Source organism: Gymnogyps californianus, chromosome 7 (assembly GCF_018139145.2).
Source record: "Gymnogyps californianus isolate 813 chromosome 7, ASM1813914v2, whole genome shotgun sequence".
Classification (NCBI taxonomy): Eukaryota; Metazoa; Chordata; class Aves; order Accipitriformes; family Cathartidae; genus Gymnogyps; species Gymnogyps californianus.
This window is the reverse complement of record NC_059477.1, coordinates 26,709,374-27,286,089: the sequence shown is the minus strand read 5'-3', so window position 1 is coordinate 27,286,089 and position 576,716 is coordinate 26,709,374. Positions and strand designations below refer to the sequence as shown.

The following is a 576,716-nucleotide window of genomic DNA, read 5'->3' as shown; positions in this document are numbered from 1 at the left end:
AAAGGACAAAGAGCATGATGGGAGCTTGGTTTGGGGGCATCTTCATTTTATTAGCGAAGGGACAAGGGAAAAAGGAGGAGGGGAAGATACTGTATTCCCAGGCAATCTTATTCCCTGGGATTTACTCTCCTGAGCCAGATGTCTGATGGCAAAGGCAGCAGCAACCTCTTACAATTCAGCGGTAAAGCTTTACTTTCCGATCTGTGAGCATCCTGAATGCTCACTGAGACTGCTGGTAGACTTTCCCTCCTTCCCTGCTGTGTCTCCACAGTCAGCACCTCTGCCTCTCTCCACAGATACCCTCCAGACCCCTTACATGAGGGCTATCAGCCAGCTTCATGGGCTAGACGGCAAATCCAGCCGGCTCGGCACAGGGGCAGGTGGGATGGAGGGTGGCGGTGTGTGTTGAGAGCCAGGCTGCCCCCCTTCGGGGGAGGGATGGATGCTCGGGATTTATGCTGCTGTACACAAAAAATAAACACTTGGTCTCCATGTGCTTTGCTAGCCGGCATGTGCTACCCAGCTAATTCAAACATCCATCCATCAACCCTCCCTTGACTCGTCACCACAACATCGAAGTGCATGGAGGAGTGAGCACTCCCACATGGGGTTGAGAGAAGGTCCCGTTTGCCATGAGATGTCAAAATACCCCTCTGAGCCAGCTGCTAATACATGCAGTTGGGTGCAGCACTGCCTTGCTGCTGTGAACCATCACTTCCAGCTCTGAGTTAAATGTCCATTTTTTATGTCTTTCCCTGTGACACAGCCTATCTCCTTTGGCAGGCTCAGCTTGTTATGGGCCAGCACAGGGGTTTGCCTTTACCAGGCAGATGTGACATTCTCCTTGGCAAGTCTTCAGAGCTGCTGGCCGTTGTGAGTGGCAGAGAGGGAGTCCCTGTTGGCAAAGTGGGGGTGACGCCAGCTCACCCATCACCCCTTGCTTGGCTGCTTCTCCACGTTTCCATTGGAGCACTCTATTAATCGCCATGTTTCCAAACAACTCTGGCACTAATAATGATTTATTGGGACTTAAATGACATGTCTGACAATGACACTGACTGCTGGTGTTTGAGCACCGGGCAGGAATTTTAATGAGGAAAGGAACAGGTAGAATGAATAACGTGTTAAAAGGGAGATGGACTTCACCAAGCTTGTGTTTAAACAAGATGATGAAAAGTCTGATGAAAGCTTATCTGCATGGTAAGATAGATGAATTAGCTGATTCCCTTGAAGGCCAGGTGGCCCAAAGTATTCACTATTGCTTCCTGGGACTGGACAGCTCTGAACCTGTGCCTTTGGGAAAGTAATGAAATATGAAATGAGAATGTGGTCTCCATCAAACTGCCCCTATCTTTGGCTGCATGTTGTTCCTCTGACACAGTGGCTACAGTTGTACACGGATGCCCATAAGCACAGCTCTACCTTGATCCTGTCTCCTCAAGGCTGCTGTGTGAACAGTTTTGTGGGGACCCAACTTGACAACGGACTTGAGATGCAGCAGATTTGAGGTCGTCCTTGTCTATAGGATGGTGCTGGGACCACAGAGATCACACCCAACACAGACATCTCCAGTGGCACTTCTTGAAGCTGGTGGGGAGTAGATGCTCCCATTATCTTCTAGATACAGATGATGAATCTGCAAACGGCACACACCAGAAAGGTCAGGGAATGATTGGGACATTGGGCTGGGATAGTAATTGTTTTCCATGAAGCTGTCTCTCTGGTGGTGACAACACAACAGCCACAACCTGTGTGGGACTAGGCTGCCTAAACAAAAGAAGCAGTGTCATTTTAGGACCGGTGGAGTGTCCAACCTGGCCTCTGTTGGATATGCAGAATGAGGGGAGTGGGCCGTAGGTCCTGCCCCATATCTGGCAGGCCCATGAGGATGCTGAGGATACCCTAGAAGGTCTAAAATGGCTTAGGTAATTGGCTCCTGCCTATGTTTCAAGTCAGTGTCTCCCTGCTGACTATCTTGTTTCAGGTCCTGCTGGATAATAGAGAGAGGGCAAAAGCTGGAGAAGATATCTTTGGCCAGAAATTTAAAATACTCTTGTGACAGGAGTATTAAAGAGGTCAGACAAGAACATGCCAAGGTTCAGCTCAATCAGTATCTTGTCTCTGATGATAACAGATGATTCAGGAAAGTATGACCCTTCCCTTGCCCCTGATCTTCTGTTGGGACTATTTCCAAACCTTTTTTCATCCCACAAAGGCTGTTCTGTGTAAATACGTTGAAGCAGATTCCGCAGAAATAGGGCTTAGTATTTCCCTACCCTCTATATCTATTCTTATCCAAATAAACATACTCTTAAAAAACCATATGGTTACCCAGATTTAGCAAATAAATCAATCCAAGCACAGGACTCCAGAACTGATCTTACAGCAACTTCTTTGCGTTTTGTGGTGCAGCTTCACAAAGGTGTTTCTTCTTCCCTCAGGATAACGGCATGTGCACACAGATCCCCAAACAAGCATGGAGCATCTCCTTCAAAACTGCCTCTGGTAAAATTTTGCTGGAAACATTCCAGGGGCAAAGTGCTTGCCTTGTGTTTCATGTCCCCTGCAGTGTGTGAGATGGGTTATTTGTTTGTTGCTGTTTTGCCTTTGTTTGTGCAAACTGACGCCGCAGGGACTTCTTTTGAGGACATTTTTCAGCCAAGAAGATTATCCCGTATAAATACAGCAAAATAAATAGATTTATCACTACAATGACTTCAGGCTGTTCTTTCTATCTATCTATCTATCTATCTATCTATCTATCTATCTATCTATCTATCTAATATCTGCCTGTCTTTGTAGATAACAGAGTAACAGAATTAAGTTCCTATCGCTGACTAAAACAGACACATTGGGTTTATCTTATTTTGGGTCTACACTGAAACTGTGAGCAAGAGCTGAGCTAATTACATTGGGTAGATTTACCTGCCTCATGTACACCTTGGAGTTACTGCCCACAGCTGATCATCCTGCTCCTTTGCCAAAGGGCATTGCTGCTCTAGCTGAGGGACAGAGGCAGCTGGGACCCATAAGCCTTTCAATAACTAACCTTGGTCTGAAGAGGAATGGGGTTCAGAGCCATGAGCTGCTAGCCCAAAGGGGAAACTCCCATCAGCTGTGAGGCACTGTGGGATTTTGTCGCCTTTCCCAAGGTATTTGCAACAGTGAAGTAGATTCCCTTTATTTGTGTGTTTTTACCTGTTATCACAAATTATTTCTGAACTGCACCATGGTTTTTGAGCTGTTGGGAATAGCCAGCATGAAGGTCATCAGAGCAATGATAGGAAAGATTTTTCAGTCCTGAAGCTGTTAGTATAGCCTCTATCAGAAACTGATGTAGGTGTAGGTCCTGCTGGTATGTGACCCTGAATAAGTCACTTTTAGAAGAATGTTGGAAAACTGATCCATCAGAAGGTGGCCCCAAAATGATGGAGAATTAAAACCAAAATGAATACCCTGCTCCCAAGCTTACATGTGCAGTCCCACATGCTTTGTGAACAAGCGAAATAGGAGAAAATAAAGGTAGTAGCTGAGCACGAAGTCCTGACTGATCTCTAATGGGCTGTGATGAAAACCAAAATAGTAAAACTACACAAGCAGGCCTATGGATTAGTTTTTTCCCCGGAACCATTAGATGTCCCTTCCATTAAAAAGGTTCTTAAACTTCGATGTGAGAGTGCAGCTACATGGGCTAAGGGAATGGAGTCATTGCCCACCAGTTGATGCACCCAAAAATGTTTGACCTGGTCCTAACCATGAGGTGAAAGGGGTTACCTTAAACCTCAGAGGAAGAGGTGGTAACTTGCTAAGCTGCCATAATTATGTGCCCGTATTTGTGGGCTCCCAGTGTACTTAATAGCTTTGTTTTCATGGAAATCAGTGGGATTTTTGCACTTGAATAAATGTCAGGTACCGAAGAAAGATCTGGGCTTGGGGAGAGCCTTAATCTGTCTGATTCCTAGCTAACAAGAGTTTTCCCAGAGATACTGGGAAAATAAATAGAGGGAGGACTGTGAGACACTCAGACAATTTGGCAATAAGTCTATATGAGCATCTCAGATGAAAGACAGTCCTTAGTTCTGTCTGGCAACAGGGACTATAGGAAGTTTCATGAGCATTTTGGGACCAATCAAGGTTGAGAATGCAGTCTCCTAGCTTGAGAGAGCTAGGAAATAAAGGACAATCCAGGTCTCTGGCTCCAAAACAAAAAAATCATTTTCATGCCTATTTCTTAGCTACAGCAACTGCAAGTGTAGAAAGAAGCTAATCGGGGACTTACATTAGAAGAATGAGCAGCTGGATTCCAACTCATAAGAGGTGAAAGGTGCAAGGGAGAGAAAGGATGGTGGCTGGTACAAGTCTCCTGGCTTTCCCCACTACACCATGCATGCACACGGACCTGTATTTTAAGTCAGCTGAATCACTGAAATTTGGAAAGTTTAAATTTTTGTTTGCACAAGTGCATGAATAAAATTAAGGATTTGGTTATTACAGACATCAGTCATGCTTTTCAAAAAAAAAAAAAGGCTGAAAATGAGACAGAGACAAAAAGAATAGCTTAGAAGATACAGTGTTACTATAGTCTATTTTTTCATCACTGTCATTGCACTTCTCAGAGTCAAAACTGTTCATTTGCCTTTGTTAGACAAATACACATCCATGAAAGAAACTCTTTTCTTAAGGATTTTTTTTTGAGATTTTTGAACTTTTTTTTCATTTTTCCTCTCTTGAATTGGCAAAAATGATGTGAAATGAAAATTTCCTTTAGATTGACAAACTAAAAAATGACATCAATAAATCAGGTTTTTGAAATGCTTTGGTTAGATATTAATCTTTAAATAAAATTGTTCTACAGTTTATAGTTTAAAATGGAAATGCATTTTGAATAAAAAGAAAAAACCTAGAAAATATACTTTTGGCAATTATGACTTTCAAAGCAAAATTTGGTAGTATTAACTCTTTCTTTTGAACAGTCTAAGTTGAGATGAATTGGCATTTTTCTATTAAAAAAAAAAAAATCCAACTTACTTTGCTATATTCTTCTTGTACCAAAATCTTCCATGATCTGTACCCCAACCCCTATGAAAATTATGATGTGAGGGGAAAGGAGAACCAGAAGATCCTTAATTTCTTGAGCTGACTACCAGGTGGGTAGTCTAGGCCACCCCCACAGAGGTCACCTTAACCCTGTTTTTCTTAGACAAGGCTGTGTCCCCCGCCTCCCACCCCCCACCATGGGTTTCAAGAGAAGGTGTCTGGACATGAAGAGATGATAGCTCTTGTTATAATATCCACCCCCATGGATCCCCTGCAGGTAGAGCTCGGGTGGTGATCCCAGAGGAGATTAGCTGTTGCTGATGACGCTGAAGTACAGGAGATGCACATGGTTTATCTCGGTCATTCAGTTTGTGTCTGAGATGAGGCACCAGATAAGGATGCAGAATTTGTGCAGACTGAGCTGAGCAACTGCATCATTAATAACCAGAGAGGAGGAGCTGACATTTATTTGCTCAAATATCCATAAACAAAGACTCTCAGAAAATGGTTGTTTTCAAATGAGTCATTGAACGGGCATGGTGGCTGGGTCTGCAGCAAATCCTCTGTGAGACACCCGGGTTCTCAGTTAAAAGAACCTCTTTTTCCAGGGGGAAAGAGAAGCTCCAGATTCAACACAGTACTCCCCCATGTTGGCAGGGATTTTATTTCTCCCTGCCGTGACCAGTGACGCACTATGGGTCGGGGCTAGAACTGTCTCTCTGCTCCTTAGATTCATGGTGTCTATAATCTTTTTCAAATTTAAAATGGAAATGTTTAAAAATGGAAATGTTGGGCAGTGCTATCTCCTGACACATTTCCTGTGGTGTTTACATAGCTGCATCAGTGGACATTTGTCATTTAGACTATCCCAGGATTCAACATAGACTTTGTCATCCCCCTGGTAAGATGGATACAATCTGCTCTTTAAACCAATCCCCCTCCATTCATTTGTGATATAATTTCTTTCCAGTTTAGCAGCAGTCCCCAGGGAAGAACAGAGGTAGCTATGTTAGGAGAGACTCTCTCTTGCTCTCTGCACAATCCTTCCTCGCATTGCCATTGCATTTGGAGCCTAACCATCAAAACCAATCGAAGTACCGTGAATAGTGCACACGTAACCCTATGGCTTTGCATGGCTGTCCAGAGAGCACAGAAACAGTTACTCAAGAGCCTGAACCAGACCCAAGAGTGCTGGCAAAAAAAAAAAAAAAAAGCTTTGATTTACTCCTACTCTCTGTGTTCCAAGTTTCCCTCTGAAAACAAAGAGAGGTATATATGGGCTCTTGGCTTTGTGCAAAATATAAAAGCATTTTCATTTCTGCAAAGCCTCTGTTGTAGAATTAAAGAAAGGATGCTTTGTGAGCAATTGGTTGGTGCATGTTCTTAAAAACAAAACCTCAGAGAAAACTTGGCTTCCACGAAATGTAGGTAGGACCAACAGATCCCGATCTGTCCAGCACAGGTGAGGGGGAGTGATTGGATCAGGAGGGCTTTTTTATTCCTTTTGAGATATCAGTCTGACTCTTAAATGTCCCTCTGGCTGGCAAGCTTCAGCAGGATATGATGTGTCTAGGTTTTTGAGAAGAGCCCTCAGGGGCCAGCTATGATGCCTCAAGGACTGGTGCTGGCAACTCTGATGAAGACAATATCTACCCTTTGTGGAACAGGGCCACCATCAAAATGTGTGGTCCACAGGGGTTGCTGGCTGGTAGGGGAAATATCACAGCAATGTTTGGCAGCTGGCAATCGTAACATGCAGTGCTGGTCATCTTGCTGGTTTACTAGACAGATCCTTCTCCATAAGGTCCTTTCTCTGCTGCAGCTCCTGCCATCTCAGGAAGTCAGGCTCAATTCAGGGGTGAATCCCATGGAAGTTAAGTCCACATTACAGTCAGAGGTGTGACTACAGCTCATGTAGATACACCTGCCTGGGCTTTGCACAACCTTGATGAATGTTGCTAGCCTTATCTGGAGAAACATAAGCTCAGGAATGGCTGTAGAGCAAAAAGGGTTTAGGAGGAAACCTCAGGCAGTAAAATATATGGAGTATCTTGCTTGTATGGTTATCATATCCGCAGTGCCCAGGTAAGCTAGTGTGAAAATTACTGTGTCTACCCAACGAATCCACTGTCCCTCATTTGCCTGCCATGTAACCCAGCATAAGCTCATGTTTAAAAAATACAGAAGGCATGAGTAAATCAAATCACAGTTATGGGGTGGGCTGGCTTTGTAGGCATGAAATACACAATAGTTTGTTGTTCTCCTTTACAGGTGTGTCTCCAACTTGCTACAAAATTAAAAAAAGAGATATAAAGAACATATTACTGTACCTACCTCTTTTTGTGAGTGGAGAAAATGTTATTCAAAGTTGCTGAAGGTTTGGACAAGCTTCAGTATGATATTGCATGCAGCTACATGGGTGCATTAGTCTGGGTCAGGAAATTTATGTGAGTCATGCTCACTTAACCACTTTTGCACATGAAACCTTCAGTTTCTATCAGAGTGGTCTCAGATGAAGCTAAGCAGAAGTGAACCTAGTGCTCTCCATCCACACTAGAACATTTCTGTCCATGGAGCCAAGTTAGTGGTAGTCAGAGGGAAAACATCAAGAATGCGTATAGCGTGGATGTTATATAGTGTGGGTGTTGGCTTCTCTGCATCAACTGTTGCATGCTACAGATCTGCTCTTAGTGTGCCACTCTACCCAGATGTAGACATAGCCTATGCTAGCATTCTTGGTAACAGCATTGTCTTATTTCCTTAGAAATATGCCCATGATCTGAAGTTTTGATCCTGATTCCACATTCCAATTTCTGGGAATACATCAGTCCCAATCTCTTGGTTCAACTCATTTCAGTGAGAGTGGAAAGAAAGAGAAATTGATCTGGTCATAGCTAGACCTGAGGTGCTAGACATAAGTATAAACCCACCACTGACTCTGCATGGCTTCATTGTCATTTTGCATTGACCCATCATCTGTCTCAGCAGTATATAGGACTTAAGTGACTGGAGAATTCAAACCTAAACAAGTATTGCTCCTGAATTTAGAGGACCAATGTTCAGATACTACATAAATGGACAACATGATAAATAAAAGTGATTTGGAAATATCCCAAGGAAACATCTTTTCTCTCATAAAATAACAATGCATGGAAAGACAAAAACTCCAGGCACACACATGGATTTTGATGAATGTCTATTTCAAGATATGTTTTTGGTAAAGCTAACATTTTCTGGTTAGAAACTAAATTTTTAGATGTCCTATTTTTGAAAAATGTAACTTACATGTTTATAATAGACATTATAAAAGGAATATCAAAACTACAAAAAATAAGACCCATTTTTTTTCCCAGAAGTGGAATACTTTAACTGCCCTGAAAAGATATTTGAGTCCCTTGCCTCAGAATTTTGTTTCATGGGAAATTTCATTTTTTGTCTGATGCTGTCCCGCTCTAAAGCAAGGAAAAAAATGTGGAGCTACAAGACTTCTTCAGAAGAAACTTCCTGATCCCATCTCTTCCTTTAAAACCCCAAAGATAAAAATGTCCTTTCTCAGCAGCCATGGAAACACCATTATTTAGTACTCAGATAGCAACTGCCGATTCCCCCCTTACAGCAGAAAGATGACTTGTTCATTGGTCTAAAAGCTTATGGCTGAGTGGATCATGAACTGGTTTATGAAATATTTGACTCACATCATTTAAGAAAAGCCTCAAATATAGGAAAAGGTATTGGTCATGCCAACCAAGGCTTCTATTTACAGATCAGCTGCTTGCAGAACATGCAGTGTTTCTTCAAGGAAATATGGAGAGTGAGGAAATGGATGCAAACTCTGTGAGAGAGGAAAGAGTTACCCGATGACACAGAATTGGACTGGGTCCAAGAGGATTACCAGCAAGAAAAAAGGGGCTCTGGTTTAGTCCTGCTATCTTTGTTCCAACTTTTGATCTGAAAACAAAAAGAGAAAATATACAGGCTCACGGCTATGTGGAACATATTAAAGCATTTTCATGTCTGCAAAGCTCTCACTGCAGAATTAAATAATGAAGCCTTTGTGAGCAATCAGTTGGTATGTGTTCTTAAAAATAGCTGCATCACAGACAAATCAGCTTTTGTTCAGAAATTGGGCAGGCCACATGACCAAGTCAGCCAGGACAGGTGATGACAAGGATGGCGGCTCCTTAGTGTGTTGTGAAACTTCATGCAATATTGCCATGCTCTGTTCTGGGACCTGAGCAAGCATTCAGCTAAAGAGAACCAGGTTTGGTCAGGTGCATTGGGTATTTTTTCCCCTGGGACAGGAAGAGGGAGGACCAAGTCATCGCTGGATGTGGTACCCATCCTTCCGCAATAAGCATGTTCAAGGAGTAAAGCACTCTTCACTCCCTATACTTCAGCATTACACCTTCCCTTCTGTTCATATCACAATCCATTTTAACAGCCTTATTGTCTTGTTTATAAGAGATAGCAAAATGAATCTTAAATGTCATGTTCTGCCCAGGTAGTTAATACGCTAGCAATGATCTTAAAGTCTACAGAACTACAGCTTAACTCAGAGAAGAAGGACACTGTTAACTCATGTGCTTTTAGGAAGCAGGATTTCGAAGGCTCCTCTGCCCATCTTAACACTACACAGGTGGGCTGACAATTTAATGAACATGTGTCTTGTGACCACATGAATCTGTTCTCCATTTGATTTTCTGATGGGTGAGGTATGTTCTGGCATCAATTCTGATAGTTACTGAGCAGAAGAGATGATGCCTAGCCAAATATCTGCTTTCCAGAAATGCCTGGGAGGGGTTGAATAAGAGTGAGCACAAGCAGCAGGGTCTACACGGGGAGTCTCCCTTTGAGTGTCTTCTAATGAGCTTGTAGCTTCTGCTCTTGGTGTTTGGCTGCAGTGAAGTCCATGGCCACTAACCAGCCTGTTGCACAAACAAGAATTTATGATTTCTACTGATGTTTCTTCCTCCTTGGATGCATGATTTATTCTGAGGAACTAACTGGATCCTGACTGGGGATCTGTGTGGTAGTCCAAGGTTGAGATTTTGCTTCTCAGTCAGAGTCTCCTTTTTCACTGTTACACCTTTGCTCCAGGCTCTGACAGTGCTAGGACTAGTAGCACGGAGGGGTATATGTGTGTATTACATATGTATGTATTAATGTTAGTGGTTGTGGATGCTATCAGGGCCACAAACAGAAATTAGAGAATGGCTGGCCTAATATTTTTGTTGGGTTTTGCCTGTTTCTGTGAGAGTGTGTTAGCAATTTTAAAATTTAATTTAGTATAATTTAATTTATTAAAATTAGGAAATCCATCTTGTGCTTGACAGTAACAATACTCTGGTGGAATGTGACCCGAAAGCCATTCCTGGATAAAGTACGAACGTAGAGCATGTGAAATGGGGTTTCATTGCCCGGTAACTGCTGGCTGAGGTTCTTCATTGTTTTGTCTTGTGATGGGTGCTGCGAGAAGGCCAGGCAGTTTCATCAGTCCTGGATCCTGGCTCCTACTCTTGAGAAACTCCGTAAGATGACGTTCCAGCTTACACCTCATCTGCGTATTAGGCTATGTAGGGTGGCAGGTCAGCTTGCCTGAAGAGCTCCTCTCTCCAGAGGCAGCTGGGCCTTTGCTCTGGGTGCCCACTCAGCTTGACAGGAAGATGAATGAGAACATTTGTAAATTTTTGTCTTGTACAATGTATTCCCGGCTTCCTTCCAGCCCTGATTTTGAAACTGGCATGTGACTGGTTCAGTTGAGTCTTCCCATGTCTTTCTAACATTCCTTTTCAATTTGGGCATATTGTTCTGCTTGGTGATAGTGGCTCTGATAATTGCATGAATCAGCCATTTTGCGCAGTTTGGCAATATACTGATCCATTGTTTTTTCAGCTCCTTGGACAACGTTCCTGATTCTGTGGGTTGAAAAGCACTTCTAGGATTTTACAGAGTCCTTCCTGCTCTGCTCTTGTCCCTACCAAACACTATAAATGCATATAGTGGACCTTACCTCAGAGAACTAAAAACATGCCTGCTTGCATTTCATTTTCTTCTGCATTCACTATCAGCTATTTTCAGTTCTATCTTGCAGCCAAAAGGGCACCGAGCTACTGACCACAGCCCCTTTCACATTTATCTGTCAGATCTGAGACAGTGCTGTGCCCTTGACCTTGCCCTTTTTTCCTTCTCCTTCTCTTTCTTTCTATGGCATTGTTAGTTTCTTGCGCTTGCAAGTCCCTTTTCCTCACTCCACCACCCTCCATAATCCAGGACAAAAGGCGGCTGCCCACAGAGAGGTGAAAGAGTTGCTCATGACTGTTCAAGTGTGTCCTTAATTACTACAGAAGTGCTCCCTTGAACTAAGTAATTTGTGGTTATTAATTCATGCTATTAAGCTAGCTGTGAAGAAAAGATGGCTCGCTGTTATTTTGCATTCGTTTGATTGGCACCTTATTTGAACGTAGGTTTTATCAAGTTTTATGTTGAGCTGAGTGACACAGCTAATTATACCTGTTTTCACAATCTTCAAGATCCAGTCTGAAGGAGAGTGAGCATATAAAGCACCAGTGCCTTAATTCTTAGAGATAAATGTTTGGTTTCACAAAATGTTTGAGCACATGGGTTTGCAATGTGACTTCTGCTAGTAAAATTCACATCACAGGAAGACTCTGTGAGCAGTTAACAATTTTTTGTGCCTATTACGCTTAGTAATCCAGAGAGAAGTGAAAGGGGCAGATCCACTGGGACGCATCCCAGCACAGAGGGAAGAGCTGAGCGATCATGGGATGTTTTGCAGGAGATGCTGTGTTCTTTCTCTTCCCTCCATGGAGCCTGGAAGACCCAGGAGTCCAGGGTTACATTGGCTGTTGGAAGCAAGATCTGAGGGGTCCAGGTCAAATGTGTCCACAGAAACTAAAATAATAATAGAGATGAGCCTATGTAGGAAGTTAACTTCTTCCTACACAGCCTGGTCAGGGGTCACCGACGAATCTGGGGTAGGGAACTGCTTCTTAGAAGATGACCCAGGCAAGTGTGCCTCCTCCATCAGACCACATCTAGGAATAAACCAATATGTAAATCTACAGAAAAAGCTTAACATCATAAAAGACTGCATTTTTTCTGTGCCTGGGTGCCAGGTTGTCTAATGGCAGGTGTTAACTAGTAGGAAGGATTGTTTTCATTCAATGCATGGATGACTCATCAGCACAGCAGGTCAGAGAGCTAAGGGCTGTAGATGGGCTTTAAGAAGAGTTGAGATAATTTTATGACCTATGAAAGTATTTGCCTGGCTGTTCCTGAATAATCGGTAAGAGAAGGGTAATCAAAGCTCGTTCCTTGGGGCACCAGCTAATGATACTAATTAGCACACAGACAAGGCTTTGCTGAAAGCATTCCACCCAGGCATGTCCTAATTAATTAGCTGATTGTCTGGAGGAAGGTGTTCCCCTTGCCTTCTCCCTCTCCTGCAAGATTACGCAATGGGAAGGAAGGAGGGTTTTATGCTTGCTCATAAAATAGATGTCACTGTGGAGTAGTCTAGCATGGTGAGTTTAGGCAGCTTCTCCAAGGATGTGAATCTGTGCTGAGGTTGTATCTCAGTGCACTGGGGGACAAAAGTAATGTTATTAGTTTTTTTGGTCTGTTTGTCTTCTAGAAAAAGACTGGTGTCAAAACCAGCTGTGTCCAGCCCCCTGTCTATACTCAGGCTATAGCAACGATACTCAAGTGAAGTCACAGTCCTGAGCTTCTGGGAAGAGAGGTTTGCGTGGAAAACAGTTCCTGCTAGTTTCTATGGCGCAAGAGCATTGCCGCTCGTAGCCAAAACCAGGCAGTGGTATGGGCTCTTGGCACCACCACAGGCTCTCAGGAAACTTTGAAGATCAAAGGTCACCCCCTCTGATGGGTTGTGGAGCTGGCTGCCTTTCCCAAGCAGGGCTCCTTGCAATGAACTCAGATTTGATGAAATCCAATGTCCTGACATTACAGTGACCGCTTTGGCTCCAAGGAGCTCAACTCAGACAGAGGAACTGGAGTCTGGCAGTGACCAAGTGTTTTCTCTTGTTGGCTTTCTATTTCTAGGAGACTGTTGGATAGGATCCCAAGTGATATATCTGGCTTCTTTTCCAGGCTGGTTTGTGTGTGTGTGTGAATGTGACTAGGCAGAAAATATTCCCTCCATTGTTATATGGGAGAGAAGCAAAGAAAGACCAGTTTAAAAGAACAACGTAAGGTGGAGTATATTTTTCTTTTAACTCCATACAAATCCCTGCCTGGCCAGACCTCCATAGTGCTCAACATTCTGCCCAACCAAGTCACAGCCAAGTTTTGTAGCTGCATTCAGGGTTTCTCCCTCCCTTTCCTCTCCCCTGCACTTGCAGAGAAAAGAGAACCTCTGTTGTGTCTGGAAGCATGTGACATACAGATTGGCTGGACCTACAGTGGACAGTGGAAAGAGAGCAAGTTGCTCCTTGTAATTTCATAGGTCCTGCATAAAAGCTACCATGTGGAAAGAGTTCTCGATTATCAGAATGACCTCCTGGTCAGGTCTTGAGGAGCTATTGGGTGGTCATCCTTTCGGGAAAGGGTGGGTGGTGGGAAGTCCCCTCCTCTGCTCCTACAGAGGAGCGCTGGTAATTTGCAGCTCTGGGTCAAGTCTTTTCAAGTTAGATAAAGCCAGTGTTTCATGGACAGATTTGGAAAGAAGAGGGAAGCAGCTTTGTGCCATTAGATCCTTTAAACAGGTGATTTTCCTGTCTCATGGGATATGAATGTGCTATGAAGCAGCCCTTCCTTTCATTTGCTTTAGGCTTGTGTCTGCCCCACTTCCAGTGTGGCTCGCCTGCTTTTGCATTTGACTTGGTACCCAAACCTGCCATCCCGGCTCCTTGGAGGGCAGTTTAGCCCATAGATCTCTTAGCAGGACTGTGGTGAGCACCTCCAACATCTTCCCCGGGCGGCCCACTAAGACAAAGCCTAGTGGTTAGATGCCCAGTGCTTGTTCCACAAATACGAGCTGCTCCTCCCATCACCTGAGTTTGTATAACCATACCCATCACAAGCAGTCATAAACATTGTCCACATGGGTATGTGACTCAGTGAGTGCCCGTGGGGCTGACTTTTACAGACCTCAAATTACCACATGAGGGGATAGTTGTTCTCAAGGCCTGAGTCATTTGCCTAATGGACCCTATTTTTAAATGAAGGAGGCAGAAGTGGCAGTGTTACTAGGAAGGAATATAACTACTATCTTCACTGTGGCACTGGGGGCGTTAAGCAAAGTCCCTTCTTTATAAGGTGGTACTCTATCTTCAAGCAAAGGGAGAGTCCACATTGCTTCTGCCAGTTTAAGAACAGAGAAAGCACACATGAAGTGGAAGAGTAAACACAAACCATTGCATTTTTGGTTTTGCAGGACCTGTGAAAAAACTGGTAATGTGTCAAAAGCCAGAAGTTTGAATCTTCTCGGATGTCTTCCCAAAGTGCTGAGTAACGTATTTCAGAGTTGTGCATTTGGGCATGTACAAGTTACTGTGTGTGGCAGAAATAAACTGCCTTCCCTGTTCTTATTCATGTTGCATACAGACACAACCGCGTCATTCACATAAATCAGGCACAATTAGCCGGAGGGCTCAAATTTACAGCGTTTCTGATAAACCAGACACCTAAGAAATTCTGTGATGGGAAAAGGCTGCACTCTGCAAGAACACAGCAGGTAACAGTAGCCTTGTGAATGATAGCCCAAAGCCTCAGCTTTCGCCCCGGTACCTGAACATCTCACTGTCCTGAGGGAAACATCTGCGGAGCAATTATTGTCTTGGAAAGAGCCATGGGAAAATAAAGCAGTCGGTAACACTTGAAAAGCGTCCCAGATTCCCACTGAAAGGCTTTGTCAGAGCTGTGAACCTTCACTTTATTTTAGCTGTATGCATTTTTTCTTTTTCGGAGTGGGTAGTAAACCAAAAAAGTATCCTGTATGTTGCTGCAGTGGGAAATCTCAGCCGTGATAACATTCAGCTCAAGGTTGTTATCTAGTGGGTTGTAACCTGGGGAATATGGGAATATTTCTCAAAGGAAAAGCAGGGCTTGTCACTTTGTGCTCTTTAGGAGCTTAACTGTTTGTGTCTTGGTAGGTTCCAGCTGGATGAGCCACGTAACACACAGAGAGACAACCACTACTTTGTGCCAACCTGCTGAAGGGTTGAACGTGTTCGCCCCCTCTCTGCAGGACACAAATTTTATGTCACAGACACTCCTCTTTTTTTCCTGAGTTTTTCTTTTTATGCAAGAGGAAAAGGAGATTGGGACCTGCAGTCTGCACAAACCTCTCTGCTCCTGTCTCTGCCGACATATACAAACTAGCATGGCAGGCCATTAAATACGTGCCTGTCACAGGAGGAGAAATGACAGAGCTGCCACTGAGCGGGGTGTTTCCTAGCAGGACAAGCTGGATGGCACAGTCCCCAAATGCTGCTCCATGCTCTGGCATCCCTCCTGCTCATGGGTCTTACGCAGCAGGGACGGGGTCACAGCTCCGGCTGTGTTGGGCATGGCCAGTTGCAGCGGTGGCAGAGATGTGGGAGAGCCTCAGGGAGCCTGCAGAGGAGTACTGAGCTGTGGAGGAACCTGTGTGTGCATGGGGAGGAAAGGTGTGGGGCACACCACCTGCCTGCATGCAATCTCAAGTGGAAATGGCATGTGAGGCTGAGCAATAGTGCTTGGCACTTGCCTTCAGAGGCTATCAAAGGACTTTGGGCAGGACACAGTATCACTCCCCCCATTTTCACAGATGGCAAAATTGAAGCACAGGGCAGTGAAATAACTTAGCTAAGGTCACCCAAGGAGGCAGTGCAGGAGCTGGGAATAAAACCCAGGTTTCATGAATCACTAAACCACACTGCTTCCCCTTAGGGCTATGGATGTGTTATAATAGAGCAAGATCCAGATGTGGTTTTTAACTGTCATTCAATACTCTGTGTGATATTACTCTGCCTAAGAAAATATACAAATTTGAACTCCCTGGAGATTTGACTAGTTCAGGGGAGCTTCATTAAGCCTGTTTGGCATAACATTGTTAGGCAGAACAGCACACAAGGGGATGGGGGGCAATTCTCAAACACACTGGCAGGGCCTGTGGAGTTGCTGAGCCCTTTCTGTACCCAGGAGGATGCATAAGGATTTGAGAAACACAATTTCTGAAAATGAAGGGGGGAGCAGAGTCAGAGCAAAGAAGCTAGACCACATCAGGAGGTAGGAGGAAAACAGATGCTTGGCAACAAATCTGTGATCAGACGTGCTGTTCCAGTGGCAGCCGATCCCCTTAGAAAGTTATTACTCTCCAGCTGTTCTTCTCTGTTCCCTCCATTCCCTTCCCAACTCACCAGCTCAACTGCTTGTTAACTGCTCCAAAAAGCAAGCCAGGCTGCTCTGAGGGAGCTGGGTTTGGAGGTGATTGCAGAGCTGCCTACGCTGGCCATTTGGCAGAGGTAGTCAGCAGTGGTGGTGAGGAGGAGACAGGGCAAGGGTCCAGAGACGGCCAACTCTCCACCCAGCTCTGTCACATCTCAGCAGCTCATCTAGCTGCAGTCAGAGAAAAGGGTGTTAGCTGGGTAAAAAAATATTGCTCTGCATGTAAAACTCTTCCTGCTTTGATATGTTAATATCAATAGTAAGCAGTGAGCGGGCCAAAACCCCATAGCCTGAAGCCATGATTTAAATTGATCTGTGTTCACATTTCTACCTCCAGGTTTGGGCTGGGGAGATGGGGAGAATGGAAGAATTGCATCCTTTCATCAAATTTCTTCATTAAAATTGCTCCCCACCCTGACAAACTGCAGGTGTTCTTCCTAAAAGGCCTGTTCTTGGAGTCAGATGATTGTGTATTATCTCCATTTTAGCTAAGAATAATAATGACCTCCTTAACTTTTTGAGTTGGCCTGTAGAATTAGAAAGTTATATTTAAAAGACTGAAAAACTTGAAATCAAACACTGTCCCTTTCATACTTCTTCATGTTAAATAATCATTTGTGATTTAAATTTTAATTCCTGATTTCTGCAGCAGAACTCATGCTTTTGAATGTTTGGTCTTAGAAATGCAGATTTATTACTGGCTTAAACTGGAAGTAACATTCTTCCTTTCCCTCCTGATAGGGTTATGTGATGCTCCTGACTGATGTTAAGAAAACGTTATCCCATCTGCATGTTAGGAGGGTAACGGAGACACCTTTGTACCTGGATGAACAGAACGATCCTCATCCAGTCCATAGACCATGCAGTAAATCTGTGTCAGAAACAAAAGTCTCATCTTGCTGTGGAGTATTTGTATTCAAGTCCTAGATGTAGTGATTCCTGTGGGTATGGTGTTTTAAAAGCATTCAAGGGGTTTTGGTGATGAGACGTGCCAGTCTAACCCACTGATGAGACCTTGTGCAAGGCTCCTGGCTTTGTTGAGGGTTCAAAGTGGCAGAGAGAGGCTGATTTTGGGGAGAAGCAGTGCAAATTCACAGCTTTCACTCTGCAAGGCTCCAGTCCAGCCCCTGTAAACTAAGCAAGACAGCAGCTGTCATGTCTACTGGTGGCAGCTCATACTTGTTAGATACACATGAACCAAACAACAGTTCAATGCGAACCAAAGGTGGAAAGTGCTACTTCGATACTGGCATTAAACCTTCCTAATGATCTAGTCATATCAACCCCTCCTTTTTAAAAATGAAAAAAACCCAAAGCTTCCTGTGTGTTTATGCTTATTTAAAAAGGCCACCAGGATGCTACAGGAGAAAATTCGTCTTTCACTTCTCTGAAGATAGGGGCAGGAGGCATCTCACCATATTCTGGTTACCTAAAAAGTGGGTGGCTTACATAAATGAAACTTGCTCTATAGCTGTTGGAGAGATATTGGCAACTCCAGGAGAGGATTTCTGCCAGTCTAACCAAGAAATCAAAATGAGAGGGGAAGATTTGTCTTCTGGAGTGTGTCTTTCTCCATTAGCCATAGGAGTTTAGATCACCAGTTTAGCACAGATGCCTAAAATTTAGGTTCAGTGAGCTGAAGCCACAACCTGATGGTCATGTTACAGAGAGGGAAACTGCTTGACTAGGAGAAGAAAAGTAAGAGCTGAAAAAGGGAAGCAGAGAGCAGCCCCAGAGAAGGTAAAAAGAGATGGAAAGTTGAAGAGTTACAGACAAAAGACAGCAGTTTCAAAACAAAGCCAGTTCAGAGGCTGTAACGTAATGTGTCCTTCAATATCAGGTTAGCTGTTCAGTGCCTGGCACTTTGCACCATGTGAAAAGATCTTAGCTGAAGATCTTTGATAATCCAGCCAGCCGCGGCATACTCAGGGGCATTATTCCCATAAGCCCAGCAGACAACTGTGGGGAGAGGGAGGCAGAGCTTTCCCACCGCTGACAGACACCCTTGCTGTCCCCTGCTCCCACCGGCAGTGAGTCATGACTCTGGAGACACCGCCCTGGGCGCTGGAGAAATCCACAAACCACTACAACGTGATATTATGGACAGGATGGAAGTGATGCTCTTGTCCTTAAGCCTCATGGAGGGAAACTCTGCCAGGTTTATGGGATCGGGAGGTGCTGGGAGCGTGTGGTCAGGAGAGTGTCCCGAGGATGGGACACACGAAAGGTACACTGAATCTGGGTGGTGGAGAAGGCACGTTCCAGGAGCCAGATCTTGATGGAGAGACTGAAATTGGAAGCTTGCTGCATCTTACCTGCCATAGCCGTCATTTGGCTGCACGCCTCTTTACAATCCAAATAAACTTTTGTATTGCAATAAATGCAACCTAACCAGCCAGGTGTTTGCTTGCTCCTCAGCCGTTGATAACAGCACCCTTACTGTGATATCGTAATGCCTAATGCGTTACTGCAGCCACACTTGGCTGCAGTACCCTGTAAAATCAGTTTGGGCTCAGCTCCTCAGCCTGTGGCAATTAGCCCAACTCCCCAGGAGACAGGTGGGGGGATGCTGCATGAGTATATTTACAGAGGGACGGAAATATTAAACCTTCCCCCTGCTTGTAAATTAAATGCACTGTTAAAACTCTGGTCAGATGCTTGCCCGACCACCCTGCCATCTCCTCTGATTTATCTCAGTGGCAGATGCAGGCCCACACTTTGGTGGTGAGCGCTGCCAGTAACAAAGCATATCTATTACCCTGCTTTTTGCCGAGGAAAATAAAAACTCAAGTATGTGGACTCCTTTGGAGGGGGAAGAGGGAGCAACGTGGTTTCATGGCGTGGTGGAAAGGCACTTTATCTTTGCTGAGCTCATGCCTGACCTACCAACGTGAGGTTGAACGGGTTGTGTGGGACGGCAGCCAGCCGGCAAGCAGCAAGCCCCAAAGAAGCCCATAGCCTGCTGGAGTGGGAACCCTGTGCGGCTCCAGCGCTCTCATCTCCCCCGGCGGTGCCGGGATGTTGGGCATCACATGGCAAGACATCTGTTCCTCCAACCACCCTCCTTCTTCTCCTGGCCGGCTGAATGACCGTCTGCCACCCTCGCCGATGGGATCTGTCCTCACTGTGCTAGCTGAGCACACGTTTGGATAGAGACTTCGGCAAAGTCTGTGCCTTCTTTAAAAACTGGAAATGGGACTTAACTTCTAGCTTTGTAAACGAGCTTCAACCCTATCTGTTGTTCAAGTCCTGGGCATGCTGCAAGACGGTATTGTATTGCCAAAGTTGCTTGATTTACGCTGTTTTTCTCCTCTGTCTTCCCTTCTTTTCTCTGCATTCCCCATTCTTCCTTCTACTGCTTTTTATGTCGCAGAAATGAGTAAGGAAGCAGATTTACATGGTGTGAGATGTTAAGAGGAACCTTATGCCACACTAGCATGGATACTGTGTCAGGGAGAAATGTGTATGTCTGCGTGTTTGAGACCACTTGCACAAGACAGCAACTGCAGGATCATGGAGATAGGAAAGCCTGATGTCTTGAATACTGCAGGAAAAACAGCCAGCCTTGATCCTCATTCTGGGAAACAACAGCTGCTGCCAGGATAATTTTATCCTCTTGCTTACACAAGAGAGAAGATCTATTTTACAAACATCCCGTGATCTCCTGGACTCATATATGTGGTCATTCCAGGTCAGAGTTGCATCACTGGAGTGGCAGGTCCATATTCTGACCTGCTTTTTTGCTCTCTTCCAGCACACTCTTCCTGCCTTGAAAGTTCTGAGCCTAGGGACCGTATTGTTTCCTCTCTGATTGAGCTGCTTATCACTGCATCTTCTTCCCAGAGTCTCTCCATAACTTGCAGGACACTAGGAAAGTTTTGCTCCATCATACTCAGTGTAGTGACTCACTTAACGTTGAACAACAAACAATCATGGAAGAAAAGAGCTGGTTTGCCTGCTTGCAGAATGCAAGGTGCTAAAGATAAGAAGGGATTCTCATGCCCTTATCAAAATTCTTATGCTGAAGTATTTGGCTTTTCCTGGCATTACACTTCTTACAAATTAATTAAAAAGAGAGAGATTTCCCAGCTCACTGTCTTTCCACAGCAACTAGCTGCCCTGCTGCACCTGTAATCTGCACAGTACCTCTGATTAGCTCCCAGAAACACTTTCCAGATGAAAGTTTCTCTAATGAAAAAACATGGAGAGAGAGAAATCTCAAAATTCTTCTTAATTTTTTGGGGGGGTAGCAAGAGAAGAAAACCTGAAATGTTTCATTTTATAATCAGGCACTTTTTGTTATTTTCTCATTTGTTTGTTTGTTCGAAATAACTTTCTGGCTCCACATTTTCTTTTGAAAACATTCAGAAGATAAAAAAAATCCCCAAGCCTTTCAGAGGAGCTAAAAATGAAAACTGTTGGCATTTCTGGAGAAGCAAATTGGCTTCAAAAGGGATAGAAAATGGCTTAAAGTTGAACAAAACTTTGTATTTCAAGAAACTAAATTCCCTTGAAAATGTCATTTCCTTCAGATTCTTCCAGCGCCAAAATTTCTCCTTTTTTTTTTTTTAACTCTTTCCTTGAAATTGCCAATGAGTCCAATCACACATTTTGCTCTGAACTGTAATTACCGCATTGGAAGTGCTGTGTAGCACAGCCAAAAGCAAGAGCACTCCTGATTGCCTCCTGAGGCTGCCCCACAGCACTGAGGGTGCCCGGGAGGGTGGCTTTCAAGACACGTTTTTATTTGGTTAGCAACGGTCACTTGGCATCTGTGCAATCAAAGTATTCCCATATTTAACACCAAGCTGTGAAAGCTGACAATCGGTGGGTTAATCATTATGGAAATACTGACTGATTCTTGAGTCAAATGTCAGGTGGTGCCAAAAAACAGAGCCCTGGGACAAAAGACAGAGAAATTCAGCTCTGACTAATGCTGCAGATAAAACGGCTGTTATACAAAAACGTGTCTTCCAACACAGCACTTGGGTCACAGCAACATCTGAACCACAAAGTGCACTCTCCTTCCCCGTGAAAAAGAGCAAATGCCATTAGTTGTGATCCGATTTGAGCTGAAGTCTGGGGTTCTCAAAGCCTTCAATGGGGGACAACTTATAGCCCTGCTAACAAACTTATTTTATATAAATTATTTATATAGAGATTAGAGAAAAAAAAAAAAAAGGCTTCAGAATTAGCCATGAATGAACTTAGAAACTAGAAATTAGAAGAACGTTTCTAAGCAGCAGAGGGGAGGAGGTCTGGAGCATATCCACCATGGGTATAGCACTGGTAAAAACCAATATCAGGTTTTAAGATGATCTGCATCAGTCAATGAATGACACAAATGGCTGTGAAGGCAGAGGCCAGGCCTCTTGATTTAGCTCTGCCTTTCTATAGTCCTGTTTATTGAGGGCTGAAGAACCAAAAATAGAGGCAACAGTCATAGCAGCCAATGCTTGCAGTCTCTCCCCGACGTATTTAAAATAAAGACTGCGATCTCCAACGATCACTCAGGATTTTGAGGGTTTCCAGTTTTGGCTGCCCAATGTAACAGAGAGTAAAAAGAGTATGATTTCACACAGGATGGTCCTCTCTCAGCACCAGTGAGCTGGATATACCACTGGGCCCTTTGGGAAGTCTTGGTTCACCCATCAACTAATGCCCACAGATGTTTGCCCTTAAACAGCCCTTTCAGTCTGGCCCAGGGCAGCAGAGGGTGGAACACCCTCAGTAGCATTTTTTGGAGGGTAGGAAAGGCAATTTACAGGGCAAAGAAGTTCCAAATATTATTTTCCTGAGCTTAATGTTGGTTGCCAATATATGAATCTTAAAGGGTAGGGAGAACAATATGTGACATGCAATCAGGGGTGTGTTTCTGATCCTGTGGGACAGTGTGTAGCTATTGTTCACCAGTGTTAACAATGGGATTCCCATCATCTAATTTTGACTTGGCTTCTAACTCTGGGGCAATTCAAGTTATTTTTTTCAAATCTCTGGCCATGGCAGGAGAGAGTGGCTGTTGCTTAAGGGACGATTGTGAGGCACAGCTGGGATGGAGCTTGGATGTGCTGCTACAGCGCGTGGAAAAAGGCTGACAGCTCTGGATGGCAGTGTATCCTCTCTGTCGTAGACAGCATTCTTGGAGAGAGGCAGATCTCCTGCCCTTCAGCAGAGGAGGATCCTAAATGGCCAGCTAAGACTAGATGCTAAATTTTTAAATAGAGAAAGGGCAGTGTGATGAATCCCATCTGAATAGAATATGGTCATTAACACATCATTAAAAATGCCTAGGGTCTTACAAATGCAAACAATAAAATCCTTCCGGGAGTGTCAGTCTCCCCTTTCTCTTTAAATGCAGCTATATTTTTTTTAGTACATGGTGACTTTTCAATGCTCAGCCTGCTTCTCTTCTGTTCCTTCGCAGCTACTGCTCTTCCCCAGCTGGATAGGAGCAAGATGTTTGCTCTCTGTGCTCTACAAGCAGTGGCGCATCCTTACCTTGTCCTCCATAAGGTTTTACCACTCAGGACCCAGTGCAAAGCAAATCCTTCTTCATACTCTGACTCTTCTTTGGTGGCTCAGAGAGGACTACAGCTTATGGCCTCACAAGGGATAACGTCATCTGAGAGAAAGGTGAGTGCCTCACCAGTTTGTGCCACTAGCCAGAAAGCATCTAAAAAGGAAGCCAGGAAACTAGGATCTGACCTCAGAATAGGTCTCTGGGGAGCATACGGAGCCCAAGGGTAGCAGGTTCGTACTGGCTGCAATGTTTGCAGGACAGCTGATCTGTTTTGGTAGAGTGGGATGCTGTCATCCAGTTTGAAGTCAGGGGTCTGGGCAAACTATGGTGAGAAGTACCAAGCCAGGAATAAAGAAATGAATTGGTTAGTAGCCTTGACTATCTATCCAAGCTATTGAACCACAATGCAAAACACAGAAGGACTGTGACAGCAATAACATCCCTTTTATATATAGCCAGTTCTGCTACTAGAAAATGCTGTTATAGTGGTGTTCCTCTTCCCACCAATTCCCATTTCTCTTTGCATTCAACTTTAACTGGGTAACTTTCCCTTAGACAATATTTCCTGGGCCGCAAATCCTGGCAGAACTACCATAATCTCGCCAATGTTAAAGAAAGAGGAGGTGCAGAGGAGGGGTCCTGCAACAGCTCAGAGAAGAGCGCACTCATGTTGCAGACAACGACTGGAAGAGCTCAGCTTGTTGAGTTTAGTGAAATGAAGGCTGAAAAGGGTAGGACTGGCTGCCACAGATACATCAGGGGCCTAAATATTGGGGAGGAAAGAGAGCTATTTAACTCAAGTACAATGTTGGCACAAGAACAGCTGGGTACAGGCTGCCCATGAATGCATCTAGACAATGGGAATAGATGGAAAAGAGCAATACAGAAATGAAAAAAAAAGAAACCGAGTCATTTTCAGATTATAAAGTCATAGAAATGGAGCTGAGAAAGGCCTCTGGAGACCTGCTCATTTTGGGCTTTTTAACCTTTGGTAATACGACAACCAGTCCTAAAAGAGAAAAGCCAGAGACCATTTTGTCAGTGTGGCCACAATACTTTTCATTCACAGCTTACTAAAAAGAAGACCATCCCCTGCATGTTCCTCTTATTTTCCCCGTTTTGGTTGTATGTTTGCATATGAGAACATGAAATATTAAAATTAATAATTTGCAGTCATTTCACAGCCCCTCAATCTGACAGTGCTTCATGCATAATTGAGAAATACTGCTCTACTGCAACCCTCTGCTCCAAAGCCCTGTCACAAGCAGCTAAAGCATCCCTCCTTCTTGATACACTCATGAGGGAGGTTGTGAGGATGTGGTTGCTGCTAACAATAGGACTCAGACTTTATGATTTCTCCTAGCACCAGGCAAGGAGGGAGGCTTGAAGGAATGTGAGACCTATGAGTGCGATGGTGGTAGTGATCAAGAGCTTTCAGCCAGCCCCACCAACAAGCAAAAGGCATGTGAGATGATGGACAGGGAGGCAAAAGAATTTTCCCTGGAGCAGTCTCAGCTGACTGTTGGGAGCTGCATGGAAGACCCACGCCAGATCCCCAGGAAGGTGGCAGCTGATCCCGAGAGGTCATCAGGGTCTGTGGGGCAGTGGGTAAGGCTGAGGGAAACGCAGCCCCCACCTCTTCTCACCCCTGGGAAACAGAAGGAGCAGCTAAGCTCACCCCTGGCTCCCAGTGCAAGCTCTGCTGCTCCCCGTCCCCATGATCCTGCCTCAGGACTGTGGCAGCAACAGCCAAATTCCTCATGCTGCTGAGAAGCCTTGAGCCCCTGCTGGGGTGCTCTGGCTGTGTACGACCTTCCCTGTGCCTCTTTCTTCCTTCCACCTCCTTGTCTTGTCTGTTTAGTGGTCATCCTCTTCCAGAGCTGGGACTGGTTTTGGCAGTGGGTGAAAAGAGTGCCCAATAACAACCAAGTCCTCCATCCACTTGGAGACTACAGGTGCTACTTTTCTACAAATAAATATCAGAAGGAGCTTTTTTTGGCTTCATGTGTCTGCCTCTGCACAGGAACCTGTGTCACCAGTGGCTCTCCAGCCTGGGGTGCGCTAAAGTGTCAAGTCCTTATATTTCAAATATCCACATATGCATTCTTTCCACAGGCTGTGAAAATACCCCCGAAAAGCTCTTCTGGGGCTTAGAGCATTACTGTTCCAGTCTATACTGTCATTTAGTTCCCTGGGTAGTAGAGAAATCAGGAGTGGAGAATGCCAGATCTGGCTTTACTTTGGCCACACAAATGTATTACTGAGTAGTGAAAAGCCAGGGAAAAGCATAAATCTCACTGCTGCACTTGAGTGCTCTGGGAGTTTTTCAAGTCCCTCTGGAATTCAGAGGCAGTTTTCAGTTTGGAAGTCTAAATGTACTTTACTGACGGGGCCAAATCCGATCTTAACACAAGGCCATGGAAGTCAGGGGAGTTTCATTAGGAATGCGTTAGGAATTGCATCTCTGCTTTAGGGGCTATATATTAGGGGAGTTGCTGAGCCAGCCTGCCTTTATAAAATGTCAGAAGTAATAAAGAACAAGCCTTGTACCAGTGTGTTTTCACTCCTCACCCTGAGATTATCAGATCACCACAGACACCAAATCACTCCTGCAAGACAAACAAAAAATGTTTTGCTCTGCTCTGCTGTCTGCTACGGTGTATCATCTCAAAACTCCCGCAGACCGTTCCCGTAACTTTATCACTTTCACCTCCTAATTAGCAAAGTGGTATTTTCTCCATTTCACTAAACAGCAAACAGAGCATCGGACCGAACTATATGCATTCACAACGGTGCACCCCCAGCGCCTGCTCAGTTCTGCACAATGTGAGGGTCTGAATATCCCACAGAAAACCCTCAACAGGCAAGTCAAAACTGTAGGTGGAGAAATGCACTGAGGATTTATACTGCTGCACCCCATCAACTTCTGCATGCGCGGAGTGGGTCTGTGTACTTTAAAATGTGTGCATACATGATTTACTCATTCAAGGTCATACTGACAGCTCTTGCAAAGCCTGAAAGGAGCAGAATGAAAGTGTCCTAACACATAGTCCTCCACTAAGAAAGCAGAAAGCCAGGCTGGGGAGCCTCCAGGATTTGTGACCATTTTCCCGTTCAAGCAGAGCTGCGTTGCTGGTGGACAGGTAGCAGCTGTCCCTGTTGCGCTCTTCTTCCTTGCACCAGTCGTGACAAGCTGTTGGCCCTGCAGAGGTCGGGACCCTGGTGAACTGCAGCAGAGACATCAAATGCTATTCAAGGGTCCTGCAAAGTTGTTGCATCTCAGACATCCCAACTATTTTAAATCTAAAACACAGCTTTGGAAGGCATGTCTCTCCTGTAACATTCTTCCCATTGCACCCGTGTGCACGGACTTGGCTTTCCAAACAACAGCTCTACTGAGGAGCTAGCTTTGTTATTAATAAGATGGCTGTGTTTATGTAGTTTAAGTGATGTTAAAATTAAAGTGAAGTTATGATTCAGCTGACTTCTTCAAGTTTTCTCAGCTCCCTTCCTTTGCACACACAGTTTGCCCTGCACTTGTTTGCCTTGGCAGGGCCCGGGCTTAATAGTAACAATTTCATCTTCCATTTATAGGCATCTGCATGCCATGTTATTCTTTTAAAGCAGAACACTTCTCAGAGCTGAGCAAGGGGAACATGTAAAGCCATGCATCCAAAGGCAAAAATCTTTTCAGGATATCGGCTTCTTCACATAAGGAATAGCTTTGTCTCTGCCCTTTGGGAAAAATAAGTAGAAAAGGGAAAAACGTCCCATCTCTGACTTTGGATCTTGAAAAAGAAAGGAAAACAGTCACAAGCCTGCAATGTTTTACATTCAGTGTACACTGCTTGGCAAACTTCCAGGGCAAATGTAGAAAAGCTGTAAACTGGTGGAGCTGGATATGTCAGCAGAGATATTTTCTGCATGGAGAAATGTATTCATTTTTTTCTTAGATATTTAGACTTCAAGCAACCACTGTACCAGCAACTATCTCTTCCAAGAGACTGGACTTGGGTTCCCACCCAGATTTCCTGGCACCTGAGCACTGTGCAGCCCACGGAGAATTGCCTCCTTGCTGATAATCACTAGCCAGCCCTTCTTGCAGGTTTATCCTTTGAATCAGTGCTTGTGCTGGAGTTTCTGGATGATTTTTTTTTTAGTGTAATTTAATTTTTTTTTTAATTTAACATTTAAAGGAGGATTGTAGCAGGAATTTGACATTTTGGAAACCAAGACTCCAGGGGGATCTTTCAGCTTCACCTTAAAGTTCCATAGAAAAGGAAAGAAGCATGAATGAGATGCTGGCTGCAGCAAGGCCAAGGGGAACCACAGCCACAGCATCACCTGGTGAGAGCAGCCTGACACTCATAAAAATGAGATTTGTCCTCCCTCAATGCCACCGAGTTCCCTCTGCTTCGCCTCAGCACAAGTGGAAACTTGAGCCAAACATGATAAGCCTGGAGCTTATCATCAAACTGATAAAATGAGGTGGATGGGGAATGATGGGGTCCTTAGTGGGCGGGGAGAGGTAGTTTTGCTTCAGCTAAAATCTAATTGCCTTTGCAGTGCGAGCATCCTTCCCTGTTGGCAAGTGGCCTTCCTCAGCACCCTGTCCCCTACCTACAGGGCCGCAAACGTTGCCAGCTCCTTGGCTTAGTGTTGGTTGAGATGGGGCTCCTGGCTCCCCAGCATGACTTCACTGAGAGTCCCTTGTCTTCAGGAGTCCCTAGGCAAGGCCTGCTCAGATAGCATCCCTCTTGCAGGATCTCAGCCTGCATGGGGGCTACGGGTGACACTCAACAAGGCTCATCATGGGCAGTTTTCACCATGAGGGACAACCAGAGCGGCCATCACCTGCCTTATGCAGGAGGACCTCCAACTTCTGATGTCCCTGTGGCCAGTTCTGGACTCCAAACTCGTGCTAACGGCACATCTGACTTGCTGAGACTCCGAATCCTTGGCAAAGAGAACGTGGGCTCATCCTTTCTCTTTTCACTCAAGAACACGGGCCAATCCTGCTCCTCTCAGCTGCTGGGGTGGACAGCAAAAGCCAGAACAGCAAGCTGGGAGATGATAAAGAAATGACCAGATTTTGCAGCCATAGGGAGGACAGAGAAAGTGTAATATTCTGGGTAGTGACATGCGACTGGATGGGGTCCAGATGTGCAGGCAGAGCTCATGGTGGAGAGCTCCTTCCCCCCGCTATCTGCTCCCAGCAATGTGTCGAGCTTTAGCGTGCCTTTCTTGCTAGGTGCCATTTGACTCCTGTGCCTGTATGTGCGTCTGTTGTGTGACTCGACGTGTGTGTCACGCCCCTGTCCAAATCTAATTCCCATTTGCCAGGAACCAGATTCCCTGCTGTTTCTGAGGGACTTTCTCTGAGCTGTTCAGCCATGACCCGAGCCTGAGGCATATTGGATGGCAGCTCATGAATCTCACACTGCAACGACTGACCACAAACTGAAAACCTCCCAGTGGAAGACTGCTCTTTAGGAGTGTGTAATGCTCCCTTCCCAAAATTACTGGTTACTCAGTCACTTCTGCATAAACAGGAACTTTGTCCCCAGCTCCTTTCCAAGTGCTGCAAGGCCAGCAGCTGGCGTGCTATCCTATCATCTTTAAAACAGCTTCATCCCCCGAAACATCAGAAATGCGTATTGTGTCCTGGCTTTCCAGTAACCAGATTCACTTGCACTTTCACTGATGTTACAGCCCCCGGAGTAAAACTGCCTACATTTTGCAGAAAAATTGGCAAGTTGGGACTGCAGCTCTCCTCTGCTCACCCCCAGCAGATGGTCTGCCTGACTTCAACTAGAAGCTCCGTGGGGCAGAGGCAGTAAGAATTGTGCAGTGATGAAGTCACATAGGGCCTGTTTTAATTAAAGATATTGCTTTTCCTTACAGACTTTGCCTCCTCCTTAGCACTGCTTGCTGAGGGACTGGCTGGGAGACAGCCTGTGTCACTGCTTCAGGGATCCTCAGCAGTAGGTGCCCAGCTGCTCCCCAGAGCTGCAATGGTGCTGGGGACGGGGGGTCCCTAATCTGGTTCCCTAGAGCTGCTGCTTGCTGTGAGTCCTGAATGCACAGTGCTCTTCTGTTTGTCTAAAAGCTGAGCCTGAAGGCTGAGGATTGATCTCTACATCCAGGGTGGGCCCTGGGGACTCCTTACCATGGCCTATCAGCAGCCCTGCCTGACCCAAGCACATCTTGCAAAGCATACGCTGTCACCCCAAACAGCTGCCTCTTGCTTTTGCTGTAAGGCTGTTTTACATTTTAGGCATTTGGGGACTGGAAAAACACCTGATGCAGTCTGGAAGTTACTTCCCGGGGATATTTGGGCCTTTCTGAGCAACTGTCAAGTTCCGTGTGAGCGGTTAAATGAATTTTCTCTGTCGTTTCTGTGGGTCTGGAATAGAGATACTCTGAGTGTCCTATTCATTTTGTCCGAGGCAAGGGCGTGGGGCAGGCAGGTGGGTCAGTTTGTAATTCCTAATCTGAGTGCAGCTAGTGGGACGATAGTCCTTTTACCCTCCTGTGGACCTTTCACCTTCTTTCCTCCTTTTCAACCAGCACTTTCCACCTCAAAATTTCCTCCCCTTCCATCATCTCTAACCTCACCTGCCCTTACCCTCTCCTTTAAATCTCCTGCTCCTCTCTTCTTCCACCCCACAATGCCTTTCTGCCTTCTAGCTTTTCCTCTGGTGTGCTCTCTGGGTGTACCAAGCCACCGTCTCCTTCTTCAGCAGCAGCCTCTGCAGCTGCTCTGGCTTTCTTGGCTTTCTTGACTTTCTTTTCCTTTGGCCTCCCCCTGAACACCCTGAGGTGGCAAACCTCAGAAAGATCCCCCCAGTAGAAAGGTTTCTGACCCACTGTTCCCTCAAAGGGAGGAGTTCAGGTTCTCTTAGGGAAGTTTTGGGGATGCTCTGTCAGCAGAGGGGATGTGGAGGCCCACGGCACTGCCCTGGGAAATCATTAACTCCCCATCTGAACTGAGCAAGATGCTGTGAAGAAAGCATGTGAGCACAATGCTCTTCATGAAATGCCTTGCAGGGGGTGATGGGAATTGCAGGAGGAAGAGAAATGGACTAGAAAGGACAGACAAACTCAGGAAGAGCTGAGCATCCAGGAGAGGGATAAATAAACTCAGTCAAAGAGGGGCAGAGGCCTGATGAGACCTGTCATGAAAGGGTTTTGGGTCCAAATGAGAAGCAAAAAGAGCTCTGTAGTGCTAGTTACAATATATCTGCAGTGGGTGGTAGGGGAGAGTTTGAGTGAACAGAAGAACAGATGGATGGCACCCTTTCATCCCCAAATTGTGACAGGCTGCTCTATTTAGAAGGCATTAACAGGAAGCAAACAAAAGGGTGGGGGTTTTTTTGTTGGGGGGGCTGTTGTTTTGGTGAGGAGCTCAACTGGGTTTGAATTACATACTTTAGTTCAGTTGGACCTGAGGCACCAGAGATGGACTTTAATTGCCCAAGGCTTGGACAGTGAGTCTGTGGGAGATCAGGAAACTGAGCAACATGGAGCTCAGAAATCCTGAAGAGCAGCCTCTGTCCTTGGGAGAGAAGACCTCTTTCTAGCTGGTGTGTTGTTCTGAAAAAGTGATAAGAAGACAGCTTGGTGTCAGGTCACTGCCAGGAAGAAAGAGACGAAGTGGAGGCAGTTCACAGGAAGGATGACCAAAATGACCAGAGGTGGCTGAGCTAGCTTGGTTTCTGAGCTGCAATTGAGAAAGTGAAATCTGCCCAGCTTGGCCAAATGACAGTGAAGAGCTCAGACTCACAATCAAGTTGCCATGGCTTCATGAATAACTGTAAATCGGTTGAGAGAGGCAGTGGCAGAGTCTTGATAAACCTCCAGATCGCTGAAGGGCATAAATACCAAGGCTAGAGAGGAAATGGTCTTGGCCCTGGACCAGGTCCTGGCTCAGACTCATGGTTCTCTTTTGACTTTACCACTGCAGACGGCCATACTGAAAATGAGTCCCCTGCACGCCTGCAGCTGTAGCACAGGCTGGCCTTTACCCCATCACCATTGGAGCCACATGAAACATGAGAGCTTTTGTTCAGTGTCATTTCCTCTTCTTTGGGTTCTGAACTGTAATCAATGTGTGTTGGCATTGCCTGTGAAGCAGAAGCTTGAATACAAATCCTTGAAGGGAACAGCAAAATGCTGTTTTTGCAAAATGGTGTAGCAGCACTGGGACTGAATGTTGACCAGGGAATGGATGGTCTTGGTACCCCATAGGACAGAAGAACAGGCTTACCCATGTTGAGTAGGTTTTTCCTCCTGATATACCCTAGTGGGTCAACTGAGGGGATAAACTAAATCTTTCTGAGTTTGAATAAAAGCATCTGGTCCTATGCAAGCTCTCCATGAGTGATGCTGGCGGAGCCTCGTAAGTGAGCATTGGAGTTAACATTGTCTTGATAAACTTGGAAGAGATTGCTCTTCATGAAACTTTTGTTTCTGGATGTGTGGAGGCTCAGGCAGACGTGACAGCGTTCATTATGCTTAAAACACATTTTCAAGATCTCCTTCCAAACCACAAGGGCAAGAAATGTCAAAAGCAACCAAACTAAGCTTCGAACATAATCACCTGACTCCAGGAGATGGGGCTCCCCTTGATAACAAAGGGATTTGTAAATAGCAAATGTTTCAAGTTTTACATCTGACCTAAATAATAGGGAAGAGAATTGTTTCTGTTCTACAGAGAATATTTCATTCCTTCAACCTGAAATGAAACAAGCCATTTTGATTTGGGATTATTTAATTTTTTTTTAAATGCTACCTTACAAAAAGACAGGTGAATTTCAATATGAAAGGAATCATTTGGGAACACAAAGTCAGAGTCATGTGGGAACACATTTTGTACACATTTTGTTTTCAAAATGTAAAAGCAGAATCTTGGGGGGTGTGTGTGATTTTTTTTCCCTGCTTGTGAAGTTGAACTTCACAAATTTCTTCAGTGATTCCTACTATTGCATCTCCAGCAAATTCTTCTCTGCGGGCTCATCAGCACGATATTCCCAAAGGGAAGCCTAGATCCAGTCCCTTCTGCTGAAGTGCCCCTGAGCAGGGAAAGATGATGTACATTATCTGCTACTACCTCCTCTCCCACTCAGAAACTTGCAGGGCTGCCTTTTCTCTTACAGGAAGACCTCTCTTTCTTCCTGGAGTCTGGCACTGCTTTCTCAGCCCAGCTGCCTTCCATCAGCTCAGGAGTGTGGGGCAGAACAGGCCCTGTAAACAAGGTGGTGATGCACTACAGAAGGAGAAGGCTGACCTCAGAAACATTTGGATTTCCAAAGTGTCTCATCTGATGAGCTGAGCTAGCTGAAGCTATAAGGCAGACAGCAGTATCGCTGTATTCAGCTATCTTGCAAGCATCCTGCAGCCTGCCTTCTCAGGGGGGAGAGAAATCAGAAAACAGCCGCCACCACCAAGAGAAAAAATATGTGTCCTGTCTTGCATCAGTGAAATTTATGGGAATAAATAGAATGATGCTGCTCCACAGCTGGTGGGTCTATAAAGTGGGCCTTACCTGGCGTCAAATCTTCGGTATTTTAATGTATTTCCTGATTCTGTAAATTACAGCTGCCCTGTTGCATATATATGCACATAGCATTTAACAATGCATAGGAGAGACAGAACAGTATTTATTCCCTCATTGCCAATGCCCCCTTTTTCTTTGTTTTAAAGGCTTGATTCAGCCCTGAGAAATCTCCTGCCTCTGATCTTGCTACAAGTCAAACTAAAAGCATCCCCTGAAAGAGGAAGCCATTCATATTTATTTTAGTTAATTGCTTGTTTGCATAATTACTCATTCCTAAATCCAATTTACAATAAAATCTTCCCTCCCATCAATACAGCTATTGTTACAGCTTCCAGCATGTCTGTCCCAACAGTCATTTGCTGGAGCTGGGAAGGCTGCTTTGTAAAGGTGAGCTTTACAGTCTAGTTTTGAAGGTCAGTATGTCTGACCTACAGAAATCAGGTCAGATAGCTTCCCAGTCGGCTCCAAGACCCACTTGTCTTCCAAGTCCTTCATTGTAATTCACTGTAATAAAGAAAGGGGAAGGGGGATGTCAGGGAGGATTTGAAGTTGGTGAGTGTAAAACAAGGATGGCCTTTAGAGGTAAGCATCTGTTTTTTGACTTTGCCATCTCTAGCATAGCTGTATGGGAATGTGTGTCCCTGCATATTAAAAACAAACCAAAGCAGAACACTGTTTGAGCGTGGGAGAATAATCACATGAAAGACGTACCGTACAGCAAAAAGTGGTCAGATGAGACTGGGACCGGGGCAGGTTTTTAAAACCAGAGTTTTTAAAAAAGGTGAAAGAAAAGAATCCCTTGCACAGCCTCCTTAAACAAGAATGAGTTTATTTCACTCAAGAAACATGTGTGTCTCTGTTTTGAATGTCCACTCCAAGTCAGTGATGAAATGGTGTGTCCTGTTAGGCTAAGATGACAGCAGAGGGCAGGGAATGCAGCCTAAGAAAATTAAAATGAAAGCGAACAAAAGGTTTGCTAAGCTGCCTTGAACATCATGTTAGTCTTTCACCCATTCCCACCTATTAGGTGTGACTCTGCCTGAATTGGTGGGGTCTGCCAAAGGATCAGGTTCTGATCACGTTTATTTTGGCTTTGGCTAGCATAAATCCAGGGGAAGAGCTGGAAGTGCACCCTCACCCCAAGCACCCTTTGGGATACACACTCCCTGGGCCAAGCTGAGCCAGCCTGGCAGGAGACAGCGTTTAGGGATGCATGCACATCTGAAGACCTAGCTCAGGGACAGCCCAAGCTCTGCTTGTTTTCTAAATGTCACCAGAGGGTGTCTTAGAAAGCCAGCAAGGTCCCCAACCTTGATGAGATGAGGGTCAGTACAAGCAGGACATGGTCAAGTCACTGACCTGCTGGAGCTGGCCTTCAGATAAGGAGGTGGAACTTATTGAAGGATCTGAGATTTTAAATTGGTGATTGCTGTAGCTGCTCTGGTTTTGTAGTCCACTCCATTTTGCCCTGGGGCCTGTGCCTTTCCTTGTTGGCAATGATGTGCAACACCCTGGTGGCCTCTAGCTTCCTTTCTATCAAAGACATCTGTCTGAGAGGAAACCTGGATGAGATGACATGACAGTTTGCTTTGGGATCAGCTCCAGTGTGTGCCTGGACTGGGAATTGAACGTGGCAAATGCATTGTCCGAACAGAAAAGGAGAGGACACTGTCTAGGTGACTGGTTGGATGTCTCTCAGCATGTCCCTGGAGTTTTACAGGATAAGCCCGGTGGTTGTCTCCTAACTGGCAGAAATGGTTGGTATCTCCTAGCTGGTTTCTGCCCCCCACGTTTCCCGACATCTCTTCCAAACCTGCGGGTACCCAAGGAGGAGCCAGCGCCTGCGGTAGTGTGGGAGGGGGAGGAAGGAGAGGGGAACAAGCCTCGTGTCCTTGTAAGCGTAACAGTTTAGTCTTTGCTCTCAGGGACACAAGCTGGCAGTTGGCTTTGTAGTAACCCACATGACAACAGGAATAACATCAGGCATAATTAGACAAAATGATGCTATAAGTTCAACTCTTTTCCCCCAAAGCACCCAGCCCCCTCAACCCATTTTGAAACAATGCACCTTTTGTGGGCTTCAAGTAGCTTTTAAAAGCACAATCGATTTCTTTCTTCCCTGTCATAGAAAAGAGCTTGCTGCTTGGATAACGGACGTTGAAATGTCTCAGGGAGGATGGAGGCTGGTGCAGGGAGGGGATGAGATACCTCGCCTCCCCCCAGCTTCTTCTGATGTCCTCTGCCAGACCGCCCCTACTTCGCACCACCCCCCAGATAATCACTGCTCCTTGTTACTACAACTTTAAATGCTTTTCCTTTCCACCCCTGCAGCCCACAACAGTATCCCCTATTGTCCTGGCGTTGGAGGTATACGTGATGTAGTCATGATTCTGCCTTTTCCAAGGCCTTGTCAGGTTATGGATGATTGGTCATGCTTCATTCACCCAATGAAGCCCATCAAAGAATAGCACAAGATTTTCCCCTGCTGTCTCCTTCCCCTAAGTGTGACTTGGCTGAGAGGACTACTGTGCTGGATTTGAATGGAAATTATCTAAGTGTGTGGCTCCAGCTCCCCCCACCAGCTCCCCTCTCTTTAAAAAAATGAGACTGAAATGTAATCAGATTTACTTTAATGAGGGGGGACCAAGAAAATGCATCCTGTGAAAAAGAACTTTGTGGGCAATCCAGGTCCCACACCATAAACAAAATCAAGTCACTCTATATTAGTGTAGGGAAAGCTTCAACACAGGAGAAATCCTGTTTATACCCCCTCCTTATCACAGCTTTCTAGCCAGCCCATTAAGCTGCTTTGTACCCACTCCTGTGTCACACTCCCATGTAGATGTATGTGTACATGACTTTACCAGGTAAGAGAGTTCGATGTGGAAAGGCAGCACCAGGTCAGAAATGGACCAGATTCTGAGTGCTGTGATTTCAGTTCGAGGTGGTTTTGGGTCCTTTGCTGAAATCTGAGTCATATTTTAAAACTACTAAGCTAGGAACTGTGGGGTTTTTATTGGCTTGGCTGTTTGGTTTTGTGCATCTTTAAGGCATTTAGACATGAAGTGTGATGCCAACCACTGTAGTATTATTAACATTTTAAGTGTATGAAGACTGCAAGTGACTGTGTAATGCTAAATAATACATACATATATCTGTGTGTATATGTGTATCATCGATAACTTTGAAATTGGTTTATAACTCTACCAAGTTTATTCAAACCTAGCTCCTTTTTAAGGTCCCAGTGAAATTCGCAAGCAATCAAGTTTGAAGACTTGCAGTACAGTCATGTAAATAAAACTTGTGAACAGTGGAGTCTGACAAAGTAGTCTTGAGAACTATTCATCTAGTTAATGGGCATAGGAAAATTTCTTCCAGAAATGACCCAATAGCTGTACATGTAATAAAAAGACAATCAAGAATTATGTTCTCAGCATGGTTTTTTTTTTTCAGTGCTCCTAATTTTGGGATAGCCATACATGTTCTTTCCTCAAGCAGGACAGTCGTTATTTCTGCAAAAAATGCCTGCTCTGGCAAACTTTAATCCCAAACTGGTGCATATTTCTTTTAGCACTGGCTTCAAAATATTAAAGCAGAAATTTTGGGAAGCTGTATTCTTCCCCTTGCTCATGTAAGATTTGATTTTGCCACCCTAAAATTTCTGGGAAATTTGAGGCCAACAAGTGAACATTCCAGAACTTAAAAGGTTGTGGCAACAGGGATTGATCATAAACTCTTTTCCAAACATAACTACTAAGTTAACTGTTGACCGGATATTACCCAGAGAGTATATTTTATTGGCTGTGAATTCATTAATAGTTAACTGGTGTGCAGACATTGAAACAATGCACTGATTCTTCATATTCAGTCCTATCTCAGACAAATACAATAAGATGCCATGATCTGTCGCTTTCTCAGCTCAGCATTGCTGAGTGTTGATGTCAGGGAAAAGTCTTACTCAGTTAACAGCATTCCTAGAGCACTCTGTGGGACTGAAGGAGCTACAGAAAACTCAGAGACTTCATTGAGATACAAAAGCTGAACCTGCAAAACAGCACAAGACAAAAAAAAAAAAAAAAAGGAAAAAGGTGATGGAGCTCCAGAGTTAAAAAATGTCAGTGCGGTTCCCAAGTCGGTAACATGCACCTTGAAGAAAGATGTAGGCACACAAATGATCAAACCTGCCTGCTGTGCTCCAGCACGAAGCAAGGGTTTCCTGCTATGAAATGTTACCTTTGCAAGAAAGGTTCCTCGGATGCCTTTTAAATGGTTACCTGTTTATACATTTGGTTACCTGTTTATATGACTAGTTTTTGCTCTTGCAACCTGGAGCTTTTCATTTCTCAGCTTTCTTCCACAGAAGTGTGGAGAGTCATTTGTAAACTTTCTTGCCTTGCAAGGCAGAGAGAGCATGAATTCATGTGTCTGCAGAGATTTGAAAATGCTGAGTGCTGGATGTGACTGCTACGCAGAAAGAAGTTCGGTTTCTGAATGCTGATGTACCCAGAAACACATGAAAAAGTGTTTATGTTTTAGAGCCCTATTGAACGCCAGGAGGACAAACACTCTGTATCTGTTGAAGGCCAGGATCATTGCCGTAAGATTAACTAGAAAGGAAAAACACATGGCAGCCATCCAGGAAACACAGCTATCGGAAGGTAAACAGGCATAATCAACCAGGGACTCCAAAAAGTTGCCCTACCAACAAAATAAAAGATATGACCCCCTCTGAAGGCCCTGTTTCCTAGAAGCATGTATCTAAATAGAAAATAAATTGAAATATTTAGGGCTAAGGAATAGCTTTAAGGCCATGGATGAAGCCACGAAACAGGTCCAGCCCTGGCTGAAGTTTGAAGGTGGTGGTACACTGAGCATGGTGCTTTTGAAAGACCAGAGAGTGCATTTCTGCTCATGCCAGCCCCTAAGGAGAGAGACATTGACTGTCCCTGTCCTTTTCTGCAAGAAGTAATTGTTTTTTCTGGCAAGATGTATACAATAGTGAGGACAGTAGGACTTTTCCACCCCTGCTTCTGAGATTGTCTTTGTTGGCTTTGCTGTGTTTCTATGCCAGTCATACCCCACTGGCTGGACTGCCTGGGCAGAAATGGTATCTGTGTGTTTTTGATAGATTTTGTCCTAGGGTTCATCAAATTGCTTCATGCATGCATGTACCTGCTAGCACCCCCAATCACTACAACTGAAAATACTTGACCTCATTTTCTTGCACAGTGTATACTTATCTCCTATCCGTTTTGAGCCTGCCATCTGTAAACAGCGAGGAAGTATTTCCAATTTATGGACTTCTACTGTTTTACCTCCTCAGTCATGGCCAGCAAGCTGTAGTTCATCATGCATGCTTTTTGGGTAGCCTTGAAAATGAGACAGGAGTATGAAAGTCAATGAGAAACCACTTTTTGCCTACAAAAATGTAAACCTCTGTCCTTGTTTTAATGTAGCTGCTCTTTCTATAAAAATCAAGTGCACTTTTTTTCATGAAGAGCCCTCCTTAACAGTAAAATAAAACACACTAAAAAAAACCAAACCTGGTGATTTTAAAAGAATAACTCTATACTGTAGACAAAGGAGATCTTTGCCTAGAGCCACTCTGAAAAAAATGCCTAAGGACTTGCATTGCCATCTGTCACTGAAATGTAAAAACATGTAGGCATTATTAAACTTCTCTTATGATGGCCCTTAAGACTATAAACTGAGAAAAAAAAAAAAGAAAAACGAAAGGTGGGATGGTAGTGAGGAACAAACTTACTCCTCATGTCTTTCTTTGGCTTAGAGGGGAAAAGGGAAAAGAAGAGTTCGGCCCATAGGATCAATCATACAAGCAAGGTGGTTTAATGTCACAAATCACAAAGGTTAGGAAAGCCAAAGAACCCAGATGCTAGTGGGTTGCATGTGATCTCATGCCCGTTTTGCAGCTGTGTCTACTGGATATCTGTTGATGGCAAGGAACTGGCTCTTGATTTACAAGCATGTTAGCAGAGAGCTGACTTGCTTTATGTGGATAGAGACCTTCAGTTTCACTACACACATTTAATAACCATAGGACACCTCAGCAACAGTTTTAAGGACAAGGTACTACAAGGTTTGGTGCAGTGTCTGCTCTGATCATTCATCTGTCCCCTCTTCACTGCCAGTCTCTCAAATTTGCACTAACGAACAAAGGAAGGATTTGTGAAGAATCTGCAGCTGTATCAAGCTGCTTTACTCTTCCAAACAAGTCTGTCTCTGGATAACTTGTGGAGCGGTGACACTCTCATTCCTCTTTAATATTTCCTCTTCTTTGGAACAGGTGATAGGTAGACTTCTTCAGCATATTGGGGTGGCTGCGTTGAACTGAGGTGCTGTTGTCTAATTCTGTGAACGTTCATATGCTGTGGGACTAGCTATTAGGTTGGGCACAATCCAATATTGTAGAAGCAATTGTAAAGAATCACACCTCATGTTGGCTGCATTATTGAAAATAATAACCTGTATCAATCACACCATGTATTTGACCATCAATTAATAAAAAGATATATTCATTAAGCCACTGTGCTTTTCTGATTTTCTGGCTATGAGAGAAAAACAAGGTCTTTTTCTTTATCTACAGTTGTTATAAAGTCATCACTATGGTATCCATACCCTGGTGTAGGACTTTGGGTTGTAGCAAACTATGCCTGCTACATCTTTGACTTTAAATACCAGATGCTTTGGGCTGTTTGAAAATGTTGGGTTTGGTTTTAGCACTTACTTTGATATTTCTTGGCCAGATTGAGACCTATGTACAAGATGGATGATGTTTTACTACACAAAACAGTGTGATTGCATTGTATTTGTATTCTATGTATAAATGCCAACCAATGTGACTAACATAATGGAAGCTGTTTGTAGGGCTCAAGGTTTTTACACATCTAGTTCTGGAAATCAGATTGGTGGAGCAGGCCTGGGAACAGCTCCAGCTCTAGACTGTATCCTTCTATCTACCTAGCTCCAGATCAGTAGTCTGATTTTTTTGCCATGGACTCTGCCCAAACATCCTTTTGGAAGTGACACATCCTGATGCTGAAAGACCTTCCCAGGAAAGTTTCAGCAGGGAGGAAATAAGAGAATATAACATCTCATAAACTCCCTATGACTCCAGAACAAGGTCCAAAGGCTATCATTACTGAGATGCATACTGCTAGCATCATTTCCAAAAGAAGATCTCAATTTATTGTGTGTTGGGAGTTTCTAGGGTCAGCTCCATCCTGCTATGTGGTATAACAATGTGTCAGTTGCACAATAGAAGTAACCTCACTGTATTCATATGTCACTTCAACAAGAGAGCAGAAAAAAATACTCTTGTAGTTACAGGGTGGTTTGGTTTTTCTGACATTTAATTCTTAGATGGCAGGCATCAGTGCTTTAATGGGAGAGATTTTTTGGACTGAAGATGAAATAATTAATAGAAACCAATTATGATTCTGTGTTCCCTGTCCTTGACAAACTTCCCTGTTTCTTTCTTTTTTTCCCTTTCATTGTCATGTCATGTCAGAGCTGATTATAAGGGATGGGCCTCGTAGAAGATGGCATTACATGGGTGGGTTCTGGACTACTGAGCTTCAGTTTTGTTCTGGAGATCACAGACCTCAGTTTCACTGTCTTTGTCTTCCCCCTAACACAGTGCAAACCCTGAAGTGAAAGCCTAGAGGTAAACTTTTTAACCTTGAGTCTAAGTTCATGGATTCTGAGATGGAAGGAAAAGGTCTTATTTCACAGTCAAAGACCAATCATGAAGCAGTTTCTATTGTCATGGAAAACCAAATAGCCAAATATGGCTATTTCCATATATGGCAAAAGTGACTCTCTTGCATCACAAATACCCAATATGTCATAGTGGCTGACCTCTAAAGATAGGCCAGATATGTGTCCATTCACCATCTGATACAGAGCAAAACCACTCATCAGAGAAATAGGCAGCTCTGCCAGGCAGCTGCCATCCTGTTACAGAGATCTTGAAAGCAGAAATGGCGAGATACAGGCAGTATAGGAAGCAACACAACAGGGAACGCTCCCGGAGGAGGCGAAGAGACAGAGGCAGAGAGCGAGGAAGGAGACAAGGGCTAAGGAGGAGAAGGACAAGAGGTACTGTCTTTCAGGCTGAGCGGTGGAAAGGCTGTCACAGGATGAGACTTTCTGAAAAATCCTGGTGGAACTACAGTGCTGCAGGGACTAGCTTGCAACCAGACATGGAAACCTTTTTCTGGCTCAAGGATGATGCATCTTTGAAGAAAAATTAGTTTAAGATCTTGGCTGTGGAGCCAATATGAAAGTTGGAACGGTCACATTGGCTGCAACCATAAGGGCATCCATGCTATTTGAGGTGGCCGCAGGCTCGCAGGCTGTCATATATAAATACTTTATGATAACTACTCAGTGTAGGGTAGGGAATTTGGGGAAATAAGAAATAGTACCACAAAATCATAGCCCCTAGTCACTAGCCGCCAACTCATACCAGGTGGTTAGTATAAAAATACCTCTGACTGCACAGGAGCAATCAGGAAACATTCATCTGTACTCCTGTAATTCAGTATAGCATAACCAGTGGTGAAGCAGATGTTTATAGGGCTTGGTAAGTACTTGGCTGGATTTATAGACAGGTATCTAAGGTATAGCAAGATAGATCAAATGGATCATTTTCTGAAAATACATGTGTCTGTTGCCTAAAGAGGCAACCTTGATTACCTGGTTAAACTATTAGATTATCATATTTAGGCAAACATAAACCCATAGTGACACCTTCCCCTATGTCCCACTAAATTTTTAGTTCCAGAGGTACTTGGGAGCATTATGTAAAATGAAATGAAAACCCATCAAATTAACAGGTGCCATGAACAGACTGGACAATTGACTCCTGCCATTAATGCCCTTAGCAGCTTTCTGGCTGAGGAGAGTGTTTCTCATCCTTGCTTTCCCACCTTCTTTTCTACAGGGGTCAAGAAATACCATTACAGGAGGCGGGTGTTGTATTGAGACCCTGACTGCCTTCTCTGCCATGTATTGCAGTGTAGAAACAAGCTTCCACAACAACTGCATGACAAACAACTCTGCTTTCTGGGAAGAGCCTGGCATAAGAGCAGCCTGACATAACAACTGACTTGCAATAAACAAGGCTGGATGCATTTTGTTCCTTGTTTTTTGTGGTATCCCTAGAATGTGATCTCAGAGACCTTCTTGTTGGTGCACATAAAGATGTTCTGGGTTGTCCAGGACTGGGAGGATTTATCAAAACAGGGGAAGCAAATGGTTAAGGCTTGTCTTAAAGTAGTGGTTCAACCTTAGCCTGAGAACAAAACTGCCTCCTAAATTGCTGGAAATGTTTAGTTGTTAATCTGTTGCTCAGCAGATTATTGTGCATAGTATAAATGCCTGAGACCCATTGCTGCTTTAATTGTCCTTATCCAGGAAAGGCCATCTTTCGCTGCCTAGAGAATGGCTCTCAAGTTCATGCAACAACATATGTTTGGAGCAGGCTAGTGATAGATTGGAGCAGACTAGATAGATTGGAGCAAGCTAGTGATTTACCTTCTGGGTACGTTGAAACCACGGCTGGGGGAGGCAGGATGCCAGAAGGGGGTGGTGGAACTGATCGTGCAAAATCAAGTCAGAATCTAAATTTCTTCCTCTACTCAGGCCGTTCCCACGTGGAGCATGGAATACCTGAGCAGCCATTGTCCTCTCCGCTTCACAGGAACTGCCACTAGAAATTCCTTAGCTCTCTGAGGAATACAGTTTGGGGCCTTGTGAATCATGAGGTCACTGCAATAGGACAATCAAATCAGGCATTTCCAAATTCTCCTGATCGCAAGGAGCGAACCTAATAAAACACTAGTTTAAATAACAGAGAACAGCAACTGAGTAGTCATGAGCAAATAAGTTCCCCATCACTTCCTGTTGTCACCTGTGATCTATCAACCTCAAGAGGTTCAGAAGTTCATTCATAATCTGCAGGAGAGCGGGACTGTGGGCCCAGATGCATGGGACGATGCGCCAGCTCTAAACCCTTTCTCTGCATCCTTGGCCAGCGAGGCTACATATGCAGACAAATGTCTCCAAGGAGTGGCAAGGCAAGGATGTGGCCCAGGTTAGTGAGCATGCCACACTGAACAGCATGCCTTGGCACGAATCTGCAAGCTGTTGCTCTCAGTTGCCTGTGAGGCTTCTCTGCTGAGGTAGGAGAGGGGTGTGCTGGGTGTGTGAGGGAAGGCATTGTGCCCGCAGCAACTATTTCAAGGCACATTTTGTCCAGAAGTGACACTATGGCCCATGTTCTTCCAAACAATTGCAACAGGAAAGCCCTGCCCATCATCTCTTACTCTATTTCCTCTTCCTTCCCTCTCCTGGATTGGACACCAGTGCCCCAGAGCAGTGGGGACATGCTGGTGCAGATATCCTGTCAGGAGAGTCCATGTTAGGCCCTGCCAAGGTCACAGGGAGACCTCAGTCACTCCACAAACCTTTTGCACCACTGGTGGAGCCCCTGAAGGTCAGGTAGGGTCAGAACACAGATGGGACTCCTATCCCATTCCTGTTCAAACACCCAGCGGGTGACTTTGTCAGTTTTCAGTGTCAGTCTTTTGACTACTCCCTCCTTGTGTGTGTATATGTATGTGTGTGTGTATGTAGGGAAGGAGTCATACTGGTGTTTTTTGGAATTACTGTTTCTTGCCTTGTTTTTTTCACTTTTCATAGCATTGTTACTCCATTAATGTTCCTGAAAGCCAAGCCTTACTCCAATGGGCTCTCATGATTAAAGACTAAGTGCTGCAGAGGAGATGACAGTCCTCACATGTGCCAATGAGTCAGTGAATTCCTTTGTGAAGCCTAAGTCCATCCAGATGTTGACCTCAGCTCTGATGCTATGTTCTTTCCCTGTTTTCCTCTAGTATTGCTGGATCTACTTAAGATGGGTATGACGTGACCATCAATGAGGAAAGACAGGCTCTCTAAGAGGGTAAAATGCTTTGCTTCTTTCTACAATAAGATTGTGAAGCTCTTTTCACTGTCGTAATTCTTGGCCGTTGCCTTACAAATGCTTGTATTACAAATATTATTGCTCATTTGCTATTATTTGCATTGCACAGGCATAAATGTCTAAAGGCTATCTAAGTATGAGACAGTCACTTTGTATGGGTCTAATTTGGATTTTCAAGCTTTTTCTACGGAGCCAAAGAGCTACATGGGACTATACTGGTAGGCAGAGAAAACAGAAAAGCAAGGACCTGTCTGCATGTGGCTGCTAGAAATGTTCTGGTTGCATAGTCTAAAACCAGTATTTTCATTAAGTACAAAGGGAGGAAATAGTATTCTGCCTAGCTAGATTCTCCCAGCAGTTTTGCTGTTTCTTTATTTTTCTTTGCAAGCTGTTTCTTAGAAACTGGACTCTGAGTTACACTTTTTAGCAGTTGCCGGGCTAGATCTTTCCTTGCTGTGAATCAGGGCAGTGCCATTATCTTCCACTGCAAGCTGCGTTGCAGCAGGCCAGGAAGTGTACTGCTCCTGAAGGGCGTGCATGACAGAGGACCAGAGGTAGGCGTACAACCCTGCCTGCTGCACAGGTTTTAGTAAGGCTCCAACAGAGGAAACGAGGATAGTGCCAAGTGAATCATGTTCTAGGCTCTTCCTTTGCCTTCCCCACCCCTCTGCGTGACACAAACCACCTTTTCATGATGCAGATCAGCAGACCTGGATATTTTTCCAGGACTTCACTTTAACCAGATTTCTGCAATCTGACCTTCGGAAATATTTAGAAGAGCCTCCCAGATCTGTGACATTTTCTTAAGTGGTCCTTTGCTTTCCTGCTGTGGGATTCAGCCTGGGGATGCAGAGACTATAAATGGGGATTCCCTCATCTCAGCCTGTCCAGCTACGTCCAGTGAAATGGAGTAACTCTCTCAGGAAGTTCCTCTCCAGCTGTCATAACATACCCGTCATAACATACCCGCACTGTGCTGACCTGCCACAGTGTTGTTTGCTGCTGAGATATAACTGGTCAGCTGATGAGGGGCCTTTAGCAATGGGAGCAGAGTGAGCAGAGCAGTGCAGTGTTACACCTTTGGCAATGTTTAGTTTGGATCCCCACATTCCTTTGGTACTGGGATTTGCCTGTTGCTAGTTAGGGCATTAGGCACTTAGTTGCAGATGCTTAACACCTGGTTGCCCATGCACACATGAAGCCTAGGCCTGCTGCTCTGCCCTCTAGGCTCCTGACCTCTTTTCCAGGGCCTGATAGCTTTCACTCCCTGCTCTAAGCCTTTGCACTTCTGTGCTTGTACAAGGCATTGCCTCCCTGAGCTTCAGCAGCAGAGGCATAGCCTGTTCTGGGCATGCAGATTTCTGGTCTTGGAGGTAGCTTTGAACCCTTCCCCAAATTGCCCCAAATATTGCCCTTTAAACAGAGGAAAGGTAGGAGAAGTGCCAAGGGCAGGGACAGCTGGAGAGACAATGGCAAGTCTGAGCCAGATGCAAAACCAGGATTCAAGTCTCTAGAGTCTCTGCGCTGCGCCCCTTCCACCTGGTTGTACTGAATACATCAGAAGGCAGCTGTCAATAGGCTGGAGTGCCAGTGACTTGAAATCTATGATACACTTAACACAAACTGGCATCTCTCTTTAGTTTCCTCTATAAAACTCTATTTCTACTCTTCTCTCCCTCTCTCTCTCTCCTTTTTCTTTTTTCTTTTTTCATGATCTCTGCCAAAAATACATTGATTTACTCGTAACAAATCATGCCAGGATCAGAACAGCTATATCTAAATTTACGGTCTAATTTTCAAACAGAGTCATTTCCTGCTATTTTGCCTGCCTCCTGAGTCAGAACAGTATATTTCTACATGCTGCCAGACATGGGCAATTCTTATTTAGAGATGAAGCCATTCCAAACCAGAGCCACTATGCCTTTCAAAGGCCAAATCTTTCAGCTCTTACTCAGAATTTTAACTATAATGATCCAGACACATGTTTTCTCATGGCCTGTACATTACAGCTCTTATGATGCGCTTGATTGCTTTTCAGAGATGCAGAAAGAGTGATGGAGGCTACTTTGCAATGCTTTTCAGAGGTGGTGTTGGGATGAGTTTGAATTATTCGTTTATGAGATGAGCTTATACTGAGCTGCTCCAGAGCTGGTAACAATTTTCATTATGTGCTAGCTAGCTGTAGAGCATCCTGCAAAGGCGATCTGCTCTGTCTCATGGCAGAAAGCAGCACAGGTATGAAAGGAACTCCAAATACTCAAAAAGGTGGCACACAAATAGACTTTGTCCCTCCTCCTCAACATCCCACCTTGACAGCACTGGTTTGAGAATCAGCAGCTTCTATGCATTAAGCCAGCCCCATCTGGCTTAGTGACTCATGGATGCAAGGCAGGAGGGAGGGCTTCTTCTTCCAGCCAACTCTCTGGCTGTTTATTTTCAGTCTCAGAGGCCCATATGATATCTGGAGCTTGCCCAGTCCCGGGTTTTGGTTTTGGATTCACAGTGCGTGAGTATAGGGAGGGTTATTTTACCATCCCAAATTTCCAGTAGTGGACCGTGGCATTCAAAATGAAAATAAACAAACAAACAAAATTGTCATCCTTCCTGCAAAGGGTCATCTCCTCTTAGGGGTACAAGAAAAAAAAAAGACATAAAACCTTCAGCATTAATATAGAAAAAATTCCACAGGGACAGGCAGTACAGCAGCCTGACGTTCTAGGTGAGAATGAAGTAAATGTAGCCTTGCAGACATACATGATAAGCTGCTGAGTCCCTCATTCAGTGAGTGCCCTGAAATTCTCTGAGACAGTAAGCGCCATTTTCCTCATTGGAAGAAAACACGCTGAGGGACACTCACAATTTGCTGTGTTCAGTGCAGGTGCTAGATCAAACTGTAGCATTCTGTGTAATCCCTGCTGAAAGGCAAAGCAAAGAGCTACCTGGAGGACCTCCAAGGCACTGGATAAGAGGCATCCTCTCAAAGGTCAGCCCAGGTTGAGAGAAGGTCCCAAATCCATGCCAGGTGATAAGATAAGAAGGAAGGAAATAGCTTTCTCTAGAGGTCCTTCTGAAGCAAGAATAGAAGGGATGGGTTAGGATGGGGGAGAAACTCAGTCTGACTATACTCTTTCCTCAAGTAGAGCAAGAAGTGCCCCTCTTACCATCTTTTACTTTACTTAGGGTGTTTTCTGAAGGCTTCCAAGTGTTTCTGCGTCTCTTTCCTCACTGTTTCCTTTCTAGGAGTGATGATCCGCAGCTCTCAGGGAAAGTTTTGCACCCTCTTGGGTGTCATCAGCCCCTGACAACAGGCTGGCTCTGCACCTTTGGATTTTCCCACTGACCTCATTTTTCAAGGCTGCACTTTCCACCTCTGATGGTTTCAGGCCTGATCTTAAAATAACTGCACTGTGCAGTGATCCATCCACACCTAAGTGTTGGGTTTCTTGGCTTCTTCTGAGTCAGGGTGTGTTTTGGTTTCTCCTCACTGACCACTACTCAGTTTGCCCCCAGGAGGGCCTTTTGGCCATGTTCTGAGCAGGTTTTTTGTACCCTAGTCATATTGAAATATCTTTCACACCCTATATCTGTCATCAAGGGGAGAGAACTGAGGATATCATGGCAGGCTTTGACTTGGAAAGGTTTAGTTGTAGGTGCATATACATTTTCCAAAACAGGTACAACTCTGCATTGCCATGGTGACAGAGCCCTTCTTAATTCTCCTCAGCAACAGAAAATAAGGAACGCAGAGGCCAGAGAAGGGAAGTATGGACCTAGGGGCTCTGGAGATGGTACATACTTCTTCATGACCTTGGAGGCCCATCTAGTCCAGGGAGAGAAAGCATCATTCAAAAATTGCTAGCCACTGACATCCAAGAGCAGGATTTAGATTCACAAAAAAATGTGAGTTGTAATCAATAGAACAAACACAAATAATCCTATGTGGTTCGTTGGGGTTTGTGTGTGTGTGTGTGTTCATTTCTCACTTATGTTCTGGTTTCTAAGCAAGAAAGGAGGACCTACCTCTTCTTTACCAACCATGTATGTACAGAACAAGGTTAAAAGTCAATAATCAGTGAATTTTAACCCACAAAAAAAATTCCACCTGCTTTGCAGGCAGCCAAAAGCCTAAGCCTATTTTATTTTTTCCTACACCTTGACGTTGGCTGGCTTCAAACACCTTGTCCAGCATTGTGCAGTTACAGAATGTAACATTATCAGGTATCCTGAATTTATGTTTCAGTGGTAGACAAAGGCTTTATGTCTTTCTTTTGGGGAATTCACCAGTATTCCTGCCAGCTCATCATCTCCCTAATGTTGCCAAGTAATAAGTGATTAATTGCCATGAGGCAGACTAGCAAAAATCACAAGATTTGACAGAAAAAGAAACACAGTTTTTGAAACAAGCCTATTCAAGATACATTTGCTTGCACTTTGATATTTGAATCATTTTTGTTCACATCATCAATTTATAAAGAAAAGAAAACAGAGATTATCTGGTAGCAATGAGGAGTCCAGGAGCTGAGGTTTTAAGGCAAACACCAGCTATCACAGGAACTGACGATCTGCTGGTCCTTTAAAGCAGAAATGCCTAAACTGTGGGCCACAGCTGGTGTCAAAGGCCATATCACTTGCTTCATATTTTCAGCTGAGATTGAGATAAGAAGGTGTGATGGCCTATGAGAAATTTTAGGAGCTGACATTGGCTAGTGGTCCCAAATCACTTGTTGCTACCTAGTTAGAAGCAGGATATGGGATTAGATGGATCATTACTGTGACTTTGGCATGACCCCTCCTTTCCTCCAATGGCATAGCCTGAGTTCATTGTCAGACTAAAGCAGGGAGACCCTAGAGAGGAGATGGATGGGCAGGAGGGTTTGCTTGGTCCTGCATAATGCTATGTTGGCTCCTTTTTAAAAATATTCCTCAGAAGAGAATTTATCATCTGCCAAGTTTCAGCCTGGGATGAAATATGTACAGCCACATAACCCTCCGCCCCGTTCCCAAAAAAGGAGAGGTACTAGGAAAAGGCCAATTCAGGTTTAGCTGTTACATCACAGAGGTCCTGAATGTCGGCCAGGGGCAGGCTGTGAGGGTTGCAAAATGTGGACAATGCCTGTGATTTTACCATAAGGCTGCAGTTGCAAAGGTCCCTCTTGTGCTGAGACCTGGGAAGGAGGTAGGTAGGTGTGAAGGGAAAAGAAAGGAGGACAGCTAAAGCGGAGTGCAAAGGGGGTGAGAGCATGGGAGAAGGAGGGCACTGGAGAAGGATGGAAAGAAGTGAAGCCTTTCAGCCCATCACCAACAGTGGCACCTGTCCCAATCTTGGACTCGCTTGTGTTTCAGTGGCTTGTCTTGTTGCCACGGCTTTGGGAGTAGCAGCCTGTTTACAAGAAACAAGCTGGCTGTGCTTCCCGTAGCCTCACTGGTCTGGGGCGGAGGTGAAAGCTGGCTCTTTCTGCTGCTGAGAAAGCCCCAGCTTGCTTGGGGTGTGTAAGCGCTGCAACTCACTTCTTCCCACTCCTACCTCCTTCCCTCGGCACTGGCCCTTCCCCAGCCCAGCCTCAGTCGCATGGGTGTTTGGGGGGATTTATGGTTCCCAGAAGGGCTACAGGATCCCTGGAAGCTGCTGGGGCCGTGTTGTGGCTAAATCCCTGGGGACTGACCCCCGCCTGATTTACCCTCCCTTGCATCTTCAGGCTGCACAGAAGATGTTTAATGAACATCAGCGGACTTCTTGTAATGGATGGTAGCAATGACAACAAAAATAAGATGTTGCACCACATCTCGGCAGAAGTGGATCAGAAGGACAATTCAGGTGGCTGTCTGTCCCCCCCAGCCCTCTCCCTCTGTGTTCCCATGCACGCTTGCCTCTGGGTCATGCTGAGGCCTGAAGAAAAACCTGTGCGCTGTCTTCTTAATAGCAGGCACAGGGGTTATCATTCCAGCCTCGAAAACCAGGGCTACAAACAGGGGAAGGGGGAGGGGACATATTTTGTGAGAAACGAGTATTTAAAATACATCATATTTGTTCTATTGGCCTCTTCCTTACCTGCCTTGCAGATTGTAAAACTCCCTCTGCCTCCCTTCCTTTTCAGGCAAATGTTTGGCTCGTTATTTCTCCCAGCACACAGCATTCCCGTCACCCTGTCCCTGCGGCTACTAACCCACCTCCTGAAGCTTAAAGAGGAGCTTGTGGGCCAGCTTCTGGCCCAGTCCTCGCTGTGGCTGTTGCTTGACTTGTATGCAGCAGTATGTGTTGGATGGAACTCCTGCTCCTGATGAATAGAGGGTGCCAAACCGCATGAATCTGGGGTTTGGCAAAGCCCAGCTGCTTCCAGCCGGAGAGGCAGGGAACACCAAGGGCAGCAGCCCCAGCACAGTGGGTTCATCACTGGTGAGGAGGGGCTGGTCCTGGAAAATGGGAGATGTCCCAGTTAGTCATCACCCACCCACTGGTAGCTGGGAGGCACTCTTGTAGCGTCCACCGCTCGACAAAACACAACCACGGTCAAAAGCAGCAAGGGCTATTCCCTGAAGAGCGAAGGGCCACTGCTCAAACGCAGCTACATGTTCTCCACTACCCACGAGCTCATGGGGCTTCTGCCAAGAGTCAGTAGTCAATAAACTTAACGCCATAATGATGTTTATTCAGTGCATGTCTAAAGCCGTTGGGGATGGTGACAGCACAGGTAATATGTGGACCCAGATACACATTTCAGTATGTGGCTGTGCCAAAAGGTGTGGGACACTGATAGGAGGACAAGGGTGTCTGGGATGACTGTCCATAGTTGCTTTTTGCATGGCTTGCCATACCTCTACATCCCAGTTATTTCCAAGAGCTTCACTTTTAATAATAAACAAAAGACATTGAAAGCATATTGGATTTACTCAATAATACACAAAATGGTGAGCTTCCCCTTTCCCAAAAGTGAAGGACAACAAAAAGGGATCAAAAACTTCTCAGGTATTACAGAAGTATATCCTACAGGCAAGAGGTACATGAGAAGGATGTTGTTTTCCACAAGCTGTTGTCATGTTCCTTACTTGCATCTCTCAAATACATTTTGGAAACATCTTTTTGAGGAAATGCAGTATCAAGAAAGCTTTGAGGTGAGAGTTCATAGATATGAAGAAAATGAATTCTGTAGGAATTTAGCTTCAGTAGGGACTGATTCAAACTGACTAAGGAAACCAGCTGCCTGCCTGGGATTTCTGGGAAACTTCTGCTTCAGCTGTCTATAGATGGGGTCTCCAGAGCAGAGATATCTCTGTGATAACTGCAGTGATACTAACAATAGCCAATTATTAGCTAACTGGAAGTTCATACGGAAGCCTAGAGAACAGCTATACAACGTTTGATCTCATGTCACATGTTTATCCTTGGTGGGGAAAAAAAGGAAAACAAAAGTCATGAGATAAAAGGAGTGGGGACCACGTCACTAGAGCCAGGCACTTGCAACTTGCTTTGGGGTTGCATTTGTGCATTGAACCATACAGGTTGCAGATGCCTGCCAATGTCTGTCTCTGCTTCCCCTCCACCTCCACATCACAAAAAAAGGTCTACAGTACCCCTTTTTATTTGAAGGCCTTTAAAAATCACCCAGAATACTCCATGGCTGCAGACCTAATCCATCCTTCCCTTGGGAAAGTGCTAGATACGTTGTATGTAACCCTGGCAAGATACATTGTACTACAGTCTCCTAACTTTGACCTTTTCATATATCCTTTTATCGCCCCCAAGAAAAACAGACTTATAAAATGCAACTCATTAAATGCTCAAACATTGTGAGACACTACTACTAAGCCTCTGCTGTTAAGGCTTTCAAATTTCACATGGTATTAAAAAATTTACTGGACACTTGGTCCTCTTTAAGTTTGCAAAACAACCTTTTGGGTCCCAATGTTATAAACTAGCAGTGAAAGTGAACTAAAGAAACTCAGATTTTATTGTAATCCATGTTACTAGGAGCTGTGCTTTAACACTTCAAGACTTGGACCAAAGGTAAAGAAGCAGTAGCTTTTACAGACTTTTTTTCCAGTTGAGAGAGAGGCTGGCAAGGTACAGAACTAAATAATCCAAAGAATGCCACCCCAAAATGCACTGGATCCCATGGAGAATTTGAAGCAGATTGCTTAGAAACTTACTGTTAGTTTTTTTCCCCACAGTGCAGATCTGGAAAAGGGACGAAAAGGTCTTTCTAATTTAGTCCTAAGGATCCCATTTTGAGGCAGTTTAACAGTATCAAAAGAGGTAGCATTTTTCTTTACTGTCCTAAAAGTGTGGAGGCAGGCACTACAAATCCCCTTTCGACACAGCAGAATCCATCTTGGGTATCACAGATTTCTCTGTATCTCATACAGTCCGTAGCTTTTCTGCAAAGACTGTTCAAAAGCCTTATTTGTACAAACAAGAACATCTAATGTCGTCATAGCTGAGGGAAGAACTTCAGAAAGGATGCAATCTAGCAATGTCATCAGAAAACCCATAGTCTGTTTGTTTCCCTTCATCAGCTGATTTCAATGCCTTCCCCACTTGATCTGTATGGACAAGAAAATGGTAAAAACAGTTACAAGCCATTTGTGAGGGACTGGGCCCATGTGAGAGTGAGACTTGAAAAATGTCCTGAAAGCCATCATTAGAAACCTTCAGGGAGGGAGATACTACCTACCCACTAGCTCTTACATACAGAGTTTTGCAATCATAGGTAGGGTTAGTCCAGAAAGTTAACCAGAAGCATTGGTTGGACATGGGGCAAAAAGGGTGTATTGCAAGAACAATAGTTTTTGAATCTTCAGCCAGGTGCTGAAGATCTGAAATTATGCAAGGTGGCTGTGTGTGGACTCCTTTTTTGTTAGTTCATCCTTGTTACTTGAAAAACAGGGCTTTACTTGCTGACTTGTGTCAAAACAGGTGTTGAGCAGCTTAATGCATCAAATGTCATGAGATCCTCAGGGAGTAGGTGCACAAAGACTGCTGAGAAATATGTGCCCAAGGCTTTGGAGGTGTCTCAGCTCACCAGCTGTTAGCTCCTGCTCATGACAGAGGCTTTACAGCAGAAGGTACACGTAACATCATGGTTCCTGAATGTGGTCCTGGGATGATTTGGGACCACCCTGGGGTGCTAATGCTGTACATCTGAGCAGGTGGGAGGCAGGCTGTGGTGTAAATGATGGTGTACATGCCTCCAGTTGTCCAAGCTTGTGGCATAAGACCAGTAAGGCCATACAGTACTATGGAGATGTTATTTATAAGCTTGAGGAACTTGGTGACATGAGTCGACAATCTGTCTGGGTGAATGTACAAGCCATTCATATTCTGTCCTGTACATACCTAATGAAACTGTATAACTCTGAAACAAACAAAACTTTAAATCATCCTGTTTCATAATTAAAAAAATGTATCTTGGGAGAGTTTTGAAAATATTTGTTGCATCATGTTGCTGAACAAAACAGAAAGTGCGATTTTCTAGTGCCCTCATATCCAAAGAGTTCAGGGCTGCTTAATTAATTAGGTTGCTGATTTTTATTAGTATTTGTTAAGCATGTGAAATATGATCCCAAAGACACAATGCTTAAGGCAGTCCCTGACCTCAGTTTCCAGTTCAAAAATTGGATAGGAAATGACAAGGAGCTCAGAGAAGCGCAGAAGAAGTTAAGCCTGTTTTAGGAGTGGAAGGATTTATGCTGTAGCCTGGCATTTCATTGTCTGTGTTGGGCTGGGCTGGGAGTTCATCATTGCTTTGTGCTGGTGCTAGGAGGTTTGTGCCAATGCCACAAAGCTTGTGCTGGTGCCGGAAAGATTTTGATAGGGAAACGTGTGGGAACTTGCTGCTCTGGGACAAGGAGCGGGGCTGTAGAGCAGGGAAGGATCGAGGAACTGGAGAGGAAAGGGACAGTGGCAAGTGGGACATCTTTACTTAGGGTTGCAGCGATCCCCAAACATGGAGCAAATGAGGGTATCTTTTCCCTGATTTCCACTGGCAGAAGCTCTGAAGGGTTTTGCCTTTTTGGCATGAGGTGTAGGTCTCAAGCAGAGTCATTATTTCATAGCCCACTTCATCTGTTCACTGCTATCACAGAGCCCCAGACTGTGGACAAACTTTTGGGTTGTCTTTTCTTCCTAGAGCATCCAGTATTTTTAATATCTGAAACAGCTGGCCTAACCAAAATGTTTGGACTGTATTTAAGAAATTCTTGTGGGAGGTACTGGCTGGTAATATAAAGGAGATGATAGGCTTTTGATGATCTGTCAGGGCTAAATCAATGTACCTGTTGGTATTGTCACATATTACAGATGGAGGGACAAGATGTTGTAAGATTTCAAAGACCGAAAGTCAGATATAAAGCAAAAATCAGTACCTTAAAATCTTTACTCCCAGTCCTGCTTTTTAAGCACAAAACTGGCCTTCAGAAAAGGTTCTAAAGATAGAAGTTTTAGTTATCTTGTTGAAGTACCTGTATGTTAGCACCGTCTCTTTGTGCTTCAGATATGATGAATACCTCCATGCTCTATCACAGTCTGACCCTTATGTATCATGATTCATGCCCCACAGGAGGCTATGGTTCACACTCACACATTTCGTGTCTTTCTCTTTGTACTGTAAAAACAGTACAAAAGTGCCCTGAACAAATGCATTAAAAATCAGAGTCATGGTTCAGTGGAGTAATTCAGCAACAGCACAGAGAGAAGACAATTTCAGGTGACATCCATGCAGCATGGGTTACCAAACTTGCGAGTACAGGCTTACTTGGGACTGAACCCAAAAATATCCAGAGGAATGGGGGGGGTCACAGCATGGAGGCAGCTTTTCTGCTGGAAAGTGTGAGAACCTTTCCCTGAGGAACCCCTATCCCAGATCCACATGAGGACAAAGGAGAAAAGTCAGGCCTGGAAGTGTTGCCAGAAGGGTAACATACCTCGTGTAAAGCACATTAAAAAAGCTAATGCTGAGCTAGCAACAACCTCTCTCTAGTAGCAGTGGGAACCCCCTCCTGCTTTATTTTGTAAAGTATCTTTCATATCTTTTGCCAAAGACTTTAGGCGACAGCAAGTTTTGCAAGGAGGCAAGTAATAATAGAGCCAGATCTTGGTCCAGAGACTGCCAATAAAGAGTCACTGTAGCCTGTAACAGTGAAAGGTCATCTACAAAGACATTATGAACACTCATTTTTTGCCCCAAATTCTGGACCAAATGTTCTGAGGAAGAAGCAGACTGTTGGGCTGGGTCCAAAGCATGGGGAGAACTTGTAATTAATCTTTTTGTAATTCTTTTCCCACCCTAAATCTTCCACATTTCCTGCCTCACTAAACTCTTTCCAAAGTATCCTCCTGCAATGTCACAGTTGCTGAGGCTTGCTACAGACCAGAGACTACTGGCAGGAGTCCTCTGTGTGAGCCAGATGGCCTCCTGAATGCCACCCTTAGGCACCTATTATGGGTGATTGGTTTTGGTGTTAAAACTGCCCCTTTCCAACAGTGCTCTACAGGCTTCATCTGAAATATTCATCTTGCCCTTGAGCTTCAATAATTGCCTGACAGTCACTTTTTTCACCTTTACTGGGCAGTTAGAACACCAACCTCTTACACAGATGCACATTTTTAGAAACAGGTTCAACAAGATGGTGCAACAGGGTTCACCAGTGCACAGCCGTACACATAAACCTGTCTTCAGGGGTATCTAGTGGGCACATGAATCACAGAGTGCTTTGAATTAAAAGAAGTGTAAACATATTTCCAAGTTTAAAATTTTATCACCATCTGCTTTCCTTTGCGGCAATGAAGTTTGAGTTTTGATTCATTTTCTCACTTTCTGTGTGCCTCTTTTTTCCCCACTCTAGCGGGGACACTAGAAAAGAAGACACAACACAACAGCCCCCACTCTGATCCTCTGCTGTAGCATGGATGACTGCCCCTTACTCCTCAGGTTATGGGTTCTGTTAGTGCTTTAAAAGGACCAGAAAGAAGGAAATAAAAAAAAAGCCTGTCCTGGTTTGAACTGTAACCACACCTCTGGCTCCCCTAAGGCAGCAAGCCAAACAGCCAGGGGTGCAGCAAGCTCATCTCTTAGTTTGTCCCTTTCTGTGGTTTTGAAGCATTTTAAACTGATCTGTTCACAAAGGAAAATGGGTTATGATGCCACTGTGGAGGCTGGAAATGAAACCTTATGGTCTGTCCTGGTCTATATATATGACTTTTATGAATGTGACGGCAGCTGTGAAACCAAAGGGACTAAAATAGCAGCAGGAGGGCACCCAGCAAGGCTGCTCCAGAGGAAAGAGACCCCATGAGAAGCACAGAAAAGGTGTTTTAAGTCCTGAGTGGTAGAGTCCTGTTCCAGAGTAGTCAGGTGCAGAGCACATCCCATACGTTTGCCATTTCCATGGGCTGAGACTGCTGCATACTGCACTTGTGCCCTGCTAACAATGACTAGTCAGTGATAACAGTAGGGGTGCTGCTGGAAGGCTGCTGTGATGAAGCTCAGATGAAGCCATCCATCTCCCTCTCCTCCTGCATCTTTCTGTTTCAGGAAACTGTTTTCAAGATCATGGTTCCCTAGTTAAAGGTGGGCCCAGGGTATCTTGTGGGTCTGCTGTTCTCAGTAAGCAGCTGCCCAAGCCTTTCTCAAAACCAGATGCACTTGCAGTGCAGGGGCTGGAAAACTCAGAAGATGCAGAGTGAGGCGCACCATGGCTGTGTTCACCAAGCTCATGATCAGCTGCCTGTATAGCTCCACAGAGCTGAGTTCTTTCCTCATAACCATTAATGGGGAGAAGTGACCAGTTTCTGCTGTCCAGGAGTGACCATCACCTGGTGCCTCCTCACCAGTAGTGCAAAGAGAGGAATACGCTGTCTGCTTCCTAGATACCTTCCCTTCTCCCTGTCCCACAGCTCTTTGAGAGCAAACTAGCTATAAGCAGTCAACTTTGCTTTTTTTTTTGGTGTGTATATGTCAGTTTCTAAAGCACCTGTCACTTCTTTGCGCCCATTTAGATTAACATCTGGACTAAAAACCTAGGTGCAAGAGGTCAAGGATTTCTTGGCCAAGTAATCCTTCTACTGTGCAAGGTGATGGTGTTTGTTGGGAGCAGGTGCTGGGTCCGCTCTGAAGGAAATAAAGTGGACCTTGATGCAGTTGGGTGGTTCCTGGGGTGTACTTCAGGCTGAGGTATTTTGGTAAGGTAGATGCATGTTTTAAGCATGCTGTAGGAAGGACTGAGGCCCTCCAGGCTACTGCAGGAGTGCATTCCACTGGAATAGAAGAGGAAGGGATAAGCAAAAAGGACTCTATGTTTTCCAGTCCCTGAAAAAAAGCATTTTTCTCTGGAGTGAGAAAGGAAACAATGAAAGGTAAAATTTTATCCTGGTAAATTAAACAGAGAGAAGAGGGAACCAGTGGAATGAGATCATTGGAGGCACCTTGCAAAGCTGTCTGCAGTATCCAACCTTTTCAGGGAAGATCAAAGGCTTGGTCTTTTCTGATACCTGTATTTCTACTTACCAAAGCTCAGCTCAATGACAGATTCTTTAATGCGAGAGAAGGATCTGAAGTGATGGATAATACTCCCACCACCACCCAAAAGCCAGGGGGGAGGTTCCAGAAAGAAAAGTATGGCAGTTTCTTTAAGAAGAGCAAAAAGAATTTCGTTTCCAAATTTCCATCCACTCCTTCTGGGGAATTTAGCCTGGGTTTTGTTGTTGTTGCTGTTGTTTTTTTTTTTCGTTTGCATCCAGTAAAGTATTTTGAGTGAACTTGATGTACAGTTAAAGTTGTGTAGTCAAATGCTGGACAAGTATCCCAAAGACACCTCTCCAAAAGCACCTTTGCTCTTCTTCTCATCTATCCTGTGCCAGCTTTGTAAGGGACAGCTCAGTCCCATATGTGCTTTCCTTGTGGGTTTGCTATCTTGCTCCACGCACCTACAACCAGAACCTGCTATCCTGGATCTCACACTGCTCCACTGATATAGTGAAACAGTATTTGCAGTGTCCTCTGCAAATTGAGGTTAAAAGTTCTCTGCTAGGAACTGTAATTATGATGAATATTTAATAGCAGGCAAAGTAGTAAACTTTTTAGAGAAGAAAAGAGCAGGATCTCTGCATGGCTCTCTCTACCAAGCTGAGCACAGAACTACTGGTTACAAGAGGATCAGATCACATTTCACAGTTCACACTCTGAAGACACTTTACGTTGACCTGAATCTATCCAGCTATGAGATATCTCCCCCCACCCACATGCCACTCAGGTGACACCCTCCAGTCCTGTCACACTCTCCCCAAATCCAGCCCCGAGTTACGACATCGCCCCCTTCTCTTCTAAAACAAACAAAGTGCTGTCAAGGGAAGGGAAGAACATAACCTTGTATTTTGAGGTTAGCGACTAAAGCATATTTTCAAGAAAGAAGTGCTGTGTGAAGAGATGAGTACAGGCCACGGATGCAGTGCAATTTGCAGATATTGAGGATAATAAGTGAAATGTCTATTCCTCTCTAACCATTACTGCTCATCTCTGTTGTTGCTTATTTTTGTAAGACTGAGTGAGCGCTCTTTCAGTTGATGGCTCTTAGGCAAATGTTATACCTTATGGTATTTTGTGCATCGGAGGAAGCTGGAGTTTTCCTTTGGGTTCAAACTCATGTGCAGCTATTTATTTGCAGATAAATACCAAACAAGGTTCAAATCCACCTAATCTATTCTTGATAATGCTTCTTTCACCTCTGGTAATTTCTCTTCCATCATCACCACTCTTCAGATTGGCTACTCTGTCTTTTTGCTACTCTGGACTGGGCTGCTGAAATGTTTGGCGCATCATTGTCCTCTGTACGGTCCAGCACACAGGCAGCCAAATTTCTCATTCCCTGAGTATCTACACTACGTGCCTCTGCAGTAAGGTTGGTGTTGGACTAAGACCCAAACAGGAGCCTGAGTTCTTGTCCTGTTTAGACATGTGCAGGTCAGAAAGATGGATGGGGACAGAGTCAGGACTAGAACATCATATGTTGGGCCTCTCTTCATAACAAAACCAGACAAATCCAAAGCCTTCTGATCTTTGGAGAAGTTCAGGTTCAAGTCAAAGACTGATCCAAATTCTGCAAAGATAACTTGCCATTGCTGTGTGGGACAAACCCAGGTAGTTGAAAGATGCACAAGAAAGGAGCTAACTGATGTTTTTGGAAGCTAAAGAGAGGTATGATCTCTCAATAGAGTCAAGAGGTATGAGCTATATAGGTGATTTGGCCTCTGCATACTATGGTGATGAGTGTAATAGCAGCTAGAGGTGGAAAGATTTCTTTATTATAATTCTCTTTTTTAACCCTAAGCACTATTCTTGTCCATCCCAAGTTATTGCCCAAAACCACTGAAGACCTTGCTGCAGAACTGTCTTCCTCATAATTTGGCAAATAGGCTTAGTACAGGACTGAACAGTTAGACTAGCCTGTTGCCAAGCCCAGCAAATTCCTTTCTTGTAAGGATGGCACATTCCATAATGAGTAGCTAAGATGATCTGTTCAATGAGCCATTTGCAGAGTGCAGGCTCCCTTTAAAGCAAAAGCTGCTACGGGAATTGTTTCTATTATAACCGTTCTGAGCTATAAACACACAGTAAATTATTAGTCAGGTATTTTCTACACGACTGCACAGTATTCCTAACTTTTCACATAGGCATATTATTTAACCTTTTCTTTTCTGCTCTCTGGCAATTCTTCACAAGACAGAGGGGAGGACCTACCATGCTAGTCAAACTCTTTGGGTGAAGTTAGCAGTGCTGGAAGACTGAGGAGTGGCTGAAGATGTGATTTGGAAAAGGCGACACTAAAAGAACCTTCCTCTATCTGTTGGTAGGCATCAGGATCCATGCATGATACCTATCACCATGATGTAGAAACTCATGATGGTAAGTTTTAGTGACTTCTCTTAACCCTTTTGACAGCTCCATGAATAACAACAGATCCAAATGTAATATTTGATCTGATTCTGCTCTATTTCTATGAGAAATCATGGATTGGAGCTCTCTGCACTGGGCCTGTCTCTGTGGTGGGACTGAACAAATCTGCATCAAGGAAAGCAAAGGCATGAATTCAGAGGAAAATCACCATTGACAAGGGAAAAATAAAAGTCATCAGAATGGCATAGTGGTTTCCGAGGTTGGGGAATCTCCATGTAACTGTTGAAGATAATTTTTAACTGAAAAAAAGGGGACTGATTTTTTTTAAAAAAAGTATGACCACAAAGATATCAAATGCACCACCTCACATTGAATTTTAATAATGAAGAAACAGAATGAAGATTTCCTGGGTTTGTATCTAGGACTCCAAGGAGAAACAAATTTGCAACATAAGATGGTGCATCTCATTGCAAAAATTTGCTTCAGTTGCTCTAATTTTTAATTTCTTCAGCCTTCAGGCATTCAGAAAAGAAGATTGTGCTGAAACTTTCAAAAGGTGTATTTCCAGGACCGGTCACCAAAATCCAGAACTAGACACTGAAATAAAACTTGCTGACTCTTTTTAGTAATATTCATTAGAAAGATTGTCACTTTCCAAACAAAACCTGGACCCCTGTTGAAGTGTTATACCCAATACAGGATAGTGTTTCTTCCAAACCACTTAAAACCTAGTGCAATTACATAGATGAAGAATGGGAGTGGAGTTGGACATAGACACATGCATGGAGATGAACAGCACTCTGACACTTAAAAAAGTTAAGGATTGTCAGGATAAGCAGATCTGATCCTGGTACAAGTTTGACAAAAAAGACATTCATCACCTTTGGATACCGGAACTCAGAGCTCAAGTTTCTGCCTACACCTCTGGAAAAATATTTGTTCACGTACCTTGCTCTTTGCTGGCTGCTGTTTGCTACTGCAGTGGCTGATGCTCACAGGCGGTGCAGAAGGACTTGGTCGCCTTTTCCCACCTTCATAGGTGCCTGCCATTGCTGATGACCAGAAAGTAGGTATCATTCTGGGAGATGCTGTATTGGGCTTTCACCTAAGAAAACCCTTCTGCACAGGTAAACTCCTTCATTGCTTTGTTAAGGTGATTTGCTCTGCAGTGTTAAAAAGAAGCATTCAAAGGGTCATGAATTTCACTCAAGGAGCCTACACTGTGGCACAGACCTGATGGAAAGCTGCCAGAATGCGTAGACAGTGCTGTGCAAATCTGAACTACAAAAACCCCAGCATCTCTAAGCACCCCCAATAACTTTTTCATTTGCAGGACCCTGTATGCCCCTCAAAGCATGGCACCTCAATCTTGATTTGACTATCAAATTCAACTGGTTGTGGTCCAGAGTCGGAAATTTGAAGCCCCAGGATGTGTGTATGTGGCAAAAGACTTTCTGCCAACAAGTCTGGAAATCTGAAATTACTTATTTTGAACTATAAGTAGCCTGAGAGTTGAGATATTTAATAACAGTCAGAAGAGCCTGTGCATTTCTAGTTTGGAAAAAAACAAGAATAAATTTTCAAAACAATATTCAGGAGTGAAATTGACTATAGAGGGTGGTTGCTTCAGGTTGAGATTCCAAGTTTAGAGACAAATAATAGCCATTTTATTGTCAGAATGGTTTAGGGCAAGGAGAATACAACAACTAGGTCAGGAAGATTTTATTTCTCGGCTTCAGATTAAATTAGAGCTGCTCCAAAACCACATTGCTTTAGAAGCGACAGATACATTTGCTCCTACAGAAAGCCCAGTGTGAGTCTTGGCAGAGAGAGGGGGCTTTTGCTATGTCCATGAAAACATCTGCACGGGTTTCCTGGACCCTGAATGTGCTAGCAATGGGGACCCAGCTGGTACTGAGGGGAGGGAGTGGAAATTAACATCCTCCTGGGATGGAAGGTAAATGGGGTTGCGTGGCTCACACCAGCTTTGCATTGACAAACAGCACTAGCTGGAGTCCCAGAGTCACTAGAGAGTTTGTTTTTCACAAGGTCATGCAAGGTTCACTCACATCCTTCTTGCCTGTTGGTCCTGAAACTACATGTTAACCCTGTGCTTCTGTCGCTGTGTCTGTGCACGTTTTAAATTGTTTAATAAGCAACTCTCAATACTCAACTGGAGTTATTTTTGCAGCTAAAGATGTATTTTCTGCTTGGGTTGTTTTCCTTTAAAAGCTGGGTACATCTAGTGCTGCTCATGTGATTTTTCTAGATGAAAGTTATCTACAACAGCTTCTTCAGGCTCCATCACAAATTTTGTCTCAGAAGGCTTCTTCACACCTGAAATAAAATTCACACTTTGCAAATGACTGTATAAGTTTCCAGTACACACTTATGACAGTGTGCTCTGGTCCAAAAAGTCTTCCTTTTAGGTTAAGAAAGGAGGTCTGTTTCCTGTCCCCCCAACAGAGACATGGGCTCTGACCATTTGCGTTGCTTTGGCTGATGGACTATTGAGAGAACTTGTCAAGTCTTTACAAGGGACAGTAATGCCTACAACCCGATGGGATGGTCCTAGAGCCAGTAAATCAAATTGCTGTGATCTGAAGGTGCTGATGACCACTTTCACTGCTGTTTTTTCTTGGCCACAGCTGTGGGGGTTAGGAAGAACAGGGAAAATACATTGGGAAGCCAGAGAAAGGAGAAGGGATACCTTGTGGACCAGAACTAGACATATTCTGGATGAAGTGTTATTCGACATCCCTTTGGAGCCAAGAAATAATGACTTGAACAATGCAGATGGGACATTGTGAGACTGTATAAAATCTCTCACTCACTGAATCCCAACTAACCACAGCACAGCTTTATCTTCAGTGTTACTTGGAATTGTGTCAAGGAGGCTTTTTTTGCTCCCTCTTCTTTTTCTTTCTTTCGTTCCTTTTTTTTTTAAAACCTCAAGGTCAAACAAAACATACGCTTAAAAATAAAGCTTTATCAAGAGAGATGGAGGACTAAAGGGCTTCCTATTTTTAGTAAGGGCAATCTAATCTAAGCAGAAGTTGTTCTGGGCCCCTCTCCGTTTTCCATGAAAGGTAGGTGCTCCTGGGATGATTCCCGGGGCTTTCTGTGGCTTCTGTTTTCAGATGCAACCCAAGCCACTGAGTTTTATTAAGCAAGTATCCTGGAAAGTCCTGAGCAAAATGAGAGACAGCTGATGATAGTCCTAGAATACCAGTACTTTTGGTAAGGTCCTGCAGCTGTATCTCTAGGTTGTGAATTCTCATAGGCTTTAAGCCAAGCTCTTTTCCCCAATCCTACCCCAGCTACTGATGTGGTCCTTGATGGGGGAAAGCATCTGTCCAACTCAAAGCACAGAAAGGGATTAAGTAAGTGCTTTCTTAATCAGGGCCTTGTAGCTCTTATACTTGACTCTTGGCTTAGTCAAAGCCAGCTTTTTAAGTAAATTTCATGTGGAATTGGATGGAAATGGTAATGAGACAGGGAACTTTTCACTTCTAGGTCATCACTGAACAATTTTTCAGGAAGGAAAACCCTATAAAATTATTGTTGCTTGAAGGCAGTCAAGAGTGTATTTGGAACGTTGAAGCACAAATATCTTGGCTGGCCTGACTGCTTTGTATCACCAGCGTTATGGGAATTAGCTTGTGAGTTTACTGTGCTAAGACAAGACAATTACTTTTGAAACACCCAACAGACAGCTGACATAAAGCCCAAAGATGGAGAAAAATAAAACACAGTTCTGCTTTTCAAACCAGGAGAAAAAGAAATTCCTTTCCCATTAGCCTGAGACTTTAACCTGTATCCCATATATGATGAAAAATAGCAGATGTCACTAAGAAATCTAGCTGGTTGGTTTTAACCTATGGTGCCTGGATCTGTGCACTACTTCTTATAGGAGGCTATTGATCAAAAAGAAGACAAATCATCTGATTGCCAGGAGGATTAAAAGTACTGTACAGGAAAAAATATAACAGTTTGAAAAAAGTTGAAAACCTCTGCTTTAGTGAGTAACAAAATTATCACCAGAATGTTCAAACTTATAAAGAAAAGAAAAGAAGTAAAGCCAGATTACTTATAAAGAAAAGAAAAGAAGTAAAGCCAGATTTCTGGGTAACCCGATGGCTTTATTCTTTGGGAAAGGATTGATCATTGAGCAGAATGAGGTATCTGGGAGTGGGGAGGTAACACAGAGCCAGGGCTGCAAACCATCCTTTTTTGCAACCTAATAGAAGAACCAATCTCATCTCAGTTTGCAGGAAACTTTGCCATGCCTGGGTCATGTAGAAATCTGAATCAGGCTGCCCTCCTTTCCATCTCTTCAGTTCTAAGCAATGACCTGCATCCCTTGAAGTTTAGAGAGGAAATATATATAAAGCCTGTAAGTATTTACGAGAGCTATAAAAAAGAGCTTTGCGGTAGTTGACATGGGAAGTGATTAAGGTACCTTATAAGCAAAGATTGCAGAAAAGAGGGAGAGAAGTGATGCCAGAAGGGAATCTGGCAACAATCCCGAGTTAACAAAAAGTGACCTCCAGAAGAAGGAGTTGTGGGAGGAAAAGTAAAAAATTTAAATCGAGGAAGATTGCAAGATTTTTGGCCTTGGGGACTAAGCCACGGAGACTGTTCATTGCTGGACTCACAGACACAAGAGGAAGGTGGTGTCTCACCCTGCTCCTGACTCAGAGTTTACTGGTCAAATCCTGCAAAGTGGAGTTCATCAAGATTTGCTTGAATTTGAAAGGGCTCCATTTCCCAGGCATCTCAGCTTTCTCCATCTGTGTTTACACAAATGAGTCTTGGGTCTCTCCAGGGCTTAGGAAAAACTACTCTGAATAGAAACACACACATGGGCCATGTTGCCAGTGAGGATCTCTCTGAGTGACTATTTCTTGTTTTCCTGTTTAACAGGTGGAGCCTGTGTCCAGACCTGTCCCTAGACAGCAACTTGCGACATGAACATTCACAGATGAAATCACAGCTGAAGAGCACTCAGTTATCATGATCAATCACGAGTATAAAAGTCTAGCTTGTGAAGTCTCAGTTTGAGAGTCTTGAAAAAAATGTTATGGCGAACCACTCTTCATGTCCCAAGTGGGACAGAAAAGGTTTCTGACCAGATGCCCTGTAAATGCGGAGAAGGAAACCTTCCTGTCTACAGGAAAGTAGAATGGTGTACAGAAAGGGAGTGCAATAGAAAGATGTAGGCAAATTTCGAAATCATTCAGGAAATAGTTGTGAGGAAATGGTACATTTGCTGAAATTGGCCCAGCTACAGAAGAAGATAGCAAGGGCTGAATTCATCAGGACATACTGAACAAGTGTTTTAGACACTAGGAAATGGTTTACGTCCTCCCCAAAGGTTAAAGATCTGCTACCTTACTGTGTTACAAAGATGAAGTACAATGACACAGAATAAACTCATTGATCTATGAATATAGAACATGTATGTTTTGATAGGCAATGATATCGATGGCTTGATCTTTGGCACTTTTGAGCTTCCTTCAGTTCATACCAATGTCAGGAAGAACTTCAGGTGCCGAAGCGTGCTGAGAATCAGTGTGTAGCTGTAGGTTCATGTCCAAATTCAGATATCAACAAGCTGGGTTCAGATCATCATCATATTGCAGGAACACAGTTGGTAAGATTCTGCAGTGATATTCTCAGAACCTGTTACTATTCAGGATTTTTAGTATTCGCCTAGACGGGATGAACGAAGGATATGCTAATTAAATTAGCAGATGATGTAAATTTGAAAAGAGCTGCAAGCACAAAAGAGGACAGTCTTGAACTTCAGAATTATCAAATATAAGTGTGAGAATTATCTGGGGGTTTGGGAAGGGAAAGGATGAAATTCAATAAAGACAAATGCAAGATACACAGTTCTATACTTAGGCAAGAATAATCAGATGTACAAATATGGGATGTGAAATAACCAGTACAGAAGGATCTGGGGTAATTGTGAATTGCAAGCTGAAGAGAAGTCAGAAGAGTTAAGATTGTCATGAGAAAAGCAAATACCATACTGGGATATATAAACTGGAGTACCATCTGCATGACATGGGATGTGATTTTTCTGCTGTACTCTTTTCTCTCCAATTTTGGGCACCATGGTTCAAGAAGGATGGGACTGGTTGGACAATGTCCAGAAGAGACCAACAAGGATGATCAGAAGTCCAGAGAACATGACTAATGAGGAGAGATTGAAATAGGGGGGTTGTTTAGTCTGGAGAAGATCAGACTGAGAAGGGATATGATAAGAGTCTTTAAATACAAAAAAGATAGATGAAGAGGAAGAGAACAATTTATTCTTTATGTCCAGGGTGCAGAGGAGAAGGCTTTAAAGTATAGCAAGGGACATGTAGGTTAGATATCATGAAAAAAAACTTCCTAATAGGAAGGATAATGAAGCCCTGGAATAGCCTGAAATTTGGACTTCACTGGAGATTTTTAAGGACAGGTTGGACACAGCATGTCTCAGGAATGACAGGGGGAGGACAGGTTTTGTCTGTGGGCAGGCAGACAGAGTTGATGGCACTGAAGTCAATTCCAGCTCTATTTTGTGTAATGTCTACAATCAACTATAACAAGTTCTTGCTAAGGTATGACAATCACTGTGGTACATTAGTTCAGAGGAGTGATGGGTAATTCAGGCTGCTGGGCAACAAAATTTTGCCCTCTTGTACAAACAAACAAATGTCATAGTCACAACACCAAACTTAGGCACCTCCTCAGGTCTCCAAACTTAGTCCACAAATAAGTAAAGTCACATACAAGTGGCCAAAGAGCTTCCTTCTATGCTTGGATAAATGCAATATTCAGCAAAGCAATAACTTTATCTGGACCTTAATCTAAAACTTTGCCTCAACACAACCTGACTTTCTTTTGATATCTGAAAAAATTTTACCGCATTTTCATGATACTAAGTTCTAGTAGGAATGAGGAGACAGGATGAAACAGTGCAAAAAAAATCTGTTTGTGGATAGAAAACTGTATTTTCTGAATCTTAGGAGAGACCCTCTTCATAGGTTCCTACCCTACGGTTGCTAACGTTGGAAGAGTCACCCGGCTATGAACAGGATCCTAAAAGATGCACAGGTTCTCAGTATTCACCACAGTAATAGTAGCCTGCATTCACCTCTGGGTTCAAAAAAATACAATGAGTTGGAGAGGAACTACTAAAATCTACATCTAGGCTCCCAGTCTGGGTATTTATTTGATTTACTCCATGAAAATAATCTTTGTTGCTATATTGCATGTAATGACACATGTTATATAAGAACCATTCAAATGCATGCTGGAGACTTTTCAGGATTGCTGTGACTTGGAGGCAGGTCCTTGCTGACAGGTGTGGGTTTAGATGCATCATTTTCTGAGTTGTGGGAAGCTCTAGGTCTCCAAGAAGGTTCTTCCCACCTCCTTTGAGTCTGGTGCTTGCTCCCATCAATACCCAAAAACTCTGGAGGGGCCCAGCTTACTCCTGTGATTTACGGAGGCTTTTTGTTCCCCCAGCAGCCACAGAAGGACCTAGCTATGTCCCACCTCTGCCCAAAGGAGCATACGCCCCCAAATAGACTGTCTACCACAGGCTGCAGTGACCGGCTGCTCCCCACTCCCTGCCACAGGCAGCAGAGGAGGGCAGACCTCCCACCATCCCAGCATGACTCGGGGAGGGGAAATCTCTCCCTGCCACCACAAATAGAAATAAGCTAAATTATGCTTCAGCTGAAGAGAGGAAGGAGGATGCTTCGAGGCCTCTGCAGGTAAGCAGAAGTGAGCTAGGCCATGGGATAAGTTCAGTTTTAATTTGCCTCTGCTCTGTGGGTAGAGGTCAGCTATGATACACCATTTTGTCACATGAGCCCAGGAAAGTGGTTTTGTCAGTATCAGTGATGAATGTCAGCTCTGTTGTAACAGCCCCAGAAGAAGATAAAGACAGACTTGCTGTGCACAGAGGGCCAAAAATTTCCATAATTTTTCCTTCCCCCCTCCTCTGTGCACCATCCTCCCCTCTGCTGCCAAAGAAAAGAGCCCCTCAGAGGTTACCCTCCGCCTTTCTTGAACTCGCATGACTTTGCTGCTTCGGATCCTTCACCCCCTGCGTTTAACCGAGGTTACGAAAACCAAGCTGCTTGCTCTCTGTTTATTTTCAGTGATCTCCTCTGTGTGCTGCCAGCAGCCGGAGCCATGGCCTTTCCCAATACAGGGCATCACAGTGAGCTCGGAGTGCACCCAGGGTTGATGAGAGAGGTGCACGAGTCAGCAGCCAAGCTGAGCTTATGTAAAAAAATTAAGGTCGAGGCCTCGCCAAGATTTACAGTGCTTGTGTTCAAGGTACTGGTGATTGAGCTAAGGACATGTTTTTCTTGCTGCTTCGAGGCAGGAACCAGCTGCAGGGTACAATGCAGCTCAGGACACAGGGGATTTCAAAGAGCATGACCAGCCAGCTCTGCAGCTGCACCAGTCTGAACCCTGGGCACAAGGACCAGCAGTAGCTGGGCTTTGCACTGGAGCAATTGCCATAAACCTGGGGCGTACTGCAGGTATGAAATTGGTGGTTGAAGAATCCTGGTGGGCCAGCTCTCGGAGACTGGATTGGGCATCTGTGTACAATGGTGGCAAATCCCTAGTGCGTTGGAAAGTAGCATTTTCAAAGTGTGCTTAGGTGACTTGGAAACCTACATCCCATCTTCAGGCATGATGGGCTCATATCGGCGAAGCATTTCTGTTGGGAAACAGGATCCTAAAGCTTTTGACGCTCAGCGCTAAGTTAACATAAATCCCACTGATTTTAGCATTAATGAAACATATTTTCTTCTACAGCAGCTTTAAAAGGAGTCCTAGTGAGAAGGAACAGCAGGTGAAAAAGTCGGAACAAAAATTAGAAGGGGGATAGTTTATAGACACATTGCAGGGTGAGATCAGAAATGCATCTATTTATCTCTGCTGTTTCACTGGCTTCTCTTTCAGTTTTACCTTTCATGGAATATTTTTAATCACTCTTGAATGTCAAAGCATGAATGCAGGTGATGCTGTCCCAGATGGCTAGCACAGAGCATGGGCTTCTCACACAAAGCAGGGGGACATGTGTGAATGCCAGGAGGAGGTTATTCGAGTTCCAGGAGGGCTTTCTGTGCAGATCCTATTTTGTGACTTCCTTTGAGACCTAAAGCCGTGCAGAAGAGTCCTCCTTTGTACTTTTCTGTTCAGCTGTGTCTTGAAAGCTAGCTAGCACACTTCCTAGGGAAGATCCCTTAGGTTGGCTCTGTACTGTAAGATACATGTCTTCTGTGGCAAGCTAGGCACCTCTGCCAGGGAATCTCTGTGGCTGGAGATGAACGAGGCCATGGGGAGGAATTCACATCAGGTAGTCCTGAGCTGCAGCAGCTGCTCAGTTCTCCACACAGATGCACTGCATGAGAGATCAAGCTGTGCCTTGTATCTCGACGTGCAGTTTAATGAGAGGAACCAAGAAAGCTTGTTTTTCCAGGGCTAGTTATCCAGCAGTGATTTTGGGAGGGTCTAAAGTTCATAACACAGCTTTTCCTATAGATTTTTAGTGTCTCTGTTCCTCACCAGGCCACAAACCCAGTGGAAAGTGGAAGTCTTTGCAAAAAGGGATTGAAAATGGCCAGTACAGGAAGACAAACAGACTGAATACATGCACAAACCAAGATGGCATGCTTGTCCTTGTTTCCCTAGGAAAGGAGGCTAAAACCAGACCTCAGGCTAAGTTTGGAAATACAATGTCCCATGCAAATGAGCCACCCTACAGTTGAAGCACTGTTTTATTTTCTTCCCTCGGCAATTTTTTGTTGAATTCATGGCAGTTGCCCTGGGCAACACAAGGATAAAGGTATCTGTGACTCATCCTGTGTCACTGTAAGAGTCTTGCCCTTCTCCCTTGGGGGAGGTTGGTCACACCAAGCAGATCTCACTTCACTGAAAATAGTTATTAATTCCTTTTTTCCTCTCTCTCTTTTTTCTTTTTTCTTCTGCTGTTTCCATCTTACCTAACTCAGAGAAAAACTCCAGACAGATGAATTATCTGTGGGTCATCCTTGTTCTTTTTTTCTTTCTTTTCCTTTTGACAGAAGTCCCTGGTACTATTACTGCAACTCCCCAGCTAAGCATGACAGTGGCACAAAAACTCCAGAGTCAAGTGATTGTCATGTGACCACATCTGCGAGTCAATGATCCATACCAGCTTTGTACCCTGAATCCTTTCTTGCTTCATCTTCTAAACCACAGAATCATGTGGCTTCTGCTGAATAACAAATGCAACACCGTCTAATAAGCTCCTTTTTATATGTCAGGTTATCCACCTGCTTTGTATACTGTTATAACCCTTCAAGGGTTAAGAGGCTTAGAAGAAATCATGGAGTGTATTCGTGCTCTTTTCCTTTTATTTGTTTGTCTCTTTTCGTCTTTTATGAGTCAAAGCTGAGTTGCTTTGAGGTCTTTTGCACCTTCTCATTGTGAGCTTTGATAGGGGAATATTGACATAACTGATCCATAATGCCAGTGATCTATAGGGAGATCACTTTGTTGAAAAGCATCACTGCAGGCCAGGAATTTGGATCAGAATGTGGCAAAGCATTAAGGAAGCTCCTGGTGGCACATGAACTAGGTTGTCCTGCCACAGCCTACGTAGATGGTACCTGCTTTGGTACAAAGATTATGTTCTGATTTGTGTTTCTATTTCATTTAGCATGCTGGTGCCAGTGCCAGTATGAACCTGTAGGTATTACTGGAATGCAAATCTTAAGAAAAAGTAGTTTTGGCATTTGTTCTTAGGATCCTTCATGCTAAAGTTTTATTTCCTGATGACCAGGAACTGTCCAGGCTGACTTTCTGCATTTCCTACACCAAAGAACTTCACCCAGTCTTTCAGTCAAGCTAAATTATGTCTTCTTGAAAGATGGAGGGCTTGAAATGTAAAGAATTTAAGTGAAGAATTTTCCACCTTTCCTATCAACTGCTTTGTTCCACTATGGTTATTGTCAGAAAGAGCCATGGATCAGATGATAGGGAAGGTTTTGGTTTACCTAGGGATCTTGGAATAGCTTTTGTACCAATGCTTTCTATGGGAAAGACACTCCTGACTGCTCACCATTCTGTCATCGTTGTCATTGCCAGCTTATCATCACCAACTTCTCATATACTAGGAAAACCTCAAAACTTTGATTCCTGGAGATGTTCTTGTACTGCCTTGATTTACCCTGTAACTCCATTTTCTCCTCTTGTGGCCAGCCCTGGAGAAGAGAAAGGCCTTCTGTGCACAGCTAATAGAGTTACTGTTTTAGTTCATGTAACAAGGGCTTGTGTTTTTGTTGTCATGGCTGCCACATTTTGTTCCCATAGCACTGTTTGTGTGTATGTGGATGTGATTCATTACCTACAGACACTAGAGCCTATACCCTGTGCTGCAGTTTGTACTCAAGCTGCTTTCCTGTAATAGAAAGAATAAATATCTCAGATCTGCCTCTTGGTGGGTTCAAGCCAGTGTCCAAATTGTTTGGCTTTGGTCCATCTCCAAGGACCTATCAATTAATTTACAACAGCAATGTTGACAAAAACATGGAATATTCCATTGTGAGCAGCAGTCAATGCATGTTCTATATTTTAACATAAACTGATGTCTTGCATTTCCATGTTATACAAGGAAGCATCCACAAATGTATGATCTTAGAGATTATTCATAGGAAAAGCAGAGGAATAGATCATTCCCATCATGATAAAAGAGCAAAATTTAACAAGTAAAAAAATGCTAACTTTTGGTTGTACGGTGGGAATACGGTTTGCCTGATGTTTGCCTGCAATTCCTGAGTGACTAGAGTGCCTGGTGTAGTGCTTGGTGTACTGACTGGAGTGCCTGGAGCGCCACATGCAAAATCAAATAGCAAAACACTTAGTAAGCTTATATATTCCCTACATTGCTTATTCAAACAAAGCATGCACACTTGGATTTTTTTTGCACATGCAAATCGTACAGCATAAAAAAACCCAAAAAGAAACTACTGTAAAACATATTGCCTGCAAGTAGTTGTGGGTGTACATTTAGGCATCACCTGTGAACATGATAATTAATGGAAAATTTCTTGTAAATCCACTCTTTTATTATATAAGTTCAATAATCAGTTCCAGAATCTCTCAGGATTGGGCTCTGTTTCATCAGCTCTCACAAGTATAAAACAGAACCCTCAGTCTTCAAAGCCAACCCCCTTGCTTTGCCACTAAACCATCCCCATTTGAATTTCCTCCAGAATTCTTCTTTTTTTTGTCCTCTTTGGTTTTTTTCCTGTCTGTTTTACTGCTGGTTCCTTTCTCCTCCCCCTTTTCCCCAATACCCCAAACAAAGAGCAAAACTCCCTAAACGTTTCTGCAGAATCTCACAAACAATGTCAAAACTCCAAGATCAGCCAACATTTCTTTTTTTTTTTTTATGAGGCAAACAATTCCCCTTCCCTTCTTTCCAGCAATGATGAACATTCATTTTGCAGAATTAGCCTCTGAAAAAGCCAGAACTCCCCTGACTCCAGCTTTTGAGGGCAATGAACTGTGCCCCTCCATGGAAAGAGCTCCCTGGAATGTACCACTGGAGACAAAGAAATTCAGGAAGACTTGCCATATTTCCCATGTTTGAATCCTGCTGAGTGCTTGTCCTTTCTGGTATTTTGTGGCAATAAACTCCATACGCTAATGTGGTAATGGAGGACTTTTCAGCCAAGTAGCCAGAAGTATGACAAGGTATAATAAGGAGATAATAGGGAATAATTTAAAAGAGAAGATGCAATTCTTTTCACAGCAAAAGAAGAACATTTAAGGGCTGGGGATGGTATCTAGGTCATTGGGAATGTTTAATTCAAGGCTGATGTTTGCCTGAAGAATAAGGTGTATTTCAAACTGGAATTTGATGAGAAAACTCCTATAGGTTGTGTTAGGACAGAGTAGCCTCTTCCAGCATCTCATGTAGGAAGTATTCCAGTTTCCCAGAACTGCATCATGACTTTCAGCTTTCTTTGGCTGCTGTCTGGCTAGATGCCAGCACAGAGGAAGAAAGGAAAAACATGTTCTTTTTCTTTCACTCTAGCTAGAAATCTGGTTTCAAGGAAAATATCTGCTCTGTCTTTCATCAAGCCCAGTGTTGGGCCGGTTGATGTGTTAGGGCTGGTGGTATTCCACGTAGTGTTCTCCTAGAGCAGAGGCCTAGCAACAAGTATGTGCTCATTTGACTGCCATGCAGCAAGTGTCCTCTCTGTGGCCCCATTGGGATGGTCAACTCTCAGGTGGCCTTTTCAGAAAACTGTGTTTTCCTTTTCTGAGGTGGAGGTTTGCGTACTTCTCTGCTCATCTCACACAGGTTCCCTCTACAAGGTCAGAGGCCAGGACACTTCTCATGAACAGGCCATTCACAGCTTTGCAGCACAGTAAACAAACAGGACCTGCTCATAAACAGCTCATTATCTACTTGATTTTCTGAATCACCACATCCAGCTTGGAATGGGAATCCCGGCTGAGCTGGTTGTTTTTGGCAAATCAGACGATCCCTTGTGACCAGAAGTGACTGGTTTCTTCCCTTTATTCCTCCACACCCTGTTGAACATAATACAAGATACTTTCCACCCTCCATTGTGGGGAAAGACAAGAAACCAAAGGGACTGGGAACTCTCTCCAGCAGCAGCCCTGCTGGAGCATAGCTCCAAGCAAAGCAACGTGGAGAAAGGACAGAAAAGCTGCCATTCGGGCAGCTCCCTTTCAGAATGGCAACAGCAGCAGAGAAGAGGCCAGATGAACGTGGGCTGGGGTGGAAGAGATGGGGAAGAAGCCATGACGTGGGCTGGAGTGCGTCCACTAAGTGTTCAAAAAAGAGGCAGTTTTCAATTGGATCAAGTGCACTGCAATCTAGTAAACATGTGTGTGTCAGCAGCAAAGGCTCTGGGGAACTCTGGGGAATTTCTTATTTCCTGGAGGTTCTGAGAAACAGAAAAACAATAGAGGAAAGAAGAAGGAGAACCACATGCAGGTTTCTGTGCAAAACATGGGAAAACATACTTTGTATCAATGAAATACTTTATCTGTTCTGAAATAGGCCAACTTGTGTCATTCTTGAGTGCTTTAAAGCATAAGAAAAGCCAGGAAATTAAAAATGAAGAGCTCTTTTGAACAGGAGAATCTAAATGTTTCAAGGAATGTTCATTTTTATCTTCTCAGATTTTTCATTAATACACAACAAGCACAAACGAACAGTGTGGTAAAGCCAAAAAGAAATGTGTAAAATTGCAAAAAAATCCCATGTGAAAAAGAAGGACCTCTTTTCTCTGGGGAAAAAAAAATACTTTTCCACAGTAAAAAAATGAAAAAGTTGGGGCCAGAGTATTTAATCCTTCTTTGTATATCTGGAAAGTGGGTGTCGGCACCACTATTCTTTCCCTTCTTGGATCCCAGTGCGTGTCACAAGAAGCAATTTGCCTAGCCATGCTGAGAGGAGATAAAGCCAACAGAGGAATTTCTTCAGATTTGGAGCCAGTGCTCTGTCATAACATGGACAATACCATGGAGGTGCTGAAGTACTAACAGAAGAAGAGGAGATTCAGGCCTGCAGATGGTTGCCGGGACACAGCTGAGCCAAGACGGTTCAATCCCATCAGAGGCAAGCAGGAGATTTGAGTCAGGGTGGTAGAAAGGAATGACTACATCAGAGCCTCCCAATTGCACATGACAAGCCAGTGGCAATATCGGCACAACGCGACCTTTCCCTCCAAACACACAGAGACACTTTATGCACCCCTCAATGTACAGGACAGATGGACCCTTCTCCATCAGATACAGAGGAAAGTCCAGCATAAACATGCCTCTGTCAGAGCTGTCACTGCCCACCTCCTCCCCATCACTTACTCATCCCTCCCATGGGCAGGACTGGAGATGAAAGCAGTGGAAAGCAATAGACAGGCCTGCCCAAATGGAAATTGAGTGGCTGCTGGAGCCTCAGAGTGACAGTAGAGTAAAAAGCTTGTGTCTGTAATAACAGGAGCTTAATACATGCAAGCTCTCCAGTGTCATGGATATGACAGGCACTGGGTCCCTCCATGTTGTGGACATATGGAAACCAACATGTTCAATTAACCCCACGATTCTGGATCTCGTGTGTGTAGAGCAGTTCCAGTGCAGAGGCTGGAAGGCCCTGGAGCAACCACTGCTGTCTTTCAAGGAGTACATCCAAGCCTCTTTGAAAATACTCACTGGGGAATGTTTGCTTCAGATACTGTCCTCCAACGCAAATTGCATTTCAGCATGGGCCTGGAATAGTGGAGGGAAAAAAAGACTTTCTATTATATTGGGCTCAGATTGACGTCCTAAAAGCCAAGCCTATGTTGTGGTGCAGTAGGGAACATCCCTGCTCATCATGAGGAAGAACAGATGGGCAATGAATGGAATAACTGCCTAATAAATGTCCTGCTCTTCTCAAAAGTGACAATTTGGGAAAAAGGCCACTGAGTGAGGAGGCAACATCATGAGGGAAAATTCCTGGCTTGTGATTGTGTTCAACCACCACTGGCAGCAGAGGCAACCACCCACCCCATCAGTCTAACTTGGAGTGAGTCTGTGTCATGTAACCTCCTCTCTCAGTGACAGTTCCAAGGTGAAAGTCTGTAAAATTTCAGTGGACCACAGCAGCATCTTCAGCAGTGCCTAAATATTTTCAACAGGAGCCAAGCAATGCCCCAGGCACACAAGGGTGGTGAAATACCTTTGCAGTGATACAAGTTTTTTGGGTGTAGACGAGGAAGGAGGCTCATGTGCCTCAGCAGCTGATGCCCAGAAGGAGGCAGGTAGTTTGCTGCAGAATTCTCCTTTGCTGATGATGAGCCTATGCAGCCATAATACCACCAAGTTTCACTGGAGGTGAAACATGTCTGACAATGGAAGCAGTTGTAGGAAATACCTAGTGGGGAGAAGGTGGCCTGAACACCACATTAAACTTCTGTAGGGGAGGAACAAGAAGCATGACATCCAAGCAAAACTATAAATACACTTTGTGTAATAAATTACACTTTGGGTAGCCCAAAACATCCAAATCATCACAGAACCTATAACAACAGTTTATTGCCCTCTTAAGGTCACGTTACTTAGGAGTTGGCAAAGTGGAGGCCCTTTCTTGCAGCTTTGGTCCCCAGATACAGTGCCTGCCTTATTAACACTAACTTGTTTTTTACAAGATACATTTAAAATCTTGAGGCTGCTCAGCCAGAATGTGCTAATTAGAAACTGAAGGGGCATTTTGCAAGGTATGATTCACTATGCTTGGACAGTGAGTGATAGTACGCGTTGGCAGAATGTATGCAATTTGACAGCAAAAAGGAATTTGCGCCCACGATATCTTCCCCCAAGTATTCTCAAATTCAGGAAGGTCAGAAGTGACAGAAATAGAGAGCTCTTTTTCTGATGATACGTCATTAGAAAAAGTGATATGGTCCAACATTGCAGTACACTTTCATGAGGACCAGGTGATGTGCTAACTCAGGGACCGCTGAGCCAGAGAGCCAGCATTCTGCATCCCATGAAGAGCAGGCTGTCCCAGCCTGAAGAGACATGGGTACACCACCCATTTAAGAGAGTGCCAAGCTAAATGGACAGGCTGCTGCAATGAAGGCACCAAAGTCAGGAGAAATTACAGGGAGATAACGATGAAGATGAAAATATACACACACAAAAAGAAAAAACTTGTAGCCAAGGCCAAAATCAGGAGGACACCAACAGTTTTTCAGCTGACAGAGGAGTCAGATACAAGAGATTCTGGATGCTGAGATACAAGAGACCAGGATGCTAATCAAAGGTGTGAAGGCAGGAACTGGATGGAAACAAATTCTTCACCTACAGTGACAAAGCAGACAGCCACTAGAAGATGGTTTAAAAAAATCCAGGACATTTGAAGCTGAACCATTCACAACAGGACTATTGACTGGTAAAGGCCTAGGCTTGTGGCTGGAGGTCAGCTGGGGTCCAAGGGCAACCGAGCAGCTCTTTCAATCCACAACAAGATGGAGCAGCCATCTTAATATAAGGGAGAAAGAACTGTTTCCGCTGTGGCTGCAAAAGCTTGTAATTCACCTGGCAGAGCATGCAAACCCTGGTTTGCATGGGAAATGCTCTCTTTTCCCTTACACACATGCTCCTTTGTAATACTGCAGGAGGCTGCTATGCTGCTGTCTGAAGTATCTAGCTCTTAATTAAGTGCAGCAGGGTCTGTTGACACAGTGAGACAGAACAGGAGACTGCTGGTAAAGCCCTCACCAAAGACAGCCTAGACAATGCAGCCAAACCTAGAGGAAGATAAAGCAGCTAAAACAGACTCCCATCTCCCCACCCTCCGGCACAATCAGAGCAGACTGAGAAATCCCTGGCTCCAAATCCTGCTCCCCTTTTTGCTCCACTCATGATCTGGAAAATATGAGTGTCTCCCTAGATCAGGCTCCATAAGCGTCTTATAAAGAGCTGCAGATCAAGGTGAATACTACCTGCTAAAAGAGGAACTGTTCATATGACTTTCATGTCATGATCAGCCCTCTGCTGGGCTCCCCTCCCATTTGTCCCACAGGCTGCACAGACACAGATCCCAAAAAAGGGATCATATCCCAAGAGCTAAGTATTAGACATAGCAGACAGGTGTATACAGAAATAGGAGGACACAAGGATTGCAGCTGGTTTTGGAGCTATGATTTTACTGAAAATCAGCTTGAATAAAAAGTTTAAGTGAACTGAACTGGGGATGGAGGAGGGAGCATAAACTCTGAGTGTGCATATGGATTACCTGTTAAAGGTACACTGACTGTGCCAACCCAGCATTAGCTGCTCACTCACTCTTCCATGGAGGTGGCTAGCTCAAAGGAGGGGGATCTAAAAAGTTTCTTGAATCAGTGTGTTAAAATTCAGTATTCATTAGATCCTGGCTTTGCTGAGTCTCTTAGTTGTGGGGAGAGGCACCACTGCTTTGCTTCCAAATTCTAGTCAGGAATCTAATTTCCACCTGTTTCTTCTTCCTCAGTTCTTTTTTTCTGGTGCCTCACTTCCTCTTCAGCTCCTCTCCTGTTTCCTTTCTCACCATCTGTCCTCAAACAGTACTGTTTGCCTGCTGCAAAAAAGATGCAAGTACTGCCAATTTATGCTTAAGTTTTTTCTCTTCCTCTCTGTTTATAATATACTGAATCACGGAAAACAGAGGTCAGAGAATCTGCCTGCCTCAAGGCAAGATTGCCTTTGCCTAAATGATTTATCTAACCTGCTATTAAAACCATTCAGAGATGGAGATTCCACAACTTCCCTAGGCAAATCTATTGCCTAAAAATAGACTCCTGCTTATCAAATAGTCTGAAACTATAATCTATAGCAAAGGATTATTTTATGTGCTCTACAGTACCAAGGCTGGAACAAACAAAGAGACCAAAGTAATCTTCTGCCATTGTTCCGGGGTCAGAAGAAGTCCTTAGAGCATAATCTTCTGGATTTAGTCACAGCAAGTCTCCTGGCAGCTCTGTGTACTGAAGTTAAGCTGCTTGAGCTGGTTCTGATACATATATGCAAGACTCCATGGTAAACAAAAAAATCAGTATTTTAGTTGTTGAGATTACAGCTCTGAGTTGTGGCTACCTCCCTCCACACTCAGGCATCTACAACCACACCCACACCTTCCTTAGAAATGATCTTGGGTTTCAGTTCCAGAGGAGCAAAATCTGGGACAAGATGAGATAGGTTTTCTGGGAGAAGACTGGCTTTGGTGGGTGGTTGGGATTACTTTTACCCCAGCATAGACAATTAGAGACCTTCAGATGATTTAGGAGTAAAAATGAAGCATTTTCTGTCTCCAATGTTATAGTGAGCACAGCTTTTCCCAGGTGAACACATTTCTAATGCCTCCCCCCACCACACACTGCTGGTTGAAAGCCCCAGGACTCCATGCACCATGGATTTTTGATCCTTGTAGAAGTGTTAGAGTTTTTTGCCTAGCATGAAGCAAGTCAAGAGTCAACCAAGGAAATGTGTACTCTAGTTGCATGTGCTATGAGGATATCAATCCTCAAATCTAGTGTTCTGGCCTCTTCTCCTAAAAGAAGTTAAAACCAGATGCATATTTTCATAGAAAATGCAAATGATTCTAGTTCCTATGTCAATGATCCATGCTTTGCTTAGCCCAGGCTTGTGCAGTAGATCTAAAGAGCTCAGAAACCTCTCGTCAGTTGGTGCCTGGGTCAAATACTCAACATGATAAAATGAAATCAAACCCTGTCTTGTTGATTGGTCGTAGCTGTGGTTCTGGAACAGAAAGTGTTGAGTAGTCAATGGAACTGAGCTGAGAGTGAAGAGGGAACATAGGGTCCCACCTTGTTTCCCTATCCACTATGTTGCTGGTGAATGTTATGGTTCATTTGCTTGCATTACTTTCTTCTGCGCTGACTGCGATCCCCTCTGATCTTCAGACAGAACAATGATGACTAATGAGGTGTACATGTTCCCCAGAGGAACACTATTCCTCAATTCTGCCTCTGGGTAGTCTGGAGGTCTACTGAGGACAGAGAAGCAGGAAGCCATTTTGCACTGAACAGCCTAACCTTACAGGATGTTCACCAATGGCTCTAGACAATGTGTGACCAATGAGGTCACAACAGGCCCCTAATTTAAAGGGTCTTTGTTCCCATTCCATGTGCTTCAAAAAGCTGTATGGCAGTGTGTACTGTTCATGAACATATATCCATTTAAATAGAAGCTCTATGTTTGTTAAAAATAATGGCCTTTGTCCTATAAACCATGCTTTCCTCTTTGGCAGAGCCACTTAACCCACCGTCACTGAGGTGCAGGATTTCCTTTAGCTGACTTACTTTATACTTTCTGGCTATGGAATGAGTATAGGTATCTAAGATGAAAATGATTGACATTCTCTTTGCACATACCCAGCCAGGCTCTGTTGCTAGGATCAGTGATGGTGGAACCATTGACCTCAGTGGAGTTTTTCCCATTTACTTCAGCAGTGAGTTTAGCTTTCTCTTTCTATGCATGCAGAGTTACAAACCCTAGAGTTGCCTGAATTCACCTTGACTTTCATTGCTCTTAAATGGGCATCCATAAAGTGAATTTAGAGGAGTCAGTGCATTTTTCTGTCCAGAATAAATAATTAGGTCCTTTCACCCAAAGGATCCAAAGACATGGCAAGAGCTTAATGCTGTCTGCCTAGTAACAATTGTAACCGATGCTGTCGAATGGTAAGGTTATTTCAAATCACAAATTGAAGTTTCCATCCAGAAATTTCCTTTTCCAAACAAACCCAAGATTCAATAGATAAATACTAGAGAATCAAAGTTATCATTCTTATAATGATTATCCATCATTCCAGACCACATCTTGCCATCAATGTTGTTAAATCTCCAGCCCCCTGTCCCAACATGAAGGAAATCGGATGGGAATATTTATGGCAGCTAAGATAAGGCAAAAGGCGTCCAGTTGCGATTCTGAATGGCTTTTTGCAGCTGCATATGGTGGTGCTGAGGTGGCCTTGATATGCTGCTTAGTGTTCCCAAATTAGCTCCCAGCAAAGAATTTAAGCCTCTAAGCTGAATGATGGTGTCTCAGTGTTCTAACTTTTGCTTATCCTGGGAACTGAGGTAAACACGTCTGGCTGCTCGGACTGTGAAAAATATGATTTGCCATTGAAATGCATCTGGCCTAATTATCTTGAGGCCAACATTCCTAGCTCCAGAGTGATGTGATCCTCCTAAGGGTGTGATCTCAGATATATCCCCTTCCCCATGAAAGGGGTACTGAGGATCTGAGCCTCATATAAATGACAGTGTAGCGCCCTATGCCTAAAGCTGCTGGAAGAGGCTCTTTGGTATCTGAGAACTTAAATCCCACGAGGAAAAGTTGGTTGTTTGGCTGATGTCCAATGCCAATCAAGTTCGTACAGGCTGGGAGGAATCTGGCACAGCTCATCACTGACCCTGAAGAGGAAGATTATTGCCAAGGAAAGGGCGCTGTGTTGGGCCAATGATGCATGGCCAAGTTTGATGAATTAATAGGATGAGGAGGAGCTTATTTGGGTCTCTCTGGAATATTTTCACTCTGCAGACTAAGGTAGTTGCTTTCCATGATGCTCTAAGCCTGTAAATTCCTTCTGGCCTGAATAATATTTTTATTATTATTATTTTTAAACATGTAGACTAAACATGATCCATACATCTCAGAGCTGTCCAATGAGCTCTTTCCCTTACATTGGGAAAACACGGCCCTTTGGATTGTTTATAGGCGGCTCTGCTTCGGATGGCTGACTTTGCAGGACCTCTCTTGGTTTTTGGTGACACAAAGGAGGCAGTAAGAAGGTCACTGCACCCCCAACTTGCTGTGCTTTATTCTTAGTGACTTGAATGAGCACCACACATAAACTCTGCTGGGACAGTTAGTCTCTGAGAGGACAAATTCCAATTTTGCACTGAGTGGCACAAATCCAGAGTCAGTTCACTGAAATCAGCAGAGTTATTTTGGATCAGGACTGAAAAGAACGTAGCCTAAGGTCAGAATCTGAGTCGAACAATCCTCAGAAGCTGCAGAAACTAGACAGTATTTACTTGGAAAGCGAAGGCATATCTGAAGATATTCAGACTTGAGCTGTCTGACCTGACACAGCTGAAAGCTGTTCTAGTTCTCTAGCTCCTATCTGGCAAGAGAGTTATAGCTTCTCTGGCTTATCAGCAAGGACGTTGATCAATTTGCCATCTCCCTCCAATGATTATAATGGCTTTCACAGGGTCACCGGGATCATTTCTTTTTCTGGCTACAGTAGTGGGACCAGCAGAGGACATGTTCAATGATCGATAAATAGAGCCTTAGGTAGAGAGACAGGGACCGAATATGGATGAATGAATAAATGGAAGTATGGGTAGTAAAGAGGAACGGAAAGCACAAGAGAGAAATCAGTCCCTTCCACAATGCCTTCAAAAGGCTCTTTTTTGCATAAAGATAATGCCTCTGCCCCTCACCCTCCACACCCTAAACAGCAACAAACAGTGGAGGGAAGGATTTTCTATTCTGCAATAACATTCATGATACACATGGATAAGAAGTCATCAACTGAGTTTTACCCTGACATTGTTATTCCAAGCCAGGTACTTCTCTGTCTTTTAATAAGGCCCCTGTATTTGGTTCGGCACTGTTTGTGTAACTTCTGGGTATTATCCCAGCTCTGTAGCTAGAAAACAGCCATATTAGCTTCTGCTGCAGAAAAACTAACTTGGCTTCAAACTCTGTTGCTCTTCTTCACAGTGAATGATCCCAGACTGCTTGAAATAAGCGGAGAAGCTAGTCATTAGAAATCCATCATATGTATGCATATGCATTAAATTCGTACAATTACGTACACCCAAACAAGATACATTCAGTTACCTTTGATTAGAAGTTAAACTACAGAACACTGATTTGTTCTCAACAACATCAGTTTAAGCACATCTTCTCCAGCACCAATGATTCTGCCCTTTAAGTTTAGCCCTAGAATTCCAGAAATCCTACATCAGTCTCCAGCTCCACCACAGTTTTACCAAATGACCTCAGAAAAACAGTTTAATCTACAAGGATCTATTTCCCCATCTGTGATACTTATTCCCAACCTCCTGGGAGGTTTGCCAGGATGCTGGATGTGCAAGAGTTGTTTAGTTTTTGTGCTGGTACAAGATGCAGAGACCACTGTGACCTGCACCTCTCAGGGCTTTGCAGGTGAAACTTGGCTATGTTCACACCTCATCTGGAAACTTCCAAAGAGGGTGAGATTAGGTAAATTCTGAGTTCAGAACTGGATGGCAAAGATGTTTCCTTCTTGTGGTCCATTATACATCCTTCAGTGCTCACTCCTATGTTTTCCAGAGCTGTTACCAGAAGTTTATGAAAAACCCATGAAGTGGAAAGTGACGCAGCAAAGCTGGCTAGATGACTTCATTTAAAAGCCCTTTAAAAACTCCATTACATGTTAGAAACAGTCAGTAAGACAAGATTGCAGAAACTGTTTTTAAAGCTATTCCTCTCTTCCTCACCATTACCAGGAACCCCTCTTTCTCACATATTAACTCTCTCTGGTCCAGGCTAGAAACTGGGCTAGAAACTCACAGGAAGGAAAAAAACAGGTCCTTTGGGCTCAGTGGGGACAGACAGACAGACATCCTTTCTCAACAGGTACCTGCTTGGTTCCAAATTAAAAAAAAAAGTATTTCAGATACTTTTTAAGTAAAATGTTTTGAATGACCAGAAAGTATCCTTAAAGTATTTTTCAAACATTACTAATAATAATTAATTGGTAAGGATTTTTTGTTTTTTAGAAATGATGCTGACCTTTTTGTTCAAATTTTGAGTGTAAAACTAACCAAAAAGCCTTCATTCAAGTAAAACCCATTCGTTTTCCTGTTCTTTTGGTGAAGTTTGGTTCAGATTCTTACAGTACCACTGCACATCCCTATTTAGTTAAATTAATCTTTTTCATTGTCTAGGAATATTCTTAACGGCTTAATAAAAAGAAGTACTGAAAAAAGACTTGAATGGAAACAGGCTTCATTTGCACCTAGATAGCAGGTCTTTACATTTTGGCCCAGAGGCTCAAAACAAAATGCTTGCAGCTTGATTTCTAGATTCATATCGAACACAACTGGCACATATGTCAGCAGATGTGGTATCCTTGTATGTCAGGCCAACTTTTGTAGGCGTTCAAATATGGACGTGAATGCCTATTTGAAGCGCACGTCTTTCTTAGAAACCTGTCTGTATTACTAAAGCTTAAAAACAATTCCCTAGATTTTATGTAAAAGCAAAAAAATTTTCTTTTCCATACCAGTTAGGAGACAAAAATCAAAAAGCATCAAATAAATTAAAGCAGAGAGGTGATTTATGTCAATTTTGGAAGGGCCAACAGCTAAAGAGTGAAGTCCAACCCAGAGATTTGATATCCATTCTATTTCTAAGGTGAAGATAAAGTTCACTCAGCTTTGCTTAAAACTTGTTATTTATTTTTAATAAAACCCATTCACTCACTGGCCTGTTGGCTTGGCAGCCACTGCTTGATGCTGTCAACTGGAACATCTGAGTTTGGGAATAAACTCAAGTTCCCAGGACCTAGGCTGGCAGAGGGTAAGTGCATTTGGAGATGCTGCATTTGTGTCCCTGGAGGAGGGAAAATGCCTGTAAAGCTCTTCAGGGATAGGAGATTCATGGGGTCTTGTTACAGCAGGCTCCCTTATGTCTCATTTGTGTACCTTTCTGGCTGGGTGGAATGGCACGAGTGGATGGGACCATGAAGGGGAATGAGGGCAAGGAACTACGGGTTTTTTCTGGGCAGCAGAGATTGGGCTCTAGACGCTGGGCTTTTTATGCCAGACTACGGGAGAGAAAGAATAGTTCTTAAAAGAGGGAAATGAATTAGGGCTACAAATAACTCTGGGATGACTGGCGTCTTAACCCTGTGGGTGCTGTCATCATTGGAAACACCTAGCTGAACTGTGGGTCCTGCTCTCCTTTCCTGACCGCAGGTAGTAGAAAGTTATTTTGTCGTAGTGTGACATTAACATTCATGACCCAGATTTTAAGAAATTCAGCATTTTGAATGATGCTTTGTGTTATGTGGTTACCCATCCCTTCGGAACCCAGTCAAGATTCACTACCTCGTTATGTTGAGGACTCCCTGGAGTCCTTGGGTCGAAATGAGATTGGCTTACATTGAGCACAGGACTAATGTGAAACATTGCATGCAATTCAGCCAGATTGCATTGAACCACTTTTCAGTAAGCTGTGAAATTCTTTTTGGATTCTTCTCATGAATGGGACTTTGGTCCAACCACAAGAAACTCTCTGAAAAGAGAGACTCTCTCTGCCTTTTTCTAGGTCATCCAGCTAATTGCATTAATTTTCAACTGTAGCCCTGTTTGTAAAGAGACAGCAAAGATAGGGATTGGTTTTTGCCAGGGAGATTTCTCAATCTCTTTCGGGAGAGCCATCTGGACTCCAGTTCATATTTTCAGTGCCATTTTCCTGGCCATCTTACCTATCCCCACTGTTGGGTTTCTGCGGCAGTGAAAATCTCTGGCGTGACTCTCATAATGTTAACATTAAACCCATCAATTGTACTTGGGGCAACCCACACATCTTCCTTTCTGATGCTAATTTGGTTTCCTCCCTGGCAGTCTGAAGTATCAAAGCCAATCCTTTGCAGCATTTCTTCAGAACAGGCCACCCTAAAAAAGGGCTGGACACCATTCCTTTCCACCTTCTAGTGCTGATGTTCCAAGTCACTCATTATCTCTCTTTTTTTTCCCCTCAGTGGACAAATAGAATCTTTAAAAGAGAAGAAAAGAATCCAAATATCCTTTGGTGCCAGCTGTAAAAATCAAAGTCCAGTTGAATCCAGATATTTCCCTTCCTATCACATTCAAGGCCTCCCTTCTGCAAGAATCTGGTCTTGCTCTCTCTGTTTCTATGCTTGTAACCCACAATTACAGCCTCTGACCTCAGGCCGCTTGAGAGAAGTGAAACCAGAAGGGACATCTTGCCTGAAATTTGGTAGCACTGAGGTCGGTGGCTTCGGGCCTTAATGGAATATCTCAAAACCATTTTGGCTATTTAGTGGCAGGAGCCAAGTTTCTGAGGTGGGTGTGAGAAGTAAAACACTTTCCTATGAAAGCCAGCTTCTGAGGCAGGAGTCAGGAGATGGGCTGGATGTTTTGCAGCATCGTGCTGTGGGATTTGGTTGGGTTACCCGGAAGGAATTGGCCTCAAAACTGGCCCTATGCTTCTTGCAGAAAGATTTCGCCACTAACACTTTGCAGAATTACATCTACAATTATTGGCTGGTATTTCCTAGCAGAAGTAATTTGTACTTGTTTTTTCCCCTTTTGAAAAAAGGAAAAACCACTGCCTTTCCAAGGGAACATCAGAGTGCTTAACCAATAAAGCATTTTCTTTCCTTCAGGGGAAAAAAAGCATCCTTCTATTTCATATAGATTTTACATGCATTGCAACACGCTTTTAACTTCTCCAGGCTTAGATTACAGTGCCTGCAGTCCTGGCATTAAAGCTGATTTACACCCCAGAGTAAAGTAAAATACTGTCAGGCTAAGAGCTTTGAACGCCTTTACTTCATTGAGGTTAATGGAGTGCATCCCGTTAATGTCAGCTCAAGGATGGCTCAAGGGAAAATGGAGTAATGTCAAAACTAAGCAAATTGCAGGAAAAGTGACACTTAGTGTTGTGAGGCTTATCCTTGGGACAAATATCAAAACCTGCCCTTTGCCATATATGCTACGCATTCCTTCAGTTTATTCTGAGATGACTGACTGGACTAGATTTTTCTATATTCTGCCATAAGAGGAGATTAAGCCTCCATGTAAATCTTCCATTCAAATACCCATAGTAATTGCAGTTCTGAGAGTTCACTGAGGACTTTGGCCAAGAAAAGACAGACCCAAATGAGGAATCAGTTAATCTGATATAAACACAAATTTTGCCCATGCTGAGAAACTGAGATGTGATTTTGCTTAAACAGCCTTGTTATGAACACTGTATTATTACCAGTGGATGGCTCTATTGTGGTCAATAAGTTGACTTTCCGAGAAAGGTTCTGTCATCACATCTGAGGACAATTCAGCTCCTCATCACATTTAGTATTTGCTTCTTTTGTAAACAAGACCATGTTCCTGTCTCCTGACTTTTGCACCACCTTTTGCACTTTTGCACCTCAGGCTCAGAATAGAGCCTGAGAGCCTCTCCTGGCCAAAAAGTAAGTATTTATTAGTCCCTTACCTCCTATAACATGTGCAACCACCTTACAACTGAAGAAATGGCATTACTGGAGAGTGACATCTCCAAATTTGGTGAAAATTTCCATTTGAGATGTTGTTCAAGAAGAGGGAGGAGGAGAGGACTTGGAGATATTGTGACCACAAGACACCTTCTTCAAACATAGCCTTTCCATGCAAGTAGTTTGAGCTGTTTCAGCTGCCAGGCAATAGACATGTTACAGTCCTTAGACAAGACATACATATTGTGCCAAGTGCAGATTCTAAAGTGTAAAAAACAGGACGGCTTTCTCCTTTTTTATGTCATGTCCTATCTCTCACTTCTTCCTCCCCCTGTCCGTATAGCTTTGATGTCACTCTCCAGTGATGCCATTTCTTGACTTGTAAGGTGGTTGACAGCAGAAGGCTGAGAAATGCCCATTAGGATCAAAACTTCCAAACTCACTGAGCAGTCAAGGGGCTAGCAAGACCAGCTACCCTCTTCCTTGTCAGATACTCTAAAGGTTGTCTAAAGGTTGTCCTAAGAAATTATTAGGTGATTCAGATACTTTTCAGTATCGTGGTGGGCACCTTTGCTGCTTAAATGGGCCTGAAAAAGAATCTAGGTAGTATCTACATCTCTATCTCTTCTTCCAGTACATTTCTCTTTTATTATTCATGGGCAAGTTTGTAAATGACAAGTTCCTTTCAGTACTGTAAGCCAACTGTTTCTAGTGTATCCATGCTGTTGCATCTGCTGCTATCTCTAATGTTCTTGTGGTCTTCAACAGTGTGTGAAAACCTTGTTATCCAGTGGGACTAAAGTCTGTCTCATGTTGCCTTGTCCCTATTACCTCTTCAGCAAGGACACTGAATGGATGATCTGGGCATTGGCAAGTCCTGGTCTTTAAGCACTCCACAGGTTACATTCTTTTGACATATCTAAGGAGTAGCTATATGAGCAGGAAGGTTGTAAAATTAAGTAGTATAAGGAAGGAGAGTTTCCAACATTTCCCACAAAGCCTCAGCAGATAGCAGGAGTCAGATTGCTCTAGATGCATCAAGAGAAAGATGATTGTGAGATTACTTTCCAAGAGAGTCCTCCCAATTTTCACTTTACAGTGAGCAAGTTGGATTTATCTGGGGCCTCTCTCTCTCTTGGATGAATCATACACATGGATTTTTGTACATACATTTTTGGATTAATCAGCAATTTCACTTTGACTCACTCCCTTTCTGTTTGCTCCTCATTAAATGTTCCAGCAAATGACTTTGCGTTCAGTCCTGTGCTTATCCAGTCCCACAAGTTTTGGCATTCTTTTATACGGTGAAAGGATGAAACCCATTTCAGGCTGGAAACAAGTGAATTTAGAGAGAACGCTTATGAAGAGTTAATTTAAAATGAACCGTGTGGCCAAGCTGCCCAATCAGAATGGATAAATCCCAGCAACAAATTGCCCATGAAGAGACAAGGGAAAAGGACTATTTATTTGTATGACTTCACAGCTGGACTCACACAATATGTACATTTGAAAGCAAAAAATGAAATACAAGCCATCCAAGAAACAACCTGCTATGAATCATTGACAAAGAAATGCATTTGCAACAAGAAGTCTCAAATAGCAAAATTCTTGCATGAGGCGGCATGTTTCAGGTTCTAGTCTTACATGGGACCAAGGCTTCTGAATGGACCTTTAACGTAAAATGCAGAAAAAAACTCCCATACCTTTAGCTGTTTTATATTTTGGGCAAGACATGGGTATTAACTCCTTCATTTCCCTGATCTGTCTGGTGACTTTTTTGGAATGTTGACAGTTTTGCAAAATCAATGTCCTTTTTTCCTCTTGGGGAAGGCCTGAGAAAGGGTGACCAATGTGGTCCAAGCAGTGCAAGCAGAATTACTAAAATCCTGTACATAGCTCTGAACACATAATCTAGGCTTAAGTCACAGAGCTGGCTTGCCAAAAGGACACGAATGAAAACCAACTTCAGTTCCTGCTGGCGGCAAGCTTGGAGGAAAGATGATCTGTTTAAGTCTAGTCTCTTTCCTTGGGCAGTCCCTTGTTCAAAATGAAAACTAAAATAATATTAGAGTGCCAATATGTTTACTGAAAAGCCCTGCATGGCGCAAGCACTGTGTGGTCCAGGTGACTATCTGCCAGAGAGTCTGCACAGAGAGGCATGGCAGGCTTTTCCAACACCACGCGCTGCCTGCATGCTCCTTTCTAGAGTCTCTCTACCTCTGCAGTCTATTGTGCTCCAGTAGTAATGACCCTAACGACCTGAAAACTTCCAGTTTAGATTTCAACCAAACACATTTCTCCCAAGAAAGCAAAATGTGGAGCAATTCAAAACCAATTTCTCCTTTTCAGTTCCTTTTTAAGGAGGCAATCTCTCTGGCAGGGGCAACATAGTTCAGCTTGAAAGAAGGATGGGATTGAGGCTGGGTCTCATTTCAGGTCCATTTCTAAAATCTGATGGTCACTGAAGCCCAACATGCTTTTTTTCTGCACTGGGAGAATGCAATGTTTTTTTCCCAGCAGCTTAAAGGACTTTTCTGGGAATGAGAGGGCATTGGGGTGAAATGTCACAGCTTTAATGGCAAGTTACCCAGGCTTTCTTTGTTAGGGATATGTGATATATTTGCATGTCTACGGAATATTTGCCACACTCTTCCATGAGGCATTGAAGCCAGGCTTTCAAATGCTGAGTAAATCTTTATTCCTTTTTCATGCCCAGTTTAATTTATTCCATCAGCACTGGTTACATAAAGACATAAATCTTCCCATGGAACAGTGCAAAACAACCAGCATCAATTTGTAATTTCTAATGACTGAGCTGCAACTGGCAGGTGGCCAAGAATTAGTGCACTTCATCTTTTCCTTAGGTTTCATATAATAAAGTGAATAATTGGGGTAATCAATTTGGGAAAAAAAAGCTGCATCTGTTTTGCTCACCGCAGAGTTTGGAGAGTAGAACCTACCAGTTAGTGACTACAACTTCCTGGTTGGTAAGAGGCCTTCATTCAGGCAGAAACAAAGAAAGGTCCTGAAGTTCATGGGGAAAGCAAACACCCTGAATGTTCAGCCATATCTCCAGAGCTGCCCAGTCATTTGTCACTGGAGATCTGCAGAAGGACAAGGTCTCTCATGAAGTTTCCAGCTCCACTGACTGGAGAATGTGACAGAAAAGCATGGGAAGAATCAAGTGTCATCCTTTCTAGCCCCAGTCCTGAAATTCTGCATAGTGCTATTAACTTCAGCTACTCTGAACATTTGCTTTAGCAGAGAGTAAGATTTGAAGCATTTAGGATGTTCAAGGGAAGAGATGTTTCTAAAATAAGCATCTTCTTAACAAAAGTGCTCTTGAAGTAGTCTGGATTATCTCTTTCCCTCTTCTCTTTCATGTCTTCCTATGAGAAAACACACAGGAGGGAACAAGCCTATATTGGGAGTGGCTTTCTCATAGTTTTCAGACAGTGGCTGTGGGTAATCAGTAGCTTGAAAGAGAGAAGCCCATGGATAACATGCTGAGGAACTAATCCAGGACGGATGTGAAAGCGCATTCAGAGACTCCTCTTCCATACTGGCTGGCAGACTCAATGAGCTGGAGTGAACTCTGCAGTAGACTTGGGTCTTTAATTACTCTGGGTAAGTGCATGTTAGTGAGGGAAAAGGGGAGGGGGCATGAACCTCATGCATCCGTCAGAGCCCGCTACCTTTGAATGTACATTGCTATCTGCTGTGTGAACTGAAGGAGCAACTGGCAGAGGTAGTATGTTGTTACTGTACAAGAACAGATGGTTAAAGGGAGATGTGATACATTTATGTCTCTGCTAGCCAGCAAAAATATATGGATATTCAAAATCCTGGCTCCTCTTCATGATTCTGGGAGGAAATGTGGCCTAAGCCAGTACACTCAACACAATCAATCACTTAGATTTAGTGTGCAATCTTTCTAAAAGGCAGATTATCATAAAAGAGATCTTAGCTCTGTATATATCTCTTATAAAACCTTTCCACAAACTTATTTTTAAAATGTATAAATGGTCTCTATCTGTCTCCTCAGGCAGTGATATAGGGCTGACTTAGATGGAAAACTGAAAAACTGAGGAGTTGAGACTAATAACCATGACATTCCATGAGGTTGGCAGCTCACTGCACTGTTCTGTAGCTCAAAGAACAAACACTGTTGTGACCACCTATACTGCTGGTTTTTTGCAGTTATGCCCTTCTATTTAGCATTTCAACTCATCTGCCTGCCATGTAAAAACTTTATAGTACAGACTGGCACTTTTCAGACACAATGTGCAGAGACTTTGGTGGCTGGAACACATTCAACTCTTACAAGCTCTAAGGACCACATACACTTTGCCATGTCCAGGGGTTTAACCCCAACATAACAGCACCTTCTTCTTCCCCAGTTCATTCCCTCTCAAGTTTCCTCCTGAAAGCCTTAAGATTTCAGACTCTTTCAAGAAAAAGAGTTAGGAAAAAAATGTCTGGTTTAGAAGAGTAATTTATTTTCCTCCATCTCTTTTTCAGAAATGGCCAGACTGTTAAAACATTAATTACCAAAAAAAACCCCCCCACCAAAAACCCAAGAAACGCCAGAAAAAAAGCCAGCCTGAGGCAGAGCATGAACATGGAAATTTTCAGTCCAAATGATTAAAATTTGACAAAGCTATAAATCCATGAAAAGAAGAACTTACACTGGAGAGTGTTAAGAAAAGTTTAATACCCATATTGTTATTCTCAATGTTAATTACATAATGCATTAATAAATGGGTAGGGGTTATGATTCACAGAGGTGCGTTTGGCCGGTACTGCACTTACTGCCCCTTAGGAATTCACTCCCTCACAGCAGCTGCTGGAAGAAACACTATCTGCTGGGCAGACACTGCTGTGTTGTTTGGAACTGCAAGAAAGGAGTAAGAGCCCATGTAAGGTTATGAACCCCTTTTCACCTTGTGTTATGCATCATCAATCTTTAAACACGGTGTTCCTGTTCACATTCAAGCAAATACCATATTGCCATAAAAGTTTCTTAAAAAAAAAAAAAATCATTAAACCAGTTATAAAAGTAGTGAACAGAGAAGCTGATTCGTTGTAATAAGCTCAAATGAGAGATAATGATCTAAATAAATACCTCCACATTTTAGGAAAATGTGCACCTGGAATCTACCCAGGGCTTTCACAATGGACTGAACCAGTTCCTTCAGACTCTGGGAAAGTTCAGACCCACATTCCCACTCTCCAGCTTGGAACCATCTCAGCTTTGATCTTGCGTATATTTCATCAAGTTGCACACCATTGGTTCCCCATTGTGGCTCAGGCTGATTGCATTATTTTAAAAAAGTGCTATGGAAGGTGTGGGGAAAATAACCATTTTTGGTCCACACTCACAACACACACACACACACACACAAAGTAAGAAAAAAGAGAAAAGAAAGAAAAGAAAGAGAAAGAGAGAAGGAAGAGGTGGCACGTGATATCGTGTGAGCCATTTTCACTAAGATGCGTTGCTGCAAGGGTGAAATGCTGCCATCATGAGATTTATTCATTCTCAGCCACAAGTTATGGGCCTGAAGAGGGGATTTCCCAATGAAATTTTGTGGTTTGTGTTATGCAGGAAGTGAGACCCTATGGGTCTTAATGGTCACTGAAAGCTTTAAAGACATTTCAGCGTGCTTGCAAGATACACTCACAGGAGTTTCACTGAGCAGGCAACTACAATTTGCATCCCAGCAGATGGATAATTTCCACTGGCTTCACATTTGCTTGGGCAAAAATCAAGACTTGGGCTCCTGATTCCTGCCTCAGACTGGAACCAGTTTGAGTCTGCGGTGATGTTTCCAACAACATATTTGTTTGGTTCTCTCCATGAGCTCAGCCTGAATCCTACTGATTTGGAAAAAGGAGCCAGAGCAAACAGCCCAGCTTGGGAGTGTTTCATAAGTACTGATATGACACATCATAGAAACAGGAGTTTGCATGCCTGGAGGAGCACGGGCACCGTAAGTGATCTTTGAGCAAATTTGCCTTCTATCTGTGCAGGGCATTGAGATTATGTTTCACAAGGCTCTAATCAAAACCTCTAAACTGCCCAGTTAACCTGGACTTAATCCCACCAGAAAAAATTAAAAGAAAAAACCTCCTTGAATCTATTACATTCTTTAACTCAAATATTTTACCAAAGAAGTGGCTTTTAGTGCCAGCTACCCAGCTTTCAATGTTAATTTAAGAAATGTTTTGTGTCAATGTTTTCAACAGACACCAGAAGAGATGGACTTTTCACTGGTAAGCACTGAACAAACAAAACAGCTGTGTCTGCCCTGCACCTCTGTTCCTGCAAATGAGGCCATAAATGCTTACTAATCTCTAAGGAGCTTGTGGAGCTACGCAGGGAAGGGCCACAGAGAGCAGGAGACCTCCTCTTCCTCATTTCATTCATCTTAATCCCATCATAGATTAATAACTGAGGGCAGTAGGCTCTCTGAGTTGTGATTTCAAAGGAAGGTAGCCCTATATCCATAGTACAACCCAGCTCTAATGACTCCTTGGTAAAAAAGCAACAGGAGTTTCTTGGTGGTAAACAGTATTAATCACCATTTCCCATCGGTGCAGCCTATTATGAAGCGATTAAAGACTGTTTACAATGAGGGAGGGAGGGTGTCATGGGGGTGGTATTTGTTTTGACAACCATTCATTTCCCAAAATCCCTGGGAACCATGTTCCTGGTTTAACTACATGGAAATCTCTGAGGTCAAAGGACTGAGACAAAGTATTATTCCTTTCTCACTCCCTTGTGCCACAATCTACTTTCTCTGTCTCCGTCAGCCAGTGTCAAAAAGTGACACTGTCTGCAAAGACCCTTAACTTTCCCCCAGAAGGTGGTTGCTGTCTACTGCTGGGACCCCATGGCCTGTGAGAAGTTTTTGGAATTTGGGTGAGCAATTGGTTTCTCCAAGACTGGTTTACCCAAGTCCATTTAATTCTTTTGGCTTTGGGCACAATCTTATGTTACTGCTGTCACTCCTCTATTCCCCAGTACAAACATTTTGAGGCAGTTTCTTTGTAGAATAAAATGCCTACAAACACTGCAGGTTGGTTGCCTCATGCCTGGCAAACCTCCAACAGCTAACCCATGTCCTGCTCATTTTCCAGGAACCTTCCTTAAATAAAACTAATTCTTGCTTAGGTGGACTTTTATCATCAAGCCAGAAGTATAGGGATCAGAGCCAATTAATGATTAGAAATAAACAGAGCCAGGGTGATTATTAAGTCCATTTTACCATTCTTTGGAATTTTCTGGTTTCTACAATACTGAATCAAAGGGATTTCCCACCCTTCCCAGCCCTGAGTACATTTTCCTTGTTGCAAATATCTTAGCTCTACAGTTTTTCCGAAAAGAAAAAAAGACTTAAAAGCACAAAATTGCATTTTTCTTCTTCTCCAAATATGAAAAGTAACTGCTTGGATGTGGTGGTGCTCAGCACTTTTACAGGGTTTTGGCAGTTGTGGTACTTACCAGTCCTTGCAAGCAACTTGGTGTAACCAAGACTGTGAATGAAGACTATCCCACTGTTGCACTAGGATGTATTCAGAGTAAGAAACCATTCACTGTGCAGGAGAAGTTGTCTTACTAGACGTTCTGGGGGAAAAAAAGGGAGAAGAGAGACAAAAATGCTATTTTAATCTCACAGAAGCCCAAACAAGACAGGAATGTGATATAAGATGTCTGAAACAGGGCTTAAAAGTCACAATTTAGAACTCATGAAATATAGGAAAAGGCATGATCCACACATGCACTCTTCCTCTAGGATCTCCTGCCAACAGCAGGAGCTGAGGATAGTCAGCACATTGCAGGATTTAGCTCAGACTCTCTCTTCCAGCAAAGTAAAGTGGACTGAATTCGAGATTTGTAATATGTGTTCTACCGCTGCAGGAGAAGCGCTGAGGAAAGTGCACTGCTGTGCTAATTCCAGGTCTTGCACAGAGCACCAGCGTCTTGACTGCAGGGGAAAAAAACATGATTGTGAATAGGTGCAATATGCAACATCAGGAACAATTAACTGCAGGGGCAAGATTTAATGGCTTTTTAAAGTTTCCATCACTCAGTCATAGGGAGGGGTTTTTTTTAACATAAACCAGTGACAAATTGCTGGTGAGAACAGAGCCAAAGGAATGGTTCTGTTTTAACATCAGGAGTTAATTGACCCAGCATAATCACACACTTTGGTTATATTTATCTAATATAATTCACTGAGGAAAATTCTTAAGTCAAAATAGCAGGTTTCCAGAGTCAGTCAGGGAGCCTGTTAAATAAATACCACGTTTTGAGGGGAAATATATCAAAAGGAAGTTTCACGTTTCTCAAGCAAAAGGTCTGAGCCCTGGCATTTTTCTCTCTGCTGTTCAATTCCACAAACATCTGAAATAAGGCAGTCTGCTTGCTACTGAAAACTCCCAATGAAACCAGAAACAGAGAGAATATCTCAAAAGGAAAAGACTGGATGCTCTGGCGAGGCACTGCACAAAAGCTGCCCCTTGCATGGCCGCCTTCTGATTTTCTGCTCTGGGGAAAATTTCAATGCCAAATTACTGAGTTTGCAGTCATCTTCACTCCAGCTAGGCTAAACTAGGGATATGAAAAACTTCTAAAGATAAAATGGCTTAGTCAAGAAAGAACGTCCTTTAGATATTATGCTGGAATGATAAGATTATGTCCCCAAATGATCAGCTCTCATCATGTCTGCATCTGAGGCAAAGGAGCTATTTCTGAGGAAACCTGACCAGATACTGGGAGAATTATTGCATGGGCTATAAGAAACTTGGTGTGATAAATTACATTCTTGCTCTCAGGCACCTGAGCTAGCATGAATATCTCATTCCTGCACGAGATTAATATGTCAGCTTCGAGTCTCCCAGGTGGAGATATATGACCCCTTTTCAACCAGGCCTTTTTTTAAGATAAATTTATCTTCAAGAACTACTACCAAAAGATGCAAAAATGAAAAGGTTCTCTGAACATCATTAATTTTGGAGAGCAGTATTTATTCTGAGAGCATTTTTGGTGGTTGGTTGCTTTCCACTACTTAGTCCACTGAAGTGGGCTCATCAAGATTACTATTTCATCAGTCCCTATGCTGCCAGTGGCTGAAAGGGCACATCCAAAGGCACAAAGACTCCATGTGGCCTGTCTTTCTTTTACTCCTTTGGTAAACCTCAGCTTATGACCAACTTCAGAGATGGGATTTAGGGGTCATAGGTCTTTAACATGGCCGTTCTTATGTTTTTATGAATGGTAAGTTCTTGTTGAGGATGACAGAGAAGGAAAGCACCTCTGCTGGGATTTCTGATCTAGGGCTACATTCAAGGAGTGTTTGAAGTTGAGATGTTTTTACATAGGCTTTAATCAAAAGATTCCCTGAAACATCTCTTCCACCTTGAACCCAAGGAAGTGCTTAAAATTTTGGACCATTTTTCTCTGGTGGTAAGGATTCACATCCAGGATAAATACGATCAATTGCACAGAGCCTTTTCTAGGAGCAAGGCAAGTGTAAGCTGAGCAGATGGGTATTTCCATGGTGGCTCAGATCTTGCACAAAACAGAATAACACAGTGAAAGGAATTTCGGAGAGATTAGGAAAGAGGTATTGTGAGAGGCTCCGAATAAAGACGAATGGAGTGGGGAAGAGTGCTATCTGGGAGACTGACAAGGATACCAGCAGAGATGGAAAACACGAGAGCTGGCCAAATCAAGTAACAAAGAGAGAGTGCGACTGATGATCCAAGGACTTTGTTAAAAGGCAGCCAAGGTCAGGGAGACCTGGAACAAAGAGACCCAGGGAAGACCCCTCCAAAGTGCTGACAAGGAGGGAGAGAGGTCAGTAAATGGAGACACTGCTGGGACCCTTGCCTTGAAGCCTGCAGTGAGGATCCAAATGATGTCTAGGTTATTTGAAGAGACAGAAGAAAACTGTTCTGAGGGGAGAACTGTGAAAAAGGTTTCTTGAAAAAACAAAGGAAAGAAGTGGTTTTGTCAGAGAGGCCCCTTGAAAAATTTGCCTTTTAGAAAGATCTGCAAAGAATTTTTTCTCCCTCTGGACTCTTACAAAACGTGTTCTGCCTAGGAAGCTCTCTGCAAACCAGCCATGTCTCTGTATTTTCATGCATTCTGTGGCTCTGTTCCCCAACACACAGCTGAGGCAAAGACTAGAGGACGGAGTGTAGAGACTTTGTAATAGGGGCTTATCCCTCAGCCTCAGGTGGGTATTAATCACTCTGCCTGGCCCAGCTTGGTGCCAATGGCAAATAAACACAACACATTGATCTGTGCTTAGAGGGACTGTTGGATTTGACACTAATCCCTTTTGATTTGAAATTCTTTACACTGTGGAGGAGGTGAGTGCATTTTGTCAAAACTAAGAAACACTCTCGAGACGGGAGAAAACATTGGAGCATCTTACAACAGGCAATCTTTATTTTGCCAAAATCTCCAGAGAGCTTGAAGCGTTTTCCTGGGCCCTTTCCCAGCATTCTTCTAAATGTTAATCCCGTTCCCCCTACTTGGATATCTCTGAGCTACTGCCCCTCCCTAATGTCCACTCTTCTCAAGAAAGACTCTGGCGGGGGGGGGTTGCACAATTCCTGCAGCAACTAACTTGAAGGAATACCTTCATACCTCTTGCAATAAGGCCTACCCATCATCTTGGTCAATTCACATTTCCTTCAGTAGAAAATAGACATTTTCTCCTCCCCTCCTCTCAGTTATCTCAGTAGGTTTATTACTATCAAGGGATTGAAACACATGAATTTTCAACCTCTACTTAATTTTGCACTTGCTGTGATGCTGTTTGTTTGAGAGCTTGTTGCATGAGTAAACATTCGAAAGCCAAGGAGCCTTGACCCAGGCTAGGTCCATTGCCTGTTTCGGTTATGGTGGAGATCTATGTGGTGTGCAAAGGGTTACCTAGAGAGAGGTCTTCTGGCTGACACAGCCTCCTCCCTCAGTAAACGCTGCAGAGGGTTAAATACATAATGAACTCAGTAGGGAAGGAGAAGAGAAGAGAGGGCTAGCCAAGCTGTTTCTTGTGCAGCAGTGCCAAACTGGTTATTTATAGCATCCTGGACCAGAGGCTGCCATTTTCCCTTTTCTCACTCCCTGTGAGGTGAGAGGCATTTTCACTCTCCCCTGCTCCCTCTCTCATAATTTTGGCAGCTCTTCTCCTTGAACTTGACCAAACACAGCCAACCTCAACACAGCTGTTTGATAAACAGAAACAGGGGCAGCAGGCCGGGCTTTGAAGAGGCTTTTGCAGAGCAATAACTGAAGTTTTGAATAATGGTGCACAGTTGGCTGAAGGCTTCTCTCATTTGGAAGGACATCAGGCACAAGCGAGAGTTTGTCAAATAATTAACAAAAATGGAGAGGAGAAAGATGCCAAGACAAACAGGGGCTTTTGAAATGGTGCTCAGTTTATGGCCTCTCTTAACATTCAGTTATACACATGCACATGCACACATACTAAAGGCATCGCTTCATACATGTATGTTTAAGCAAGCTTGATACCATAGCGAGACCTCAGAGGAAGCTCTTGACAGATCCAGGCAGAAGAGAAAACATGACTTGGGTGAGACAAATTGGCTCTTTACCCAGAAATCTGAACATTTCACCCACCTTTTTTCTTCCACATTTTGTCTCCCTGTGTACAACTTCGAGATACAAAACGGGGTAACAGTAATAAAGAAAAAAAAAAAATTAACAAACATTCAAAGTTAGAGGAAAATAAAAAAAATAGACAAATTATCTGCTACTATCTGCAAACCCCTTGGAAATATGAAAGACTGCCAAGAGGATTTGCTAGCCTAACTGTGCATACACAAGTTCCCATCCTCTGACGTGGCGAGTGTTCAAGAAAAGAAAACTTCTTCCAATGTGACGGGCAGAGGGAAGCATTGTTATATTTTTTAAAGATATTCCTTTCCTTACCTGGGCTTTTAGGCTTTAGGATTGCATCAGGATGTGGAAAACGTTTAAGAGGAAAGGCTGGTGCTCTCAGGATGGGTCAATATCCACATTCTGGAGCCTCTGGGACATCTAACTCAGAGCTCAGTTCTAATTTGCTAAATTGGCCTTTTGTGTTAGAGCTGGCCTTGGACATCTGGTGGTAAATGAGTTTCAGCCCTGCTTATTTAGACATCATCCCTTAAAGAGGAAAAACATCTGATGAAACCCAAAGCTCATGTTAAGACATATCACCCCCAAAGCTTATGTTAAGCCATATCGCCCCAATGAAAGCTTGTTCCTAAATAACCACTCTTGTACATTGCCCAGTCATGTGTTCCATATCTCAGGAAGTGGGTTTCCATTCTCCCCTTTATAGCATTTCCCACTGATCTGGGAACCCCACACCAGAAGCTTTGGCAGACTGTTTTTTCCCCTGTCCACCTGTAATTTTTTCATTGGGGGAGAGGAATGAAGTAATGAGGGACCATCCCATGACTATATTTTTTCCTCAGCTTCTAGCATAGGCAGGACTTTGAGGTTCCACAAGCAGCTAGAACAATTACCTTCTGTGAACTCAACAGGGGATTAATTTTGCACAAGGTGTTTCTGAAGGCTTGCAAATACTTCCTTAATTTCAGTGTCAGTGAGTGCCTCTGGCAATAGGTTAACAAGAGTGTTAAGGAGAGAAGGCTAGTGTTTCTTCAACGGGCTGACAGAGTATGGTCGTTAGCAGTCCCTGCTTTCCACCTACACAACCCTGGCCTGGAGTTCTGTCTCTGTCACCTGATCAGCCCCAGTCCCTTTGAAGGCATTTATTTCTGCACTCACACTGGTGCATGCCAGGTCTGTAGGACACTGTCCATGATGCAAACATTTTACCTGGGACCCTGGCTCCCCTCTGCATCATGCTAAGTGCTTCCCTTGCTGAGGAAACACAGGAACATGTTAATGCATAGCAGGACCTGGGATCAGGCTCTGCGTGGATGAGAGCTTTGTGGCTAGGCTTCCATTTGCTCCAAGCAGTGATATTTAAAGATGTGATCAGACCTTGAAAATGTTTGACACCCAACAGGATTATGGGAGACTTGCTCCAGCACTGTTTGGACTAGCAGGGGAAATGCAGCATCCACCATCTGCACTGGTAGCTTGGTGCCAGGAAGGTTTTTTTGGGTGGTACTTAAGAGAAAGACAAAGTTTTACCCCCTTCCAGGCCTCAGCATTGGATGTGGACACAGGCTGTGCTAACAGAAGGCAGCTTTTACTTGCACAACAGGTCGTGCATCCCAGGCCTAACACTGGCAGAAAAGATCCAAATTAGTGCCAGCAACAAAGGTGGTGTTTTTTGGACAGTCAGCCTAAAGGAAGGGGACCGGAGACCAGTGATTTGCTGAGCAGCCCTCAGATGCTAACCACTTTCAGCACCTCTAGATATGAACTGGATTTAGCCTGGCAATTTCTGAAGTAAAGCACTCCAAAACCCATTACCTCATCTCTTCACAATCCCACCCATAAAGGTCAACTGGTGGTGCAACCCTACGTGAGGGACCAAGCTCATGACATGCAAGAAGGGGCTGCCGTTTCAGAGTCATGACAAGACTGATAGTGCTGTGTTCTTGGATTGTCTCTGTGAATTTGACAGTGGACTAGCAAAAAGGATATCTAGGTGCTTTCCCTCTTTCCAGGATTTATCCTGGGGGCAAATTGTTTCATCCACAAGGTCTTTGTCTGTGAAAACAAGCAAAACTAATGTGTCATTTCTCTTTTCTCTCTTCCGAATCCATCATTCACTGTAGTCTGGCAAATGTCTTTTCAGGTATTTGAAAAACCATTGGTGCAATTCTTTGGGACTGCTTTTATAAGCAGCATTCCCTTCCAGAGCAGGTGCCATACAGAATTTTCAATGTGATTTCTTCTTCCTCTCGGCACAAGGAAAACTAGGCACCTACAGAAGTGTTGATCTGCTTTCTTTGCAGTGTATAAAATAATCCTTTGCAAAATTTCTTTTCAAGGGGTGCAAGACCTACTGCAAGATCCAGGCCTAGTGTTGAACGAGAGGGGATTCCAGTGTGGCTTACAGTAAATAAACAAAGCAGTTGGCACATTTGGCTGAAGAGAGGGAATTCATGAGCAAAAGCATTGGATGGCACTCTTATCACTTCTGAAATGTGCTGGCCTTTGAGCCCTCTCAGCAGGGAAGCAAAGGTAGACACCTAGAGTATACTTCTCTAGAAAGGTATGTTGGAGAACTTACAGATGACTGCCAGCTGTGGAGGACAAGTGTAAAAACCCTTACCCATCCGTAAGTCATGAGGTGGATACGTGGTATTGAGCACTGCCAAGAGACCAGTTCAAGTGTGGTTTTCTGTTTATGTACACAAACAAATAGAAATCAGAGTCATAAAGCCATGAAAATGTAATGAAGACACTCAGTTCTGTCCTCATGTGTGATCTAGTAGCTGCAAGGTAGAGAGAAGATCTCTAAGCCTTTCATGCTCAAACTGGTTTGGAGCCAACGTGGTGCAGCTTCCGCAAAGCCACAGCCATTGACAAACATAGCCTGACTCACACCTGTATTTGTGTTCCTTGCAATGTCTGAGACGGTTGTCCTGGAGGAAGAGATGCTAACATGAATTCACCTGCTTATGGGCAGCTCAGGAGCCTGCTGAGAAACACAGCAGGGACACGCTATCTCTTTCTGTCTCAATGGCATAACAGGTTCATCTGAAGAGGACAGGCTATAAAATGCTGCTAAGTGCATGGGAAACATCCTATTGGTACGTAAGGGGCACCAAAAGCTTATGTCCACCACTATTCCTGGGGCCTTGAGCTCCAGGATAAAATCCTTTGGCATTTCTCTGCCTCCATGCAGGTTATCTAAAACTGCCAAGTGGTAAACTAACCGTCTGGACAGAACTGGAAGCATTTGCTGAATGCTGACTCATGGCTTCAGTCCCCTGTTGACAAACACACAACTCCGATTCCCTCTGTGTGAGATGAAAGGAGCAGAGAGATTTACACTGTGGCTACTTCTCTGACTGAGTCAACTAAATAATCTATCATGGCTGTGCCTTCTGCGGATAAGCCTAAACCATATTAACAAACCATTTTTTTGAGTAACCAAGACCAGCTAGCATCTTCTGTCCCTCTGTATGAACACTGATTCCAAATATATGCCCAAATCTCATATAACGAACATGACCAGGCAGTCTCTTGATGTCATTCCTGGTTTACATAGAGCACAGCACCACAGCAATCCATTTCTAACTAGTCTGCATCTGATCTATATGCTCTACCTTTACTGCTAATGATTCTTTAAAATGACCATGTGTGCATGCAACAAAAAATCAGGGAACAGTGACAGCAAGATGGTTGTAGTCTACCTTCTGCCCCAAAGGATCTGATAGATGGTTTGGGGTTTTTTTTAACTGTGATCTCAAAAAAACACCCCAAAACCCCAACAAATGAAACCAAAAATATCCCATGTAATAGGCAACTGCTCCAGTCACCTGGAGACATATGCAGCAATCCATTGAAACTCATGGAGGGGATGATGGAACAAAATTACTCAATTTTTGGGCTTTGACTAGCCTAGCAGAGATAATGTCATTATTCAAACATGACCAACACTTCGGCCTAGCAGACAAAGCCTGTGGCATCGGAGTCAGAAGGGCTGGGTTGCTCTTCTAGTTCTGGTGTTGGCTTGCTGCTGGATTCTGGACAGGTCCTTCTTCTCCATTTGGAAAGAAAAAGAGAAAGGAAAATAATAGCATGGGTATGGAGAGCTTGGAAATCATATAAAGCAAGAGGAGCTGAGTGTAACTGCTACACAGCAGTGTCTATGGAACCACTGTGGTATGTTTGCATGGGCCCAAGCCCATGCGCGTGGGCATGGACATAGGCTGACTGCCAGGAAAGGAACTTGTTTGTTGCCTTAAATTGGGCCCGAGCTCTTGTCCATGTGAGTCTGCACAAATGGGACTTGTAGACAATGCCTTAGGCTACGGTCCATCCCATCAAGAGTTATTCCAAGTTTAGCCTGTCCTAAACCCAAGCAAAGGCATTTTAAGCTTGAGCTGCAGCCAACAGTGTGATGAAGCTATAAGCTATAGGGTGCTTGATTCTGTTCTCAAATCGCTCTTCACCCTGTGGTGTGGACCTAACCTCCTTAGAGACCAGCACAGATGGGAGGAAGAAATTGCAAAACACAAGGCAGGGGGATGTGTGGCGGGGGAGAGGCAGTGCAACCCTGGCCAGACTGGCGCTTCCTTCAGGTCCGTGTGGAGAAAGTGGCTGCAATGTGCTTTGGAGACCCACCAGCTGGGCTGTCAGTGGTCATTCTCAGAAGGATCTGTGCATGGTGTTAGTCGCACTGCTCCACTGTGGGGCTGCTGGCCACAGAAACAGCCGGCCTTAGGCAGGGTCATCCAACTGGCTGTTCAGCAGAGCCAGCTCTTGGAGCAGAGGTTTCCTCAGAGAACAGCCCTGGCTGTGGAAGTTTATCTGATTTTGCTAGCTCTGGATAAACACTGAACCTGGGTTTCAGGTTGGAGGACTTGTTTCCCGTTGAATTTGTTCTGTCTTGTGCTTTCCTACAGGAATGACATTGCAAAAGGTACCTCTTTCTCCTTTCTCTTAAATGCCTTTCCAGATTTACACCCTCCCAGCCCTACAGGCAGGCTGCCTACTCATATTTAAAGGCACAGTACACAGAAAACAGAATTACGGCTGTGCAGCCCACGCACTCATGTCTGCAGGACAAACATGTGCATCAGTAGAGTACAGGAGGCAATGAACAACTTTTTTCCTTCCTTTTTTTTTTTCTTTCAGGTGCTATATGATGAAATGGAGATATGTAAGAACCACAGGAAGCATTTATTTTAAGTACAGGCTAATGCCATGAATGTTATTTGCATTACATGACAGCCCAATGAACCACAATATGAATAGGGAAAGGAAAAACTAGTGTTTTCCTGACCAGTAAATCTCTCTGTTGCTTTCTCAGGTTTCCTATCAATGCCAATTTGCATTTCCTTGCAGACCATTAGGGATGTCAATAGGTAACAGACAGCATCAGTGAGGGTTCAGAATTGCACGAGGGCTTGTGAGTAGATGCTGACATGTTTCTGGGGGGCAGGAGGTGGGTGGATGCAGGAGCTGAGAAAGGAGGTGTTGGTCTGGCTGATATATATTTCCCTTGATATACAGCTGGTAATTTAAGCCCATCAAAATGAAATCAGTTTTGATATCCTGAAAACAATGCTCTCTTTGTTCAGCTGCAAAAGAAAGACAAGCACGCAGGCAAAAGCAAAATATTCTAGCACAAATATCCTGCTGGTTATCAGGCAGATAGAGAGAATCAGGCAGAGGATAACCCCTGTTTGAAACGGTCAGTGTCCTGGCAAATATCAGCATGAGTAACTGGAGTTCATCAGCCTGTACTTACAGGCTTGTACTTACTTATTGGATACAGAACGCCCTACCCAGACACGGAGTGTTATCTTGCATTAGGGTCTCAACCACCTGAGCACCTCAAATGAAATGTGATTAAGTGTCCTGCTGACCAGCTGCTCCGTCCAGATGAGAGTAGGCTGCTTTTCAGTAGTGGGTAAAATCCTTTCTATATAATGTCAAGTTGGCATCCTGCCAAGAGATAACCATCCCTCCTTTTGCTCAGTGAGTCACAGACCCTCTCACAGCATTTATGGATGGCAGGCTCCCTTGATCTTGCTTCTCATCTGAAAGCTGCTACCTCCCAGCCATGGTCCAGGAATGTCACCAGCTGATTTGGTCATAAACTCCTACTGTCACTCCTTAGGATTTCCATGAAGGGTTGCCCGATTGTCTGCTCACACTTTGCTCCAGCTTCACTCAACCAATACCTGCAGAGGGGATGTGGAGATCCCAAGTGGCTGGTGTCTCTGTAAGGAGCATGGAGAAAGTGAGCCAAGAATGGCCACCAACTCTGCTAGCTAGCCCACAGCAGGAGGATATTTGGAAGGCCGAAAAGTACCTTCATGGTGGCACGTCAAAAACTGGAAGGTGAGTTGGCTCTGTACAGGATAGGCACACAAGGAAGTAAAAAGTGACCTCTCAAAAAGACGTAACATGAGCAACAATTACTTGTTCTTTCCCTACAAAGAAAAGGCCACCCACAGAGAAACAGAAGTCATCATTTTCATTAACCAGAGGGCTAGTTTAGTCTCTGCTGTTCAAATTGGATGACAATTTCTTCTGCATCCTAAACTACAGAGAGGATGTAACTTCTGGAGTAACTGGATTTTGTCATCCCCACCCCACTGCTCACCCCTTCCCTCCAGGCAAGGATGACAGCAACAAGCACCACCCAACTCTTGCATTAAGGGTTATCCGACACAAGCAACTGTCGATGGCTGTGTGAACGTGGTTTCTCTGGTATGAGAGAAGAGGCCCATTTAGATTCAAGCCAGAGTCAACATGACTCATTGGCTAATACATCCTTCACTGCAGGGCTCAGGAGGTCACTGTAGGTTCAAGTCTCACACTGGGACTTGGACTGGTGCTTCACGCTGTGGGGAAGGGAGGGGAGATGCTGAGCTCCTGGAGGTGCTTCCTATTGGAGGAGAGAGAGATTTTAATGTGAGATCCCTGCTGGCAACTCTTCCAAAGGGGAATTAATTACACCAGGGCAAATTCATCCCTGGTGGGGGCTCTCTTAGCTTCAATGGGGCTGTCATGGGGCTGATTCTGTTGTTATTTTGGAAGAGGGCTGTGTGCTATTTCTTTCTATTTCTTTCTTTTTGTTGTTGCTGGTTTTGGGTTCTTTTTCATTTTTTGGGTTTTTTGGGTGACCTGGTCTTCTGGCTCATGTCCCTTCTGGCAGTCAAACAGATTCCAGCAGCCAAAGGTGTGTGTGTTTGTATGAGCCCTTGTGGAGTTGCTGCACAAGCTTCTGGCCTGGCTAAATCACTACTTTGTTGCTTTGTAGACCTCCTTCTTTCACCTTTCTGCTAGGACTGGGGGAGCGGGGAAAGGTGTATACAGCCCATCTGTCTCCCTCTCCATTTCCCAGCCATGCAAACCTGTAACACAGAAGAAGTGGTGGGAGAGCCACATCTGTCCCCCCTTCCCTGCACGTCTAGTTCTTTGCTGCTTTTCCATCAGCAGCTCTGATTTTAACACTGCTCTCTATGCAGAGAAATGCATGAAGCTGCAGCAGCTTGGGGAACTGTTCACCAACAGCTACAGGCTCAGCAGGGGACAAGGGCTGAGCAGGTAGACCCTTCCCTTCTGTCATTTCAAAGGTCTTGCTGGAGCTTGGTTAAATGGTCTTTTGCAGAGCGATGACAGCTGAGGAATACACAGAAAAGACAGAGTTCTTCTGCAGCCAGCTTCTGATGGCTTAAGCTCCTTTTTCTTGATGAAGCAGAAGGGAGTATTCATCCCTCTGGATCAGTTCAGTTGGCAGTGAAATGCAGCCAGCTCTGGGTGAAACCCAGGACTGTGTACAAGGAAGGGAGGAAAGTCCTCATTTCTGAACAAAAGAGGTGACAAATTTAAGGGAAGGTGGATGTCAGTGTTGTCTGAGCACAGCTGGGATACCTCTGCTCTGGGAAAGGGGTCTCCGTGGAGTTCTTTAATTCCAAAAGGTTTGCAGCACCTGGTCTTAGAGCATCATCTGAAAATGAGAGAAAAGTGGAAGCTGTCAGGATCTTTCTTTGTAGAAATATGCTGAAGTATGAAACAATCTTCCTTACAGACACAACATTTGGGTGTAGAGTAACCAGCAAAAATTATCCAGCCCTCAGTTCCTGCTGCTTCTCCCTCCCAAGTGGCCCCTTTTATCTATCCCCTCTAAATTATCCCAGTGAGCTGCTTCCATGATCACTTTGAATTTTATTCCTTACTCTTTTTCAAGCAAACAGGAATTACCATTCACTCTGTCTGTCAGTCACCCACTAATAACCTTGAATCTGTCTGCTGATCAAAATTGACAGAGGGTGAAAAGAAGTATTGTGTTCCTACTATTATTGTGAAAATAGGCAACTAGGGTAGAGGGAAGAGAAACCCTCTGAAGGGAAAAGTTACAGCAGGGAAAACACTATTTTTAAACACCAGAAAATGCAGCCAAATAACATTATGCCCCAGAGTCCACAATCAGTCAGTTCTGCTCTTCACAGGACTGATCGTTCCCGAAGCAGTTGCACAGCAGATTTGACTGGTTGCTGCCTGACTGTCTCATTCCTCATTTTCCTCTGAAAAATCAGTGTTACAGGACCATGGGAACAGAAATAGTTCAAGAGAGCAATCCAAGGGACTACCACTTTGGGAGAGACCTTGTGCTAACCTGGCTGCCAGTTCATTTCAAACGACAACGAAGTGGGTCAAAGTCATCAGCTCTGAGGTGACTCCTTATTTGAACGGGGAGGAGTAAAGATGGGTCAAGTCATTTGTTTGCATTAAGTTTGTCAACACTCACAGACGATGCTGACTGGATGTTTTTAAAGTCTCCCTTCTAAATCATTGGAACTGAGGCTGGATGTGAAACCTGGTGATGTTAGTGCACCGAGACCCATTGGCAGGCTTTGGACGGACCCTGCTGTCCTGTCTGATTCACCACAGAATGGATAAATGAGGATCTTCAGCGAGGCTTGCTCTGAAAGAGTTAATGTATTTTACAAGGAAAGCTGCCATCCCTCAAGGTCATTTTATCTCTTAGTTACATGAATTCTAGGAAAGCAAAGATTCCTTCCAAGTAACTTGCTGGTTTATTCAAGTGATGCTGTTACAGAAATTGTTGTATAAGATCCAGGTTTTTCCAGGGTATAGCGAGTGTGTGTGGTGTTTAGATTTAGGCTGTATGCTGCCAAGCTACTGACTCCCTTTTTTCTTCCCTTTTTCCACCTCCCACCATCTCTCCCCCAAATCACAAGCCTAAGAATAATTAATAAGAATAATAAATAAACAGATGAAAGTGGAAACATTCCCAAAACCTGTTATCACATAAGCAGTTTCAGTCCAGACCATGCTAGTTTCACATCGAGCCTTGGAATTGTCAATTCTCATTACTTCCCAGTGTTGAGTGCGGGAGGAGAGAATTTCGATCTGTGTTCTCCAGAATCAAACCCTCTGTTTAATGCGGTGGGGAAAGCTGAGATGAAATATAGGTCTCAGGGGACTTTCCCTGTGTGAAAGCTTATTACAGCTGTAACAAAACCTTCTAATCGGAACAGATTCTGTTACATGCATGATATTCTGGTCTTGGGCGGGGGGCGGGAAATGAGAAAAAGACGACAAAAAGCTTTAAAAACAATTAAATGAGAACCACATTCATTCCCTGCCTCCTCCTCCTCACTGCTTGCATTTGTTGTTTACACAGAATGTTTTCTCTTCTGCATTTTGCCAGGGGTCTTGTGAGATCTGTAGGAGTTTTGCTGGGTCAGGTTGTTGAATTACATTGTGCAGCAAAGCAAAATTTACAAACTTGGATTCACCCACAGGAATGGAAAACTGTTTAGTGGTGTTTGAAATATAGAATCCATATTACCATAGCAAGAGAGCCTAATGGGCTATCTAAACACAATATTCAGTTACAGCTGAAGACAGGGAACCACTTAAAATGTGTCATGGTGTCCAATGTAATAATAAAGTCACAGACAGAACAAACCCAAAGGCACAGTCGCTGCCCAAGTCAAAGTGTCTCTGGGCCTATGATGGTGATGTAAATGGCTTCACTAAAGCATCTGAGAAAAAAATTAGTGCCAGCCTCTAATGTAGACACATACAAATTGTTTTCCTGTGGTTTAGCTTCAAAGAATTATATTGGCTATAAAAGAGAGACAGAGAAAGTGTGAGGGGAGAAAGAGAAAGGTATAAAAAGACGGAGTACCTTGCTCAAGCTCAGGGATTAAGTCACTATTCTGTGCTATGTCCACTGCATTGCACTACCTCGGTTTCTTGTTGTTTCTGATGGTCTAAGAGGACATGTCCACCTGACTGATTCTTTTGGGCATCTTACCATGCTATGGGTGCTCTGCAGCAAGGTGGTCCACAGATCAGAAATAACATCTCTTCAGTTAGGAGAGCATGGAAAGGGACTGCATCATGCAGGAGCTCATTTTAAGACTTGGAGAAAAGACCTGTGAGACAGACCTTTGGGTTCTGTATACCTCCCGGCCCGTGATTTGCTGGATGAGGCTGGGCATACTTTCGCTTGCTAGTAGTGAAGTAACTACCCAGTGGTCACAACCCAAGGTGCTGGGAGTTTTGAACAGCATGGGGGCACTGGGTGAATAGGGCTAGATTACGAATGTGCTTTTCAAATTCTAATTTTACTGTGCCAATGGCTCAATGAGCCGTTTCAGCTGGTGACAAAGACATCTGAGAGAAAGATGTCTTAGTATAAGAGCCAGTGTTTTATTTCCACAAACCAGTCAGTTGTATCCTCAAGAGAGGCTTGTCAGGATGAGACAAAGGCTGGCATAGAGTTTGTCACTGTCAAATGCCCTTTTTGAAGGGGCTGGCACTCAATTCTTGTGCCCAAACCTTAGCAAATAAGAAACAAGCTATCACGCTTAATAACCCTGGAGTAAGAGTCTTCACTCCTCTGTTACTTGTCTTAATGTGATCTTAATCTGAACCTCCTGGATGATTCAACAGAGGTTTTCTGGGGCAATTCTACCTCCCTACTCTTTCTTTGTTTAGACATTTACTTGGGAAAAAACATACCGCAGTATGCAACACCAGCGATGTTAAATCTTACTGGACTGTAGGTAGATGAAGAGCAATGAAAAGATGCTTCCTGCCTCTTAAGATTTGGATTCCCATCTGACCCTACTCTTTTGCTGTTGTAAGCTTTTCTGGGTATGGATCAACTCTTGTTTCACATAAGTCTATTGGTTGGCATGAATTTGGGGAAAGATTAGGAAGCTCCCTCTCCGAGGGCTACTGTGACACTACTAAAATAAAAGCAGCAAGTGTCTTCATGTTCAGAAGCAATCCTGCAATGATGGTGATCCAGGGAAAAGATCAAAAATCATCTGATCCTCCCTGCTATTCATGTGAAACACTGTCTGCATGCTGGGGCTTGAAGGAAGCAATCTCATTTTCCTTCAGCTCTCCCATGGATAGCTCCTCGTTTTGTCTCCTCTCCTTCCCCCTAAGAAATACAGGGTAGGGAGGGTAAAATTATAAAGCTGCCTTTTAAAGCTGCTCCATGCTGTGAAATGAAACTCAGATAACGAACATTTCCAGCCCAGCCAGAGCACTCTCCGAGGTGTATTTTTATCTCCACAGTGCCAGAGATTAGCTGTACATTTGTCTTAATGGTATCACCCTTTAGTGTTAATGGAAGCTATGTGTGTAAATCCCTGACCATCCAAATGAGAATACACTTTGAATGATCACAATAAATCAAAGTAAATGGAAGACCCCTGCAGGCTAAATTCATCCCCAGAGCAACTCCTGAGGCTTTTAGGAAGTTTATGCCAAGCAGGCACAGCAAGAACAAACACAGTAGATCATGTCACCTGCTTTATGATTTCAAAGTAGTTATGATGATGATACTTCCAGTTCTAACAAGGTAATTTGCTCTTTAAAAATTACTTGCAAAGGAAAAACATCACTGGGTTTGGTCATTTTGGGATCTCTATAGTACTTGGTAAATGGACTCAGTTGTTTCTTTTTATAAAAAGGTTTGTTTATTGACATGTTTGTAATTTATAAATGCATGTTCTTTCTGGTCTACTTTCCTCTCAAAATGGAAAGCTGGCAAGATTACGACAATGAAGGTATCAAAAAAGTGATGCCTACTGGAGAAGGGAAAATACATTTATTTTCAGCTGCTTAGATCTCTTTGGACTGATGAAATTTTGTGAAAATATGTCCATTTTAAACACAAAACCTATTAAATTCTCAGCAACAACTCCAATTCCCTTTTCCAAGAAATACAGGCAAGAGAGACATAAAAGAATAAAGAGACATAGTGTTCCTGAGTCTGTAAAGTAGAAACAAATAACATACAGTATAATATATTATATAAAGTCTTTTGTGCTTCATTTAGGCACTATGGAAGTAAAAGACAGACAAACCATTGTCCTTTTCTAATTTGCAGGTTATTTTTTTTTAGGTGAGGGACAGTGTAAGTTAAAGGACACTGATAAAAACAGGGATAAGTATAAGACAGGAAAGGAGTTTCTTCTTCCAAAAGAGACTGCAACTATCCATATGTAGAAATGACCTAGAATTATATTTCAGACTTCATCAGCAACTCTGTGTTTCTTGAAAAATACATGAATTCCTGTTGCCCACAGTTCCCAAGTAGAAGTGCTTGAGCAGAAAAATGAGAACTGGAAAGTTAAATTTTTTTGCTGGTTTTCACTGTGTAATAGAGCAAAATGCAGAAGGGAAGACAAGAGATCATTGTTAGCTAAAAAGTGAAAATATCAGTACTTAGGTTGTTTGACGGGGACACAGAAAATTTCCGCCTTTCAAAAAATGTCTCTGAAGTCCTTCAATCTGGCTGGTGCAGTGATCTCTCTCTCTTCCTATGTCACTTGGCTTTGAGGATTGTTGTGTCTTCTAGGTGGAAAAGTCAATGCTTATCATCAGCTTCCCCATCAGCTGCCCCAGCTTGGTGGCAGCATCCTTAAATAATTCCTCATTACAGCTTTGCAAGGAAGAAGGAGAAAAACCCAGCTCTCAGTGTCTCCATCCAAGGTCTCTTGGATCTCACAGATCAGATATAGCACAGGCTATTAGGGGGTTAGGAAATCACCAGCCAAGTACCTGGTCATCTCTGCTCATTTTAATGAACCCAATGTTTCTACACTGGATAAGTCTCATCTGGAATAATGCATTAGGAAAAGAGAAGTATGTGGAAGGCAACAAAGAAAAGTCAGGCTATTTTCTGTTGGCATAACCTGCTATACAGTTTCTCTTTTCCTCTCTGGATATTGATTAGAGATTTACAGGCTGATGAAGGTGAAACCCCTCCCAGAAACATTCATTTTTCTTGTATGCATGCTTTCTTTCAAAGCCTTTTCTTTTGATGGATGGGAAGAGGGCTTGGAAATAAATTTTCTAGTTTCAAATCTAGTTTTCTGTTCAGCTGTCCTCCAATGTAACTCTAAAATTAATTCTTGTGCTACTGACTGCTCTTCAGAAAGATTGTGGCCATTTTCTGTCCCTGGAGCTTCTCCATTCTTGTTTCTTCAAGAACTACTATGAGCTTTGTGCCATTAAATCCCTCCTGTTTTGTGTAGAAATCTTTTATGCATTTCCTTATTTACCTAGGCAACCCTGGGCCACCAAGCAGTCCACGATCACCTGGTTCCGGGAGGAATGTAAAGTTGCTATCGAGAGCAAGAGGAAACTCTTTTGCACTTTCAGACAATACTCCCTGGGTTACATCACTGCAGAAGTGGAACAAGCCATTGAGTTAAGATCTACATCTGATACACACACACACATTGCAAACTTCAAATCTGACCTACTACTTTGAGTTAAATAGAAATCCCTCCCTCCAATATCTATTTCTGGAACCCAAAATATTTTGTTGGTTTGTAGTTTTTTCTGTCCTCTTTCTCCATTCCCTGAGCGCAACCAACACTGGATGCGCAAAAGCCAACAGCCAAAAAGGGCAGTTCTTGGCCCGAGTGACAATCAGGAAGCGCTGAACTTGTTGTGAGACTAATCAAATTTCCAACCTGTTTCTGCAGTGGTGAGAGGATCACAGAAGTCAGCTGAGAATTTGACGGGGACCTGCATCTAAACAGAAAGAGGCTGTGCTGGAAATTAAGCTAGGCAAGTGCTGTTGGTGTCCCTCCATTGACTCCAGTGGTACTGAGCTTAAAAAAATGGACTTACACAAAACTCTTTTCTGAAAAACCCAAGACCTTGAGGACAAAGCTGGGGTAGTGAATAAATGGGGCGTTTTCGTCCCATCTGAGGAGGAGGGCACGCAGCTAAAGAGCAGCTCTTCCATCTTGCCCTCCCCTTTTGAGCTGGCAGTTCCACCTGTTATGAGCCAGGAGTAATGAGAGAGACAAAAGGCACAAGCAGTATTTTTACAGGATGAACCCACCGGGTCAGCTGGAGGCCTGCTGTAACCCAATATCGAGTTGTGACTGCAGACAGGCACGATGCAAGGCTTGGGGGAGGAGGGTGGTGAAGGATGGGTAGAGGGAAAGCAGGGCAGTCCCAAAGGAGGCAGAACTTCACTTAGGAGAATTCTGTTTCCCTTTGGTGCCCCTGAAAAATGAATAGTGGGGATTGTTGATGAAATGTGTGAGCCAGGGTTTGTTTAAGGGGGAGGATAAGGGAAAGCTGTGGGGCAGGGACAGGGGCAATAGGAACACCACTCACAGGAACAAAGAGCACATGTGTACGCAGGCACTGTGTGCCCAGTCCACAGGGGAAGGAGGTCACACAGAGGTATCTGTTTCACTCATTCACCTGCTTTTCTCTCCTTTTGTGCATAGTAAACAGAGACCCATATCACTTCAGACTTCCCTCTCCCCAGCCCTCCTGATACTGCCAGCACTGGACCAGCCCGTTTCTTCCAGGGAAGCCTATTGTCTGACCATGACAGAGTTCCCCCTATGCCTCTCATGCAGAGTCAGAGACTTGCTGCTGAAGGGGCTGCCTGGGGAAGAAACACCTGCAAGGAGCCACAGCTGTGGTGCGAGCTGCTCTCCTAATGCTCTGTTTAGGATTACAGCACTCCAGAACATCACATTACCCCAGTGGCTGCACTGAAACCTGGTATTAATTCACATTAGCAAGGATCAGATTTAGCATGTTGGGAGGGGGAGGACTGTTATTATTGTTTCTAAAACTGCTGGAGCAAACTCCTAGGACCGGCCTTTCATTAACCCTGGCAATGGCCAGAGGAGCTTCTGTGTTCCTTCACACCACTGGCCACTCACCCTGTCTCCTCTTGCATGAATGCCTCTAAACACAGGCACTCATTTTCATGATGGGATTACTTGCTTATTTTTATTTTTGATGTGCCAAAGTTAGTAACTTTCAAAGCAAATTTCTGGATGTTGTGAAATTGCTTTGGATTGCATTGCAACAGAACAGGGTCTTCCAATACTGGGAGGACAGCTACAGTGTGGTGGGGGATCACCTCTTGTCCATGCCCATGATGGCCAAGATCAGAAAAAGGGAAAGAGGGTCTAAGCAGTAAGAACAGTGAAACTCTGGGACAGATTTGCACAAGGAGGATATGGAGTCTTCATTGCTGGGTAATTTTAAGAATATCTGTGGGGTAGATCTGATTTTGTCTTTGGGTAGGGACATTCCACATGCCCTGCAAGGTCCCTTTCAACCTGTTTTTTTGATGCAGCCATTGTAAGAGTGAGGTGGAGTTACTTTTCTCACCTGAAAATTTCTGTTAGGATACTTTTCTTCCCTTTCCCTATCCACACCACCTCTTCTTTACTGAGTGTTGCTGAGGCTGTTTCTATATGAGGAGTATGGGCATTCCCCAGACTTATGGGTTGCACCTAAACTGGTGTGTTTAGTTGTCCCTAAAGGGCCTCATGATACCACTTTGGTGTTTTTCCAAGCCAAGGGCCATTCCACATGTGTATAATTGACCTCTGCTTTCAGGTGGTGCTTCTTGAATCCAAGGGAACATAAACATCAGTAGCAACAACCACTGCTCAGTACAGATAGTGTTAAATATTACCTGAATGCCCTTGTAGACCCTTGGAACAGATATGAAAAAGGAAGTGAAAAAAAGTATTTGAACTGAAGCCTTCAGAGGCTGCAAATCCCAACCATGTTTGTTAATTTTATTTACAGTTTCAGAATTATCTTGAAATGTCATTAGTATCAGCTGTGCTACAAAATTTGGAAATGTACCAATGCTTAGCTAGAGAGGGGTGGACTAGAACAATAAGGACAGAGATGAGACATGAAGTCTTGTGCTGTATGCAGTGCCAGGGGTGAAGAATGAGGACTAGCACAGCATCTACTGACTCCTGCATGATATTTCTTTGAGTAGAGGAGAAAATACTGCCATTTGTTAGAATGTCAGCCTTATGCATAGAAATCTTCTACAGATCATCCAGATTTGTAAAGCCAGAAGAAGACATCTGAATATCAGGTTTCACCTCCTGTACAAACACAGGCCATCAAATTTCAGCTTATTACTTCTTTACTGAGCCTGAATATTTTGTTCGGGAAACACAGCCAGGAGACGGGAAATCAAGTGCTTTGTGTGGTGCTTTATTCCACTTAAGCTGGTGAACCCTGATTCCCTTCCCCTGCTGCCCTAGTGTGGTCCCACGCTGTCCTGATGGGAACTGTATGCACTGCAGAGGATAGTCAATCTTCAGAGGTCTTATTGGCATCTCAAGATCAAAGTACTGTAAGACTGACCATCCATCTTATCTCATACATGCCATGCTGCTGCTCTCAGATGGCAAACATTGCAGGCAGCTTTGTCATCAGTCAGTTTGGGATCATATTTAACGAGTTACAGTGACGGACTGTCAGAGCCTGGCTCCCTCTGGAATCGGTGGAGAGAAGTAGCTGCTGCCTGTATGTTAGGGCATCTATTGTGGCCAGTCTGGATATAGCTCTCAATCTTTATTCCTCCGGTAGGTCTCCTGAGCCATAGGTAGGTCTCCTGCTGATGCTGTGTTTTTAGCATTATTGGTTTCTCTTCCTTTCTGTGCTTTGACACCGAAATTTATTGATGTTCATTTTAATTCTCCTGAAAGAAAAAAAAAGGCAAAAGAAAATCCTGCCTTCAATATACAGATGTGTTTTTCTGAGGGCTCCCAGGATTACACTGTTGTGTGTGCAAGCTGAAGGCAAGGCTTTGCCAAACTGATTTATCTCTTCAGTGTGTTATCACTCTCTGAACAACATGACTTCAGACGAGGCAGAATTAATGGGCTCCTGATAGAGTCACAATGCAGCTTCTCAAAGGCCACTCAGTCTGGGAAACTGCAGATGTTTCTGAGAACCCTGGAAGTAATCAGGTGACTCCAAGAAAATCCAAGGAGTTAGAGAACTCTGTTGGGGCTGTCCAGGCGTGTTCTTCTAACCTGGATTTGGATATATCCAAAAATTCATACCTACTTCTCTTCTCTGCAGATCTAGGGGTTTGAGTACAATGAGTGTTTGGAGGGCAAGGGAGGACCAACAGAAGAGGCTTAGTCATTAGTGGGGACTACTTTTCTTTCAGACAACATCAGACACAACAGGGTGTTAAGCTGTCCTGCCTGTGGATCTTGATGTGTTTGTGAGAACAGAAAGTATTCCCATGACAGGAGGGGAGGTTCAGCAGAAAGCACTGAGGAAGCTTTTCTGATGAGACATAACCGCAGCTCCAGTTGCTACTGATCATTTAAGATCACTTGGCATTTTTTGCAAGAAGAGCAGATGACCAATGTCTGGGTAGGATTCTTGTTAGATCAGTTACTTTGCTTCTGCTTTCACCTTCAGCTGCAGGCACATGCCTTTTCTCCCTTTCCTGAGCTTTTGTAAACATTGTGCTGTGAATCAGCTACTTCCACTCCTCTTTACATTTCATCAGGGAGCAAATATCTCCCCGATATGCCTCTTGGCTGGATTTGCTCAGAATGAAAGGTGTTGATGCATTATCTCATACCAAGCAATACTAACAAACGAAACAAAAAGGAATTTCTCTAAAGACAGTACAGAAAATAAACTGCTGTAGAAATAGTGAGCATCATCTAAAAATGAAAAACAGTCAAAATAAAGTCAATTTGTTTTTTCATCAGGACATACACAATCGAGTAAGTTGCCTGACACTGTCATTACAGCACAGAAAATCCAACATCTGTATAAGTGATGAAATTTCATAACCTCCCCTGTATAACTTTGCTTGATTTTGACACTTGTGACTTATGATAGGTTTAGAGGTCAACCCTGAAGCGTGAGTATTGTTTCAATCATGCTGCTCCCTCTCATGAATTACGTTAGCAAGGGCTTGGTCACAGTTATCTGTGCAACAAAGAAATATTGTAGTAGAAGTTGTAGCATGGTAGCATAGTTACTGTGGTGATGTAGTTAAAATGCCTGGGAGAGAGATTTTCATTGTTGAAAAGTCTACATAATAAAGTTTAATGTAGTCCATGGGACACGTTTTTTTTCTTAGGATTTATGAGTAGAGCTTGGTGAGTGATACATATTTTGGTCTGGTCACCAAAATGGAAAATCAGAAGGGAAAAAAAGGCTCAACCAACATGATAATCTTTTGAGTTTTTGGATGAAAAGAAAAGGTTGATTTTGGATCTGAATGAAATGTTTCATTGGACTGAAATTGAAAGGCTTTTTACACTTATTAGTTACTTAGACCATTTAGAAAGTTGGACTTTTTTTCTTTGGTTGCTTTTAAATGCAATGCCTATTTTTAATTGTAAAGTACCATTTCAAAACCTCTTTAAAAGTTTTGTTTTGAAAATGCCTGAGAGATTTTGAAAGATGTCAACACTGATATGTTCCTTGGCCAAAAATATTTGCCACACTCTGCTCAGTTTGGTGATTTCTTTTAGTCCTACTCTAACACCAGCTTTTGGCACATTAACTATTATTATTATTAATAATAATAATAACCATAATATCATCACCCAGCTGTGCTTAGAAGGCCTGGGCACCAGTCCCAGATCTGCTATGACAAATCTTTTCAACTCTCTGGGCTCCTGTTTCACCTCCCACTCTTTGGCTTTCTTATCTAGTCAGATTTAAAGTCATAGGGTCAGGAACTCTCATATACTGAGACTCTTATGTACACACCGATGCTTGGATTACTGCTTCTGCTGCAGTAGCATGAATGGTGGATTTTCTACTCCATCCTCTCCCATTTATCAGCCCACTACAGAGAATTTGGAAGTGTCTCAGCCTCCTAAGACAGCTAGCAGGGAAACCGAGGGAGCAAAATAGAATAGGAAATGTTTTTTGTTTGCATTCTATATGCAGAAATTGAGTTGTTAGTTTGGGGAGTGGGTGAAACCAAACTGTGACTATAAGCACTGCAGCCAATCTTTGCTCAGGTGTGATTAACTTCTGTGTATAACAATATAGTATACACTCAAAATACTGTTTGCATGGAAGAGCATCAAGGATTTGAGGAGGCTGAATGTAAATGTGAAATACAATTGAAAGAAGGGGAATGAAAATGGGGACTTTTTCTTTTTTAACCAGGATGCCTGTTTCGAGAGGTTTTATTACATGACAGCCTGTTACTGGGTAGAGGGAGGGACCACCTGCCCTTTTTTTCCCTGCATCTATCGCTATGTTCCTGTCTAGGGAGTAGGCTGGGGAGTCAGATATATGGGAGAGGGAACCAGCAGTAAACAAGGCACAGAGCATTAAAGCCAGTTTGAAAGCCAGCAGTTGCAGCCTTGCAGAGGCGCTAGCAGAGAACCAACACACTTTGGAGGCAAAATACTGTGGAGTAAGTCTCAGAAAGGACTCAAAGAACCTATCTCATATTGTTTAATTTTATTCTGCGTCTGGGCCACCAGGACTTTATGTATGTCCTTATCGTCCTATTTGACTGCTTGGCAACATGTTTGTGGAAGGAGTTGGGACCTGCTGCGTAACACGCTCTGGAGCAGGATGCCTTAGCAAGAACCTCCTAGAAGGTCATGTAGAGCAGGAGAATCTGGGTTTGGTAGCAGGCAGCAGGGCTGACCTGCCCCGTGTTTCAGGTCTTTTTTTTTCCTGAATGTGCTTCCCAGAAAACAGGATTAAAAAGATGGTTTTTGATGCCAAACCACATGGAGGGTCCATTTCGATGGGTTCTGTGACTTATCCCAGCTGCCTGGAGTGACAGCTTCTGAATCCTGCTTCCCATATTGCCTCTGAAGTGCTAGACTCTTAAAATGAACAGAACTCATTTACGGATCTTCAGTGCTGGCTTTGCGGGGGAAGAGGGAGGGGGGCTGCCTCTCCGGAAAGGTTGCTGTCCAAGAGGCTGGGAACGGAAGCAGGTTCACTGTGGTGTGAACAAAGGCCTCCAGGCACACCAGAGAGCATCTGCTCACCAGCTGATGGTAGTGCACCTGCTGAACAAGTGCAGTTGTGCTGCTCCCCTCCCTACCCTGCTTTCTGCAGACCCAAGACCTGGTTATCCACGCTTCCCCGTGTGACGTTGCTGAATGCCAGTCCCAGTACACTGGAGAAACACCTTGCAGGAGGAAGAGCAGCTGCTGGGGGCTCTGTTGGCCGTGATGTGGAAACTGAGTCAGAAGCTGGTTCTAGCATAGGGCTACATTGTCAGCTTTCAGATGTTGGCCCTGACGAACAGGTTTTAACTGAAGCTTGGTTAAAGCTTTCACATCTGTACTGAAGCCCAGACCTAAATCCTACCATGTCAGAGGGTGACTGTTTCTTAAGTGTTGCGATATTTCTTCTGGGACTGGTCAGCAGGCCTGGCATCAAAAGGGTGATTTTGAGTTGTAGAAAACTCTTTTGCGGGTTTTGTGCTAAGAGTGACTGAAACATGCTACCGGTTCATTTCAACTGCATCCACCGAACCGTAACTCACTACTGCATACAAGTTCGGCAGGAACATTCCCAAAACCCCTGTAGAAGAAATTTACAGTTGCTCAACGCTCTGTTACTGGCGGCCACAACTGTGTGCGCTCCACATGTCTTTGTAATCACTTAATGACTCATTTCCTTAATCTCTCATTTCCTATAGCCTTATTACAAGCAATTCATAAACCCAGATCCATAGCTGTTCTCTGGCTGTAGTCAGGAAGCACTGAGCTGACTCTGCATCTGGTTGGTTGGCTGAAGTACCCCTCTCTATTCCCCTCTAAAACTTTCCACTGGACCCTGTCTTTTGCTGCAGTGACACCTACTGATGAGGTAAGAGTGTATTAACTACACGTTCCCTTGTTGCCAAACCCAGCCAGCAACCACTTCCTGGCTCTAACCAGATGTTTCTGCTCTTCTGGAGCAAATTTCACACTACACCGGGAGAAGCTTTGCACAGTCTTGACTGTAATGCGTCGGTGGCCAGCAGACCTGAACAGAGATCACTGCAGTGGGAGGAAATGGCTCTTCAAGTCCAGGCTTCTCATTCAGCCATCAACCAACTGATGGCCTTGGGAAGCAAACCTTGCAAGGCAGTGTTCCCTGGAGTGCTGTGTGGCATTGATTTGGGAAGCAGCCAAACAGCTAGCATGCCTTTACTTTCCTCTGCAGGTTCTTTTTTTCTGAAGAAATAACTACTGCCAGAAGTCATACCTTTAATACCTCCTCATAACACCCTGTGGTGATTGGGAGATGGGGAGTGGCAGCCTGAGCCCCATTGCTAGGTGCAGCCAGGCCAAGGATTTCTCTTTTAGTTTAAAGCATTTTCCTTTCAAATCCCAGTCCTTTCCCTAATCAATTATTTGGAAAATTTCAACTTCAGGTACAACACTACAAAAAATGACCTGCAGCACCTCAAGAAGAGATGGAATGGGGTCACTACTCTGGCAGGGCAAAAGGAGAGTCAAGGAAAGGAGGAAGGAAGTAAGGACACTTTCTCACTGCAGACCTTGGTTTTAACCCACTTCACCATGCAGGTTATCTGTTCTCCAATGTATCCAAACATTGGTTCACAAGGGAGACAACATGATAAAGGCATGAGGATAGGATAGGATAGGATAGGATAGGATAGGATAGGATAAGAAATGTCAATACATTCCCCAATCTCCCCCCTGCTTTGAGATCCTATCTGACTTTCACTACAGGTTAACATCTTAAAACTGAGGCCAGTGAGCCAGGGCCAAAGGGTAAGTGTTGTGAAACAGCTCTGTAAATCCATGATCTCTGAGCCTGTCTCTGAAGGAAAGTGCTACAATAATTGTATGGAGGCTTTGGGACATAACAGGTCTGCACAAGAGAAGGGGTACTGGAGAGGCTCTATCTCACACTAGAAAACCTGCCTATGTATTAGCCTTTGCTTTGTAGGATCTGAGTGCCTGAACATTAATTCCCCTTGTCACTTTGATGCAGAAGCAATGCATCTTCACCATCCATCTTCCACTTCACTATCACCACAGCACAAATGGGGCAAATACACTACGAAGCTAAATGACTTACCCAAAGTATCAAGGAGGAGCTTGCTGAGATGCAGCAAAGTAAAGCAGAATTTGCCTACAGCCCACAGTAAGGCTTCCGCCAACAGGTCCTCTTATTAGAAAGGACCTCAGTTACTTATTAGCTACTGGCTGCAGTATGTCAGGTACTGTATGTAGCACCATCTCCTTCTGGATGGATTCCGCACACCTCTGCTGCCCACTTTTCATGTAAATTCAGTGTCTTCTGGGCACGAATCTGAATTCTCATTGTTTTGTTACTGTGACTTCTCCTGTAGGACCCTCCAGAAAAGAGGCCCTGTCTTGAAGACTTGAGCCCTTCTGAGGGAAATTGTGGATGCAAATCCTTTCATGTTGGATGAAGCTCCACGTTGAAAGCCTTGGGGTCAGCAGTTTGAGAAGGTCTTCAGCTTTTTAAGAAATTCTATCATGGCTGATGGAGACATGAGCAAGGGGCACTGAACGACAGGGTTTCCACAGAGCCCACAAACAAACGGCAAGATCCTTCACAGATACCAGATTTGTCCCAAGTAAATCAGAGCTGCCAGAGTTCAGGGGAAGAGAGAGATGTCCTCAGGGTGGTGCATAGGTAGACAGACAGCAGAGTGGCTTTCTAGTGTCTGATTTGTTAGAATAATGCAACAAGACAGATCACGTAACATGAAAGCCTTATCTAACTCCCCCCATACTCAACCTGACCTGGTGCTACAAAGAGCTCCAGTGTTGCCAGCTGAGAAACCACAGTGTTTGCACTGAGATCTCACAGTCCCCCAGCGCGAGAAGCCATGGCATCGCAAGAGATTATCTGTGATTCCCAGTTTTTGCAGGCACAAGAGGTCAGTGCCACAGCGCCTGCAGGGAATGTGACTTTTCAGCTGTCTCGTTCTCCCTAGTACACTTTGACCTTTGTGCAATTTAATATCAAAGAACCAATTATTCTCAACACTCATATATTTTCCTCCATAGACTCAACGCCAAATGGTTGCGGGGGGCAAGACATCATGCTAATCAAGGCAATAATTCAAGGGAAGGCAGCAGGAGGCTGTCATGATCGGGAGCCCTGGGTTCTACTTCTGCCTCTCAGCCATGAATATGGACTCAGTCACACCCGCTCCTTCCTTCCCTCTCCCCCTAGTCTTTGCCCTGGTCCTCTCCTGATGTAAGTTATATACAGAAATCAAAGGAGATACACCAGCGTACACCAGTATCTCTTGCCATACTCAAGTTTCCCTCTCACCTACAGATCTCCTCTTAACAGAGACACCGTTTTCCAGTGTATTTCTCTTTCCATTCCTCAGCACCCAGGATTAGCTCCCCTCTATCCTTGTGACTGCAGCAACTGGACCCATTGGAAAAGTGACACTAGGAAAAGATCACTGCCTTGGTGGGATGGGGGAGGAAAGAGAAGGCTGCAGTCCCACAAGACAGATCCATCCAAGCATTCCACTGCTTGCTCAGTGTCCACAGACTCATTTGACCTCACCTGCCACCACCACATACTGTGAGCTCTCAGCATCAGGATTAATGAAAGATCAAAGGCCCATCCAGGAAAGGATCTTGCCTCCAACAGCAGACATCAGGAGCTGCCTATAATCTTCCCACCAATAAAAGGTGGTTAATGTGCAAGAAAATGCATTAAATGTCACAAAGTACTGACAACTTAGTTAACTGTGACCACCAAAATCCTGAAGCTAAGGAGTGAACACATTTCCCAGTTGTGCTGAGTATTGGCCCCACCGCAGGGTGTCAATATATCTATATCTATATCTATATCTCCCAGGGTATACCTGAGCCCAAATGGGTTAGAAATTCAGTTTCAAGTACATGGAGACACCCACTTTCCCAGGCTAATATGGTACCATGACATGGCTTCATATACAGTAAGATAAGGAGAATCCACCTTGTCAGCTCCTAGGAGGAAGACGTTTTACAGACATTTAAAATGTTTTAATAGTGTTGTTGACTGTTCTGTCACTAAGTCTCAAGGGCTTTTTCAGTGGAAAGTGTGGAGTGCTGAGTGAGTGTGCTGGAAATTCATTCATCCCCTGCAGACAGGTAGGGTTAATTCTGACTAGCACAAACCTAATGGGGGGATGGGGAAAGAGGATAAACACATGGAAAAAATAGAAGTTTAAAGACTTACTGCACAGTTAAACCGGACAGGTAGGGTTGTGCTTCAGCATCACTTGGTTTCCTATAATTGTTCCAGATTTCTTTGTTGCAAACTAAAAACACCTACAAAGGGCCTGCAAGCTTCAAATCCCACTTGTACTGCATGGAGGTGGTGGCTGCACTTTAAAAGAGCTCAGGATTATTCAGTGGCACATCCTGGGGTGCAAATCAGCTGAAATTTAACCTTAATCACTATGGGTAATCAGTGGAAAGGGCTCAGTTCAGGCTACAAGAGTAAACACAGATGAGGCTGAAAATACTCAAAGCTTCTTAAGGAGGAAAAGTATGAGGCAGGGATGTTTTTGGCCAAGACAAAAACATCATATTTCAGAAAAAAGACCAAATACTCAGATTATAGAGCATTCAGACATGCATATGTGAGCAGTCTTCCTCTTTCATAGTGGGATGCAAATGCTTCCTATCTTTCTTCTTGCAAACAGAAGAGAATTTCAACCTGAATAAGTTTGATTTTAAATGAACAAAAAGTCAATACTCCCCCTCCCAAAAGGAACTGCCAAAATATGAGAGCAGAAAAGCAAATCACTACAACTGAAATGCCTGCTTGTCTCCTTCAACATGAGGGTCCTTAGAGAGTTAGAGCTCCTCTATACCAAAAGTAAAAGCATTACGTACCAGTGCTCTAAAAAAAAAAAAAGGTCGAGAAAGTTAGAGGCTGAGGTGTCTTTTTTGCAACTGGAGCCCTGAAAAGATAGAAAACATATGCTTTGCCTTCTTGATATGTATGTGGTTTTTTAAAGGAAAGAAGCTACTGGAGAAATTGAAAAGGATGACTCCTGGTACCGAAGTGGCAGATGGAAGCTAAACTCTGTCTAATCAAGACTCTATGAAATGGGTGTGGGGGAGAAGAGGAGGGGGAACCTTTTCTTACCAGGACACACATATCCGAGCAGCTCCTGTGCGGGAGCTAATGTTCCCATGATGCGGCTGTGCTGGTGCAGGTCAATTGGGTAATCAGATGCTCCAGCCGATAAAGGAAATGAGCTGCTGGTCCTGGCCCACAACACCTTAGCTCTCTGGGTCCATGGCCTTGCTCCTCCAAGGACTCATGGATCCCTGTGGAGCTCTGGTCATGTCTCACCAGTGTCACTGTCACTGATGCTCCCCAGTCTCCAGCTTTCTGATCTAAGTTGTGCATGCCGTGGAGCTCCTGCATGTGTGAGTGTTCTAGTACATGGCTTGGAAGGTCAGGAAATTTGGCCCCACGTGATTTATATCGAAAGCCTTCAAAGCCCACCCTTTTCTACACCTGTCCCATACTTCTTTGTCTTTCATTAATTACACTTTATTAATTGCTTTGCTTTTCATTGGAGGCCTAGGGGAGAAAGAAGCAAGTGAAGCGCTTCCCATGGAAGCAACAAGTGTCTCAAAGTTGTTCCATGAGATGGACCATTTATCTTATTCCCAGATTTAGGAAGAGACAGTGAGCACATCCTGGCAGGTGCTGAGGGTGCTGCAGGGGCTGAGCCCTTCCCAATTAGTTCTTCTCCCAAGAACTTGTCTCCTGGCTGGATCAGACCTCCAGATCACACAAGAGGGAAACTGTTGAAAGGAGGAGGTGGGTGAGGGGGATGTGTTTCTTACTTTGTTTCATAGGCAACTCCATAAATCTCCACACATTAAGGTCTTCCATATGCTGTTTTTCAATATCAGCTTGTCACTTCAAGCTGTCTGACATGAACTGTTGGATGGGCCTGCTGTCTTCTCCAGGACTCATTCACATCCCACTCAGATGCCAGAAAAGGTTGAAAAGAACAGTGGAAAATGCAAAAGATGACAGTTTGGAGCATAAATGTTTTCCAGAGTTGCAACCTATTGACCCATTTTCATCAGGCTCAGTGGCATAGCCTGTATATCAGGATCAGTGAACATCGCCAGAAGAAGGAAAAGGATAGTCTAAAACCAGATCAAAACCAAACCATTCTTCTGGTGTATTTAAAGCAGCCACATACTACCTTCTTCAGCTCCCCCAGATCTTCCTGGTGATCTAGCATCCACCTAAGACTTGGAGATTTCTGACTCATTTCACAAAAAGATATTTTGGAGTTCAGCAGGTGTCTGACACCTATTATCAGAGCTTTTTTTTTTTTTTTTAGGGGGAAATATGAATGTATATGGGTCTATAAACCTTTCTGCTCTTAGTATTATATCCCTTGTTATCTGTACATGCTCAAGTGCAAGAGTTACAGAAGCAGGCAGGAGCAGAGCCAGCAATGGGAGAAAAGCAGCATTGCAAACCTGAAGTGGACTGTGAGTTCCATGTAAATCCCAGTGGCATAGGTCTCAGAAAGTTTGCAAGTTTATATCTGAAGCTCAGCTTTGCAACTGCTTCTGATCTTTATGGGATGCAAAGAATTGCTAAATCCTGGATCCTAAAATTGAGCATTAGCTCTCCTTCTGGATCCCAGTCCACAGCCTGGGTTCATCTAAGCTCTTGGGGGTTGGGGGATGAGGTAGACCACTGGAGATGCAAATACTTGATTGTTTATAAGCACTAGGCACCACCAAAGCAACTTTTTAAAAAATGTTTTTTCCAATCTTCTGGGTTTCTGGAAACAGATGTTTAAAATGAATGCTGTGGGACTCATTGCCACAGGTTACTTTGGAAATCAAAGACAGAAGTGGATTAAAAAACAGATAAGTTTTGGGAGAACAAGTCCATTGGTAATTAATACAACAGTCTAAATCCAACCTTCAGCTTAAAAGGTTCCTAAACAAGTAATTGCTGAGAGGATATCTTGGGGAAATACTACCTTATACCTGACCTGATTTTATGCTCTCCCTTTACACATACACTATGGGTCATATTGAGAGAGTGTCCTGGGAGAGATGGCTCATCTTATCTGAAACTTGGAGAAAAGGGGGGAGGAAAAGTGAAATGTGTCTTCTTTTTTACCCTTTAAAATATCCTCCCTGAAGAAGCTTGATTCAAATTGGGAGCTAGTCAAATTCAAACTGGAAAGTTAGGGAAAACTCTAACTTTCTCCAAATAGCTGTATGTAGGGTTAAGGAAAAAAAACAAACAAACATGGCCTTCTACAGGATTTTGTTGTCTTGGTACTCTGATGGGAGTATTGCTGCGATATTTGAGAACCTATAGCCCCTGGAACTAAGGTCCAGCTGTGAAAGTGATGATATGCAGTAGTGACTAGGAGTAGCAGGGAACCAGGGTTCAGTGACCCAACTGCCTCTTCTAGTCCTCACTTCTTTGTTTGCCTACTACATTAATAGTCAGATTTTTCCATTCAGTACCAATGGGGTGTATCAGGGGTGGCATGGGGCTTGTACCTGGGGATGGAAGTATATTTCAAATCAATTTTTCTGGGATGATACAGTTTCTTTTGCACTCTTCTCAGCCCTTGGCTTCTGCCAACTACTATCACTTGGGAAGGAAAAAAACAACCAAAATAGCATTTTACTTTGCTCCAGTTGGCCTTAGCCCACCAACCGGTTCCACACAGAGTCAAATCCAGCTGTCAAGCAGTAATAGCTTTTTTTTTTTCCTTTCCCTGATCATTCCTGGGCTGAAGCTGAACTGATAACCTCAGAGACTGTCTTTTTGGGCTGGCTGCAGACCAAGAATGTCATTTCACAAAGAAGTGCTGAGGTTTCAGAAACAAGATTTCACTGCAATGTGGAATGAAGCTGGGACGTTTTAAACACTGTCAAGAGACAGCGAGTGCCCTCGCTGCCTCCTGCCCCTCGCCGAATTCCCCACCTTCCTCCTGGAGAGCAGAGCACCAATCTGTGTTGTGGAAAACATGGGTTCGGTTGGCGCCTGAGTGGGTTCCTACTCACTTTTAAATTTTGTATGCCCGGAAATTCATTGGACTGCAGGGTAGAGTGAGTAAAATGTCTTATTTCTTGCATGCCAGGGCAGATTAATGGAGTGACCACCCAGCACATCCTCCCTTTCGCAACAGGGGTGACACCCTCTGGGGCAGGGACACCAGTGCGTTGTCTCCAAGGAAGTAACCAGCTGCTTTAGCTCTCTCTGGCCCTTAAAACTCATCTTATCGCTGTGCCACAGACTTCTGCCTCTTCAGATGAGTCTGCTCTTTATGTGGCCTTGTTCAGCTGAGGGGGCAGAGCTGCCTAGCAGGAGCTGTCAGTGAACAGGGACCACTTCTAAGAGCACCAAGGTGAAATGACCCTGGTTTGCACCCAGAAAACCAGCAAAACACAGCCAGAATCTGAGGCTGAACCTCCCCGCTTGAAATGAGCATGTACTCCCTCCTTTTTTGACCACGTCTGCCATTGCAGTTGAGACACTTTTCTCTGAAATCAATACTTTTCCACAAAAACTTTCTGTTTTAATAACAACAATCAACAATGAAATTGTCACAAGATCCCAAGTAAAATCCACTGTCAAGCATGGCAAGATGGATCCATCACTTCTATGGAATTTACTTTCATGCTGCCAGAAAATACCCACCCTGATGATTAGTTAACAACAAAGCCAGTTGGGCCCCATTGCAAAGAACTAGACCGAGTGGCAACTCAGCCTAACAAGACAAGAGCCATTTATAACGCTAATATCCTTCCCAGGAACGTGCAGAAAATCCCCAGCTGAATTGCTCCGAGGCTTGGATATCCCAATCACCCCCACAGCACCTCCTGTTTCCTCTTGCAATACTTGAGATGGTCCTCAAAACTTGCACCTTTTTTTGGCAGGGGACAAAGTTGCAGCAGAGCATAGTCCGTGCCTCCCCATCTTCCCTCCCTGGTGTCAAAAGGCACAAGGGAAAAGCCAAACATTGCAGATTACCAGCTTCATCAGAGGCATGCTCCTGCCTCTGCTGAGGGCTCTTCTACCCTTCCAAGTATGGTGCGGCTGAAGAGGATACTGGGGCTGCTAGAAAGCCAGGTGCTAAAGGGCTTCCATATTTATCTGGATGCATAGCTGAGTGGCTTGCATATGTTCCCTGCTGTTGATCTGCACTCTATTAGTCTGCTTAGTGGATCCGTACAACAACAGCCAGCCTTGCGTGGTATTGCCACATTTCCAGAGAAGTAAGAATGCAGCTAAAACTTTGAAGGTTTGTTTATAGCTTGAATTTTCCCTCAGTGCATTTGTTCCTTTGCTTGTGTGCATGAGAATGCGTGTCAAGGGGGAAGGGAATGGTTCCTAAAAGAAATAAAAAAGTTTGTGGAACAGTGTCTGCTGTCTTATCTGACAGTAGTTCACCATCCCCAATGGAGAAACCCAGGTCTAGACATCATGGTGTATGTGTTGGGGGTGTGAAGGTGAGGGAGAAAAGAGAAAAAACTCAATACTGTTCTTTAAGTAGCTTATTTCCTTCCTCTCAGATACCAAACAAAATTTTAATGATGAAACCTGCCAACAGCTGGGGCTAATTTGAAGGTTATTTTTATGGCAGGAGCAACAAGACAATAAAAGGCCAGCCCCAAATGTGGCTCAGTTCAAGCGTTTGTCCCAGCAGACCCTCTAAAATAGTTGTGATTCGACATCCTCCATCCCCATTGCGTCACCTCTGCCTGGTAGCTGTGTGTCACGGGGATGCGATCACACACTACATCTCTCCTCCAAAGGATGCAGAGGCCTCTGTAGCTCCTTGCTTAGCAAATTGCAAGGCAGGGCCAGGGCCTGCGGGGTTCATTTGGGGACTCCCTGGAAATGATGTCAGTGCTTACATTTATATGTCACTGGATTTTGAAAACTTTTCCACTTTGCTGCTGATTGGTGCCTGCCTATCCACGGTCTTCCCCATCGACTGTGAAGGAAGACTTGTTGTCCCAAGGTTGCTCAGGGCTCATGGGAGTTTCAGAGCCGTTTGTTACTGTAGGATGCAAGTCTCTCGCTGCGTAATGACACGAAATGCAACTCGCTCTCGGGACTTTGAGAAGGGCTGGGCTGCACTCAGCAGCCCGTTTTGTAGGATAACCTCCACGTGGACCTGAGCTTGGGGGGTTGATGGGGTTGGGTTGTTTGGGAAAGCTGATTTTTTAGCCCTGACCCTAGCTGTACCCAGGTCCCTCAGGAGTGCCCATGGTAGGGCATGGAGTGGAGCAGGAGTCCCACCAGCCATCGAGGGAGTCCCTCACCTCAGGACCCACCTTTGGAAGGGGGAAGGAACATGACAGACACAAGCTTAGCCTTCTGGTGCTGCTTGGAGCTTAAATAACCACCATAGGTTGTTAAACTAAAGCCATCGGCTCCAAGGATAGAGGAGGGCACCAGCTAAAGGGCAAAGAAAGCCGCCTTTTACAAGTGAGAACCAGCGCCTCTTGCGACGCTGCCATATAAAAATCATACAGCACCTGTTAGATCTTTTCTCGCTCCGCTCTCAAGACGCAGGAACAGCTTGGCTCTATAAAAGCCCCGATGTGTTTGTTTTCATTCTGAAGAGCTAATCCAAACCCTTCTCTTCCCAAAGGACAGGGAAGGAGGGGCTGGAGGGGGTATTTTTATTTTTTTCCTTCTGCTGGGGAAACAGGTTGGAGCTGTTAAAATAATTGGCAGCAGTAGATTCCTGCAGATTTCTTTGGCTGCATTTTAAAATAGAGAGGTTTTCTTCTTCTCCCTCTCTCCCCTTGTTTTTTTCGTCTTCTGATTTAGCCATAAAATTGCCACTTATTACATTAGCAGTTGCAGAAAGCAGGAGTTTTCCTCATTAGAGCGGCTCTGCTCACAGGCTCTGGTAATATCATTTGGTGGGAAGGACCTTGCCAAAAGGCTATAAAACCAGCTGAGGACTCACACAGCAGTGTCAGGAGGTTGCTTTCTTGGTTACTTTGGTAACACGCAAGCAAAGCTTCCCTCTCTTTTCAGGACAGGGAGATGGGTTTAGTTTCGGATCTACCTCCACCTCCTCTGTCTTGCGAAGGAATTTGCAAGCAAGCAGCAGCAGGGGACACAGGAGGATAGGAAAAGGTCCACAGCATGTGTCAAGCCCATCTCTGAAGGCTGTGGCTTTCAGGGTAGCTCAGCCGTGTGCATCCCTGCCTGTGTCCTCCTGAAGTCCATCAGGGGCCAGCGGCATGCAAACCTGCACCTTTCCCAGTCCTCAGAGCACACATCACATACTGCAGACCCAGATGCTGCCCACCTAAGGCAGCTAGCGAGTGTCACCTCCTGGCTGGGACTAGACCCTTTCAGCAGTGGGCAGTCGGCAGCGTGTATTGCCTTCACAGCCCCTGAGTAGCATTGCTGGTGGCAGCAGCGAGCACTCCCTGCCTCCTTGCAGGCGTAATCAGCCAGACAGCTCAAAAAAAGAAAACTGTCTTCAGCTCACCAAATTGTACCTGCAACCCTTTTACCCAGATTAGAGTCTCAGCAGAGATGTGATCTTCACGGGGTTTCCGCAGCAGTTTTATTGCTCTTTTTCTTTAATACAAAAGATTTGAAAGGGTGCTTCAGTCCTCAACAAATTGGAAGCTGTGTTATCAGAGCAGGTAGAGCTCTTGTTCTGAGTTAGTTGAGTTAGTTCTAAGTCCTACCTACAACACCCCCACCCAACCCTACAAAATAATTCAGGAAAAAAAAGAGGGGCAAGATAGAGTCCTGCCCAAGCGCACTACCAGCCTGCTAAAACTCCTCTTGGTCAGATAAACACGCCTTGCAAAGCTCAGGAAAAAAAACACATCTGGAAGCTATTGTAACATTGCAATTCCTGCAAAGATGTGTCCTTATCAAAGCTGTCTGCTCTAGTGCAGATTTAGACTCTCGGGGCCACAGGGCATCACTGGCAAAGCCAGAATTACTGGCATTTCTGCCTTGCTTTTTACCTCCATGGAGTTCAACCTGGCCAGCCAAATGTATGCTGTATTGCAATTGAACAAGCCTTCCTGTGAAACGGACCTAAATTTGACTGTGGGAGCTGAACATATCCTGCTTTGAGGCCAGACTTGGGTGAAACGCCATGTTCCTTAGCGGGGCCCCCTCCTCAGTGAGGCAACATGGGGCGAAGCCCAGGAGCTGCAGGTGGCCAGAGCTGAAAAGCCCAGAAATGCCTCTGCTTCGTTCCTTGCTGTGAAATTCTAGGAAATCCCTTGTTGGGAAGGAACAGGCCTGAAAGTCCTGATTTAAAGAGCAGCTAGATACTTGCTCGTCATTAGAGATGGCACAGCATGTTCAGTGGCTGTGTTTGGAGCTGGAGTACAACAAGCAGGCAAAGGACAGACATTTGGCTGTACATCCACAAGAGTCAACCCTCTCTCGCCCAAACCGGGGAAATTCATATCAGATGGTGCAAACCTGACTGAAGCTTTCATTCTGATGCTGCATCCAGCGTGGCCATTGTAAACCTCCATTTGTTACAGCCCCATCAGGAGCAGTCCTCACACCACCTCCATAAGATCAACCATACAGTCAGTCTTCTAAAACTCAGGCTTTCAGCACAAAGTCTCAGCAAAGGGGTCAGGAAGACTAGAGAGTCCTCTGCCCTTTCCTCTGTCAGCTCCTCCTACCCTCTCCTGAACTTTCCTCCTCTTTGGCAAGAAATTTCAAAAGTCAGTTCCATGACTTTATGGACAGATCTATATAAAACAGTGACTCAGTCTGCACTCACTTACTGGCAGAGATGTATCAGCTGCAAGCCACTTAAAAATGGTGAAATAGAAAAATAACAATTAAACAGAAAAAGAAAACATTCTGGGCCAAAACTTTTGGGTGTGAAGTCTTCCATATGTGTCAGCAGTTTCTGCCATTTAATTTTCGAGATGGACCCAAAGAGTTTCTTTATGAGTCTCTTCTCCCTCAAAGCCCAAAGATTGACTCCAGGGAGGATTTCTGTCTATTTGTCCAGAACTCATTTCTCCCTGCTTTCACAGTAAAGCTCATGTTAAAATAAAAAGAGGGTGGTGGGTGGTGGTGTGGTGAAGGTATAATCTACTCATTAGATATTTTTTAGCACCAAATTCACAGCTGCAATCAGGGATCTTAATTCAGGATGGTCCAGAATGGTTCCTGTTCTGAATGCCTGGAGGATATTGTTCTGCTCATTGTCAAAAAATGCAATCATTTTTGGTCACTTTAAGTTACAAGTCTCAGGAAAAAAAGAAAACTGGTAGTGATTTCAGATGCTTTTTTCTCCTCCCAGAAATTAAAACCAGTGCCTGGACTGGTGCCTTTGAATTTATTTATCTTTTTAAAATTAAAACAACCACTTAAAAAAAAAAAAAAAAGCAGCAGCTACTGGCTTTTACTTTAGCTAAAAGTTTCTGGCAAGTGTAATGCCAGGATTTTTTTTTTTTTTTGTATGGGAACTTAGGGGCAAGTTGGTGTGAGAAACTTTCCCAAAGAATCTGTGTAAACCACACCAAAACCTGACAAGTTCAACCAGTCTGGAAAGGTCCAGGAGTGAGAGGAAGGCACATCTGCAGACAGGCTGGGGACATCAGCAGTTTTCAGCTGGCTGCCAGCAGCAGCAACGGCTTCTGCATCCCCTCAGGCAACAGGGGGTTGGATTTGGGGGTGCTGGAGCCAGCAGGACACCTGGTCTGGGCAGCCTTTGGCTTCTTCCTGGAGGATTTGAAGGGAGCCTGAAGAATTGAGGCACTCCTCCCTTGCGGGCAGTCTGGGCACCTGACTCCTGCGGGCTGCTGGGGAAATCCCAGCCAGCACCTCTTAGTACTGCAGGCAGGTGTCCAAACCTTTGGGCCAGAGGGCAAGTGAATCCTTGAAACTTTACTGAGGACACAGGAGAAATCCCCATGGAGGACAGGACCAGAATTTCTCTGCAGCCACAGGTGAACAGGTCTCCAGAGGGAAGAGGACAACTGGGACAGATCAGTACAAGCATCTTCAGTGATGTGAATTATGAAGGAGCGGGCACATGGGTGGAGAGCACAACCTCCCCATTAAAATGTGGCTTTTGGGGATTCAGAAAAATGGGCAATTCTCATTGGAGGTCCACTCGCTGCATGCCTTTGGACAACGCGCTGCCCTCTGCTCTTAGCTCCTGTATCCTCATCACAGGAACAGGGGCATTTCGTGCCAGCACTTGGTGAGTTATGGAAGACCCTTCCTTCAGGCTTGGGCAGGGTGCCGAGTGCTTCCACCTGCCCCTGCAGAGAGTTTTGAAGTCTAAATACCCCCAACATTAGGCTCGTAGGCACCATCACGTGTCTTTTCTCCCCTGCTCTAGGCTGGAGAGAGGAGCGTGGTCCTACCTGTTCACACCAACGCAAGCCCCTGTTCACCACCTTTCTCTTGGAGGTTGTAGTACTTCAACACAAAGCCAAACCTCTTTCCTGGCTGCCATTTCTTTCTCCCCCCTACCTTCCCGGTTCAACTCGTTTCCTGTTCTCAGACATTTGCAGCAAATGTGTGTCTCTTGCTTTGTCCTGTAAACTCCGTGTGACCATGGGAACGGTTCCTGACCCAGCTGGCAGCCTGTGTGCTCTTCTCATTAAACTTTGGCTCTCGCCTCAACTGGATCTTTAGGCAACATCCAGGTGATCACAGCTGGGAAAGCACTTTCATCCATCTTGACGATGCATATGGCATCGCTTCCCAGCCTGCCTTTTGCTGGGGAAGCTTCGCCCCATGTCTCTGCTAAAACACCATCCCTCTCCCGGCTCCACTGCCCCTCCTCAGATCGGTCCCATTTGCACAACTGCCTCCCCAAATCCTTTTTTCAGGGCACACAACCAGAGCAAAACCAGAGCAGGTCTGCAAAGTGGCTGGCACAGGGAAAGCCTGTACCAAATTAGAGAAGGCCAGAATTTAGAGGCAATGGGATTTTGTGGAGCCTGAGCTTCTTATTGAACCTGTCAGAGCATCTGAAATATTTTTGCCAGTCAGAACCAGTGGTGTACAGGGTCCTGGTTCCTGAATTTGTGCAGAAAACTTCAAAGCACTGTTACATGGCTCGAAGGGCCACATGGATCCCACCTGTTTCTTAGCTCAGCCAGGTGATGTAGCGCTCCTCAGACATCTCTCTCACACCGGCTGGAAGCTCACAGCTTGAGCAGGCGAATAGCACTGACTGCGGTCAGCACCCACCTCTTGTGCTCACACCTTCTTGGGGCACTGAAGAGGGGCTATGGTCACTGGTGCAGTGCAATCCCCACCTGTGTCCCCACAGTCCGCCCCAATGGCACAGCCTCTGTGCTGTCCCACCAGGAGAAAAATGGGGAGGGAGGCAGGAGGGCTTGCAAGCTAGCCCCATGCCATGGTTATACCCAGTGTTTGACAGAGGTGCAGGGCAGCCTTCAGCCCTTCCTGAGAGCAGGAAGCAAGGCAGGGAGCCCACCTGTGGGGACCGGCACCAGGTCACCTTGCGACCCAGCTCCGCACTCCTGAGGAACCATGGTCATCTGTGAATTTTCCCAAGCTCCTCTGTCATCCAGACCCCCGGGGTACCTGGCGGAGGTGGCCCATCAAGTCAAGAGGGCAGACCACTTGGGAACCGTTGCTTTCTGGCAAAAGCTTGCAAATCTTCCTTTAAACATCTGGGAGAGGAGGTGGGTTATCTGCCTGGCCCTCTCAGCCTACTAGTGTGTCCAACGCAGAGCTGCAGTGAGTAAAGAGGGTGGAAGATGACAAAGAGGGAATGGTTTTGACCAAGGAAATGCGTATCTCTTGCTGCTTTTGAAGGGTGCTGGTATTAGCCCAGAAGGAGGATCCAAAGCCTGGGAGGGGTTGAGAGAGCCATTTTTTAACCACCATATGAGAGTTACTGTAAAATAAACTCTCATGGTTGTCCCCAGGGAGGACTGAGCAGCAAGCTACTGTGTGCGTGTGCACACACGGGCATGAACAGAGCACACTGCAAAGTGTCAACTGCGTTTTGAAGAACGTGGTTTAAGGCCTTTCTGGGGATTTCCCAGCTCTGACAAAGAATTTAATTTCCCTCTGCAGGGCAGGAAAATTCAGCAGGGGGTTGCTCAGGACGCTGAACAGAGCAGCTACAATGTGGAGGCAGGGTGTCCTGCCATCAGCAGCTGCGTTGGGTCCAGCCACAGCAAGGTATTTAGGCACACAGAGAGCACTTAGGCTCCCGACTTCTGTGGGTTTCACCTCTGTGGATCTGGTCCTGACAGAGCTGGAGCCAGGCCTGTCTGCTTTATGAGGAGTAACAGCCCCCAAATCTCATGCTAAAGGAAGGAGAGGGTGGCAGAAGGTCATCTCTGTGGGTTAAGTTGGAAACGCAAGAGCTTTCACTGACAGGGCAGATGGCAAGGCCAAGCTTGCCAGAGCTCTACCCGTTCCTAAGAGAAGAGAAAATATGCTTTTCAAATCAGAAATCTTCCAGATTTACAGTGAAAAAAAGCAGAAACAGAAAATATGCGGGGAAGGGGGGAGAGAGGGAAAGCGTGTCCTAACTCTGAAAGATAATTTCCCAGAAAAAAAAGAAAAAGAAAAAAAAAGAATATCTCAAAACATGAAAAATCCTTGGCACCAGTTCTTACAGTCCAGTTCACTGGGTGAGTTCTGAAAAGAATTTCACTTAGTTTGCAGAGTGAGTAGATAATTGGAGAGGCTTTGAAGAGAAGGGTGAGCCCTGGTTCGTGCACTTTCCTGCAGTACCTTAGGACTGGGACATCTCCATGCAGCTCTCTGTCACCAGTGCTTTGTGTGACCTTAGGTAAGGAATTTAAATCACCTATGCCACAAGCTTCGTTGATATAATAGGTGATAACAGGATGAAAAAAATATTTTGATTTATAAGCCAAGCTTAAAAATCTACATTAAAAATATGTAGACTGGGATTCAGCTGAAATGTTTCCAGTAAAGCATCAACAACAAAAAGCAGTTTGTTTTATTGGGAGGTCAAATATAAATACTCCTTCCAGTCCAAAATAAGCCTTTTTGTTTAATTTTCATGGTTTGGAAAAAGGTGGGGAGAAAAGTATTATCTCTATTTAAGAAAAGTTAAATATAGATACATCTGTGTAACGTTTCAAAACAAAAACAGGAATAATTTTTGAGATGTCAGACCAATTTACTTTTTTTACCTAAGAAATTCAACATGAGCGATGTTTGTTGAAATTAGTAAGCATTTTTGGAGGAAATTAATAAAAAAGTATATAGGGAAGAATTAATCAGTGCAAAAAACCAACAGCATCTCCCAACCTTACAGGAGTTTGGGGAAGGTAAAGTCAGACATATGAAATCCTCAGAAACTATGTGACGAGATGCCAGATAAGTGTCTCAGAAAGACAGGATTTGATTGTCAGGGGCCTGTTCTCACGGAAAATAAAAGGCTCCAGTTTCTGTACAATTATGTACAGACAAGACATGTGTTTTCACTGCATGGCACCAAGCCTGGAGTATATTTTTTGCTCCTGATTTACAAGGAAAACTTGGCACGAGGATGACCCACACAGCAAGAAGTGGGCAGATTTAATGCAGATGCATGGAATAGCCTCTCAAATTCAAAAACCTTTAGTGTCAGGCATAGTTGGTTTTGTTCTGACCTATCTACATGATACCCTCCATAGGGGCCTCTGAGCTTGGGCTGGGGTTTTTAGGTGTTACCACGTGAATTTATAAAAGAAAAACAATCTATCTTTGTGCCCTTCCACCTAGGCCTGGGATTTTGCAACAGCAGGCTTTTGGACTACCGTAGTCTGCAAGAGACGGTGAGGTTGGGCTGGGAAAGGAGAGGATTCTCTGCCTCTGCCTGTGATTACAGCAGCTGTCGAGGTTTCTGCTTCGGGTGCTTTTTCACATGCGTTGTCTCCACTTCCTTCCTTCCAAGGCTGCTGGAGCAGGAGAATGGAGATGCATTTTCATTCCGGTCCTGTTCGGGACAGTGGGAATTCAGAGAGGTGGGGAATAATTCTGCTTCTCAGCAGCACCTGTGTGTCTGTGCAGCCCCCACAGCGATTCAGAGCGGTCACCAGGCTCAGAGAGTGTCAGAAATGGAGGTTTTGAACTTCGCTGCACTGGTCCTCCCTCTTCTGTCTTTGACGCTGAGCCCTTCAGGACCATTTTCCAGCTAAGTTAGCCAGACCACAGTCGGCCCATGACCAGCAGCACCTCAAGGCCCTGACGGCTCTTCTCCCTCACAGACTGGCTTCTTCCAGATATGCTGCAGAGTGTTTGCACCACCAGCCTTCATGTCTGTGGACCCCTGTTGGCAAGCAGCCCATTCACCATCTTTCATGAGCGGTAACATAACCAACACAGAGAATTAATGTTGCTCATTTAAAGAGGAGGTTGGCAGTTAGTACCAGGAACAGCTGTGCCCCTTTCAAGATTTAATCAAGGTCTACAAACAAGCCAGAGAAAGAGACAACAGGCTTTGAGTAACAAGCTGACTAGTCTGACTCTGACATTTTCCTTCTGTATTCCCAAGGAAGACCCTCCCCTCAGGGAAAGCAGACAGCACAGTTACACAGTGCTAGAGGTATAATTTGAAACCATAAAATGGAAAAGCCTCCCTTTTTGAGCAGGTCTCCAGGTGATGTTTCCCTGTGAATGTCACATAAAGCCATACCACAGAGGGATGTGTCCTTTGAGAGTTAAAAACGGCAAGTCTGTCTCACTGAGGACAAAAATTCTGATTTAATTTGTGTTCCAAAACATCGTTAATAGTAGCATGGCTCTGTCCTCGCATATGAAGTTTTCAAGGACAGCATGAAAAGTTTGCTTGTGTGCATTCAGGGTGACCATGGGTGTGAAGTATCACACACATAAGCACATATCTATGTATGTATATATATATACATACATACATATATATATACACTGCAACTGTGATGGGCTGAAAAATCAGGCCCTCAATATTTATAACTTTGGCTCATATCCCAAGCAGAGCAGCCCTATTGCAGAAGCTCTATTTGTGGCAATGGGATCTACACACTCCATTTTAGTTCTAATCCTAGGCAAGCTGGCAGACATAAGGTTTTATGGGAAGCAGAACAACTAATCCATGCTAAAGCGCAATGCAGAAAGTTTCCTAAGTATAGCGTCCCCTCAGAAATATGACGGCTCAAATTAACCCCCTAAATCCTCTTTATCAAAGTCAGCCAAGCTTGGGGATGGTAAATTGATTACGTGGCCAACTCCAGCAGCCCAGGCTCTTGGAGCAGATGGAGTACTTATGGGAGAGGGCTCTGAGGGAAGTGTAGAAAAAGGATCGAATTAGCAAAACTACTGTCATGGAAATCTCCCAGAGCTCAAAGTCTGAGCACAGTTCTGTTGAATCCACAACATTCACACTGGAACTTGGGAAAACTTGGGTCTTGCTTGGATACCCTGATTCAGCTGTGAAGAATAGAAAGGTGAGTCCCTGGCTGAAGCAGACCCTTGGGGTTTTCTTGAACGTGAATAATTATGACCCCGAAATGTTGTTTGCTGCCCCTTGGCATTATTGCCCAGTGTGGGGTGTACTCTTTGGCCCCTGATATTCCCATACAAAACCATGGCTGTGTCCAGCTCTGCTCTAGTTCCTGGGCTGCATTAAACAATCAAAGAGGGGTTTCATTCCGCTTTGTGAGTACCGGCTTGGGGACAACTGTAGAGAGGAGGTCTGGTTACAAAATTTCTTACAACACAAAAGTGTGGCCAGGTCCAGGCTTTATGTTTGGACATATCTCTCCCAGTCAAGGAGAAACCTCCAGTTGTTTGGATGCTGAGTCAGCAGAAACGTTGGGAATTAGCAAAGTTTTTTTTGTCTTCCTTCCCCTTCAAACCTTGAAACCAGCTCAAATTTTTTTGCAGCTTTGGCCAGAGGTTCACAGGGCCTCCCATGTGAGATCTCTAACAGGAGATTGCCAACTGTACTGGGAGTTTTCTGTGACCCTGACAATTGGCCCAGAAAGGAGGGAACTGACACCTATCGTGCTCATTTCATGTGAGATCCTGGAGGGACTTACAACCGAAGGTCCTTCTTACCAAAGTGCAACTCACAGAGTCAAAGCAGCAAAGAGGAGAGGAACGCAATGAAAACATCTAATGTAGAGGAGCTCTTGGATAATATTTCTCTGCTGAACAATCAGTAGTTTGTGGGATTTTTTTTTTTTCTTTAATGAGTAATTCTGGGAGAATGGATATTATCTAGAGGGAAATTTTCTGATAATGAAAAACACAGATTTTGGCACACAAATTCAGCCTCATGAACCCTAAAGTAGGAACAGGTTCACCAGATTCTCCCTTTCTAATGCCCATGGAGTAAAGAAGAAAGACTATAGAGCTGGCACTTGAAAATTCAGACTTTTTCACTACTGACAGCTGCCACAGAAACCTCTGCTTCTATAGCACTGATCCAAAACTGAAGGACTGACCCAGGGAATAGCTATGTACTGACAAATATGCCCACTTATCCTGTGACTCTTCTGACTTAAAGTCTCAGTGAAGACTCAGCATAGTCCCAAACTCACCTAAGTAAGACTGGTGTCATTTGAAAGCTAGGAAAAAGATAGTTCAGACAAATTAAGGGTCTGACTTGGGGGCTACAAATAAAAAAAACCCCAAACTAACAAAGTATAGTACGTAGAAAAGTCTTCTTGCACCAATTTATCAATGTTCCCAGACAAAACTCCTCATCTCCCTGATCCTGAGAGCTGAGCACCTAAATGTCTAGGAAGACCGGTTGTAATTTCCTCTAAACTCAGATAGCCAGATGAAAAAAAGAATAAAAACATGGGTCCCTTTTACATTCTTTTTGCCCTGTTTTTTTCTTCCCTTTCTTTTTTCACATGTGAGACTTTTCAAGAGAAAGTGGTGTCTCAAGCATCCTGGGAACAGAGGCGTAGTTGGGGCAAAAAACATGGTGAAGAACTTCCCGGGTCTCTGGTGGGGTGAAAGTTCTGTGAAGTGCAGCCCAAACAGTTTTCATGCACCCTCAGAAACCTATAAATGTTTTCAAAGAATATTTACTAGCAACCTTTTCAGTAACATTTGCCAAACTCATTTGAAAAGGGGAGCGAATTTTCTGTCAGAGGAGCAATTCCTAGCAAGGAAGCCACAAGGCCCTTTGAGCTGCCTTGGGGGAAAAAAAAAAAAAAAGAAAGAAAAAGGAAAAGGAGGAGGAGGGGGAAAAGCATCTGTAAACCATAGTCCACAATTTTGGCTTTGGAGCTCAAGATAATAAGACCACTGACTGACAAATTCCAAGAGTATTTTCCTATTTATATTAGGTTATATTTATTTGTTCAATATGTGAGGATGTGATTCCTTGCATTAATCATTAGCTTGGTAGAGCTTTTCCTGCTTCCTTGCCAAGATTAAAAAAGAAAAAAAAAGGACACACACACAAAAAAAAAAAAAAAAAAGAAGTTTCCATGTAGATATAAGTAGTATTACATGGAATAAGCCCCCCCTGTAGGAAAGGGCAGGACAAGTTGTCAGGACAGTCCCGTAGTCTAGGGTTATATTTATATCATTGTTGCTGGGAGATTTGCAAAAAGGCGTGCAGATGCTCTCCTCATGGAAACAAACAGGCCAAGTTTGAGCTGGATTTCAGAGAAGGTCTGGATAAATCTCTCTGAGCCATGTCACCCTTGAACTCAGTCCTCCATGTGGAATAACCCAAATTACCACTTTGGTTTCTCTTCAAGGGTAGGGCGTTTGAGACTCCAGCCTTCCAACCTGCACTACAGCAATGCCATCGTCATGACACGTGCCCTGGCTCACCTGTCTTCCATAGCTATAGCAGCTTCTCTGGAGATGACTACCAGCCTAATAAGGTGCTTAGTACCATACCAGAGTCCTAACCTCTGGAATATATTGGGGCATGTTCCAGTGTACGTGGACACTGATCCCATTCAGACATCAAAGTGTCATCCTGATATAGAGGTATAAATGAGATGTGTAATAGGAATCTGTCCCCATTTCCTGAAGAATTTGCCATTTCTGTTTAGTGCTGGAATTAATAAGTATGTCCACTCAGTGCAAACATGAGCAATTGTTTCCGTCAGTTGCCAGCACCAGTAGGAGGATGTGAGCAGTTGGAGAGATGCCTTCCAAGAAGCTGTTAATGAAAAGGGAGGGGGAAAGTGAAGGTCCTATACTGGGATCAGTTCTCATACTGACTGAATTATAGCGGAGCCTTCAAAGAAAAGGAGACTCTGTGTTGCACCTAGAAAAAGTCACAGGCCAGGAATAGAATCACGCTTGGATTAAATAGTCAAGAACAGCTATGTGAGCTAGCAACTTGAGGGTCAATGAAAAAATGGGATTTACCTGGGTTGGGTACGCAAAGAAGATGCCTCTCCTGAACAGCACATAAGGCAACTGCAGGGAGAGAGACAGGGAGAACTATAGGTGTGACTTGGTCTGCTGAATGGAAGAGCTTTTGAAAATGGCTCTTGGGGTTCTTACAGTGCTGTATAGGACTGTTAAAAGTTGCACCCTCAGTCTTCCTATGCACTGAACCATCTTCCTCTCCTCCATTCCTGTGTATTTTATGACTTCAAATAAACAGTCTCTTCTGCACCATAAACATTCATCAGCTGCCAGGGTCAGAAGGAGGGAAGGTAATGTTTTCTGTATTTCTTTCGTGCTGGTGGGTAGAGGTGGCTTAATAACTGATGATTTCTGGTATGCTTGCTGAGCAGGTGAAACTTTAGCACTATCTAAGCAATGAAGTCTTCCCCTCTTAGCAGAGAGACACGTGTCTTGGCAAGCATTGCTCAGGCAGTTAACCCACCAACTTAAAATTCATCCTGCAGTTTGAAGTGAGTCATCCAAGTGGGGAATTGAAATCTCCAAGGTACACAGGCTTCTCCCTGCCCACGTGGGATAGCTCACCGCAACAGCTCTTCAGAAACAGGGCCAGTCCAGGGCTGTGTGACTCAAACAATCAGGTTTCCATCTCCTGCCTTGGGAGACTAGTCCACTCGTAGGAAAGTTTTCCTCAAGATAATTTTTCCTTTGCTCAGTCTCAACCCACTGCTCTTAATTCTCTACATCTTGCGTTAGCCCCCCTCCACCCTGGACCTCCCTGAATGACTGATCTTTCTTCCTGGATGATCTTCAGATATTTGCACATCATTATTTTTCTCTCTTGCTAAGTTGTCTTGTAGTCCATAGTAATGCTTTTGTGTCATAATGTTTTGGGTCTTGTGTTTATCTGGAGTCATTTTCTTGTCTTCTTTTTAAGAAAAAAATGTCAAAAAATGTAAATGGAAAGCAAAATCAACCAGATTCACTCATGAGTCAGGATGCCATCTGCCAAAGTGTCTTCCAGAGTGCTTTTATTTATGGCTGACTTTCAAAACTTTGCAAATGAAGCAGCATAATGGAAGTGTTGGCACCACCTTATCTTTTTTCTACACTAACGTAGAGACATATGAACACACCAGGGATTCATGGGTGTGATACTTTGACCCTGTGGAAGCCCAGTTGGGAATAAACAAACATCCCTTTCTCTTAACTTTCTTTCCTAGAACTTCCTTGGGTTCATTAGTAATCATCCTCACCATTATCTTACATATCTAGAATGTCAGGCATCCCAAAGGATACTTATGTCCTGGACACAGTATCCATCTGTTTTTATACTAGGAGCAGCAAATGCTATAGCAGAGGAGCCCCACATCCCATTTAACAAATATCAGCTCCTTGAACAGGAAGATGCATTAATGAGAAGGTGTAAAAAATCATGACAGGGCCAATGAAGGAATCTCCAGGGAAATATTTTGGAACTGGTTAAACATGTATGTTTAGATAGGGGAATCACCGTCTAATAGTGACTTTTCTCCAATCCTTGCAAACAAGCTTGGATAACTAGCTTAGCCTGCAGTATCTCCCTTGCAGACATCTAAAATTAGAGTAGGAAGAAACACTGAAGTGTGAGAGTTGTACTTTAACTGTCTTCTGTAAAATGGGAAATTAACAGCAATGCGTACTAAGAGGAGAAATATCTTACAAACTTTCTGAAATGCTCAGATACTTCAGACACTGAGGCCACAGAAGTAGCTGCATTAGATGGATTGTACTGTAGTTCATTTCCTCTTTCTCTCTATGGGGCTTTCAACTTAAGTTGTTCATACCCAAAAGGTAGGATGCCACTACGGAAGCACTCCATTTGTTCCTCTGGAGTGGATCGTGATGGACATTTCACAACGAACACTGAGGCTACGCAGAAGTTCCAAAGTTCCAGGCCTGGTTCTGTGGATTGCTCCTAAGAGGGGCATGAAAGATGACTACAATAAAATAGTTCATCTCTGCCATGAGACAACCTTCTCTTGTGATGTTTCTAATAGTTAGCGCCTTCGTTGGAAGACCCATAAAATAATCCACAAACTGAAAGGGACATCACTACTGTAGGAGGGGTGGTGAGGTGGCAGTGACATGGAAATTGGTCAGGATCTGAGAGCTGATTCTGACAACTTAGAATTTCAATTTTCAGGAAGAAAGTTTATCTCCATTTCTCCCCATTGGCTGCAGTGGCCATACCCGTAGCATAAGGCTCCAGGCCCCAACTGCTTAGACATTATCACTTGCTGACTTTTTTTCCTGCAACATATTGCATTCTTTCTAAACATCTGTTTGCACAGAGAGATGTGTTGAAAAGACTGTGGTTATTCATTTACTCACATTTTGACATGGCATCGCTGAGTGATGATATTAGCAAGGCTGATGAGTTTTCGTTACAAAGGGAAGCCCCATGGAACAACATTAAACAGGCATTGTTGCAATTTTACTGGAAAGAAAGAGGGAAAAATTCAAACCCAAAAAAAGCCCTAGCTCACGGCATGTCTCCACCCAGCAACAGAAAGGCAAGCCAGAGATCTCTGAACAAGTCCTAATTAAGGCAATGAGTTCACAGAGCAACAGGCAGTACCAGGGGGACAGACTGCCTGGTCTAAGAGTAGCATGGCTGAATTCATGTGCCTGATGGTGTAAAACCTCATTATTCCTTTGGAACAGAAGTGGCTTGGGCACAGCACTGCACGATTGCAGCTGGACTTCTTCTGCACTCACATCAGATGGAGGGAGAGACTGTGAGTCATGCAGTGACCTGGACTTCAAGAAACCTGTGTTCTGCTACAGGTCTGGTAACTGATTTGCTATATGGAAAAAAAACCCAGCTGTGTACAGTTCCAGTATGTGTTCAGTACTTCAGTCTCCTCTCCTGTATAGAGGCAAGGAGGGTGATTTGAGGCAAACCCCTGAAGATCTTGTACTGTGAGGATTTTCCAGCCACAAGCAATGTGAATGACGGCCATCAACAGCTTGTTTGATTGTATAATTGGCTATTGTTTGAGGTCTGCAGCCTTTCTGTGGCCTTCAAGTTCTGCATCTCTAGGAAGCATGCTTTCAGAGCATTTTCCTACCATTACAGCAAAGGTCCAGCAGAAACCCTTCTTAAGCTAAGCCTCCTCTTTCTTTTTCTTTTTTTTTTTAGGTTGAAAAGTAAAGCAGTTTTAGAAGAGCTTTGTTTCTGCTGCTTTCATTGTGAATTTATTGCTCATGAAAGGGACTAGGCTGATAGCTCCAACAGCTTCACTTCATTTTCAGAGCAACTGCAGAGGCGGGCATTGGCTGATCCCCTGGGGCTGGGCTCCAGCACTCAGAGAGTCAGCAGGTTCCCATCCTCACCACAAACTCAGCTCTCTTTCTGAGCTGGCAAGCTGGGCTGGGACAGTCACGTCAATGCTACGTGCCATGGCACAAACAGGATCATCTCTCCTGCAGTTGTCACCAGGAGGGTTGGAGGCTGGGGGGCTGCTTTATGTGTGCTGAAATCTACTTTAAATCCAGTTCCTGGAGGGCAGATGGCCCTCCAGAGCCAAAATCTGAGACTCTGTGAAGCCAAGACTATCTTGAAAGCTTGTCCCCAGTTCAACCATAAGTCCCCAAATTCTTTTCTGTTCTTTCCTTCAGAAAGAGAGGTAAATACGCTCTCTGAGAGCATTTCAGGCTAAAAACTATGACTTATATAGTGCCAGAAGCCACACTAGATAATCTGCTGGCTTTCAGAGGAGTGAACTGCTTCCTCCCCACAGCACCCCACTGACAAACTCAGTAGAGATTAATGGTGCAGACAGATGTGCCCTCTGCCAACAGCTGTGCTGATGGGAGAAATCACTTCCCCCTGTACTTGTTACACCTCTCCTGCAAACAACTTCTCCCATTGCATGCTCCCTTACCCGTTTCAGCCACAATGAGCTGGATTAGTTAACCACTTAAATAATGAGGTCTTTGCAAACTTGGGCCAATCAGATTGGAAACAAGTTGGGGAACGTTTACACAAGCAGCTCTACAGTTGGGTGGCTCAAAATAGAGAGCATGTGTCCACAACCTGGACACCTTTTCTCCTCCAAGGGGCTGATGCTTAAATAGTACAATGGATACAGGTCCCTGGGAAGTGCATCAGGGGAAAGTTGCTCTGTTGCTAATTGCTTTGTTTCTTCCTGTGGCTAAAATCAGAAGACTTCACTGGACTGCAAATCCCAGCCCTCCTCCCTTTTGGAGACTGACTGAATAGAAAGGTTCCCCATGGGCAAACTTGTAACACTAATTTAATGACCTTTAGGAGGTGGTTCGTAGCAATCCTGGAATTTTTTTTTTTTTTTTTTTAATTTCGAGCCACAGAAGAGCCTTCAGGAGCAAGGATCATCTGAGATCACAGATTTGCAGCAGAATCTGTGTGTTGAGTTGCTTTCTTTCTTGTGGAGTACCCCATTTATGGAAGACACACTGAGCAGAAGGGATTCTGTGCACACACAAGGGTGCCCCATGCAGCCCTACACTTCATGCAGCTGTGACAGCAGAGGAACATGTGTAAGCCAGTGGACAGTGCTCATGGCAAAAAACCATCAGTCTGTATTTGACGCAATGGTCTGTCCTGTTCCTTTAGTCTGTGACCCACAGACCTGTGGCTGGGACACTGGGTACACAGAGTCCCAAACTGGGAGAGAAGCCATGTAACTGAGGGTGTGCTAGCCAGTGGGACCCTGGCTCATGGGATCTATTAAAAGCAATTTCCTTCCCTCCTTTCTTAGCACCCCAATTCTTCCTCTGTCACGTGCCTTGACAGAATGCTGTTTCATGTGTCAAAGTGGAGCAATTATTCTACACATATATACATCTTCAAGGACAGCTTGAGTCACTTGAGGTTTCCTCAAGGTGCTGAGGTAGCAGCTAATATCTCACAGAAGAGCTCCAGCTTGCAAACATAGCACTGGGCAAGTCAATATACTCATGCCTCTTGGATGCATGTCAGGAGCTCACTGCTTTGTGAGGCTTGGCTAAGGCTCCCAAGCTCTCTCCCAGGGAATTCATCAGTACAGATAGGATCTCTCTTCTCTGTGTGTGCAAGTTTATATTTTGCTTTGGCCCCAGCATCCATACTGATATCATATTTGATTTTTCACAAATCCACCCCTCGTAGGTGAATGGATGAATCAGAAGGAAGCTAATCACATCGTTTACCTCCCTTTCCTCCTCAGCTGTCAATCACCTCACTGCTTTTGTGACCCAGAGTTCAGTTGTCTCAAGGTTTATTTTCATTTTAATTTTTGTGCTAATTAAATTTGGATTCCAGGCTTAACAAAAGCAAAAATGGTATTGCTGAGGCTGGGAATCAGGAGTTATATTGCTGCTATCTGAGTCCAGCCAGGGGGCAAGTGATACCAACTTTGCTAGACGCTCAACAGGCCAAAAAACAAAAAGGGAGAGAAAACACAAGATCCCTCCCAACTTGCAGTTTGCCTAACTTGTCTGTTTCATTTTTGGGGAGGGTTCTCTGTGTGCTTTGGCACTTTGCAAGGTTTATTTAAATCAGTGTATGTTTCCCCACATCTGTGTGTATCTTACCATGTACGTGCCAGCATAGCAGGAGAAAAGCCATATGTTTACGTCATTGCTCTACTGTTTCTTTACCTGCTTGTGAATGTAATACAGAATGTGTGAGGCACAGAAAAGAAATGGGGGACTATGACCAAACTACTCTTTTCTGGTATACTATGGAAGCAGTTAAAGGCACTCAATAAGGTTTGGACCAGCTGTGATAAGTGTTCTACATGCACAGGATAAAGGTTAACTCCAAATGACCTCCCTGCAAAAGTACCTGCTCACCTTTTTTTTTAGCTTGTCATTATAGGTGGTCTTCCATTGTGTTAGACACTGCACAAGTCATAGTAAAAGGGCAATTCCTGTGCAAGAATTAGCATCCAGACTAAAGAGGGGGAGGGAAGAGAGAAGGTTATAGCAGCCCTGAAATCATCAGAAAGTTGGTGGCTGAACAAAAGCTCCTGGCTACATGTTCTAGCTTCTTATCGCACAACCTTCTTTCTGAGCATGCAAAACAGCCACATGTCTTTCCATGCGCACGTGTAGGTCAAAGCAACGCAAGACGCCCTCCTCCAGACCTTGCTGTGCTATCTGGAAGATGTCTGGCCCCTGGTCGCTACCAACTGAAAGGATCATGGGAGCACTCCCTAATCTGCTCCAGTACAGATTCAGACAGCACTGCTCAAGCAGCTGATCCAGGTGGTATGAGCTAATTCAGCTGACTTTTGCTTGAAGCAGAGCTGACTGCCAGCAGAGCTGCGGGAGAGGTAATCTCTGGCTGGAGGGCTGTGCCAAGCATCTGCGAGCTGTAATGGCTTCAACCGACACAGCCACTTGCAGGCTGAACATCTGCTCGCAGCTATTTATAAAGGATAATTGGTACATCAGCATGGTTATGATGTGCCTGGCTCTGCATGACACAGGGCTCCACTTGTGACACTGCTCCCTGAAACTGGGATTGCCTTTCCTCTCCTTTCCTTTCGTTTCCTTTCCGCAGCCTTCACAGTCAACTTTGTTGTGGGAAAACCACCGGCTGGACTCAAGGTGGAGTGGGATGGAGTGGAGCAGGGAGCAAGGGGAGAGGATTGCACTGGGGCATTTCTCACCCTGTTCTCTCTTTCTTTCTGTGGTTCACATGTACACACATGGTCTCGCATGCTACCAGGTGGAGTGAGGCCATGGGCAGGGAGAGCCTCAGATGGAGCTGATCATTGGAGCACGGTTCCACGGGAAGCTTCGTGTTCAGGTGCAGGATGCTCCTCTTAGGTAATTGCTCAAGCCCCAGCCAAGTCCCTATCTGCAGGGAGCTGCACTTCCAGTCCATAACACCTTGGCATTATTCTGCTCTCATGAGTCAAACTGTTGAGTAAGTAAGTCAAAAGTGCAGAAACATGGAACAAATTATCTTTATAGATCAGCTTGTTCAATACCTCCAGCTTCCCTGACTTTTCCTTGCGGGATGTTTCCCTTTCAAAATGATGAAGATTATTAGGCCTGTGGGCAAGCCATGATAGCTCTCTTTAGAGAGGGCTGGGAGTGATGGATAACTTTTCTATGTCTTCCCCCTCCTCCAAATTAATAATAGTATCCCATCATTTCCTTCCCCAGATCTTTTTTCCAGTCTTTGCTTGATCTCAAAGAAATTTCTTTGCACTAAGAAAAAAGGCAAGCCCTTTCTGAGAAGAAAGCATCTAAAGAATAACGATAATAAAACATTATCTGTTACTGACTAGTCCTTCTGGGCACAATAATGACCACTGTTGGAGACCAAACACTTCAGGAAGGGGTTAATCAGCACAGTGTCTTGGGTCCTTGGAATATTTTAGAAGAAAATGACCATTCATGCAAGAAGGAGACCGATGGGAGCTGGTTGTTGGATGGTAACAACACATGGCTCACATAGCATTAAGCTTGCATCACTCTTTCCGTTATAAATCCTGAGCCCGTCTGGGCTCCAAACTATCGGCTCAAGGATGAGCAATATTTATTTTCAAATATTGTGCAAAATACTTTGAGTCTTTTTGGAATCCCAGGGTGGGGGAGAGGGAGGCAAGGCATGCTGGATCCTTTCCTCTTTTGCAGAGCGTCCAAACTGTTTTGTTGCTGAAGTTCCAGACCAAAATGGGCTTAATTTTAAGCAAATATTTATTCTTTCTTCAGTCAGGAGGGCTGAAGCATCAGTGTTTGACCTGTAGCAAGCAAGTTCAGGCTGTGCAAAAAATGCATATGGTAGATGAACCAGACTCCAGAGAGAAGCAGAGAGAGAAAGATAGAGGAGTACTCTGTGGTGGCCTGGAGCTTAAACTAACAGCAATATTATTTTGTAGGAGCTCTTAAAGGGCACCCTCAGATTGTGCTTGGTCTTTATATGGGCACAGGAAATGACAGCTCCTTTTCCAAACCCAGCATCTAATTCTGATGTTGTCTAACTGGACATAGTTCAGACAAGCCTCAGTTTCTCCAGCAGGACAAGGAGCCAGTGGAAGTGGGAAGTTGACTGGCTGAGGAAGAGTGTGAAGGAAAGGAATTCCTTGCTCCTTCTATTCTCTTTCACAAGAGCAACCATTAAGAGCAAATAATTACCCAGTAGCACCCAAGTAAGGTGGCTCCTTGCAAATCATTTCATAAAATGATTAACCACTTGTAATATAAATATTAAAGCTATTATTACTTCTAAAGATTCAGGCTCCCTTAGACTATCTAGCGAGAATAACCACCTTCTGAGGAAGTGGTTACTGATGCTAAGTCAGACTTGGAGCTGTGTTACTCATGTTACTATCCTGCCTCTTAAAATTCCCCACTGCTTTCTAATTTGAACATGCCATTTTATGCCACCTGTGGAAGACCAGGAGAAAAGCTGGTCCTACACACCGTGGAGAATACAATTTCTCTTGAAGCTGTTATGATTTCCAGAAGATTTCCATAGTTGGTAGTGTTCGCTTGCATAAGGATCAAACCTCAAGCTTATTTGAAATAATAAATATTATTTCAAATACAGGGTGATCCCCATGTTCATCTGAGTATCTGTTGCTTCTGATGACCATTTTGAGTAGGAGCAACAGGGAATATTTATCCTTCCTCTTATGCAATCCCCCTACTACCTCGTACCGTATAGCTGTCGATTACTACTACAGCTAGGTCCCCAACCTCTGGAGCCCATCACGGACCCAAGCACCCAAAGCCTTCGTACTAATACTAGGCACACTGCCTAGTGAGTAGCAACCTGATTTTTACCCAGACAACAGCTGAGCATCCACAGTCTACACAACTGTAACAGAAAGTTAGTCAGTGCTCCTATTTCTCCAACCAGAGGAATCACCACTACAGTAATGCACAATTTCTTTTCAGTTCAGAAGGCTTCTCTTTGGAGTCAAGGTGAGATTATGGCCATGTTCCAAAGAGCCACAAAGAACTGAAGACATTGCCCAGTTCTGTATCCATTTCCCAGCGGAAATGGGACAATCTGAAGGCTTTGGGGTCTGGTTCAAGGTCACAGGGCTTACACTGGGAGCCTGCACTAGCTCTTCTTACAAGCAGAGGCAACATTAAGGTTTTTCACTTGAGGAAAATTCTTCACTGTCATTATGCCCTGGACCTACACAAACAATTCTGCTGTCACCTTCATTCACCTTCTTTGGAAACTTTCTACAGACTTGAAGAGATTTGGATCACACCTACAAAGCCTTCCACTGGAGTTTGATTCGAGTCCATCAGTTCAGATTTCAGTCTCAGATGAGATATCATACCTCAGGCAGTGACCCACACATGGACAGCAACAGATCTCACAGTCAGCAGCTGGCCTGTGCTAATCATCAGCATCTACTGACACAGACCTCGGTATAACTCCCTTTGCTGATCTGATCTGTTTAAAATGCAGTGGTGGTAAAAACAATTGTATTGTCTTTTGGGGAACTACTCGATAGCTCTTGCTCTTGATTGCATGATTCATGTGATCATAGAAAGAAATATAAATTAAGTATACCAAAAGATAAATGCTATAAATAATAATATATGTTAGAGACCGTATTTATACAGAAAGCCCCCATTACATTAAGAGAGGAAAAAACCCTCATTCACTCCTGCCCTCTTTTCCACGGAAGTAAACTGCTTAACTTTGTTCTCCTGGCTTGCTTTCATTTACAACAAGGATTGCTGACCTCCCAAGCCCCTTACTTATCTCCTCCTCATTTTCCTTACAAACATTACTCCTCTTTTCTGCATTAAAAACCATTTTGCAACACTAAGGGCCCAGAGTAGAGCTAGCAATTTTTTTCCAAGCTTTCTGTGGCACTGCATGTCCTTATTGCTCTGTTTGTACTACAGGAGCATTGAACAGTAGATCCACATATTTTTTTTATGGGAAGTGTGAGCTGGAGACAGTTACAGGAGGCAGCTGACACAGGACAGATCTGCAGAAAGGATGAAGCCCTTGGAGTACTACTCCACACTGCAGCCTGGTTTTAACCTCTGATCTCCCTATAGGCTTTCGTTCAGTTGCTATCTACAGTTAGCATGCTTCATTTTGGGTTTTCAACTTGGATTAAGCAGTCCAAGTTTAATAAAACAGCTTTTTCTTCCTTGATTAGAGAAGCAAAGTGTATATGACACTTCAAAGTTTCACCTTTTAGGAGATACTGTAGGACCAGAGAGTTAAAAAAGGTCTCTGAATATGGGATATTTATCCTGGCAAAGGGAAGACGAATTTCTCTGTTTTATAGCTTAGGAACCGCTGCCTGTCTTTATGAGGCAGAGAGCTGGTGGCACACAAGTGTGCCCCGATACCACCTTCTCCTCACATAGGGTGTTACAAGGTTTTTTTTGGAGGGGGTGTGGTTTGGTTTTTAAGGGAAAGAATGTTTTGGAAGAATGTAGACTTTATTCTTTCCCTTTGAGATACCAGTAGCAGAATTCCTGTCCCTTCCTGAACGGTTTCTCGTAATCCCCCAGGGAAAGAACAATGTCCTTAGTGGGAAGTTTTCCCCTTACAATTTCTTCTACTTCCCTAGACCATCTTCTCTTCCAAGCTGAGACGCTGGCAGCAAAATTTTGGGGGACATAGAGTTCAACATTCATGATTCTGGCTTCTTGTTTCTCTCCCCTGCAGGAGCTGGGAGAACAAGCTGCAACATCCAGCAATTAAAGAAAAATAAATGTGGGATCGGTCTTAAGATGATCACATACTCTGTGTTACACATGCTACTGCCAGGATCTGCAAATATTTGTGTGATCAGGCTCCACAGGGTTTAGAGCAATAAAGACTGAGTGAGTTGCTCTCCCACAACCCCCATTTTCCCTCCCTCTCTGTTACTCCTCCACCCCTGCTGTTTCCCAGTCCTCCCAGGTTTCAGGATAAGACACACAACATTTTATTATTCAGTCAAAACACTTGGGTGACCTTGGAGGTAGAAGCGTCTGGCCAAATGACATCCTAGCTTTTGCTCAAGCACACCCTTCCTTATTCCACAGCTCCTGTAGATCCTGTGGGTTGCAGTTATGTTTTTAATATTATTATCTTCTTTTCTCTCCCCCCTCCACCCTACAGCAATTAAGTTAATTTTTTTCCCTTTCAAGGTTTGTGTCAATGAACAGTCAAAGAGTGAGATGCGAACCTGCGTAGAGGAACCTCTGGCAAAACCTTTGAATGCTGTGCATCTGTGTGAGAAGAGAAATGTCAGGAGTAGTTAGCAAAAAATGAATAGCCCTGATCCAACCCTGTGATTCTTCTCCTGCCAAGTTCTCCAGTACTCATTGGATGATCCAGCAGAGCTTTGGCAAGGCTCTCTGTTAAAGCTTTCTTCCTTCTGTTTACCTGCTGTCCAGCTTAATTGGGAAACTTTGAGTGCAATAGGAAATGGTCATTAAGGCTTCAGGTCACGCTAGCAACAACAGGCTAGAGTCAAAACAAACCTAAGCCCACCACCACAACAAGGTAGTGTGACCTCAATCCAGGAGAGACCAGGGGGCAGGGGGGGAAATTACTGCTCTCAGCTTCCTCTGAGCTGCTCTCATCCCTGTCTGTTGGATGTGGAGCTGTGCCTCCATACAGTGAGGAGAGGACCCGGCGCTCGGGAGCGGTGAAAGCAGGCTCCCTTCCAGCTGTGCAATGACCGCTTTCTCATCTCCCCGGCTGGAGTTGACTATCATGTCCATGGACAGTTTCACCGCTGTTCAGTCCCATTGCAGGAAACCAAGCAGCTTTGCCAATGCATGCCTTGCCTTATCTGTAATATCCCTCGGTATTTTGCTCATCTTCTCCTGTGACCTGAGTTACACCAGTTGTTCCCAGCTATCTAGACCCAATGCCACCTACATACAGATCAGCCTACATACAGGCGCCATTTCCTTGAATTTTCTTCCACCTCTGACAGCCCAGCTGCTGATTTACTAATGCTGCCTAAAAGATGTGTTGTTTGGGAAGAAAGGAGATATGTGTATGTACACATTTTAGGTGAACTGACTTGTCCCAAGTCTTTCTCACATACTTAACAGTACATGCCTTCCCCCCCCCCCCCCCTCCCCCCCCCGAGAGGCTCATGCTGACCTACCAAGAAGGCTCTGTTTAACACTCTCCAAAAAGGGGCACATTGCTGATATTTAGCTGGGATGGAGCAATGGCAGCCAAGTCAAAGTGTAACAAGGAGTTCACACATGGAAAGAAAAAGTGCTGCTCAGTCTATGATAAATCTTGTGGTGCAGGAGAAGCAGACAAAGGTCACAAAATTTCCTCCTGCCCTCCAACTCCATTTGAATACTTCTTCTTCTTCCCTTCATCACATCTAGCCAGAGCTGCAGAGGAAGGCAGCAATAGCCAGCAAGCAGTATTTTACTAACAACTCCTTATTCGAAGTGCTGCTCCTACATACAAAGCATTTAGGCACTCCAGGCTTACCTTGAGACCTGACTCAGTCTTCCAAGTTACCTCAGCTCCAGGAAATAAATTCAGCTGATGGGAACTATCCCAGCTTCTAAATTAGGTAGACAGATTGAGTCTTTAATGTGTAGCGGAGACAGGGCTGAGCTTAACTCCTCACTCACTGGAGAAGAGGCAAGTGCTTGTGAGGTTTGGGCTCAGATTTTGATTCTGAGATGTCCTCTCCCTCATCCTAAGCCCTCCCGAGCAAGGCAGAGTAAAGCTAAGGGAAGTCAAGACCCACAGTAAAGTGAAAGACTTATTATACATCGGTCTTTTTTATCCATTTCCTTTGCTCATTTTCTCTCCCCTCTCCCTCCAGGTTGCAAAAACATTATGCAAAGCACAGCCCTGTCTTGTATCTTTGGAACATGCCTAATGAGCTCCAGATCCTACAGCAACCTTAAAACACACAGTGGGAGAATATGTTTAGTGGGGGAGAGTTTTCTGAGCCAGTCAGCAAAGGCAGGAGATCCATTGGTTGCAAGGTGAAGTCAGAAGGTAAACTAGACAATGAGCTGCAAGTCTCTGACTTTCAGCATGAGGATAATTAACCACTGCAAGAGATTCACTAACACTTGGTGAAATCAAGGCAGGGAGTTGTCTTAAAATTTGCATGCTGATTCAACCACGAAATTACAAGCATAAAAGTGGGAATTACTGAGTGAGGCTTTCTAGCCCATGAGAGGGAACAGAACAATTAGAAGATCACTACTTTCCCCCCCCCCCCCCCCCCCGGCTGTAGAATGCATAAATATTCTTAGGAAATAGGAATAAAATACTTTAAAAATATAATTTTTAAAAAAACAGTTTAAAGCAGCAATTCTAGAATATCTCTGGCATTCTGAAAGAGCAGGGGAGAGGTTATTGAGGGGCATCTTAGAAAAATACTAGGTCAAAAAATATGAAGATGAGGGCTGAGATGGGGAGAGCGGATGGGAAACTTTTCTTTCTTCTTCAACTTGTGTATAAATTGTTCACCCAAACTCATCTTTTCACTAACACCCATTTAAAAAAAAAGGGTGGGCTTCTTTTCTACTCCTTTTCTCATCTACCAGTTCAATGAGAAAAAAGGAAAGGAAAAAGGAAAGGAAAAAGGAAAGGAAAGGAAAGGAAAGGAAAGGAAAGGAAAGGAAAGGAAAGGAAAAGGAAAGGAAAGGAAAGGAAAGGAAAGGAAAGGAAAGGAAAGGAAAGGAAAGGAAAGGAAAGGAAAGGAAAGGAAAGGAAAGGAAAGGAAAGGAAAGAAAGAAAGGAAAGAAAAAAAAGAAAAGAAAAAGAAAAGAAAAGAAAAGAAAAGAAAAGAAAAGAAAAGAAAAGAAAAGAAAAGAAAAGAAAAGAAAAGAAAAGGTGTAATTGAGAAACAGTCTTGCAAGCTCCCTTTCACTGTTAAACTTTTCTTTTGTTTCACACAGATACACAACAAAGGATTTCCAAAGAGTGGAAATTAAATAATTCTGGTCTTTTCAGCACTCAGATTATGTTCTTTATGCCATTCCCCAGGAGCCACACTTTCTGCAGTTTACTTTGGAGCTTTTTCCGAAGAGACCAACCTTAAGACCCATTTGACTATTCCAGCTCCTGCATGCCTGCTCTAATTTTGTGGTTTTGTACATGTGGATGCTAATGCAGCTTTCCAGGGCTCATGGCCTGTCAGGGTGCATGAGAGTCAGCACAGTCTGACCTAGGGAGAGGAATGACTTTGTGTTGATCAGATCTAGGGTAGGGATTAAATCAGCTGCACAGTGAAAATTCAATTCCCCCTAGGTTCTGGGGTAGCAATGACTGGTTGTCTTCAGGAGTGACTGCTATTACTGTCTAGTTTCTTGCCAGATAATTTGGCTGTACCTCCAGATTTCTGCAGGGGATAAGTTGAGGGTGTTCACGCTGCTATACTGGGAGTATCAGCTAGATTGCACCACGATTAGCTCCAAGGCCTTCCCGCAGACAAGTAATGTGGACAGACTGCATATTTGACCTCAGGATCTCTCCTACACCTTAGTATAAACACAACGACTGTGCCCTTGAAGATGTCCTTCAAGAGGGCTCTTACACAGGCTCCCCAGATCTGAGGGATCTGGTTCAACTCAAGTTATGTGTTGCACTGCATTCACACCTGCACACCATCCTCTAGGGTACATTGTGTTTCGTAGCAAAACCCCACGCAAGTGCTTTAACTTCTGAGCTGAAGGCTTGAACCAGTCACATTCACACTCCAGAGGTTTCAGACCTCCTTGTAGAGCATCCACTGAACCCAGAGAGGGGTGCGACACAAGAACACACCACTCCCTCCTTGGACTTGCCAAGAGGCCACTGGGGAATTATTTCAGGGCAGAGATAGGAGGATGCAGAGAGCCCATAGGGAACCAGGGCAGACACCTGCCCACAGCTGTGCCACCCCTGTGTCTTGGGACTGCCAGGCAACATGACAATCTGTGGAGAGAGTCCATTTAACTCCATGTCAGCACATCCTGCAGGTTTAAAACAGATTTGTAGCTATTACAGGCAATAATTTGTAGAGAGATATTCAAGCTTTGTTTCAAGCTCAGGACAGTTGTAAGGAGTACTGAGCTGCTCAGAAGCACAGATAAATTTTTTTTAATGAGTTACAAAATCAAGATGTGAGACTGAAAATTAGTGTGAGATTGAAATTAATTCTCTTCAGGTGAGCAGTGGAAGCTATCCGTTTCCCCAGCAAATAGCCATGCAAACAAACAAACAAACAAACAAGACAGAAAATGGAGCTGGTATGAGAAGAAAACAAACCCAGGGGACTGGATTTATAAAAGGAGGGGAGTGTGTGTCTGAAGGTGTGTCTGAAGCGCAGGATCAGCCAAAAATGTGCTTCCCAGAGCAAAAGAAGAGCTAGGAAAAGTGGACATCTTTACTATCAGTACGGAGTGGTCCTGAGCAGAAACACAGCAAATGTGAGGTGTGATAGATACCAAAAGGAGGCAAATATGCACAAGCCCTGGAGGCTGCTGTGACTGTACCAGAACAGGAGCTGCAGACCCAGTTTGGTGGTGACTGAAAGGAGGAACACCACTGTGTGCATGCTGTAGGTGTTGAGGTTTCTCTTTAGGGGTCTGTTTCAGAGCTGCACAATTGAGGTCCTTTTGCGGAGGAAATTGTTACATCTGAATCCACCAAGGCACAGACGAGCTAGTGGGAAATAGGGAGTGAATGAAGCCATTCTAGTCTACAAAGGAGTTGACATGTCACCACCCTCTTAGGAGTGCTTGGCTTCCTATTTTTTGCTGGAAGTTAGTTATCCTCACAATGCCTTGATGAAGTAGGGAAGCATTTGCTGTGTTTTTCCAGACAAACAAAGCACTGTGTAGATTCAGTAATTACCCTGGGGAATTTCCTTTGTCGCTACCCACACGTGTTTTCAACGTGATGTTGGTTTCTGGCTGGCCCTCATTTTACTTTGATCCACCAGACCATCTCCTTCAGCTTGCACTAACCAAGAGCTGGGATCTTTCTTCAGTGGGTAAGTCTGCAAGTTGCTGGTACAGCAAAGGTTTTATTACTGGATGTTAGCGGTCCTTTCTGTGAAATTCTGAGTAAGGGGAAGGAAATTCCAAACCAATTATGTAGCAGAGAAAAGGAGTAAAATTCATCAAAGAAACAAAGCCTTGTAAATTAATCACTCAACTGATGGTCTTTTTTATTTTTTCTCCACTCACATGGACAGGACCCTATGTGGCTAGAGGAAAAAAATCCCAATAAAAAGCTTTGGTTTTGCCTACACAGCATAGACTGATTAAAGGCCTTTTGCTGGGTTGTTATCCTTTTATTAGCATGAATCTAATAATAATAATATCACCACAAGTATATTTACTTTGCTGATGCCAGAGGGCCTCCAAGCAACTTAATAAAATGCAGCTCAAAGAGTGCTTGATCATTAATAGGACAACGTGCTGAAATAAAACTGAGAGCAAGGGTGAACTAAAAGCCAAGGATCCATCTCCAGTGCATGTAGGCTGATAATAAGCCAGCTAAAATGTCTGTCCTCTTTTAGCAGCAGCCTTAGAGTATTGTGTATGTTGAACACAATGGATGTGTTAGCTATTGGCATCTGCAAAATAAACAGATCCATATATCCTGCTCTTAGGCTTCTGAAAACAAGATGCTAATCTGACACTGCTCAGAGCTCTCTGGCTCTGGGATTTATCATGAGGCCAAACCCACAAAAGGGCAGAAAGAAGACCAAATCCAAAGCTATGGAAGGCATCAGAAAGGCTTCGAAGTTTTCAGGTGGGTTTTGGTCAAACCTAGTTTTCTCTTGCCTTTCCCTCTTATTCCAGCACGAAGACAAACCTTTGGCATAGGATGCTTTTGAAGGCAATCCGAGTTCCTTAATGACATTGAGAGGTTTCATCTGACAGCCCTGGAGACTGAATGTGACCACCTGTTGTTAGCACATGACAGAGAGTACATTTCCAGGCTCCATGTCCCCCCTTTTTCAGCCCTCACTCACTGCTGTTGGCACTTCATAACCTTTGAAATATTCCTGCTCAGACAAGGAGGAGGAGCTGCATGGACTGAATCCTCCAGCTGCGTCTAGTTGGCATCTGCCACTAGGCAAATGAAAGAAAAGTCTCTATCGTAATGGTTTGAGCAGGATGCGTCATTTTTCACCTATGCACCTTTTCTCCTGCGTCCATTGGGATGTGCTCCCAGTGATCCACGTTGGGAACACAACCTGCTGTAGAAGTCTGCATCCAGAAGGAGCTCATTCAGATGTAAAGGAGGTGGAGGAGTCAGTCTACATTTTCAGAAATAACAGAGAAGTGGATGGGAGAGACATGCAGAAGAGGCAGACACTCGTGGAGCTGAGTGGAGAGTAGGGAAAAGGACATTGCTCCTGTGGAGATTCAGTTCTCTCTTAACCTCCACCTGCTGTGGACTTTCCCAGCTTGTCCTCCATTTCCCCTTGCCTGTTGGATCCCATCCCTGTCCTCTGTGGGAAAGCGCTGGCAGCAGACAGCTGCTAGGGATCAGATCCAAGAAGTGGCTCCATGCTCAAAGCCAGATGTGTGGCAACAGAACGTGGATGAGGAGGCGGAAAGGAAAGGAGCTGGGAAGGATAACCTTGCACAGCTGGGAGAGAGGAACAGAGCTGTTTGTCCCTTGCCCATGACACAAGCGGCGGAAGGACAAGAACTCTCTGAAGCTGAGCTCTGATATCAGGAAGAGCCTCCATGTGCTGCTGGGTCAGACGTGATGGCTGTCCACGAGCTGAATGGACACTTTGCCCAAACTTTGCATTATATGTTTGGAAGGATGGGGAAGTGGGAGGTGGCATTTCTTGACTGGTGTTTTGCCAAAGCAGAAGAACAATACAAATCCATAAACGTTCTCATGTGCTGCCACAAACAGAGTTGCTAACTGGATCATGCCCCCGATCCTTTAGCACTGCAGTATGTGGAGCAGGGCACAGGGACCACATTGCATGGTATAGCCTTGACCATATCGCAGAAATGTTATTTAGTGAACCCACAGGCTTGTTCTGGACAGGCTGTTGGAGAATATTGCTCAAACCCAAACACATTTACCTCCACACTGATTTTCAGAAGCCATTTTTGCAACATGTCAAGACAAAAATCACTGCCAAAACATCCTCTCTGTCCATCTAGTCAGATGTTTAGAATGATGGAGGTTTAACAGTCTTCACTTGGCACCAGGCTACCTATTTGAGGTTGCTGCCACACACAGAGAGATCCCACGACCAAGTTCAAAAAACAATAGAAGTGGGATTTTTTTCAATAAGTGAATTGATTCCTAATTAAATCAGGTATAATTACAAAATGGCTGGTGAGTTTTTGGTGATGAAATTCTCCTTGGCTGCAAGAGTCTAAAGCTGCTAGCTCAAAAACCACAAACTGTGCATGGAAATACAGTACATGTAATTACATTACGGATTAAAAGAGATTTTATCAAAATGTTTGTGAGAACCAAACAAAAAGTTGAAATTTGGAAAAAGTAAAAGTAAATACAATAAAAAAAATAAATCTAAATAGTAGTTGTAAAATGTTGACCATTTGGACAGTGCACAAATGCACGGTGGGGTATTGCTATATGAACTCTAGATTTAACAAGTGTGGGGTGCACCATACTGACTTATAAGTGCTCTGTTATCTGACAAGTATGAAGTCAAGCTCTACAGATGATGTATTTTAAGGTACAGACACATGATAAAAAAGGGCAGAGTTAAGGCTGAACTTTTCCACCATCCTTCTAAATTACCTTACGATTAGTGTTACATAGACAATGGCTTTTTTGCACAGGATGTTTTATTTTAGCATTAATCTCAACTCTCTCCCTCCCCTTCACCTCTCTGGATCTCTGGGAATGAGAGTGGTTCTCACAGGAGTGCTTTCCTGTGACCCAATTATCTAAACAAATAAAAAAACATAAAAGGGTCCCCACCTAACTCATGTCATGCTAACTCAAAATATTTTTTATCTTCCCTGAAAGGAGAAGCTAAAAATACACATTGTTTGTTTGTGACTGATGATAAATGGACCATGCCTCCTGCTCTCAGGGGGTAAGAAGCCACATCACAAACGAACTAAATATCACTGCATATATCCCTGTCTTCAGCACTCTCAGCAGAAAATCTGGGTTTTTTTTAATTAATAAGAAGAGGTGTGCTTCTCTCCCCCCAAACTCTAAATGCCCTTACCTATATAGAGGTAAGGCCTCCGTGTTGCAAACAAAAGGCATCTGAGAGGAGGCCAGTTTTAGGGAAAAGTAACCTAGGTGCTTATGGGGGATCCAGGTCATGGCAAGGGACACTGGTATCAGTGCGTGGTACTTCATATCATTCAGTAGACATACGGAAGGAAGGAAAAGTGGTTTTGTTTTTTTTCTGCCCAGTGAGCTATCTCCCTGCTTTTGATACATATGAAGAGTAGCTGAACTCCATTTACCCCTATTTACTCTCTACCACACCCATTAGCTCTGGCTCTGATTTGCAGTCGGTATCTCAAAACTTCAGAGAACAGAAGTGAAGCCACAAAGTCATCAGGGTGGGGACTTCAGCAGCTCCTGTGCCTGTGACACACAAATGGTGCAGTAAAATGGAGTATTACTGGATCACTGCTGAAAATCTTGAGCTGTGATTTGATTCCGTGTGAGACTTTATATATTGCTATTTGCCTCAGGGCCAGTCTGCTATTTATGACACGAATTTCACAGTCAGTTCACAAGGAAGAGCATGAGTGTCAGGTATTCAGGACTCTCCTCATGTCATCTGATCCATTGTTTATTTGGAAAGTGTGATATATTGTATTTGTTATTCCATATCAGCTGTTCTCCAGTTTTGAAAACTGTGGCCAACCAGTCACGAAGGCGTTGCAACATCCTGTAACTCTGGGTCCGGATTGGCAACCTAGCCAATCCACTGCCGGACACTGTCAGACATCGCCAGGTGATTATCTGTCCAAATCATGGGTTGAAAGGAATACGAACAGACAGACAAGAGCAATTCAGTTCCTCGCCCCCACCCCGAGTCCCCTTTTTCCTCCCAAATCCTAACACTGCCTTTGGACAGAAGATCTCCTGAGGTTAGAGAAGGGGATTTACGGAACTGCTCTGCAGTGATCTAGAAATAAAATAAATTTGCTCATAACATCATTCATTTCCCCCATTTAAAAAAATTCCTCCCTCTCACTGCAGAACAATTAGTACTGTAGTTTCCCCTGGAAGCAAGCAACATCCAAACCAAGCCCTTTGTGTAACCACCGACCACTCTGAACTCCATCAGCTCCCTCACTCCACCTGCCTTTTTCATCTTCCCTGTGGGAAGACTTTCCCATTAGCCAAAAGGAAGTTTTTTTCTTTCTTTTCATATGTCAGCATAAGGAATTAAGTGCAGCAGGGAGACTCTGCCATGTTAAAGGTCAGTTGCATAAGTTCTCTTAAATGGCAATTAAATGATTCTATGACAAACAGGATGCACTCGGAGTGCAGACATCAGCTCCGACCTTGGGACCTGGGAGAGTCTGGGAAAGAAAAAAACACTTTGGGAAAAATAACACCCAAAACTGTAAAAGCAGATGAATCAGCAGAGAAACTCTATCATTTTCCCTATGTCGCTAGGGAAATGCAAAATGTAGTAACACTTTAATTTCTTGCTCAAAGAAACAGGCTGTCTTAAGATCAGCTGTTCATCCTACGCTGTTAAAAACAACCTGTTGAATTACCCAGTGCCAGCCCTGTGAGCAATCAGGCATTTCAGCAATTTGAGGGTAGAAGAATCATATTAAGGCCGCATCTGGTAAAAGATACACAGCTCTGTGGTATGAGTCTGGGAAAGGGGTGATGCATGATTACAGAGTGTTACTTGAATGAGAGAAGAAAGAGCAACACTTCCTGGGAGGGAGAGGACAGGAGAAGCTGTCCCAGACCTGCTGCTCCTGGCCAGTAGCTGGACCGAAGCCTCAGAGAGGAGTGTTCAGGCACACTTGACACCCCATGAAGAGAACCAGTCCAAGCCATAGCCTCTTGCAGGATACACCCTCTACCCACCCACCTCATCCGATTGTCCTGGATGTATCTCAGCAGGAGACTAACTAGCCTGGAGGGTTCATCTAATACTTAATCTTTTTCCTATATAGGTTTTTGCTGGAGCCTGAGACCCTTCAGCTCTGCTGGACGCCATTGGAGAAGGTTAAGGTCTGCATGTAGAAAGCGCTACAGTGGGCTGCGGGGTGGATGCGTAAGAACCTGATGTCCTGGATGTCTCATATTTTCTGCCTGGGTAAAACAATGCACAAGGCAAAGCAAACGGGAATTCGAGGACCCCAAAGAAGGCTTCAGTAAGACTAGGCATAACCTGATTAACAGCACAAATTTGGAAAGTGTCAGTAAGCCAAGTGGTTTTCTGACAAACAATGAGATGTTGACCTGCCTTAAAAAGCTCACTGGGCACAATATGATGAGGAAAGGAAGGAAGCAATAAAAAGCATCGTGAATGAGGATGGAAAAAAACCATGCTTGCCAGCTAGTTCCAGATCTACAAGATCTGGAGTGGATTTCAGTGAGGAGAAATGTGAGTCAAAAGATATTCTCTTGAGAGCCATTTTACTGAGAAAGTTTGTGAGATATATAAGCTTCCTTAGACAAAGTGACAGGCAGCAGAAAGCAGGGAAATGCAATACAGTTTGGTCTAGGATGTGTCTCCTTGGAAGATAGTTCTGAGTTTGGGATGAGAACAGGACAGAAAGGGGGAAAGGGCAAGGTAGGTTCAGTTGGGCAAAAAAGGGGAAAAGAAAAAATAAAACAAAGAGGAAGAGTTCCTTGGTCTTTCAGTGCCAAAAAAAAAAAAAAAAAAAAAAGAATTCCGTTTGGAAGGCAAGGAAAATCCCCCAAACTTGAGGACAACTCAACACACTGGGCTGGGAAGTGCCAACAGCTTGGGATGTAACACATCATAGTGCACTGATAAAATGATCTCAGGGATGAGAGGGGGAGTCTGAAATTACAGAGGGAAAGAGGCAGTCCAGGCCTGGACTCTCCCCTCTGTCTCTCCTCTCCAAGTCTTTCCTTGCCAGTGAGAGGTGACTTTGGAAAATATGAAGAATGGGATGGGGAAGCAAAATTCACTTGGCAACATCCAATTTCAGGGGCTAGAAAGGAGAACTGAAGGGATCCAGAGGCCGAGTTTCTGACCTGAAGGTGAATCCTAAGGGATATTTCAGCCACATTAATTCCAGCAGGCAGCGGGACATCCTGGCAGGAGATGCTGCAGGGAGGGAAAGACTGAAGTGAAGGGAAATGCTCTAGTCTAAACTAGGGCTGATTAATGCCTTAGGAACCAAGGGTTTGCTCTCTGGTTTTGCAGTGCACAGTTATTCACCAGTCTGTCCATGGCAACAGGTGAAAAATAGGCAGTAGACAACAGTCTGTAGGATCCTTCAAGGAAAAATCAGACCTGGCATACATCACCAATTCCAAAGTTTCAAGGAATAACTGGTGTAAAAACTCTTCTGTATTCCCTTCTCTCCGGTCTTATTTTTTAGGTCCCAGCTTAAGAACAGAAACAGAAATGCTAGAGAAGAGCTTGTTCTTTTTGTATTTTTCACAAAGAAGACATCACATTCCTAGTTTGCTAGCAGAGCTGGGAGGCTCTGCATGCAAACCTTGGGACTGAGCAGAACCAAGCCAGCAGATGATAATGATAATGTACTGCATCAGACGACACTTTGATCTTGACACTTGGCTCTATGCTTGAGCCCTTTGGCCGACTGGAGCGTCCTGGCAGCAGCAAGCGTACAACTGAGGCACCATACCCTGGGGATCTCAGTCCACAGTCAAGATCCTGCAGCACAGGAGTTCAGATTTCGCCTGGGATGAAAGATGTGAGGCCCCAGCAAGAACAAACACCACATTCACCTTTCTGCGGCACTGTTCATCAAAAACATCCTAGAATAAATGTAAGACTCACTTTATTTTGGCTAAGGAGAAACAACATTTATCTGCATTAGACGGAAGCTTAAGAGTTGAAGAAGAGCACAGCATCCTATTGAAACAGAGAGAGTTTGAGTCAGAAGAGTGTAAATCAATGGAGCTGGAATACAGCCAGGACACTGGCATTTGCACCAGAGCTGCAATCAAATGTACTAGAGAATTTCTAAAGACCAGAGCTGGTCAGGAGCTCAGATTTATATCTATCAACCCACAGCAACCTTGAATACCAGGCAAGGGTGTTGGCTGACAGTTGATTCAAGGAATAAAAATGCCACCTTTGGTTACACTGCCTGTAGCAACCAGGCAATGCTCTGCAGGTCTCCCACCCAAGCAGCTGTCCAGTTTTTTTTATGGGCTCTGACAGGATTAGAAGACCTGAGGATAAGGGTAAAGGTCTCCTCTGAATCATGTTAGTGAAGTGGCGGAGTTCTTGGTCCTAAACTGTGGGGAGAGGTAGTGCTTTCTAACCAGAACGACCAAGCTATCTGGAAAAGAAAATTGAACAAGTTTCAGGGGTAAGGCTTTCTTCAGATCTGAGAGAGATTCCACAGCCTCCAGACTACTTACAGGTCCAGAATAGGAAATGGAAATCCCTGTTTTAGTTATTTTCTCTTCAGTAGTTTTAATTAGAGGGTGTTTTGGAATGGCAAGTGTTATCTTCCAAGCTTTAAAAATTGTGATCATAGCCTAAGTTTCACGGTCATGGGATAGGGAGGATTTAGAGGGAGAGACTATTCATTCTGAGACAGCTACAAGATTATCACTAACGATTTTGTGCATACCTAAATGATCTCCTTGGGTGCATTAGCTAATCATCTCTCCTTCATTAATGGATTTTTAGCTGCCCAGCACCAGTGTCAGACAGAAAAACTCACTATACAGATGGGAAACTGAGGTAAGAGGCAAATTAAAGTAGTATTTTCCAGGGCTGCCTGCAAAAAAGAAAATACTTGTATTCATTTTGGAGAACAGCTCCAATTCATCATAGTAGAGTTAATGCTCTCCTGTAAGGTCTCACCCTATGAGCTGCTGCAGTTTCTCCTGAGTCTATAAAACGGTGACAACCACAGAACAAGAATTATCTCTCTGTAACAGGGAGGGAGGGTACTGTATTTACTGTATTTGCTGATACACATCAAGAGAAGAGAAGTGCAGGGTGGGAAGAAAGAGAAAGAGGCAGCTTTGTTCTTGCAGCAGTTTGCTCAACAAAGCCCAGACTGTTTCAGTGATAGTGGATGCTGCATGTTTATTCCGAAAATTTATGGTTTAATTAATTTTGAGGTGAGATAGCGAACATGGTTCAGTGCCAGATGAGGTGAAATACGATCCTAGCATTTCAAGAATTCAGGCAGCTGAGGGGGTTGACTGAATGGCACCTGAAATCCAATAAAAGCCAGCACAATGGGAAGCCCTGGTATCTTAAAGGAAGATCTGTGGAGATTTTAAATATGTCGAGCAGGGTGGCAGAGGGGAGGGGAGTGGGCTAGACTCATCCGGGAGTTCAGACTACCACAGTGCCTGATGAAAACATGCTGGTTTTCCTTGCCTGCAGTTCTGCAACTGAGCTCGTGCTTCAGAGAAAAACTTTGGAAAAGAACAAACCCCATAGAGCACAAAAGCCACCAAAACACTACATTGCAGGGCGAGGGGTTTAAGGAAAAAAAAAAATAATTTGAAGCTCCTTTTTATTTGCTTTCCAGTTTGAGGAGCAGTCATATTCAGTCATTGTTCGTAACTTTCTTCTGCCAGGAAGGCTGGGAACGTACCTATGGCTTTTCTTTTTAAAATATTGATATATATTTTTAAAAGCCAGATCTTCAGTCAGGGAATACCAGAATCCTGAGATTTAAGACACAACCCAAGTATTGAAAGACTGATTCTCACATCCCTTGTGCAAGTAACACTGTATGGATATATTTTATGTATGAACATGGCAATATTTCACAGCTGCAGTAATCCATGGTTTCCACAGCTGTATCGGAGCATCTCATAGTATTTGCTTTACATCTTCTTCAGAACAAGGAAGCGATATTTTTCACTGTTTATGAATGAGGAACCATGTCACAGGACATAGAGGATTTGAACAGTAAAAATAAAGACTGAAGCCCATATCTTCTGCAGTGTAAGTTACTGCTCTGAATACTGCACAGTTCTTCCCCTGGGCAAAGCAGGAGGAATCTGCAGTGATGGTGCTGAAACGGGACCGACATCCCTGAGTCAGACCCCCAGCTTTTGCAGTGTGAATGTAGGTGAGGCAAGAGCAGGAATTTAAATCGCTCTCCAGAAGTGCCCAGCTCTCCAGAGGAAAGTGGGAGGAAAGGAAGAGTGTGGGATTACCTATAGCATCTCCCTTCATGCTGGAAGGGAATATATGGATGACTCGGGCCAGCCCCAGTATCTCATCTCCCTTGCACCCTGCTGCCTTCATTTTTATGATAAGTAACCGCCCCAGCTTGTCTCTCACAGAAGCAGGCACTGCAGCCAGGCATCCCAGGCCTGTCCTATAGGGAATGCTGATTTCTGTACATGCTGTGGCCCTCTGAGATGCCTCAGCTTTAACTGGCAGCCTCAGAGCAGGGATGTAAGAACTTGGTTTCTGGAGAGTTTGTTCTGTTATCCACAGAGCTTGTCCCAGCTAATGACCCGCAGTATTTGGCAGGGGGGAGGGGGAAAGTAAATAAAAAAATATTTCCTTTCCCATCTCCTTGTGGATTTTCCCATAAGCTGGTTAAGTTACAGCTTCTGCTGCATCACACATGTACCTTTTCATTTTAGTGTCTGGTCCTGACCTTTGCACATGGCATTCAGTCTCCCATGCACACCCTGCTTACTCTCCTTTTGTAATTTATGGCACACACTGTACATCCATTTCCTTCTGCCCTTAGCTCTCCTGCGTGTGTTCTTGTTATCTCAGCTGCTCGATAGATTTGCCATATTCTAGCTAGCTTCCAAGCCTGTTCTCATAACGGCCTCTCTCTCAGACAATATTCCACTACTTATGAGGGATTCAGCCCAATCTATGAATTCACACAGCCTGCTGTGACTTCTCAGCCTGGCCTACAGCCTTCCCTCTTGAGCGAGGGGGAGTGATATCTGTGCAGTACTCAGGTCTTGCTTGGCTGTTGGCATGTATAGGATTCATCCACTTTTTGAGGCTGTCAGTCAGATTTCAGTGTTGACCCTTTCCAAATTGAAAAATCAGTACTGAACATGACTCTTCCTCAAAAGTCTGCTCCTCCGCTAGAGGCAGGTGACATTTGGCTTTCTTTGGTTAATGTTTGTCCTACTATTTTGAGCTATAAATGGGAACATTGCAGAAAATGCAGGCTGTAGTCAGCCTGTGAATATCTAGCGAGAATTTATTCCTCCTCCATGCTGGCTTTGTAGAAAATCATCACAATGCTCCAATTATTTCTACTGAACTTCAGTTTCCCACTCTTCCAGCAGACTCTTCCTTTGCTTCCTCGAGCCAGCAAACACCGACTGCTTCCTTCCTCATGGGAGAGACAGGACATGAAGGAGAGATCTGGAAATCCCTCAGCTCCTGCTGAAGCGCTGGGGAGCAGGGTAAGAGGCAACCAGGAGAGATGTGGAGACACAGGGCTGCTGCATGAGGACAGATAATGCAGGGTGGTCAGCCAGTGACTCCAACAGGTTAAAAGCAGCTCTTAGCTGAGCAGCAGCAGGGTTGAGCTGTAGGAAGAAGGTGGGTCCTGAAGTGACACCTAGCCTTGGCTTGTTTAGCAGTGGAGAAGCTGGAGAAAGTGGGAGTCCGCAGGTGGACTTCCGATAATCCCACTTCCCCTTTTCTCTTGGTCTTATGTCTCCTGGTCACATAACTGTGTTGGTCTGAGACCTCCACTAACCAGCTTCTGGTTAGGGGTCTTGTGCGTGATGCAAAGGACCTGATGAAGGAAGCGCAGCACTTGCTCTCTTTGCTGCTAGACTCAGAAATCCCACTCTGTGCTTTCTTCCCCCACTGTCTCCTGTTCTCCTCTCTCTGCCCACAGATGAAGCCCTGTGTTACACATCTGCCTTGCTACAACTGGCCAGGAAGGGATGAGGATCTGCACAATAGTTGTGTAACTCTGCCCTTGTTTATCCAGATGGCTTTTCTGTGGCAGAAGTTATCTGAATGATGAATGCATTTTCCTCTTAGGACAGGATCCATTTCCTGGAATGCATCACCTGGCTCTTTCTTCTCAGGTCATTTCTCTGAGCATCTGAGCAGCTGTCTCACATTTCTGGTGTCTTTTGGTGTTTAGCTGAGGTTGACTGCAGGCTTTGAGGTGCGGGGGAGGAGTGAGAGAGGAAGAGGAGGGAACTCCCAGAAGCAAATCAAGACGTAAATATGTCTCCACTTCAACCATAGGTGTAACTGGAACCTACAGACTGGTACCCAAGGTAGCTTTGATCTTACTGCCTTATGTCCCTACATGAACAAAGCCAGAGTGATGCTGGTATCAGATGATAGAGGACTGAGCATCCAAGGTGGGCTGAGGCAAAGAACGGTGAAGACCAAGCTGTTGTAGCCTTGCTACAATGCATATATCCCCCCAGCTTCCTTCAAGCTTCTAGCCACTTTCCTTCTAATGCAGCTCAGCAGGCAATTTCCCTTATTTGCAGTGACAGTGCACTGCTGGCACATCTTCAACCTGGCATCCATCATAACACCCAAGTCCTTCTGGGGAACACTGCTGCTCAGCCAATTGCTTCCCAGATAGTACCAGTGCATGGGGTTATTCTGCTTTATGGATACTTCTCCTTCCTGAATGTTGTAAAGTTTCTGTTGGTCCAGCCCTCAAATTTCTCCAGCCTACCCAAAAGTTGTGTGATTTGAAACACCAAAAATTCCCCCTAATTCAGTATCACTTGCAAATATGATGGGGATTAATTCTGTGTCATCGTCCAGGTCATTGATGAAAATATTGACCACAGTACAGATCCCAGGGGTGCTCCTTTAGTTATCAGCCACCATTGGTGGACACCAGACCATTGAATGTTACTCTTCGAACTCAGCACTCCAGACAATTTTTTTACATAACAGCTTGATCACCTAGACCATATTTCTTCAGCTTTATAACACGAATGCTGTGGCAGACTGTCTCCAAAGCCTTAATAAATCAAGGTATATTACATCCGCTGCTCTCCCCTTGTCCACATAGTCAGTCATTTCATCACAAAGGGCAATCAGGTTGGTTGAGCCTGATTTGTGCGTGGTAAATCCATACTGATTGTTCCAATTTCTTAAAACAGAATTTATTAGATCTGATACCAGCTTTAGGTTCTCCATTGATACAGTTCTTAGAGGCAGCAAATTTATTAATTGACACATCTCAAGGAGAACTTCTGGAAACCTCACCTCTCCTCTCCAAAAACAGTTGGAGCATCCAGGTTTTACTTGTGTTTCTCCCTATCCCATGTGGTTAACAATGGAACAAATTAAGATTTTTTACCTTTCTGAGGCTTGTTCTGTTGTCTATGCAGCACTCATTAAGTAACACTGAATGAAACCTTTCAAACTCCTTAAGAGGTTATAGACAAAGGTGCTTACTTCAATATTGTTAAAATAAGCCACTGTAACCCCTTCAGGAATATAATTCCCTGACTTCCTAAAAACATTTAAAAGGTCATAGCGTGTAGGAGAATGGGGATTTAATGAATCTCACTGACAGCAGCCTTTTCCGGTCCATATCCTGGAGGCATGTGATTGTCATGATTTCATTTCAGAGCCTGACAGCATCATAAGGTGACTCAGATGAAAAAGGCAAACTTCCTCCTTCCCCACCTCTCTCCAGCAGCGGTGATTCAGGCCCCCATGCACTGACAGCTGGAGCTCTAGTTCTCCATCCAGTGAAATCAAACCGACATCCTGACAACTGTTTCAGCGACCTTAAGCACTGTGCAATTGCTGGAGAAGATTTAAATTTCTTGTAAAGGCTTGACAAAATAGAAAGATATTTGAAATTCACCCATACAGGAAGAGTTAACTCAGGCCTATTCTTTGGAGGCAATTTGAAGTAGAGAAGAGACTATACGGCAATAATCAAAAAGAGCATCCCTTCCCTTCCCAGTTAGAATAAGCTAGAAAGGTATCTGTCAGCTGGGACTATTATTGTGAGTCTTGCCTTTATTTTAATCATTATTCTTCTAAGAAATAAATAAAATCACATAGAAGCTGATAAACATCCCACCACTGTTAGGATTACTGCTTGCCTTCCCTTACTGATGGCTCAGGGCACTGGTTCTTGTGGACTTTCAAGCTATGAAGTAATTTGGAAAAATCTGTTTTGGTTAGCGTACTAATCACGGAATGGAATTTACTGGTGCCTTTGTATCTGCTGACTTGGAGAAGATTTCATACCTTTACGCAAATGTATATTTGCCTGTATTTTCATTTGTTATGGTTAGTTTTAGTCAGGGCAGGAAAATCCAAGATGACTGACAGCACTTCCAAGTTGAAAAGCTTAGAGGAAACCACATTGCAAACAAAGTTCTGTAATCAAAAACTAGCTTTCTGCAGAAGCCATAGGCTGGAGCACCGAACCTTCTACTGCAAGGGTGGCTACTGCTCCCACTAAAGCCATATGGTGAATAAAAAGGCCATCTCAAAAATAAGATGTTAGTTCCTCACCATAAACTCATCTTTTCTCTGGTTGGTTCTTGCACAGGGAGGGGAAGAAATGGATCTAGTATCTTCTGCTCGTATTGCTAGGCAACATGCAGTACTGTTGGGGAGCCAGGTGGCTGCATCCAGGGGCTTGCTTCCAGATTAAAACCAGATATATATCAAAAATAACAGAGCCTGTACCTATGTGGCCTCTGGGAGATGTGCTCATGTTCCGGATCTTGTTTGCAGAGCCAAGTCCTGGAACCAGTTTCATCCACACTGTCTGTAGACGCAGAGCGCAGATGGGAACCGGCCATTCCTGCCCTGTACCCAAGTTTTCTTGCCCAAACAGACAGCTGACTTGCTCCAGACTGGAGCCAAAGGAGCAGCCATCATGTGGGCAGTGCAGACAGTCAGTGAGTTAAGCTCTCATTTGAATTTCTGGTCTCATCCGCTCAACAGATTACAGGCAAAGCCAAAATCCGCTGTGATATTCTTGCCAAGGGTGAAGAAAATCAATAGGCTGTAGTATAGGCTTACGCATGGAGACATACCAAGTGTGCTTGGATGCATGGTTCCCAAATTAAACAGGGGAAACAAACAGGTCTCTGTTGCAAGCCTGAGAGCTGTTTGCAACATGCTTCTTGCTGTGCTTGTCAAATTGCCCTGGCTGACTGGAACAGCAGTCCCTCAGCCTCATCCTTGCCACCTTCTTCCTCTTCTCGGGGAAGGTGGAACTGATAAATGTGTCCTACTTCAGGCTGCTTGTTCCCATGCTGCAGCAAGGACAGTTCTTGTAGTTTATTCCTAACTCCCTCAGCTGGCTAGGAATGAAGCTGGTCCTCTGCGTTCAAGCAAAACTGCAGAAGTCTTCATGGTGGTGGTGAAGAGCATCCTTCTTTCTATGGAGCCATAGCAAATGCAGATGTTTTCTACCACAGGAGAAACCCAGCCCATGGCATGCAGGTTAGGAGTGCAAAACCAAATAATTTTGCTATTTACAGCAGTCCCAGAACAGAGGCAGTCAGTAAACTCCTCCCAAAACATTAAGAATTTGGATGTGAGGAGGAAAATTGCAACAAGAATCTATTCCTGTTGGACAGTTATAGCAAAACAAAAAAAAACCAAAACAAACAAACAAAACCCCCAAAATTAACCCCTCCCAAACAAATAGAGGAAGAAGAGGAAAAAGCTGCTACGTTTTGCTGCTTCCCACTCAGAAGAGGAGCTGGCATCTTAAAACTGGCAACATTTCAGCGTCCCCTTAAAAGGCTACTTTCTCCTTCCAGGCTAGGAAAAATGTAAAAGGTTATGTGTAACAGCACCCTCTGGTGAATCCTGTCATAAGAGTATCCCTGGTCCTATAGACAGAAAGAGGGATACAGCTGCAAACCATCCCAGAAGAGGGCTATAAGTGTAGGTGACACTTTGGAGATAGGGGGGAACAGAGAAAAGAAGAGACAACCCTGTCTAAAAGGAAAGAGCACAGATCCAGTTGATCCTGCCAGGAATCCCCAGCTGTGATGTCCTCCTGTGACACAGCTGTTGAGGCATCTCCGATTCAAACTGCTGAGTCTCCTGCCTTGGAGAGAGAGGATATGCTAATATTTCCAAAGAACTGGCTTGCTCCCCCTTTCCTTCTTGGCCCTTTGCTCCCCAGCCCACGAATTGAGAGACTACCCAGGTAGAGGGGGAGCATGCAGCACGATGCATTCAGCTGGAGAATCCGTTCCACAGACTGAGGCATTGCTGGAATTACCCAAAGCTAATTTAGGCTCTGGTGAATGCAAAGTGTGTGCCAGCAGGGGAAGAGCACATGGAGTTTGCCACCCAAGGTGGATTAAACCAGCTTGGAAAGTTTCACGAGAGAAAGCATTTCTTTGAGACAGGCTGAGCGGCTGGCTGGTAATTCAACCATGAGAAGATCTGGCCTGTATGCAAGTCTGCAAATAATACATACGCTTACTCGTGCATTTCCATCTCAGAGGGGAGAAGAAAGTGGAGAATGAGGGCAGCTCAGCGCAGGAACAACAACATTTCCAGCAGTAGAAAAATGCTCTGACTGCATACCCATATCCTGCACTTTCTAAAGGTATTTTAAGGCCACCAAAAACGTATAGTATGGGGAAAGGAAACCAGCCCAATCCCTAATTTACAGAGTCTGTCCCAACTGCTTCTGCTGACACACTGTCTCCAGAAGCAGTAGGAGATTCAGCCCCCAAAGGCAGGTCTGTTCTGCTGTCTCCGTATTGCTGGGTTATCATCAGGGTGCTTGACCCTGACTCCTTCATGCCCCTTGCAGGCTGTACCAGGGGTTCTGCTCATCTCCTGCCACGCAGAGCTGTAGCACGCTTGGCTTTGCTTGCACTACTCATGATGGGAGTACATGGGCCCACATTAGGACAGCAAGCCTGAGTTTGAGCTTTCTTCTCAAGACCACTTCATATCTTGGCCTGTGCCGCCTGTGCCGCCTTGTGTGCAAACAGTGTGCATGGTCAGCAAGTCCACAGGCTCAGACGTGCCCTTAATCCCTGTTGCAGACACAGCCTTAGAGCCCAGGATTTGGCACCACAACTCTTGAAAAACTTTCTTGTTTTTTCTGCCCATTGCTGCTTCTGGAATTTCTCCTCAGCACAGACAAATTCTCTCTGCATGAAGACAACCCCTAGGCTAGCAGACAGAAAGAGATAGCACTTACCCTAGTAGATGATAATCTGGTGTCTCACAGAGGTCCACAGAAACGTGGATGGCTTAGTGGCTAACAGATCAAGCTTTGGGTTTGACAAGCTGGCCCTGCTGATAGATGCAAGGTGTGCAGGGAGAGGGAGATGGGTCCACAGGTCGTGGCATGAGGAGGTTCAAGGAGTGGATGCTCCAAGTGACCTGCTGCCTGCCTCCTCCTCCGCCAGCTTCCAGCTGGAGCGCAGCAGGCAGCTCACACCGTTCTCCAGGTATTCTCCTGGAGCAGTGTAAGGGGTGGTCTTTCAGGGACCCCTCCTCCTCAAATTTCTTCTGCTCCTGAAACCATGTGGTTTTCCCAGGTCTGTGGCCCTTTTTCTGGAGGAAAGGCTTTTACATTCCCTAAGGATAGGCTTAGTCTTGTCTGCACTGTGGGACACAACAGGGACAGTGGCCAGAATAGATGCTTCAGAGGAAGACACCAGCAGCTTGTCCAGGAGAGAAATTGATTTCCAGTCCCAAGGAAGAGGGAGAATAAAAAGATTGTCTTTTATTTTGGGGGCTTTTAGAGACCACAGTGAAAATCAAAAGGTTAGTTGTTGTGGGTGCTGTACACACAGAGAAGGTCCAACCAAATGGGAAACAAGTTCAGAAGGGAAAAGCCTTATGCAGAGTCCTCCAGGAGGTCAGGGAAAGACACAGAAAAAGAAACTATCTTCCTTGACTCTCAGAATGATTTATCTCAAGGGTCATCTCTTCCATAATATCTCATTTTTCCCCAATGCATATTCCTAACTGTAAATGTTTCTGTTACTTGCCGAAAGATTCATGCTTTCTCAAAAGCTTGTTGTTCTTGGCAAAAAATATCTAATGGCAGAAAACTCATCACTTTTACTCCTGATTGCTGTAAAAGCTGCTTGTGTGTGTACATCTGTCTACAGACTCAAGGAACAAGCAGCACATTCAATTTCCCACTTTCTTTCAGTTTCTCGTCACAAGCAGATCCTCTAGATCAGATCATATTGCCATCTTTTTCCAGTCTCTGTCTTTCAAAATATGAGAGGAGGCATATAGTAGCATATTGCTCAGCTTCAATGGTTTTCCCTTGATTCACTGCACAGGACAGCAAGTAGAGCCACAGGAGATCACTTACTTATTTCTAGCATTTTCTTCCCTTATACCTGCAGAAAGAGTAGGTGTGTTTGACTGAGATACCTACAACGATGCTAAGGTGGTTTGCAAAATCCTGTGGTTGACTTGATAACTGTTCTCTATTCAACTAAGTACACCAATGAGTCATGCAGAAATGCCGAAGGGTAGATAATATGGAGACTAACATTGTTCTTTGAAGAGCCTGATTCCATCTGCGAAGAGAGGACTAGCAAAAGCCAAACCCCTCCCATACCCAACAAAGTAAGTTCCCCACTGAGCTGTATCTAAAAGTAGGTGGTATACACCACTAACAAAGCCTCTCTCATCTCCTGCTAAGTCCAGCCAGCTGCCAGATGAACGCTACTGAAAAGAAACCTTGCTGTCTAACTCTGCCTGCTTTTATAGATGCCCCAGTTGCCTAGCCTCACCTCCCTCACCTCCCTGTTCCCCTCTGTCTTTAATCAGCCTGCCATTTAACTCGCCTGGGATGCAATTAACCAGGAAACTCCACTAAAGAGTTCATTACAGAGAGAAATTCCCTATCTCCGGTTTTGAGCTTACCCAATCACAACACTGAACCTCCCACCAAAATGTCCTTCCAGCTACAGAACTGCTTGTCCCAGAAAACTATGAGCCTGAGGTTTGGGTTCACCGCACTTTCCCAGGTGGGAGAAACACTCTGTCCTACATGAAATGAGACATGATCAATGACTACATGTTTCAACTCTCAGTGGAATAACTTACAGGCACAGAGATCCAATTCAATCTGAGAACCAAAACAAAAAGCTCCATTAAAAATCAATAGAAAGTTAACTAGCCCTCTGCATTTTGCACAGTACAATTTCTAACTGAACACTTGAGTATTTACTATTCCAAACCAGCTACATCCTTTTAAGCTCAGAATTCCCCACAGAGGTGCAGAGCTTGTAAACTTTTCTACCCAACTTTTATTCATGAAGGGGGAAGCTGAGGCACAAAGAGGTGAGAAATAGATCTAGGAACAGATCCCTGTCCTGCCAATGTGTTACCCAGCATCCAAGTTATCAGACAGTGCTGTCTCCTCTATTTGTTTTCCTGTTGGTAAAATAAAATATTTTTTGCAAGTAATCAATGGAAATAAAAAACGACCCCCAAACCTCGGAAGGCACAGCCTCAAACTCCATTGTGTTACAACAGCTAGGATGGATCCTTCCAACTAGAGAAGGGTCATATTGAAGCTGACATAACTCTGCTGATGTTATGCAGGAGGAGTTCTTTTCTGGGCCCTTTGCCTCCATTTGGTAAGAGTGAATTGCATCAGCGTCAGTCACCCATATCCATTTCCGTACTCCACATGGCAGAGCTACATGCCATTTTCTTCCTTATGATTATGCTTTATTATTTCTATTACATCAGTGCCTGGAGGCCTTGGGATAGACCAGGTCTCTATTGTATTCACTGCTGAATTTACACAATGACGTACAATCATGGCAGCAAAAAACTTCCCGAAGCACAGTATGCTGTGAGCTGGAAAGTCATTTGGGGTAATAAAAAAAGGAAGTTAATGATAACATGTTCTCAACCAAGGCACAGTGAAATCATTGTAAATTCCATTATGGGTAGGTGATTTAGCTTCGATGGTGCATCACTGCGGGGAACAACCTTGATGTAAGTGTCATAAAGCTTGGCACAGCATCAAACCCACATGCAATAAACATGGGGCCAAAGCATTTCGGCAGATCCTCTCCGGGCCCTTCCTTCCCTTTCCAAGCTTTTTCCTCATCAGCTCCCTATTGTGTAAACTGTGCTTGAACATCATAGCTGTACTAGAGGTGGGACACCACAGGGTTAGGACAAAGTTTGTTCTTAATTTTTCTTCTTCTTTTCTCTTTTTCTTTTTTTTTTTCTTTCCCTCCCCCCCCCCCCAGTCTTTTGTGTTTCCTGGCTCTTGTGGCTTGAAGTCACACCCTTGATGTAACTTCATTGCGGTTCATTTTTCTTGTGGTCTAATTAAATCCGGCTCCAGACAGAGCTGTGTGTTAGCAACAACGGGAGGAGGAGGCAGGAATCCAGAGATCTAGGAATCATCAGGAATGTCATGGCCTGAAAAGTGAAAAATCAATGTGGAGGTAAAGTAGCCCAGAGAAAATGGAGGAAGAAAATAAGGAGTGGAGAAATTCCCTAACCAGTCTAAAGGCAATTGAGTTGCTTATCAGAGTATTGATAATCCAGGGCAGATTTGGGTGTGGTGGAGGAATGTGAGTTCCTCCAGCCTGGAACACAACAGCTGTACACAAGGTCCCAGATGAGTCCTTGCCATAACGCCTTTGACGTTAACAGAATTACATCAAAGATGTAAATCCCACGGGGGGGAATCAAATTAAAAGTGCTGCGTGCTTATGAGGTGAAGGCTTTGTTAGCAATGGAGATGGAGGAAGGGTCCAAAGGGAGAATTTGATGGCCATCTCAAGGACTGAGTCTTTCTACAGTGGTACAGTGGTAGTTCAGCTGCCGGGGAGGAAGGAAAGGAGATCATTCTGAGATAAAACCTCCACTTGATTTTGGACCCTGGTTCACAATCCTCTTGTTTCTGGCTGTGAAAGTTCCAAACCCCGACTGCAGAGGAGTGTTGTAAAAACCTCATTTACCAGAATAAGCAGATTTTTAATAAAGAAAATAGGGGTTTTGTGTCATGAATCTTTCCGTTTCATCAAACCTTTCTAATACTGCTCAGCTATGTTATATTTGTTGAATGTTCAGAGCTTTCCTCCTGTGTCAGTAACTGCTTGGCTCTGCAAAAAAATGGACTCCTAAGAGAACATAGCATTCAGCTAGAGTAAAGCAGGCGAGAGGGAGGAAAGCAATGTATTATGTTGCATGTATGGCTGAATTTCTTTGAACCAAAAGCTGGTTATTCATAAGATAGAAGTCTGCATATCAACTCCTGCTGGACATGTCTGCACTGTGCAGATTTCTCTGTGCTATACTGACTAGCATTCCAGTCCTAGCATGGTGAAATACAGGGTGCAATCCTTATTGACCTGAGAGATGTAGGATCTGTGGTGGCTAAGAATGGAGAAGGCAAAAAGTCTCTGTTTCCCTCCCTGTGGTGAAGATAAGATGATGAAGTGATTTAAATGCTGAAGTGGGGTTTAAGACACTTGCTTCTATGCAATTCTCTGTCCTCAGTGTCTGATAATGGTAAGGACTTGAATGGAACATCTCCCACATTGGTGAATATTTCTGCTTCTCCATGCCTGTCTATTAATATTTATTTGTATCCTATTAGCTCCTAGGTGAGCTATCATGAGAAGAAATGAAAAGGTAACTGTCACAGAGTCAGACCTACAATCCATGATCCTGCATCCTGTCTCAGAGAGTGGAAGGAAAAGAGAGTAAGAAACAGAGTCTGAGTGATCTATCCCTTGGGATCTCCTTCCAGCTGCCACAGTGGGTAGTTCAGGGATTTCCTGAGCTGCATCTTGCAGCTGGACTTGAAACACTGTTCATTACACCTCTTGTTTTTCACAGATACCTGTTCTGTCAGCCAGCAGAGCAACAAAGCACAGTCGTAAAAATATGGTGCATTCTTTGTCTGTGTTGTTACCTGCGATCCTGTGGTGGCTGGTAAAGCTGTCACAGATACTGGATACTTGTAGGGGAAACTAGTAGGCATCACCTCAGCCTGAATGTCTAAAATTTAGTTTTCTAAAGCTGAGCTAGTCACCCTAGACTGCCTTTACAGGGGGGAGGAAGGAGGTGAAGGGTGGGGAGAGAAATGGGTGCCTTCAGCCGTTCACCTGTGTCTGAGACACGTAGCCCAAGATGAGATGAATTGCTCTCTGAGGGTGCATATCTATCTCCATAGACAATAAATGGAGTCTAGAATCCTAAACTCAGCCTTCAAGGTCAATGCCAGCGAAACCAGGTTGTTCAGTACTAATGAAAATAGACATTTCTTCACCAGCAGCATAGCTAAGCCATCATCACTGCCACAGGTTGTTTACCTGGATTCAAAACATGACTGGAGAGATTTTAGGAAGAAAATACTTTTTCTGAAACACCACCTCTGACTCACCAAGAGCCACAGAGGACTGGAGGCAGGAATGGTGCTCTGAGGAAGGTTCACAACATGTTTGCAGTGTCCTTGATGTCCCTTGACATCTGCTGGTCATGGATGCCAGCACAACTGAACTTGTGGTCTGACCCCAGCTTTGGTGTTCTTATGTTCATATCTGGAAGCTTAAGGAGGGACATGAGAATCCTATCCCATAGCCCTGAGCAGGAATGACTTTCTCAGCAATTCCAACAATTTAAAAAAATGGTTTTCTTTTCTAATTTTGTAGGAAAAGGACAGCCATAATTTCCCATGCACTAGAGTCTACTGTTTGAGTTTCATTACTTATTTTTAGAACAGGGAGAGGGATAGGAGAAATGAAAAGACCTTTGTCTGACTGTTTTCTGAAGCGAAAAAAAAGTCCAAAAAAAAAGAAAAAAAAAACCAGCCAACTGCCCTGAATTCTGGGAATTCCAGTGCTACTGTCTTGGATCCCAGGAAAACGTGGGGAATCCCTGCCATTCAGGGAAATCCCCCACTTCAGAGCAGTTTCCTGGTGCCACTGAGGATGCCTGGAGCATGCAGAGTTGCCAAGAGCTCAGCTGCTTCCCAGCAAGATGCTGATGAGGCCTGGGAGACAGCAGTGTTTTCACCAGCAAGCCTTCTGGCTGCTCAGAGGACTTCTGTTGAAGTAAGCCACTCCCAGGAATTCTCAACCAAGGAACATTGTCTCCTTCCCTGCCCCAGAGGTCATAGTTACAGTAGACAAGACAGGCAAAAAGTAGGAGGAAAGATGAGTCCCAGGAAAGGGGAGGAACTTCCCTGGGGTTACACAGTGTGTTGGGGTTAAAGTCAGGAGCAGGACCTTCATCAGCTGAGTCTGAATACAGTACCTTGTCCACTGTTCCTCTCCACTTCATCAAGACAGCCTAGTGGCTGACTTAAGGCAAAAAGGGACAATGATTTCCATTTGAAAACGTTTCTGGTGAGTCATGTTGCATTTCAGCTAACACCTTTCACTAGTTCTCTGTTTCTATTTTCAAGATACATTTTATTATCACTATTCTTCCACCACTGTTTTCCTTTTTTTTTTCATGCTACCTTGCATGACTCTATTCCCTGAGGCAGCCTCCAAACCTCTCCTCCAACATTAGCACACAAAATCATTTCCCTTGTGAGGAAGCTGGGAATGTTCAGTCATTCTAGTTAAAGAAAAAGCAGTGGAAACTACATAGATTTTTTTCTTTTTCTTCCTTTTGTTGTTTTCTTCCCTCTTGGGCTGGCTGGTTCTGTTGACGTAAGATTGTCCAGTGTTTACTTTTTTAATGGAAAATGGGTTGGTTGCTCTTCACCACCCTCCAACATCAGCTTGGAATCCAGCCCTCTCAATGTTATGGATCCTCAGTCATCACAGCAACAGGTTTGTTGTGATGATGCCTACAGCTTGCAGTTTAGTCTGACACTGGAGCTATGCAAGTCTCATTAGGAGATGCAAAGTGTCATGATGGGTGTTAAGCAAGGTTGTGCCAAGTTGAAGCAATGGGTGTTAGAAGATGTCTAGAAGAGCAAACAGCAAAATCCTTCAGAGTTAGGTTTGCCACCTCTTAGGAAAAGAGAAGGGTAGAGTCTAATCCAGACTTCTGATTGTTGCCTTACAAATGAGATCTGCAAATCCTTAAAAATGATTTTGCATCTTTGGAAGTCATTTGTGTTCCAGAAGGGAAGGGGGGATGTAAAATTTGCTGTTAGGCAAAGGATTGACATCTTGGATAAAAGACACGTTCTTTTCACACGCAAGGCACTGGCTCAGCTGTGTTTCACGGAGACTTTCTCTTAGGCTAATGGGAAGTGCCTGTGCGGGCTCTGTAGCACATGTTATTTTTGGCTTCCATACTGAGATGGCCAACTAGCTTGGGTCCTAACTCAATGTCTTCAGAGCTGGTGTCCGAGTTTTCTACTTGATTTTCTGGATATGTCTTTACTGTCTGCTAACAGTGGCCTCAAGACTGTGCTTGCCTCCTGCCCACATGCTAAGCCTTTGACCATGGCCTCTTGCATAGCTGGAGAGCATCTTTCAAGGCAGGTAGGAGTCAGCATGGTCAAATCTGCCAGCTGGATACAACAGGACTCAGCATGCCCATGGAGGCGGTCTGCAGGCAGGCCGGAGGTATCTGTGAGGCAGCCCAGGGCTCAGGGCGTGGGTGGGACCCAGAGCAGAATAGGCACCGTGTCTGGTTTCTCTCTTCAAGGGTTGAGGCCTGAGAGGGTGGTGATTTTGTCCCAGAGTGAGAGTGGCATTAATGCAAAGTAATGAACACTTGTAGATGGTCTCCTCATAGCGAGTTTGCTTATCAGGCCATTCCTGAGAAATGCAATGGTATTTATAAAATGGTGGTCCAGTCCCCAGACAGTTAGACTGCTGTAGTCAAGCGACCATCTTTAAAATGTCAGCTTCCCCATGAACTCGGGGGAGATGGAAAGGCAGGTTTCTCTGTTTCTGAAAGTCCCACTCACCTTCAGCTTGTTCCTTGAGTGCAAGTGGGCTCATGCTTGTTTAGGTAGAAAACTCTCCTCATGTTTTTCTTTACAAGAGCACCTAAAGCCAGAATGACATATCAGTCCAAGCCACTGGTATCTGTTGGAGGCAAAGCACAGTACTGTCGAGGTGGAGGAATGTTGGCCTTTTTCCATGCCCAGCTGAGATCAATCATCTATTCCTTCAGCAAACCAGTGTCTGGTTGCAAAAATTTTGTGCGTTACAGGAAGACAAAAATCTTTTGGGGAAAAAAATTGTTCTTCCTAATGTGAATGTACAACATTGAACCCAGTTCATCCCATATCTCAGAGATATTGTGAAATAAATAATAAGGGTGTAGTTCAGGCAGCCTTGACACGATATTTAGCACTCATACCTTGTCTATCATCTTCATTGCACTGTGAAATACACCCTCCATAAATTACTCAAAGAACTGCATGTTCCCTGTGCACTCAAAATTATCTCCTCTGGGACTTCACTGTTCAAGAGTTTAAAAAAAAATCCATCTGGGATGTTGAAAATACCTCAGTCCATCTTTCAGAACTGCCTTGTAATATCTGTACCCATCTGACCATTTTTGACTGTACATATTAGAAATTCCTAGACTAGGTTGTTCAGATCTTGTCAGATCTGTTAACCCAGTAACACAATAAATTTAGATGAGGAGGTGAGAGCTACCACTTCGTGTTCAGCAAAAAGTCAACATCTCTGCAGGGCCCTGGGCCATGAACCTGCTAATCCAAAGAGTTCTATTGAATACAGAGGTAAAGCAACTTTATTTATATGAAGGTACAAAAGGACTGTTTAATTTAGGGAGATTCAAGTGTGTGTGCCTCTTAGCCAGTTCCAGGTTGTAGATGATGAGTCTATGCAGTGTCCCACCTTGCATGGGGTGGGATGGGCAGTGGCTGTCAGGAAGCATGCGAAGTCCAACAGCCCAAAGCTTCACATCACCCATGCTCAGAGCCAACAGACCCTGTGGCCAAAAAGGGTGAGGATAATTCATGAAGGACAGGTCCACTGGTGGCTTCCAAGTGTGATGGCCTGATCAGAGCTTCCCACTGCTAATGGCTGGATGTCCAGAGGAAACAGGGAAGAGTTTCTCTGTACATGCTACATTTCCTGTAGTCCTAAATTAAGTATTTACCTTAGGCCTCTTTTAGGTAGGGTTCTGGGCTGACTGAAGAAAGATGCTCTTGTTTTCATCAACCCTGTGCTTTTCTGCACCTAAACACAGCCTGGCCTTCGGAGCTGGGACATACTACCACTTCTGGGTGCTCATGTGTGAGAAAGGTTCCAAAACAAGTATTGATATTCTGCTGCTGCAACACTTGAATTATCCAGAGTTAACTGAAAACAATGTCCAGCTCTTCTGTATTTCTTTATCTTTTTAGTTTGGAGTCTGTGTTTGGCCATATTAAGGGTGGCTTTTTAAGAAATCCATGAAGGCAGTAAAACCATAAATCCTATTGTCATTGTGCCCGTTCCCCATAAGGCAATATCCACACATAATCCTCTTGTAGCTCATTCCCACCAATGTATTGTTTAATGCTTGCAGAACCAAATCCCTCTAAGGATGTTTGTACAGAGTGAATCGTGACAGTAATCCAGATTTATGCTGCTTAATTACTTACAGCCAATAGGGCATGTGACTGCATTTGCCATACTTGCTGAGATGTCTCCAAAGCTTGCATTGGGCCAAGCTGTCCAAGGTTGATTTGGTTTGTTTTTTTTTTTTCCTCCATCAGACCTCACTCAGGCATCACTCCCAATGACTTCAAGATAAGAGCTTCCAATTGTTCCTGATTTTCATTAATGAAGCTAAAATCAGATACAGACCAAAGGGAGTTTGCCTGCTTATAGGAGTGAAAACTAAGTCAAGAGACAAAGACTTCTATGTTGTATTGCGCTGTCACCTTCTTCCAGTTTATTTGCATCGACTACCTGTTAATTTCAATCCTGAAATGGTCTAAAACATCACAGGGACTAGGACACACAGGTTTCTAGGTTCTTTTGAACATATGATTTTCTCTTACAAAATCCCTCTCACCCTCTGAACATCCACCCATACTTCAAAGCAGAATGTAAATGCTGGGGCCAAGGCATTACACCAAAAATTGGGCAAAATTCAGAATTTTCTTCCTGCAGCAAATCCTGACATTTCAATGTTTGTTTTTATCCCATATTGGAACAAAGAGCTGAAATGTCAAGACTTTTTCACTGGATGGAAATTTTGGGGAAAAAAAAAAAACAAACAAACTTTTTTCTGGCAAAGTCAAAGCACTTCGCCTGACATTTTCAAACAAAACAAAACATTTCAACATTCCTGAAATCAAAATGTTTTCTTGTGGTGTGTTAAAATGACCCCAAAATGCTCTGTTTCAAATCACTTCAGTGTTCAAACTGCTCTCCCCTTGTGTTATGGCCTTCTGGGATATGTAGTTTGGAAGTTTGCTCTTTGCAGTCTCCACGCCTGGATTGTTTGAGTTGTTTCATGCCTAAAGACTCTGAAAACCCATATAGATAATCATCCTTGCACAAGGGAAGAAGAGAAACATCTGCATTGCATTACAGGATAACAAAGGGTGTCCCATCTATTGAGAAAATGTCCTAAACTGTAACCCTGCACTGTTACTGGAAAGTAATTCATTACTGAACTCATCTGACTCAAAATGTTTTGAGCCAATTCAGAAATAAAATATTCTGTCTCGGGTCAGTGATTTCTTTTCTTTTTTTCCAGTGTATATGGCTTTTCCTCCAATTCCACTTACCATTTTAACAAAACATCAGTATTTCTGCAGAGACTGGTTTCCCTTTGTGTTTTGAGTTAAAAATGGCGCATCTGCTTATGTCCAGGAAAGAAGGGAAAGTTGGGAATCCTGGTATTTTCTTGATGCTCAGGAGGCAGGATTTAAGGTCACTTCTGGTTTTGGCATTTCCAATAGGAAACTTAAGGCAGTTTATTGGGGATCTAGTTTTTTATTCTTGAGCCCACCTGCTTCTAAGGATGGCACAAGTCCCACTTGACGCCTATACCTAAAAATATATGGATCTACTTCTAAGGAGGCTGCCCACCACCACATGTGAAGGCTGTAATAGCACCAGAACTCCAACCTGGGCTTGCAAGTTCTAGGCTTAGCAGGGCTGTGTAGTTTTACCTGCTCTTGGTGACACCAGTCAGACACTCACCACTTTTCCTGCTCAGATCCACCTTCCTTGTTTTCACGGTCTTCAATGAGAAGGCAACGCTTCATTACCTTAACATGAAAGTATCAAGAGCAAAGTAGTCTTGGTAGTCTCTCTCCTGAGATTTCATAAATTACTGCCTTGAGATTTGGAGCACTCACAGTGCTTTCACTCTGACCATTGCCTAATGATAGCTCCCACTCTCTGAGAGGTCTTCACCCTATGGACTGATATAATCCCTCCAGAGAGTCCAGCAGAGCAGTGCAAACTAGTAAGGATTAAGCACCCAGGATAAGACGCCCTTACTGCAGTGTAAGGCTCTTAAATGGGCTGCCGCTGGGTTACAGATCTTAAAATTCAGGTAATCCTCCTAAGCATGAGCTCTCCATTCTGCTTTGAACTTCTGCTATAATATCCAGACTCATCCCATCTAATTTTAAGCACTCAAAACCCTGCCTCTGTAGTCTACGAATAGAATCATAGAATCATTTAGGTTGGAAAAGACCTTTAAGAACACCAGGTTCAACCAAAAACCTAACACTGCCAAGTCCACCACTAAGCCATGCCCCTAAGTGCCACATCTACAAGTCTTTTAAATACCTCCAGGGATGGTGACTCAACCACTTCCCTGGGCACCCTGTTCCAATGCTTGACAACCCTTTCAGTGAAGAATTTTTTCCTAATATCCAATCTAAACCTCCCCTGGTGCAACTTGAGGCCATTTTCTCTCATCCTGTCACTTGTTACTTGGGAGAAGAGACTGACACCCACCTCACTACAACCTTCTTTCAGGTAGTTGTAGAGAGCAATAATGTCTCCCCTCAGCCTCCTTTTCTCCACACTAAACAATTCCAGTTCCCTCAGCCGCTCCTCATAGGATTTGTTCTCTAGACCCTTCACCAGCTTGGTTGCTCTTCTTCGGACACACTCAAGAACCTCAATGTCTTTCTAGTAGTGAGGGGCCCAAAACTGAACACAGTAGTCAAGGTGTGGTCTCACTAGTGCCGAGTACAGGGGGACAATCACTTCACTAGTCCTGCTGGCCACACTATAAAGGCAAGGTCCCTCAGAGAGTGCTTCAGGTCTTAGTTGTGATGAACCTTCCTCAGCTGACTATTGAGGGAGACTCAAAAGACTCTCACCTTAATTTTGCACCTTTTTTAGGAGCCTGGAGATAGGTGGGAAGAACAGAAGCATGCGTGCCTCCTCAAGAGTGGACTTTGGGTGTATGGGTCTCAGCTGGCTGAGAGGCAGTGAAGTATAGTTGATGTGTATTTTCTCAGCAGTGTAATAAAACCCAAAAACCCATGGTAAAAAGCCAGTAACATATTACATGTATCTTTAAACACTGAACCTGCATCAAACTCATTCACATTGTATTTGTCAAATTATGGCCACACGCATTTGCTGACAGCAGGGTACGATTGCATCTTCCCCCACGGAGAGCAAGACAGTAATGCCCTAGACTTCAGACAGACTCTCCTAACAGCTGTACCATAATCTGCTGAGGCAAAACCTGGGGAAAAATCCACAGTAGTTATTCAGGCAAATACTGTGTTTGCACTGTATTGCCCTTTCCTACTCTTTGTACATTGCCAGCCATGGAATATGAGCTTTTGGCAAAGCGATGAGTGGGTCATATCTTTCCACAATGTGGAGATCACCTAACACACCCTGTGTACTAGCACAGTATAAATAACAAATATTAGCAATAATCTCATACTTCCAGTACCTGGTGTTCCCATGGGTGCTGGGCAGCTAACTAGTCCTTGTCTGGCACCACAATACTGCAGGATCTGTGTGAAGTGAACATTGGCCCTGTTTTGGAAGATACTGTTTGCATGTCTGTACTTTCATTTCATTTGTAGCTGACCTTTTATTTTATAAATTAAACACTAGTAACCAAGAGGTTAAGGTATAGCTGGTGGTGTGAGTAGTTTCAAACAGATTCCTTCTTTGATACAGCAATGATTTTGCTGGAGGTGAGTTGTAGGGGACAGAGCAGGTAACACAGCCAGACTGATGACATGTTCATAGTATCTAATGACCACAAAATAGAGATTTCCATGAGATCATAGTTAGTCTCACACATATTCATTACAAGGAAGAATTTGGGCAGGAGATCACTTTTTTTTTTTTCTTTCTCCTCTGGCACCGGTCCTGAACCAAGGCAGGGAGAGTACAAAACATTGTGTGTGTCCACTGTGAACTTGGCACTGATCTCCAGAGAGTCCAAAATATCATATCCTACCACTGCAAAGGGATTCATGCACACCTATCCAGCAGGAGACACCTTTCACCTCTGGACATTCCTTTTTTGGTCAAATATGCAATGATTTTGGTAGGATCTGAGATCAGTTCCCAGTGAAATAAATAGATGATGGTTACATGTAAAGTGGGACTGCTCCTGAATGCAGCATGGTCAAGAACTTAAAAAGCCCAGAGCATTTGGAGTGAACGAATCTTCATGAATCTTGTGGTTTTGTCAGATCTGTACCTCATGTGGAACAAATATTAACAAATACTTGAAAATGAAAAAAACTAAAAATAACAAATATTTTAAAATATTGCATGTTTCCTGGCAAAAATATGTCCCTGTCCTACAGATGCTATTGTCAGAACACATTCATCTGCTTAACTGGCTCTCACTGTTCATTCGATGTAGGAGAGGCAGAAACCAAATTCATCACTGTAAAATAATGTCAGATCCAAGGAAATCATAAAGTTGCTCTTCCAAGTTGATCTATTACTCTTATTAGCGGGGTATCCTGTTCCAAACCTCCAGAAAAGAGGAATGTTTTCTAACAACTATCAAGATTTCTTCTCACAGTATCATGGCCAAGGTTTCTTTCCCTAGAGGACAAGATCTGCCTTCATGAGCAAATCAGGTCTAGACTTTTACCTAACAGGGAAAAGGAGTGTTGTTCCTAACTCCTGTAAGTGATACAGTTATTATCCTGACACAGGAGAAAGTAAAGTTCATAACAAGTGTCAAACTGGAGGGAAAGTATTAGGATGTGCTCATAGATCCTCATGGATTATCTCCACCACAGAGAAGAGAAATAACCTGAATACAGGAAATATTATACCATGAACCCCACTGTTTCTTCAGCCACGAGTGAGGCAATAAGCTTTTGATGCACAGCTGCTGAAAAGAATTTTTTTATGGAGTCAGAGATTACTTTTCTAACTAAACCCAGATTATGACCCTCTGACAACACAACTTCTTTTTTAGGTCCATTTGCCATGTCATAAAGAACCTGACCTTCCTAAATGAACTTTGGAGCTACTGCATAACTAGTAGTTCTAATTATGCAGACCATAAGAATTTAATTAAAAAATCCAGTTGCATTACTTGCCCCAAAGAGCTTTCTTCAACCCAGAGGATGCAAATTCTCCATCCCATTGTTTTCCCCTCCCTAGTTTCTATTAGCCAAGAGAAACACAGTGGGGCTGTCCCCACAGTGGCACCATGTTACCTGGGGTGGGGTTGGCTGAGGTCTCTTTACTTCTTAATAAACTTGTGGAAAATTGGCAGAGAATATGCTCTAAGATTAATTCTTCCATGGTTCCAAGATGAAGTTTGGTTGTCTTAACCTACCCATCTTCCGTAATTAGCTCTCTCACACATTTGACCTAGAAGATACTTGTTTAAGAGAAGCTAGAGAAGAAAGAATAGAGGAGTGGGGAGCAAAAGAGTTTTCACATCAATTTTTGTTATCTGTTTATCTGGTTGTTAACTTTGATTCTTTTTACAGCCAAATGGTCCAAACAGAGCTCCTCCAAAGGGCAACTAAGAACAGAGTTGTCACTTAGATGACCATTTCTCTGCGTTAAACTCAGAGGTACTCGATTATATTGGGTAGCCAAATTTGGGTGGGTTGCCTATCGTCACAGTGCCATCCCTTTCTCCAATATGCATCCACATTAGGACAAGTATGTCTTTCTACATGGGCATCCAACTTAATTCATTAGTGAGGAGACACATATTAATGAGGGCAGAAATATAAATGATAGCCAGCCCAGGGCCTTTCTCACATGATATTTTGTGAAAACCAACATGTTCCCTGTTGACTTTCGTTCTGCGGTTAGGAACAAGTGTGTGAGCTGCTCTGAAGAGGGTTCTGGGGAAGTAGCCATCATTACTGGATTCAGATGATTGGAAGCTGACTGATGTTGTGGTCACTTTGGTATCACTTGAGGAATTGTTTTATGGAGAGATGAGTCATGTTATTGGTGGAGCAGAACCTGACCCTAGGGCCTGCAAGCAGTGGGAATAACAATCGTTGCACCACCCTCTAATAACACACAGACCCAGGCAAGAGCGCTGGCCAGCCAAAATAAATTAATTGCATCATCTAGTGGATATTGTGTTATATCAAAGCCTCCTTCTCCCTTTAATAAGGGTAGTAAAAATGTCTCCATTAATTGCTTTCACTTCAACTAGCCAGCGAGTGCCTTCCAAGCCTGCTGAGGACAAGAGCTGGTGTGGGGAGATATCTCATTCCAGAAGCACTAGCAGAATGAATTCCTTGCTCTTTGAAGTCACAGGAACTTTGTGTTTACCAGAGATGGCTAAAGTGTACCCAAGATTTTCTAAGCTTTTAGTGATTTTCTTTCTTTATCTCTGTCATTCTACCTGCTGCTGTTCAGTAGCAGAAGAACCATGAGGCCATGATGGAGAATTAGACATGACAGAAATCCCTCTCCACTTCCATCACCAGTATGTTCCAGGACTGAGAGTCCACAGCATCATTTGATCTCTCAAGGAGAGAAAAGAAACACAAAGAAGGAGCCCTTGGAATTTAGGACATTTGGCCCTCAACCAGACAGATCTGAGCAAATGAATAATGAATAAGAGGGAGAGAGCCTGGCTCAGGTGAACTAATAAACCAGTGCTAAGACATCCTGCCACTGATAGGAGCATGCAGCAAGGCAAGAGGCTAGAAGGCTAGAAACACAAGTAGACAAAAGACTGCAAAATAAGGTGAAGATAGAGGTTCTGGTGCAGGGACAAATGTAGAGCTCTCAAGAAGTTTAGAGGTAAAGGAGCAGGGAAGACAAACTTCTGTTGGGAAATCTGTCTCTTCCTCCACCTCAAAACCTTCAGAATATGGCTGAATCCCATCACTGCTCATGGTATTCACCCTCCAAATTTCTTTTATGCCTCTCATAAATCCTTGTTTGGACTTCGATCCACCCAGAAACTTTTTCTGTTTTGACTTCATCACCCCTTTCCCAGCTGCCCTCCACCCCACCCAGTCTACCGGCTTGTCTCACAGCTTCCGCACTCCCCTGTACTTTCCTCGCTAGGCTCTGTGTCTGCCTTGAACTAAGATCCCTAATCCTCCCTTTCCAGTCCCGAGACCCAGCCTATTCTACTGACATCTCTGGTGGCTTCTTTCTTACTTACATGTTTGAAGTCAGAATTTCCCAAAGTTTTGCTCTTAATAGAGATGAGACATTAGGGTGTGACATGAACAAAGCTGAATTCATATTTAAGACAATATTTTTATGTTCAGTAGAGATAACATGATATTGCTGAACATGTATAACAGTATCACAGGCAGAACTAGAGAGCACATCTGAAATTCATACTGGTCTGGGACTGGCACAGCTGGAGATCTATAGTACCTATGACTTGAAGATCAGCTAATTCTGTCAGTGTTGGTTACAATTTAAAAAGTCCCTTGCTTTGGGAAACCCGGGCCAAGAGACTGAGATACTGTTGAATCACTGTGATGTGTGTAGCTAAACTGTCTCGATGTCTCAGCATATTGGTATCCTCCTCCCAGACTAATTTCTCATTCTCTTTAGGTCTTGGAATAATGCTCTCCCTTCTATTGTGCCAAATAAGATCCTCCTGCAACTTCTTTCTGCAAGACCTTTCAGCAGTTGGTTATTTTAGATCCCTGTGCAATCTCAACTGGGATGCCTGTTGAGTATAATACGATGGACCAGGTGCATACATTCGGTTCCCATTAACATAATGCCAGTAGCAAGTCTCTTCTTGCATGGTTCCAGTGGGAAACAAATGTAAGATGAACTGCAGAAGAATCCTACAGTGATGGAATCAGCTAGGCCAGACACCCAGGACAATACCATCTGCCTCAGAGACCAACAGTTGTGGGCATCAGCATGTGAATCCCTGGGAGCACAAAAGAGCAGATGCTTCAAACCCTTTGAGGTTGACCCATTGCTGAGCAACGTTTCTAGTGTTTGGCTCTGCCTCAAGACAAGCCTTGAGTTTCATGCATTTATAAGGGCAGAAGTCAGCTCTGATAGAATCAGAATGGGTCGCCTGAAATGAAAGCTCAGCATTGGGTGTGTAGCAAAAAACATGCCAGATGTCCAACTGGGCAAAACATGAAAGAGACGTGAGTGGGTAAGAGGCACGAAACAAGCCTTTCCTCGTTGCTTGCTACACAGCTGGTTGAAATGTGTCAATACAGGTATTTCAGGGATTTTGCAACTCTCCTCTTATCCTGGTAGGGGCCTGAGTTTTGGACACACCTGATTCCCATTCAGACATATATGTGTTAACCCACATCGGAGCTGGAACCATATGGTGTGTGATAGAAATTAGATTGTCTCAAAACTTGGAAGAATACTTCTTGCTGCAGAAGCAAAGGGAAGGGACCCCTGATCGTGGCTATGTGTAGACACAGACTTCATAGCAGACCCAAAGTTTCCCATTCACCTCTGTGACCAGGATAAGGGTGAGCAGGCTTTTTGCAAGTAGAACATGAATGATACAGCACACTAGCAGACACAGGCAAGTAAATGAGAGTTTATATAACTGATTCCCATGTCTCATGAAATGATAGTGTCATACCAAAAGGGTGAGAGTTTTCCAAATGGAAGGTATGCTCATAGACACTGGTGAAACCAGAGACCAAACTTGATATACAGACCTGGGCAGGATATATTCAACAGGAGCTATTTGCCTTGTTTGTCTTCTCAGAGCAGTCAGATGGGGTTCAGCAGGACAGAGATGTTAAAACTGGACTGGAAGAACAGGCCCAACAATCCTCCTTCCTCCATCCCCCTGAAAAGAAGCCTTTTCTCCATGATGCACTCATACACATGCATAGAATCTTTTCCTCAAATGGACAGAGACTCCGCGACGCCAGAATAAATGAATTGCACCATTTGATGGATTTTATCTTCAATCAAAGTGCACCTCTCCCTTTAGCAGAAAAGCTGTAAAAATGTCTTGATTAAACATGGAAGCTCCAAGGTGATTCTCCTGACTAAGTAGTGAAATGGCTGGAAAGTGACCTCCAGGTTAACTCCTTTTAGGTTCCTGGCCCTGAAGCTGATTGATTGATAAAAGAATCCCCCATGAGAGCAGAGCATTGTCTTTTGAAACCCAGTAAAAAAGAAGATAAACACAGATGCTTTCAGTTGTCAGGAGGGACGTGACAGGTCAGATGGAGAGTGCATGCATGATTTTGGGGGGGGGCGGGGGGAGGGGTTAGTCGTAGGCTCTTGGATTGGCATTTTCTTATCAGCAAACAAAGGACATGAGAAATACAATCCAAGAGGGTTTTCCCCTAGATGTTTTAACAGTCAAACCACTGCCTTGGTTTACTCACCACAGCTGGTGCTGTTGATGTAGCAGGCCTTGCAACATGCACTGAGTAGACTTTGCCCGGCAGGCTGGGTCAAACCTGAGCACATGAATGAACCCAGGCGAATAAACTCTGCCTATCTGACACTCATTTTAAGAACATCCAGGTGCTCCTTGTGCCTTGGAGAGGTCCCAAACCTCTGGCACGCTTTAATGGGTCAGAGAGGAATCGTGGTCACATTACAACCTCGTGGGCTTGTTCTGAGAGTGAGCAGAGAGGCTCATTCCCTAGGCCTGTGAGATGAACAGTTTTAAAATTCATACGAATATGCTGTATTTAGCAGAAGAACACTACAGAAGCTCTTTGCTGAGCTGGACTGGGTTCTGTTAGCCAATGGCATAGACAAGCCAGGGAAGTCTTCCCCCCAGGGTGGTGGCTCTCAGGTACATCAAATGGGCCAACCAGGGCTAGCAGAGCACATGGCAGCACGAAATGCCCTGCTGTACTGCCCCGGCTTGTCCTTCCTTTCCGCACAGCCTTTGCTGGCACCTGAACTGCCTTGTCATTACCCAGCAGAAGTGTGGCCAACCAAGGGAGTTACCCAAGCTGGAAAAGTTACCACTCATCCTCCGCACCCAGCTGACCATGTGAATGCTCCTTGCTTGCCCTACTTGTAAAACAGTCACTCCAGTTGCCTTCCTGTGAGAGATGTGGGAAGCAGGCAGCCTCCAGACCAGCCAGCAGCCTGCTGAAATGGCTGGGTAAACCTTTGTGTTTGTCTTTTCTCCTCCTACCCTTTTGTCTGGCTTGTATCTGTAAACCATAACTCCTCAGTGTGGGAAGTCTCTCCTACTAAACACAGATCCCAACACAACAGAGCAGAGTGCACCCACAGGTATGACTCGAACGGTAATGCTAGTGGTAAAAGCCTGATGACCCCTTTTGAAAAAGTCCAAATATTACATCTTTCATCCTAACTGAATTCTAGTCATGCAGTTATTATTTCAAATTACTCTGTAATTTCAGATGATGGCATTCTACCCTTTTGGCCTTAAACTGTGAGAATTATGTTGTCAGTTGGTATTTACAGGGTGACCCCTTCCTGCAGATGGACAGACAAACAACCAAGAGCAGCCCCATGTGGATGAAAGGTTAGGTCCACTGACAGCTCCCTGGGGAGTGATGCAAGGAAGGCTGCATCCACACCTGAAGTCTTTACATGGCAGGGAGATCATTTTCTCTGGACACGAGCTAGGCTGGAGGTACAGGTACAGATACTAAAAGCTGCCACCTGCCAGATGCAGAGGAGTCATTGTTGACAGCCATCTTTCTTTCGGGTTTTCAACCATAGCTCTCCCTCATCAGGCTATTGCTCATCACAGCTGGTATAGCAGAGTTTAAACATGAAGCTTAATCCTGATGAAAAAAACCAACAACTCCCCCACCTTAAAGAGAAAAAAAAAAGCATGGCAAGGGTCTGCCCACATGTAGTCACAGTTTCCATAGAGCACACAGTGTCTTTCCCATTTCCAGCCGTTGATGGGATGTGGCATTCTTTCTCTGGCAACCCTATCTGTCATTATCCAGACAAACAGATCTAGCCCCTTGCTTCACTCCCCCTCTTCCTCGATGAAGAGGCAGCAACACTATCTGACATAAAATCCTGGAAAGACAGAAGAAAGAAATAGCTGAATTCTGCCTCTCCCAGGCTGCGGTTGAGGGGGCGAGACAGGTAAAATGCATCAGGCCACAACATCTGTGAGATCAAATTCTAGTTCTCATCTGTCTTGGAAGGGCTGACCCTGACAATTTCTCTCTGTGCTGGGCTCTGTGTGTGTATATTTTACTTGACCACGCTTTGTTTTATTTTATTTTATTTTACTCTACTCTCCCTCCCTTGTTTGCGAATGTTCACAATGAATATAAGACAGCTCTCCAGCTCAGATTTACAGCTACACGGAAAGCAAGATTGTTACTATTTATAGTCATCTCAAGTTTGTTTCATCTGCCTACACAATCAATTAACTTCAGCTCCAGCTAATTTTGCAATCAGCCCAAGAAAATGTCTCTGGCATAATAGCTTGTTTTCTCCTTCTTCTCCCTGGAGCTATAAAAATTCTGTTCCCCTTCCTTATCCAAGTTCTACACCTGAGTACAGCACTAACTGGACTCATCCTCCATGTCTTTTGCCTCTTAGCAGCTTCTTCCTGGCTGACTTGACAGAAAAGCATTTACTTTGCATGATGGAGACCTTTTTTCCCCTCTCCAATGGAGGTTTGGAAAAAATACTCCACCGTTTATTTTTCCATCAGCTAATTGCAAATATTGAAAGCGTCTAGACAGGGGGAAAATAGCTTTATAAATCATCAGCAAAAGGAATTTCAGTGTTATCTTAAATCCCACACAAATACTTTTTAAAGATGTTCAGTAAATATATATTTGTATATAGAATAATTATGCTAACCTGGAACTCAGGTTGAGTGCACATCAGGAATTTAAATGCACAGGGGAGGGGATCACAGAACAAGGATGTTGTAACCATCCCACAAACAAGCAATAAAACACAGTAGATTAAAACTGAAGGTGTAGTGAAAAGCAATGCTGAAGATAGTCATTTAGGGCAACTTCAACTCTTCAGTTCCTCATTACTGAAGTCTTGGACTTCAGCAAAGTCTTGTCGATCTCATCTGAGCTAGGCCAGGAACCTAAGACTAAGAGGGCAGTGTAAACTCACTCGAGTCCCACTGCATCTATGAACTTACCATCAATCATACAGTAAAGAAAGCTAAGTCAAGGGAAAGGAAGTACAGGGAAGAATCCACACCCTTCCAACTGGCCAGTGTTACAAACTGGTAGCTCACAAGTGGTTCAAGTGGTATAACCTGTGCAGAATCATTAGGAGACTTTGAACAGCAATTGAAATCTGTTGATCCTGGCATCAGAGCTCCTATCACAGTCACAGAGTGGAGGGATGTCTCCTCAAGCCCCAGTGGTGACAAGACACTGTGAGGGCAAGCTTGCAATTCTACCTCATACTTAATGCCAATATAACCAGTAGGGCTCACGAGGTGTCCTCTAGTCCATCTTCTCCCATATGGTAGGATCAGAAATGCTTAAATCAGTCCTGTCAGGTGCTGCATAAATCTGTACTTTAAAATCTCCAGCTATGAATGTATTGCTCCCTCTTCTCCTGAGCACTAAAACATGCCCTGTGGTTACAGATCTAAGTTGAGTTGTAAGCCCAGGACTTTGCACACTTACTTCTGTAAGATAGCTTCCAGAGGGTCATGGACTGAAAGCATTGCCCTTTGGGAGTCCAGTCTCAAAGGATCTCTCAGCTCAGACATGAGATTCCTGTGGTTTTTCAGTAATTCTACATGCCCAAGACAACTTATTTAGAGAAACAAAAATATTGTTTGTCCTTGTGGGATAAACTATTTACTCAGTTCCTTTAAAACTGTCACATCTCTTTCAAAATGCTAGACGTTTGTTTTGGTTTGGTTATGGTTTTTTTAGTTTGTTCCTTAGCAGAAGAGAGAGTGTCTTAAGGAGAAAGAAAGGCGTGTGTTACATACTCACTGAGGATGGAGGGAGAGGGTTTTTCCCTTAGAGGGGCAACAGCCTCAGGATAACCTCTTTCCTTTTGGGTTACTGTTTGAGTTTGGGCATAGCTGAGGGCAAAATATGTAGATAAGGATGGAGGAGAGGCTGTGAGAGTATGGAGTACAGGGAACAGAAGAGGGATGTGTTTTAACAGCGTACAAGAAAAGGTTTAAAACAATGAAACCTTTCGCTGATGGTCTAAAGCAGTCCCCACTAACCCATCCGTGATGTGTCCCTGCCTGTTTCGGCATCTTGTCTCTCCTTTTAGTTCCTGTCATCCTTCTACTGTGGTCCACACGTGGCTGAAGACACACAAGGCCATTGTGAATGATATTTTTCCTTTAAGGTTTGATAAGGTACATCATGGCCTGCAAATATTTTAGGAATTGTTTAGTTTGTTTGTCTAAAAACATAATTGCCTTTCCTTTCCCTGGCAGCAATGCTCTGATTCTTTATGGAACTCGAGATCTGTTCGGCTTCCCTGGAATCAGGATCACGTCCTTGCCATACCCTGCAAAGCTCTGCCTTTACTATGTACCAGTGCTAAATAATGCTGTAGGAACTATGACTTCATCTTCTTCTTCTTCTTGATAATGGTAAGCAGGAGCAAACACATTTTATTCCCCAGCTCTGCAGGCTCCCAGGAGCAGCCATCACTCATCAGACATCCGCAACAGCTGTCCTTCCTGCTGGGCTCTGTTCCAAGAAGTCACAACTAAGCCCTAGCCCTTAAAACCTTTGAATTTCAGGGGAAGTCGATACTAACCTCCATACCTTTAAAGAGCCAGATGGGAGTTTCTGACCCTTGAGAAAAGCCAGATTATGATGTGGATTATATCTGAAGACATGGCTGTAGCGCATCTTTTACTCTTGGGATATTTTCTGTCTGTGTGGAGAGAGAGAGAGATGTTCTGAAATCTGAGGATCACTCCTATTACCAACTTGTGCTGCTGCTAGATTTGGAAGACAACACATGAATGGAAGAAACCATTAAGCTGAAGGAAGCAACAGGAGTCAGTGGGGACTTTGTGGCATTCTTGGAGGAGGAAAAGAGGTGTTGGCTGCTGCTTCCCTGACAGTGAGCTGGTAATTTGGCTGCTGGCCTCACTTCCGTGACATTGTGTTTACAGGGGTTGCTATAGGAGTACTGCAAGTTCCTTTGAGCCACAATTGCTTCAGATCTGCCACTAACACATTAGAAAGGCTGTGGTAAATAGACTCCCTGGCTGACATCTGTGGAGGATGGAAGAAGTCAGAAGCAGCATTTTCTGCTCTGCATCCCAAAATTTTTTCCAAGCACCCTTCCACTAAAGGGGGTGTCCCCCACCCCCTCACTCCCAGCTGTTTACTCCTCCTGTCCTTCTCCACGATGGGAAAGAAATATGCCCGAAACACCAACACAAAGGGCTCAGAGCATGGACCTCAACACCAGTGGTGATATGACATGGAGGGAGCAATGCGTTGTGGTTCAGAGGCTGGAATGTGCAGCCGAGGCTGCATGGAGCCACAGGAACTCTTACAGCTGGTGTATCCAATACCATCTGTCTTATCAAACTGCAGGCTTAGCTGCTAATAGCCTCTGAACCCCATTTTTCCACTACCTCACACGTTATCTTGCCCTTTGCAGTTGGATAAAGAGTATTAAAACCAGCTATAAAAGCTGGGGGGAGATGTAGAACTCGTATTTCATTGTCTCTGAATTTCATTGTCTCTCTGTCTTGCTCAGAGCCACCAGAGCTTTTCTTATCCATTTATATGGCCATGGGCATTATCAGACACAACACACTTGGCATTGCTCCATTGGCTTTAACCAAAAGACCAGTCTGGTTAAACATCTTCATAATCCACAAGGCCAAATGAAGTTGTTCCTGGCCTGGTGGTAGAAGAAGTTGATGAAATGGCTCTCCATGACTGCATACATAAACGTTGCTGGTTTGCATTAAAAATCTTTGATGTTGATTTTCCTTGATCTTTCCCCAAGTTCAGTCCAGCTCAGAGAAATTTGCCATCTCTGGAACCCACCTTCTGAGACAACCCCAAATACTGGGTTTGGTAAGTTAGAAAACCTACACAGCAGATTTGTGAGGCTGTATTATTTCAAAGTCTGTTGTTTGGCTTTCTAATGTCTAAATCAGTCAGTCACCTTCTTTCAACAGGAGGAGGGAAAGAAGGTCAGGTGAAGTGATGTTAACAAGTCACCTGAGACAAAGACTTCTTTGGCTGATGAGCCTTAACTGACTTTGGCTTGCACATGTCTAACAACCGTGTAGATTAAGCCAGGGTGAGCCTGCTTAATTCTTGAATGAAAGACTTCTGAGAAGAACTATGCTGAGGTTTCTGAACTATCTTGGTGTTTGTGTAGCACACTTTAAAATACATTAGGAAACGAAAGCACACTTTTCACAAGGGCTGAAGATGTGCTTCAAAGCCCTGGCTAGTTTGCTAATGTGGTAACTTCTGTCTCCTTCAATTTCCCACATAGTTTGATCTTGATACAACATTCTGCTTCACTTCCTGCTCTGGAGCATGATGAGCATTTATCTCTGCTGTACAAGAGCTGCTGCTTCCCACACTGAAGATAGCTGTATGATCCTTACAGATAATATGTTTCAGGATGAAATGCAGCTACCTCCACAGGACCGCATATCTGCCTATCTTCATCCATGTCCAGGACACTCAAGACATGGAACAAGGATGTGGTTTGAAAGAGAATAAGAGTGCTTTGGTGGAAAAGTTGCAAAGGCTCATGGCTAATTCCTGTTCCACTCCCTCAGGCTGCCTATTTTGGTTGTGTGGATGCCTTGTAGAAACTCTGCTCTTAGGTGAGATACCGGCCGCTGCTAGCAGGGATTTGTTTCTGGCATTTCCTTATTTCCTCCCCTTTCAAATGCCACCGTAATCTCCTTGAGACACCCACCTCATGAGAGAAATTTCCACTGAAAGGCAATCCAGAAAGGAAGACAGCAGTCAGTCAGATTTCTCCCATGGCGCTCACCAAAGCAGGTGGATCAGCTCATTCATGTGCCTGAAGAAGACCATGTGACAGAATTTAAATAATAATAATAAAAATTTAAAAATCCACTGGCTACTACAGCCTGTGACAGGGGGAGAGAAACTTTACACAAAGGCCCCAAGGCCATCGGGGATTTAGTCAGCTCTACTACAACAGGCTGAGCAGGAAGGAGGGATAAAGAGCTCAGTTTTCCCAGGAGGGATTTGTTACATACCTCTATCGTTTCTTTCAAAGCTTTCTTTGCTCTACCTGGTGCAGGCACTGGATGTGGGCCAGGAGCCCTTTGTGCCCCTGGATGCGAATCAGCCAGGAGCTGGGGGAAGGCAAAACTGCAATACAAGCAGAGCTGCCAATGCACTAAGCTGAGCTGCCAGTGTCAGCCCTGAGGATGAAGGTTATTCTTCTAGTGTTTGATGCCAACTGGCACAGCCTCCCTCTTCTTCCTTCACACAAGTGTTGCCTGCTTCCCCCTCCCTCTCCACAGTATTTTGTCTTTGAAGTCACTTCATCAAGAAATTCTTCCTCTGTCAGAATTAATCTTCCACCTGCCAGGCCATGAATAGCCACCTTTTTGTGTGTCTGCACCACGTTGCCAAAGAAAGGGAGCAGAAAGGAGTGGGTAAGCCTCGCAGAGGTAAATGGTACAAAGGATCACCAAGAAATCCTACCTTTAACCCTAAAGCAGCACAAGGTACTTGCCCCTCCAAAGCCCAGTCCCACACAGGGTTTTCTCCAACCTGGTTAGATTTCAAAAAGGTCTCCAAGCCATAATCCTATGTGGCCAGATGCCTACAGAGGAATTTTCCCCTGATTAAATCCATGGTGAGAGCAAATACCCAGATTCCTGACACTTAAAGGAACCTGAATACATATTTCCTAGAAATAGAAACATGCCTGAACCAGGACCTCAGCTGTCCCAGGGGATGTCTTTCTCAGTCCTTCACATGGAAGCTGATCTACAGTTCCTAGACATCTCTGATATTCATTGGGGTTCAAACTAGTGGTTATTGGCTTGGCAAATCTGTTCCCATGATGCTGAATTCTTTCCTATAAAGCTGAACCATCTGAATATGACTTTGAGGAATATCTGGATCATCTGGATATCTGATTGCCCTACAACCATGCAGGAGATATCTAAGAAACACTTTGGAGTCATAGGGCAGGCCAGCCCTTAGCTGGAAACCTTGGCAAACTCAAAGCAGACAGAGTTAAAATCTAATGATGTGGAGCATCTCCTAAGACATGTGGATCCAAGATGCTTCATAAGAAGTAGAAGTTGAACTAATACTTTTGATTCTTTCAGTGAGTATCCTAGAGAAAAGGCTATCGATTTTTGTGCAAATAAGCTACCATGGCTCCTAGCACAAAGAGTCTTTCATGGCTGCATATCCCAAGTAGGACAAGACATTTTCTTGGTACCTGGTCAGATGCCAAATTTCCTCCAACAGGTCAGATCAAGTGGCTGTATAAAACATTTCAAAGGTGAACTTGTCTAGAGGAAAGCAGGAATAGGATGCTCAGCAATCCTGAATCAGGCTTACTAAGGTGGATACATAAGAAATTTCAAGATCAAGGTGCTTTTGCGCTGGATGCGCTGGTGTCTTGACACTTGCTCTCCCTTAGGTGTAGACAGCAAGCAGTGAAGTGTCTTTTAAAAGTCCGAAGCAGATTTCTAATCACAAAGCAACACTCTCTGGTGGTTGGAACACTGGGCCTGGATGCAGGGAAACTAGATCCTATTCCTATTCAAACTGATAGTTTTGACTCTGAAAATCTGATATTGCTTTTATTTCCCATTTTCACCCTTTGCCCTCCTCATCCCTTGAGACAGCTGGAAGAAGGACCTTGTCTTCATATACATGTGACCACTGGACTAGGAGAACTGAACAATTTTTGGGTGGGGTTTGTTTGTTTTCTTTCAGAAGCCTCTCAAGTTTCTCAAGGTTCTTTTAATATCAGTCCTGTCCCTTAGTAACCCTTACCTTTGAGGAGCAAGGGAAGCTCAAAGCACCCTCAAGCAGGGGAGATAATAGAGCATTAGACACCAAAATGTCAGACTGAATCTCTTTCCCCCTCTCTCTCCCACAACTCCTACGTGAAGGCAGGCTGCTTCACAGGAAACACTACCCTGGAAATCTGCCTCCTGTTCCATTTTACATTCCTGCAGCTCTAAATACAGCCAAACCAATTTCATTGTATTGTTAAAAAGGATCTAATTCTAATGCTGTTCCTCTGTGGTATAAAGACTCATGCCTCCACTTTTTCTGTTTCTTTGAGACACAAATAAGGAGTCTTTCTAATGGTGTTCTGGTGGAGCAAAATCAGGGTGGAGTAAAGGTTTGAATCACATCTGTGTGTACTCCCCAGGCTTCAGACTGGAGGGGGGCAGGAGCTGAGGACTCATATGGCAAGTTGAACTGAGAAGCAGGCTTTTATGGCTGAGTAATAAACTCATGAAAATTGGGGGTTTATTAACAAAAATGTTGACAGACCTTTAACTTTAGTGGTGCTACTGGGCACCACTATATGTAAAAAAGAAACCTTTCTGCACTTCAAAAATTTATTAGCTGTAATTTTATTTTATTTTTTTGCTTTCCACATATAGAATATGTGCTAGGGAAACAAGAACACTTTATGCCCTGTGAAACCAGAGCTCTTTTTTTTTTTTCCTAGAGGATTTAAGGGTATTCTTTTTTAATACATGCTTTGTTTCTCAAGCTCTGGCATGTCTGAAAGTCCAACCCACTCCTGCAAAGTTCAGTGGGATTGTTGGCTATTTTCAGTGCAGCCCTACAGCCAGTCTGGAAAGTCACTTGCTGACGAAAGGCACACACTTGAACAAGCGGCTCAGACAGAAGGGGAGAACCTTGTTTCCTTCTCTTTGAAACACAGCTTACTCCATCCCTCCCATCAGCTTGTGTGTTTTCCCAAATTACATCAAATCCTGCCAGCAAAAATGATGGAGGAGATGGACTGACTTTTACCCAATTATGAACCAAGAAGTTTACCTCAGGGTCTCAGAAGCAAGCTGTTCCCCAAGACTGACTCCCTAATCTTTTCTGTTGCTTCTGCAAACCCTCCTCTGCCTCTGTGGCTCTCCCAGTGGCCTGTAACACTTGCCAGTGGTTTGGAGCTGAGACCCAACTGCTCGCTCCTGCCCTAGGAGGTAACACCACCCTCTCCAACAGCTTCCTCCTACAAACACATGTCTACTTTGCTAATTACTCTGGAGTAGGAAGTTCCCTGAGTGAATTAGCTTCATCTTTTGGAAAGAGGCACCATCCTCTCCTCACTGCCCCCTCAACCCTCAGAAGCTGACAGCCCTGGCCAGCCAGCAGTTTTCCCTTGACAATGATGTTCTCTTTGTGGGGAAGGAAGAAAGCACCGGAAGGTGTTTCTGCATGCTAGCTGCTCACCAGCAGCTTCTTGGCCACTGTTGGTTGTAGCTAGCAAATGATAATGCCTGGGAAAACCAGTGCCACCACTCTGAGACCTCTCCTCCTGCACAAACCAGGCTGAACTTTTCTCTCCTTCCCTGGCTGTGACCATGGAGAGGCTGAGGGATGCATGGCAGCCTGCCCAGGGCTGGGAAAGCCAACTTTGTCTCTGACCAGTGGTAACAAGCACCACAGGAGAGGAGAATAGCTCCCCATGCTATGAACAGGACCCCATGCACAGTATTTTACCCCCACTCACCAAGAAACCTTTTGATTTGCAGGCAGGAGCCCACAGCACAGCCAGGAGGTCATCATCAGCTTGGTCAGAGCAACTTCTTGCTTCAGACTCCAAGAAGAGCCTGAAACACAGTGAGGCACATGCCTCGAATATCGCAGGCTCGCTCAGGTCGCTGTATGGAACAAATCAGTCTGAAGTAACACAGGCCACATTGAAGATCTGCAAGTCATTACCCATAATGATTATTCAGAAAGGAAGCTGGCATCAAAACCCTCTTCCTTCTCCTCCAATCTAAATCTCCCCACCTCCCTTTTTTTTCACTTCCTGGTGCTTTCAAGCAACAAAAAGTATCTGAAGATTGTTGCCTTCCTGTTGTGAGTCATCAGAAATCAGCTCAGGAGCAAGGCACGGTGGAGCCACAAGGAAAGGCTAGCAGGAGGTAGGGAGAGCTGGTCCCATTCAGCTGTGCCCATCCTCTTCCTCATGGAAGCATGCACCTGGTTGGAATGGGAAAGCATGGAGGTAAATACATGGGGAGACAGGGACCGTGAAAGCATCTCTGTTCTGCCTTGCTGACACAACCAAGAGGGAGGGTGAGCACCCCCAAGAGACAAAGCATTTCTCTTCACCCAAGAAAGCAATGGATGGTGTAATGTCCAAGGTCTTGCAATTACCTTCTGATTTGAAAACTTCTTAGGCCCCTCCCTCTCCTTTCCCCAGGTGGGAAGTATTCACTTGCTAACACTTGCATCACCCCCCCCCCCCCCCCCCCCCCCCCCCCCCGAATCATTCCTTGCATTTGCAATAGCAAATATATTCCTCTTCTTTACCATTAAAGCAGGAACATGGATGAATGCATTTGGAAACCTTCACTTCTCCTATTGTAGTGCCATATACACAAAGATATGCAAGAATAAAAGCAGCACAGAGCTTGGGGGAGCAGAAACTTTGGCTGGGGGTGATGCAGAATACAGAAAAGCCTGCAGAAATGTTTGACTACCTTTTGACTGAGAGAATGAAGAACTCTTCTCTGGGGCTTGTTAGAACTGTAACTGTCTAATTTAGAAGAGCAGGATAGGATGAATATTTTATGAGGGTTTTTCCACAGGGCTGTTAACATTTAGCAAACAAAAGACATCCGTGATTCATTTTCCTTCTCACAGGGGGCAAACGAGTTAACAGATGTAACAAGGGAATTAAAAAGGGATGCTCCCAGCGCTGAGAACAGCTGTTGCCTTTAACAGGTACTTGGAAAACTGGGAGCACTGAGGTTCATGCAGCACCTATAGGACGAGGTGGGTCTAGGGTAGAGCTTGCAAACTGATTCAAACTTGTTTTCTGCTCCAGGGTCTCTGGGTAAGTGCTGCTGTTCCCAGTCCTAGGACTTAGGTGTCTAAACACCTTTGACAATCTATGGCTGCGCTCCCTTTCTCTAAAAAGGTGAAGGAAATCTGCCATCCGTCTCCTGATGTAGTTAGACAGTAACTCCTCGGCTGTGGTCAGCATGGCCCAACTAGTCATGACCTGACTCCAGGTACTTCCCCAGGTGCTCATCCTGCAGAGGAGGCATGAGACTGTGTTTCAGGGAGGGCCCTGACCACACCAAGAGAGGGAGCAGACAGCCCTGTCCACAACAGCTGCAAGCTCTCTGCAGGGTTGTGGGGCAGGGGATTAGCACCGGTGGGGATGCAAAGAGGTGCTGCCTCTCCCATCTCCTGCTGCGGTACATTGGCCCCTCTGCAGCACATGCCGTCATCCCTGTGGCAGGTCAGTTGGGCAAAGAAATTCTTCCTTTCCACAGGGAGGTGTGCTGCTCTGGAGCAGGCAGCCTTGGGCACCTTGCCCCATCCTGCCGACTCCACCAGCCTACGTAGGTGTCCTGAAATTAGCCCAAACCTTTGAATAGGTTGGTTCACCCTGTGCCTGTGCCTGCTGCATTGTTAATGAGTGACTGAGCATGGCATGCTCTGTCTCGCTCCTGGCTACTCAGCTGCCTTGCACAGAGCCTGCAGACAGCCTGCTTAGCCTTTTTGTTGTAATGTATGCTCCAGAGGATGCTCTCCACCAGCCTCTGTTGTGGATGAGTGTCCAGCTTCAGTTTACAATGTACAGATTACAAAAAATCCAGCTAGACATACTCCTAGAGGTTGTTTCTTTTACATACATGCAAGCACCCCCCCACAGATGTGCTTCTTATGTAGACATATAGATGTGCATATAATACAACACAGTGCCATAAAAATAATACTAACACTCCCGGTGAGGCACATCACCAGCTTTGTCATTGGACTGGTGACAAGCATTTGAGGCCTCTCCTTTGCTAAGCCGTGTCATGCAAGGTCCGCCTCCAGGAGAATGTGCCCATTGCTGTAGTACCCAGACATTTACAAAACTAAATAGGAGCCAGATGCACTGAAGAGCTCTAAGAGACTGAATGTTGTTTTTTTCCTAGTCCTTCCTCCACATTTTGCCTCCTTGTTCAGAAGTTCACATCTAGCAAGAGCTGCAAAACCTGTTCTTGCAGTCTTCTCTAGAGTACCACATCAAAGCAGAACAGCGAGATGATGACCAGATATACTGGTGCAACCCTAATCCTTTCCAATCTCTAAGCTTCCCCTCCCTCCCACTAAATCTGACCACAGCTCTCTGCTGTGGGGCCAATACTGCTTAGCCCTATTTTAATCCTATTTTGGAAATCTATTACTACTGGTTCTAAAACATACTTTGGGGACTAAACACAGATCGCAGGCAGGAGGGAGCTTTTTGAATTGGTAGCAGGAGACAGACATGATGCAGAGACCAGGTCTAAAGCAAGGCAAGTCCCTCTTTTGGTTGCACTCTGTCCCTGGAGTGCACTTCATATTTCAGCAGGGCTCACACATCTGTCTGTGCTGGCTTCTGCTTTGTTTTTCTCCTGGAGAAAGTGGAATATTCAGGCTCGATCCCTGTTCTGACATGATTCTCTGCAGCGAATTTCTGCAGGCAAATCTCTTCTGATGCTTGAAGTCCAAGGCAGGGCTCCTTCCATGCCTGAAGGCCTAAAATCATGGCAGAAGTGTCATCATATCATAACACTAGTGTCTGCCAACTGCTGCCCGCTTTGACCAATCTCCCTGGTGCCTGTAGCTGAAAGCCGCAATAATGCCAGTTTGCTAGTTAACCATCCCAAACTTGTTGGGAGCTCTGTTACTTTTTCAGAGAGCAAAATTATCCTGGACTTCCCCTCACCTACAGCCACCTCCTTGTGGCACATTCTGTGTCCAGCCTGGACAGAAAACTCAGCCCAGAAACAGATATTAGTTATGTTCTGGAGTATGATGGTAGAGAGAGCCTGGGCCCATGTCATCCCTTAGGCTGGTGCCAACCATGCTTCCATCTATGCATGAACTCCTCTACCTCCTCCCAACTTCAGGAAACCAAAAACAGGCAGGAAAGTTTTCTTGGCTCCTTCCTAAGGGAATCTGATATCACCTGGAGCAGGGTAGAAGAGGATATGCAGGCAAAGGACTACCAGAAGTCATGCTGATGGTGATCTGCTCACACAAAGCGCAGATGAAGAGCATGCCACATCTCAGCCAGCTGCCTGGCACGCAGTCCTATGGAAAATACAGAGGTAGCCTCCAAGTCTTTGTGCTTGGCTTGCACTGGTGGAAGGCATGCAGCCTGCTTCTACATCCTGTGAAAGCAAAACATGAGCAAACATCACGAGTCTCAGGTTCAGACTCTCTCAAATATTTATTAGGCTAGTGATTGAGTGGCAAAGGAGAAGAGGACCCAATACGCACCATAGAAACGCACAAAGAAAGTCTCTGGGCAGTTGATTCATTTTGTGGCTTTGAACCAAATACAATCTCTTTGTTTCTCAACTGACCCATCCGTGAAGGGGGAAAAAAATGCTGAGTTAAGACTGATGATTTTATTTAGTGGAAAAAGCAACTACATGTGGCATGGAAAGGCAGTGTTTGTACTAATATTTGCACTGATATTTGTACTGAGAGTAAAATGCATTATTATGTACTAATTGTCAGGAAGCTGGATGGCATGTGTTGGAATAAATTAGGAGGCCTAGAAAGGAGTGTTTCAACAAGACCTAACACAAAAGGCTAAATGATATACAATAGCAATGTACTGAAGACAAAGGTGAGTGGCTCTGTTTGGATTGGAATGCCTTCAGCCTTTTCCCAGAGATGTACCAAGAATGAAGTTGCTACCATATTTCAGCTTCTATTCCAGTCCTTTTCATAGGGTGATATCCTTTTATTATTTGGCCTTGGGATGTCATCATTATTGAAAACATTATTGAGTAATGCTCATGAAAATGAGAGAGCGTCAAGATTTGTTAAGGACAGGCCTAACAGAGTGCTGAGCACTTCTTCCTAAAGCCAGTTCTGCTGAAGCAACTCACTTCTTACTCACAAAATGTATCATACACCAGTGATAACTCACCCTCAGCTCCAGGCTTCCCTGTCATGATTTACCGCTCTCCCTGGTATTCTGTGGTTGAGTTTTCAAGGCCATTGATGCATAAACAGCTTCTTCAGCCCTGAACTTCCCTGGAGTACAGTCTGCTGTTTACTTAGATATACAAAGAGATATAGATATATATGTGTTTATATACATGTATATGTGTATGTATAAATACATATATATGCAGCATGTACTTTTCCAAAGCTCTCACACATTAGTTAATTAACTGTACGGCACAATTAATTAATTCATTGTTTGGAAATTCCAGTAGCATTAGATGAATAATTCCAGCAGGAACTTAGCCAGACAGATGATTTCAGAAACTTCTCTCCATGGTTTTGTCATTCCGGGAAACAGGTTTTTTTGCAAAAAACTTTTACAGAACAGACAGCTCATGTGAAATACTTGAAATTCCACCAAATCAGAGCTGATAAAAACAGATAGCTTCATGGAACCTGGTGGATGCTAGGTAATTTGCAGGGGAAATAAATTGTGTGTGAGGCTGACACTGCTAGTGGTTATTGCTTTGGATTTTTGCTGTGTTCCTTGTTTGTATGCTTTACTTTTTAATTAAGCTTAAGCATTTGCACTATACTGCACTGTGCTGGATACAAGATAGAGGACACGAGTCTTTCCACTTCATTGCACTAACACAAGCCTCACTAACCATCACAAGCTTCCTTATCCATTCTGTGATCAAACAGCACAAGGTGACACTCAGTGCAAGCAGTTTTGTAAAAGGGGATGCCCTACGAGTTCCTGTGACTGAAAAAGGAGCAGAGCATGAAATACTCCTCTGAAACTGGGACTGTGCAGGATTTAGGGGAAAAGAAGGGAGGAATTTTCTTTAAGGAGCTTCTTTCTGTGGGAAAAAAAAAAAAAAGGCAGGTCTAGGTCAAGACTGACATTTTATTGACTTTCTTTCTCTTAACTAGCATTTTTCTGGGAAATTTTAACTTTCTAGTCTCTACATTTTCAGTCTGAAATGAACTTTTAGAATTTCTGAAGGCCAAAATGGAGGGGAAATGTTTCCATTTCTTTCGAAGAACAATTTCAAACTGTCTAAAAATTTACAATTTATGAAGAGAAAAAAAGGAGAGAGAAAAAAAGAAAATCAGAACTTTGGTTTCTGTGTTAAACTGGTATGAAGCAGTGGGGTTTTCTTTTTGTTTTGAATTCCAAATTTGAAATTAACTTAAAAGTCATGTTCCTGTCACACTCCCCTTTTTATATTCAATTCATTCACCCATGCTGGACTAGTATCAACAACAAGAACAGATGTATTATAGGTAGAGAATCAATGTGATTAGCTTTTACTTTGGTAGGATTCAAGAAGTAGTTCTGCTTTTAGGGAACATTTGTCATTTATAAACATCCCACAAAGACACCAAGCAGCCAACAAGCAGCAAACTGTCCTAGACTGGGAAATCAGTGTCAGAGCAGTGATACTTTTTGCCTGAATTACACGTGTTAACTTCTGATCTTTGATCTAGTAAATGTAAATATTATCAGTAGGGGTACCTTAAATACCTGTAGGTATGAACACTTGTAGGCACCTACATATAGACTTTAAATGTCAATGTCCAAACATGCAAACTGGTCTCTCCGAAGGAGAAAATTCAGAACGACAACCAAGGGTTTGTTGATGGCTCTTTCTCTATACAATCTTTAATGTTACCAATTGTAACATATATTACATGTGCGCATTTCCTCTCCCTTAGTACCTCCATCAGTTTCCATGGACCCCCTTTCAGAGTTCCTCCACAAAGTCCTGTGTACTCCTATACTGTAGATGGAGTCCTGAAGGACAGGACTCACATCCTGACAAAGGAGGAAGCTGAGCCTGTCACCCAGCTATCACCGAGTAACTTCTGAGTAACCTGGAGGTGAGTTCTCTTGGGAAAAGGATACCCACTTAGATAAATCCCTTCTGGAGGGATTCAGTATGGAAATGTTCTGATCTGCCTGGTTGCTAAGGGAATTAATGAGGAAACGGGCAGAGGCAGGTTCTGCAATTGTGCCATGCTGCAGGAACATAACATTTCCTTCTGCTCTGAAAAATAATATAAATGGGATAGCCAGGGAGCTTTCCTAGCCAGGATTTTACTCAACAAAATGTTTCCAAATGGAAAACAAGCACATCCACTGGGTAGCAGTAGGTATCATAGAGGTTTCCACTGCCAGTCCCTTGCCAAAACCACATGAAATGTCCTTTGCCTCAGTAGATGGTGGCATGCAGACAACTCTTCAGAGACTCTGAATTGCACAAAATATGCTGGAATTCCCTTTCCCCTTGGCACAGCAGAAAGGAAGGCACTAGACGGGTAAAGGGCTTCACAAATGCTTCTCAAAGGTCTGAAGACATCTTCAGGACAGCAGGGCTATATTTTTGCCGATTTACCAGGGATGAGGATTAGGAATAACTAGGTTGGGGGATTTTGCTGTTGCCAAAGAGCCTGGCCAAAGGAGCTGGGAAATGCACCAATTTAATGATGGATCTAGGGGCTGTCAGAGGGTAAGTACAGAAAACATTAATACTGTTCAAGGCCTCCTCTTTACAGGAGACTTGAGCTAGCAAAAACAGCTGCCAATGTCCTGACCGAGCGGATGAGTCTGCTGCTGGGCACGTATGTTGAGTGAAGGGTGCTGGGATACTCTACACAAAATTCCATGATTTGTGTTTTCTTGCTGGGACATCCGGCCAAACCACTAAAGGTGAGAATTGTCCTTGTATTGTTAAGATGTCTGCCAATTCCAGAAGGATCTGTAAAAAATTGTGGTTCTCCTCTTTAACTACTTATGTACTATGCCTATAGAGCAGTTCTTCAATGGTTCTGCAGGAGGACACCTTACTTCTTCCGGATCATATGCATATGATTGGCTCCACTTTCCTTGTACTCCTTTCTTAGGGAGTGACCCTCAATGAATTCCAGATTAATACAGTACTTTTTGTTTTGTTTTGTTTTGTTTTGTTTTGTTTTGTTTTGTTTTGTTTTACCCAAGTGGTCTCCACTGGGGGTTGAAAGCTGAGCTGGTAGATTTTTCTTGTATTATCAACCTTTGGAATATCTCTCTCTCTCTCATTGTCTCAGCTCTCCTCCTTCATATTCAGCAGTGAAATGTGTAAATTGCATATTCTTTTAAAACTGTTTTAACCCTTTCACATCACGCAAGACCTCAGAGAAAAAGGAAAGAATGCCTCACTCTCTCCTGCTTTAATTACTTAAAATTTTTAGTATTAATTACTACTGTGTTAGGCTCCGTACAGAGACATAGCAGGATGCAGCCTTTGCCTTTTATAGCCATTTCCAGTTGAAGAGTAGGAAACAGGAATTTAAAGCAGGTACACATTGAAGAATTGAGACCTCAAGACCTTGGACATCACTCTCCTGACTGCAGTGCTAAGAAGCAGTAGGTTCCATCCATATCTAAATTGAAGAGCAATTTAGAAAATTAAAGCTCTGAACTCTTCTGTGCCAGTATCTGTTTCACAGAGGAAGCCTTCAGCTATTACACACCTGATTCAGACATTTCAGTTTGATGTGTAATGTTTAATGGCCTGAACCCTGGCCTATGGGTCTGAGAGTTGGGTGTTTTAAGTATCTGCAGTTTTTCTTGACTTCACTTGGATATGTAGGTGCCTCTCACTTCTCAAAACCAAATTCTTAATGGTTTCTTCCAGTGAGTTTCTGTAAGGAAAAGGAATTTAATTCAGAGCTCATTAGTCCAGCCTGGAGACTTTTGGTCCTCTGGGTCATAGGCTTGGGACTTTCTCCTCTGAACACATGCATCTGTCTCTGCTCACACTAGGAGGAATAACTGTGCTTCCCAGAACCGGACTTGCCTCTGCTAGTTCCAACCAAAGAGGGGAATGAAAAAGCTGGCTTTTTAAAATGTAATTAATACTAACGGAAAATAAATAGATTCATATGTTCCCTGTGGCCCGTGATGGCCTTTTCTCAGAATGCTTGTTCATACTTAACTGCGACAAGCAGTGGGTGGTTTTCCAATGAGCAATCACCTCAGGCTGGAAGTTGGGAAGGAGAGGAGAGGAGCCAGATGTCCTGAGCAGAGGGCTGAGCACCAACAAGATCAGAGCCTATCCTTGGTAAAGCCTATAATACAAGGGACCTCTCAGCACAGTCCCATACATCCCAGGCCCTGTCCAACCATCTGCATCTCAATTCAAAAGTTTGCACAGAGCCAGCTCTACCCCTGCCACCCGTCTGAGCTGAACTGGAACTGGGCCACCAGCAGGGTCTGGTTTTGATTAACCTTCTCATTCACGCAGCATCAACCAGCTTAATTTTTTTATTATTGCTGTGAGAGAGAGAAATTAAAGAAGGAGTTGCCTGGCATGGTGCGGCCTGCAGCTGTTTCATCTGAATTTCAGAGAGCAAGAGCGGAAGTATGGAGAGACTTGGCTAAAATGGAAAATGTTAAGGGGGGATCGGGTACATAAAACACAGCTGCTACCGGGCAAGGGTCTGAATCCTGGGCCAGAAATCTGGACTGCAATACCCTCTCGGAAGCTTGGAAGTAACATCTGTATTGATTGATGTTTGTCCTTTTTCTTTTAGCCAAACCCTGTTTCCAGCTGCTTGGATGTTTTGACAGAGTCTGAAATTCAGCTTTTCTTTCTATCCTCTCTTTCCCCCCATTTTCAGTCTACTTTCTTCTTGACACAAGGAAAACCCACCGATAACCCAACAAGATCACAGCCTCTTGCCCTTGATCCTCTTGTACTGAGGTCTTGCACATGGGAGAAAAACCCCTCTGTTCTGCACAGTATTTCTCCCTGCACTGAAAAGGACTGACTCTCATTTAGATCACCTTGGGCTTGACGTTCCCTCACCATAAGGAGTGGAATGTCTAAAGACACTGTAACATGAGGGTCATTTTTGTGTCTTCTGGTTTATGCTGGTATCTGTCTAGCTTGTGGCAGCCAGTTGTGCCCGCTACACAAAGCACTATACAAAGAAAGGCTGATGCAGCTCCTCAGAAGACTCTTCATAATGTTGATTGAGCTGGCCCCAGAGCCCAGGCTTGGTGAGTGATGTAATCTTTCACCTCCAAGTTCAACCTGGAAAATTGCTTTCAGGGCTATTACTTTGGCATCTTTTATGTGCTTGAAATTCCAGAATGATGAAAATAAGGAAAAGAAATAAACAGATATATATGTTAAAAGAAAAAAAAAGAATTTTAAAAAAAGAGACAGAAAAAGAGAGAGAAAAAAATGGGAAAAAAAGCAACGTTATGATTCTTGCATTGAGTCTTGCTTCCTAAGTAATTGCAAGAAATGAAAAAGGGCCAGTTTCCCAGGTGAACACTGCAGAAGTGTACATGGACTTTATTAGTTTCCCAGAGGTTTAAACAGAGCTTGACATTTCACATTTCACTGAACATTACACTCATACAATGGGTTGGGTAGTATATTTTTGAGCCAAAAGTTCTCAAACAAGGGCGTCTAACTCTCTGAAGCCAAATCCCTGTTTGGGCACCCAAAATTTCTGAACACCCACAGCTTTTTCTGATTTTGATTAGATTTGTTTGTGCTCAGCACTTCTGAAAAATCCCTCCGATTTTATTTAGGTGCCTGTTGGCAGGGATGTCTACACTTCAAAGAAAAAAAAAAATGGAGAGAGGAAGAAAATGGAAAATAAGCAGTATTCTTAACTTGAGATGACTTATACAGAAATTCAAATTCAACTTTAGGATCCTTTATTGGCCTAACCCAAACCATTCTGAATTGCTTTGGCTCCACTAGTGCTCTAAACGATGTTGACTAACTTAGGCTAGCTATGCCAAATTAAGAACATTTCTAAGATGTATTTTTTGCATAGATTTACTCTGTTGATTTCTGTATGTTACCTTAAGGACCACAGCTGGAACGTTTTGCCCCAGGACCTTACTCATTGCTCTCCAAGCAAAAATATGACCAAGAATGGGGAACATTGTTCTCACAAATCATTTCTCCTGCCAGTACCCAAGACCAATTCCCAGCACAATCTGCATACAGGACAGCAGGTAGCAGGCAGAACCAGAAACCCCTTATAGAAGGGCTCATGCCCTGCCTTTTGGTACCTGCATGAAGAGCAACAGGCAACAAAATTGATTTAGTGTGGGTCCAAGGGTTATATCCAAAAGCAGCTCTGTGGAAGAGAGGCCAGATCAAGATAAGAAAAACAGCAGGAAGTTATCCAGTGCCCAGCAAGGGGTGTCCCAAGGAGCAAAGCTGCTGGGACAAGTCATCATGGGTCATGAATGAGGTAAGAGATCCTTTCTCCTTCCAGTTTCTATGTCTCAGTTCCTCATATCTCCTGCCATTTTCACTCAATCCCTAGTCTTCCTTCGGGCAAATTTCCATTGATTTTGCCAGAGGAAGTACTGAGTAACAGCTGAGTCAGGTTCTGAAGACTTGAATGTACGATCTTATACACGACACACTGCAGAAATATGCTTCACTGGGTGAAGGGTTTGGGAGCAAGGGAAAGGAAAACCCGAGCTGCAGGTGCACCCCCTTCCCCTCCAAAACCAAAGGACTGAAGAACTTCTTTTTAATCTCTCATAATATTTAGTTTAATTCTTTTCAAGGGGGAGGGGGAAATCTGAGCATCAGATTATGTAACTTTAAAAAATGTGTTTCTACTTAAAAGCTAATCAACATCTCCCACATCAGACAGTAAACATGGTGCTGTTAAACAGGATTATTCCTGATCTCTGCTTTGTCTCAGCTGTGGATTAAAAAGTGTAATGTTATCCTGTTTAATATTTTAACCATATGGGTTGCAATTTCATGGGCAATTATATGACAAGGGAAGTGCTCAGCAAGCCAGTCACAACCCAAAAGATCGTTATTTCCCTAAAAGCTACACTGAAATCTTTGCCAACAGTAACAGGGGGCTGTCTCATCAGCTCTCTCTTCCACAAACCTCCTTTTTATTTCTTTACACCTTTACTAAGCCACTTTTTTGCCCAGTGGTGCAGGGAAGACTAGAACTGGGACTTGTACCTGCAGAGTGGGTGCTCAGCACCAGATGCACACAGCTGCACATACGAAGCCATTCTCAGCACATCAAGATAACAGCTATATCCCACCTCACAGCCCTAGCCAACGTTCTCTATTTGCATCAGCTAGTGGATTGTGCTTTTTCCTGTTTGGTATGTCTTGCATTCACACAGCAATGAGGATGAACACTGAGGAAAAACTAGGATGAATGTTTAGCTGGGTGTCAAGAAACCGTCTTGTACAGAGTATATGGATGTGTTCTCTCAGCGCCTTGCATGTACTAGAATAGAATAGGATAGGATAGGATAGGATAGGATAGGATAGGATAGGATAGACTATTTCCATTGGAAGAGACCTACAACGATCCCCTAGTCCAACTGCCTGACCAATTCAGGGCAGTGACCAATACTGAGTCAGTGTAGTTCCCAGTCCAATCCTAGAGGATGCTGCAAAGCTGAAGCCTGTCCTGTGATGATCTTATTCCCAACCTCAAATTGAATTTCTGTTTCTCTATCAGTGGCCTGCTCTGACAAACTTTGGTATATTTTGCAAACCTGGGCTCATTTAGTGTTGGTGTCAAGATGAAATGTTACTAAACCCTGCACTGACATTTTTTTCCAGCATAGTAACTTGATTCTTTTTACCCAAACTGTCACTGAAGGTGTAATGTTGTTTGTTTCCTGTCATATCTCACAGCGAGATGTTGCTGTGCAATCTCAAATGACTTGTAGCTCATCCCACTCATCATGGCATTTCACCTGTGATGGTATACCTAGTAGCTAGATATAACTAGTTTTTAAAATATTTTGCAATGAATTACACAAAAGTTGAAGTTATACAAGGGCTAAAATCTGACATCTTCACTCAGACAAAACTCATATGCAAGCCAATAGGAATTTGGCTTAAGAGAGGAATTCAGAATCTAACTCAACAGTAAATGATTTTAATAACACTAATACTACATTAATACAGTTCATGCAGAATACAGATTGAATTACCATTTTTTTAGAAAGAGTCAGAAGATTTGTATGAGGAAATAGATTAAAAGTCTTCATCTTAAATGGGAAATAGGGCTACAGAGCACCCCTGGGTTTTATATATATATATATATATATATTTGTGAAATTGAATATAAGAAGCATTTGAACTTTGTTCTGGCACCCGCAAACTCATAAAGCAATGCAGATAAAGTAGCATGTATGCTGGCTGAGTGTTTGAGTTCCTGGTGATTCACTGTGATCAAGGCCAGGAACGCTGAGTTGTACTGAAAAAAGGAGAAAGATACAATGGTAGCAAGTGAAAAAAATCAATTTCACATGTACAAAAGCAGATAGCTAATCAAGTCCTGGACTTGGCTGTCCAAGCTGGCTGTTTCCTAATGTCGTGCTGTTTTAGAGATTCCATTGGATCCCTCTGTATTTTTTAGTGTTACCAAATGAATGTAAATACAATTGCATAAAGTATAATCCATGGCGTGGTATATTTGAGCTCATGAGTTCCACATGGCTATAGGAATCTATTTTATTCACTATAAAACACTAACAGTCTATGGACTGTCTTTGTTTCCTTATTGTTTTTTCCAGTTGCAATGTATGTAATTTCACATTTGGATGGATTTTAAAACAAAAGTGAATACAAAACCAGCATGAATGTAGTTTATGTGACTTCCTCTCCTAATGAATGTGCTCTTAAGCAAATGTACATAAACCTCATCTGTAATTTGGAAACAGGTTAAGTACCTGTGAAATGAAAAATACCTTCATGTACTTTTATCAGTTTAGTAAGAGAAACTGGTTTTCTCTACATAGACAAGTCAGAGGAAATGTGAGAGTTTCTAAAAACACAGGGAAGATGATGGCACTTTAATTAGGTTATAACTGAAAATAAAACTGTGCAGAGATTTTAGTGACTAGGCCGTAAGACTGATCTGCCCTTAAGCTCCACAAAGGGGAAGCTGTGCTTCTCTGGGTACAGATGCAGAATTTGACAAGGGCCCATGGGAAACGGCTCTCCTCCTAGAGAGGATGCACAACGGGATATTGCTCAAGTTTCTGCACAGCATATGTTCCCACTGAGTGAGGTGTGGGGACTTTCACACCACATTCGCCACACCTCACAGGCACAATTTTGGAGATGGGTGACCTGTTCTCTGGTACATGGCGTGTAAGTAGTGCAATGGTTACTGGTCCCAAATCCTTGTCTTCTCACCGAAAGTACCTAAGTGCTAGGAGGGAAAGACTGGCCAGCAAAACCAGAAGCCATCTGCACAAAGAGGACCTATCATGTACAGCTGGGCAGTTATTTTTCTGATGGTCACAGAAAAAGGAAGTCGAGGAAGGTGAAAACACGTTTCCTCTCATTAGGTTAGAGTTAGGACTTTCTATCCATGTCTCAGGCTACTGGAGAACATTTCATGCACTTTTAGGGACTTTTTAACTACACAAATGCTTTTTCAAAGGAGGATTTCCAAGAAAAGGAAGGTTAAATCAAACCAACCAACTCTATCCAGTGTTACTAGGAAAGGAAGATGATATCACAAGTCAGAAACCCTCTTAATGTCATTTATACCAGAACACAGGCTTGTGGGCATGTGGCTGTAGGGAGGTGCTGAAGTCTTTGCTGGAATAGCTAAGTACCCTGTGAGTTGGAAATTGTATCAGCATCCAATCTTCACATCTTCAAATTCTTGGCAACATGGGATCCACAACAATTAACTGATAATTATGAGGAACTCACCACAAAAGGCTGTCTTGCAAGAGCAGGCAGAATATGCTGATTTTTTAGTTTGCATAGATTTGCCTAGTGAGTCCCACATAGATAGGTCTCACTCTGAACTGACGGCAATGCAGCTTGTATGCCTTTCTAGAACAGACAGAAGTTACAGGTAAAATTCAGGAATCACTGCATACTACAAGCCAGTTTAAAGAAGAAAGGAAAAAAATGAAGGTGGAGAGAGGCAGGATAAATTGTCTTTCAATATGTGGCAAGTTGTCATAAAGAGGTTGATGGTGACTCTTTCACTATAGCAACTGATGAAAAGATGAGCGGAAAATATCCCAATTTACAGCAAAGAAAATTTGGGTTGGAAATTAAGAAGAACATAACTGTGATGTAAACAAGAAATTTGGGAGGACATATACTCTCTTTTTGCTGAAGCTTTTTGAGGCTTGACTGCTGTCGATACAATATGTTCTGCACATACATCTGCCTCATTGGAAGGCAGTAAAATAGCATTTGTCTTGAGACCCCTTCCTGTTACACAATACTGCAATCTCTGGCATTTTACAGAAAATAAATAACTATCTGTGACTATGTGGGTATCTAAACTGAGGTCTTGATTTGGCCCAAAAAATGCCAGACAGAAAGCAGTAATTGTGAAGATTAAGTCCAGAACAAAACCTCCCAGGAGTTTAGGTTAATTCAGATATGGGACTTTGATTCCGCAGGTATTTTGGCTGGCTAGGAAATTAGGTCATTAACTATCATTATCATTTTAAAAGTTGTTTATGGAAGCTCCCTAGGTGCTTTCCAGGGATTCAGCAACTCCTGCACACTGCTTAGAAGAGCTAACATGCTGGGATGCAGTCTTCCCAAAGTCTGGGGATGTCTAGCTCTGTGGATTTGATTATAACCACATTCTGAGTAACAACAGTTCAAAAAATGGGAAATTAAGAATCATTACAGCCTCCCCATCCTAGTAACAGACTGGGAGAAGGAGCCAGAACTTGACTCCCCATTCTCCACAAGCACATGACATTCCAGCTTTTTGGAGGGTTGACTGGGAAGGAGGCAAAGCCATGCTAAGGCTCACCCCACCAGTAGATGCATTTCAGCAAACATTAAAATCCAAAGGGAAGGGAAAGAACTCGCATTGGGTATGAAAATCCCAGCTGTGAGAGCAAACCTTGGTGTCAGGTAGAATTTGCCTTACCTTTTACACACTTCCCATAATTGTTCTTACCACATCAGATAATTACCTGGTCCTTCTGTATTTCAGCTAGTTGTGGGCAGGGCTGCCAAAAGTTTGGAGGTTATCTTTGCTTAAGCATCCAAGAATTAAAAGGCTTAGCCAAAGCTTATCTCAGATTCTGGAGGCTTCTACACTGGCCTCTCCGTCACCTTCCTTTGCAGGATCCAAAACCTTTTCTCTCCTCAGTCAAAGGTGGCCACTGACTTCGAGGAAATCCAGATATATCCTACCCTTATATTATCCAATTATTTTCAAAACACTGTTGATTACAGTAGCAGTACTATTGCTAGAGATGGGCTTTACCTCTTCATCTGAGGCCTGGGTTGAGCCTTCCCCAAGATGTAGATCCTGATTTTGGTTTGATTTAAATGGATTACATAGTAGTGCCTCAGCAGCATTCACATCTATATCTGAACTCTGCAAGACTTCAAAGCTGTTCATTTCTGGCTTGCTCCTGAACACTTGTGTTCCTGCACCAGCCACCGAATCATACGGTCTTCATTTTTTACCGTCTCTATCTTCCTGGTTAACTGATAAAATAGTCAAAATGGAACTTTACCAAACTTCCTGGCTTAAAATCATCTTTCAGGTGAGAATGCACCAGGCACTTATCTTCAGCAACGAACAGTTTTGGAATTGTTTAAGAAGAAAAATGCAGCTGCCTGAGGATAGTGGGAGGTGAGCCAAAGTGAGCTGAGTCTAGGTGGGAAAGAGAAATTATCAGCAGGGTACCAGAATAGAGAGGCACATCCAAATTTGCTTCTGGGCCTTCAGTCCTGCCATCCTTCCTGCTTGAAATTTGATATTGTAAAGTCCAAAAAAGAGTTACAGAGCTGAAATTCCTCCTATTGCTGCAAATATCTCCTGTTTTCAAACTGTTGCAGGTTCCAATTCTCAGTAATACATTCCTCGCGTAGCAGCATCAATCCATAGAAATACAAAGAAACCAGGCTGGATTCCTTAAAGCATTCAAATAATACTGGTCTGAAAGTACTAGAGAAGCAGTTAAAATACTGGTGAGGGTGGGATTTTTGTTGGGTTTCTTTTTTCTTCTTTTGTTTTTTTTCCCTCCCTGGACTTCTTCTGTTTCCTTTTCAATATTATCTTAAGCTTTCAGGTTCCCTTTCCCAACCGTCTTCTTGGAAAATGGGCTGTCATTTCTAAGCCATCTCCCCAATGATCAGTGGTTTAGAAATGTTTGTTTTTCAAATACCTTAATTGTATGGTCTACCCAGAAGTGATCAGCACCAAAAATTATATTTCAGAGCTAAACACAACCAGATGGAGAGAGAACAGCCAGCCATTTGAAAAAGCCTAAAAAACCTTTCTGAGCTCCCCATGTGGTTTGGTTGATCACTGGTTAATTTCATAATGATTTCTCTTGCAGATGGGTGAAAATAATCTGGGTTTATATTTATCTATCAGAAGAAAGAGCCAGGCTTTCAAAGATGACTCAGACATATCAATATCAGACAGGCTGTGGAGCTGGTACAAATGCAGCTACTCCTGGCTTCAGGGAAATATAAAACCCTTTTCAGAGGCAAAGTTTTTCTTTGTAACACACTCACACTGGACTCTTGGTTTTCATTAACACTCGCTCATCCTGTTTGAAGACAGAGATTCCTTGCACCTTGCTTTTGCTCTCAGGTGGGTTGAATTACTTGCTTTTTTAATTCAGAGAGAAATGGAACAGCATAGAGTGTCATAGGAGATATAGATTATACTGGGGAGAGACATTCCATGCCATCTACTGTATTCACATAGACTTTATAATGAAATATATACCCCGTCCAGTGCCAGATTCATCCTCAGGAATCCTTTTGCTGGCCTGGGTGAGTTTGTTCTTTCTTCCTGAAGCCCTTCTGAAGGACAATTTATGCCCCATTTTACTCAAGTAGAGTTTTATTTCATTGTCACAGCTTGCCTGTAAGGTCCTTGGACAATTCAACAAGGTGATGGAGGACAGGTGGATAAAGTGGTCCTGCTGTCATAGTCTATATTCTCTTGTGCTTGAGAGTGGGACATGTCTTCCAGAAGACAGTGCTGATGGCAGGAAATAACCTTTATGATCTGATACCAGTTCCTTCTGCTCTGGACAGCCAAAGGTATTTGTTCATTCTTGTGTCTTAGCGTGGTTCCAATCTGGGAGAGATATAAGGTTCAGGGCCCGACATCTTAATCAGGAGTCCAAACAAAACTCACACTCAGATGCAGCAAGAGGCAGTAAAGTCAGGAAAGTAGACGAAGGGCAACACAAGAGTCACTGGGGTTACAAGTCATTGCAGATGCTTGGAAAGGAGATTCATCTGCAGTTGTGACCCTGTTGGCCACCAGAACAGGTTATTTCCATGCCCTGAATTTGGAGGAATCACTCAGAAAATACAGCTCTTGAAAGCTCCATGGGCTGGACCTCAAAGTGGGCTTGTCAGAAGCCTTCAAAACTATATCCTTTGCATAACTTGCTGGGACAAGCTAAAATGAATTGCGGTCGTTGAATTAACAGGCCACAGAATTAAATGACAACTGCAGAGTGATTTAAAGACAAATAATTGTATTAATTGCCCTTGCCTGTAGAAAAGAAGCTGTGTCCAATAAGCACTGCAGGAGGAACGTAGGCTTTGCAGATTTGCTTGGGAACGGGATACAGAGAACTTTTTGAAATAGTCCTTTTTCTATTCAGCCTGGTAAGATATCTAGAAATGCACAGGGCATGGTTCTGAGCATGTTTACATTGGTTTGATACCCCTAGAGCTTCACCGCTGGTGTCAATGAGTCCTGGTGCAAGCAAGACCTAACTCAGGCACTTGATTTTACATGTGTTGCCTGAGAGAAGACAGGCACCTTGTGCTTCAAAAAACCAAAAATAAATAAATCAACTACAAAGAATTTGCCTCAAGCAGGAGCCCTCTTCAAGGCTCAAGTTTAAAGCACAAGTGAGCAACTGCAGAAATAAAATAGGCCCCCAAATACAGAGGCAACACCTCACAGGGTTTCTTACCAGAAAGTGTCCTTCAGGAGTCTCCACAGCTGTTGGACAAACCCTGATACCTTCACTTTAAAAGGAAGCTCTTGCCTGAACAACAGCAGCCTAGTTACTGAGGGAGGAAAAGTCTGATATCTCTTCATGGAGATGCTTGACTGAGAAGTGGATCTGGGGGAGATGCAAACAGGCGAGCAGAGGGATAGGGGAGGAAAGGGCTCAAAAAAACCCACAAACCCTGTGAGAATCACTGATTTAAATGTAAAGAGCAGGCTGTGGATGGAGTGGATAGGACTGGTCAGAGGAGGAAGTGGAAGGGAGCTTGGTGAGGCAGCTTGCTACAATCCTGCTTGCAGGCAGAGGGGACAATTTTGCTGCTCACTGCAGGGTTAGAGGAACACAGGACAAATTAAGTACACTTGACAGGAGATATCATCCACAAGATGTGTACAATGGAAAAGAAGGAAAGAAGGGAAAGAATATGTTGACAAATCATAGATCCATTCAGCTTGAGGTCTAAAGAAAGTACTGCCATGGTTTCCTAGGTATCAGAGACCACTACATTTCATCTGCTATCTCTTTTATCGGGCCATCAAGGCCCTTGTCTTCACCCTCGCCAGTTTTTCATTGCTTTTTATTCCTCTGTGTGATATTAAGGTGCAGAGGAATATACTAGCTACCTCCCTGGCTGCTGCAAATTAATAAACGAGAGAGAAAGTCTGCAGTCCAAAGGAGAGAGAATAGTCTTAATCAAGACTGCCCTGAGAGAAGTAGTTGAAATGGGCTGGTGCACAGCTGCTATGAATCAAGGCTCTCCCAGGTCTCAAAAGACTTGACGAGTAGAACTAGGGAATAATGACCTTTTTCTGTTCCATCACCAAACAAAATATTGCTGGAAAAAACATTTTATTTCGGACTGAGATTTTTTCTTCTTTTTTTTTTTTTTTTTGAGAACAAAATCCCAAAATTAATTCTGGATCAAAGAAAAATATTAGACTTTGTTTTGAAGTGATTCAACACTTTTTAAATCTTCTATGAAACTTTTGTCTTTAAAAAGATCAACTTTAAAATAAAATATAATTTCAAAAGAAGAAATAGAATATGTTTATTTGATGATGTCAAACCAAAGTTTTCCATTAATTTTAAAAATATTCCCACTTCCTTTGACTGAAACTATTACCTAAATGAGAATCAAGTTCACAGATAGCTTACGTTTCCCTTGCAAACATTAAACATCAATGAAATGTTTTCTCCATCATAATTTACATCATTCTGCTGAAGGAAGCAAAAGCAGTGGCACCATTTGCATACAGAGTTCATCCCTGTGTTAACAGTCATGACTCTACTTCTAATTAGCACTCCTTTCTGTACTATTATAACATCTACTGCATTGTTTCTTTCATTAAAATGTTCATAAATTACAGGGATTTTAAGATCCCTTTCCAGCCCATCTCCATGTCCTAATTCAGGATCAATTCCAGCTGTTTTATCCCTACAGATGTTTCTCTAATTTATTTTTAAAGACCTTCAGTAATCCTCCCAGGGGAACAACAGCCCAAGCAATGCACTTGAGTGATTCACTACCTTCTGATTAGAAAACTTTTTTCCTCATTCCTATCTGGGATTCTCTCCTGTTGTTTAAGCCATGACTTTGGTCTGTCATGAGCATGGAGAAACAGAGCACCCATTTCCTTTCTGCAGCATCCTTTTACATACCTACAGTCTAGGATAAACAATGTGTCTTTCTCCAGGTCGTGTTTTCTAGACCTCCGACCTTATCATTCACCTTTCAACTTCCTCCAGTCAGTCTGCATCTTGTCTGGCATCACAGGTCCAAAACTACCCACAGCACTTTGGAAAAGCCTCCAGCTAAGGCTTTATCAATGCTGAGCTGCAGAAAAGTATTATTGTGCATATTTTGCAGGCGACACTTGTATTTATATATCACCCACACTGTTTGTATTTTTTGCAATATTATGACACTGTTGACTCATGTTCAGATTATGCTCCACTGCAAGCCCATATCCCCGTTACCCAGAGAGCATTACCCACCCCATATTTGAGAAAATGATAATTGCTGCCCGAGGAATAAACCTTTGTACTCCTTCCTGCTGAAGACCACCTTATTTTTTCAGATCATTTCTCCAATTTGTCGCAACCATACTAAACTGTACTCCTGCCTTGCAGCATTTACAGTTACTCCCAGCTTGGTGTCATCTGCAAACTTAATAACAAATCTCTGTATTCCATCACTCAGTCATTAATGAAAATATTGAATAGCACAGGAAGCAGGAACAAATCCCTGTAGGACTTCACTCCTATATCCTTCCATTTTGTCAGTGAACCATTGATAACTACTCTCTGAGTACAATTTTCCCACATGTTCAATTACTTGCCCACTATGACCCTTTCAGAGCCACCATTTTTCAGAAAACTGTCCTCTTTTTTGAGGGTATCTCCAAAATTATTTGTTTGCTCCCATGTATGTACTTCACTTGAACAGGCTCAGTTTATCAAGCATCTTGATCACTACATCTCTACCTTTTTAATCAAAGTCTCACTTCATTTTCAAGAGAAAAAAATATCTTCAGAACACCTCGTGAGGGGTTGAAATACTGTTTTTGTTCTCAACCAAATTAAAATTAGGCTAAGATTCAGATTTTTACTTATTTTTCACCTTTTTTATTGCTTCCTTGCATGGCAGGAATGTTTGCGTGTGGGAGGATTGTTCTGTGCTTTTGAAAAAATAAAAATAAAAATAAAAAATCAGGGAACACTCCTGCTAGTTCTTTGCAGTTTTATCTGATCAAACTATTGGATAACACCGGGAAAAGGTTTGATTTCCACATCTCCTAACTTCTCCAGAAAACCTTCATTTGTAGAAGTGCCCTAATTCATAAGTTTTTGTTGTACAGCTGTTTAATCAGCTCCCATTTAGTGTGGAATTTGTTGGAATTAGGTGGAGTGACTTGTTTTTGAAACAGGCTAGATAAAGTCCTTAAAATGGTCCATTATCTTTCCACAGTGACATTTGCTAACCAAACTTGTGATCTCACCAGAGAATGAAATTGTGTTGGTTCTACATGGCCCATTTCTATTAAACCATGTAGACTGACATTAAGTAGATTTGTTCTCTAATTTTTAATTATTTGACTCTTGGTTTTGTGTTTTTTTATTTTGCCTAAGGCTGGTGTCAAGCTAACTGACTTACTATTAGTTGGGTCATCTTACTTGGCCTTTTTGAATATTGGCACAAAATTAGCTGCTCTGATCTACTGGAATTTACTAGGTAGGCCAAGATTTATTGAAAACTAAAATGAGTTGGCTAGAGATCTCTTCAGACAACCTTTTTAGGAGTTTTGGGTGCAAGTTATCCAGGCCTACTGATTTCAAAATGTTTATCCCTCACTGAAGTTGTTTAAAACCATACTTAGTTACTAATGGACTGGGATCTGAGTTCACTATTCTCATGTCATAGGAGTGCAACATCCCACTTCTTTCTAAATGTAGAAACATTTGTAAATAATGTTTGATTTTTCTACATTGTTGCTAGCAAAAATTTTACTACTCTGATCTAGCCATGGGTCTCTATCACTGTGATGAATCAGATGTGATTTGTGAAAACCCTGCAGTTCTCAATGCACAAGAAAAGAAAAGAAAAAAACCAGTTTGTTGTTTTGTTCAATAAGTATAATTTATGTCTACTGGATCCCATTTTCTTATCTTTCCTCCATTGCCGCTTGTCCTTTCATTGTCTATCTAAATGGAGAGAGGTGCTGGATCCACACAGTGTAAACACACCACCTGCCTAGAAGTGACTTTTCCAACTCAAAGCCAAGATGCAATAACAGGGAGCAGTACTGTACTACTGTTGCCTATAAGTGCCTTTCATAAATAGCTACACGTGATCAGCAATATCCAAGACCCAGATAATTTGTGGATATAGTGGTCACTGTAGGGACCAAATTTCTCCTCTCTTCTGCCAACCTGACCTCATAAAGACACGCAACTCCCTCGTGTCTTTCAACAACTGAGCTGTTTGGACAAATGCTTTTGTGGACAGATGTCTCTTTCCATGTTGCAAGATACAGATCAAAGCAGATCTTCTCAGGGAGACTGTTCTGTGTTGATTTAGGTTTTCCTACTCTGACCATTATAATCCAAACTTAAAGCCTTAGGCAAAAAGGACAATATGCTGAGGAGAATCAGAAAGCAGAGACACTAAATTGACCTCCACATATTAAGGACCTTGCAAGAACCCAATGTGTGTCACAATTCAGTACTGGAGACTAAGTAAAAAGAAGTCGTGAAACCAGGCTAAAAAAGATCTGCTGATGAATTTGCACACTCAGACTAGCTCATGTAAAATCAGTAGCATCTGTCCACGGCCTATGCATGGCCATGGCAAACAGGAAAGAGGTGTGTGCAGCCCTTTGGTTAGTCCAGAAAGAGAAAAGTTCATGTCTTGATGGCATTCACTGGTTTTACACATTCCTTAGCCTTGGGAGAATGCTTTACCCGCAGGTACTGTCAGCCAGAATGCAAGCCATTCCTTAACCTTTCCAAAGTTGTGTAACTTTGCTCATGAGACTTTCTAGGGGTATGATGTTAGTGAAAGCAGATCAGAATAAAGTGTCTTGTATTTCTTCTGTGCCTTGCATATCCCTATTATTCTTTTACGCTCTGGATATTCCTCTATCTCAGGAGCAACTCCAGGCACTTTCTGAGGGCAAACTGCCAGATGTTTTGTGCTGTCTGGGCACTACAGGCAGGGCTGAAGATTTAGTCCAAGAGCTGTTATTCTCCATGGGGAAAGAAGGAGGTCTCTCTGGGTTTGGACTTCACATTAAAGCCGATGCTGAAGGCTCACCTGGCTTTGTTCAGCCAGCCACGCTGTTTTTGCAGGTGCAGAGTACTGAGCCCTGAAGGGTGGAAGGATAAACAGTCCTGGCTTTGAGCAGGGAAGCCACTGCCTCATAGGGATGGAAGGGTTAAACCAAGCAAATTCCCACGGGGAGGAGGGAAAGAAAAAGGAAGCTGCATGCAGCAAAAGTTTCTCTTGGTGTTTTATACATGAATAATGGGTCCCCCTGGGGTTAGCTCCTGGGTTCAGAGAAGGATGTTATCTCGTCTAGACATACAATCTGAACATCCCCAAAGAGCTGGCGCCTGAATCTCACAGAAGACAACGTTTCCCCCACTGACTCCCATGGGATGCATCCAAAAGATTTCTATTTCAGAAGCACCTGCAGGTAGATGAGAGGAGAAAGGGGAGGTGGGAACAAGAATTCAGACTATCTTCTATGGGTGTCATTGCTTTTTAACGTAAGTAATATCCAAACTCCTGGATCTCTGCATGCAGGGACTGTGAAGTTTTAGTAGCCTCCCAGATGCCTAAAATGAGGAAACGTGACCAGGATGCCCTCCAGGAAGCCTGGTGCCAGCTTCATATGAGATCAGTTCATGTTTTGGGTGAGCTTGGGACAAACTTTAAGTGACCTTCAGTCAGTTTATGATGTCAGGAAGACAGAATGCAACCCTCCGTGGATCAAGTATGTCCTAGAGTTTCTCAGGATGACCTTTACTCAGCAGATAGCAAAGCCAGGGACTAGGAACCCCTGGGTGTGATTCCAGACCTACACTGGTACCTAGGGAAGACCACTCTGTGCAGCACTCTGTGCTTCTAATTACTAATTTTAAAATATAGAAAGAACCTATAAATCAATTTATTTGAGCACTGCTGACAACTAAAATTATTTTACTCTCTTTCTGCTCAGTCCACTTCAAAAAAATGCACAGGAACAACTTTTCTTTCAACTTCACAGATGCATTTGAGAGGATGACATTTAAGCAACATACCGGCATGAATGGAAAAGACAACGCAATATTCCCCTAGCTTTCTTACAGTAGTTTTCCTCCACCAGCTTGACTCAATGGAAAGACTCCTTGGTGCTGTGAGGCTCACAGGGTTCAAGGACTTTCCTTATTAGCCAGCCTTTGGTTGCTGGCCTTGATCTTATTTTACCACTAGCATCCTGTATCTGTCCAGCTATACTCAGAAGAGAATTACTCTGATTTTGGTGGATATTGTGTCCTCCTTTGTCACACCACCATCAACGCTTGTTCACAGATACTCAGTTGCTCCATATGCGAAAGGCTGATTTGATATTTGAAGCAGAAGTCTGATGAAATCAGCTAGGATCGTGCAAGGCATCTACGTATGTATATCTCTCTACTCCCTGTTTCACCTCAAACATTGCACATCATAGGTGAAATTATTTAATGCTATGTGAAAAAATCAGCAGAAGACGAAAGGGTATGGAGCTTTCAACCACCACATCAAAGGTTGCCTTAGCATAGGTGAGTACCAGAAACATGTCATTCATGATTTGCTGAATAGAAGGAAATCTCGGTGGTTAGGTTTAGGGTATCCTGTGACTTTACAGGTTGGACATTGATGTCCTGTTGTCCTTGGGTGACTCATGTAGACAGTTGCTCCCTCATTCTTTCCCTTTCTCTGCCTCAGTTTCCTTAAATGGGTATAATAACACTTCCTTGCCTGTTTCCTGCTTTGTTGTCAGAGACACAAACCCTCAAAAAAGGCCAACAGAAAGATTGATAGCCTTTAAAAGAAAAATAAGTCAGACAGGTTCTCTGTATTCAGGTCATGGAACCACATCAGAAAGGTCAGAAAAAGGACTTTTTGATACTGGAATGAGAAAAAAGTTCCAGTGGACGTGACAGGATGATGTCACAGGGATATAAAAAAGCAATAAAATCAAGTGAAAGACATGGTACAACAGAGAGTTAGAATACAATGAGTAAGTCTTAGGAGTATGGATCCAGGAAGGATACTATAGAGATGTTAGCTGAGTAAGTAAGTGCATGAAGAATGAGAACGTTCTCAGATATGATGGAAAAATGGCAAAGTGCTTAGAGACTTCAGGGTGTCTCACTCCCTCTGAAATTAATACAACTTGGCTAGCTGAATACTTCCAAAAATCTGGGTCATCATGTCTATGATTCTGCATCCCCCTGCTGACTGAACCAGGCAGTTTATCAACGATGCACTCTTGCTGTGACAACTGCTTTTAGGAAAAAAAAAAGAAAAAAAGAAAGTCAGCTCTGTGTGATTGTATCTGAACATCATCCCCGAAGTCCTTTCTCAGCAATGAACCCAGCATCTGCATGCACACGGCCTGGGCTTTGTTGCAAATAGCTACCCAGCAGTGATGCTGTGAAATGAATTAGTGAGCTCAGCACAGTTCCCACTGAGCAGGTGTCCACATCAGAAGACGCACCATTAGAACAGAATGACCTTAAGGGCAGCTAGAAAGTGACCTGACAAAGGAATTTTCTCCTTTTACTTTTTTCTTTTTTGTTGGTTTTTTTTTGGTTTTTTGCTTCCTTTTTGATAGTGAAAACAGGCTTAAATTTTTCACCTCATAAGCTCACAGCAAGATCAAGTCTGACCTTCCTTGATTTTTCCCACATTTCAGGTAACTTTAAGTTGTTCAGCCTCCATAAGAAATACAGAGACATTAGTTCTTTAACAGTGTTTTCTCCATTCAGTTGAAAACAACAGTGTTTAAACATTCCTGTCAAGTCTGCTCTGTCTTCTTCTTGGTGACCAAAGCAACTCTTTGGGGAGAAGGGTATTCACAGAGTTGATTGCTGGGAAGCATTCTGCATAGCCTCCTGAAACAGTGTAAGGGATAGTTTTTGCCTTACAGTAAAGTTTTTTCTTCTATCTATAATATGTGTAATTCTCTACATAACCCTGCATATACATTTGTGGCTCTTTGCCATTTGTTCCCAGTTCTGTTGACTTTCCTTTTTTTTTCTTACAGTTGTAGGCTTCCCTTACAGACATCGTTTTCAATAACAGGGGAACAACAATTTTCCCTAGTCATATATCTTTACCTTCATAAGCCATATTCATGAAGATCGGATCTTTATTTTTGAAAGATATGGATACAAAAACAAGGACCGTGTCTGCAACTTGTGCATGAAAGATCATTCTGGCTCTATACGCCATTAACCTGACTATCATGACCAATCCTAGGGGAGATACATAGCTACAAGTTCTTTCTTCTTCTTTCCTCTACTTCCTCTAGGTTTCCAACCAATCACTGAAGTGTCTTTTTATCCAGTATATTTGTATTTTCTAACAACGTGGCTAGGGAGCGATCTCTGACAGCAAAGAACATGTGAACAATCCATGACTCCCAGAGCCATAGAAACACTCAGGAGGACTCTTGAGGGAAAAAAAAAAAAAACAAAAACAAACCAAATATTGCCATTTATTTGTTTTGCAGGACATCTCTGTCTGTTTTGCTCTTTTCTTTTTCTCCTCCCTTCTTTGCTTGATCCAGCAAAACACTGCATTGCAAGAAGAATCTTTCCTACCATGACTGTTGGAGATTTTACAGCACAAATGCAGATAGGATTTAAGTAAGGGAAAAAATCACTATGATGAGGCTATTTTGCAGGAGCGGGTTTTCTTAATCTGTTTATGGTTTACAAATGCAATCCCCGAAGAAGCTGTTCACTAAACCCATGGTCCCAGTCTAACTTTGGACTCTGCAAAGATATTGAATTTCCTGTCTTTGTTCCAAGAGGGATTATTACTGAATGGCTATTTTACTTCTGCATTGCAGGATTAGTTTCTAAATTTGCCAATTAGTGCTTGCCAATTAGTGCTGTCATATAGTCCACAAAACCCGAAAGCTTAGTTGCTCAGTCGGAAAATGAAAGTCTTTGTATTTTGAAAAGATATCTTCCCACATCTTCCATCCCTTCTAGGTTCTCTGGGTGGTGGTTTACATTTTAACTCTGTAAAAGGTCAAAATCTGGGCTGGATTGATTTATTTACTGAAAAAATAAAAACAGCAACAGCAAATGATTCTTCCTGGTGAGAGTAGAAACTAATGCCCTGGAGGCTAATTTCAAAACAGAGTTACTAGAAGACAGTGTAAGTAGCCATCTTGTTGTGCCAGCCCAGCCCAGCCCAGCCCATGTGTTATCACACACATGTCAACCTCTGTGCGGAGCTGTCTCCGATCCAAGCCCATGTGACTCTGTGAACTCATCTTGTCGCAGCTTGGAAGCACCATGGAGAAAATTTTCCATTGGAGTTTATGAAAGAAGGTCATCTCCCCAGTTGACCCCATTCCCAGGGAGGATTGTTTTTTCCTGTGTGCAGCTCATGCTGGGAAGGAGAGGCTGGGCAGGTATCAAGTTAAACTAGTAGGAGGCAGGTTCAAAACAAAAAAAGGTGGCTCCTCTCATAACAGGTGACTCAGCTGTGGAACTCCTTTCCTCAGGACACCAAATTCAACAAGTGATTGGATCAGTTCATGAAGGAGAAATCCATGGAAAGCCATTACATACAAAGTCATCCATGTGACTGGAAACTGCGAGAACAATCAGAGGAAAGACTGCTACAGGATTGCCTTCTGCCCATGCTCTTCTCCAGGCACCCGCTGGTGTCTAGTGTCGGGGTAGAGCTTCTGTGGATGGAGATGGTTGTTTGGCCTGAGCAGCAATAGGTGTTCTTATGTTCACAGCTTGTTTCCTTGAGCAATAGATCAAAATATCAACAGCAGCAATCCCAATCCTCCAAGGCACAAATCCTCCAATCAGTTTATACCCAGTAGGTAAAGACCAAGGTGGAAATGGTTGTAGCAATAACATCCTTGTAGCAGTCCAGCTGCATTTTAACAGCCCAGGAGGAAAGCTCCTTGTCTGGCATAGACTTTTTTCCTCAGGAGGGTGCACTTCTGTTCAGAAGGATGATTAAATGCATCAAAGTATTACAAGTGTGCATGTCTCACAGATGGTTTTCAGTGCACCCTATCTACCACCAACTTTCATTTCTTCAGATGGCTCTTCCTGAAACAATCACTGCAAAGGTATAAAACAAGGAGCATCCTAGGTTGGAAGCATAACAAAAACCCAAAATTAATCTTCAACAAATGAGGCAAGGCAGAGCACTTCTTTTTTTTCATGTTTTGCCAGAGACACACTAGGGTTCAAGCCTACCCCCCTGACTACTCAATCTTCTAAATCCTCTTCCCTAAACACTGCAAGGGACACTGTCATAAAGCACAGAACCAGCCACAACATTAACCAGCCACCACCTTCACTACTGGTTTATTCAAGCGGGATATGGAGTTATTACTAGAAAAGAATTCAAACTCATGGAGCTTGAAACGAGATTTTACTCCAAAGCTGAAATATCCCCAGTGGGCCAGGAAGTTTCAGTTTACCAATCTGGTTCAGCCTCCTTATTAAAACAAGCCTGAACCTGGGAAATTCTAATCTTGATTGAAATCTAAAGGTGACCTTTATTTTTACTTTTTTTTCCAATGGAAACTGAATTTGGGTGCCCTGGCTCTGAATCGCCCTGCAGCTTCCTTTGCCTTGACAGGCAGTTTGTCCTTTCCAAGGTGGGCTGGACATTTGCTCTCCAAAGGAAGGATCCGGAGAGCTGGGTCACCATGTTTATTGCATGGCAAAGCCGTGTTCCACATTGTGCTGGGGAAGGATGGAATGTCTCAGCGAGAAGGAAGTCAAGGCGCCAGATCCGATATAAAAGTGGGGAGGGGCTTTCCCACTGGGGGGGGGAGGGGGGGGCGGGAAATTAAAATAAAAAGGAGAGATCATTAATATTTAAAAAAAGGTACTTGGCAGGTATTTCTCTGCATCCCCTCCACTGTTATTGCTAATCTGTGTGTGTGAATAAGTTGCTTTTTCTCCCTTGGGCCTGGTGTGTCTTTTTGCTGAATTCTGCACTGAAGTCTGAATTCAAGATGGGCCCAAGCCCAACCCCACCACCCCCGAGCTCTGGATACAGATTCTGCTCTTGTGGCTCAGGCCCCATCTCTCACTATAATCCTGGGCTAATGATTTCACCATCTACTGTCATCACGCCCGTGCCTGGAGCTCCCTCCCTCGCTCAGCGTGCCAGACACACATACTCTTTCTCCTTTTCACAGCCCTCCGGCCATAAAGCCCACACAGGCAAAGCAGTGACAGTAAAATCATTATCACCTACACCCTGACCCTGTGCTCAGGCTGGAGGGGGTGGGGGGCCGCCTTGTGCTGGACCAACAAATTGAACCAGCATCTCTGGAGGTGGAAAGATCACGCCGCCTCTCCATGGCACAGGGTTGCCCCTTGCTGACCTCCCCGCCTGCCTGCAGCTACAATAAGGAGCAGGATTAGGACACGGAGGGTGTGATCAGGGCTTCGATGTGCCCCAGGATCTCAGATTACTTTAGCGTCGCCTGGTGGATATTGCTAGCCAGTATAATTTAAAGTTAAATTCAGGCAGGAAAAAAGAGACCAGGGATAGGACTAAAGGTTACGGTGCTGTCTCTTGGAACATATAACATGTTTCCCAAGTATGGCTGAAGACCAGATTTAAATGCAAAATCTGTGCTGTCCTTCTGTTCCAGAATCATGCTTTTTATGATATGTCCCTGTATATGACCATCTAAGCAAGGTAAGAAAACATATACCACATCACGACTGCTTTTTGGAGCTTAGAAAATAGACCCCAGGTGAAAATAAGAACTTTTATAATAACAGAGGCAGTCACATCACAGAAAATTATAATGACTATCATTTTATTACACTAGGTCTCTAGCCCACTACTGGTGGGAGAACTAAAAGGTCTTGATTGCTGTTTTATAGATGAGGAAATAGAGGCAGAGTAAAGGACTGACTCTCCAGCTCCTCACAGCTTGTACAGGCATGTATAGAAGCTGAACAGCAGGTGATGACAGCCGTTCAAGGTATTTCTTCTCACTCCAGAGCAGCCAGAGGATGATGGGCTCATTTTAATATTGGCAAAGCATCACAGGGCTGGGGAAGTCCATGGAGACAATGGCTGTCTGTCCGCCCTGTGAAGAACATCTCAGCCTGCCGTTGCGGCCAAGGGTGGAAGAGCCTTACACAGGTGAGGCCTACATACGTCTCTTCCCAGAGGATGGACTTGAGCTGTGAGGGACAAGGGGCTTTCATCCTTCTAATCCTTGCCATTTTATTCGTTGCTGATCTAACTCTGCCCATTACTGTCGCTCCCTAGGAAAGGTCTGTTTCCTGCTCAGCCTTGAATCTGGTGTCATGCAGTGTCTTTTTGGCAAGGAGCTCCACAAGATGTCCAAAGAGAATGAAAAGGGCTCTACTGTTTTATGTCACTGCCTGATCTGACTTTTCTCTGCGTCTTGTGCAACCTGTATGCCCAGGAGTCCCTGGTCCTGTCAGGACCAAATCTCCAACACTCAGTGCACCAAATCCTGGCAGAGGGGTGTTCCCTGCCAGCAACGGATGAACTGAGTAACTTCCTGGGGAACTGGGCCTCACCGAGTTGTATTTACAGAAGTGGGCATGGAGTTTGACTGCAACATCACAGTGCCTTATTGTATTACAGTAAACAAGTGATGTGCTGACAACAGTCAAGCAAGAGATGCCCACAGAAATGTCCCCTCTTTGTTCGGGTAAACACCATCCAATAGGGCTGCGTAGCCTAATCAGACACTGCAGAGTTTATGGGACCCATCATCTCAACTTCCCCTTCTGTATGAGAAGTCAGAAGGGTCTCCAGAGGGGCCCCTCTACAACGTTGCATTTACAATCCTTCGTGCGGAGACAGCTCTGCTGCTTGGATCCTCTGAAAAGCATTGTTCACTGCTAGACCACCAGTTCAACTCTTCTCCGGGCCAGAGTGAGTCAAATTTCTCATAACCGAAACACAAATGAACTGGAATCACAGCCTGGTTCTGAGAGTACAAATATTCATCATCTCAGCTGGCCCCCAGGCTGTCAGGCCAAGGAAGATGATTTCCCTAGCTTTCAGCCTGACACATGGAGAAAGTTCCCCTTATTTTGCTCTGCAGATAAAATCGGCCAAATCTGCAGGATTTGGGGATAAGATCCACCAGAGACCAGATGTGCTGTGCCTGAGAAAAAAATGCTCAAAGCTCTGGACTGCCATTTTGTGCATGTGTGAAGGAGACATTCTGCCTCCACGGGCAATCTCTCCACAGACATCCCCCAGCTAAAAAGCGAGCTGCTTCCAGATGCTAGAACAACTATGAGGTTAGGCAGGGCTGTTGTGAATTTCTTGCTAACATTTGGAAACCTGAGAACATGAAAACCCGCCAGGTATCTCACTCATCTCATGAGTCCTGTACCAGGTTTAACTGAAGTCCTACGATATCCTCATCTAAGTCTGGACTGAGATCCTATGAAAATGCAGGGAGAGGAGGTGTTGAGAACCAGAGAACTGTTCTAAAAAATCTCTGTAAATAGCACTAAGCATATTAATCAGGAAATAAAATTTAAAAAGGGATGTACAGAGACTGCTTATCCTAATTCCAGCTTTGCAATTCTGCTCCAAGGAAAATATATACACTTTTATACATATATATTTACTTGTGCGTGATACTTATTTGCTTATTTATACAGCTAGATGGACAGTTATCCTGCTGTGCCTGTTGGTAGCAATTCAGCAGGCTACCAGCATCAAATATCTTTCTAAATCTGCTCTTCCAATTGAAGAGGTTTCAGAGAATGCCTTGCCTCATGCATGCATGTTTGCATCTGTTTCTCATGCCTTTCCAAAATGGAATTCCATTCGTTTCTGTCTTTGTTAAGGAGGGGGTACAAAGAGAGAAAAGGGAATAAAATAAAAATAAGTGCAGAAACCCGTTCAAAAATAGCACTTCAGCCTTTGACTTGTCCTTAGAGCTGCATGTGTATTTTAGAAAGGGAAAGAAACAATTGCTGAGGCTTTGGAAAAGGTCAATAATAAAAAATAAATCCTGCAGATCCCATCAGCTGCCAATTTCTGCCTCCTCCATGAAAAGAAAAAGGGGAAGGAGGAGGGATTGCAAATCAGCTCTCAAACTTTGGGAGGAATAACAATAATCATAATATTGTCCAGATCTTATACAGTGCGTTGTGTCAGCAGATCTCACAACAGACTTGCAAAGGAGATTCCAGAATAATTACATTTATTTTCCAGAGGAGGAAACATCTTGGCACAATATCACCAGCCTGGTGGCAGAGATAGGAATAAAATGACAATCTTTGAAGGCTGAAAGCATGTCCGAGCCAGGAGGGCACAGTGTCATAATTGCCATTTCTAACCCAGGATGATTGTAGGAAAACTACTGAAAAGGAGGCAAGATTAATGGAAAAAAGGATCCTTTGTCGTTATAAGCATTTTAACAGTTTGTGGGGAAAGGCTGAGAAGTTGATAAGAAACATAACGGCAGGGCATTACTATCACAGAAAAGCAATGTGACTGACCCTTCTTTCTTTTACCCCTTCTCCAAAAAAAATACGATGCCAGCTCTTTCTGTGAGAGCTGTAACGTTATCCTGTAAAACATCTTTTCCTCGTTTTTTAAAATCAAGTACCTGTCGGGCTGTGCTCTGTGCAAACCAACACCAAACAGGGCAGTCCCTGATCCAGAATTTCAATGTCTGCAAAAAGTACGTCGGTATGAGGAAGCAACACAATGAAGGGTAACCAGAACAATTGGTACTTAATTTAACATGCGGTCCTACAGAGGAATGTTTTGCAGCCATACGGTGATCTAGATTTTCAGAAAAAATTTAGAGGAGCTGATGATTTCATGAATGTGCTTGTGTGTTTAAAACAGGCATCAGAAGAGGGAAGAGGCTAAACACAAAAGGAGGCAGAAAAGAACTGAAGCCACCATGAAATGGCAGAATGAAGGCTCCCATCCATGTATTGACAAGTGCAAAGACCTGCTAAACTTTCTAAATTTTGAGGTGTCCGGGGAATGCACCACTGTTAGGAAGAAGATTGGAAGATAGATTCTTCTGGCAGTTTCAATCCTTTGCCTTTTTTGAGGAGACTGCCCAGGTTGCCAGGGCAGTGCTGCTCCCATCTGGATGCAAAGTTGGCCTTGGTTCAGTTATAAACTACCTGCATTATGCTACAACATGCCTGGCAAATAAGTGTCTGATTCAAATTAAAGCAGAGGTGAAAAATGACCTTAGCCATACATGTAAAATGCAGTTGTAGATTGCTATATCAATGAATTATTAACCACTGATCTGTTCGGGTGAAAACAATCCTGGCTGTGGTTAAAATGGCTCTCCATTACCAGATGAGCTTCTCTGCTGTTAAATTACTAATGAAACTGAGTGATCAGGGATTTCAATTCCATAAATACAGTTTTGATGAATGCAAAGTAACGCACATGGGAGTGGGGGGAGAATCACTATCCCAATGAGCTATAAATTAGCTATTTCTATTCACAAAGAGATCTTGGAGCCATGAAGGTAGGTTGTCTAAAAATGTCAGCTCAGTGCCCACTGGCAGTCACTGAGGCCCACAGAACATCAGGAACGCAACTGAGACCAAACCAGAGAACATAGTTTCACCATGGTATAGACCGAGGGTGTGCAAGTGGAGTTCTGGTCCCATCCCACTAAAAAAAGATACTATAAAGCTGGAAAAGGCACTGTACTACAGTTTTGCCAGGAGGCACTGAACAGGATAGAGAGCTTCTACTTAGAAAAGAGGTGGCTGAGGGGAGTATGATAGAACCCTATAGAATTATGAATGATGCAAAGCAAGTGAATAGGGAACAATTAGAAAGTACTTCTCTATTGTAATAAAGGTAGCAGAACATTTGGGGGTTTGATTTTTTTTTTAGCAGAACACTTGTATTGCTGCCTGGCTAGAGAACTCATTTGTATTTCTGGGTTGACAAGGGGATCCCAACAGCTAACTGTATGGGAGGCTGAAATAAGCCTAACTGGGAATGAGTGGCAAAAACACCCCATTGTGACTGGCCCAGAGGCTCCATGCGTCCTTGGCATAGACTTATCCACAGCCACAGTCGCTTTGAGGTGCACCTGTTCCAGCGTGGCCTTCTCTATGGGCCACAATGCCTTCAGAGATATACCTGCTCCAGTGTGGTCATAGTCCCTTCAGAAGTAAACCTGCTCCAACATGGCCTTACCCATGGCTGCAGTCCCTTCAAAGGTGTACCTGCTCTGTCATGGGTTTATCCACAGCCACAGATGCTTTGGGGTGTCCTGCTCCCGTGTGGACTCATCCACAGGTCACAGTCCCTTCAACTCGAGTTCACACTGGAGTTCCAGCCTGTCCAGTACAGCAGCACAGAAACAGCAGCGACGCCCTGACCATCTGCCAGCCCAGGCGCATCATCATTGCTGTTATCAGAATGTTCCCAGGCACAGCAGAGTAAGATGATAAGCAGTACAGAAAGCAGCAAAAGCAAAAAGCAGCCACTAACAAGCACTAGACTAACATACAGTCAGGCAAGCAAGCCCCACAGCAAGCACAGGAGCCTGCCAGTTAATAGCTAAACGGCAATAAGCTATAAATTCGGTCTAGCACATTCCAATCAAATCTGTTGTTATCTTGAACCCTTCAAGCCCCATGTTGGGTGCCAAAAAAGGACTGTCGTGGTTTAAACCCAGCCAGAAACTAAGCACCACACAGCCGCTCACCCACTCCCCCTCGGTGCGATAGGGGAGAGAATCAGAAGAGTAAAAGTGAGAAAACTCGTGGGTTGAGATAAAAACAGTTTAATAACTGAAGCGAAAGCCACGCACAAGCAAAGAAAAACAAGGAATTCATTCACCACTTCCCATTGGCAGGCAGGTGTTCAGCCATCTCCAGGAAAGCAGGGCTCCATCACGCATAACAGTTACTTGGGAACACAAACCCATCACTCCGAACGTCACCCCCTTCCTTCTTCTTCCCCCAGCTTTTTATTGCTGAACATGACATCAGATCGTATGGAATATCCCTTTGGTCAGCTGGGGTCAGCTGTCCTGGCTGTGTCCCCTCCCAGCTTCTTGTGCACCCCCAGCCTACTCGCTGGTGGGGTGGTGTGAGGAGCAGAAAAGGCCTTGACTCTGTGTAAGCACTGCTCAGCAGTAACTAAAACATCCCTGAATTATCAACACTGTTTCCAGCACAAATCCAAAACATAGCCCCATACTAGCTACTGTGAAGAAAATTAACTCCACCTCAGCCAAAACCAGCACAACACTAGTGAAGTTAACAGGCAGTGAATTGCTGTTGAACTCATAGAAGTGCCTTTTTACACAATGTGTATTTAAATCAAAGAATGCATTCCCACAGGGTATTATGGAACTTAACTTACACAAGGGCTCAAAATGTGATTAGTCCATCAGTGATATGTTTTGGTGGCCACTAATCCCAGCAACTTTAGTCCAGGATGACTTTAAATCACACAGAGGCCATGGGAGGACTGCTAAGAGGAGGATCATGCTACATCTGCCTTGTCTTCTATACTTCTTCCCCAGATATCCCCTATGTCCCTTTGCCAGAGGTAAGGCACTGGGCTGGATAGGGTCTTGTGATTTAATTTTATATGACTGTTGCTCTGCGTTGTGTTAAATGTATGCTGTCGGTTCCAGGTGGCATCTTGGCAAGAACCCAAGGCCTGTGCCAAAGTTATGTCAGTGCAAAAATATTAATGCACATGACCCACGTTATTTGCTGTCTCTCCAGGAAGAGAAGCCAGTGGGGTTTTTTTGAGTTCATCAGCACAGGGTGCTTACAATTAGTTAACTTTGTCTTTTTGTCAGAATGCACAATTGTTGATGGCATTTCAGAGACCTCTTGGCAGGAGTTATACTTGGTATGCAAGTCGAAGATTGCTTTAGAAGAAGGGATCATATAATTAACATGGCATCCACTCAGCAGTGCCCATGGTATGGAAATGCTTTCAATTACAATTCCTTTTTTCTTACAGCCTACTGTAACATCAACTTCTGGCTTGATGTTTCCTATCCATCATCTGTTCTGGAAGGTAGCAACTAGTGGAAAATGTGTAGATAGACCATTTTGTCAGGTTCAAATCTGGCAATGAAACGAAAGTAAATTTATCCTAATTTTAAATGTTTAACTTATTGTTTCTATTTCTAACCTGTGCAATTCTAAGTGTTCTCTAATCATAGAGTGAATTTAGGGTGGCTGCGTCTTTGCTATTTGTGCTTAAAGTTAGGTGTGAAGTGACCATTCAAAATCAGGTTCCATTGCTTGCTCTGACCATTTTTTAAAACTGTCTTTGAACTAATGTGGCTGTGACTACTTAAAGAATGAATAATGAACTGGTGCAATAGAATGTGTTTTTGCAGTCACATTATAAAAAGGCTTTGGGGACATGTGTGTCTATTTAAGATTGCACTTTCTGGAGAGGCAAAAGCTTTGAGGATCTTTTAGGTCCCTGCTTTTGCAGACAAAAGTGATCAGCACTGCACTATTGGAGCTGTAAAGCAGCACTTGTTTATGATCTAATCCATAGCATCTGGAAATCCACGCAAAGATTCTCCTTGCCTGCATGAGGTTTTGAATTAAGTCCTTTTGCTTACTTGTATTAGTTCAAGGAACTCAGTCTCTAGAGATACCACCTAGACAGAGGTGAAGAAAGGAACTTGTTAGCCTCAGGTAAACGGAGCAAGATGAATAGTTGTTCCGAGGCAAAGATCCAGCAAAGAATCTTTGTTTCTTCTTATCTGCTTAAATACCTACAAAATTAAAAACACATGATTAGAATTCCAGCAATCAAGAATGTGATCTCCTTTATTGCTGGAGGTGCTTCCCTGCCGTTGATATAATTATCAAGGTTGATGTGAGCTTTTGGCTTTGGAAGTCTCACATATTCGTAATGGTGACAACTAAAGGGACAGCTGTGCCATGAGTTTTCCCTGACTGAACATGCTTCATTTTCCTCATGTGTTTTTCTTTAACCTATTGCTTTTTGTTGCAAATGCAAACAGCAAAGCAAATGGGAGATGCAGTGCACGATTGTTCACATTACTAGAGGAACCTTTGGTTTGGGAGTTGGACTTTGGAGCCAATGACCTCGTAAAGCTGACATTGCATTAAATATGGTTCAAACTCATATTGAGAGCAAAAAAGAGAAATGCACGTCTCAGACTTTCCAGTCTCAAGTTTTGGAACGTCTCCCCTTCTTCTCCATTCCTGGATGCTCCCCTAATGGAGCAGCTGAACTAGTAATCAGAGAATGACAAGACCAATTCTACCAAATCTGAATGTGAACCAGGAAGCTTCCATCCAGCAAGAAAAGATCAGCCAAGAATAATCAATCTTTTGCTCTCTCTGGCCAAGGGAAGCCTCTGTGATAGATGATGAGGAAATAGCACATGCTGTTTATGACCGTACTGGTTATAGGGCAGAAGTCATCCGGGCAAGTTCTCTTAAACCCACATAGTCTTTACACCCAATGGCTCTGTGCCATTACTTTAATGCCAGGCAGTCATGTCTGGGTTCCAGGCTGTCTTCTTAGCAATGTGTCTCATGGCTCTGTGCGAGATATGTCATTCTTTGCTGTGCTTGCTGGTAGTTTAACAGCTGTTACTCTCTTATCAGTTCTGTTTGGATGCTACACATCAGCTAGTATATTTTTTCAAAACTCAATCCTCCCTTTTCCATGCTACTTCTCCTGCACCTTTTGGAATAGTTCACCTCATGAAAGCAAGGGTTGCATGTCTTGGTGTGTGGATTATGCAGTGGGATGCATTCCCTCCTAGATGAATCATTCAAATCCAGCCTAGCTTATTAATAAATGCAATCAGATAAGGCTTTTGCAGTGGCTTCCCAACTGGGGCCTCCTTTGCTGGCACTATCAGTGAGATCAAAGAATGAACAATGCCATTCAGAATGAACTCCCTGGTAGACCCTCCAGGCTGGGGCAGAAGTACATTTCTAAGTGACTGTGTGTGTGTGTTTCACTAGGTACTGTTGCTGTTCTAGCTATGAGGACAAACAGAGGCCGCTAGGCCCCATATCAGCATGAATGCAGATATTAAGACAGATAAAAAACTATCAATGTTTCCTTCTCTCTACAGGGAGAACTTCTTGATGAAGGTTCTGCCAGAAAGTACTGACTATAACCTATATCTAATTTAGCAATGGGAAAGGATTGTTAAAGGAAAGTGGCTTACTTGGTCTAGTTCATTTGAAGTGTAATTATTCACAGCACACCAGGGAAGCAGTTTGGCCCATTTTTTATTTTATAGCTTCAGCAGATAGGAAGGGAGGACTTATGCTGGGGGCACCGTGAATATGATCTTCGACGTCCTCCTGGAGGACAACCCAGTGACAAGTAAGCTGACTAATTAAGGGAAATGAGAGAGGGCAGCAATGGAAAAGAAACATTTGGGCAGAGTTTGAATCACAACTTCAGAACAACCCCTGCCCTTGCAGGAAACCCCTCCAGCACCAGTTTCTGTTAACACTTGTCTCTCATGGAATCAAAGTTTGCAGGGGACTGGCATTCTGTCTGTCCCAGCAGAAGTTGCCCTTTCTAAAAATGAATTTGGGTTGGTCAGTTCTTGCTGAAAAGGTTTTGCTCTGGAAGAATGATTCTGTCTCCCAAGGCAAATGATATTCTGTTTGTGGATCATTGGCGAACAACACTTCCAGCTACAAAGAAAACAGGCAATAGTACAACCCCTGAAGCCAGACCCTTAAAGAACCTCCTCTAACTTTCTTCATGATATTTCACCGGCAACAAGTCTCATCACTAATAGATTAACTTTGGCATCCTTACAGGTCCCTTCCAAAGCTCTTCCGTTGCTCTTTCAGAGCTTTGGAGTATGGCACAACACCTGCTTCATTTTCCACTCCTCCTGATACAGTGATGGAGACTCCCAGCTGACTTCCTCTTGGCCAAACCGTCTCCTATCTCCCTTCCATTAAAGGCAGGATTGTCCCCAGTAACAGCTGTTGCAGTAATGTCTGGGGAAGACAAACCCTAGTTCAGTGCAAGAAGTGTCTCAAGGACCTTTACAACAGCCATATACTCACCCTTATCTATAGCACAGTGGTCTGTGATCCCTAGTACACACATATACAAAATATTATTTAATCCAACCAATATTCCAAACCGTCACTGACCCCATGAAGGCTTTTGGTCCCCATGAAGAGTTCCTTATGCCCTGGGAGTGGCTGCTGCAAAGGAAATTAATTCTGTTCGACAAAGCCAGTCTGACGCAGCAGATCTTACTTGCTGATCTAGATACAGCTTCTCAGGGTTCACAGGCTGTACTCCAGCCCTTCTCCCTCAGCCGGTCCCATACTTTCGGGTACTGGCTTATTTGAGCCTATTCTCATGACACCCAGCTATGCCCTCCAGGTCAGACAACCACCCTGACGCCAACCAAATGGCCTGAAATCCCTCCGGTCTGGATTCCTGTCTGGAGCTACACTCTTCTACTACATCAATCTTTAAGGACATTCACCATGCCCGGCCCAGCTGCCTCCGCATTTCGCAGCTGCTCTTTTGGCAACCAATGTTGGACAAATAAGCCCACCCCAGAATCCACTTTAGAAGAGGCTTGAGATCATGTGCCCCAGAGGCAGATGGGATTTGCGGGTTGTGTGAGCTCAGACTACACTTCTACAGTCATAGGCTATCTATCAGCAAGAGGATGGATATCTAGACATGGATCAGAGGAGAGCACCAGAACTCAACCCACTCCTTGGCTTAGTCTCCCCAAAGAAAGTGTTGATGCAACTTCACTTCTTCCCGTAGTATCTTGTGATCCTCCTCCATTTTGCGTCTGCTCTTTGCCAGCTGGGAAGGCACCACACTGACACTCAAACGATCCACTACAACTCTGCCAGCATGGCACAAGAGGGACTGGGCAAAACCAACCTTCCTGTTCCATTCCAGACAGTGGTATGACAGGAGGTACATATGCCAAAACTGAAGAAAAAAAAAGTGTATGTTTCTCTGTAAGGTTTACATTTGCACAGCTGAACTTTCAATGGAATATGAGCTTCAAATCCCCTCTTCTCCCTCTCTCTCTGCAAACATTATTTCTTCTACTTTTCCTCCTATATTTTTTCTGTTTTTCCTCTATGTCTTCTTTAACATCCTAAAGCAAGTGGGTTTGGATTTAACATGAGGGTGTGGATGTAGCTGGTGCCTTTGATCCCCTACCCACCCTTTCCTTTCCCCTCCCCAGAAATCAAAGCCGGAGAGTATCAAATGAAAAATTGCACAGTACAGGCCCTGATCTGTCAGCATTTGGGTTCGGATCAAACTTGTCCAAAGCCATAGATGCAGCTGGAGATTGCTGGTGGTTTCAGCCACTTTTTCTTTTCCCCTCTGAGATCACTAGGTCGAAGCTGTTTAGAGGATACAGTTCAGCTCTGAAACTTCCCTGCCTAGCAATCATTTTTAAAAATATTAATCCAAGTAATTTAAAAAAAACTGAGAAAAAACAACAGAGGGGAGTGTAAAACCTCTTGCTGAACTGTACTTTACGCCCCGTCTATTTTACTTTTTCTAAGATAGGTGTTTTGTGCCCAGTTCACCAAAACGGTAGACCACAAGAGTCTGCTGTTTCAACTGAGTTAACATTTGTTAGTACAGTAAAAAGCAACATGAAACCGGAAATCTTTGGAGAAAAGTTTTCATGCCAGTGGAAGATAAAACTTAAAGGGCATCCATGTCAATGCTTAAACAGACATGAGAAACAAGAGACAGGAGGAAAGCTTTATTCATGCCAGACTCTATCCCGCAAGAAAATTAGGTCAGTCCCTTGGTCATCACAAATTTTCTATAACCGCCTGTGTTATTAAAGGCCTTCAAGTTAGAGGACCATTCCTGAAGTCTTTTGGTATCACCCTATCCAAGACTTCACAGACAGGGTTCCCAAAGAGTGCACATTTCTTGCACGCCCATGTAAATGTACAGCTGCACACACAGGCTCCTCATCTACAGAGCACTAAATGGAGGTATTTTTTCTTGGCAGGGGGTGAGGGGAAGCAATCCTTCAAAGGGATCTTAGACCCTTGAGGCCTGAGAAGATTTGTGACCTGGGCTCCCAGGTGGAATTGAATTTGGAAAAGGCCCCTGCACCAGAGCAAGCAAGCCAGCCTCCACACTGGAGCTCCCTTCCGAGGGTGTGTTCAAAGCCCTGCACTAGCCCAGCAGCCTCGCTCCTCTCACTCATGCTCTATTTTCATTCATTATTTCAGGTGTGCAAATTAAACCACAAGAGGAGGGAGAGAGGTCCCTGCCGGTAGGGAAATTAATTAGGATTTGGGAGATAATGCTTCAAATCACAGCTTTCTTCGGTGATCTTCCTCGCAACCTCAGGCAAAACACTTTGGACTCCATCCAGGCTCTACACCACAGTGATTATGGCAGGCTTAGGTAGCTGCAAATGGTGTATGCATTGAACAGAGCAGTGGACAAGGGAGCCCAAGACTGCTTGACAAGGTCACTGGACACAGACAGGTGTGGAGCTTCAGTTAAATACCTATGTGATGTGGCCTAGACCCAGCCTCCTCCTCTCCATTACTGCTTATTGAACAGTCAATAACTGAGACACACCACATCTGGAAGATCACACTTGCATCCCAGATGCAGGTGTGAGTCTGAAATGTGGCAAGTCCCAGTTGCTTTGCCTGCCCCAGGTCATGCAGTCGGCACTTAATAAACAAACAAAAACACGTGGGGGTGTGATTAAAGGAACTGCTGGCATGAATTTGGGAAGTGTGACTGCATGGCAACAAATACAGGGGAGGCTTGAAGATCATATGAGGGGAGTTCTGGATAAAGTTCACTCTCCCCCTATAGCTCTCAGGTGCCCCATACTAGCGCCACTTGCTGCAAGAGTAAAGATAAATGTACACACAATATACATGCCCATAGATAGCTATAAGCAAGTGTTTCTGGGAGAGCTTGTTTCAGAAATAGGTATTCTGAATTTCTACCATGGTGGCCATTACGATGACATTCTCATTTGCTGAAATGAAATGTTGAACTGTTGGAAAGGAAATTATGAGAAACTATTTGGAAAGGAAATTATGAGAAACTATTTGATTTTTTTCTGTCCTGGATCTTATGCATTTTCACTGCCATTGTTTGTGAGCCCCTGCAAGTAGGGCAGAAAATAACATAGCTGCCATCTGCCTGGTGTTGTTTGTGCTTTATCCTTTTCCCTAGAGGAGATGCACATAGAGCGGAAAGCTTTGTCTGGGTGGGTTTGTTTTGCTCTGGTTTTTTTGGAGGGGGAGGAGGAGTACATTGGTTGGTTGGACAGCGAATGTCACAAGTAGCCATCATGAGGGAAGGGTGGATAGGCAGAGCTCAGATAATTTAATCAAAGAGAGTTGCTAATGCAATATATCCCTTGGTGGGGCTATATTGTCTCATGTGATGTCCTGGCTGTAAGTGGTACCCTAAGATATCCACAAACCAAGTAATGCCTTCTTGTGTTGCAGAAGACTGAAGCAGGGGAAGGAAAACCAGCGCTAGTTTGGTGTGGCCTTTGACACTCCACATTAACAGCACTTGCTAGTACTGCAATATCACTGAGAAATAACTCTGAGCAGATGATGCATTTTTGACTTTTCAGAAATTATTTCCTGAGTTTCTGCTCCAAAAATCATTGCGGCTGGCTTAGCTATAAACATTGTTTCATGGAGACAGATGTGCCTACTTGGATTCTGCAAAAGTCTCATTTAACATCTTCATTAATCTCTGGAAATGGAAATAACCAGGCACTTGATGAAATTTACAAACAGCAATAATTTGGGAGGAGTCACAAAAACAACCATGGCAGAAAAGTAGAAGAAAGGCAATTTGGGGAGTATAATTTGGGAGTAAATGGCATAAAGGAAGGATGCAGTCTAATTCTACTCATTGGTGCCCTAACAAAAGAAAACAGCACAAAGAACTAATGGGGAAGTAAGATTTAGAAGGCAGATAAAGAAAAAAAGAGGCAAGTGTTTATGGCAAATGTTGGTTTATGGCATGAACTAGCAACAAGACAGGTCAGTGGGAATTGTGCAAAGGGATCAAGTCACTGAGCCACAAAATCTAGAAAAATCAAAACCCAGAACAATGAATTTGATTCTTGAAAGGAAGACAATGACAAGATCATGAAATTCAAAGAAAACATCTTTAAATGATGAAGGAACTGGAACGTATGATACATGCGGAAAGGATAAAGATCTGAAGATGCAAAAAAAACATGGAAAAAAACGGAAAAACAGGCATTGAGTAAGCAGAGAGGGGAGATAAAACATCCAGACTGCAGAAAATAGGAAGAGATTTGCTATGAATAATGTAAGAAAACATAAACAAAGGAGAAATTTGGAGCCAGTTTTTTCCTTACAGTGAGATCAGTGGCACTATCTTAAAGTCTTCTAGGAGGCCATTGGAAAACCCAGCATTTAGGGCTGTCATATCCCGTCCTGAGACAAAGCATAGATAATATCTATGTGCCAAACAGTCCTCTGAAGGCAGGAAAGCTGCCAGACACCCAATGCTGATTTTCTAACTTCTGTGACTTCGTATTTGCATGGAGTAGCCCCCATCTGTGTCTTTGAACAGCTTGCAGGAAGTATTTCCCCCTCAATGTATTCTAGAGTAAAGAGGGGTCATATCTTGGTAGGGACAACCTGGTATTCATAAACAGTCACCTTACTAACCAGTGATGGATCTAGTCCTATTGGCCTTACCTAAAACGGTTTGTCCACACTTCTAATCTTTTTGGCCACACCTTTGTCATAGCTCACCACACCTTCTAGTACAGCTAACCATACATTAGACTAAAAGCTTTCATTAAAGTTTCCATTCACACATTTGTACGATGTATGGCTAGAGGAGACAATGATAATTATCTGTCTGTTGTGCTGCACAATAGTCCCCAATTCATTTCTCCCATTAACTCAAGCCTGTATTCCCTGTTTGAGCCAACTCATATTTGTATGCATTAAATAACAACATGGTAGATGCAACTTTGCTAAGTGCCTGAAAAAGATATTAAGTAGATAGTGTTCAGAATTGCCAGAATCGAGGCATTTATATTTTCCTGAATTCTTCTGTATAAACACTGGGCTTTGTGCTGTCTTTCTGTCAAGGACATACAATAAACTCAAATTTGGCTTGAGAGCCATTAGATAAATGGCAAGTCATTTCCTCCTGAATGTCTCTATTTCTTGATTATGTGTGTGTCATTGTGAATATGTGAGCACGTATTTTGTTTTGTTGGGGTTTTTTATGCGTTAAACTTCCAGAGCTCTCCCCCCTCCCCTTTTTCCTTTTGGATGGAGGCTCAACATTTCAGTTGCTTGTTTTATAAGGCAATGCATCATCTCTTCTCATTGCCATTAATTAGTCAGTGTAATATTTTCCACGTGAAGTCACAGGACTTGAAATGAACATATTTCGGCATCAATTAGTTCTCTGCTCATGTGAGGGCCCAGCTGCACTTTAAATACTATTTATATAATGGTAATGAGCCAGTCATCACCAGTGCTGGCTTCCAGCAGGTTTTGTACAGTGCCTACTTGAATATGATTAGAAGTGTGTGGATCCTTCCCCCCTGCTTTTTTTTTTTTTCCTTCCCAGAAACTATGCTGAATAAAACTGACTGGTTTTTAAAGTCATAAAATGGACTGGCAGCAGAAAATCGGATGATATTCTCGGTGTCTCTTAATTTTTCTTCTATTTTCCTTGGAAAATGAACCCATCAAAGGCAGGAGTTTCTCCTTTTAATATTCCTCAGTCTTTCCCTCCACACACCTCCCCTTTTTTGGGGGGTAGAGGTGGTGTGTATTTGGCATCTTTCCTCATACACACATTATTTTAGGAGAAAAAACCTTAAGACATCTAAACAACCACGGCTGGTAGATGATGTTATCAGAGGGATCCAAAGAAAAAAAATGAGTTTAGAGAAGCTCTGGCAGTACTCAATGGGGATTAGGTAAAATCCACAAGGATAAAACAAGACCTGACCCAGATCCTGAGCTCTATACTCAGCCACAGTCAGACTGGGAGTTCAGAAAAGTTTCTTTTGAAAAAAAACTCTGTGTTGTGGTGTACACAGAAACCCTGCCTGGTGCAGTTGGAGGTAAGCGTGATCATTGCTAGGTAATGCAATCAGACTGAACCGTGTGGTCTGTGTGTGTGTCCTGCAGACTCAAAAAAAAAAAATCCTGTGCAGATATACTACGACAGTCCTCTCTCTTCTCTCCCTTGCTCTCTAACAACTAAATTCCCCCTCAGCATGATATTCTCATCCCTCCCAAGCATTCCCAGGGAGGAGCAGTGTTAGCAGCCACTCCATCTGCCTTTTCATGGCACAGGAGAAATACCTGGTCTGCTCGCCTGTGTCGTTGTGTGTATGAGCAACTGATTAGGGGAAAGGTAAGTCACGAACTGCACTTTTCTTTCTTGGCATAGCGAGGTTCCCAGTCTCGGTTGTCTAACAAGGAGCTCCAGAACCTCAGTTCAGTTTCCAGGAAAGCTTTGCCTCCAGGGGCCCTTTCCTGTGAAGTGACAATGTCATGATCCTGGTGAACCGCAGCATGGAGGTAGGATGAACAGTCAGGCTGCAACAGCTCAAGTGCCCTGGGCAACTTTAAATAGGGGCAAGACAGAAATGGGCTCATGGTCTCAGCCATTCCCTCTGCTGGCTGGGTCCTAGGAGTCCTACCGTCCTGGTGATCTCTTGTATGTCACTTGCTCTAACATAAACCACAAAGACTACTTGCTCCTGTGGCAGACAATATCAAGTCCTTTCCTTTATGTAAAGGACAACAGGGCCTTCATAAGAAGGAGTCTCATCATCTTTTCTGATTAATGTCATTAGAAGTAGATGGTCTAGCCAAATGCTGCACAAAAAACAGGTCCTGTCATCCCCTGGTGGGGGTGATGGAAAAGTGGTTGCTGTGCTGTGAGGTTTCCCCTGGGAGTATTAGCAGGATCCTAGAAAGTCTCCCGTCAAAAGCAAATTCTCGCAGGTTAACAAAAAGAGGCTGAACACATCATCCCTAAGGATTTTCAGGGCATGCTTTTTAGAAGCAGAGCAAATCTGTAGCCCAGGTCAGGTCTGGAAGTCACTACCAGACTGGATGGGCTCTGAAGCAGTTGTCAGGACAGGAACAATGTGGTTTTATTCTCCTCTAATTGGAGCCTTTCCCAAGGAAATCTGCTATCCAGTCTCCCAGTCAGCATATCCACTTATGGAGGCGCAGGAAGGCACTGAGGCCAAGAGGAAATAACGTCTAAATGTGGCCTCCCAACGTCTTGTTGGTTATTCCCTCTAAGTGTTTCATCTGCCTGTAGCGAAAAAAAATAAACGAACAAAAATTGCTTCCTAAATCCCAGCCATCAGCCATCAAAATCCAAGTGGAAGAGTAGGGTTTAGAGAAGCTAAGGACACTCAGGTTTTGTCTTTTTTTTTCCCCCGATCTCACGCATTTTTATTTTCATTTTCATGCAGCTTCCCTAATTTCAACGAGGACTGCTTTTTAGCAAGGGAGAGGTTTAAGGCCTGAGACGTGCAAGGAACGTGAACATTACAGAACAACAAATGCAGCTGAAAACATGGGGGCTGGGGGGGAAACCTCAGCTCGTTGTGTATCAGAAATAGCTGCTGGCTGTGATTCCCACAGAGGGGAGTGAAGTTTGTGCTATTTTATCAGGTTACATTTCCCAAACTACAATTTCAGCTTAATCTGTTCTCAAGGCTTTAATCACCAAATTCACAACAGCAAGAGTATCAAACTCCTCTTCCTCATCCTCCTTGTCTCTCTGCCCAGTTCCCAGGATAAAAAACACAAAGGTCAATGTGAGATACAGAAAAAGAACATCTCTGGGATGGAACTGACCCAGTGCAAATTCTTAGAAAACATACATAAGAGAACTTTTAAAAAAGCAAGAGTTGTTTTATCCAGCTCTAACTGAACAGTTTTCCGGGCAGATGTTTGAGCTGGTGAAACCAACCCACATCACTAAGGACAACACTGGTGTTGTCCATCTCCATGCCCCCCAAAAGAAGAAAAACAGAGGGCAGCAACAGGAAAGAGGCCAATCTGGCAACCATTTTGTGGCTCTGCTCAGAGGAAAGAACTTGAAAGAAAAGCCAACATTTTGAGATGGGTTTGACCAATGTCCAAAATATCATGACGTGGACCAAGCTCTATCAACAGCTCATCTGAACAAAACTGGTTTTTTTTTTGTCAGAGCTCTCCAACCCTCTCAGTGTCTCCCTCAGAGAAACACCACAATTGGGAAGGGCAGGCAGTTTGATTGTCTATTACCAGCTACTGGAAGGAAGATATTTACATTAGTTTGGCTGTGATTCTATTGCCCTTTCCTTTTCCCCCATTCCACAGTCTTTCCATCTGTAAACAGTATTTTACACCTCTGTAACTTACAAAGATTTGTGTGCAATACTCTAGGAGATCTTCAATGCATCAAAAAAAGGTCCTAAGCAGAAAGCAAAAAAAGGGTTTTATAGATCCCTGTAAAAACTAGGGGAACTCCATCCCATGCTGTTGCAGGTCAACAGGGTGTTAGACCTAGCAGCAAGAACAAAACATAGTGCCTCAGCTTCTCAGCTGGAGGACAAAAAACCCCAAACCAGCTAGATTGAAAACAGCTGTTCCATACAGGCCACCTCCTTTGGACCTCTTTCATACTATGGTATAATCGATGTTGGTCTTCTTACAAGAAAGATGGTCATATTCCTGAGAGCACAGTGTGACGTGGAATTTGAGGTGGGGAACAGGGAAAGATGACACAGTTCCATTTTGCGCCCAAAAGATCATGAAATGAGCAATAATCAATATTAATGAAGAGTATTGAAGTCCCCAAAGCTGATCACTTCATAGGTAAGACAGCTAAAAGGAGACATTATGCGAGTATAAGAAAAGCATGGAAGGAAACTGAGTGCCTCTTTCATTCTGTCAATTCTGTTCTTTCACTAGAAAGAACAAAGGAGTCTGTCTGAGTAGCTGTATTGCTTAAAAGCTTGGGAAGGAAACACCCTTCTAAGATACGCCCCGACATGGCCTTTAAGCAACAAAAATAAAATAAAATGTTCCACATGAAAAAACATATATACTATGAAAATATAATTTACAGTTCTCAGTTTTCCTACTATAGGGCTGCTCTATCTATAGTTTACCATAGAAGATAATCAGATAGTTATATGATTTCACTTTATTCTATGCACAATCAAAGCCGTATTTAACTGGGGCAGAACATTTAAGGATGACTTGGTCAGACATTTAGGTTACCATGGGAATTACAAAGTTCATAGTTTTTGAAGTAGGATGGAACCATTATAAGCTCCAAGGATTCTTAACTTGTGACTCCAAGAAGGTTTTTTGGTTATCTTGCTTTTCCATAATGCTAAGTGGGAAGGAGATCCTGGGTAGAGTGAGGAGAATTCCCAATAACAGGCTGAGCATGACTGGGTTACTCTGACCTGTAGAGGTCTACAGTAAGATTGTGTGTGTGTGCGCATGTGCATGTGTGCACGCACGCGTGCATGTGTGCTTATGTCTTCATACATATAGAGACAGTATATGTGTGAGTATATAAACAGATATTTTATATATTTGATGCTTCAAATGGGCCAGTTCCACCAAGCCAAAACTAGTTATTAGTCAAGCCAGTAGAGATAGAGAATTTAAAGCAGTGGCAAAAATACAAATGGTAATCAGGAACTTCTAAGAGAAATCTTAATAGATTCCCCCAAACTGAAATGACGTAACTCTAGAAAGAGGACATACAGGTTATAAAACCATGCTGGCTTAGCAGGGACTTTGAAGGTCTCATACAGTCACTTACAGACATACATACACATGCGCGTGCATACTGGCATGTCTATACTATATAAAGCGAATAAAAGAATGGAGAAGATAACAGTAATTGACATAAATCTGAACCTACGAGGAAGGGGAGTAGAAAGCTGCAAGGAGAAACATGCAGCAATGAGCACTATGGACAACACAGACAGCTTGTTTTAAAATAAGCAGCACCAAAGGAAAACTAACAAAGGATCTGGTACCGGATAGGAAGTGACAATTCAGGGTAGGAAAAAGCGTTCAGGAAATAGCTCTCTCCTGTACTTGAGAAAAAACTGTATTGTATGAGGTCTGTACACTACATTCTAGCAAGAATGAGAAGGATATTAAATAGCAAGGGTAAAGGATAGCCATTATGATTAGACAACACGCCCCGATAAGATTTGAAGGTGCTAGCCAGGGCATGCACTCTTTTGGTGGGATTATTCTCACCTCATTTCAGATATCCAAAAGTTAGGATTCTTGTTTAAACCAGCTTTTGAGACTCTCTCTGTGGCAATGAATAGTATAGCTAAGGTGATTTATCCCATCCCAAGGTAGGTGTAATAAGCCTCCCTCAAAGATGTTTGTCAATCTTCATTTACAGTAGGGAGTGTAGGAGATGTAGCCTGGGATGCATTCCCAGTTGTTAAAGTACCGAGGTATGTGACACAATCAACAACAATTTTTACTGTTGCAGTTTTCAGTGAGCTTGATGCTTCAGTGAGCTTTCAGGGGCTGGAGCACATAATGTACAGTTGGAAGCAGAGCAAGATGGATTTGTTCATCCTGGAGAGGGGAGGCAAAGGGGGGAACATATTTCTGTCTTCAGCTGTCTAATGGAGTCTTACAGAGAAGATGGATCTAGAAAACTCTCAGAGATGCACAGCAAAAGGATGAGAAGCAATGGGCCCAGTTCGCCTCTTGGGAAATTCGGGTTACAAATCAAGAACAAAATCTGTACAACGTCTGTGTTAAAGCACTGGGAGTGGTTCCCAGAGAGGCTGTGGAATCTCTGTCCTCATAGAGACTCAAAATTGGACTGGACAAGGCCCTGAGCAGACTTAGAAGTTGGCCCTCCTTTGAGTTGCGAGTATTGGAGAAGATGACGTCCAGAGGTCCCTTCCAAACAAAATTTCATGATTCTGTGATTTCCCATTATAGCTGTGAGTCTGACAGCTTGACATACATCCCAAGAGAAATCATGACATGACATGGGCTCAGCTAATAAACAATTACATTAGGAAATATAAATTAGGCCAATCAACAGGGTTTTATAGGAAACAGATCCTGTCAAACTGACTTGATATCTTCATTTGATAAAATTACCAGTTTGGTGGCTAAAGATAATCTTGTTGATGTAACAGACTTCTGTAAGGCATCTGACTTTGCCCTGCAGGATGTTTTAATTAAGAAACTAGAAAGACACAAAATGCATTTGGCCTTCATTCAACAGCTCAGAAATGGCTGACTTGTGGGACTCAAATGAAACTGTAAAAGAGAGAACACTTATGAAGCAAAAGCATTTGTGGAAAGGCCCAGCTGGCACCCATTCCTGTCCCACTGTTCTTCAAGGATCTCAGTGACCTGGGAGGAACTGTAATACCAATACCTACAAAGTTTTCATAGTGTACAAAGTCTTAATAAGAAGAAAAATGGGCTGGGGAAACAGAAGACAGTAAATAGTGAAGGTTGGTCATTGTACAGATTGCCTTGGGTCAGCCAGCAAGCTCAATGCAAGAAAACAGTGCAACACAGGTTAGATGCATCCAGCTGTAAAGCCATCCATCTAGGCACAAAAAGTGTAAAGGAGTTTATGTATAGGATAAAGGACTCCACACACAGCAGCTGCAGTTTTGATAATCATTTGAGGGCCTCTGTGGACACGGTGTCAAGAATGGAAAATGTGATTTCTGGAAGTATAAAAAAGGTACACTGAAAAGAAACAGAAGAGGTAATAGACTACTGTATTTTTCATCAGTGCGACCACTGCTGAAGTGCAGCATTCATATCTAGCATTAACAATTCAGGCAGCATATAGATAATTTGCAGAGGGTTAATGATAGAGCTGCTTGTTTAGTTACATTATTGGAAAACATTCCTCAGAAGGAAATAATTAAGATTAGCACATCAAGAGTTTTCCAGAATCCCATCGAAGAGGTGGCATGATCCTTCAGAGACATCCTCATCTGTTCCCTGCGCACTGTGGGATCAACAACAGCCATGTCACTTCTGACAGATGCTGTATAATCTGCTCTTAAAAACCTTGCATCTATCATGTTGCAATATTAATACCTAAAAGGCAACTGCAGTGGAGAATGAAATCATCTGTGCTATTTATTTGCTGAGGCAAAACAAGAAATCACGGTTTAAAGACAGTTATGCAGCCTCTCCTCAGACTTCTCTTCTTTAGACTGAAAACCCCAATGTCCTCACTCTTTTCCCTATAACTATTGTTTTTGAAGACTCTGACAGCCCTCAGCACTCATCTCTGGACTCTCTAAATATTATTCACTTCTTAGAAGTGTGTTACCTCAGAGGGGACAAAGACCTCTGGGTGGCTTTACCACTTAGGCAGAACAGAATTTTTATTCCACACATTTGGAAGGTAATAATCCTCTCTATACAGCCTAGTATAGTGCTTGCATTTTTCTTAGTGACCTGCCATTGACTTGTGATGACTAAAGACTGTGGTGTCATCTCCATCAGTGGAAAAAGCTCATCAAGAATGAACTCTTTTTTTTTCCTTTCCTTTTTTTTCCTCAGTGATGTTATTTAGTACAAAACGAGATTTAACTCAGAGAACTCAATGATATATATTAAATAACATGTGGATAATAACATGAGAGGATAACAGTGACCAGTCATGGCCACAAAAATGAGAAGTCTCTTTACACCCATGAACTGATAGCACAATCTCTCTTTACTCCAAGAGCTTGGGCACACAAGATAACACCCATTTGCTTAACTAGTGACAACATTTAAAACCTCAAGGCTAGTGTATCTCTAATCCATGAACAGGAGGAGCAGTACATAAGGATCATGACCTAGTTCACATTGCTCCTGAGCAGCCAGATAAAGAAGCAAAGGCCACACAGCCAGCCCTTCACTGAGCTGTTCTTTAATGCACTTTTCACTAGGAAATCTTTTTCTCTATGCTTCCTGTGCTCTCTTGGCCCTAGGTGTGTCACAAAGCAGAATGGAAAATTCATATGATGAGGAGAAGATATACAGGCTTTTCTACTTCCAGCAGTCCACCCAAAATTACAACTCAGGGACAGGAAAGGGATGATATCATGAAAATGAAAGACTGATACTTCTAAAGGCATGGAAAAAAAGGAAGACGTTATTATTTTATCTGATCCAAATGCATGGTGCAGGCTCAAAAGCCAGAAAACAAAAAGAAAAAAAATTTGCATTTCCAGCTCATAAGTATATGTATTTCTTTTTCTCCCCCTCCCCCCCCCCCCCTTCTCTTAATCCTGTCAGGAAATTGGGACAAGCTGGAGCCATTCTCTCCTCTCCTGCTTCTACAACACTTTTATCTGCCTGATATAATCTGTGTCAGAGCTGCTTAGCCTATGAGGTAGCTTCCTAAGGCGCACAGTCACCCCTATTTCTTCAAGTGCAGAAGAGGGGGCTTTCTCCTCATCTTACCATTTGATGTGCAAATGTGTGTGTCCACGCAGAGGCACACACATACCTGCTTCCTTCAGCAGATTCTGCCTTCTCCTTGCACATCTCTAATGTGGGAGAGCTAACGCCATGGCTCTGACATACGCCTCGGTTCTTCCCCTGCTGCAGCCCCAGCAGCACCGGCATAGAAATCACACAGGCAGGAGAGAGCAAGGATTATTTTGGGTGTGAATTCAGTGTGGAGGAAATGTGGTCAAGGTGATTCAGGGAGGAGTAAGTCATGACAGAGTGTCTGCCTGTCTGTGTGTCTGTGTGACCAATCCTGAGGAGACCTGCGGATATCAGGAAGGTTGTTCAGCACTTCCCACTGTGGAAGTCTGCTTGCAACTTTGCCAAGTTTTTATCATTGGTGTTGTAATTGCCAATGGATGTCTTGCCTCAGGTTTATTACCTAGATATGTGTGTATATATGTATGTATGTAAATGCTTATTTATGCATATACACGTGCATGTGTTGGCTAAAACATCTTACTTGCAAGACAGGGACTTGGTGGACTAAATCCTTAGACTCACAGCATTGATCTGCAACGTGTCATTTCTTCTAGGTTACATGACTTAGACTAAGCTATTCTAAGAGTCTCCCTTGAAATGATTAAAGGCACTACCAGCAATAACTAATGGCAGAAAGGTGCTGATATATAACACCTTATCACTTTAGCGTCAAAGACAAAATCACAATTCTTTTGAAAGGCCTCACTTTCTATGCTACCCATCAGACATTTGATGTGTAGAAGCAGAGGTGACTTGTGTCAACCAACAGCTGTGTCATTTTTTATACCTGTGAACATCCACTCAAATTTGCCACATTATTTTAACACAAAAACCTGGACTTGATCAGTGCTCTGTCAAGATTTCTTAGATTTTATCACCTAAAATCTCCACAGAGTCATTTCTCCCTGAGCTCAGGTCTCTCACAGCTCCTAGGATGACTGTGCTTTTCACATGCCATCCCCATCAACCAGTGGTATGTTTCACCTCCCTCCCGCACACTCCTCATCCATAGCTGAACTGCACATGTGCTGTCTTCGTGAGGAGCACAGACTCAATAAGACATTCCTGGAAGACCACCACTCAAATGCAGCTGTTACAGGGAAAAAAACATGAAACAAGTAAGAGAGGGTTTGGATGGCATGCAGTCAATAATGACCAATAAAGTAAAAAAGAGTAAGGATAAACCTGATATTGAGCTGTTCTCTGTATACAAGCATGGTGCACCAGAAGGCAAGGATCATACTATAAAAGACCATGCTGTAAGGCAAGTCCATAAAAGGAGGCCTGAAGCTGGCTGTCCACTCCTCAAATGTCAAGTGGTGAACCTTAAAGACCCCTCACTATAGCTGGTATGCTTACATAAAATGAGGAGTGTTGTTTGTCTAAATGCAAAGCCTAAAAAACAGTTCCCACTGGCTCTAGTTCCTGCTTGCCTCAAATAGTAAAATCTTAGATCTCCTAGGCTTACTGGAAAGAAAAAATGTAGTCCTAATGGATGAATTAAGCAGTTATTAAACAGCTTGGGTAACTCTTTCAGAGCACTGATTTATATTTATAAAATCCAGACTCACTACTGGAATCCTGCATTGGATTATTTCCCTTGGCCTAAAACCTCCCTCGCTGGTGCATGCTTTGAGCCCTCTGCATTCCTAGTGGTGAGATAGGAACCTTGCAACCCCCCATTTGCAGGCACTTAGAAAAGGTGTACTAGTCCAGTAGGGCACAGAGAAGGTGCACTCTTCACTTACTTACCTCCCCTCCCAAAGTCACAAGTGAAAGTATAATCTACATTAGGTTTTAACGCTTGGATCTCATCTTGTTTGGGTTTGGAGACTTTGTTCAGATCTGAGCAGCTGCAGAGTGGAGAGAGGGGAATGCTGCCCACCAAAACCAGCACGCAGGAGAGGGGACTCATTCAACAGCAGCACAGGATTGCACAGGACAGAGAGCAGACCAGAACAGCTACTTTGACCAAATCACCTTCAGACTAGTCCAGATTTTAACATATTTCCTGAAAATGTGACCAATAGGCATCTGAAATCCATTAGGACAGAAAAACTGTATTTGTGATTCACTTAAATCTATTTTTGTAAGATTTCTGCACACTACAATTCCCAGTGCACTAACCTGACAGGCTAAAACGCTGATTACTGTCTCTAAACAGACATTGGCTTCTCTAAGGCTCAGCTAGCTTAACTACAGTACTCTGAGTTTCCCACCACCTTCAGGGAGAAGGCAAGGACACAGCACAAACCATCTCAGAAGCTGAGTTGTATTTGTGGCGTAGATAACCCTGCCATCGCTGGTTGCAATCACCTAGCTCAGACTAGCTGCTTCGAGTGATACATCTCCTTTCCAGGACCTGGTGCAGAAGAGGGCCATGTGTTCACGACTTTCTCATGATCTACAAAGAACGGATTGCCCTGCGACAAGCTATCCCTAACGTTTGTTCCAGGCTACAGATTTTTGTGACTGACTCTGTGCTACCATCTTAACTTCACCAGAAAATATCTCAGTTGCTGGAAATCACAAATACTTGTTTTACAAACCTCACTGCCTGCAGACCAGACCAGAGATACCGACCATTGCTTAAACAATGCACAAAGGATTTAAGTTCCTTGCTAAGCAATCCACAACCTCCGCCCCTCAAAAAAGTCATACCTTTTCCATATGTGTGTTACGTGTTTCATATAATTTATTGCACACATGGTAAAAATATATCTGACAATATATAAAATGCAATTTTTAAAAGAAGAAGAAAAAAAAAGAATTAGCCCATTGTTCTGCTGCTTAAAATATGGGACACCACACCATATATGTTAAAATTATAAGAATATGTTGAAAATATTTTATGTCATTCCATGTAATATATTTGAAATATCATGACAGCTGCTATAGGCTATAATATGTTCCATATTGTCTGATATATTCTAAATGTCTGTGTAATACATTTCATGAAATACATGGCAAATGAACAAATGAACAAAAATTTTCCCTTTGGTTAAGCTGAGTACATATAATAAATAAATATACTTGTACATTCATGAAAGAAATAAAGAAAAAACTCATTTATTCCTAACACCTTTTATGTTCTTATTCATTGACATATGGGTAAACAAGCTTTTATTTATAGCAAACAAGAATTTCACAGAAACCAGGAATTTACCCCGGTACACAAATTCTTCAATTACGGGTTTGAAACAATCAAATGCAGTGTATACATAATACCCGGTGATTTACATAACCCAATGAAAACGGAAAATAGAATGAAACTAGACAATCAGTCACACTTGCAGAAGCCACTTTACAAATATTTCATTGAAGCCATAAAACTGTTTGATGAAAATCATCCTTCACACAGATGCCACAAAAGAGCATCCCCCACCCAAAAGGCCAATGTATTGTTACCAATTGCCTGACATATTGTTGTGCTGAAGGACTTAGAATATTATGTTCCATTCCAATGCAAAAATAGAAAACCATAGGATTGAGAGACGGAAAAGATTTATTAGCTTCCCTTTCTTCTCTTTCCTAGCAGCCCAATCATCAGGATGATTTCCCATTGTATAAGACAGTGAAAAAAATTCCCTGTATTCTTATGCTTGTGGTGCTATACAGTGTGAGGGGAGAGAGGAGGACCAACTCCAGACGTGGAGAAGGCGGCGTCAGAGGAAGACAGCAAGGTGTTCTCTGTGTCCACTGGCGACAGGAGAAGAGTCAGGAGCTTACATCACCACAAAGGAGGTATAAGCTAGACATTAGGAAAACTTAAAAGAGGCAAGATATCAAACCTCACAGGCAGACTACCTGGGGGTTTGGGGCACCCCTTTTGTTGGAGGTTTCACATGCCAGGTAGAAAAACACCTATCAGAGGAAGTAATATAGGGGAACGGGCTGTGATAACACTGAAGCCTCTTCTCCCTCTGGCCCATTCAGTGATTAGGTGATTATCAAAATGCAATAATTGCTATGTCAGGAGAATATCTTAGGCAGCTGAATATGCAGAAAGCCATTTTCATAGCCATGGTTTTAGGGTAGGCATGTTATCAACTCCGCTGCAGCCAGACATGATGCAGAAAAGCTGCTGGACATGAAAGGAAATAACCACTCCCACTGAGAGGAAAGATAATTTTAAGGCTTATACATTTGGCCAAAATTCAAGTGGTCTTGGCCCACTCCACCCATTTGCTCACTGCTTGCTTGCTTACTTGATCTTTAAAATGCAGTTCCAGTGTTGCACTACCCCCAGCCTCTACGTAGCTTAACCATCAGCACAGGGATTTTTCTTTACAATGCTAACAAGCAGCAGCGGGCAACGGGGCTCTGGATCTGACTGGCTGTTCTCACACTCCATTGCAATACAGTTGTCCATTTGACCATTCCTCTAGTCCAGCTTTCTCCCAGCCCCCAGACTTCCTGGGTGTTTTTTGGGAATGTCTGTTAGGTTAAAAATCTGCTACTCATGTGTCTACAGATCAGTAGTTAAACCCACATATATGCTCCTGAGCAAAAATCCCTTTGTTCATGCTGAAAATGGACTGCTGTGGGACTACTGGCACCTACATCTCTGCAACCAGAGTTTAAAAGAGTGGCCCATAATGTCTTTGTGCCTCAGTTTCCCTACACATGCCAGAAAAAAAGAATGCCTATGATTCAAGTGGTGAGGCAAAATTGTAGGATCATTTGTTATTTCATGGTCCAAGACAGAATGACCACCAGTTAGCCACTCATATGCAAAATACTCTAAATGTCTGAAAAAGACCAATATCCCAATTCTTTTTGCAATGCAGTCAAAATCCAATGCTGAATTTTGCCCAGATTTAACACAGTTTTATGTGCTTATAGCTCATGAAAAGTAACAGGGCTTATGCACGTTTAAAAGTGCTTTGCAAGATAAAGATGGATTTACGTACATGTGGTGATACTTTGGTGATAGCCCTTCCCTATATGTGTTATGATAGAATAGTCAGGGTTAAGCAACTTTGAACCAATTCACATTTTAGGGGCTGGGATATACTTATCTGCCCAGTGAGTCATGATTTCCTTGCTGTTAGCTATTAATAACCCTTGGAGGAACTTTTCAAGCTGATAACCATTTCCTATCATTTTTGGCATTTTGAATATGTTTTTATTTTATTTTCCCATTTCTCCCAGTCCCCCAAAGGCAGCCAGATTCCCAGAACCCTTGTGGAGTAAAGAGATCGCTTCCTGCCCTTCCCGTCCTCCTGCTTCCTCCACCCTTTCCAGGCCAATAAAAGGACTTTAAATTATTGAGATCATCTTTTTCTTTTTTGGTTCTGTTCTGTTTTGTTATTTTTAATGTGATCAGTTACTTAGTACTTTCTCATTTTCTGGCCCAGACTTTCATCTTCTCAGTAGAGTGGATGTAACATGAACCAGTGAACTTTAGATATTTAGGGCCAGCAATAGCCCTTAAAGCAATGTGTATTTAATGAAACAATATATATTTAATTATATTTAACCCCCTCCAAGGGTTAGAGTTCAAACACTGGCTGATAAGAAAGTTGCCCCTCTAGCTTACTCAAATGCTGATTTTGTCAGGTCTTGTGACGCCCTTGCCTCTTTGTATCGGAAAGGGAGTATATGCAGCAACTGGAAGGACCAGTCCGTGAATAGGGTAGAATGGAGAGTGATTTCACTTTGCAATTCTACTTCTAAACTAAGCATGAAAGACAGGGACTAGGGTAATCCTCAACACACTTTGTTCCTCCTCAGGATAAGCTTGCTTCCTGGAGCTAACAGTCTTTTTTATAAAGGGTAATTTCAGCTTGTGGACATGTTCAGAGTAAGGAAAAATCTCCACTATTTCACGCAGCCTTTGAGAAAACCAGTGATGTCTCATTTGTCTAGAGCAAAAGTGGGAAACATGTTAGCACAGACGCCCCCTGAAAGATGCAAAGAGGAGAGAAGAAGATCTAGAGGGATTATCAGGATTGTGCTTTAAACACATTCCACCTCACAGATGTACGAGACAATGGGGAAAAAGACAGGGAAAGCCCAAGATGAAATAACTTCCAGATGCAGCCCTTGCCCTGATGCAGCCAGATCCCTGCTGCCTCTCCAACAGAACATCTCAGCCTCTCAGATCTCATTAGGATCTAAAAGAGGATCATAGACAATAACTGTGTGCCTTAAATCTTGTCCATCTTACAGGCATCTAGTCTCAAGCAATCAAAGGCAGCCTATGCTGGCGTGGCCCAGTAATTAGCCGGCTGTGCTTCCAGCTGGTTTGCAGGCACATGGCAGGTTAAACAATAAATAAATCAGATTAGGCTGAAATCTGTTAAGCAAGAGTGGTCCTGGCATTCAAAGCCATTTCTTCAAAGCATTGCAGATCAGTGCTCAGGTTTTATTTTCCAAAGCCTGTTATCATGGGTATGGCTACATGGTACTTTGCAGACAGACACAAGATCATTTTGGCTGAGCTTTGAGTAGGAGCCATGGTTTGGCTTTAGACCAGAAGCAATATAACCTCCTGAGAAGGCAGGTATATGAGCTCTAACTGGCTTGTGGCTGATCCAAAGCCTGAGCAGAGCAATCTGCTACCTTGTGTGGAAGGAATTTTCCTTGCATGATCTGGGGAAATACTTGTGCTCACTTGTAAACCTCACAGCTTCCATCCAAATGAACATTACCAGTTCTAACTGCTAAGTGGACTTTACTGTCTGCTGCGAAAGTGTTTCATCAGTAGCTCAAGGTCTGTGCATGAAAAAATATGGGTTATTTCTTTGTTAAAATCAAAGAGTCATTATAATTTTTGTGTAATGAGGAGAGGGAAGGTAAGATAAAATGGGCCTTTTTTTTTAATAAATAAAATAAGTGTTGCCTATTTCTCTGGGATCTAGGGATTTAGGAGCAAGTGGACATGAAGCTTTATTTGCGTTCCAATGGAGCTGACTCTTCTCTCAGCTCTCTGACATGGCCCTGCCCTTCCTGGAGCAAATGCTTCACCCTGGAGAAGAGCCCCAAACCACCTTCACCCTCTCTCTCCAATAGTTCCTCCAGAAGTCTCTGCCCATGGTCCCTTATGTCTGCATCTTCCACCAAGGTGAGGAAGGAGTCTGAGATGTCCCAGGTGGGCATATCAGTGAGTAGCAAAGGACAGGGCAAACTTTATCGAGTCAATGGAGCTCTGGAGAAAAACATTGTGTACAAAGAAGCTCTTGGGGAAATCCAGGGATTACATTAAGTGGAAAGGGAGCACTTTATTTCTGGAAACATGTGGGAAAGTCTAACGTAGGAAAGGCAAATGCCTTTTTACTCTACTTCTACAGAGTTTTCACTGTGGTAACATCTACCGGTCCCAGACCTTGACTTCTTGTGCTCAGTGCAATATCAGCATAGCTGAGAAAGCTGGTTCCTGGCCACAGAAAATTTAGAAAGGGAACCTGATGATGAAGGTTGCCTGCCTCTTTCCTGACACAGTCCATGAAGGATTGTTTCTGTAGCAGTCAAGATGTTATTGGTCTTAGCCCATAGGTCTCATTTTCCTCATGTTTCCTCATGTTTTTTCCATGCAGGCTTTAATGAAACTCTCACAAAAAATGACTAAGGCTATATGACAGTGTTATAAAGCAAAGATTTTTCAATGCTCAGGCTACAGGCAGCTTCCAAGCAATTCAGTTTCTTTCCCCACACCTCCTGGCTGCTTCTTTCCTTTGGGGGAAGAAATCAAGAATCTGCCTAAATCAAAACATGCAGTGCACTTTCCCCAGAGAAAATACATACATCACAGTTAGCGGGTTGCTTATAGAAGCACTTTTCAACCTTTTCAGGCTGTGTTTTGCCTCCCGGAGCGGAGGGATCTTCTTTCCCTGTTCATAGTACCTCACTGGCCAGGCACATTGCTTTAGTTAAGAGTTGTTCTACCCAGTGGGATAAATATCCCCCTTAAAATTATTTTCAGATGGAAATAGAGGGTTCTCTCTCACTATCCCTTCTCCCTCCCTCCCCCATCACCCCTGAGAAATATTCACCATAGGCTGCATCTAGAGATGGTGAAAATCTGTCATGTTTTTATCTTGGAAATCTGTCAGAAATCCCAATTCCAAGACATATTTTTCCCATAAAAAAGCTCCACATTTCTTTTTTTTTTTTTCCCTTCAAAAAACAAACAAACAAAATAGTTTCCCTGGAGGAAGAAAGGTCAGAGCTCAGGTGCTTTGAGAGCTCATCCTCCGTCTGTGCCAGGGTGGCTGTAGCCTTCCCCCTTTCTTCCCCAACAAGTGCTGGAAAGATTTGCTGTCAGCAGGGACGTGCTCAAAGGCACAAGGCCATCCTTACGTCGTTGGTACTTGGCAGCCGGGGAGCTGGTGCTTTACTTGGTCTTGCTGCTCTGATAACTAGTGACAGTTTGGGATCCCACCCTTCCTTCTTATCATTGGCCGATTCTGTGCTTATCTGGCCGCGTTCAGGACGGCTCCTTAAACTATCTTTATCGATGACAGATCTAGCAGGGGTTGATGGAGATATTTTATGGGTTTGGCAGTGAGAGCTGGTGTGGTGCTAAATATCCTCTCACTCGGCTGACCCCAAAAAATAAAACTGGTGAAGCACACACTCACAAATCCCTTAATTAGCAGATGCTGACATATCACATTGCGAGTGTTAAGAGGAAGATGTTAAATGAGGTTGGTTTTCATCCACTGAAGCAAAAGAGACAATGCTCAAATTTTCAGTTTACCCTGGCTCTTAGACATTAAGTTAAATTCCCAGAGATACATGAAAACATGCATCTAGCCATATAATCTTCTCTGTTTATCTTTATAGATTGTTTAAAATGTGTGACATAATCCTATATTGCTCTGATTTCCTTTTGTTTCCCCAAGTCCTTGAAGCAAATGGACTAACTTTGGATTGCATTTGGCTAGAGGCTGTACTTGCAAGAAGCCAGATTTGTTGTCCAAACAATTGGGCCAAAGATTAAGGACAGATAACTTAGTAATGTCATATCAGATATGTTCTTTCTCATTTCCCACTTCTACTCTCCTCCCTGATCTCCCAACCCAAGATGAAAATCAGCCTCTAATCCTGACTTCTTGTAGGCAAGAATGGGATGGATTCCTTTCTTGACACCAGACCACTTTTGTGCAGCAGCCAGCAGGAGTGGTATACGATATATCTCCCTTGCCTATTCTGGCGCTCTGCTATTTTCTCCAACTGTTTGTCTCTGCCAACTTTTGGGAGGACTCAAGAAGGGAGGTGGGAAACTCTTCAGTAGAAGGAGTACTTCACTATGGCATCATTATTGTGTCATACTAAGAAACAGCATGTTACCCCATGGATATCCTCAGAATTTTTGCCAGCAGTTAGAGCTGACTAGGGCCTCTTTCACCACTAAGCTGTGTGTCAGCTTTTGCTTTGACCATGGTCCTACATTCACAACAGAGAGAGTTCCCGTTAAGCCTGACTGAAATAGGAATGAGGAGACAGTTTTCAATTTAATTCCTTGCTCAGAGAGCTTCAGGACAAAACTCCAAGCTCTGTTGGGAAGGTGGCTCCAATGGCTTGTGCTTTGGGTTTTCTCCCTCCCAGCATGAAGCAAAACCCCGCATCTCAGCACAGCATGCGTAGCAAGAAATTTTAAGGAGTTTCATGTCAGAATCCATCAACCAGAGACAATTAAAATCCCTAGTCTTTGTTGACAGCCATGGCCAGACTGCATTTCTAGGATGCAGAAGCAGTGGCTGGCTCTGCATGAGCTTCATGTTTCTTCGGCAACTTGGAACATTGCAACAGCTGCTAGGAATAAATGAACCACTCCTTTTCTTTTCCATTTTTTCTTCTTCTTTTAAAGAGATAATAATATTTGGAGATTTTGCCAATGACAAAACACTTCTTTTCAGGGGCTTTTTGCAGTTTCCTAGCCTTCAATTGAATAGCACACCATTGTTTAGAGCTGGTTAGTGACAAAAATAAATAAATAATCATCACCACAACAAGTATGTATCTCCCCATCTGTGTTGCTCCAGTGACCCATCGCTGAGAACAAAACCTTAGTTGTTCTGTGTCATCTGACTGATCCTCTCCTTTCGCCTCCATCTCTCTTGAATGCATGTGTAACATGGCTCTATTTGAAACCCTGTCAGCCTAAGCAAGATTAATGTTTGCATGGGGGTGCAAAGCTGGCTTGGAACAATATCAGCTTTGAGAGCGCTGCCTTGTCCCCGCTCTAGAGATGGGTGCAGGAGCCACTTGGTACATTATTCCTTTATTTATTTATTTATTTTTATTTGAATGTCTCGGGTTTTCTGAAGCAAGCATTGGCTGCAGGCCCACAGCCAGATGGAACTGAACTGCTTTCTAAGAAAAACACGAACAAGGGAATTGCATTTTGATGTTGTAATATCTTCATAGGAGTATTTATTTCCATTTATTTTTCCCCTCTTACTCCTCCCCCACCTCTGGAATTTGGTGTACAGAAGTCAAAGAAGCTATCAAACTTCTGTTGTTGTTGCTGGTTTGGTTTGTATCTGGTTTTAATACTGAAAGATTTGGGGCAGACAGCTCCAGAAAAGGAAATCCACAGATTGGGCAGTGAAAGCAGTGGCAGATTGCATCATGGTGTTCTGGTCCAGTGAGGAAGAGGAGAAATATGTCTTTTGAGTGGCTCTGTTCTCACAGCTTCACAGTCCTTTCGCTTCTGGTGAGTCTGTAGAAGAGCTCTGCGTGTGCTGCAAGGGACTGGTCGGGATCCATTAACTCATTTCATCCATCTAAACTAATAAAGAGCCATCAAGTGGTAACTTTATGTCATTACGATGTGGGCTAAATTAGAAGTGGATGGTGAAAGCTCTCTATGGAGTTTTTACATCCTAAAGAACCAATTCCAACTGCTCCATTCAAGCCAACAGTACTAGCCTGAGTTACTTCCTCTAAAGATTTCACCCACTGTATCTGTTCTTCTTGGTCAGTAAACATATTTCAAAAACCCAAGCAAACCAGCTGTGTTTTCTGAGAGTCAACTGTTCTTCTTTCTGGTTGAAAAATCTCAGAACATTGCCAAATGCCTGCTATTCAGTTCCCTCAGCATAAAAGCTGGGTGAAGAGGGATGCAGTTGTTTTAGTATTTTGCCCTTCCAGAGCATGAACGCAGAAGTATTTTGTTCATAATCAGCTTGAAGACGTGTCTTCATTTCAACAACTACAGAAAAAAACATGAAGATAAAAAGCCTCTGGTTTTGCCACTTTTTTGCAAAAAACAATGATTATGAAATACACCTTTTCAGTCTTTGGTACTGCTTGAAAAGGGATTATTGGTAAAATAAAACACTGTGCCTTTAAGGTGTACTTTATCAAAACTTACTGCATGAGCAGGCATTTCTTCAGAATTTCAATGTGTGTCCTGACTTTGCAGGACCAATAAATCTTGAGCATTAAAAAATCATTCTCTCACTCATTTTTGCATGTCTCTGGATAGTGGGGAGGAAAGATTAAACAAGCATTATGGGTTGATTTCTCTCATTTCCATCATGCTCAACAGAGAATGAGGAGGAGCAACTTTGCCCCTAAAAGCAATACACTGTATCTATGACCACTACAAAGTACTTTCTGACTGTCTCAGGGAGGAGGAGCAGAGACATCATGGAGCAGTGAAATTCTTTGCAAAAAGATTAAACAAACTTAGCTTGATATTTTTCTGCAGTTCTTTCTGGAACTGAGATGGTCAAAGCCATCAGCTGAGCTGAAGAGGTAATGGATCACAACAGCTTACAAAACATTACAAGTAGAATCAAGACATTTTCTTTACTGAAAAGAGCTGAGCAATGCATGAACCTCATGCTCACACAGATTAGCTGGCTGATCTCTAATTACCCAGAGGTTGTACAAGAAAGAGTTGATAGTGTTCCCGTCACAGCTTCAGAGGCACTGACCTTAAAAACTCATCCCCTACTGATTTTGAGAGAGTTCAGAGGCTGCAGCACACCCACTGTTACAGGATGCTGCAGTCCCAGCCAGGCTGCTCTCTCCCAAGCTACTGCTTCTCCTTCCTAGTCATCAGGTTGCAGGAATAAAAGTACAAGAGATGGTTTTAGGATTTATTTTGGTTTTGTTTCAGGCATGAGGTATTTGCTGTTGCAAAGTACATGACCCCAAGGAATGCTCCCCGCCACTGCTGTCAACTTCTATGCTAGAAAGTGACAATACAGTCTGTAAACACGGAGGGTAGATGCCTTGTCAGAAGAGAACTGGAGGCATTCATTTTGTAAAGGTTCTTCATTTCCAAAGGTCACTTTTTGCATACCATTTGCTTCTAATCTCTTGGTTGCTGGTTTAGAAACAAACAAGTGTCAGGAAAGAACAAAGAGACAGAGTGGTTTGAAGGTAAAAGGGCAGAATGATCTCATGCACCTGGAGTTGATAATGGTCTCTGGTGCTGAGCAGTTAATTTTGGGGTTGGGGTTCATCCAAGTAGTTTCTGTAGAAAGGAGAGACATACAGTATATTTGTGTACCATCCATGCACCCTATACATTTAGGGCAAATGTAGCTGAGAAGGTAGTTTCTCATAGATCTGCTTTGAAAGTAATGTTTGTGACTTTTTCCATGCTTGGCCAAATAACATTATTACGTGTTGCCAAACTCCTCAAAACCTTTACTCTTCTGATGTAACAGAAATCTGGAAAGCCTCCATAATGCTGCCTTATAATACACTCTTAATTTAACCTGGAGGAGCCATTTTTCAAAGACAATGACTTCCTGTGATTGGTGTCTCTGCTGAGTCTATCAGAAAGTGAATTAAACAATACTAATTATAACGGTCATTTTTGTAACATAGATATCTTCCCTTCAGTCTTTTAGCTTCCATCCATTTAAGAGGAGAGTCAAATAGAGGGTGAAGAAATGGGATTACTATGAAATAAGAGGGAGATAGAGAGAGACTTGTGTGTGGAAAAGCAGCACACAGAGTTAGTTACCTGTGCACGTACTGACCTCAGCAACAAATAAAAAAATGACACATCAGCAAAAAAAAAAAATCCAAAATACTTTCTTAGTATTATTTCCTCTGACTCTTCAAAAAGAGAGGGCTTTTTTTCTTTCCCCTTTGTTTTTCCATCTATCTGATCTGAGTGAAATTTGGGACAGAAAAGTAACCTTTCTTTGACACATTCTTCAGGGATGCATAAGCAGTCATAGGATCAATGATGCTTCTTCTCCAACAAAGAGCTTGTTTGTCCCTGGGTCTCCAGTTTGGGGAAAATAATTCACAAAAAGGAAAACCAGGAGCATATAGCATACAACATTGTTAATGAAACCCTCTTCTTGAGGGAGCTTGAGAAAAATCAAGCATCTTTAGCACTGGGCTTAAATTTCTCTCCCTAAGAAGGAATGAAAAGCAGATTTCAGCAGAGTCTTTCTGGGCATAAAAAGAAAAGTTTGGAAAGCAGGTTGGTCAGTGGCTGATGCCAGTAGCAAGCATGTAGGACAGTGATGATCTGTTCTAGGTACATCTTGGTGTCTTAGTTTATGCCTGTGTACCAGCAAGGGAATAATAGCACCATAAAGAATATAATCTGTATGTAAAATTAATGAATTACATACAACATTTTGTCCCAAGGATATTGCATGTAATTGTATAATGAAGTAGAAGGATCTGCACATAATCTACAGTCCTGTGAAAACAATAGTGGACATTGGATTAACTAAAATTTCTGACAAAACAAAAGAAAACTCCTCCTAGAACAATTCAAAGTTTACAGATGTCCACTCTAAAACAGATTCTCAGTGCCTAGGACTAGCAAGGTGAGACTTTATATCTGGAGTCCCACAGACCTTTCCTTCTGTTTTACCTCTGGGAATGGCATGGTACTTTATTATCTCCTCCCAAACAACCTGTGTGAGGCTTCTCCACTGCCTGCTAGCAACTGCAGCAGTGCGGTGCTCTATGTGCAGTGGCCACTCCTGCTACAGCCCCCTTCTTGCAGATGTAACCCATCATTGCTTTTTCTAAGCCAGCTGCCAGGTTTAACCCCGTCGTCTCCTTCTGCTCTTTCGTTCCCTGCAGTTGGAGTGGTCATTCATCTAACAGCCCTGTCCAAAAGCTAGCACTTTTCTGCCCACACCAGACGGCAGAGAAATCACCTTCACTAATCTCTGTCTTCCCATGGTGGAGCCCCACTTTTGTGTGAGAGGTAAATGATGGAGCCACCAGGTTAGAGGTTGTTTCTCATGGAGATGCAAAGTCTCATTTTCTTGCTCAGGTGGGAGGAGTCTTTCTCCACCTTCTGAGAACTTCAGGACACAAGTGGGTCTGTCTGCAAACTCCCCATCCACCTCTGCACTGAACAAAAATAAAACTGAATGTGAATACCATCTCTTGCACTTAGAGGAAATCTCTTTTCTGAATGTCCTCACAGCCATATCTCTAACATGAATTTCCTGAGGCATCATGATGTACCAAGGGCACTGTGGTGGATTAGCTAGCTAGTCCCTCCAAGCCTTATTTTTCATGATCGTTTTACATCTTTGAAGGAATCTGCAGTACTGATATTTGAGGTAGTTCCTGTTCCTTCTCTTCTCAAGTCTGCAACCACAAGATGCCACATTCATTCCTTTCCTGTGATCTGTCTGTACATTACATTCAGGAAACAGCTTCCAACATCCTGGTGTGATAGAGATAAGCAAAGTGTAAGTGTACAGACCACACTTCCTTAGGTTTCCCATGCCTTTCTGGCAAGCAGAAAGCTCCCTGGATTCTAGTTTCTATTTTGATTTATTGCCCTTAAGATGAGAAGTGGCAAAAGATCTACAGCTGAAAATTACTCTATGGTGAATTGACCGTTGTAGCTTTATTCTCACAAGTTACCTCAGCCTGCAAATAAAGGTTTTTCACACTCGTGTTGCATTTTTTGAGCCAGTTCAGAAGGAGAGGAATCTGACCTTGCAGTTGAATATGTCATTTCCCACCTATGGCGGAAGAAGCTGTGGGCAGCGTAGGCTGGAGGAAGGAGATGCAGGAAAGTGTAAGTCCAGCAGAAAAAGGCAGAGAATGAGCAGAAGCAGCCCAGGGACTAAGGCGAGAATAGTCTTTGCCATCTGGAGAAGAACCCCAGAAGTAGCCACCCTTGGGGCCATGCCACCATGCTGTAATTTCTTTTTCCTGCAAGGTAGCACAAGTTACTTCTGTAGCTTTTTATGGATGACAATGTCCTTTCAATGATGGTGTATATTGAAGTTAACCCTTCTCAAGCTTATTATTACATAGAGGGGCTTTCAGATAAATTCTGCCAGCTGTATTACACCCTAGATGTAATTTGCAATAAAGAAAAGAATTTGCACATTTCCTTAAGAAAAAAAAAACCCCACTTTGATTGTTAAAGTCAGGGAGTATGTGGTGTTACCCTATTCACAAAGAGGTTTCACATGCTGGCTTTCTGAAGGCACAAAGGGAAAATGCCAAACTAGAACTCTCAATAATACCACTCACCCTGATAAGAGTGAGGGATACATATACTGAATGTAAAGTCAGTGTTATAAATTGTTGTCATTCCTTCATGGCTATTTGCAATATTGAGTCCTTGTTAAAAAAAAAAAAAAAAAAAGTAATTTCCTGGAAACAATCAATTAAGAGAGAAACACAAGTAAAAGAACCCCCTATATTTTAGTTCTCATAGTCACAGAAAAACTCTTGCAAGTGTGTGGCCTCAGGGCAACTTAATGATTCAAAACTCAGACTATATACTAAAAAAAACCCCGTTCATTATTATTATCTTTACTATTAAGATGTTGTGAATTTTAGTCAAAGTCATGATTTTGGGGTGATGCTGCATGTTTTTTGAATGTTTGAGGCTGTCGGAGCTTTATTCTCTATGGAATGCATTGTTTTGAGACAGAGAAGAAAAACTTCTATGTTTATAATCTAAAGTAGACAGCACAACAGCCAGAAAATGAACCTGACCTGTAAATCAGGAATGAAATGTACAACATAAAATGTCCTAGTTTAAACCTCTAGAGCAGGTAAGATATACAAGAGAAAAACCATTTTGTGAAAAGCCAATACAAATGCAATAGGTGCTTTAAATTGTTTCCATACTGCTCTTTCAGAGTTGTTACTAAAACAGGAAAGGATTTTTCGGTGCAGGATGTTCATCCAGACTGTCCTTTTTAATCTCATTCACAAAGAAATACTCATAGCTCTCAGCTCCAATCAGGCTCACCAATATGGTTATTTCAATTTTAGAGCTCTTTACGGAACTATCTTTTGCTCCCAGCACCACAGCCACCAATAAAATCAACAACAATCCAACTTCACTTTCAGTAGGGGGAAAAAAAATCAGTTGGGAATAATTTTATTTGGTACAAATGTCCTCTGGATTTCAGTGCCAGGTCTAAGCTCTAGAACCACTTGTAGAAGAATAAAATGAGAGAGAGAAATTAAAATTAGAGATCTTTGTTGCTGTTGACTGATACCAGTCACCATGTTCCAGATGTGAGTTTTCCATGAGTACAGCCACCAGGAGAAAAGAAATGAAAGTCACCTTGAAGTTGTTAAATCTGCTCAAATGGCTTGCCTTCAATTTTCAGGTATGATACTGTCATTTCACATCAGTTGTCTTTTGAGAGTAAACTTCTGGAATTGATTGGAGTTCATTTAAGATAGGTTTAGATCCAGACTCATGGTTCTAGTAGAACCTGTTGCACTTCTAAATGTTTTCTTTAAGAACAGAAAAGAAGACAAATCTATCATTTAGCACAATGGATCATTTCAGTGCCTAAAAAGCAGAAAAGAAGTTTCAGAACAGTGGTTTGCAGTTTCTGCCTTGTCTGTCAGTTCCACACAACTCTCACATCAATGCATTTGCTTTCTTTCACTGCGGGTGAAGTGCTGGGCATTTAGTACTGTGATTACTACAACTTCCTAACCACATATTGCATGAAAATGCAACATTGGGAGAAATTGCCCAGAGGCAGTCAGAACATTTTGACAAGCAGAAATTCACATCAGACAGAAACTAAATTGAAGGCAGATATTTGCCAGCTTTTCCCTCTTCTCCACCCTTTTTGACCAGCTGTGCTATTGATCCAGCTTCCCTGGAGCTGTCCACAGCTGTATTTTCCACATAGCCTTTACCTGAGTGATATTTATGATGTGCCTTGGGGCCATTGCTTACCAGAGGGAGTGATTTGGCTGACTGTGTATGGCAGGTCTGTAGACCACGACAGGTGCATTCAACACAAGGTGCCTTTCTTACCAGGACTGATTTACTACTAAGTTTTTGTTCATGACTGTTTAATGAATTAATTTGAAGGTCTCTTTTTGTTGCTGTTGCACAAGTGCAGCCTTGTGGACAGAGAAACTGGTGACTGAAACCTTTCTGAGGGTAGCGTTTCTTGTTACGTGTGGGGCAAAGCTGATACTGTGGGCCTTGACCTGTGCTCTCAGGAGAACTGTGGTTTGCAAATGTTCAATAATATCCTTCTGTCTGGGCTGCATTTCTGATGTTCCCGACACCTGTTCATAGGTCAAAAATCATCTAGTTGTCTCTGGATACTTCCCAGACACCAAGCCCACCTTGAAAATGGCAGCCTACAAATAACCTTATAGATAGAAAAAAACAAGGACCAGCACACCTGCCTCCAGAAACATAGCAGCCATCCAAAACACTCCCTGAAATGTGTAATATGCAGCCAAACCTCCAGACACTATCAGATTGGCACTGAAGAGAATATTCTTGATAACCCCAGTACCAGCCCCAAAACATTCAGCAAACAAGGCTACTCCTCCAGAGACAGAGATCATAGATGTAAATGAGCCTCCTGAAGAACGTATGTAAATCACACTGCAATATAAAAAGAAAAACCCTATTCACAGCACACTTAGCTATCACATTTCATGCTAGATTGGAACCTGTCCAGAACATCCTGAAACTACAGCCTTTGCTAGCAGATGATCATTTGAGAGAAATTGTCCTCAAAGTTTCCCTTTGAACTTTCCAAATTGCCCTTGCCTCACCAAATACTTTATTAGAAGCAAAATTTCTCATGGCAAATGTATCCCAAGCGGAGTGGGGCCATGCCAAAGCAATAGATTTAAAACTTGCTGACACATGTACATACCCCATAGAATAAGAGCCCCATTCCCATCCAAAAGAAACCATCAAAGCTTTGCATCCTACATGTACTCATTCCAGAACGTGATCTATTCTATCCAAAGCACCAAATGCCCTCATGGAAAGTATGTGGGTGAAACCCATCAACCGCTGTGCACCACAACATTTTCACACAGACACTGCAAAAGACAGAAACAGCCGGTGGGAGAACATTTCTCACAATATAACCACTCTCTGTTTGACTTCTTAGTGTTGATCTTCAAAGGCATTCCACAAAACATCTTCAAAAGATGAGCTTTGGATGTCAAATTCCTAACTGTACTTCATCCCAAAAATCACAGCACAATGGAGATGCTGGGTTTATGTCAAAATTTTCCCTACACTATAGATGAAGCATTTGCCATCTGTCTCTGTGACACAGAAATTATTGAACTTAATCACTTTTATTAACATACCTTTCATTTCCATAGGTACCAAATACCTTTTTCTCGCCAAATATCAAGCTGATTAACACAATTCAGTTCAAGCTGCAAAGCAAGTTTCCCCCATCCTTATTAGCTGGAGTGTTGCTTCTTCAGTTTCAGGCCCAAGAAATGCCTTGTCTTTGCTTATCAGTTGCTGTAACCAGGGATGTCATCTCTCTCTACAAATCTCTCCTTGCTTATTTCGTTAATGATAGTGTTCTTGTAGCTGTGGGGCTAGTCCCACTACCTACACAAACAAAAAGTAGACAGCTAATAGACTCAAGTCGGCCTGTTTCACCACAAAACACGTGTAGCACAGACAGCTCGTATTTTCACAGAGAGGCTGGTTCAATCCTTCATATCCTTCACGGGTGTGCTAGCAAGAATGCCACTTTCCCCAGAAATCTTCCCCTCCAGTGAGCTAACATGTGCCACAAGAATGGTCAAGGAGGTATCCCTGCTGCTAGACACCAAAGTCTAGATTTGAATGAGGGAAGAAGCAAGAACAAGTGCAGTGTCAATCCCAACCTTCAGCGATGCTACACTACAAAGTAACACTGCTTGCTTAAAGCAAGTGTTGGTCAGTGATGAGGTAGCTTTCATTTTGTTGCTGTTTCCAGTCCCTGTTAGTAGACATCAGCTCAAACTTACCACAGTTTTAATAGGACAAAAGAGGGGAACATAACTAACCAACCACAGTGACACTGATCCATTTATCAACACATAGAAAGAGCAAACAAGGCTGAGAGCAATTCTTTTGAGCTGCAGCTTGGCTGGACTAATGGGTGATTACCCTTCATATATTGAAAGAACCAATATGACTAGACATATTGGAAAAAGATGTGTTTAATTTATGTTATTTAGTCATGTAATCAGAGAGCAGTCTGCATGTGTGTGGGAATTATTATGAGATAATTCTTGGAAGCTTGCTAATCACGTCATTGCTTTTCAGAATTCGGCTTATGCTCTAAACCTTTCTGGAATTTAAGATGGACACTTTGATGCTTCAGGTTCCTCCACTCCAAGACAGACATAGAAATTGCTACACCAGGGAATTCTGACAGCCCGTCTCTCTCAATAGCTTTGCTTTAAGAGTGGATGGATGATTCAAGGTGTCCTGGTTTCGGCTGGTACAGTGCTGGGTTTTGGATTTAGTGTGAGAATACTGTTGATAACACTCTGATGTTTTAGTTGTTGTTAAGTAGAGCTTATCTTAAGCCAAGGACTTTTCAGTTTCCCGTGCTCTGCCAGCAAGCAGGTGTGCAAGAAGCTGGGAGGGAGCATAGCCGGGGCAGCTGACCTGAACTAGCCAAAGGGGTATTCCATACCATGGAATGTCATGCCCAGTATATAAACAGGGGGGGTTGGCCAGGAGGCGCAGATCACGGCTCTGGCATCGGTCAGTGGGTGGTGAGCAATTGCACTGTGCATCACTGGTTTCTTTTCTTATTTCTTTTTTTTTGTTGTATTCTTTTTCATTACAATTATTATTATTATTAGTTAGTAGTGTATTTTTATTTTTACTTTATTAGTTAAACTGTTCTTATCTCAACCAACGAGTTTTACTTTTTTTTCCTTTCCTCCTCCCCACCCCACCAGGAGGGGGGAGGGGGAAGCGGCTGCGTGGTGCTGAGTTGCTGGCTGGGTTAAACCATGACACAAGGGAAGGGATAAACCCCTCTGTACAACACTTCTACAGTTAGTGTAGAAAGAAATTTTTTTCCAGCCCATCATACATGTTATGTATGCTGCAGCATGGGGCAGTGGCTCCCTTATAATTTTTCTAAAGCATACAAAATGTAAAGTCTAGAGTTTTAGACTGTAAAAGCTGTCTGGTTTTCTTCTGTGTGGGACAGCTGGGACCCTAGGAGGTTTCTCAATGTGAAAGACTGGGCAATTTCAACTTCTTGTGAATGTCACGGATGTAATGTCTTCACTAGGATACCTGAATCATTGGCTATTTCAGACACTTCATAAGCCTACAGCATGGGTGGCTGCTAAAGAGGGAGCCCCCTTTCCAAAAACAGAATCTGGATAAGTTTGACTAGTCCATGATCTGTCCAGTCGTATATCCTCAAAAAGGTTCCTTCAACTATCCAGGAATAGTTTTGAATCTACATATTTATACAGTTGGCAGGCACAAACTCATCCTCTCTGCTGTGGAATCATACATCTCCATTCTACATGGATGAGGTGTGTCATTCCCATTTTAAAGCTGGGTGAAATGAGAAAGAAGAGATCATTTGCCCCAGGGAATTCAAAATTTCCAGCTGAACATCATTTGTCCCCTTGAGTTGCAGAACTTAGCTTTTTTTTCTCCAGGCTTGGCAAGATGACAGAAAGACTCCTACATTCAGCAGAGCAGAGAAAACAAGACTTTATTCTTCATCCATTGCCTGCAATAAAGATAACCATTCAAGCAGAGCTGTCTGCATATAGAGAGGGGTTTTATGGACTCAAAATCTCTGCTTCTAGCAGGTGCAGCCCAGGCTGCTAGGAAGGGTAGGAAGGGTTAAAGCAGCACTTGTTTCTGGAAGATGTACAGGAATTGGAGAAGACAGTGGAATTTGCTGGATGCTGGAGTGCATGAATTCAGTAACTTAATTATCTCATTCTACCTAGAGAGGACAGGGCCTGAACTATGCACACGAGAGAAGAGGGAAGAGCCGAGTTACCCCAGGCTCAAGTGGACAAAGGTGCACTAGAGAATTGCAGCTGATCTGGGGAAGGGAACTAAGCTTTTCCTAAGCCCCAGTTCACTCCCGAGAAAGAAACATCTGAAAAATCTTCCACATGGAAACAAAACTTTTTCTTCCTCTGCTGCAAGGGGGAAGAGAAGAGAGCAGGGGAGTGTTTTCCACCCTATCCCTTTCTTTTGCTCTGCAGGTTCGTGTGACTTCAGTTTCACCTAGCCCAAAGGCAGAGACTATGCAGAAATAAAGATCTTTTTTTCTGTTTCCTGCACACTGCAATGAGTAACATAATGTTGTAGAGAGAAGCCCAGTGAGGCTATTAAAAGAGCCCAAGAGGCAACAAGATCTTCACAGTATTATTAGTGATCATTTAGAAATTTTCTCCTGGGAGCAGAAAAAAACAACAGCAACAAGTCCTCACTTGAAAGAGTCGAGAAAACACAAAGGGATAGATCAGCTGAATTAGTTTTGGTTTTTGTTAATTACCTCCGAAGCTTTTAGGGTTAAAAGAAGTCTGAAGGCCTTTGCATCCAGCCTCTCTCTAAACTCATGCTCAGCTAATCCGTGTCAGCTGCATCTTCCCTTGCCAATACAGAGGTGAGTGTGAGGAATTTCTGCATGTTACTTATTTAGCTATTACCTTTTATGGGTCTCTGTGTCTCCCATGGACTTTCTGGCTGCAGACAGGTTGGCAAGAGGAAAACCTCAAACAATCCTCTTCTGAAAGCTTTAAAACTTAGGCAGAGGGAAAGAACAGGGTCTGACAAAAGAAGCAGACACCTGTGAAGTCTGTGCTTGGACCTGGGCTGCTACTTTCAGGGCTGCGGCTAACACAGGGTATTGTCTCTGTTTAAAGCAGTGTCTGCTTATCTCATTGGAATTTGGGAATCCACTGATTCTTGGGTTTTTTTAGTGTGATTTTTTCACATGATTTTCAGTCCTCACTTGCATGTTTATTATAAGGCTTATGTGCAGACAATGAAAAAAAAATCTCATTTTTCCAGGTAGTATTCAAAACCAAAGGTGGAAACAGGCCCTAATCTTGTGCACGCTCTGTCTAAGCAGATGAAGAATAGCCATGAATGGCAGAGAAAGAGGTTCCCACTTCACAGTGAGCAGTGATCCTCCAGAGAGAGGCAGGGAGTGAGGTGTGCAATGATCAACTAACAGACAAGGGAAGGGTTGCAGAGGTAAGGCAGGAGCTGGGAGGACAGGGTTGAAGTGAATATGCTGTGAGGGAACTGACTGGAGTAAGAGATCCAGTTACCCAGCATAGGGCAGGGAGAGTCCAAAATCAAATTCTCCAAATGCCTGAAGCACCTAGCTACGGCTGGAGCACGGGTTGGCTCAGTGTACCTCCTCCTGCACATGCACATGGGATAGTCCTCATGCTGGGCTGCGCTCCTCCAGGAAACCAATCCATGCTCATGGATTCCGGTTGTGTTTGTGAAGTTACTACCAAATTGTTACTGCTGTGCTGTGAATGCTTCTTTTTTTATTGTTTATTAACCTTGGCCAAGAAGCATCCATTAGTCTGGGAACAACGAGGAGCACTTAAATTTAATGATGACAATGAACATGCTAAGGAGGTGATTACAACCAGAAGAGCCTGATTTTTTACTTACTTGCAGAAGAAGGCTTTGGAGCAATGGAAAGAGTGAAAGAGGCATCAGGTTATAGGAAAGGTGCACATGGCAGGAAGGGAAGAAGAAACTTCACGGAGAGCCATGTCAGAAGAAAGAAGTGGTAGACAGGGTTATTTTGTCGTGGAGAACCTGGATTAGCTGTGAGACAAGCCAAGTCCAGAAAAGAAACCACAGGACACTAATAACAGGTAAATAAGCAGAGGCAGACCTTGAATGGGGTCAGGAACTGCCAGGAAAGACACTGTTCCGGAAGTTCATTCTCATAGAAATGTTAAGCATTTGATGGTGCTTGAAAGTAAAGAGCAATGCTCAGTTCTGAAACTTTGTACTCAACAGATTTCCATGAGTCCATTTCTTTGCAGTTATCAACAGAAAGGCAAAAAACAAACTTATAATTTCAGTAACAAGGTGGGATTCTGCAAAAGTGCACATTTCAAGTACAGAGGATATCTGAAGGCTTCTAATGGGACTGAGAGCCCTGATGAATGGTCCTCAAGGTAAAAAAAGACAAGGGTACGTTGAGAAGCAGATCATCAGTACCTGTCAAGGGCCCTAAAGCAGAGGAATTTCTGGACACTGCTCAGACTCTAGATGCATAAAGATACTTCTGTGCCCCACCAGCAGGACAGCAAGGACCCTGCAGGAAGCTTCTGCAAACTAAGACTCCTTGATCCTTCCACTCTCTCCTGCCTGGCTGCAATGGAGACCTCTGAAAAGTCTTCTCACAGCCCTCCTTGACAATGTTGACTTCAGGAGAAACACTCCTCACATCGGATCTGGGGCTTTTCAGAGCCGTTTTTACAATTCCAGCTATTTCAGTATTTTAGCACGAGTTGTCTGAGGGGTGAAGATCGTATCCAGCACAATGACTCATGTGGGTTACAACCAACACATCTTTCATGTGGGCCAGAAAAAGCCATGTGTTTTCTTCATTGACAACAGCTTGTCAGCACAACTGACGCCTTGGTTACCAATCCCAGCACAGAGGCACAGAGCAAATAGGCCAGAAACTGAAACTGCAGAAGCCTGTCTGCATGGATCCGGCATCTGATGTGTGTCCTTGGTGAACAGGTCCAGAGCATACTTCTCCAAGGAAGTCACAACACAGTTGTCACTTTTCCCTATGAGCAGCATCCTGCCCAACACTTACACACCTCCCAAAAGGAAAGAGTGTCTTAGAAAGTCCAGGATGAAGGACAGTGAAAGAATAAAGATGGCTTTCACTGCTGTCTGTTTCTGTGCTAAGAAGTAAGAGCAAGCACTTTGTTTAGTACAGCATTCATTGATCTGATACCATGGCTGCACACAACTAGAAAAGACTGCACCACTCTTGACTTTGTATTTTGACTCTGTGTGCTCACAGAAGGACCTGCTGACTATTTCTGTTTTTCCTGGAGGCTCCAAGCAGTGAGGAAATTCAAATGTGTGGAAGCACACCCAAGAACTGACGATCTCTTGAAGCAGAGATTGGCTACAAAACTGGAGGCTCAGTTTGGCCAAACCTCATCAATCAGACTTTGTTTTTGCCAAACCAAACCCCACACCAGAAATGGGTTTGGAGTCAGCTTCCATTTTCTTGAAGCCACCAAAGTCCTGAGGTTATTCAAAGGTCTTTCTATCACCCATCTGCAATCTAAACCTTTTTTCTGGAACATGTTTTCTGCAGATTGCCTTGATATGCCAACAAAGGGTGAGAGGCCAAGGTTGTCTGCAAGTTTTTCAGTGTTCCCCCAGCTCTGGACGTGCCCCAGATACTTCAGGAATAGCCTTTCAAGTGGTGGTTTGGCCCTCGCAGGCATAGGCAGTTCTGGGAGGAAGAGAGTCTCATGTTCGTAGAAAATAAGATTAAGAAACAAAAATATTGAGCAAATGGCTTTGAATCTGGAAAAATATGCTCAAGTTGGGGTGAAAATTCCAGTTGTTTTTAAATGAGCTAATTTGTTCTTTCCTGTACATCAAATGTGGGAAGAAAAGGGGAAAAAGAGAATAAAAACAAAACAAAAAAACTTTGCTTTTTAATCTGACAGCTGCTCCTTCTGGAAAAACGATGGTTTTGTGCTTAAAGTGTTAGACTGGGACATAAGAGGGCTGGGTTCAGTTTGCTGATGTGCCAAAAAATCCCTGCATGACCTTGGGCAAGTCACTTAGCCTTTCCCAGTTCCCTTTGCAAATACTGGGGCTATGACAACTTCCCTTCCTCTGTGCATCTGCTCTCACTGTAAGGTCTTTGGAACAGGCCTGACTCTTCCTATACGTTTGCGCAACACCTAGCAGAAAATGTGGCTACTCTTCTAGTTGGATCTCAGGAGCGAGTCTGTGATCCAAGTCATGTTAACATCCATTATAAATTCTGTAAAGTCCAATTCTGGACTAGACTTTTCAACTCAGGCCAGTCTTAAGGCAGTAGGGGATTATACCATATAAACAAGGCTGTAGATGTCACTCTCCCCTAAGAGGCTTTCTTTCTGTCTGCCTTGAGCTGTGTTGTTGGTTTAGGCTATTGTCAGAATGCACTTGCTCACACTTGTGGGATGTTTAGTTTAAGAAAACCCACAGGTGGCCCCAGGTTATTTTGAATTCAGAATATATGAAATCCCAGGGATGTGAAAGGGACTGTCTACCAAGCACCATTATGATTTCACATGAGGTGCAGGTCAAGCCTTTACCTGGAATTCAAGATTTACAAAAAGTTTTTTGTGTTGGTTTGTTGGGGTTTTTTTTGGAAAAACACTGGAGTGTGAATTGGGGAGACCACACACATGCGGCAGTTTCTCACCGCCCATGATCTGACATGCCACTTAACCCTTGTGGTTTACAACCAGCACTCACCACACTGCTCATTGAGAGCACTGAGTCTCTGCTCATGCTGGGGGGGGAAAAATCCCCAGGGAATTCCCCAGCTGATGAGATCTTACCCATCAAAATTCAAGTGAAGGACTGCAGTATTGGGTTTTAGGAATGGGCAGACTTCAGGTGGGAAAGAGAAGGTCCATCCCCTTCACTGAACCAGAAGCCCTGTGTTTTCCAGGGCTGTCTTCCAAACCAAGCACAGCCTGAAGCAAGAAGCAGAAAGGACCGCAGGAGAAAGCCAGCCAAGCTTCCCAGGCACTGGTGGTTTTGACAATTCAGGAACAAGGAACTCAAGACGAGACAGGGTTGCTTCAGTCATCACAGCCATCCCTTACCAAACACAGACAACCCAGGGAGGAATTTTATTCTAGGAGTATCCTCTTACCATGCACTGTGGACAGACATTTCCCAGCACCCTCTAAGAAACTGCAAGACCTCTAATTAAGGGCCAAAAGACACAGAGTGCACCATGCCACCAGCAGATAGCGGGAATGATGATGAAGATCACCAGCTATTCCTGCAACTGCAGAGAACTTTATGTGTAACAGTTGTGAAAAGCAGATGAGTCTGCAACTGGTTCTCTGGGCCATGCTGAGATTTGCCTACTGTTGATGCTGATATTATTGGGATCCTCTTTTCCAAAGTCCATATTGATGTCTCTTCAGATCGAAGTTGGGGAGTAACCATAACTTCCCAGAATATTCTCCATGAAAGGTCTCTTAGGACTGCTGGTCCAGAAGCTGCTGTTTTTTCCTGAGCTGCTACATATTCCAAAGAGAAACGCATAACCGTTTGGACCTGGTAGCCAGCAGTGTTCACAGCTAGGATTTACACAGTCCTTGGACACAAGAGCCTCATGATTGTGAGTGTAGAGGGACCTTTCATTGATGCTGTTGGTGGCAGTGACGCTGGATCTAGCCACGTGTGTAAGTGAATATTAACACAATTTAACACAATTAAATAGCTGTAGGACTCAGCCCACTTTGTATCAGATCAAGGGAAGCACAAACATCTGCCCCAGTCTCTTGACAGAAGTTAGCTGGTTAACATCTGCAAAGCAAGACGGGCTTTCGTGCCCTGGAGATGCTTGAAGGACCCATACACAGCTAACAGTCAATAAAAACCATTTCTCCTTCTTCTCCTTCAGCCTTTCCTCCTCTGTGTGTCTACCCAGTGAAGCAAGATTTGCAAGGTGAGAAAATGTCTTTATTGAAACCAACTGACATAGCTGGGAAAAAATCCACCATGCTTTCAGGCCTGCCAGCCCTTTGTCAGAGTCTCCAGCGAGGTGGACCAGCGTAAGCCTCTTCAAGATGCGAAACAGTGATAACACGGTGAGCGCACTGAGCTCTGTGGAGACGTGAGGATCGCACACTGACGTCAGCCAGGGGTGTTTGGGACTGGAATATGATCCCTTTTTCCTCCCTGCCTGGTTTTACGCTGGGTGGCTAAATTAGCAATGGCTCAGGGCTGTTACCATGAGATCACTTAGCAGTTAATCTTTTATTTGGAAAGCTGTTCCTTCCCACAGAAGTAAACACCCACCTTATCAGGCATACCATGGCAAAGGATGTTGTCCAGCTTCCCACCTGCTGTCCTTCCTCTCATTAGTGGCTTCCCTCCCTTTTGCAGCCATTCCCACCCACCATCTGCCAGAACACGCTGCACGCCCACGGCCCTGCCAGTGACGTTCATGGACATGGCGTGGTCTCATCAGCCCAGCCGTTATCAGGAAACAGCCTGTTCCCTCCAGGGATGGGAGCGTGCCCGGCAGACATGCAGTGTGTCTGAGCCTCCTTCTTCACAGCAGTGCAGAGCCTGGCCACCCTCCAGAGCCCCTTGAAGCTCTGAGGGGCCATTAATGAAACCACAGGTGATGCCTACCAGTGACAGAAAAAAAAGGAAGGAAAGACAGAGCCTTTAGGCCAGGGGTAGGCTTTTCTTGTCACAGGCAGAGACTGTTGTACGTGTCCCTTTACACTGCATCTCCACTGTCAAGCCCTTTTTCACCTTCCTCCATTAAATCTCTGAGGGCATCCTCAAAGGAGCCTGCTGAGAGGAATGCACCTGACTTGATTATAATTCCTCTTCCCTGCTGATGAAAATCTGGGGCCTGTTGCTGTTTTTAATATGGTGGTTTCATTAGAGAGGGGCCAGATCCACTGGTTGTGTAAAGCCACGTAAGTCCCATTGAAATGGCTTCCTGTTTAGCTCCAGCAAATGCACAGAACATGCCGTGATGCTGAGTTTCCTTCCCCGCTGACTGCTGCAGACTATACAGCAGGAAGGTTATCTGCTAGGAAAAACTCCTTTCTGACACTGAGGTCCAGACATGTACAATATCTGAGGATCTGCCCCAAAAAATGCAGAATAAAGAGCCTCAGCAGTGCCTGCACTAAAAAATACAACAGGCATTCTTCCTGCTCAGCAAAGGTAGTGTTATTAGACTTAATAACAGTCATATAATCCTGCGTATAACCTCAAAGCACCTTGCACAACAGATCCTGCGCTTGCCTTACGGAGGGTCTACCACAACATTAAGTGTAGTGCTCAATTCCTATTTGTTTACAGTCAGTGCTCCAGTCATAAAGGACTCCCTCTCTCTCACTACTTGACTGTGTCCCATCCGTCTGACCAGGCAATATGGACACAATTAAATGTCTTTCTCAAAAGTCTGCCAGAGGCACTCCAACCTTTTACTGTTAGAATTTCATTTTACTTTCCCGACTTGTGCACCCAGTTGTTTGCATTTTTTTCTAAGGCAGAGGATGAGGCAGTGAATCCCTGCGGGGGGTTGCAGACTCCCTGCCATCATGCATGACTCTCAGGGTGTTCAGGAGCAGTACAGCTGTTTTTTTCTAGCCTCATTTCTCCATGTAAGCCTCAAATTCCCATGTATCATTGTGGATTTATTCTCCCCCTCCTCTTTTTCACTCTCTTTTCTAAAGCCCTGCTCAGATCATTGAGCTTCACCCTTGCTTTCCTGTTCTCTGCTGGGTAACTTACAAATCCCTCCTTCATCCCAGATTCGCTCCAACACAGAGGGACAAAGCATTCATCTGAGCAGTGGAAAACAGTCCCCGGCTCATTCAAAACCTCCATGGGACTTTCTGGTGCAGCTGATGCCACTGCCATTCCTGTCCCATCTGACAAAGAGAACAATGTAGGGTGTGACCTACAGCATGTTACTTGCTCAGTGTTGCTGTCTGTGGGCCAGCAAAGACTGAGGACCACTAATCTCAGTAGGACAGTAGTCAGCTTGTGGTAGTAACACACAGACTGCAAGAAGGAGTGACATAAAGTTGCAGCTCCTTCTTCCCCCAGCATATTCCCACCTGGGACTGCTTGGCTAAACTATCATCCACCCTATTGTATCCCATGCTCTGTTCATAACATGTTCCTGCTTCCTAGGAATATTAGTTAGGGGTTTTTTTTCTACCATCACCATTCTCTGTGATAGAAAAGGCTGCAAACCTTACAGGCTGCTTTTTCCATCCTTGATAAAATCAGTGCTGCAAATCCTGGTCATTTTCTGCAGGTCACTTTTTTAATTTAAATGATACATATCAGTTCTAGAGCATAGGTAGTTGCAGTTGTCCTTTAGGGAAAATGCTCTTTTAGAAAACTCAACCTTTACCCTTCATCCCTTCTACCCTGACTCCAAAGAATTAAATTCTCTGGCAAATTCCTAGGAAGCAATTGTCCAAAATTCATCAGTGTTTAAAAGACCATTGGAACATCTAATCTGTAAATCCTGCAAATAAAAAGAAAACCATGGCATTTCATTTGGTTGTCCTCATAGCAAAACCAACAGTGTATTTCACAAGAGGTTACTGTTCCGGAAGAAATATCAAGAATTGGTTTGAATACGTTAGGCTAGATAGGTTACAGCATGACACAAATGCTCCTGCTATTTGCAAGAGCTTTCTTAAATACAACATACATCAGAAAGCAAACAGCAGTACTGTGTCTGTCTGATTTTTCCACGTTTTGAGAGATTACGTCTCACTGTACAATTTAGCAGCTTTCACTGTAAACACTTATTGTCTTTCTACGACACCGAGAAAGTCTCTCTCAGGTAGCCAGTACCACACTGCCAGAGCGAGCAATGCCAAAGCAAACAGCAGTAAACTTTTCCCAAGAACACCTTCATGTCTTATGAACACAATGAGTCTTGGAAAAAGGACAGTCAGGAAAAAACAAACAAACCACTGTGATCAGAAAAGCTCAGACTGCTTATGGGTGAAATCACTTTGTCAGCATTTTAAGAACTGACTGTGACCTGTTATATTAGGACTTCTGTGCCATTGTGATCACCCAGAAATAAGGAGCTGAACAGTATGCAATCAAAGGATTTACAGCCCTACACCTTTAGTTTTATACTAGTTCTTTGGCTATTTTTTCTTTTGCACAGTGATTATGGGTATTTATCGCTTGTAAAGTTGAAGGCCTGGTTCTCAGAAGCCAAGATTAGCAACGGGGGTGCTAAAACAGCATGTTGTCTTTACAGCCTCTCTACTGTCTTCCAGACACCTCCCTAAGCTGCTCCAGTGTACCCCCAGTTCTGTGGGAGAACCTCAAAGATGACCAGAGCACCCACCACTACTTCTGTTACACTTCAGTCACCACTGGCAGCACCAACTCAGAGCAACTCTGCAGTGCTGACCTACACAGCCAGCGATCCCCACACCCCATTCCTGCGTCCTGCTAACACTGATGATGTTGTCTTTTATTCTGCTCTTCAATCTCTATGGATCCCAAACACTCACGACTTCATTGCAGCAATACTGAGATTTGATCTGGCAATCTGCATAACCTAGGCGCTGAATTGAACAGTGTTGGTTAGGGACATCTGCAGGCAGAATGCTTTGCACTGCAAATTTCACACACACACAATAAAGCCTGCTCTTTGAAAAAGAGCCTAGATTACAAAGATGCAACTTTCTAACCTTCAGTTAAGCAGACAAATACAATCACCAACCCCCTTCTCCTGATTCCTTCTTCAGAATTTGAAAGCAACCAAGGTTTTTTTAGTGCAAGTAAGCATATCCCTAAAGGATAGTCACAGCATGGACTACATCTAAAGCAATAACTAATCTACTGAAAAAATCCCTTCTCAAAAATCCCAGCCTGCCCCACTTCAATTGGTGAGCAGAGCTGTGTCAATGGATTTATGATGTGACGTCAGTCCCAAGGCTCAAGTGGCAACTTTTGTATTTTCATGCATTGTTTAATAAGCTGCTCACTTCCCTTCTCTAACCCAAACTTTATTAAAATTGGGAAGATGCACTCGAGTGTTTTTCCAGAGAAGACAGGCTATTTAGACTTGATACTGAAAAGTGATTCCTCGTGGTAAGGAAATGAAGAACTGCAAAGTGCTTAGAGAGACATATTTAATGCCTTAAACTCTTATATTGAGTTAACAGCTAGCATGGTCTTGGCTTTAAGGAAATAAATCAATTCTCAGGCTCCCTTATTTCAATAATCCCCCAACAGAAACTCAGCTGCAGCTTTTTTCTCTCCAGCAGATGATACAGGGAGGATTGTTTGTTTTAATTATTTATTTTAATGAAATAGTGCAATGGCTACAAGATATCAAGGTGTTTTACAGGGCCATGTGTAGAAGAGTATCCTTGTCCTCATGAGAGCACATAGGTGTGCACTCTACCTTGAGGAGAAAGCAAAAGGTTGTAAGAAGGTTATTGCTCCCATAAGGGGAGCAGTTATGATGCTCAGAGAAGGAGAGGTGGCAGAGCAACAGACAGCCCCAGTGACACAACAAGGCAATAGGAGTGGGAGAGGGCAGGGATGGGTATGACTTTTGGGAGCAGAACAGATCAGGCAGGTATTGGGAAATGCCTTTTTCCATTCCCAGTGTAAATCCTTCCATTCCTGGTCCTTTCTTGAATGATCCTGGGTGTGGGGAATGGCAACTAGACCCCAGCCCTGCAGAGACATGTCCATCACAGGTGGTGTCCATGAGCACCCCGCTCGCCCGTGTTCCTTACAGCACAACCTGACACCAGACGTGTGAACAGCCTCTACCAAGCCGATCCCCTTATTGCTGGGGTCAGCTGCTTGGAAGCAAGATGGGGAGGCCAGGGTGGTTGCTTTGTTCCTAGGCTCAGCAAAGTACAGGAAATGTGTGAGCACGCCCTCCACCAGCTACGGACGCTCTGCCCCAGCAGATCTAGCCACACGTTTGGCTACCAGATGCAGAGGGAGGCAGTCCTTCAGAGAGCACACTTTCACAGCCTCCAAGCAGATGCACACGTGCTGATGCCTCCAAAGTCTATTCAACTCTCCCTGCCAGGGCTCCCCACGGAGAGCTGAGCCCCTGTCTGAACTTTAGAGTCAGAAAAAAAAGTGCAGCTCTTTCTGGGAGAAGGCTCCGAGAGTGCAGGGAGAGTGGATGGCACACTGGGTTTTACAGGCATGCCTTGCCCAGATTCCTGGCCAATATCTTGCACTAGACATGTAGGGGGGCTTTGAAGGCTGGACTGCTACCAGAGCTACTCTTTTAGCATCACTAGCAAAGGAAAGGTCCCTACCTATAACGTCCTTCCCTGACCATGAGTGTATGCTTACTCATGCAACAGTGACAAGGTGGAGGAGTCAAACAAACAGCAAGATTTGGACTGTCCTCCAAAGATGACTGAAGGTCTAGAAAACAAGACCTTTGAAAGCACTGAGTTCACTTAGTTTAGAGAAGAGAAAGGATTGTGGGTTGTCATAAAAAGTTGCTGCAAAGAGGAAGTAAAAAGACTTTTCTGCAGGGCCTTGGAAGCATTGTCAACTTAGGCTAGACATTAAGAAAAAAATCTCTTATTGTCAGGAGCTCTGGGAAGACGTTATTGAGGAGGAAGGTGAAAATTAGGAGCAGGTTAGGGAAAGGAAATCTGGCCATGAGCCAGCGAGATACACTGTATATCTTCTTTAGGTCCCTGAAAGCCCTGTTTCCCATTTTATTCTCAGAGGGTGAAGTTGCTTAGCGGTGCTTGGAACAGGAGGAAGGTGTGACAGAGCCTTTTTTTTTTTGTATCAAACTCCTTTCTGCTTTGGACAATCCGTGGACCCGTTCAGGGGCACCTAAGTAAACTATGCAAAGCACAACCCTAAAGACTATGCTTATTACAGATGAGGATACTCTGAGAAAGAATTTGTATAGTATGGAGGAAAAAACAGTCACTTTTACCTGATTTAGATTTGGGGAAAGACTCTGACCCTTCATTTCTGACTGCAATATGTCTGAGCTTTTTCTTACTGCAAGTACAATCCACCCTTCTAGAAAAGCCAGAGACAGAGATAAGAGATGGGAGACTTGCTCCAACTTGTTCTATTTACCTTGCTCAATTTGAGAAAACATTCAGATATCCAAACAGAATATATCAAGGACAACACTGGCAATAGCTTTAGAGTTATACTCACCCACAGATATTAATCTAGAAGGTACATGGGGAGTTCATAAATAAATAACAATAGGCTTCATACTCAGCATAGATAGAGATTTCATACCAGGAGTGAAAATATAAGCAAGTAGGCATAAGCTGAAGTCAACAAGGGCTTAGATCAACTGAATAATTGTGAATTTTAAAATTAGAGGGGCACATGACTCCCATCTGAACTCCTGTGTATACAGGCCAAAGAATTCAAATGAAGCTTTTAGCATCCAGCTAGTAAGTTCTATTGAAACTAAGGCAGAGGTTTTAAGAAGACATTCATAAAAGATTCCAAGTTTGGGAAATCCTAACATAAGCCCAGGGAATTTGTTATAATGATTAATCACCTTCCATTGTTTAAAAAAAGTAGTAATCTGAAATTTATTTCTAGACTAAATTTGTGTCAAATTTACTTCCAGCTGCTAAATCTCATCATGCCTTTTCTGCTAGACCAGGATTATCCTAAGTCAATTGTGGTCAAGAAAGCACTCAACAGCTTAATGGGGCTATACTATAAAGAAAAAAAGACTGGTAATGCTAAAGAGAAAAATAACACGTCTTATCCAACCCACTTGCCATGCTGCCTGTGGCTGCAAGCCACCCCTGGGGACTTGACCAGCTGGGTGAAATACCACGTATGGCCAAGGAGGAGTTGCCCCAGAATGATTTATAAGTGAGAATTATTTCATCAGTGCTGCACGTGATGAGCTCCAAGTGGGCTGCCAGTGGTCTGCACTTACACTGGTCTGGTCTATAGTTCCTCACATCCAGCAGGAGGGAAACACCACTGTGGTATTTTATGGCTTTAGAAATGCTATTTCCCAGTGACTTCTTCCCCAGCCACAGCCTAACTACTATTCTCCACAGTCTCATTTCTGGCTCAGTCTGATAAGATGCTGGTTATCTCCTGCTCTACAGGGCAGCAAGCAGTGGAGGATGGTCTGGGGACAGAGGGTTTCAGAGATTTCCCCAGAGGGAGGACCTGCAGCGAACCCCAAGGCAGCGTGGGGACATCCCAAGGTGCCAGAATTCTGGTAAATTGGACTATTCATTAATTTAACCTCTTCTTCTCTTCAGTGTTTTGCTTTGGATAAAATATGACTGGGAAGGCTGCCTGGGACTGGCTACCCATCATCAGTACAAAGGTGGGGCAGATATAACTTGAATTGGCTCACATTACCACAGTAAACCTCACTTATGTTACAGCCCTTCAGTAGGCGAGAATATGAGTGGAGATGTATGCAGGTCTATGCTAAGGATGACAAGGGCTTGAAGCTTGTAGCTGGACTGAGCAGAGCAGAAGGGGAAAACGACTGTTCAGCTGCAGCAATGTCATTATCAGGTGCCTCTTTTCTGAGTTGATGCTGTCATCTCTTAGACAAAACTCCCTTGAAAGCACTTTGATGAAAAAGAGGCAAGAAATGACAGTTGGGTGTAGAATACAATGGTGGCAGTGCAACTATAATTAACACAGTAAGACTATACATGCTAGGAGCTCTTGTAACATTGACAATTTAAGCAAAAGCAAATCTATATATTGTCTAATCAAAGACAGTGGAATTCAGAAAGGGCAATTGATATGTTGTAATCCTACAGCATGCCCTACTTGGGACATCTCAGCATTGTTTTCAGTTGCACAGTCTTTGCTTTTAGAATTGGGGCAGCATTTTCCCAGCACTGAAGATGCCCAGTCCCCGCCTGTGTTCAGAGGGGTGCCTATTCTGAGCTCCCACGCAATGCTGTTACTGGCTGCCTGCAACACATTCCCTGCAGGGAGACGTCCAGCCAGCCATCCTCTCAAAGAATCAGCTGATTCACTGAGATAGATCAATTTTTTCTCTCATCAGGAGGCAAAGAAAGTAGGAATGAAGCAAGAAGGCTAGGAGACAAGACTAAGGGTATTGGATAATCAGTGTTTAGGGAGGATCGTACAAGCAACTAAGTCAGGAGATTATGTTAATATTTTCATTTAGAAAGACATGTGCTGGGAAAGGGATGAGTTTTTCTTTTAGATCACATGGAAAATTCACTTTCCCTGGGTGCCCCAGGGGATATGAGACTAGCAGAAGAGACCTATGCTGCTCCAGAGTTCAGCGTATATCTGAATACAGCTTTGGACTGTGCCAATCCCTGCCAATGACACTTGAGTCAGACCAGACTTAGCTCAATCTATGCCTCCCGAAGCATAGCTCTCTGCAAAGGCTATGAGCACTCATACTCTGACTTGTAAATGGAACAAATTTCCTCTGACATCATGAAGAAAGAAGAACTGGGGGTCTGTGCCTGCCTGCATCCCCTTCATGTCATTTTGACAGAGTCGCTTTTGGGAGCATAAACACCCACTCAAAATTAGTACAAATGTTTCCTTCATCGGCTTGCTCTGACACTAATGGGTAAAACATATTTCCATGGTGCATGTCCAGCATTCTCACTGCACGGCTCTCCTGTCACTAACAGCAGCCGATGCATTCAAATTAACAATTGGCAATAAATAAAAATGACAAGAGCAAATTACAAAAGCGGGAGCTGTGGCCTGGGGAATACTCACAAGCCAGAGAGGCATTACAGTCCTTTCCCCTTTAGGTCACTAGTATCCACTAACACACAGTTTGTCAAGCTAGGCTGACTCTTTCTTGTCCTGGGGTCTGGAGGACTCCTATAGAAATGCAGGGCTTGTAGCCAGCAGGAGATCCCACTGCCCTTTCCATGGGCTGGTGTTTATTTCCTTCCTACAAGTCTACTCCCCACTCACATACATTTTTCCTCACAGTTTTCTCATCTGACCTAATTTGTAAAAAATTGAATGATATTCAGTGCAATCAGCTCTTGAGCTATCTGTATAAGCAACTTTGCAGTGCGGTGTGGACTATCCATATCTATATGGTAATACTTCTAATTGGTGGTGTTTGGCTTTACATATTAATAAAACTGTAGTATCTTCCAATACTCCGGTCAGCATATTCACCAGAAGAACTTTCTATTCAGTCCTTCCAAGCTCCATGCAAAAGCTATCTAAACCAGAGGTGAATTGAATGTTGTCCTAACTGAAGCTTTTAGTCTCTATGGTTGTTTTGAGTACTGAGGTATGTGAGCAGATGTTCTTGTGAACAAGTTTGGACTCAGCTTCTAAAAAAGGGTTTGCCACTCTGGGCCTCAGCTTCAGAACCAAGGTGTTCCCATCCACCCCTCCACTGTGGCCAACAATTGCCAGAGAAGCGAATAGTTTGTGTCATCCCAAAATAATTGGCTTTCATCTGCATGTCCCAGGATCTGCTTTCTCTCTAGCTGTCTTTGGGGAAGGAACCTCTCTGTTGAGACAGGCTGTCTGTACTTCCATCTTTTTGTATATAGGTGACAACATCAACAGTCATCATGCCAGGGATAAACTGAGCGCTCCATGTGTGACTCTGCAAGGCCATCTCTTAACTTCCTTCAGCTTCATTATGGTAAGTCTCCCTTTTCACAATGGATAGACAAATAGGGGGATAGGCAGCTGAAGCACTAAGATTATTATCCCTAGTAAAGCACCAATATTATCCTTAGTAAAGCACCAATATTATCCTTGTATTCTTTCTCTTTTTGGAAAGTCCAATTGTCTCTTGTAGTAGTTTATAAGGTTGGGAGCATATGGACTGATTTCTTTTGCTTTCCTGGAAAAAAACCCCAAGACTCTATGTAGCTCTCAGAGGCTGCAGTGTGTGATCTGCCATTGACAACAAGAAGAGTAGTGGTAGGTAGTAAGAATAAGCTACTAAGATCCAGACTCACTCAGGCACATGAGTACCCTTATTTAGATGCTCATGTCAACTAATATTAAGTGCCTAATGCTAGCCAGGACAGTTTTAAGAAGCAGCACTTTAATGAAACTTGATATATGGAGGCAGGGTGTTAAATCAGTGCTTGCCATTGTAGAGAAAAAAAAAAAAATCAAGAACCAGCCAAACCAGCCTTAATGTTCTCAATAAGAAACTCATTACAATATTCTGCATATATATTGTAAATAGTTACTTATCAAGATCCCAGTGGAGGTTAGCTTTTCATTCTTATTTCTGTGTAAATCACTTGACTGTTGCATTCTATTAAAGCAGTACTGAAGTCATTTTAACTTGTCAAATTTTGGCATAGCATTTCAATGACATTAAGCAAGATCCTTCTAAGACTAATGTGTCTTAGTATGTCTTCAGCACCCAAGATTAGTGATTTTTAATTATATCATACACAGTCAAATCTTCCAAAAGAAGTGTGAAAAAGCACTAATTAATAGGGAGCTGGAGGGAGAAAGAGAAACAACTAGTCAGAAGATAGTACCTCTATGCATCAGTATGTTCCAGGGTAAATTAGCTCCTGTTAAGGTCGGTAAGTCTTTATAGGGGTGTCGTGATTTAACCCCAGCTGGCAACTAAGCACCACACAGCCGCTTGCTTACTCCCCCCACCCAATGGGATGCGGGAGAGAATCGAAAAAAAAACCTCGTGGGTTGAGATAAAGACAGTTTAATAGGACAGAAAGGAAGGAAAAAAATAATGATAATGATAATAATAAAATGACAATAATACTACTAAAAGAATTAGACTACACAAAACAAGTGATGCACAATGCAATTGCTCACCACTCGCTGACCGATGCCCAGTTAGTTCCCGAGCAGCGATCCGCTCCTCCCAGCCAACTCCCCCCAGTTTATATACTGGGCATGACGTCATATGGTATGGAATAGCTCTTTGGCCAGTTTGGGTCAGCTGTCCTGGCTGTGTCCCCTCCCAGCTTCTTGTGCCCCTCCAGCCTTCTTTCTGGCTGGGCATGAGAAGCTGAAAAATCCTTGACTTAGCATAAACACTACTTAGCAAAAACTAAAAACATCAGTGTGTTATCAACATTATTTTCCTACTAAATCCAAAACACTACACTGTACCAGCTACTATGAAGAAAATTAACTCTATCCTAGCTGAAACCAGGACAACAGGGTTATTTCACCTCTGGGAGATGTCACTGAGGCCTCAATGGAAACTGTCAAGGGATGAAGTCAAGATGCATCCTAAGAGGCTAGACTATGCTTCATGTCCTGGAGTTCTGCCTGGCTTCAACAACTCTTCCTTGACTCCTTTCTGGGAAAGGGTTACAAGGAAAGACCGAGTTTGGACACATTTATTATCATACCTTGAAAGTGAACTCACCAAGCAAGAAGCAGGAAGAAGGGAAGACTAATTTGCTCTCAAAGACTCTTGATTAGAACAGATATTTTCAATTATGTGTGATTGTTTTATCTGAATATTATATGGATCAAAGTCATTTAATCTGTCAGTCAGATCAGGTCTTCATCTCACATCCGGAAGAGAAAAAACAAGCAAGAGAATGGAAGGTGCTGTTCTCAATTACAGTCCTCTGGGCAAATAATAATTATTGGGTTTGCTATTATTAAGGGAGAAACCTCAGAATGATCCACAGAAATGGTCTATTAGCAACACTGGTGTGTGAATCTAAGTTTAGACATCAATAAGTTACATTTCCTAAGAGAAACACCCCAGCAGAACTGTTTATGTTATTTTTTTTCAATTTGTTTTGACAAAATAAAAAACAAAAAAAAATCTTGTATTATTCTTTTACTGTCTACATTTTTATTTTCTTTTATTTTTATTTTTTAGAGAAGAAACAAATATTTCTACCAGAAATTAACTTTGGGATTGTCAGTTTTTGGCAGTAATTAATTTATAGGTTTTGATTATGCCTAATAAGTATAACTTTTAAGAACTCTTCAGCCACGGATCTTCAGTGCATCAGAGGAACCTTTACGGATAATCTTCAGATTTCTGGGTTGTAACTTAATTTCAACTTTGCCCCTGATCAGGCCTTAAGATAACAGAATGTGACTGCTGGCATTTAGAGAAGGTGCCAGCTTAGAGAAACGAGCTTCTGCTATATTGCATAGGAAGAGTGAAAGCTGGCAAGAGTTGTAGGCTAGCAAGCACGCAGCAGAGATGAGTTCCAGCACAGAACTCTAGAGGAGAAGAGTTTTTTAGGTCACTTTCATAGCACTTAAAACTGGTATTTAATGAAATGGAGCTTTGCAGGGCTCTAGCAGTTTTTTAACCAACTGGTAGGTTCAGTGGGCAGCTTTTAAGAAATCAACAAAACATAACTAAGAAAAACTAGCCACTATCATTAGATTTAAGTAGCTATCCAGAAGCCTGTACCAGCAAGGGAAAATCCACATGGGTCCACAAACTCATAAGTCTGTGGATCTGAGCAAAAGGCTCTTGTGTCAGAGTGGAAGAAACGGTGTGGCCACCTAGAGCTACATCAGCTGCAGCTTTGCACAACAAAAGCCTTCTGCTCCCTCCTCTTCCATGTTCCTGCAGCACAGACTTCTCTAGGCTGCTATCAGAAAGGCAGAGATCTTGCCATGAAATACTTTCCTTCTACCATGGCAGAGATCTGCTGAGCAATCTCTCCAAACCACGGGTGTGGCAAACCAACTTGGACAACCCCATTCAGCTGACCAGGAATCACGTGTCAAGACTTTGCTCTGCCCTTATCTCACTGGAATGAACAAACCAGTCCTTGCTTCTGCATAAATTACCAGGGGATTATGCAGGCTGTTGGGTACACCCATTCTTCACATCACACAGTCCTGTTGAGGACAGCAGCCTGGTGGAATAGAAAAACTCAAACACTCCACCATTTAATGAAACTCAAAGATTTCAATGTGCCCACCCACAATGGGGCCAATCCAAACTTGTCTGAGTTCAGGATTGATGTTGGCCTTGCCTTACACACAATGAGTAGGTAAACTTGGCACCTTGCTGCTTTTCAAAGACTTAGGGCAAGTCAGCTGGATGCTCTTGTTGGGAGACAATGCAGCCTCTTTGAACTCATCTGTTGGAGCAGAGGTCACTTTGATGTGTAAATAGCCTTTCACTATCTTTCAGAGGTGCTCTGTCCCAACTTATTCAAATAGGAGTGAAAGGTCCTTTTTTGATCACTTACTCTATCCTACAGCAGAATACAGGCTGTTCAGCTTCTCTACTGCTTCTTCTGTCAAGCCCACAAACTTCAAAACTGGGTTGGCAGTTACTAAACTTTCTGTACAGATGCCAAGTGATGGAGGATTTACCACATCCTTTGGCATATAACTGCTTTAACAAACGTTCTAAGGAAAGAAAATTTAAAAAAAAAAAAAAAAAAGAAAAAAACCCCTGCAATTTAATATTCACAGACTTCTGGCTTCTGTGTCTGGGACTGGATCCTGCAATTTCTTCAACTACTCAGTTACACATCCAATTTTTCTGCCTGCACATCTGTTTACTGGCAGTGCTCAAGTCATCCCTTAATCTTTTTTGTCATAAAATAAGTTTATCTAGCTCCTGTACTATCTGGCTGCAGGTCATGTTTTCCATATGTGAACTGATACCAACTTTAAACTATAGGTATAATAGTCAGTGCCACCAAAAATTAGGCCATTCATATGTAAGATGCTTCTAATGGTTTAGAATTGTGCCAGATTTAAATAATGACACAGAAAAGAAACTGCTTAGCCATGTAGATTCCTGCGGCAAAGTTTGTAGGAAGAGGTAAGGTTTTTAATTAGACCAACTGATATAGCTGGAAAGTAGCAAGCACGTGCTTCCAGGCACATGAGCCCTTTGTCAGGTCTGAAATACAAGAAAAACACTTCAGGCTAAATACAGGTTGAGAACAAGCTGCTTTGAGTTTAACTTTATTATGTTAATCAGTCAATTTGAGAGAAAGGTGTGCTTTGTGTTGTAATTCCTCAGCTCATTACAAGTGGAAGAGTTCTTAAATTCCAATGTGCTGATATACTTAAGACATATTTTATTGTACAATTTGCTCATCATTCAGCCTAATAAGGAAAACACCCAGGAAGTGAAGCTGAGCAGAAGCAAAGTTCAGTCGATGCCTATCACAATGCCACAGTGTCTGGTCACTGACACTGTATTTGGGAATGCGGACCTCTTCGGTGACTCCAGATACCTCCCTTCCCCTCCCATAACAAAACTGTATTCATTGGAAATAAAAGAGAGATCAAGGAAGCTGTTCCACCAAATACTGGTTTCGTGATAACCTAAATGGACAAGCCTAAATTCACTTTACTGGCTTCACTGACACTAATTTTAAAGCAACATAGTCTGTACATTTCAAGGGCAGGAAGACCCATTAGATCATCTGCTCTGACCTCCTGCAGAGTTGCACGTTGTATTGTTTAATAAAAGCCAACTGTACAGAGCAGGTGCTCCAAGCCAGACCCCTTCATTTCTCAGTCAGTTTTGAAGCTTCCTGTTCTTTTCCACAGTTACATAAATCTTTGCATGTTGTAATGCTATACAATATGCAGACAATGTCCTGACCTGAACTCTTTCAGGGTGCCAGTATCAGAAAAGCAAATATTTATACAAACGGTTGTGATATTTAGTGTAAATAATGAGGCAATAACAGTGGAGCAGAGAGATATTTCCTGGAGGTTTAATGCCTAGCCAGGAGGAGCTGATGCTCTGAACTGATCTTGGTCAGTTATTAAATGTCTTGCCATTGTCTACAAATAGATTATTGTTGCTATTGTTATATAATGAAAATGGAAAATTAAGTATACATTTAGAGCCCTGTGGCATATGGCTTTGTTTCTGGGTCAAAATTACCACATACATCATGCAGAATAAATGTTTGCAAGACTCCAGCCCTGAGCAGTCGAATCATTTCTCCAAAATCCACCATTTTGTGTCAAAATTCCTCATTGGCTCATGAGCCTCTTGCTCTGCATGACCTGCTGCTTTCCTGAAAAAAGGAAAAAAGATGACTGAAGTAAGGGCTTTGTCTTGAGGTCCCATTTCTGTCTCTCTGAGAAATGTTACTGCGGGACCTATGGGTCACCTGGCAATGTTATGGGAGCATTTAATTATCCCTGGGAAATGCCGTGTCCCATTGCTGTGGCAGTGATGAGCAAACCACATAAGACTCAAAGATGAATTTGAAAAGCAAACTCTTAAAGGCTTGGTCATTTCTCTGAGCATAGTCTGGAGAAATCTTTTGTGCCTCTGCCAGCAAAACTGTTTCACAAATTTTCAGTGTTCTGCCTATTGCTTTGATCTCTTTTTCCCCCATCCCTGCCTAAACTTGCCGGTCACAGGAAGCAATGAAACCAAAAAAAGGTTATCTATAAAATGGCCACAAACTGCAGCAGTTATAAATCCCTGTCACATTTCTGGAACTGGTGCATTCTTGCACTTCACTCAAGAAGCAGTCTTTGAAAGTCTGATAACTTCAGGTTCATTTGGATCAAGATTGGGCAGAGCTCTTCTACACCTTGACCTGAACTGATACCCCACATCACAATTTGGAAGGACCAGAGTCTTTTTTCTATGCACTACTTCCTTTCTTTAGTGTCAGACCACTGGAGGATCTGTGTCATAGCCAGACAACTATAAGACCATTTCTTGTGCTCTGTTTTTCCCCAGAATTGGCTGCTCCAGCTCCAGAGCTCAAAGGCAGAAGCAGAAGAGATGGAAAAGAGATGCAGACAACACTCATCTCTCAGCATTAAGTCAGCAGTTCTCAGTTTAATTTCAGGATGGCACAACTGAGCTCTTGGAAACATGTATGTACATAACCTGTGGGCATAGAGAGATTTGTCATTTTTATAGAAGGCTGGAATATATTTGGAAGCTGTAAGACCACGGCCATCCTGTATCAAAGGCCTTTTCATAACAAAACACTATAGCGGTCCATTTATAGAAACAACATACTGCACTCTAGCTGCTGTGGGTAAAACCAAATACCCTCCCTGCCTTCCTAAAACAGCACAAACAACACGACCTTCCCCCAGAAGTGCCATTTTCATAAAAGAAATAAAATTAAAGAGGAAAACATTGTCCTGGAGGAAGAAGTAAGGGACATAGAAGCAATGTTTCCAACCCAAAGTTGTCACATGAGGGGGTGGTGGACAGGAGAAGGCAGCAATCAGCAGGAATACTTTGTGGCTATGTAGTTTGCTAAACTGAGGTGGACACAAGGAAGAAGGCTGATGGAGGACAGGCATTTATTTTAGAAAGGAAATTTGAATCCCATTGGAATGACCACAGTGGAATTAATCCATCCAAGAGAAGTGGAACAGGGGTCATAAATAACAGGAATCTCAGGTCAAGCAGCAAGGGACTGCTGCTAAACCCATCTGAATAGTAGAAGGAGGCTTCCAAAAGGACATAACTACAAGCCCACAAGGTCCCCAGGCTCCCAGGACCACCAAGGATGTCTGTAACTCTCTAACTCTCAAGACAGTACTTGACATCTCTTCCAGCTCTTTCCTCTGGTTTTCTCATTTGATCTGTGACCAGCAGGGGTGTCCAGATCTGCCTCTCTAGTGTTTTACAGCTGCTACCGCATCTTGCCCATCTCTGCAGGACACAAACTCTTCATTGTATCTCTCCTTTCCACTATGGTAATTCTACTGTCTCCCTTCCACTCACACTATCACTCTCGTTAGATGGCAATTTTGAATAAGTTTAAATATGATAAATTCATTCTCCATATGATACTCAGAGAGAAACTTACTTTGTTACCTGGTTCAATCTCCCTCAATACAGGAAAGCATTGGTTTTTTTGGTGAGGAGGGACAAGCATTAAAATATCACAGCATCATAAGGAAATTTATGATAGAGATGTAATTTTATAATACAGACAGGAGAAAGTATGTTGAGTATTTGCACAAATATATTAAGTTTTAACTGAAGTTAATTTTCCCAAGTGCAATCATATATGAGTATATTACTTCCATTTCAAACTTCATGGATATACAGTTGACCGATTAATTTCAATAAGATTGATTCAACAAGATGCCTGGTGGCATTTAGCAGCTATACTGCCTTCATGTTTACATTAGCGGGTCCACTGGGTCCCCTGCAGGATGGGTCCACCGCAGAGTGTCACTGATAGGAACAACAATCATATGTATACAAATATGAATACACATACTACGCACTTCAAGGTGTAGCTTTTTTTCCAGATTTCTGTCTTTCAGGTTCAAAAATAATGCAAGAAAGCTAGTGCTTTCATAATGCCTCCACTAATTCTCCTGTACCCACAGAAAAAAATAAACATAATAAATATATAAACAGGTTTGATTGTAAACTACATGGTGATTTTGGGGGTACATCTAGGTGTGTCTGTCTGCCCTCAGCTGGTTTTTGGAATGGTCCATTCTTCATCGATTCGAAAGGCATAAGAAAAATCACTCAGATCATCTATGTCAATAACAAGATTTGCCAAGAATGAAATCAAACACAACATATAGGTTTCCTACAGCATCTTTTACTGACTGATGCTCCTTTTTGAAGGAAACCTAAACTGCTAAGGGCCCGAAAGGCATTATTATTCTTACAAGAATTTTCAATCTGAGAAGCCATCCTTCATCTTGCGAATTTGTTTCAGATGGGGACCAAGCAATAATTGCCATCCTCCTCCACAGACTTGTCTTGTAATAAGAAACATGTGCACAGCTGGAGGGGCGTGAGGTTGGGATAGGACTGGCAGTGGAGATGTGCACGTTCAAGAGCAGATGGAAGACTGCGTTTTATTCAGAGAGAAGAAGTAGATTCAAAACACCTGGCAGAAAGGTGCTTGCTTTTCCCTTCAGTCTCATGAAAGCCATTGTGATAGTGGAGGCACTTACATGCAAAACAACTCAAAAGTAAGGAGAAAAAGCATAAATTGGAAAAAAAAGATTAGACACTGAAGAACTTTCCATAATAACTGTGAGGGATTGGATAATTAAGCAGAACTGATGCTTCTCAACTACACTGCAAATATGCAAATTTTGAAATAGAAAAAGTTAAGATTAGCTTTATTTGGAAAAGGTGTATCATATTATTATCTTGGAAATAATCTAACATAATTTTAGAAAAATCCATTAGCCACTTTGGATACCACAGCTTACCAATGTCCACACCTACAGAGCGACCCTATATTTATCATTCCATACACCTAGAGATAGCCCAAATAAAATAGAGCAAATATAAAATAGCCAGTTGGCCAATCCTTTGTATACCAGAGGTTTTGAGAAGCTGTGCACCAGTTTCCTGAGGCAGAATATCGTTTATCATCAGAAAACAGAACAGACTTTTATCAACTGTTGGAAATAACTTGGAAGCAGTTGTAATGGAGATGATAATGAGCTACAATTCCATAGAAGAGGCTGAATCAGAAATTCTCACTTTTACATAAACTTCTGTGATGTAAAGATTTCCATAAAATAACAAACACCACCCTGAAAGGAAGCTCCAAGCAGAATCCCTTTGATGAAAAAGGAATTGATAGAAAGAAAAAAATACAAATTCTGAAAATAAGCTTTTTTTTCAAGTTTTTCATCAGATTACCTTGATTTTTTAAAGATCTGTCCAAAACCACTGTGCTTTGCGAGATGATCTCCAAATACTGACGAATGCAACAGCACTACAAATAGAAAGCATTCAGCATGTTTTGATCTTACCCTTTTTCTACCCTGGGTGAAAAGACACGCACCATGAAGAAGCAATCACAGTAATGACATAAGATTGCTTCAGGGACAGGTGTGAAGAATAGATGGATGTTGCTCCCACACCAATACTCCGGTAACCTCAGAGCCAGTTAGCTGAGCTAACTCTGGTTCATGCACTCATAACTTGCCGTGATTGATATTGCACATTTCTTTGTCCTCATTACTGACCAAGGCCATAAATCCCAATTATGGAAGACAGTTGAGTTCAAGCTGCTGCCATATTTCACAGCAATACTAACGCAGAGGTTACCAAAGGTCACCTTGGCCAGAAAGCAGGACTACAGTATAGTAAGCCTATATCTTCACTGCTCAGCTGCAACGTCTTTCAGGCTGAATGAGCTTTGATTACCCTCTATCAGACCCCTAAGCCACTTTCTTCTCTCAGAGCCAGGGACAGAACCGAGATACATGATCTCCTGTCTTATGAGTTGTGAAATGCACTGGCAAAGTGTGTGTCAGCCCCTTCTCCGGAGGTTAAATGAAGTGGCAGCCATTCCTACAGCTCAGGCAGCTGAGGGGTGAGCTGTGGTGTGGGGAGAGGGAGCCCTCTGAATGTATAATTCAGCCCAGCAGTTAGCCTGTACAAAAGAATACTACAGATATTTTTTTTTTAATTTAAAAAATATAAATAGTTCCCTTATTTTATGCAAACTCTGAAGACCTATCCTTTTCAATACACCAAGTCTGTATTGAAAGCTTGCTCATGTAAAAACTCCAAAGCTCTGGTTAATGATAGATAACATTGCTTCGAGACACACCTAACAACACACAACTTTTACTTTGTTATTTCCAAAACACAGAAAGAACACAGCTTAAAAAAGAAAAAAAAAATCTTAATTATTCTACTTCTTTGCCTTTCAGGGCAATATCTACACCATGACACTCAGAGTTTAGTGTTCATTGGAAGCAGATACCAAAAAGTTTAGCATGCCCCAGCTGCTTCACAGCAGCCTCAGAAGCCAATTTCCCTGATGTCTGTGGGGAGAAGATGCAATCCCTCCATTTGTACTGCATTATGCGGCATGCGCTCACGTAAAGGGGATGTTACCAATTCTTTTACGTTTTCCGAACATCCCACCAAAGGTCAGTCAGTACGCACAGGAGGCTGGGCACATGCAGTCTGGAAGGGCTTCTTCCATTATAACTAGAAACTGAAAGGACCTCCGTGCATGCATACAGGCACATTTCATATACACTAGCTGCAGGACGAGTCAAGTTTCTGCCTGGGAATTCTGATCAGAAATATGGGATATGCAAGTTTGAGTTTCACATTATGTGACACATTCAATGAATTTCAAGTGTGAAGAAGTACCTTCTTACTAGACGGAGTCCAGTCTAGAGTTGAATGTCTCAGAGGAGAAATCCCTATAACAAATTAACAGCAATGCAGTGGAGTAAGGAATCATCTTGTTCTTGTCCCCAGGCACACAGGGCATATATGATCTAAAAAGGCTTTTACCCTTGTAATGAGGAGTCAAAATGAATCATCAAACAAGCATATAGGCATATTACACACCTTGGATGTAGGATGAATAAAGTTGTTTACCACGTCATCTAAAGCTCTGTAAGTGTAAGACCATAGAGGACTGTGCCCCTGCCTTGTTGATTTGACTGGTATTCAAACTATGTATCCCACCTCATTTCGTCCCATTTGCTCTATTTATACCCCTTGAAGCAGAAGGCTCAGCATGCTCTACAGTCTCTAGAGATCTGGAGACAGGAGGGAATATTCCCTTAATTATCCCGTATCCCAGTGGTATATATCACAAGCCAAAGTGCATAAAGCTCCTGGCCTGATTATCATTCACATGCTGTGTGGAATTTATTAAATTCCTTATCCCACAGCCATTTAATCAGTGGTATTATTGGAATGAGATATTTACCCCACTGGGTGGTATGGACTGGGGCAGGAAAGCATGCCAGGAACAGCTTTGCTGATGCCTATTTATAAAGACAGTGTAATTTTCTTTCCCCCTCCCTTTCCTCAGTAGAACCAGTTAGTTAGAGCTCCAGCAACAGAGCAGGGTTTATTTCATGTCTTGTTTTCTGCAATAAATCTCTGCTCCTGATGCGTTTTGATCCACAGCCAGTTTAATCTGCCTATTGGCTGTTAAACTCTGTTTATTGTTTGCACGGGATCTTTAAGAGTTTAGCCTTTATTTCTCCCTCTCTCAGATCCAGGTTGGATTTTTTTTAAAGGGATTTGGAGCTGGGGTGAGGACCTGAGAAAGCCATTTCCTCCTCAAAATAAAGCTCTCATGGCATTATCCCATGAACACTGCCCCCAGCCTGGCTGGCTGTATCTGCTTTAGACAGACCGTATCATTCAGTCTCCTTGCTTGGACAGTACTCAGATTCCCATTCAGTCTCTTCGCTCGGAACAGATTCCTTGCTGAGATTGCAAACTGCAACCAGCTATTGTTCTTTCTTACATTTCAGCCATGCCCTCAACTGTGACTTGGACTCCAGAGCACTACAATTTTTTCCTGTGCATAGTAAGCAACAGTTTCCATTCCTAACACTGAAGGACTGTATTCATCCCAACCTACTAAGCACCTAAAATAGAGGGATAAGTCATGTGAATGCATCTTTCTCCCCACTGATGTGCAGGGAGCCTAAATAGCTACCTTACAGTTCACTTTTTGCAGAAAGATGTCCCAGCCTTCGTTCCCATTTGCTGTAGTCTAAATTGAAGCTGTAGAAGTATGCAGCATCTTTGCTCTTTTTCCCTGAACGACTTGCATGACTATTCAGCTTTCTGCAGTATGCTGTGTTAGATATGTCTCCATCCAGGACAGATCTCTGGAGCACGGCTAAGTTGCTCTCCTGAAAGTTCATTTACCTTCATAAAACCATAAGGGAACACTATGGAGTAATAGAGATGGAGAAACATCTGGTTAGCCAACACATGGGCCACAGGAGTAATGAACCCTGTGTTTTAATAGGTAAGTCTGCACCTGCACAAGATTTCTAGCTTCTGCACCAGCAACAGCTCCAGAGAGGGATAAATAATTAAGACAATAAGGCTGAGGTGGAAAATGGCTGCGATATTTGCTTTCCTTAAGAGCACATTAGGGACATGCATAAAATCAGACACGGTTGAGTTTGCTCTAACTGAACTTAGATTGACCCCAGAAGCCCTCTTAACTGAACAGACTGGTGAATCTACCCTCTGTAATCTGAAAAAGCACTGATTATTCTTTGGCTGGTCCTAAGGCCTTGTGACTCTGTCTTATTTGAAACACAAGAACCTTAAAACCCTGTGATTCCATGACTTCAAAATACATGGGCCATGACCCCTGTGTTGCACAGCCATCCCACCAGACCCTGCTGTGCTCCTATGGCTATTTCCACACTGAGGCATTTGTCACTCTAACATACAAGCATGGTGCAATGGTGACTAGGACCTGGGCTCTGGAAGAGCCTGATCACCATTGCACCAAACTATACATGATTCCTGTTACTGTACTTTATTTTTAGGGAAAAACTTCATCAGTTTTCAGTTGAAATAGCCTCCCCCATGTGAAAAATAGTATGGTTAACACTGATCAACACTTAGGTGGGTAACATCTTTAATTTCAAAGGCAGGCAAGTTTGAGGAGAGTCAGGTCTAGGGGAGAAGGTCTTGCAGGGTAGGCAGAAACTGCTTGCTGAAATGCAAACTAAAATTATTTGAGTTTCTCCAAGAACAATATGGTATGTTGTATTTGAGGGATCTCGTTCAATTTGGAAACCAACTGATGCTAAAGTCCTTCTTTGCCTTCTGTGGAGCCAAACTGAAGTTAAACTTCTGACCCTCGTGCTGTCAAAGAGCCCAGCTGAGAAAAAGCACATCAAAAGCCTATGGGCTTTTCACCAGTACTCTACATCCCTTTGTATAGAGACACCAACACTGATCCGGTTTCACACCCATAAGAAACAGGTTGGAAGACATTCAGAGCTCAGAAAAGCACTTCAGAGGACAGCTCATTATAAAGGTGCAGTGTAGCTGGAAAAGCAATGATGATGACCTCTTGAAAACTGTTCACACTATTGTAGCTTCTAGCATGCCTTAGTCTTGGGTCAAAATCTCCTTGCTCTGGGCAAACACAGATGAGAGAGTTTATGTACAAGGGAGTCCAGAATAAAAAGCAACAGACACAAATAAACAGGGAAGCAGCAGTAAACATTACATCAGCTTTTGTAGCTCCACAACTACCAAGAGTGCCAAAACCAAGGTAAACCTCAGTATTTTACCTAGTGGATTCTCAAGCAGGGAATTATAAGACCTAGATTTTATATAATCCTGTTCTAGAAGTATATAACATACTTTCATTTCAGGAGCTCTGGTTCTATTTCCCATCCTCAGCAATAATAAACTAACCAAGCTCTACCTCAAGCGGAAGCAAAACAGATAAAGTGTACCACAGAGTATGAACTTAATTTATGAATCCTGCATTGATGTTTTAAGAAACTCAGTGTATGATTGGATCTTGAAAAGAAATTGGTACTCAATATAAACTGTAAGATAAAGCAAATAATAATAAATAATATTAATAATAATAGTAATAATACCCTAAATAACATCTCCAATTTCAAGCAAAACAGGGGAGAGTATTTAAAAGAAGTGTTTATGATATTCTTTCCACCAATATTCAAAGTGCCAAAGAACTAACTTAATACCCTCCTGAAATTTCAAACTGTGCATAATCTGATGAAATGTGTGATTACCTTACTCTACTAGGAAGATGTTTACAGGTGAAAAGACAGGACAAGTTAGTCATTTTCATCTTTAAGATTTACAGGATGGTCACATTGGCCACTCACACTCAACTAGGGGCAGATTTTTTTTGAGATTTCCACAATACTTTTACCATGTTCTGATAAAATGTATTACAGTGCCTTCCAGGCTTTAACAGACTACTTCAATGTATGCTAATGAAAATCCAGAGGTGTGACAGTGGCCACAAATCTATTGCGTAAGTGAAGTGACAAATATTTTCTTGTTTGCTTACAAACAACCAAGAAAATAATTTCCTTCAAATCTTGCATGTTTTATGAATATTCAGATGGCCAAGTTAGCTTTAACCAACAGTTTCCAAGACTAACACTGCTGATTCTGTTACCCCAAATGATAAACTGGGCACAGAAATGATTCATATTCTTTACTGCAGCTCTTGGCCTATATTTGCTGAGAAAATAATTGTAAACATCTGTCCTGACGGGTCACTGACTGATGGATCCACAGTAACCTTCAGACATATTTACAGCTAAGGAGGTTTCCAAATGTAAAATGGTGTTCTGGGAGTGAGTAGGCTGGCCGACTGCTCGTGAGTCACAGCTAAGAAATGCAGTACAGGTATGAGCTCATAAAACCTTTGGCGACCTGCAGAATGTAGACGTGGAAACCATATCACGGAAAAACCCCAGTGCCACATAAATGCTGTCTGAATAGCACCAGCTAATTGCAAATCAGAGTGAGCCACTAAAAGAGGAAGCGTCTTTCTACAGCACCATTGTGTGGAAATGAAATGGAAAATGGCAAGCTGCAAGGCTGAATAACCTGCATACAGAATCCCCGTGGGAGTACTGCTCCTGCCGATAAAGGACAAGAAAGAAAAGGTGGCCTTGCTTTTAGGATGGAATTTGGAATTTGGAAACCCATGTTTGGGTCCTGGTTTTGCTGCAAGATTTCCTCTCAAAGTCTGAGCAAGTTCCTCTAAGAAGGCATGTGGGTACAGTCAAAAATGGAGCTGTTAGCCCTTTTCTACATCCTGGATACAACACTGTTAAGATTAGAGAGAGGCTTGAGCATCAGGGCAACGAGACCAGAGAACACCCATCATATTCAGGCAATCTATGTGTTTCAAAACTGAGTTAAAACTCTTGGCTCTTAAGTGAACAAATGTTCTTGCTGGGCTATTTCAGCAAAATGGAAACCCTCGGAGTGAGGCAGAGCTAGAACCAGTCAGAGAGGTGTGAAGAGAGTTTGTAAACATGTTCTCTCAATTATATTGCCATTTATAGAGAGCCTGATAGAGTGACTTGGGTAGCTGGCCAGCATAAACACGTATCATTCATGTTATAATAAGCACAACACTATACTATGAAATGCCAGCTAGGATTAGGAAACCCAAATTAGTTTCATATATTGCTTTAGGAAGACTTTGACTGAGATCCGGAGTTCAGCTCTGATACCCATATTTTAATAATGACCATGAAACAATAGTCTCCAAGAATGATCTGAAATCTGGAAAACCTGCTTTAAAGTGAAAGGAATACAGGTTTCTTTTCCTACGTTACGACTTGATCCCATAGGATGCAGAAGAGAACAAGAGATATAAGGACAATATCAGAAGACTCCTTACTTCAGTTAATAGAGTCACAGGCACAGCCTGGATGTTTACCACCTTTCTCCTCCATCTTCTCCTTCTCCTCCTCCATCTTCTCCTCCTCCTTGTCCCCTCCCCACTGCTTTGGTCCATCTAGACTAGAGGTGAAGTGCCCTGGTTTTGTTTTCTATTTTTCTAGCAGGGAGGGTCAAGCATTGTACGGCTACAAAACAGTCGATTCTCTACCCCTTGAAACCACTGCACTCAGGTTAGCTGTCTTTGTAACAAACGTTTCTCAACTTGTGCGTTGCAAAACCAGGGTAGATAGGGGAGGAGAAGGGAGTGAGGGGTCAGAAAGGCAATCAAGGGGGTTTGTGAGGCATTGAAATGTTATTACAATCCCAGGCCAAGAAAATCTTGCTATTCTCCTCCCTGTACCACCTTCGTCTCCAAGGTCAAATATTCCCTGCCAAGATCTCAGAAAACCTGAGAACAAACACGTTAGAGAGACTTCCCCATGTTATCACCAGCAGATTTTTCACTCTCACTTTTATGGGGAGTCACAACAATGATTGACTTCTAGAAAGGGGTTGTGACCTAAGGCAGCTGAGAAACCTTATACTTGCTGAACCAGGAATTAGGGGCTAGCCTGAGCCCTAACTCAGTGAAATGCCATTAAATAAGCCATATAGATATTACAGCTGAGGTATTAATCCCATATTTAAGCATTCACATAACTTTTTAACAGGACTAATCATTGAGATGAAATTGCACAGGCAATTAGGTAATTTTCTGAATCGGAGTCTACTTGTTTATTGTTGGATGTTTGGGATTTTTTTTAAATTATGTACTCCATTCTTAGTCAGACCAATGTGAACACATGGACAAAGCTCTCCTAAATATAAATGGAGCTAAAAGAAAGTATATTCGTCCATTTTCTAAGCAACTGAATTCAGGGACAGAGTGGTATAAAAACTCGTATATTTTAATTTAGTAGAAGTCTGCATATTCACAAACAGATATTGCTTGGTGATGGCATCCCGTTCTGATTTCTAAGAAGTCTTGGAAATAGGTGTCTAAAATACACCTGTCACAACCCTGGATTTGTCATATCAAATGCAAATGGGACTGGGAGGTCTGTGTCAGCTTCTGAGCATCATTCTCAGGAACAGCAAGTGAAGACATGAAATCAATCTTCACAAATTTTCTTCAGCATTTGGGTTTGTTTCTCACGGCCTTTTCTGATTTTTTGTTTTAATGATATGTGATCCCTTTTCTCTACAGTAAGTTTCTTACAGACAAGACTCTGTGAAGTAGTCTGAAGAGAAGCACATTCTCACATGGATGAAAATGCAGCTTACTTTGTTTTCAATGTATACTTTGCATACCACACATAGCAATGCATGCAATATCTTTCTACCTATCTGGCATTGACAGGAATCCTTCAGGACTAGTTTCTCAGTCACCTCTGTGCTCATAAAGGTGCCCTATATGTCCAATTCTTGATTTCCTGGAGCAACCATGAAGCTGGAGTCCTCTAAGAAGGCCAAAACAAACCAGAGGAAGGTTCCTTCAAGACTCTAACAATCTGAAGGGATGTAGAGACTTAACTGCAGGCCAGGAGCTGATTAGGTTTTATCCCCTGTTAATTCTTGATTGAAGTGTGCAAATGCAAAGCAAGGTATTAGTGATCACCTCCTCCCCTTCTGAGAGGGGCAATCTTTGTGCAGAGCACCCTCCTTCCTAGACAGATGCCTGGCTCTGGCAGGTCTCCATGAAGTACCTCAGAGGTCTTTCCACAGCTATGCAAGGAGCACAGTGGGTCACGCAGTTCAACCCTGGCGGTGGCTCAAAGTGGAAGAGGTAGGAATTTTCAAAGGCTTTTTCTTCCTTATTTGCAGCTTCCCTGCCCCTGAGTGTCAGCTGAGAAAATTTTACATGCTGCTCTGTTATTCCTTTCACGAAGGCTTGATATAGCCTAAAGTGCTTGTATTCAAAGATGGTAAGGGCACTGTAGCAGCTTGTTGACTCCCTACCTCAAAGAACCTAAAACAGCAGTTTAAATCTATTTGGAGTATGAGCCTCTCCCAAAGCCCCTTCCCCTTTCTTCACCCACCTTTCTACCTTGGAGTCAGTCCAGTTCCCTACTCTTCGTGCTAGATCATTTCAACTTTGAAAGAAAGGGATGGGATGCCAGGCAAGGGAGGCACCACTGCTTCCGTGGATGGACAGCTGGCACTTTCAAAGAGGGAGGTGGATGCACAGAAGACCACGATGACATTTGTTGTGGCCTCTGCTTCAGCAGCCTTTAGCTTGCCCCAGGTTTGGCAAAATGTCACACCCTGGGGCAGGAGGTGACAACAGATTTGCTTCTCCCTCTGCTGAAACAGATAAAACAAGGATCGCTGTGTGCTTCCCAATCTGCTGGCCCTTTTGCATAATTCCTTTAGAAACCTGTGGCACCTGCTGCACATCTGTGAGGAGATATACCAAAGTCATTGCCAGCAGACCAGAAAATGTGCAGAGGCCAGTATTGTCTTCTGGGCTGCTGCTCCATTTCGAGTGACATGCGCTTTAAAGGGCCAGGAGGCTTCTTTACTGTGCTCATCTTCCTAAAATTATAAAAACCGACAGTGCAAAGACAGGCAGAATGATTTCATTAAGGCAACACACAGAGCAATTTCTAGCTGCATCCAGCAAGTTACCAGGGGGATGGTAAGAGTATCAGAAGAGTCCCTCCATTCACTGTTCCAGTATCTGGATATCCTAGGGATACATAAGTGTGAAAGCTCAGTCCAGCTCTTTTCTCCCCAGTCTCCCTGAATTGATATAGCAAAGCAGTCCTCCATTGACCCACCAGTAAGTCATACCCATCCCCTTCTCCTCCCAGCCAGGCACATAAAATGGATGCTAACGTGTCGCTTTCTCTTCACATCTTGTCACCCTCTGGGAGAGCAGCTTTGGGAGGATGCCAGAAAACACAAACTAGCTGCTGTGTGAATTTGCGTGTAAAACTTAGCAGCACATTATCTCTGTGGTATATACTATGACATGTGTGACTCTCCAGGTAAACATGGACTGAATCCAGGCCCTTTATCTTCTGTGCTGGAGGTAATATTCAAAGAAGGGCTGTCAGAGTGTCAACCTCACTGCCAGTCTTTAAAGCCTGGGATGGAGACAAGGGCAGGAAGAGGTTTGGTGTAATGGGAATGCTTGGCCAGTAGAAGAAAGGTTCCCATATACCAAATCAAGTATCGTGAACACTCGCATTTTTCTTTTTGGCAGAAATGGACTACAGAAAGAAGGACACCAGGTGAATCTATTTCTTCTGATTCAATCTATAGGTTGTATCTGCAGCCGGAGGAGAACAAGCCGGTGCCACTGTCTTTGCCCCATCTCATGGATTACTACATGCTGGGAAAGATGATGGGAAAGGTCTGCCTTAGGGTCATTCTCACTTCAGATACTAATGTTCCTACATGGCAAAACTTCAGCCATGAAGTATCCAGCTTTGCCCCTCAAGGGCAAGAGAAGAAACGTCAATAGAGAATGGTGATTAAGACAGGGTGTCTGACATCCAGGAGCACTGGGAACTGCCCAGTAAAACTCATTTCCGAGAAATTAAATAACACTCTGCCAACGAAAAGGAACATGACCACTAAAATGGGGTTTAACACTGAGGAGGGAATCAGCCAGCTACAAGCACCTTGTAAACATCCAATTGGAGTGAGCAAAACTGATGGGGGAATTTCTTTTTGCCTAGGGAAATTTGACCACAACCTTTAATAATGTCTGCACATTTCACAAGTCCTAATAACAACAACTTGTGTTCACATAATGCCTTTCATCCTGGAGGAACCCAAAGTGCTTTACAAGTAACTTAGCAAACTATACAACAATATTCACCCCCTCATCCCCCTCGAGGTTGAAAACTGACTGCAATTGGCAAGGTTTCCCTTTTGGTTTCCAACGTTCCATTACTATTTCTCTAGGCCATTGCTGTTATTTCTTTGTTTTGTTTTAATAGCAAATTTGATAGCATGGGAAAAAAAGGCAGCTCTTTTCTCAAGGACAGCTGCATGAATATAATCAATTTTTTGGGGCAAGAAAGAAAAAGAGAAGTTTCATGTCACCCCAACACAAAAATGTCAGTTTTCTTTTCCAAAAGGGGAAAAAATCCAAAAAACCCCACTTGAAGAAAACACAGAATGTTTCATTTGCTGTGAAATAAAACCTTTTTTTAATGTTTTCTGAAGACTGAAGTTGACGCAGTTGTAAAACAAATCAGATTTAAGTTGGCAAGTGGAAATGAAACATTTTGACTTTAAAAATGTAATTTTTCTTTTGGACACAACTTTAAGAAAATAAGGAAATCCATCTCACCTGGTGTTTTTCTTTGCTTGGAACTCACAGCAGTGCCTAGGAACAGCTTAAGGAGAGGACAACTACCCCAGTTCCTGGTATCATTTCCTCACTGTCTACCTGAACTAGCGGCAGCACCTTGAACAGCCCAAGATGGATTTTTCCTCCATGAATTCATCCAGTTCAACTCTCTCTGAAGCTGTGTAAATTTTGTCATCCACAGCATCCTGTGGCCATGGGTTACATAGCTTCTGCATTGTGCACAAAAGTACCTTGTTTTGATTGTTTCAATTTGCCTCTTGGTAATGTACTGGAAGCAGAAGACATTCAATGAAAGAGTGCACAATCATTCCTTATTCACCATCACCATGCCAATAACTGCTTTTCTCTTTCCACATGGAAGAACCTTGGTGTGCATCATCTCCGCTCCTGCAGAGGTGCTGAGCAATTCCTTTGGCTTCCTCCTTGCTCCTGGGAAACTACAGTTTTGTAGTAGGCTAAACTGTATAACCATATGTGTACAGGGGATTCTGTGGCTGAGCATATTCTGTTTATGCACCCTAGGCCGACCTTCCCATACCACTGGAATTGCTCATGTGCCTAAAACACAGACATAGTAGCTTATTTGACCTCCTACAGTAGCAAACACATCCTCTTGGGGATCATGGATATGATGAAGGACTACAGAAGACATGCATTTCAGAATAGCATCCAAAATGTACCACATGCCTATGTACAGGCACATGATTTGATCTCTGGTAGTTTCCTCTTAGTATAATATCTGAGTGTATAAAAGATGCCCACATTTTGTCCTCTTGCTACAAACAGGACTAATGAAAACTACATCCTTCAGGTGAATTCCTCTGGTGAACTTGCAAGAGACTTCAATATACCTTAAAAGGCTTGTTGGATCACCAGATACTGAGCTCAAGAGATGCTTCCTCACACTTCTGGAGCAGAGCTGATGAAAGGTAACTGACCTATAAAATGAAAAGGAAAATCCTGTCCCAATTCCTCCTTTAAAAAAAAAATATTAAAATCAGAGGTGTTGAGAAACACACTGAGCAGAGTGCGAAGAAAAAACAGCTCATTCATCCAGCCTTTACAAGCAGCTGGGCTTGAGCTGAATGGGCTTTTGCTGTGTTCTTTGTGTAATGGTATATTATAAAAATGTTATTAGAAGGCCAAATTTAGGCATAGCAGGAGGAGAAGAGGAAAAAAAATCCTGAAACCTTGAAAGATAAATCGGCTTCTTTGGGAATGAGATTTTAAGCCTCCCCTTGTGCATTGCTCTGAAGTTTTGGATCTTTTCCTCTACTGATTGGGCAGTTTAGAGCAACAGGAAAAAGAAAAACAAAAAAAAATAACTCCACCTTAATTCCTTTGAGTGCAACATTCTCTTGCATCCTTTTCTGAACTCAGCTTGCTCAGCCAGACCTCAGTCATAGGGCAGTTGGAGCATAGGGGAGAGGGCTAGGTGCTGGAAGAGATTCTCCACAAAAAGATCTTTCTCTGACTTTGTTCATGTTTTACTTTGGCACAGAGTTAATGAGAAGAGATTCAGTTTGAAGGGGGACCACCAACATGAAATGTAAGCTGAGAACACAGAAAGAAAACATGCATCAATACTGCAAAAACTGCTGCAAAACAATTAGAGGATCTTTTTTACCTCAATCACGACTCCTTTTCTTCAAGTCTGATGTAGAGATGAAGGAAGGTCTACCGGTTAAAGCTTTAGATGGCCAGCTTAAGACACTTGCCCTTGTTTTCACAGATGACAAATATTCAAAAGGCATATCAGCAGCTGTGGTGGTTAGAGGTTTAAACACAAATCTTAAGACAGTGGAAAACCACTGAAAATCCAAAATCACAGGTAATTCCAAAAAATCTGAGTTTCATTTCACTATTCCCTATATTTATCTGTCTCAAAAATAACAATTATGCTAATTAATTACTTTCAGCTGCAAAATGTGTTAAGCTAACTTTTCCCAAAGTGCTGCATTTGGAAATTAGTATGTCTACCATGCACAAGCATAAACCTGGTCTGGTTACAAAGCATGGAGATTACTCAAAACCTCTGTTTCCCTTAAGCTTTTGTCTTGGTAGCAAACAGACTTTGGTGGATGTTTTAAGTTGACTTGTTAATTCAATTAAGTCTGTCTTTTTTGAACTTCTGTGACTTGAGGAAAAACAGATCATGATTTTTTTTCCCCCTGAAGTTAGGAACAGAGACCTCGGATGGATTGCCTGGGTTACCAAGTCCTGTCTCCACGATTGCAGCAGCTCTTCAATAGCTTTTTTACTTAGGGGGACTACAAATCTTCTACTTCTTATGTTCCCACACAGCAGAGGCTGCAGGGTTCTCCCAATGCACAGCAAAGTGGAGACCGTAGGAAAAGCTGGGAAGCTGCCACAACAGCTAACAGAAGCCATGAAGGACATTGTGAATATCCTGTTCTAAAAAAGACATTTGTTGTACGATACTCCAAAAATAGACCTTGTCCCTTTCTACAGAAGAACACAAAGGCAAACTTGAATTGGGGAAAAATTCACCTCTGTCTCCAATCCCAGCAACCTGATTAACTCTAAGCATCTGAGCCAGACTCACCCAAAACACAACTAGACTGATACAAATAGAGCGTGTACATGTGCCCAGGAATGTTCTCTGGCACTAAAATCAACTGGCACTGAATGACTGGCTTGCAGCCTCTCTCAGACCCCCAAAATAGGCTGGCTACCTGAAAACAGCCTCCGGCAAAAGGTTTCTGGACCAGTCTCTGGACCACACCTGGAAATAAATTTTGGAGGGTATTAGTTGGCATGGACAAAATGCTGACAGGGACCATGTAATGTGCTACATCGTCTAGTGGTGTAAGAATATGGCCAATCACATTCCAGTGCCTGAAAATATTTCCAACCATTCTTCACTTTTCTGGTATAGCTGTGGTCTAAGTGGACTCTTGGAAAGCTTTTAATGGACTTAATTGTGCACCTCATTTAATTTTGTACACCTTATTAGTAGACTTTTTTTTTCATGAAACCTGCTCACCACCAGTACTTGAGGTCGGCGCTCCAAGCTGTTATAATTCAGTATATAGGTTTTGTGGCAGTGCTTGTGTGTGGCCCATAGGATTAGCCACTAAACATAAACACGAATAATCATAACAAATTTTCACTCAGTGGCTATTCTGCAATATTTGTGTAAAATTTCATTGACCTATAAAATGTTTCTCAGTAAGTAAAATTAATACCTTTGAATATGCAGGAAGTAGAGCCCAAACACAGTTGAAGAAAAATTCAACAGCTAAGTCATTCAGGCACCTCTCTCTAGTAAACACCAATCAGTTCCATGTGATTTGACCAATATCAAATACTTAACATGGCTCAAATGAAACAAATATGGAGTTGGCATTCCTTGTACAGTTATTAGTCCCACACTCCATAAGACTTCAGCAAAGTCATTTTCAGACTCTGTGCTCTGGTCTGTATGTCTTGTCTTCGCTTTGACTCAAAGACTTTGTTGCCTTCAGACTTTTAGTATATACAGCAATTAGCAAAAGAGAGTTCTTGCCTAGGGACTTCAGACATTGTCAGCATACCAATAGCAATAGCTGCCAAAATGCCTGGAGGTTTCAGGATGGGAGTTCCCTGAGAAATGAAACAAATAGTCTGGTGGGTGCGAGATTGAAATAAACGACATCTGATTTCTTCCAGGTGCATGTCCTCCACCACTGAATCCTCCTGCTAATGACTCCATTTGTCCCCTTTCTTCTCCCCCTTCCCAAGCCCCCAGAGTTCCTTCACATTGTCACATTCTTGAAGTTCACCACACCTTTAAGTTCATTCCTGTGTCTGTTAACTCTCTTCCATATACCTTCATCTTCCTCCTATACTCTTGAATTACCAGTGGGAAAAAAATCAATACATTGTGGATGGTTCTGAGTATGTGTTAACTGACCAGTCAGGAAAAAAATGGAGAAAATTGAACACACACACCCCCACCCCCCCACCCACCAACACCCCCCCCCCCCAGATAGCTACTGAACTGTATTACAATATTTTTTCATAACAGGAACATTAATTAGGGTCTTGGCTCTACACAGCAGCAAATTTTCACTAAACTTGATGGAACTTTTCTCTGAGACCTTGTCGTGGTTTAACCCCAGTCAGCAACTCAGCACCACGCAGCCGCTTCCCCCTCCCCGCTCCCAGTGGGGTGAGGAGGAGGAAAGGAAGAAAAAGTAAAACTCGTGGGTTGAGATAAGAACAGTTTAATAACTAAAGTAAAATATAATACTAACAATAGTAATAAAGAAATATAATAATAATAACAGTAATAAAAAGGAATATAACAAAAAAAGGAAGGGGGGGGGGAGAAAAAAAAACCAGTGATGCACAACGCAATTGCTCACCACCCGCTGACCGATGCCCAGTTAGTTCCCAAGCCACAATCCACACCTCCCAGCCAACTCCCCCCAGTTTATACACTGGAAATTTGGGGATCGAACCCACAACCTTTTTGCGTTATTAGCACCACACTCTAACCAACTGAGCTAACCACTGGGCATGATGCTCCACGGTATGGAATACCCCTTTGGCTAGTTCAGGTCAGCTGCCCTGGCCATGCTCCCTCCCAGCTTCTTGCACACCTGCTTGCTGGCAGAGCATGGGAAACTGAAAAGTCCTTGGCTTAAGATAAGCGCTACTTAGCAACAACTAAAACATCAGAGTGTTATCAACATCATTCTCACACTAAATCCAAAACCCAGCACTGTACCAGCTACTAAGAAGAGAGTTAATTCTGTCCCAGCCGAAACCAGGACAGACCTCCACCTCTGTCAAATTTCTTTGAAATGTGTTAATGCGTTAAAACTATTGTGAGAATATAAAGGTGAAAAGGCAGACAAACAGAGCAAAAGTAAGAAAATCTTGTTTCTTTATGGTTATTTATTCCAAACCTTCTTGAAATTTTAAATAGGATTTTATTTGTCAGAAATTCAGCAAGTAAATAAAGAAGTGGTAAGAGGAAAAGTGACTATTACACAACATTCATCAAGTCTCCAAGTAGCATGTGTGTGCATGCTTGTGTGCATTCACACCCAACGGGGGACACCTCTCTCAAGAGTGGTATTAACCTCTATGTCAGATGGAAATTGCAGACGCACTGAAAAAAATCAAGTCTTCAACATACCTCTCTTTTCCCCGCTGCTATCTCTACCTTCAGTTAACTCTGGATGCAGCCTCCTGCTACGTATTCCTGGTTATCAATTACAAACAGAAGTCCATTAATTTTCTGAAAAGAAAAATATTTTGGATGCAACAAGAAAGCTCCCTGAAGAGATGACACACAAGGGCAAGTCACCATGTAGAAGACAGACCTCTAGCATTTGCTGTGACAGCTTTCAGTTGCCCAGGTAAGATGGATGGGATGTTTAGCCAAGCTATACTTTCCTGTGCTGTAATACGTCTTTGCTAGTCATGGTACATAACTTCATTAAGTGTATTTTTCTTGGCTGGGGCCACAGAGAAGAATGCTCTCTCTTTCTCTCATTTTTTTCCAATCCCTGCCACCCTTGTCAACTATTAATAAAGTGCTGCAATTAGAAAGTTTGGGTCCTTCATTGCCTGTGCATCAAAGCCTAGGATTTGTGCTTCTGAAAATGGAGGGACATGAGAAACAAGCAACTTTGTGCCTAAAGCATTAAACATACTCTTCAGTTAAATTCCTGACTATGAAATAAATTATTTCTGTAACCTGGGGAAAATTATGGGGCTCTCTGTGAATTTACCTGTTTCTCAGTTGAAAGTAGAAGTAATAAATGCTGATATGACAGGTGAGAAGATCCTTGGGTCACATGACCTTTAGCACTGGGCTTGTCTCTTATGAAGCTGTGTACACAAGCTGCAAGAACAATAAGACGTTCTGCAATTCTAATGTTAACATCTAGGGTTATAATAAATTTTGTTTTAAATCTGGGAAGGAGCTTTGCTTTGTAAGTCTAACTCTGGAATATGTTCATGGAGCCATCTTTGCCTGAGCTTCAGTCTGAAGTCTTGCTGATGTCCTGTAACACATGAACTAGACCAACGTTCTGCATGAGCATCCAGGAGGCACTGAGTTATCCCCCAATAGTAGTTCCAATTTAATTCAAGTGTATTTAGATCTAGATGTCTTGGCCTCTATCCTCAGGACACTTTACAAATGTTGTACTCCATACCGTTTCCTTGAGGAAACTGCTTTGGAAAATGATAGAAAACCAGGAGTCATTGCTGCTGAGATCTGCACACTCTTCCTAATTTCATTTTATTTAAAAAAAAAAAAAAAAAAAGGTCAAAATATGAATGGAAAATGAAAGCTAGTAAAAGTGAAAGAAAGGCAAAACAAACAGAAACAAAAATTTCCTTTATATTGATCTAGAAACTAAGCAACCTTGGGAAACTTCAATAATAAATACTCTTTTGTTTTCAAAGACCTCCTAACAGAGTATGGAGTGGACAGAATTTATTTTGCTTAGTCCAGAGGAAAAAGAAAATGCTAAAGTCAATATACGTCAATGGAACAAGCCTGTCATGGTCATAACAACAACATGCATCCCAGAGAGCACAGCTGATCACATCTTTTCTGCTTAAAATAAATAATCTGCTGTACATTAGGTTTTGACAAAAGAAGTTCAATAGTAATGCATTCCACCCATTTAAAGATTCATTTTCAAAGGCCCTCCACAAATTTTCCCAGCTCTGTCTGAGGACAACTTAACTGGGAAAGCTTGTCCTGGACTCATAGCCCAGTTATGACACAGCAGTGCACAAACAGTAGTCATCAATTCAATATAACAGAAGAGACAAAAATAACATCTGCGTACAACCTACTATACAGTTTATCACTTTGCCAAGATTATCATCTAGTTTGGCACAAGAGGTACCACTACTGTCCTCCTCTGGTGCTGGAAGAGCTCTGTAATAAAGAAGGTTGGAGTCTGCTGATTTGGGAGGCATATACTGCTTATGACACACAGAAACAGTACAGCAGTGGCCTTGCAACCTCAGAATGAGGACCTCAGTTTTCCTTTGCCATTTTTTAGCCTATCTCAAGATCACAAAAACAACTTGCAGCCCTTTTTAGGACTGAATATCCCCTCTCTTCTCTATGACAAGCTGAGGTGGTGTCATGTCTGTCCTTATGGCTGACCCATAAGACCTTGTCACCGTTGATGGCTAGCTCCTCCTGTGTGCAAACAGGACAAGTGACACATAAAACAGTGGTCTTTGAAAAACATATTGCATTTTCCCAGTAAACAGCACTGTAGAGGTCTACAGCAATGTCATGACCCCCGCCTCGGCTTTCTGCAGCAGTCTTACTACCAGGCATTGCTGAGGTGCAGGCTCGGCTGGAACTTGTTTGCTACAGAGCAGCCTCACATAGACTGATCAGTTAGTTGTGCCTTGTACAAGAGAGTTGTTTATTAGATCTGGTTATAATTTTCTATCAAAACTGTTTGTTGTTCCCTCTGTGAGAAAACGGAGGGTTTATCTCAATGGAAAACTGGATTGTGAAAGAATTGTTTACTTTCTGTAGAGAACACCAACTTTTGTTGAACACTGCAAGCCTGCCATAAGGACATTTTCAGTGGACAGCCACAGCTTCCAACCAAAACAAAATATTTCCACATTCCTTAAATGAAGCATTTCATTTCATTTCATTGGCTTTATTAAATATTCAGCCACTGCCTTTTCAGCTGCCATGGTGTCTTGTGAAAATTGTGGTTTGAGAGCTTCACACCCCCCTCTCCCCTTTCCAACAGACTGTCCAGTGAGGCCATCACCTGGTGCACCTATGGCCAGGGCTGTGCCAAGAAAAAGGAGTGCGTGTACGCTGACAGAGACAAGGTGTTGATAAAGGGCCTCACCTTGAGGAAGACCAAGTCCAGTTTTTAAAATATTGCAGATTTTGTGGATACGTCCCAACCAGCTACTGATGTGAGCTCATCAGAACCAAAGTTGGGGTGAAGGCTCTAGCTTGTTATCTGCAAACACCTAAGCTGCTCAGCAATGTCTTGATTTTAGAGCAGAGATGGAAATCTCTTAGGGGAAGCTTCAAACAGGCAATACCCTCACGCCCCAAAGATGTCAGTTTGTTGCTCTGTCTGAAAAACGGGGAGAGTGAAGGGGAAACTGATGCTGAAAACTAAAGAAAAAAACAATGCTTCTGGCAAGATGTTCACAGCTTTACAATCCAAATATCTCTTCCTTCTTTTGACAAATGCCAAGCTTATTGCACTTACCATTGGTGGGTGCTGCTTTCTTTCCACGCACTACTGATTAGATGCTAATAAAACGAGTGATGACATGTGCATCTTTATTGAATGGTTTGATTAGGGGCTCCCTTACCACAGCTCTCCCACAACGAGAGAGTGGGATATGCCAAGGGTTTGACTCTATTTTTTAGGTTCACAGGGGGTGGGAGGGTTCCTTGTCTGAAAGTAAAAATCTGCCCCCTCCCCTGAAAAAAAAATCCCTCCTTTTCTGAGCCAATTCTGCTGATTTTTGGCTCAGTGCCTTGTTCCATTTGGAAGCCATATTGCAGTGTGAGCAAGGAAACAGCCAATAAACAGGGGCTCTGGTATTTGCTTTTCTGGAAGTCCCAGGCAAGACCCATAGCTAAAGCACTGTGTTCAGGATCCCAGAAACATCTGCTTTCTTTTCAAAGCTGGAATATTTTTCTTATTTGATTTTTTGCTCCCCTCCCCCTCCTGCCCCCATAAGCGCCTTTGTGCTGGGAGGGAGCTGTGGAGGGAATGGGGGGAGGACGGGGAGGTCTATAACTTATAACTATATAAGTAGAGCAGAGTGAAAACTGAACTCTGCAATCTCTAGATAATTATGCCTGGCACCTGAAGGCTGGGGCAGTAATCCTTACATTTCTTTCACACTCCATTGATGGATGGCATGCTGGGGGTGTGAAGTCCATTTCCCTTTTCCCATCGCTGTCCAAGTGCTGGAACTGCAGGATGGGCTTTTGTAAGCTCAATCCCTCTTACCAGATGTTGCTTATTTTTTTGCCCTTTTTTTTTTTTTTTGGTTAATATTAGTATATGGCTTTAAATTGAAGGGCCACAACGCGGGTATGGAATGGAGTGCAGTTTGCAGGCTGCCTCCAAAGCCTCTTGCATACGTTGACCTGGCAAAGAGCAGCTACAAGCTTAAGATTAGGAATGTTTTAGGAGCCTGAAGAGGTTTGTTGTGTTCGATAAGTTCCTCTGGTTTACTGAGCTGTTGTCAGAGTTTTTAAGGCACTTATGTGAGTGTGCCTATTTATATACATTTATATCTACACACACATGAGTACCTAGACACAGCCTGTAAAAAACAGGGCTTGCTGAAGGCTTCCTCACAATCAATTTTGAAGTCAGGACTGAACTGACTTTTAAAATGTATTTTATATGCCTGTTCTAGTTCAAATAAAAATCAATTTTAGAGAGCTCTTGACTTGTGCTAGGGACACATGGGTTATATAATCAATCACAAAGGTCTCTTCTGGCTCTGCACTTTATGATTCTTAGGAATACATATTTGTACATCTATATATATGTGTGTGTATGTATACATATTTATGTAAAAGCCTTATATATGAAAGTACACAGTTTGAAAGGTGGTTTGGGCTTCACTACATTCTCTTGTTAAGTAGAAATTTCTGACTAATCTAGTTTTAGGAAACAGGGACATTAAGGCAACTGAGAAGTGTATTTTGTATATAAATAAATAAGATTTGCTATAAGGAATGTTGCAGGGATGAGTCTTTGAAAGCAACAAATACACACAGCAGTCATTTGTGCTGAACATGAAGCGACAGAAGGTTTCCTCCTAACACTTGCCCACGCTGTGTCAAACCACAGCTATGATATTGGCAACTCATGTTAATCCAAACATTAAGAGCAGCATCCCTACCCCACTCCAAAATTTCTTTCAATGCTGTCAATACACTGGACATTTGTTCTACTGACTGATAAGCTTCTCTGCTGGATTGTTCCTGAGCCTGTCTTGTGCAAGAGGAAACAGTATTACATGATGGAATTCTGATGTGCAGAAATGATCCAATATGCTGGAAGTAGATTCACAAAATTAAATTTTTCACTTCAGCCTAAATAAGCTTTTGAACTCAGGTTTCAAGCACTGCTTTATTATTATTATTTCTCAAAATACATTCTGGGGGTTTTAAGAGGAAAGAAGAAAGAACTTCCACAGAGCATTTTTTTGGTGTTTTGGTCTACAGTTTCCAGCTTTTCCAGTGAAAAAGTCAAGTTTCAATATTTTAAAAATATATTTATAAATACTTACACACATGTATATAAAATCCCATACACCTACATGCATATATATTTCTCAGTTTAGTAACTGTTTTTTCCTCATAACCAGACCAACTAAAACTGTGAGATTATTTACCAATCTTAAAAGGACAGTCTTTATTTTATTTTTTTAGCAAGTAGAGAGGATTCACGCCATTTTTTGAAAGAAGCACATGAGCAAAAAATACATGGAGTGAAGTTTTACAGACAACTAAAACAGTGATTTCAACCCAAAACCTGGAAGTTCCTTCTCAGATAGGAGGCAGGAACATTTACTGAAAAAGTTAATTGGCTACATTCAAGGTTCAAACACTTAAACACTGCATTGGTAATAAACAAGCAAATGAAATCAAAGTCACAATGTATGGCTTTGGGAAAACTTAGACTATACTAAAAAAAAGAAATAAAAAAACCCCTCTGAATCAAAACCCCATGGGGTACAGGAAGCAAAAAGACAAGGGAGAATCCCAGCGTGCTTTCTCCTGAAAAGTGCCCTGACGTTGCTGTTCCTCTTTGGACACCACCACTAAGGTGAAGCTCCATGCCACTGCAGGGCTCTGAAGCCCAAGGAATATAGGTTTTTATCTCATTAGAGATGAGCCCCCTGAAGAGCACCTCTCTCACTTCAAATGTGAGCCCCAAATCGGAAGGATGATGTAGCTGAAGCTGTGTCTCTGAACATGCGGCCTTAGGTAGCCATTCTCAAGACCTTCAAATGGTAGGAAAGATGGAGATTAACCCTTTGTGAGATGTTTTGCCATGGTCTTCATCTCAAGGTTATATCTGGAGAATGAAGTCAGATTGGCTTTAGTAGTTGGTTTTCAACCAATTCCCAGTCACTTTTATTAACTACCACTCCTCCCTGCTAGAAACCCAATGTTTATAGTATTATTTTCCTGATGAAATATTTGCTGCTTTTGGATTATAATTATAGCTGGTCAGAAACTTGAATTTCCTTTCCTTACGATACTCTGGCATTTGAAAGAAGAGAGTTTGTATTCCAAATTGGAATAGAAAGCCAACATTGTGAAATTTCTTGTGAAAAGAACACACTAAAAATTTCAACAGGGGACCATTGAAAGTTTTCATTGTCGTAATATCAAAGTATGTTGTCCAGTAAATGAAAACACGTTTCAATGAGGTAAAAATAAAAGTTGTGTTTCAGACAAATCATTTGATTCATTTAGACATTCAAATAAATATGTTTGATTATGCTCAAATAAATAAAAGCTCACATTAATGCTTCATACAAAGCGAAAGGGAACATCACAAGGAAGAACAGTCATCAAATTGTCATTTATAACCACCCCAACGGAAAGAACCATCTTTTTCCCATGGCAATTTGCTTTATGAACAATCATTTCCCCTAGATTGATCGGAATGCAAAGATCATATCTTTCTGACTTTCTCAAGGCACACTGGATTAACCACTCTTGCCAGGTGGAAAGGACATAAGAAACTTGAGGTTATTATGGAGGAGGTAGAAGAAAGGAACATCTGGAAAAGAGGACACGATTCCACAGGAAATCTGGCTTCAATAGTTCTGCTGCTCATGCAACAACTTATTTCTGGAGATATTGGCTTAGCATGAGAAGCACTGGCTGGAGTGTTCTGCTCCTCGAAGAGGTGATGAAAAGGGTAAGAACAGTTATCTTTAAGGCTAACACCTGAAGTTGACATGCCAGTAAAGTTAGAAGATTGAAGGAGACCTGGAAACTACATTAATGCAGCCTTGGGCAGGAAATTTAGCCTTCATGACGAGACTGTCCTGCGCTCTGGTAAGTTCTAGCCAGTTTAAATGTGCTCTGGAGGCAACCAAGAAACCCAAAGCTTTTATGAGTTCCCAGGCACTAACATCAAATTTAGACCCCAGCTGTTTTGGGGGATGGGGGGTCTTTTGTCAGCCAGAATATAATTGGATGAAAAAGTCTGGTTCTGAGTGTCTGTGCACATTTGATTCTGATTGCAGTGAGGGTAAGCCTGATGTTATCTATCAAAGATACAAGGATAGCTAGTACAATTTCTCTGTTTACTAATACCGCTCCCAGCACTTCCTTTGGAAGACTATGTTGACCAGCAAATTGTGCTGGTGGGAGGTTGTCCTCATATCTATAATCCCCAGTTCCCAGAAACTGCACAACCCACTTGTATACGCATACTCTGCTGCTTTGTGCCAGCAGGCCTGTGCTGCCACTCAACACAGCACAAATCTGTGCGGTTTTGAAGATCAATAGCTCTGTCCCTTCCACTGCTCACTGGCACAGCTGAGGTCTCGAGAGTTGCTGTAGATCACATAGATCTGGACCAAGCTGAAATGGCTCCAGCACATCACAGGGTAAAAACCTTCCACTCACAAGCCATCAAAAATCAAATATGAACAGAAAAAGGAATGACTTAAAGATTATGCTTCAGGTCAGCATATGGGCTGAAACTAGCCTCAAGTCCCCAAACACCACCTCCTCCTCATCCTCCTGACCGGCCAATGCTGTGTGCGTGCAGAGCAGATGTAACCCATACTCAGAGACCCAGAAGGATGGCTAGACCTCAGTGTCCAATGTGCTTCTTCATTTTGAAGTGGGATGCGTTCAAATGAGCCAACAGCTACACAGACAACTCCTTCACTGGACCAGTAGGTTTGATGGAAAGTTTAGCTCATGGAAGGGGCTGGTTTTCTTCATGTGGAGGTGTTAAAGACAGATGTCAGATAACTACCAACGGGATGTGAGGGAAGAGGCTGGAGAATAAATCTTAGTGTCTTCTGGTCCAATATAAGCCTCGAGCAACTCCAGTGACTTTGCCTGACTGCTGAGGAATTCATCCAGAATGGCAAGAACACAACTGAGATCACATCCTGAGCCTTAATGGCAGAAATAAAATGGCTGCTAGTCTAACCAGGGAGATAGAAACTACATTGGCACATTATTTCCTTATTACTGTATTTACCAATTTTCACCTCAAAACATCACCTTTTATTAATGCTTTGTGTCTCCCTCCTTTTGTCAGCTGTCATAGCAAAAACATCTTGTAAGGGCCTGGTCAGAACAAAGTAAATACTGTTCCACTCACGCTGAAGGTGTGTCTGTATATGCCGATCTCCCTGTTATCAAGCAGGCTGCAGGAGGAAACTCTGCTAATGATCATGACTTGCAGCATCAAGTGCTAAGTGGGCAGGCTGCCCAGCAGGCTGAGGTGTGCCTGTGTGCGCGTGTGTGTATGTGTGTGTGCGCTTGCATGCACACATTTCTTTGCCTGCTTATGATCACGTCGCAAGTTGCCATGCAGAAGATCCTACACATTCCAGAAAAGTACAGCCTGTTTCCAAACATCCACCAGGGAATAAAAAATAAAATTACACCCCCTCTTCCCTGCCTCCCAAACAAGGGAGATTGTTCCATTACATTGGACCCAGTCCTCAGATGGTGTAAAGTGGTGTCACTGCCTGGGCTGCTGTGCTGAGCTCGGTAACTCTCTCAGTGTATCCACTCAGCTGCTGATGTTGTGCCTGTACCAAAGCTCCGTCTTTCTAAGTAAATTCTGATTGAAAGCAAAAATAGCAAAAACATGCACAGGGCTGAGCAAAGAACTGTTGAGGAAAGTTCACACTGGAGAGCTGGGGCCAGATGGAGATGAGGTGCCCTTATACTGGCAAGCAAATTTTCACGAAATTTTTGCTCGCGCTCATTTGACCTACCTGAGCTACCAAATTAGGAGCGTAATTGTCCCAGCTTCCTTCTCCAGGCTAAAAGAGAAGAGAGGCACTTGCAGGGGATGACCGAGTCTACTTTGGAGCTGAAATCTCCGTTTGGATCTACCAGTCTCCCTCTCACAGATGTTGATGAAAGTTGCCCTTGGTGGGTCACTGAGTTAAAGGAAGGCTCCACTTTGCCTCATTGCTTTTGAATGTCACATAATTAGAGGAAAGGCCCAAGGCCAGATTCAAATTAGTCTTGTAGACCAGCATATTCCCTTTGGCTGTACTTCCCTCTGTTATCTCTATGCAAGTGGAAGCAGATTTCAGGACTATCTAAGCCAGCTTCTCACATGATGCAGCACACCAGTGATGTGGAATCACAAATTGTTGGAATTTGTTCATTTCCTACATACACACCAGCCCTGTTTCCTGGAACAGCACTTGTAACAAGCTGTATGTGAGCACGTAATTCACTGTAGCAGGATCTACAAGTAATGAGAAATGTTCCCTCTTTCCACCACGGTAGTGTTAGTCATCTTTTAAAATAGCCCAACCAGTACCTCATCCACCACTTATCTCCAGAGACTGTTCTGCAGCCTGGCACCTCTCACAGTTAGGAAATGATGCAACACAAATGTCCCTTTCCAAATTACACTTTCTCCACATCATGCCCCTTCCCAGGTTCAATTTTTCTTTAATTCCCTGCAACTATTTGACTAATGCACATCACCAGACACTGGCCTAGAACTTCAAAACCTGGCTCTGAATGCTGCCTCAGAATATCAAAGTTGTGTCCTTTCCACTTGCTATAGAAGAAAGATCCAGATCTGATCAAGAGTGCAGGGTAGATGCAATTTTCAGGGCTAGTTCAAAAATTTGGCACAAACTCCACAATCTATCCTTTGCTCTTCAAATGCCTCTCCAAGGTCTGCAGTGTAAAAGCACAAAAATATTTGCCTGTAGGAGTCTATTTGAATCTCATCTTTTAAATGGTTTTCAGTATGGTGGCGAAGTTGGGAAAGTTAATGTAGATTTCAATTAAAGCAGTTTCTTTCCTGGATTTTTTTTTCTTTTGGCAGAGACCAGGGAATATCTACAAAATAATAGTAATGGCCTGAGTCAACAGTGGGTCCCTCAGTGAATTGTAAGTCATGCTCAATGAAAGCTTTTGCCTGGGTCAGTACGTGGTGGAAAATGATAGACCTTAACACAGATATGCTGGTAGTCCCACAATAACAGTTCTATATGTACACAGATGCTGATCTGTTCAAAAGGACAGTGTGTTTTTCATTTTCCAACATTTGGCATAGGAAATCGTGTAGTGGTTATGGATTGGGTGACTATCACCCTGGTCAGCGAGGCAGGTATGATTTATTTATCAGCTTTCCAGCTTTCCACAGAAGGTAAGGGGGAGGGGGAGGTTTGGAGGGGGCTGCAGGGGGAGAAGAAGAGGAGAGTGGGGGAAGGGGGCAGGGAAAAGCAAGATTTATATCCAGATGGGAATGTTGAGACAAGGGTGGGAGCCGCGGCAGGGAAGGAGCGTCCACAATGAAGGCTATTCATCAACTCTTGCAGCAACACAGCTCTGAAATGTAAAGGGCTAGAAAGTATTCCTTCAGCTCCATCCCTGGGGGGCCTGGGGTTCCAGCAAGGAGGCGGCTACACACCGGTAGCTGCACAGTTTTGGGCTCAAATATCTCGTACTGCGATTGCATCTGGCTTTGAGGATCACAGAGAGGTTTTTTTCCCTTTCTGCAACTCCTTGTACATCAGTAAGAAAGTACATTCAGCATCTCTTTCATCATTTGTCTCTGAGCAAGGTGGGCTGCAGCAAGAGCAACAGAGTAATGAAATAAAAGCACAGGAGGTACAAAGGGTGCATGGTACTTAAATTTTTAGGATCACAGAAACACAGAACAATTTAAGCTCAAAGAGACCTTAGGAGGGCTCTGTTCCAATCCCCTGCTCAAAGCAGGGTCTGCCATGAGATCCCTCTGCTTTAATATCACAGACTGTGTTCCCAGCATGACAAATTACCTCATTTCTCATATCTTGGGTCAATTTGGCTCTTTGTTATCACTGGAGGAAACTTTGGTCTAGCACCTTTGAGGATTCAGATCTTTCTTAATTACAAAATCATAAAAAGAATTGCAATGCAAGCAAACCAAACTGAAATAATATAGACATTAATATTTATACTTTATCTTGAGTAAATCTTAGAGTTTTCAGAGGAAGACATAATTCATCTGGAAAGTCTGCTAATTTATTGTCACTGTCACCATGTGTATTTGCGATGCAGGAACCTGTGGGTGCCGAGATCCACAACAGTGTAAATTGCCACTCATTTCAGTGGGATGAGGCCAGTTTGACAATCAGCTGAACATCAGGTCCAAATTTGCTTTTCCTCCTGTTGTTCATGTAATTAATTTGTAATCTGGCCAGGCTAGCAAGAAAGCAATGGCTTCCAAAGAAAACAATAAGTGACACAGAACAATGAATGACCTGTCTCTTGGAGAGCTCAGAGGCTTATCATTTCTTATAGCACCCAAGTGCCAGTATCTATTTTTAGTCAAAATCATGCCCTGCTTGCATAGGCTAGGATTTCCCTACCCATGCAGTGACACAGCAAACAGATGAGTTGGGTGGAGTGCTGGAGATTTCTTTGATCCCGTACCATACTGCTTGGTAACCGTCATACCTCCTTTGCAAACAACCAATTTTACCCTTCAACAAGAAAATCCTGCCTGTGCTCCTATTAAAATCTCTAAATCATTCCTCAGTTTATTTAATCCTACTTCTACATCCATTAAAAGACAAAATCTCCAGCTAGGCCAAAATCTTACATGAATATTTACAAGGTTTCCCACAGGCATCCTGGTAACACTGGTGGAAGTAATGCGTATGTCTGCATCATCTGATGTGGTCAGGGTACTGTAGCTATGCAGTTCCTGCCATTTAGTTTGGGGCAGCACCCACCCCTACTACCTTTTTAATGCAAGCTGAAGAGATCTTGCTCACAAGTGTCGTTCTGCAGCCCCACAGGAATGCCGATGGCTGTTGCATAGGCTATAAAATCTTTTTTTTATTTCTCATTTCCTTTAATGAACAGTCCAGTCTGAACCCCCAAACTGGATACAATGTCCCAGTATCATTTCTACTGTGATAATACCACTTCCTGCTTTTCCTTGGCACTTCTATTTATCTCCTTCAGAACCTAAGCTAATTGGCCACAAAGACCCTACCCTACGTTACGCTGGTAGCGTATCTCTGATAATCTCTCTCAGAGCTGCCACTTTCTAGGATGCAATCCCCTTGGCCAGATATCTTTTCTCCCCATGACCAAGGCTTTGGTTTCCCTGTTGCAGCTAATGATAAACTCCTGTTTCCTGTAAGTATTGCGCGATTCAATCCCAAAACCTCAGTTCAGTTAGAACAGCCAAGGCGTGCATTTCTCTCTAAGCATGGTAAGTTTTGTGGGTCTAATACTATGTTTAAAGTTTTTTGTAACTTTCAGTATGATATGGTATTGTCAGACTAGGTCTACATGTTTCTAAAGAGCTCTCTGAGGAAAGGTGAAAAAGAAAAGAACAGAAAGACTGGCTGAAAAGAGCTCTTTGATGGCAGGATGGCTGAAAGAGGTTTATGTTTCTTAGCTTTATCTCATAATGCACTAATGGATCCAAGGTTAGGCATGTAGGCTAAGCCACTCAGCTAAGCTCTCTGAGAAGTCAAAGGAAGAGATTATTCTCTCAATATAATGACTTATCCCAACCTGAAACAGGCAGGTTTATTTGTCCTGCTGAGATACCCCACAGACTAGAGAGAGATGAATTGTCCAGAGTAAAAGTCTGAGGAGAGGACTCTCCCCTTTACAAAGATTTCCTTGCTCTTCTGTCTGTCCATGCTAGCCTAGAAACACCAACTGCCCTGCCCCAACTCCCTAGGCTCAGTGCATTAACTCACAGTGCTACAGACCCTGGGTAGCACTGGGATGACCTAGTACAAAATCCTGAGGGCCTCTGTCAGGGAAATGGGAGGGTGTCCTGGGAGCAGGAATAAAATCCTCACTAGATGTGTAGTCAAGACTCCCTGAAACGCTCCCATAAAGCCTGTCAAATCAAATCTCAATAACTTGGAATAAAAGGCTTGAGTTGAAGACATCTGGACAGCACTATGCTGTGACTCAGATCTTGGAGGTAACGCACTTGGCCAGGGCAGTGACCCTAACAGAAGAGGAGATGAAAGAGAAAAAGTCACAGAAAGTGCACATGGCCACCTTATAACCTTACCTGTTGGTTACAGATTGTTCATGTGAATGCTCTCACAGATAATGACAGCAAATGGCTATCTGTCATTTAAGAAATGGCCATTGTTTATTCAGATACGGATGAAGTAGATTGATCTGAACAAAAGCAAGTTAAATATTAGCAACTTAACTACTTTTAGTATTGTCTACTTTTCGGACAAGCTGTTTTAGCATCACAATAAGGCATTTATAGGATGAATGCTATACAAAAATCCAATATGTGTATCTCCAGTGGTAGGCTCCGATTTTTAAGCAATGTTTGGCCATTGTTTGAACATTTTACAAGATGTGTTTTAGAAGTATTTCATTTCTGTGCTGTCTGTAAGCAGAGTACATATGGAATTTTCTCTCCCCAAAACTCTCAAGATTTTTAATTTTTTCCCTCCCACTCTAAATGAGGACAAAGCCAAAAATCTCATGTTCAAAAAAAATTATTTAAGAAGTATTCATGTTGCAACAGTCCAAACATTTCAAAGTTGGTTCTACTCCAATTTTAAACCTTGTTTTTCTTTTAATATATAAAGGCAGCTCAGCCAGAGAGCAGTTTTGAACCAAAAAAACGCCCACCTTCTTTTCATTTTGAAAATGCTGGAATGGGATGTTTCAACAAATCTCAAAAGTATTTTTCACTTTCAAATGCAGAGCACGGTCAAAAACAGCTCTTTTCCCCAAAATTCATTAATTTGGATGACTCTACAAATTCCAATAGTAATCAATGCTTTTTAGGAAATTCCCTGAGCAGCTTTTCCTGAGCTTACAAAAAGCCTAAAAAGTATTACAACAGTTCCTCTCCCTCTGCACTTGTAACAGAGCCCAGCACAAGCCTACATAAGCAGTTTGGGTCTCAAGCTTGACTGTTATGTTAATTCATAGCAATTTTTGTTTAAAAGCACATTCTAGCTGCTGAACAGAATGTAATGACAGTGCCTCCTGCAGTGGCACCTCAGCTTGAGTCTTCATGTGGTGTTGCTTCTCTCGGGTTTGCTCGTGAAGGCCATGCATTCAGCGACAGTGCAGGAAGGGATGAACTCTGGTTTCTCTGTCTGTGGAGAGCTGCATATGGTGCTACTAGATCACAAATGCACTGGGTGGTCTCTAGTTAATCCCCATGTGCATTTGCCCCTTACAAAATTATCATTCACTTAGTTCCTCTGAGGGTTGAACCTCCTGATTCCTAAAGAACCCCCATAAGGGACCCCAAATGAGGCTGGAAATAGACTGATTTGGGCAAACCCAAATGAAATACCTTGCTCTTGGTATTTGTAAGGCTGTGTATTTCCCCGTAACTGCTTTTGATACCTCAGTGAGTTACGCACAAGGAGAAATGGGTATGAAATCTAATCACCTTATGGTATTTCCAGCATCCAGGTACTAGAATGCAAGGAAAAAGCTGACTCCCCCAGCTCAGTGACTAACCCTCAGAGAAGCACATTTAGGTATGAACTCTAAATATATTAAACACACAAAACAGAACAAAACAAGTTTAAAAGGAGTTGTGTGCTACCACCCTTTCTTTGAAACGAGAACTCAGGTGCCACAGGAGCATTTTGACAGATCTGACAAGGAGGTGTTTTAAGCTTGGCTGTGGATCAAAAGTCACGCTGATAATGAGACAAGGAAGCATCCATTCCTTCTGATCTTTTATAGGGTAACTATTAGACATGAGGGCTGATGATGCTTTCGTGGAAATGAGGCTGTAACTCTGTGAGGAACCCTACTGACTTAATGCTTTCCTGTCCTCAGAGCTCTCATATACTGCGGTTCATGCTATCAGCAGACTTTGCTCAAGGTAGTTGTGAAAACTGGGAGGGACAGGGTGCAGGCTCCAACTGCAAGCACATTGCAGGCTCCTCCACTGATAGTCACCTGGTTTGTCTCCATCCATCAGTCCCCTCTTTTCACCTGGACAAATGGGCGGTAATAGCAGTCCTTAGTAGCCTTTTAGGACTCTTTCAGATATCTCTTGAAAAGGAAGGGAGGTTCAATTCCAGCATTGTAGCCGTGCTGTAGATGCTTGGCTGGACATTGATTATCTTGTGCCTTACCTCTGTAAGAGGCAGGGACACAAGCCAAAGTCTTTCATGTTGTCACAATGCCTGTAGCCCCAGCTGCTTTAGCAGTATGCTGGCATCAAGAAAAAAAAAAAAAAATGTCAGGCTTAGTGCTATGAACTTTCCCCTTTTAAATACTACCTATGGATGAGCAAGAAACTTCAGGGTGCATCCAGCTGCAGCTGGCAACTGCATCAAGAAGGTAAATCATGGAAAGCAGATGGAAAATTAGACAGGAGTGCAGTGTCAAATGGGTCACTGCAGGTTTTAGCAAGACCTTGTGATGGAGCTGAGCAGATAATAACTCTGTAGATGGAAGCTGATTCCCAGACTGTCACTGAAAGACTGTTAGTAACTTTCCAGGTCATGCTGAGTGATCTACAGATTCACGGGATCCTGTTGCCTTTACTATGCAGTGAGAAATTTGAAAAGATGGTTCATGACAGGCCAAATGAAACTTTGAGCGTTAACAAGGGTCCTTGACCAGCAGCTGGGAAGCTGGAATCATGTGACTTTCCACTGACCCACTTAGTGATTATTTCTGAATTTTACATTGCCTTCATATAAAATGTTCTATTAAGAAGTTTATTGGAGGGGAAAAAAAACCCCACACCATTCTTGGGAAGCTGAAGATATTAATTCTAGCCGTTTGTGGTGATAATTTCCATGTTTTTTCTGCAGCACTGGGACAAATGAAAATCCAGTCTCTGCCTTGAAGAGTTTATAAATAGTGCTACACTAATCTTGTGAAGGGCATGAAAGGGTCAAGGAAAGAAAGGAATTACTTAGGGTAGCCCAGGGGAGCAGAGCTCCTAGTGAAAAGGTGAAGCCTAAGAAGTGGAATTTGTGGCTTAAACATTATCATAGTGCTTCTTGATATGTATTTGACCTTTAAGTGGTCTCCTAAGAGATAAGAGGAGATCTTAAATGCTTGGAACATTTCAGTTAGATTGGACTAAATTCCTAAAAAATGTTTGGCAAGGAGTTAGCCTTCAAAGGAGATAGATGAGCTAATTAGGTTCTTTTCCATCTCCAACTACAGTGGCTTTGTGTGTTGCCAGCGCTGTGTGACCTTAGAAAGGAAAGTGTGGGACATATCTGTGGTGATGTACTATACATAGTGTTGTATTTCCATGCACAGCATCAGGACCTCTGGCACTGAGCTGGATACAAAACAAGGATACTTAAAATAAAGTACTTAAGAATAGCAAGACTAACCTTTTCAAAGGGAGCTGATGCAACTATCATTCCTCAGTCACCAGCATGTCCAATTTCTGAAATACCATTAAAAAATAGCAACACATTTTCACCCTGCTGCCTACTACTGGTTAACAGAATGATCCCAGCACATAACCACTTGGTAGCCTAAGAAAATATGGAAACACTTCACATGCAATATCTCACTGTTGATCCCTTGCTGTTTGTGTCACAATGCTCTTCACACAATAAATCATCTTGCCTGAAGTGAGTCACTTACCAAAAAGATTCCTCTGCCCTCCTCCCCCCTTGATATGTTTGTTCTTAAATTTCCAAATGGATCCAGGATTGAAGCAGAGTTTGAAGTGTGGTTATGGCCGCGATCAGGAAAAATGACTACCTCCAAAAAGTGACACTCCATGACTTTTGATTTATTTCTTCTCAATTGTTTCCAGTCCCAATCTTCTCAGCTTGTATATCAAAAAGGAGGATGTTTGCAGCTCCTAATGTCACAAAAAACTGAGTTACAGTCTTCATCTGCCCTGTCTTATTACTGGTGAAGAAGAGGCATGAGAATATTGCCGTTCTACTTTTTCGTGAATATTTTGTCAAGATTTTTAAACAAGATTTTTAAACAAAACTTGCAAGATCTTAATCTAAATTTGCTCAGTCCAAATCCAGATCTGAACGTACCATTTGAATATCTCTGAATTCACATGTGGATGAATCCATCCCAAAGAACAGGCTGTTGAAGCTGAAACTAATTCAAGGACAAGCTGACGGCAGGAAACAAGAAATAACTGCTGTTTGCAGCTTTCATGCTCATTTTCTGCACCTGAAACTTCATACTGACCAATAAACAACTCATTAGGAACAATTTGGACAGAAAGGTTGCAAGCTTCATATAGCAGTAAACATTAGTAATTGTTTCAACTATCAATAATTGTCCAGGAGATGTAAGCTCCTGGCAGAAAATAACCTGGTGTTAGTTATTCATTCCTGCACCATATATCAGATGGATTGCTGCAAAGCAATATACCTGGATATGAAGGCTTCGTAATTTTGGAAATTTCAAACAAAAGAAGTTCATCTTCTGGATGTGCAAGCCATTATCTTTTGGGAAAAAACAGTATAAAGTAGCCATTGACCTGAACAGCTGGGAACGAAAATTACGACCACGTCTTCAGAAATGCTGATATTTCTCAAGCACCAAGGGGGCATGCAATTTCTTTGAGCCATTACTACATGGTAGTTAGGATGGGTTAGATTCTCTGAGTGAAACGAGCCTTCAGGTCTTTAAGAAAAGATCATGTTCGCAAAATGAAAGTTGATTAGGTTGGCACTGGTCTTTGTTTGTCCCCTAGCACACAATTATTGCCTTTGAGATACTAAAGTCTTATCATTGGCAGAATGGAGGTTAAAATATGATTTTATATATGTGTATTATGTGAGACACCAAGGAACTCTTCTGGAGTCACCATTTTTGGTATATAGTAGAATTACGAATTTTAGCTTTCCAGCACAGATTTCTAGGGTATTTTGTAAGTCTCCCTGGAGGATTGGGGCTGAGAAACCAGACAAGTAGCATCAGAAAGTATTTATAGTTGGAAAATCTCTCCTTCTCCGGACAAATCTTGTCTCAATGACCTTCTTTTGCCATCACAGCCATAGCAATGCTACTAGCAAAAGATGAAAGATGTCTGACAACTTTGTTCCCCTGGAACCACAGAGCTTTCTACCATAAGGATAACTTTCATGTGGAAGAGACACAGAACTTTTTCCGGGAGTGGGTCCAACACTTTGAAACAAATCCTCACAGGACAGGAGAACCCTCCCAAACCTCACCACCTTCAGGTCCATTTGCACGTCACGTGATTTCCTTCTTGCCTCCTGCAGTGTAAATGTGCAGAAATGCATGCATATTTATTTAAGCCTTCCCCAACTAAGATGTTCCACTACTCCCATCTCTCCTCCTGCTCTTTGCAAGGCTTAATCATAAAGGGAAAGTGTGCCAGCACTTATGAACATTATCATAAGAACAAAGAGTAGACAATAGGAATATGTTCTTAGCTCAATTGATGGTAGGAGTATGGGGAGGGAGAGCAAGCAGAAAGGAGGGAGGGAAGGAGGCAAACTCTAGGGCACATCAACCCACAAATGAAAAAACATGAAAAGTAGCCACTGAAGATCTAATTCGATACAGCAGATTTACGCACAGATCAAGCGCTCAGAACTGACACCACCATGAAAGCTGAGACAAGGGCAAGTTTGACAATTTTCAATAAACCACAGCCCAAAAGCAGAAAAGGGCCCCTTCCTCCTTCAACAAAGAAAAGAGGTAAAATTATCAGAAGGGTTAAAGCAGGTCTTTGGAAATCATGGATGAAAAATAAAGTTTTTAACTTTTTTTTTTAACTGGGACGTATTCTACAGGAGCAAAAAGTCCTTGGGTGCTAAGAAGATAGGGCATTGGGTCTGAAATCAGGGAAAATGTAGTAGTTTGGGATCAAATCAGCACCTGCTCTTCTCCTGACTGAAGAAACACAGTTGTCTTCCAAAATTACTTATTCTGGTGAAATTTTCAGCTACATGGAGCATGTCTGACTCTCTTCTTTGTCTTTTTTTTTTGCTTTCCTGTCTGTGGAGTGTTTGACAGCTTATTTTACCATTCTAAAAAACAATCCAGACAGAGTGCATCTACGGTCCCGGCCCCGGATACCTGTGACCCGGAGTACAGTCCCTTCACAATTTCACAGCTAAGCAGTGTCTCCTATTTTTCCCCCCTCATGGATTTGCCAAGAGGATCCTCAGAGCATCGACAGCAGTAACTTTTCAGAAAATACTTGCCCACAGACATGTGAAACTCCTGCTAGCTATGACGATCCTGGCTTGCAGCAGGACAGCTTGCAGGAACTGTGGGGAAACTCATCTGGGATGACAACCGTTCAGGGTGGTTTTAGTCCTGCCAGACTCACTCAGCATCAGAGTCAGGCTGGAAGAACCACATCAGGCTTCCTGGTTTCTGTTCTCCACCCAGCTCTGCACATATCCTGACTGGTCCAGCATATACCTGGGTTAATTTTTTAAAATTTTTTTTCTGGATGGGTACAGCTCCACCTCATGCCATTAAAACTTGCCTCCCCTTGGCAATCGTCCCCTCCATCAGCGCCAGTGCCAGTGAGAGGGTGGTGTACATCAGCCCTGCGATCTGAGCAGGCTGTAATCGATGGCAGGGCAGGGGGGAGCGGCTGGTACAGGCAGGAGCTGACTGTGCTGCACTTATCCTAAGGAGCTGAGAGCTGGGGCGCTGCAGATAGGAGCCGGGGAAGTGCTGAGTGACTGTGCAGCTGAGAGAGAACAGACCCTGCCTTATCCTGAAGTGGGAAGTTCAACCAAAAGGGATCTTGCCGTTTCAAATTACAGGCTGGTGGCTCCAGGCAAACGTGGAGGGGGTTGCCACCTCCTGAAATAGCAGCAGCAGCAAGGGCAGCATGTTCAGATTGGGAGTGTTAGGGTGACATTTAGGAGTGAGGGTTGCTGCAAGATGGCCTTTGGGTGCCGAGGTCACAGCCCATCAAGATGCTGCTCATCACTGCCTGACCCTTTCCTCCATCCTCTCCCCACCTCCACCAGGAGCTAGGGGAAAGCATGCAGGGGCTGAGCCCTGTTGCATCAAGAATCAAGTCAAATCTTGTGGTCAGGAGCCCTTCCCTCCTAACCGCTCCCCCTTTTCTCACTGAACCCAAAGCCTTTGGCTACGTGGGAGCTTAAATATTTTGTTGCCACCCTGATCACTTACAAGAACACAGTGACTGGCCCTAATGCTTTAATCCTCCCATTGTCTTTAAAAGCTTTTTATATCGTCACCAATAAAGATTGCCTGTCTCAAGGGTTTTCCTGCTTCTCTGGCTGGGTTACAGCAGTGGGGTGGGGGTAGAGGAAGGCGGGTATGGGGAAGGGAAGAGGGCTGGATCATTGCCAGGCTTTAAAAGGCTGCTTAAGCATTTTTCTGTGGCTTGCAGGGTTTTACTCAGCAAAGTCTCCCAAGCCACAGAATGTGCCCCTACTTGTATAACATTACAAAGTCAAGATGATTAGAGTGTAAGCCTCAGCTCTCTGGAAGCTGCCCTTTTGTCTCTGGGGTGTAACGATACATAATTCGTCCTTGTCTAGTTCTTATCTCATTAATGTACTGCGTTATTTCTGCTCTCCCTCCCTTCCCTGCTCCTGTACACACACCTCCCTCTTCTGTACTTCAGTTAATGGAGCAAGCGTGTGTCTTTAATCCTTTCCAAAGCTCAGGACTGTAACAGGGTGTGTGTAACATGCATGTTGGAGTGAAGCCTTCCCCCTCCTCTTCTTGCCTTCCCTGCTCAGCTTGGCACACTGTCGTACTCACAACTTGCAAAATCCCCCAGCACTCCAGGTCTGTGCCCCGCTGAATAGTGTCACATTAGCTCAGGGCTCAAACCCTGCCTGTCCACAATGCACGGATCCACAAATCCTCAACAGTACATTTAATTTGCTCTTTCACATCTTCACTCCTCCTTCTCACAACATGCCTTTGTCCTGCTGTCCCAGAAACTGGCTCCATCTTGCAGTATGTTCTTCTGACCCAGAGGAGAGGGATCCCCTCCCATGCCTGTGGTCACCAGAGAGCACCATGGAGAACCAGGCTAATGGAGGTGGCCTGTGACTTCTGTGTGTTTTCATGCACGTGAGAATCGCTTGCAAATGTTTGGAAAGAGGATGTTTTGTCCAGACAGGAGTCACTGGAATAAGCCAGGAATACTCCACAAGATGTTGACCTGGGGAAATGGCTCCAGTTGGACTGAAAAAGAAAATCTTCACAGCTTCAGAGAAACTAAACATTATGGTTAGAAGAAATCCCAGGATGTAAGAAAGGGAGGAAATTCACTTTGGAGTTAAAGCAAAAAGAGGAGTGAGGGTATCCAAACTCCACTTTTAGCTCTCCCAATGGCTTTTATTATATCTTTGTGAACATCACATCCTGCCGAGCATGATGTTGAGCAATATCCAACATGTAGTTCCCTGGTTTGTGCTTACTCCCCATCTATCTATAGAATGTCTTAACCCTTGCCTTCTGTTTCAATCGTAAACTCCTTGGGGCATGGTCTGTCTTTTTTCCTTTAGCATTTCTACAGCATCTGGCGCACAATGGTCCATGGCTGAGCACCCTCTGGGCGCTGTACGAATTCAAACCAGCCACTGCAATAAATAGCACTGCAGCAAAACAACAGAGGTTAGGATCTAAATTTTCCTCACTGTGCTGCAGGTCCCGGCCACTAAACTGGAAAAGGAATGGTGGAGCCCATCTGCTGGTGGGCAGCGATGTACAGATGTCAGTGGAGTTTGCTGACTGGATAAAATGCTCCAGCATCACTTACTAGAAGTGCTGGGAGTCACAGCGTTCGCAGACTACAAAGAGCTAGTAGATCATGCTGCTGTCCTCACTGCCGTCCCTCCCAGATGCTCCCTCTGATCTTTAGTGGTGGCATCCCTATTATTTGACTCCCAGAATTTCCAGGGCTCAGTGTGGGGCCTGCAAACAAGGCTTTGATTGGCATCATTAACATTTCTGAGGAAGCACTCCCGATTCCTGGCAATATACCCCCCAGAGCACCTCAGCAGGGAGAGAAAAAGGGACAGGATGGTGTTTCGTTCTGCAGGCGTGCAAGAGAGAACAGATTGAGGCTGTTTGTGACAGACCAGCTTTAAAATGCATGGTAGGAACACACTCCAGAGCAAGAAAGTGAAAAAAATTTGTCGCCCAATGAAAAAGCGAAATCCGATCAGAGTTAGCCAAAGGAATCTGTCCCACAAAGTGCTTTCCTGGGGCTGCTCAGTGCTCTCTCTGTAGTAACTGAACACCATTGGCAGAGATCTCCTCACAGTCTCTCTCTTCCTCTTCCAGGAAATATTACCCCCTTCCTGATTTCATTAGAAATTACAGTATTTATTTTGTCCTGACTGGGGAGGAGGGAGGAGAGGAAGAAGAAACACTCTGATTTTACCCACTAAGCAAAAGAAGATTTTTTTTTTCTCTTTTTCCCTCCAGTCCCCTAAAAGTTAACCCTCAAAGTTTCTGCATTTCCCTTCTCCTCCTCCAGTTAGCAATGGCTGTGGTTGCAGTCTGGGCTAGGGGCAGGCTGTAACCCCAAACAGACACAGAAATTCACTCAGTCAAAATCTCAGAGCCTGCTCCATTTTACTGCTCATTCTTCTGGAAGACCTTTGGAACAGGTTTTAATAGCACACCAGTGTCACCAAGACTCAGCAAGAAAAGGAGGACAAACTTTACCCAAGTTCTTTCCCTTGGCTTCAATGGATGGCCAATGTCTAATATTCCCGGTCTCTTCACAGAGACCAACTACTGTGCAAAGCACGCAAAAACCGTTACGTTCAATATTTTGAATGATAGCAATGTATAGTCATGTTGCACAAGGGAAAATGGTGCAGAGAAGGAGGCAAGAGAAAAACAAAAGCCTGAAACAGATCCTCAGTACCAGCTTAAAGAAAAGGAACAGTTTTTTCTTCTCCTCCATAAAAACCCTGTAAACTGTGATGCTGATTTTAATACCATTTTCACATTCATAAAGGTGAGAGTCCACAAAATCCAGAATAACTCTAGATGATCACATCTGGTTTTAAAGGTAATTAATGCTTTCAGACAGGCAATTAACACTGCAATTACTCTAATGGTTGCACATAGTCAAATGTTCAGCAAAAGAAGACAGAGTATGTTCAATTTTGGTTTTTTTTTTTAGCATTCATGGAAAAATATGTCTTGTGATTTTCAAATATTTGACTTTTGAACAACTGTAAATATTTGAGTTGAATATATCACTTGGGAGCAAAAATATTCCTGGTACTAACTTATGCTATAGCGCTTGCCATGGGTAGATCTCAGAGTGCTTTACAAAGGAGGTGAGGAACAGGATGCTGATTTCCCAGACGAGGAAACTGAGGCCAGGAAAAGGGACATGATTGACCTAAGTACATGTAGGCATTAGCAGAGTTAGGAACAGAGTCATGATTTCTGAGGGCTAGGTCTGTGTTTTACTCCCAACCTCAATATGCTGTGGCTGTCCCCAGCAACTTCACAATGAAAAGCAATTCCTCACCTGCAAGTCTCATTGCAATTCCCAGCATTTCCTCACTTCTCTGTTGAGATAAACCCTGAAATCTCAGCTACAGATCCTGACCCACAAAGCCCCTCCTACCAGCTTCCGCTGGTTATGCACCTGAAAGCAACTTGTGTCATCAATGGCTTAATACAATTAGTAGTTTCTCTGCTGAATTTTTATATGCGTTTGTTATTGTTTAATGCAAAATCTGAGCATTAGGAAGAAGGATTGAAGCTGCATGACAGCAAAGATAGCCCAATGACAGGGCACAAAAGGGGGTTACTGGGGCCTGTGCATTTACCCTACTGGTCTAAATATTTGTCCACACACTGTGTGCTGTGGTATTCAAACTGAAGGCAGGTGACTCAGGCCTAGAAACAGTTTGTTTGCAAAAAGGAACAGAGTCACAGAAACATATGATGCAAATGTGGGCTGGTATTATCACCTGTGTTTGCACAAGGTAAAAAGCTCTTGAGCTTTTTCATAAAAGCAAACAAACATATAAATAAGTATCTCAGAAAAGACCTCAAAAGTCCACTGGGCACAAAAACTTTTGCACCAAGCATTCAAACCTGTCATCAACACCAGTCCTCGCAGAGACCTATTGTGTGTGTATGTGTATTTGGTTGCTTAGACAATAAAGGACATAATGACGAGCTATGCTAATCGGCATCATCTGGTGAGCCTACCCTCCCTAGCCATTTGAATGAAATCCCAGTGGATTCGCTGAGTGCCATCCTCCATGTGGGACAGTCTGGTTTCAAACTGGTCTCCTTGCTGCAGCCCAGATTCTGTTTGGCTGCCAGTTGCAGATCTTGCCAAGAATTCTCTCTTCCTTCAGTGCATTTTTCCCTAGCTCTAAAATGAAAATCTCAGAAGGGGGGGGGTATTTGCATCAGGGCTGAGCAAAACGTTTCAGGTCCTTTGCTAACTGCACTTCAGCAGTGGGGTAGGACTGTAGCTTGCAATTCGCAGTGCTTGAAGCATCCCGTACAGTTGCCCAGTCTTTGAGGCTGGTATAGAAAGTGATTCTTGCTTGTTGCACAGGCAGCAGGGGAAGCTGCGACTTCCTGCTAGCTGTAAAACACACCTTTCCTGCTGGATGTGTTAAAGATTGTCCCAGCTTCTCAGTGCATATGAGTGGCACTTACTCAGCTGCATAACACCTTTATGTTCACAGGAGAGACCAGTAATGAGGCACAAGGCCTTAATTAACCACTTGTCAGATGTTAGAGTTAATTCCCTTGCAAGGCAGTTATGTGAAACCCAGACCTTCTGGGATCAGTAAGCAACAATTAGTCCTTCTTCGCCAGAGGGAAGGTCATATTTTGCCAGCCTGGCCTGTTGACATCTGTTTGAGACCAATCTATCCAGCTTCTGGGAAGGCCAAAATGGAGGGTATGTGCAGGAGAGCTTGTCTCCCCTCTCATGCTCCCCTGTGAGCAGAGGGAGTGCAGCATGTGCCACGGGGGCTCATCACAGCATGTCCGAGAGGAGCCCGCAAATGCACATGGATGGCATCTGCTCCCTCCCCTTTCCTCCTTTGTGTTCCTTCCTCCTCGCTCCAGGCAGACTTTGTATCTCCATTCCCTTCCATTTTCCTGCTGGAAACTGCTGGCTTATGCGTGGGGAGAAGCTCTCGGACGGCTGCCTAGCTGCCAGGACAGTGGGAGCTTGCTCCACAAGTGAGACTGCTGAGCTCCGTGCTGATCTAAATCCCAGGGATAAATAATACTTTCATGCATCTGGAAGACAAAGAATGAAGCAAACCAAGGCTGCATTAATGCCACTCCTCATGAGAAGCATTTTCCTAAAAGTTCCTGTTTTGTCAGCAGTAGATAACAAGGACTGGACTGCAGACATGCAAGAGTTACATCTCCCATTCTTGCTGTGCTCCTGCAGATGCATGGATAAACTGTGCAGGAGTCATGGCAAGCCTGATGATATTTGACTGTATTTTGAGTACATCTCTGTCATTTCTCTAATCACAAAAGTTGTGTGGGTAGCAACACAGGAAAACCTTGTGTAATTACAGACAGTGCTGGGGTTTATCAAGCCTCCCTGTGACACACACACACGCAAGTACAGGCTAAGTTTGCCACTGCCTTGCCCCCAAAAATGTGATGGCAAATTGCAAAGGCAGAATCCAGCTGCAAGATGATGCCCGTCTGTTCTGGGGTAGGAAAAGTGACAGGATGGGATGGGTGAAAAGCTAGGATTTCTTGGGCTGGCTCCTTCTGGAGGAAATCCCCTCCTCTGGCCAGCTGAAGGGCTGGGAGGGGATGCCTCTAGGACAGCAGGCTGACAGTTTTGTCAGTGATGAGAGGGAGATCTCCCAGGCTAGGCTGGGACAGAGACAGATGGGGACACACCAGTACTAAAAGCCATCTTTGCTTCCCCAGGGTGTGGGGCTCAGGTTTCCCAAAGCCACCTCACTCAACCCTTTCCCACCCCAGGGGCAGGATTCAGGGTTGTACTGGTGATTTTCTGTTGTGCCATCTGGTGAACTGAATTGGCATGAGGCAGCGAGAGAACCACCACACCAGCAAAAGAGACGAGTAAGGACTTTGGAGGGTTGTAACCTGCAGTCCTGGGCTGACCTAAGAGTCTGGAAACAGCCTTCATGCTTCAAGAGCTGTCTTGAGGAAACAGGTCACCTTCACAAGTGCTAAAACCTCTCCCAGCTGCAGCGCACAGCCAGGCCAAGACAGCTTTCAAACAAATAAACCACAGAGACAGAAGTTTCCCGCTCAACCCTGGAGAGAAACTCTTCTTAGCCATCAAGTGGAAAAACACGGGCTTGCCCTTCACCTGAATCTCGGAAATCAGTCTGAGAATTGCAGCAGAACTGGGTGTATCCCTTTGTTTTCCTTTTTTAACTTGTGTCACTGGATAATGCCAACTTTTCCCTCAGAGGAGGGAACCCTTCAAATCAAAATGAAGGATGCAAATCTCCTGGCAATGGGTGCCAAGCCCTCCTTTCCAGAATCCTTCCAAGGGGTGACACGAGGGGGAAAGTGAATTAGAAGCAGATGGCAGGAGACGCGTCCCAGAGGAACGATGGATATTTCTGCTGTGACCCACCAGGGAAAGGTTTGGAAGCGCTGACACTTTTATGGCATTCTGTTTTATTGTGCAGAGCATTTTTTTCTCGTTAGTTATATTTTGGCTTCTCTGGGCAACATATTTCTAAAGGGCAAGAGACATGTACCCTACGTGCCCTTCTGCAGCAAGAGACACAGATAGCTGGCAAGGACTGAGCTGGATATTACCTGGCCTAAATCTCTCTCAACAGAGAAAATATCAGTCTTATGCTAGAAAAATCACCAAAATGAAGGCCCAAGACTCTCCATTTTCGCAGCACAGCCATGTCTATGATAAAAGACTGGCATGCCCACATGCTGCCTGCAGTCTTGCTCCTCTAATAGAGGCGAGACAGAAGAGGTAACCATGTTCTTGTTGAACACCGGCAGATCATCCTTTCATCATCAGATGTGAAATTTACCTCAGTTTCCTCTCTAACTGGTTATGTGGCCCTTCATGAACCAAAAGTCACTCCCTACACATTTGCAAAAGACTCCCAGGACCTCACCTTCTTATGCCTTTTCTCAGCCCACTCCAAGGACAGCCCTAAGCCATTTATCTGAAGACATCCAACAAGCAGTTGTCCTCTTCTTCTTCAGACTGTCACAGGGAAAAAAACAAAACCAAAACCACATGTATCTTTGGCCTCTCTTCCCTTAATCTCTTCTAGTGCAACCTACAGCCCCTATATCTGGACTAGAAGTCCCTGGACTGTTTAGGTCTGGGATGACTGTAAAGCAGGATGGGGATACTCTTTACCTGAAGCCATGAATGCTATTAAAACCCAACATAGGATATAGATGTCAGAGGTGCAGACATGAGAAGAGAGCTGTGCAAAAAAGCCCTCAGATTTAGAGTGCATAGCACCCTGGGAACACAACACAGCAGTAAACAGGTCAGGGCAGAGGAAGAGTCTTGGCGTACCCCTCACAGCCAGTGACTTTGCTAATTCAAAATAGCCAGATGAAAGCCAGGGACTAACCTCACTGTACATGGAGATTTAAGAGCTCTCTGAAGAGAATGAAATAAACACAACTGCTGCCTTTCAAAGCTGTTCTGGTTTTTCTCCTTACAAAGATGATAAGGCCTCCAGGATACCGGAAGGGATTCTTGCTTCCCCATTTCTTTTAAATACAAAGAGTTTCCCATAACACAGACAGCTGGATAAAGGGTAGAAGGACAGGCTAATTTTCTGATCATCCTTTTTGCCCACCTCCTCTGGTGCTGTGAGGGAGACAAATTCTCTGGGAAGGACCCTTCAGGATGCCTGTTGTTGCATGCAACACCCCATTGAGAAACTGTGGATCTGGATGAGCATCGCATTCTCAGGGGACAAACTCACAAAGAGCCAGGCAGGGAGCAAGTGCATCAGGAATGTGTGTCTATCAAGAGCATTGAACCATCTGCTTTTCTCAGTACTCAAATGATGAGCCTGGACCTCGTGACATTCAAAGTCTTTCTTTTTTCTGGAGAGCTGTCACCAGTGGTTTAGACCACTATTTTAACCAAGTTGTGCAAAAGAGAAGAAGAAGAAGAAGAAGAAAAAGCCAACAAAGTTTCCCCCACTGCCCAATTGCAAAATGTTTCCACTCTTAGGTTCCAACTGCTGAATACAGGTTTCTATGGTTTTGAAACTAAATTAACTCTGGAATAAAGCAGAGCCAGTTGCAGAGGCTTCATGTGGGTAGTTGATGGCACCTGATAGATTTACTGAGGCCTTCTCCAACCTGCAGTCCATGCTCCTTTCTTCCAAAGTCACTGACAGCAGCTCTAAGTCTGGGCTCTTCCTTTCCTACCCTGGTGACCCAGAGGCTTTCTAAGATGAAATTCTTGTCACCAAGGATAGGCAGCCCTCATTAATATTTACCTGCACTGCTGCTGCTTCCTATTTCTGTGGGGTCCTTGTCTTATTCAAGGCCTTCCCAAGAAGAAAAGCACCTTGGTACCTTTTGAGCACAACCATAATAAATAAGATCTGTAAATAAAAAATCTTGAGGGCTGAACTGTGACTATCAGTCAGTTACTGTAGGGTCAACCAGTTATATTTTCTATTATTATCTTTGACAAAGAACACAACCATGAACACGTTGCTTCTGCGTTGGCTTCCTGTGGGGGGGTTTAGTGCTCTCTGATGAAGAACAACATGAACTTTGAAAAAAGATATAGCTATAGCAAAACAAGCTTGTCAAATACAGTTTGGACCTTTCCAATCTCACCACCGTTCCTTTCCAGAGGAGCAATGTTACTGCCCTGATTGAACACGAAATCCAGCCCACAAGAGCCAAGTAGGATAGAGCAAACACTGGAATTGCATAACATGAAAAATACGTAATTATACAGCAACCAGGATGCGAACACAGGGGAAAAAGTGCCAGAGGATATGTATCTCTAGTCCATTAAATATAGTTTATTTGAAAGTATTTTACATTTTATTAAAGTAAAGCAGACAGGATATAAGCACTATAAACTTTCCCCTGAAAGTGAGCATTGCTGGCATTCCAGTTGCTTAAATTATTACTTTTTCAAGGGCTGATTAATCCTTGCCCCTCTTAGTTAAGAGAGGAAATGGTATGTTGGGTGTTTTACTTCCCAGGCCAAAGCAAAACGATGGTTCTGCAAGACTGGCTCAGTCTTTCACTGTTTTTTTTTTCCTTTGGGAATCTATCTCTGTGTTCCTGGCACATGACTACATTTTCTTTCATGGGCAATATCTCTTGCTTGAAATCTCTTCTGACAAGTCACATTTTGTGTGAGATGCATGATTAAAGAGACTAGCTTTTACATTTTACTAGGGAAAGTTAATTGCAACTTACTTGTCTCCAATGAACTGGACAGAAGAAAAATTCCCTTAAAGAGGAATTTGCAATTTTAGATGAAAAATGAACAGGTCAACAAGCAGAAAAGATAGAATAGCAAGGAATATGAGTATTTTTTTCATTAGGAAATGCCATTTTGTCAAAATAGACACGCTTTGCTGGAATATGTTTTCAGCAAGAGTAAATCATTCTGAAATTAGACTTTCATTTGGACTTCCTTGGAGCGTTGCATGGAGCTTGTAATTTATTTGAATTACTTTTTTACAAGCTAAAGCATTTAAATAGTGCTAACACTACTTTTTAAGTCATTTGTATGTCTTTATACAGAATGTGTAGTATTGTGTTTGGACTATACCAAAATAGAAGATTCCCACATAGTTACTTCCATATTTCAGAAGTCAAGAAATTGCAGAAGTTGCATTCTACAAATCATCTGAGGTTTTAATCATTTGCATCAATCCAGGATAATTTATTTAAAACCTCTCTGGAACTCTGACAGGATGGGATATGTATTCTTGACAACTTTACCTGCAAAGTTCAGCTCAACATTGATTCTGAACCTGGATCCAACTAAAACATTACTCCTGCTCCAGACCCCAGTTTGGTCTTTCTGTCCCATCATTGCATCCAGTGGCATTGTTGAAAGCTTTTCACAGTTCTTCACAGAAGCAAAAACCTGCCACTGGTCACTGCTGCGCTGATAAGGTTTTTCTCCTATAGGTTGACACCTTGGGCTCCTTTTCCTCTTCACCAGGAAACCTATCCAAGTGAAAGGTATTGGAGGGTGATGTCCACCTTCACATCCACTCCCTGCTGGCACACTGAGGTTTGGGTTCAGACGTCAGGTGGAGGGTGCAGGTATGGGGACAGGCAGAGGGAGAGAGGTGCAGAAGGAGGGAGGGGGAGGAAAGAATAGAGGTCGGTTCCTCTCTCCTGCAGACCTAAGCCATGTTTTGTGAGGCTAGTGGGACTGGGGCACCCCAGCCAAATTACTCTTTCTCATCCCCGGTGAATCACATTCCTAGCCTACAACCCAGCCACTCTCAAGATCAGTCAAAGGCAATGGCAGAAAAGTACACATTAGTTACTGTACCTCAGTGTAGTCACCAGAGTTTTTAATCTGGGCATTTTAAGACTCTGGGGGGCCATCAGAAGGAGTTCTATTGGATAACTGTGAGTTTAAAAAAAAGAAATCTTTTTCCCCTTCTCCTTTGCTGCCTGCAGGGCAGGTGCAAGCTGACAGCTCCATGACTATAAATTGCTGCTAGAGCCATTGAAGCCTTCTCTTCAAACCAGATGCTCCTCTTTTCTGCATGAGTAGCAGAACACGTGCCCTGACTGTCTCCAGCTATTTTTAAAAGATGGATTTCTTCATCACTTGTTTATAGCTTTATGTGTTGAAAAAAAACAGATTTAACTTAAAAGAGGAAAAAAATGTCTGTGAGTCAACATGCGTCCTTTGGAGGCACTGGAGCGATCTGGAGAGTTAAAAAATATCTGGTTTGTTGCATGAAAACATGAAGCTAAATCAAAGAGTTAAAAGTAAAGAAATCCTAGGGAGACTTTTGAGTTAAAAGTAAAGAAGAATGCTAACAGAAAAGAAGCTACCCCAGTAAAAAGTTTCAGGCCATTATCCTGCAGCTGCAATTTTCCTAACAACAGTCATGTTACTTGCTCGTGAGCTATGTAGGAGCTCAGTCCTTCCCAGGTCACCCAAGGATAACGTCCTGAGACTTTGGACTCGGTTTTAAGAAACCATTTCACAGGCACCATCCTTCCTACCGCAGACTCATTCCTCCAGCTTGCCTGTGAAGATGCCCCAAGTTTTGCATCTGTAAGGAAGAAAATGAAAACCAGAGGAAGCCCCCATCGATGGCCTGTCATGAATCTGGGAGCTCTGATACAAACAGCAGCTCTCCAATGAAAGAATGACAAAAACATGGTTCTCGGAGCTGGAGAACTTCCTGTTGCTTTTTAGCTCACCCACTGAAGAGGGAGGAAATATGTGACATTGCAATATAATTATTCTTTTTCCACTGTCAGGGACCCAGGACAACCACATTACTCATGCAGAGCCATGAGCAAGCTGCACAGGTCCTCCCAAAACAAGTGGCAATAAAACTTTGCTCCTCACCATGCCATCTCAAGAGTTGATGACACATCTTTGTTTGCTTCCATTCAGATTTATGTGGGTTTCCTAGGCCTCTCTTCTCTTTCTTTGATGTTGATCACAGACAAAATGATGTCACTCTTGGCCAGAGGCTGGCACCAGGCACAAGTGCAACAGCAAGTGAATTTTATCGGTAATTAATGACATGCTGGCAGTGGATGGTTGGCCCTGGGAACCCCTTTGCCCAGGCCTGCGGCCAGGCTGGAGAGAGAAAGAACTTACGCCCAGTCCAATTGTACTTCATTCACTTGTCTTTTTCCTATCCAGTCCTATGTTGCCACCTGTCTTCCCGATCAATCCTGTTCAGCCCTATACCCCTCCGACACATAAGAGTACAGAAGCTCTCTGCATACCCACTGTTTCACAGTGCCAGATACCTGAACCACTGTTTGTCTATAGGCTTATGCCTACCTGTCCTATCAGGACAGGTAAAATAGATTATTTTAGAATCTGCCAAAATCTGGAAATATTTTGGATGTTCAGATCAATCAAGTGCAACTGTCAGTATATAACTGCTCCCCACCATCAGGTTCTGTATTAACATTAGTTATTTCAGGATTTACTAAGAAAGCCATTATAGTATCTAATATAAACCTTTTGAAAAACTGTGAGCTTCCTTCTGCTAGGGATATAGAGGAGATCTCAACATTACTGTAACACAAAGGAACTTTAATTTGTCATTACTCCTGCACCCAGCTTTGATTGCCTGAGCATTTGCCCAGAAGTTTGCACTTAAAAATAAAAATAAAAAGGAACAGTACTGGGTGCTTCCTTGTCCTACTGGGGTGCTCAGTGGCACGGTGGAGAGGCCCCAAGACTGTGTGTGTGCAGCAATGCACAAGTTCTGCATGAGAGGTGTCCCCTCCACCTCCTGCAGTCACTGCGGCAGATCTCGGTCCGGACCAAACTGTTGCCGTTCAGCAGCTTCGGGCCTGAGTTTCAGTTGCTTCAGCTCACTGGATGGGGTCCAAGAGCTTGTCACACTGCCACAGCTCTGCTGGGGAAGTTGCATTTCTTCCCCTGTGCCAGCTTTATCTCAAAGCTTTTTTCTGTATTATTTGCAGTGATTTAAGAAGTAGATGACAGGGAGGCACAGGAGTTGGAGTACTCGCATGCTGTGTGCGGCATCAGTGGATAAGAAGCGTGTGAAAGAAGTGAGTTATCCACCCACACACAATCAAGGCAGGGATTTGATTTCATTTTTTTTTTTTTTTTTTTTTCTTTTTCCTCTAGCCCAGGACTAGCCATCATAATGAAATATTTTTGCACTGGCTTGGTCTCCAAGTCCCCCTCTCTCCTCTGTGTGTGTCCATGAGGCTGGGTCCCTTGAATGTTTATTCTGCTGCAGAGAAGTGCAATGATTTCTGGGCAGGATGTCCAAAGATAAATCTGGCTTGTGGCAAGAGTTAAAAAGATTACAGTAAGGCCTTGTTTACAAAAGAGAAGGATCAGCTGCTGTTCTTGGAGTTTGTTTAAAAATTCTTTTTTTAACCATCCTTCTTTGTGTTTAGGTTTGTTTCCCTTGTTAAATAAATAACCAGTAAAGTCTTCATTGATCACCTCCATCCTGTGTGTGTGTGTGAGCAGAGGAGAAAGGGAGAGGATTTTGTACCTGGTAATGGACTTCCTGGAGAGGCCAGAAAATTTCTAGGAAAATGTTAAGCATCAGGGAGTGGCAGAGTTAAATGCAGTCCAGAGCCGACTAACGAGGCTTAGCTGTGAACAGGTGAGAGAGGGGTCACTTATGATAAGTAATATACTTGTGAGGATATTCACACCTGAATTTTTCATCTTTCTGCCTTGGGTTCTTCCAGAAGGCAGCCTGAGCAGCGGCAGCTAATGATGTGACCTGCCTGTGGAGCCACCTGCCTCCTTCCCACAACAGCAGCCCCAGGACCAAACAACCAGACTAGTAGCAAGGTCTCTGGTACGTAAAACAGCCTGGCCAAACACGAGGGTCTTCCCAGCCTTTTCAGCCTTGTTACCCTGAAGCGCTGATGAAGCCTCTTGCAGAAAATAGGGATGAAGAGGAAGCTAATGCTGACCTCTATTGACAAATTAATAGAAGAAAAATTCAAAGACAGTTTCTGGCTCAATCAGTCTTTAGTCTGTAGATCACTTCCCAGTGTAACCTTCCATCCTCCTGCATGCTTGTCCTTCCATAGGTTCGCACTTTGCAGGGACCGACAGCAATGCCTGGTGTGTCTCCAGCTCACTCAGAGTGCTCATCAGTGGTTGCCTCCATGGGCACATAAGCACAGCTCTCCCATTCATTGCCCTGGCTGTATGGTGAAGACAGACTCACGTTCTGGGGTTCAGTCCAGTTCTTCAGGACCACCTTGAAATGCAGCATATAGGACCATATATCCCTTCTCAATTGGTGGAAGCCATTTTCTTACCACACACAAAGAAGCTGTCCGTGAATTCAGGCAGCTAGATCTGTGCTTTTACACAGGAGAGAATAAATTGAATCTCAGTGCAACCCTGTTCGGGGGAAAAAAACAGTGTTTTGCTTAGCTTGGATTTCCTAAAATGAAATAAAAGCAAGGAACGAGGGAGAAGGTGAGTAGAATTCATTTTAGGAGCACAGCATGAATGCATTTGAAGGTGAAGTAGGTGTTCTTTTTCAAGAAAGCAGTGATGTGTTTCAGGACCTTGAAGGCTGGTTCGTTGTTAGAGCCATAATTAACTGCAGAGACCTGAATGCATTCATCAGCGTGTACGACCTCTTCACCAATGCTTACCAGGAAATAATAAGCAACAGGGTGCAGGTCCTAAATGAAGCAGAAGCTGCCAACATTGAAATTCCTCTCTGGAACAAGAGCTCCACCTTCAAAGGAGGACTTCATTCTGCAGTGTCTCTCTCCTAAAAAAACAGCATTGCAAAATAGAGACAATCCTACATGGAGCTGACTTGCACTACATTTTTTGCAAGCTAAGAAAAAGGTTCTGGAAGGACTGGGAAGATCTTTTACAAAATCATCTGGTCACATAACAAGACAAGATCTTTAAGGCTGACAGTTTAAAACATGAGAGTTGATGTGCTTTTGTCAAGATCTTCTTTCATTTTGACCTAATAATTTGTTCAATTAACTAATTATTCAATCATTCAGTGCCTGCAACACTTATATACATTTTAAATTTATACAGATAGTTGTAGCAGCTTCAAGTTGAGAAAATAGAAGAGTGGTCAAATGCCTTGTTATCCATTCCTCCTGTAGTCTACAGACAATTTTTTATCCTGTTCTATAATGTCCTTGTAATGGCAAAGTGGTCAAATCAAGACATGCCTAAAGTGCTGCTTTAGGGTCATGACACTTCAGACAAAGTTTAGCACCAACAAAAATTACATTTTCCCAGGAAGCCTAATTCCATTCCTATTTTCCATACTGCCAGATCTGAATCTTTGCAAAGGCTTTAGAAGGACTGAAGCAATGTGTTTGCCTCACGCCAGCCCTTCACCTGGGGTTAACATCAACCCCTAGATTTCCTCACTCAGTGCCAGAAATGACCAATCAGTCCCCTACTTGTGATCTCCTTTCAAAGTATTGCCAAACAGTTTTTGCACAGCTACTCGTGAGGTCCATTAGAAATATGGTAGCCTGGGTTTTCCAGCTCCCCTTCGTCCTTTTTCCCCATGGGTTAGGACAAGCACGGGAGGGAGGCAGATGCGTGGAGCACTTTCTAGTTTTCTATCTCTAATGGCACCATAATGAAGCTGACAGAAGGATTAGTTTAGTGGTGGAATTAAGCATCTGGACAAAAATTGGATATGATGGATTTTCCCCATTAAGGCTTTTGGTCTGAGCCCAAGATAAATGATTATCAGTGTAATTACAGGTTGATTATGCTAAGTTAATTAATAGTATGTAGCTTTATTTACAACATATTCCCTTTCCCCAAAGATTCAGGGAGCGCCTTCCCCTCCTGGTCCTCCCCTCCTTTAGCAGTATATTTCTGCACAGACACTGGCATGCTCCAGAGGATTTAATCAGTTGCTTACTTACAGAAGTTATAAGCAGATGTATGGACTTGAGGACTCACTCGTCTGGCCTCTGATCTGGAAACCAGTGGGGCTGTATCTGCTCAGAGCATCTGAGGATGTGGCCCAGAGGTATATCTCATGGTTCAGAGCTGATCAGCATATGGAGCTCAATGCAGCTGCAGTGCTGATGGGGACAGAGATATGTCATGACCCAGGCCCTCTTTCCCTTTCATAGGAGAGAACATGGATAGTCCCAGGCTGACAGAGGAGAACTAAAGGCAGTGTGTAATGAAGATGCCCCATTCTTCAGTAAATCTGTTCTTTGTGTAAACATGAAGAGGGAATAAACCAGACACACATGAGCCAAAGTGCTCAAGAGGGAAGAAAAAGAAGACGCAAAACCAAGTAACAAATCAACCAACAACACACTGCTGCAGTCACATTTGAAAACTCTCTGGGTATTCAGGCCAGCAATGTCACGCAAATTAAGTTTGAAAGATAGTCGCTTGTTTCTCTCACGCCTGCCTCTTCCCAGCAAAGGGTATCCTACCCACCAGGAAATCTTACACAAAAGGAGGGTTGAGAAGGCAGCAGGCATGTATGTGCCTTCAGCCTTGGAAAGGCACCTCCTATACAAACGCATCAGGGCTCAGAGGAGGCACCAAGACCCCTGTGTGTCGCCCATCACTGGAGGGTGAATTCAGGGCACCTGTTCCCACTGTGCACTTGGGGAGGAAGCCAGAGACCAGGCTGCGGAGGTAAACTCTTAACCATGGAGCAGTCTTCAGACTGCTCATTTCAGGACAGACAATGCAGAGGGATGAGAAAGGGCCTCTCTTGTAAAGCACTCTTCTTTCCCCTTTATTTCAATGGCTTGTACCACTGGTATGAGTACCCAGCTCATACTTTCAGGCTCCACCACTGTCGTGGTCTAACCCCAGCTGGCAACTAAGCACCGCACAGCCACTCGCTCACTCCCCACCGGTGGGATGGTGGAGAGAATCGGAAGGGTAAAAGTGAGAAAACTTGTGGGCTGAGATAAAGACAGTTTAATAAGTAAAGTAAAAGCCGCGCATGCAAGCAAAGCAAAACAAGGAATTCATTCACCGCTTCCCATCAGCAGACAAATGTTCAGCCGTCTCCAGGAAAGCAGGGCTCCATCACGCATAACAGTTACTTGTGAAGACAAATGCCATCACTCCGAATGTCCCCCTCTTCCTTCCCCAGCTTTATATGCTGAGCATGACGTCCTATGGTATGGAATATCCCTTTGGTCAGTTGGGGTCAGCTGTCCCGGCTGTGTCCCCTCCCAACTTCTTGTGCACCCCCAGCCTACTCGCTGGTGGGGTGGTGTAAGGAGCAGAAAAGGCCTTGCCTCTGTGTGAACACTGCTGAGCAATAATGAAAACATCCCTGAATTATCAACACTGTTTCCAGCACAAATCCAAAACATAGCCCCATACTAGCTACTCTGAAGAAAATTAACTCTACCTGAGCCAAAGCCAGCACAACCACGTAAGAACAGGAGCCCTGAGTTTGACCTTTCTTAGGCACTGACTTTAACCCTCTGCAGGACTTGGTGGATCTCTTGCCCTTTTTCTGATCCTCATGACTAAAAGCAGTCAAATACATACATAAATATTTGCCTCGTTTTGCTACGGAGACAAGACTTACATAATTGAACTGTGTCCGCTTTGGTCAATTATTAGAGACATTGAACAACTAAAACTGGCAAGCAGAGGTCTCAAAACACTTTAAGTTGAATGCAAATAGGTGACCCATTGGAGAAGAGATACTTAGTCAATGCTAAGATATGTAAGCGTAACACTGTATTAAGCATCAGAAAAGCCACTTGCACAAACAGCGTTCAAGTTTGCGAAAGAGATTATATCATGAGTCATGGCTTCTTCACCATGCATATTTCCTGGTATCTAGCAGGGGAGGTTGGCAGCCTATCATTACTTAGCTGTTATGGAAAAAAAAAGCATCAGATAAAAAGTAATAAAAAATAAACCTTGCTGCAGGTTCATCAAAGGAACTTCTATCTTAAAAAGGCCACTGAGGTGATTTCAGGCCTTCGGTCATCCCAGTCCATCATGCTTCCCTAGCAAAGGTGTCAAGCTTCCTCCTTTATTTAGAAAGTCTCTTCATACGTTGTTGCCTTTGGGCTTCTTTGCAAACCCTTTCTGTCAGCTGTCCCCAAAGCAAGCCAGCTCCCACTTTAAATGGGTGGGGACATTGCCATTTTGAGCTACTCTCCCTCCTCCTCCGTCAATTGCTTCTGAAAGTCTTGGCCTAAGTGACTTGCCTGCATCTGTGGCAAAACTAGAAGAGTCCCAGGGGTCCCATCCAAATGCCTGCCCTGTAAAATCATCCTTCCTCTATGAAGGTCAACAAATCCCTTTCCTGTGCTCCAGAAACGATGGGGTATTCCATTAGCCTTTGCATTGCCCAGCAACCCAGCTCCATTAGGAAAAAATGTTTATTAAAGTGATCATCCTGAATCTAGTTCAGACATGAAGCTGCAGTGCCTCCATCAGCCACTCAGCTCTCTCATGAATATGTTATCTGACTTCCCTGTTAGGGCACTGTTTGCTTTCTAGCCTGCAGACATTCACCCATGCCTGATTTCTCCTGTCCTTGGGAAACATCCAGGTTTCCCCTGCAGAGCGAAGGGAAAGCACAGCCCAGAGGCAAGGGAGAAATTACATACTCTACTCTACATCCCTTCCTGGATGCAAAGACCTCGAAGGCCTCTAGCTGCTGGGAACATGCAGGGGGAATTACACCTCTTGTCACCTTGGATTTGGGTCAGGAGAACAGCAAGCATGTGATTCTTCCAGAGATTATTGGAAATTGTGTCCAGTGGTGTTGAACGCAAGGAAGGAGCATGAATCTCTGAGCTAGGAATTGTGGCATTAAAGCTGAAGGATATGATGTGTGAAGAAAGGAGCAGAGGTTCACAAACATATCCCAGACAATGCAAATCCTGTATCTTAAGTGTCCCTAACCCAGGGCAGGAGAAAAGCAGCAGTTCTCTGCTTAATATAAAGAAGCAGAGCTCTGTGTCACTCAGAGGAACTAACCCATTTCCAGTATATGAGGATATGGCTTGATTTTGTGTATTCGATTCAGACTCCTGGAGTGAGGTCTGTTGTGCTGTATTGTTCCTGTCTCACAGGGAGCATCCAGAAACCATTACAGCTAGATGACCAAGAGGCACAACACAAGGGCAGAGGACAAGCAGAGCAGATGTGGGCAGGTGAACTGGAGACCCCAGGGCTTTGGACAGAGAACCATGATTCATGCAATGTTGATTTGGATACATCATATTCCTGCAGGGTAGATGACGGAGAGATTGGCAGAAAAAAAATCAGTATCTGTCGAAGGACTGTGTGAGCTATACCACCTCTTTGGGTAGCCAGATATATATCCAATATTGAGCATAACTCTTGGATGACAACAACCGTTGAGCCAGCTCTGGAGCAAATGACAAGGTCTCTCAGGTTCCTCTGGAGTCAGAGGGTGAAAGTGGACTCGTTTCTCTATAGGTGTGAAATACATAGCAGTATCATGCTGCTGCTAGACTTTTCCATTGCCTGACTTCAGCCTCACCCTTTGCTTCCTTTCCATCTGAGCCACATAGCTGGGAAATGTTTCAGAGCACAAGACAGGTTGATGTCTTTTGTGTGTCTCAGATTTCCTTTCCAAAAAACTCGGATGAAATAAACCCCTCTTCCAAGAATTAAGTCCCAAGAAGGCAAAGAAGGCCAAACATTTCTTAAACATGTTTGACGGGTCTCTCTATGGGGAAACTATAAAAGTTTTAATGGTACATAATATTCTGATTTGTATTCATCTGGATGTTTGTACTAATCAGGAGTACTACATCACACCTTTAAAACCTTGAAGAACCTGGCTAGATATGTGCATAAATAAGCACAAATGATAAGTATACCGATTTTATCTATGGCTTTTTCAATTTTCAGTGAATGCCTCTGCAATTCATTGCTGCTGGCTTGTGATATTTCAGATATCTCCCTTGTCCCTGGGCAGAAATGGCACACGTGTCCGGAGGCTGGAAAGGCAGGCTGTCTGATTTCAGTTGAGGATATACCTTAAGGTTTGGACCTAAGGGACTTCCTAACAGCCGGTTTACCAAGGGGCTAGGATTTGAAGTTATTTGTCATGTTTCCAGACTGTCGATCTCACCAATGAATAGTCCTTTCTCTCCCAGGGCTCAGGAGCATAATTATTACCAAGGCTCAAATTATCATGCATCAATAGAGCCATGGTGATGAACCACATGAGCGCTGCTAGGATCAGAGAAATTAGGACTGGAATGGACCTCAGGAGGTCACTACAGCCAGCATTCTTCAGTCTGTGGTCCATGGTCTGGTAGGCATCAGGCAGTAGCCAGGAAACTTTGCAACAACTTAGTTTTCCAGCGTATACGCTCATTTCCACATGTGGGAGCAAGCAAGGAAGTCGGGGAGGGGGGTAGGGATGACGACAGCAACACGGTTCAGTTTGCAGTAGGCTGGAAGTGCAATCTATTGTAGAAACATTGCACTAGGTGAACTCTAGTTCCTCCCAGATCAGAAAGGTGAAGTCATCCTTGGATGAATTGGGAGAGGAGAAGCAAGGGCTGAGGAACACCAGTTGAGTCGAATCCCCTGTCCTAAGGCAGGATTCAGCTCTATTAAACCATTTCTGCCAAATGCTTTTCTAACTTCTTCTTAAAAATTTCTAATAACACAGATTCCACCCCTTCCCTAGGCAATGTATTCCAGCATTTAACTATTCTGACTGTGAAAAAGTGTTTCCTGATGTGTAACCTGACTCTTTCTCAGTGCAATTTAATCCCATTACTTCTTGTCCAATCCATAGGAGACCCAGAAAGCAATTTATTCCCTTTCTTAGCCCCAGGCAGCACAAGGTAAAACATGTTAGCATAAACCTCACTAAAAAGTGTACAGTATGCAATGTAGAGAAGCTCAGAGTACTTAGCCCAGGGAAATCTGTGTTGATGTTGGGAACAAAAACCATCCTTCTCCTCCTCAGCAAAGAGAATATACTTGGTTCATGATAAAGAGGGGTAAGCTGTAAGTCCCAAGACATCCTTGACCTATCCCCTGAAATCTTCCTTAGGGGAAAAAACCCACCTACTTGTCCCCAAAATGGCCTACATTAAAAAAAAGTACTGAAAGCAAGGTGTGCCCAAGAGGATCCCACTGTCTCTAGAGTTCTCTTATTCCCCCTTTGCTGTGCCAAGGAATCAGGAGGACCAATAAAAAGAAAAAAAAGAAAAGTTAAGAAAGGAACCTTTGTAGGCAGCTGTTAAAAGAAGGTCGAACACTTTTATTTATTTATTTTTCTATGGGGGAACATTGATGGGAAGAGAGAACAACAAAGAATTGCTTTTGGAGTAGTCCAAAAGCTCCCTGCTGACAGGTTGGCCCCACCCTCCCCTCTCCAGGGCACAAGGACTCTTTTCAAAGAGAATCACCTGGCCCATAAATTCCAATTTATGGTAATTTAAGAAAACAAATGACCAACTCCAGCCTTCGACAGTGTTTAGGAAAGGCAAGTTTAAGCACAGCGATTAAAAAAGAAAAGCCTTTCCTTTCCACTTGGCTTTGCAGGTGGGATTTCCTCCAGTCCTCCCAGTTTTGTGGCTTCACTATCCAGAGCCTTCGAGAGATTAAACTGGCATAGCTTGGGGGTTTGCAAAACACTATGCAGGCTGGGGGAAGGGCAAGAGGAAATTAAGTGGCTTCTTTATTTTCACCTTCCTTTTTCCAGTTATCTGTAGCAAGCCCTCAGAGCACCTATATTTAGACTAGGATATATAAAGAGGCACAGATGCACACTTGACCCAGGAACATTTCCCATTTTCTATTAAATTGACTCATTTTTAGCTTCTGTGCTGCTTTCTTCAGTGATCTGGGATTTGGCCAAGGACAAAAAAAGGGCTTTTTAGGGCCACTTACTGAATAAAGATCTTGCCTGAGACTTAATTACAAATGTGGTGTTCCAATTTAGATAGGCAACTATGCTGGATTCAGCAGGAAGATGGTTCAGAAGTCAGGGTCAAACACTTTGGCTTTGTGGGGCAGAAGAACAGAGAGCATGGGGACACTACATCCCTTTCAGCCCTCCTGGGACCACAGTCTCCCGCTAACAAGCGTGTTATCCTCTTCTCATACAGGGGAAAGCTCCACCGGAGGGCAAGCTGGATTCTTTATCCCTACTCCTCTTTTGGGGAGGCCAGAAGTTTACTCCTCAAATGGTCAGAAACCCTCTCCTTCTTTCCAGTTTTAGTTTATTCCTGGCCACATTTATCTTTGTGTCTTCTGGTATGAAACATTTTTACTTCAGCTTAAATAGCTCTTCCCCCTTTCTGGCATCTTACTCTCTCCAACCTCAGCATAGTCACGGAAAGTTAAGCCATCCTTTCTTGACCCATGTTTTCCTACAAAAAGCAAACAAAATTCCCTGCCTTCTCTTATGAAACAGGGTCTCCAATGCCCTTTTTGTTCCTGGAGTCCTGTCATTTTATTCCTGTGCTAACCTCAGTGTTCAATGTGTACAGAAATAGGCTGCAAGTCTGATTGTGAAACAGAAGCTCTGGCTACAGGTACCCACTCAAGGCCACAGCATCAAGGCTGAGGTACCATGGATGACCTGGCAGCAAGCCCTGGGGGAAAAGCTCAGAAGGAGCTTCTGGCTGTGCCCATAGTGGGTCTACACCAAGGAACGGCACCATAAGCCTGGTGACATGTGCCCTCCTGGGCTAATCTCCATGCTTCTTCCAAACCTCCACTGCTCAGGCAGGGAGTCCACATCTCACCTTGTCATGTTAGCAGCGAGATGGTTTCCCTAGCAAGGAAATCCCATGGGACACCCTCTACAGACACACACGGGACAGGAGCCAGGCTGCCTTCACCTCACATGGGGATGACAAAAGCTCCCTACACCAGCCAGCGTGGCTATGGCATCCGCATCCTCCCTACCCCTCCCAGCCCCTTCCCCACCTTGGACGCCTGCTCCTGCGCTGCCACCCAAAACCTGCTACCACCTCAAAGCCCGGGAGCTTGTTCTTCTGCCGGCATTGTGTTCTAACCACTCCTGGCCTGGGCTACATCCCAATTCCTACCGCAGTCTAGCCTGCCTGGTTTTCAGATCGTGCAGTCTCCACCTCCTAGGAAAGACCAGGCAGGTTCACTGGAAGCATTTGGGGAGCAGCAGGCTGCCCATGGTTGAGACGACAGGAGAGGACACAGTCAACGCTTCTTGGAGCTGCTGTGACTAGGGTGGCGAAGGAAAGGTGTGGCTTCTCTGAGTTTAGAAAGACTAGAAAATGGTGATGATGCATGATGGAAAGTGCAGTCCAGCCAAGGCTGAGCTTGGCCATAGCAGATCCTTACATCAAGTTTCCATTACGTTTTTGTTGTCATTTCCAAGTACAATTGTCTTATTCCTGGGAGAGAGAAAGTGTTAAATACATAATATTTTCATTTCCCACCTGGAATTTCTGTGGGTTTTTCTGAAAAGTGGAGACATGAGGGGAGATCTGTTTGCTTCCTTGCTTTTCTTTCTTTTATATCTTTCTTTCTTTCAAAAAAAATATTTTTTTTCCCTGAGGGACACATCTCTCTCCCCTCCCCTTTCACTTCCTAACTGGATCTGTTTGACCTGTATTTTCTGAGGCATTGGTTAAGAATTTCAGATGCCCTACTTAGCATGCCTGAATTAAGTCTATTTTCCAGAAGACGAATGTACAGCACTTTTTGAAAACCCAGTTCCCAGGTTCTCTCTCTCAAGATGTCCCACATTAATCCCTCCATAACAGAAAGAGCCAAAATCTCCAGTAATTTCAGAAAATGTTGGTCATTATCTTTGTATAGTGAAGACAGCAATCTTAGTTTTGAAACAAACAAAAAAGTCATTCTTTAAAAAAAAACAAAACAAAAAAAATCTTGAGAGATGCCAGCATATTTATTCCTAAACAAAACTTCTCTAGCACAACCCTGGGCTTCCCAACAAGCAGTTTTGAGAGTGAACTTTATAGTATGACATCAGTGAACAGATGGCAAGCAAAGCTGTTGGCCGGGTGATGAGAAAGCTGGCCATTTATAATGGAAAATGTCCTGATAAAATGGAATGCGCTTATTTTATTCCACGGTAATGTTTATAAAATTCCTTTCCTGAGGGTTCTTCGAGGATCTTTTCATCATTATTGTATTATTATTAATACTAAAACATATAAAGGGAAAAATGCGCATAGCAAAAGACATTTTAAATGCCCCAGAGGAAAAGGGAAAGGTTTTCAGCACTGGTAGGGTTGATTGCATTGTGATGATTTGTTACAAGCTTTACAGTTACAATCTACGATGGCGTGGACATTTCTCCCAACAGGGTTAATTGTATAATAACACTCAGTAACTGGCAGGCCTTCACCCTTCAAGGGAGGACACTGGAGTGTGAAGGCATGCACAGATGCTGCCAAATTTCTGTACCTTGAGAATCTCTGAATGCTGATGTGCCTCAAGTCTCTCAAAGGCAGACTTTCAGCTGGATACAATTCAGGATAGGTCCATTATGTAAGCGGTGGGGAACAAAGTTGGGCCTTTAAAAAAAATTGGTACTGTTGAGGAGTAGTTTATGTCTTGAAAAGCCAAATCCAGGTGTTGCAAGAACTACTAGCTAATTTAAGTAAAATTCATTCTAATAATATTTTCTGGAAATTTCCAGGGATGGGGCAGGACACAAAGCTGGGCAGGACGAGATTCCTCTTACAGATAACCACTGAAAATTCTGCACTAGTGCAGGACAGGAAGAGACACAGGATAACTTGAGGGTGGGACTCCTCAACCCATCGCACTGCCGAGTCACGGCACAAAGAGAGGAGACATTTCCTCCCACTTCTCCACGTTCCCGCCCATTTGCCTTAATTCCAGGAGCTGCAAACCAAATATGCCTTGCTGAACCTAAAACTTTTTACAAAATTATTTCACCTTGATGAGACAGGATGAAGACATGTGTGGTTTGGATTAATCCCAACACATTGCCTTCATACACAGCCCCACCAAACCAAGAGAGAAAAAATGTGACAAGGCTTAAGGTAGTTTAAAAGCAAATAAAGCAGGCAAGCAATTAATAATAATAATTGAAGGATTATTATCAGATAGTCCTTTTCAGTCCTTATCTCCCAGCTGTTTATAAAAGCAGCTGATATCATTGTTGCCATTGTACAGACAGTGAAACTGAGGTCGAGGGAGATGAAACAATTGACCTATGGTTGCCTCGCCAGACAATGATAGAGCTAGGAAGAAATCCTAGTAGTTCAGTCTTTACCTGTTACACACTGATGCACTGTGTCCATCACAATAAAAATCTGACAAAATGGAATTTGTTCCAGGACAAAAGGTAGGAGCCAAAAAGTTTGCTGTCTTTCAGAGAAAAACTATCCAAGTAGCCAGACTCCCTTTCCAATCTATTTAGCAAGAAAGGATGGAAAGGGCAGTTATGATCCCATGCTATCCACTCACGACTGACAGGCAGTGACCTTCTGGTGAGTTACAGCAACATAGCTAAACAAACAACTTGCTGTTCCAGCACTGCTCAAGGCAGATTCCTTGGTGGGGACAATCTATTTCCAGCATTTCCATATCCGGATCTGGAAGTCATTATATCCACCTATTCCTACAGTGAGCCACCATGAGTATATCTAAAGTCTCTATCTCATCCTGAACAACATGCCAGAGACCAGCTGTGCTGGAGAGAACTTGTTTTCTAGTAGAGTCTCGGACTAAAATCTTCTTAGGCACAGAAGACCAGCTAGTCTGGGTGAACCTTGACTGGATGTTGAATTCACAACGAGCTCCAGGGCCATGCCTGAAATCCAGCATATCACCATTTTACATTGCTTCCTGCTTCCCCCTTTTCATGATTCTGAGATGTCCTCAATTTACCTGCAGGTACGTGAAGAAAGCTCTTATCTTTTGGGCAAAATCTCAACTTGGAAAAGCCACAGGAACTATAAACTATACTTCAGCAAATTGCCTTAAGCTCTCCAGCTCACTGTGGTTTGATACCCTGCCTGGTGGACCATTCCTAGCCCTTAAATTAATCCGCAAAATATTTTTTTTAAATTTCCTTCCATCTGCAGCATTTTCTGTTCCACCTCCTCTATACAGCTCTGCTGCCCTGGGACAACAATTGTAACAACAACAATAAAAACTCGCAGCAACAACAGTGTGTTTAATTTCAGGCTCTGCTGTGGTCACTTCCCTGCTGAACATGGTAGGGAGACATGGACACGGGCACTGGGTTCCATCTCTCTCCCGCCGAGGATCCAATATCCTGTCCTCAGCTCATACATTTTGGATCTGCCACTGTTTCTGCCAAAAAAGCTTCATTTTACAGGAGAGGAATGAGAAAAAATAAGAAAGGAAGAAGATGAGAAAGGAAGATTTTTAAAGGGCAGCCAAGATAATTCCTCCTGGATGTTTTGATCTTTTTAAACAACTTGTTCTTGAAGAAACTATATTCTGGTGGCCCTCTGCAGGAGAGTGCCTACTGGAACAAAATCCTGTCACCACAGGAAGGAAGAAGGTGCAAGATAATATTATTCTTTTCTGACTCTAAGGACAAAGGAATTGTTGGATGAGAAAACCCTACTAGGAACAAGAGGAGATTAATCCTCTTTCAGGTTTATTGCAGTGCTGTTGCTTTCTCTCAGATACAGGCAGATGTATAGGAGATACAAAACAGGTTCAAAAACAGGTTCAGGTGAAACAAATCACAGCTGGATCCAGAACCAGACACTGCAAATCACTTTCCCAGCAATTTCTTGATGCTTTTATCCCTACTGCCAGGAGTCATGTCACCAATTCAGGGCACTGCAGCAGCTTCACCTCTGTCCTCTGCTTGCTCAGATCCACCTCCAAACATCCCATGTTCATACCTAAAAGCTCCTTTGTGCATCATCCAAATTCACTTAGTGGTTCTTTAGCAGAATGGTCCTCTTCTGCTGTCTCCTTTTTGCTGGGATGGACATGCAGCTTTACTGCTCAGTAAACAAAGCTTACACCTTCAATATGAAAAGCCAACCAAGGCCATGACTTCCACCTAGTTTGCCACGGTATTCCTAGTCTGAGCCCTCCTAACTTGTGCCAGTGTTAGGAAGCTGCTCTGGTATGCAACGAGGTAGCCCTGAGATGCATCATCCTGAGATCCAAGTGAAAGCCGTAAAGGCTCTTTAACACCAGAGCTTTCACGGAATAATTCGAGGTTTACACCAGGGTTGATGAAGGCAAATTGGGCCATTTTTTAAATTTTTGTTTCCTGAATTTAGCACTGCTTCCAATTCATGTTCCCCAGTTTGTACCCTACTAAAACTCTAGACTTTTAAGTTCTGTTTTCTGTACCGCTGTGTTATTTTCTCCACTCCACTGGAGACATTTCTGTAGAGGTCTGACTTGGTTTGTCACCGTTCTTCTAGTTCCAGTTTGTTTTGGAAGTAAAAGGTCTCAAATGGTGAAACTCATTTTGGGTTATAGAAAGCTCAGAAAACTCCTCTTTCGTGTTTGGCGGGTTTCTAGAATAGAGACAGGCCTTATACCCATTTTTCCACCTGAAGTAATTACACTAAGGTTTTAGGTCCTACAGCTGACCTGGATTTGACCTCCATTGCAATGACAACCTACAAGAAGGATGGAATGAAATACCAATTGCAAAACACCCTGATTTTTCATCTTTGCTGAACAATTCAAGTGACTTTCTGTTTAACAAAGGGTGCAACGAGAATTCTGCAGCAGTCTCCATATCCATAGGCGCTCACTCCCCATTACCTGCTAGTTATGTTTAGAAGATCCCATTTGATATTGTTATATAGTATTGGAGTACATTTAATAAAAATCCTGATCATTTTGAGACTGCATTATTTATTGGCAACAAATTTAAGAATGTTCATTCAGAAAATTAAATTCATTTTAAAAGTCCATCTTTACTGAAGCAGCAGCCAAAGAGCTTGCAATCTGAACATCTCCTGAAATTGAAAAAGAAGCAGAGCTGTGATTTTGATCACGTTACTGTGACAGCTAAGCCAGTAACCAAAAATTCAGAAATTAGTGTAAAATGATGCCACTAGACTATGAAATTCAACTGTTCTGCTGTTGACATTTTCTTGCCATTTTGATCTGAAAAGAATCAAAATATCTTTAGTCATTTAGACTGTACTTCAAACACAGTCCTATTTTCATTTCAATGTTGTTGATGCATGTACTTGTAATATTCTCCACGCATATTTCTTGTCAATAACATTAAGAACAAAACTATTTATAGATTTCCCCTATTAAAAAACATTGCATAAAAACTGAGTTGTTTGGTTAGAATGATAATACAAATGGCTCCACTCTCCAGCTAAGTTCAAGCCCCTAAAATTTAGAAGCCTAACTCTATGAAGTTCAGTCACCTAACAGTAATATTCTGCTCTATGCTTCTCAGCATACAGAGAGCACTGGCTGGCAATGCCTGACATACCCTTATTTAGGCAGAGCACAGGAACAGCCCAGAGATACTCATGCCCCCAAGTCTCAGACCAGATGAAAGGTTCTGATACAAGACTTTTCCACCGTTGGGAGCCCAAGTAAGACAGACAGTCACTGCGTTTGGAAAGGATTTGCATGCCTTGTGTGGTAGATCAACTTCTTGTCTCCTTAAACAGGAATCTCCACATTGTTGTGTTACTCCTTGGCCAGGTAAATGAGCTGTACACCAGGACTTTATATGCACAGTCTTTGACCACTGGGCCAGAGGGTGTTTGCTATTTGTAAGCAGGCATTCAGAAGCTTATCAACAAGATTTAGCACAAGATCTGGTGCTCTGGCGCTCTGCCTTATTGGAGCATGCAGTGGATCACCCACCAAATCAAACAAAAAATAATTTCTTTTGCATCTTATGGGGTGTAGAAAAAACATGATTGTTTTCCTAACAGTGATTGCCTTGTTCTCCACGACTGCAAAATGCCTTACCACAAATAAAAGCATGATCTATCATATCTCACTTCCTTCAATTTTCCTTCCACCACTTCTCCCTAGAGCTATTTTTTTTTTTCCCCTGGCTCCAGTGATAAGATGACTTCATTAGACTTGCATTCAGGTCTTACATGATTCAGCCAGGTGTTACTCATATGTCTACATCAAAGCCACACGGAAGAGGAAAGAAATCCCTGCTTCTCCAGGGAGTGCTTTTATGCCCCCTTCCACCAAATTAGCACTGGCAGAAAGGTGAAGGGTGTCCTAGTTTTGGCTGGGATAGCGTTAATTTTCTTCCTAGTAGCTGGTACAGTGTTATGTTTTGGATTTAGCATGAGAATAATGTTGATAACACACTGATGTGTTTAGTTGTTGCTAAGTAGTGTTTATACTAAGTCAAGGATTTTTCAGCTTCTCATGCCCAGCCAGAAAGAAGGCTGGAGGGGCACAAGAAGCTGGGAGGGGACACAGCCAGGACAGCTGACCCAAACTGGCCAAAGAGCTATTCCATACCATATAACGTCATGCCCAGTATATAAACTGGGGGGAGTTGGCTGTGAGGGGCGAATTGCTGCTCGGGAACTAACTGGGCATTGGTCAGCGAGTGGTGAGCAGTTGCATTGTGCATCACTTGTTTTGTATATTCTAATTCTTTTAGTAGTATTATTGTCATTTTATTATTATTATTATCATTATTATTATTGTCTTCCTTTCTGTCCTATTAAACTGTCTTTATCTCAAGTCACAAGTTTTACTTCTTTTCGATTCTCTCCCCCATCCCACTGGGTGGGGGGAGTGAGTGAGCAGCTGTATGGTGCTTAGTTGCCGTCTGGGGTTAAACCACGACAAGGGGAAGGCAGTAACATACTTGACCATACTGCTGTCTGCTAAGTGAGTGTGTGTCTAAACCCTCATTAGAGGCTTTTGCCCTGTAATTACAGCATGGCTCGATCTAGCATTAGAAAGCTAATGTGGCTGAAATTAAGAAAGGACCCTTTTCAATCCTAACTCTGCAATTCTGCTAGGAGAGTCAGTCCAGCAGGATTTTATGCCATCCATAAGTTTTCCTAGTATGCTTCAGGAGGTCAAACTCAAAGAGGCAAATCCACCACTTCAGAGTAGGCCTCCACTGGAACTGAATGTTCATCCCAGCTGGATGCTGTAGAAACTGCTTCTCTATCCCACCATTCCCCTATTACCTTCTATGTCTATAATAATAGATTCAGGCAACACAGCCTTCATTTCCAAGGGCGATTCTTCTTTCCATATCTGTCTCTGTAATTGCATCATTCCCAATTTTACACCAGACTGTAGAACCATGGTAGATCCTTTATTTTGGAGCCCATTGAGTTTGAGAGCTCCCTGCAATCTCCAAGCAATGTTTTTTAGCCCCACATGTCCCTTTCTAGGCTATTAGTATAACATAGCAGAGATGGGTAATTTGGGACCCCTGCAAAAGTGTCTTGTGCAAACACAACAAGTGTAAGAGCCGGACTTCCAATTATTTTCTATTATTAGTTCTCAAGGTGAAACTTGGCCAACATCCAGCCTTTTCCCCTTTAAATGAATTGGAATAAAATGGATAGTCTGTTCCATTGTTCTTGCTAATACTTCAAGTGTTCCTCCATCCCTCAAACAGCTTTGATGTCATCTAGCTCCACTTGAAGGGGAAAGAATGTGTTTGGGAATAATTAACAAGCTAAAAATGACTTTGTCAGAACATTTGTGTTATTGAATTACTTGCAGCTACCAGCTTTAGAGAGCTGAGGCAGTGGTTGGGCACAATTAGAGCCCTTTAAAGGGAAAAAAAGAATAGTCTTTTGGAGAAGCACACAAAGTTGGACTTAAGAGGGGCAGGTTAATCTCCTGATTCTGCCTCAAAATTCTCATGTAACCTCAGGCACATCATTTAGTCTACCTACACTTCAGCCCCTCACACAAAATGCCCCTGGTGACTCTTGCCTCATTATAGCATAAGCAAATATTAACATTACAACAGAACTGTCTCTTATCCTGCATTCCTACCTCATTCAGCATAAGAGTCCTGGATTTTGTCAGTGCCTCTGGGCACTACTTTAATACAAATAATACTTAAGTCAGAAGTCTTTTTTTCTTCCCTCTTATGTAGAGCATTGTTATTTTGAGGAGATGCAATAATAAAACTGCCAGCCCTTACAACAAGGACTGTGAGCAATCAATACAAAAAAAGTCAACTAACATATGGCTTTTTCTTCTGCCACTACAAAGCAGAAATAAAGACACTTCTGTTGTCCCTCTACAACTGATTTAGAAACTCAGATCACTTAGTCTCCTGTTTCATAGGGAAAATCAGCACACATTACATAGAGGATTGCTTCAAAACTACCCTTTGGTATGGGATAACTTAACAGAAAAGAAAAAGTTCTGGCCTTAATAAATTGCATTTCATGCCTGGATTTCCAAGCATTTGAGCTATCTCACCCCTGCAACTAAGATAGCTGTTCCATCAGCTGTGCCAGGATCTAGCCTGAGGCTCTTGTAGATTTAACCTCTTCAAGCCACAGTGAAGAACCTAAGATTAGATTTAGATACCCAGTTTACCATCAGCTCTTTAAATTTATGCTCTAGAGGATTAGACTAGCTGTTCTGTGCCTGAGCAACTTTACAGAAAAGAACCTATATATACAAGATCAGACTTATTCAACAGGAAATCAGGCTTGATAGTAAAAAAACAGATTCGGGGGGGAGAAGCTTTTAGCACAGCCCCCTATCTAGTAGGACAAACCTCCCCCTATCTAGTAGGGCAAACCTCCATTTTTCCTTTCAAGCCCCAAAAGTTCCCTACCCCTTGAGTCAGCTCCCATCCCTTTTAAATCAGAGCTGGACCTGGCAACATCTGTGGCTCATTAAAGTTATCTCCAGTGTCTGTGGTTCATTGCTCTTATATAAACCCTCATCTTACACTAGTTTTTATCTTATGAGATGCTTTGCTAAAAAGGAAGGTTGGTAGTACTTTGGGGGGGGAGGGGAAGTGGTTCACTTGGGAAGAAAATAGGGGAAAATAAGAATGTTTTTCCTTTCTACAGAACTGCTGTTAATGGTCTGCTGTAGCAAAAGGAAGGCTTTCTATAAGAAAACAGAAGAAAATTAGATCTTTCCTAAATGTCTGAAAGCCTCAGTAGGCATATTGTTTCTGTTGTATTGCTAACTTAGTCTCCGCTGTATGACTCCAAAGGCGGTAATGCAAGAATCTGGTTATCAGTAAGAGGCTGCTCACTTACTAATAAGAATACTTTCTCAGACTAGCTCTTATTTCTTCTCTGATATGTTTTATCATTAAAAAAGCTTTTTTGTACCTGTTCATCTTATGCCTATTTAGTGTCCCTATACTTTGAGTTGAAGGGGAGTGCAGAGCACACAATGTGAAGGAGCAGCAAAGGAGCTTTTGGTTGCAGTGGGTGGGGATGGATGGGTTGTCCTTGACAACTACTGTAGCCCAGCCTGGTATGTGTGAAAGCTGCTTGCCTGTCCTTGAGCTCCCCAAAGGAAATATCTGGTGTTTGAACTGAAAGGCACCCAAAGCAATGCACCATGACTCAGCACGCTTATTTTTCTGTCTCTGCAGAGAACTGTAGGCTCTGAACACAGATCATGCTGCTAAATGAGCTTGCTGTAAGTGTATTAAATTGTGTAGTGAACACAGTTGTATTATGGTCACCTGTGTTGTATTTATTCTGTTGAAAAACAAAGGAATGTTTTGCCTTCCTAACGAGTTAATCCACTGCCTGTGACCTTGTGGTCTGCTTCAGAAGTTATAGTTAAAAGCTCTGCCTTTAACCACATACTCTGTGTCCTGTGTGTTCAGTTTGTGCTGCTTTGTGTTTCTTTCTTTCCTGATTGTGGAGAGAATAAAAGGTGAGAGGGAAGCCATTGGGAAGTGTGGCTAAGGAAGGAAAAAATACAACATATCAGCCAGACCACCCACTTGTCACCAACTTGGAAGGTGTCAAAATATAAGTATGGGATACTGTCACTGTGCAGGTTAAAAAAAAAAAATTGGAAATTCAGTTTGGTGTGTAGGGAGAAAACAATCCTGATGATGGTTAAAGTGTTTGGTGGGATCTGAAAACTTTGAGGGCCAGACATTGTAGCAGGATGTATAAACATGAATTTCTAAATAACATCTGTCAAGTCCTGATGTCCTGACTTGAACCCTTAATGCTAGCTGAGGAGGCAGCACAAGATGTTTGCTGCATACCCCCCCACCAGCATACATGCACCCCCCCATGCCCCCACTGCCTGTGGATGGTTGTTCTCTTTCTACTTCAGTTTAGATTTCTTCTTTGAACTTTAGTTCTCATTAGTTTTGGACTTGTCACTTTGTTTGGAAAGATTTATTTCCACTGTTCCTTCTCTGTTCTTTCCTTGCCTCTTCTCTTCTGGATGCTTTTTTGGCAAAGCCCATTGCTATTTTTTATGACTTTGTGTACTGTTTCAAAACAGTAAAATATTTTTGAAGCAAGATGATCCTGTGTTGCTACGTTCATGCAGTAGCTCCTCCACCTCTGCTCCTTTTTAAAGGGCTTGTGCTGTACTTTTGGTTTTCAGTGTTCATTAAGAAAACAAGTCACTCTGAATTGTAGAACTCAAAAAAACAAAAATCCACTCTTCTGTGTGAGTACCTTGATGTTATTGAATTTTTTACTTCCCTCCATGACAGCAAGCCAGGTGTCTTTCTGTGATCACATGCTGGTTTTTACAGATATGAGTAAAAAGGAGCAGTCCCAATAATTCTGTCAAGTGATGTTGAAGTTGGCTGAAACTGGTGGAAGGGGGACAGCTGGCTGGTGTCATCACTGAGTTACCACTTCCTTTGGACACCAGGACTAAGACTAAAATGTTTTTCCCTGTGTATTTCGGATCATGTTGTACCATTCTAGTGACAAGTGAACTGATTTCACTTGGAAGTTGGAGGCTAAGATCTAAATCTAATTTTAGTAGCTCAAAAATCATGCCAGTTTATAAATATACATGTAAATAGATTTGATTGGCTGAAATTATTTTCTTTAATGCTCTGGGGTGAGGCTCCTCTTGTTTCTACAGGCCCCTACAAGAAGCTTTTGAAAACTCTTCACTTTATTCAGTACACTAAATGATAGCAATAGACTTTTGATCTCAATATTATTTGGAGAAGCTGTCTCTGTGTACTTAACCAGTATAGCTTGAATGTTAATTTTATATTGGATGGTGCACAAAGCACACGCAGTTCTATTCTGTGCTTATATTAGCAATAAAAACAACTATTAAAGTCAGATTTCTAGAGCTAACGCTTGTGCTTCTCAACTCAGCTTTTTCCTAAATCGAGATTTCTTAAAAAAAGTCTCACTTTTCTGACAGCTGATTTTTTTTTGTTTGTTTGCAGAACTGCTTTTTGAGGTGCTGAGGTAGCAACACAATGCTGGTCCATGGTAAAAGTTTAAACAGACTCCCAGATAAGATGATGCATGAACATTACTTAAAAATTTGAAAAATAGTCATGTGATGTGCTGTTCAAAGCCAAATAAGTTGTAAGAGAAGTACCATTCTGTTTTATGCTAGAGGATATCTTACCTGCCAGGAGTGCAAACTCACCACTAATACAAGAGATCTGTCCCTGACGGAAGTTTTACTGACCTTAAGCCTCAGTTTTCCGATCACAAGAAAAGAAGGATCTTAACCTGTATTACAATGGCCTCCATCACACTGTTTTCATATTTTATTTGATGCTCTAGACACTTTGACTTCACATTTACAAGGTTAAAAAAGAACTTTCTATTGTTGCTGCATGAATGCTATAAAAAAAATCTCTGGCTAAATGTCCTCCATGGAGTCCAAATCTAGATGAAAAAACTCCAAAGTGGTGGAGACTTCAATTTCCCCTGCTGAAGTGCTTGGATGGCTGTAAAGACCCTTATCAGTAGACCTAGGTGCAATCTGCTGACTGGTGGACTGACAACGTGCTGGAAATACATACCCATAGCTTCCCAGAGATGTGGAACTGAGGGATCAATGTGACTCTTTGAGGAGCATTGCAACAGCCTTGTCCAGAAGGAGGGTAACTCCCTGATCTGGACCTGTAATGGATATCAATGAAGGACAGCTGAATGTCAAATTTAGGAACAGGAAAGATGTCAGGTCATCATATGTAGTTCTCTACAGAGAACGTCATACAGTCCTGTCTGGGGAGATCTAATGCTTCTTCCAACAATAACAATTTCTTGCATCTTTTCTTCTGTTTGTTAGAAAACTTTACAAGGACCTTATTCCTCTCAGTTATTTTTAAAATTTCTCCACACTTTCAACCTGACACTCTCTTGTGAGCCAGCTTATCCCTATACCTTTCTCTGAGCCAATGCTGGTTGAAATACTTCTTTTCCCCTCCTGATGAATGACTTCAGTCTACTACTAAATAAAAGCTTAATTCTACTTTTAGAAGGCTATCTCCTGCACCTGCTTCATCTTTCTTGAAGAGGACTAGCCAGAACTGTACACTCAGGTGTGACAAGTATACAGTTTAAGAAGAGTAGATTGTGGACAACTCAGGAGAAAATGGTGGATTAATCCCCTTTTGCTGGAAAGGAATATTCCAAAATCAGAGCAACTCTGTCAACATATGTAGTGCTGTTGCAATTTGAACCAGACCCACGTACATCTGCAAAAATAATTTGTGCAGCAGCCACTGGAGGGGTAATAAAGATTTTTTTTTTTTTAATCCAGTCATTGGTAGAATGAATGGATATTGTCAAAAGAATCCCTTATATCCTGTATTAAAAATAAGCATGTCTCACTTCAGCTTCTGCAAGACACAAATGCCCCAATCATTTCCCTTTCCTTTTTGGAGCTCAGAGCAGGCTTTCAAGGGCAAAACAAAGAAGTCCAAATTCTAGTGAGACCTGTGGAATGCAGCTCGCAGTGGGTTTTATACAGAGGGTCTTCAGGCAACCAGGAATTTCCTCTGAAAAGTGAAAAACAACTCTCCTCTGAAGAAATAAATTAAAATAAGCTGAAGGTGAAAGTGTTGGAGTCTGGAATGCACTGTGTTAATGGTCTACAGGGATGGAAACTGTGAAAGGGGAGAGGAACTGCTGTCCATCACTGCTGTTAAGGTGTTCTCCTGTTACTTCACCTTGTGGTGTGGAGTTTGCAGCTCAACCAGCTCCAAACCCAAGGGAATGTCTGTATTCCCTGCACTAAATAGGACTACCTATGTCTCTGGAGAAGTATCTGTGGGGCTCAGACTACAAATGGTGCGGCTGCCTGCACTGTAAGTGAATGACTAATGTGAGACCAGGCAGAGGCACCATCTGCCGTGGCACGTGCTTTCCACTCGCTACTGACGGCTGTCACTCGGGCTCAAAGGATCCTGCAGTGCCTTAGAGGGAAAGGAACATGTCTGGCTTTACCCATGAAGTGTCTCCACTGCATGAGCTAAAGCTTTGGGACTGAATTCCCAGTTCAAGAACTTCAGAGATCAGGTTTGTGGTCTCTTCCAAGGTTTCTATTGCAGAGGAGGAGTAACTCTGGTCCTGAAGGAAGGTTTGGACTTGTATGTAGTTGTTATGGTAGCTTAACTTTGAACACCATACAGATTGTCCTGATCAATTTGGCTTTCTCTTGTCTGTGTATCCCAAAAGGGAGGAAGGGGAGACTTGTCATGGCACTGTTTGGGATCCCACATCATCAGTCTCAGGTCTTCTAACAGATATCCACTTTTTGTGTGTTTGCAGCATGGGAAGTTGGCATGTTAAGGCTCTTAACATAATAAGCCCCACGACACCAAAACAGCGGGTGATTAATAGAAATGCTTTTTAAAAGGCTGCTATATATAAAAAAATGCTTTGGAGAGACAGAAGAGGGTTTCCTGGGAAGAACCTTTTCTTGAGCATTATCTGCACATTTTCCCTGTTGTATGTGTTTTGAGCTCTGTAGATGATGTGTGGGTGTGCCCGCATTACCTTCAGTTGCATGTTTGCCCTCCATGCCCACTCTCTCCTCCAGTGTTCAGCGCAGCATCTGCCGCTCTCTCATCCATACACTGATCCTGCTTTAGACACCCTGTCTGTAGTTTATTTCTAATCAGCTGCAGGGAGAAGGGAATCCTGTCCGTTAGCTTGTGTTTGGCAGAGCTTGTCTCAATTCTGTTTGATTTTGCTTAGCTCTCATAAAGTTGATCCCGAAGGGCCCTGTCCATTGCATCAGTTTGCTGCTTGCTTTCAGCTTCCATGCTTTTGCTTGCTTGCAGGCAGGCAGTCACCCAAGAGCAAAGTCAAACAAACTAGGCTACCAGGAGGCCAGCCAGAGGCTGTTCTTGCAAAAGAAATTTCACCCATCTTACCCAGAAAAGGGTGGGGAAAGAGACAAATTCTCTATTAAACTGCTGGCAAAGGGACACCGTGAATACTCCCCTCTCCCTTTTGAAAACAAATAGAAATAATTTCTTTGTGTTGTGGGAGTGGAGGGACCTGTTATGGACACAAAGATTTTGCTGCTTGTAGTTTCAATCTAAATTTCAGCTGCCAGTGTTTCAGGGCTATGTAATAGCCAAAAAAGAAAAAAAACGCACAACACTTAACAGTAAAGCTGCAAAATTGAAACATTCATAAGTTAAGGAAAGCCAGATGTAAAGGTGTCCTTGTCAAGCTTTATTCAACTTTTTCTTTTTTTTTCTTTTTTTCTTTTTTTTTTGTTATATATTATCACAGGCTTTACTTAATGAAATAAGACGCATTGTCTTGTATTTCTTTAATGTGTGGAGTCTGCTCCTCTTCTGGTCTGGGTAGATATTAACAGGAGAAGAAATGAGAGCACAGAAGATGCTGTCTACCTGCAATACAGTACCACAATGTTCTCCAGCAGCCTGTGCCAGAAAGCCCCGCTCAGCTGTTTGCACGCAAAGCAGTAGCATGCTGCATGCATAAGAGCAGTAAGGGGATCAGAGCATGCTCATTGCATGTTGAGCTGCCTGAGAATTTAGCTGCCAAACACTCACAAATTTTCTATTAAGCCTGTGGGTTTTTTGAAGTTTACAACTTGACCATATTTATGTAGATTTTTGTTTCTCACATTGATGGTACAAGTGCCACCTTTGAGAGCAGGGCAATCCTTCTGTCCAATTTTACATTCCTATTCTAAGCAAAGACATTACAGTTTTTCAATGGAACTGTTGTCGAGTTGTTTATTTCTTTTTTCACTTGAACAAAAAGATGCCTTTTTTCACTTTTCCTTGGGAGTGGAACTGTTTCAGCTGAAACTTCAAAGAAAATCATTCTGAAGCAGATGCTGTATCATGGAAAACTTCAGGTTGAGCCATTTCAGTGTGATAGCTTTAAAAGCAATGATAAAGCAGAGGCCTTTCTGCAAGAAAAAAATGTTAAATGCTATCTACATTGCCTACACTTACAAAACATGAGTTGATAGGGCTTTTTAGGGAACCACATGCAAGTGTTCTCCCATTCTTTGTGGGAGCAGCACCAGTTTCACCCCAAATCCTACAATTGATTTGTATGGAGGGTCAAGAGCTCAAGAACTCTCAACTTCTTCCGGGGTACCAAACACATTTAAATAGAGACAACCTTGCTGCTGCCTGCAAATGCAGGAAAGATAAAGGTCTATATTCATCCCTCAGTTCCCAGGAGGCACCAAAGGATGGTGTTAGGATGAGAAAACCCAAGTGCTCTCTTCTGACCTTGGCTGTGGCTCAGTGACCTCCAGCAAGTCCTATGAAACCAATGTGCCTGAGCAACCCCCGTCAGCAACCCAGAGCTCTACGCAGTCCTGTCATCTCTGCTTGGAAAATTGCTTTGGCTTTGCTTCCTCAGCAACTTTAAAAGCTCCATAGAGACTGTAACTCCAATGACTCAAGTCAGCAAACCCGCACTGCTCATCCATTCCCAAACACATTCCTCATTTTGAGACAGAAAATGGAATTAAGAGCTTTGCTTTAATATATGTATATATAAAAAAGAAAAATGAAGGAAACAGGCATTTGAGGCAAGCTGAAGATGTTTTTTGCCTTTTATTGCCTCTGCTTGAATCAAATCATTTAGACTAACATTATTCTTTCCAATATATTTATGAGTATGCTACTGCCGTGACTCATTTATGACACGGGAAGCGTGTGAGGGTCACATGCCTTAGAGCCCGTCACCCATTGGGTCTCTGCCGTCCGACCCAAAGAAAAGGCTAACAGCCATTATTTTCTTTGTCTTTATTCTCATGGAAACAGAAAGTGGATTTGAGGTGAAACATCTGGTTTGTTTTGGGTAAATGTTATTTATCTCTTCTTTCCCCTTGGCTTTTTAAAGTTTTATTCTTTTTTTCTAAACTCTTTCCCCTTTTTGGAATAAGGGCCTTATTTGAAGTCCATTGGATTTTTCCATCGGCTCCAGCAAGACCTTGGATCAGGCCCTAGATACAGATATGGATTTCTTTCCACACTCCTTTGTATCTGTCCTCTTGTGATCCCCAGTGGAAATGCCTTGTGCATTTGCTGAAGTATTTGTTGTATCCCTGCCTACTGCATTTGAAGGTGTGTTTCCTCTTTTATTCTTAGTATGTTCCATTCATGCCAACAACATCCTAGGTATTGTACAAACATTTTGGGGAGCAGGGAAGGGAGGTAAAGTCTTTTCTGCAGTAGACAAAGATCGTGGTGGATTGAGGGAAAAGGGCTACAATACTGATTCTAACGCATTGCAACAATGCCAGGGACATGTCAGTTGCATGCAGAAATACAAATGAGCCTGCGTTTTATTAAAATCTCTACCAGACCATTAAGAGCTCAAAATATGTGAGAAATTTTCTCTTCCAAACCTGCACGTGACCTACCGCTTGAACAAGTTCCCAAAGGATGTGCTTATGGTCCAAGTGACTAGGACACCAGCATTACAGACTGAACTTCTTCCTTCCTAAACAGCAGGCTTTGAACAGAAGTTTTAGGGTTTAATACCAGCACCACTAGCTGACAGTCTCTGGCATATGATGTGCCTACAAACCTAGGACTGAAGTAATTTTTCTTTTGCTGCAAACAATGGCAGCCTCTATGTATTAGCAAAAATAAATCTTGCATGTCTGGTATTCAGAAAGGCTTTCTACATCCATTATTTCTACTCGAAGACACTGATTCTACTCAGACACTAGCCTCCAGCCAAATTTGGCTTAAATTGGCCTTGGCATTCAGTAGGTAGTAGAGCAGATGGACGCTCTCTTAGGAGTGTATCACTCTGACCATACAAGCATTCCTTCTTTGGGGAAAAAAAAGGCTTGAAATACAGGTATCTCACTGGATACCTTAGTTTGAAACCCAATGTTGTTGAGCGCATTTTGCATCTTGCTCATGTTTTCCATCTGCCCTATGCCTACACACCCTAACACCGCAATTATTGTAGCTGCTTTGAGAAAGGGTCTGCAGCTGAGCAGTTCACCTCTCCCCTCCCTCCCTTCCTTCTTAATTTATGAATCTGCAGAGCAGCCAATGTTATTTAAAAAGTCTTGCTATTTGACTTTACGCTAGTTCTTTCACTATCTGAGAACTGAATTTAGGATATAACCCTGCATTTATGCACATTACTCTTATTCTGCTTTCACTTCATCCGTGCAAGTTTTTATTTCCGTGCTCTTTCCCATTAGTCAGGTCCTCATTGTCTCCTCTCCCTGAACACCAAAGCAAAGTGTCCATATGGTTTCTGGTTTCTCCTTACTTTCAGAACTGACCTGGGGGCAATTTGCTCTAATTTAGTAGAACTGACTGTCAAAATCAGATTTGGTTTCTAAATCGGTTGTTAAAATTCTCTTCCAGGAGGCTTCACTCTCTGTGGTGGTTCACTTATGTGGTATCTCTTCCTCTTTATACTTACTAAGAGTAGCTCTGAAGCCTTGATCCCCACTCCATCAGCTCCAGCTTTTAGCCTTGTTCCTGTATCTCACCCTCTCCTGGTGAGCCACTAGATACTTGGCCAATATGTCATAAACCCACCTAGAGTCTCTCTTCAAACATCTGCACACAGTGCCTCCTTTCTTTTTCCTCTTTATGTAGCCAAGGAACCATTTCTTATCTGTGCTAGCTTTATTCAGGGGTCTAGCTTACATGGCTTCTCTGGAGGTTTGACTAATCAGAACAGTCCCTTGTAGCCTTTAAAGAAATTTGTTGATCATGTGACTACTCCTGGTTTCACGCATTCCTGAAAGCAACGTTGGGACAAATAGCCAGTAGGACTACTTGCAGTTTTTGCTACTGTTCTCCTCTATTGCCAGGCTACCAGTGTACAAAGAAGGAAAATGATGATGAACTTTTTCAAAGTGAGTTAATTAGTGGGAGTAAATATTTGCAGAATATTCTGTCCTCTGTTCCTTGTCTGTCAGCATAACTGAAGCCTGCAGGAAATTTCTAAAGCACATGGAAATCTAGCCATCAGGTCTATGTGGAAAGATCAGTTACATTTTCATATAAGCGTTTGGTTTATTCACTCATTTCTTTGTCCAGACTGCAGGGTGTCCTGGGTTTCCCTGCCTTTCTTGGTTTTGACCCAGGTAGACCAGATGGCAATAATTGAACCCTAGGTTGTGAAAGCTTGTAAATTATTGTGGCAGGAGTTATCACCAGAAAGCAATGGCTGGAGCTGCCTTGCCAGCCACAGTGATAGGAAAGCCCTTTCCCTGGGCAATGCTATTTGGTTGCCTAGAACAAGGCACTGTACCCCTATGGTCCCTGAGGTGGGCATCCTCAGGAGTGCTCGTGAGCATCTGGTTTTAGGAAACTAGTAATTTCCATCTTGTTGCTGTCAATCAAGACATTTTTAAATAACTTCCCTCTTTCTTGGCTTTAAGTCCATCTGCTTTTGTTTCCTACATTCAAATGATCTTACAGGAGGAAGTGGGTGGTAATCCAGCTAGAAATACCACCATGCTCTTACACCATCTGGCTGTTTCCTGAGGTCCTCCCAAGCATATTGCCCAAAAGTGACCTCCAGAATGCTTATGTGCTGGTAGGGATTAAATGTTCAGACAAAACGTGTGAGCAACAGATGAGACTGTACTGTATGAAGCTGTTCTCCAAGGACATTCTTCCACTTGTCCCTTGAACAAGATCTGAAACAACATCTGGACAAGGATTTGTGTCACATGACTTTAAATATGCTGACATTTGACTTCAGTGACACATTCTGATACCCTTTCAAAATGAAGCACCTACCAAATGAGGATTTAATTTAGATTTAAGATTGTATTTACTGTCTATTAATAAAGTGCTACGTAATAACTCAAACCACATTTATTGAGGCTGTTTTGATTATGTAACAGGCTATTATGTTTCTAATAATTAGCTGGCACCATTTGATTACATATGAATTAAAGAAGTTTTCTAGTTTACTAAGAAGCCAGGAGTTGTTCTTAGCATGGATTTGGTGTTGGTAACCAGAGCAACCTCATGCTCTGGAAATGAGGTTTATCCTAGGTGACAGCTTCCCACATTTTTGCCTTATGTTCTCATTCTTGACTTGTAAAGATCATCTTGAAAAGGGGAGACCAGGAAAGGTAGAGAGCAGGGATTCAGGAACAAGAAGCTGAAGAGACTGGCCCAAGATAACACAGCGGGAAGTCTGAGGTGGACCAACATGTGAATGTGGGTCTCCTGAAGTTACTCTCTCATTTCATGTAGCCTGGTACTGCAGGCTGAAATCCTGCCCCTGCTGCTATTCCATACCCCAGGGGAATCTCTTAACCGCCTGGTTAGTGTTCCCCTGTGGTGTGGGAGTCTGTTTTTACAAAAGGAATCAAAAACTTTGAAAGGTCCTTTTTTTCATCATAATGTGGAAAGGGAACATTTATGAAATCTCAGTTTCATGGGGTGGGAAAATTGTTTCCCTCTCTACTCTAGAGGAGATTGATAAAAGACTCATGATAGCAATTGAATGCTGGGGGGATTTTTGATCTGTGCAGCTGTGCATAATCCTTATTATTTTTACAAGTCACTGGAGGCATTTTGTAGGGTCAACATGGTAAGAAATCTGGACCTGAAAGTGAAAAAAAGTGTCTGTCAGAGGGGCCAGCTTTTAATTGGAAACTAAATTTAATTTTAGAGGAAGAGGAAAATACCACACTTCTAATGAGATCCAGGGCACTCCAGAGAGCAGCCTGCAAAGAATATTTAAATAAAAAACTCCTGTTTAGAAAGACCTGTTGTAAATGACTTCTTGATATTGTAGGTAGATAAATGCACTTGAGCTCATGCCTCACAAATGAGAAACCATATATTAAACATGCTGATGACTTGAAGTAAGATTTTGAGAGTAGTTTTAACTTTAACCAAGAAAAGTTGATTATTATTTTTTGAACTGTTCAGAAAAGCTAAAGCTTTCCTTTCCTTTCCTTTCCTTTCCTTTCCTTTCCTTTCCTTTCCTTTCCTTTCCTTTCCTTTCCTTTCCTTTCCTTTCCTTTCCTTTCCTTTCCTTTCCTTTCCTTTCCTTTCCTTTCCTTTCCTTTCCTTTCCTTTCCTTTCCTTTCCTTTCCTTTCCTTTCCTTTCCTTTCCTTTCCTTTCCTTTCCTTTCCTTTCCTTTCCTTCCTTTCCTTTCCTTTCCTTTCCTTTCCTTTCCTTTCCTTTCCTTTCCTTTCCTTTCCTTTCCTTTTCCTTTTTCCTTTTTCCTTTTTCCTTTTTCCTTTTTCCTTTCCTTTTTCCTTTCCTTTCCTTTTCTTTCCTTTCCTTTCCTTTCCTTTCCTTTCCTTTCCTTTCCTTTCCTTTCCTTTCCTTTCCTTTCCTTTCCTTTCCTTTCCTTTCCTTTCCTTCCCTAAAACATTTGGAAGGGGATTATTTTTATGTTAAAGTGGAAAGCAAGGACCAAACTTCCTTGTAAGTGCCAATTTCCAGTTTTCCTGAGATGCTTTCAATTAAAAGATAAATTGAGAGGGCTTTTTTTATTTGGATTTTTTTTTTTTTTTTAAGTTTAGAGTTCTGCACCTTGAAATAATTCAGTCTGTTCAAAACATAGTACAAATGTTGGTACTTATAAACGAGCTTTTAGAAGTGGTGGTGATGATTTTTTTTAGGTAGTCTGCTCAAACAAGGTGAAACCTTGAGCTCAGATTTTGATCCTTAAACAGTCATTTGAGGAGGAAGGAGTTTTTATGCTTTGTGCACAACAACAGCCAGAGGATGTGGGCAGAGGAAGAAAGGATGGTGGGTTCCTGCCTCTGTCTCTCCCAGCATGCAAGACCCTGGGGACAACCTGCGAGGTGGAGAGGGCTGCAATGACCCTAAAAGAGGACCAAAGCCAGGCTTTACTCCCTCAAGGACAAAGGGAAGCAGAAACAAGAGGTTTTGCTTTCCTATTTCACCAAGTGTACTTAAATCCCTTAAGAAAGCTGAAAGGTTTTTTTTGGATGAGGGACAAGGATGATGTTCCTTCCTCCTTGCCCCTCTTTTATTCTTAATCTATGGTCTTAACTGATTTGCTTAATGTAGCAGAGCCTTGAAGTCAGACATCTCAGCAGAAAAATGATGGCATGTGAAAGGCTGCAGGCACCCCTGCAGTGTCCTTGTGTGGTAACTAAAATTAAGTCAGGGCTAAAGAGATTGGTAACCAGGTACAAGAAGAAAAATTGGGTGAGGAAGAGTTAAAAATGCCTCTTTCTTTTTCTTGGGCTGCAACTGCAAGACTGAATAAAATAACCAAATCTGTTGAAATCAGACATTTCAGGCCAGAGACCAGCTCTCTAGGGAATAAGGGTAATACCTGACTCCATATCACACATCAGACCACACTTGGATTTTTTAGCTGGACTGCCCCTGAGTCCGATTTGAGTGGGTTATCTCCATGTAAAGGAGCATGGCAAAGCCACAAACCCCCTGAACTAACAGATTCACAGTCACTTCTTTTGCAGCTGGGTTGACTTTGTCCCCACTCTGGGTGTAGAGGGAGAACATTAAATATGGGGGAGGAGAGGGAAGGAAATGATACATGGAGAAACCATTTTTTTGCCTTCCCTTCAGCATATATCAGTGGATACTGAAATTTTTCAACTGATTAGATGCCCCATTGGTTAGAAAATTTGGAAGCAATCATGCAATTATATCACAAAACCTCAGAGTCGTGTGTATTCAGCCAAGCAGAGAAACCAAACTATTAGCAAAAATAGAGAGAGAGAGAAGAAAAGAAAAAAGACTATTTATATTGCAATACTGGTCCTAAAAAATGGAAAAGAAAACACAATGGAAACTTTTCTGCAAACAATTAAAGGAGGGGGAGAAAGGCTCAGGATGGGGCTGGTGTTCAGGGTAAATATAGAATTTATAACATAGTAAGAGCTGTTTTTAGTGGGCCTTAATTGAAACTACATTGCTTGTCCCTCTGCTATTGCGTCTCAGTGCTACAGTCCGTGAGAAAAAGAGGTACTGGGTGACTTTCCTAGTAAGGGACTGACATATCTCACTAGAGAAAACAATGATTGGCAATGCTCATTGTGAGCACTTGGGACACTTTTGTAAACAGGGGCATGGACTTGTGCTCTGCTCCACGCCACAGTGTCTCTGCTCCTGACAGACACTCTTCAGCCCCCATGTGCTGCAGAAGCCATCAGACACAGATATAGTTTTGCTAAATGAAGCCATTTGCCTGTACTAATACTTTTTCTCTTTCCTTTCTCTAATAGGAGGGTTTCTTGCTCCTCTTGGTGACAGAATGAAGGAAAGCACTGCTTTTGTGCACCCCAAATCATCTAGATAAGGACTCAGAAACACAATGTTTTCGTTGGTAGGAAGATGGAGCAATTTTGGGGGAGAAATCTGACCTCACTGAAATCTCAAAGGCATCTTTTTGGTCTTGGGGGTTAGAAACTGACTTCAGCATTAGCAGCCTCTCTGTCAACAGCCTTCTTCCGTTCCAGCTGCCCACCCTCTCCCCAGGGTGCCACCAAAATGTGGCATCTCTGGGGATGACCTTGCATGTGGGGGCTGAGATGACATCTAAAAGGGAGAATCTGTGCAGCAGTAGTCGAAGGGTGTGTATGGCAAGATGATCAGAGGAGGATCAGCTGCAGTTGAAGAAGGGGCAAGTGTCTGCAGCATGCTCTGTAACAAGCTGAGGACCGCATCAGCTTCCCAGAATCCAGGATCCTGGCTTAACCTATTAGCCAGTGATGGAGCCAGTCACAGATGAAGATCTGAGATCCAGAATCTGGTCAAAGTCTATCTTTTTAGTCTTCTTTTCCCCCTTTGAAGGGACTTCAAATGAATTTTAAATCCTATTCCACTGAGGGACAAGTAGGAAGAGATAGGCCAGAATGGAGTGGGCAGAGGAATTATAATGAATGTTAGCATATTGCTGGCACATATGAATGGGAAAAAAAAAAATGTTGAGGTGATCCAAAGCAAAAATTGAATCTGAGCTAGCCACTTACCTAATTGCTTTGCCTTGTCCCCATCCTGATTGTGACAATTGGTTTCTTCCCACAGAGGGACTCCATCCCACCCTTCCTCTTGGGACTTGAAATGCTTCACTAGTTTTGATGTCTCAGTATCCTGCTATTAATGGAAGGAAGTATCCCTTTCCCTTAGTATCACAGACATGTGAAATTCACTAAGAACTAGAAATGGTTTTATTATTTAATTTTAATTTTTTTCCAAGATAAAAAGCAAATATTTGGCAATTCCACGCTTGTTTGGTGCTGTGGTTTGATCTGGTTCCCCAGAAAAGTGGGAGCTGTTCTTTGGATTCTGCAAAGCCTCCCGGGGTGAGGGGAAATTGGTGGCTCTTCGGGAGCTTCCTGGAATGTGAAATGCCATTTAACACTGGCTTTATGTCTTCAGATGCTTGGGATCTCTGGAGTCTCAAAGGCCCAGGGAGTACCAGGGTAGGATGGACAATTAGATGGGTTAAAAAGAGGAACTCATTAGGAGCATATTCAGAGCAGAAACTGCAAAAGAACAGTTACATTCTTTGCCTTATTCTTTACATAAATTTTGAGAGCCAGTGGAAAAAAAACAACTGTCACAGGGCTGGATCCAGGCCTGGTAGAGGCAGGGTTATGTTTTTGTTTTGCTTTCCACCAAACACTTAACACCCCAATTTTCTCTTCTTCTCTTGCAGGGAAAAAAATTGGATTCAACAGAGCTCTTCACCCACCAGCTCTCACTGTCCCACTGAGTCTTTTACAAAATTTAGGTGCCAGCAAGAGCAGAGCTTTTTTATGAGAATTATTTGCCTGGTCTCCGGACGGTTGTGGGCCAAATCTGTCCCACAACATGGAAAATCAAGCTGATCTCTAATCTGCTCACACTAAAGAACCAGGACCCTTACCAGACAATCGACTGGTAGCACAACAAGGCTCACAATGGGAATACTTATGTGAAAACGCAATCTCAGGTACTTACCTGCAAGGTGCAGTGATGGCTATAGCCATCAAGACTGAGCAAGTTTTGCAGGGAGATCAAAATGACAGTGCTTTTCCCATGCGTTGAAGGTCCTGTCATTGTCCTCCGTAACTCTGTGAGGCTGACTTTAAAATGATCTGTTGCAAAAAAAGGGAAAATATATTTATTTGGGACTTTCAGCCAAATACAATTCTTTAGTGAAAAGTGGACACCTGTCTTGAATCTGTCCTACTTCTCATGAAAGCACCAGAATGCTTCCTGGTTTGACAGGAATTAATTTTTTTGTATACAAAAATCCATCTTTTTTATAGGAAAGGGAAGGAAAGTTTATTTTCTCTCCATCTCTGTTGGGTGGATCTCCCCCTGTGTTTCCTGTAGGCTGGTCATTGGCTTTGTCCCCACTAAGACATGAAGGATTAACTCGAGCCAAATTCTGTCTAGGGAGCTCATGAAAATCACTGAATTGTGTTCTCTATTTGCATTATGAACTGAGAATAAACTTTGGCCTGCTCTTTCATGGTCTAGAAGAGTTTCACCCCTATGCAGAGAACTGCATGTCATTTTAGACATAAATTATAGGCTTGGTTATTGCCTTTTGCAAAATGGCAAGTATTCCTCAAGATTTGGTCTTCATGCTTTTCATCCAGAAGAATCCTCGTGTCTTCTGATCTGGATGTTTTCCTTTGTTTTTTTTCCTGTTCTCCTCAGTACAGTCACTACTGTGAAGGGGAACCCTTGGGCAGTCCTTTAAGTCCTAGATGAAGGTATGTAAAATAAAGGATTGAGGGACAGTGTTCTGAGCCTGCCAGTTCAACTGCTTCACCACTTTGTCCTCAGCATCTTCTAAACTATGATTGTTATAATAACCAAAACCCAGACTAGTAAAATAAGAGGCCTGGGAGAGAACTGGTGAACTTTATTGTCCTATCTTACTAATTTCTCGATCGTTTAGTTCTGTTGGCATGATTTAAATTGTTGATTGGAGTTTGAAGGCAGATCAGCTCTTACAGCTTCAGAAGTCCTTTAACTTCCCTTGCAGAAAAGGAAGTACCCAAGGGTAAATCATCCACAGTTACTGAATTTGTGTCCATTGCTATATCTCTGAAGGTCTTCAGAGGGCTGATCTGAAATCAAAGTTATTTCACATAAAACCAAATCTGAAGGTGGAACAGTCTAGTTTGGGGACTTCAGACTCATATTAAGCAGAATGGGAATCAGTCCTTGAGGTTGTTTGAGCTCTCTGGAGCCTTTTTGGTGATCAAAGGTGTCACTTCTGCAATATGGAAACAGATCTGTTGAGGGAAAAAACCCCACATACCTGCAAAAGAGAGCAGAAGTCCTACAATACCGCACACACAAAATGTTTTTCTTTACATATTCAAAATCTAGCTATGAAACCAGTCTGAACTGACAATTTTGCACGAGAAGCCTGTGCCACTAATCACTTGCAGCATAAAACTACAAAAAGGTTGTAGAGGAGTCCAAACTCTGCTCCATTACAGACTTTGGTGGTTCTTTCATCCATTTACATTGCTTTTTGTGGGATCATTTCAGCACAATTAAGAACACTTCCTTTGACCTATGCAATTTATATCAAAAATTTTTTGGTCATAAAACCAAACTGAGCACAATTCCACTTTTAAGAATTAAATCCTTCAATTACCCATGTACAAATCCTCAGTAAAGGTTTTGGCTTTACTGCTCAAGCCTTTATAACCCACAGAGGAGAGCCTGCACATAAAAAAAACAAGAAAATTAATGAACATGGAGTTGCAGCAGTGAGAAAGTTGGAATTCCTGCTCTTTGGGAACTTCCAGCGCGTCAAAACTTATTATTCTAAGCTGAAGCAAGTACTTCCAACATAATAAATTTGCACAAAAACTGAAATTTCTTATAATTTCTGTTAAGAATTGCCAATACTTTCATTGTTCTTGAATAGAAATGAGAATGGAGAATTACCTATATTGAAATGTTTCCTTTTGTTTGCTGGATTTGACACACATGCTCAATTTGCCTGAAATTCACTTAATACTGAACTTCACATTTTGTGAGGGTCTCTGTTTTGGCTTTGTAGTTAAAAGGCCAGAATCGCCAGATTTCCCTATGGACTAAACTTTTCTGTCCAAATTACATTTCTCATACAGCACTAGAGTCACATGAGTATCCAACACAGCACATAATTCAGGCCAAGCCAAGTGCATGTTATTTCTTGGGAGCTGCAGTCCTCCAAAGGACTATGGGCCCATAGTAGAAAGGACAGAGTTGTGAATTAAAAATCCCCCAAGGCAATGCTCAAATAAGGAAATTAAGCTGAATGCCATGGTGAATCAAGACAGAAATTAATTATTTTGTATAAATAAAAAGGAAAACCAAGCTTTTCTGAACTTGGGTTGCATTTCATTTGGATTGAAACACTTCGTTTTGCACCATTCCCATTGTGATTTTGAAAATTCTTCACTTTGGAAAATCAGTTTGGTGGAAATGGCCATTCCTGTTGGAAACTTGCATCAGTGTACATCTCTTGACCATCTCTGCTATTGGTAGATACCTCCTCTGCTCTGGCAAGGACAAGCACAATCCAGCATTTTTGGTGAATCAACATAGGCAGGAAAAAAGGAGCCAGAGGAAGTTAGGTGCTATAGCCAAATGTCACCAGTAAAAGTATGGAGGGCTGTTAGTCATCTAGAATGACTTCTCTTTCTCACCTTCTCCCCGCCAGCCCTGTCTTTTCTGCTGACAGATAACTGCTATCCTAAATGTTCTCTTACTCCGCAGCACACTAGCAGGAGTTCCGCTTATGTAAGGGGAGGATGCTTTTGTATAAAGAGAAAGGAGACTGAAACCGAAGAGACTTCTGAGAAAGAAGAACTTAGCTTCCCAGTATACTAGCTCTGTTACAGAGCAACAGGCTGCAGTTGTAGTAGACACATATTCCTATTTTAGCCAGAATTTAAGCTTCCTCTTGCAGCTCAGTGATGGTCTTGGGGCCAGATCCTCAGCGGGTACAAAACAGAGTAGCTCCTGCTGGTTACACTGAAATGAGAGAAGTGTCCCCTCTCCTGTGGCATTCATTGCACTTGCTCCTGTTGTGCTTCATACCCCCAAAGCACCAGACGCTGCCCTAAACGCCACCCATAAGGCTTCCTCTCCTAATCCAGCCCACAAAGTCAAGAGCTCGGGAAGTGAATAAAACCAACTGTGCAAATGCATTTTGTAGGCCACAGGGAAGAAAAAAAGGTTTCATGGAGCACACTTCAGTTTTCATTGGTGCTTCTGGCAACCTTCTTCTCCTACACATCATCATCATTGGAGAGACAAAACCCAGGCTCCCTGTTGCATACACAAGAAAGGGAGACTTCCCTTGTGCTTCGTTGCACTGTGAGCTGTAAATTTCTGAAGAGCTCTGCTATAATCTTTTACAGTCTGCAATCCCACCCTTCAGCTTAATGAAATAGAATGGTACAAATGCTCTCTGGACATTTCACTGCTGACAGTTACCCAAGGTTTGCTTCGGCTGTTACAATACGGCTATTTTATTGTCTTTTTTTTATTTCTCTTGTACAATTTCATGACTAACTATGTGTAAAATGGAAGGAATTTGACTATCCTTTCTTCATCCAGTTGGACACAAACTGGACTGGTTTCTTTAACTCACTTTTCAGCTGGCAGGGCTTGCTTTCTGTTTTCTTTTAAATGTCAGAAAAGGTTAAATAGGCTTTTCAAATCTGCAATAGATTTTGAAGATCTCTGGGGGTAAAACCTTCACAAAAGAAACAGTTTATACTAGTTCAAACAACAAACTCGGGTTCAGAACCTGGAAGGCAAGAAAAACAAGCCTAAAACATGTCTCACATAAAAATCATAGGGTTTTTTTTACCTAATCTCCCAATATAATGAAAAGGAGGGTTTGAACCTCTCTGATTGTCTTGATTTTTTAAAATTTTATTTTTATTACAGTATATATTACAGCTTGGAAATATACATGCAGATCAGGGAGCCGGACATTATAAAGTGATTCCCACCGTTTTCCTGTGTTTTCCTGGTATCCTGCTTTGCCACAGGGCTTTCAAAGGGACCAAGACCCTAGCTAGACTGCCACATCTCTCCTCACTTGAAACAGAAAGCAAATGCAAACACTGGGTCTAAAAAGCTTAAAGGAAAGTTGGCGAGGACTTTGGCTTTCACAACTTGTTGAAAAATTCAGCATTCCTCATATCAGCGAAATGCTACCATCCCAGCTCAGTGTTCGCCTGGCAGATACGATCTTTAACTGGGGAAAAGGGCAGGACAGGAGACAGTAAAGAAGTGCTTGGATCCATAGAGCTGACTATTAGACAGATCATCTCAAGTTGCTTTTGTTTTGAGATCTGTAAGACAGGACATTGTACAGGACTGAGTGACGACATACAGAGATTTTGAAAAGTGGCGTTGTGTGTTATGTGAGTAAGGCCTTATGCTTTCAAAGTCCAAACATAGTCCACACTAGCATACAAATACACTAATACCAAATTCCTGCTGATTCAAAAATAGCCTGCCTTGTGCTACTGCCAGCTACGTGCAAGGACGTTACAAATTCAGGGTGACCATGGTTTTAAGCTTCTTTGGATGCATCTTCTTTTGTTTCTCACTGGTAATATTGTTCATGAGGAAAAAGGCAAATTTTGGCCAGCCAGGTAGAACTTCTTGTGCAAAATGGTAATGAGTCTGGATTTGTTGCACATGCGCTGGGGTACTTCGAGTCAGACAGAGATTCAGAACATGGCAGGCATCTCACAAGGCAATGCTTCCCCGATAACTTAACCAACTGCAAGAGTACCCCAAAGCAGATGGACCTCTGCTTCTGCTTCAGGTTTCCCACTGCAAATGGAAAAGTTGATGTGGGACATTAAAACTGGAGAATTCCTTGACACTATCATCGGTAATTGAGGTTACTGATAACTGGTAACACCTGCCTGCTCTGTCCTCACCTTGCTACGGAGAAGCCAAGCCCTGTGTCAGAGCTCCAGACAGGAGCTTGGGTAGCATGCCGTGGAGGGGAGCGCAGGAGTGTCTGAGCAGAGAGAGATCACATTACCGCGGTGCTAAGCCCCTCACCTCAGCACTCTCGCTGGTGCCAGGATCCCTTCCCAGCACTCCCTCGCTTTGAGAAAAATGTGAAAAGTGGTTTAATTGGCCTCAAGCCTGTTATCACTTATGACAGCAGTGATCAGAAACAGGGTCCGTTAACAGCCCTAGTATTTAACACATGCATTCACTTATGAGTAGAGGGTTCCCTGTCTGTATGATTAATGTCATCTCAACATATTCCATTAACAAAAAATATGAAGCGCATTGATTTTTTTTCCCCTATGTGACTGACAACATAAACACATTGTCAAAAGCACTGAACAGATGGTAAGGCACTTAGGAAAGTCTGCTGCATTTAAGAAGTCACTGGCCTTCAGCGAGTACTTAAACCACCATGGATAGTAATTGAAAGAAGGCTGTCCCTCATTTCCAGAATGAGAAGGAGTAAAACACAGTCACTCCATCTTTCATACAACAGTAATTATGCATTCCCATGATGGTCTCTAATTGTAAGCCAGCCTCTTATCTGAAGTTGATGGTCTGTCAGTAGAGAATGGCACAAGGAACAGAGGATGGGTACCTGGTGTGGGACAGCAGCAGGCAGGGAACAGAGCTCCAGTACATATAGGAGGGATGCTTGCCACAGCATCAGCATTTGCTCTTGGATCATGTATAGCTGCCTTCTCCATCCTTCTTTGCTGGGAAGCATGCTCAACTTGCATCTCCCTTTTGTGTACATAGTAAGCCTTAAACGCTCACCTGCCAGTATCCTTGGGGCTGGCCATCTTGGTGATCAAAATACTCTTTCTCATAATTTCCTAGAGATCATTACCAGTTTCACCCTCCCCAGTGTCTTGTTTCATTTTTGGGTCTTTCAACAGCTCGAGTAATGAGTGTTGATCAACATCAATTTAACTCCCACAACATGAATTAATTATTTCTGCAGAGACCTCTTACCATGAAGACAAATCTGCAGGGGACTTTTTCTTTCCTTTTGCTACCTGAGGGAGTTTCAGTTCTTGTTCTCGACTTCCTGTGGCATGGATTGCCTTGTGCAGCCTCTCTCTCTAGCAGCTGGTATCGTTTGCATTATATCCAGGGCTAAAAGCTGGTAGGGTTTGCTAAAAACTGGAAGGGAATAAACTACTGTGAGAAACCTGAAACATCCCTTTTCCCTCTTCTGTTTTTTACTGTGTAAACTGAACTATCCTCATTCCTCAAGCTTTATAATTTTTTTATGAACTCATGCATCCAGAAGTCAGTTTGCTCAGTTTCTTCTGAATTATTTCCCACAAATATTCTTGTCATTTTCTCCTTTTACTACTGTAAGGTCTTTAAATATAATGATTTTTTAATCCTGAATAGCATTTGTTTGAGAGCTTTCTAGTGCTAATACATTACTATCATTTGTTTTACTATTTCTTTTTTAATAGATCCTTCAACCCTGATGGAGATGTGGTAGCCTTTCATAAAGTAACTTGAATACTGTAGCATCTTTTCAGGTACAGGCACTGTCCTGATGATAACTCTCTTCCTTGGATCCTACTATTAATGAGCCACATGAACCTGTTCCAACCTTTCTGTTTGCCCTCAGAAGGCTATTAACTCACTAAATTGATATTGATTAAAAAAAAAAAGTTATATATAAAGTAGCCTGATTAAAGAAATGTGGAAGAAATATCATAAAAGTAAACCACTTCAGACAATAGGTCTTGTCAAACAAACTTGATGCCATTCTGTAGGGTAACCTACTGTTTAAGTCTGACTCTAAGGCACAAGGTAAGTCAAGTCAGCAGAAAAACTATTACTGTTCCCACCTACTTAACCTTTCACTGCCCTCTTGAATCCTCTGTTAGAACATGGTGGCAAAGATTTGTGATCTGGTATTTGACACAACGAAGAGCCAGGCATGGTCATGGAGGGTAGGGTGTGGGACCCTCCAAAAACATAGGTATTGATGCAACAAACTTCCCCATCCTGAGAAAGGAGTCATGTCCCCACAGAGGACACAGAAATCCTTTAAATACTTAACAAAACTTCTAAGTTAGTATGGTTTCTGAAAACAGCAATCACTATCCAGTTACTGCTTAGAAGCATTAATTAAACACAGCTCATTAGAGAGCTCATTAGAAATGTTGTATAGTTGGATTACTGTCATTAGTTTTACTGAATTGTCCATATTTTGATTTAAAACAAATGAGCACTGAACAATATACAGAGCAGGAATGAATTAAAAACTGACAGATCTCAAAATTTCAATCCGGGGGAAAAGCCTGAATGACTGTATTTTTAGTGCTGCTGCTCTAGGATGAGGCTCATTTTGGATCTGCGCTTTCATAACTGATTTAGTAATAGGTATAAAATCCCTGCTGATAAAGGCTACTGGGTGACAAAAGCATTGCTGGAGCAATGATTTATAATCAAAGCAATCAAATGATAAATTCAAATGAAATATTTCAGTAAGTTTCTGCCTAAGAGAAAGGCAGTACATCGTACCTACAGAAAGACTGGTCCTCCCCACAAATGTCTTAAGATAGAATTTAGCAAAAGGCTGTTCATTCCGGTTATGAAGATAGGCTAAAAGGGGCTGCTGAGGTCATAGGGTACGTTGAAAGAGAAGTAATAATCTAACAGATGACATCATTACCTCTGCAGATGACATTTACTGATGCCAGCTTGTTGCATCCAGCTCTGAATCCACACCTGAGAAAGGATACAAAGCCACAATATTTTGCAGAACAGAACCACATGGTTTTTCTGGGTCTGGAGAAATCCCCTCACCATAGGAGAGTTAAAGAAATCAATCTGTTTAACTAATCATGAAGGCAACTGGGGAGACAAGAGGTGACTTGATTATTCCATAATTACCTTCCCAAGGAAAAAATAGCAGTTGCTAAAGAAGTCTTTAATTCAGCAGAGAAATGCAGAACAAGAAGCAGTAGCTTGGAGTTGAATTAAAACTTGGCACATTATTTAACTGGGAGGGGGAAGGGAGAAGAATCAGCTATTGGGAGTAATCTGCCTGCAGAAACAATGAACTCTCTCTCATGCCTTGTCTTCTCCAAATAAGACCTGAGTATCTCTCTAGAAAATACATTTTCACTGAGCAGTGTTAATGGATTTTATTAGATGGTGACCAGGAGAAAAACTGCCCCTAGTATTCATGAACTACACAGGCGGTCAAATCAGATAACTCTAATGGTCTGGCCTAGATTCAGAGAATTTAAAACTAAGAACTAACCGGGACTATGTGAGACGTTTTAGTTTCATGGTAGTAGAGTAACCTTCTGAACAAATTATATTTGACCTCTGCATCCTAGTTATGGATAATCCTCTTGGGAAAAATGCTTTAAAAGGCATTCATTGAAAGTTTGGCTGCCAGTATATTGATTGACTTACCGGTAGTTGAACAGGCTAAGACAAACCTTATAAAGTCCTCTAGTATGACTAATACTTATTTATATGCTCTTTTTTCTTCTCTCCAGGTGAAAAAAAAGCCTGAAATGACACAAGGTCAGCAGGTTCTGCTGCAACAGTCTTCATGGGGCTCTGGCACACTGGACTGCAGCTATTACTTGATCCAAACTGAACCTTTAATGACAGTAGTTAGTAATCTTTTTATCTGCTGCTAATAAGGCCAATCTCTCATAGAAATTACTTTTTTGTTCTGTTTTGTCTTGCATTTTTGGGGGCTGAGGAAAACCAATGCCAAATAATCAGCAATTTCAATGGCACCTATCCAGACCATATTCTTTTGGCTGTCTTCTTTTCTTAGCTACATTTTTGGCTGTATATACTGACAGTGGCCTCCTACAGTGGAGGAATATAATGTCTTGGATTTATCACATATAGGAAAAGCTGTAGAAAGTGAATGGCCTTCTCGATACTCTTGCAGTAAAATCACCATGTTAGCTTGGCCCATGTTTTGTTACCTTCTACAGACATCCCTCTTTCCCAACATGCTAATATTTTTGGAAAAGTCACATTAGATGCACTTATCTTGACCATTGAAAACTTTCTTTGCATTCTCTGGAATTTCTTGAATGCTCATACCAAGATATGTGTGCACGTCTCGTCCCTAAAATCCTCAAAGTGTTATTCATGACCTACTACTTTCCAAGGCATATGGGAGAAATAAAATGACTGATTTCACTGATGTTGTTCCTTCCTAATCCATTCAGAACATTTTGAATTTGAGAGAGGAGTTGTTTTCTTGAGCAATTTAGTTTTTTCTGGTTGTCTTCCAAAAACCAGGCAATGTTGGATAATCATTCATTTTCCAAGCACACCAGTGCATGGGCAGGCTGTGACCTGTCTCTCTGGAATAACTTGCAGGATGCATTTTACTATTTTATCCAGCGGATGTGACATGGAGACACGTCTTCCATTTGCACTTGTTTATGCACCGTGATACACAGATAAAACTAACCGACGAAATCACTTTGTTTTAACTATTCATAGTGGTCATGCATGGGTAGACTACTAAGCACCTGTTACTTCAGGAGGTTTGGAGCTAAGAACACTTCTAATACACAAGAAAAACAAGTTGTGATTTCCGAAACTCTGATAGCTTACGGCCAGTGAGCATACTCCCAAATATCTGAGTCTTTTCATGATTGTCTCAACTTGTGATTCAGAGATGGACAAGATGAAGTCTGCTGATCTCTTCCTATGTGATATCCATCCTGTCAATGTAAAAGTTGTTTGAAAATACAGTACATTTTATACACACTAGAAATGTACTCAACTCATGCGTCTTCTGCTATTAACACTATTATCCCCACCCAGCCATTAAAATTAAATTTTGTTTCAGCCAGATGTTGTAGATTTTGGCATTCTTCTAAATAGACCGTATCCATTTTTTGGCGAACTTCTTGTAATTATCATTGGCTCTTTTGTTGTTGCTTTGGTACTTTAGGTTGCTGGAGCAGCACGTTTCCAAAGCAACGCAGTGAATTTTTTTTTCTTTATTTCTCTGGAAAGGTCAATGAGCCAAGGTAAAATTGGTGTAGTTGATTTGTGAAGCAACTGAGAGATTTTGGCCCTGAAAGACATTGAGCGGGACTGAAAACACCACAGAAGTCTGCAGCCTCAGGTTTGAAAAATAAGAGCAGTCAGTTGTGCTAGTAAAGAATTCAGTGCCATGCTTTAAAAGGTAAAATCAAAGAATTCTGTGTGCCATATAAAGTTGAAAGGGAAGCAGAATCCAAAAGGGTTGGGTGACCAATTTTGAAACACTGTTTGAATAAGATGGATGGATTGGAGCTTGCCGTACTTGGTTTGAGGCCAGGAATAATCTTTTCAAAGCTAGAAGTGCTTTTGATCTCTGCCTACTCCTCCTCATCACTGTGAATCTCCAGGGATACAACCCTACCGTGCAATACAAGGGAAAGAAAATGTGCTTCAGAAGAGGGAGAGGAAAAAGGAGAAGGAAGCCAATGAAATAGTATCTGAGAACAACACCACTGCCTGTAATGACACTGACCTGCTGGTGCCAGTGGAAGAGTTTTGTAATATTTTTCCAGGTCTGCTCTTGTTTTTGATACTGGTCTGTGGAGCTGGCTCCGTGACTCTATACCCCCCTCTGCACACTTCCAGGGGTATTGGGAATGGTTCCAATGGACCTGTGACTTGGAAGTAGACCCAAAATATTTTACAGGCCAAAAGTCCCATCAGGCAAAATTGAGCCAAATTGATCTGACGTCAGTGGGAGTAGATAACGTTGAGGAGCAGGGGTGTCTGCATCGCTATCTCTGTCCCAGTTAGGAAGTGGCTGTGCTGGAGGTGGAATGCAATGGGTTTGTAGTGTGCAGCAAACCCAGGGAATGATTTGGGAAGAAATGAAGGGGAATAATCCATCAAATGAGTACAATAGAGGGCTCAAGGGGCACATGGTATTGTTTATAATGGAATTCACACAGCTTAGCTGGAATGACATCGCAACTCTAGTTTTAAAAAAAATTAGCGTCTTGTCTTTCAAGGACCGTCAGAACTCTTAGCTGCACAATGCCTCTGAAACCACCTTAGCGTTAATTTTGGTTCAGACTTAACTTGGAGAGAAGGATATGTCCATGGAATTACTGAGGCTGCATCTCTAAAGCGGACCTCTCCCTGGAGGTCTGTTGTTGTAGCCTGTAAACGCTAGGAAATTAGAAGGTCCTGCTGGGAGCATACAGTCATTTCTGGACGCCTCTCTTCTTCTCTACAACTCAGATGCCACTAAAACTGAGACAGAATCACCACCTCCTGTTGGGTGGCATATCTTATGATGCATGGGAGATTTTAATAAGCTTTTTCTGTGAGTAATATAATCTCCTGGGACTGTGGATACAGGCTTGAGCCATGGAATAAATGTGGCTTTTTGGGCTTACAGTCGTCCTGAGCAACATTCTCCACTCAAAACCGCACCCTGCGCTTGCTGGCGGGAGAGTATAAACAGTCAGTCGGAAACTTCCTCTGGTTTCTTCCCATCCGATTCAGAAATCCTCAGTATGGAGGTACCCAACAGCACCTCCAGCTGTGACTACCGTGCAGACCATTTCTGAAAGTCACCATGGTCGTGGCTCCAAAGAAACCTGCAGACTGCTGGCGTCCCTGAAGAGCTGTCAGGGAGCCAGGCCCTCAGGGGCTGTGGGGCTAGGCAAACCCAAGAGAGACACAGATCATACACGCCAACAGAGATAAGTCTCTGTCTGCTGAGTGGTTGAAGGGCCGCCCATGCCCCACTCAGACCCCACATTCATATCAGTTCCTTTGCAAGGTTGTTCTCTTTTTTTTCACCACCCTGCCTCACACGCACACTTACTTGTGTCGTGTAATTTTTGGAGTGCCCAAGACAAATGTGTATTGCTCAGTGTTCCCTTCACTTCTCTTCTGCACACACCCAGCCTCAGAAATCCTGTCAATTCACCTTTACTTGCTGTTTGTCAGAACATTATTAATTCTCCAGAAATGGTATCCTCTAGTGTTTGTCATCCTTCTGTGCACATAAAAAACCGTAATCTTTTCTGAAAAAGAAATGAATAAAGAATCAATTTGTGCAAAGGCAAAGGGGGGGGAGGGAGGGAGAGAGAAGAAAAGATGAAAGAAACCTTGTCTTTGCCCTCGAAGGCTTTTCTTTTAAAGGTTTTATTAGTTTGCTGACAATGTTAATTTACCGGCATCTCCATCAACACCCCATCCACTCCACAGATCCTTTAACCAACTTTTAAAACCAAACTGAATTCGAGGGAAAACTCACAAGATGCACAGAGAAGTAAATTTCAGCTTGTCAAGCTTTATACTGATCAGTGGTAGTGTAAAACACAATGTCAAACAACAACCTTCCCTCTCACTCTTCTTGTCAAAAGCCACACCCTCCTGTTCTGCTCCCCCACCACCACTCTCACCTTAAAAATAAATGCAATAAAAAGGAAAATAAAATAGACCCCTTTCTAACCACTTTGGAGAACGAAAGCTTTGAAAGCAAAACAATTCCATAAAATGATCCAACTGCAATTCAAAATAAGCTGGTCACACAGAATAAGTTGGGTTACAATATTTGGAAAAACCACTGCATACGTTCCTATTCGAGGTCTGGTAAAGGGCAGCCACAAATTGTCTGATCACAAAGAAGGAATTTCCCCCTCACTGGTTTGTGGCAAGTGTACGTGAGGCTAAGAGTGATGTTCAAATAAGATGAGCTGAGCACAGCTTCTGCTGAGTGATCCCTTCTCAGTCTCCAGATTCAGTAGCAGTAAAAATGGAGTAAGGAGAGAGGACGAGACAGTACCATACCTCAACTGAGACGGGAGCCAGCATAGACACAAGACGCTTAGTACCAGCACTGTGCGGGAGGGAATCCCTAACAGATGTTTTAAAGTATCCTGATTATGTCTGATAGGAACAGGATGCTCAGACATTAGTGTGAAGAAGTTTCCCATCCCCTGCAGCTCTGAAGAACTAACTCAACAGAAGAATTCACAGTGCAAGGCCCCTTTTGTGCGCGCTCATATACAGAAGGCACTGGGTATCTTCAGTCCCCGCTAACAATGCACTGTGTCAAGGGGAGCTCAGCAGCAAACAGGAGATCCTCAGGTTCTTGCTGAAATCGTTGATATTGGCAACATTCATTAGCTTTCAGGTTCATTTACCACACGGAAAACAGTAAGAGAAGTCGCCATGCTATCTTACAGACCTGTGTGCAACCCCAAAAGCCTTCTCCTAGAGCTTGTGTAGGATCAACCTATAAAGCAGAAATGAAATCAAGTGACAAAAAAGCTGATGAGAAGCATCATATGCATTGCGTTTGGAATCCTCCACTGTTTTCACTGCTAAATGGGAGGTGCTGTGATTAATCTGTGATTATGTGACTCACCATAATTATGTCTTGTTGAAATTGAATTTATTGAAGCATGAATCATTCCACCCGAAGTGGAACCTAATTGCTCCATTGCTGTGGCAGCCATTTAGGGTTTAGAGGAGAGGTCGATATGTCAGGTGAAGCCTTCACTTCGATTCAAGCAATGAAAAAATTTGTCTTGTGACTTGCAAAAAGGTGAAGCTTGTCTCTGAAATGAGAAAAGAAGAACCCATCTCATGAAGTTCTGTTTGAAGTGCTGGGAAATGTTCAGCCAACCTGATGGTGAAAAGCTTCCTCAGGCTGAGAAGGTACGTTAATGATCCATTTGGGTCTGTGAGGCTGCTGTCAGTATTTGAATGCTGTATCACACAAGCCACAGACCTCCCACTACTTCGCTGTTATTTCTGGGCGCATGCTCACCAAGGCTGGTGTATATCCACAACAAACCTGTAATTTCATCAGTAAGAGTAGACTAGAGAAATACAGCAAAGATGAGCCTGGCACTCCTGCTTTGGATGACACATGCGGGAGGTTGCAGTATGTGGTGTGTCTGTGGGGTGTCTCTCAACCAGCAACCCTGTATAACAGAGAAAACTAAGGTCAACTTGGATTTTTTTCCCCTTTTTAAAGAAGGGATCCACATTTTGTATTCAGTTGTTTGGATTTTTGGATGGAAAAGGCATTTTTCAAATGGGAATTTTTATGGGTAGACTTTTTGTTCCACTTTTTACCAAAAAGCCACATTTAATGAAACAGTCTTTGTATTCAGTTTAGGAGGGGAAAAAAATTTACATTTTCTCCTCTCATGTAAAGTAGACCCTTTTTCCTAACCAGACTTTAGTATAATTATTGCTAGCATACATGAAGGAGTATAAACAATGGCTCTCCGGGGTAAGGAGATTTTTACAGTTGTTAAGTTTCCTGCTCTATTTTTAAAATTCCTGCTGCTGCTGCTGTTGTCTATAACACAGCAGTAGCAAAGGCCCACAATAGCAGTTAAGGTTGAAATGGGGATGAAAATTGCAATTAAAAACAAAACCAAAGCTAGGAAATACTTTGCAGTGCATAATGCCCAACCAGGCAGAAGAATTATGCAGGGCAAAAAAGGGGGAAATTTACTCTTTGATTTCCCACTTAATGCCCATTCAGAGATCTGTCACTAGGTTCTGGAATGAAGGAAACAATCCTGCCTCATATCACTCAACCTCAGTGCTCTGTGTTGGTACTATTGTTTCCCCCCAACTATATTTAGCCAATGGGAAAGTGATGCAGGAGTCCCATCTGGTACATCAGAGGATGCCTCTTTGTTGGGATCACATCTGTTTTACGTTCACACTGAATCTTGGAAAGGAGATGTGGAGCCAGGGTATTTGCTTGGCTATTACAAATTTGTTACTTATTTCTAGCAATGCACCCTTGAAAGCAAATATTCAGTGCAAAATAGCTGGGGTTTATGGACACCGAAAAGGAAATAAATATGTCTTTTTTTTGAGAGAGACTGTATGAATCTGTCTGTCATATGTGATGAATTAGTTATCAAAAAGGTCTCCCCTTCAAAAGGAGAGGCTGTGTAAGGTAAGTGTCAGTCATTCTCTTCTAGATCTGCCTCTCCAGCGAAGGCTTTCACTGACCCTGTCAAACAACTTTCCAGTTTTCAGTCTGATACTAGAAATGCTGGTTCTTGTGTTGATCATACATGATCCTTTTATTTTTTTAAAGGCTTGACCTGTTAACAACTATGGCAATCATTTTATTCTCAGGCTTCCTGCAATCTGCTGCAGAAGAGATTCCTCTTCATCATGGTTTCTTGCAGAGACTTTGCTTTTGTTTGTTCTTGTTTTTTGGGAACGGAGAGATGGAGTCACTTCTTGTTTTTTCATTGTCGAAAATAGATTTTCAGGATAAAAGTAAATGGCAGTAGTTGTTCTTTGTGCATGCAAAGGTGACAAGAGGAAACCTTTTGCCTAGAACTCAAATTGCATTCAAACCATTGTCAACAACTACTTATGTTTTCTGAGGTCCATTCATTCATGGTACAAAAGACTTTTGAAACTAATCTCAAGCATAATGCTAGATCAGGCCTGTTTCCACCTTCATGTGTCCATTTCTGGCTTGACACTGCTGAATGCTTTATGTTTCAAGGAAGGTATGCAAACAGCCTTGCTCCAGGACGACACATGACTTTTCTTCTGGGGCTTAGAAACCAGTCCCTGCACTCCCCTGTGCATGGAGTGGCACACAGTCCCTGCGTGAATGGACAGCTGAGACTTGCACCAGGGCAAGCAACAGAAATAAGCCCCCAAGACTGGGAGGAACACATGCTCTTTACCTTGGCACAGCATTTGATTTTCTTTCTGGTTCTCTGCATCTGCCAAGTAGAGTTTAGAGCTGCAGAGAGGGATGGATACACATGTGTATGGATGCACAGGGAGTACAACTGTTAGCAGCATTGCAAGCCACAGAGTCAGAGGGGCTGTGCTGGTTTTGGCTGGGATAGAGTTAATTTTCTTCATAGTAGCTAGGAGGAGGCTATGTTTTGGATTTGTGCTGAAAAAAGTGTTGATAATACAGAGGTGTTTTTGTTATTGCTGAGCAGTGCTTACACAGAGTCAAGGCCTTTTCTGCTCCTCACACCACCCAGCCAGCAAGTAGGCTGGGGGTGCACAAGAAGCTGGGAGGGGACACAGCCGGGACAGCTGACCCCAACTGACCAAAGAGATATTCCATACTATATGACGTCATGCTCAGCAATAAAAAGCTGGGGGAAGAAGAAGGAAGCGAGGGACGTTTGGAGTGATGGCATTTGTCTTCCCAAGTAACCGTTACACGTCATGGAGCCCTGCTTTCCTGCGGATGGCTGAACACCTGCCTGCCGATGGGAAGTAGTGAATTAATTCCTTGTTTTGCTTTCTTTGTGCGCGCGGCTTTTGCTTTACTTATTAAATTTTCTTTATGTCAACCCATGAGTTTTCTCACTTTTACTCTTCCGATCCTCTCCCCCATCCCACCAGGGGGGACTGAGTGAGCAGCTGGGTGGTGCTTAGTTGCCGGCTGGGGTTAAACCACGACAGGGGCAAAGATGGTAGTAAAGCAGGACTTCTAAAGTCATTCCACTACTTCATCCCCAAGCAGATTTGTGGATGTCTGCCCTTTCCAGAGTGGGAGGGATGGAAAAAACAGTGACATTTCAAGGTCAAGTTAGCCACAATCATTTTGCCATGCCATTCAATGATGATTCTGGCACCTTAGCTAAGACCACTAGAGTATGAGTCTTGCCCTTTTACTAGTAGTCTGTCCCCCATGAACCCCAGAAGGTCCGAACACCAGTAGAATCAGTCATCCTTTCTCAGAACATGGAATCAGCCTTGATTAGATGGACAAATGCCATCTGACCAAGAGCTGTCTACTGCCTCCACCTCCACAGGAGCCAATCTGCTGATCTCCAAACCAGATCCCAGTTATTGGCATAACTTTAATCCTTTCTCTTTCTATGTTAAAATTTTGTCTCTCTTGTGTCCAGGAATAAACTGCCGTTTTTGTAGTTCTTGAGTTTCATGCTAGTTAAATGACACGATGGGTGTCATCATTGAACAGTTAGTTGTCCACTTGCTGGAAGCACTGGTCACATAGGATCAGCGTTACCAGCCTAAAGAGTGTATGCCTCCTTGAAGGTAAAGTAAGAGTAGGGGAGAAGATTTACTTCATGGAGATAGCTACGCTCTTGAATGAATTCTTGTTAATGCTGAATGCTTCATATAATGCTCCAGCGTTTCTCTGAGCTTTGACCTTCTAGGGTCAGCAGTCAGGCACTGAGGGAGCTTGCTATTCTGGGGGATGGCTTGTGCAGCCTTTTCCAGATTATGCAAAAGACAAGACAAACACTTTCTGAATAATTCTACTCTTCATGTTTGGGCAATGACTTTTCAGTTTTAAAAAATACTTAGGTATTTCTAGCTATCTGTCTGTCTGTCTGCCTATCTATCTATCTATCTATCTATCTATTTATCTATCTGTATTTGCTTAGAAATGTATAACCAAACATTTCAATGACTGTTTCGCTGATTTTATCTGCTTTCCCTTCTTCTTTTCCAGTACAACATTTAAAAAGCATTTTTTAGAAAGTCCTCAGAAAAACTCCCTCCAGAAGACATTTAAAGACAGAAAAAGAAACTTTATTTTCTCTTCAACCCTCTTCCATTATTTATCTGAAAGTTGCTACCCTCCTCCCTGCCACCCCTGCAGATGTCTCCACCAAATCAAAACTTTTACTCTAGAGTGGCTTCCCCGGGAAATGGAGTTTAATGTGATCGTGTTGTTTATGTGTCAGCCCGTACAACTTCCAGCTAACAGCTTTGTAACCTGACAGGCAGGAGAGAATGCCTAAAAATATTGTGACTATCATATTTCATCAAAATAAGCAAGTGGAGAAAGGAGAGAGACTTTCTTACTCAGGGATCACACCTTTTATTGAACACTAGAGAATCTACGCAAGTGAGAGCCTTTGGAATGAGCTTTCATTTCTTCCTGTGCTTATGGAACCACTTTGTCTGTGGGTTGTCACTGCTCTCCCTAATTACAGTCCCCTCCCGTGGGCTGTATCACTTTTTCAGCAAGTGTGAAATATTGCCTTGGAACCTATCGTCTCACGATTCACCTTGGGTCTGGCCTGGAGGATTGTGCAATTTCTGCGGTCTGCTCCAGGGCAAACAGGAAAAAGAATCCAAGCCTCAGTTTTTACAATGTGCAGCTTGCGTGCAGGAAACGGACCGACTCGGCAGCATCTCTGGGACGTTTATTGCTCTGCAGTCTCGCCAGCAAGGCCCGGGCCTTTAGCTCTGCTGGCGGAGGGCTCAGAGCCGTCAGCGTTCACGGGGCCTCCGGTGGCCCATCATCCCGCTGGAGGTCAGCTGGAAAAGGCCTGGAGAAGTTCTCAGGCATTGCTTGGGGAAGAGGGGAAGGTTTCTTTCACTTCTAGAGAGGTGATGTGAACAAGTGCAATGTTCCTACTTCGCCAACCCCAAAAAGAACTGGCTCCAAGTTATGAGCCCAATCCATTCACCTGTTTTCAATAGCAATCCATAGTCAAGTGGTAATGGCACAGCCGGCTGCAGTACGGTTGAGACCACATGTGAATCCATCTCTGCCCAAGGGACCTGCTTTCCTCACCCACCTGCTACATTTTCCACCCAGCTCAGCTGCTCTATGCTACTTTGGTTTTGGCACCTTCTGGGGATGAAGTTTCTCTCTCTGGAATAGAGACAGAGCCTTGGGGCACTGGGTTGAAATCTTCAGCCTTTCTGTTAATTCATCCCATTTATACTCAAACGGGATGAGACCCCATCCTGCATGCAGTTGTGTTTCTACAGTCATTAATACTGCACAAATCAATCCTACAGCTCACTAGTGAGTAGTTCACGCCAGTTAAAACAGACAAGCTCTAAAACAGTCTTTCTCCCACACTTTTCTTGCTGTCCAAATCCATCAAGGAATAATTTCTTTTTCTGAATGAATTTTAATCTCCATTGACATGTTTTCTTCTCAGTTAACTTTACTCAAAGGAGGAAATGGCCTAGTCCTTGCTATATACTGAAGGCAAGGAATTTGCATTCTCTCCTCTAATCTTTAACACCATGAAGACAGATGTGGAGATGTGGCACTGATATTTTGGGATTCCCCCTTCTAGCTTTCTAGACTCCATGCCCTGTCACTAGGTTGCTGAACTGGGTCACTCCCTCTGGATAAGTCACTTTCTCCCTTTCTTTCTCCCTTGGTTTCTCTACCTTTTATAAACTGCATTGAGGTTCCTGGGTGAGAAGGAAGACCCAGAGAAGACAATATTAGTAGCACCACCTAGTATACACTTAAATTCAGGAGATTCTTAACCTTGCCTTGGTTAAGACAACATTTGTGGTTTGCAGTTTCCACCTATGTGTTCTTTTGAACCTTGGGCAATGCTGGGAGATCCACGTGCATTGGGACAGAAAACTGCCTTTTGCATGTCTTGAGCGCGTAATTCAATCCTGAGGAGCAGAGTGGGCCACCACACATATTTGTGGAAAGTGAGTGCTCCTATGAGCAGCAGCAGATGTGCTCCTGCCTGAGGGCAGGACATGAAGTCCAGGCATCACCACCCCAGGGCTTCAGGCCACACAGCAAAACTGCATGTTAGCCAGAGAGGCAATGAGCCCCCAAGAGGGGTTAGGAAGTGAGGAAGTTTGAGACATGCAGACCTTTTCCTCAAATGGGCACTGGAGGACCTGCAGGAAAACATGCAATCAATGGAAGTCGATCCTTGAAACCCAGGATTATGCAGGAATTAGAGCAACTGCTAGAAAAGCAGCAAGGTCTGCTGAAGGCCAATAAAGGGGCAAGGTTTAGTGTGTGGCTGGCTTGGCTGTGGACTGCTTCATGTCACTGAGCAAATGTCTTATCTAAATCATAGTGTTGACTCAAGGAATGAACTCAACAGATCTTCCTTTCTTCCTGCCTCCCACCCCCAATTTATGTATTGGATGACCAGAAGCAGCTGAACTGTAGCTGTGCATTTACTAGCACAAGGTATGAAATGCTGCAGTGAAAGCTTACCTGGGGTTTTCCACTGGGATACATGAATATCAAAGCTTTCTGTGGAAAAATGTTATTGTAGAGGTAGAGAGAAAATCAGACTGGGTTTCAGTTGCTTCAACTCCAGCCCACATGTATCCTCCTTTACAGGATCTCAAAGTGCTTTATTTCTAAATCTGTGCAACAAAACAGGAATTCCCATTTCCTTATGGTATGTTTCTTTATGGTACTTTGCAGAAGATCAGGTGACCCCGTTCCCTCTTAGGGGTGCAGATTTCCTAGAAAACTACATATCCCACAAGGCAAGCAAATGTTGGAGCTTTTTTGGGCACATGGTGCCACTCCTGTTTGGGTACTTTAATGGGAGATGTAATCAATCTGGTTACTAGCCCACAGAAGAAAACACAGGCTGGGACAACAACTCCCAGAAGGCAACACATTGCTGAAGCGTGAAGTGCTGAAATGACCTCAGAGGAAGGGATCCTCTGCAGGCTGTCTCAGGGATGAAGTGCTTCCATTGTTTACATTTTAAATGTCAAAACAAGATGTTTTGACATTTACTACTAATAAAAAAAGCTTTTGACGTTTTCTGCAGATTAGAAATTATGGATTTTTTTTCTCTTTTTCTTTAACCTCATGTTTTGGAACCTAAAGCAAATATTAAAATGTCAGATTTTCCCATGGGATGGAGATTCAGAATTTTCTCTCAGCTGTAGTTGTGATGCTTGGAATTACCTCTGATAGCCAAGGGACCTACAGTCCAAACAGTGAAACACTCTGCAGGCTCAGACAGAGAAGGAGAATTTCCTCCCTTTGTTCTGTATTTTGAAACAGCGCTCTTTTTTAATTCCATCCCTCCATTATCTGATACAGTTTTGCAAAGTAGGCAATTCCATCTAACAGCTTTCTTCTTTACTACAGAGCAATCCTCTTGTTACTTAACCCTGCCTAAATCATGCGTGTAAATTTCTTAGGGAAGAAAAAAGAGCTTAGTGCCCCAGTTGGGACCAGCTGATGATATTTCTCCTTCTACAGTTCAGGCTGAGGTTGTGTCCACCCTGTGGCCATCCCCTGTTAGCCAACAAAGATCTGAATTCTGAAGACTGCCAACATTTTTCCTGGATATCCCACTTCCCACCCCAATAAAAGACCAGGGGCTGATCCCCAGCATCTGTCCTGTCAGCAGAAAGTGGGAAAAAACCTGGGAAAAAACAAAAAGCAATGAAAATCTGCTGAGTATTGCACGGTAACCAAGACATGAGAGACACACCTTTATCCAAAGAGTCTGCTAATATAGTCAGGTGTCAAGTCCCTGTTAAACAAGATTTGGATTTGATACTGGAGGCCCAAAGCAGCTTCTATCTGACCAAGCTTTGCACTTTTAAAGAAGAGGAGGATATATAGGGGCAGCAGAGCATGTTGCTGGGACAACTTAAAAAAGAGGCTATGAATAAAAAGTGGGAAGTATGTTCCCTGGTGCTAGCAAACCAAGGCACTAAGCTGATTGCCTTTGGACTTGACAGTGTAAGGAAGCCATGTCTGAGCCTTGTGATCCGGACCTGTGAGGGACCGTTCGAGTTCATTCACGTGCCTTTGCAAAAAGGCTGTTCCTCCAAGATGTGCCACATAAAGGGTTAATGCACTTGATTATAGTGTTAGCATTGAACATGAAATAAGACAGGCCACTCACACCCACAACAAAAGGCTCTTGGTCCTGAGGACTGGTCTGTCTGATGATGCTGACCAGTGGCAGCTGCTCTAGGATAAGTGCAAGAAACCCCATGAGCAAAAACCATAGGTTCTGGGGAGACTTTTGATAGTCAGAATGGTTTGCATTCTACAGCTGTAGGATGTATTTCATTTTTGGTTTAGGATTCACTGTTACAATCCCAGATGCTCAAGCTCTTAATGAACATGACAAAACTTTGGTTGACAATCATACCTATGTGCCAGTGAGCTACGCAGAGTCGTGTTCTGCAGAATAGATATCCTAAATAGATACACTAAATAAATCTGGCAAGGCATATATATCCTAAAGAAAAAGTGAGTAAACGTAATGCAGGTCTGATGTCATGCCAAAGAACGAGCAGGGAATCATCAGAAAGGGTGAGTAGAGGCACAAGAGTTGCCACCATCTTCCCTTAGAGAACAGTGGCTGCAAATAAGAATCTGATGTGATCTTGCCAACTACTTGATAATTTACTAGTGTTGGCTCCAGATCACATTCCTCACAGGGTGTAAGCAGGGAAGGATGTTTTTGGACTTCAGTAGACTGTCAGAAACTCCCGGAAGAGTTTTGCCTACACAGCGGCATGCAGCATCATTCATTTGAATTAACCAGTAGGGTGAATTTAAAGCTGATGTTTAAACTACATTGAACCTCTGGTTAGACTATCTCATTTGGAATTAATGTGGCTTCAGTCTGATTTACCTTAACTCACTTTGGGAGTGAAGTTGATAACTTAAATCTTAGAAAAAAGTGTCTGTAAGACGGTATTTTAATGACCTTAGGGACAAATGGGCTTGTCCAAGTTATTTTGAGTTAAATAATCTGCTTGAAAAAAGCCAATTCAGATTCCTCTTTTTTTCTTGAATGTTTCTTTGCAAATAAATCTATGCAGATAATGGCTTTCTCATCCTGTGAAGCTTTCCGAGACTTCAGAATTTTTTCATGTCCCACCACAGGATAAACCCAAACTCTTTTGTAGTGGTTTTGCTTCATTTAGTTGGGATTTTTGGGGGTTTTGCTCTCTCTTCCCTTCCTCATCCTGAACAAACAAACAAAAACTATCTCTCTCTGGAAAAGAGTCAGCTGACTAAAATAGCAAAGAGATCAGCTGGGGAGAGAGCCATTACCCCCATGAAGTCAACACAGGCTTAAGATGATCTTTCAACTTTTTATGGTTATGAATGAGGTGGTAAGACCCCAAAAAACATCCTCCTAGTCTAAGACCTGGTCATACTTATTCCAAGACATATATCCTCTATATTAGCAGCTGTTCTGAGCTGAAAGCATCTACATTTGATCAGAAATTCCATCATCAAGCTGGGAAACCCACTTTTATTGCATGTTTGGGTTTGTTTTATTTTACAATAATGCTTTCTTGTAAAAAGATGCGTGGGAGGAAGGTTGGAACAGCAACGTTTTCTACTGATAACACTTTTAGTCAACAATCCTGTCTGCCTGCAAGCTACTGTTTCTTGATCTGTGACCTTTGTATGCTGCTACTGCCTATCTCAAGGGCTGTGCTTACGTGTCTGCTTTTTTCATCCCCTCTTGTTGTACAGCCTAAACAATCCCACTCTCTGGGAGGTTTTGAAATTACCATATCCAAGGGGCTCTACTGGCACACTCTTCAATTGACCTGGACCTAAAGGAAGAATGTAACAAAAGTCCAGGGGAACCCAAGATAAGGAACTAAGTAATGTTGAGTGAGTCTAGACAAAGGTCATCTGAATCCTTAGGCTTGTTTAAGATTGTTAGGCTTAGGAGTTGAAGAATCTCGTTCCTAAATTGCCACTGATTTCTGCAGAACTGATGCACCCAAAAGCCTTTGAGGAATTTATTTCTGATAGCAAGGTTATTCCTGTCAATGTCCATGTAGCCAAAAGAACTTAATGCCAAGGCTTTAGCATGAGTTTTAGGCCATGAATGAAGAGAAATAACATGGAGTCCAGTAATCAAACTTATTTTGCTAACTACAGTGATGAAGGAAAAGAACTTGTGAGCATTTTAATTCAAAACTTGAATCTGAGAGTAACAGTAGCAAAAAGAACATATCCAATAAAATTCATGACAACTTATGCCAAGTTGTTGGTGTAGCCTGGTGAATGAGGCTGTAGAAATTCAGCTTCTCTTCCCAGTGTGTGTAAGGAAGCGAAGGTGTAAGCATGCATGTCTAAGTGGTTTCTCCATGAAGATGACCAAGGAGAGCAGCTTGCCAAAGCCAATAGCCTGAGGTCAGATGAGAACAGACAGCAGGACAGTTCCCTGGGTTTCTGATTTTGGGTTATTTGGATTGTTATCTTGAGTGTTACTGCAGCCTCACTGCTTTGAATTGGTGGGTCTTTGTCAACAGGATTGAGAAATAACTCATCACTGCTCTGAAACTAGCTTAGTGACAGAGCTACAAATGGTCCCAGTAAAGGAAATCGGTCAGAAATTTGATCAGCTAACACTCCTGCTTGTTTTGAGGCACCTTAATGCTGTTGCTCTGATCAAGTCCAGCTGCAGCTTCCCCAAGGAGTAACACCTGTGTGGTGTATCTTTACCTAGTACCCCTTGGTACTCTGAGATAAACCCCCTTCTATGTCCTGAGCTTCAGGAATATGGGTCCAAAAAAAGACCAAGACAACTGTGCAAGGGTGGCTTAACCAAAAACACCTACATCCATGGTGAGAGGTTTACCCAGCCAAGAACTTTTCAGGGATGCAAACACATTTACATTATGTCACATTGCACCATGTCCTCACTCAGTCATCTTCTAAATTAGCCTATGACTGCATCCAGCTGTGTGTTTTTCTATGATTTTTCACTGGAAGAGGAGTCTTTGGGTCACTGAAAATTCAACCAGAATAGTGCATGAGAGCGCCTGTACTCGGAACCCAAAGGCTCCCAGCATGGGTTGGGAAAGGGGGAGCTTGTTTGGATAGCTGGGGCAATTGCTTATTCAATGCATTCCTCTGTGTCCATGGCCAGTTTGCAGTGTGCTCTAAGACCCTTAGTAAACTTGATGAGGAAGCAGGAATAGAAACAAGACTGGAATTCCCAAGTAGGTCAGGGAGGGTAAAATTTCAATCTGCCTACATTATTGGAGAACACGTGAAGGGACAGGGCAATATTCATGAGACAGAATTTAAGAGCTAAATTAACAACATAAAGGTTTGGGGGGGGGGGGCGTTTAAAGGAATATTTGGAGTCAAACTTCTAGGAAGGACTGCAGAGAATTAGTCTTGCAATTCCTGCTAATAGGAGTCTGGAGACCCTTCCAATATGTGCTCTCATCTTCTCCCCCTGGTCTATGCTGAAAACCTACCCTCTGAGGGTTATCTGAATGCTGCTAACAAGAAGACAGCTAAACATTTGTCTTTCAGCAAGGACAGAAAGAAAAATGAACCAGAGTTTTTCTTCTCCCCATAAAACTTGAGCATTCATACTCAGAGTGAATGCAGACAGCCCTGGGACCTGTATAAAAGACTAGTAACTGGCTGTAAGCACCATAACTTAGAGCACATTCCACACTAAAATGAGGATAACTTGGGAATAACAGAAATAAAATAATAGAAAGTGCCTCATCGAGCAAATTCCCAGCACTCAGCTCAGGGAGAGGTGAAAAGTAAAGGCAATTAATTGAAGAGGATGGATTGAGATCTCTGTGGCCAGAGGAGGGAAGAAAAAACGTAAGGGGAAAACGGGAGTGTGTAAAAGCAGTTGATGCCTTCCAGTAAATCTTGCTACGTTTGCTCCTCAGGAGCAGTCCTGTTCTGCACAGACTGCTGTTGTCTGTAACCTCCCCCTTTCTCTTGATGCTTCCTGCTAGGGATGCTCACTGAATGAGCTCTTTTGTTTTTCATTGGCTTATGCTCAGGGAGGAAAGCAAACATATCTTCCTTATATTTAGTTATTGTGGTGGGGAAGGAAAAAGAGGAGTATTTTGAGCTTTAAGGAAAAAGTAGCACATTTAGTATCCTATTTTCTAAGGGTCCCAGATGAGACCTCTCCTGGGTGTAAAATATTTGCCCAGGTTTACTTACATCTCAGGTGTTTGCCCATTCCATATCCGACTCTTTGTGTGCCTCTGCAAGCACAACTGAGTGACCTTTGGAGTGCCATCATGAATCTTAACCCTCTGTAATTTGAGCTCATGGAAATTAAAACCCATCACCTGAAAACCTGGTATTTTCAGATCAGCTGCGGCTTCTTGGGAGCCCATAGAGCACACAGCTTTAGGGTATCAGATCCAAACTTCTCCGAATTTCTAGCAGGAAGGTTTGGATTCAAGGCTGTGGAAGAGTGGCTGTACCTCATAAAGAGCATGTACTTAAATATCTCAAAGGCGTCAATGTCCTGTGGGTGATCATTCACTTTCCCATATGCCACTGAGTTTGGAGAACAGAGAGATTATTCCCAGATTCCATGGAAATTTTGCTATGAATCTGAGGATAGATGCTCAGATTCTGCCTAATCAATCACATAAATTTTCCAAAATTGTTCTCACAGTTTTTGTAACTGTTTGCCAAAATCTGATTCTGTCTTAGGTTTTTGCTTTCCTGTGAGTATGTATTAACCTGAAGAGCTTAAATCCAATAGCCCCTGCTAGGGATTCCCTCTAATAATTACACAGTCCTACAAAGGAGACTATCCATTCCTGCTGAATGCGTTCCCAACAATGTTTTCCCAGCATTGTTTGTAGGTCACTTTCTTTACCAGAAAAATCACTGCAACTTGTTTAACAGGAGAAGGAACGAGAGCTCCTTCTCAAACTCCCTTATTTGCTAAATAAGAGCAATTAAAGATGTGTCCATATAGCCTACTTGTGCCCTCTCCCTTCATAAATAAAAATACTTTAAGCCACGTTTATACAGGAAAGTTGCAATACAGACTTTTGCACCCTGCAGTCAGAGACCATGCAAACAAATAAGATCTCTCAGGCTATCATCACCTCCAGCTAAAATTATAACGACTGAATTATTTCCAATTTACTCAAAGGCAATTTTAGTTGGAAAGATGAAAAGAGTTTATTTTTGTCTTTTGCTTTTTTTTATTTGAGCTTTTTCAAAGAATAAATCTTCATATGGGGGGGTGGAAATTCCTTCTAGCACTTGGTTCAGAAGACACAAGGGAAAAAAAAACACTTTGTCTATTTTTATTTTTAAATAATTAATGTGGTTTAATTGGTCACTTCACAGGAATGCTTCGGCCTGTTTGGTGCTGATGAAATTGTGGTGAGGTTAAAGAAAAGAGGAGGTTCAGCGCTTACACAAACTGTCCAGTTTCTAAGGCATCTGGTGCTGGTATGAAAATTAAATATGGCTATCATGCATCACGCATGATGTGACACAGTTTTCCTGTTGTGAATCCAGATGCTATAAACCAGCCACGTCCTGAAAGCTGATTAAGCACCACTTGGTGAGCCCAAATCCAATGAAGAAAGCCATGACTTTGTCAGAACAGGAGCCAGGCATATCTCCCATTGTCATTTTTCAGTTCCTTTTGAGAAAGGACTGGTGTTGAGGATTTCATTGGACAGAAAGAGGACACACCATTGCATAAACATGTGGAAAATGCATCTTTTTGTGTCATTTATAGCTTGAGAGTAGCATCATAAGGCAGAGCCAAGAAGTCATTGAAGAGTGAGGGAAAACATGGAAAAGGTGTATCTAGCACAACCAGGTTGCAAGGTGGTGGGTCTGACAGACTTGTGTCCAGATGTGAGATGTGAGCCTTCTTCTCATGGGGGTGTGATGCAGCTGTGCACCATTAGGCTTGCCTGTGAATGTATGCCCAAAGCCAGGAACGCTTATACCCCAGAAGCAGAATCTGGTGGTTGAACACCTCCAGATGGATCATTTAAGTAAATTTCTTCCACTTGAGACTTGACCTGCGCCAGGTTTTAAGCACTTTCTTGCGTAAGCACAGTTTGCAAGCACAAATGTGCGTTTTGGGCATTCTGTGTTGGATGTACATGCGCTCTGCTTGAACACATGGGACTTTTCAGGGCAAGACCTTTTAATTGCTGCATTTCCTTCTAATGGATCTGTTGCTTCCCAAGTAGCATTTGCATCTGTCCTACAAACTCTCGGCCAGAGTCCTGTTCTAAAAAAATGTGCTTGTTGCAGGGCTAGAGTCTCTTCTCAGACAATAAGCCAACAAGTCCTGAGTGCTTTTTAGACCATGCACCATTGTGTACCAAAAGGTGACTGATACCTTCACAGTCTGTGAGGCAATTTAGTGAGCTAGAAGGCAGAAATAGGTGCAATTTGAAGCTTGTCCGTAAGGAAGCCAAGTGGGTGAAAGGGAGGACATTGTCCTCCTGGTTACTCTCTGGGCTCCTGCACAAGAGCAGCACAGATACAGCCAAAACAGGAAGGGGGACAATCTGAAACTGAAAGCTGCCCACCACCCAGTATGGAATGAGAAGCTATACAAGACACCAAGATGCGGTATCTGCAGCCCCATCAGCACCAAGAGAAGCTGAACCAGACCTCAACCCATCATCTGTCTGTCCTAATGGAAACCTGAGGGAATTAGCACTTAACATGCATTTCAGAGTAATTTCAGGCTGTTACTCATGATCTCAGCATCTTTTTCTTTAGTTCGTCTTTTCCTTTACAATATCATCAATAGGAATCTAGTCATGGCAGTATCCTTTTGTCCAGCTAGGATATCCTGAAAGGCTCCTGCAGTTTAAGTAGGTAGTAAATTGCTGTGATATTCAAAGGCAATTTTTCATCAGTAATGTCTTTTTTCCTGATCTTTATGTCTCACTTTTTTACCATCAGTATTTCCCAGCCTTGCTGTAATCATATGAGACTCATTTATATTCTTCATTGTTGGGTAGATGTGGTGCATTTACCTTGAAAAATTTCCTATTTTTCAGACAAGTCCAAGAGTGTCCATCAAATTTCACAAAGGTGCTTTTGGGTTCTCAGGTAAAACCTGTTCTTCCACAACTTTCTAATTCCACAGTTTGTTTGTGTTTTAGTGCAGAAGGGCCAACAAAATAAAGAACCAAGCCAACAAACAAAAACATACACACACCCAAACAACCTTCCCAGTGATATTCCTGGAGATGAATAGCATTCAACCCTCTGGTCCTCTAGTCTCTGTCTTAAAAGAGCAGTAGGCTCAAATGCAGTTGTCAGCTTTAGTCTGCTGCAGTGACAGCTCAGGGATTTCATGTGGCATCATATTTCTGGTAGCTGGTTTCTGGAGAGTGGACCTGAGCTCCTGAGAGAAATTACAGGACTGTGTGCTTGCTGTGCTGCAGAGACAGCTATCTGCAAGGGAGTGATCCAGATGTGCATCTGCACTCAGACTCCGTGCTCCTTAGGCAGTTGTCTCCCTGGTTTCAAAGGATGAAAGCTGGATGCCTCCATGAAGGCCACAGTCTGCATACCTATAAACTAAGAGCCTTTTGCCTTATTTTACATGCAGGTGTTACCAGCTCTTCTGCATGGCTCACACGCAGATTCTCACATGGCTGGTACCATGCCCAGCTTCCGCTGGCCAGCAATCCAACATGAGTCGTGTGGGATGTCCAGCACTGGCTTCACCCATAGGTGAGCGCAGCCAGCCAGCTACCTAGGGGTAAGCCTCCCTTCTTGTAATTCTCAGGGCAATGGGCCCTTGCCACAAAGGTGCTCAAAATCTAACTTGGTGTGTGTCCATCTCTCAAGGGCTAGGAAGACAGATAACCATGTTGGCTCAGCTGACAAGGGGTAGCTCTGTTACATGAATATAGCACCATTTTGCAGAAGTGTTGCAGAACAGGAGCTTTCATCCATGGGATCCTTTCAGGACCGCGTTGGAGTTAGGCTGGTTTTATGCGTATGCTATGAACAGAACCCATCCCTGTTCCAAAAACTGCCTGCTTTTATGCTGCCATGGTACAAAAGGATTGTTTTCTTCCTGCAGCCTGATTCAATTTTAAACCCAATTTTTATAGCTCCTATCTGTATAGGCTTCCAGTAAGACTATTCTCGTCTCAGCAAAAATTGGTTTGAGGAAGTTTTACCACAAACCCTTAAATACTTTGATATGACAGTATCCATTGCACTGACAAAGTCAAGGTTAAAAATAGAGTTTACAGGCTTAAGTTTGGCATTCAAGTTGACTGCAATATTGCAAAACAATTTAAAGTCAGCAAAATAATGTTTAACATGTCCTGGATCCCAGATCTCCTTGGAGGAGCAAGAAAAAAAAAAAAGAAGAAAAAGCTAAACAACCACAACATCAGGTCAGATGGTAATTTACTGCTGCCAAGCCTCCTCCATACAAAATCATTGCAGATGCTTCCTGGTCAGTGACAGTCTAAAACAAGCAGTGAAATATTTACAGCTGTAAGCCTGCATGCCTATTCGAAACAGCCTTCTGGAAGGGAAGGTGCATGGTTTCAGAGAGGACCCTGATGAAGTTGGGATCCTATGGCAGGATCAGGGCAAACCAGGAGTTAAGAGAAAGGTTTTGATGAGGAGACGCATGGGTCTTCTGTGTCTTCCTGCAAGGGAAGGTCAGAGTATTTTATTGACAGCTTGTTGATCCTATTTGCACTGTTGTTTACAGAGGTTGTAGGGGACTCACATCAGCTAGACAGAGAGAAAAGGAGGATTTTGTTTCCCATGATTCATAGTCCCAATTCTGTCTCTTTGTACTCGTTTTTCTCCTGGTGCTTTAGGGCTGAGCTGCAGCTAGAGACAGGGTGCGGGGCAAGCATCCTGGTGCTGCTAGAGGTAGTGAGAGCTTCCCCTGGAACACAGCAGGTGTGAGGTACTCAGGCATCCACATTAATCCTATTGCCAGATTTGGCTTTGGGAAGGAATTTCTTTTTTTTCCCATTGCTCAGATCTGGCATGGATTATTTTAGAGACATTTTGCTTTTCTCTATGAAGTAGAGGTATAATCTGTTCTTCAGGACTCCCACCATAATAAACTCCTCCCTGAAAGTGAAGGAACCAGGAGCACACTCTGTGCTAGCTCTCACCCTGAGTGCGTGATGGTCCTCATATCCTTTCAGCATTTTACAATAGGTCTTAAGCTTCAAAAGGGCACATGTGGATTGTGCTGGGAGAAAAGCAGCAATTCTGAGGATACTTTTTGACTACAAGTTTCTACATGGTGGCTTGAAACTATCAAGATGGGGAGGTTTTTGCCACCCACTGTGCTTTTTTCTGTCCACAGCGTGTTGTAGTTTGGGATGACTGGCATAACACTATCACTGAAAAGCCTCAGCAAAAATCAGGTTGATGATGTGCTCAAAACTCAGTGACTTTATTAGAGGCTGACTTGGGAGCGCTGGCCACTTGCAAGGCTCCCCAGTGCCTCCTATTACAACACATGCTGCTTTCAGTTGTTTATAATTTTGCCAAAGCTGAATGTTTGGGTTCAGGTTTTCCATGCTGGATGTATGCCTTTGGGCTGAATTGCTTTTTGTTGCTCATTTTCCACCCTCCAAACACCTTTCTCATCGAAGTTGACCTGACAAATATCTAAAAGAAGAAAAGTCACACAGTCACTGTTTTCCAGGCCTGGGTCTGAGCAATACTGAGGAGAATCTGTCAATAAGCATTGCTCCACAGAAGGAATGAAACCACTTGGAAAAGGTCAGGAAGGAAGTTCTTGGAGGAGCCAAGAATTGCAATATCAGGTTTCCCAAGCGTATGAACTGTGTCTTAACTCTCAGGCTATTTGTTCTCCTTGTCCCCTGCTGTAGGACTCATGATTTAAACGGTAGGATGGGACTCTTGTTCAGAGGAGTCAGAAACTCCGGGGCAATTGGGTTAGGGGATCTTTATTCTATAAAAGGTTTCCCTTGCAGGACTTGTGTCGGAAATGTCTCACACCGCTGTATTTCTGTATGCTAGCCCTGTTCTTATTTGCTGCCCTACAGGCATCTGTGGTAACTACTCTCCCTGCTGAATTTCTCAGCAATGAGTCCAGAGCCTGCCCAAACAAGAAAAAATAATAAAACCCCTTTCACAGGAAAGAAAGACTTGGCAGCAGGTAGCGGACAAAAACAGAAAAAGGAGGGTGGGGTGAGGATAGCAGAGTAGAGCCCCCACGCAGCACCTAACCTCTCCATGAAGAGGTCCAAGGTATCTGTCAGTACTGCCCAGTGGTGTTTAGTCTGGGTCAGGAAAATGGGTAAGATAGACGCCACAGTTGCCCTGCTTTCCCCTCCTCCCTGGTCTGGGGATGGCCAGCTCAGACCTGGCCTTGTGGTTCTCGAAGGAAGGATCCTGTGACTCCTCAGGAATGGGGCAGAGGAAAAAAACACATCCAGAACCTCGGTGGAAGGTCTCAGGGAGCTTCATGGGACCTACAAAAACCCTTTTGTGGTACAACTGGGGCCTCAGCCACCTGCACATCTAGACGGAGGGCTTTGGGCACGGCAAACCAGCTGCTGGAACGAGGTCCCAAAACCTTGGGGATTTCAGAAGAGATCTCTCTAATGTGTGAGGAAAATGCTGCCAGTTGAAAGGTTTTTCACATGGGAAAGCTGAGCAAAGCTGGATGCTTTGTCTCCCAAACACATAAGATGTGGTTTTGTTTAGTTTAGAAATCTGTAAGGACTCACCATCTTTCGAAACCAAAGCAGAAGTTCCTGTAGAGTATGATTCAGAGCAGGAGCCTAATTTCTTGTGCTCTGGATCACCAATCTCCCCACTGCATCTGACGGACGAAGGCAACTAGACAGATAACTTACATGTCTGTAGCTGGATGCTGGGATGTGAATGCTCCACATAGGTTAGGTAGGTCCTGTTCTGATACACTTCCCACCAGACTATGCTCTTCTTGAGGCTGTAGTGCCTTTCTCTTTCCTGCTCTCAAAAGTGATTGTAATTCACACATAGGTGAAGGGCAGAGGCAGGCAGCCAGCTCGGTTGTTTCAGACACATTAAATCAACCCTTTTCCTAGGGTCATCTCATTATTATTATGGTCAGGAAGCCTTGAGGACTCAAGGTCCATTGCACAAGGATACCTGAGTCTGTACACCACTGCACAGAGCAAGGAGGCTTTGGAGGGAACAAGGGAAACCAGTGCAGATGACTATCTTACGTGAGTTGCACTCTCTGGCTTGTGTCTTTTGCCTGGTACACCAGGTCTGAGGGGGTTTTGGATTCATTTCCCTATGATCTAGTGCTGATGTAGCATCAGCAGCCATAGGGAAAGCTTCAGCCTAGCTCCTAGTCAGAATCACCCAGTACAAACTCTGCTGCCACTGAAGAAGACAGTCTTGCTCCAGCCACATGATAATTAAGACTGGAAAACTCAGCCAACTGAAACTGAACTGCTTTTATACTTCCACTAGTTTTCAACCAGATCAGTTCCCTGACTCCATTCATCATGAGACCACAGGGATGCCACTGCTGCTATAAGAGCAGAGAAGGGAATGGAAGAAATGTGGGGTAGGTGGACTTACCCCTGCAGATTAATGCTGGCCTTGCTTACCCTGACTCAGGGTAGTAGTCACAGACAGACACATCTCTGTGACGTGCTTTCGCTCCAGAACAATATACTTCTGTGAAATTTCCTTATTTTGAAAATACACCAATGAGCTCTAGTTCAAATTTAAAGTAATACATAAATCAGCAGATTTTGGCTTAAAATACAATGCCTTACCAAAAAAAAAAAAAAGTATATGTATGTTCACTAATCCAGCCAAGAACTGTAATAAACTGTCATCATCAGTCTTGTTCACTTCATTTTGGGGTCTTGCTAGTCCTTACAGAAATGTTCTTCAGCTATGATCTCCAGGCTGGTGGTCTGTGGAGATTTTTCTGTTCCTGTGATTCTGTTTTTTCTATCTGAATCTGATAAACCTCATTAAAAGAAGTCAGTACCCTGTGGGATGAAATATCAGGCCTGTCTTCATGAAATATTGTGCTCTGAATTGACCCAACACAAGCCAGCTCCATGTGGGAAGTAACGCAGTCATTTTAGTGCATTGCTGAGCCCAGCTAATAAGCGCTTTTGAGAAGTAGGTTATATTAGTTGTCACTCAGCACCTTGTGATTGCATTTCCATGGCTGTTGGACCAGTTTGGAGTGTGGGCAAAACATGTCCTGCCTGCTTGCAAAAGACTGTGTGGATCTAAGTGCATGTATATCTAATCACGTAAACGAATTCTCTAGGTGACATGAAAATCCTTGCCCAGAGTACAGGAAGGATATAAGAAGCTATATCGTCCTTGCTTTCCAGAAGTGCTGGGGTCACTTTGAATAGAAATCTGAACATGAGAAATTTGCCTGAGGGAAGGCAGGGACAAGTCAGGGTATTTCAGAGCTACACAAGTAATATAAAACAGCAGGAAAGCCATAAAGATTTATGGACAGGGTGTCCTCTGTTTCCAGGTAAAGAAAAACATGTACTTTGCAAGAAAAGGAGGAGGCAGGGGAAAAGTATAATTCTTGCTGTAAATTTCACTTAAATTAGAGTGCGATATAGAGACAGCACATGTGGCAGCTCAGCTTGGTTTTCACAGTCCCATACCTTGTTTGTTTGGTTTTGGTGGGTTTTTTTCCTAAGATGCTGTTCTCTCCTGAGCCATCCATGCCCTAATCACCCCTGTGTCATGGTGTTTGCTGTGTTAATCAGTAGTTGCCATGCCACATATTTGTGCCTGCTTCCTGCACCCTGCGCCAAGCCTGCCTTGGTTTTGCTGTTACGTGGTTTCAGCTTCACTCAGCTGCACCAGTTTTTGCCAGTACAACTTGTCATCAGCTCAAGGTCAGTTCCTCACTGACATCCCGTTCACATGTCATCAGGCAGCCATGGGCTCTGAGCTAAATCCAACCCTACACAAGAAAGGGCTTAGCAGCGCTATAAAAATTAAAGAGGTGCCTTTGTTTGTGTTCATCACCTCCCAGGTGACACTCTACTGAGACCAGAAGTTCCTGGTCTGAGGCTTGTGCCTGTCATGAGCACTACGTGGCAGGCAGATCTAGTCCAGGAGGCAATCAGCATAGAGCGAAAAGTCCACACTGGCAGCTGCTGCTGCAAGAGACAACTTTCCATTCAGGCTTTTTCTTACAGAAGACTGTGTCCATCCAGTGATATTTCATTTACCAGTTCTTAATTGTCTTGGGAATCTTTCAGACATGTGCAGTTGGCTGCTAAAGAAGACACCAAAGCCATTCTCCCCTTGCCAAGGTTTGATTCCATCCCAGCAGACTTGATGTTTTGCTCAAAGTGAACGGCACGTTTTGTTTGCCATTCCCACTGACCAGGGGTTGTGGCCACCCCAAGCCAATCTCTGACTTGCAGGAGCAGGGGAGGGTGCACCAAGAGGAGGAGGTGACAGTGAAAAGATAAAGCGCAAGTTTTGGTCACAGCCATCAGACTCTCCAGGATGCAGTTTACTGGCTGAGGGAGTCTATGGTGATATTTTCTTCCTGCTTATTCCTACAGGATAATGTCTTCATCAGAACAGGCATTCAAATGACCACGCAGTACCAAAGGGTTTTAAGTACTTTGAGACAGCAAATGGATTTTACTTCTAGAACACTCCTCCTCTTGGGGTGAAGGGAGCCATTCATTTCACCACACAGAGGAGAAACCAAGGACTGCCTCATTGAGATTTTGGATACAGATTAGAAGCTAAAGTAAGATCTCTCAAGGTGCTGGTCTTCCGTCAGCCCAGGACCCACTATCCACATGTCTCCCCTGGTCAGCAGGGAGGTGTCCAGCCCCTGCTACTATATGCACAGTTCTGGTAGGGTGCAAATTCCTAATACTATCACCTCACAGGTCTGGCTGAAACAAGTACCAAGACCCATGGAGAGCCAGTAGGAGTAACAGAGCAGCCGTTCCTTTCTCCTCCTCTTTCCTTGAGCCCCAGGTAACAGAGTTCATGGCAGGGCCCCTCAGCTCAAGCCATTAAGGATTTCTGTCTCTTCTGCTGCTTATTTGTGAGATCCACTACCAGTGGTGTGGATAGTTCCCTCTGGCACGGAGAAGTGACTTTTACTCCTTACAGCTTAATCGAACTTCAGATGTGACATCAACCCTAGAGGTGAGGTGTCCATTCTCAGGGCTAAAGACTAGAGACTTTGGCTGTGTGCCCCTATGGAGGCAGTCCCCACAGATGACCTCCTGCCATCCACCAGCTGGTGAGAGCTCACCAAGCTCTGCACTCAGATGCTGTGCATGTTTTTGTAACGCAGGCCTGTGCATGCATGCCCTGTGCAGCCCTTTCCAGCTGAGCTTGCAGGGTGGACAAGCAGGTCTGACCTTCTGAGTCACACAATGGTCACGTTTGGCAATGCGTTGTGCCACTCACTCGTGTGCCATTGACCAAGTCACCTTAATCTCATCTGAAGGATGAAGAGCAAACAACTTCCTAGTTTCCAGGTTTGCTTGGGAATGACATATACCTGGAAAACTGACCTGAAAACTGCAGCAATCTGAACAAAATACAAGGCCTCAGAACCTGAAGTAGATGGACCCTGGTGAATCAGTCTTCTTTGTTCTCCACAGAAGGGGGTGGCCTTTTACTGCTGGCCTACAAGCACCAGTCCTCCATGATGCAAGGGGGTTGTTGCTTCTGTGTGTAGTCTGTCACTGCCGAGCTCTCTGTGGGAGTGTGGCTGTAAACGTGCTGAAAAGCCAGCTTGTACTCAGGAAGCACAGGAATGCCTGCAGAATAAATAACAATGTAAATTAGACAGGACTGGAGCTCACTAGCCTCAGCAGGAGTTATCCCCTTGTCCAAACATCCAGCCAGCAGCTGATGAGCTTCCTTGTGTGCTCAGCAGTGCTCCTGCCAAGCTGAAAAGATTAAGAAGGAAAACTTGCCCCAGCTGAACAAATAGCTCAAAGGTCTGCCTGAGGCTCAACAGATGATTGGGGCGGCATGGTTAGGCATTAGTTTCTGTAGCCTGAGAGACAGACGCAACTAGCATCACATGCAGCAGCAGCTGCCACGCTAGCCTGCAGGACCTGCAACACACCTGAAATTGTGCCCGCTGGAAAAGGTCTTCACTCAGCAGGCAAGAACAAGGTTGAATTCCAAAGACACAAATTCAGATACCATCCACTCTTAGTCGTACTGTCCTTCTAACCACATGAACAGATACTTGGGAAACCGAATGCCTCCTGCCTTCTTTGTCCCTGCCCAAACACAGGAACACAACTAATCTGTTAAAGAGACATCATGTCTTCCAGAAATGTTGACAGTCCTGCATGTTTCACCACTGCTGCTGAGCCCAGGAGTCAAGTTCTTCTTGGCTTATCTCCCCTAGGATGGTTGATGGCTCAGCAGGGACTGCAAATCTATGGCTTCCAGCTAGTGAAGCACTGCTCAAAAACATCTTCTAATTTACAGCCAAGCATTTATGCAAACACCATAAATCCAGGGATGATCCGTAGGGACTAGTGTAATCATACATTAAGAATAACAGAGCATTTTGAAACACTCATGACAGGTTCAACATACCTGCCTTAAATCATCTTTAATGGTCTTGGCCTCATCTTAGTCCCCAACTGAAATTAAACCTGCTGTCACACTACTTTTTTCTGAGTGCCTGCTGCACCTGAACTCACCGCCAGCAACTGACAGCAGGGAAAAGAGGGGGCTGGAGAACCCAATGAATGCTGTCATCACAGAGGGAACTTTTAATAGGTTTTCCATCATAGCCATAAACTGAATGATCCAGGGACTTTTATGATGATCTCCCTATGGTGTCCCAAAGGACAGAAAATAAAACACATTTTATTAAGCCTCTTGAAAGATACAACCACTCATTTTTCTCTGATGGAACCCTACAGATGGGAGACTTAACTATTTTGCTTTCTGAATGCAAGAAAGTCTGTTGGGTAGTCAAACTGAATGTTACTGTCATGACTTACCACCAGGACACCCCAAAACAATGTAGACAGGGTTTGGCATCCTCTAGACCCTCCAAGGTCAGTTTTGGGGTATCCTGGAGTTAAGCCATGACTTTAAGAAAAATTGCAGTGGTCATTCCCATTCTCCCTGACAAAGGAACTAGAAACATGTAGGTCTTTGCTTGCTGAAACTTGACTTAAGCAAATGTGACTTTGCCCTGCTTTCCTCTGCAACTCTACTTTCACCAGAAATAGCTCACAACACTATGCTGCTTGTGTTGCTGTCTGCCTGCACTTGCTCACTAGAGATTAAAATTAGACCTAGCAATGATTATTCTGAAATCACTGACTCTGGAGGGACAGGTAGGTTTTCTACTGACCAAGCAGAAACCACAGATTTTTGTTCGTGGGAAAGGTATGTGACAGAAACCCAGTGGAAAGTAGTGTTGGGTCTCTGGGAAGCCTTTTTGTACTGTCCTCAAAGGAGGCAGAGAAATCCAAAATCTAAAGGGAAAGCTCCTCACATGAGACAAAGAACCAACACAGCTGAGCTTTTCAGGTGAGGTTATGGGAACAAGAAACAAACAGAAGTCTAACTTCTGTTAAGCATTTCATGAACCTGGATTCAGCCTGTCATCTCCGAGATCCTTAAAACTGAGGTACTCATGTCATGACTGTTATCCAATGGGGATCCCTACCTGGACTGTGGAGTGACATTAACATTTCAAAATTTGGTCTGTTTTAGATATGTATCCCTTAGGAAGCACCCCTCTTTTGCTCTCAGATATATGCACAGAGTGTCTACAGTGACTCTGTTCCTAACATGAGCACCCAGAGTAGAGGAGGGTTAATCTGGACACTTAGATGTGTTTTCCTATCCCCAGTCTTGAGGATTTTCCATCAGAGCATCTACAACCCATCTTAACAGTCTTGTTGATATCACTGCCCCTACGCGAGAAACAGTAAAAAACATTATACATGGACACCAAGAGATTTACAGTTGCAGAATGCAGAAAGCAGGACAGTGGTTATGCAGCTGAATATATAGCACCCAAGGATAGGACATGATTTAAAGGGACCTACGAATATCCAGGCACTTGTCACTGAGGATGGTTTAAATGTGTTGCCTCTGATGCCTTCAACAAATCACATGAATAAGGAGGTTACACAAACAAAAGTAAATGGAAAAGTGTTTTATTAATCAGATACTGCGAAAAGGTCTCTGACATGGCAGAAAGTTAAGATTACAAAGTTTGAAAATATTAACTTGGCAAAAAGAGAAAAAAATGGTATTTTTCTCCCTCTGTGCTGTTCTTTTTCTTTGTCCTGGCATCAAGCAACAAGCTGCACAAATCTTTGGAGGCATCTCCTAGTACACGCATGGCTTCTGGACTAAGAATGGTGTAAATGCATCTGAAATAACAGAAGTGCCCATTGCTCCACTATAAAGGGTACAATAGAGAAGTGTCAGCGATGGGAACGGACTTCGGGAAGCAATGACTCCATAGCAGTAACTTGGGGTCACTGTGAGAAACTCCCCATGTGAAGGCTGTTGAAGTGCACATGCCTTGCCTGGATCACTGCTCACCGATATCTGTCTAATTTGTCCTTATAAGCCTTCAGCTATGGAGACACTCTGACTTACCAGGCAGGCAGTTCAGAGCTTCACTGCCCTTGCTGTTTTCCCACTGCAAAGCTAACATTTCCCTTGCCTGTTTAAGCCTGCAGTTTCTCTTCTTGCTCACCACAGAACCCAAGAGCTGTTCATCATGGAATCACAGAATGGTTTAGGTTGGAAGGGACCTTAAAGATCATCTAGTTGCAACCCCCATGTCATGGGCAGCAACACCTTCCACTAGACCAGGTTGCTCAAAGCCCCATCCAACTTGGCCTTGAATACTCTCGGGGATGGGACATCCACAACCTCTCTAGGCAACCTGTTCCAGTGCCTCACCACCCTCACAGTGAAGAACTTCTTCCTTACATCTAATCTAAATCTATTCTCTTTCAATTTAAAGCCATTACCCCTTGTCCTATCACTACACGCCCTTGTAAAAAGTCCCTCTCCAGCTTTCTTGTAGGCCCCCTTTAGGTACTGGAAGGCTGCCATAAGGTCTCCTAGGAGCCTTCTCTTTTCTAGGCTGAACAACCTCAACTCTCAGCCTGTCTTCATAAGAGAGGTGCTCCAGCCCTCTGATCATCTTCATGGCCCTCCTCTGGACTCACTCCAACAGGTCCATGTCCTTCTTACGTTGGGGGCCCCAGAGCTGAATGCAGTACTCCAGGTGGGGTCTCACAAGAGCGGAGTAGAGGGGGAGAATCACCTCCCTCGACCTGCTGATCACAATTCTTTTGATGCAGCCCAGGATACGGTTGGCTTTCTGGGCTACACGCGCACATTGCCAAGTCATGTTGAGCTTCTCATGTGCACCTTCATGTTCCTTAGATGGTCTCAGACCTGATCTTCTCCTACCATGGGTGGTTCTTCATTCTCCCAGTCCCTGCCTTTCCCTTCTGCGACTTGGGTGGTGTGGCTGGAGCACTTGCCGGCGAAGACTGAGGCAAAAAAGTCATTGAGCACATCAGCCTTCTCCATATCCTGGGTAACCAGGTCTCCCGTTTCCTTCCAGAGAGGGCCCACATTTTCCCTAGTCTTCCTTTTATCACCGATGTACCTATAGAAGCTTTTCTTGTTGCCTTTGATGTCCCTGGCCAGATTTAATTCTATCAGGGCTTTGGCTTTCCTAACCTGATCCCTGGCTGCTCAGATGATTTCTCTGTATTCCTCCCAGGCTACCTGTCCTTGCTTCCACCCTCTGTAGGCTTCCTTTTTGTGTTTGAGTTTGTCCAGGAGCTCCTTGTTCATCCATGCAGGCTTCCTGGTGTTTTTGCCTGACTTCCTCTTTGTTGGGACATATTGCTCCTGAGCTTGGAGGAGGTGATCCTTGAATATGAACCAGCTTTCTTGGGCCCCCCTTCCCTCCAGGGCTGTATCCCATGGTACTCTACCAAAAAGATCCCTGAAGAGGCCAAAGTCTGCTCTCCTGAAGTCCAGGGTAGCAAGCCTGCTGTGCACCTTCCTTGCTGCCCTATGGATCTTGAACTCCACCATTTCATGGTCACTGCAGCCAAGGCTGCCCTCGAGCTTCACATTCCCCACCAGCCCCTCCTTGTTGGTGAGAACAAGGTCCAGCACAGCACCTCTCCTCATTGGCTCCTCCATCACTTGGAGAAGGAAGTTATCATCAACGAATTCCAGGAACCTCCTGGATTGCTTATGCCCCACTGTGTTGTCCCTCCAACAGATATAGGGGTGGTTGAAGTCCCCCATGAGGACCAGGGCTTGTGAATGTGAGGCTGCTCCTTTCTGTCAATAGAGGGCCTCATCCACTCGGTCTTCCTGGTCAGGTGGCCTGTAGCAGACCCCCACTATAAGGTCACCTGTCCCTGCCCTCCCTTTAATCCTGACCCATAAGCTCTCAGTCAGTTCTTCATCCATCCCCAGGCGGAGCTCCATGCACTCCAGCTGGTCATTGACACAGAGGGCGACACCCCCTCCTCGTCTACCCTGCCTGTCCTTCCCAAAGAGACTGTATCCTTCCATTCCAACACTCCAGTCATAGAAGCCATCCCACCATGTCTCCATGACACCAATAAGATCATAGCCCTGCAGGCGTGCGCACATCTCTAACTCCTCTTGTTTATTCCCTATGCTACGTGTGTTTGCATAGAGGCATTTAAGTTGGGCCCCCGATGAAGCTGACTTACTGTCTAAAGTGGCTGAAATTCCTTTGTGCTGCTCTTCCGGTGCTCTCCTGCTGACCTGTGATCCCTCTCCAGGTTCTGGACATCTGTTGCTGGCACTGGCATCAAACTGGTAGGAGTGGGATGGATTGAGGTTCCCCTCCCCCAGCAACTTTAATTTAAAGCCCTCTTCACCAGCTTAGCAAGCCTATGACTGAAGATGCTCTTCCTCTATATCCATTCCTCTTTAAAACATGAAGACAAAGAGTGTGTTGAACACTGGAAAGTTTTCAGTCTTTCCTTTAGAGTTTTCTAGACCTTTGATCAGCCTCTTCTTTTTGCTCTGGATCTCACCAGTTGCTTTGTCCCTTTTTTGAAATGTGATGCCCATAAAAGGGCACTGTACTTCAGCTAAGACTTTATTGATGCTGAGTTGGAGATTATCGGTTTGGGCACCTTGCAAGGCAATGTTCCCCTTTATGCACCCATTTTTCATAGCAGCCTGAAATCCTGTCTCCCTTTTTGTCTGGAACCCCTCCCAAACTCATACTGGGGAATGCAGAACTGCTGCCTTGCCATTTATTCCCCATCTTGTATATTCTCCATTTAGGCCATTGAATATCCCTTCATAAGCAGAAAATTTTATGCCTGTCTTTGTGGAAGGAAATCACATTTATTTCAGTCTGCTGCTCCAACTGGGAAAGACTTCTGCAAATTCCTATCCCAGTCTCCATCTCATCAACGACAGTTGTGTTAGAGCTTTCAAATCCTCAAGGTTCAAGCTAAAGCCACTTTTAATCTTTTGACCATTGGAAAAGATGCTTGTATGTCATGCTCTGTTCTCCAGCTGTCTTGCTGTAGACTTAAAAAATGTGGCACATTCCCATCATTAAGCATGTCCTTGACTTCCATGGAGTTCAAATAAGTACCTTCTCTTTAAGAAAATAATAATTTAAAGGATCCTCTATGTCTGTTATTGAACCATGCTGGACAACTTCTCTTCCTTTTCCAAATAGTAAATGAATATTTAAAGAGTATTCTGCTACTTCCAGTATCTTGTGTGCAGTTATTACGGTCTATAGATCAAACCTAATGATTCCTGATAAACATCTTAAGTTCCCCTGGCTGCTTACATGGCAGTAATAAAATTGCCAGGCAAAGGTATCTGGCAAGAATCACTTCAGTTCCTGACCTCATTACTCATGAATCTGCATACAGCTGCCTCTTACCCTCATCAAATGCAAACCCTAGAGGCCTGAGAGATGATGGTACACACTTGAACGTGCCAAATTCCCGGTAGAATAGCCCCTCCCATGCACCACATCAGAGCACTTTACCCGCGCTTTGAAGGAATTGCTTCCTTAAAATGCCTCTGGTTTAAAGCAACAGATGAGTTCACCCCTGTGGCCCAGTCTTGGCCCTCGTTCTCTGCTGAGGCTGACATTTTATACACAAGGTAATGTCTTCCAAAGGCTGTAAGGGTTGCAAGAACTTCTCTGATCGTCCTTCATGATATACCCGCACTTCATGTACACTGTGCCCCCTTCAACAGACATGCGTGGTCACTCACCCACAGAGCCAGGTTCTGTCTGACTCCTTCTTCTTCAGGTACTTCTAGACCAAACAATTTGTGGCTCACTGACCTCCTGAGCCAAGATGTTATTTTTTGTTAAAGCCTTTTGATGGATTTTACTCCTGTAAATTTGTCTAAATATTTTTGAACCCAAATAAACAAATATATCATCAAGTGGTCGTTTCAGTCACTACCAATGTGTGTTGGATTTGGACTATCTTCTTAGATCAGTAAATGGTTAAATACCTGTAGAAGAATGTGGCAGAACTGCTAAATACCAGTTGTTTCCCATTCCCAGCAGCTGAAAGGGTTCAAACTCCTCATCAAGTGACCAGGGTTGTCAGTTATCATGTCTCTCCTCAGCTGGGGCAACTGCCTACATCTCTTCTCTTTGCCTGTGGCAAACACAGTGATTCATTTTAGCTTAGTTTGAAGTGTTAAATTACATTATTCTGCATTTGCCCAGGGATAAATTGACTCAGCATTTAGGCTAAGCATTTACTGTAAGGTTTGCATCCAGACAATTACCTCAGCTTAGCTGAGGCTTGGTAACTTGTTAAGCCACAGTATCTTAATTACAAGTCTGAGACCTAAGGCTCTCATAAGATAGACTGGGATTTTAAGATAACTTCGGCTTCTATTTTGGAAAGTTGGAATAAATTCCAGGGCAAAACTATTCTAAAACAAAGCTCTGCATTACAATCTCCCATCATGTACTCAGAAGAGTTTTGTATATAAAACAGGAGTTGCAGCCATTTCTTTTCTAATCCAAACTGTCCACCAAATACAGAAATAAGATGAAAAACTACCCTTGGCATAGCTAATTGCAATTAGAGACTTTTGAAAATTCAAGCACTCATTCCCCACTTCAAACACAATTCAGCAAAGTGTTTAAGCTCTGACTTGAATGGGATGACTTAAGTGATTAGAATTAACCATGTGCTGAAGCATTTTGCTGAACCAAGACCTAAGGGGGAGAATAATGTCTTAAAACTATGGCAATTCTTCAGCTGAAAGAACACAGAAGACCCTTGCTCTGGGTACCAAAATTATATCATTTTTGATCTCCAGAAACAAAAGACTGCTTTAACATGGCCTATGCCTCAGCTTTTGGATATGGATGAGTCTGGTCCTTGGCAAGCTGCAAAATAACTTCTTAAGGAAAATGTCTCCCCTTAGCAGTTAAGAGATAGTATATTACCTTTGATGACTCTACAATACTGACAACAACAATTTAACCCAGATATTTTGCAATTTGGTTTAACATGTTCCCAAACATGCGTGCACAACAAGGAATCCTGAAATTATTTTTTGCACTTCGCTTATTAAGATCAATTCTGACAGCAGCATAACCTGAGTAACTTCATCACTTGCTCCAGAATGACATGATATAATTTAGAGTATTTTTTGGCACAGTATAGCTCTTAATACATAGACACTAAAGTCACTCATGTTATGTACCAAGATGCATTCCCGTATGTTGCCACTGAATTTGTTAATATTCCGTACTTAAACAATGCACAGATACATGGAATAGGCCTTTAATTAGTCTGAATCAGTCCTCAAGGCTGGGCCGTGATGTTTTGGTGGGGTAACATCAAGGAATGTGCTTGCTCCTCCCCAACCATTCACCACACATAACATGTACATCCATGATTTTTATGACCTTACAAATTCTTCTCTCACTCATTTACCATGGTAAATGGCAGTCATTTACCATGGTAAATACGACTGCAATACCAAGGAACGAAACTGGGAAAACTGCAGCACAAATTCAGTTCTTGTAAATATTCCAGGCATTCATGTCAGGCATCAGCTGTGGTTGAAATATGGGGATTTGGGGTTTCTTTTTGTTGTTTTGCTTAGATGATTGCTCTGTTTTGGATACTTTCTGAAGCATGGCCTTGAAATAAATGCCTTTACTCTGGATCTGGGAGAACACCCTTACCAGTTACAGTCCATCAGTTTAAGGGTGACATGTAGAGTCCTGCTTTTGAGAGAGAAAGTGGTAAGGGGAGCATTTTCTTCCCAGCCAGCTTTCCTGTGCTTTTTGTGCTTTGTAGTAAAGGCAAGTTGGCTTCCACAGTCCATCTAGTCTAGTGTCTTTCTGCTACAATCTCTTCATGGTCCCATTATCAGCAATGAATTAATTTGGGCCAATAATCCACTCGAAGATCAAAATTAAACCCTAACAGGGTGTAAGAGAAGCAGACCTCGTGTATCCTGTGTCAAGCTCATAACTGTGTTGAGCTACCATGTAACTATCAGCATGCTATCTAATCTTGACTTGGGCATCAGGCAAAAGAGAATCAAGGCCATTCCTAGATAAACTGTTCTACTGTTAAAAAATGTGCAATTTATTTCTGCCCTCAATTTGTCACTCATTTTACGGCATCTGGATTACGTAAGGTCTTCATTCAGTAGATCGGAATCTTGTATTAATAAAGCATTCTATCAAACAGAGGTGGAAGCAACTCCAAAGGATCCTCTAGTCCATCTCCCTGCCCTAAGGTAAGACCCACTCTGCCTGTGCCGTTCCTAAGATCTCCTGCAGTGATGACTGTGCCATCTGCCAAGGCCTGTAAGCAAGATCTCTCTTTACTATGTCAGTCATAATCCTTCAGGGAGTTTTACTTATTTCAACTATTTTGATGGTGTGGTGGCTCTTCATGGAGGAAGCCCTACCTCAGATGGTAGATGCCCCAGCAGTGCTGTGCTGTGCTGGGCGTCTGTCTTGGGTGTCTAAAGCAGTGAGGTACCTGCTTGTTGGTCTTTGGGGCTTGATTGTCTACCTTCTCACAGAGACACCTCCTCAGGAATCATTCTCCTAAATGGCCCTGACAGACACCTACATACAAAATGTTTGGAAACCTTCAGCTTGTAACCCCCTCTGCCAGCGGGTGGGCTTCTGGCTCCTGTGGGGAGTCCAGTGGTTTTGCCCTGGGTATTGAACTCCATAAACTGCTTCATTTTTAGAGGAGCTGAAAATGCCTGGCACATCCAGTCCTTATGGATGAGGTCTGGAAAATGCCACAGATGATGAGGTTTCTCACTCTAAGGAAAACACTGCAATTAACACTACATTAATTAACAGAAGAAAAAGCAAGTTATTTTTGGAAGTAGGCGCCTGCACACTCAGAAACATCCAGGAGACCTGTTGTACCCTTCTGCTAACAAAGTCACGTTAGCCTCCCAGACTAACCAGTCCAGAGATGGGGAAAGATGGTTTAAACTGGAGCTGCACACTGTGCAGATCCAGATTTTGAGAATCCATTTTCTGGCACCCTGACCCAAAATTCTGCTGGTGTGGAAAAGGAAACCCTGGGATGCCAGTAGAAGCAGAAGCTAAAAAGTAGCAGGGACTGCCTTGCTTTTTATAATTCTGCTGTCACGGGATAGAAGAACTGAGGCTTCAGCACATGCTTGGCTGAGAGATCTAAGTCTGCTTTCAGAAATCCATACTCGGCTCTTTTTGGACAGATAAAGTCTCTTTGAAGCAGAAAAAAAGTGTTTACAGAACCTGGCTTGTCTAATTTACCGGTGTAAGAAAAGGCAGGGCTCTGCCTGATGTCACTTTTCACATCCAGATAAGAGGAGCATGCCAGGGCAGCTTTCTAGCTGTCTGTGGTCAGTGGCATGGTGGTCTCGTAAGGAGATTTCCTTGGGGAAAGAGATATATAATATATAAAGGTAAACCACAGGATAATCAATTATAATGGAGGGAGAATGAAGCTATACGCTAAAAAAACACAGAAATGCTAACTGCTTGAGTTTAGTAGACCTGTTTATGAAGTTGGTTCAGGTGGTGTTTTAATGATCTAATGACCTCTGTGTAAGCTCATCAGAGGTGCAAGTCAGGAGTAACAGCAGTGTTACACTCACGTACTGATAGCACAAAGCCAGATTGCTGCCATTCACGACTCTCAGTGTGGCTGTCGTCCTACCGGCCACATTCTGGGTATTGCTGACCCTGTGAGCAGCTCTGGGGACTCAGAGAAGGAATAAATTAATGCTCATCATTGAGAACTGGGGAGGAAGTGTTTGTTGTCGGAAAATGTGGGTTCATCGACAGCTGCACACGTGGCAAGGGTGGACTGACTTCAGTGACACTTTTTTTTTTTTTTTTTGACAAGAACAGTTTTCAGGTCCAGCATGGAATTTTTATTCAAAAACAGAGCAGAAAACAGCAGCTCCAGAGTGCTCTTTTCTCCAGTGATTAGCATGTGAACTTGGAGATGGAAAGCATGGGTTTAAGACCCTGTTGCATCTGATCTAACTTTCGTGTCCCTGCATCTCTAGCAGGTCCCCTCACTCTGGAGGTGGTTATCTGGGGAGAAGAACGTGATCAGTCTTGCTGGGGAGGGCTGTCTCTGTCTTTGTTTTGCTTTGTTTGTTTGTTAAGAATACAGCATTATTTCATGCAGTAAGAGAAAAAGAAAAACAAAGTTCTTGAAATCTCGAGTGATGCCAGGACATATTTTCTACCCAGCTACTTGCCATAAATAAAATTGACATTTTATATCTTGGCCATTACAGCTAAATGACTGCCATGATTTTTTTTTCCTTCTTCTTCTTCTTAATAAAATAGAAGCCATGTTAACACACACTTGCTACCAGAAAATTTGTGCTTGTTTCAGTTGCTGCAGAACAGAGGTACTGAAATATCAATTTCGAAAGATACACAAGGGGATTTTTTTTTTCCTGCCAAGCTTAATTTTCATTTGGGTGAGTTGTCTGCAATCCAGATGGTATCTATGAGGGGAGATGAAGACATGCACCATTTTTTTTTCTCTCTTTTTCTTCCAGGAACCGCACTGCAAATAAATTTGAAAAGGGGGCCATTTAGAGAAGATCTGTTTCAGGAGATCCCAGTTTTAATTCTGCAAAGGTGACTAGCACAGCTCTTTTTCCATACAGTTCTTTTAATTTTTCTAGTCCTCAACTGGACATTAAGTGGCTCACCAGCTTTTAGAACATTTTATTTCAGCTGAAACATTTCTCACTGTGCCCTTTGGCAATGGATTTTTATGCTGCAATTTTGTCAAAAATTTGCATGAGGAACTGCAAGATTAAGGAAAAAAAAAAAAAGCTTATGTCTCCATCTATAACCGCCTAGCTCTTCACATCTGGAGAATACCTGGGGATGAGATCTTTCCCTTTCCTGGCACAGATCTGAGTTTGATCCTATGCTTCCATTGCATTACACATTTTAATGCATTTCTCTGCATTCTCAGACAGTGATTTTTATGAGTAAATAACATCAACAATGAATAGCTCAGAATGTCAAGCTCTTGAACTCAGAATTGGGTTGCACAGTGAACAGTGGAGTTCACTGTCTCAGGGTCAAAATAACGGGCTTGTATCTGACAGAACCAAGTTAAATTCCTGCCATGGACTTTTTCAGTCTTTGTGATGCTTCTGGAGCTAAGATTGGGCTTTGCACATATATACAAACACACTTAATGGTATATTGCTTTTATTTCCTCTGATTCCTGGACTCTGTTCATGCAATGACTCATGAGCAAACAGCTTTGCAGAACATATCCTTTGATTTGTAATGCTCCCTGCTGTGCCTCTGCAAAGTCTTTTATTTCTTTGCAAAGTTTGCACAGAACACTTTCATAACTATAATCTGCCAAAAGCTGAAATCAATGGGAGCTATATCCATTACACTAGGGAGGCATTGGTCTTGCCGTTTTGGACTTTGAAAATTGGAAGCTTTAAAGCATTCATCATTGAAGGTAAGAACACATACTATCACTTAGGAGCCCAAATCCTGTTAGCTTTCAGTGGAGATCAGGTACTAACAGCAGATTCTTAAACAATGTTTTTTAGATATCTAGCAGCAGTGTAAGGTGCTTAAGCCTCCTTTTTATATCCAAGCTCTCCAGCTATGTTTGTGCTGCCTCCAGTAGAAGTACTTGAGTTCAGAGCAAGCCAAATGCCTTGAGATGGTGGCTCCTGCACTTAAGGTGGGAGCCCAAGTCCCAGCCAGGTTTCACCACCTCAGAAATGCATTTACCTGATTGAAAATTCTTAATTCAGCTTAGAAACCAGACCTGGACTAGCTGTTTAGCTCGAACTTCTGGCAAGCAAAGGGAGGCTGACAAACCCTATTTCAGCCTCTCCAGACATAGGCATGGTGAAGGGGAATGGTTTAGCTAACATGTCAGGTAAGAGATAGCCTTAGGTGCTTTCCATAATGTTCATCCATCTTTTCTCCCCAGCTCCCATTTCAGTGGCATTTGCACATCTAACTCCCCCAGCTGCCCTAGTCAAACCTGGTAGCTGCAAACAGCACTGGCAGCAAGATATTTTCTTCCATCCTACCCAACAGCATCTGAACACTTCATAAATGCTGAGGGATCTGGGGTTTGCAATACCTCTGCGGAGAGCAGGCTTGTACTACCTGCTTTTATTGACAGATGCAGAGCTGAATGATGCAATTATTTAGCAGAGGTTGTCACAAAATTCTCCAGCTAAGTGGGGACTGATATAAATTATTTTATATTTCCTAGGAAGCCTCCTTCTCCTTCTTGCCTCAGAGTTGAGGGACAACTAAAACATTGACTGGACAGTGAGAGCTAGATAGGAAATTTTGTCCCAGTCATCTTTTGTTCTCTCTTCTTACAGGACACTTTATCGTGTTGGGGACTTCAAAGGACTGCACCAGATAAGCAGAGGAGAAACACAGATTAGCTGAGACATCAACAAGCATTGGATGAGGTCAATTAAAAGCCAAATTAAACAAATGGGGCTTTCAACTGCGATCCAGACAGGAAGAAGCAGTTGAGTTGCAAGGGTTGGAGATGAAAAGAATTCCAAAGGGCTGATGCAGAACAAGAGCATGGGGGTGGGAAGGGCAGGGGGAGCTGGCGGGAGAAGTAGCTTCCACCTATTGTCTTCAGACAGGACCAAAACTCATCTGGATCCATCCTACTTGGAGGAGCTGGAAGGGAAAAGCCCTGGCCAAGCTAAGAACCGCTTCGGTGCCTACAGAAAGGAAGGTGAAGCAGAGGCCCGGAGTAGGGGTCGGCATGAGCGAGGGCAAGGACGAGCTGTGCTGCAGCAAGCAGAGCAGTGGCCTAGCAGTGAGAAGAGGCAGGTTTTGTGCCAAGTGGATTCTGGGTCATGTAACTGGAGCTGAGCTGCTGAGTCACTCTGCAGAGCCTTCCAAAAGCCACTTTGTCCACCTCCTGCTGTGACAGTCATACCCATCTTGAAAGAGGGGTCAGGACAGCCAGGAGCCATGCTATGAAAACAAGGTGCTGGCTGAATATGCCAGAGGTGACCATGTAAAGGGCTTGATGCTGAGCCCACAACAAGGCCCTCTGAGTCAACAGCTGAGTACCCCTGAAATGCTGGGATAAAAAGACTGGTTTTGTTTCATAACGTGTTTTTTTCAAAAAGTCTTGGCATTTTGCTTTGCCCATCCAATCCACTAACTCGTATGAGAGATCAGACTCAAGCTGTGTAGAAATATTGACATGACAGGACTTCTGAGGAGGTAATATACAGTGCATGGAGCAATAAATACTCTCCTTTTGTGGGGTTGTTGGCAACTCTGCCTCTGGGTCATATAAGCAGGATGTGGCAAAGTCTATCCTATCAGAAGCAAATTCAGCTGGGTTGAAGGACAGGCAACTCTTTTGCCTGTATGCTCCAGCATCCGTCAATTTTTGGTCTAAGTTCATCTTGTGGCTTCTAGGTCTTGTTCTGCTCTGGTTCTACTATATCAGAGAACTATTTGCTCTCTGGAATATAGTCCTCATACAGGTATTTGAAAGTCATGTTTGCTGTTTCATGGATCACCTAATTAGACAGCATCCATCTGCTATCTCACTTAGAGCAGGCTTCTCAGATTTTGAGTCAAACAGTGGCTGTTTTCTGAATTCTCCTTTCTGTTCTTCAAGGCCCTTTTTGAAGTGTGGACAACTGAAGTGAAAACTGTTCTTGTAGCAGTGGTAGATGAGAGTGATTTGTAAGCAGGTCATACCCTTCCCCTAGGCTGCCTTGATGATATTTTTTGCTAAAAAATAGTCCCTTGAGCATAAAAAAAAAAAGGTACTTTTATTCAAATGACTGTTCCAAACCACTTTCTAGAGTCATTGCTTTCCTTGCTTTGGTCTTCCAGCTCCCGAGTTTGCCATATACTTGTATCCTTGCTTTCTAAATGGAAATAATATTAATGATCTCAAAATTACTGTCTTCCAGCCTGTGCTTCTATGTGGGCCATCTGACTCCATCAAGAAACTTCAACCAGTGGAGTATAATCTCAAAGACATTATGTTCCCCAATAAATAATGGCAGATTAGAGGAGCTAGAGGCCAGCTAATGCTCTCTTGCCAAGGTAAAAGCTACAGTGTGATCCCTGTGATTATCTATTGTGCTTGGCCAGAAGGTCCAGAGTTTGGAACCAGCTATGGGTATGTGACCACTTACTGAGATCTAGGAACAGCAGAGGAGATGACGAAGGAGCTGCAGGATGTAGGAACATGGCAAGCAGTCATACAGGAGAGAGAGGGTTGTTGCATGGTAGGGAATGACAGGGGAGATAATACCAGTGCAAATCCATAGGGAAACGGTTTTCATGACTTTCTGTGTCAAGGGGATGTTTCACGTGCCTGGATCAGAACCTGATTTACTTGAACAAACCTTTCCTTGCAAAGCAATCTAGTTCCAGTAAGACGCACAGCATTCCTTTTTCTGCCTGTTTACTGCCATTGCAAAGACCAGAACTTGGAGGCCCCTCCAACCATTTCCTTGTAGTATCTCAGTCTATCTTCCTTTTCTTCTTAAGAATCACAGGACAAGCCTGATGTCAAACTCCTCCCTTCAGGCTGATTTCCATCACTCCCAGAATTATGTTCAAACACACATATAGCCCAGTAATTAACACAAACTGTCATGAGCTGACATGCACCTCTGTCTGTGTATCAGTATCCTCCACGCCTCCAGAAGATGGATGAATTTAAATAGCATCTTTGAAGACAGCTGAAGCAAGTTAATTAGGGATTGACTAACCCAGTAAAGCTATTTTTAGCAGTCAATTTATATCTGGTTACCTTGTTACGGGAAGCTTATGCAATGCTAGTAAATTCTTAACTAGGGAGATAGATTGGACACCAAAATTATTTCACTGTTAACTCTTTGAGTCTCTCTTCAGAATAACTATAGGACTTCAAAAAGTAATACATTTGACAGAGAGAGATTTATTTTCCTTCTGGTGTTGGAGTTGCAAGGGGTTTATTTTTTCCCTCAAGGTTTCCTCTGAAGCTATGCAGGCTACCAATAAAAAAATGGAAATTCATGATGAAACACCTGCCTCCAGGAGCAATTTATTGAAATAAACTTCCGAATCTCACAATCCTCACCAGTGTTTTATGTGACCTAGTAGTACCAGCATTTTGGGGCGCACATTATCAAAAGACTGATGTTTTAGCATACACATGCAAAATACACTTTTCTGGGCAGCAGGGAAGCATTGGTATGGCCACACTGACCTGAACAGTCCTGGGCTGACAGTCCCAGAAAGTGAATAGCTTTTCACAGACAGAGAACACCAGGCAAAGCAAGCTCCCATTAATCTTCTGCCTCTCCAGGGAGGGAAGGAGGATGGAAAAGGAGGTCGAATTCTAACTTTTTTTTACCTTTGCAACTCTGCTAAGATTGTCCCTGGATCCAAGTAAGGGACAGAGTTTGGCCCACAGACTACTGAGCAGGAGTAGGGGCTGATGCAACTGAACCCATATGCAGAGGCAGCTGGCCAGTAAGACAAACTGTCTTGGGAGCCAGGGCACAATGCTGTGAAACGCTTGATCCAGCACAGCAAGATGTTTTCCTTCTTTGCAAGCCCTAATATGACAACAAGGTACACCAAGTATATACAGCTCTGGGGATCTTGATGGAGAGCTTTTGTGCCCTAAAAAAAATATATATATATATACTTTGCTGGACAAAGGGGGACAGCGTTGCCTAGCTTGGAAGGAATCTCTTTTTTTGGAAAGCTCAAGGGAGGGCAAATGGCACCAAGACACTTCTAAAAATTGATTCGGAGGGCAAAGCATGTACAGGTTTCCAAGCAATGAGTAAGCACCACGACATCAAGGAAAGGTTTTGTCAGTGGGATGAAGAATTCCCACCGGTGATGTGTCTTGGAGATGCAGAGCCAGGTAAATGGTAGAAGCTCCCTGGGGAGGCACTCTTGAAACATGATATCACATAACCCTAGAAGATGCAATTCAGACTTCTCTAGAGAGATAGGGCAGATTATTTCATAGGATCACAGATAAGTGCAGAACCAAGGTCTGTCTAACACCATGTCCTGGTTCAAACCATCAGCAGCACCAGCAGAGCCCCAGCAAGGACTAAAATGTTAGAATCACGCTCATGGGATGAAACAAGCCCAGATCCTAAGTTAGGTCTTCCATCTTTAATAATCAAAATTGGCCTGCACTAGGTAGCAATGGGTCTAACATTCCTTTCAAAATCACAGTAATTCATTCCAGTAACTGTGAAAAAGCTTGTATTCAACAGAAAAGCAGAAACTTTTTGTTTTCCCTTTAACCTTGCTAAATTTTTTTGTAGATACATCCCATGGCAGAGAGTTCTGCAGTTCACCTATATGCTGTGTTAAAAAATAAACACACACACATATTTACTCTGTCCCAGTTCTGAGTTTGTGTTGCTACTTAATGTCAGTGAAAGGAGGAATCCACTGCTGTTCCTAGACTCTTAGCTCCTTTGATCTGTGCAGGCATGGAGGCAGGATCAGTCCCATACCCCTTGATGGCAGCAATTACCCTGCTGGAATAGACTCACCTCCCAGTTTCTGGCCTCCAGCTGCAGTGATCAGCTCTGTTTTCCAAGGAAAGCAGCCCTGCCTGCAGCACCTCGCTAATTGTGTACCAGTTGTGGGTGTGTGGAAGTAACTTGACTCATGCTGCCAGTCAACGCCACTAGCGCAGGAGGCACAAGGCTTGACGGCCCTTGTAACTATTATTTTATCTGCTGGAGCTGATGGATACTGCTCTTACAAGTGAAGTACCTAATCCTCTTTTATATCTTCTAAGCACTGAGCTTCCATGTTAGCCTCAGGCAAGCCCAATCCCTGTATTAATTATTGGTTGCATTTTCTTAAAGCCCCTCTTCTTCTTTTCTTTTCTTTTTTTCAGATTCAGTCACTCCTAAGTGAAATCCTGTCACTCACCCTTCCCTCATAATGGGCTCACATCTGTTTCTGTAGTCTTTCAGTATCACAGCAAGCTCTGATTTTGCAACAGTAGGCAGATTTGGGGGTCTGAGGGTGTTTTGGGGAGGGGGGGTTGGCAGATTAAAGATGCAGAATTTGTGATTAACAAACTGAACAAACCTTCATGATGGCATCAGGCTACAAGCCAAACTACCAAGGAGCAAAGCTCAGCTCCACACCTCCAATCTTGCTTCTCACCTGCTTATACTGGTTCCACTCCACAGTGCTACTGTATATGTGCGTCCTGGGGCTTTACATAGCAAAATGAACAAGAATGAAAACCCAGGTATGTATCTGGCCCAGAAAATACTTCCCCAACTCCCCTTTGCTGTCCTACTCCCAGCAGCTTCAAAAAGGAGAGATGGTGAAGGCTGGTAGAGGGTTCACTAGCCTGTTAAAGGAGTACCATACTACTTTCTATGTAGCAGAGCACAGGTGCAAGTAAGAAAACCTCAGGCATGTGCATTTCTTATTTTCCAAATGTAAATCATATCTTTGTAACAACCCCAGGCCCATTCCTGAGAATGAATGTCTTTTGCTGTGCTTGCCTCTTTGTCTGCACCGTCAGCATATAGGATCCCTCAGCTTTACACCTCCTCCTGCATGCTTTCTATCGCTTTCCAACCACCCTTGGCATAACCTCAGAGATGTCACATCACAGTGCTTACTACAGTAGGGCCATTTGTTCCAGATTTGGGATGGATTCTTGCCCAATTTCCCCCCACCTGCAGAGCAGGCACCCGGGGCCACCTTGGCTGTTCCCAGCTGGAGCTGGATTTCCAAGGGTAACCTTCACATGAGGGCTTTGATCAAAGCACCTGGGTCACCCCCTTTCCTCTGCTTCCAAGGTGAAGACGTTGGAAAGCTTTGAGGCTCTTGAAAATGCCTTCACCTTCTGGAGAAGCAACCCCACCTCTCCTCACCTCCCATGTGTCTGACATGGACCAGAGCAGAGGAAGCCCTCCTGGGCAGAGGTGGCAGGCCTGATTTCCTCCCATCATTTACCCCTGCAAAGAGACTCACTGGGTTTGGACTATCTGCCGCTTCTACTGTTGAAACAGCCTCAACTTTGCCCCCTCCGCTGGCCATTCTCGCACTGAGTCATGGCTCTGCATGTCCCGGCCCTTTACATATCTGCAGGGAGGTTACGTGAGGCAAAGGAGATGTATAACATCAGTCTGTCTATCCTCCATCTCCAGAGAACTTCTTAGTGCCATGGTGGAGAGGAACAAGGAGTGGAAGTGTCCAAATCTTTACAACTTTTTACAGAACAACATCAAGAATATGTTCTTAGTCACCCCCCAAGACAGGCTGTAAGGGAGCACAACCCTTATTAGATGTCAGAAAATCTACATAAGACAGGACTTCGGGAAAGTCCCAAACACAGATCAGACCAACACAGTTGTCCACTTCCTTAAACAAAACAGAATTCAAGTAGTCTCCCTTACCAAGGTTTCCTGTCCTTGAGTTTGCTAATTCCACTGCTCAAAACCTCTTTTATTTAGTTTCCTCCAAAGCTTTGTTTCATGGTTCATTTCCACTGGGATTGCGCTGGTTCTTGAGATGTCAGACCTCAGTATCAGCCCATGTGTGCATGTGCCTCAGGTTTTGTAGAGCAGTGCTGACGAATGTTCTCAGAATACCCTAGCATTGTACTGAAACAATGCCAAAAAAAAAAAAAAAATCATCCTCCTCCTCATTTTTGCAGAAGAGATGTTGGGTCCTGTGCTGTCTATTCTTAATCTGTAGCACCATCTTTTGAGGGGATGCTGTACTCCCAAGCAAATACACTGAGCTCTCCCCAGAGGATGCCCATGGGGCCTTGCTGCCCACAGTCAAAGCTGGCTGAAAAAATTTGTGACAGAAGCTGTTTTCCATTGGAAAGGGATGTTTCAAGGCAAAATGTTTCTTGGGAACGTGTGATGCTGAGTAAATTTGTGACTGAAAAATGTCGGGCTGCTACAACAGCAAGAAAGACTTACTTTGTTCCACGTTTCTCAAGTCGTTCAGTCCCAACTTCTTTTTGTCCAGCTCACGTTTATATTTGGGCAGAGGGTGCCATGTGTATCAATACTTTCTATGCAATATTTACATTGCTATATTTAATGTTTTAGTATAATATTTTGGCATTGTTAAACTGTGTCGTTTTGGTGTTTTCAAATGGATTTTTATTCTGGGGGGAAAAATAGAGAAATGTTGACCTTCCTTATCTGTTCTCCCTCCCCGTTGTTAATGGCATCACCATCCATACAAAGACAGCTTTACTGTCCTGAACCTGTTACGGTTAATAGCAAATAATTGCTTTATGTCACGCTTAAGCTCTGAAGGACTTTGCAGGGAAGCGAGTGAATGTCTGTGTGCAGTGTGTGCCTCCCTTCACTTCGTCCTGGATTTCAACCAAGGTTGGGGGAAGGGAAGACACAGCAATATTTACAAGAATGTGTTAGCAACCTGCAATGATGAGAGTGCTGTGCACTTAGTGACTTTTCTATCCATACAGTGCTCTGAGGTGAAATATTCACACCCAACAGATAACGGGGAAGGGAGGTGATTCTTCTATAGTTACGCTACAATATCTTCACTTTTTCCTTTCGAAACTTCATGAAAGGCCATGGAATAAAAGAGGTCTGTTTCAGGGGAGTCATTTCTCATTCCTGTTTAGGTAGGCACTAGATATCAGCTCAAGGGTGCTGCTCTGAACTACCTGCAAAGCGCTACGCAGGCACGTGGAATGGGTGGTCACCTACTGAGCTGTAGGAGACAGGCAAGGTCACTGAAGCCATAAGCCAGAGCTTGGCATGGTGGAAGCTCTTGGATCCCGTGGTGCAGATAGTAATGGAAGCATCTTCCAAATGCTAGCCATGTCTAGAGAGGAATATAAGTGAGGAAAAGGTTTCCACTTTCCCTTTATTTTTATTTCAACCCCTTTTATCTGTCTTGTTTTATAGCTTTACATTGGAAGGAAGCCTATTTCCTGGTACGTACAGCAGCTTGACTGAGCACAGCTTGGCAACAGTGCCTGTTGCTTTAGGGAAGAACAGAGCATGTTCTCATTGTCCATGTTTTCCCTTGGAAACATTTCATCCTGTCTATATAATTCTATATATGGCTCCCAGCCATGCCACTACAAGCTGCAAAAACACCAGCTCTTATATACTAACGATGTCAGGCCTATTTAATGACTGGATCCAGGGCCATCAAGAAGCTACCTATGATTCTGTAGATTGTCTTCCTCAGGCAGATTTGGGTTTTTTTGGCCCAGTATAGAGAAGGGAGATATTTTGCCTTTTTGGAGGAGACCCTCAAAATCCTCATTTCTCCCATGCTCATCCTATACCTCCTTTGCTGCTTTTCACAATGGTAAGAAATCTAATTTTAGTGTCCTAGCTGAATTCCAGTATTGGTAATTCTTGTGGTTCTCCCTGCTCTAAAGAGTTTCTTCCATCCATCTCAAACAGGTCATGCAGAATGCCTGAGGCCCTCTCCCACAATGCAAACTATATGCTTCTCTTGGGTTGAACTGGGTATGCCTGCCCTGAAGGACCTAATTCAGTCCTGTTCGTCTGCTAACAAGCTAAATGGAAATAAAAGGGAAGGAATATCCCTCAGGAGCTGGCCAAGAGAAGAGATTCTTTGGAGTCCTATCTCAGTAAAATGAAAAAATAAAATGTTACATGTTCAGTTCAGGCCTTGTTTCATGTCTGCCCTAAATTCATGTCAATTTTGCTGTTAATAACCATGTCAATGTTAAAACAGGAAATAGAAAGTTTGCAAACTTTCTTAGTGTTGAAGTTATAGCAATGCTGTCATCGATGTAAGCATGGATTTCATCTCTTGTTCAAAACAGCTGCACTACTCCGAGAAGTGCTGTTTCTCTGAATACTTTTTGGCCCACATCATCTGAAGTCACTCACAGAGCTGAGACCTTTTATTTGGATTCTTTACTGCATCACACTGAGTGCCCTCAGCTCCCAAGGTTAGTAATGGGAACTCCACGCTACTCCAGAGGTGATCTCCATAGGAGATGTCAGCATAGGGAATGATGGCTGTGAACGCAAGGGGATGTTTCCTCTAGAAATGGGCAGCTTCAGCTCCACCTCTGTCCTTGACACTGCAACTCTTGCTTGATTCATGCCGTCCTCAGGCATAGCCTCAAGCATCTGAGACCTCCTCTCTCTGGCTTCTTCTCTGCTGAGTGGAAGAGTGTTTCGGTTCTGAGGCTAGTCTAATTTTTTGGTATTTTTCAGCTCCTCAACTGATCTGTCTCCCCAAACAGCGTGTGCAGCAGAAGCAAGAGGAAGGAACCCCTCGAACTTTTCCTTGATGTGCTCATTGCTGTCTCTTTGGCAGCTCTGCAGATGCCATGCTGTTCTCTAGGACGTGGTGTTTGGCTGGAGAACACCCTGGCAAGAAGGGATGTTGAAAAATAGCAGTAGCAGCAACAGTAGCAACAGATGGGGCTAACAACCTTTCCCTGGGTGAGTATCAGATCTGTTACTCTTCTCAGCTGTTTGGCGGGTCATTGCTGGGTTACGTATCCAGTCATGTTTGCACTGTGCTCTGGCCCGGCAACGTATATGCCAGATTCCTCTGGTTCTCCTCATTGCTTTGCTTTAGAGCGACAGCAGTGTGCTCAAATGCTCAGCAGAGGTTTTGCAGACTCTGAGCTGGAGCAGCCAAAAAATGTAACGTCCTAAAGTTTGAAACTACTTGTTTTTTTCACAGACATGTATGCATATATACTGTGTAATTTCTCATCATTCAGCTTTGGCTCCTGCTGACTGTAGCCATCAGAAGCCTCTACTTGAAATCTTGTTTCCTCCTGGGCATCATTGGTTGTTATCTCAGGGGTGACTCATTATCTGCCTGGATTGGTTACCAGAGGGCTTTTTTTGGTGTGAAATCTTTCTATAGTGGAGTCATGGAGTACAAAGCCAAGAAGGACCATTTTGGATCACCTAAAATAACCTCTGAGCTGTTCACGTATTGAGCTGCAAGTGTTGGCTGGTGACTGTAAGGGTTTTGCATACAGAAATGGATGCTTGCATTTTCAGTGCAAGTTTGCACTTGTCTGCCTTTCCTCAGTAACACTTTCCATGTTTTCGTAATAAGATGGATCCTAACAGTCCTTCTGTGGCCCAGCAATTATGGAGTGGAAGTCCTTTTCCCAAATGGTCATCAAAGTCAGTGGACAATAAACATTAAAAGTGTCATGGACTTTGAATGGCTTTGGTTCTCAAGAAGGACAGCTTAAGATGATGTTTACATTGTACAAACAAGTGAAGGACAGGGATACTTTGACTAGGGCACCCAGATGTGACATCCACATGGCATAAGGCACCGCAGAAACATTACATTTTCATAAACTGCCTTATTAGCACAGAGTCACTCCCAAAATTGGAGTCCAGTTTTTCAGCAAAGGTCCAACCAAGATTTTGCATCTATTTCTGAATCCAGGTTCCTTTATTTTCGTTATTTATCACCAGTTGCCATTGATCAGTGTAGAAATGCCCCAAAGAACCTTGCTTGTCCTTGCAGCCTTCTCTGGGATAAAGAAGCTCCTTCCCTACTGTTATGTGAAAGCTTGATACCCATGAGATTAATCTTCTTATTTAAGGCAGAAGTCCTTGGAGAATGAGACCATATAATAAGAGTTCCAGATGGCAACTCACACTTAGGCTGAGGACTGTGTAGTAGGACAGGAGAGGAGGTCTGTCCATAAGGATATCACACTGGACATATTAGGTCAGAGTAATGGTCTGTTTGGATATGTTGTCTCTGATAATATTCAGAAGCAGATGCCTAGGGAAGGATATTAGAACAGGAGAAGCATCATCCTTTCCCCTCTACCCTTCTAGCCTCCAGCCATTGGAGATCACATGGGATCCCATGGGAGCTAAGGATGCCACGGCCCAAAAGTGAACTGAACACTGATCCGTACAGGTAAATCAAATTCAAAGAGGACACTTCACTGGTCTTAGGTCACCCAGTGATCCTTACTCACTTGCAAACAGAGCAGCAAAACCAGTAGACCTAACCCAAAGGTGAACGAAAGTGGTAGCCTGCAGTGGCAGGACAGGGAAATTTTTCATCCAATATTTCACTAGGGATCAAGTCAAGCGTGGTATGACACTGGAGGGAACAGAAGACACAACCCACTCTCCCAGCCATGCTGCCACCTCCCCCATCCATGGGACAAGCTCTTTTCAATGTTTCCAATGGGAGCTTTTTCCTGTGGGTAATGTCCCCAACTGTCCAATTATGTTGTCCCATTGGTGTCTTAGCCCTTAGAGATGAAATCGTCTGTGTTACAAAGAGAAGAGACAACTCTGGAGTATGGCCGCTGCCAGGTGGGACAGACCTAATTGTTTCCTTAGCAATTTCCATTTCTACTCTTCACACTAGGAAAATAAAATTGCCTTATTCTGAAGGGCTTATTGGCAAGCAGGACAAAATGGCCACAGTACAGAAGACCTCCCCCAGTTTTACAAGAGGGAAATAGAGGCAGCAGTGCCAAGAGGACACATCCAAATTCATCCAGGGACATCTGAGACATGAAGCCACGTTGCAACTCTTGCTGTCCTTGGTGTGTGTCCTGCCTCAGGGGCAAGGTGTTTTTCCTCTGCCCAAGATGACCTGCCTGAACACCTGAGCTCACCAGATCAAGCCTGCTTCCATGAACAGCACCGTCTTTCCGTGGCTCACTGCTCCCTATCAAACCTAGCCCTTACAGAGCATAAATGCCTGTTTGAAGACTGACTGTCCCCTGAACTAAAAGTGTAATCAATCCCCGCACATCTGGATGCCATACTGCATGACTGAAAATGTTTCTTTTCACCATGATTCATCTCTCTTCATTTTTTCACTCTGTAATCTTCTGTGAGTGACTCAAATCTGACACCCATGAAAGGTCTTTATTTCTTTGTAATTCCTGTCAGACCACTAATTAATTGTTGTGTTTGTTCTTTAATACCTGACCAATTAGCATAAGTAAATAACATGGGTAGAACAAGATGGCATGCAGGGCTAATAAAACTGCTGCAGTATTTTTAATTGCCAGCTTAAAACCCTGTGAAGTCTTTAGCACAAAAGGAGGAGAACAAGAAGGAAATAGGCTGAGTGGCTAAATGATGAGCTACCTCTGTGGGCTACACTTCCAGCTTGTGGACTACTTGTAAGAGGTCTACAAATAATAATATACAAAAAGTAGTAGTATTTTCAGCAGATTTTAAATCAGGAGGGCTGATGAGTCCACAAAAGTTGAAGACCAGTCTCTAAGCAAGACCCATAGCTAGGTCCAGATCCTCAGTACTGGGATCATTGTACTTCCAGGCAGATTGCTGTGTCTGCTCTTCGTTTATTTTACTGGCTCACTATATAAAATTACAGGGTGGAAAGAGCAGGAATGTCTAGGGAAACCTTAGATGTCACTGTAACAGCCCTGCTACATTTCTAAAGCTGTATATATGCATTAACACAATATTGCTTTCAAACGAAACCATATCCTGCCTCCTAGCTTGGCTTCTTACCCCAAACTCTGGTTCAGAAATGCAGGTACATGGTTTCTGGAATAGAACTGCCATGTGCCCAAACTGCTTGGACTAGGAGTAAAGCTCAGATGCCTCTGTGTAGAAATGCCCTAGATGATGGGAAAAGGTAATAAAAACCCAGCAGCTACTTGGAGACATTAGAAAAGAGAGGGTGGGATTTTTGATTTGTTCAGTGAGAGCCAGGAAAATGGAGGGGCACAAGTTTGGGTTAATCATTAAATAAAAGGCAAGCCAAACATAAGGATGACGTTTCTCACAGCAAGAGCTATGAAGCCACAGAGCCAGCTTGAGGGAAGCACCATCACTGACTGACTCATTTCAAACTAGCCCGAACAAATTAATAGAGAGAGCAGAGAAGCAGGCAAGCCTGGCAACAAGATTGGAGCTGACGATACTGCTTGATCCAAGAAACTGTTGGCCCTTCTCATCTTGAATTTTCTTTGATTCTGCAGAAGCTTTTAATAATTTTATGGATTTTTGCATAAAACAGCTACATTGTTGCATAAGGTCCCTATTAGCAGCTCCAGCTCTGAAGTCGTGTCAGTAGTTCTAGTGTTGCTGCACTCAAAGGGGTTGGGGCTGCAAGCATTGCATACGCCATGGAGATATCCCTCATCACCATCCTTTTTTAAGGATGGGCTCAAAAATTACATTTATGAATTTGCTCTTCTTTTAATGTGAGTCGCCTTTCTCTATAGACTATCGGAAAGCAGGCATAGGTGTTAGGGACTCTGATTCTTTCATGGTTCTCTTCAACTCAGTCTTTGCAGCTGCTACAATGCCTAGCCTAGGTGTTGAGATATAGTCCTCTATATTTTAGAGGCCTCACAATTTTAAAGGCCTTGAGAGTTAAGCATCCCAAAGTCTTTAATGGCTCTGCAGCTTACTTTGTGAGCTAAATCCACCATTTAGGATGGAAATTCCCAGGTGTGAATCTGTGGTGCTTTCCCTAAGCTGGGGATTTCTGGAACTTGTGGAGTGCCTTTGGGATGTGTCACTGTGCATTTGCCATGGTCTTGTACTCCTCCCTAGCATGTTCTAGTTACTTGCCTAAAGGGATACTTACCTGAATCTGCATGGCTATTCTTATGTTCCCAAGGAGACCTGGCAACTACAGGAGCTGGCTACTAATGCAATTCACAGCAGGCTTTATAAGCTTGCGGGGAGCGTCTTACAGGCACATGGTCTCCATGCTTATGTGTATAGACCTCATGTGAAAGTTTAACATCAGGTTTGACCCCTCAGTTATAGGACACAAGAAAGGCTGTTGGAAGCAGCAGGGCAGTTACAAGGAACATTTGGTACGAATTTTCCCCTGTTTTGCAGTTAATGAATCATTCCTGAGCCTGCCCTTCCACTGTTCTCATTATTCCAGTTCAGACCGTTGGGAAAAGAGGTCTTTAGGACACAGAGCAGAGTCCGCTTTTATGTATTTAATTTGATTGGCCAGAGACAGAGGGAAGATGGACTGTGTGCCATTTAACTGACTACCTTCTTGTCCAGTACAAGTTTAAGCTTGCTGTCAAGGCAGTCTACAGTTTATCTCTAAATTCATAGGCTATTGTGAAGCTATAATGCTGCAGGGGTCTGAGAAGGTCTTTTCCTTTGCTGTGACCTAGGCGCTCCACCCTGCAAGGAGTTGCAAGTGTGGCTACTCCAACAGGGTACAGTGCACAAGGGCCTTCTCTTTACCTTGTCCTGGGAATTGCTTGCTTCAGCTCTGGCCCACAAATGCAATGAAACTGATTCAAATAAAGCCACATGGTAAAATTTCTATCTTCTTACTAGTCAGTTTAAAAAAAAAAAAAAAAAAAAGACAAGCTAAGGCAGCTGAAAAATAAATTAGGCACTTTGCTGGTGAGGCAAGGTACCTGGGTTTTCCCTAGGTCTTCTGGGAGCATGGTACACGAGACCCTCTGTGCTGCTATCTCCATCTTGGGTTACTGTGATGGAGATCCAGAGAAGGAAGACAACTCTGTGGTCATTGTAGTAACTTTTGTGTTCTGTAGGGTTAACTCATCTTGGTTTTAAACATCCCAAGTGCAGAACATCAACAGGGCAGGTAAAAGTGCCTTTCTGTTAATTGCATTTTTTCCCAAAGGAAAAATAAAACCACTGGCTTTTTGTTCAAAAACATCAACAGAACTTAGCTGACATATATATGTGTATGTTTCAAAGCCAATTGAGGACACAACCCCACAATCCAGGAAAGGGTTAACTTTAGAGAACTACTGAGCTAGGCAGGACCATTTATGCTGGCCGCCTTCTAGGAAATTCCCTGCAAGAGAAAATTAGAGGCAGAGGACAGTGTGTAGCCATAATCAAACCTTGTTTAGTTTGGCACTTTCTCTATCTATCCCATCTTTACCAATCTGACTTGCTCTGCTGTTTTTCTTGGCTGGATCACTAGAGTAGTTATTCCATAGATATATGTAATATTTTAACATATACAGCTAGTGCAGTTGCTGCTTTGTCCATCCTTTGTGAAGCAAACTTCAGGGAATGATTCTGAGTGCGATGAATTTCCAGGTTTTGCTGGAATTCTGCTCCAGGGCTGGGCAGATACCCAGACCAGAGGTTCTTCTAGACTTAGCATGAGAGAGGAGGGGAGAGCTTTTTCCTTCATGTGTCTCAGGCATTTGAGCTCTCAGACACTTGATGGGCACCCCTCAGATATGTCTGAGATTTCAACAGAGGAGATTCTGAAAATACTTTCATACTTCATGCTGTATAGTTGGCCCATCATAGGGTATTTATTCTAAACCAAAATTCTGCCTTATCTATGCATGAATCATCATCCCAATAAGACTTAATTGTGCCCGGCTGAGGTAGCAAAGAACCTCTTTAATGTGTGAAAAAATGACCCATAGGCAGGAATCTCACCAAAATCAGCTGAGAAGAGAATCTAGGGCATGACAGTGTTTTTCTCCTGTTAATGGGCAATCTCTATATTTTAATAGCTTTTTTTAATTTTCCAGAAGTGATTGCCAAACCCCATAGATAAACATAGTATTCTATACGCTAAGGAACTGGATTGACGTTCAATGGTATTTCATAGCATGTACACTTTAATTAAGACATGATGACCTGGATTCAGTGGGTTGACACAAGGGAGCATTAACTCTCCATTCTAACAGTTCTGCTGCCAAGGACAAATTCTCTGTTGCATCGGTGTGACTCAGTTCAAACAACAAACAGTCTTGCAATTTAAAATCCCTACAGGCCCTGGTCAAGTTTCCCCAGTTCTTGGACAACTTCCTCTTTTCTCCTTGATGTTTTTCTTAAAGTGAGATGTTCTGTTGCTTTGTCCTGATTTTCCAAGTAACGGGTGGGTCTTTATACTCCTGACAATAAAGTTGCCTTCCAAATATTTATCACATCAAATAACGTACTTTTCTGTGTTATTAATCCTGGAGAATCTCCATCTTTCCATTTGGTGAGCTATGTTGTCTAAGATGGACAGATATTTCCAGAATTAATGCTTCTGAGATTTCACATTTGTAACATACATTGAGAAGTGTATGAGGAAAAGAAATAGGGTTAAATTCTGCTTTGTTTACTTTTTGTTGTTAACATTCATGTGGTTCTGCTCGAGTCAGTGGGTGTAACTCAGAGCAGAACTGGGACATATTTGTATGAAACTGAATGGTTTAAACTGGAGATGGATGAACCTCCAGAGGAGCCGCACACATAGTCTGCTGAGAGATAGAACTAAAGTTCTTCTGGATTCTGGCTTGGTAGAAGGGCTATCCATTGAGCTCCATCATACAGACTCACATAGGCTCATACCATCATTGTGCTTCAGGTACCTTCAGCATAGTATGGAATTGACTGAGTTAAAACAAACCAAAAATAAACTTAGTCAGAGCTGAGCAAGTTTCTCTACTGCAACTCCATGCTACTGAGGCCTGAGCTCACCTCCACAAATCTCCAAGTTTATCCTGAAATCTGCCCTTGTCTCCCTCTGAGAGCACCCGTAAAGGACTCTGCAGTCCTTTACTGAAAATAAAGTATAGTGTGAAGTTCAGTGAAGGACTTTGAGAGCAGTGATGAACTTGCAGTTGTCCCAGGTCCTGATGTTGCAACAATCCAGGAAACCAGAATCTTTTCCCCAGCTCTTCAGGCTTCATCATACAAGCCTCCCTTTGGTCCAAAAAGCATAAATGTATGGAGAGAAGGTGAAAACTGAATTAGAAGAACAGCAGAGTCCTTGTAATGTGTCCAGCTCCCAGCGTGAGGCAGAAGGTCCCAAAGAAACGTGAGCAATTTGGTGACTTGGCTTACAATGCATGCCTACCCACTTTGGTGAGACCATGCCTACCAACTTTGGTGAGACCATGCCTACCCACTTCGGTGAGAGCAAGCATTACATGAGGTAGCTTGTTGCAGAAGTTACTGGGGAGAAGCTACTGCCTGTAATAGGAGCCTGGCTTCACTGACCTGGAGAGTTTATAGGTCTTGATGCTCTTCTGGAAGACTTTGAATCCACCTGTGTGGCAATGCCGCCACTAATAGTACAAGGATAACATCCACGCATTGCAGCTGGCTTCATGTTTCCTAACTGCTGTTAGTAGCAGGGTTTGGATAGTTCTGCGTGCAAAGGGCTTTGAAACCAGGCCCGTTCATAGCCTCTGGAGTGGGCCAAGAGCTGGGGCTGCCATCTGCACTGGGATGAGTGAGTGTAGTACTCCTCCATGGCATTAACACTGGTGAATTCCTTGCTCCCAGCCTTTCCTCATCTGCACAGATCAGAAGCTTCAGAGATACTTTTATTTTGTTCTTGTGTTTTAAAAACGTGAACTTTGCAGAGCCCTTTTTTTCTTGGCAGGTTCCTTAAAAAAGGCGTACCCCTGAAGCTCGTGTAACCCTTACCATACCTCTCCTGGCACAGAGACGGAGAGCTTATGTACACACACAGCTTCCCCTCTGCCGGAGATTTTTTTTATACGGCTCCGAATACCACAGGAGCTGGCTGCTTCCAAAGGCAAAGGCTGGCTTGCAGTCCTTCCCGACAGATACAGCTTGTGTGCAATACAACAGCTCCTGCGAGGAGTACCGGTAGCTCTGCACAGCCAGTCTGCCATTATCCTGCCTCGGCCAGGTCCGAGGGGTTCGTGACAGCTGATACCAGAGAGTCTGTGGAGCTCCGGAAGATGCGGAGAGAATAAATTCCATGGAATGCACTTGTCTCGCTTCTCCATCAATAGCTTCAGACCACACACCGGTCGTCCGTGCAGGACAGCTGTAAACACCGGCTGCGATAGAGCTCTGGCAAAGAGGCCAGTGGTCCTCCAGTGAATCCAGATGGGTCTCAGAGGAGAACAGCTGTGTGTGAACAGGAAGGGAGAGCTTCCTCCTGCCTCTTCCAAAACCTACCACTCAACCGCTAAATAAATCAACATCAGCAGTGGCTCTTCACAAGGCAGAGTGAGCCAAGCCCAGGCTGGGAGTTTACCTCAGTACATAGCAAAGGGAGAGGAGCTGTCTGCAGTAAACTGGGGCTTTCCCGACACGAAGCTTTAGGGCGTCACCAATCCATTTTTGCTGTGTTTTCATATAGCTTCTTTCCTAATGCTGTTTGTGCTGCCTGAAGTTACAGCAATGACATGGTGTGTATCACCAGACGGAGACAAGGCATCCAGAGTGTAGAACAGGTGAAGCAAAAACGACTTTCAGCTATACAACAGTAAAAATATCAAGCAGAAGCTCAGAAAGATTTGGTTTGGGTAGTGCAGGAGATCTGACCACTCCTGTCACTGTGGAGAGCTGTGGAAGAAAACCTCTCCTGCCTTTGGACAGAACATGAGACATGTTTATAGGTTGCAAACAGTTTTTATTTCTGCAAGGACATGTTCTTGAAAGAAAAAAAAAGCAAGACCCAAGAAGCTAGACTGTTTGGATCTGCTATTCCCACAGCAGCCAAACAGAAATGTCCAGTTTGGCATTAGACAACATCTGAAGTGACAAAAGAAACTGCAGTTCCTCTGGTATCTTCACAGAGCACCGTACTGATCATTCATCATTTTAAAACAGCACTTGAGGTCCTTTTAACATGAGTGTCTTGTAATCAGTCCCTCAAGCCTCATATCCGATAATCTCAACTTCATCTTAGGGTGTATAATTACAGGTGCTTAGTTCTCATCATCATTAATATAGGGAATTTGACGGGTTTACTATCTGTTGTGTACGGTATGCCGTGCTTCGAATGACAGAGTCCTTTAGATTGGAAGGGACCTGGCGTATCTTCTGGTCCAGCTCCTATAGCTTAGAACACTCACACAATGTACCAAGGAAGAATTGTGCAATGTAAAAAGCAAGGATTAAACTGTGTAATACCATATTCGCTAAGCTGTCTGGAGATATCCATATGAATGGCTGGATAGGACAGCCTGGCCTTCCTACTGCTGTATGAAATGGTGACTCTTGTTTGTCTGAAGAAGAGATCAGGACATGTTTTTTCCAAGAAGATATTTTGCTGTTGAAAAACTTCATTTAAAAGAAATACATTTTCCTAGAAATGCGATGGTTTCGACAGATGCTTGTTTAGAAAGAAGAGTGTGAAATGCGGAACTTTAAAGCCAAGTATTCTCAAAATATGTCATTTCAGTGTGTTTAGTTTTGGGGTTTTTTACGTCTTGAAACAAAATTTTACCCCCCTCTTTCTAGACTGATTATTAGACATGACTGAGAGCTGGAAATAAAACAAACAAACAAAAATAACCCAAAGAAATTTTTGACTTCATGAAAGGGAACTGGTTTGCTTTGTCCAGAAGAAAACATTTGTGCAGAAGCTTTCAAATGCGCTTGTGTTTGCCCCCACTCAGAATGCATCTTGGTGTGGATTCACAAGGTTTCATCCTTGTTGGGAAGATGAGCTACAGCACCTCAAGAGCCAAGGTTCCCTAGCTGGGTACCCCTCAGTCTTTGTATTGGGTTTAAACAGGGAGATTGCACCTTCCAGCCAGGAGAAGGATTTATGCTGATGCTTCTTAATCCTGCCTAAGATCTATCCCGAGCTAAGGTGGTCCATCAGGGTGACAGGGAAATGCTACAGCTGGTATCACACCTGCTTTTGGTTTCCCAGTCAGAAAGTCAGGTTCCCACTCATAGTTGGGTGAACTTGGGCAAGATCAAAGCAAGGCTTGAGCACAGGCATCTGGCTTCAAAGGAGCACATGCCATACAGCTCTCTGGTACCCTTTCTCTAGCAGCTGAATTTCAACTCCTGCAGAACATATTCAGGATTTCAGGTACCTACAAATTTAAAATATTTCTAGGGTGTTTTTGATTTTGAAACCTCACCAAATCTCACCATCCCTGACTCCCCGTAGGACAACTCAGCAAATGAAATTTTAGCCTTTTCTCATTTGTGTAGATAAAGGGGCAAGAAAGAGGCAGGAAGAGGCTTGGACTTTTTTGTTTAAGGGAAAACATATTTTTCCAGCCAGGCTGAAGCTGTTCTTCCTCATGCATCCCAATAAAATTCACGTTCAGGCATGGACTACGTTTGGAAAACTTCAGCTGAAAATGTAAATGCTCTGAAACAGAAAAAAAAATTTATGAGAATGAATAAAAGGGAGGTTTAGCATGGAAACTGCTCTGCAGCCTTCACTATAAAGCACTGCCAGATGCCTGCTCTAAAAGAGTACATACAAGGTATTGTTCACATGGCAGTTCCATTGGCCTCTTTGAGTCTACAAACATAAATCAGGGTTACTTATGTGAGTAAAGCATTGTGGGATCAGACTCCTCTTTTGCCCAACTGTAAGCATCTGTAAAAAAACCTTTGGGGATAAAAGACACAGAAGAACTATAAGACCCTTATGGTTGTCAAATACAATTTCCTTTATTTGCATTTTTTTCTTCCATTTGGGCTCCGACCTCCATCTGTTTATGGAAATATTTAGATCCCTCTGGTGTATTTTTAGCAGATCGTTTTGCTTTTGCTGCTGCAATATCATTGCATCATCATTCTCCTGTTGCTCAGCTCTGATTCCTTTGCATTTTTTTCTTTTTTTTTTTTCAGTCTTAAGCTTCAATCATTCCAGCAGACACACACAAAAAAAGTAAATGCTACTCTGTGTTTACACTCTGAGTGCTCACACAAACATGCTGGCAAAGTGCACACAGAGACACACACACACAGCATGGCTTGTCGTGAGTGTTAGTGTTGGGCTTTTTTCAATGATATTTCCATTTGTGAATCATCCTGCCTGAGACATTACGAGATGGTTGCCCTGGGAGCTGAGATCTCAGGCTCTTAGAGGTACCTCCCGTAAACAGCTGAAGTCTGAAGGTGGGCAAGACTGTCATTGTCCTTTCAAACTAGTCCTGTCATTTCAAACATTTGGTGTCACATTGTTCAGTCAACCATAAATACACCCAGTCCTGGCACACTTCCTCTACCAGTGTTCAGACCTACATGCACATGTGTGTATGAATCACCTTCTCCGTTGACTGAACGCTTTTCCTCAAGTAGATATGGACCTTCCTTTGACAGTGCAAGGTACTCCTTCCCCACCATCCCTGTCTAGTCTGTCTGCAGACATGTCACAGCTTCAAATGTTTTCAAAATTAGGAGTCATTTGGGCCTAGTTACTTACAAAGGCAGGGAGAGCACCAGCCTACTGGCAGACATGAAGTAGAACACCTGCAGTCTGGAAACTCAGCTGAGACCCAACAACTCATTAAATAATCCTCTTTGTCCCTCTCCATCAGATAACACTCACTGGGTTTTACAATGTCATTACCTACTGTCTGAGATGACCAGGCACCCAAACCCTGGAAGAAGTTTTTAGGTGGACCCTAATCATGGTCTAGGTGAGATCCATGGGGATACAATTAGAGCTGATTTCTGCATGGATGTTTGGGAGAAACCAAGAATTATGTCTTCTAGATGAAAAGCTACCCTTTTTTTGTGATAACCTTAGGGAAGCAAATATATGACTTGTCCCATGGATTCAATTTCATAACCCTGTATTAGGTAACAAGGTAGAAAAGAGGAATATTACATCACTGGGAGGCTAGCTGTGTTAGTTTTAGGAGAGACAGTGATTTGAGACTCATACATAAACAGACCTGCACTCAGGAGAGGTCAGGCTCCTTTTGCATACCTGAAGAGCCTCTGACTAAGCACTAATGAGCAAACCCATGAAAAGCCAAGCCATGCTCAGCATCTACTCTTCGTAAATACCTCAAAATTGTGTTGCCATTTGCAAAATTTCAAACCACAGCAGTTTATTTATCCTTCTTAGCCCAGACAGAGAGTGTGTGATGCTTGCTCTGGACAAATCAAACCATTGAGCCTCTCAAAATGCTTTCATCATCATCATTATTTATTATTATTTATCATCCCTGCCATGTGTTATGTTTTTTCCACGCACAAAGGACAGGCAGATGTTTTCCATCTGCATGATTTCTTAATTTTAGATCTCACGGAAAAAAAAGAAAGGAAAAAAAAGAAAGAAAAAAGAAACCATCAAGAATGAAGAAATGCACAGTGTGTCTGGGAGTGACACTGACCCTCATGTACAGGTATGTGCATGCATGAGGTCTCTGGAACCAGAGCCAATGGCTTTGCCTTTCCTCAGGCTCTTGGCTGCCTCGGAGAAAAGGCTCCTGGGACTGCAATGGGTGACTTCACCAGAGCATGGGTCCTAGGGGAGCTGTACACCATGGGAACAAAAGACCTGTTTACGAGGTTACTCTGACCCAAAATGTTGGGATGAACTTGTGCAGACCCAGGCCAGTGTGCAGGTCTGCTTCCCTCCACGCAAACCCTTTTTCATCCCTTTGGCCTCTTGCCTCCCTCCAATTTCTCCTCTGCCCATAAGCTCTATTGAGTCTCCAATTCCTTCTCAGCTTCTTTCCCTATACACAGGCTATGCTCATACTCATTACCTGGCGACTCAGATGACCAAAGCTTTTGACTTTCTTCTCCCCACCATGTGACACCCATGGATCAGGTCAAGTAGCCCAGGACAATCCCCTGGCAGGAGAAGGTGGTATTGCCCAGCAGTCTCTCTCAGCTTTGGCACAGCTGTAGTCAACACTGGCTTTGCTGGGAAACTGGAGTTTTGATTAAATGTGCATTTTCTTGAAAAGTGTCTTCTCTCCACAGGAATTTTGACTTTTTGATGAAGACCAAAAAAGTTTTGGCCTAAACATTTGGGGGTTTTGAGTCTTTTTTTGGAGGATATGGAAGGCAAGACATTCAAAAATTGCCACAACCAGATTCCAGGGGGAATGGATTTATTTTGGTTTCCTTCAGAGTTTTCCCAGAATGTGTCTCCCTTTTCTGAGAAACTTTAGTGTTTGATGTGAACACATAGCTATGCCATACAATCTACCAGCAAAGGAGCAGGCAGGATACCAAACTGGGCTGATAGAAAGGTGAAAGGACGAGTACGATATATCAGTCCCCAGAGCAATCCAGTTGCCCGAGAGGAAATAATGCATAAATAATAACAAAACAATGATGGGAACAGGAGCGATATTAATAATAATGCATCGTAAATGCACATGGCTTTTTACAACCATATTACTAACAGACCATATCAAAGACCTTGCAAGAACAGCTCAGTGCCTCTAGGGCATTTGGAACACAGACCAAGATTTTGCCCATAGAAACTGATGTGATACGTGAGGTGACAGTTTAAATTCAGACATCTGGTGGGTTGTGGGGAATGGGGTGCTGTGACTCTGGTATTAATAGCATGTTCCCTCCATTCACTAGTTCAAACAAGTTGCCGTGTTGTTGTTAACTTCAGAAAGCAACCAGGCTTGTGAAAAATTAAGCTGTTTTCTTTCTGCTTGACATATTGTCGAAGAACTGAACAGATGCAGTAACAAGTTCAGGCACTCTGAAGTGTTTTGGTTAGTGATTATTGCTATAAAGTCCTCTGTTTCTTCACCCCCACCACCCTTCTTGCCAAAATGAGAATTTGATGACAAGGTAACTTGACTCTGCCTCACCCTCAAAAAGATAGAAAGATTCAAAAATAGTTGTATGCTTCAGGCTACACAGAAAGTTTGCAAAAAAAATTTACTTGAATGAGTAAAATGAAAATTTGTTGCATGGAAGCTCCCAAATACATGGTTGACCTGAAAATCATAAGAAACATTTGACCGGGGGGGGGGGGGGGGGAGTGAAGGGTTGGGGAGAGTTGGATGCTTCCTGCTGTTGGTTGTCTTTTTGGTGGATTAGAATTCCACCACCTTGGGGACTTCTTTTTATTCTTTTTCTCCCCAGTAAAAATTTAATGAGTATATTTGCAGCCTCAAGAAGCAAGGAAAGAAGAAAATCAGATGAAACAATTTTATAGAAGTGTAGAAAAAAGGATGTAGGGGGAACATCTCAGTCAAGATGCAAGTGACAGCAGGAGAAGCGAAAAAAGGTGAGGGAAAAAATATCAAAAGCTGCTTTCAAGAACAATTTGTTTCATGGGAATTGAAATGAGCCATCAACTATTATGTTGATTTGCAGATGTTTGGATTATTTTTCTCCCAATAAAATTCTGGAGGGAGAGACTGCTCTGAGGTGCTAATAAGCCTGACCAGAAGAGTTGTCTCTGACTTAGGTCTGTTTTACCAGGTTTCTGTGACAAGATGAGCCCATAGTCCTCTCCTGTAATGTTTGCCTAATCTCTTACCCTGCCTCCCAGCCAGAGCCTGCTGGCACCATCATGCCCAATGTGCCAGGAATAGCATCAGGCGCTCTGGCAGCGTTGCCTGTGTGCAGAGCCCAAGTGCAACTGAATCACAGCATCTCATCTCCAGCACCTCTTCACTGAACCGAGTTTGGGGGTCAATTCTGTTTTCTCTCTGCCCCACCTTCCCCGACAAGTAGAGACACATCTGCCAGGTGATCTGATGGAGAAAACCTGTTTGTCACCTGCTGCATGAACACTACAAACAGATAAGGGAGCCTCTGATGGGCACCCTGAAGATCTTGGTCCCTGGGTGTTCCCATTCCTTTGTCCAGCTGCCTGAAGGCAAGGGTGCTAGGAAAAAGAGAGAAGGAGAAGGGTTTATACACGGAACTTGATTTGGATACTTGGGCTTGATTAATTTGCTCTGAGATGCAGTGAGACTATCATTTTACAACAGAAGACAATGGAAATAAAAACAGTATTTGGAAATAAATATACAAATTCACAGTGTCTACCACTCTGCTCTTCTGTGTGGAACAGCCTCCCCACTCATCCATTTCATTATCCTCCCACGCAGCTTCCTTTTAAGCTTCCTCCTGCACAGTGCTGAGCAGGACCTTCTTGGTAAGATGAGGCAGCTGGTGAACTGTGACCCCTGCAGATCCAGCAGGTCTGAAACCTTTCAAAACCAAACTCATCTCCCCTACCATGTTGCAAACCTTCAAGCCTGCCCTGAGAAGATGCCTCAGCCCAAGAGTGAGAGCTTTCTAAAGGGTCCAAATGAGGTTAGGCATGGCGGGGGGGAGGCCAATGACAGAGGAAGAGAGCAAGACTGTGGTCATGAGTTGAGCATGTTGAAGGCCAGATCTTCACCTTATAGCATTGGTCTTGGCAGATGCACAGGGTCACTCGGCACAGCAAGTCTGGGATAGAGCAGGGAACTGACCCTGGAAAGTGGAAAGTTAATGTTTCAACAGGTGGGTGATCCTGTCCCACTAGAAAGACACTCTTTGCATTCAATATCTGTGAAGCTGTGTTCAGAAGAGGGTGATGACAGATGACAAATATCATCTGTCTGCACTCATTTCTCTGATTATCCCAACCAATCTTTAGAAAACTTTTCTTCTCTTTTCCTCTCATCCTTGATCCAACCCTGTCTCTTTCTTGATTTTTATTTCCTTTGGGGCTGCTGCTTCTGATTCCTTGTGAATGGGCTGTGTGGAGAGGGTCAAGGGAACTTCTTCATGGCCACAGAAAAGGAAAATAATCACTTTTGATATATGTTGCCTATTTTTTTTTCCTCCCTTCAACTTGGGAGCATCAGTCCCCACTCCCAGCCTTTAGACATGATGGCTTAACACTGTCCATGAGGTAGAAATTTGTTTATTCCCCCTGTGGAATTTCCCACTTCAGTTTACCTTAGACAATATGGGAGGCTAAGAAGGTACAATTCCATCTATTAAGTCTTTCCAAGTGGTGCCATGATGCTGTTTAACCTTTCCCCACAGATGTATAACGCCAGAGCTGTCAACCTGGATACAGCGAGTCTCTGCATGTACTTAATGCACAGACGGAGACCAGATCTTTACAAGAAAATGTCTGCATAAGCAACTTTGCATTCACCTACTGGTGGTTCAGTTAACTCTTTCTCTCCTGAGATGCATTTTCCCCTCTTTCTACAGCAGTATATGTATGTGTGTGTGTGTGTGTATTCACATAATATTTATATAATGTCATGTTCCCATTACCCTGGTTGGGTCACCTAAGGATAAGAAGTATTGCAGGTCATTCCTTAATTCTAATGATGGAGCCCAGGCTTTGATGTTAAAGGTCACAGGTTCATCCCTTTGATAAGATGTTGGTAATATGCAGTGGCATGTGAAAAACATCTCATCTCTTAACGTAACAGGTACAATGAAGCTATAGAGCTTAAATTACTTTTTGGGTTTGGATTTTTTGATTGAGCAAAGACTCAGTTTTGAGAACACAGTTCTATTGACCAGGTTTTCAATTTGATAAATATAACTCACATGAACGTGACTGATTTTGGGGAGAGGGGTGAGCTGGATTTGTCGTCCCCCACGTCCTCTGACAACAAACCAAAATATCCCCTAATGGCACAGTTCTGGGTTGAGTTTCAGAAGTCCTGAAATCCAATCCTGATCTTGCTACTATTTCCAGTGTGAACATGGGTATACCATTTCACTTCTCTGTGCATCTTCTTTTCCTCCGTTTCATCTAGTCTCAGCTTGTCTCCTGTTTTGTACAGGAGCTATCAAGAGCACTCCTTGATACCATCACCACTCAGCAGATAATGATATAGAGCTTCTCAATAGATATTGGAGTCTCAGCTGGGATGAATGACAGTGGAGGCTAGAGACCAGTTCGAGGGAGTCTATTTGCTTTGTTTGAACCATTTGTGCCTTTAAGGGAAAATTCAAGGCGTGTAAAAACTCTAAATCTAGAGCTGCACAGATACGTATATCTAAGGCAACTAGATGTTCTTGAGTCATTATCTGAACAGAAGTCTTTGTTAGGCCAGCAGATTACTTGGCAATAAACTAAAACCAACCAGAACTACAAAGAAGAGGAATTGCATTCCCAGGGAAATCTCAGAATCTCTTTTCCTTTGCAAAATGGAATAAAAAATTTTTAAAAATGGCATTACTGAATTTCTCTAGAATGAGGATTCCTGAAGGCATTTAGTTCAGAAACATAGGAACTGGATATTTGGTTCTGAAAACATAAAATATTTCGTACGGAATGTTTCCCAACCAAACCAATTTAAACAGAGAATTTCTGTGCATAAAAAAATGCCACTCAGTGCTGATGAAACTCCATGTATGCTAAAAGCACCTACCTGACTATCTGTTTTGTTGTTATCCACTGCTACACAGTCAAAGAAGAGAAACCCTTCTCTCCTGGTATATCATCTTCCTTCCCATTCAATGCAGAGATAGTATGGAACCCCAATTACTTACAGGTTCACTGAAGGAGGTGGGTAGGTAGGAGCTGGGGAGTGGCAGAGTAGAAGGAAAAAATGATCTTTGTAGAGGAAATCTCAAAGAAATACCATGCTTCTGGACCACAGGCATGGTATGCATTACTTTCCATATCTCAAACAGTTAAGATTTTTTTTTTACCAAAAGGGGGAGATAGAATAAGGCAAGGAGCAAAACTAGGATTTTTCACAAAGGGATAAAAGACAGAAGTTCTTGACACAAGAAGAAGTTAGCTGGGCACACTGACCTGAAGGCAGGCAACCCAGGCCAAGGAATGAGAAAGAGAGAAAGAAGAAAAGCCATGCGAAAGCCAGCACGCCACCAGGATGCAGCCAGGGATTGGCTGGCAGTGATGTCACTGCCCTCCCTCCGACGACCGACTGTGGGTGATGTCATCTCTTTTCCCATAACACGTTCTAACAAACAACGTGATGCAGAGGGAGGTTGTCCTTTTTTCTTCCTATTATTATTATTATTTTAATTTCAAAATTAATTTTGTAATAACAGCAATTAGACCCTCCTGCCAGCCTGTCCCTGGGGGGTGATTCTAGTTCTTGTGCAGCAAAAGTTTCCTCCTAAAGAACATCATAGCAGGCACGCAATAATCACCCAGAAATGCACAGCCTGTCGTGTCTTATTGCTTAATTATCCATCTTACCTTCTTTCAACCCTCTTTATACTGTACCTCGTGTAATGCCTGTTTATTTTATTTAATTTTCCCCAACTGCCCTCCCTCCCTGCCTTAAGATTATGAGAGCTGAAAACATTTTTCCTTTTCATTCTGCTGCCCTGAGGTTCCTCTTGCTTGGTCTCCACTGATCATTCTCATAAGGGATTACGAGCTCAACAGTCTCTGAGAGCTTTTCCCACTTTTCAGTACTTGGGGACCAATTCTACCAGCTGTACATCACTACATTGGCTTTTCACCAGATGCGCATGTGGCATTTTGGTTTTATGCCCTCAGGATACAATTGACTATGACCCAGTTCCTGAGAGGTACCTCTCGTGAAAGAAAGGGAGATGAACCCTAAGAAACATAACATGCAGCAGCCAAAAATACTGTATGAAACAGTGGCTAGGAGTTCCTCACCTGGATGTCCTGGGGTCGGCTTGGTAGGGCATGCACAAAACTGTACAAAAAACTAGTTAATGTTTATTTGGGTGTGCCTTGAGATCCCTTGCACTAAAAACTTCTCCAGTTTAAGATAGTTGCTAACCTCTGTCAGATGTTGAAATCACAGCCAAGCATCTGAGCAGTATCAGAGTAGAGCAGCCCCTGCCCCTTCCACCCAACCACACTGAGCCAAAAAAATCCGTTTTTTGCTCTCCTGGTCCGGAGAGATACCCTTTACAGAGCAAAATCTGGGCCTCCATATCACTTCTAAGCAAGATTCTCAAGACAGTCTGTGACTGGTTTAGAAAACTAAGTCTGAAGCTGAAGAGAGGAAAAAGCTGAATATCTCACTGGAAAGCAGTAATATTTACATCTCTCTTGAAAATAGGAATTAGTCTGTGATGTTGCTGGGGTAAAACTAACAAAACTGATCAATTTTGTATCCGTGTTCCAAAGTCTCTTTGGTTCCTTGATACTCTCATTTCTTGTGCTTTGTCTTTCAAACCGAACAAAGATCAGGAACAGCTGTGTACAGCTCTTGAGCAGTTCAGCTGAGACACCCATGCCCAGGCGACAGGAAGGGACTGGTCCCAGGCTGAGAGAGCAAATGTGCCAAAGGGAGCTGGGGAAAGCCATAACACTCAGAGACCGCACTGGAAGCCTCATAGACAGGCTTCACAATAGGTGAGGAGATTTAGATTGTATTTGATTTTCCCCTTTCTGCTGTCTTGGGGTTTTTTTAGATTGAGAAAACAAAACGAAGCGAGGAGGGGGAGAGAGTTCCTTTTCTGTTTAAATGAATTTTTAAGAAGATTTTTACCAAATGAGAATGAAAATAAATAGGCATTTTTATACTGACATTTTAAATTCGGTGTTAGCCATCTTTAAACACATGTAAAAATACAGAAAGGTAAATTAACTAATTTATTTTTAAATGAAGACCTATTTCCAAGGCAAATAATGGAAAACATTTATTTTCCAACCTATTGGAATGAAACGATTGGACAGAAAGGGGCTTTGGTATTATTATTGGGTGCTTTTTCCCTGCCTAAATGAACTGCTCAGGGGAAAAGGCATTAATTCATAAAACGTTTGGTACTACTAAATCAGGTGGGTTTTTTCTTTTTTTCTTTTTTCTCCTGGTATAAAAAGCATTAGATGAAAAATATCACCTAGCTCAGTTTTGGCACTGTGGCTGTCTAGTATTTGCTGGGGTTTGTACCTCGAGCATTACCCACCATGTTTACCGACGTTGAGAACCGGGAGGGGAAGTCCATAACTCTCCCTGGCAAGTCCCTGCCCGGCCCCGCTGAAGACCAGGTTTGCTGTCGCCGGTGCAGACCACGGGGCTGCACAGACGGCCGGCCGCACATGGCCTCCCGCCTGCCGGGGCGCCGGCGGTGGCGCGGCAGAGCCGGCGCGTGGCCAGGCACACAGCAGCTGGGTGGTCAGCCCTGGGTGGGACAGGGAGTTCCCAGTGTTCACATCTGCACCCAAGGCAGAGCTTTATGAGCAGTGTGGACACAAGCTCAGCCAAGGAACATCACTAGTAATTCCTCCCTCCAACCTACCAACTTAGGTTTTTTCCCTAAGATATGCAAGATACATCAAGGCTCGGCTTAGGAAGGGCTTTTAAGAGATCTTTACTGTTCAAGGCAGGCTGTGGTTTCATTATTTTTATTATTTTGGTAGAATGAGTAACAGGAATAATAGTAGCTGAGGGTTGTTTCTCTTCATTGACTCTGTGTTAGGTTTGGAAGCCGTTCGACCAGGACAGTCAAAACACAGACAGGAAATAATCTGTGATAATGTCCAACTGGGGTATCAATTACGGCTTTGGAGTTTCATGTTAAAGGGATATTGTCAGATCAAATTTAAACCAAAAGTTGTGGGTTGCATTTTTTCAAATATGTATATATACATATAGATATGTATACGCATGAGAGAGAGAGAGAGAGAAATGGAGACTACTAGAAACATTTCCAAGTCTCTTTTCTTTTTAAGTAAAAAAAAAAGTTTCTAAAGCAAACAGTCTCCTCCCTGCCATGTGTGAGACTTGACTGCTGTCCTCGGCCTAGCCTGACCTTATGAGCTTGTTGGGGTTTTTTTAAAATCCTCTCTTAAAAGACTGTGATGGGTGAAGCGACTCTTTCCCCAGAGACTAGAGGAGACACAGGGTTAATCTATCACGGTGGCCCTGTGGCAATCTCCAGAGCAGGAGTGGGCATGTGCCCACACAGAGGCTTGGCAAGTGCATCTCTGACCAGGGTATGGTGCATCCAAGCACAGACATCAATGGAGCCTTTCCCTAATTCATGGGGGCTGAAAGAGGTGTCCCACAATGAAAGCCATGGCAGGGGAAGTGGGAGGGTGGCATTTCAACCCAGCCTTGTTCAGCACGGTCATGTCACATGAATATGGGAGGGAGGGGATGCTGTAGCAACCTTTCTTTCAGCCACGGTGGGAGAAATAGGTGGGACTGATGCTGATTCTGTTCAAAAACAACTTCTTTCTGGACATCTGCTGTCAAGTCTCATAAAGATAAGATGGTAACCGCTGTTTGCTGTTACACCAAAAGTCACTGGGTGGTCCCCAGAAAACCATGAAAGATTCCTCCACGTTAGGATCACATAATTAAGAGAAACTACATCATACTCTCTCACTTTCCTTCTCCCTCTCCCTTTTGTCACCCAGAACTGGCAGAAATAAAAAGAAGGGAGATGTATTTACAAACGAGTTTGTGAAACCAACCTCTGGCAAACACGTGAGAATAAAATCCTGCGTCCAGTCCTAGAACTGGCACTTTAAAAAGAAAACTTGGAGAAAGCTCAAAGAAGAGCTGCCAGAAAGATTTATAGCCTGTCAAACATGCTTACAAGTGAGAGAGGAAAGGAGAGATGGCGTATGGGCTAACAGGTTGATAAGTGATTAGGGGACTTATGGAGTGAAAAACTCTGATATAAAATGGATCTTTGATCTAGCAGCCAGAGGCATGAGAGACTCCACGGGCTGCAATTTGGAAATCAGCAAAGCCCACAGAGGAAATACGTGGCACGTTTCTGCACAGAAGAGTAATGCAGTGCAGGGAGAACTGCACACCAAGGGACAGGGTGGATTTACCGTCATTTGGAGCCATGGGATGACATCCCTGGTCCTGGCCCAAATGAACATGAAATATTACATCCCATGTTAAGCACAGGGCCAGATAAACTGTTGAGAGAGATGTCTTCCAGATCATCAGCCTAAAAGGTCTTCTGGGAAGTAACTGTCACTGCCCTGGTGTCCTGGTGTGCTGGCTATGTGACCTCTCCAATGCTGGAGCAAAGTTGTTTTCTACCTGTATGGACAGAAAGGGATTTTTGAATATGTGAACAGAGGGAAGGGACCGAGAGTCTGTGGGTAATGCCTCCATCCCTAACAGGTCACAGCTGGACCTCGCCTGCACACCAGCATGGCTGATCAGGCCTGAGGAAGCTTCACAAACATTTGTCAGGCACAGAGGCCAAATGGGAGGCTGTAAAGAGAGAAACTACATGTAAAGCCTTCCTGGTAGCTGCTAAATATGGCTAAGCGTGAGCTCCTTGGCTCACAGAGAAGGGACCTGAGGCATTGTTCAAGTGAGGTCCTGTGCTGGCATGGTAGGAGTCTTTGGCCTCACATAGTGATTTGCATGGGTTTGGGACCCTGCTAAAGGAAATGAGAATTATCTTTCAGCTCCAGGGGACTGATGTAGAGAAAGAAGTTACCAGGCTCAAGGTGAATGCTAGAACAAGGGAGGTTTTAAGCATATAGCGACATGTAGAAGACAGTGATTTTCAAGTGGGAAAAAGCATCAAAATGAGCTTTTTCTACTTTTTCTGTTCTCTGAGAGAGCTTTCACTAAGTGGACATGATAATGTTTTCATTAGATCTCATTCTTTATAAAGGTCATACTACAAAGGACCAGTAGCTACCCCAGACTCATCTCTCACACATGTCCATCAATTTCTGGAGAGGGCCTTCCATCCTTAGAAAACCTTTAGGTCCAGCATGGTTGCAAAGCTTGCTCAGCCTTTAAGAGGAATGTGTGAAATTCCAGGGGCATTCCAGAAAAGCTGACTCGTGTGGAGCCAGGTTTTGACCCCAGGATTTGATCATGCATCAGGATAAGGGAAATAATCATTTATACTGTGGAAATATGGAGGAAAGCAAATTTCCAGACTCCAATAAAGTCTGGAGTTTGTTCTGAGATATGTATGTTCTTCCCTGTCCCCTCTCCTCACAGGTAATGTTAAAATCTGTGTTGGTCTCTGCAGACAAATCACCCAGCAGTGGCAAACTGGGAGGTTTTACGTAGATGATGACTGAAACCCAGAACTGCATTCCAGGATGTCAATGTAGGTGATTGGACCAAGATGTAGAGACTGGACCGAGCTGGAGTATAAGGGCAGGTGTCATCCATCCCATGTTCTTCTCAGTCTAAGGGAGCAACCTCCCAAAGCCACTAACTGATGGATGCATTTGAAACTCTGACTTTGAGGCAAAAGTTCCCTGTTCCATTGCCTTGCTTTGGAGCTTTCCTGTCCCCAGTGAGGAAGCTTTTTGTCTAAGCTCCCCTCCTTTCTCTCATGCTCCCTCTCCCCTCAAGCTCTCTTAGACAGTTCATGTTCCATGTGACTAGAAACTGGAATGATTAAAAAGGGAGCCTCTGATTATAATAAAACAAAAAAGCCAGAGTTTGTTTTGTTTTCCCTGAAAGAAGATCCGGTGGTTGGCCATTCTTTAGAGAGTTACAATTTGGACAATTTGTCAGTGTGTTCAGGGCAGAGGAAAGCATGTGACAATGGATTCAGGGACCATGACCATAGCTTGGGACAGTGAGAGGATACACAGTTGACTGATCCCGACAGCCTATTCTGCCTTTCTCCAGAGCTGATAAACAGCCCCCAGTGATAATTAACAGCAAGTATAAAAGACACATTTTAAACTATTTTACCAATTTTTTTTCCTTGCTCTTGGCTCAGGTAAAGCTTTATGCCAGACCCTTATGTACAGGTGCTCGTGGTGTTTCACACAACCTTAAGGATCATCCCAAACAACCCACCTGCTGAACTGGGACATATCCCAGAACTGGCCAACAGAAGGTCCTGTATTTAACCCTTTCCCCAGAGCCAAAGTGCCTATAGGATAGGTTTCTTCTCCCCCAGTTTAGCAACTAAAAATCAGGCTTCTAGCCTAGGCTGAGCACTTCTGAAAGCATTTCATCCTACCTGGAGTTATCTAAAGAAAATGAAACATCGCTTTCCACTGACTTGCTAAAAAAGGCGGCATCCAACTTTAGGTGGCTGAAGTGTAAATAATCCCACATTATCGGGATGCCTGCATCTACATACACAGATATGTGCATTATTGGGTGCATATATCTACTCTAGGTACCAGGACAGAGGAACTAAAGTTGTCTGAAATACAAGTTTGATGATAAATATAATTACATTACATTTAGGAGATCTGGACAGAAGAGTTGTGGCCTAAATTTCCAAGATAAGGTACCTAACCTGGGGCTCCTATTTCCATGTCTAGATGTCAGGTTCAAAAATGCTGAGAACACCTGGGTCTCACAGAGGTCACACAAAAAGAAAGGGAAGAGAATAGGGTTGCTTATCACAAAGAGGAGATGAATTAAAGTAATACTTTTAAAAAGTAGGGACAAATCTAAAACAGACAATCTGTCTCCCTTTCTGATGACAAAGGAAGGCTCAGCCAGGGAAACAGAAAAGTGACAAATTCCATCTTCAGGAAAAGAAATTAATGTTTTGTTTTTGTGGGACAGTGGGACTCATTGCTACAGGAAGACTGGGATGCTGAGAGCTGAAGGTTTAAGCCATTGCCTAGTTATGAGCAGTTGGGAATTTTCCCAGTACAGAGGGAGGAAAGGGCTGGACAGACCATCCAACAGCTCTCTGCTTTGGATTGCATGACCTCCCTTCTGAAACACTGGTGTCAATCATCACTGGAGACAACCTCATGTTCAAATAGACCAGGAGGTCCCTGTGTCACCCTGATTTCAGCAGAAGGCGCGTACAAATGACCTGTCAGACAGACACAGGGAGAAAATCTCTGAAAGAGACTTTCAGATGCCCCTGTTTTGCCCACCCCATACTTACCACTTTTTTATTTTCAGGCACCAGATCCTAAAGCTGGGGTCATGTTCCCAGAGTGCAAAGGCAAGTAAAAAAGGGCAACATCTCCTACAGGAAGGCATAAGGGTGGGAGACAAACCTGGCATCAATAGAAAACTTGGCATGGATTTTCAAGGAGCTCCAGAAATAGCAGACATGCTGTCATTGAAATGTAAGAGGAGGAGGGCAGAGCAAAAATATATAGGTTTTATGGGGGATTTGGAAGATTAGAAGAACAAATAAGTAACACAATGGCTGGATATTGACTCAAAGAATACTTGAACTAGATTTGACTGGCAAACAGTCCCAGTCTCTATTTGCCAACTGCTTGGAATTGTTTGAGCAATGACCTTGAAAAACATACAGCAGATTCAGAGACTGGGAAGCCAGAAGGCCACACTGCACTGGTCTGATCCAATCCTCAGCACAACAGCGTCCCTCCAATGTCACCTAGTCTCAACTCTGCTAACTTTTTAAGCCAGCAAAAGTGGCTCAACCACTTTAAGATATTAAACTGGTTTAAAGAATTAAGTCCTCTTAAATCTTGAAAGCAGTTTAGCAGATCATGCTGCTAGACACTAAATTCTTAAACCACCTTAACTCTGATGGAGGAGCTGAGAGCTTAGTGCACCAGAGTTGTGACAACTTAAGAGTTTAAACTCTTAAGACACTTTTCACATTATAAGCCAAATTCAGGATCAAGTGTAGTGCCCACATTCTTGCCTGGTGGCAGTTCAGATGTTCAGCATCCAACTGCATCACCCCACACCAGGTCGAGAGACTCAGGGCTGAATGTCTGCTTTAACTCATTGCCTGCTTTGCGAAATCACTTGACTTGACTTCCAAGAGCTTTTGTTCATATCAGTCAGTCTTAATCTGTAAAGTTCATCTCTCTCTGCAGATGGTTTTGATGTGGTATAAGAGTGCATTGGGCAAGGTTTTTTAAGTTCAACTCATGTCGAAATTTTCTGATGATAAATACAAATGTAAGATCATATCCAGATCAGCTGCAAAACCCTAAGAAAGAGGCCTGACCCCAAGACATTTTAAGAGAAAGCTATTGCTATGCTTTTGCAACTGGAGCAGCACATATACAATTAGGTTTTAAGAATGGAAGAGGATGGGGTAGTTAGGAAATCAATTTGATTTTTTAGCAAACACCGGTCCAGCAAACTCACCTTTTAGCAGAAAGTTTTATGACTGGTCACAAACTACCTTTCCCCTGGATGTACAGGGTCCGTATTTACAGCATCAGAGCTGATCTTTCTTGTGCAGGGGTGGGGACATGCAAAAGAACATAGAATCCAATTTTTCCCATAGAAATGGGCTCACCTGGGATAAGAAAACCTCCTGTGGTTTCGTGGGATATGATGACTCCTAGAACAGTAGCTAACTGTGGTAAAGAAAAAAATGTAGTTTACCAAATGGGTAATATATAAGAACACTGAATGCACAAAAAGGCTTGTATTACATTTTGGAGGTCTCCATGTTGTCTAGAGTGAATGATTTGAGAGGGAGAGAGAGACACTTTCTGAAAGGGTTGTTCAGAGTAGAAGTGTACTCAGGCTATATTTAAATTGGGGCATGCAAAAGCATGCCCAGACAAATCTGGACCATGTGGTTTGCAGAGAGATTTGTGTGCGCATCAGTCCTCACTGCAACTCCAGTGCCATCATTTCCACGGGAAGGAAACCAGGCATGTGGGCCAGAAGGGAGCCACAGCGTTCTCAGGATGGACCATCAAGGAACAAGGACCCCTGTGTGTACTCCTCACACAGACTGCCCCATAGTATCCCACACACATACTGTGTATGGCATCAAGACCACCCTCTGGAAATGCTTTACTGTTAAAGGGTCTTTCAGCTTAAGATTAAATGAAGGCTGGTCTTCTCCAGGCTGGTAGTGAGTCCCTCAGATGATACAGGTTGTGGTCATCTACTGAGTGGCTCAGCCCTAGACCATATTTTCAGCTTGTTCCTGCCGCACTGGGGTCAGTGGTATAGAGCTGATGATCTGGTTGTCCATTTCTTTGACTCATATACTTTGCAGATTTGTTTAAGACGAAAGTTAAAGCAAGTCACAGTTAAAAGCAGCTTTGTTTTCCTGAGGTAACAGGTTTGTTCTGTACAAACAGTGTCTCTTATCTAATAGCCCTAGAAAGGCATGTAGCGTCAAGCTGATACTGTCTTCATGCTTGGCTTATTTTTGCATTTCAGCCCTGAGATATGCAGGCAACCTGCCATCAGCTGTAAAACCACAAACTCCGATCTGTGATGGGGTCTGATAAGAGAAAATATATGAAAACAAATTCTTTAGAGCTTGACTTCTTTCCAGGAGGCTCTGGACTGAGATCTGGCATTTGAAAGTGATTGTTCATGCATAAGAAGCAGCTTTTTTTATGTTTCCTTTTTAAGGCTGCAGAAAGGCTAAAAGAAAAGTGAGTGAGTCGGAGGGAAATCAACATGATGTTATTAAGCTCCCATCATGACATTAGCAAGTGTGACATCCAGTGGAACAATGGCTTTGACCTGCACAGCCCTCTGTGCTCCTTGGAGCCTTCTCCCCACTTCAAAATGAGAGGAAACATCATGTCAGCGGGTTGATGTGATTCACAGGGACAGAAAACAGAACACAAAGCTGTCAGCTTCCACTCTGATGGGCTGTTTATCCGTCCATCTTTCCCTTGCTTGCTTAGTCTAAACAGCCACTTACTAATCCTAAACTTCGGAGTCTTCAAGTTTTCTCAGATTTCCTGCTCCCAAATAATACTTTGCTTGTTGAATATAGGAATTAGATAGCTTTCCTTAAATGTGGGTGCTTGCTTGTGATGCTGTCTGTTTTGTAACATTTCAAGACCAGAAGAAATCACCCAGCGTACCTGTAGTACCCGTGGTGGACACAGTGTAATGGTGTGCATGCTCCAGGCCCAGGGCACAACCATGCCTGCCTGCTTCCTTCACGTTGTTTGTCAAACTCTGCTCTTTCTCACAGGATTTCTGCCTAAAGACAGAACTGAGATCATTGAAGAAGAACTCCTCTGGGTCTGTCTGAGTCTGAAAGTAGAAACCACAGCTACTGCTTCTACTGATGTGTGAAATCTGCTGCCCAGAAGGAAGTCTTTGTAGCTGTTATTTAGCCTGCCTCCATCTCAAAACACCAGATTCCCCTGCAACTTGAGCTAAGAGGGTGTTTCACCACCTGCTTGCAGAGCAGGGCCTGAGAAACACCCCCAAGCTGTTGTGCTGCTACCTCCAAGCAGGCAACACCACCCCCACGCTCTCCCCTGTCTAAAAAACATTATTCAGTCCTTGCATTTCTTTCTGGGAGCAAGCCCCAGCCATGTGTCAGGAGCAGATCTTCCACCCTTGTTGAACTCGTGGCATTGTCCTATCCCCATACTTTGCCTTTGCAAAGTCCTTGGGAGAAGCACCCAGCCGCAAAGCAATTTAGATGGATGCGGAGCCAACAAGTACACTAAATGGCTTATCTGATTCTCTGGGGAATCCATCTGGAGCCAAGAGCTTTTCCCCATCTGCGTAACAGCGATTACACTGCCTTCTCACCCTCATCCTCCATAAACTCTCATAATCCGCTGCCCTTCTATCCAGACAAGGGCAGCGATTCTCTCTGGAGCAAAATGAGCTCCCCAAGGGAGAGCTTCGCCTTACTGGGAACACACCAGCCCCCTGTGTTCGGTTAAAGCACCGCCATCCAAACGAAATCTCCAAGCAGAGCTCTTGCTCTCTTTCACCAGGTAGAGGAATTAAACAGAGCTTTGCTTTGAGGATATTCTGGTTGCACAAAAATATTCTGAAGGTTATTAAGATCCTGTGACAACCTGGCACCATTCTGGACCACCTTTTCCGCACACCCTGAAAGCTTGAATTCTTTGGTGCACATGGTTATCTTGGGACCAATGCAGAGGACTGACACCTTCTTCCCACCATGTACTGCTTACAGGTGTTAAGGACATGTTCTTGACCTCCACTGCACTGGGAAGCAGCAGTTATTGGCATCCTGGCCCATGTGGCTCCATTTGGTGGTTCTCTGTTGAACCTGTCCACTTGCAACAACTCTGAAGAAAGGAAAATGTAAGCAAGAGGACCCAGAGTTGGGGTGAGGAAATCAGAGTTGAGGACAGCACCAATGTACAAAGCCTAAAATGGCTTTTTTTCTTTGCAGAGCATTTGTGGGAATGGCTGGAGCTGTCCAGTGCCACCTACGGGCCATTCTCCAGCAGGCCATGAGCAACAAAGAAGCCCAAGGAAGAGTCACAAGAAGAGAGCAAGCATGTACTGGCACCTTCCCAGAACACTACTCCAGTCCCCTGACATTTTGGGCTTGTGGACTTCCTGAGCCACCTTTGGTGCCTTCATACTGAACAGCTCTTGATGGATTCAAAGACCAGTTGAAGAGATTACTGGAAGAAAAATCTTTAGCACAGAGCATCATGCAGCAAGGAATTCCACAGGAATTCCATATCTTCTGTTGTTTGTTTTATACTTGCCTTTTAATTTTGTATGATGCTTTCCAATTTTTCCACCTTTTGATTAACTCCTCTTTTGCTTGTAATGCTTGACTCAAATGGGTTGCAGAAGCTTTTTTTAATTAGTTTATATAGAATGATAAGCTTTATTTGAATGTAGAAGTTGCAAATAAAGACAAGATCTGGCCTGATTTCCTCCTGAAAAGTCCATGGTTGCCCAAACATACCTAATCACTTACCTTCATCTAGCCCATATTTTTCTTATTATAATGATTTTCTGTTTTTGACTGTATAAGACTTTATTTTTGTATCCTGGGGTAGCTAAATGAATCTGAAATGAATATGGATTTCCTGCTGATCTCACTTAGTTTTGGTCTTCACCCTAGAATTGAAAACATCAATGCCAGGGTGTGTTAGAGGTACACTTCTGGAAAGGCAATTATCCTATAAATGCTCAGCTGTAACTTATATAATAATTATTTCTTCAACTGAAGTGCCTTTTGAAGTACTTTCCAAAAACTTACAATAGCCCTAACCCATAAGCATTTTGGTGGGGCAGGGAGACCAAATTCTGCACTACATCTGAAACCATTCTGCAGAAACTGTGTCTGAAGTGCGTTGGCATTGGGTATAGCTGGATCTCTCACATTAGGTGTTTGGAAATCTGTCCACAAAGATGTATGCCCTGCAATGTTTACTTTTCAAATATTACTTGGAAATTATATGATGGATGACTGATCCGTTTTGGTTTTTTTTTCATCCCCTCTTGGCTGAGGGTTTCCCTGGAACTTGAGACATGTCTCTGCTGAAAAAAATCACTCAACATTTACGAAGAACAAAAGACAGCAGAAGGTTATTCAGTGTGTCATGTAGTTTCACCTGAACCCCAGCGGTTTTAGGGTGTGTGTGATCTACCAAGCATCTTGTCCAAGTCAAAAGCAGACTGCTTGTAAAACCTAAACTAATTCTTGTGACGCCAGTTGTCTGCATTAGCTGATTAAATAACTTCTAATACAGCTGTTAACTGAGGGGAGAAGGGTACAGGCTGAGAATCAGCAGATTGGGGGGTCAGTAATCTTTGGCAATTCAAGTAATCTTGGGAGCCTCCCTTCATTTCCCTGGAGCCCTTCCTTTCTCTCCTCGTCTGAAGCCTCTTCAAGTCAGGGATTTGTTCTGCCTTGTTCTCGCACAGCACATGGCACGCAGAGCCCTCAACTGTCATTGGGATCCATTGTAGGCACTGACTTAATTTAGAAATGGTATTAGGCTGCAGCAGCATTTGGATGAATGACATCGGTGAAGAGCAGCCATCGGGGGAGGCTGGGCTGCAGCATGAAGCTGAACAGCTGGAGCAAAGTAGAGAGTCTGATGTTTTGAGAAAAGGCCTTTTAAAAGCCAGTATGTGCTCAGGATTCAGAAAATAGTCGCAGAGGGGCAAATTCACCCTTGGCAAAACCCCGGCCCGGGGTCACATTGGAGGTAAGCGTGCTTCCCTTCTATCAGAGGGATTTGCAAGCAGAAAGAATTTTAACAAGGTCTCCAGACGTGACTAAAGACCCTGTTTGTTTTAGATCAAAATCCCTCCAACCCAGAGCCCTGAGTATATCTCTTGTTCATAAAATATCACAAGCTCGGATATGTGTTTGTTTTCTGGGGTGACTCCTCCCCCCTGCTCAGCATAGTTCACCTGTTAAAAGCTCATGAGAAATTGTATCCACAGCATTCCTGTCCCTGTAACACTGATGCATGGTGAAAGCCAGCAAGTTGGTTCTTCTCAGACTAGGGGAAAACGCTGTTTCAAACCTCCCTTCATCTGAAGTACACTGACTCCTTTCCAGGGTCAGCATACAATACTGAGTTCACGTGTCTCAAAACACTGAAAAACTTTGTCAGAGGCTCTTTAAGAAATAAAATAATAAAAATGATGATGAGGATGATGATAATAATAATAATAATAGCCTTTGAGTCTGCTGCTGTACCCCCCACAGTTCCTTCTGTTGGGGGCAATCTTATTTCATGGGCTAAATGGAGGAGTCACAACCAATTCTATTACTAAAGAGTAATATCCTTCATAAAGAAGAGCCCCTATCGCTGTTCCTTTGGAGGGTTCCCCTTTCCTGCTCCAAGCAGCTGTGTTGGTATTTAGACACAGGATACCAGTTCAGCCTCTACTTCCAGCACAACCTCTACTCATATCCTGCAGGCTTTATAAGTCCCCAGATGGTCCATAGTGTAGTAGTTAGCCAGCTAAACAGTGCTTGCTGCTTATCTGGTGTATAACTCTCTGGAATGCGTGTGTGGGGAGAATGAGAAAAAATGCCAGATCATCTTCCCACAGAACATTTCCTTTCTTGTCCTCAGCCTCTCCTCTCTAAGCCCAGACAGAAACAAAACACCAGCTAGGGAATCGGCCACATTTGCGTCGCAATGGACTTGATCCTTGCATCTTTTCAGAAGCAGCCTGGTGTATTGTAGCTGTGAACCTTTGATGCCAGGGCATTTATGCTGATCTCTGAGCGCGTGACAACCCATTTAGCTCTAGCTTAAATGACAGCACCAGATGGAAGTCAGTAACAAAACATGTCCAAAGCTAGCCATTTTCAAAATAATGGAAATTCAGAGGATTCCTGCTCGCAGTGGAAGGAAGACAGAAATGTAACAGGAGAGAAAGAAGTTACGGGGAAAGGTCCACCATACTGCTGACATTCGGGAATCTTTGTGAGCGTCTTTTGCTAGATTACCTTTCAGTCTCAGCTCTAGCTTGGCTCTTCCTTCACCATGTGAAGAGCCACACTGGTAGCTCCCAAAGTCCCTGGTTCAGTCCTTGAGATTGGCCAGCAGACACAACCACAGTGAAGGAAATGTTTTGGGCAATGAATAAACCAGGGATACCTACACTGAGTAAGAAAATAACTGAAGACATCTCCAGCACTGCTACCCCAGCAGAGACCTGGGTTTGCCTGCTTGTTGTTCTTGACTTAACCAGTATTGGCAACATTTGGATGGTCCCCATCCTAACACTGTGGGCAAATGAGGGATTCATTTCTTTTGCCAGTGCTGGTCTGTTCTGATATTCAGCTACCCTGGAGCAGAGTAGGGAGGCCAGGGGAACACACGGAGACACAGATGGAGGTTTTCATTTCAGATTCACAGCTTCAGAGATTCCGCTTTAATGCAGAAAGAGAATCTTCTGTTTAGTGTGAAAAACAAATTAGTAAATGTCGCTGTTGTTGCTCAGTTTTTTGTTTTCATGAATAACTCTTGAATTCAGAAAGTGCTGGTGTTGAACATCACTTGTGGCTGGGCAAGTGGGGTGAGCAGTGTGTGCACCTCAGGAGAAGGAGGAGATTGTCAAAGACCCCAATTCTTTATGTTTTGTTACACCCAAATAAAAGGAGACAGGGTCAACACCTTTGCCCTGGGTTCCAGAAACACTGCTACTTTCCCGAGTAGGAACTCTGGACACTAAAGAGCATGACACCAATTAATAAAATATGCAAAGGCATTAAATAGAGGACAGCACTGGCAAAAGAGAAGTTTCATATTCTCTTGGTGTGATGGTGACAATGCATGCTGTGACACTCCAGCAGGTAGCCATCCCCAGCCTCATTACCAGGTATTAAATAAACAAATGGAAATATACTCAGCCTTCTATTTCTCAGTGGGAACTAAGTTTCTTTCTAACTTTATCTTCTGTGATTACGACCTTACATAAAACGGACTGTGGACAAGGGTAAGGTGGAACTCAAGATGAGTCACAGAAAGATCATTGAAACATTTTGGTTTCTTTTTCCCAGTGTTTTCAAAGGACTTTAGGAGAACACTGACCTTATACAGAATGCTGAAACCCTCAACTGCAGGTCAGCAAAGATGTTTAGTCATCTAGCGCCCATTTCAATCAGTGCCCGAGTTTCCCTGGGTTTTGCTACCCAGAGCCTGAATGACAGTATGACGGCCATCTAACTTCCACTGTTGTTAATTGTTCCCTGATGGCTCAATGAGCACATTGAAAGAGTTCATTCAAAATATATCCCATTGTCTTGATGTTTCCGTCTTTTACTGCAACTTTTACTTAGTGCCTGCTGAGTGTTTACATACGGTCACTTCTCTTCCACATAATGTGACCCATACCTAAGATATCAGAACAACTGAGCTGGCCAATGAGTGTTGTCTCCCAGCAACACAGCACTCACCTAAAAATACGAGGCTTACACTACAATGAAGCAATCCTTTTGCCATGTTCTGCTGTCATGCTTTGGGGGTGGCATATTACTTCTCAATTTCCCCTGAAAAGATTCCACAGGCTCTAAGCCTCCACCAGGAAAACAAGGGGGGTGGGGAGGCAAAAAGCATGACATTAAAATTCAGATGCCAAGTTCAGTAGCATGAATAAAAATTGTCTTAACCTCTGAGGTCAGGAGGTCACCAGCTGGAAGCGGAAAATCGCCACCAGTAAATTGCTGTGGGTTGGAGTGATGAATGCTAGTTAGTACCGGTGAATTTCAGAAGAATCTCAGCTGTAGGGAGACAGGGCATCTTGGAACAAGGCTGAACAATTCCCGACTGTGTTTTCTTTCTTCTTTAGTCTGTCTTGTGCTCTTTCTGCTTCCACAGATTTCTCAGTTGAGGCAGTGAAAGATTAAACCCTTGTGGGAAAGTCTTGTGGCACATAATAGGGGTGAAAGCAGTGAGATTCCATAGGGATTGAGTGGTATTGTAAGAAAATTGCTCTCAGATCCTATGGATGTCAAGAGGGAGGGAAAGTGCCCCAGTATTTGAGATTTGCAAAGATGACTGGAGCACAGAGGTGCATCCATTGCCCTAGTAAACTAAGATCACTGCCACTTATATCAAACTACAGCCCAGTCCAGCAGCAGACACCCTGTACCATGTATGTTCTGCTTGTTTGAGCCCAAGCTATAAACAACCCAAGTTGGGAAGGCGCTGAGCTGGTCTTTCTCTGCCAGTCCATCTTTCTCTTGCAGGGTGAACAGAGGCACATTTTGTCTGGGTTCCGCATCGGCTTACGATCATTCATCCATCTCTTGCTGTGTACATCAACTTACAGCCTTGTGGGATGTAGTCGCTGCTCAGCCACCATCTAGAATAATGGGTTCTTACTCTGTTCACAGGATGTAAAGCAGTGAAGTAATACAAATTAATAAATGTCTATACGAGTGAATAGAAGATGTGTCCAAATCACTTTGGCTAGTCCAAAATTCTAGGGTGGGGAAGGTTTCAGGTTGAAGAGGTTGGACCACACCACAAAATGCTCCAGTGATGATATAATTCTCTACAACACTTTATGGGACACTTGAATATAAGCCCCTACTATTAAATTCGGTTTGAGGTTTCCATAACGGAAAGGGGCCAGCTTGCATTTCAGATGTCATTTGCTTAGGGGAAGCTGAACAAAAAGCAGAAAGTTGGCAGCAAAAAGTACCAGGCTCCTTTCTCCTTCCAGCCACCCCTCTCCAACCTCTTTGGCTAACCCCCAAACCATGGCAGGAGCTGAACACTGCTTTTCATTGAGTGACATACCTGGCTCTAGAAGAACACGCCCTTGTGGAATTGGCACCCGGGCAACGTTTCCATTCCCTCTGCACAACACTTTTCTTTAATGCCTTCCAAACTAAAACAAAACCTGGAGGATTTGCTACCATGTTCCGCTCATTATATTGGTTTTATGAGGAGCTTTCTTGCACGATGGCAGGATGGATTTGTCCCTGAAACTTAAAATACAGCAAGAAAATGTAATAGATGGGGAGTTTTTCTCCATTGGGCTTTTAATCGTTTTGGTTTGTTTCTTGAATATTTATCATTTCAATCCAGATCAATCCACAATCGTTTCATATCCTTTTTCAGGACTGTGTTCAGCCTTTAGAGCTAGAACAGCAATGGGAAAATCAGACATCCTGGACTCACTGTGGAAAACACAAAGGATCATAGCAAACAAGACTGCCAGGGACCTCCAAAAGTCACCAGGAAAAGTCACTCCAATGTAGGATGGTTATACCTGTACCATTTCTAACCTCCTGTTCCAGCTTTTAGGGCTTGTGATTCCACAAGTCCTGATGGACGCATCTCCCCATGTGATGGACACATCTCCCTCAAGTCACTAATGTTGTTTGCTTCAGTTTTAACCCATTGCCTCTCACCCTGTCTGCATTGACAGGTGAAACAGGTTGTTCCTTTTTCTTTGCAGCTTTGTGTGTGCACAAAGACATCTATCACAGATCCCTTCAGTTTCTCTTCTCTAGACTAAACAGCCCCACTTCTTTCAATCTTTCTTTCTAAGTCAGGTCTTCAATCATTCCTGTTACTTTCCAGCTGGTCTACATCTTTCCTGAAAAGCAGTAACCAAAACTGCACAAAGTATTAAAATTGAGTCCCTACTAATGGCAAGAAAAGTAGAATTGCTTCATACTTACAGGCAGTTCTCCTACTTACCCATCACAATATGGCGCTAGTCTCTTTCCCAACACCATGATTGTGTTGGATTATGCCCAACATCTGACCTGCTCTAAGCAATCCTACTCCATCCTCTGGCAACTCAGCAATCATTCTGTGTAAGGAAAATATCCTGCATGTTTCTTTATTGAAATGCATCTTATTTTCCCCCTCCAAGCAGGTCTGACTCAATCTCTTCCGAAGCCAATAGAAAGAATACACCCTGTACTTACATTACAATGTGTAATGAGGCTCTGATGATTCTTCTGTGTAAGCATTCTGCACAAAATACGTATGACTCAGATGGCACCATTTGCCAATTGGACATTAGAGGAGCATTGAGAGATGTAGGTAAGAAAGCCATGTTCTTGACCAGGATACACTACTCTGCTGTTGCATGGCACTTCATTCTCTTATCCTTCTCATGAATTTCTGAAGTCTGATCCAGTCATAGGGAGATGAAGAATCCATAGGGATATAAGGAAATTGCTTTGGGGTCTTATGGACTGCAAGAGGGACTGAAATAGTCCCTTGAGCTAGTTGAGGGAATCTCTCTAGTAAATCCATGAAACTTGTCTCAAAGGATGTCTATTGAGACCATGAATTTTGAAAATAAACTCATAGTTCCACATAGGGATTCTGTTGACTTTGCCATTTCCACACTGTGCAAAGGGCTTTGAGACCCTTGGGTAGGAAGTTGATGTGGGAAATGAAGAAGTTCTCTTATTCCTTCAGCTGGCTGAAGGCCTGGATTTCAGTTGAAAGGTTTTTATGGTACATGTACTGCATGGTACATTTGTTTTTCAGGGGTGGGGCAGGTTATTTCAAGCTCCCACATGAGTAGAAGACAGGAGTAGAAGCAAATTGAGGCAGATGGCTTGTTTCGCTAAGCTGGCATTCCTAACAAACAGCTGTGTTTGCACAAAGCTTCAACAGACACATGGATGGGGAACAATATAGCTGGAAAGGTGTCATATCAATACTGCCACCTTCAAGCTCCTCTATGGGTTAAAAAGTCCAGCACGCTCCATTGCTCCTCCTCCTTCCCTCTCTTCCTAAATGTCTTGTAATGTGTTTCACAGAAAATGCCTTTTCTCTTCCTTTTGGTGTAATATTAATCTTGGGGGGAAGGGAGGAGGGGTTGGGGGAAGGGACGCAGTGTTTTGAGGTTCATATTCCCCTTGCACTTAATCTCTTTAACAAACCCCTTTAACAAATGAAAGGTCTGACAGGAGGCAGAGTCATTAAAATGAATTAAAATGCATCCAGGAGAGATTAGTAATGAAGCCACTCACCAGACAATGCCCCTTTTCTTCTCCATGTGGACTGCTAGGAAATATCCCAGATTACAGAACAAAAGGGTCTGCAGTTGAAAACGCTGATCCTTGAAAGATGCACCATGTTCTCTTCTCCTCTCCTTGACTCCTTGCTCTACACAAGTACATCTGCAGCCAAGGGATCCAAGCATAATCTCCTCAGGGGGAGGGTCAGAGGGACTGGTTTTAAGTAACATCGAGCCTGCAAACCCACACACACAACAAGGACACGTCAGCAGACAGTGATTGCCGGCCCAGTGATGCAGGATGGTGTCTACCATGCTGTTGCAGTGAGACAGCCAAACACATCCACTCCTACTGGGTACCAGAGGAGTTTCAACCAGCTCCAAGGGATAAAGTTGGAGAGTATGGCCCAGGACGAGGGCCAGGACAGAGTCAGCAGTGAATGTTGCACACATGCAGCAGATGAGAATTTGGAGGGGGAAATGATGCAGGCAGGGGAGGAACAAGAGCAGTCACCAGCGCCCTGAACAAGGGGGAAATAGATGATAGTAAGGAGAAATGCAGCTGTAGGGAGAGAGGCTAACTGGATTTTGAAAGTAGGTTTTCCTAACCCAGACAGTGTCCTTAGGATATGGAATTCATTCAGTAATTCAAAGGAGGCCACAAAAAATCTCTCTGCTTCAAGAAATCTGTTGTTTAGTTGATTTAGCTGAAGCTATGCTGATTTCTGGTCTGTCATGGAGAGAGTCCCCAAAGGCAAAACTACTGTATGTGACAATGCTAACAAAGACATGGGATGCCTGGATCTTGTTTTCCTCCAGCTCCTGTTGAAGGAAGAGCTATACGACCAAGCGTGGGAGTGGGGTCTCTGCTCTCAGGTGTAAGTCAGTCAGCCTGTGATCCACATGTGCATCTTACCATGTACCCCAACAGAGACAAGCCAAAATCCAGTGGGCTAAAGATGAAGGTGTTGAGAGGTCAGCAAATCAACAGGAGGTTGAAAACAGCTCCTCTAAGTGAAAGATAAAATGACAGACAAATAGAAACTGGACGGCTGGAGGGAAAGAAAACAGATTTTATAAAATCTCTTAGCCTTTTATAAATATTATTCCCATGGGAGGGGAAGTAAGAGTCCTTCCACCACTGCTGTATCTCAGTTCTTTCAGATCTCTCTACTGCTTTTCTTTCCAGTGAGAAAAGGGTGCAGAAGTTCCCCAAACTGCCACCCACCACATTTGCAGTTTCTGCACACCAAAGCAAAACAACTTTCTAAGGTGGCAAAAAACCAATTTTGAAACACAGCAAGAAAAATGTGTTTTGTTTTGAACCATTGATTACAATTGAAAGAGCCTCAGTTTCCCAACCAGCCCACAGATCTGCCTGGAAAATGGCAGCTTCTCTGTCTCAGGTCAAAGTTATTGGTGAACAAAGATTCCCATCTGCAGCTGGAAACTCAGCAAAACTTCCAGGGAAATAAAAAGTTGTAATAAGCTACTCCACTGACATGAATGAAACTCTGAGCTACGTCGGCTGAGACTATATCCCAAAGTTTGCTGATGACAGAAAAACAATGAGGTAGTGAATTGGTGAGGGACTCATTTCACTTGTGGTCTGCAGAGTTATTATATCAAAACATGTCCAGCAGAGTTTAATAGTGTCAGCATTTAATGTTCAGTATAGTGTCATTCCTACAGACCAAGACAGACACTTCCCATAGGTAATTAATCTTTTACAAGTAATTTAGCCATCGTAAGCAAAAGTGGATGAAATGTATTAATGGGGGGAAAGGCTGGGGGCAAACCATGTATGGAGAAACATTTCTCTGCATTAGTCTCACAAAATTACAAGTGAGTTACAGCTGATAGATTTAGGACAGTTCCTGTTGAGTAATTGTATTCCATGAGGGTTTTCAATACAATGTGATACTCATTTTCACTTTATACAGTAGAGACAATAACGGCTACAGGTGCACAGGCTGTCTTGCTGGGAGGAATAAAACTGTGATTGTTTAACATCTGACTTTTCTCACACAGTTACAGCCTTTAGATTTGAGCTATATTTTGCACATATCTCAGACGTGGGTTGTTCTTTTTTTTACTCCAAGAGTAAATGCAGGCTCTAAAAAATGCAGGCTCTAAAGACCCATTGTCAAATGAAACACACTTCCCTCCTTTGATTTGTTTTTTCCTCTCTTGCAATATCAGCTTTCACTACAGAAATGCAGACAACCCCTTGTTTGGGTTGAGAAATGAAACTGCCAGCTCATGCAGGATGCACAGCTGCCAGGCCGGGCTCCCAAAACCCAAGTCCCAAAACGGGAACTTTTGGGTGCACTTCTGAAAACCTGGATGGCCCTGTAAACTTCTCTCCATTCTGCAGGACTTTATACCGTTGCTTTTTGCTTTGGCATCTGATCACAGCTCCGCTGTGTCCTTCTGGGACTTTCCTGGTCTCTCAGACAAGAATAACAACAACAAATCCAATAAGCCAAGCAAAGAGAGAGCCTGAACTTTCTCCTGGAGAAGACAGTATGGCTCTTCTTGGATTTTGCCTGCCAGCTGCCTTCTGTCTCAGAAATGAACTCTCCTTCCTTCTGCTCCCCAGAGACATACCAAGTTTGCTTATGATGTGGCTGAATCTAACCGCATCCACCTGCCAGGGTGACTCTGCTTCCTTATGAAGGACCCGGTGTCTGAGCTGAAGGTGGGACAGGAGAGAAGCCCAGCAGAGTCTAGCAAAAACCTACTGTACGGTTTTCTCTCCACCAGAAAAGCTGTAGGTTCAGTCTGATCAGGAAGTGATTTGGGGCTTTCTTATGCGAAAAACGTGCATCATTTTATTTTGTTTATATCCTATATTTTAGTTTAGGGAGAAAACTGATTGCCCCTAAAATTGTTGTGGTTTCCTGCCATGGAACACTGAATTATTTCTTCCTTCGTACTTTAGAAAATTAAAACAGAGATTTAAACACTAACATTTTCTATTCTGCTGGGAAAAAAAGTGTGGGAAAAATCAGGTTAAGAAGACCTTCATTTTTTTAAACAAAAAGTTGCACTTATTCGGTAAAATGGATTTTTTTTTTCCCCAAAAGAAAAATCCCTCCCTCAAGTTCTTTGATTTAGGGAAATACTGACTTTCAACAGATTTACCTTTTTTAAATGTCTCTGGGTTAACTGCCTCTGGACTTTGCTCTTTTGCATCTCTCCAGGAAGAAAATAAATCCTGGCAGTTTTGCTTCTGGGCTTGTAAGGACCGGCAATAAAACTTTCCAAACCATCTTGGTGGCCTGGGAACCTAAGCCCTCCATCCACTCCCTGGGCTGTGTACCCGGAGTGCACTTTTGACCATTTTCCTTGTATTCTTGTAATTCCTGCTACGTGTTGTTCACAGCAGCTCTGTAAGAGCTGGCACTAGTGCTGACTTCATATAATTTTTCTCTCCATCACTGTCCCTTAAGGTGCAAGTTCCCATCAAAATTTTCCCTGTGTATGAAACAAAAAGTCTCTGTGGTGTGTAAGAGGAGGCATCCTCACGCTCCTGCCTGCACCGCAGTGAGAGCCCTGGTCTCACCAGCTGCCAAGTATTCTCAAAGCTTTTAGGAATGTAACATCATTGGTAGCTGTGCTCCTCTCGCAGACAGGAGGCAAATCAGGACTCTGAAAGTCCTGGGAATGGCACAGACAGACAGGCACACACGCAGCCATGCATGCACAGACACCGAGCCGTGTAGCATAGGCTTTGCTGCTTTAGGAAACAAGGCTGAAAAAACAGCTAGACAAACCCATGCACCCAGTATAAATCACACAACAGCTTCCACTCATGCTAGGATTTCTGAACCCGTTTTTAGAGCATTATGCTTAGGCCCAGCATTAGCTGAGGGTCTTGTTGCTTGTCTGAAACCATTAAGCTGTTCCCCTAGTGAACTCTAATCAACTTCTGAACCTGTGTATCCTGAACATAATGTGTCACCTTCCCTACTCTTGGGAAACGAAGTCCTCCAATGAGTGCTACAGGGATGAAATATGGGTTGCAGATGTTGAACCAGGAAAGGGCACAGAAACAAGTTTGCAGAGCTGGAATACAACTTCCAAAACCTGTTTCCCTTTGACATTTCAGTCAGCTGTTCCACAAGTCTTTGGGGAAAAAAGAGACTGCTGTTTCTTCCCTTCTCCTTCCTCCCCCCACTTTTTAATTTTGTATTTTTGGACTATTCTTTATTTGCTTTTATCTTTAATTATTTGTACTCTGTGCTTTAACATCTGCCTACATTTTGGAAGTCATCTCCAAAGCTTAGCTTTGTTCTCGCTTGTTGAAATGTGGCAACCTTAAATAGATCTGCTGAGGTGCAGGCAGAGAAAGTGCTGGGCTCTTCTAGACCCTACGCATTTCTTTGTTTTAACTGAAATTCAACTTTTATAGGGAATAATTCTAGTGGATACTGAAGGACACAGCTGGGCAGGTGTGGCATGCATCCAGGGCAGGAGAAGGCTCCTAAGCCAGTCAGGTCTGCCCACTCATGCAATCCAAAAGCAGGAGTCAAATTGAAGCCATATTGAGCAGAGCAGGCTCTGGAGCCCAAGCAAGTCATTAGCAGTCTTTCAACCGACTTTGAAGCAGGTCTTTGAGACCCAGTCTATTTTACATGGTGGAATGTGGAAAAACAACCACCGCAGCTTGTAAAACGGAGGGGAACAAAGCAATGCTCCTGTGTGCCTGCCAGCCCCGGCTTCCCCAGCCCCTTTGGTGCCTGCAACCAGCCAGACTGCACCCCTTCCCCACTTGACTCCTGTAATTTTCTGACCAATTTAAGCGCGACCTGTAACTTCCTCTTCTACGTCATTCATGAATTCAAATGCCTCCTAATTTTAGCTGCACCTTATAAATCCAATGGAAGTGATTGTATGATCAAAAAGCCTTGGACTGGCTCCCAGAGGAGCTACTCCAGTCATGAGCAATACGGCTGACATCAAAAACGGGTCCCTTTGGAATAAACCCCCAGGCACACACCCCATACACTCTATATATGAGGACACACTCACACACATACCCACATGAGCTAAAGCTGCACAGAAAGCTGAAGCTGCAGGTATGAACCATGATTGCACATATGCAGCTTCCATATCATACACACACATTTTTCAGCGTCTGTCCATTTCACAGCCAGTTCTCTCTGGACAACTTCACACTTTTCTAAATAAAGGCCATTTAAAAATAGCTCTCCAGGTTGCAGTGCCCTGAAGATTCCCCTGAATAAAAAAGACCAGGTCCGAGAACTGATACGCATCAGAGGAATGGAGGGAGAAGGCGCTGCCTTTCCAGCCTCGTGGCCCATGACACACACAGAAGTGTCAGCAGTCAGTACAGGTAGCTGGAGGCTGACGTTTATTTTGGCACCTGCCAAGGTGACTTTGTTGTTGGGATCAGGGCTTGGCCAGCAAACTGTGCTGGTAGGACAGCATCCAGACCAATGCAATAAGCCACGTCTTGAGGGAAGCCAAAAGAAAAGACAAAAAAGACCACACACAACTCAGGGTTGGTGCCTGGATTTTACAGGAGGGTGTGTGGGGTTTTTCTTCCTTTTTTTTAAACTTCTTTCCTTATTTTTTTCCTTCTTGTGAAAATACTTAAGGACTTGGGAAAAGATTTGAGTCATTATGAAAATGTAATTCTATCTCACGATACAGCTGTAGTAAGCCAGGGCACCTAGGTCTGGGGGAGTCAGCAAATCAGGCTCTCTGATTAGGATGCAGGGAGGCCTTTGGTCAAATTTAATAAAAATAGACTTGTTATATTTGGAACATTTTATATGAGAACAAGTTGTCTCTTTAATGCTGTCTTGTATCTGATTGTCAAGTGCTGGGACACTTCCTGCGAGAGGGGCAGGCTCTCAAGAAGACTTGGAGCTGTGGCTGGGAGGGAGCTGTGGCTGCTAGCGGCAGAAGGAGCTGTTAAGGTGATTTCTGGCTATCACAAAACCTTGCCCAGGCTGAGGGGGAAGGTTAACTTTTATGTGGTATGAGTTGCCTATAGGAATCTCTCTCCCTCCAATGACATACAGGAAAAAAATCCTTTTACTTGTCTCGTCTGTCAGCTAAAAGCAAGGCAAAACACACCCCATGATATTTACAGGTTAGGTTTTAGGCAACTGGCTAGTCTCCCTCTTCCCTGGTGAATCACTGCTATTGATTTAATGAGCTTTAATGCAGCATGCAAACAGCAAAAGTCAGCCCAGCCAAAACCATTGAAATCACTGGGAAATCCTCAGGTCTTTGCGGTGGTGTTGTCAGCCTGTAACAATGATGGACAGAGACTCTTTGGCAGCCCAGTTCGGGGGCAAATAAGAAGAGATTTGCACAGTACTTAGCAGCTCTAAGTGACTATCTATGGAAAGGAGCAACAGCCAAGGAGACAGTGAGGCAGTGGACTTTAAATTATTATAGAAAGTGATCATTTCCCTTCATTCTTTACTCAAGAGGCTCCATCTGAACTCCTTTGGACAGTTATGGGCCCCCAGTATAAGAGAAATTTAGGGCAGGTGAAGAGGAGTCAGCAGAGAGCCACTGAGATGGCCAGAGGGCATGAACACAATGTTCAAGGAAGGGCTGAGGAAGGAGGTTGGGCTTGAGACCTCCACCAGCTTCAGAGCATAAGAGGAAGACTGGTGAACAACATCCTTTATCAGGAGGAATCTGTCTTCCCAGACCCCAAAGCTCCCATTGGACAGATTGTGCTGGATTCCACTGGAGAACAGCCAAAAAAGAGGATTTTGGTGATCTGGTTCTGTTTTCCTTGTCTCTCATGACAGACCCTCACAAAGTCTATATCTCCTAGGTCTCATTCTTGTGTTTAGCCAGGAGCCATCTCTCTAGACTTGCCATCCACTCTGATCTCAAAAACTACAGTGGACCTCCTTTCAGAAGTGTCCTCGCAAAAACTTTCCTGTGAAGACTGCTTTGACTGGGATAAAACTCTGATCAGCAACTGCTCCACATTCCTCAGAAAACAAAATTAAGCTGAATGAGGAAAAACAAACAGTGTTTTTCATCTGACGATAGATAGTATGCACTGTGAGGAGCTGCTTTATTGTCACTTTATTTTACAGGGCAGTTGTCCCAAAATGGAAAGAATGAGAAACATGATGAAGCCCAGGATGAGGGAGACAGAGGAATCAATTGACTTTTGAATTCTTCTTCATATAGTTGTATTCAATAGCAGAAGTGTCAGACTGAATCTCTCAGTATTTTACTCCTCAGGGGCTTCATCACCTCCAGGCACAAACCACAGGACTTCTCTTGGAGTTTGGGACTTTCTCTAATCTGTAGTTGCAATTGCCTGGTGGGTTCTTAATATTGTATATGACCAGACTGAGATACTAATAACTTTCCCATCCTTCTCTTTCCTGTCTAATTTTATCTGAGTAGTCTGAAATGTCCATCACCTGAGGGTATAAAAATGGTTGCTGATAAAGCTGCACACATTTCCATCTGTTGTTTCTTGCACTCAAACATTCTGCCTGTTTGGAGTTAATTGTACCTTGGCTTTACTTCTCATAAAGGACCCAAAGGACCTTGGCCTTTGGCACTTATACAGTTTTTTTAGCATAGTCTTATGCACATGGATTATGCAGTATGTATGGAGAGGAGGTAGTTGACTGAACCTGGCTTTGGAAGTCATGAACTCCAGAGCATGTAATGGGATCTGAGGAGACCCTAAGAGTTTAGCGTTTCCATCTCGTCTTGCAACATGAGTATCACCATTCTGATACAAAACACCTACAGACTTAATCTACCCTTGGGTGAAATGAATTCTCTCATAACTATAGCTTAGCCCAAATAATTGTATGTGCTGTAGACACTTGACACGGTGGGGTAAATTTAATAAACCGGAGCTGCATAGACCATTCCTGTGGTTTAGCTTTAGAACCTCTCTATCGAAAACTTAGGAAATGAAGAGTTAAAAAGGAAATCCACATGTGTTTATAGCCAAACAGACTGTAACGAATGTGTGAAATGAATTACCAAGAAAAGCCATTAGTAAATTATGGTTTAAGCATCAAGGCCAGTCAAAAAAACAGATTGAATGAGAAAATGAAAGACTAAGGTTCAGAAGGTGACAGTTACAGGCAGCTGACGGGCTTGTCAGAACCAGCATCCTTCTTCCCTACAGTGACTCATGGTTTTCATCTTGGTTACCATGTGTATCCTCTCAGAAAGAGAGCAGACCACCTATGTGATGCTGAGCTTCCCCTCCACGTGCATAGATGTGCCCATACACTTATAAGCAGAAAGCTGTGTGGTCTAGGATTTCAAGGGGGAAATAAAAGTTGGATTCAAGATCCTGAGTTTTAATCCCCGTGGTTCCCACAGGCTCATTGCACCAAACCTGAGAAAGTCGCTTGCTTCTAGCTGCAATTAAGGAATACGAGACCTTTGGGGATCCATGTTTTCTATTGAGTAGATCTTTCTTGTTTCTTCGCTTCTTTCTAAGGAGGGTAATAAATGTAAAACGGGCCTATTTAGATGGTCCATCTTTATGTTTCCATCCATTCGCTTGTTTGTTTGCTTGCTTTGTCAAGTGGTCCGGGCTGCAAGTAGACCCATTAAGAACGGCTTGCTCCTGAGAGCCTGAGAATAATCTCAAAAAAAAATTAAAAAAAAAAAAAAATATTCTAAGAGATGCCTAGATTCATGTTCAGAATTTCTCCCCGAAGATTTGGCTGCTGCTCCTTGTGAGCCAGCCCCAGATCTCACAACTACCACAGCCATGTATCTTTGCCCTACTTGCCTGACTCTCCTGGAGTCAATCAGAGCTGCTCACCCAAAGTCCTGGGCTCCTTGTTGTTGCTGACAGCTAAAACCTTGTGCAAGTCCCAGCTAAAGCAGGGTAAGAGACATCTGTTACACTTTTCTGCTAAGGCAAGCTTGTTCCCCTTCAGTGCTTTCTCCAGGCTAGTTTTGAATAGCTGAGCGATAAGGAATTTTCATCCCTGCAGATTATAGTGCTGCAGACTGATGGGATCTTCTTGCCCTGGCTTAGCAATGTAGTCTTGTTATTCCAAGCTGTCCTTACTCCAGTTTGACCTTATTTTCTTGAAACCGATGGCCTCCAGAAATGTACAGGTGGCTTGCCTGACCAACACACATTGATGGCTCTTGGGCATGCTGAGGCTCATATTGTGTGAGAGTCATACTGGAGGCCAAGATGGTGTGAGGCTTGTATCTCCAGTGGAAAGGACAATTGTTTCTCAGGGCACTCTTTTGAATCATGCAAAATTTAAATTTCTTCAAAACTTCCAGCCATGGAAGAAAGAAAGTTTTTCCAACTGAAGACACGAAAACTTTCCATTAAATGCCAGATTGTGTGATACAAAGCATTGATGGCCCTCTGGCCACAGCTGCTTCTGTTTAGTCATAGTGTAAGCAGAGACACTCAAATAACACATTTGCACTGGAACAGCCCTTGCCGTAACTTGCGTTACTGCAGCTGGACTCACATCAAAACGCAATGCACCGTGTGGAAAGCAATTACCCACTGCAAAATGGTGGAATGAAAAGCACTCTTCAATATCCCCTTTCTTAATGGTGCTGAACCAGATCCGGCAACTCAACAAAATATTTGAGACACTTTCTTTCTCTCCCCCCCGCTCTTTCTTTCCCTCTTTTCCTCTGTTGTTCAAGCTGCATCGCAAAGATCGATCAGGCATACTAAGCCGAGAGTAATTTTACCAGAGCTTTTATCGGCCCATCCAGGTTCTCGGCTGGCCTGGCATGACTTGTGTTGCTGCTTGTAAAACTGTGAGGATCCTGGTTAGGGGCCACATTGCACTAATTTGCAGGATATAAACAGATATTGTGAGACCAACCATGAGATACGGGGAGGATTCAGCTAAGCTTTTTACACAGACTTTGGGGCCCAGCTGGTGGCCAGACGTAACCTGGCCACATAGTTTTGAATCTGGGAAGGGATAAGTGAGGGAGCTGTGGGAGCAGAGAACTGCAGAACCCATGGCAGAAAAATTCACGACGTGCAGCTTATTAAAAGAGATGAGTAAATTAAATGTTAGAGGTCCCCTTTCACAAAACAGGTGCTTGTTTTTCTCCAGCAAAACACATGCATGAGAAAACAAATCACTGGGGACCAAAATGACAGCCTTGTGATGCAAAGGAGGGAGTTAGCCGAAACAGCTTTGCATTTTCAAGCATGTCCAATGGCATGCCTTATTTGGAAGATGCAGCCTGTCAAGTTCAAGTGAAATTGGATCATTGATTTTCTGCTGCAGGAAGCAAAGCAAGATTTCCTGGCAGCCTGGAGAGCAGTTTGTTTTGGGGTTTTTTTTATTATTATCATTCATATTTTTCCTAGCTATTAAAATTTATGTCAAAGTACAGTGCCATTTGTAATCCAATAATTTATAGTCTCTTTTTTTTTTTTAATTGTTCCCTTTGTTTTGTTTCCCAACAGTCTGTGGGAAAGAACCCCACCTTTGGAATAAAACATCTCCATTCAGTAGCTTGGGGTCTTAGGCTCTTCTTTTGCCACCTTTAATACTTCTCTGTCACCTACTAGCGGGCTAGAGAGCCAACACCCCATCCAAAACCTACACCTTGTTCTAGATGATACATGATCTCAACTGAAAAGGTAGTCCCTACCTCAAAGAGGTTGCTACCTACCCCCACAATAAAAAATGCTATATGGATGGGCACCAACAAAGCAAAGAGCACACAGAAATAGTACTCCACATGGAAAGATATTCAGGTCACCCAATTTCAGACACCACTCCTTGCTGTCCACTGCTGCCATCTCAGCATGCACCATGAAAGCACTCAGGTTTCCCATCCCATGGCAATTGCTGGTTTGCCAAAGGTGCACTGTCTTGATGCAGTCTTTCCCCAAAGAGCAACGCTTGTAGCACACCAACTGGTGTAGCACACCAACCCAATGGGTGTGTCACAGTACGTGCCACCCATCACAAGTGATAACCTCGGGTGGTAATTTGCAGGGCGTGCAAATTATTCCTCACCAGCTGAGCTGTGGTAACTGCCTGGTGCATATGAGGTGGATCTGCTTTTTCTGAGCCACCATGGAGCCTGTGGCTGGTTGACATCAGAGGTATCTCCCCGCTGAGAAGTGACAGGTTCTACATGACAGGTTAGGCAGGGCCAGAGCCAGTAAAGATCTAACCAGTCAGTGGAAGATGCTAAAGGCCTTTTAAATCAGCAGGACATGAGGACTACATCTCTGCACCTGGGAGGTGGATACTCAGCAGTTTTGAGGACAGGGCACAGAGCAAAGAAGAGGAGTTCTGTCTTGAAAGCTGCGTCTGAGAAGCCCTGTTGTAGCGAATGCATGAGGAGTCGGGGGAGGTTAAAAGGGGAGTGTGCCAGGAAAGCTGAAGGAGCTAGCGAGAAGAGCAGCAAACAAGCATGCTAATTGCAAGAGCAGCAAGGAAAATATGACAGGGAAAGGAGTCGAGGGGAAGCTGGAGGGGCCCCATCAGCCTGCTGCTGGGTTGGGTGCAAATGGTTTCAGCAGAGGCAGCTCACAGCTGTAGGGAGCAGGTGCAAGGGCAGACGGATGCTGCCCTGAACCTGGGGAGAAGGCTGTAGGCAGGAAGGAAATCGGTTTTCCCAAGCTCCAAACAACAGCACGTGAAAGAGGGAGAAGGAGGGAGAGCAGCGTTCAGACAGAGGAGAAACAGCTCTGTCACTCTCCACTTCAGGAGTATGATGGGCAGATGAAAGATGAATTTACTTCAGCCAGTCCTGTCAGATGTTTCTGAGCTGTGGGACTTATCAGCTGTCAGACCAGAAAAGAATAAGCTAAACAAAAAGCTTTCACAACCCTCATTCCCAAATCTGTGCGTCATAGTGTGCCAGGAAAAATGATTTCTGGCCTTTTCTTTTTTTTTTTTTTTCCTTTTCTCTGCTACTACTAAACGCTGTTCCCTTTCTCTCACTGGACAGCTGGAGGGAATCCAGACGGCTGCTGTTCTTGTGGCTGCACACTGAATGCAATGGGGAGAGGCTTGCAAATGGCTTTCCAAGTAGCCAAACACAACTGTGGTGAGGGGAAGTCCGTGTGTGGGGAGCAGAGGGCTTTCTCTGGACTGAAATGGCAGGGGCAATGGCAGTGTGGGTATTCAGGGCTTCCTGTCTCTTCATTCTTCTATTATCCACCTCAAAACCTTCCGTTCCTCTTCCCCCGCTCCGCCTCCTTTCAAGGGCCAGCCTGTTCAGATGGGTGCCACCACACAAAGCCCCGGATGTCTCTGCACAGCAGTCTCACTGGTGGATTCAGTTGGTGGCTCATTCTAATTAATTCCTTTTAAGCTGGAGTCTGGAGGTAATTGCCAGTCCAGATACACTTGACTAACTCAGATGAATACCCAGGACTGGGCTGGAAGAGAAGGAGGTAAGAGGAGCTCTGCTGTGCCAGACCAACACTCCACTGATGCCCCAGAATCAACAAGCAGATCCACAGGACTCCTGAGGACTCTTCCAATTGAATTATCTGATGATCCAGTGTGGTGTCTTCTCTGCAACAGAGGCCTGGGACAGGTCACTGGGGAATAAGACTCGCATGGAGTGGTCCTTCCCTCGCGTGGTTCATGTCTCAGCAGATAAAACTCACACAAGCACCTCCAAACCACAGGCTGCTCAGCCTTTCAATCATTCCTGACTCTCCTGATGGCATTTTAAGGTGTGTCTAGGTTATTTTCCAGGTTATCCCTCTTTTAGTATCCAATAGGGTCTCAGGAGCAGGGTTGGAAGAGCAGAAAACAGGTTAACAGCTTGCCGTAACGGTGAGACTGGCTTGAAGAGAGAAACCAAACCTCACATTCTTTATCCACCAGAGACAAAGGGGTCATGCTTCTTTCCAGGTTATCACGGCTTCATGGGTTACTAAGCATCAGCTAAGCTAGTATATCAGTCTACATCAGCAGTCTTAGCTGTAATAAACACAAGGGAGTATGGCAGGGCATAATATGTAAAAGAAGGGTCTAAGCTAAGTTGCGTTACTCTGTGCTTGCTTCAGGCCAACAGGAAACGCCCAGGTGGTTCCTTTAGCTCTGCTGATGCCTGGTAACTTGCCGTGCTCTTTATTATTTGATTATGACCATCACACGCACCCTATGGACTTGGTTGACATTTTTCCCTCCTTTGTTTTCCTCTGCACTTTGGCTGTGTCTTCACATCCTGTCCCTGGTTTGTTTCTGTCAATTCTTTAAACAGCTGCTGGGTTCTGCTCCAGAGGTGGCTGCATTCCAGCAGTGGGGAATGTGACTCCTGACATATGGGAGAGCTGGTGCCGTGCGTCAGGAGCTGTGAAGCTGAGAGATGCGACACATCCAGGGTCAGCTTGTCAGCACCGTGCAGCCCCAGGAGAGGTCCCAGTTTGGATGTCCATTTTATTATCTTCACATGCTTCAGCTTGGTTTCTAGCAACAGTTCCTTGTGTTCATTTCCCGGCCCATAACCAAGTCACCCCCTCTGAAAGTCTCAGCAGTTGCCGTACACTGAATAGGCTTCACACATGAAATCCCATGCTGGAAATGACCCTCAGTCATCAACTGCAAGCAGCACCAGGGAATGGAGCTGCTGAGCGTGATCCTGGTGTCGAGTATCCAAGCAGCTGGGCTGCGCTTTGCTTTCCCCATGCTGTGTTAGGGAGGGTCATGCTGCATTTGCCACGCTGGGTTGGGTCTCCATTTTCAAAATACTTTCTGGGCTTCTCAGGAATCTCCCTTTGGCTCCCTCACTCATTGGCAGGCGTTTCTCCACATCCCTCTTCTTTCTCTCTTATGGTCAGCTGGTGCCAATGCCCTCCACAAAGAAGGGCACCTTGACCCATTCACTGCTACCCCTTGTGTCCAGCAGGCTCCAGTGAGTCTGAAGCCTCCTCTGCTTTTTCCCAGGACAGAAACTGGACATTGGCTGTGCAAGAAGGCATCTGTGGGTTTGCTGTATTCATTTTTTTTCTCTGCTGTTTCACAGGCCATCTTCTGAGTTCTCATGGACCAGTAGTGGCCTGTGAGCCATCAGCTGGGAGAGTCAGCAGTAGAGAATATAGGCTATGACTCAGTTTCCCACAACCCAATTACTTTCATGCCAGTACTAACAAGTATCAGTATCATGAGCTCCAAAGCTCCACACCCTGCTCACAAGCTGTGGACAGTGATGCTATTGGCATGGAGGAACATCCCACTATGGTGAGGAGGCCAAGAGCATGGCAAGTACAGCAGAGCTGAAGCCACTACATCTAGCAGGAGCTTTTCTTCTCCCCACTGACAGCAGGAGAACATGAGTCCATAGAGCTCCACCCTCTCCAGCTGAGAAACATCTGCCACAGCCCCTTTCATTTAGCCAATATACTGCCTCTGCTTCCACTTCCCTCCAGAAGAGCTCTTTTCAATAGCTGCCTCCAAGGACCCTCTGCTCAGTCCTTTCTCCAAGTCATTCACCCCAGCCTCACCATAAAGCTCATCAGTCAAGCCTCAGAGAGCCTCATCTGCTTCTCCCCAGGAGCTGCATGGCCATTTCCATGGATAAATATCCCTGCTCCACTGAAAGATCAGCCTATAATCAGGACATTTAGGGCACACTTTGTAGCAGACTCTCATGAGCTGTTGCTGGCCTCAACTCAGCTTGAGGGGAGAGGAGTAAGAAGATCTTCAGCTTGGCCCACAGAACAGGTCCCACTACCGTTCCCTAGGGCCAGGGGCAGACTTTGCTTAGATGATCCCAATGCCAGGACACGTAGCAGAGAAACAAGCCTCTACAGCAGGGTCAAACCAGGTTCTAAGCTCTGTGCACCTGGAACGTACTCAATTGCTGGAAGCCCAACAAGGACCATCTTGCTGGCCAAGAAGGATTGCCATTCCCAAGCAGTGGGGTGGCAACCCACAGAAATGATGTGGAGTGGGGATCCAGTTATCCAGAATGGAAGAATATAACTTTTCTTTCTTTTCATGAGAGCAGGATTTCTCATCATCATGTTCCCTATGCTTCACTTCTGTCCTTTAGCTGGAATAGGGCAGAACGGGACAGCCTGTGTGTACTTTAGCCTGTAACAATGGGGACATTTCTTTGGGGATGAGAGAGAAATTCACATCAAGTTAAAAAGGAGAGACTGTTAGGATAGCCCAAAGTACAGCTGTAAGCCAGAGGTACAAACATGTTCTCAGCCTCCAGGAACAAGGAAGAGGGCAAAAAAGGCAGGGACAGAACCAGGAGTCGCACATGGGCACTCTGCACTTAGCTATCCACCGCCTACAAGTACCACTAAAACCCAGTCCACCAAACTTTTACCACAGAAAGAGGAAACCCGTGCCTAGCCAGAACCATTCCTTGGGAAACTTAGACATGAGCCTCTCATCCAGTGAACCGGCACAACCTCTTCCTTCTCATTATTCACTCATGTAATACCTCTACGAACTCTGCTCCTTGCATACTTCACTCCCCTCTGTTCATTCCCCTGCAAGATGGGTGGCAAAGCCCTAAGCTCCAAAGATAATGCTGTGCCAAGGCACTTAGACACGGCTATGTCTGAACATGGAACATTTCTCTCTGATTCTCAGCACTATTGTCTGAATATGTCACTGCCTGCACGGAGATAGGACTTCCCAACCCCTTTATGAAATAGGACAGGGCTTTTGCTCACCCAGGGAAGCTGAGGCACAATAGGACCTATTCAAACTGCCTCCCACAGCACCTAAAATAGACTTAAAAGCCTACTGTGATGTCAAAGTTCAAGAGTGCAATTGAGAGTTTCTGCCATCAAGGGTTTTGGGAAACTTGAATCACATCTGGGATTGCTAGAAGGGCTGAGGGTTGCATTCAAGGCCCTCATACCTTGCCCTGCTGTTTCAAACATACCAGACTTGGAAGGTTATTACCATCTCCTGAACGTTGTTATATTCAAGTGCACAAGGAAAGGCGTAACTTCAAGATGGCCACAAAGCCACACAGAAGGACCTCTGGTACAAACAGAAATGGAAAAGAAATATAAAATCAGTCAGAATTAGTTGGAAGTTCTTTTGGACTAAAAGGCTGGGTGGAGGATTTTGCACATGCCAACAAAACAAAGAAAGTGAGTAGTGGCACCTGTGGCTTATCTTAAAACTGTCTCTATACTACTGGAGTGTATGTGGATAAAACACAACTCAGTATCACAAACTAGCAACAGAGATTTTGGCGATACAAACACAATAGCATTATACCTACAGCAAGAACAAGAGGCTGAAACTATTAAAGGAAAAGTGTAAATTGAATCTATCAGCACAAGCCACAAGCTGCTGATCTGTGTTCCCTACAGCAATGATGAAAACGTCACTGCTGGGGTCACTGCTAAATATGTGCAAACCCTTGCCAGAGGTAAGGGTGGTGCTGTAGAGTGATGCACCTGTAGTGGTGTCAGTGCTATACAGTTTTTTCTCACCCATAAAAGAATATGCCATTTTACACCGAAGGATCAGAAGATTAACTGCGTACAGTTATTGCAGAGTCTATGAGAAAACAACAAACTATAGCACATGCTATTCTTGTCGTGGAGCCAAATGGCAGCAACGTCTTTGCTTGCCAATGCATTCAATCCTACATCTACAGGACTGCTTTCCTGGGCCAGAAACTTCAAGCATGGTATTAGACTATCAGCAATGTTGTGGGTTTTTTTCTTGTACTAAGCCAACACAAGAATATATTGCAGCTTATGCATTGTTTTTCCTGGCTTGACTTCACGTTGGCTTATCAAATTGTGAACATTACCACCTGCCAAGATGGAGGAGATGTTTTCACAGACAGATCATCTAATTTATGTTATTATTTCCTAGGTTCATGGATTTTAGGACCACTGCAATAAACTATTCCAGTTTCATGAGTAGTACAGACTAGAATCAAGAAGGGTGTAAAATTCAGTACCATCACAAGTAGGGCAAGAGCACATCTCTACAACTGCAACACGGTATTACAGAGCTCTAAACAGAGAAGATGAATAGGCGATGATTGCAGCTTGGCCCTCATAATGTAAGGCTGAAAGGAGACAGGCTCATAACAAAGAAAACAAAGCACTTTACGTAATGCGTCATTGAACTGTTCAAGTCTGACACCAGACGTTGAGGGAGCAAAAAGCTTGCATGGACTTAAAACCTGAATGGATAGATTAATGGAAAAACAATCCATCAAGGGCTCCTAATCACAGATACAGCACCTCTGAGCCACCAGATGCTGTCAGAGTTACCTGTGAAGCATCATCCTTCCCCAGGCACCCACTGTTGGCCTCTGTCAGAGAGAGGGTTTGGGGCAGCTGGACTTTTGGTTTGATGTGGCTCAGTCTCTCTTATACGGAAACCACTGACAGGCCACACTGAATTTTCAGGACTATCCTGAGCCTGAGATCAGTCTTTTCATCTGTGCCTGTAGGCAGTGGATCTGCCAGCATGGTCCAAGGTCGTACTTCACCGAATCTGGGGCTGCATGTGCTCCAGCAGGCTTGATCCCTGCTTCCTCAGGAAGCGGCTGAACAGACGTGAAGTGGGTTGATCTGGGAGCTCTTCATTCTCCTGATCATTCCCAAAAACACACTTCAGAGCAGTGTAGACACAGCCCTGGGGACTTGTGCTCCTCTGTTTGAAGTACAAACTCTTCACATCAGTTGTCTTCTAGCCTTGGAAAAATACTTAAGGTACTTAAGTGTGAAACCAAGTGAGTCTCCCCCTTCGTCCCTGCCAGGAAGTGCTCCAGAGGGGTGGAATTTGTTTTTCCGATTAGACTTCATGCAGCACGACCTTTGCCATCTCCAAGCCAGGTCGGGCTGATTAATGGGCTGTCGTCCCAGCACAATGAGGTCCAGAGGGGTGTGGGGTTGCTAGGACATTCTCCTAACAGCTTCTGCAGGAGAATCACTTTTAGATCGCTCTGCACCATTAAGCAAAGAACCTGGGGGTCTTTAATTTATCAGGTGGGAAGTGAGGATAATTACTTTTCAAGCAGCCGATATACCCGACGTGCACTCACAGCGGAAGCAAAGCAGGGAAGTTGAGGGATTCAGACACTGTTTACGTTCCGCTGAAACTGGATCTCGGAGCTATACACCAAGCTTGGGAAGGGAGTGTCGGACTGGGATGGAGAGGAGGACAGGCTGTTATATAGAGTGACTGACAGATTAATCTAATAGTCTGGACTCAGAGGCTCCACAGGTGTTCAGACCAGTGGTCGGACCAGCCAAATTTGCAGACAATAAATCCAAAACCTGCATGGGGCAATCGTGACTAATTTTGCTAGGGGCAACGTCAGGTGTGTGATAGGACATGGGCCCCCCCTGCAAGGACCAAAAGGATCAAGTGAATATTGAGAGCATTTTGAAAAGTGAATTTCTTGCCCCTTTCCTACCTCTCTCTGCTTTTGATATTACACTTTATTGTCAGGATCTTTGGTCATTACATAAACATAAAGAGAATCAAAGCCCAAAGGGGGACGACACTTTCCCTTCTCCTGAGCAGAGGGCTGGAATTGTCTCCTGTCACAACAGGACTGTAGTTACTGTTTATTTAACTTTCAGGGGAGGGGTTGAAACCATCAATGTTAGATGATGGTCTCACCCAAGAAAAGCTTGGTTTATATCTTAGCCTGGGATCCAGGGCCTCTCTGTGCTCTTCTCCAAAGGTGGAGTGGTGGTTTGACCAGTGACTGGTCTCTGGAACTGGGATGGGTCAGCTGTACCGGGCCTGGGAAATCATTTGGGACGAGCATGGACAGTGAGGGATGATGGATTCCTCCCAGCTAACCAAGGCTGTCTGAGAGGCAGGACCAGCGAGGCTTGCTCTTGTGCTCAGGAATATAACAGTTGGGAAGGAAGCAGCCGAAAAAGAGAGAATCTAAATGTGCTTTTAAATTCCCAGGAAAAAAGCTTGGAAGGGAAGGAAGCAGCTGAAAAAGAGAGAATCTAAATGTGCTTTTAAATTCCCAGGAAAAAAGCTTGGGAGCTGACATCTTTAGTAAGTAGGCAGATCTCTGCAGGAGGCACAAGAGGGATGGGGCAAACACAAATCCTTTATCTGAGAGGAAGGGTGACTGAAATCTTGCCGTGAGTGATGCTGGTGAGCTTAGCATACAGCCTTTCCTCCCATCCAGTGCAACCAGAAGACACAGAAGACTCAGTACTTTGAGACCTGGAGCCTCTCTGTGTGCCATCCCTCCCTTGGATATGGAGGGCTATCACTGAGCAACAGCCCTTTCCCCTGCTCTGCGCCGTCCCACAGGAGCCATGTAAACGTCATACCTCTTTCAGCCTTTAGGTGAAACCAACTCATCAATGATATCTTAATAATATTTAACAGATGCATGCACCTCCCCCGGGCTCAATAAATACATTCTGGGCTCATCTCATATCCCTCTTAAAAACACTAGTTAAAAGAACAGAAGGGGGGGGGAATAACCCTAGATGCAGCGCTGTGCCCTGTGGGATGAGGCTTGGGTCTCAGAGCCTTCCTCACGCTGAAACCCCCCGCAAGTGAAATATGTCTCACTTGGGGCGAGAGGTAAAGCGATGGTGATCTATCAGCTGCTAAAAGGCGTCAGCACCAAGCAAGGAAGGGGAGAAGCAGGCCCTGGGGGGACAGGCGGGGATCATTCAGCAGCACAGGCAGCGGCGCTAGCGGCAAAGGCATTTACGGAGGCCATCAATCCTCATGTTTCTAGGTCTGAGCGGCCCATCAGCTGGGATCAGGCAAGAGTTTCCTCCCCTGTATCACACAGCGCTGGTCCCAAGGACCTGAATTATGATGCTGAGTAGTGCAGGGGAAAAGGGCTCCATCTTTTGAAATATCCAGTGTTGGCTCTCCATCAAAAACAGTATAACAGGCTGCATGGATCACCGGACTGGGATCTCCAAGTTTTGAAGCAGCAGGATGGCTGCAGGTGGCTGCAAGACAGTTGTATCTAAACACATCGCATTTGTGTTTCCAGCACCCTGGGAGGAAAGATGGGATGGTATCGTTACTCCTTTCTCTAGAAGTGGCAGCAGAGGTCCACAGGGATCACAGGAGGCCCCTGAATGCCAAGGAAGCCCCCTAATTTCTAGCCTTTCCCCACTCCTTTCCCCAGGGTGGAGTAAGGAGTTCCTGACAAAGAACTGGGCTGCAGGTGCCCCTTTCACCCGTTGTCCTGTTTCCCCCTTTCTTCCACGACTGCCCTGTGCCCCAAGTGTTGTATTATATGTGAGATCTTTAGGCAGAGGGTCATGGTTTTGCTCTATGCTTGTACAATGCCTAGCAGCTAAAGCCATTCCCCATGTAGAGCTCAGAGGCGCTAGCTCAACAATATTAGAAATAATAAAATACCACAAGCACAGTGTAGTTTCAGTAAAGAAATCTAACCACACGTGAGCAGGGGGAATTCAGCATTCTGGTGGAAATAAAAGAGTAAAGCAAAGCTCTTAAGGCTAATGAAATTTTCCTGGCTGTCATCAGGGCTGCAAAAAAAATGGGCTTTTCCTGTTGATTTTGCTACTTCCTCAAGCCAGTAATTATTTCCTTCACTTGCTTTAAGCTCTCACACCTTATCCTAGTAATCTCAGAGGCTACAAGGATCCCACTCTGTGTATTTATTGGAGACATTTTGACAAGGTCCATTTAGACACAGGAAACTTCTCTGTACTTTTATATGGGCAAAGTCATATGGGCAAATTGTTAGTTCCTTTGGGAATTTGTGTGGGCAAAAAGTCAATTCCTGGTACAGTGACACTAGACAGGTATCTTTAACTTCCTCAGTTTTTCTTCTTACTTAACAGTTAACTGTCATGTTTTCAGATGATTAGAAAGGGATGGGCACTTCCTCCCCCCACACACCCCCATGCAGTTCGTTAGCCTGTGAATTTAATTGAATCGTGAACTTACCTGCATCTGATAAAATGGAATCCTGACTTAGGACACGGATCTTCCAGGGACCTTAACACACATCAGAAATCACTGTGCTACAGGAAGCTTTGGAGATTCAGCTCACTAAATCACCAGCTATCTCTGTATTATCTCAGCCATTTGCAGATCCTCACCAGCTGTGAAGAGTGTGACTGGGTAAGGCTGGAGATAACCTCTTGGCCCTTTGTTTTCTGAATGGAGCAGCCACCTGGTCAAGGCAGGAGAACTGTGACCTCCGCAAGAGCATTGAGAATGGGCATTAACAGGGCAAAATGGCACTTGACAAGTCAGAAAGAAAGACTCTGTGTTAAAAAAGGTGCAAAACGTTTGTAGCCTAGTCAAGAGCTTTGAGCGAGCAGATGGCTTGACTGCAGCACTACCAAGTCAGTTAAAATGGTTTCACGGCTGTGAACATCTTAGAGGAACCTGCTTGCAACACCCATCATGGTACATATGCTTAAATAACACCACTTGACCTGACAACTACACAAACAGAATCCCCCTTAGAGGACAAAGATCCTCCTGGTCCTCTAATGCAAGGTCTAAGTGAAGAGACAGGGAATCTAACACCACACCCACACGCTATCTAACCCCACAGAGAAAACACAGACAAAGTGAAATCCTTCCCAATCTGTCATCCACAACCAACCTGCCAGAAAGCAGTACATATCTTTAAATACACTGTGGGAAGGAAAATGCATTGTTACTACACACAAAAACATGCTTCCATTAGGAGAGAGGACCAAAATGTGTTCAAGGCTAGCCAGCAGCAAGAGGGTCTCCAAAGTACGTGCTTCCTAAGAGCCCTCAATCCTTTCCCCTGTTAGCGTTCGGCATGGCTTGAATCAATATTGCCAGTGCAAAATCTGTTCTTCATCAACGGCACAGTGTTAAGGCGAGCCTATGCTTTGCCATGCCTTTCTGTTGGGATGAACGTCAATCATCAGCTGCTGGGATCACGATCTAATTCTCTGGAAGACAGCAATGAGGTTACTGGGGGCAGTTCATTCGTGTGGGAGTTTTTCTGCATTCATCACTGGACAGAGGTGGATTTTTGCAATAGATCATACCTTTTACAACCTTTCTGTTCCCCGGGTAAGTGCTGTTCTGGTCGGAGCGGCAGAATTTGACAATCCCACTCTGAGCCTCTTTCTCTCCAGCTCCACCAGTTTAATTAACAAATGCTGAGATGAAGAGTTCAGTTTCTTTCCCTAGTTATGTCCAGGGTCTAGCACAGTGGGGCTTTGCTGATCACAAGAGCTTCTAAGTGTTACATCAGTCGAAAATACTGTAATACTTTATCATGTCAGTGATTGCTCTTGGGATGGTCTGGGTATTTTCAGGCTGGGATGCTGCTTACAGATGGAGCCTAAGTAGAGTGTCTACATGCAAGTCATGGGACTAAGCTCCCAAATAATCAATGGAAATATAACAAGTACTGTCACTACATGACCAGAGAGCTGGCCAGATGACCAAACTTAGGTGTCTACTCTATCTGTTTATAAAACATACAAATATGTAGCTTAGAGAAAAGAAAGAGGGGATATGATGTCTAGGATATCTCACAGATCTGTGAAACAAAAATATTAGCTAGATAGAGAGATGACAGCAGAATAATTCTTTCCCACAGAAGAGGTGATTCATCTGAGATAGAAGATGAGGTACTGTCACTGTAAATAAGGGAAAGATGAGACATCCTGGGATAAGAGAACTTTGCCCATATATTTGGCCTTAGTACAATGCACCTCAAAAATCAGCTGTATTGTTGATCTGAAAATGCAGGACAGGTAGAGTTCACTGGGGGGACAGTTCATTCGTAGCAGAGGATGTTAACTCACTGCTCTGAATTAACCAGTAATGGAAAGAGGACACCAGTAAGGACTGTTTGTAGGCATCCCTATGAAATATGCCAGGGAAGAGATGGAAGAGATTGCTCAGTCCAGATCAGAGACACCTCCATCACCAAAGCTACCAGACCAAGCCTGCGAGCTCAGCCTAGGAAGGTGATCTACTCTTCCTTTCTCGAGGCTCCCCACTGCGATGGGGGAAAGCCATTTCCTTTTTGAGTCTCTTTGCCTGGTCTATCAATTAAGATGCTGCTCTCCAGGGATATCCATCTGGAATGCATCTGACGTATTTCTCCGGTGTTGCATTTGACTCATGGGAATTGCTGTCCTCCCGAATAAGATAAGGGGTCCATCTACCCCATCTGCCTGTCTCCGAGAACAGACAACACCAGATGCTGGAGGTGAAGCTGCAGTAAACCCCTGTGGTCAGGAGTTATAGGATATCCTACCTAGGGAGACATTTTCCTTCAAAAATCCTATTGCTGAATGTTAACGAATAGGCTGGAACGTGAGGTTTCTGCCTTCTCTAAGAATATATGCCTGTGAGTGAACACAAGGAGTTGCTATTTATGGGTTACCCTCCCTCAGCTGAGCCGCTGTAAATAACCATATATGCCGATGGCCTGCTCCTGCTGAGACAGAAAATGTGTTAGCTTAAAACTCAATGAACTCCTAGTTCAACCCTGGCTCTTCCTAAAGAAATAAACTGCAATAAAATAAGAGTTTGGCTCATGTTTGATCAGCTCCATCCATCTGAACACACCCCACTGTTCCTGAATCAAGTATGCATTGAAGCAAGATCATACTGGAATTGCACAGCAAGTGAAACTGTGAGAGCTGGCTGTGTTAGGTACAGCGCTTTCACAACAGGGCATAAATCTTCTCTGAGAGCAGGAGGACAAAGGGAAGGTAAAAAGGAGAGGAAAAACAAGGTGCTGCTCTTATTTTCTATAAAGGACCCAGACAGAAAATGCAAGTTTGAAGTCTTGACATGATGTGCTTAGATTCGTATTTTTGTTTTACAGAGTGAAAAAAATAATAAAAGCCTTACATTCCACAGCAGCAAGTCAGGACAAAGATGAGACTGAAACCATGTCTGCAGGAGGAGAAACTGCAAAGATGCAAGACAGTTACCAAGAGAGAAAAGGAGCCAGCACTGTGGGGGTGTGAGCTGTACCTCCAGGGCTGACTAGTGGGAGACTGAAAGTAACCTTCCAGTAAAGGCCCGGTCCACAAAGCAACGGGGGTGCCTGAATCCATGGGTTCCCACTGATTAACTCCTTGCTCTGCAAAGGAGCTGAGTGAAGATAATGTTTAGGAAACAAAGGGAAAATGCACCTCCTGCAACTCCGTGGACTTCAGTACTGAATGATGTGGAAATCAGCACAGTGTTTGACTGTTTGCATCTACTGTAGAGCATTAAATGGTTGAAATCTTGTCAGCAGCAGTGAAAGCAATGGCCAGAGTTTCAGAGGGAGAGGTGTTATATACCTGATGGATGAGAAAAAGTTAGGTCTGACACAGTGCTGTTGGACTTAATCATGATTATCTACTCTGTGCCAGTTCTGATCAGGCAAAACCAAACAACACAACTCTGTGGATTTTCAGATCCCAGCAAGTGTCTTATCCTTGGCACTGCTGGATGGAGTCAGGCTAGCTTAGCCAGCAGGTAATGAGTAGCTAAGCAGGTCATTTGGCAGCCAGGATGACTGATGAATCCTGGGTTCCTGTGGCTTTGTGCCTCGTGAGTCATCACCCATCCCGATTAGCTGGTGTTAGAAAAGGCTGAGCCCATGCCCTGGCTTTCCCCGAACATAGGCACTGAAGGAGTTTCCCTCCTTCAGCCAGCTGCTCATCTCATAATATGATCCAGTACATTTGAGATGATATTATGGGGGAAGAAAGACAAACCCACACAGCGTAGTCTTGTTGTTTTAGGAACCAGGGTGAACAAGATAACAGCCCTCCCTGAAATGACTGCCTCTGAGAAGTCACCCACTCCTGGTCTGCATTTGAGACAGAGTCAACTCTACCAACCCTTGCCAGACAAACTCCCTGTCCTGCTCTCAGGGACTCCTGGACTTGACACATTTCCAGCCTTTCCCGGCAGCTTGTAAGGTTTCAGTGTTGTCCTGCTCACCTTAGGAAGAAAACATAAGACTGGACTGGATAAGGCCCTGAGCAACCTGACCTAACTTTGAAGTTAGCCCAGCTTTGAGTGGCAGTTTAGATTAGAGACCTCCTGAAATGCCTTTCAACTTAAATGGTCCCAACCTGAACTATGCCCCTCCAAGGGGACAACCAGCACTGGAGATGTGCCACAATATTCCTGCTGTCTGGATGCAATCAGGCAGTGATATGCTGAGCCTCTACAGCAACGCGCTCATTTGATTGCTGAAAGACAGCTGCCTCCAGTGAAGGTGGAAAAGGCAGTCTCCATTTGTTAGGTTTATTTAATCGTTCCCAAACTTGTGTCAATCAACACAAAAGAGCTTCTCTCAGCAGAAGAAAGGGAAGGGGAAAGGGGAAAGGGGAAAGGGGAAAGGGGAAAGGGGAAAGGGAAGGGAAGGGAAGGGAAGGGAAGGGAAGGGAAGGGAAGGGAAGGGAAGGGAAGGGAAGGGAAGGGAAGGGAAGGGACAGGACCCTCATTCAAGGAGGTAACCATCCTGTCAGGCTAACACTTGAAGCTCCTGAGGGCTACCTTGTATCTCATCTCTCCTCTTGCCTTCCAGATTCTGGATTTCTCTTCCTCGACCCACCCCCCCGCCCCCACCCCCATTACAACAGCCCAGCCTTCAAGCCAGTCCTGGCATCTCTCTCCCTCTTGTGCAATGTTTGCCTACTACATGATCCCCTCTCCAGCAAGAAGTTTCTCCTGCTGTAATGAAAGCTGACAGCAAACAGGGACCAAGGCTCTTTTTCTGCAGAAATGCACACACCTCACAGATTCCTACATGCTTCTTGCTGTTGGCCATAATAAACTCTCCTGGCAGTCGTAAGCAGAATTAATGCATGTTTCAGTCCCCAGCTGGGGGGGCTGATGGCACAGCAGATAAAACAAAAATGACTATTGTATTTCCAAAACAGCACCGGGGGAGATGTCTTCCATGTGACACCACATCGCATGAAATCCCATGGATTTTTGCTAATGTGACGCTTCAGGGGATTATTGTGTGAAGAATAGAGGCAATGGCTTTCTATAGCTCTGCATCTGAGTCATTTCCAATTGTCTATGCCCTCACACGTATCAAAGGCTAAATCTGGAAAAATCTGAGCAGGATATGGGCATTTAGGAAGGAGATAAGATCTATTAGGTATTATCTTTGAGACCCAATCATTGCAGGATACCACAGCACAGAGCTTATTAGGTAAGTCCAGTGGGGTCCAAGATTGTTTTATGTCCTGTACATTCATGGCCAAGTTGACCATGAGGCAGGATGTGTCTTCCTCTCCCTTTCCCTTCTCCTTCCAGGTTGGAGAACGAACAGAGCTCCCACAACAACCTCCCTCCCAAGAGATCCCACACACATTTTCGATAGCAACCCTCTCCTCCCTGCTGGATACCAGCCATCTCATGGTGGTGAAACATGGTGGTTATTTAAACACAGTCTCAACCTTATACAGCAGGTTAACCCAAGGGGTCAGAAGTACTTCCTCCAGCCAAACAAGCAGGATGTCTTTGGGAAGAGTAGCATGCAGTTACCCAGGCAGGAATTGGGTAAAAGCAACAGAAGCCTTTCCTGCAACACTTTTCCACAACGTTTTTAGTGACTGAAAGGAGCTCTGTGTCCCTTTGCTATATATTGGTACGTGCTTCTAAGACAAAGATCCATCTCTCTCTCTCATCCACTGTATGAAGAGCTGAGTCTGCACTAGGAGGCCATATCGACCCAAACTGCAGAGCTCTCAGTGCTGCAGTGAGATGCTGAGCACTCATCTGGATGAACTAGATGGAGAAAAACAATAAACTAAGCTCGGAGTTCCTGGAGATACCTCCTTTTCAGTATCCAGCTGAAGACTTGACAGCTTTTCTTACAGTCTATGCTGCAAACATTTGTTCAGCTTGGGATGCTCAGGCCATTTGCATTGCCATACAGATACTGTACCACAAGACCCTTTGGAGACAGCATCTTCTCTTTTCCAAACCACTAAGCTAGTGATGTGTGGATCTACATGATAGTCCAGACAGATTTAGCGCTCTTGCCTCTAGTAGATTTTAGAGAAGTAATGGCAAAATGCCGTCAAAGATCCAGGGTCTAAATGAGTTGTGCACTGAGTTGACCCACTAAGAGACTATCCTCACACTGAAGACATTATAACAATACAGAGAGGATAATGCAATGAAAAGAGGGTGGTATTTCCCCAAGAAAAATGCCCTGCCGTAGGAACAGTTGTGAGGGCAGGTTCTGGAGGTACCTGTCTCTCTCCATTAGCCTGAACCTCAGAGGTTCCTTCCAACCTCAGCCATCCTACGATTCTATAAGGAGTCCACACTACTTGCTTAGGTTAGGCACTTAGTCTGTAGACAGCAAATTCCACGGTTGAGTGACTTTCCTAAGCCCAAATGAGGTCCCTGGCTGAATCAGGAACTGGACCCCTCTTTTTCATCTCTTTCCAAGTCTATACATCCCTCCCATCACTTGAATTTGCCACTTTTGTTGAAGCTTCTTGAAAACTAACCAAACTTCAGCATTCAAAGTCCTGTCTCTCTAAACACCACAGTGTCCCCACAGGATGAAAGTCAGTCCCACACAAATGGCTAGTACCAGGAGTTGAATGGCTTGCTGAACTTCTGCTAGTTCTGTCTTCATGGCTGACTCACCCTCCAAAAGCTGAGCTTACACAGGTCTGTGTTTCTGCTCACAGTGCCAACACTTTGCCCTTCTCCTTTTGTTCAAAACTGCTGGAAAAGGAGGACTGTTTCTTCATCGATTATTTGAAACCTTGGTGAATGTACTTTTCATTTCACAAGAAGATGGAGGGGGTGGAGATTAGACATTGCCTATAGCAAACTAGCAGTATTTCACTACCTGTGCGACGAGAGAGTTTCCAAAACCTTCGTAATCTACTCATGAAAGAACACACTGACCAAGAACTTATTTCTTCCAACCTCATTTGCTAGCTTTGACCCTAGACCTTCCTCCTGGTTTAGGCTATCGGCTGAAATCTTGCTGTTGGGATTAATATCTCCCTCTCTCTCTAACTGACCTCTGGAAGGGAAAACAAGGTTTGCCTTACAAGGAATTAAGAAGAGGTTTGCAAAGCACCCAGAAGATAATTAGTGAGCCTTTTCTCTATGCACAGCAGTGTCACTGAAATCGAGACTTATCACACGAGGACTTGGACCCAAAAGGAGTAGGAAGCATGAAGCAGTTTTCCTGCTGGAATCTGTTTTCCCATCTCTATGTTTTACTGGTTTGGCTGGGAGAGGAGAATGGGAGCCACAAGTGATGTGTCTGTAGTCATGGAGAGACTCAGCTCCGGATCTGAGACTACGAATGCCCCTTCTTCTCTTAGTCTCTTGCCTTACTCACTCAAGACCACACAATGTCCTTAGGCTGCTGACAGTTCCTCAGCAGCTGAGTTCCAGTTTATTCCTATAGACTTTTATGGCTACATATATCATCCTGAGACAATTTAATCTCTAAGTATCATCAAGTTTATTCTCTTTGATCTGACAAATCCAGCCTCTTTTTTTCTTTTCTTTTCAACAATCTTTGTGGTTAATCTTTTGCCCGTTGCAATGTTGTTGCTCTGCAACTGTAGCAGGTCAGGGAACTTAGCTGCTGACTCTGCAAATATTGTTCTTAATCATGACTTGATGGCTTTTTATCCATAATGACAGCCAAACAACCATGAGCAGGGATCCTGTTCCATCATGTGGGTTACCTGAGTTTGGATAGTTGGACCAAAAAAAAAATATACACACACAAAAACCCTACAGCAAGCACCTAAGTGGCTGTAGGACAAAGTCACTTTTTTCACAGCAGCATCCAACCAAGAAGCTTATGGCCAGCTGGTCAGCTGAATTCCTTTCTTTTCAATGACCCAATTCACTCCTATCACTTGTGAATCAGAGGCATCCTTCAGGATTTGGCAAGAGGAGCGGTGCAAGATTCTTGGTCCAATCCCATCTGATGGACCAACAGTCCGTTCTTCCCTCCGTAGACCCCAATCCAGTAAAGCCCTTAAGCACATGCAAACCCCCCCTTGACTTCAGTGGAATTTCTCACTGGCTTAACACTAAGCATATGGTTGCGTTCATACCACCGCCTCAGCGTGCTTCTCCAATGGCTGTGTAACGTGCCCGTGACCTGCTAAGCAGCTGACACATTCCACCCGGCAGCAGTTCTCCACTCTGCAAAGTGATTTCTGCATCCAGAGAGTGGGAGATCCTTCAGCACAAGAAATGCCTAATCACTAAATATCCTTTTATTTATTTCTTATCTTTGTGCCCAGCCCTCAGCAATATATTAAACTGTCAGAAGGGCAGGGAGAGGGGAAAAATCCCTGCTTAGTTTGCTTCTTATCAATCACTGAAACAGGTTGCTAAGAGGAGAGGGAGTGTGAGGACCTGAGCAAAACAGACCCAAGCAGGCCCACTACATGCAAGGATCATGGAATCATGGAATCATAGAATAGTTTGGGTTGGAAGGGACCCTTAAAGGTCATCTAGTCCAACCCCCCTGCAATGAGCAGGGACATCTTCAACTAGATCAGGTTGTTCAGAGCCCTGTCCAGCCTGACCTTGAATGTTTCCAGGGATGGGGCATCTACCACCTCTCTGGGCAACCAGTTCCAGTGTTTCACCACCCTCATTGTAAAAAATTTCTTCCTTATATCTAGTCTAAATCTACCCTCTTTTAGTTTCAAACCATTACCCCTTGTCCTATCGCAACAGGCCCTGCTAAAAAGTTTGTCACCATCTTTCTTATAAGCCCCCTTTAAGTACTGAAAGGCTGCAATAAAGTCTCCCTGGAGCCTTCTCTTCTCCAGGCTGAACAATCCCAACTCTCTCAGCCTCTCTTCATAGGAGAGGGAGGGAGAAAGAGACTTAACACCTTGAGGAAAAGATACTGAGTTTAAAGCGAGCTGGGAGCAGGCAGGAGACTCGCAGGAGACGTGCCTGACAGGTGAGCAAACTCTCTCAGCAGATGACAAATCCATGGCCAACACTTCATGCCCCCTTGCATTAAGTGTTTTTAATGTGCCCCCCTTTCTTTTAAGAACAACCATGCTTTCTCTAGCTGCATTTCTTCACCCCTTTCCCTTAGGGTCATCTTGGCCCAAAAAAAGCTTGGGCAGAGATTTTCTCACCTGCAGGACTCGTCCTTCTCTCCTCTCCTCTCCCATGGCTGTGGTGGACATAGAAACACCGTGATTTGGAGACCAGCTACAGAGATGCCTGAGGAAGCATTGCATCAAAATTGCGGCTGGGACAGGACGGATGGGGCAGGATTCAGAACTTGCTACAGAGAAAAAGACTGAAAAGTTCTTCTAGGAACATTTTATTTTAAAAGTTGGTCTGCCTACAAGTTGAACCCATGTCTGTTCTGTCACATTTCTAGCTCCACCTCACCAATGCAAACACACTGAGGAGGATCTTTAGCAACCCAGAGTAACAAGATTTGTTCAAATGTTTCCCATGGGAGAGAGCTGAACCTGGCCAACTTCTATTGATCTTTCACCTGTCCCTGTGCCAGAGGACTTAGTAAAAGACACTGACTTTGCGTTGCTTTTGTTTGTTGACCTCACTGGATTTTACTGCTGCAGTTCTGCTGCCCCTGCCATGTGTGTGCTTTGGCAGAGGGTGAATAACTTCAGAAACGTTGACATCTGCCCCATGTTTCCTTAGGGGTGTTTGGAGTTCATGGAGGATCTTTACTTTCGGAAAGCTGTGGGGAGAAAGCTGTTGACTGAGACAAAAGTGACTGAACAAACAAAAAGCTTGAGCTAGAAATGTAAGGTATACCAAATTCTTCCCCTTGCTAGAAGGGCTACAGTAACTTTGAAGAGATAAGAAAGCAGGTAAACTTGTACAGCCCATCCCCACCTTCCTTCTATTTGCTTTGCAATGTTCAAGTTTAAAGTACTTAAAAGTGTTTTGTGTTGCAAGAGCAGTCACCAGGCTTCAATACTTCAAAGCCTTTCTGACTTCCCACTGACCAGTTCATCTGGAAGTTATTTTGCCTTGTGAAGAAGCATCTGTCATTGGCCAGAATTGGCAAAGTGGTGACATGAACGTGGGGGGAAGACCCCCTTTTGGTATGGTGCTTCTACAGACCCAGGGAGCAGAGGTCCTGAAGGAAAAGAACAAGAGTAGGATAGGAAACATTCCCTTAATCTTCTCCTTCCTACAGTCTCAGAAATTTGTGGGATGCCTTTAATTACATGAAAACTTCTTGACTGAGATCAAAGCTAAGTCAGGTTTAAAAAAAGCCCTTATCTTGGTAAGGACCAGATTCCAAATATGTTGTTCTGATGCTTCTTCCACCTTTTTTCCAATCCCCAAACTAGAGAGGACAAAGCCTGTGTTGGGTCTCCAGATATGACTCTCCCACACCCAACTCTTCTAGACAAATAGACAAATACAACAGATGTTTTTATGTCATGACATCCTTAAGTAGTCAGCATCCCCCTAGAATGTGGGATCTTATCCATCCACCCATCCATCCAAAATGCCACGCTACTTTTTTCTCAGGTCTCTGCATAGGCAATCCAAAGATCCACTTGTTAGAAGGGACACTGAACAGGACTGAGCTACCGCTTAAGTAGATATTCATGGGAAATTTGTATTTCAGATCCTATCTCAGGGTGTTAAATTAAGACTTGCCAGCTGAAGACTTTGGTATATAAAATTTGACAATACAAAGGAGGTGTTTGCCCTGTGTAGGTTACTGGTTATAGCTCACATGATGGGCTGAAAGTTGCTGAGAGAAGGCAGGTGTGACTGTTTCTGCCATAAATGTGTGTCTGACTTGGCAAGAAAATAACTTTTTTCTGCAGTATAAAAGGATATAAAAGAATATTTTGCCATAATCTCTGCACCAGGAAGGAAATACATAGAAATAAATCCAAATGGAAATTGCCAGCTGGTGACAGCTGACAAGGAAAATTTTGGAGTAGAAAAATGGTTCTGTTGGTTTTTCAGTTCCTTATTTCTTCAAATAAAACCAAGTTGAGAGCACGCAACGGACTAGTGAAAGACTCAAAAGTGTAATGTTGGCCTTCATAAGAATCCCCTTCTCTGGAAGGAATATTTTCATCTGTCCCACTTACAAAATGGATTAACTAGAAGTAGCATAGTGTGCCTCCTGGTAAAAGATCTAAGACAAACATCCTTAGACTTAATGACTCGGCCTTAAATTAGTCTCCCAGGAGGGAAAAAAACCACTGGTCCCATTTTCTAAAACATTCCAAACTAAACTAATCATATAGCTGTGATAATTAATGATTTCATCCTTTCAGTGGACAGAGAGAACAGACGAGAAGATTAATAGCTTTATTACATCTCTACTTTGATATCCGTAATTTCATAAACATGGTACTCATGTTGAGTGTTCATCAAAGTAAATAATAATGCATTTTGAAATCTTGTAGAAAAATGGATAAATGTTCCATGACCACAGGTCTTCAGGGGATGGCAGAAAGCAGCTTGCTTTCAAGGGCTAGCTACATATAATAAAAGTTCAAATGATGCACAGGAGATTTACTTGGTGACTGCGGCTTTTTCTCTTAGCAAATGGTCATGACCAAGACTTCAGTATTCTCAGAAGTGTTCAGTATGGGGGATTTATTTGTGAATTTCTTAAGTAAGCAAATTCTATTCCACAAATTATTAATATGTCCAACTGTTTTAGACTACTGATAGTTTTTGACTGTTTGGCTAGCCTGACATTAGTGTATGGGAAGCCTTATGAATTTTGCAAGCCTGTATTGTAAAACAAACGAAAATAGATGGCAAGTGACTTCATTTTGCTCCCATTACCACCTAACTTAAACATTCACTTTAGAAGGGAGAAACAGATCCTCTAGAGGCACCAGTCCTTCACCTTTGACTACAGCATGAGCCTAGAGAACTAGAAAAGATTACATTTGTTTAAAGCTTAGGATAAAGTGTTGTGAAACAAATTCCACCTCTAATTTCATCCTATGCTGCATTTTCTCACTCCTAACCATAAGTGGATTTGCACTGAAAGAAAGTTTTATTTCGTGGCCATCATCAAAAATGATTGCCCCTAACCAATTTGAGATCTTTGCAGAGCACCTTTCCAAGAAAAGCTGAGCCTCCACAACTCTCAAGGAGATCCTCAGCACCTCGCCGCATTGGCTCCTTCGCTAGCTGGTGTCCTCGCTGCCAGCATCATTGCATTTCAGTGGTATGTCCATTTCCACATGGAGAAATGCAAGTAGCTGGTGTGCACAAAGCATATTGAGCCTGTCTCCAAATCAGCCTACAGATGCAAAACGCAACACTGATTTATTATTTATTAATTATTGTGCAGATTCATATAATGGAGGAGAGAAAATCCTCTTTATCTTTAGTGACTGATTAGCCAAGAGTCATGAGGAATGAGAAATGCAATCCAGATACTACCACCAAAGCAAGAAGAGTGAAATTCTGGAACAGATGGCCTGGAAAGTTTGTGAAATCTCTATCACTGGGGGATTTTAAAAGCAGTCCAGGCAAAGACTGCTTTCAGTTCAGTTGCCGTTGTCTTGGGGAAGGTCAGTGCAGTGAACTGCCTCTCAGAATCCCTCCCATCTGTTTTCTGTGGCTCTAAAAATTCCCTTTTCTCTGAAACATTCAAGGTATATTTGCACACAACAGCTGCCATGCACCGAGGTGTTTCAGAGGCGAGTAGCACATCGAGTAAACACTTTCTTGACAGATTGCCTTGCCTGACTGAAAAGCTGAATGGTTTTCTGGTGACTGAAACACAGACATTATCATGAAGGGAGCAGCAAAATCCACCATAGGTAGGGCTTTTGGCTACTGCAGCACTCCTTGGAGTGAACATCTACAGAACAGGCGTGATTTCCTAGGACAAGAATTTTGATGGGGATGAATCCCTGTGGGTAAGTGTCTTCATACTTCCTTCTCTTGAGGAGACAAAAGCCCAGAGCAGCAGAGCCTCCACTGACACCAGTCCCAGCCCCAGCCTGGGGAAGACACAGCAGCTCTCTCACCAGGCACGTGGCAGCAGGGTGCACGTCACCTCTGTGCCCAGCAGCTAGAAATGCTGAGGCACCCCCAGGCTGCTTTAATAAATACCCTGGCCCAAGTCTGGTTAATAAACAGCCCATTTCTCCTGTAGAACAGCATGCTGGACCTCCCCGGGATACAGCAGCAATATGATGACAGCACAACAGGAGGAGACCCTCAGCCCCAAGTCTGAGCTGCCAGCTCAAGGTCTCCCAGCACACTCCTTCTGTCCCAGGCCACAAGTGAGAGAACAGCAGCTCTCCTTTTGTCCACCACAGCTGCTGACAGCGTTTCTCTCCAGTGCAGATTACAACAAGCAGCCTCTTGCCCTCCCTGCCTGGCTCTCATTCGCGCAGCCCCCCGAAGTTCAGCCGTAAACCCCAGCCTCCCCTGGCCAAGCCGAGGAGGGGAATGTTTTGAAATGGCTGTTCACCGTTGACTCCTTGCTTCCAATGCAGAGTTCAGGTCGCAGCAGACTCACTTGTTTGCTTATATTTAAAAGGAGGGGGTGGAAAGGAGGAAAGAAGTAGGAGATGGGACAGGAGATGCACAAATTTTTTGCTTTCAGGCAGAGCAAGAGCACCCTCTGCAGCTTACTGCTCAGAGCACAGGCAGGCTGGGAAAAGGAGGGTGGATTGCCTACAGCCCTGTCCATCTCAGGGAGAAGACGGGATGGAAAGAGGCAAAGCACCAAGTGACACTCAGGTCGTAGGTGTTTCCTCGCTCCTCATGGCCTCCGGGCCCTTTGCAGTGCTCTCAGACCTGTTAAGCAGACCAGCTTAACCTGCCCAAGGCTCATGTAGACTTGCAAGTGTCTCCACAGCCAGAGGACCTGGGCTTCAGGGGAGGGTGAAGGTCACTTTGGTTCATTGCAGTTCCAATCTGGAAAGGCATTTGTACCAGCTTCAAGGGCTGAGATCAGACCAAGGTTGGTCTGGCTCTTCAATTGTTGCAGTGTTTCCAGACATAAGTGTTGGAGCACCACAAGGTGGGCTCTCCTACACCAAGAGCATCAGAAAATCCCAGGGTTGTCTTAGATGTCATGAGACTTCACAAGAATGCAAAATGATTTTCATTTGTTTATTGGACTCTGGGTGCTTTTTGTCACTAACTCAGGTTTTTCTTCCTTTATGCAAAGTTAGAAGTTTGTTCTCTTTCTCAGAAAGTGAAAGCAAAGAGCCCTGTCATATGAAGATCACATGAATCTCAAAGCTGCAGCTTCATGGCAACAACCAAAAACTGTTAGACTGAGGAATGAGGAACACAGTCTTCCCCCACCCCTTCCCATCTTCACTTATGAATATAGTTTTGTATCCTGCTTGTATTAAAGATACAAAACTGGTATGTTTTTCCATTTTCCAAAAACAAAAAGAGGTAAAATGGCACTTTCCGAAACTCGAGCTCCAGCTCCTCACTACAAAAGGACCAAAGCCATTTTGCCATTGTTTTCAAGGACACTCATTCAGTCATCCAACATCTCCGTGATCAGCTACATGTCACTAGAGCACCAAAAAGAAGCCATGTTCCTTGTCAGCAAACACCAGCATCTTGCTGCACCTGCTGACTTGTGCAAAAGTCCCATAGAACTCAATAAGCTATTTCTTGTGAAATTTTCTATCATTTCAGATCTATTTCTGAGGGGCAGACAGGCTAATGAAATAATAACCAGGAAACCCATTCTGTGGCTTTCCAGAGCTAAGATTTGATCCAGTTTTTCTCTCTCGTTGTAATAGACATTTGCAAATGTCTGATTGTCCCTGGACTTTTCTTCAGCAGAAATATAAGCTGAATTTTGCTGAGAGCTGGGGCCCATTTGGCTTCTTTAGAGATCTGAACCATATTATAATAACTAGAAATGACACAGCAGCACCCAGGGACTCCAAAGCTTCTAAATTCTGGAATCAGACCTGACTCATGAGTGAGTTGGTCTCATGTCCAAAACTACGAACAACCCTTGCTTCCTCCCAGCTGAAAGGATAGGTTGACTTGAAAATGGACCAGATTCACTAGGTCCCATTGTTTTTCCTCCTGCATATCAGCAAACCCAAACTGCTGGCATCTGTCTTCTCTCCCAGCTGCAGAACCCCTGGATCTCAGCATGTGCTGAAAGGTCCATGTGACTCCTTTTTCACCACGCCTCTACACACACACTTTGCCTTCACGACAGGTCTTGGAAAGATGGACCATGCTCCCTGCAGCACAGTTGCACTTAAAAGAGACTCCTGAGGTAGTGGTGTGATACAGGGGTGCATCTGCAGAACACAGCAACATCTCTACATCCTCTTGAGGCCAGGAACTTCACCCACATCCTGTAGGTGCACTTGCTCCTCTCCCACAGCAGCTCCCAGAAATGCAGAAGTCAAGCCAGAAGGAAGAGAAGATAACCTGGAGGCAGTCTTCTGCTTGCTCAGGCAAAAGCACCAGGTTTTCTGAAGGGACACAATGCCCGGTGCTACTGGGAAAGTCAGGAAGCCGTGACCATTTGGGTGCTCCAAGAAAAGCATCCTGAGATTTTTCAGTTCTGCAGAGAGTCTGGAGCTGTTTTGTTTGAGCCAGGTTCATAGGCACCCTGCTCTTCTCTTGCACACACAGCTAGCAGCTCGTCCCTAGTTACCTTTCTATGCAACTTACCACTTAAGCAGGTGCTCTGGTCACAACCCAGGCCAGACAAAGCCTCTCATCCCAATAGGGTACAGTCCAGACAACCCAAGCAGAGAAAAGTGCCCCTCAAACCACAGGGATCTGACTTTTCTTTTGATTTAAATTCTGTGTTCTTTTTGCATAATGCCTCATTTTGCATTTCAAAAGCCACGCTCTAGCCTTTTTTCTTGCAGGTAATTAGCTGGAGAAATGCCAATATGTCCCAGTGTCTTTTTCAAGGCCCATAAGGAGTTACAATATTCCTGATCCAGCTCTCTGTACCTCCTCATTAAAGTCAAAGGCATCCTCAGCAGCTGACCTTGAACACTTCATAGGGCAAGTTCTTCTTGATGTGTGCTTTAAATTCCTAAATTGGGGCTCATGCGTTGGTGACGCTCTACCCACGGTTAGGCGGACGAGCACTTTCAAGAAAAACCATAGAATCCCAACGCCACCATCCCCTGGTCAAGGTGAGACAGCAGTCCTGAATGCTCACCCACAAAATGTCATATGCAAACACCAACCATCCTCCATCTGAGTTTCAGCACGTGCCTTCAAATGGGCCTGAGATTATGGTGCTGCCTGTGTGGCCTCAGAGGCAGCTGCTAGGGTCACAGAGAGCAGCTTAAAATCATGGGCAGCTATAGCTAAACAGTGGCCACATGAGCCTCAGCTGCAATAAGACGGGATTGTAAATTAAAGCGAAATAGACCCCTTCCAAAGGGAAAACATGAGACTGCACCCAAGTTTAGGCTGTGCCTAATTGATGAGAATAGTTAGGCTTAATTAACCTCAATTTCCAAAAGAAGGGAGGAAAACATGGAGGTTAAGTTTTTTGCCCAAGGGCACTTTATGTTACATAGTGTTTCAAAGACCAGCATTTTGAGTTTGGACTCTAAAGCACTGGTTTCAAAACTGGGATTGAAAGGGTTTCCAGGCAAGTATCTTTGGCAAACCAAAGAATGTCACCGCCCAGAAAACCAGCCCAGTCTTTCTCACTCCCAACCAACAGGACAATGCTTAAGGTCAACCAGATCTTGTCTGAGATGTCTAATGTTGGGCACAATTGAACATCTAGCATAGTTGAGCCACTACTACAAGTGCAGTGACAAAGAGTAAGTAAAGTCTCTGTTTGTTCCCCATTTTATGCAATTCTGATAGCTTCACAGCAATTAGTTGAGCAATTAGACATGCATTTTGCATGCACAATTGCACATCTATACTGTCTGAGAATCTGGTTCCAGGCTAATGCTTGCCAACAGTATCAGGCCACGAGCGTTTGAGCAGGATGCAATGTGGCCCACATTCAAATGAGATGTCTCACTTCTATACGGATGGTTTCTTTTAAATGTCCCCATCCAAACAGCAGCATTGTCAGCTCCCTGCAGCCCCCACTGTCCAAGAGCTAATGTGTCTTCTGGTCACCCAAGGCAAGAGACCTCTCTCTCACTCCGAAGCCAACTTACATGCCGCAAAATTTTGCCCTCTTTTCCTTAATCAAACTGGTGATGGGTTTGGATATGATTTCTTCAGTCTGAAGACCCTCCTGTCATGGCCACATGCTCCTCATTTTGCATGACATTTTTGCTTGCACAAACAATCCTTTGTACGTGCAAAAGCTCGCATTTGTGCTTGCCAGTCAAGCAAGCCATTGTCTAGTTAGCCTGTCTTTGTGCCTGCAAAAATTCTAGGGCAAATGCAAAGGCTGGACAGAAGAGCCTTTGGGATTCCCAATTTTCTTAGCAGCCAAAGACAAACGCACTTCTAACTCACAACGACCTTATCACAGTGAATGCAAGCACACATCCATCCATCCCAGCACAAAAGCTGAAGTCCACCTGTCCAAGCTGATGGGAGCCTTGCCTCTGATTTCCTAGAGATGCCTGAATTTCCCTTCTGTGGTTTTTTTCAAGTCTTCTCTTAGCAGAAACGATGCTCCTCAGTTGCATGTGCTCTGCCACTTGCAGCAGCCGAGGCAGCCACATGACCCGAAGTAATTAAGGCACCGAGCGCTCCGGCCGGCTTGCTCTCGCATTCTGTTTGGTCACAAAAGAGCAGTCATGGACCGTTTCGACCGAAAACAGACCTGAACACAGAGACTTCATTGTCCTGAGGCCAGAAGAGATGGCTGCTGGGAAGAATTTGAAAGGCATAGGTTTCGGTATATATGTTGCTTTTCCATGAAACTATATACACTTTTGCAAATTATAAGCTGTTTCCTGTCTATGTTCCAGCACTTCGGGCTCAAATTAAAATCTCCTTAAAATCGGACCAGCAGGAGGGGGAAGAAGGAGGAGGTGTTTGCTGGAGTTCTTGAGCAAATGGGAGGAATTTAAGGTCTTGTCCTCTCTAATTCCTCCCCTATAAAGGAACGTACTTCACCAGGTTGCCACATACTGAAATAAACTTGGCAGCGGTGAGAGAAGCAATGTTTTCCTTCGGGTTTTTAATGCTTTTGGCTTGGACTGCATTCTCATTGCTTCTTCCTATTGCATTCTCCTGCCTTTCCATCCAGGTGTCACTTAGCACACTGGCCATTTTGCCCAGAGACACAGCAATAAAAGAAACCATTCCACCAGGCTGTGATGTTTTCCTTCCCCTTTGCCACTGGTGACCAGCAGGCCTCCAGGCAGGAGGCGTTGGCCAAGGGATAGGTAATGTTTTATATGCCCCTTGCATGGGGCTTGCTTGCATACCAATTACAGCCTGGCGCGCCTCTGTCCCCCCGGGGGCTGAGAACATCTGGAAGCATTCACAGTCCAAGCACAATCTGAGCCAAGTCCCAAATCAGAGAGAAAACAAACCAGGGAGCCCGGGAAGTCAGCAGAGCGAGGTTCACTGAGGCACACTGGGGACCTGCCTCTGATGTCTCTGCTCCTCTCTCTGCTGTGTGATGGGAGTGCTATGGGGTGAAGATATCCACCTGTCTGCTGACCTCACGCTGTGCCTCTTTGCCATCTCCAGGGATCCTCTCATCAGTGCGAAGGATCTATCTCATGGGCTGCTTCCCTTCTGTCCTCGAGAAGGACTCGGTGTCCCAGTCTCCACCTCAATATTCACACATTTCAACCCTTGATCTTTTCCGACCTCCTGAAACTGGTATCCTGTTTCCCTGGATCAGGTTTTCCAGTGCATCCTGGGTACCTTGAGAGAGCACACAGCCCCACTGAGACATGGACAGGCACTTCAGCTCCCAGGAGAGGGCTGTTCTCTCTAACACCAGTGCTCAGTCATGACCCATCTTCAGGCACCTCTTTCAGTCAGTGGAAAGATCTCAGCACCTGCCAGAGGACAATTCGGGCCATGCACTTTACACACTGACCTGAGGCTGGTGTAGTGCCTTGAGGAACTGGTCTCTCTTTGTTGATTTTCCTCTGCAGGGATGGACACCAGCTTTCTAAAGTGACACTGCTATGGAGACTGCAGTGCTGTGCAGAGGTAGAGTGCTCAGTGCCAGTTGGCTGTGCCAGTGCAGAGCTCTAGGCCTTGTTCAGTTCCGTGTTGGCCTGGCTGGACTAATACTGTGCTGTAAACACCTATTTTAAAAGCTGAAGCTCAAACACGTAAGGAAGCCAAAGAGAATGGTTTGGTGTAGAAGAAAATATGGACTGGCCTTCATGTTTTTTCCCTGATAGTTGTGTTCATAATGAAAGATAATGCCATACCAGAGGCATCTATGGTCCAAATACGTGCACGATTTACAGCCCAATGTGAGTTCTCAACACAGATTTCCATCCAATATTACAGAAACCAGGAACAGTCTTTCTAGGTGTATTCTTAGTGGAGAAAGTTGAAAAAAAACGTGGAGAAACTTGAAAAAAAACATGGAGAAAGCTTTTGGATTATTTTCTTTGGCTTCTGCTCCATTCCACATACACATAAAGACAAAGAGATAAAGACAGGAGGTAGGCAGTTAATATGTTGGCTTGCTACTCTAATTAGAGTTTCAGAGTCCTGCAAGGCAGGCAGCACAACCGTGATCTTATCCCACCTCAGCTTTCTTGATTAAGTTCATCTGTAACAGGCCATTCCTTCATTTGCAGGTGGCTCAGAGTAAAGTACGTTTCAGAGGAATAGCAGCAGAATCTATGTCCTCCTAACTTGGAGTAGGGAGAGGAGACTGATTTTGCAGTGCCTGATGCTTGCAGCTCATGTTCCCACAGGACCCTGGCCTTGGTAATTCCAAATCTTGAGTAAGATCCTTGGCTCTTCAACATGGTGGGAACAGCAATCTGTGTTTCTTTAAGTCATGGGGTGACGGGAGTGTCTCTGCCAGCTCTGTTTGACCTATGCTCATTTATCCCTCTTGCACACTCTTCTTTGCACCTGAATATTTTTCCTTTCTCTTTTGACATACCTGCAACTTTGAAGGCAGAGTGGATGGTTGCTATCATGAATCCAGCCCAGGACAGAACCAAGGAAAGAAACAGACAATCTGGTTGGGATACTGTGGTGTATCAAGAGCGAAGGAGGTAAAAGTTCCTCCACCAGGACACAGGTAACCTGGTAGACAAGGACACGTGTTCATTTCAGAAAATATAAATCAGGATTCAATTGTGGCTTCATGTTTTATGTGGGGAATTTCATGGCAGCAGATAGACTTGTAGGCTGGGAGACCAAGTCAAGTCCATTTATGTGGTCATCACAAGCAGGTACAGAACCAGCAACAACAGCATTTCCCTTCCTGTGCTCTCATCTTGCTTCAGCTCTGCTGCTAATGCCAAGCAACGCTGAGAGCAAAGAAATTCCTTCATTTTTGCCAGCTTCATCTGGAAAGCCCAGAGGTCTGAACTCAGCTAAATAAGTCAATTTTTCTAAAGCTGAATTTTATAAAGGAGGAAAAGTAATACAGAGAGCACAAAAATACAGAAAGCATGCTGTCACTCCTCCATGCCTGCGGTGTGTCTTCTGCTGGAGGATGCAGAGGTGCAGAGTTGATGTGCAGAGCTCAGAGGAGGATCCTTCCTACTTATCTACCAACAATTGCCCTGGGAAGAGTATGTCTGTAGCCACATGCCTGCTCTGGCCCCACCTCCAAAGGAAGTTGCAGCTGCAGTGGGCAATTCCCAGAGCTACCCAGTCCCCAGATGCTCTTGGGACCACCTTGCTGCTCTGTTCCCCCTGTCCATGATCAGCTCCTTGGGATGTGGTGTGCAGGTTCCCTTGCTTTGCACCTCATCGCAACCTGATGCGTTAGTCCCAAAAGAGTTAATAGGTCTACCATGTTGTTGTGGGCTTTTTCCCCATACAAACCAAAACACAAAAGCCTATGTTGAGAGGCCTGCCGCCGACAGGTATATTTTGTCTCTCATTAGGGTGCTCTGAAAAAGTACCAACGAGTCAGATTTTTGCCTAATGAGAAGAGAGAGAGGGAGAAAAAAAAACCTGGGGAATCCCCTTCCATTACACTTCCATTATATTTTCCACTCTAGCGAACAAAACAAGGTAACTTTAGGGTTTTTCTAATCAAGATGGTTAAGTGCTGTCTGAAACCAATGCAGACAGGGTTTCCCTTTAGTCTTTCAGCAACACTCCATATGCCGACCTCAAATCCTACAAGCAACAGTGGGTTTTAAGTGTGCAGTTGAATTTGGCCATGCCCTTCTCCCCATTTGCCGAGAGCTCCAGGGTAAAGCCTGGTCTGTGAACACCCTGTGTGTGCTAGAGAATGAGGAACCTCTAGATGTTCCAGTAGAGGCTGAAGACGAGAGAGATTTAAGCTGATTAGACCTGTTCTAGGTCCCTAATCATGCTAGGACTCTGGAGACCTACCATCGGCCAGGGCAGAACTGATTAATGTTATACCTGGCTGTCCAAGCTCTGTTTGTAGACAGGGAAATCAGCATCTCCGGAGACCAGTTTATCCAACCTTTCTTGCTTCATTCCTGAAAGGTGATGAATTCTTCCAGTCTAAACAATCTATTCTCTATTAATTGATCCCAAGCTTTCTTATGCTAAGCATCACATGTCTCTATATACCTCCATATACTCTTAATTTTGGGTCAAAAAACAAAGAAACAAACAAACAAAACACCAGTGGATGCAAATATTGACTTTACCTTATACCTGATTCCCCAGAGTGGCAAGACTCCTTTAATATAGTTCCCCTTCCTCATGGAAGAGGAGCACAACTTGAATGTATCAAGTTCCAACCTGCAGGGAGAGTTTATGAGCCGGCCGTAAAAGCCCGAAATGCGACTCCAAGATGTGTCTTCGAGAATATTGCCATCGAAAGCCCCTCAGCTGAAAACCTTTCATAGGAAAACCTTCACTGGAGCAGCCAAAGGAGAATACTGGTGTCTGAGTACAGACTGAGGAATCAGCAAATTCATTTGAAATTCAGATGCCAGCACTAAGACACATATGGAAACAGGCCCTACCCCTTCTAATCTAGATGATCATGGGGATCGAGTTCCTTGCAGGACCCAGGCCTCAGACAGACAGGGGATTTAGGCAATGGATGACCTTGAAAATGCCACAGCATAAATCACCATGCAGACCCAGGAGGGTGGGTCTGTTTTCCCCATATAAATATTTAAAGAACACTCATTTTTTCTAAGTGATAGATGACAAGCAGGTGGCCTGAAAACTGGAAATATTTTTGCCATTTGTTCAGGGAGCTTTCTACACAGGTTTTGCATTTACTTCTTTATCTATTTTTTTATTTATTGGTGGTTTGCCATGTTATTCTCCAAGGCCAGGAGTTGGTTTTGGAAACTTTCCTGGAGAACGGCGCTCCTGCTCTGGGATTGCTTTCTAAGCCTGGTTTTGATTTTAAGCAAGCAAGATCTGATTTCCCTGCTCTGCTCCAAGCTACCTTGCAGATCACTCTTTGGGCCAGACCCTCAGCGCTCACTCCATGGTCGGGACTGTGCTGATTTCATTAGCGCATGAGTACAGCCAGATCTGATCAGCCCAAAGGGCCCAATATCTTTTCTTTGACATTAGGCAGTAACAGGTGCCCAGTGAAGAATATAAGGGCCAGGCAAGTGCACAGTCATGCTTCCCTGGAGCGCTCTCCCACCCTCCAATGATCAAAGACAGTAGCTTTGTGCTCAAAAGCCCCTTATTTATCCAGTTAGTTGTTGAACCCATGCCAACTTTTAGCCTTCATAGTCTCCTGTGGCAAGGAGCTCCTTTGGTTAACTTTTGGGAGTTTTTTGGGTTTGTATTTGTCTGCTTGCTTGTTTGCTTCCTTCATGTTTTTCCTCCCTTTACAGATATCTATAAAATCCTCCCTTGGCCACCTTGTTTCCCAGCTGAAGAGTTCTAGTCTTCTTATTTCTCTTATGAAAGCTCTTCCCTGCTTCTGACCACGCCTGTCAAAGGAGCATGAGACACAGGTATGATATCCATCAGTAAATCCCACCACCTGATGGGTCTGGGAAATGGGGCAAAGCTGTTTGTACTTCCACTGTGGCAGAGCTTGTATCTATACATACACAACACATCTCTATCTAGCACAAACATATCTATAAAGGGGATCTCTACCCCAGTGGTTTTACAATGTAGATAGGGACTGGAGGGAACAAGATAAGACACAAATCATAAGGCAGAGGGCAAGATATTTTGACTTCAAAGTCCATTTGCAGGGTAGGTTAATGAAACAAATACATAAGATATATTATCCAAGCATTAATGGAGCCATCCACCAAGGCCATTTCCTGGACCGAAGCTGGGTTTTAAGAGTGGGTAGGTGAACAGCACTGTAAAAGCACCCTCCATGAGATGAAGTGGTGCTGGGACAGGGCCCAGAGAGAGACTGGCAGGGAGAAAGCAGTTCATGAGCTTCAGTCTGCCCTAGTTTATTTCCTCCCCCTCCTTGTTAGTATGAATAATAACAAGATAACATGAGGGGGGTTGCTGGCGAGGCTGGTGGCAGGACTCCTGAGTCCCGAAGGAGAGTGTATGCAATTATCTGAATGAGTTAAGACCGAAGACAGAGATAACCAGTACGAATAAATGAGCAGAGATGAGATCAGGCTGACGTCATTCACCCCAGGCAAATTTTGGACCTCTCTCCGGGTGGAAGTTTCGCTAACCAGCACAGTGGAAATAGGAAATTAAAAACAATCCTCTGAACCATGAATTTCACCATTGAGTGCTAACACAACTCTCTCCCCAAAGCCAAGGAGGAGGCCAAGTGGGGGAGGAAAGATCAGGTTCCCATTTATCTCAGATCTATCTCCCGGTCCCCAGCAGTGCTTTGACACGGTTGAGTGGCTTCCAATGAGTCACTTCCCTTCAGCCTCCCCTTCCAATTTTCCTCTACCTTGTGTAGTTAGACGTTAGGCTCATGAAGGTAAGACACAACTCCCTCTCCAGTGGTCAGACCTAACAGTCCTGACACTTGCCAAGGCTCCAGTAATTGTGCTAGCAATTTTTTGGAAGTGTTAAGCACCACTTGACAGCAACAGCAGTCAGAGAGACTCAACAAGCTTTCAAAACAAAGCCAGAGGAGAAAATTGAGCTACTGCTGTCTTTTTTTTTTTTTTTTCAGTGGAAGCATGTGTATGGAGAGCAGAGCTGCTGACTGGTCTCCCAGTGACTGGCATGCGACCGCTCAGTGAAGCCATTGGCCATGGATGCGCAAGGGTTGTTTCCTTCTTTTATTTCACCAGTCATATTTATAGATTTGCAGAATGCTCTGTACAGTTTGCAAATGGCTCCTTCATACAGCTTTCTCCATCTTTAAGATTTTATGATGTGGAGCCAATCCAGCATCTAGACCAATAATGATAGCCCACATCTCAGCCAAGCCTTTTCTTAATTGTCCACAGGGCTGGCAAGGAAATATAAACATTCATACAAACAGCGACATTACTAAAAAGGCTTTTACCAGCTGGCATCTTTCCCTGCCAGTCCTGGGGCAGCTTCTTACTGTATATTTCCTAGAGCTCAATCCATTTTGGTCTTAAAATAGCTCAAATGATGGTGGTTCCCTGAAAAAGAGAGAGTTTCTGCAGAAAATATAATGGCCAGAGACTTGCCTTCTGACTCTGTCCATTGGGGGAAGGCTTTATTACTCCTTTACTCACCTTCAGACCTCTCAGCTTCTTTTTCATACAGTGTGGTAGGGCCAGGTTTTTGGGGTGTCTGTTGGGAAGGCCTAGCTTCCTCCCTCCCCCATCCTTCTCCCACATTGTTGGGGCCACATCTCACACATTGGAGTATCAGAGCCATGGGGTGTCCCAGTGTCAGCTGCAAAGTGTCCCTGGTCCCATTTACGGTCTACAGGCACTGCCACGGTGCAAAAATATCCTTGTCTCAACAGAGGGTAGTTTGTATTGGAGGAAGTTTGGCTGTACCACCAAGGCATACGTCTATGCCACCCGTTTCTTAAACTGTATTCTTTTGTTCTCAGCACCTCCTGAATAAGGTTATGTCCTTTGTTCACAGCACAGCTTTCTGTCACTTCTCTCCCCAGCCAGCTGTCCTGCAATTTCTTCCTGTCCTGTCCTGTCCATCTTCCACATCTTCCAGCTCACTTCCAGATTTTTTGATTGTCTGTCCTCCCACTTCAGCTATGCACCTTTGCCAAAAGCATGCCCAAGGCCAAGTGTTGTGATCCAGGTGTGGCTGTATCAGCAGCCCTGACAAATCCTTCCCTAAATTTCTCCAAGACTGAGATGCTCACAAAGATCATCATGAAACCTTGACATCACATGGCCTTGTACTTTTGTGTTCATCTCTCCATACCCACCTATTCTATCCCGCTTCAGACTGTAAATTTGCTGGTATAGGATGGTACTCTTAATTTGGGGGTTTAAATAGCACCAGGCAAAAGGAGAGAGGAATGGGGAAGGGAATGAATTAGGTTACTCAGTGTCCCCTCCAGATCAATGATTATTAATAAGAACCACCATCAAACTGCCCGTCTTTCCTGCACTTAGAGAGACAACCCCACCTCACCAGCCCAGACCTTGTGTACCCCATCCCAGCAAGGGCTAAGCTTCATTTCAAGTCCAACTCAGGCTATACTTTGTGGCATTAAATGAGAGTTAAGTGCTGAGCAGGCTTTATGCAAACTCTGGGCAAAAAGGGAAGTTTCACCACAAAAGCATTATGAGAGATCATCAACTCAACTGCTGCAGCACCTCATTTTCAATTGCATGAAAGCTGCAGGATTCAGACTCCAATGTCAGGGGGCCAGGGGCTTCAGGGTTTTGATCGGGGCATATGTCCCCTTGCAAATTACCCACCGAAGACACAAGCAAAGCTGTAGGCTGTCATGTAATATGAGGCATTTTACTGCAGCCGGGTTGGGGTTTTAAAATAACATGATACCATGCAACAAGCAGTTGGGGAACGGAGCTAGAGAAAGTGCCACTCCAAGCCTTGCCTGCTGGGAGCCAGTGGCAGAGCCAAGAAATAAACCCACAGCTCCCAAGACCCAGACTAGCAGCTGAGCCACAGGATCATTCCTCTCCCCCTCCTGCAATCACAGCAACTGCCCCACCGGAGGGCCTGCAAGCTCCCCAGCATACCAGGACCCTGCAGGCAGAGCAGGCTTCCAAAACATCCCTGCCAGAAAGACTGACGTGATGCTGGGGCTTGTCCCTATGGCGTAGAAAGGGCTCTTGCTGCTACCCAAGAAATAATCACTCTGCGTCTCTGTGCCGTGCTTTCTGGCAGGGCCCAAGGAAGCCTGGAAAGCTGCAGTTGCTTCCACCTTCCAGGTAGTCAGCTTCCTTTCTCGGATACAATAAACCCAGGGAGTCTGGGTTCCTCTGTGTTGTACAAAGATTCTTCCCATACCACTAAAAAAATGCAACCATCCCATTTCATTCGCCATGTTCAGAGAAGGAACATGCCGGCCCTGCACGCCATCACGTTGTCAATGTCATGGAGTAAGAGAGGTGTAATTGGAAGTTGAAATGCGTGGTTTCCTATTTCCCTGAATAGGAAAGCATCAAGCTGGGCAAGTCCATCGAAAAGAGTTTTCACCAGCTGTCACCATGTGTTCTCTTTCGTTCCTGACAATCCCTTGGAAACACTCAGGTGCTGGGTTAGTGCAATGCCAAGCACTCACTCTGCAGCTGAACTCAAGGGGAGGTGGGTGCCAAATGTACACCAGTGAGCAATGTCCATTGTGCACCAAGTCATTCAGAGACCTCACAGAAAACAAACAAAGAAAACATATGCCACCATGAATGTTGCACAGCAAGCCTATTTCCAGGTATTTCTGATCTCCTAACCTTAAGTTTGCAAGCAGAGCACTCTATTCACTTTATTTTATTTGGCATAATACCAGCAGAGTTCCTTCATGCCTCTGTTACTCAAAAGATTGTGTCAGCTCTTCTAACCGCATCATTGTACTAGGAATGTGTATTCAGCTGGACATTCACTGTAAAACCTATATCTTTTGCATAGTCACCATCTTTGGGAGAACAGCTTTTCCTTTTTTCCAATTCACCTTTCATTTTTGTTCAAAGATAATGTGTGCATAGATATATGCATGTGGCCCTGTTAAAACCCATTTCCACATGCAACCAACTATCACTGTTCAGCTGGTTATTAGCAGCCAAGGGGTTGAGCCAGACGGACACATAAGTGCAAACTTGTGGTAATGACAACATTGCCCTGGCACACAAATGATAGGGTTTCTCATCTCCTCTGCTTCATCGTTCCCTAGAAGACTAGGTCTTCCAGATTGCAACCTGGTGCTCTAGGTTACTAGGGGCATTGGTACTATGCACAAAGTAGATGGGTGGCTAGATGGTTGCAGACTTGCCAAGCCAACAAAAATAGCTGAGCAATGCCACAGCTTAAGCCAAGAATGGATAACTTCTAAATTCTTGCAAAACTTTTTTATTCCCAGCCAGGTGTTCAGGGACCAGCCAGATGCAGCTTAATGCTGCAACTTTCCTAATAAACCCCACCAGACCTAACCTGGGTCTGCATTGCTCCCACAACAAACACACACCCAGGATGGTAAGTCCACCTGTGAACTGGATACTGGGGTCCGCATCCAAATTTAAGGTTGACTAACAGGCAACCCAAAACAATCTATACAGAGACAGTGAACATGAGATACAGCCCCCTCTCTTGTGTTGACAATGCTCTTTATCTTGGATAAAAATGTCAAGGCTTCCCAGCTCCATAAATCGTTTCCATTTGTAAGGACACAAGGAAAATAACACACATTAAGCAGACCATAAACTGCTCTAGGCATTGATTCCACACAAAAATCCTCACATTTGGAGCATGACATCAATTTGGCCCAGTGGTCACATGAAGTCCCAGGCCTGCATCTCTCCTCTCCTTTTTGCTTCTTGGGTTATTGCTTACACACAATCTCACATTGTCCCCATTCCCCAAAGACTGCAGAGGAAGCCAGAGCAAGGCCAGGGATGTTTCTTCCCTGAGGCTAGAGGCAGCTCCAGAAGTGTGATGTAGAATTGGCAAGTCCATATTCAAGGGAGGGAAAGAAGAAAGAAGAAAATTGCTTTGGGACAAACCTTGCATAGCTGTTCTTTGCTTGTCATGTAGTGCCCAGCCTACCTGGCCTAGCCAGAACCTTCCTACAGGAACATTTCATCATCTGTCTGTGCACACCATGAGCTGCAGTCATGGATCATGGGTTACCTGGTTCTGGTGACACAAGACTGAGGTTTAGTGGGTCCATTCCTCACTGGGCCACAAACCATTTTGGGGAATGTAAATAGATCCCATTTCCACTTGTAAACTGTAGATAATATTTCTTTTCAGACCTTCTTTGCCTATTAAATTTATAATGCCTTTATGGCCAGGACTATGTCCATAGAGCACTCCACACCATGCATGCCCAATTTCACATGAGACACATCACCCCCACCACTTCTGACCTGCCCAGTCAGAGCAACAAGGTACCTTTTTATTCACAGTTTGGCAGGAAGCCTTTGCTATAAGTGTGAAAGAAAATTTGAATTCACAGCCCTAGACCCGCAGCAAAATATTTGAGTTGCTTTGGTATCTCATACCAGCTGGAAATAGCAAATTACAAACTAGACAAAAAGAACAATGTTGGTTCTAGTCTGTGTACGTGCTTGGAAAAATGCCACAGGGCTTCAGCAAGTGCAGCTCCATCTCCAGTAGCAGTGATGTAGGCTGTGGATAGCTCTGAATCCACCATCCTCTTAAAGAAATGCTATGGTAAGCAGCAAAGTGGGACAGTCATCCCTAGAGCCAACAGCAGGAAATTAAATTTGACACCTTTCTGGATATAAAATGCCAATTTTGAATACTGTACTCTCACTTTTGGAATAACTTCATTGGGACTGCAGCAGATTTTCCATCCTTTGAAGTCTTCAGAGCAAGACTGGGCCCATATTCAGATGACCTACTCTTGATGCCTCATTTAATCATTGCACATGTTATGCACTCAAAAAACCCCAAGAAATTCTGGTCGTTTTCTCTCCAGAGCTGTGACATCCTTGGATCCCTATGCAGTCAGTGAAGAGAGATAGTCATGACAATGAATTTAGCTTCCTAGAATTGTTGGCCTGCAATTGTTTGTTGCTGCCTTTCTGCACAATAGGCTTTGGCTTCACCTCAAACTGGTGGATTCAACAGAAGAATCATCAGAGAAAGTTCTCCAAGGTTTGGCTTATCTACCACATCAGGCTTCATCTTCATAATTGTCCTTTCCAACCTCGCTGCTCAGGGTCCACCACACAGAAAGCCTTTGGGAAGAACTGAGGAATGCCATAGAGATTTCCAACTAGAGAAATGTCCATCAGCTAAAACTTAGTCCGTTTGGGGACTTTCTGCTGGGGTTACAGCTTCAGCTTTTTAGTTAGCTAAGAAGAGATGACAGGTAAAGGGAGAAAATCAGAACAGTCACTTCCCCCTTCTGTGGAATGAAAGTATCCAACAGCTCCCTGATCTGTCCCCATTGGGGACCACCCCTCTACTCCATCTCTCCATCATGCATGAGCACCATAACAGGAGTAACATGATCACCATTTGTCTTCAGCAACGAAAGGGTTAAGCAGGGCCAAGAGTGCATTATAAACAGACTGAAAGTGTAACCTTTGCTTATAAATCATGTGTTCAGCCCCAGAACATGCCTTTAATCCTGTAATTACATTCAGAACTTGCTGTTTCAGTTAAGGAAATACGAGCTCCTCTCCAAATGGCACCGGGGCTGACCTTAAATGATACGTTAGCTCCCTGAAATGGCCGCAGAGCCCCACGGCTTCCAGCATCCCGTTCCCGGGCGGTGGGGCAGGGAGGAGCACATGCCCAGCTGTGTCACCCTGGGTTTTGTGAAACGCCCCTGCAGGGGCCCTGCCTCCAGCCAGCAGATCCCCAAGAGAAAAAAAACTGCCCGCAGGCGTCAGGGTGCCTTTGCAGCTGTGGCTGACGGGAGTCCAGATCCTCAGCGGCTTGGGAGCATGCTGGACCTTGGCTGTTGGCAGTAGGGCAACAGGACAGGCGTTATTAGTGGAGCATGGCATCTCCCCTTTTGCAGCTCTCCTCCTTTTGTGAGCACAGCCTGTCCCCATGATCCCAGGGGAATGAGCAATGGTCAAGAGCAGGGTAAGGGCAACCAGGCCAGCTCCCTTTGTGGTCCCAGCTCTGCTTCTGCACCAGCCTCTCCGTGGGAGCAGGCTGCTGTCTCTCTCTGATCATTGCATGGCTGCAGCAGGCAACACAGCTCATGAGACCATCCTCAGGATGGCCCCCAGTCAGAGTTCTGCCTGTACGTCTCAACTCCTACAAGTTGAGTAGGTATCTCAACAAATTAAAGGCTAGGAACTTAGGAAGAGGTTTCCACCACAACAGCACTGTGCAGGCAGCTGGCCAGCCCTGCCCTAGACAAAGATACAGTAAGCATTTGCTTAGGGCAGCAGATGCGTTGGGCAGTGACTGTGAGCACGCAGCATACTTTGCCTAAAACCAGAGCCATGTAAAGCCAGGCTGCTGCTGCCGCCGCCACTGGGGTGGAGTTTTATTTGACAGTGGCAGTTGTGGCTTCTATCCCTCCTTTTATCCTAGTGACAGCAGGAGCAGCAAGCCTATGTCTGCAGAGCTTTCTCTTCCCAGCTCTGCCCTTTTCCAACGTATCTCCCCTTCCTGCACGAGGCCAGAGCAAGGCTCCTAGGTGGTGTTGCTCGCAGTTGCTGGATTCAGCTGGAGCAGGTCAGACACTGCACAGGTAACCCCACCATGGGGCACAGCTCCCAGTACCAACACCCACCCAATGTCAGCCACAGACCAGAAGCATTCCCAGGAGGAAGACTGGATAAGGCCCCTCTTCTCTGGACAGAAAAGCTGCACAAACACCGTTGGGCTGCAGGGCTCAAGTCCATTCCCCAGCCCATTTTAATATCCATATAGGCTCAGAATAGGAGCTGGAGGATCTGCAGGATGTCTGTAGCAAAGCAGGAACCTGAAGCTAGACCCAAGGCCCCCAGAAACACCTTTTCCCCAGCCTAGTGTGCAGAGACATCTGTGCAAGGACCTGCCCGGCATGGTGGGGTAGTCACCTGGCCTTGGGTAGCTGTAAAACAATAACTGCGCAACCAAGGTTTTCATTTATTCCCAGGGCATCTATATTATCTTCTTCTGGTTAACCCCAGGGTTATTTTCAGCCCCATTCACCTCCTGTCCATATCTGTTTCCTGCAGAACATGTGCACCAGCAGCTTCTTACATGTGCTTGGGAAGGTTTTTCAGGTCTGATCAGGAACCTTCCACAGATGCGTTTTCTCCAGTAATTTCAGAGTTTCTGTGAGTGAATCACAGAAAAGAAAAAAAAAAAGGAACCATAATGGCAGTATGACCCCTGGCTCCCAGCTGGTCTGCCCTCAGATAATTACTTGAGCTAAAAATTGTTGAAAGTTTAGCAGAGCTTTCAGTTTCCATTGGGAAGTGAAGCAGAGTTGCTTCTTCCTAGACCCATTTAGTCTTCCTTAGGATATAACAATGTGCTGTTTCCGAGGCATCTCAAATGGACAAATGAAGCACAGAGCTAGTATCTCCAAAGAGTGGCTGGCAAGATCCTGCAATAAGCAGATGTTCTGCCAGCACCTCCTGAATTTCTGGAGCTCTTCAAGTAGTAAACAGGGTTATCACATTGCAATGAACTCCCAAGATCTCTCTGGATTGGATCCATTTTCCGTCCCATTCATGGGAGTGATCCAGGAGCTGGATGATTCATTAGCAGCAGCTGGCCAGAGCATGCAGCAACAGCACACCTCCTGGGTTTTTATGGGAGCACTTGTACTGTCCTCATTGCAGAATTCACAGCTGCCTCACTGCTGTCCCTACTGAATCCTCACTTAGAAGATCTTGCCTTCGCTTTATATTTGCTTTGCCAAGCATCTAAAGGGCAGGGAATGCCAAGGGCAAAGCTGGACCAGCAGATCATGGTCTGTTGTTGGTGACATCAAACAATAGAGTCTTAAATGTCACTTTGCAAAACATGCACTCGTGGCTCCCCTTTAAATCACACATGTATCCTTCACACTGGGCAAGAAACTCTAATATTCATACCGCCTCTCCCTAATATCTACCACATCTGCAGGGATGATGTGGTGGCCTGACCATCTATCTGAGGTCAGATGAGCCCTAAGGCAGAGGCTACCACTGTCTTACCCAGGGTCTGTAGGTAGTATGTGTTTCATTGTTCATACCTGTTGAGGCACCACAACAGCCTGTTGGCCTACATGGAAAACCAAGCTGCTGGGCTATTCTGCTTTGGAAATGGAATGAAATCAGTAAGGGCAGAGCATAATACAAGCAGCACAATGCTGGTCAGTGCAGTCCTGTGGAACTGGCTGTTGAAGTGATACTTGGTTTTCAAACTTGCTGTTGAAAACATTTCTTGCAATTGAGCCAGTTCGTATCAAATTCTTGAGTCCTAACCTCTAACTCAGCGACTAGGAATTTACTCCCTTTCTCTTAGGAAGCCTAAGCATAGTAGTTCTGCAAGGATCCTGAATTTCTGAATGTGTGATAATCTTCCACCTTTGCTCACAGTCAGGTAATTTCTTTCTTGAAAAAGCCTCCTTCAGCTTTTACAACCCATCTCCCCAAATACGTTTTTGTTTCCTCCCTCTTCCCATTGCAAAATGTTAGCATGTATACTAGATCTGTGCCTTTGCAGCAACACATGGCTGATAGCCTTTGAGGCTTGGCTCCCTTTCTGGGCAAGATTGCCTAGAACTGATCTGTCCCCCAGTGCTGAGGAGCAGGGATTGCAGCTACACAGCCTTTTTCAGAGTTACATCCCAATTTTTTTCAGGCCAGAAGTATTCAGTCTTGCCTGAAGCAAGAGAGAAATCTTCCATCTTATGCACAGTATACAGAGACATGGTAAAACTCAGTGGCATGTAATTCCTTCTAAGCCCATATTCCTGGTGACAGCAAGGCAGATCCATTCAACTTAGTGCAGGGAAAGGAAGAAAGAACAAGCTCTTCTTTATTCTAGGGTCTCCATCCTATTACTGCTGCTCCCATAGAATGCATTTGAACAGGTTAAGCTGTCCACCGCTAGTGCCCTGTGCTTCTGGGAGAATACCACAATACCATATCAATTTAGATTGTCAAACTTCAGCTGCAGTGGTATGGCAGGACTGTTGTAGAACTGATTTATGTGACCAAATGGATGTGGTGTGGTTGAATCTGGCTTCAGAAATCACAGCTTTTCCACAAAACCTCCTCCTCTTCCCTCTAGGTCTACTGTGAGATTTTAGCAGATAGCTCCAGGACAAGAGGAAGTGGACCTCACATAATGGGATTTTCCTGCCATGCATTTTGTGGAAGGCTGAACCAAGGAAAAGGTTCAGCTCAGACTGAACTTGCTGACTTGTGGACAGCAGCAGAAAATTGGCTGCAGAGCAAGAACTGTCAGATAATTCTCAATAGGATCCTTTCTAAGCAGGAAGGAAGTTGCTTGTGGAATACCACAAGGATTAGCACTGGGCCTGCACAGCTTTTAATTATTTATATTGTATAAATTAGAGCTGGGGAGCACTTGGAGGGAAAAAAAAACCCTTACCTGGCAAGCCAACTCTTCTTCCTCCAAACCTAGCTTTCGCTCTCTTTCATGCCTACTCTATCCCTTCTCCCTTTCAGCCCTCTACTCTCCACCATTATCCACTTTTTTTTTCTTTTTACCTTCCTTTGCTCTAAGATTGTAAGACATGATGCTGTGCGCTCATACAGTCTATATAGATTGCACTCCACCAGCTTGTGAGCCCAGGAGGGAAGCAGTCAAGGCTGTGCTGGCATTTTGACTTTTAACCTGTTTATTTCCAGTCATTAGTGATGCATAATTCATTAGATCCTTGCTGCAGTAGGGCACCATGCCTTCCTGTAACACAAGAGGGTTTCTGCTTCAATGAGCCAGCTCTAGGCAGGAACCTCACGCTGCAGCTGATCTCTCTGTCCCAAGTACTTCCCTAGTTATGTCCTCTTGGACATGACACAGTCCAGACTGTATTCCTTCCAGGACATGGGTGTGGACAGATAAGAGTGCAGAGGGACTGAGACTTGGATTTAGCAATTGGGAGGCTGTCTCCTCCTGAGAGGTGGTCCAAGCCCATGCAGAACAACACTTCCATCACTTTCAAAGGGCATATTTATTTCCAGTCCCACTGAAACAGGGGGTTGGGCCTTGTTCTTTAATTAAAAGAAGAAGTGATAGGAAACAGCCCCTTTGCTTTTTAGAGGTAGGACCTGGGCTTTTCTCTAGTGTTGTCCCACTTTAGTGGATCAGCTGGCTGCAGAGGTTCAGGGCTGAACATGAGCCACCTGTGGAGTCTGATTTCTAGCATTTGCTCTTTTCTTTAACTGAGGCAATATGGCTCTTCAGTGAGCAAACCAACTCAGCTGCAGCTTCACAGGGTGAACACACGATCAGGAGGAAAAGTCAAGAGCCATGAATTTTGCAGTGAAAAGGAATCATCTGAGCACTCATCTGACTTATCTAGCATTTTCCCAGCAAATGCTTTTTTTTTTTTAAAAAGGGCTGAACTAAAACACAAGAGATACACAGCCTCAATTTAGGGGCACATGAACTGATTTCTTCACATAAGACTAAAGAAATAAACATTCCGCTTGGGAGTAATATCAGCTCCTACATAGTCACACCAAGTCTGAGTCTGATTCAGAGAACAGAAGAAAACAAACTCCAAGAACATCAAACAGCCAAAGTAAGTGAGAAGAGTGGAACGGGAAACCCGGTCAGTGGTTTCCCTTATGTCCTGAACTTCTCATAGGCCTGAACCCTGAGCCCACAAAATAAGCACAAACATTTTTCATTACAATAGAGTTATTTCAAAGCATTGGGATCTTTAGCAATTGAGCTTAATGCTGTCTATACAGCCCCTACCAGGAGCCAAAGGGTATCAGTTTCATAGCTAAGGTGGCTAACTAGAATCGGACAAGGACTGAGGTTTGGGATTGCTTGTCCCTGTGCTCTACAGCCACTCATCCAGCAGCAAGGCAGGTAGAAAGTGATGGGGTGGAAATGGATGTTCCTCTCAGACTGATCTTTCCTGGGAAAAGCAAATTCATTGAGGCAAAAGCTTTTCTGGCCCCAGTACATTCTGTTTCAATGAAACATTGGCGCTTCCACTCACAGGAATGGAGATTTCCATCCCAAACCAGTGTGCTGATATCCTTTCTCTGATGGCAGCCAAAACTTAATGCCTCAGAGGAAAGCAAACTGCCACAATGCACCTGGCCAATTTTGCATGGCTGAAAGGAGTGGAGGAAGGGGCTAATTCCTTCCTGGCTCCCAGGATGATCCGTCCGCTGATGCCTGAGATCTCATTACTTCCTTTTTTCCTTGCATGTCTCCAAATGTTTCTGACCCAGTGTTTATCCTGCCACACTGCTGAACTTGCAGCAGGAGTGTTGGGTTGAATGAAATGAATGATCTTTTGTTTGTCTTTGCTCCAAGCATGGGAGCCTCTCAGAGGGATCAGATTCTGACCCAACTGTGCCTCCCTCCATCTAGAGACTTAAGCCCTATTCAAAACTAAGGCTGGCACTCTCAAGACCCATGACAAGGTTTCCTATCAATGTCCTTGTGATCTTGCAGTCATCTAGTCCTGGATAGGATCCCAGCAAAGGCAGAGGAAGCACATGTGATCAGATGAGGCCCAGGAACAGAGTCAGAGTATCTGAGGAGCAACGGGAGCCAGCCAGCTAGCCCTTGGCATGTGCCATGTTCTGCAAGGGCTTGGGGAATGGCTTTAAACTATGCCTGGAAGGGGCCCAGAAGTCCCTCTGAGAATAACATGTTGCCCATTTCCTTCTAAAATGTATACTGAGCTAAGGACACAGACAGAGGCCCTCGTGGTTTGAATGCCACAGATGCCTGCCAGCACACCACCAGCTATCTTGATCATCACCACCAGTGAGGGAGGCTGTCAATATGGCTGTGATTTGACTGTGAGTAGGCCAGGGGAAACTGAGGAAAGGCATGTATTAAAAAGAAGTGCCTCGAAGGACACAGGAGGAACAGCCAGACCAAGAACACAACCCAACTCTCCAGAACCTCCCCAGTCCAGTTCTGGAGCCAAAAGATTTTACATCTTCCTGTTTATACATGTATAGTCAAAACCTGTCTCAAGAACCTGCCAAGCTTGCCAGTACAAACTCCAGTCCTCCTTATGCACTGAATGCTTGTTAGCTGCATCTCCCAAGCACACTCCATCCCAGTGGTCACATAACACAGGCATCAGCTGATCCACAATCGCAGATAGACTTGAGATTACAAATACGGATGTGCTGCAGTGTATTTTCAAGTCCCCTCAGGTGACATGACGTACACACACATCTGCACTTCACCGCATTGCAAGCTACCACATTCCTGAAAGTTTCTGGTGTCTGCTCTCTGTCCTGCATGCAATGCAAACACAGCCCCAGCTGTCATGACTAGCTGCACCAGCTAAACCACTTGTGTAATCATTGAGGTGGGAACCAGAGCATCCCATGTGTCCCTCTGGACATAGAGTAAACAAAAATCTCCATGGCTTTGCTCTGCTTGGACACAGAGGACATCACCTCCAAGCCCACAGGAGGGTTGTACAGGCATCTCGGAGAATGATGCTCACCTTGTGCCATGCAGCCACAGACCATAGCCAGAACTTGCCAGTTTTCTTTGTCTGCCACCTCCTGTTACCTTGACTTCCTAAGAAACATGACTGGTGTCATGCACATTTACTCTGCCACAGGTAGTTTTTAACCCAGTTGGTTACTTTCAACCAGCTTCCATAATGGGAGCTGAGAGTCATATCTAGACACCAACATTTGGGAGTGTTCATCTTGAACTGAATCCTACTCTTATAACGGAAATGTGGCTAAGGGGAGTTCAACTCTAATTAGCCATCAGAGCATCTACATGAGACTCCACATGTCCTTTGAAGAACCTCAGCCATGGGACAAGTTTCAGCAGGAACCTATGCCTTCTGAGAAATCAAAGTGAGCCAGCTGCAAGACAGAGCTCTGCAGGTGGTCAGGTACCCATCGTCCTGTCCTGCCCCCTTCGACACAGAGCAGAACAACCTCTTGGAAGCAGGATGAGGCAGAGCATGAGAAGCAGCCGTAGCACCAGAGCATACCCAAACAGCAAAAAGAGCCCTGCATGGGAAGATACTCAACCTGCCATCAAGTGGCTCAGCCCAAGGGCTACATGGAGGCAGGGAAGAAAGGCTCCTTCCAGTCAAGTCAAGCTGCAGTTGAAAAGCTTTGGCTAGGAACGGAAAAAGCTTTTGTGTGGAGGTTTAGTTACATGCATGATACATCCGTTCTGACGAAGGCTGAAGGGGGCGAAGTGTTTCCATTTAAACAACAACAGAAAGGGAAAGTTTCCACGTCCCTGTTCTCAGGATAAACAGAGGGGTGGGTGACAAGGGATTGTAGTCTATTGTTTGCTGACAACTTTGCTTTGTATTTCCGAAACCAAGCAATCAAGGACTCAGATGGCTGCCAGGCTGCCTACAAACCCCACCTTCCAGTCCCTCAATTTTACAAAGTGCCTTTTATTTTTAACATAGTTCCCTAAATTAACAGGCTTATGCGATCTCACTGCGTGTCACACTCTCTCCATCTGTCCCCATCATTAGCAGCTCTGGAACACATAGGCCCTTTCCACTGAGTTTGCTCAAAGGGAAGAGATCTTAAAGATAGGAAACTACTGCCAGATTTGTGAAAAGAAGCATCCAGAGAGAGGATACAGCCTGTATTAGGGATCCCACTGCATGGTAGGGTGAGACATGAACTCAGCCATACCAATCCACATACAGGTGCACCATCACTTATTACATTTAGGCTCTAAGGCCAGGCTGCCCAAGGGTCACAGCCTTGATCGAAGTGTAGCGAGACCTAATATGCAACAAGCCAAAACCAAACCATGCTCCCCACAGTGTCCGAGGTGCTGCACCCCTCTGAGCACCAGACACTGTTGGGTTTGGAGATGCCTCTGGGCCACACATGGGAACACAAGAAGGCTTTGCTGGAGGAAAATAGCTAGCAGAACCTTGCCAGCAGCCCCAGGCAGGACTTGAACTCAGTGCCAAAGCAGTCATAGGCTACAAGACTTCACCTTAAGCATCCCAGCTACCCTGCTCAGGTTGTCCCTTCCCACAGAGGACAGGAAGGGCCAACTATGGCTCCTTACAAAGAGCCTGGCAGAAGCTGGTGGCTGCATTTGTGTGGCCTCACTCTTTGAGAGGAGGTAATTTCCGGCAGAGCAGAATCAAAGGCATTACGAAGCTCAGGCTCAAAACGGGTTCTCTGCTTTGGCGTTTGTTTCTAGTGCAAGTTCCTGGATGTCATGGTTTAACCCCAGCCAGCAATTAAGTACCATGTAGCTGCTCACCTGTCCCCCGCCCAGTGGGATGGGAGGACGATCGGGAAAAAAAAAAAAGTAAAACTCATGGATTGAGATAAGAGCAGTTTAATAAATAAAGTAAAATAAAACACTAACTAATAAAAATATAATGATATAGTAATGAAAAGGAATATAACAAAAAGAGAGAACTAAAACCCAAGAAAAGACAAGTGATGCGTAATGCAATTGCTCACCACCCGCTGACTGATGCCAGAGCAGTGATCCACGCCTCCCAGCTAACTCCCCCCTGTTTATATACTGAGCATGACATTCCATGGTATGGAATACCCCTTTGGCTAGTTCAGGTCAGCTGCCCCGGCTATGCTCCCTCCCAGCTTCTTGCACACCTGCTTGCTGGCAGAGCATGGGAAACTGAAAAGTCCTTGGCTTAAGATAAGCACTACTTAGCAACAACTAAAACATCAGAGTGTTATCAACAGTATTCTCACACTACATCCAAAACACCGCACTGTACCAGGTACTAAAAAGAAAGTTAACTCTGTCCCAGCCAAAACCAGGACACTGGGGAAGGGGAATAAAAAACTATCTGCTGAGATTTCTGACCTGGCCTCTAGGAAACAGTTCATACTGATGTCCCTCACAGACTGGTTCCAGGCGCTTGTACCTCGGGGTTGTGTCTGGTGGCCTCAATCTCTCTGATGGGAAGCAGGTTCCCCTCTCTTCCCAGAAGGAAGACAGGATGGTGCAATGTTTCCATCATCACAGAAGAGGGAAACAACAAGCTGCCACATGGATCTATGGCATGGCTGGACTCTGAGCCACTTGGCCAGAGGTCCTGTACTATTGGCAGCAATTCCCTGCCAGCCCCTCTGTGGCTCATTTTTCCAGCAGAGCCCTCTGAATCCTACTGCTCCTGCAGCTGCAATGCTCAGGTCCCAGCAACACTGGGATTGATACCACTAGATTTGTTACAGCCTCCCTCATTTTGCAAGACTGTTTCAGGCGCTCTTGTTTGCCGTGGGGATATTACTGATGTGCCCAAACAGAATCAACAGCTGAGACGAAGTTTCTCAAGCTGCCACCCCCTCTTGCAGCAGCAAGAAGCTAGATGAACAAGCCTTGGCTTCAAGGAAGGGGCTGAGCCCATCAGCTCTGTCTCACACCACCACAGGAGTGCAAAGCTGAGCAACTCAGCCCTTTTATTTTTTGGCACCACCCCAGGAGTGGGTGCTGTGGGCACAAAGCAGCTCTCCATGGTTCAGAGAAGCCAGCTTCCTGACAAGGGCTACCCCCAGTGGGATGGCATCCCAACATTTTTCTACTTCTGCCTCTTTGCCAGCCAAACTCCATCTCCCTAGTTGCTGCTTTCTTGTGTGTCTGTCTCGTTCCCAGCTGTGCTGAGGCTCCTCCATCCGCTATCAGGCAGTGGAGCTCACCACAAATTACTGACTCCATGTGTCTGCAGGAAACATGCCTCGTCATTGGGGGGTGGGCAGGAAGAGGAGAAGGGGTGTTAGCTTTATGCCAAACACACATGCAGTGCTCCCTCCAACTGCCATTGTTTTCCCTGCAAGGCTGCTACAGCTCCAAGGAAAGCTCCCTGAACCCACAGAGCAACTGCCAGCTCAGACAACGCAGCTCCAGGGCCCTAAGCCCAGCTGTGGCTTTGTGCCCCAGCCTGTGTGCTCATACACACTTTCCACTTCACATAGATGCTGCTTAGCTAACCAAAGACCAGGCTGCAGGAGTCAACAAACCTCCAAAGGGGAGGCTGTGAAGGAAGAGGGAGGCACTGCTATTTGATCCGGGGCAAGCAGCCCCTCTGGGCTGAGCACACCTCTCAGCAAGGAGCAGCGCTGCATGCCAAGGTGCCTCCACAGGGGGCACCTCTCACCATCTTGCTGATGATGTGATTCAAGAACAAACCTCTGTCTGCAGCCACTTTCCCTCCCCACCCTAGCAGTTTTCCTTCGCTTTCCTTTTCCTTCCCTTTCCCCAGGACAACTCTGCAGCCTGGCTGAATCCCATCAGCCCTTTCCTAGGACTGCAAGCATCTGTTGGCTCCTCTAGGATGGAGAAGACCATTTCTTGCTCCTGCTTCACCAAAGAGGTGCAAGAAGATTCGGAGCTTGGAGCTTTGCTTCTCTCCTGTTTCCTCAAACAAATGTCACTGGAATTGAAGCTGAGAGCAGAGGCTTCAGCTGGGAGCCTTGGAAAGACAAAAACCATTAGCCATCAAGGACTGATCTGCCAGAAATGCTGTCTAGTCTATTCTTCCAGAGGTTATCCGGGAAGATCTGGGGTGCTTATCCTACTTGCCAGGCTAAAACTGAGCAGCATCGGTGACTCCAGACTCCCTTCCTTCCTGCTGTGAGGGACCAGGTGAAATGTCTTGCCCATAAGTTTGGCATGAGGAGAGATGTTAGGAGAGCTCTCAAGAGATCTATGTTTTTAGTGTGCTCATGGCCTCCTTCAAAATAGATATAATGCAAAAGCTGGTATCTCCCCCCCCCCCAAAAAAAAAAAAAAAAATCACTGAAACCTTTTGTATATGTACTGCTGTCAAGCCCAGTCCAGGGTAGTCAAGGCTGGCATTAAGCAGACCTTTACTAGTTGGATTCACACCCCAGCTCTTCCTGCCTGGATTGTTGTATATTCCATTGCGGTTCACACTCCACCATGACCATTGCTCAGAGCTGAATCAGCAAAGCCTGGGTTTCTCCTTGAAAGCACCTAATAACTTAGGCTCTACGCTGAGACTTGAGAAGTGAGTGCACAGTGTCAACCTGAGCCACGCTTGTTATTGTAACCAAGGTCACATTTGGACTTAAACTCCTCAGTAAGTAATCCCTTACAGCCTCTTCTCTGCTCCTTTTGTTTTATGCCCTACACAAGATGGGCTTCTTGGTGCCTCCCAGTGTCTACCCACACAAGAGTTCTTAAATACAGAAGAACTGCTAAGGAAACAGGGCTGAGTCTGGTGCAAGGGGCAGATGTATTTTGCTGGAGCTGACTTTGAGTGAACTACTTCAAATACAGGAAAGGCTGTGAATGCCCCCAAACCTCAGTGTCATTCACCAGCATGCCTCCCCCACCCACTGATGAGTGGAAAGTGTCTGAGTTTGCAGCTGCTGGAAGGTGACTGGGTAAACATTCTAAATACTCTGGGGAGAAAAAAAAAAAAAAAAAAAAAAACACACAAACAAAAACAAGTAACATTTTGAAATATGCTGATGTCATTTAACCAACACAGTCACGGTCTCAGTGTAAGCTCCGCCAAAGGGCAACCAAAACTCCAGAAAGGAAAGCAGAGCTTGATCTCATCTGCAATTTCACAGAGCCTCTGACATCAACAGGAAAAATTAAAACCCCAGATGGGCGAGAGGTGAAAGTCATGCATTGCTTTGTCCAATGTTTGCTGATGTCTGTAAGAGTGGGACAGGGAGGAAAGGACCCCACAGATATTACATGAGGAGTGCCCGGTCAAAAAAAAAAAAAAAAAAAAATTTGAGTTCTGACAGCAGGCTTTTTGCTCTGCCTGGCTGCAAACTGGTTTCTTACAGAAGGGTGTTTTTTCATTATTGGGCTGAGCACCAGCAAAGGGAAGCACAAGTCGTGTTGGTCTCTACTGAGAAGACCATGGAAGGCTTGGCTGGCTGGAGGGCCGACACAGATCGTAAAGGTGAACAGCAGGAACCCATGGGCCTCACACTGAGATGAGAAGCAGGGGAGAGGCAGCCTGGTCCAGCTCCGCTCACCTCGGATTGTCATCAAGCCATGTTTCCCAATTCTCTCTCCATCTGTCCTCTCCCTGCCCAGAGGAGTGAGCAATGCTCTAGCCAGGACAGTCTGTCCAATGGGTAACTGGACATAGGGTTACCGTAATACAGCTCCCAGCAATAAGATAAGCTACCTATGTTATCCAGGACCTAACTTGGTAGACAGGGGGTAGAGAAGCAAGGTAGAACCTGCTCTGTTCTCGCACATTGAGCGGGTAACTCACCTCAGTGCCCCCACCTAAGAAGTGCGGATGATCTGCTGACATCCTCTGCAGTTACATCCCCCTCCTGAAGTGAAAATACAGTGAGGGGCTTGCATATTTTCTCAGTGATTTCTCACGGCTTATCACCATCAAAATGTCCGCTGTGTGTCTGGGCTCTCAGACATCCTCTGCAGCATGGCCACACAGTGCTGCCCAGGGGATTTAGAGGCATCATTCCAAAGCAAATGCTTGCTTGGCTTCATAACAGTGTCTTTGCAAGACAAGTCACACCGCTCCCTGCCTTCCCCATACAAGAGCAGCATTTATAATCAGAGCTTTTATTTTGTGAAGCAGAGCTGCACCCTGACCTCTGAGAGGGGAGGGAGAAGATGCCTCCTCTCTCCTGGAAGGAGGTCTGTCCTCGGTCTCAGTCTGGAATGGCACGGATGAGTTCAGCAGGGGCAGCATCCAGTGCTGGGAGGAATGGTCCCTTTGACACAGCCCATTTGAGGTTTGGAGTGAGGAACAGTGGTGGGAAGGAATTAAACACCATAAAAACGTAGAAGGAGTGCTAAAGACATACACTGCCATTTAAATAGGTCGGCGTGATTAAAACCTGATGTGTTGTAAGATCTTATGGGCATCTCATTAAAAACCTATTACTTAAAAAACACAGCTTAGATGGGAATGTTGTTAAAGGGCAACTTAAAATAAAACTGACCATCTGGTCCTCATTAGGCAATTGTCTATAACCACCGTGTTATTATAAAACCCACTGTGTGCTCCACATCTGCTTATCTCCTGCCTGCCCCTAAAAGGGCAACACTGGCTGAGACTCAAAGTCTGGAAGGGGCATGGTCTAGGGGAGGCGTAGGGGGTCTATGCTGGTGTAGGATTTCTAGGTTATAGTGATCAGCTCTTCCCACATTACCTGTCTGTCCATGCATCCCCTTATTTTATTTATCCCCATGCCTTCTATCCATACCTGCATGGTATTTCTGTTGCAGTACCCAATTTCTTTGTCTGTCTCCCAATGGAAACCACTCTTTTTTTCTACCTCATCCCCACTTTCAGCCTTGCCCAGTGCCCACAGCACACCTAAAGCACACAGAGTTAGCAACCCCAGTTGGGCCCGCAACTCCAGGCTCTTTCACCCCAACCCACAAGAGCGTGATCCCAAGACCAACGCCCTATGCTGCAGCCCCAGACCACCCACACTGCAAAAACACAGAGGGCATCAGCATCACAGGAGGAACATGATAAACAAGAACCCATCCCCAATAAACACTAGCCTGATAAGTCCAACATTTCCTGGAGGTACTGGACTCACATGTGGTGTCTAGCTACCAAGCACAGACTCCACCAGGGATTTCTTGTCCCAAGGCAGCAGTGGTGGAATAACATAACCACGTTGTCAATACCAAACCTACAGGTAGAGCCATCAAGAGTTTAATCAAAAATATTACAGGAAATCCTATTCCAACACAGCAAATCCTCCAAATATGCCCAGAAAATACTTTCTGTGTAAAAAATAAACAGGATCAACACCACCAAAGAAGAGAGATAAATATGACTAGGCTTTGTGTTTGTTAATTGTAAAGTTTAGGATGAAGGGGCTTTGTAGGAACAGCTGAAGGAGTTTCTACCTAAGGAAGGTGTACACTGACAAGAGTTGTCCCCAGAGAAGTTTGTCCTCTGGACATTGCCTGGGAGTAGGACCACATGCTGATTATGTGGTGACCCACGTGAAGCAAACAATGAACCAGTCCAGGGTTCATGCAAAGAGCCCAGTCAGGATCAAAAGGATACAGGGCCAAACGCAGGGCTAGAGACAAGCTACAACCCACATCAGAGGGACATATATAGGAGACAAGTTACCTGGAGCATAAGTTCAAGGTCTGTCCGGGAGGCGGGATCAGAGGCAAGGCTGCAGCCAGGCATACCTACAACACAGCTCAGGAGAGCACTAAATACCCTGCGCTGAGCTGAAATGGGGCTCCTGGGGCATGGGCAGAGGGGTGTGGGTGGAGGTCCCAGATGAGGCTAGTTAGGGCAATTAATGCCTATTAGTACACTGAGGGACCTGGCAGAAGAGCTTCTGTACCAAGGGAGATTGGAGACGGGAGTGTTGTGAGAGGAGGAGTGATTTCAGTAAAGCATTGAGTCTGCACTGGAACAACTCACAAAATCATTTTCTTCATCTCAGCATAATCTCCAAGCACTCCAGCTAGACCTGCAAGAGGGGCCCTGCCTGTGCCTTTCCTACATATATGTAACAGGTCAAAACAGCCTCAGGACACTCAGCCGCACAGCTCAAACACATCCAGAATGCCACAGCCCATCTAGATATGGTAGAAGAAATTGGCTTCCCTCTATGGGTACCTTACTTTCCACAAGGAGAATAATTGAAACTAAGACATAACATCTGTGTGTTGACATCAGCACTTCAGCTGCCACCTGGAATAGAGCTCATTACCTTTTGTTATCTTATCTGTCTCGTTATCGCATGTCCCACACGACAGAAAAGGGGACACACAAGGTGTGCTATCCATAGCCATGGCTTCACCTATGCATGTGTCCTGGTTTTGACTGGGACAGAGTTAATTTTCTTTTTAGTACCTGGTACAGTGCGGTGTTTTGGATGTAGTGTGAGAATAATGTTGATAACACTCTGATGTTTTAGTTGTTGCTAAGTAGTGCTTATCTTAAGCCAAGGACTTTTCAGTTTCCCGTGCTCTGCCAGCAAGCAGGTGTGCAAGAAGCTGGGAGGGAGCATGGCCAGGACAGCTGACCTGAACTAGCCAAAGGGATATTCCATACCATGGAATGTCATGCCCAGTATATAAACAGGGGGGAGTTGGCTGGGAGGTGTGGATTGGGAACTAACTGGGCATGGGTCAGTGGGTGTTGGGAACTAACTGGGCATGGGTCAGTGAGTGTTGAGCAATTGCATTGTGCATCACTGGTTTTTTTTTCTCCCCCCCCCCCTTTTTTTGTTGTATTCCTTTTCATTACCATTATTATTATATTTCATTATTACTATTGTTAGTATTATATTTTACTTTAGTTATTAAACTGTTCTTATCTCAACCCATGAGGTTTGGGGTTTTTTTTTTCTTTCTTTTCCTCCTCCTCACCCCACTGGGAGGGGGAGGGGGAAATGGCTGCGTGGTGCTGAGTTGCTGGCTGGGGTTAAACCACGACAGCATGTTGCATCAGTAAAGGCCACCTGCTTTAATTTGTGTAGTGACTTCATTAACCTGCATCAGACCTCTGTAACATACATGCTTTTTAGAGGCAAGTAGCCTTCCTTCAAGCTAGCTCCCATAGGAATGAATTAACCTGAATTATTCTTTCCTGAAAGGGCTTGCAGTAAAGTTAACCTCCCCCTCCAAGCTCAGGCTAACATTTGGATAGACAAAACCATGGGCAGATGTGAGTATCTCCTACCTCACCATGGCAAGACAGATGTATTGTAACTATGCCACCCCTTCCATAAAGAGCAGACACCTTTCCCCCCACCTCGAGCAAGAAGAAGCCTTCTGGACTTCAGAAAGTGGTGTGTGATGTATGTGCCTCCCTATATGCCCAGCTCTGAAGAGGATGACTGGGCATAGCTGAGAAGTGCCTACAAGAGGTGTTCTCCAAGAGCATCTTCTACTGCAGGAAACTGAACTTTAATAGCACTGGTGACCTGGTGAGGTTTACTCTTCACTTTGTCCTCTCCCTTCTCCATCAGCCTGCATCCTCCAGAGTCAGCTTACTTGATCCAGAATGAATTCCTGCCCACAGTGCCTTCCTAGCCTTCAAGCACAGGAACTGTGTCCTTCCATCTGGTTTCTCTGAACCCACAGCTGGCTCCAAACATTTCAGGAGCATGGGCATGGCTGCTTGTTGCCACTCAACAAGGACTTGGCTGCTTCTACTGAAAGAGGAGGTGTGGAGACTTGCAGACAGGTTGCAGAACTGGGGGCAAACCATAGAGAGATGACCCTGTTGCTTTTGCTGCCCTGGGAGGTGGAAGGTAGGGGCAGTGACTGCCCTGCTGGGAGAGATGGGCTGCAGAAAAGCCTCAAGCACAGAAACCTCATTCTTTCTCCAGACACAGCCCGCCTGGCATTTCTGCTCTGCACAACTCCCTGCCATAGACAACCACTTGCTTGACTTGTCACTAGAGTCTGCCTTGTCTGACCCTCCCCACAGCATCCAGCTAGCATACTCCTCCATGCAGAAGATGTGGGACCACACTTTTCTGGTGTAGTACGTCTATCCATCCAGCATACACAGGACCAAACCAAGGGGGACTCCTTCATTCATGGACCTTGGGCTCAGGAAGCAGAGACAGGACCACTCTGAATGTCCAAACCATCTTTCCATGCCCAAGGATGGGGCTTTTTCCAAGAGGCAAGGTTCAGAGGAACCATTTGGCAGACTCTCAGCACTTTCAATAATGCACGGGCATTTGTGACTGGGAGGAACACACAAGTAGCCCACAGTCATGGGCTCGTGACCCCTCGGACACACCACCTCTCAATCCCACCTGAAGTGGTGGCGAGACAGGTTTCCAGGAGAGAGCCAACACCATTGGAGAAATGGCTTTCGGCTTGCTCATAGAGAAGGAAGGAGAAGGAGGTGAAGGAAACAGGCACTGGTCCAGTAGGAAATGAGAACTGTAGGAACAACATCCTGACCCGTTCTGTTTTAGAGGGGCTGGACCCATGAAACAGGTTTTGCTGGAGTTTTCCTCTTACTTCCCCGGGGAAGAAGTCAGTGATTTGCAGTTTGCTCCAAGTATTCACCCTGACACAAGTGCTCTGTGTTTATCGCCAAGGTACGCCTCCTGCCCCCGGGCTCTGGAGAGCAGGGTCAGATGCCATTTCAGGAACACAGGGGGTGTGTGCTTATTTGTTTGTTTGTTTGTCATCGGGATGTTGTGAGGGCTGCTTGGTTGGTTTGTTTGTTTCTTAAATCTCCCAGGGGAAGTTTCTGGCAGAAAGCACCTCCTGAGCAAGCTTGGACCAGGATGTGCTTTGGCTGGGAACTGAGGCGATCTGCGTATGAAGAAACAAGAGGTGAAGAGAAGTGTCAGGCCAGAGGGCTAAGGAGTTGGCTTTGCTATGTAATGTGGTCATCAGGCAGGGACAAAAACAATCAGAAAATCAGAAACCAGCTTTGCCCACAACACAACTCAAACCTCAGCAAAAGCCACTGGAAGTATTTCCATTTTAATTTTTGCCACCATTGGGCCTCCTGTGTGTTTTATGTGACAGGGGCTACTCTGGTTCCTATTGAGATCAGTGGAAAGTTGCCTACTTTAGGCTGGAGCCATGTGAACCCCCTGCTTGGATAGAGACCAAGAGATGTTAAATGAAGCCTAACACTGAGTCTCAGAGATGTTAGAGATGTTTTTTCTTGGAGTTGCATCCAAGGCAGTTAAAATTCCCTACGGGGGCACCTGTCAGCCAGGCTTACCTTTGCCACTTGTTGAACTACTTCTGCAGGGACTTTTCCCGCAAAGAAATCCACAGACCTCCAAAATATGCCTGATGGGGAAATCTCCAGACACAAGAGAGAGCCAGAGGGCTGACTTACTGGTGTCACAACAGTCAAAGAAACATGTCCTGCTGAGCTATCACAAAGCCATAGGAGCTGTGGTGAGCTGCAGCAGTAGGCAGCAGTTTTCATGTAGGCTGGCTCTGCAAGCCACCTTAGCTGACTATATCATTGGATTTAAAGTAGCTGGACATGTGGAAAATAGAGCTGCCTTTCCTGTTCACTGTTTCCCTTGGGATAAATGAATATTGCACAGGTCACTACAAAGAAATCTTTTTAACGAGATGCCAGGTCCCATCTGCTCTGGGAGAAATCACAGTCCTGCATTCAAAAAATGCTGATGGAAGTAACAGATGATGTACTAATGATCCTTGGGGCTTTTAGACAGGTTTACTTAGGAAACCAGGCATGTGAGATCACAGTGTCTTTTAGTCTGCCAATACATTTGTCTGGGTCCTTCCTAATAGCTTTTTAACTCATGGGTCAATTTTAAGAAAATATAACAGAAGAGTATAAGTCTCCAAAATAGGAACTTCCTATGAGTTTCATGAAAATTATTGGCCAAGTGGAAGGAAAAAAAAAAGTATATGTCTAATAAAAACACCCACTGCTGCATGAGCTCAACTCTACAAGGCTTCAGAGAATCCACAGAGGTGCTCACCTTCAAGTCGCATGAGAAACAAAGCTTCCTTGGTTTTGCTGTTCACACAATGATTTAGGACATCTTTAGGCTTCAGGTTCTGAATAAATGGGTGCCCTTGTCCCCTTTATCATGCAATGCATCTGTCTGTTCAGGTCAGGACAGAGATGGATCAAGCCTGCCCAAAAGATGTTGCAATGCAGTACATATAAGGTCATAACCAGGTAAGGATTGTGGAGCTCATGTTCGGAAAGGAGCAAGGGAAAAATCCATACAATTCTTAAACCCCAAAAGAATGATGCAGATTTTTGGCACACTCATCTCATTTTTGTGTTTGAACTTTGCTTGCTTTTCATCCCACAAGCTGTAATGTAAAGGAATCTATTTACCTAAAAAACATGTACTTACACATTCAGTGCAATTTCCTCTGGAACAAAAAGCAGTGTTTAAAAAAAAGCAATCTAAATAAGGTGGAAAAGGGCTCTCAAAATGGGTGCTGCAGACCATCATTTGCAGAACCGCCATGCCATCCTGCCACAAGCACACGCGTGCACACATGCACACCAGCACGCACTCGTTGGTATAAATGGTGCTCTGGGTGGTGAGGAAGAAAACATGGAAAGGCGAGCGAAAGCTGCAGACCCCAGTGCCCAAGGGATCAGCATGGTGTTAATTACTGTAGCTGGTGCTAACACAGGAACACTAAAGCACAACTCTCATGGTAGCATCTGGCACTACATGCCTGGGGAGGTACCAAACAAAACTCTTTCCTTGTTTTTCAAACAGCCACAATCCTCTCTCCCCCCTTCTTAGCACCCCTCTTTCCACCGATCATATCATTGGTTTGGAGGACAGGTTTCCCAGTTTTCCCTCCAGAGGCTGATGCAAGAGGAGACCCACCAGAGTTAGCATGTGGCCATATACAGCAGAGGACTTGATCTCCTCGTCCCACCTGCTGCTTCTCATCACACACCCGATACTCCTCGCGTATTAACGTCTGGAATGCCACCTCTGCTACTTTATCCTGGGCTTCCTTGCCCAGCTATGTCAAGTGCAAAAAGCCTTTTCCTTCCCTGATCTCCTTCTGGACCTGGCACAAATGTGCGGAAAGAGAGAGGGGGATGGAGAGATATTTGTTTTCTTTTTCTTTTCCTTTGTTTTCTACCTTCTAAAGATTTCAGTGATGAAAGAAACTCTGCCAATGTGTGCTGTGGGTAATGAAGTCTAGTGTAGGGTTAGCTATGAACAGACAGCAAGTTGTGGTTACTGTCCCTGGCCAGCTGGGAATTGCACACCTCCTATCATATTTAGTGGTCACCCATCCTCTGTCACCTCCCCCTTCCTATTTACCCCATCGTCCAGCTGCTGTCTCTCATCTTTTGGATCCCTGGGACACGGAGATTCAATTAGGATGGTTATAGCCATGCAGGAGCCTTCAGCTGCCTCCTAACATATATATTTGTAATAATATTTACATGCTTATTTCCATTCAAAGGCACTGTCAAACTTGACTTCGTATGTTGATATACATAAGCAGAAAGTTAGAGATCTACCCAAGACTCAGCAGCCCAAGGAAAATGAAGCTAAGGAACTGTAAAGTGCAGATTCACACCATCAGCAATGACATACCCTGAGATATTTTGGGCACATCCAGAGTGTCTGATGATGAATGGATCAGCCTGCATATGTTTTAGAAAACCCTTTGAACATTCATTAAAATATTCTAACAATGTTATACATCAAAATCAGATGTTATTATTTTTCAGTAAGCAAATTCCTAGAGCAACTCAAGGAAAATACTCATTCAGCTCGTTACAAGAACTATAAATATGATAGAAAAGCATATTGCATATTGTTTCCCTTTACACCCAAACAATTAACAACACAGGGGACATTTTATGATTATCTCCATTAGAAAAACTGGGGATACAAAAGCAGTATATTCTTGATGTCATCTTGTAAACATTTTTTTGCTGAAAATTTATTTTTAAAAGTTTAGTTTCCCTTAATAACAGTGACATCCTATTTCATTGCTGGAAATTCCCTGTGTAAGTTCCCTATGTTCCTGGGAATTTTGTTTCTAGAAAACCACACCATCTTTCTTTGCTTCCTTGCACGTTATGTCCTCACTGCACAGGTAATTCAGAACTTGTCTCAATTCTAGCTTATTATCTCTATTCCATTTCTAAAGAAAAAAAATTCCTGGACTTGGGTTTGGAGATGTCTTGAACCTGGACAGACTTAGCTGGCCTGAGGTATTCATCAGAGCTCTCCCACTTTGAAGCAAAGGATCTGACAAAATCACAAGGCTGCTGATGGTCCTCCCCTCCATGTTTTCCCACAGTTGTTCCTGAAGGACAGACTAAATTCTTCTGAAATGAACACAAGAGATGGGAAAAGAAACATAGGAGAGAAGCTGGTGGGAATTCACCACTCAACATAGTTATGAAGAAGTAGGGGTGATGTGAGCTGTATATTTCACTGTGATCAACATACCACCAAAAGTTGGAAGACCTTTCCCCAAGGCAGCCAGCCTTCTGGGCATACCCAAATCTCCACATGGCCAAGAGATGTAGACTGAACCTCTGAGGGCTGAGGTGCAAGAGAACTTCAGGGGAAGTCTGCAGTCAGGAGATGGTAATAGCTGTCCAAGGGGGTACTCCACTCCATAGTTGGGAAAAAGCTGAACAGGGTGTGATGCTGGGTCCAGGGCAATCCAGAGATCTCTGGGTTAAAATACCCAGAGGTATTTCTCTCTGGCTGTCTTCACTCCAAGATGTCACATCACCAATATAGCCCAAGAACAGATCATGCAAAACCTCCACCACTTCCAATGCCGCCTCTTGCAATACATGCAAGAAACAAAGCAGGTGACCTTTTAACAGCCACTGGAGCACCTCAACCTGGATATGTCTGAGCACTCAGGAGTCATGTGGGCATCTGTGGGAAGAAGCGGGCAGCAAAGAGCCTGATTTAGAAAAGAAGTGAAGAGATGAAGAGATGCTCAGGTGCACTGGAATCCGAAGGAAGGGTACCTGGAGGAAGAGCTAACTACTCTTCTTCTACACTACTCAAGTGTAGAAGTCCCTCAGTCTAGACCCAGCTTGTGCAACCTGTCCATGATGCATGGGGATGTCTTTGAGCCCATACTACATGTAGACCTTGTTCTTCCAAGCTCACTTCAGAGATTGCGTGGGCACAAGGAGGACAGTCAGCATTTGGCCATACATAAACATACCCCAGAAATTCAGCAGTACAGGGGCAGCCAGAAGTTATTTGTCTCTGTGACCGCTTTTTGCTGTGCCCATAGAACAGCCCAGATGTTGCTGGACCTCTTCTTCTCCCATGCCATTCCTTTTCAGGAACTACCCAAGTTGCTTCTGCAAGTTGCCTCCTCTTTGTCCTCTTCCTCTCCCTTCTCCTCCCACTGGGAACATCTTTCCATCTCTTATTGCCCACACAGCACTTCACCTTTGAGGGAGGTGGCCAGGCACAGGCTCAGTGGAACACGGATCTAATCCAGGTGCAAAAGGACCTTACTCTGGGGCAGCCTCCAATCCATGTTTGACCCTTTGGGCACAGCTTTCCCTTTCTTCTTCTGGACCCACTGTATCCCTGCAGCTTCCTCTCTCCATCCTGGAAGAGGTGGAGGAGAAAGGGGAGGTGTTTTCTTCTCCCAGTCATGCTTTGGAAGATGTACTGTGCCCATGCACAGCATTCCCCTCCCCCTCTGCCATCCCTCCCCCAGGGTTGCTCCTGGTGGCCACAATAAGAAGTTAGCCAGCCTATTTCAATTAGTGGCAAACCATGTGGCGTGACTCCAGGGCCTCCATATGTTCATAAGTATATGCAACCGCACTTTCCTTGACGCATTCCTCATTCCAGGGAAAGGCCACATCTCCACAGCTTGTTGGCACAAGTCACAGAGGCAACTGCAGAAGAGATGGGATAATAAATACACACTCACATACATATACACACACACATACGTAGGAAAACTTGGCACCCTCCCACCCTCTCCCGTGTTGACTGCCACATGGTCCCCATCAATTTTTGTCAGAGCCAGCAAGCCAGCCAACCGCTCACGGATGCTGACAAGGCAATTTCAACAGCTGAAGGGACTTCTCTGCTTTCCTCCTCCAACCCGTAGGATTTAGGTTGGGTTTTTTTTCTTTAAAGGCATCTGCTCCTGGGAGACATTTCCCAGCCATGGCATCAAGAGCTTCCCGGGTGCTCCTTGGCTAGGGTGCCCGTCTCTGCAGCTGGGGGTCAGCAGGTTCTACTTTGTCCTGTGTGGGGATGGGATGGGATCTGAAAACAAAGAGGTCCTCATAATGTGCCACCTCTACTATCTGAAGCATCCCTGGAGGAGATTGAAGATCTCCCAACCCAGTTGCTGCCATTTTCCCATATTGGCTGCAAGGGTGCAGATTCCATCTACTCCTCCTCTACCCTGAACACAATTGCTACTCTCACATTCCTCCAACCCACTGCTTTCACCAGCCATCCTCCCCCTTCCCTAAAGCTGTTCCCCACCCCTCACTCTCCTTTCTTCTATCCACAGCTTTCTTTGCATCCATCCCTCTGTCCCTCCTTTGACACTGATCTTTCTATCATTTCTTGACTGCCAGTTCTCCTTTACACCATGTTGTGCCCTGAAAAGGTTGTTTTTACCCATGACCTCATTACCTTCACCCATCCATGTATATCTAGTGATCCTTCCTTAATTTATAGTGTGGCTTCCAGCAATGCCTAAGAAAGTGATGGAGACATTATTCTCTTCAGCAATTTGAACACTCTAAGCTTCTTCCCTTTGCAGGCACTTTACACTACTTGACTCCAAAGAGCACCCTATGCTCTAACCTGCCTGGAGCCTGCTGTACTCAGGATAAATGGGCTGTGCTCGGCACCTCTCCTTTGAAGGCCTCACACTTGGGCTTGGCCATGCAATCAGATGAAAAGTCCAAGAAATTCCAATTCCTTTGGCATGAATAGCTTGAATCCTCACCCCTTGAGGACCCTTGAGAGATTCATCCAACTCTCAGCTTTGTCACTGTATTAATGTAATGCTCAAAGACTTTGATGGGGGTTGAGGACACATCTCAGTGTTCAGGAGGTCCTCCTGTGAGGGGCTCCTCCTTCCATGTGATGTTTTCAGGGCTTTCTGCAGGTGACCAGGATTTTGTGTCCAGAGTCAAAGTCAGGCCTGAATTAATGGAGATCTCCAAAAAGATATTTGACACATCTCAACAAGTTTGCTAATACTTAATGACACAACACACACTGCAATGGCCCCTAGGCTAAGCTGAAGGGCAGGAACTGTGCTCAAGAGAAAGGGGTACAGAAGTATTTGGGAGAGGAAACAGAAAGCAACGGTGGCAGTATGAGGACTTTCAATCTCAATGAAATCCTGGTCCCACTGAAACCCTGGCAAAACCTCTCACGGTTGCTCACACCAACCCTATCCTGGGTGAAGCTCAAGAACATCAGTCTGGTGCCATAAGGGCTGGTGTTTTCAGCCCCATGAGAAGAGGCATTTTCGTGTCCTGGGCCTGGAGGTTCCCACCCATCATCTGTGCAAATCCACCATATCTGACCCTTCTTTCCCGACTCAGTCCTACCCCAGGTCAGGAGAGGGGTCTCTGTTTGAAACGTGGTTCAACACAGAGAGAAATCCCCCGGTCAGGCACCACCCCCTAACCAGCTGTTTGCAATACAGCTGTGGGGCTGCGCTTTGCAAGCAGGAACGTGCTGCTTGCTCAGATGCCTGGAAACATCCGTGGAGACAGCGAGACAGACAGGCACATGGTGGGATGGAAAGTGGGGGGAGAGCAGGACTGGGGGGACGGGGAAAGGACTGAAGGGAACGGTTTCAGATGAGCAAGCAAAGTTCAGCGAGACTTCACAACCAGGGTGCACAAGCAGGTCTGGCAGAACTATTCAGCTAGCACAGGAGCACTCTTCTTCCTCCACCCCAGCCATCATGTCTGTAATGGACAGGACAACTGAAACTTCTCCCTCATTGCCGAATGCCAGGTCATGTCAGCCCTTGCCATGCAGATGAAGAAACCACTTCGCTCGAGCAGCTCCATTTCTCGGAGCTGGAGGCAGCTGAGTCAAGGAGATGCTTCAGGAAATACGCAGTTCACTGAGCGGCTCGGGCCTAGATGGGGTCATGGGTAGAGTCAAGACAATTACGAGGAAGTGCTCTGACCACAAGCCCACACTGCCTGTCACTTCCACCAAGAGACATATCTTCTGACATGAACAGGGATCTTGTTAGCAGAACAGACCCTGAAAGCCATCCAAAGCTGACGAACCTTTTCCAAACCACTAGCCTGGGCTCAAGATGCAGCATCATGGGATTTCCCTATACCTATATTATGGTGCTGCTCAATTATATGCATTATGGTATTTTTATCTCTCTCTCAGAAGCCCCGGGTGTTGATCACAAGTGATGACAGGAGAGCGGGCAAGGATAACCATCAGCTTGGAGCTTGAGACTACAAGCTTTGGGAAGCAGGCTAGGCAGCCTGGCCTCACGGAGCAAAATATTGCCATTTCCAAGGGTGTACAAAGTGAAAGATGAAATAAGGCACTGGGATGAGCTGAGGAATCGAGAACCCTTGCAACACTGCATTTTGCTTCACTGCTCTGTCTGGGACTAAGGTGGGGTGTAGAAACTTGGCCATGTCAGGGACAGGGGCTACAACTGGAAAAGGAGCTGGAGGGTGAAAGCCATGAAGACTGTCAGTGCACAGGACTTAGGCAGCTTCCCTGAGCTGTCTGTTGGACTGCCCACTGCAACTGTAGCTGTCTCATCAAGCCAAAGTCAGGTGTATCAGCTGTGATTTGAGATGGATGAGCAGGGCAGAGGAATCTGACAGCTGTCTTTAAGAGTTCTGGCAAGTCACCACGGGAAGTACTGTTTTGTCCTGCAGCTAACAATGAGATCCATACAAGGAGAAACTTGTTGCTGCAACCACAGTTCAGGACTTCCAGTCCTCTTCCTGAGCATGGATCCTGCACTGGAAATGAAAGAGAGAGATCCCAGATTAACCCAGAGAGTCTTCCAAGGAAGATAAAATGATGCCATGATGCAGAACCAGTCCCCTGTATCCCACTTTCGAGATGCTCTTCTTCCACTTTCCTGCCTGCACATCTGGGAAGGTCAGAAAAATAACAAGAGAAACTAGAGAAAGTTGCAGAGAAAACACAGTTGTTTTCAGACTTAACCCAAATGTGTAGGGAACTCTGTCCCATGTTCCCAGATGACCAGTGATTTCAAGAGATCACCACCATCTCAATGCCTGGGGTGAATGCTTTCTTCCCCATTGCTGCTCTGTAGGTAACAGCAGAGACACCTGGTCCAAGAAAGCATGGATGTGGAAATTTTACTTCCATTGGTCCAAATCTTTCTCAAATTAGTCCTGAAACACCCACATCCTTCTGGATCACAGTTGACAGCAACAAATATCATCTGCAGGGAAGGAGGCAAAAGAGAAGGAATAATTTGGTTTGTCAACTTTTCCAAAATGATCTAAGACTAATTGTCCCTGTATCTGCCTAGGTCAGAGCTAAACCTCATCACCAGTTTGAAATCTCACTTGCTAGCCATCCCTGGGTGGCTAGAGCCAGCCGGAGAATGGGGGCATGCAGACAGTTGGAAAGACCTCCAAGCAGAGCTCAAGGAAAGATCTAGAATTTCACTGTTGGTTGAATGAAAAGAGCTGATTTTGCCAGTTGTCAGGCAGCAATCACAGCCCTGATGAATGACAGAAGAAACCAAGTTCCTTCTGCAGCCAAATTCCATTGACACCTCCACAGAGTTGGCTTTCACCATCCATCACGACATCTGCTGAGGTCCACGGGAAGGGGAGAGGGTGTAGCTCTCCGTCCCACCCTGGGTTATTTTTACAGCTGGGAAAGGAGGTGGTGAACCTGGACGAGAGGGTTGGAGGCTTTTCCAAGGCAGCTCACAAAAGCTGTGAAACCAGAGCCGGAGCTTACAAGGCCCCAGATCCCCAGATCAGCAGCTCCAAATGTGTCATTGGCACTGAACCTATAAGGGCCATGTGCCCCAGAAAGGAATTTCCCTGGTTCTGCCCAAGCAGAATTTTTCTGCACACAAATAAAATCTCCCAGCCAAGTACCTGTCTCCCCCGCTGGTGTAGAAACCTGAAATAGATGCTCAGAACTCATAAGCATCTCCAACCCTCCTGGAGGACACAGCCTCAGGGGATACAGGCAGGACATTGGGACAGAAAGACCGTCTATGACATGCAAACCTTTTGCCTGCCTAGACACAAGACTTCTGGAAAATAGCCAATCAAGCAAAGACCATGGAGCTGTGCTGATTTATATCAGATGAAGATGAGTCCCTTGAAAATCAATTCCAGGTGAGCTGCGTGGAGCTGCCCAGAAGTTGCTTGCTAGTTTCTCTCTCTCTCCCTGTTCCTTGTTGCCAAAACACGTTGAAGCTGAGGATTCACAGGCAACGCAGAATGGTTCCCTCGGGAGGAGCCGTTCCACACATGCCTTCCCAATAAGCTATCCCAGCAGAGTGGCAATGTTTAGAAACCAAATTGGTCATCGCTGGCAATTGTAGAAATGGACAAAAATAGCAGAAAAAAATTTCACAATTTCCTGCACATTTTTTCTGATTGTTCCACAAAAAAATGTTGGGTTATCCAAAAGAGAAGAATGGTTTAAGCAAGCAAAATAACAGTAATCACCTGCTTTGCTAAGTGTTTGCAAATACCATAAACTGTTTTTCTTAGCCAAATGTCATTCTTTTCCACAACCATCACCCCCTTCTCCCAGTTACTCACTGTGACTAATGGGAGGGGAAAGAGATTGTTGCCTTTTTTTCCAATGGATTTTAACTCAAAAACTTTCATTTCAGTTGGAAAGTGCTCTCCTCGCCTCCTCTTTGTCCCCCTGGATGGGTGACACCATCGCATCTGTGGCACGAAATCCTTTGGCTTTGGTCACTTAAACATTCAGTGGTAGAAGATAGCATCTAAGTCCTCTCTGGCAAATTGGGAGTGGTGGGACAAACCCTCTAAGTTTATACCGCTTCTCCAAGACAGTCAAAGTTCCTCAGCACATCCTTCATGAAATTCTCAATTCTGCTAATTGAGCTATCAAAGCCATGTTGGAGGAGAGAATTGTTTATATTTATTTCTTTCTGGGTCGTAGACATTGCCAGTAGAGTCTTCAAAATAAGAAAAGAAAAACCCTCTGACTCGCTGCCCAGAAACTCAATCCCAAAAGCCTCCTCCCAACCTCTGTTTACAAAATTATAAGCTTTCTTTGTCCTAACCATTTTCCTGTTACAATAATATTCTTCATCTTCTATCTGACTTTTTTTTGGTGCATGGAAAATATGATTTCATTGTGAAAGGATTTCTTATGAATCAATACAGCAAAGGGAACACAGAGATGTTTGCAGTAAATCACCCTCGAAGCAGAGACATGTAGAAAATGAGTTACAAGAAAAAGTAGATAATCCCAAGCCATTTCCAGATGGAAGGAGGTTATATTTTCCATACACTGTATCTGTTTTTTGTGTCACAAAACACGCCGGTATTTATTTAAAGTATTTTTTTCTTGTACCGTAGAGTTATGATTACATGAAATGAGTTTCCAAAAATTACAAAAATTGGCCTGCCTTAGGTAACAAATGGAAGAACTGAGATACTGAGTTCAAACCAGCTAAGGCTCAGCCCCTTTTGAAGTTAAGAGCCGAGTCCAGCGGCAGAAGGCTGACTTCCATCCAGCAAGGTTCCCTCCACTGCTGGGACGGTCGTGACCAGTGCAGAGGTCTGATTTTCCAGCGCTTTGCAGTTTCTTTCACCCATTTCTCCATAGCTGGCAGGGACAACGCTTGGAGGTAGGCTTGCTTCTCCCCTTCTGTAAAGTGAACTCTATCATCACCATCTCCTCGGAGAAGGCTTGGCAGGACTGAACGCCTGGCGACTTGAGGAAGCCGCTGGATCGCTGAGTTCTTGGAAGCACTGGACAGGGAGCAGCCTGTCTGAGCCACGCATCAAACTGGGTGTTAGGTACCAAGCCATTCTCCTAAAGGAGAGACATCTGAAAGCCATTTGGAGAGCATCTGGATGGAATCAGTTCTGGCTGCTACCCAGGGGACTGAGGCACATCCTCTGAGTGGTTCACTCCTGCAGTGACCTAAATATTAGACAGGTAAATGAGAGAACTACATCCTCCTTCCAGAACTCCCTGAGACCTGAAAATCTGGTGAAAAATCATACCATGGGCTCTTCATGGAACTGTGGTTCATCGACACTGCGGGTGTGTAGCATCCTGCAAGGCAACTGAGACCAATGACTGTTATAGATACAACCTCAGACGTGCAAGCAAACAAGCAACCTGTGAAGAAATAAAAGTAAAACCAGACTTCTCTAAGCTGAGCCTAGCTGTGGGCAGACAGTACAGGAAAGCCCCTGTGCAGACATTTGGGGGTAAAATGTTCTAGAAAGGGGAGAGAGTCCTTGAATTTTAAAAAAATGGTGAGAAAGATTCTTGTGCCCACATAAGCAAAGCAGTGTGGGTCTGGGCTGCCTAAGGCAGTGTCCCATCTCCAACCAGCTTGGAAGGTGGCTGGGTCCTGGCCCAAGAAGCCACTTGCAGTATTGCTGGTGTTTTCTGCCTCAGTGTACTTTAATCTCTGGCTCTCACAGAGCAATGCAACTGTGTTGGGCCTGTCTCAAGTGTTATTTGGATAAAGCACCAACAAGAAGAGCTGGGGTCACACGAGCCAGCCAGATAGGAGGGCTGCACGAAAGGTGGTTGCAGGGGGAGCAGCTGATGTACCAAAGCTCCTGTCCTTCATTATCCAGTTAATGCAACATTCACAGCAAACCTGCCGCCTGCTGTTCACAGTTTGCTGAACTGAAGAAGGACTCCAGATAATACATGCAGTTAATTGCAACCTGCCTTCTCCAGGTACACCAGGCCAGCCTCTTCCCTTGCTCTATAGGTGGACAGAACTGAGCAAAGGGGAGCTGGATCTTCATTAAAGCCCCTGGCTGTTCCCCTGCTATGAATTCCTAATCCTAATTGCACTGACAGAGGGTGGGACCCAGACCTGGTGGTTATAAGGGTTTTACGCTCAATGAAAGGTCCTGAGGGCATGACCAGGTCCCGAGTTCCTGCAGGTCACTGAGCAATGGGGGAGTGCAACCAGTGCTGAGACCCCTCTCCATGAGGCTGAGGGTGACTCTCTTCACCTTTCCGATGGCTGGGACTGCCTCTGAGGCTGCTAGAGCTCTACGTGCACCGGCTGCCTGCTTGAATCTTTTTCTTTTTCCCAGGAAAAGCTGGCACTCCAGCTGTTCCAGCACTCCCCTGCCCTTAAAGACCTGAATCTTTTCTAGTATGTCAAATGCACCAATCTATAAGAGGAGCAGCATCAAGCCTGGAAAGCTGGCCCGGGGCCGGGAGAAATGTCAATACAAGAGGAAGCGTCTGTCACATACACACACACACACACACAAGGCTCCATCAGCCAACCTGTTTGAAGTCATCTTTGGCCTGCTGCTCCCTTCTCCTGCTGTCAGCGGTCCCATCGGTAGGGACCGGCCGACCTCTAGTGGTGTGAGCCCACAGTGCTAGCAACGAGACTCTCCTCGGGCAGGGAGTAAGCCTGCATCCAGAGCAGAGCACCTTCTGTGTGCATGGGTTTCTCCCCTGGATAATAAAAGGTCCCACATGACTGCAGAAACCAAAAAGGGAGGAAACGGGTGGGAGAGCATCTGGAGGGCCAGAGGGAAGCAGCCACCAGAGCTCAGATTACCAGCATTGCCTTGGGACTTGCGTTACCAAACCCTCCAGCATCTCCACCGGAGATGTTCCCCAAGGGCTGGTAGCTCTGAGAGGACGTTTGGTCAAAACGAGGTTGAGGAAGAGAGCAGAGATGGGACAGTAGGGTGCTGACCTTAGAAGGGGCTTGTGAGGCCAGGTGGACTATGGTTAGGGTCCCTGGGTTCATGCCCCATGCTCTGCACAGTCATTTTTCTTTCCCTCGTGCAGCAGTTTCTGAAGTTTCTAAAGAGGGGGTGTATCCCTATTTCCCAGCAGTGTGAAGAGGAGGAAAGCCAGGAGTGAGCACCAGAGCCCTGAGAAAGCTCACAGCCAAGCTCTTTCTCCTTGCTGGAAGGTGTTTAGGTTCTCCCTCTGAGTGGGGCTGAGGCTGGAGCCAGGGGCCCTTGGGAATGAAGGACAGCCATCACTTGCAACCCAGCAAGCTGAGGCAGATAGCAGCCTGCCTGAGCAAGGCTGAGGTTTCTCTCACGTGGAAGTGTGAGCTATAAAGACGGGCGAAACCCTATCTCCAGTGCTATCCATATCAAAGAGTTCAAGGGGGGCTGCTTTAAAATAGGACCTTGGCACGGGTTCCTGCTTCTCCTCACGTCTTACTGAGCGGCACTCTGCCAAAATGTCAGCTTGGCTGCTCCACATGTCCCAGGCATCCCAGGCACGTCCTACAAACCTTTCCAGTGCACCCAGGGAGATCGCTGCCTCCACAAACAGCCTCTTCTCTCAGCTGTGGAGTGTCCTGGTGGCCCCTGAGCACCATCTCCCCAGCTGAGGAGCAAGAGGAGTGTCTTTCCTGAAGTGCCAGAAACAAGGGCTGGGGACATGCATGAAAAGGTCTCTGAAGACAGTGTTGGACAAATTGTGTGCAGGGGTCCCCTTTTCCCTCCTGCCCTGAGTGAGCGCAAGGGATCCATGGAGAACCAAGGACCACAAGGCAAAGCTGGTGGGAATGAACTTGACTTTCTAGTATAAGTGGAAGAAGAGATTTCAGCTGAGGTGATAATGGCCATAGGTGTCCAAGGACGCTGAATGCTCATGAGGAGCCAGAGGCTGGTAAAGCTGTGGTATTTTGGAAACCGCTCCATGCACTTAAACCATGGAGTCATCTCCCAGGGGTCATCCAAATACCACAGTAAAACCCTAGAGGGACCAGACAGAGTCCTCTCATGCCGTCCTGGGATACTGGCTCAATCCAAGTTGTCCCAAAGGGAGAAGACTGTATCCTGAGTCACCATAACCATTTTCTCCCACCCCACCCAGGCTTTCCTCCTTGTTTTTGCCCTTCTCAGCCTAGTGCACTTGCAAAATCCCAGCCCAGAGAGGGAGCCCACATGAGCAGAAGCCTTTCAAGATTACCCTGAGGCTGGTGGGTGAGTGTTTTCCCCCTGCTCCCCCAGCTGGAGGAACAGGCAAGGGTGGCACAGCAAAGATACCCAGCAGCACTGGAAAAACTGAGATCTCAGTAAAGCCAAAGGCGTTTGCTAAGCATCTCATATTCAGACAGATCGCTCTCACACAAGCCGCCCCACAGACAGCCAAGACAACGAGGTGCTTCAGCAACAAACCGCTCTTCTCCTCTCCTCCCCAGCCCTCTTGAGTGACTGCAGTGCATCCCAGCAGAGCTCTGCTACACCAGGGCTGAGGTCGCTGCTGCGCTGTGCTTTGATTCAACGCAACCTCCCCTCCCACATGCTGTTTTCATTAGAGCCCAGCTCTTCTGGTAAGGGTGCTGTGCACAGTCACGAGAAGCTGTTCACTGGTGGCTTGTTTTATCCAGTTGCTGGAGGCTTAAAACAATGAGCTTGCAAATACTTCATTCCTCCCCTGGAATGAGGGAGTCCCCTGCACTTTTTCTTTCTTTCTTTCATTCTTTCTCTTTTTTTTTTTGAGGAGAGAGGGGGGAGGTACATAGCGGATAGCACTGGATCTTGGGATTAGGAGGGATGAGAGAAAAGAGATCAGAAGAGTATTTCTGTCCTGTTGTGAATACACACACATGTGAGCATACTTGTGCGTGTGCGTGTGTGTCTCACACCTGCCCTCTCAGAGGACTCTCCCAGCTGTCTGGCACCGTTACAAACTGCATGTGTATGTTGCCCTGACTCAGGCAGGAGAGCTCAGAGCAGGACCCCTGTCACCACCACCAGAAAGATGCCACATGCTAAGGCCACACAGCTGTCGCAGTGTCACCAGGACAGAGACACATCCCTCTGTGCCTTCAGTCTGGCAGGCAGAGGCATGGAGAGAAGAGAGCCTGGAGTCCAAAAGGATGACCTCCGTTTTGGGCCAAACACTCTCTTCCCTGCCATTGACTGGGAATTTTCTGCTGGGACCAGTTGCCATCAGGACATATTGATGCCCTGAGCCCCACGTGACGTGTGGGGAAGGCTTGGTTTTGACTGGAGATGAACTGCATGCCTGTTTCTGCCAGGCACTGCCTGAGCCCCATGTAGGGACGAGGGGTGCAAGCAATGGGACAGTGCAAATATGGGGTGGCAGCTAAGAGGCAGGAGGGTGCGAGTCACCCTGAGACCATCAAGACATGAGGAGGCAAAGGACAGTTCCACTCGGGTAACCCCACCACAAGGACATGTGGGTACAGCCAGCTGGAGGCCATCGGTGTTGTAGTTTGAAGCAGATACAAGGCAGAGCATGAATGAGGTGGGAAATGAAGGACCACTGAGCATGTTAGAAGAACCCCCTTGTCCTGGGCTGGGGCAGAGAGATTGTGAACAAGGGGCTTCACATCCCTCCTCTAACTCACATTGCTTTCTTTAGCCTGGCTGTAGCATGCTGGGACAGTCTGGACTCTTAGTTGTCACTACTTCATGCCTGCCTAAAACTGGTGGCGTAAGGGGCATCCAAGGAAGGACGGTGACACCGAACACCAGCTAACCAGGGAGAAGAGACCCGGCTAATGCTGCTTTTATTCACCTGAGCTTTTGAATTAGGCTGCCTGCCTGATTTGCTTCGACTACATGGTCCTGCGGGAGCCAAGGCTGCACGGTACTGCCGTGGGGGTGGAAAGAGTTGCTGGCACTGAAGGCTTGCACAGGGCTGCGTTCATGTGAAAGACAAGCAGGGTCTGGCAGAGGCTGTGCAGAGCATGCAAGTCTGGGACCAGCAGTGCGGGGAGCGCTCTGCACCCAGCTCAGGGTGCCCCTGCTGCACCCCGGTCCTGCAGCCACCCAGCAGGCTCCCAGCCCCTTTATCTCAGGGATGTACAAACCTAACTGCATCTGAGCTTGTCCATCCATCACAGAGCAGTGGGAGCCCAACTCAGAGGTGCGCTGCGGGAGAGGAGCCGCAGGAGAAGCTGGCTGCAGGCGAGGAGACATCACGCCCAGCCTGCTTTGGACATGCGTCAGTCGGAGGCGTCCATCACTTGGAGACACATCCCTGTAGATGGAGCCAGAACCTCACAAGGCAGAAGGACAGCCCAGTCCTACCCATTGCCCTTCTCCGAGGGACAGACCTGACCTCCTACAGATCGCTCTGCTCTGAAGAGGGACTAGCCCAGCCCCTCTCCTCCCTGCCTTCAAACACCTCCAGGTTTTTGACTCCACTCCCTCTCCAGGTAAACCATGCCAGAGTGTCACATTGTCCCTCTTTATTCAATATTTAACCCAAATCCCTTTCTGTTGCCTTTTCCTATCCACCACGGCCATGGAGAGTGCATTAACTCCTGCACCACAGGCTGCATGTTGATGCCCCTCTCCAAGCAGTAACATTCCTCTGGGATGGTAATGAAGCCCCTAAAGCCATTTCTGGGATGGCTTTTTTCACCACCAGCCCTATAATGGACTTCCCCAGGCCCTGCTGGGTTGGATGGCGGCACTCACACATTGTGTCCCCTACAACAGCCTTGTTCTCCTCCCAGGGAAGGGCTGAGGATCTGGCCCAGGGAACAGAGAGAGCTCCAAGTGGGCTGCTGGGGCGAGGGAAGCTGGCTGACCCCTCTCTTTTACCTCTAAAGCTCCTGGTTTGGTGCTGCTCAGCCCCAGTCTGTGCATCGATAGGAGTCCCAGGCATTTGGGCAAGGGGCCCTTGCCCCTCCACTAACGGGCTGGGGTGTCACCGTCACACACAGTGGCCAAGCAGCTCAGGGATGCAGTAACTCAGCAGCAGCATCCCGGACACCATGACAGGGTTTGCAGCCTGCAGGGAGGCACTGCCATTCCCATGTGTGCAGCCCCCCAAGCGAGCTCTTGTGTGTGCCCACGTTCATCTGTGTGTGGTGTGTTGCACAGGGGTGCGTGCGTGCGTAGCAGGCAGCAATCTGCCCAGCGCACCCACCTCCCCGGAGAGGAGCATCGATCAAACCTTCTAGCACGCTTGAGTGACTTCAACACCCAGAGACTGTTCTTCACTTCAGGTCCCAGTCCATCCTGCCCGCAACACTGCAGAGCCTGAACTGGTCTGGGAAATGGGGCGCAGGTGCTTGGCAGGCAGTGATGCGGCATCGGTCAGGCCCAGCTCCACGTGGACGAGTCCCTCCCTTGTGTGGCAACGGGGCAAAGGCAGGTTCAGACTGGCCCGAGGGTCATGGCTGGGGTGGTTTGACACTGGTGCTTGCAACAGGACAGGGGACAGGGACACTCTTTGCTGAATAGGGTGCAGACGTGAGCACAGGTCACCCCAGCCCCAGGGTGGCATTTGCCCACATCAGGTCTGCTCCACCCTTCCCACCCTGAGGAGGCTGGCTGGCTCCTGGCCTTTGCCCAGACACGATGCTCGGGAAAAGACAGGTTGTGTCACACTTTCTGTCCCTTGGGAACACTTCTGAGGGGGCCCCAGCACTGCTGAGAAGCCTGGGAAAGTGTAAAAGTGAAGGAAGATGAAACTGGCCCATCCCCACCACTGTGACCCCAGTTTCCCTCCAGATCTGAGGGTTGTTTCTAGCTTAGTCAACGGAAAATGATGGTGGTGGGGGGACAGGCCTACATCCAGGGTTTCTCCCCAGGAGCACCCCTCCTTGCTGGGGCTCCCCCCTGGAATCAGGGCATGGCCTGCCAGCTATCTTTTATCTGCCAACAGCACCCCACAACCCAATAAGCCTGTGGCTTCCAGGCTTTAAAATCTGTTAAATAAAGGTTGCTTGGAGTCTGACCACAAGGGAGTCGGCTAGGAATATTTGCCCTCGGTGAAGGCTTGGTACCCCAACCCCAACCCAGGGTTTCCTGACTGTCCGACAGCTTGCCCACCCTTTTCTCCTGGAGCAGGAGGCAGAGAGGAGCGAAAAACTTTGCTGCCTTTCATAGCCCCACAAGAAACCCCCCCTGGGTGGCCCAGAGCCTCCAAAGCCCCCTTTCAGCAGGGAATGAAATTAGAAAAAAATGCTGATTTGGGAACCTGAAGGTGGGGACTCAATAGGCACGGGGAGATGCAATGGGGGCAAGGTTTCCTGGCATGGAAGCTGGTGGGACCTGCCTTTCCTGATGGTCACACCAGAGCCACCAGCCTGGCCTGGAGACAGCAGCAAGCTGCAAAGAGGGAGACCCTGAAAAGCCTGCACTGTGAGAGCCAGCGAGGGGAAGCGGGTGGCAGATAAGAACATGTCGAGGAAAAACACAAACCAGAAGCTCCCGAGGAATTTTGGAAAGGAAATGGGGAATTAACTGCAGAAAAGGGGCGGGGGGGGGCGGGGGGCCAGAATGCACGGCAGTTTATGGCTCGCAACAAATAGTCTGTCCGTGCCACCTCGCCAGGCACTTGCCGCCTCTCCTTCCTGCCCAGGCGACACCCAGCAGCGGCCGTCCCAGCCAGGCAGGAGCACCGGGAACGGGCAGGCGGCTGGTGCCGGCTCCTGCGGGGTCGATTCCAGCAGGAATCAGGGAAGAAACAAAACCAAGAGAAGCTGGCAAGAAAATACCATCCCCGCTGTGTCAGATAGGGAGAGGAGGCTGCAGGTCCTGTCTTGCCGGCCGGTAGACCGGGGACAGCCGAGGCCAAGGCTGGCAGACGCCAGGTACCTCCCGAGGTCCCGTGGTGCAGCCTGGCTCAGAGGGCACGTCGCTTGGGTGCCCACCCACAGCCCCACAGCTATTTCAGGGGGGGCAGAAACCATCCCATCTCCTCCCCTTTCTTTTTTTACCCCTCTTGCCTTTGCCTCCTAGCACAAGCCCCACAGCAGGGGGTCCCCACGCAAGCAGCCCCCTCAATCCGCCCCTCGCCCTGCAGCTATTTTAGAGAAAGGCAGGAGGTATTTTTAGTGCTGCCGGCTCCCGGGAGAAGCTCTGAGCCTCTGAGCCGCAGCAGCGCTGGCGCCAGAGAAACTGCCGCTGCTCTGGCTGATATTTCTTGTATAATTAAACTCAATCCATGCCGGGGGCCAGGTCTTGGCCACCAACTCAGCGAGGAGGGGAAGGAGCGGAGCCAGAGAGCCGGGGGCTGTGGGCCCTGACGGATGCTGGGAATTGCTCCACGAACGCTGGAAAAGCCAGGCCTGAGACTTTGGGGGAAGTTTTGCCAGGCACAGGGGAGCAGGATGGCTCCGAAATGGGCAGGGAGTGGGATTTAATGGGAGCAGAGCCCAAACCACCACCTCGGCAAAGGCAAAAGACCCCATACCAGCATCATCCCATCCCGCTCCCCTGCGGGAGATGGACTCAAAGGGGATGTCCAAGGCTGGACAGACAGCACCTAAAGGCAACGTGGGAGAAAGCAGCAGGATTTGAAGAGCACCCAGTGCCTGCAGGGCAAGCCAGAGAGATCCCTCCTGGTAAACAAAAGCCCAAGCTGGAGCTGGAGCCATGTAGGAAGTTTGGGGGCTGTCTGGTTAGCAAGCATCTGGTGAACACAAGCTGCGGCTGGAGGCTGACAAGCAGCAGCAAAACCTCTCCTTCTTCCCACGCCCACCGCCCGGCGTCTGTCCGGGGGCCCCAATCTGCCGTCGAGGAACGGGGGGAATGACAGCCCAGAGAAAACACAGCACCCGCTGGGTTGTAGGGTTTGGGTTTTTTTTTTCCCCTGTGCAAAAAGAACAGAGCATTTATTCCTGCGCTCCCTTAAATTTCAAGATACATTTCCAGCGATCCAGACACCAAGCTGGCATTCCAAGCAACAGTATATTTTATATAACTGATTTTTTTTGTTTTTACCACTTTATAAAGCCATACAATGAACTGCAAAGAATCCAACATCTGTACAATGGGAAGACAACAGCGGAGTCACATTCACACATGGACATGGTGCGACCAAAGTCATCCTTACATGCGTGACAACATTATGGGCACAAAGATACAAAATATAACGTATTTTTTTTCCATCTATATAAATACACAGAAATGGGCGAGTCTAAAAGTTTGAAACTGTTCATTAACACTGATTAGCAAATAAATCTGTAACGTTCCCAAAGTAACAAAGACAACAACAACAACAAAAAAACCCACGCATAACACGACGGCACAGGATCTGCCAACAGAAACATCAGGTTGCTTCCTTTTTTCTTTTTTTTTTTTTTTCCCTTTTTAAGGAAAAGAAAAAAAAAAAGAGTAACCCCAAACCAACCTCGTAATTTGCAAAACAAACGAACGAAATGAAACAAGCCCCTGCGGGCTCCTTTGCTGTCTGATCCTCCTGCCTGCTCCAACGGGAAGGGTTGCCTTTTGTTGATGCTGCTGTCTGGGGTTTTTGGGGCAACTGGTTTCTTTACCTGCCCGACCTGCTGGGTGGGGATTTACTTTGCGCTTCGGTTCAGGTGGTTGAACTCACTGGAAAATCAATGCCCGGAGGCTGGGTTGGGTTTTTCTCCCTACCTGGTTTGTTTTCCATGTGTGGTTTGACCAGGGGGCAGCCAGCAAATGTTGCATCCAGAGCAACCCCAAACTTTGCTCAGTGTATCTGCTTAAACCCATGAGCCCCCCATCTCCACTGGCAACGAGGGGCTGGCAAAGACCGTGAGAGGAGTGCATCCCATCAGCAGATGATGACATGGATCATCCCCCAAAATAGCTCCCAGGGGAGCAGAGCTGGAGGCAGCCCTGTTGAATGGGAACCCCACATTTTGCATGTTGCAGGCACTACTGTTTGGGACAGGCAGCAAACAACGTCCCCGGGGAGCATTTCCCAACAGACAGCAACATCGACAGCAAAGGGAGGACGGGTGGGAAGGGGCTTCTCTGAAGAACAAACCGACACAAAAAGGGCACGTACAATAAATTTACACACGCAAAAAAAAAAAATATATATATATATGTGGGGAAAAGTGCGTTTTTAAGGATATCTTTGGCAAGAATATATGCAGTTCTTTGTGCAGGAAGGAGGGATGTGTTTGTGTGTGTGTGTGAGCGAGGGCGAGAGCGAGAGATACCATCCGGCTGCTGACAACGGCAGTGTGATTACAATGAAACATATGCTGGGCTTAACTAGCGCAAGCTCGAATCTCAAATACCATGACTGCATTTAAAAACTAAAGAAAAAAAACCAAAGAGTCTTTTCTGTCCCTTTCGTAAGGAAAAAATATCAACACTAGGTCCCCGCCAGCCCCGGGACCTGGGCGATCCTCAATGCTGGCTGACGGTCTCTCCTGGGGACAGAAAGTGTAGTTACACCTAAAAATGCAACTTAAAAAAGGAGCTAAAAGGGAAAAAAAAAGTGCCTTTAAAGGGAGCTATTAAACACCCGGCTACATCATGGGAAGGTGGTTAGCTGTGTGTTAAAAAAATAATATAATCATCAGACAATTTTGTTAGTGTTCAAGATTTGGATACGGTCTAAATCTTCAGCTAGTGGGTTAGTGGGGAAGCCGTGAGCGGCTCAGGGCCCAAAGCAGGCGTGACGCTATCGGCAGGTATCTGCTGAGGTCGGCTTCTACGCAACATCTCTGGAGTGCTTAGATCTGCTTCATTTGTACGGGGAGAAAAAGAGAAATGGGAGTTTCAAGCACCGGTTTCCGAGGCAGCAGATTAAAATAAAAATACATTATTATCATCTCTTTTCTTAGCAGTGAGAAAACCAAGTCTGAAAAATAGAGGCTTTCAAAAATATATCTTTATATATCTATAAACACAGTGTTTTCTCTAACCGGTGAACGGCAGGGTGAGGAGATTACGGGTGAGATTGTCTCTCATCTCGCTTGAATTTCGCAGAAGGAGGGAATCATTTTTTGGAAACATCAAAAATTAAAAGGTCTCCGCATCCATGCGGCTAGGGAGCCGGGGAGGGGGAAAGCCCCCCCGGAGCCCCTCTGTCTCACCGCCGTCTCGCAACCAACTCCTCGCTATGCATCCTTTCATGCTCGCTTCAGTACATCAGTACAGCCTCCAGCCGTGCCAGCCCCCTCCGGGTGCCCACACTGCTCGCTCCCCCACGCACACACACACACGCACATGCACACCGGTCACACGCATGCCGCCCCGACACGGGGGGGCCCCCGCGCCTCTTCCCCCATCCGTATTTTTCCTTGCTCTGGATTTTCTTTTAACGTGCAGGTGTTTCCCCGGGGCAGGGGAAGGGGGGGGAGGCAGATATAATGGGGGAGATATGATATGCAGAAAGCAACATGGCAAAAATAAATATTTTTGGAGTGTAAGTGTAACCTTTTTTTCCTCCTTAAAATTTCGTTAGCTTACAGTATTTTGTCAGTACAGCTCGCATATATATTATAGCTATCAAGGCAAGGGCAGTCCGAGGGAGACAAGCTCTCGGGGGGGGGGGGGGGGCACTGCTATGTTTCTAATTTTTGCCCCCAATAGACTATCTGGGCCGCTTTGCACTTGAAGCTCTTGGGGGGGATATTTGCAGCACAGGGCTCAGCAATGACCCCGCGGCTCCAGCCGGACCACTCCCCCTGCCCCAAACCTGCACATGTAACCGAAGCATCCGCTGCCCCCTCCCCGGCACCGCAGGGCTGGGACCTCCGCCTGCTGCCCCCCAACCATGATCCCCCGCCCCGCAGTGGCACGGGGGCCCTTCGCCCCTCTCACCCCCCAGCTGGCCCTCCTCACCTTCCAAAGCAAAGGGAAAAGCCGACAGCACCGAAGCCACTGCAAAACTACAGTGCATTCGGGGGGCATGAGCCTCCAGCCAGCCGGTTTTGGGGGTACATGCGTGCCGAGCAGGGTGGCTCTCGGAGGACCTGTTACCTCCCCACTGAGCCAAAGTTGCCCAGCAACTGCAGGTCCTTTCCTTTTTTATTTTATTTTTTTTTTAAATTTTCTTCCTTCTTTTTCTTTTTTTTAACGTGGCCTCCAAAATAAAAGGAGAAAAAAGCGCCTGAGTTACTTGTAGTCATTCGCCTTTCGTGCAACTTGAACGTCCATGCAATTTAAAAACTGCTTGCATGTCTCAAAAGAGCAAGATAGGGGTAGCCACGGGTCCACTGCTTTGCACAGGGAACCCACCTGTGCCAGCATCCGCTATTATTATAATTATTATTATTATTATAATGTTTTTCTTTCCTTTCTGTTTTGTTTTTTTTGTGTCAAGAGAACGTGTGACAGGCCGCAGGAGAAAACTGCCAAAGAGGACTAGTGACGGGAGGGAAAAGGGGAAGACGGGAGAGGAGGCGACTTTCTGCATCCTCCAGGGAGGTTGCTGGGGAGCGTCTGCCTTCCCCAGGCGCGGGGCGGCAGGAGTCCCCCCACACCTCCTTCCAGGCTGGGGTGCACAAGCATCCCCGGGGAGGTGGGGAAATGCCGTGACCCCCCTCTCCAGGTGGACTCACAGCGGCTCACCTGTGACCGGCGCTGGGCTCTGGGTCAGTAACGGAGGTCAGCCCACAGCCAAGCTCCCCGGGGACAGCAGGGTTCAGGACCAAGCCCCCCCACGCCCCCAGCAAGGTGCCAGGTGGCCAGCAGGTTTCGGGAGAAGCGCAGGGGCCGGTGAGGACCCTCTGCTGCAGCCAGGCAAGGGAAGGTGTCTGAGGGAATCTCCTCTGGTGTCCCACAGACCCAGCCCACGTCGTTATCTCCTACGGGTCATTTCAAACACACAGTAGACGTTCACTGTTGGAGCTGCTGGGATGGAGCTTCTTCCATGGGTTTTGCTGGTTGTCTCTTTTTTTTTTTTCCAGATGGAAAACACCAGTCATGGTCCCACATTCAGTCCCAAGTGGATATCACTGCTCGGGACCACGATGTCGAAAGCTGGGAACATGCCTCTCACTGCTGCCTTCACTTTGGTCACCTTCCCTGCGATGGAACATGCATCCTGTCTTGTGGCTCTCTTATGTAGGTGCGTGGTTTTGGTTCCTCTATGTGTGTGTTTGGCTTGTGTTGAGTTTTTAGGGGTTTTGTTGGGGGTTTTTGTGTTGTTTGCTGTATTCCTCCAAAATTCCAACCCTTTTCCCCCCCCGATTCACTTCCCTCTCCCACAATGCACTTCCTCACACTCCTTCTCGGATCAGCTCCAAGTCCTTCTCCAAAATTCAAGAATCACCCGCAAGCGCCAGCTCATCTTTTCTGGCCAGAGCCAAGCATGACCCTGGAGACAAAGTTGACGATGGCTGCAGCCGGCTGGTCTGGGTCGAGCTCAGCAAAGAGGTGGCAGATGTTGTCTGTGGTGCTCCCTTGCTTCCTGGCGACGAAGCCGAAGAGCCTGGGTGGGAAGAAGGCAAGAGGCTCAGCAAGGATTGCCAGCGTTGCTCACCCAAGGAACACCACCACCCTCTTCCAGCATGGTCTTGTCCACCTTCCCCTCTTTAACATCCATCTCACACAACACAGAGGGCGACATCCCAAACCAGCCTGCATGAAGACCCATCTATTCTTCCCTTTGCTGCAGTTTGTTTGAAGGCCAGCACTGCGTTTCCATCATCTCTTGGCCAAAACCCTCTTTCTCTGGCCATCCCTGCCACCCTCCCCTAGACCGTCCCCAAGAAGGGACCTTCCAGATGATCACAGCATTGCCTTGGTTTGGGTGATGACTCTTGAAACCACAGAGGTGTGATGGGCTGGCCATTGAGGTAGACCCTGTATGAGAGGAAGGCCATGTGGGGACATGGGGAGCTGGGTGAGACCATACGGTTATTTCTGTCTGTCTCTCCCCTGATGAATAAAATGTCCCTTTTTTTTTTTTTTTTTTTTTTTTTAATTAGAACGTGCAAACTCAAGTTATAAATACGGGGGAACAGAATGTGAGACAGGCCCAGGCCGTGGCATTTCTAATTGGGGAGGGGAAATATCCCAGCAGCTGGACATCCTAATAAAAACCCCTTCGCTAACACAATGGCTAAAATTAGGGGAAATTGGCCCCTGGAAACGGGCTCAGCCAGCGGCCCTGTGCTCCCATGGGTCAGGACAGGGAGGACAGTAGGAAAGGGAAGAGAAAGACGGTGGCTCACACGCCATCAGCATAACCCCCGGCTCTGCTCCATGAGCTGGCTCCTGCTGACTCCACTGGGAGAGTTTCCAGTAAGACCAGTTCAGCAAGGGCCATGCCTGCTCTGACCAGGAATTTGGGGCTGAAAGATGCTTCCTGAGTCCCCAGGACCATGGTCTCATGCTTGGGTGAAACGCTCCTGCAGCAAGGAGCTGAGCCCATCTCATGCATGGCCAAGAGGCTGCCCTGCATGAGGCATCTCCCAGCCAGTGCTCAAACATAAGCGGGAGCCACCCCGACAGCAGCTGGGAGGAATCAGCTGGGAAGCACAGAAAGTACTTACTTGGCTGGGCCGCTGCCATCAGTTTTAGTCCACCTGCAAGGAGAAGAGGAGGTGTGAGGGATGGTGCCTCCTGCACCCCACAGAGAGACGAGGCGTGATGGGGGCCACCGCACCAATGCTGGAGGGCCAGCCTGGCTTTGCACAGGCTTGGCTCTATGGAAAAAAACTGATGTACCTCTCCCCCAGCATGAAGATGCTTGGAGACACCAAGAAGTCACCAGGAGAAGCTGGTGTTGCACCACAGTATCCAAGGGGACCTTCCATCCCTGCCCTCCACAGGAGCAAGGGGGACAGAGCAAGCAAAGACCCTGCTCCAAGCAGCCCAGGAGCCTGGGGGAGGGAAAGGGGCAGGGGACATGTGCTTCCCCCAGGTTAGGGCACTCACTTTCGTTCCTGGGGGTCCAGGTCGCAGAAGGTGACAGTGTTGAGGGGGTAGTGTCGTCGGAAGAATAATCTGAAACACAAGGCAGGGAGCGTCAGGGCCAGAGAGCCCCCACCTCAGCCCCACCACAGCCCAGCCCCACCGGCATAGGGGACACTCCCATAGGTCTCCCCTAGGATGCTCCAGGAGTCAAGGACAAAGCCCAGCGCTGCCCATGACCAGGTTCATGCCACGCCAGGGACATCCTTCATCAACACACTCCCTGGATCACAGCCCCATTGGCTTTGGGGACCCAGCGACATGGCCATGGGGGCTCTTACTTCCTCTGGTTGTCGGTTAAGGTGATGCCTTGTGCGGAGACTTTGAAGTGGACGATGGTAGCAGTGGGCGTGGGGTCGGCCACCAGCGTCTCAGCAACAGCCTTCGCAATGGCCTGGGGGCCCGTCAGCGACTCCATCTCCACCGAATTGATGAAGAGGACATTGCAGGCTGGAAAGGAAGACAGCAGGCGTGGGGTCAGCCACTGCTCTGAGCCATATTCACCCTGCAACAGCCCCTCTCTACTCACCCGCACCCTGTTTGAGGAGGTCTGTGGCCGAGTTGGTGGCCGATGCGGCGTCTTTCTTTTCCTCCATGGGATCTAGAAGACATGGGATGGTTACTGCTGCTCCCTGCTTGGAAACCTACCCTGTCCCCGCAGGCTGTGGGGGTGGATGCAATCCCTTCTGGTCCTGGCTCTTACCTCGGTCAGGAATGACCAGCTTGCAGGGCAGGGCCAAGGGCATGATGGAGTGCTGGTACACCAGAGCTGAGAGACAGCCTGGGGAGAGAGGGGAGATGGTCAGTGCAGGGCGGGGGACACAGGTTTCCCCAGTGTTAGGTCGTTGTTGCTCCAGGTGGATGGGAACAGGCTTTTTGGCGGGTTTCTTTACTGTGGTCCTAATGCCACACGTGGCAATTCCTCTCACTGAAACGACCATGCCCATGGAGGGCTCAGGGAGGGGGCAGAGATGCCGGGGCCACCTTAGGAACAATGAATGGGGCAGAGGTCCTCATGCAGCGCCTCGGAGCACATTAGCCATGGCATAAATGGGACAAGGGGAGCCCCTGCCCTCCACCCTGCCCAGCAGCATCATTTGTCCTACACGTGTGTGCAGAAAGGTACGTACCTGTGCATATAGGCACATTTGTGTGCACTCATGAGTGTGCATCACCCCAGAGGCTCCAAATGCCCACAGGACTTGGTTACACAGTAACAGAGGTGGGGGCTCTCCCAGACACCCAACAGCTCTGCTTTGGTACTCCAGCAAAGGCAAGGCTCTCCCAACCCAACCCCGCCTGTGGGAAACACACTGGGGGCACTCACCAAAATTGGGCTCATTGGGGCATCCTTTTAGTTTCACACCCCGCGGGCTGGTCTCGATGAGGAAGTGCCTCACCAACTCGTTGGTGATGTCTCCTGGGAAGAGACAGGATGGTCTCACACCAGAGCCACCCTCCTCCTACTACTACTCTGCAGTCCCACAGGGAAACCAGTGTTCCAGCTCGAGGAGCTCCTGCCACTCCGCACACCCTCCTCAAATCTGGCCCTTTGCACAGGGTCGACCCCAAGCCAAGCTCCCCCACGGTGTTGGTGGGCTCGGGAGGCTGTGCCCATTTCACCACGCCAAAGCCCAAGATGCAGATGCCCCTGAGCCCTCCGCAGCTCAGGGCAGAGGGTGTCTGGTGCTTCCCTCTGCCCTGGGAGGGGAGGGCTGGGAGGGAGGGATCCTGCCACATCAGCACATACCCAAGGGCACAACTGGCTCAGCAGACCCAGCTGCCCGCTCGCCCCGGCTGAACGATGGAAAGCATCTCAGCGTGGGATGGAAAAGGGCACACAATACCTTTCTTGTTCTGCTGCATGACCGTGGGAGGCGGAGAAGCTACTTTCATGGCAAGGCCATAGGCTCCCCGGAAGGAGTGGCTGTCTCGGATGATGAAAGCCCCTGGCTCCCTGTCCTTCAGCAGTGCGATGGCTGCAGGAGAGAACAGCAGACCTCAGAGCCAGCATGGCAAGAGCCGACACGCCCTCCGAAACCAGCACATGTGGGTCAGGATGGGGCACCCCGGCTCCATGGCCTCGCAGCCGGGCACTGCAATGTTACCATCCCCCCTGCACATCTGGATGGGAGTCTCGAGTGGGTCTGCGGCTAGGCAGGGGCTCATCTCCCTGCTGCCTCCGCTGCCCTGGCATGGGTATCTCAGAGCATCCATTCCCACCCAGCCCAGCTCTGAGCAACTGAGCACTAGAGAGCAGGCAGAGACCAGGGACCAAATGCTGGGACCTTGCCCCCTCGTTGTTCTCCCCTCTTATTTTAGCTATGTCTCCAAGACCCCTCTGAGCTCTCTCAACTCAAGATCTGGGTGCTTTGCACCCCAAACTGCATAGATCCACTGCACACTGCGGGGACCGGTGCTCCTCCACCAAGGGGAAGGTTTGGGGAGCCCACATCATGCAAGCCTGCAGCTGAGCTGGGCTTCAACCCCGCTCCACAATGGTCTGAGCATCCACAATCCACCTTCACTCCTAACCCAGCCCCTAAGGGAAATCCTTGCTAATCCCTGTGATCCCACATACACCCCAACTCCCGACCACGGCTCACTCAACCGTATCCTTCGCCCTGTGCCATCTACGCACCCTGCTCCCTGGAGATCTCCGGTTTGTACCAGTACTTGGAAGTGTCCTGCACAAACTTGACGTTGGCACGAGTCTCAGGGCTGATGTCTGCAAGGAAGGGAAAAGAAGGCAAGGAAAAAGTTAAAAGATGCTGTATCTAAAATTCCACGAGTTTTTAGCAAATCTGGCTAAAGCATTAATACCTCCACCTCCTTTCAGCCCCAGCACATTGCTTTAACCTCAACCCAATCCTCCATACCTAGGAAGGCTGATCATCACCTGGAGCTTATGGGGCTGCTGGGCATCTAAAGATAAATCCAAGCGCAAGGGCCCCTGAAGGGCTGTGCATCAGATGAGCCTCTTTGCCATACAGCCAGAGACAAAATGGGAATTCATCATTTAAAAGGGAGCTGGCCAGGTGAAATGAAAGCTGTTGGAGGAAAGAGATATGTCCAGAGGGTGGTGGGGAGATCCTCTGACTTCAGAGGACCTTCACAGCTCTCCAATGTTCAAGATTTGGCTCGTCCATCATAAAAATAAATTCCTTCCCTTATCTTTGCTCCGTGCAGAGGAACTGGACAGCTCGACCTACCCTGGGAAAAGCAGCCCCAGCCCCAGGCCGACCCTGCCTCACTCAGTGCCCATCAGTGGCACAGCCCCGATGGGAGCCAGTCCTCTGGCTGTGAAGCTGTCACTTTGCTCAGGCAACGTTTCCAACCACCTGCTTTCCAAACACAACGGAGCAAACAACCCGGAGGGCCAGATAGCATCTCTGCTGGAGACGTGTTATCAGCGCTCTGCAATCTGGTCACCTTCGGAGAGGCGGGGGGCTCGCTCCCCTCCCCAGCTCGCTCGCTAATTGTTACAGATTTTAATTGCTCATGCTTCCCCACTGGGAAAGGTCCCCAGCCAT

The 576,716-nt window shown here is 44.1% G+C and overlaps 1 protein-coding gene across 1 annotated transcript in view; it reads right to left on the bottom strand.

Annotated features, from left to right (window-relative positions):
• Positions 1 to 570,069: 570,069 nt before the first annotated feature.
• TNS1 (tensin 1) overlaps positions 570,070 to 576,716 on the bottom strand; it is a 44,606-nt gene continuing 37,959 nt past the window's right edge. The window contains exons 20-28 of the mRNA XM_050899709.1: positions 575,825 to 575,911; positions 575,031 to 575,162; positions 574,511 to 574,603; positions 573,887 to 573,964; positions 573,713 to 573,784; positions 573,465 to 573,633; positions 573,148 to 573,216; positions 572,763 to 572,795; positions 570,070 to 571,696 (exon numbers count right to left, since the gene is read on the bottom strand). Coding sequence (XP_050755666.1) covers positions 571,552 to 571,696; positions 572,763 to 572,795; positions 573,148 to 573,216; positions 573,465 to 573,633; positions 573,713 to 573,784; positions 573,887 to 573,964; positions 574,511 to 574,603; positions 575,031 to 575,162; positions 575,825 to 575,911 — 878 coding nt within the window. The 3' untranslated portion in view covers positions 570,070 to 571,551. The remainder of the gene's footprint in view (positions 571,697 to 572,762; positions 572,796 to 573,147; positions 573,217 to 573,464; positions 573,634 to 573,712; positions 573,785 to 573,886; positions 573,965 to 574,510; positions 574,604 to 575,030; positions 575,163 to 575,824; positions 575,912 to 576,716) is intronic.